Below are 576716 nucleotides of genomic sequence, written 5' to 3'. Positions count from 1 at the left end.
CTAAGCTGCCAAAATTTTCCAAGTTTTTAAGCTATTATACATTCTCATGAACAAATGTCACAGGATTCAATTCAGTGTCTCAATGCCCTCACATAGACATGGTGTCATCTAGCTATTTGATTATAGTCATTCCCTTTAAACAATAGTTTTATTACACATAAATAATGCAATTTAATTGTTCAATCATACTAAAAATATTTGTGTAATCATCACCACAATCAATTTCAGAACATGTTCTTCTCATACCCATTGTTGTTAGTGCTCTGTTTCCTCCCATCCTCTCCTGCCATGCCCTTATCCAATTACTGTCGATAGCTATATCTACCTATGCTAAATTTCAAGTATAGAAAATCATGTAAAACAAAACAGAATTCTACAAAATCAAACAGAGCAAGCAAATAAATAAGCAAAAACCCAACAACAACAACCAGACAAAACAGTGGAAAATCCTAATCAAAGAGAAAGCAAACAATATTAAGAACTGAAATAAAGGGGAGATAAGCTGGTAAGATATTATGTTTTCATTGTTGACGGCATTTGGTGCTACTTAACTGTGATTTCATGTGCCGTTCCCTAAACGCAGAACATCTTTACGTGTGACTATGAAGTATTTTTTCTACTCACTTGTTGTTGTTGGGACTTTTGTCTTTGTTCTATCAATTTATCTGAGTTCTTTATAGACACTGGGTTCAGGGATTTTAATGGATGTGTTATTTGCACAGTTCTCTCCCGAGCTGAGAATTGTCATTTTATTTTCAAATGTGTCTTTTTTAAGTGCAAGATTTTTGTACAGTCTATTTCTGGCAATTAAAGAACTGGATTGTGCTCTTATCACAATGCATACATATATCACTTGTGTCAAGCACATTTGTACATTCAATGCCCTCATCATTCTCAAAACGTTTTCTCTCTACTTAAGCCCCTGGCATCAGGTCCTCATTTTTCCCCTCCCTCATGAACCCTTGATAATTTATAAATTATTATTTTGTCATATCTTGCCCTGTCCAACATCTCCCTTCACCCACTTTTTTTGTCCGTCCCCCAGGGAGGAGGTCACATGTAGATCCTTGTAATCGGTTCCCCCTTTCCAACCCACCCTCCCTCTACATTCCCAGTATTGCCACTCACACCACTGGTCCTGAAGGGATCATTGGCCCTGGCTTCCCTGTGTTTCCAGTTCCTATCTGTACCAGTGTACATTCTCTGGTCTAGCCAGACTTGCAAGGTAGAATTGGGATCATGATAGTGGTGGGAGGGGGAGCATGTAGGAACTAGAGGAAAGTAGTATTTTTCATTGTTGCTACTGTCTGGCTCGTCTCCTCCCAGAGACCCCTCTGCAAGGGGATATCCAGTGGCCTACCAATGGGCTTTGGCTCTCCACTCGCACTCCTTCCCTCATTCACTATGGTAAGATTTTTTGTTCTGATGATGCCTTATACCTGATCCCTTACAACACATCGTGATAGCACAGGCTGGTGTGCTTCTTTCACATGGGCTTTGTTGCTTCTGAGCTAGATGGCCGCTTGTTTACTTCAAGTCTTTAAGATCCCAGACACTATTTCTTTTGATAACCAGGCACCATCAGCTTTCTTTGCCACATTTGCTTATGCACTCATTTGTCTTCAGCGATCGAATCATGGAGGTGAGCACACAATGATATGATTGTATTGAGGTTTTTTATCATGAAAATATTTGCGATTTTTTGATGGTTCCTTTTATCACTGCTGATTTTGTATATCTTTATTCTCTCCCTTTCCCTCTATATCTTTCCTTCTCTGTCTCCCTCTTTTTGTAACCTGGTCAATGTAAACCTCTATGAATATATTTGAATTTCAAATGACCAATTGCTGGTATCATTGATTATCTATTATTTTACTGTTTCTATTTCATTTTTTTCTGCTCAAATTTCTTGAGACCAACACAATATTCTATAAGTTTGCCTTTTCCTTTATTCTTTGCTTGTTCATTTGTTTGTTTTAAAATTGTTTAATTAGCATATGGTTCACTTATACAATTTAATCATTCAATCATCATCACTATCAATTTCAGAATATTTTCTTCTCATACTCTTTGTTCTGAGCTCCCCGTTTCTCCCTACCGTCCCTGGTCATGTCCCTATCCAGTTACTGTCCTGTAGATCTGTCCATACTGGATACAGAAAATCATATGAAGAAAACAAACAAAAACCCAACAACCTAACAATGACTAGACAAAACATGGAAAAACCTCAATAAAAAAGGAAGCTGAAAATGTAAAATCTGAAATAATTTTTAAATGTGTCAAAAGGAATATCCAATGACAGGATATTACATTTTTAACCTAGCTAAATCTGTCATGTTCAACTTTACAGTGCACTCTAGCTGATAGCAAGGCCAGTCTCATCTCTCAACTCTGGTCAGAGGAACTTATTGGATATTCAGCCCATATGGGGACCCTGCAAATGGAGTTGGGGCTCTACCTTCAGATCTGGCCTTCTTCATGAGGGCAAGCATTGAGCAGGGCCAGCTCATAAGAACTCATTGTTTTTAATTAGTTGAGGCTAGAAATAAATATAAGCCCATAATCCATGCAAATATCTATGGTTTATATATGTCTCTGATCCAATTTAGAGACATAATTATTATTTTAAAATAGAGAACATTATAAATCATCCCCCCTGGGGCATAAAGGTACTTCTATTGATAGTGTCATTAATTTAGCCAATGGTTTAGAATTTAAAATACTATTGAGAAAAGAAAATTATACAACTATATGCCAGCTTCAGACTGTAAAACATGAACTGTTGATTTAGCTTATACAGATTAAACTCTTAAGTAACTGGACACTATTTACACAAAGTAGGGGCTAGTGGAAGGGCAAAACTTTCAATACATTTATTAATAACAGTAGAGACATGCCTACAAGATTAATATGTCATAAGAAAGCAAAGAAGGCATTAAAATAGTAACTATATGGTAATCCCAGGCCACCATTTATTATGCACCCTCAAAGCAAGATATTTGAACCAAAGTCCAAAGACCACCAATTCCATAACCTCGGGATAGCTGTCGTCCAAAGGAGTATGTCAATTCCATAAATCTGCTATAGGTAAGTTTGAGGTAAAATACTTAGTGTGGTTTCCACATGGAATCTTTGTGGGATGGCCTATGAAGGATGCTGAGCAGCCCAAAAGGACCAGAGTCTCTGGTCCCATGCTCTGGGTCACCAAAGGCTAGAAGGAAACCAGTGTCTTACTAGGAACATCCAAAGTCACTGCCATCAAATCCATTAATAGTGACCCAACAGAGCAGGATGGACCTGCTCTTGAAGGGAGTAGAAAGCCTTGTGTTTCTCCCTCAATGTGTCTGGTGGTTTGAATTGCTGATAGCAAAGTTAGCAACCCAATGTATTACTGGGCATATTCTCTTGTTGGGAAAAAGTATTGTATTTTTTTTTTCCTGATCGGAGGTTCTCTCTCCTGGTTTCCCCACCAAGAGTAATGAAATTGCCTCCCAGGCATGCGTGCCTCCCTCCCCACTTCTTGACTTGAATTTCCTGTAAGGTTCGCTCATCATTCTTTTAGGAGCGTCTGTTGATTTGGAGCGACCTAGCACAATGTTGTATGGAAGCAACTGAATGGTCTTCTCCCTCTCCCCCATCTTGAAAAACTTCCTCTGCTGAGGTGTGGTCTCTTCTATCGAAGTGGCTTTCATACGGACGTATAAGAGGGATGATATATGGTTCATGGGTGCTAGATAAACTCTACTTTGTTGCTTGGAAGACCAGATTAGAAAATCATATAACCTGAGAAATGAAGCCTGTATTTTCCTTAGTGTTTACCCCTGTAGTAGAGGACTCATACAATATTTGTCATTTTATGATTGATGACCTTTACGTAGAATAACGGTCCGTCGACATCATGAGGTGTTTCATTGCTGTTTTTTAGGGATGCATAGAAATCCATTGTGTATATGTGTCAGAGTTTTTTACATATACATTCTTCTACTGATGGCCATTGGGTCGTTTTTTCCAGCTTCTTACTCTTGTAAACTGTGCCGCAGTGAACATGGAAGACCATCCATCTGTTGATGTTCTGTCTCTTACTTCTATGGGCATATGGCCAGCAAAGGTATTGCTGGGTCATGTATGGTATTTCTACTCTCAGTTGTTTTAAGTAGTTCCACTTTGCTTTCCACAATGGTTGTACATATTTACAAGGCCACCGCAGTGTTAGAGAGTTCCAGTCTCTGCATCCTCACCAGCATGGGGTCTTTGTTTTTTTTTAATTGGCCTATTGTATTGATTTGAATCTGCCAAATGGATAGTAATTGCGAGCATTTTTTCATGTGTTTGTTACCTATTCAAATGTCATCCTTTAAAAATTATCTATTCATGTTCTTTTCCCACCTTTTAATTGGATTATTATTATTATTTTCTTATTGAGGTGTTACAGAATTCTATATACTTAAACAATTAGCCCCTTGTCCATTTTGTCATTACTAAAGATTTCCCCCCAAATCCATGGGCTCTCATTTTTCTCTTTTAATGAAGCCTTTTGATTTGCATAAGTACTTTATTTATTCATTTACAATCATTTTATTGGGGCTTATACAACTCTTATCACAATCAATACATACATCAATTGTATAAAGCACATTTGTACATTCACTACCCTCATCATTCTCAAAATACCTGCTCTCCACATAAGTCCCTGGCATCAGCTCCTCATATTTCCCCCCTCTCTAGTACTTTATTTTTAATAGTCATCTATTTTATCTTTTGCTATGCATGCTTCCTTTACTATATTTGGTAGTCCATGTATTCTCTACAATAGAGAATAGAGGCCTTAAGTTTGTCCAAATTTTCGCATAGCTCTGGGATTTACATTTATATCTCTAAATCATGTTGAGTTCATTTTTGTGCACGGAGTTAGTTATGGGTCCTGTTTAATTCTTCTGAAGATGGAGATCTAATTTTTCCAGCAGCTTTTGTTGAAGAGGGTATCCCTTTTCCGTTTAATAATTTTTGACCCTTTGTCAAAAATCAATTGCTTGTAGGTGGATGCTTTCATTTCTGGGCATTCTGTCCTATTCCATTGGTCTATGTATCCAGCATTGTAACAATACCAGGCTGTGTGATTACTGTGACTCTGTAGTAGTTTTGTGGTCAGATAGTGAAAGACCGCGTACTTGGTTCTTTTTGAGAAGTTCTTTGCTTGTCCTGGGCTTTTTCCCTCTCCATTTGAAGGAGGTAGTTTTTCCATTTCGTTAAAGAATGAAGTTGGGGTTTGGATTGGAATTAGGTGGCATTTGTAGATTACTTTAGCTGGAATCAACAGTTTCATAATATTATCTTCCTATCTAGGAACACAGGATATTGTTCCATTGGTGTGGATCTCTTTCAGTTTATTTCAGTAATGTTTAACAGTTTTCTTTGTTAGGGTCTGCTGTTTCCTAGGTTAGATTTAGTCCTGGGTATTTAATCTTTAGTGTAGCTATTGTAAATGGTGCTTCCCACCCCTCCCCGCCCCCTGAACTCTCATCTGCTGTATATAGGAATCCAGTTGTTTTCTGGTGTTAATCTTGTATCGTACTAATTTACCATATCCCTCGATTTATTCCAATAGCCTTTTGGTGGAATCGTTGGGGTTCTCTATGCACGAAACCATATAATCTGTAAATAGTGAGAAGTTCACGTCTTGTTTGCTCAATTGCATTCACTTGGTTTCTCTTAGTATGATGCTAAGGCTTCCAGTATGATGCTGAACAAGAGAGATGGTCAGGGGAACCCTGGTCTGGTTCTCCTTTTCAGGAGAAATGTTTTCAGATTTTCCCCAGTATATGATATTTGCTATTGAATTGTCATAGATGGCCTTTATTATATTGAGGAATCTCCCTTCTATTCTTATTTTATTGAATGTTTTCATTAGAAATTGGGTTTGGATATTGTCAAAAGCTAATTTGAAACACATCAATATGATTTTGTAGTTCTTCATTTTTAATGTTAGTAATAATGACTAGGACAGCAGATTTGTACAAAATAATGTGGAGGTTTACTCTACGAGGGGTAATGATAATGAGTGTTTCATGGAAACATATTTCACGAGGAAAGAAGGATGGTAGAATGAGCTAGTGCATTTATGTGCAGGGAAAAGAAGAGGCAGAAAACTCAGGTGTGGCTTGTGTGTGGTGCTGAAATTCTGTTGTTATGACAGCATGATTCTGTGAACTCAAAGGGCAAAACGCCCGTGTTGGTGTGGGTTTGCTAGAATCTACTGGTCTGTCAGGTTCTGCCTGGAAGAAAATGTGTTTTCTCAGAAGCGTGGTCTTACGGAGAAGATAACAGAGGGAGAGGAAGTGGGTGAGAGCTACAAAAATTAATAGATGCATTATAAAGGAACAAAAGTGCAAAAATCTAAGAAAATGAAAGTGAGATCTAACACCATCTTGTGGGTGAGGACTCCTGCTCCGGTGGCAGTGTTATTGCTTTTGGGAGATGGGCACGTGGGCAAGGAGGGCACTGACGAACCAGCTCGGAGAGAAGGCAGAAGGGAAAGCAATGGCGTAAGGTGAAGCTTAGGTAGTCTTGTCTGCATCAAGCTGTCCACCAATCTGCTTCCCACCAGAGACCTCAGAGGCTAGGGAGGTAAGGTTTGACTGGCTGGGCTGCCCAGGGCCCTGGAACAATCAGCTCTTCCCAGGAGGAGCGGAGCTCTTGTGAGCAGCTGTGCTGTTGGTCAGTGGTAAACAGGAATCTGTCAGCAGGCTTAGCGGCTCCCCTGCCTTAAGAAACTTAAGGTATGCTTGTCTTTGAATGTGCATGTCCTACTTCTAGGAAGTGCAGGACACTCCTCCTAGTGGGCCCCCTCTGGTGATTGCTGAGATCCTCCCCCCCCCACCCCGCCTTTCCTCTGATAAATTCTAATTCTGGCCCACTCAGAAGGGTTTTTGTTTGTTTTTAGCTACAGAAGTTGAGCTGAGGTTCCTGGGACATGTCAGTCTTTGAGGATGTTCAGGTGTTTTCAGGGGTCCTCCTAGGGACTCTTTGTAACCCCCCTGAATCTCCCAAATCCTCTAACCCCCTAGACTTGATCCAGTTGCTCAGATACACCCCCAGAACTATGTTCCATAAATATCCCACACACTTCTCTTAAAGTTCTGTTTGGAAACAGCTTTTACCTGAGCAAGAGAACATGTGAAACAGTCAATGTGAACTACAAGGGGGCTTGAAAAAGCTTCTGGGGAAAATGCATTACCTTTTCCTTGAATTTGTCCATGGATATTTTGAAACCCTTGTATAAACCACAAAATAAATGCATTTACTTTCAGTTTCCCTTTCCACCACCTCATACATTTATTCAAAATAGAAACATTTATGAGAGAATCACATTGGCCCTGAGGAGTCAAACTTGTGAAGAAAGCCTACGCTCTGTACGCTCTGTTGTTTCCCTTTCTGCTTTTGTGAGCATTTGCTGAAAGCTGCTGAAGAAGCTGATTCACATCCAGGGAATCCTCTTCGGGTTGAAGAAGTAGAAAGGGACTGGGACTTCTAAAAGCTTAATCATTTGTCAACTTGGACCAGATAGGTGGCAAGCTAAATAGGGTAATACACCTGTAGGTTATAAATATAGTTTGGCTTTGTTTTCTCAAGAAATTTCCCCCAAGGCCAAATTTTGCCAAGAAAAACACCAAAGGAAAGATGCCAACTGAGACTACTTGGGAAAGCCTCAAAATCACAGACTTAGATGGCCCTCTGGAAAATGGTCTCTTGTTCACTGGAAAAAAAATCTTATGAACAGTTAACTTCATAATGACTAATTTTACTTCCTTGCTTTAGCTTAAGGTTTGATAATTAATGATATCGATGGGCTTTGCAATATTTCCAATGTTGCACAAAGAGTAGTCAGACTTTGCCCACCCCAAGGATGCCCATGAATGGCAATAGCTTTTCATGCTGTGACTCCAATTTGACCAGTTCCCAGAAGCTCCCAAACGTGGAGAAAGAGGCTCTAATGCGTGTGGTAACTTGGTGAGTTTTTCTTCATCTCCCAGGTATTCCAAGTTTTTATAATTTTATTTTTGCTCCATTTCCTGATTCTTATTCTATGTCTCTTCATTAAGCCTCCCTCACACAGAAGTTGGCTGGAATCTCTGTCTTCAATTTTAATACACCTCTGGCTGTTAAAGCATTATCAGTGATCTGAAAATATAAATCCCACTTCTAACCACCCAGGAAAGACTGGAATATCACCCCCTAACTTGAGTCAGACCCCCCTGTGGTCAAGATTTCAAGTGATCTGACTCTCTTCCCCGTCACTGCACACTTCACTGTGACTCTCACTGAGGCCACACAGAATAAGAGAAGTTACAAAAGCTGGGACGCAGAGGTCTGCTGACTGAGGGGGAGAATGTGCTGATGTTTGGGAAAATCGATGGACTTGGCTGTCCTTCTTCAAGTTTTAGGAGCAATTCAGAGAAGACCTTCAGGCTGTAATAGAAAACACAAGCTTTCCGCTGAGAGGTAGTTGTCTTCTCCGCCTAATCAGCCCACCGAGGAGGGAGCCAACTCGGCCTCCAACCTTCTACTGTGCACTATTGGGTTTCAATAGTAGCTGCACATGTGTAACCAGGCTAATGCCTGGCCCAGCCACGAATCCCAGAATTTAATCAGGGAGGTGGGTTTGCTTGGAGTTGAAGCTGGAAGGAATTAATGACGACTCCCGAGTGAAGGAGGTAGTGCCAGGAAGAATGGACTACAGCGTATAAGGAGGGCATCGTGCGCCAGAAGGCCTACCCGCCCTGCCCTCCAGCCTGCCCTGCCCAGGGTTTTCCTGGTGTCAGCCTGGCACGTGATGGAGGCCCTCAGTAGCCCTCAAAATGAAGCAGGCTGCAATCTGAAACAAAATGTCCATGGAGCAAGCATAAAAGGCAAATGCTGAAGGAAAATTGTTGGTGAATTTTCCGAAGAGGAATTTGTATGTGTGCCTGTCTCTTAATGAATCTGTCTGCTTTTTCCTTGAGTGTTAACCAAGCGAACATCTGCATGACAGGCGTCTGAACAAAATGCTCAGCGAGAACCCGCAGTGAATAGTAGATTGAAAGAGGTTTTTCCCTTTTAAAAAATAAGTCTGAGTAGAAAGAAAAAGTCTTGATTAATAAAGGGTTCCTTTTGGTTTTGTTAAAAGATTCAGTTTCATGGTCAATGTTTCTCTCGCATTAGAAACAAACTAAGGAGGACATCGTTGGGCGTTCTCAGAGCTCCTCCCTGCTAGTTTCTGTTGTAGAATTACAAGAGATGCCACCTTGTGCCTGTCACAAAAGCGGTTGCCCTGGGCTTTCTTCTGTTGGCGTTGTGCATGTTGTCACTGTTTATTTTGTCATGCAGGTGTATTGAGGCAGGGAAATTGACTCTCCGAATTTATCTCTTTCATCTAATTAATGAAGGAATCCTTGGTGATTAAATAAGTGAATTAAATTCAATTAAGGTAAAATGAATTCTGCACATCTTACAAGGCAAACGTTAGGTGAATGCACAGTTTCGGCTTTCACCGTGGTCGGGCTCTCACCACATTCCATACTGTTTCAGCTCTGTATTCCGCAGCACTCTGCATCTCAGCGGAGTCCTTTGATTCAGGGCAACATAGAACTTACAGCAATTATGGGAGTTTATGATGGAAGTCCCCAGGTTATGACAAACGCTTAGGACAGAGTTATTCAACCGGCCATATTACAAAGTTCTTTTAGGTTGTTAATAAATGCCCACAAGCGTATGAACCTTCCACTCTAAATCTCAACTTGGGGGCTTCTCAGCTCTGGCTCTTTGGATCAGCAAGCCCAGCTCCATGAATGAAGTCCCTAGAGGCACCCTATTCCCCAGCTTTCCTCCACCTTTGGGTGGGGTGGTCCACTGCTGTGGTTCCTATTCTGGCTCCTGGTATAAGAGTCCAGAGGACGCCCCATACTCCGAGCTCTTGCTAGTAGTATTGTCCCTCCTTCTGCTTCTCTGATGGCTGATTTTATACTCAGCAGGATGGCATTCACAACGCATTCTGTTTCTCTTTCCTAGACCTTTTTAGGCAAAGGTCCTTTGGTGGGAGTTGCAGAGAGTAAAGCTAGTAAAGAAGAAAGTTGATGGTGCCCGGCTACCAAAAGAGATAGTGTCTGGGGTCTTAAAGGCTTGAAGGTGAACAAGCGGCCATCTAGCTCAGAAGCAACAACGCCCACATGGAAGAAGCACACCAGCCTGTGTGAGCATGAAGTGTCAAAGGGATCAGGTATAAGGCATCATCAGAAAAAAAAAAAAAAACCAAAATCTTACCATAGTGAATGAAGGGGGAAGTGCAGAGTGGAGACCCAAAGCCCATTTGTCGGCCACTGGAGATCCCCTCACAGAGGGGTCTAGGGGAGGAGATGAGTCAGTCAGGGTGTGATGTAGCACCGATGAAGAATACAGCTTTCCCCCAGATCCTGGATGTTTCCTCTCCCCCGCCCCCCAAACCCCACTACCATGATCCGAATTCTACCTTGCAAGTCTGGATAAAGCAGAAGTTGTACACTGGTGCATATAGGAGCTGGAGGCACAGGGAATCCAGGGTGGACAATACCTTCAAGACCAGGGGTGTGAGGGGCGATACTGGGAGAGTAGAGGGTGAGTGGGTTGGAAAGGGGGAACCGATTACAAGATCTACATGTGACCTCCTCCCTGGGGGATGGACAACAGAAAAGGGGGTGAAGGGAGACACCGGATAGGGCAAGATATGACAAAATAATAATTTATAAATTATCAAAGGCTCATGAGGGAGTGGGGAGCAGGGAGGGAGGGGATAAAAGAGGACCTGATGCAAAGGGCTTAAGTGGAGAGTAAATGTTTTGAAAATGATTAGGGAAAAGAATGTGCAGATGTGCTTTATACAATTGATGTATGTATGGATTGTGATAAGAGTTGTATGAGCCCCTAAAAAAAAGAAATGATAAAAAATAAACAAAAAACCCCACTTTACTGTACAGAGGCCACATACCAGAGATGGGTAATTCTGTATCATATGGCAGAACCATATACTGTTAAGATTTTAAAGATATCTGATAGGTCAAATAATGGAGCTGTCACCTTGGCAACGCCATCCTACCTGGCGCAGCATGTTTCCAGTTTAAGTAACTAGGAGTGTTGACGGCACTTCGGTTCAGCACTTGTCTGCTACTCAATGGCTTGCTTCTCCCATGAAGATTTACAGGCTTGGAAAGCCTTTGGGCTTGAATCGACTCCTAGACAATGAGTTTTTGGTTTGGGAAAGTAAGTACTGAAATGTACTTCTGAGACTTCAGGGTGTTTCAAATCAGCTATGCATGTTTTATGGGAGGAAAATGTAAAATTTCTTCTCTTCTTTTAACTGGGAAGTTACCAAACAGCAAGTTTCCATCCCTGCTGGAAGGGCCACTCCTTTCTCTCCAGGAAACTCCTATTGCACTTCACACCGACCACATATTTTATTTGGCCTTTATGGTCGCTTTTCACATGCACATATAGAATCCTTATAATTAAATTGAAAATGTACATATATAAATTCTCAGGGGCATTATGCACACCCCCATTTATAGTCAGGTGATCTTTGGAAATGTTAAGTTTAATTTTTCTCCTCTTGACTAAGTCATAATTTTTCCAGACATTTCTGAAGAGGCAGACTCTACGCTACTACATATACAACCTATGCACTGGCCAGCTCTGATCTCAAACAAACCCAGCTTAAAAATCGGAGATGGATTTTCTCACCTGGGAAAATGAAACCGTAGGAATCATCTAATGCTTGTCAGACCTTTTGGTTTGGGAACGTCTGACAAGAGGAAATAAACGCCTACTCCCTGAAACTTGAGACTGTTTGTGACAAGCCGAGATTTTCTTTGAAATCTGTTTTTGTCTTTGAATCATTTTATTGGGGGCTCCTTCAACTCTTATCACAATCTATCCATCTATCCATTGTGTCGAGCACATCCGTACATTTGTTGCCATCATCATTCTCAAAACATTTGCTTTCTACTTGAGCCCTTGGTATTAGCTCCTCATTTTTTTCCTCCTTCCTCCCCCACCCTTCCTCCCTCACGAGCCCCTGATAATTTATAAATTATTATTATTTCATGTCTTACACTGTCTGTGTCTATCTTCATCCACTTTTCTGTTGTCCGTGTCCCAGGGAGGAAGTTATATGTAGATCATTGTGATCGGCTTCCCCTTTCTCCCCGACCTACCCCTTCCTCTCCTGGTATCGGTACTCTCATTATTGGTCCTAGGGGTTTATCTGTCCTGGATTCCCTGTGTTTCCAGTTCTGATCTGTACATCCTCTGGTCTCACCGGATTTGTGAGGTAGAATTGGGATCATGATAGTGGGGGTGGTGGTTGAGGAGGAAGCATTAAAAGAACTAGAGGAAAGTTATATGTTTCATCATTGCTACACTGCACCCTGACTGGCTCATCTTCTCCCCACTACCTTTGTGTAAGGATGTCCAGTTACCTACAGATGGGCTTTGGATCTCCACTCTGCACTCCCCCTCATTCACAATGATTTGATTTTTGGTTCTTTGATGTCCAATACCTGATCCTATTGACACCTCATGATCACACAGGCTGGTGTGCTTCTTCCATGTGGGCTTTGTTGCTTCTCAGCTAGCTAGAGGCTTGTTTATCTTCAAGCCTTTAAGATCTCAGATGCTATATCTTTTGATAGGCACCATCAGCTTTCTTCACCACATTTGCTTATGCACCCACTTTGTCTTCAGTGATCTTGTTGGGAAGGTGAGCATCACGGAATGCCAGTTTAATAGAACAGAATGTTCTTGCATAGAGGGAGTACTTGAGTAGAGGCCCAATCTCCATCTGCTACCCTAATACTAAACCTATAAATATATGCATAATCTATTTCCCCACCACATTATATAAATATATTTAGATATCCACATACTTGTATTTAGACCTCTATAAATGCCCTTTGCCTCCTAGTTCTTTCCTCTATTTCCTTTTACTTTCCTCTTGTCATGCTATCATGCTCAGCCTTCATTTGGGTTTCAGTAATTCCTCTCAATTACATTGCCCTTGATCAAACACTACCAGGCCTCCTATACCCTCCTCACCATCAATTTTGGATCAATCTCTGAATTTTGTTGAAAAGTACAAATAAATGTCATTATATTCTAAAACATTTCTAGTTATAGAGTAAAATAATTCTTGCCCTAATCTTCAAGTTAAATTGAATCTCCAGAAAGGGAAACCCAGTGTTTCTTCAAGGACTTTGTGCACCCCTGGTATAGAGTAATATTCCTCAATTGAGAAGCATGGGCCATCACTCTATGACTTTACATTTTATGTAGGCATTCACTTTAACAGAAACTCTCTCAACTCATTGCCGTCTGTCTGATGCCGACTCGCAGTGACCCTCAAGGACGATGTAGACCTGCCCCTGTGGCTTTCTGCGAGTGCACCTCTGTATGGGAGTAGACAGCCTCAAATTCCCCCTGTGGTTTTGAACTACTGAACTCGCAGTTACCTATCTAACGTGTAACCATAACGACAACTCGAATCCACAGGCATTTACTGATAGGGTATGTACTATATTAAGACATATGGCCAGACTCTAGTTTTATATTTGGTTATTATAAAGTACCACTCTTCTGAGACTGATTATCGACACAGCTGCCACACACAGCAGGGGGTCTGTATTTATTATGGATCCCGTAGTTCTATGATTTCTGTGACCTACAGGGCAGTTTTCAGATCGTGACTCCTGCGATCTCAGAGTTGAATGGTAATGTCCTACACCGTGAAAAGAGGTGACTGAGCTTTGCCTAGGAAAAGTAGGTCTGCTTCCTATAATACAATTTTACTTAATGTTTTTGGTAGATATCCTCAATCTGTTTGAGAAAGTTCTATATATTTCTAGATTCCTGAAAGTTTTTATTAATAATGACTGCTGGATTTTATTAAGTGATTTTTCTGCATCTATGGATTATTATAAGAGCTGTAAGAGCCTCCAATAAAACAATTTATTTAAAAGAAAATTTTTAAAAGATTCATTTGTGGAACTACATAGGAAGGAAATTAGCATTCACAGAACTCACCTGTCTAAAATTGAGTGATGGGAGGAATTGGTCACTAAACAGAGTGCTTCAGAGAGAGGAGTCGAGAAGACTAAAGGCATAAATCTGACCGGAACAGTTAAATCTATGTCAGTCGATCCCCGCTGTGATGCAGGATGGACCTGATCTGGTTTCCAAAATTATCTGTATTTTTGGTTTGCATTGTTTTGTTTGCTTTTTGTTCGTTCATAGTAGTGCATCTCAGAGGTGTTATGTCTATGGAGGTCACCCTCTTGAAGCTGTGTTATATGCTGTTCTGTTTTTTGGTGTATAAAACCTGGGAACCCGGGAGAGATGAATCTATAGGGACAGCATGTAGAATAAGGGGTACAGGAGATGGGGTACCGTGGTGGTGGTGGGGAAGGTAAAAGGGAGATGATGTCAAGGGGTCCATGAAGAAAAAGAATGGCTGGAGACTGATTGTGGTCACAATTGTGCAATTCTACTTGACGCTATGGGAATGTGGAATGCTATGTCTTATATATTAAATCCCAACTAATAATAATAAAAAGTATATATTTTGCAAAAAGAAAAATACCGTAGAGCTTTTTCTCTTATGATTTATTAATGTGATTGATAGTATTGATTTTTTAAAATTGTTAAGCTAACTTTACATTTCTGTGTCTCCCAAAATATTTTGTAAAGCTTAACCCTTCTGTCGTTAAGAAATGCATCTTCTTTGTTATGCTAATGACATGGCATTAATGTACATTGATATTGAGATAGAAGCAGGTAAAGCAAGCCTAGGTGGATTGTGGGGACATAGACGCTATGCCATATGTCCTCCCAGTTTAAACTATGAGAACATTCATTTCTGCTTAGTAAAGTCACCCATTTGTAGTATTTATAATATATCAATACCTTATAATGAAGTTATTATAGAACCTATATATTATTCTTTTTGTGTATTGTTAGATTCAATTTGCTAAATTATTTTTTGCTGCTGTTCAAGAGGGCTATTGGCCTACAGTTCTCTTTTCTTTAGTCTATCTTACTTTTACAGCAAGGAAATGGTGAAATGCTTTATCTGTATCCCCTCCTTTTCAAGTTTTGAAACGTTTGTGCATAATTAGTAGTATTTGTTTTCTTAAATATTTTGTAGATTTCACCAGTGAATCCATGTGGGCCTGAAGTTTTATTTCATCAAAGTATTTTTTTTAATTTTTTTTTTATTTTAACAATTTATTGGGGCTGATACAATTCTTTTCACAGTTCATACATATACATACATCAATTGTATAAAGCACATCTGTACAGTCTTTGCCCTAATCATTTTTTTCTCTTTTCTTCTTTTCTTCAAAGTATTTTTTAACCAGAAAATCAATTAATTTAATAAGTATTGGGACTTCCAGGTTATCTATTTCTCCTTGAGTAATCTTTGATAGTTTGTGTCTTTGAAACTATTTTTATTTCTTGCCTAAGTTGTCCCACAAACTTATTTAATATGCATTAGTATGCTTTCAATATATGTAGATTTTGTAGTGTTGTCCTCTCCTCGATCCTAATTTTATCTCTCCCTTTTATTTTCTGACTAGGCTGCTAGAGATATTTTAGCTTGATATTTACAACAAATTGAAACTTAGTTTAGTTGATTTATTTTTCTATTATTGCTCTCTATATTATTATCAGATCCATAGTCAGTGCTCACAGACGCAGCAGTCAAGAGATCATGTATTGCATGAGGAAAATCTGCTGCACAGACCTCTTTAGAGTCTTGACAAGCAAGGAGGTTACTTTGAGGACTAAGGTGTTCCTGACCCAAGCCAGAGTGTTTTCAACTGTCCTGTGTGCATGTGGAAGTTGGACCTTGACTATGGAAGACAGAAGAATGATGCATTTTAATTGTGGTCCTGGAGAAGAATATTAAAATTAACATGAACTGCTAATTGAACAAACTGCTCTGTCTTGGAAGAAGAAGGCCAGTCAAGGATGGAGAGACTTCATCTCATGCACTTTGGACATGTTGTCAGAAGAGACGAGTCCTTGGGGAAAGACATCGTACTTGGTACAGTAGAGTCAGTGAAAAAGAAGAAGGCCTTCAATGAGATGGATGGACACAGTGGCTGCAACAATGGACTCAGTTATAGAAACACCTGTGAGGACCACACGGGACTGGGCAGGGTTCGTTCTCTTCTGCATATGGTCGCTATGGCTTTGAACCAACTAAATGACACCTAACAACATTTTTTTTTTAATCCGTGATCTTCTGCCTTGATCTCCATTAGTTTCTTCTACTTATTTTGAGTTTAAGTTGTTATCTTTCTAGGTTATTTGGGTGGAAACTGAGGTTGTTGATTGAGACCTTTCTTTCTGTCTTTTTTCCTAATTTAGGCATTTAATATTATCAATTTCTCCTTAATACTCCTTAATAGTAGCCTATAGTGTGGGTCTGGGCTGATCAGAGAAACAAATACAGAGACACGTATATTGTATAAGAAAGAGCTTTATATCAAAGAATAATTGTATCTTAAGAAAATGTCCCAGCACAATACAGCTCAAGTTCATAAGCCTGATATTAGCCCATAAGTCCAACACCAGTTCAAAAATCCTTCTTCATACTCACATAGCCACATTCAGTGATGCAAAATACAGGAAGATCACAGACTGGTGGATGCAAAGTCTTGTGGATTCAATGGCGGTGGAAGCATCCTAGCAATGGGTCTCCACGTGACTCCTCTAGCTCTCAGAGTGTGGTTCCTTGTGGCAGTTATATAATCTGTCAACTTGCAAAGCGGTGGAATTTAGCCTGTCAATTGGGTCACAACTTGTTGCATTTGGCATCATTGCATGTGTTGAGCAATCTGAAGAGGAATTCATAGACAGATATCAGACATATGGACTAATATCAGACTTTTGGACTTGGACTTGACCTGGATGTTTTCTCAATCTACAATTGCTCTTTGATATAAAGCTCTTTCTTACACACATATGGGTGTCTATGGACTTGTTTCTCTAGTCAACTCAGACTTCCACACACCTCAACAGGAAAGTGAAGCAGAGAAAGAGCTCTTTCAGCAAGCCTCTGCATGGCTTGTCAACAGGAAGACCAAGGCAGAGAGAGAGTGAAAGTTCCCAGAATCCTCATGAGAAGACTATGTCCACAAGGAGGCATCATCAGGCTGTGATCTACTTTTAGTGTTACTTTGACCCATATAAAATTTAAAATTATGTTAGTTTTCAAGTATTTGGGGATTTTACAGATATCTTTCTGCTATTGATCTTCTTGCGTGTATACACTGAATTGGTCCTCAGGTGAATATTCCAGGGAGACAGTCAGTAGATTTCTAGAGGTCCCTCTCTATGGAGAGCATTACACTCTTATGCCCTGTCCTATGTTTTCTCACCACCTATGGTCTCCTTGGGTCTGAGCTGCATCCCTCCAACTCAGAATGTTTCTTGGAGTCCTCATCTCTAAAAGAGTTTCCTTCGCCCTGGAAGCTCTTTCAAGGCAATTAACTGGGATAAGTAAAGGGCATACCTTATATGTTTCCTGTCTCTCAAAGCTCAATTTCCTTCGTTGACTGGTGTCTAATATCTTGGAAATTATTTTAAACTTGCTGTTAGTGGTTTTATTTTTTGGGGTGGGGGGGGTGGGGAGGTATTTCAGGCACAAAGATAAATCTGATTAGTTTTTCCATCTTAAACAGAAATGAAAGTTTGGATTGTGCTTTTCAACAGTTCTTTTTACTCTTTGTTGTATAGTATCATATGCATCGTGTAAAACGCCACGAGTACAGATGAAGTATATAGGGCAAGAGCCTGAATGCCTGAGTTTTAATGTCCTGTGCTTCTCACTCAAACTCACTGGCATTCTGCCAACACCAACTCATAGCAACCCTATCAGACAAGGTAGAACTCCCTCTGTGAATTTCCAAGATGGTAACTCTTTACTGGAGCAGAAAGCCCCATTTTTCTCCTGGGAGCTTCAAGCTAATTGTGAATTTCAACGAGTAACCACTATGGCACCCAGGCTCTTCCCGTGCCTAGAATACCAACCTATGCATCCTGAGGAAGCCTTGAACTCCAGTGAAGGTTAGTCGTCTGTGAGTGAGCATTGCCATTTAATAATGAGCATGTGTACTGTACTCAGAGATTTATAAAACTCATTCAATTCTCATAAAACAATTAAGAAAATATTATCTAATCCTCACAACATTTCTATAAGATAAGTTTTAGTAACTCTAATTTACTTCATGAGAAAACTCGACCTTTTCCCAGGACATTCAGCTGGTAAGTACTGAATATTCGGGTCCATACAATCCATGAGCTATCTATTACTGCTATAAACCTCACAGGTTTGTAAACATTAAGAGAAATAATAAGCAAAATTATATTACAAACAATTGGTAATAATTCACTCTGAGTGAATTATTCTCTTATACCTCTAAATAAAAAAACTTAAAACTAGCATGCTTGACTTCTAAATTACTTAATTTGTTTATGTGGTAGTCTGGGTAGACTAGAGAAACAAATTCATGACCACTCATACATTTATGAGAAAGAATTTTATATATAAGAGCAATTGAATATTGAAAAAATATCCCAGTACAGTCCAGATCAAGTCCATAAGTCTGATATTAGCCCATATGTCTGATACCAATTTATAAAGTCCTCTTCAGATTCACAAAACAATGAAGTCAAATTCAGGAAGATCACAGGCCAGTGGGTGGAAAGTCTTGTGGATCCAGTGGCGGTATCGTCTCCATGTAGCTCCTTCAGCTCCAGGGCTCTAGGACAGCCCCATGTGTCTTGTCAACAGGAATGTCTCACAGGGAGTGAACGAGTGTCCCACCTCCAGGGAGCCAGCCATTTATCTCCTATGGGCTTCCAAATGAGGTCCTAAAGCTGCCACATGATTGACAGGCGAAACGCCACTCCCTCACTCTTAATACTCTCAAATTGACAACAGAACATGTAACTACCACAGTTTATCAATTATTGTGGATTATAAACAAGAAGAATTAGAAGTTTACTTCATTGATCTGCTAAAAGTGTATTTCTCCTTATTGTCTTAAATCAAGACTGCAACAATGCAGAGCCCGGTTCAATTAATCCGTTGGTTTTCTATACGTTGCTAGTTTTGGAAGGACCAACATAAAGAAAATGCTGTATCTTGTCATCTGCTTATCAGACACAGCTGGAAGAGTAAGTCCATTCTGCCTCCCGCGTCAAACGTCAGGCCAGCTGAGGGCCTCTGTTCCACGGGGGAAAGAGTATGATTTGACATGATCCAGGCTATGTACGCTTAGGCAGACTTGTGGATTGTTTCACATTTTGTTGTAAACAGTTTGAAAATCTGCAGTCATGTCTGAGGTTTCTTGTGCAGGGGAGGGTGGCCTGGGGTGTGTTTTTGTTGAATGGAATGAATGGCTTTTGCTCACAAGAGGGGACAATTAGTCTACTCCTTTCTGTCTAAGAAAGAAAGCTGACTTTCCACTTTTAACAAAGGACTCTCAGACTTTTCCTTCTTAAGTGACCCAAGACACAAAGTTGGGGTCACTAGAGAGAGAAAACAATGAGGGACTTTATAGAGTAAACAAATAAAGCAAACTTAGAGGACTGTCCTTGTCTGATGCTTTGGGGTTTAGGTTTCATGTTTTCCACTCAGGTAGCCCAGCTAGTGGCACCCATCAGTTACAGTATATTCCATGTGCTCTTGAAATTCCGAGTTCCAGCCATCTGGAAGGACTAGAGTGAGAAAACAGAAAGCTATTTATTTTTCTACTTTGGAAAGGAAATTCTACTGGTTTGTTGGTTGGGTTTCTCTTTTGCTTCTAGACCCTGTCAGAAGAGAGCATGCATAGAATGGACTCCTGCCTGTCAGTTACCTTTGGTCCTACAAACCATCTCATGCTAGGCAGAATGTGTCTCAGAACACAATGTCAAGGAAACGGAACCATTTCTTCCAACTAGAAAATGCAATATGTAGATTAAGAGGTCAGTGCTGACACACTAATTAAAAATGTTTCTGCTGAGATAACCCTGAGCCATTATCTTTTCAATTATTCATTCTACTGTTAAAATTTTTTTTCTTGTGCTCCATGATATATTCCAGGTCTTTTGATAAGCAGCCACTGGGAATTCTGGTGCAACCATAAGTCTTTCCCAAAGAGATCTAATTTAAACTTGCTTATTTTCTGTTTGGAAAGTTTCTGCAGACAACTAATGCAGTTCAGGAAGTAGATGGGGGCAGTATAATTCCTTCTGATTGTCTATGATTCAATAGAAGAGACAAATTTCTTTCTTCTTCATGTTTTAGTATCCAGTTCAGAGCCTGAGTATTAGATACACAATACAGGGTTTTTCACTTGAGTAAATGATGAGGACTTGCTTGGTTAGTTTGCAGGAAAAAATCACAAGGAAAGAATAGAAAGCTAAATGCATGTTCCTGGAGAGAAAAAGATCTTATAATGATTCAGAGTAAATTTCTAAATTCTCTCTTAGCCTTATGAGTCCATCATTTTTGTCAACATATTTCATTGGATTTAGGTTGTAGCATGTCTAAGGATCTAATTAACAGTCTTCCTCTTGATCTTGCTGCTAATTTACTTCTGAGCAAAACAGAGAAAGAACTCCGCTGTTAGGTTTTCATCAGTTTAACGTTAGCAGAATCTTACTGAACCAAATATGAAGTGATTGTTTAAGTCTGAAGTGATTCCTGCTAACACATATGAACTCTAGAATCTATGGAAAGACAATAAAAAATGTTCATCCGAAGCCATCATTCATCACCAGTGTGTCTACCTTTTCCTCTTAAGATTTGGTCCATTGGGATCCCACACTTGGCAGATTTTATGCACTTTCTGAAGAATGTTTTTAAAATCTAGTGCTATGAACTGTAGCATTGATTAAGCCAGCTGTGTATTTTTCTCCCACACTCATAGTTTTAGAAAATAAAGATGATGATTGACATTGAATATTATAAATAATCCCATGAGTGAGGTATTTGGAGATAAAGCACATGGGACCCCTGCCCAGCCAGCCTTGCATTCGCCCTACATTATATCTGTTCTGTGGAAACGCCTTGTCTCTAGTTGCTCACCCATGTGTCTTTCCCCACTTCTTATTACTCTCTACCTTGTCCTCATTTTACATCATTATGCCAGTGGACTACAAACACCTGTCGTTGTTAAGTGTTGTATCCCGGCGCTCCCCAAGGAGCATAAGTGCAAGTGTCATTGGACTCCACTGTACCTGCAGTCGTAGCAGATAACAGAATGGCAGAAGCTGTGTCTTTCTGACATAGCTACTTTCTGACATAAATTTATGTCAGTGTCCTCAGACAAGACCTTAGGAGCAGAGACTGAAATATCCTTCCAAGGCCCACCATCAGCGACTGCATGCATTTCACTGCAGTCCTGCATGAACAGAGAACAGCTGTCCTCAAATGCCACCTGCTCCAGGACGACTTGTTCTGTGACCCTGAACAAGTAACTAATCTTTTTCTGGGCCCTAATTTTTTATCTGAAAAGGGCAGATGGACATCGTACTTATTCCATAGGACTGTTGTGAAAGTTCCACAGATACAGGAAGACAACACCGCATTGTCTAGAACTCAAGGGGCACTCAGTAAACGTTAACTATGGCTGAAACGGCTGCTGCTAAGATATCTTATGCTAAGAAGCTGGGAGAGCACAGATACTCAGCAGCAGAGACTTCAGAAAGAAGAAGATAATCCAAACCAGGGTTCCAAGCTAGCTAACCAGCCCAGGAGCAGTCCCAGGTACTAGCTGCATCTTAAGTGATGTTCTCGCTTTTACCTCTCCATGATCTAATATTCATTCAATCTATATAGAACTCACAGACAAAACCCATGATTAAAGGGATTATTAAGGAATACAATGTCAGTGAGAAGGTTTTTGGGTGGAGTTGTTTATCAGGACATGTTAGAAAGTTATTTCAGGTCTCCTAACAAATGCCCAAAGGAGCACACCCTCTGCTGTAAGTCTCAACTGAAGGCATTTAGCCTAAATTGTGGCTCTGGAAAACCAGCTCCATGGATTAAGTGCCTCGAGGCACTCCAATTCTGTAAGCCTTAGCCCAAAGGAACTCAGACACTCAGTGCCATTTCCTTGGGTCAGCAAACCTAGCTTCCCCAAAACCCCCACTCCACAGGCCAGCACAAAGGCACTCCATGGGTCTATTTGTCCACCACTCTTTTCCATGCACTAGCTCTTGGTTCTGCTGCTGCTCTTCTGATATTATATCGTCTTTTGGTTCCAGGAGGTACACAACACAGGAATTGCAGGTCCAAAGGTCATGCTCCACTACTGGCTTTTGCTGGTAAAGAGGCCCCCCTCCTCCTGCTTCTCAGTGGCTCATTTTATACATAGCAGAATGGCATGCCGAGGAATCCTGCTCACCGTTTCTCAGGTGAGCCCTCTCCGTGTCTTCTCCCTCTTTCTTCCAGACCCATGCAGGGGAAGGTCGTATGATGGCAGTATAGACCCATGCAGGGGAAGGTCATATGATGGCGGTATAGACCCATGCAGGGGAAGGTCGTATGATGGCAGTATAGACCCATGCAGGGGAAGGTCGTATGATGGCTGTATAGACCCATGCAGAGGAAGGTCGTATGATGGAGTATAGACTCATGCAGGGGAAGGTTGTACGATGGCTAGAAGAGTCATAATAAATAATTCACTTCTCCTGCACCTGAAATACCCACACCCTCCCCAACACACATGTATTTTTGTATTTTGTCTGATTCTGGCTCATAACCTCAGCTTTCCTTTCTCAGCGTCCTTCCTTCCTCTGGTTTGACACAAAATAAAACCAGACATGCTTCTTTTAGCCTTTCCAGTACAGAAGCCTTTACATGATTATTTTTGTGGGAAGATGAATATGAATGAGAAGGAAAGAGCTCATTTTCAATTCCCTTGTTTCAGTCAGATAGAAGCATGGCTTTAGTGTCCTGGTGTTGCTCCCAGAGTTATTCAGGATGTGCTGAGGACCATTTAGAAGGCAGACCGAACATTTGTACTCAGGAAGGGGAGGTGAATGACTGAGAATTGACATTCCTGCCTGAGTAGAAGAGGAGTGTGGGCCAACAGCATGTCCTACACAGCATCTTTCTCCCAACCTTTCCCCCTCACTCCCTAGATTGGAACATCACGGTCTTTGAATTGTAGGCTGTCTCTTTGTTTCTTAAAGGCATCCTTGTTCCATGATTTAAGACTCTTATGCATGAGAAAGGTTTTTTCAGCAGAAAAATGCAGCACACTTTTTACAAGTGATGTAATGCATTGGCCATGATAGTTCAACTTTGTCAAGGGTTACATATTTCATTTTGCAAAGAAGAATAACCTTTGGCAAATGACATCTGCTTTATTTCAGAATACAAAATGCATTGCTTAAGCAAAGAAATTTGATTGGTCAAGGGCTGCCTAAATTATTTCACCTCCACCTCCAGATTAACTCCTTGACATTGCCCATCCCCTACCCCCACCGCCCCACCAAAACAGACAAACAAAGCGTTCTGTAATATGTTTTTGGAGCCTACAGTATGCCGGATATTATGTGGGGTTCTCTCGCATAGTCACTTTCAGAACAAACTTCTATTCTCCATTCTTCCACTCTACTTTTTTTAAAACCAATATTTAGAGTGGGGATAACTTGGAAAAAGGAAGATTGAAATTGACATTATATCAATTCACGTGGAAAAATCAACATTGGAGCCAATGTCTTTGGAATGGAAAGAAAAGACAGATTAAAGTACTTACACTTATACTAGATATACAGCCATGGTGGTATATTATGTGTTTGGCTGTGATCTGCTTGGTGTTATATTTGAAATCCTATGCAGTTCTAGGGGAGAAAAGCAGGTACAGCCTCAGCAACCCACAGGGATTTCCTGAGAGTCAGCATTGACTTGATAGCTGTGTTAGTCGGGGTTCTTTAAAGAAACAAATCCACAGAAGCTCATGTATAAGACAGAGTTAGATATACAGGTTAAGTGTGCATCAAAAAAACATCCCAACTCAGTGCTGCCCAAGCCCACAAATCCAAAATTAACCCATAGGTCCAACATCAATCCACAAAGTCCTCCTCCATCTCACAAAACAGATGCAATGATGCCGACGGCAGGAGGAAAGCCGAGTCAGTGGATGTGTAAGCTTCTAGGTGCTGGCAGGAGTCTCCACACCGGTGCTCCAGCACCCAGGGCTGCATCGGGGTAGGTCCACGCGACTTCTCCTTGGGGATGTCTTGCAGGAAGTGGCTAAGGTAGCTGCACCCTGGTCTGATCATCAGAAAGCAAGAGACCCGAGAACTAGAAAGGTGAGGCTCACGGAGCCATTTATCTCTCTGCCCTTCAATTAACCCCACATGTGTTTATTGGCCAGGTTGGCGCAATAAACTAACTACCTCAATGGCATAACAACATCCCGATAATCCTTCCATTTCTTTGAACCACCCTTCCCGGCCCCTCCCCTAGCCCTGGCTTCCTCGCAGTTATCAAAGTCTTGTCTATTGGTGTATAAACCACATTTCTTCTTCTTTGTTTTGGCTTCTAACAATGGTAATATTAAATATTGACCTTTAGCAGATTGACTGAGTTTGCTAAGCATAATGTTCTCTAGTTTTTTCCATGTTTAAGAGAATTGGCATTGTTTTTACTGATATATTAAATTCCATAGTATGACTGTAGTAGAGCTTGTATAAAAACCTCTATAGTTGAGGATTTTAGTTGTTTCCATATGCTTGTTCTTATGGAAATTGCTAATAATGATGTCTTTAAAGAGAGCCAGGGACATATGTAAAATATATATATATATATATATATATATATATGGTTTTTAAACTCACACTTCATCGTAACCCTAGTCTAAGAACAATGAGTTCTTATGACATGGCTATACTCAATACCTAAAGAGAAGTGGTCACTAAAGATTTGAGTATATCAAAGTGTAATGAAGAAACCACGAAGTGATCAGTAAAGATATGAATGTTATATCAAAATGTAGTGAAGAAGCCAAATATTACCTGCCTATCAGAAAGAATAGCATCTGAGGTTTGAAAGGCTTGTCTGGAAACAAGCAGCCATTTAGGTGAGACGTCAGCTTAGTTTATGGGAAAGAAACACACCAATCTGTGTGATCCAAGAACTGTAAATAATAAAATCCAAACATTGAAGAGGGAATGGTATTAGAGCTTAAAATCTGAACATCCAGTTTGCAAAAGACTGGATGACAATGAACAACAAAACCCATTCTCAGGGTCCCCCATGCGGAGTCAGTCTCTGGTGAAGCCCCGTGGACTGTGAGTCATAGATGGGAAAGTCTTTGTCACCAGAGTACATTGAAGGGTGTATTGCTGCAGGTGACAAGTTGTGATACTTTGTCATTGATCTCTCTCTGGATGCAATGTACAATTGCTCCAGTTTTTAATATTTTCTGTCTTGTTGGAGATTGAGGTTTTTCTCTGTTTCATTCTGTCATTATTGTTGGTCCATTTGTATGTTTTCCTGTGTAGTAGGGGGTATCCTCTCTATGCCCACCTTCAAAATGAAAAACAACAACAACCAAAAAAAAAACAAACCCTCCGCTGGGCAGTTTTGTAGTATACATTTTCCCCTGTTAGGCAAGCATCCAGCACCTCACTCCAGGTTAGTGCACCCAGTGGAGTTGCCTGGGAAGGTTTTCTCTCCAGTGAGCAATTTATCCTTTGCAAAGCCTTTTCTCATACACCGTTCTCCTTATTATTACGAAGCCAGGTGCTGGTCCCCAAGTGTTTTCTTCCTCCCCTCCCCCCATAGCTACTGTGCTGCCCCTGGCCTTTGTCTTCCTCTGAGCATCCCCGCTGCTGTCAGGTATGAGAACCGTACTTAAGTGCTTACGTAAGAACGTAGGCTCACTGGGGACATTCGGAAATGACTGGGCAACTACTATTCCAGACCAGAAGCGAAACTTGTGCATCAGAAAAGGTGACTGATACACATACCAAAAGACTATGGCTGCACAAATACCAGAATTCAATCAGATAAAACAGTTGAAGGAATTTCTCAGAACCTGGAGATATCACAGGAAAAGATGCAAAACCTGAAGATACCACCAGTTCAGAGTATTGCTTACAGAAATATTTTTAATGATGCAACGAATATCCATGAGGTTGTAGGAATATCATATCCAGCAGAATGCAGTTCTAGCAGCCAAAGCGAGACCCCTGGGTCAACCACGATAGCGAAGCCCCGATGGGTGGATTTGGGATGTTATGTTGCTGACAATTGTTGAACTGGAAATGAGGATTTGTATGTTAGAATGCCTGAGGACCAAAAGCCTCAAAACCGTCTGGCAAATGGAAACCACTGGGGAAACAAACTTGTTATGAACCAGGAATAAACCGAAGGTTTTGTTCAGTAGAAATGTTAAGCTACAACGCTTGCTCGGGCCTTCAGATTCAGCATGTTGGCCAAATGATTAGAAAACTAAACCATTGTTTCTTCAGTTGTGAGTGTTAATTTTAAAGCCAACTAAATTTTCAATCCGTATGAGGTAGAAAAAAAATTACTGAAAATAAATGGACAGGATAATTTCAGACAGAATCATTCTCTAAGTATCCCTGTTCATTTGCATCTGCCCCAAATTCCTGATAAATACATAAAACAATTAGTTTCTTTTAAAAATGTTCAGGTGCTATTAAGAAGTTTTTTATTAAGAATTCAGATGCTATGCTCATTTTCCATACTTCTTTTTTTTAAAAGCATTTTATTGGGGGCTCATACAACTCTTACCACAATCCATGCATACATCCATGTGTCAAGCACATTTATACATTTGTTGCCATCTTCATTTTCAAAACATTTTCTTTCTACTTGAGCCCTTGGTATCAGCTCATTTTTTCCCCTCGCTCCTCCACCCTCCTTCCCTCGTGAACCCTTGATAATTGATAAATCTTGTTGTTTATCAGCCAGGAGTGCTTCCAGAGAAATAAAATAATAAATATGGGCTTCTTAAATTGGCTCTCCAGCCTGACTAGTCTTAACACTAGTAATGCTACTTCAACACCCCAAGCATGGATAAGTCCACTACTCTTCCTACTCCATGGTGTGAACTAGCAAAGATAATACCTAAAGTAGCACCACCGATAGATGAGATGCTGGTTAAAGGAGAGGCTCTGAGTGATCGTATGTTTGATATTTTCCAGGACTTTTGTAAGATGACAAGTATAGGGAAGTTGGTTGGCTGGTCATTCTTACAATGGAAAGTGTGATTAAGGAGAGGGATGGTCCCAGAGCCTCAAAAGCACGCCTCGGGTGCTGATTAACGGATCTGAAAACTTCCATCTGTGCTACAAAGGAGAGCCTTCTCTCCTCTAGTAAAAGAGCTGACATTGCTGAGAACCAGGCCCAGAGTCTCATTATGCGAGTGGCTGAATTACAACGGCAGCTGAATTGCAGATCTACAGCAGTTTGAAACCAAAGTAAGGGCATTGATTGGGGAAAATTGGGGCCTTGCAATATGGGATGGGAACATATGGGCTGATGATACAAAAGAGGAGGATATTGAGCCCTTAGAAACAATTGACCCACCCCAGTCAATAGATCCACCCCTCCCAGCTGAAAGTATTAATTCACAATCCACACCTGAGCAGATTAGCCAAACTATTCAAGTTAATATGCCAAGTGGGGCTGCAGCAGTAGCATTGCCTGAGAGAGATGGCTTACAAGATATTGCTGAGAGCACCCAGGAAACACCCTCACCACCCATTATTTATGCTAGATCTGTCTCAGAAAGCTCCTAAAGGTGAGGTTGAGATGATTACCCAAGAAGAAGCGTTCTATATACTCATAAAGATCTGCTTGAGTTTTCAAATACGTGCAATCACAAGCCTGGGGAATACCCCTGGGAATGGTTACTAATTGTGTGGGTTACTGGTACAAAAATGTGGTATTAGACGGTCTGAGTTTCTGGATTTGGGACCTCCTATGCACAGACGCTTCTTTCAATGTCTCTGTGAGAGAGGCTAAGAGAGGATCTAATTCTTTATTTGGTTGGTTAAATGAAGCATGAACTGCCAGACGACCTAGATTGGACCAACTTTAATACCTGACGACCTTGGTACATTGTAGAGGAAGGCATCCAAAAGCTTAGAGAAACTGGTATGTTGGAATGGATCTGTCAGGATATTCCCATAGACCCAAAAAGGGGGTGTTCTGGGGACATACCCTTTACCACAACCAGAAGAAACAAGTTTGTGAAATGGGCCCCAGCATCTCTTAAGACTCCTATAATTGCTATTCTATGTGCACCAGGATGAACAGTGGGCACAGCCCTAAGCGAACTCCAACATTTGGCCACAATGGGGCTGATTGGTTCCCATGATGGTAGAGGGCTGGTTTCAGCACTGAATCAACAGAGACAGAGAAGGCATGGTTATAAAAGACAACAAGTTTTCAGTAGTAATCAAAGCAGTCTGTCTCGTGTGGAATTATGGCATTGGCTACCTAGCCACGGTGTCCCTAGGAATGAAATAGATGGGAAACCTACTAAATATTTACGTGATCTATATAGGCGAAAGAATTGTAGATCAGGTGAACAGCAGAATAGACAGTCAGGATCGCTCAATTCATTCCCAGGCCTGAGTCAGTTTACAGACGCACAACCCCTTGAATGAGGGGGAGGCCGGGTCCCTTGTAAGGAGGACCCTGCTATATCACTGCAGGTCTATACTGTTAGTCTTTCTTCTAGCCTTCCCCAAAGGGACCTGCAGCCTTTCACAAGAGTGACTATTCATTGGGGGAAAGGAAATAATCAAACTTTTGGGGGATTACTGGCCACTGGCTCAGAACTGAAACTAATTCCAGGAGACCAAAGTGTTTTGAAGGCCCTTCAGTCAGAGTGGGGGCTTGTGGAGGTTAAGTTATCAATGGAGTTTTAGCTCAGGTATGACTCATTGTGGGTCCAGTGGTCCCCCGGACCCATCCTGTGGTTATTTCCCCAGTTCCAGAATGCATCATTGGAATAGACATACTTAGTAACTGGCAGACTACCCATATTGGATCCTTGAAATGTGGAATAAGGGCTATCATGGTAGGAAAGGCCAAGTAGACACCATTAGAACTGCCATTGCCTAGGAAAACAGCAAACCAAAAGCAGTACTCCATTCTTGGAGGGATTGCAGAGATCAGTGCTACCATCAAAGCACTGAAAGATGCAGGGGTAGTGATTTCTACCACATCCCCATTTAACTCACCTATTTGGCCTGCAAAGAAGACAGATGGGTCCTGGAGAATGACAGTGGATTATCATAAACTTAACCAAGTGGTGACTCCAATTGCAGCTGCCGTTCCAGATGTGATTTCATTGCTTGAGCAAATGAATTCTTCTCCTGGTACTTGGTATTCAGCTATTGATCTAGCTAATGCCTTCTTGTCAATACCAGCCTTGAAGGACCGCCAGAAGCAGTTTGCCTTCACCTGGCAGGGGCAACAATATACTTTCACAACTCTGTCCCAGGGAAACATCAACTCTTCAGCTCTGTGCCATAATTTAGTCCGAAGGGACCTTGACCACCTGTCTATTCCACAAAATGTCACACTGGTCCATTATATTGATGACATTATGCTGATTTGACCCACTCAGCAGGATGTATCAAAGACTCTAGATTCATTGGTACAATATCTGTATACAAGAGGTTGGGAAATTAACCCAATGAAGATTCAGGTACCCTCCACATCAGCAAAATTTCTAGGGGTCCAGTGGTGTGGGGCATGTCGAGATATTCCTACTAAAGTGAAGGATAAGCTATTGAATTCAGCGTCCCGAAAGACTAAAACAGAGGTACAATGCCTAGTGGATCTCTTCGGATTTTGGAGGCAACGTATCCCTCACTTGAGGGTTCTACTTCGACCTATTTATCAAGTGACACGAAAAGCCTCCAATTTTGAGTGGGTCCCAGAACAAGAAAAGGCTCTTCAACAAGTTCAGGCTGCTGTGCAAGCTGCTTTGCCACTGGGACCATATGATCCAGCTGACCCAATGGTGCGAGAGGTGTCAGCTGTAGATAAAGATGCAGTGTGGAGTCTTTGGCAGACCCCTACTGGTGAATCACAGTGTAGATCATTGGGATTTTGGAGTAAGGTCCTGCCATCCTCTGCAGACAACTACTCCCCCTTTGAAAAACAGCTGTTGGCCTGTTACTGGGCTTTGGTGGAGACTGAATGCCTCACCATGGGCCACCAAGTCACCATGAGGCCTGAACTACCTATCATGACCTGGGTATTGTCTGACCCATGTAATCATAAAGTTGGACGTGCGCAGCAACACTCCATTGTTAAATGGAAGCGGTATATACGAGATCGGGCCAAAGCAGGACCTGAAGGAACAAGTAAGCTGCATGAAGAAGTGACCCAAATGCCCACAGTCTCCACTCCTGTCATATTACCTTCTTTCTCTCAGTCTGCAGCTATCACCTCCTGGGAAGTTCCTTATCATACTTTAACTGAAGACCAAAAAAGTCATGCTTGGTTTATGGATGTCTCTGCACGATATCCAGGTGCCACTTGTAAGTGGACAGCAGCAGCACTACAGCCCCTTTCTGGGATCTCCCTAAAGGACAGTGGTGAAAAGAAACCTTCCCAATGGGCAGAACTTTGAGCAGTGCACCTGGCCGTTCAGTTTTCATATAAGGAAAGTGGCCAGATGTGAGACTGTATACTGATTCATGGGCTGTGGCTAATGGCTTGGCTGGATGGTCAGGGAATTGGAAGGACCATGATTGGAAAATTGGTGACAAGGAGGTGTGGGGAAGAAGTGTGTGGATAGACCTCTCTGAATGGGCCAAGAAAGTAAAGTTGATTGTATCTCACGTGAACGCTCACCAAAGGATTACCTCTGAAGAGGACTTTAACAATCAAGTGGATAAGATGACACGCACTGTGGAGACTGGTCCTCCTCTTTCCTCTGCCACTCCTGTCATCACCCAATGGGCACATGAACAAAGTGGACATGTTGTCAGGGATGGAGGTTATGCATGGGCACAGCAACATGGATTTCCACTCACCAAGGCAGACTTGGCCACTGCCACTGCTGAGTGCCCCATTTGCCAGCAGCAGAAAGCAACATTAAGTCCAAGATATGGAACCATTCCTCAGGGATTTCAGCCAGCAACTTGGTGTCAGGTTGATTATATAGGACCACTTCCATCATGGAGGGGACAGCATTTTGTTCTTACTGGAATAGACACCTTCTCTGGATATGTATTTGCCTTCCCTGCACATGATGCTTCTGCCCAAAGTACTGTTCGTGGACTTACAGAATGCCTCATCCACCGGCATGGCATCCCACACAGCATTGCTTCAGATCCAAGAACTCATTTCACAGCAAATGCAGTGCGGGAATGGGCCCATTCTCATGGAATCCACTGGTCATGTCATGTTCCTCATCATCCTGAAGCTGCTGGCTTGATAGAATGGTGGAATGGGCTCCTAAAGACACAATCGCGGGGTCAACTAGGTGGCAACAACTTGCGGGGCTGGGGCAATGTTCTCCAGGAAGCTGTATACGCTCTAAACCAGCAGTCAATATATGGTGCTGTGTCTCCAATAGCCAGAATTCATGGGTCCAGGAACCAAGGGGTGGAATCTGGAGTGGCACCACTCACTATTACTCCTAGTGATCCCCTTGCAGCATTTTTGCTTCCTGTCTCAGCAACCCTGTGTTCCTCAGGCCTGGAGGTCCTAGTCCCGAAGGAAGGAACTCTCCCACCTGGAAACAGCATGGATTCCGCTGAACTGGCAGCTGAGAATGTCCCCTGGCCACTTTGGGCTTCTCATGCCTTTCGATCAACAGGTCAGGAAGGGTGTCACTGTACTAAGCAGTGTGATTGATCCTGATTACCAAGGAGAAATTGGACTGGTGTTACATAATGGAGGTAAAGAAGAATATGTCTGGAATCCAGGAGATCCCATCAGCTGACTCAGTGTTACCATGCCCTGTGATTAAAGTAAATGGTAAGTTACAACAACCCAATCCTGACAGGACTTATAATGACCCAGACCCCTCAGGAATGACCCAGGTCTGAGTCACCCCACCAGGCAAAAAACCCCAGCCAGTTGAGGTGCTTGCTGAGGGCAAAGGTAATACAGAATGGGTAGTAGTAGTAGAAGGTAGTTTTACCTGTCAATTATGACCATGTGATCAATTGCAAAAGCAAGGTTTGTAATTGTCAATGTATTTTCTTTTTATGTAGTTATTGCATATCTTTCCTTTGTTCGGGTATATCAGATACAATTGGACTCAGTGTGTTTTCATTTATATGTATGTTAGATGATTGATGATAAGTATAAGTATGATTTCATCAGTGTCTGAAAATTATACAAGTATATATGGCTAAAGAATTGTGTACAGGTGCCAGGTTGGCAAGGGGTGGATTGAGATAGTTTATTGTGCCAGCCTGGCCAATAAACACAAGTGGGATTAATTGGAGGGCGGAGAGATAAATGGCTCGCCTTTCTTGTCTCTCACTCTTTGTTCATCGGACCAGTGTGCTGCTGCCTTGCTTGTTCTGTGCCTCAATTTACAGGCTACACTACCTGTGGGTCACCTAGCCTGTGGACTGTGTCGCTGTAAGTTGAGGTCCCTTTAAAAACCACACAATTGGAATTTACATCTCTTGAGCTGGGGACTGACTGTTGGTGACCTGGCTGACAGTTGCTGTTTGCTGCCTGGGCTGGGCTAGCCTAGCTCTCTCTACAGAGGATTATCTGGCGGCCCTCAAGACTTGAAGGACTGCCTGTGTCTCACAACTCTCTCACAGGAGTGAGTAGCACTGAGCCATTTGTACTGCTTTATAATTTAACAGTTCATTTCTTGTGTTATATACTATTTATCTTTATAAATATAAATATATATGTAAAAAATTATCAGCAATCTAGTTTTATCTCTCTAGAGAACCCTGTCTAACACACTTGTTATTTACATACTGCTTAGATGAGCTGGTTTTGTTTGGCTTGGTTGGCTGATTTAGTTCTTTATTGTTGGAAATATTTAGAAGCCTCTTGTTAGAGCAGATGAAAATTACATGCTTTGATGTGGATTTCTTTTCATTTATCATGCTAAATCTAATTAGACTTCTCAAACTAGCAATTTGTCTTGCCATTTGTAAAGGGTTAAAATTTTATGATAGGTTTACTAATATAGGATAAAGTCACAGGTTAAAAAGTCACTTTTAGATTTTCTTTATTTCTCTTTAGAATCACTGCTTACCATCCCACTTAATTGAATGAAGTAGTTAGATTAGGAGAATGGGAAGACATTTCTTAATCAATAGTGTGATTATGAGGTTTCTTAGCTAAGATTTTTAAAGTGTGTTATAAAATAAGAGCTTCATTGAGCATGAAAGGAAAAGCAAATTAAGACTTCCCTGGTGAGGTTATGTAACGAACAAGGTCTGTCGTGTTACCTAGCACAGGCAGGAAATACTTTTCCATTCAACAAAATGGATGACATCCCTTAGCAATTTATATGCTTCCCAAGTGAGAACAGTATGTTCAGTAACAGTGTGTCATGGAATTTTTCTCAGTTCCTTAGTACAATCTCACATTTCAGCAGTGAATAGGCATCATTCACTCTAAGATAGAGGAATGGTGAGATTTGCATTCTGAATGGTAAGAATTGAAACTTGATTGGGGTGGGCATTAGCATAACCTTTAGGAAAATGTTGGTATTTACTCTATAAACCATTTATTAGTGCCAGTTATTCATCATTGTCTCTCGCTAGAACTACAGGGAAAAGAAACCTTTCTAAGCGAATAATGAGCACTAGAATTAAGGGTTACTTAAATTTCTTTAATCATGCATATACAGTCATTTGTTCTATGGAAACTCCACCTCCTTTATTGTACATTTAAAGAAAGTTATCAGTTCTACGCATTAATTTTTGTATAATTGACATAACTTTATGAAGCAACTTCATTTTCTTTTGCCCATTTTTAACTAACATCTTTGAAACTTCCAGCCATCAAGTCAACTCTGACTTATAGCAACTCTATCAGACAGAGTAGAACTGCCCCTGTACTTTCTGAGACTGGGAGTAAAAAGTCTCCTCTCTCTCCCCTGGAGTGGCTGGCTGTTTTGAATCGTTGACTTTATGGCTAGCAGCCTAACACATAATTGACTGCACCAGCAAGGCTTCTCCTCCTCGACGAAGATAGTGTTCATCTGCCTGACTTACACTTGGACCACACTTGCAGCGGCGTTAGCGGCTATTTGCTTCTCTCTTCATTTGTTTGGTCAATGCGCCTTATGAGGATCATTGTCCTACTCTAATGATTAAGTTAATCTGTAAGACAGATGTGCCCACAGAGTCTATGAAGTTATGCAGTGAAGCAAGCCCTGAACTCAATGCATGGAAAAAAAAAGTATGCCATTTGAGGGAAAAATCCTCTGTGACTTAGGAAGAAAAAGACAACCACCCAGTAGAAAGAAAATCAATAAAACAAATCAGAAAGCATTTCACAGCAGAAGAATAAATGGCATATAAAGGTACTTAATTTCATGCAAATTAAAACCACGAGTTACACCATTGCCATAAGATGCTCGACAAAACCAAGTGTTAGTACTACACGAGGCCATGAGAACTATTTTACACTGCTAGTAAGTGTAAATTTGTATAATCTTATGGAAAACAATTTGCCATTACTCAGTGAAATTAATATTTGCATTGATTCAGAAGCGGGCGTGTCCGAGTAGCACTGTACCCTCTTGGGATTCCATGGCAGGTAGGGCTGGAAGAAGATCATCTGGACTTTCTGTTGAGCCAAGTCTAAAGGAACTCAAACCTCCAGCCCTCTGAGAGCGCCCAAGCTCCTCCACTGTAGGCGCTCCCAGGGATCCCGAGCAATTGCCTTTAAGTCAGCGTGTCTTCATATGCCAACACTCCAACAATTCGATTCTTAGGCGTGAATCTTAGAAAAATCGTGCACGTGTGTAGCAGAAAACACATATTAGAATCTTTCTGTTAGTATAGTGTATAACAGTGAAAAGAGTGGAAACAACCTGAATGTCCGTGTGCTGTTGGTGCAATAAACAAAATTAGGGTGGACTCATGCACTGAAATCTATCTAGCTGTAAAAATTAATGTATCGTAACTATATGTGTCAGGATGAATCCTGTAAATGATAGAAAAAAGTAAAATAAAGTCTCAAAATATATATGCAAACATGGAATTTATATAAAGCTAAAATTTTGGTTAGGTGAAACATTCATTTTGCAGGGTTACACACATGATTAAACTGTAACGAAAAACAAAGGAGTAATTAACAAATAATTTAAAAGGGTAGGTTCTGGGTATAATCACACACAGACACAGGGGAGGGGGTGGACAAATAAATAGCCATGTTCTGTTTGTTCAGTATCATTTTAAATAGTTTTATTGGCATATAATTCACATATCATACAATTCAGTGGTTCAGTCATATTGAGAAGAGTTGTACAAGCATCACTAAAGCCAATTTTAGAATATGTCGTTCTTTCTTATACTCATTGTTATTAGCTCTCTATTTCCCCAATCACCCCTGCCATACTCCCAAGAAACCATTAATCCAGGTACTATCTCTATATGTTTACCTATCCTTGATTTAATATAAGAAAGAAATACCGTAAGAAAAACAACACTAATAAAGAGAAACAGAGAAAATATGCAATAAAAAGATAGCATAAGATATTAAAAACCAGAAAAACATTAAAATGGTTCAAAAGGATATCAAATAATAAGGTGTTAAACTTTAACATTACTGCATCTATAATAATCCACTTTCCAAAGCCCTCTGCATGAAAGCAAGACTTGGTCTATAATCAGAGGAGATTCACCTGAGATTTAGTCCATGTGTATTCCCCCCTTCCCTTTTTAAAAAACTGAAATAACTTGAAAATGGGTCAAAAGAGAGATCCAGTGATAAGACATTACATTTTAACCTAAGTACATCTGCCATAATCGGCTTTCTGTCTGACAACAAGACAATTCACATCCTTCCTCGTGGTCAATGGGAGTTCACCTGAGGCTTATTCCATGTGTTGATCTTGCAAATAGATTTTGGGCTTCCACTCTTATCCATAGTTTTCTGCCAACAGGTGTTCACAATTTGAGCTCTGATACCATTCCCTACTTTGGAGTTGGATTATGTCATTTACAATCCTTGGATCACGCAGGACTGGCATACTTCTTCCACAAGGATTTAGTTGATGCCTCACTTAAAAGGGCGCTTGTTTGAAGACAAGCCTTTAAGACCCAAAATGCTATTCTTTCTGATAGCTGGGTACCATCTACTTTCTTCACTACACTTGATTAAAGCACCCATATAATATGGGTAAGCACCAAGTAGAGTCATTTCATAAGAACTAATTTTTCTTAAATTGTTTCTAGAATTGTGTAAGCCCCAATCCATTCATATATATATGAAGAGCGAAAATTATACAAGTATAGTCCAACTACAAATTGCATTGCCTGAATTGATGACTTGTACAGATTATTCAGTATCATTTCCATGTAATGAATATGTACTAACTGCCCACTATGTGCCAGATACTCTTACAAGTATTTAGGATCCTAGAGTAAACAAAACAAATAACCTTGTCCTCATGGAGATTGCATTTGACAAGAAAAGACAAAAAAATTAAACAACAATGTAATACAATATTTAATTATTAGGTTGCTTACAGTAATTGCAGAACAAGAGATAACTTCTGTATGTTAAAGGTACATAAAAATAGTAACTACGGGGGGAAACCATAAAAGTTTGATGGAGTGAGTTCAGCATGTATATATAGATTGCAGAACTATGGGATTATAAAGACAGATTTTACTGAGAAGATGACCTCTGAACCATACTTGAAGGGCCTGAAGGAGTGAGCAATAGGGGGTTCTGTCAAAGCAACAATCTAGGCAAAGGAAGTCGCCTTGCAATGGTCATAGGGAGCAATAGGTAGAGCAGCACTACAGCTGAAACAGAGTAAGAAATATGAACAGAGAAGTCAGGGTACCAGTAGGACCTCGGAGGCCATTTAACGCTAAGACAGGGGTGTGGTGAAGTAAAACGACTAATTTATGGCTCTTCTATCCATGCTTTTTTAGATCCCCCCAACAAAATAATTGGGAAGAACCATGAAAATCAGGTATATGTAATAGAGGGGACTGGTCAATTTTGCCATTCTGTTCAGTGTGAAAATGAGCCATCTCAGACACAGAATGAGAAAATATCCCATGACCGTTAAGAAAGAAGACCGCTTTCAGAAGTGATGGAGGCAGGAGAGGCACCAGGAGCCCCAGAGCAGGCGACCGAGAAGAGAAGCAGCACAGCCTGTGAGGAAGAGCAGTGTGTTTCCCACTCCAGAGAAGTCAAGAGTCTACATGACTGAGAGCCTGAGGACCAGGGAGCGACAGCGTTGCCAGCCTGGCTTAGAAAATGTGTTGAGGACAAATCACCTGTAGCCTTAATATTTTTGTAACCTATTAGCTTTCCTAATAAACCCCATCATTTTGAATATTGTCTATGAGTTGGGATCAACTTTGAAATTAAATATTGAGCCCAGCCAAGAACTAGAGTGCCGTGGGTGGGCTGGTTAGTGTCAGAATATGATGAAGCAGGTAGATGGGCGGAGGCATGTCTAACCTCGGCCTTTGGATGATCAGTCTTGGGCTGCTATGGAGCTGCTTCCTTCCACACGCCCTTCAAGGGGCCAGCAGAGTTTTTGTAGAAAGAGGGAAGATAATAAATTTAGGCCTATGAGCCTAAGAATCTGAGTCAACGATTTAACTCTGCTGTCAGAGTAAGCAGACGGGCAAGACAACATAAAGCAAAGTGGTGGTACGGTGTCCAAAAAAACTTTAACGAGCCATCAGTGGATCTGGTTCACGCTCTGCCAAGCCCTTCGGTGAATAAAGTAGGAGCCTGTACAGGTTTTTGAGCAGAAGAGATCTCACATGTTTTAAAGTGATCGTGCTGGCTCTTAGGTTGAGACTAGATCGTCTCCAATCGCAAGTGCAAACCAGAGTGCTATTCTCTTACAGGAATCAGGGACATGGTGAAAAAAGCTTGAAATCATAAATGACACAGTGGAGGCGGAGAGAGAAATTCAATGTCTATGTTGATAGTAGAGGCAAGTGGATTTGCTAACTGACTGGATGTAGATATTTTACAAACAGGAGTCAAGGATGAACGGAAGTTTCCCTGTCTACACAAAATTAAAAAAGGAAGCATAAAAAAGAAAAGAAACCCATTGCTGTTGAGTTGATTCTGATCCATGGCAACCCATTTTATCTTAAAATAACTTAAAAACTTGATGGTAAAATTATATATTATATGCATTTTATATTTATTTTATTTTTTATTAAAGCATATTTCATCCTACGACATAGGCTGTAGTCAGACACCTAACTAACTGAATTTCAATGTCTTCTGTTTTACCAAAGACTAAATTTTGGTTTCATTGATTCTTTTTAACTTTCAAAACAGTTATATATATATTTTCCTAAGCATATGGGCGAGGTAGCAGCAGTAGTGCAAAAGAAGAGGATTTAGGGAGGAAAGAAGAAGCAAAACATTTAGGATAGATGGAAACTAAATCTTCAAAAAGAGATGTTTCTCATGGACACTGACTTTTCAGGAAAATTGGCTGCTGAAGAGAACAGCAGCCCAGACTACAGACAAACAGAAAAGCAAACCCACTGCGGTGGATTCCGTTCCAGCTTACAGCAGCCCCCTGTGTTGGTGCATGGAACTGCTCCCAGGTCTTATTGTCTGCAAACATTATTGAGGCAGATCCACAAGACTGGTGAATTTGAACTTTACCTTCTATGACCGACAAAAACTATTTGTCTCACCTCGGGAGGACGATGGGAAAGCAGAGAAGATTAGGGAAGAGAGAAAGAGAAAGAAGGACTACCCGAGAAATTGCTAAGTTCTCTTGAGATGACAGCAAAAGAGAATCTGTAATTTATGACACAAAAATTTCTTGCATACAAATTGTGTATCTTCCATTGTTTCCAAAAGTGACTTGGAAGAAGCCTAGGCAAGTTCTTGTAGTGTATTCAGTAGTTTTCGTGATAATGGTGACAAATCCATTTTGAGTGAAATGCTATAGTAGAGAGAGAGCAAGCAAGTGGCATTTCCAGAATCTTCTTAAGAGAAGCAGAAGAAAATTGTGTTTTAAAGAAGCTGCAAAGACATTCTAAATGTATACAAGTTCAAAATATTTATACAGATCTTGGAATTTTAGGGATGAGAAACCCGGGTTCGCAGTGAATATGAGTCCTCCTCCCATAAGAATGTGTAATTTAGAGGGAAAGGGAAAATAAACACATAAGCAAAGATGTAAAAGAAGTGGGTGGAATATGGAACTACAACCAGTACATTCAAATTAGAGCACTACAGCTATGGGGTGGGCTGTTCCGAAATTCCAGCATGTGGTTGGTGAGAGCTGAGCTCCCTGAGCCTCCTGAGGCTAAGGGCAGAGAGAACATTTATGAACTATTTCTGGTTCAGAGCAGGCCTTCCCTCCCCCTCCCACCGTTCTTCTGATAAATCAATGCCATCTAATTGTAATATACATAAACTTTAGAGAGTCAAGTTCATCCTGGGCTGAATGTGAGACTGTAAACGAGATCTAAGGCTGAGTGGGGAAACGCTAGCTTCCTCTGACACTTCTGAGACAAGGAGAGACACCAAGGTGGAAGATTCAAACTAAGCTCGAGACTATGCAGAGGGATTTGTCAGATTGGGGAATGGAATGCGAGCTCACCTTGGGCGCACGGAAGAATTATGACCAGTTGAGATGCAAAAGCGGCAAAAGGAGTTTATATTTTCTAGCTTGAGCTAGGGCTTCCCTCCCTCAACTGCCCAGCGCTGCAGGGACCCAGCGTCCAAAGGGAATCAGCCCCGAGTTCTTTGTTCTCCAGGCTTTTATGGGGTTAGGGGGCAAGGGGCAGTCCAAGGTTATTATTCTTTAAATTTATTGGAGAATATTTCTGGTGCCAGTCTTGTCCAGCAGTGACTGGCCAGTAGGGTCGCTTGTGTCCTCCTGGTTGGTCTGCCGACGATGGGTGGTCACCTGTTGGACACTGTGTCCCATTGGTCAGCTTGGGTCAGGCGATATCAGGCAGTGGTTTACGTCTGTTCCAGGAACCTGAAACTGAATCTTAGGCCCTTTCTGAGAAACCAAAACTTGGAATCATAATGACACAGTGGAGGCAGAGAGAGAAGTTCAATGTCTATGTTGATGGTGAAGGCAAGTGGATTAGGCCCACCTCAAACTTTGGTTTTCCATAGCCTATTCTAGCCCTGACCCAGTTGAACTTTACTTGTGATCCACAGAGTCATAGCAGAAAACCTCTAGAATCTAGATCCAGGGGGCAGGGAGGGTATCCAGAAAGAAAAGAGATCAGAACGATTGGTGAGAAAAGCACAATTAGTCCAGGGTGAAAGGGAGCTGAAAGACTAGGGCCATCTGCTAGCATTTGCAGCGTGATCTTATGGGTTTGTGTGGGTGTATTAGCCTGGCTTAAAGCTATCAGGGGTGGGACAGTCACTTGGTGTGACTGGAACCATATGGACCTACAGGGATGGAGTTTGGAGAAGAGACTATAAAAGTGTTCATGGGCCTTCTGGCTCCTTGGGATGATGCACCGGAAACAAGGGGCGGTATTTGAAAGCAGAAAAAAAAAATGGGCCATGCCATTCATAATGTGAAATGATTGTAGGCCCTGATGGTGTGTCCAACTCCCCCACTTAGTAGCCGTATGAATTTGGACAAATAAAGGAAACCTTCTAAGTCTAAGTTTCTTCATATTTTAAGAATATCTAACTCACAGCTATTGACATAAGTAAATATAATAATATTCCATATACATGTAAGGTGTGATACAATGCATGGGCTCAGATACATTTGAAATCTGTTCAGGGAGAGAAAGAAGACAGGAAAATTGATGAATTTTAAGGGTGGTTTGGTAAAAAATACTGAATATACTATGGGCGGATCGAAGAAAGCAAACTTGTCTTAGAAAAGTATAGGCAGATACTCCTTGAAACAAGCTTCATTTCACTTGCTTTGGATATGCTATCAGGAAAACCGACTCTCTGGAGAAGAACATCATGCTTGGTAAAGTAGGGGGTGATGGACTGACATGGCGGCTGCTACAATGGGCTCAACCATACCTCCTAGTGTGAACCAACCAATGTCTTGTTTTGTCAAACACGCTGTGAGTTGGAGGTGACGATGTCACTTAACAACAGCAACGTAGTTATAAACACATCTATACATGAATTGGCTAAGATCTATTTCCTAGCATAAAATATAGATTGAGTGAATGGTTATAGCCTTCTTTCTCTTTTCATTAAAATGTTCCTTGGTTGAATTAGTGTTTGGTGATTATTTATTGAGAGATATTATATGTATAAAAATATACAAAGTAGTGTTACAGCTCTTTTAGAATTTGTCTAGCAGGCTTTCTGGTTTTTCCGGACCCCCCTTCCCCCACAAAAATATACAAAGTAATACTGGAAAAGGTAAAGAAGTGAAAAAATGCGGTCTCTACCATCTAGAATTTTACCTTTTTGTTGAAAACACAGACTGATACAGAAGAAGAGCTACTTTGGAGGGAGTAAGCCTACCTATTTTAAGAGGTTAAACAAGATTTTCTCAACAGCAGCACTATGGACATTTTGGAATATATACTATTTTGCTATTAGTAGCTGTTTGGTGCATTGTAAATGTTTAGCAGTATGTCTTCAGATTTTGCCCACTTCCCTGGGTAGGTAAAGTCCTTCCTGTATGAGAACTGCCAGGTTAAAGAAGACATTCTTTTCTTTTATCCCTTGTGGAGACTGCATTGATCCCGCAGCAAGTCCTGAGTCATCTGGTTCTTGTTTACATTGGATTTTAGTTTGCACCATGAAGCAAACCCTATTAAGCAAGTAACCTTCATGTGTCTGGACATACCAAAAGACTGCTCAATCCCTAACCTGATCTCTATTTTTTACAGTTGATCTCATTTGATTCATTCCCCTTCCAGGAATCAGTGAACTGTTAAAATGTTATCACCCCACTACTCAAAATCTCTTAGTGCAGAGCTTCTTGATTTCCAGCTGCACATTTGAATAATAATGGAAGATGAAAGAAATTAAAGACTGATTCTGGCTCTGGCTCCTTGTCGGGCTGCTGATCACAAGGTCTGCAGTTGAAATCTATCAGCTGCCCCCGAGGAGAAAAATGCGGCTTTGCGCTGCCATAATGTCTTACAGCCTTGGGAACTCAAAAGGGCAGCTGTACTCTGTCCTCAAGGGGTTGTGATAAGTCAGTATTGACTTGATGGCAGTAAGATTTTTCTCCCCCCAAATTCTGGTGTCATTGATCTGGAACACAGTCTGAGCATTGAGATATTTTCTGAGTTTGGAGCTTTATATTTTCCATTGACCTATTGTTCAGTTCTTTAATCCTCTAGCCTAATGTGTCTAATCTGCTATTGAAATTTTAACTTCACTTATGACTTCTTTAAATTCTAGGGTTTCCATTTGATGCTTCTCTATTTTTATTTTCTTTAATGTACATTTTTTAATGTATAGTCTTTTCCCATTTCATTTTGAATGAATAAATGCCAAAATTTGCTTTTGATTATAAGCTCCACAGCTCCCGCGGTCTATGGTGCCTAATGCAGTGCTGTATTCCTGTTATCGAGAAGAGTGTCTGGTTTTAGTTGATTGACTTAATCAGCAGCATAGTCCTTAATAATAATAATAATAATAATAATAATAATAATAATAATAATAATAATGAAAAATCACAAAGCCATAACCCCCTGTAAGGACAAATGATGGGCAAAAAGAATACAACAATAATGTGAAGAAATGAAAACACCACTGTGGCCTATTAAACATTCTTTCAAACATTAGGAAGAATATCATAATTATATAGCCCATTTCTCTATATGAATCTAAGCTGTGGGATATTTAAGTAATTCATCGGGCTTTAAATGGAAAATTAAATCAATGCAGTTGCTGTTTTTATTTGTCATCCAGTCAGGTCTACAGACCTCACGCAGAACAGAAGGAAACACCGCCCAGTCACCATCCCTACAATGTTTCCTATGCTTGAGCCCATTGTTGAAGACATGAGATGACCTCTTTTTCGCTGCCCTTCTACTTTATCAAACACGATGTCCTTCTCCAGGGACTGGTCTCTCCTGCTAACAGGTTCAAAGTACAAGGGTGAAGTCTCATCACTCTTCTTCTAAAGAGCGCTCTGCCTGTCCAAACAGATTTCTTAGTCCTTTTAGCAGTCCGTGGTACTTTCAGTATTCACCACCAGCACCGTGTTTCAAATACATTCATTCTTCTTCAGTCTTCCTTATTCCACGTCCAAATTTCATAAGCAAATGAGGCGAATGAAAATACTTTGCCTGGTGTCAGTGTGTCAGGTGCACCTTACCAAGCTCTAAAGAGGTCTTGTGCAGCAGATGTTCCCAATGCAATGTATCGTTTGCTCTCGTGACTGCTTCTTCCAGAAATATTGACTGTGGATCCAAGCAAGATGAAATCCTTGGCAAGCTCATTTCCCGACATTTATTAGGATGTTACTTACTGGTCCAATCGTGAGGATTTCAGTGTTCGTGACACTGAGTTGTGATCCACAAGGAAGGCAGCAGTCCTTGATCTTCATCAGCAAGTGCTTGACATTCTCCACAATTTCCGCAAGCAAGGTTGTGTTATCTGCACATCACAGGTTTTTTGTAGGCTTTCCTCTAAGCCTGATGCTGCATTCGTCTCCATAGACTCTAGTACCTCTGATTATTTGATCACCTGGCACAGTGTGTCGATGCATATACAGATTCTGCATGACGACAATAGAATGTTCTGGAATCTCCATTCTTCTCAAGGCTCTCCATAGTTTGTTATGATCCACACAGACAAATGCCTTGGCATAGTCAATAACACTTAAGTAAACCTCCTTCTCGTATTCTCTGCTTTCAGTCAAGATACATCTGACATCATCCATGATACCTTTTGTTCCATATCATCTTCTGAAACCAGCCTGAGCCTCTGGCAACTCCCTGTCAATGTAATGCTGCAACCAGTGTTGGATAATCTTGAGCAAAATTTTGCTTGCCTGTAATATCAATGATATTGTTCTATAATTTGATCTTTCTGTTGGGTCACCTTTCATTGGAATTAGTACGAATATAGATCTCTTTTAGTCAGTTAGCTAAGGGGCTTTCCTCCAAATTTCTTTGCATACACAAGTGAGTGCTTCCAATCCTTCACCAGCTTGTTGAGATTTTTCAATTGATATTCCACCAATTTCTGCAGCCTTGTATTTTGCTAATGCTTTCAGTGCAACTTGAACTTCTTCCTTCAGCACCATATTCTGAAATGCTGTCCTGGATTCAGCTGCTGATATGAGCTTCTTGCGGGTCTCTTCCCACAGATGTACTCAATTTTATTTGTGTGTTCCACCTGCAGAAGGCCATGTGTAAAGTCACCTGTTGTGTTATTGAAAAACTGTATCTGCAATGAACAAGTTATTGGTCTTACAAAATTCTATCATTCAATCTCCAGTTTCGTTTCTATCACCAAGATCATGTTTTCCAAACACAGTTCCTGCCTCTTTGTTTCCAAAGTTTACATTACAATCACCAATAATTATCAATGCATCTTGATTGCATGTTTGATCAATTTCTGACAGATCACGAAGGTAGAAATCTTCAATTTCTTTATCACTAGCTTTGCATAAATTTGAATAATAGTTGTATTGATTAGGTTTCCTTGAATGGGGATAGATATACGTATCTCACAGACAGTATTTTACTTCATGATAGATCTTCAAATTTCCTTTTGACAGTAAATGGAATGCTATTCCTCTTGATTGCATCATAGTAAATCATATGATTTTCTGATTCACAATGGCCAATACCAGTCCATTTTAGCTCACCAACACCTGGGAGATCAATCTTCATGCATTCCATTTCATTTTAGAGGACTTCAAATTTTCTTAGATTCATACTTTATACATTCCAAGTTTCAATTTTTAGTAGGGTTTTGCAGCTGTTTCCTCTCATTTTGAGTAGTGTCCTGTCAGCAAATGAATGTCCGGAGGCTTCAGTCACACAGGTTTTACTCCATTCATTTCCTCGCGGTCAACTCTATTTTGAGAAGGACATTCTTCCTGAGTCATATTTTGAGTGCTTTCTGCCCTGAGGGGCCTGTTCTCTGGCACTGTCTCTGACAGTGTTCTGCTTCCACGCATCAGGCCTTCCGTCTCTGACAATAGCTGATGTTATGCAGAAGGTTTTTAGTGGACAGCTGACTTCCTTCTTGTGGCTTTTTTCTTAGTGTGGAAGCTTTGCTGAGACCTAGTCACTTTCGGATATCCTGTTGATTTTCAAAATACCGGCGACATATCTTCCAGCACAAACGCAGCAGAGAAGCCACCACAGTACAACAAATTGACAGGCAGACAATCACTGTATGAAAGAACAATTGTGCTGAGATCATAAAATATGTGGAGCAGTGTTAAACACTTCACGGCCTCGAGTAAATGATGGCTTGCAGGAAAATAACATTAGCTAACTAGAGTCCCCAGACCCTAATGATGAATATTCAAAGTCAGGCTCTATTGGAGTCAGAAAAAGTCCAGATTAAAAGACCCAGCTGGGCTAGCATTTGTGTTTGCTCAAGTGTGGCCCCAAATCATAGCCTCCTGAAATAGGAAAGACAAAACCAAACAAACAAAAAACCCTGCCAGTCGTTCAGATTTTAAAGAGACCATGAAAGACCAAGTTAGCATTCTTAATACAGGTCTCACGATGCAGGTCCTGCAACTTGAATTGGCATTGACTGAGAGAAAGTGAGGGATGGCGTGTTGTTGCCCAGACACCTGAGAACCACATTCTTTCTATGCCTTAAGTTCTTGCTACCTGTCAACTGGAAACTTTTTCAGGATGGTTTGGAACCCAAGTGACTCGTAACAAATAGGGTCATTGAAATGTTGTGGGGACACCTGCTATGCCAATTAAAGTTGCTGTACATTTCGAGAGTACAAATGCCTCCGCCTACTCCTCCTTGAAATGCTTAGCAAAGCTTAATGCGACTGCAGCTGTACACATGCGAAGCAAACTTAAAAGACAGGTATGGTTATCGATACTTTTCTAGAATTTATTACTGAGAGCGCTAATGTTAAATATTATTGACACAAGTAGAGGCACCTGGCAGGTAGCCTAGAAGTAACAGTCTTAGTGTTTCAGTTGTAATGCATAGAGATTTAGTAAAAATGAATAGTGGGACTAACCCATGTGAAACTATTTTTCTAGAATTCTTGAAGGAAGAGAGATTCAGTTGAAGCCACAGATGCCTGACCTCTGCATAGTCCTTTTCCGTTTTTGATTTTGACATTTCAGGGCTTCTACCACAGCTAATATATGTTAAATATATGCCAGAGTTACCTTAGAAGAAAGGCCTTTTTGATCTACATCCCAAAAGCACCCACTGAATGTTCTATGGAGCATAAATCTACTCTGGCACAAAAGGGATTGCCATCAGTTGGAATCTACTTGACAAAAACTGATTTACTGACCATTCATCTGGCCTTAATATTTGCGATCTCTTCCAAGGAAGAAAATACAGTATTTTGAGTGATTATTTACCTGTGAAAATGAGAGAGTATCTGTCTTTCCAGTTTGTTTTCCAAGGCCATGTGTCCCCTTGATGAAAGTCATTCACTCTTCATATAGCAGCCAGTTGACTATGGTTTTCAGGTCATTAGAAAGAGAGATGGGAGAGAAAATTCCAGACTTATACACTGCAAAAAAAGCACTAAGGTCTTTGGCCTAGGTATCAATCCTCAAATCTTCTCAAATGCACCCGGGATTGGTGAGTGATTGGCATTTGAGGAAATGAGAAGAAAGCACTCAATTACAGCATAGGTCTTCACCAGGATTTTCTCAAGGGCACGAGGCAGCTACATTCTAAACTCTTAGGATATCGAAGAACATTGAAATAACAATAGGACCTAATTTTGATATGCCCACTCAAATAACATTAATTGTTCTAAGGCAGTTTTAGGAATTAAAACTCATTCTTTCTACTCCAAACCGTGCCAATTAAGAATGATGAGGTAGAAAGAAGATAGGTTTAAAAATCAGAAAGACATAGGCTTGAATTCTGGTCCCTCTAATTGTGCTTGCTAAATTCGGGCAAAGCGTGAATCTGTTTCTGCATGTGTAAAATTCTTGCCCGTCAAATTTCTAAGGCTTCAGTAGCCATGTTGTAGAGAGCTCAGTAAGTGACTGCACTCTGGAAGCCCACATTTTAAATTTAAACAGCAAGCCCTAATGGCGCAAAGGTTAAGCACCTGGATACCCAAAGGCCAGTGGATTGAACCCACTAGAGGTGATGTAGGAGACCCAACAAGTTGCTCCCATGAAGATGGTTGTCGTCACTGTGTTGGCTGTCATTGAGTAGGTCTGGACTCATAAAGACCCTTTGGGCCACAGAATGACCCCCTCGCCAGTCCTACACCCTCTTCACATGGTCGTTGTTTGGAACCGATTGTTGCAACTACTTTGCCAATCCATCTCTTCAATTGTCTTCCTTCATTTCCATGACTGTGTACTGTATCAAGAATAATGTTCTTTTTCAGGGACTGGTGTCTCTTGATCATGTAATAACACCCTCGCTTTTAAATAGCATTCTGACTGTGTTTCTTCCAATATTGATTTATTTGTTCTTCTGGCAGTTTGTGGAACTTTTAATGTTCTTCACCAACATCATAACTCAAATGCATAAATTCTACCTTATGTATTATCCAATTTCACATGTATATGTGGATCACCAGTAATGTGATTTAAGTAGGTTGTGTGTCAACTTGGCTGTGGCAGGATTCTTAGTAGTCTGACAGGAGTTCTTAAGATGAGACCTACCATCACTTAATTAACTTCATCATAAGATCTCACTCACTACCATAGGGTTAATTATGATTTAACAGATTAGGATTTCCTGTCAGTTTATGAGACTGCAAATCTTTACAAAAGTAGCAAGCCTCATCTTTCTCCCATGGAGCAGCTGGTGCTTTTTTGTTGTCTTTGCAGTTAGCAGCCCAACACTTTGTATTGTCAATAAAACACAAGTAAACATCTTTCTGGTATTCTCTGCTTTCAAACAAGATCTACCTGACATCAGCAATGAAATCCTGTGTTCTATGTATTCTTCTGAATCCAACCTGAACTGCTGGGAGATCTGTCAATGTACTGCTACAACCTTTATTGGGTGATTTTAAGCAAAGGTTTATTTGCATGTGAAATAAATGATATTGTCCAATCAGTTTTCTTTGTAATGGGTATACATGTGGATCTCTTCTAGTCCATTGTCTAAGCAGCTGTCTTCCAAATTTCCTAGCATAAATGAGTGAGTGCTTCCAGTTTTTCATTAGTATGTTAGTTTGGGTACATTAGGGAAACAAATCCACAGAAACTCATCTGTATAAGAGAGAGTTTTATATAAAGGGTAAGTGCACATCAAGAAAACATCCCAATCCAGTGCTGTCCAAGCCCACAAGTCCAACATTTGCCATATGTCCAACACAAAGTCCTCCTCCATCTCACAAAACACACACAATATGTCCACAAAGTCCTCCTCCATCTCACAAAACACACACAATGATGCCAACTGCAGGGGGAAAGCCAAATCGGAGTGTGTAAGCATCTCAGCGCTGGCAGGGGTCTCCACACGGTTGCTCCAGCACCCAGGGCTGCATCAGGGTAAGTACATGTGGCTTCTCCTCAGGGATGTCTTGCAGGCAGTGATCCTTGCCAGCTGAAGCAGGGAACTGGCTAAGGCAGCTGCACCCTGGTCTGACTATCAGAAAGCAAGGGACCCAAGAACTATAAATGCAAGGCTCACTGAGTCATTTATCTCTCTGCCCTTCAATTAACCGCACATGGGTTTATCAGCCAGGTTGGCACAATAAACATTAACTATCTCTATTAGCTTGTTGAAATATTTCAGGTGGGATTCCATTAGTTCCTGGAGACTTTTATTTTGCTAATGCATTCATTGGAGTGTGAACTTATGCCTTTAGCACCATTGGTTCTTGCTCAAATGCTACCTCCTGAAATGGTAGAATATCAGCTAGTATTTTTAGTACAGTGACTGCATTCTTTCTATCTTCTCTGGACGCTTCCTGCATCGTTCAATATATTGCTTACAGAATCATCTAGATTGCAACTAAGGCTTGCATTTTTTGAGTCCTCTCAATTTTCAGCTCACTAATATCTGGAATATCCATCTTTATATGCATTCCAGTTCATTTTCGACAATTTACGATTTTCCTAGATTCATACGTCACACACCCATGTTCTGATTATCGGTAGATTTTGCAGTTGTTTCTTGCTATTTTCAGTCGTGGCCCATCTGCAAATTACTCTCACAGGCTTTACTCCATTCATGTCATTATGGTGCACTGACTTTGAAAAGGTCACATTTTAAATGCCTTCTGACCTGAGAGGTTCATCTTCTGGCACTATCTCTGACAATGTTCAGCTTCTAATTTTTAGACCTTCAGTAGCTGGCAATGTTTTGATGCCCTTCATAAGGTTTTCAGTTTCTAATACCTCTGCGAAGAGCCTACTCCTTTTTCATCCCTGTTCTTAGTCTGGAACAGTGGTTCTCACCCTTCCTACTGCCACCACCCTTCAATACTGTTCCTCATGGTGTGGTGACCCCAACCATCAAATGATTTCATTGCTACTTTATAACTGTAATTTTGCTACTGTTATGAATCGGGAAAGCCCTGCGAAAGGGTTGTTTGATCCCCAAAGGGGTCTCGACCCATAGGTTGAGGACCACTGGTCTGGAAACGTCACTGAAACCTGTTCACTTTGGGTGACCCTGCTGCCATTTGAAATACCAGTGACATAGCTTCCAGCATCACAGTAACACACAGACCACCATAGTATCAGAGACTGACAGACCAGAGGCGGCGTGGACCACTCATTTTAAGCCGACGCCATGGGAAAGTGTGACAATTCTGCTGGATCTAGATCTTGCTTCTAGTTCATTGTCCCCCTGCCATATTGTCTTCTGACTCCAAGAGCCATCAGCAGACTGCCAACCTTGAATTCATTTGACTTTTCATCAACCAGGCTATGGTCCTCCTGTGTTGGCTTTCTGATTCCTGGTTTGTGAGCCATTACCTCCTCTAACTTCACATCTGACACAGGGCCACACTGGACTCATGTGCTTTCTCAACTGTGTGAGCCACTCTTTTTTTTAAAACAATTTATTAGGGGCTCATACAACTCTTATCACAATCCATACATATACATACATCAATTGTATAAAGCACATCCGTACATTCTTTGCCCTAGTCATTTTCTTTTCTTTTTCTCTTTTCTTTTTTTACATTTTATTAGGGGCTCATACAACCCTTATCACAATCCATACATATACATACATCAATTGTATAAAGCACATCCGCACATTCCCTGCCCCAATCATTCTCAAAGCATTTGCTCTCCACTTAAGCCCTTTGCATCAGGTCCTCTTTTTTTTCCCCTCCCTCCCCACTCCCTCCTTCTTCATGTGCCCTTGGTAATTTATACATTGTTATTTTTTCATGTCTTGCCACTCTTTTGATATAACCTGTTCCCTATATGTGCACATACACACGTCACTGATTTCGCTTCTCTAGAGAACCCAGACCAAGCTACGTACCTTAGTCTTCAAAGTCACATCCTGGATCTTTAACATTTTAAAAGATCTTCTGCCACATAGTTTTTCCAATGCAATACAACATTTTATTTCTTGATCGCTGCCTTCATGAGCCGTGACTTTGTTATGGGTCCCAGTAAAATAAAATATTTGGCAGCTCCAAATGTTTCCTCCATTTATCATGATGTTTATTGGTCCAGCTGTGAAGAGTTTTGTTTTATATTTTGTTGCAATGTATACTGAGGGCTATAGTCTTTGATATACATCAATATGCGTGCTTCAAGTCTTTCTCGTGTTCAGCAAACAAGGTTGTGTTTTCTGCTACTGAAAGTTGTTAATGAACCTCCCTCTAATCATAATGCCTCGCTTTTCTTCATATATTTCAGTTTATCACATTATTTGTTCAGCATACAGTTGAATAAGTACAGTGAAAGGATATATACATTTCCTGATTTTAAACAATAAAAACATTCCCTCTTTCTGGTAGAATAACTACTCCCAAGTCTATGTACAAGTCCCCGTGAGCCCAATAAAGTTATCTGGTATTGTTATTCTCCATAATGTTATCCAATAATATATGATCCACATTCTAGAATATCTTTGTATAGACAATAAAACACAAGTAAATTTCTTTCTGATATTCTTTACTTGTAGTCAAGAATCCCTTTGTTGTGAATAATGATATCCCATGTTTCATGTCCTTTTCTGAATTTGGCTTACACTTCTATACGTTTCTTATTGATGCATTCCTGAAAAACGTTTTTTATTACCTTAAGCAAACTTTTAGTTGCACGGGACAATAATATTGTTTCAAAATGTCCATGTTCTTTTGAATCTCCTTTCTTTATAATTGGTACAAATATAAATATATTCTACTTGGTTGGCCAAGTAGCTCTTTTCCAAATTTCTTGGTATAAATTAATGAATGCTTCCATTACAACACCCATATCTTTAAACATTTCAATTGGTACTTGTTCAATTTCTGTAGTCTGTTCCCCACTAACGCCTGCAGTTCACTTGAACTTCTTCCTTCAATACCATTGGTCTTGATCATGTGCTCTCTCTAGAAATAGTGGAATGTTGACCAATTCTTTTTGGTACAGTGACTGTTTCCCTTCCTTTTTATGTGTGTGCTTCCTGCATGATTTAATATTTTGAATCCCATAATCTTTTAATGCAAGCCTTGGCTTTTTTCTTCAGTTATCTTTGCTTGAGACGTGTTGAGCATATGCCCCCTGTGGCGTTCTACCTCCATGCCTGCACATTTCCTTAGAGGGCTTTCCTTTGTCTCTTAGCTGGTTTTTGATATTTCCTATTCAGATCTGTTACTGTATCATTTCTTCCACTTGGTTTGGCTACTCTACTGTCAAGAGCAAGTTTCAGCATTCCTTCTGGCACCTCTTTTGGCTTTTCTTTCTTTCTCCTCTTTTTGATATTCTTGATGTCATTCCACTTTTGTGTTCAATACATCAAATATGTTTTTGAGATATTTCTAAACGCAAGTGAGATATACTCAAGATTGTAATTTGGCTCTAAAGTTTTGCTTAATTTCTACCGAAACTTGCATACGAACAATTTATAATTGATGTTGAATTTATCTGTTGCCCCTTCTCACAGATATAGTCAATTATAACATTTTATATTCCATCTGATGAGGTCCCTATGTATAATTTATCACTTATGTTGTTTAAAAAAATCTGCAATGAAGGAGCTATTGGTCTTGCAAAATTCTATCATGTGATCTCCAGATTCATTTTGATCATTAAGGGTATATTTGCCAGCTACGGCTTCTACCTCTGGTGGAGCCTAGTGGAGTATACGTTACATGTTGGACTGCTAAACACAAGGTCCTCAGTTGGAAACCAGCAGTCACTCCACTGAGAAACATGAGGCTTTCTAATCCCTGAAAAATTATAGTCTTAGAAAGTTGGCCTTGTCTTATAGAGTCACAACGGATTGGAATTGACTCAATGACCATGAGTTTGCTTCCTTCTTCTTTGTTTCCAACTTTCACGTTCTAATAATCAATAATTGTCCATGTATCTTGATTGCATGTTTGATCCACTTTAGAGAGAGTTGGTAGAATTCTTTAATTCTCTTCCTCACAGGCTTTAATGGTTGATGCACTGAGTTGTAATCAATTAGCATGGTCCTTCTTGCCTTAATTCTTTATGTGATGCATTATGATTCTGGACTATATCCCTGTGGTTACAGTATTAAGGTGGAATTAAGTTCTAACCTTAATACAGCATGTGACCAAATCATAGTCTTTTATTCCTCAGGCCTATGGTCTACGTAAAGACGAAAACCACACTTCCACCAAAGCCATTCCTTTGTAGAGAAGAGTGATCTCAAACACAGAGAGCTGTCTCAGGACCATCAGAAGAGCACATCGGAGAGCTCCGTCTACAGTGGTGGAGGCTGAGAGCACCGGCACCAAAGGCTGTGGGATGGAGACTCTGAGACAGAGTAAAGGATCCAGGCTGAACCCAGAGGCCAAGGCAAGCAAACCATGAGACAGAATAGAGGAGCAGCATTCAGACTGCAGGTCTCTGAGACAGAGTAAAGGATCCAGGCTGAACCCAGAGGCCAAGGCAAGCAAACCATGAGACAGAATAGAGGAGCAGCATTCAGACTGCAGAACTCTGAGACAGAGTGACAGGTCAGCTCCCTGGCCCATGGAGGCAGAGGCCAAGGGCAATGAGGCTGAGAGGCCGAGGACTGGAGAGAGACTTGGCTACTGACTCAGGAGGGGCACTGCTGTGGTCCGATGACTGTGTTCTTACTTTTAAAATTTCCTGATTTGTGGTAACATGTTAACTTCCCCAATAAACTCCCTTCGTTGGGCATTTTGTCGGTGGGTTCCATGTGGCCATTGCGAATGAATTCTCCAGTCCAGCAGAGAAGTAGAGTGCCTCAGCATCATACGTGATAAACAAGGATGGCGCTTACAGAGATACCTGACCCCTGCCTCCTGACCATAAGGATGCCAGAGGAGGTCGGATATGGCCACCGGTTGGCCTTTTATGCGTGCATAAATTTGAATAATAGTTGTACTCGCTGGTCTTCCTTGTAGGCATATAATATTATTCCATCACAGAAGGAGTCCTAGTGGTGTAGTGGTTACTCATTAGGCAGTTCAAAACCACCACCATTCCACAGGAGAAATCCTTGGCTTTCAGAAACCCATAAGGGGTCACTATGAGTCATGGACTCAATGGCAGTGAGATCACTGATAGCATTGTCCTTCAAGATGAATATTGAAGTTTCTTTTTGAGGCTGAATATGATGCCATTCCTCTTGAATTTCTCATTCCCATCATAGTAAACCCTACACTTGTCCGATTCAAAGTGGCTAATAAGACTCTCAGCTCCCTAAGGTCCAGGATGTAAATCTTTATATAGTAATTCCATTTTATTTGTTATGCCTTCCAGTTTTTCTAGGTGCGTACTTCATAAATTCTACATCCCAATTATGAATGGGTGTTTGCAGCTACTTCTTCCCCTTTTGAGGAGCCCCATCAGCAAATGAGAGGCCGTGACCTTTTGCTCCGAAAGTCATTATGATAACTCTGCTTTGAGAAGACCTCTTTCATCTGGCTGCTTTTGGAGTGCCTTCCAGCCTGAGGGGCGCATCGTCCTGTACGTAAGATTTTCAGGGGCGTATGTTCTTGGCAACTATCGTGAGATAAAGCAGTTAAACCTACAATCTTCTCTACATGAGAAAGGGGAGGCTATTTGTTCCCATGCAGATGTTCACTCAGGAGCAGTTCTATTCTGTCCTACAGCGTTGCTTTGAGTTGGAATCAACGTGATAGAAGTGGAAACACTCGAATGAACTGCCTAGTATTACTTCTTAGTCTGTACGCTCTGCTGAAGCCTATGCATCATGAGCAGCCCTGTTGTATTTGAAGTGCCGGTAGTGCAGCTTCCAGCATCACAGCCAGAGGCCAGCTCTCACAGTAAGCCAAACGGATGCACAAGGGGCAGGGAAGAAGATGAGACTCCTTTTACTCACTGAGTAAAATGTTATGCAGTGCACGCAAATATCAAACATGAAATAAATACTTTATCAAACCTTGGCAGTCTTGTCACTTTCATCCTCTCCTCCACCTCACCTTTCTGATTAACCCTGGGGCTATTCGGAAGTTGAGCATGAGCTGGGCAAAGACTGATCAAGTCTTGTGAGGCTCATAGGCCTGCTCCAGTATCACCTTGTCTGAAACAACGGGTCCATTTCGAGGAGACTCACAGTGTTGGGATAACATTTTCCCAACTTGATAATGTCACTACCTTTGTAAGGTAGAGAAATAACCTTCAGGAAACTGTGACCCAAGACAACCCTCCCACTCCCCCTTCCCCAAGAATTGTATTAATCTCTGTCTTCCAGAGCCGCTCTGCCTCCATGTTGGCCTGCAGTGACTCTCTAACCAGGATCTCCCTGCCCTGCTGAGGCGGTTTGCGGTCTGTTTACTCCTAGGCACAAATCCCTTTCACACATGACACTGAAAAAGCAGCTCCCTGTCGCTGTCATTATTTTCACAAGGAGAATTCTGGCTCTCATTAGCAGCTGTGGGATTGACACGTCTCCGGGGCTTCTCCCAATCACTTTTTCTTTTTACTCTGCAGTCTACTACCACACTGTGCTCTTTCTTCTCGACTGTCACATTCATTAGGACCGCTGGTGTCACGGTTACTTTTTCTAGGTTTGCTTACGCTGAAATATCAGACTTGTTCTGGCATGGACCTAGCCCAAATTAGACAGAAAGGAGAGAAAGTGGTCAGAAGTAAATCCCAAAACACTGCTAATCTGCCAAACTTAGTGTTTCTATGGAAGTAAAAGCGTAGCTGCCTGCAGGCAGCAAAATTATTTAAGGTGGCCCTCTAGCAATATGTCATTGCCACCAAGCGACTTTTGTCTGATGGGTCTGAGTAACAGAGAGCGAGGAAGATACTGATGGAACTCAGCTCTGAGTGCTTGCTAGCAGGAGTCACCGTGATTGCTGTAGTGCTGGGTATAAAATGAGCCTTCTCTGAAGTGGAAGAGGGGGCTTGCCCATAGCAAGGACCAGGAGTGGGGCACATCTTCTAAACCCCAAGATACTTGTACAGTGAAAGTCATTGATCCAGGCAGACAGTTCTGACACAGAGGAAGAACCAAGGAGGAGGAGGAGTAGCAGTAGAACCAGGAGCCAGAGCATGAAACAGAGCATGACGTGCCACTAAGAAAATGGTGCTGGGAGGGCCGCTATTTGACTTCTGATGGCTTTCCAGGGGCAGGAGTCAGACATGCTTCTACTCACTGCTTCTTTACCCTATTCTGCCCCCAATCATTCCAACAACTCTCTCCTTTTTGACTCGGTTCATTATGGTCACACAGAACTCACATATAGAGCTCATAATTGTGGGGTTTATTAGGGAAGTTAGGACGTTTCTACATGTCTGGGTAAGGTAAGGTTATAGCCATTGATTCATATCAGTGCTTCTCCTCCGCCAACAGTTACGTTTGCAAGTCCTCAGCCTTTCAGCCAGGCCTCCACTCCGGGGGTCAGGACTCTAGCCCGCCTCTGTCTCACACCCTCTTCATCTTGGCGCTGCTCTGCTCTTCTGTCTCCTGGGCTCCTTGACTGGGATTCTGGCCTTGGCCTGGATCTTTTGCTCCCTGGTTCCCACCCCACAGGCTTTTGGACCTTGGGTCTTGGTCTGTGCCTGTGGTCTTGATCTCTTCAGACAAAGACCTCGAATGGTCTCCACAGGTGGTCCTTCTTCTGGTGGTCCTTGGAGTGCTCTCTCTGCTCGAACTTTTAAGATGGCTCATCTTTATTACTTAGAGAGTGGTAACTAAAACTAACCAGTCCCCTCTCTTAATGTTACACATGCTTTATTTGCACAGTCCCACTCAATCATTCAGTAAAAGCTACAGAGACAGGGATAGAAGAGTCATGTAAAACGTTTTTACTCTACCACACCTGCCTACAGAGCAAGTAAACTGAGTGATCTGGGGCAGGAAGCTGGCCTGGGTCTCAGGGAACCTTTGAGCACTTAATTCAGGGAGCTGTGTTTTCTGACTCAAAGTGCTGGAGCTGAGTGCCTGCAGGCTCAGGCTTCAGTGGAGTTGCTAGCCATGTGGGAATTTATCAGCAATCCTAAAAAAAAAAAAACCAAACACCTCTGTAACATGTGTTGACTGAACAGCTGTATCCTGTCCATTTCTACCTCGAATTGGTGCCATTAACTTCCCTGATAAGCTCCACAATCATGAGAATTGTCTGTGAGTTCTGAGTGACCTTCGCAATGAATGTTAGAACCTTGCTACAGAACCGAGAGTACTGTGGGAAACAGAGCTGCAAAGGAGGAGTGCTGTGTAAGACAGAGCAATTCCCGCTCGTGATATTGGAGAGGAAACCAGTTTCCTTCCACGACGGGCTCTGTGATCATATTGCACTTGTTTAGTGCATTTCATTGAACTGATATGGAACATCTTGTTGTTGTTGTTGTTGTTGTTGTTGTTGTTGTTATTAGGTACTGTCAAGTTATTTCTGACCATGGAGAGCCTATACAGAACAGAAGGAAACACTGATGAGTCCAGCGCACCCTTACAATTGTTGCTCTGTGTTCAGCCCATTGTTGCAGCCATTACGAACCCAATGAGCCCGCTGCTTTGTGCCAGGGGCACTATCTCATTTCTTCTTAGTCATGAAGTGAAGAGAAGAAATCCCCCTGCCCTCAGTTGATAAACGTGTGACTCAGAATAGGTCTCATGGACATTTCCCACAATGAAAACTGCTAGCTCATCCACGACAGGAACAGTACCTCTGTGGATTTCTCAGTATCCAGGACCCGACATGTCGGGAAAATCCTACCTGACACTGTTTTGCACATTTAGAGCTTATGTAAGATTCTTATAATGACTATGGTTAGATATGGTCAGGGCAGAGGCTATGATATCTATACTTCTAATAACTAAAGTGAAGCTCTGGTAGGTCAAATGACTCTCCCTTTACTTATTCACTGTAATCTAGTCAATTCTGACTCACAATGACCCGTTAGAATAGAGTAGAATATTCTACTTGGGTTTCCAAGACTGTAAATCTTTACAGGAGTTGAAAGACTCCTCTTTATCCCAAGTAGTGGCTGGCTGATTGGAACTGATTGGTTAGCAGCCCACTGCATAAGCCCACTGTACCACAAGGACTCCACTCCAAGTTCAGGAAGAGGCTCAAACCTGGCTGAGCTCTGAGCAGTAATCTGATGAAAGTTCAGGGCCAGGGCCTTTAGTTCAGCCTGTGTCTGGTTCAATACACCCTCAGAGCACATGCTGTGTGAGTCACCCCCTTAACTACAGAACCCTAAAACAGTCTTAGTCGTTGATATCGAGCATAACTTCTGGACTTCCATGCAACCTGTATAGCTTACTTACCCATGCATAGACACTAAGAGAAGGTACAGTGAGACCAAACTCAAATGGAAAAAGGTCCAAATTAATTTTCCTTGGATGTTATTTTGGATTATAGAACTGAAATGTGAATACCCTGCAGGCCTTTTATGAAACAATTACTAAATGTTTATTATGAATAGTAGAGTCTGGATAAGCTATTTTGCATATTTTTTGTGGGTTTTATTTTTCCCTCCTAATGAAGGAATCCAAACAAGTTGGTAGAGTTTGGAGTGTTTTTTTATTTGCACTCGCAGAGGGGATGGGAATAGTGTGGTCTTGAAAAGGCCTGACCAAGAACCACAATTATGTTCTGGTTTGCTTCACAAGTCCTGCCCCAAGGCACCACCTACAGGATCACAGTGCCGAGGTTTATTTTGGATGGAATAAAAATGAAGCATGTGAGAAGCTTACACACATAACCTTTTGAAAACCGGTTTTTTTAACTGCAGGAACCACCGTCTTCTCCATTTCCTCTCTGAAGCTGACGACTGGGAAACTCATCAAAAAGACAAACTCATTCATTTTAAACATGTTACATAACTCTGATCAGGAAAGGAAATGGAAAAACCATTTCTGCATCATGCTTGTAACAGTTGCAGTAGCAGTTTGCTGCTTAGCATGTGTTATTGGAGACCTTCAGCCTCATGCAGCTTTACAGTCAAAACCTTTCATCTGACTGCTTGTGCTTCTTATGTCACAGCTGGATATTGGTAAGGTTCTCTCAGCATCATTTGTAGGCCTTCATAACTTTATAGCAGATTATAAAACATATCTAGTTGTTACCGTACATTATGCATTGCTTTCATGATTATGGACTGATTTTGGAACATTTTATTGTGCTTGAGGTGAGAGTTGATACGGTGATTGTTCCAACAAGGTCCTTCTTCTAGGGCCGTGGTTCTCACCTTCCTCACACCGCGACCCTTTCACACAGCTCTTCATGTGGTGGTCACCTCCCCCCACCGACCATAACATTGTTTTTGCTGCTACTTCATAACTGTCATTCTGCTACTGTTATGAATCAGGTGACCTCTGTGAAAGGGTCGGTCAACCCCCAAGGGGGTCGCGACCCACTGGATGAGAACCGCTGTTCTAGGGTGTTACTATTTGACTTAAAGTCTTGTCTTTTCTTTGATTGAAAGAGAGCCTTAAGAAGTGTCTTTGGTTCCAAGTTAAAAGTTGCTTCAGGACAAGAGTCTCCAGCGTTCCACTAGTCCCTTTCAGACAAGTCAATCTGTTTTGTTTGTTCATTTGTTTTGTTCTTCTCATTATGGTAACGAATTTTCCAGAAGGAATCAAATGTCTGTTTTCACATCATTTACAGTAACTAGAAAATTTCAAAAATATTTTCATGCCACCAAGCAAGAAGATTATTTATGTGCAGAGGAATCCAGTGAAATTAGCCCAGAACCTATCACATTACAGCCACCTCCATTGTACTGCTGTACAGATGCTATGATGCATGACAGGTGCACCATTGGTGTAACTTGATGTAGTCACTATGTTGGTTTTGGTGACACTTTTCTGACCAAACTGTACAAAAGCCATGCTCTCTCAAGGTTTGTTTCCCGCTGACCCGGATCTATCTTCTTTGTGAAAACGTCAGGATGCATACGTGTAGATTATAACACTACTGCAATTGGTCTGAATTCTTCAGTGAGAATATTCACTCGACTGTTCATCATAAATGAAGCAAAGCCTCCATGTAAGGTTTGGAAATGTACTCACCAGGGAGCTTCTATGGAAGAAAGTTGAATATCTGTACCTGTGAGTGGGACGCAGTGTGTGAGGACCAGTCCCTAGCATAGAGTTGGTGGTCACTGTGCTTGTTTGAACCACTGGTACCACCTGCCATTTCTGACAATGTTACACTGAAGAAGACAGGTCTCATGAAAATAAAGTGCTTTATAGAGAAACATGGGCATGATAACACGAGGATACTGGAATCATACCATGCATTCAATTTTGAAGAAAGAAGGAAAACCAACTGGAAGATAAAAGCAACTTTAAAATTATTCATGTAATAGTGAATGTGGAGTAAACATAAAAATGGAATGAAAAGGTAATGAAAGTTTCCACAGACCACTTAAGCCCTCTCATAGAGAGCTTGGGTTCATAAATATTTTTGTCACCTTTTCCTTAAGAATAGAGGAGGCTTGGTGGCACAATGGGTAAGCTTTCAGCTACTGATAAGCCAGTAGTTCAAACCCACTAGTTGTTCCACAGTAGAAAGAGGTGGCAATCTGCTTCTGCGCAGAGTGTAGCCTGAGAAACACTGTGGATCAGTTCTACTCTGTATTATAAGGTTGCTGTGCATTGGAATTGGCTCAATGCAAATGGGTTTGGGCTCTTTTTTTCCCTTAAAATATTTCTTTCAGCAGTTAATTCTGTTAATACCCCCACGATATTCTTAAGCTTTCGCAAGATCTGCAATTTCTAAAAGTGAAGCAGAAATTAATTGGAAGAGATAAGGAATAATTCAAATGAAAATAATAAATGATGAAACATTAAATAACAAAGATGGAGATAAAATAATAATTTTTTCTAAGCCATGTCTTTTGCCTTTCTCTGGGAAATTTGTATTTGAATAAGTCAATTTTAAAATTTCTTTAGGTCTGTCTATATTCTTTCTATTTATGAAAAATTAGGCAAGTGGTAATTAGGATGAAGACACCACATCTTCATATCCCAAAACACCAAAGTTCAGATGAGGGTTATAGACAAGGTAATAATATTAATGTTAATCAGCTATATTATTTCTCAGTTTCTCCCCTGATGTGAATTTTTAAAATGTCTTTATAATGTAGAGTATATTCTAATTCCTGATGGAACAATTTTATGCTATGCAGAATTATGCTTCTGGAGAATCTACTTCTGGTGCGACCATTTTTGTTCCTAAATGAAGTATAGTTTACATTTAGTAAAGTGAGCAAGGTCTCGTGTTGGGGCTCACAAGGATGATAACAAGCCAAATAGGTACATAATCAACATTTAGGTTAAGAAATAAAACAATGCCTACTTCCCCCACACCCTTTGTGTCCTCTCCCAATCATTATTCCTTCTTTCCTCTACACAAGTAAACATAAACACTATAATTTGCACTGTACTTTATTTTCTTCTGCTTTTAAACTCCATATTAAGTGGAAATACACTGTCTATCTTATATTGTGATTGGAGTAGGCACTCAACATTATGAATGTGACATTTATCCCTGTAGATACAATGTGTTAATTTTCGTTGCTATGTAGTATTCCACTCTATGAGATTAACAAATGTATTTCTTTGCACTATAAATGTGGTGCCTTAGTTATCTGTCGTTACTGTTACAGAAACGCTACAAGTAGATGACTTTAATGAACAGAAATTTATTTTCTCAGAATTCTGAAGGCTAGAAGTCTGCATTTACAGAACCAACTTGAAGGGAAGGACACCTCTCTCTCTCTCTCTCTCTGTTCACTTATTTAATTTCATTTATGTCTCAAATGAGATGGTTGACACAGTGGCTGCAACTTTGAGCTCAGGCACGGGAACAATTGTGAGGATGGTGCAGGACTGGGCAGCGTTTCCTTCTTTTGTGCATAGAGTCACTATGGGTTGCAACCAACGCAATGGCATATAACAACGCATCTCAAAAGAGATCAACTTGATACACCCAACACTACTCCTGCCTCATTAACATAACCACGAAACCCATTCCCAAATGAGATTATAACCACAGACAGAGAAGTTAAGCTTACAACACACATTTTGAGGGGCCATATTTCAGTCCATAACGCTCTACCTGTGACCCTCCCAAATATCATATGATCGCCACACACAAAACACATTCATGTCAGCACACCATCTCAAAATTCTTAAATCCACCCCAAGCCCCAAATGCCCATCTTTTGAATCATCTTAAATCAACTATGGGTAGACCTTAAGCCCCTTCCATCCCAGGCTGACAGTCTTCTTCACGTGTGAGTCTGCGAAATTTAGAGTATAAGTTGTCTATTTCTAAAACACACTGCAGAACAGGCACAAGGTCGACATTCCCATTGCACTTGGTAGAAACTGGAGTGAAGGAACAGGTCCCAGGCGCCAAGCAAATTCAAAATGCAGCAACAGAACAATTTACATTCATCTCCAAGACCTGAATATAACCCTCTCTTCTCTGAGACCCTGTCCACCAAACTCTAAGCGTGATCCACATTCTTTGGATTCTGGCAGGAGGCCCCCACCTATGGGTTTCAGCTCCAATTGCCAGGGCCTCTGGGGTGGCAACTCTGCTCCCTCAGCTATAGCTTGTCCAATTATCCTAGTCTATTTTAAGAGAAGCCCCAACCCTTTGCCTGGAAGGTCCTTTTATTGTCATTTGGTCATGGCAGCCCAATTCCCTCAGCTTTGGGCGATGGATTCATCTGCCTGGTACTCCTTAATGGCAACCTCACATGCAGAACTACAATGGCAGAGACATGATTTGTTGAAATCTCGAGGCTGTGCCCCCCCTTTGAGACACAGGAGACTGTAGGTGTCTGCTGGGAACCAAGAAGGCGCTGCTTCCATACCCCTTCCAATAGTTTGGTGATCTTTGAACTGCCCCAGAGGTGACCCTTTCCTTCTATTAGAGGGCAGCGAATAAAGCTCCTCCGGCCTGGGTTCTGCTGAACAATCCCAATCAGCAGACTGTATTCTTGCCTTTGTTCTTTCCCTGTCTTCTTTAGTCTAAGCTGATGGATTTTCTGCTTTGAAATTGGTTAAATCCATCAGTCATGGGCTTAAGCTCTTCAACAAAAGATTTTTAGTTGCATCTTTGGTCAGCATTCCAGGACATGTGTCCTTAGCTTTTGCACTAGAATTTTTCAAGTATTTAAATTTTGTCTTCATTTCACATAGTTCATTTTTAAAGTTCATCTCTTTCTTTACACATTTTACTATAAATTGCAAGGAATAACAACATGGCCTCTTTATGATTTTTCTTAAAAATTTCATCTGCCAATCTGGTGGAGGTCAAACCCAACCCAAGGAAGTACATGTTAATCCAACACAAAGAAGGGGAAAGGGGAAGAAAAAAAAGCGGGGGTGGGGGCAAGCACACAGAATTGGGAGTGTGCATACAGACCCCACCATGATGCACAAACCTTGAGGGCAACGTCACCACGTGGAGGAATGCATGAAAAGTTTAGAGCCAAAAGGACCCCCCCCCCCGAAGTATGTGCAACAAAGGACAACACTAGATCTTCAGGTTGGGGAGAGGGGCCAGCATGCTATGCCCACACAGAAGCAAATCAAAAAGGAAACAGAGAAAGGGATAATTGGTCTACACCCCATACTGGCACACCAAGCCCGAAGGATGACGTCCCTGCACTGAGCTGCTAAGGCATAGAGAGGGCTGTAAGGCTGACAACAGCTCATGACATGTCTCTTACTGGAGCATACTGTGACAGAGGACAATGATGGGGACATGCTGTAGGGAGGTAGCATGGTCTGAACCTCCTGCAGTGGGGCAAACCAAGAAGGGAGTATAATAGATCAACAATTGGAGCAAAGCCAAGCCACAAATCCCCTAAAGAGCCCCCAAAATAGATTTCAGGCTAGGAGGGGCAACTCTAAGAATTCCCCCTGGATCAGGGGATAGATAGGTCAGCAGACAGACCTGGAATTATGTATGTTTTCTCTCTCTCTTTTTCAATCTTTTGTTTTCTTATTGTTTAGTCTATGTCACTGTTGATTTACCTACTTAGAGAGGACAGGCATGGGAAGCAACCTTGAGGAGAAAGCAATGGTTCCATGGTCCTGGAGGGTCTTGGGGGAGGGAAGGTGGCAGGGGGAAGAGTGTGATGAGCAAACAAGGCCATAAACAGGGGAGCCGCTAAGGAATTAAAATCTGTGGATGTTGGGGCAATAGCAATCTAGCTGAGAGGAAGTACTATGAAGTAGAGGTAGGGGGAACATCATGGTGGTGCAGGAGGAAGGCAAAAGGAAACTGAGGAAGGATCTAGGAAGGAAAGGTATGGGTAGAGGTATAATTATAGGTGTGTAAATATGTAAATACATTAGTCCATAGAGATAGAGGTGTTGGTCTATATATATATAATTATATGACAATTACACTGAGGTTGTGGGTGGACTTTGGGTCTCAGCTCATACACTCCCTCAATGCAAGAACACTTTGTTCTAACATTTTATGAGGCTCATCGCCAGCCCCAGCCCCCACCCCCAGCACAATCGCTGAAGACAAAATGGGTGCATAAGCAAATGTGGTGAAGAAAGTGGATGGTGCCCGGCTATTAAAAGATATAGTGTCTTAGGTCTTAAAGGCCTGAAGTTAAACAAGCGGCCACCAGCAATGAAGCAGCAAGCCCACATGGAAGAAGCACCCCAGCCGGTGCAATCATGAGGTGTCATTGGGACTGGGTAACAGGCATCAGAAGATCCATAACAAGCAAACAAATGAAACATATTGTTGAGAATGAGGGGGTTCAGAGCAGAGACCCTAAGCCCATCTGTAGACAATGAAACATCCCCCTACAGAGGGGTTTCAGGGAAGGGATGAGTCAACCAGGTTCTGTAGAGCACCGAAGGAACACACAATATTCCTCTGGTTCCTTGAGGCTTCCTCACCGGTGCCCCACTATCATGACTCCAGTGCTGCTTCTCACTCTGGACTAGGCTGGAGCATGTACACAGGTATACATTAAAACTCACAACACACCAAAAACAGGAGCAAGAATGGTAATAGTGATACCAGAGGGTAGAGGGAAGCCCGGGAAAGGAGGGGGGAACCGATCATAATAATTGACACATAAACACTCACACCTCAGGGGGAAGAACAACAGAAACCATGGGGGAAAGTGTGACAAATGGAAATAATAATTTATAATCTATCACGGGGGGCACGAGGGTGGTGGGAGGGAGGGAGGGAAAAAGGAGATGATACCAAGGGCTCAATTGAAGTAAATGTCTAGAAAAGTATGATGGCAATATATGTACAAATATGCCTGATGCAACTGATGTATGGATTGTAATAAGAGTGGTAAGAGCCCCCAATAAAATGACCTTTTAATAAAAGATAAATAAATAAAAATTTTAAAGTTCTTCTGTCATTTATCCAAGTTCGTCATTTTATAAGGTTTGCCTTCACCAAACATTAAGCATAATGCAGGCAAGCTCCTTGTCGCTGTGTAAAAAGCATCACCCTTCCCTATTGTCCAGCCACATGCTCATCATTTTCTTTTAAAGCCTCACTAGAACCATATTTAGCATCCATGTTTCTCATAGTTTTCTGTTACTGGCGCCTTACGCGTTCTCTAAGAGGACAGAGACTTTCTCTTTAAAGCTACCCACTTCCTTCTGCGCCTTCACGAGAATTACCTTTATGTTCATAATTCTCCCAGTAGTCTCTTCAAGGCAATACAGGCTTTTAGTACTAGGCAACTTAAAACTCTTATACCCTACACCCAATTACCCAATTGCAAAACCACTTACATATTTTAGTTATCTTTTAGAGTAACAACAAATGTCTTAGGCTGAATTCCCTAGAGGAGCAAACCCAGTGAAATAAATAAATAGATAGATAAATAAATAAGAAGAGAGATAGAGGGAAAGATATTTATTTCAAAGAAATGACACAATTGTGGAAACTGGAAAATCCAAAATCCATGGATTATGCATCAGACTGGAGGCTTCTTCTGGCTCCCATGATAAACTGATAAACTCAACAAATGCTAAAGATTAGAGAATGATGAGTCTGATACAGGATCAAGAGAGGGTGAGCTGTGTCAGAACACATATATATTGTTTTATACATGTCACATATGTATATGTAACTATCTTCATTTTTCAACATGGTTAAGTTTCAATATAGACATTATGAGAAAATAGATAACAGATTGCAAAATGGAAAACAACTACATATTTCAGGACTATCAAATCACATCATTACATAACTGTCAACGACATCATTATTTAGCTATTAAACTACATCCTTGCATAACTGCCAACCACTGAGATTCGTGGCCAGTACAGTTGACATTTAATCTTAATGATCACAGTCAGTCAATATATGAGTGGGTCTCATATATTTACTGGCCACGTGGTGATCTTATTGGTTAAATGTCTTCATCCTAAAGGTCAAAAAGAAAAAGAAGTCTACCAACACCTTTATCGACCATGAAAGTGGATCTGTCTACAGTCAAGTCTCCAAGTGAGAACACAGCCCAGCTGGCATCTTGGCGGTAACCTTGTAAAAGCCATTTATACTAGTCACTAACAGAATCAATGAGATAATTATTGTTGGAAGTTTTTTGTGCTACTTTGTTATGAAACCATAAAAACCAATATACTTTCTTGTCCCTTGATATGTCCCCATTATTATTTGTATACTTCTTTATTTTATGGTTCACCAAAATGTTCCAGGCTCAGTTTGAACTTTTCCTGATCAACCATGCAATTGGTCATTTCTCCAAGAAACTTTGATTTTCTTTTGTAAAACAAGATCTGGGTGATGTATATGCTCAATATAGTTGGGATGGCTTGCTCTCAGGTGTTCTCACAGGACAGAGCTATGGTTTATGCAGATAACAGATATGTATTTGTATGCACATACTCATATTTAACATCTATCATCATCTACCTATCTGTGATGACTAGATTTCATGTCAACTTACACCTGTGTGAAAGTAGGACTGAAATCCAACCTATCCATCCTGATGATACCTCCTTGGAGGGTTGAGGCTTTATAAGAGAGATACTATAAATTCTCTTGCAGGCCCCTCTTTGCATTCTGTTTGCCTGTATTGTGTATCTGGTTCTGGGATGGGTAGCCCATACCGCCTGCCAACCCTGAGAGCTATGGCACCTGGCCATGCTCCTGCCACCCTTGGGCCCACACAACCCTCCACCCACTAGCCTATGATGGGAAACTAGGGTGCTTCCCACTTCATCTTCCTACTTCATCCACTGGTAGCTATATGAGTCTGAAGAGGACTCCAGCTTGCATTGAATCCAAGGACTTCAGTTGGCTGGGCTGGGCTGCTTTCTTCATATAAAATTATTTCATGATATAAGGTTTTTTCCCATGCATATATTTGTTACTGATTTTGTTTCTCTAGAAAACATAACCTAAAAATCTTGAGTTTATGCTGAAACCCCCCTCCCATTCTAATCTAACAGTTTTAGTTTAGTTAAATTTTTTCTTTCCCTATTTGTAACTTCCTTCTTTGACAGGCGAAACTTGATCCCTATCATGTTTGTTTATTAGTTTATCTATGTATCTATCTGTTTGTTTATTTATTTATTCATTCAGACTTGTAATCAATATGTCCTTATCTTCATTGTTCTCCTTTTCAGGTCATAGATGCCCTCCTTGGCCTGTTTAAGCTCTATCATCTAGTCGTAAACCAATGATCCTCAATCAGAGTAAACCAAATCAAACCCACTGCCATGGACTCAATACAGACCTGGTGATTTTCTGTGATATAGAGAAGTACTCATAGTGCAGGCTTGTCTGGAATATTTATGGAATTGGTTTGGGGGACCTTTCTTTTGGAGCCACTGGGTGGATTGAAACTGACCCAGCTTTAGAACTTCCTCATAAACACTGATTTTTCTAAGCACCACCTAATGGATTATGAAATGGTTCATTCAGGAAGGAAGGAAGGAAGAATAACTTAGCTCATTTTTATTTCGTGCCAGATTCTGTTTATGAAAAGTTGTTAAAATGATTTCAAGCCAATAATAATGTTCTCTTACTATCGAGTATTTATACTATTGCAAGCAGTTAGGGATCCAAGAAATGCCAGTTCACCTTTAAAATGTCTTTTAAGATTACTGGAAACCAGGTTTCCACTACTGCACGGGTCTGCTTCGAGTTGACCCTTACTCTCAGTCTCTAACACAAAGGTAAACCTATAGAAATCAATGGAATCCAATTTATGCCCTCATAATTCCATCATTTTTGCTGAGGATTATGTAAAAGCAGTTGTAGAACAGGCCAACAAGGAACTATCAGAAACCCAAGTTGGGTTTAAAAAAATGTATAGAACAAGAGATAGCATTGTGAATGTCAGCTGGATCTTGGGTCTTGGAAAACAGACTACCAGAAAGGTGTTTACCTATTTTATTGTATTTTAGCGAATATGCAAAACTATTAGACTGTGTGTGTCATAATAAATGATGGAAATGATGGTAAAATGGTAATTCCAGAACACTTCATTGTGCTCATGCAGAACCTTTACACAAATCAAGGTAGTCATTAGACTAGGAAGGTATCATTTCACTACACATCTTCAATATGTGCTCAGCAACTAATCTGAGAAGAAGGACCACAGGAAAGAGAATGCAGCATCAGGATCGACGGAAGGCACATTAGCAGCCTGTGATATGCAATCACACAATATTGCTTGCTGGAAGTAAAGAAAACTTGAAGCACTTACTAATGAAGGTAAAAAATTACAGCCATCAGTATGGATTAGACCTCAACATAGAAGTTTTTTTTTAATCTTCACAACTGGACCAATAAGCAACACCAAGATAAATGAAGAAGGGATTGAAGTTGTCAAGTATTTAATTTTCATCGAATCTTCAATCAATGCCTTAGGAGCAGAAGTAAAGAAATCAGATGATGTATTATTTCATTGGGGAAATTTGCTGTGAAATAGGGAGTTAATAACGATGAGTACAAGATTAAGGAAAATGTTTTAAAATGCATTGTGGTGATGAATGTACAACTCCTGCTAATGTGCTTGAACTATTGAATTGTATAATATGTGAATTATATGTCAATTAAAATGTTTGAAAATTTAAAATAAAGTGTTCAAGAGCAAAGCTGACATGTTGAGGACTAAGATGCCCCTAACCGAAACTGCAGCACATATATTCAATTGTGTTCCATGAATGCCAAAGCTAAACAACAAAAAAGGAAGACTGAAGAAGAATTGGTACATTGAAATTATGGTGTTGACCAAGAACACAGAATACACCAGGGATTAAGAGAAGAAAGACCAAACCAGTCTTGGAAGAAGCAAAGCCAGACTGCTCCTCAATCAAGGATGGTAAGACTTTAGCTCAACTCTTTTGGGTTTTCCATTGGGAGGCACCAGTAGCAGAGAGAGACATCATGCTCAGTAGAGATAGTAAGAAAGGAGAAGACCTTTAATGAAAAGTACTCTCACCATGGTTGCAACAAGGAGCTCAAACAAGCAACGATTATGAGCATGGCATATACCTGGGCAGTATTTTGTTGTATTGTGTTTTGCCCCACTGTGTTTTATAAACAACTCAACATTATCTAACAACACAATAATCCTGTGAGGCTGACAAGAACGCTGCTCTGCTTCTCAGTTGCCTCTTCCAGAATTGAGAAATACCACTGAGGAGGATGGCCCCCAAAATCAGGCTCAGCTCCGTGGATTTCCTTCTTCCACATCTTGACCCCATAATTATTCATAACTTTTGAAAGTCTATGATCCATTCAAGCAATTTGTAAAATGTATTTTGTCCAGATCTCTTAGTTGTTATCTGTAGGAGGTTGATTCAAGTTATTTAGTCAGTCGTCACTGTAAGAAAATTCCCTTATGTATAGCTTTCCATTGTTAAGGTAACATATTTTGAATGCTTATTATAATCATCATACCATTTAAACACGTTCCAATTTTTATCACATTAAGTTTTACCATTTTATCAGATGGATCCTGCAATAGCCTCATTATACAATACAAAAATCATAGTTTAGTGAGATTCAAGAGCTTGTTCTAGGTTCACACAGCCAAAGGCAAAGGTTGACTCTGATTCATCTGGCCCCAAAGCCTAGAATTTAAAGCATAAAGAATTTAGAACAACTTCCCACCATTAACCTCCACAGCTTAAGACTCCAGCACCCTGCAGAGACAGTGGTGGTGCCCCTGGTGGTTTAAGGACAGCAGTTGGAAGCCACCAGCCATTCCTTGGGAGGGAGTTGATGTTTTCTATTTCCATCAAGATGTTCATATATACAGATGAGTCAGAATTGACTCAATGGAAGCGAGAGAGAGACAGAGGCTTAGCTAATCTATACAGACAATTTTGAAAGAAAAGAAGAGAGAACAGATACATTTTCCTCCATTGCTTGTTCTCTGCCTTCCGTGTGGCTGTGCCTCGGTCTCTCCCTTTTCCTCTGGTCTCAGGCAGCCACGTGCGGGCGTGTGGTCCCACGAGGTTGCCCATGTTCTTCACCGTAAAACTGGAAACTTCTTCTAACCTTTATCAAAACTCACTTTATTTAAAATATAAATAAATAACACAAACACTTATCACACTTATTTTTTCCTATTACTCAAACAATAAAATAAAATTGAGACTTGAATGGGGGTTGGGCTGAATTACCACCCTAAATCTACCATTAGATACTTTGTGGCATGAATTACCATAATTTATATTTCAGGAGCTTGACTGTCCCTTTGCTGTGGTCGGAACCTGTCAGTTCACACAAAGTTGAGCCCCATGACCAGATGCTATATAACCAGACAAGCAAATGTGTCTCACTGATGCATCTGGACAGGAAACCTTAAGTAGTATTGTCTTTTCTTTAAAAAAAGAAGAAAGAAACCCCAGCCACATGTTTTTACTTTTCATCTCAGCTTTTGGTGTGTGGAAACACAGGGCATGTTACTTCATACAGCAATTCTCAGGAGACGGGTAGGACTTTTAAGGAGACTTGAGGAGTCATAAAATTCCTTCAGGGTTAGTGAGTTAGGTATTTTGAGCTTGCACAATACTTGTCTGCAATGTATGTATTCTGTACTTCTTTGTGAACAAGAAGCTAGCATAGGATGACTACATTTTCTTGCAAATGTTGAGAACTTACTCCCATTCCAGAGAGAATTTACAGTTTTCGATCAGCAGTATTTTATACTGAGACTATTAAGGTCATCTTCTAGGCTTCCAGTTTCTTTCTGGTGAATAGCTTTTGCTGTGTCACCTTGAACATTAAAATATAATATCTGGTCTTTCTTCATGGAAGTCAAAGCACTTTCTACAAAGAGAGCCTCCGTCCCTCAGAAGGTGTTCATCAAGTTGGTGAAACGCAAAGAGCTGATGAATGCTGACCGACTTCTCTTTGTAGACTGAGGTCATAAATATTTACCCTAAATCAGCGGCTCTCAACCTGTGGCTCATAACCCCTTTGGGGCCTTGAACGACCCTTTCACAGGGTTCGCCTGATTCATAATAGTAGAAAAATGACAGTTATGAAATAGCCATGAAAATAATTTTATGGTTGGGCGATCACCACAACATGAGGAACTGTATTAAAGGGTGGCGGCATTAGGAAGGTTGAGAACCACTGCCCTAAATGCATAGCTAAGTGTGAAGTAATTGGACACCATCTTTTCCTGTACCAGGCTCTCTTTGGATTGTCTTTTCATACATTTTGGCTCTGCTTCTTCTTTTGCTCCAAGCATCTATTAATATTTTTCCAAAACAGATTACCATTTGGTTTGTAATATCCAATCATGGTCAAGTTACATTCTGTCTGGCCTTTAGCCCTGACAAATAAATAGATATACAATAAGGATGTGCGACCCTCTCTTCTCTGTCTGCTGGTCGAGATTCTTCTGGGAGTTGCAGCACATTACGTAATCAGCACGCCCCTGGAAACTAGTTGCTGTGGAGTCAGTTCCAACTGTGGTGACCTGTGTGTCAGCGCAGAACTGTTCCATAAGACTTTCAGCAGCTGACGTTTGTGGATTATATTGCCTGGCAATTCTTCTAAGGTACTTCTGGGTGAAAGTGAATTTTTCTATAAGTGGTAGAGCATTTTTGCACAATTGTGATCACTGTAAGGGTGTGAGTTAACTTGGTTAGACCCGTGTTCTCCGTGGTATGGCAGTTAACACCTATTAATCCCCACGACCTGACCTAACAAAATGTAATCACAAGCAATCGCTATTAAGTCCCCTGATGGGATATGATGAGAGTGGACTGCAATACCTCTACTCCACTCAGGTCACAGCCCTGCAGTTAAAAGCCTTGGGGACGTGGCATCCTTCCAATATAAATAAACTCTGTGGGAATTCTTGCTTGCTTTTAAAATCTGGATCCTATATCTGGCTCAATGATTTCCAATTTTTTTGGATTTAAGCCAATTGCCTGTCATGCTGCCTGCGGGTCCTAGGAGTCATCAGCAGCCTGCCATCTAGTCGACCACTAACGCATCCACTGCAGCAGTGACCAACCTGACTGATGCTCTTGAATTCATCTGCATTTGCAGTCTCCAACCTGTAGTCTTCCCAATGATCTTGGGTTTGTTAGCCCCCACAGCTACAAAAGTCAGGGGAAGCCTGGAGCATAACCATTTGGAACCGGCCTGAACTTGGACTTGCCCACTTCTACAACTGTGTGAACCTGTCTCTTGGCACACGCTTCTTTCTAAATAGACACACATAAGCAGAACCAGGCTTTGTTTCTCTAGGCAACCTGGGCTAAGACAACCACTCGTGAACTTCTGTGTCTCTGTGGAGCTGATTTTTTACTGAACTGAGCACTAGCACAGTCAGGTCTAGCTGAAAATGAAAAAATGGGACAACAATGGGGTACCACATCACCAATATTTTTTTTAAAATATGATGAAAAACTGATTTTTAACTATGAGAGAATACTACAGCTTTTTTGTTTAAAACAAGGAATTGATAGCATGTTTAAAATAAAGAATTAGAAAACACCTTGGAAGGCCTGCAAAATTACCTAAAATGTGAGTGAAATAAATCATGTTTTCTTATAAAATAACTTCGAAGCCACGAGCTATTCAGATTCGAAATTTCAGCCTCAGGTGCTGAGAGATGGCTGGTCTTAGATTAATGGTAGGGCTGTAATTGTACTTTAAGATGCGGAGTGGGGACCAGGGCCCATCTGTGGGTCATTGGACATTCCCTTGCAAAAGGGCCACGGGGAGGAAATGAGCCAGTCAGGGTGCAGTGTAGCAATGATGAAATATACAATTTTCCTCCAGTTCTCAAATGCTTCCTCCACCCCCACTATGATGATCCCAATTCTACCTTACAAATCCAGTTGGACTGGAGGAAGTACCCTGGTACAAAAAGGAATTGGAAACACAGGGAACCCAGGACAGATGAACCCCTCAGGACCAGTGGTGAGAGTGGTGATACCAGGAGGGTTGGAGGGAAGGTGAGGGAGAAAGGGGGAACCGATTACAAAGATCTACATATAACCTCTTTCCTGGGGGACGGACAGCAGAGAAGTAGGAAAAGGGTGACCAGACAAGATATGACAAAATAATAATAATTTATAAATTATCAAGGGTTCGTGGGGTAGGAGATAGTGGGGAGGGAGGGGAAAGATGAGGCGCTAATACCAAGAACTCAAAGAAATCAAATGTTTTGAGAATGATGATGGCAACATATGTACAAATGTGCTTGACACAATGGATGTATGTGTGGATTATGATAAGAGTTGTATGAGCCCCCAATAAAATGATTATTTAAAAAAAGATAGCATTTACTCAAATATACCATTTTTTTAAAAAGGTGGTTATTTTGGCTTTGCATTTTGACCCAAAGGCATTTTCTTCATCAGATTTCTATTTGGTGATGCTAAATGTGTATGAATTTGCATATAAAATATAAAATCAACTGTCACTGGATTTACAGTTTATTGAAAACAGCATTTTAATGCTCCTTACAAACTATCACACTTAGCAAGTTGGCTCTTCATTTCAGTTCTATGCATAATGTTAACACCTACACCATGACCTAAAGAAAATTTACCTTTTTGAATACCTTTTCATGATATTGATATTTTATGATATTTTTGAAGACATGGGATCCATCTCATTTTAGTCCTAATTATAAGAATTGTTTTCTGAGCAATATATCTATTTTAGCTTTCAAAATTATAAATGTGCTAACTAATAAGCTTCCTTTTTATTTTTTACTTGTTATTAAAACTTTGAGCCCAATTAATAACCACAGAAAACGCATAGGTCTTTCTGTGTAAGAAGACAGATTTTTAAAATATATATTAACCTAAATCCTAGCTTCACTTTGTGATCCTGCCATTGTTTCTCTTTCCTACTTTTCCCTTAAGCCACGCTTTACTTTAGGTCTCCTCACAAGCTGTTCTTGATCCTTTCTAGAATGAGAGGAAGTGTATACACATAAATAACTATCACAGTTGCTGGCTTAGGAAAAAGCTTGATTATTAGATCTTCAGAGAATAAAACAGAATTCTTTTTTTAAAATCATTTTACTAGGGGCTCAGACAACTCTTATCACAATCCATACATACATCAATTGTGTAAAGCACATTTGTACATTCACTGCCCTCATCATTCTCAAAACATTTGCTCTCCATCTAAGCCCCTGGCATCAGCTCCTCATTTCCCCTCCCTCCCCACTACCCCCTCCCTCGGGAAACCTTAATAATTTATAAATTATTATTTGGACATATCTTGCCTTGTCCGATGTCTCCTTTCACCACTTTTCTGTTGTCCATCCTCCAGGGGAGGTCACATATAGATCCCTGTAATCAGTTCCCCGTTTCCACCTCACCCTCCCTCCACCCTCCCAGTATTGACACTCACACCACTGCTCCTTAAGGGATTATCAACCCTGGATTCCCTGTGTTTCCAGTTCCTATCTGTACCAGTGTACATCCTCTGGTCTAGCCAGATTTTTAAGGTAGAATTGGGATCATGATACTGGGGATAAGAAGAAGCATTTAGGAACTAGAGGAGAGTTTTATCTTCCATCATTGCTACACTTCACCCTCACTGGCTTGTCTCCTCCCCGCAACCCTTCCATAAGGGGATGCCAATTGACTACAGATAGGCTTTGGGTCACCACTCTGCATTCCCCACCTCATTCACTATAATATAATTGTTTGTTCTAATGATGTCTGATACCTGATCCCTTCGACACCTCTTGATCGCCCAGGCTCGTATGCTTCTTCCATGCGGGCTGTGTTGCTTCTGAGCTAGATGGCCACTTGTTTACATTCAAATCTTTAAGACCCCAGACACTATCTCTTTTGATAACCGGGCACCATCAGCTTTCTTCACCACATTTGCTTATACACCCATTTGTCTTCAGTGATCCTATCAGGGAAATGAGCACACAATGATATGAATTTTTGTTTGTTGATGACTGATAACTTATCTCTTCGGCACCTTGTGACCACACAACCTGGTGTGCTCCTTCCATGCAGGCTGTGTTGCTTCTGAGCTAGATGGCTGCTTGTTTACCTTCAAGATGCCATATCTTTTGATAGCCCAGCACTATCAGCTTGCTTCACCACATTTGCTTATTCACCTACTTTGTCTTCGGCGAATGTGTTGGGAAGGTGAGCATCAAAGAATGCCAATTTAATAGAAGAAAGTATTCTTGCATTGAGAGGGTACTTGAGTGGAGGCCCAATGTCCTTCTACTACCTTAATACTAAACCTATAACTACATGAACATAGATATATTTCCTCATCCTCACATATAAATATATTTGAATGTGTGCATGCCTTTATTTAGACCTTGATGAATGGCCTTTGCTTCCTAGATCTTTCCTCTATTTCCTTTGACTTTACTCTTGTTCCACTCTCATACTCAGTCTTCATTTGGGTTTCAATAATTCCTCTTGGTTTCATTACTCTTGATCACGTCCTACTAGGCCTCCCACACCCTCCTCACCACCAATTTGCATCACTTGTTGTACCCTTTTCCCTGGGTTTGTTAACACCACTACCTTTCCCCCAACATCCCCCTCTCCCCTGTCCCCCCAGAACTGTCAGTCCTGTTGTTTTCTCCTCTAGATTGTTCATCCAGCCTATCTTATTTTGACAGACCTGCGGAGATAATAACATGAACAAAAACAAGACAGAGCAAAACCAAACAACAAAATACAACCAAACAATATCAACAAACCAATGACAAAACAAAACAAACCACAACAGGAAAGAAAAGCTTGTATTTAGTTCAAGGACTGTTTGTTGGCCTTTAGGAGTGTTTTCCAGTCCAGTCTGTTGGGTACCACGCCCTGGCCCCAAAGTCCACCTTCAGCATTTCCTGGGGACCTCACTGCTCCATTCCCTTTCTGTTCTGTTGCATCCCCTTAGAGTTTTGCCTCGTGTGGTGGGATCAGATCGGGCACAATTCCCACACTGTGTCTCCAGTGTTGTCCCCTGTAGGGCTATGAGTCAGTGAGGGACGTCATGTCTCATAGTGGGGCTGGCCATATGGTCCTCTCTGTGGACTGGCTGCTCTAATTAGGAACGTTTTCCTCAAGGCCTGGTGGGCTATGATGTGCTCCACTCTCTCTTCCTCCCCCTTCATCTGCTCTCACTTGCTCCCATCAGAAATGTCCCTCTCCCAGAGCTGCAAATTCAGTGCCATCCTTTGAAATAAATTATTCTGGGAGGTGTCCACATAGTAGTTGGGATTGGGGCCAGACCCTCAGCCCTCTCCACTGTCTCCCTACTCCACACAGGCATGTTGCATTCACATCTTGGAGAACTGGGTTGAAGTCTGTTCTGTCTTTCCCTGTGGAGATATAAGCAATACCCTCCCCTTGGGTTGGTTAGTGCCCTGTGCCCCCGCTTCCCATTTCTTTTTATTATTATTATTTTTTACTTTCCCCACCTCCTTTTTAGTTGGCTAACATATGCATACCTGGATTTGATCTGGTCCCTGCTGTACTACCTGGTTTTCACCCTAGAAATGTTTGTATTCAGTAGCTTTTCCCTAAGCCCCTTTGCAATTTTTTTTTAAGCTTACCTCACCAAACTCATGTTGTACTTGTCCTTTTGTGCTTGGCTTACTTCGCTTAGCATGATCTCCTCCAGGTCTTTCCATGCAGTGATGTGCTTCATACGTTCACCACTGCTTTTTAGCGATGTGTTGTACTCCATTGTATGTATGTACCACAGCTTTTTCATCCACTCATCTGTTGATGGAAATTTGGGTTCCTTCCAACTCCTTGCAATTGTGAACTGTGCCACAATGAACATTGGAGCACAGATGTCTGGCCTTGGTTTGTTTCTTGCCTCTTCTGGGTATATGCCCAGTAGGGGGATTGCTGGGTCATATGGTAACTCTATTTCCATCTGTTTTAGCTATCGTCAGATTAATTTCCATAGTGGCAGTACGTACTTACAGGCCCACCAGCAGTGGATGAGAGTTCCTGTCTCCCCACAACCCTTCCAACACTTGTTGCTTTCTGATTTTTTGAATTGGGCTACCTTTGAGGGTATTCGGTGGTACCTCATTGTTGTCTTACTTTGCTTTTCTCTTATGGCTAAAGATCGGGAACATTTTCTCATATGTTTGTTGACCATTCGGATTTCTGTCCCTGTGAAACTTCTGTTCAAGTCCTTTGCCCACCTTCTCAGTGGGCAATTAGTTGTTTTTTTAAATTTTTTGGGAAGCTAGAGGAGTATTGTAGATTTTAGTAATAAGGCCTTTGTGTGATGTGTCATTGCTAAAGGTGTTTTCCCAGTCCATGGACTCTTGGTGAATTCTTTCGATGTACACGGGTGTTTTATCTTCAGTGTAACCCATTTGACAATTTGTGCCTTCTCTGTGTTTGGGTCCTCCCTTATTTCTGATAGCCTATGTATTCCCTGTACCAAAGTTCTCAAGTTGGTCCCAATTACCTCATTGATGACCCTAATAGTTTGGGGTTTAACTTCAACGTCTGTGATCCACCTTGAGTGTATTCTTGTGCATGGAGTGAGATAAGGGTCTTGCTTCATTTTTCTGCAGGTAAATATTCATTTTTTCTAGCACCACTTGTTAAAGAGGGCATCTGCTTCCCATTGGATATTTTTGGGGCCCTTATCAAAGATAAGTTGTCTGTATGCTGATGATTTTATTTCTGGGTTTTCAGTTCTTTTCCATTAGTCTGAGTATCTGTCATTGTACCAATATCATGCAGTTTTGAACACTGTGGCTGTATAGTATGTTCTAAGTCAGGTAAAGCAATCCCTCCTACTGTGTCCTTCTTCTTGAGGAGTTCTCTGCTTATTCTGGGCTTCTTTCCTCTCCATGTGAAGTTGGTAATCAGTTTTCCCATTTCTTTGAAGAAAATGAGGGTAATTGTATCGGGATTGCTATAAAGTTATATGGTGACTTAAGCAGAACTGACATCTTGACTATATTGAGTCTTCCAATCCTCGAGCATGGGATATTCTTCAATTTGTTAAGGTGGCTCTTGGTTTCTTGTAATAGTGTTCTATAGTTTTCCCTGTATAGATCTTTTGTTTTTTTAGTCAGGTGTATCCCTAGATATTTCAGTTTGTGTTTGGCTATTGTGAAGGGTACCACCTTTTCGATCTCCTCTTCTGTGCTCTTATCCGATGTGTATAACAGTCCAATGAACTTCTGTTTGTTGATCTTGTATCCTGCCACTCTGCCAAACTCTTCTATTGCTTCCAGTATTTCCCTCGTGGAGCTTTTAGGACTTTTCATATATCAAATCATATATCTGCAAATACTAATAGTTTCACCTCTTCCTTCCCCAGACAAGTACTTTTGATGTCTTTTCTTTGCCTTATGCTGTTAGCTAAAACCTCCAGCACGCTATTAAATAAGAGTGGGGATAAGGGACATCCTTGTCTGGTCCCCTTTTTCAGTGGGATTGTGTTAGTCTTTTCTCCATTGACTACCATGTTGGCTGTTGGTTTTTCATATACAGCTTGTATTGTCTTGAGGAATTTTCCTTCCATTCCTATCTTCTCAAGTGTCTTAAACAGGAATTGGTGTTGGATGTTGTCGAATGCTTTTTCTGCATCTATCAATATTATCATGTGATTCTTATAGTTTTTCATGTTAATATTAAAGTTTTTCATGTTAATATGGCAAATGATATTAATGGTCTTTTGCATGTTGAACCACCCCTGCATCCCTGGTATGAATCCCACTTGGTCATGGTGAATTGTTTGTTTTATATACTTTTGTATTCTATTGGCCAATATTTTGTTAAGGATTTTTGCATCAATATTCATTTGAGATATTGGTCTGTAGTTCTAGATTCTTGTGGGATCCTTGCCCGGTTTTTGTATCAGGGTTATACTAGCTTCATAGAAGGGGTTCAGGGGTTTGCTGTCTTTTTCTATGTTCTGGAAGAGTTTGTGTAGGATTGGTGTAAGGTCTTCCCTAACTGCTTGCTAGAATTCTCCAGTGAAGCCATCTGGTCCAGGGGATATTTTTTTTTGTTGGTAATCCCTTGATAACCTTGTCTATTTCTTCTATTGCTATGGGTCTCTTGAGATTTTTGTTGTCTATCGAGGACAGTCTAGGGAGGGATTGTTTTTCCAATAATTTGTCCATGTCTTCCAAGTTGTTGAATTCATTGGAATACAATCCTTCATAGTATTGTGTAATTATCCTTTTGATTTCATTAGGGTCTGTTGTAATGTCCCCTATTCCATCCATTATTCTTGCTATTGAAATTTGTCCCCTCCTTCCTTTGGTTAGGCTTGCCAGTGGTCTGTTGATTCTGTTTACACTTCCAAAGAACCAACTTTTAACAGCATTAATTTTTTCCATGGTTTTCTTATTTTCCCTCTCCTGGATCTCAGCCCTGCCTTTTATTATTTCTTTTCTTTTGCTATTAGTAAGATTGTACTGCTGACTCTGCTCTAGTTGTAAATTTTGTGCCAGCATATCAGTCATTTCTCAGGAGTTCATGTTTTGCTATGAAACTTCCTCTGATAACTGCCTTTGCTGTGTCCCATAAGTTTTGGTACATTGTGTGCTCATTCTTGTTGGTTTCTAGAAATTTCCTAGATATTTCATCTCTGATCTGTGCCAGTACGCACTCCTTTTGCAGTAGAGAGTTATTCATCCTCCAATTGTTTGCTCTTGTTTTTGCTGTCTTCCTTTTGTTGATTTCCAGCCTTATGGCACAGTGGGCAGAGAGAGGGGTCTATATGATGTCAATGTGCTTATATTTATCAAGATTCGCCTTATGACCCAGCATGTGATCTATCTTCAAATATGTGCCATGCGGATTGAAAAGAATGTCCCTATAATTCTGTAACTTGTATTGTAGATGAACCCATCCTTGAGGAGGGTGTTTTTCAGAGCAGTCCCTACCATGCAAAGGAAGACAGTGGACATTAACCTGACCTGGAAAAGAATCTCAGCTCAATCCACACTAGCTGTGCAATTTAGGCAAAGTGTTGAACGAACTTCTGGAGTCTCAGTTTGCTCATCCATCCTTCATAGGATTGACATTAAGATCTGCTGATCAAGTAGAAGTTCTTGGCTCATTCTTTAGTCAGTAAAACGTAGGATTCTTTCTTCCTATTGCGTAATACAGCACATAACCATATGTGCTCAGTCTTCTCTTCTTCAGAATAAAACATCCCAATTCCTTAAACCTTAAAACAGAGTTCTGTTTCCTAGAATTTCATCATGTCTGTGGTTAGTTACAAACCTTGTCTGTGGTTCCCCTTCGATGGCATTGAAGAAAAACCCAACCTTGTGGGAGCAAGCATCCATGACTGCTGGGCAGCTTGCTTCATCCTCTCGCATCACACTCCTTCCACTTCCCGTATGCTCCCTCCTCTGGGCCAGGGGCCAAGCTGAAACGCTTCTAGCCACGAACATCATTCCTTCCCCAGTGGGGGCATGGCTGGTCCTCACACAGCCACCCCTGAGGCAGGCTCCTGGCAAGGGTCCAGCTGCTACCAAGAAGTACATCCTGCCCCTGCAGTTCCACCATTCCTGGAGCCTGGGGAGTCATAAAAAAAAGGGGGTGGGCAGGAGTTTCCTGTTTCAAATTCAGCTGCAACAATTTTAAATTCAGCAATAAAAAAATGACTCCATATCAACCCTTTGAGGGTCCAGAATTCACACCATTGGCGAATATTCACATATTAACATGTAACTAGTACAAAATCATTGCACGGCTGGAATTCCAACCTTGAACAATTACTTCAACTGGAACCAAATTAAATAGCGCTATACTATGCAAAATGTGCCCTTTATCTACCAAATAATGAAACTATCCCAGAAGGTTTTTCTCCATCTCAGGAAAGCAATCATATACTTCTTGAAACAATTTTGAATAGCAAACATTCAAATGTCTGATATGCCAGATGCTATTTTTAGGGAATTAATACATGCCATCCCATTAAAATATTATAATTTAGTGTACCATTTTTTATATTATAAAAAAAAATTTATTGGGGGCTCATACAGCTAGTATCACAATACATTCATCCATCCATTGTGTTGCTCACATTTGTACATATGTTGCTACCATCATTTTCCAAACATTTCCTCATTTTCCCCCTTTCTCCCCCACCCTGCCTCTCTCATGCACCTTTGATAGTTTATAAATTATTATTATTTTTTCATGTCTTTCACTGACCAATGTCTCCCTTCACCCATTTTTCTGTTGTCTGTCCCCCCACTCCCCCTAAGAGGGAGTTTTATGTTGATAATTGTGATCGGTTCCCCCTTGATAAAGTTAAAGTTTATTATGTCAACCTGGCCAATAAGCACATGTGGGGTTAATTGAAGGGCAGAGAGATAATGGCTCCATGAGCCTCACCTTTCTAGTTCTCGGTTCTCCTGCTTTGTGATGGTCAGACCAGGGTGCCACTGCCTTAGCCAGTTCCCTGCTCCAACTGGCAAGGCTCCCTTCCTGCAAGACATCCCTGAGGAGAAGACTCATGGATCTACCCCAATGCAGCCCTAGATGCTGGAGCAGCCATGTGGAGACCCCTGCCAGCACTGAGATGCTTTCATGTTCACTGATTTGGCTTTCATCCTGCAGTTGGCATCACAATGTGTGTTTTGTGAGATGGAGGAGGACTTTGTAGATTGGTGTTGGACATATGGGTTAATGGGTTAAGGTTGGACTTGTGGGCTTGGTCAGCACTGGGTTGGGATGTTTTCTTGATGTGCAGTTACCCTTTATATAAAACCCCCTCTTGTACATGAGTTTCTGTGGATTTGTTTCTCTAAAATACCCAGACTAACACACCCCTTTCTACCCCATCTTCTCCTTCCCCTCCTGGAATAGCTACTCTCATTATTGATCCTGAGGGTTAATCTGTCCTGGATTCCCTGTGTTCTAGCTCTTATCTGCATCTGGATGCATGATCTGATCTAGCTAGATTTGTAATAGTCTACCATTTTTCATCTTTCACTATATTATTAATTTCCACAGATGTCAAAACTGAGGCAGGAAGCATGTATGCCTCTGTCTTGAATAGAACCAGAGTCCACGAATGGAGTCTTGGGATAAATCTATATGCACGTGCATCCTCATAGTTTCACAGTGACGGCATTTCAGGGCAGGGTCATAATCCACTGGATTTTCCAAAAGTATTTTTAAAATACACACACACACATACCTTGACTTCATGAATTCTTATTCTTTCAGCTTGACAAAAGTTTGAGCATCAAGAACATGTGTTGACACTTTATTTTACAAACTCATCTGTACCTTTCGAGAATGTTTATAACATTAAATTGGCAGCGTGGTGGTAGTCATGTGAAGAGGAGACTCAGAAATGGAACTTTCCATAATAGAAACCAGAAAGATTCCTGGCTTTTGTGTAGATTCTGAGTCTCATAATTATATCCCACTAAAATTGGTCATAAAGAAAAGCAGGGGACGACAAACTTGGTTGCCTAGTAAATGTTGATCTTTAAGATCAAGGTCAAATCAAATTTTACTTGAAAACTTCAGACAAGAAAACTGAATTTAGAAAGTCTGTTTGGAGACAGGGTTTTTATTAATGCTTTTAAATCCTACTCCAACACATCCATTCTCTATTGTTAAATTATTCTTATAATTTTATTGAAATGTATGACTTCCCAGCTCAAATGGATGACAAGTCAAACAGTGTATTTCTTAAGTATGTTATATACTTTCTAAATAAAAGTAACTTCCAAAACACTAAAATTGAATATCATATATTATTAAACAATTCATCTGAAGATTCTAGTCACCTTTTTAATTCAAAATGGACACCAAACCAAACTGAGTCCTATCAAGTCATCAATTCCCACTTCACCGTGGCAGTGAAGACGGCCCATAACGGTTCAAGGCTGTGAGTGTTTAGAGAAGCCGACTCCCACGTCTTCCTCACGCAGTGTCTGCTGGGATTGAACCGTCAACTCTTCAGTGAGTTGTCAAATGCTTTACCCAAGGCATCATGGGGGCTTCTTCAAACTGATGCCCTTTATTCCAAACTAAGATTGTTAGAGAAATGTTCTGTCTTTTCATTCATCTCTTTCCTAGAAGTAGGGCAAAAGAAGGAAAGGGGAAAGAAGGCCAACAAGTAAATGGATCTTCGTTCATGGCGGGTCTGTGGGGTTTAGTATGAATCAGCACCACAATGGAAATCAAGGGTCTGTTGAACCCTTTTGTTTTTTAAATGAAACTAGCTCATGTGTCACGAAAGAATGGAAGTCAGTTTCAATTTTACTTTTTCTCCTTTTACAACCACTCGGTTTTGTGTTTAGATCTGGAAACTGGGAGATTTTTGAGACTGTATCCTTTTTTTCTCTCTTAAAATTTTTTTCACTTTTGTTTGTGGAATAGAGCATACACAAAAAAAGAACATACTGTGCATAGTAGCATAGTTCTTCCCATTGGACCAGTGAACCCATGTATATGGCTATTTCTTCTTTTATTTCCTCCTCCCTTCTCCCTCCCTGTCCCTTCCTTCTCCCTCTTCCCCTGTTTGCATCCTCCTCATAGCCTTCTAAATCTTTTCCTTTGTTATGAAAACCATTTTTCCTTTCTTTGTTCACCCCTTAATAGTAATGAAGCACACAGAGATGAAACTGAAATTGAAAAGTGGGATATACTAAGGATAAAACACCTGTGTGCTTTGAAAGAATTCCCCAAAAGAGCAACAAGAGAACTCACAGACTAGGAGAGGATTTTTAGCACACAACAAAGGGCTTATAAAAAAAAATCTACAATACCCTCCTTGCCTGCAAAAGAAGAAAACAGTTAACTCCCTGAGGAAGTGGGCAAAAGACCTGAACAGAAGTTTCACTAGGAAGGAGACCCAAATAGCCAATAAACAGGAGAATACACCAGATCATTAGCCAGCACAGAAATGGTAATTAAAACAACTCTGCGATACCACCTAACATCCGTGAGGAGAGCCCAAATCAGAAAATCAAAGGGCAACAAATGTTGAGGGGATGTGGCGAGATAGAAACTCTCCTCCACTGCTGGTTGTCCTATAGATACATACAGCCACTGTGGAAAGTGACCTGGAGATAGTTAAAAATGGAAATTGAATTACCGTATGACTCAGCAATTCCTCTACTGGGCATATACCCAGAGGAGGTAAGAAAAGATCACGACCAATCATCTGCATTCCAATGTTTATTGTGGTGCAATTCACAATCACAAAGATTTGAAAACAACTTCTCATTGATAGATGAGTGGATGATTAGAAAACTCTGGCACATACACATAATGGAGTACTACACATCACTAAACAGTCCTCAGATTGCATGAAACACATCCTCTTATGGGAAGAGTTGAAAGAAATGATACTCAGCAAAGTTAGTCAATCACAAAAGGACAAGTACAACATGAGTTCACTGAGGTAAATATAATCGACACAGTAGTTATAGAAGAAAAATCATTTACCTCACTCTATAAGGGTTGAGACTCAGGCAATCAGGTGGGGGACAGAACAAACCCAATGATGTACATGTCATCCCAACACAAAGAAGGGGAAAGGCAGAAGGGAAGGGGGGCTGGAAGAGGGAGATGATGGCACTGGGGGAGCAGGGACTAATCCGCCCAGGGGGAGGGGATTGTTTGTCTCCACAGAAGTTGGAGATGTGAGTGCACACCCCACCATGGAGTGCCAATCCTTGAAGGCAACGTAACCACACAGCAACTCATGAACAGAGCGAGGTCTACAGGGCTGGCCCCAATCAGAGCTAAACTGAAATCCCCCCAACCCCTACCCTCAAAGTATGTGCTGTGGGTTCAAATCAAAGAAGACCATTACAATGTCCAATTAGAATTATTGACATCTTACTTTTAATATCAGGCTCGCTTGGGCTGCGGTGGAAATGTCCGAAGGGACCTCTCTCCAGATGGCAGCCCCCTTTTCCTGGGCGATTTTCTTTTATATTACTCAGGGAGGGTAGAAGATAGAAAGCAGAAGACAAGACAAGTTAAAATACATGTATCACTAAACTGGTATTGACAGAGGTAAAACAAAAGTATATTTAGGTAAAGTTTCAGGTGCCATGGTTTATGATACCCACTCCTGGCTTGTCCTCCTAGCAGAGGAGGTAAATAGACACTCCTATCCCGAGAAAAAGACTTAGAGCATCTCTTGATAGGGTAGGGGGGCAGTTTAAACAAGAATTGCTCTAAGGGCACTTCCAAACCTGCATTCCATCGTTGTGTTAAAACAGATGACGTTGGCCAGGCCAAGGCTGGATCTGAGGGGTGGCTTGCCATGCCCATACAGAATCAAACCAAGAAGGAAAAAAGAGAGCGTGAGGGACTAGACCCCATGCTTTCACACCAAGCCCTTGATGAATACATCTCTGCACGGAGCTGTTAAGGCACAGAGAGGACTGTAGGGCCTAAAACAGCCCTCGACAGGATGTCCCCTCCCTGGAGCATACTGCAACAGAGGACAATACTGGGGACACAGGGCGGGGAGTGATTCCAGTCTGAACAACCCCTGCCCCTCCCCCACCACACACAGGGGTCAAACCAAGAAGGGGACATAACAGATCAGCAACAGGAGCAAAGCAAAACCACAAAGCCCATGAAGAGCCCCCAAAATAGACTTCAGGCCAGGAGGGGCAGTTCCTTGACCCCCCCAAGATCGGTGAGAAAGTAGTCATAAAGGGCAGCAGACAAACTTGGAGTTATATGTGCTTTTTCAGTGTTTTGCTTGTTTGGGGCTTTTAAAAAAACGCTTTTATTCTTTTTGTTTTGTCTTTGTTATAGTTGTTTTGCCTGGTCTTAAAAGCCTGAGGGTAAATAAGTGGCCATCTAGCTAAGAAGCAACAAAGCCCAAATGGAAAAACACACCAGCCTGTGTGATCACAAGGTGCTGAAGGGATCAGTTATCAGGCATCAAAGAACAAAAAATCATATCCTTTGGTGCACACCTCCATGATATGATCACTGAAGACAAATGGGTGCATAAGCAAATATGTCGAAGAAAGCTGATGGTGCCTGGCTATCCAAAGGTATAGCGTCTGGGGTCTTAAAGGCTTGAAGGTAAACAAGCGGCCATCTAGCTCAGAAGCAACAAAGCCCACATGGAAGAAGCACACCAGCCTGTGTGATCATGTGGTGTCGAAGGGATCAAGTATAAGGTATCATCAGAACAACAACAAAAAAACTTACCATAGTGAATGGGGCTTGGGGAGAGCAGAATGGAGACCCAAAGCCCATTTGTAGGCCACTGGAGATCCCCTTGCAGAGGGGTCTAGGGGAGGAGAAGAGCCAGTCAAGGTGAGATGTAGCAACGATGAAACATACAACTTTCCTCTAGTTCCTAAATGCTTCCTCCCCACCTCCCCACCACGATCTGAATTCTACCTTGCAAGTCTGGCTACACCAGAGGATGTACACTGTTACAGATAGGAACTGGAAACACAAGGAATCCAGGGCAGATGATCCCTTCAGGACCAGTGGTGTGAGTGGCGATACTGGGAGGGTAGAGGGAGGGTGAGTTGGAAAGGGGGAACCTATTACAAGGATCTACATGTGACCTCCTCCCTGGGGGATGGACAACAGAAAAGTGGGTGAAGGGAGACGTCGGACAGGGCAAGATATGATAAAATAATAATTTATAAATTATCAAGGGTTCATGAGGGAGGGGGAAGGGGAGAGGGAGGGGGGGGGGGAAACGAGGACCTGATGCCAGGGGCTTAAGTGGAGAACAAATGTTTTGAGAATGATGAGGGTAATGAATGTACAGATGTGTTTTACACAACTAATGTATGTATGGATTGTGATCAGAGTTGTATGAGCCCATTAGAAAATGATTATAAATAAACAAACAATAAAGAGATAGGCATAGGGAACAAGCCCCAGGAGAAAGCATTGGGCCTGGAGGGGCTTGAGGGGAGGGAGTGGTAAGCAAACAATGCCACAGATAGGGGAACAAATAGGGAATTATGTTTACATGCACCAGAGTTTATTTACCCATTCTTCCACAGTCTTCTTTTGGGATGTTTCCATCTTTTTGCTATTACAGAAATTCCTGCGATAAACAAAAATGTACGTATATCTGTCTGTGTTCTGTTCTTTATTTCCTTCTGGTATACAGCAAGGAGAGAGGTGGAAAGGGCCTGTGGTATTGACATCCATATTTGCTTAAGGGAGCGCCACAGTGTTTTCCACAGACCTGTACAATTCTGCCTTCCGATCAGCCAGGGATGGCTGTTCCAGTATCTCCATATTCTCCCCAGCACTTTTTATTTTCTGTGTTGTTGAATTTTGCTAAGTGTGAAGTGGTATCTTTTTGTATTTATTTTTTCTCTTAGCTAATTTGTATTTCTCATATAGCTAATGATTGCAAACATTTCTTCATATGATTGTTGGCCACCTGATGGCATCTTTAATAATTTGTCTATTCATGTTTTATGCCTAGTGTTTGATGGTGTGATTTGTGCTTTTCTATAGATTTTTGAAATTAGTCCTTTATTTGATGTATCATTGCCAAATATTTTTTCAATCGGTGGATTCTCTTTTTTACTTTTTTGATGAACTCTTGTGATGTATATAAATGTTGTATTTTTAAAAGGGCTCCGCCTCTATTTTGTCTTCCATCGTGTGGATGTTTTTCATTATGTTGAGTGGTGTATTTATGGCATATAAAAAACCTTAAACAAACTACCATCAAGTCAGTGCTGAATCACAGCAAACCCCACTGGGGGTTTCAGTGACTGTGACTGTTTATTGCAGTAGAAAGCTCAGTCATTCTCCCACGGAGTTCTGCTGGTGGTTTCAAACTGCTGACCACATGGATAGCAGCCCAGCGAGTAAGCACCATGCAAACAGGGCTCCTTACGGGCCCTTAAAGTTGCCCATGTTTCCCTCCATTTCATTTATAATCATTATGATTCCAGGATTGTTATTTAGGTCTTTAATCCATCTTGAGTTCATTTTTGTACATGGTGTGAGGTATGGGTCCTACCCCATTCTTTTGCAGGTGGAGATCTAATTTTTCCAATATCATTTATTGAATAGATTATCTGCTACTCCCTGAATGTTTTAGCTCTCGGTTAAAAATCAGGTATTTATATGTGCTTGGTTGTATTTTGGGGTTTGTTCTCATCCATTGGGTCTACATATTTATGATTGCAGATATGTAGATATTTTTGTACATATCTTGATTTTTTTATTTTCATAGCTGTTTTGATATTTTGATTATCATGACTGTATAATACATTTTTCAATCAAAGAATCAAGACTCTCCTACTCTGTTTTTGTTTTATAGTAGCAATTTATTGATCCTGTTTTTCTTTCCTTTTGAATTTGATTATTAGTTTTTTCATATCTTTGAAGGATAGTGCTGGACTTGAATCAGAATTGCAATGAATTTACAGAATGATTTCCATAATACTGATACCTTTTCTTATATGAAATCTTGCTATCCACAATCATGAGACATTTTTTCATTATGTAAGCTTCTCTTAGTTGCTTATAGATCTTTTTATAGTTTTCTTTGTGTAAAGCTTTTGATTCTCTAGATTTCATTTCTAAATATTTTATCTTTCGGTGGTCATTAAATATGATATTGTTCTTTTAATTCCACTTTCAGAGTCATCTTCTTTCAGACAATAGGCAGGCCACATCTTCATAAACTCTGGGTTCTCATAGAGATGAAGTTCAAAATCTCTCCTAAGTTTATTTTCTCCCAACCCATGGTCACCTAATTTTGTATCTTCCTAGGGGTGTCTAACCTTGGTATGTCAAGGAAGTGTTGCTCTGGGACACCGTGGTACCAGTCCAGAGAGTTCCAACCAGGCATTGGCAGTAAGCCTCTAGGTGACTTGAATCACGTCTATCTACCAGAAATGCAGCGAGTGGATTATGAATTTTCCTACCTCTGTTTAGTTATGCTTATCCCTTCCCAGAATACACTTGATACCAACCCCACCACAAGTATGTTGGGGAAGAAGTTCTAGTGCCTTTCTTTGCAGTGCTAGTATCAGGGCCAGCGCAGAGATGATGTGGCAGCTCCCCCCACCCCCACCCCCTGCTGAGGTCTGAAGCTCAGAGGGAGGGGCAGCTCTGCAGATGTCCCATCTGGGGAGGCTTTCTTTGGGTGGGCGGGTTTTTTACATTGGTTCCTTTCTCTGACATGCCAGGCTACAACTGGTAGTTGGTTCTGTTCTTTGGGGGGGGGGGGTATTCTTCTTCACTCTTTTTAAAATTTTGTTTGAAGATGGTTTTACAGAGTCTCTGGCTACATGACCATATTATTCCCCTCTCTCTTATATTTTCTATCTTCCTTCCTATCTTTCTTTTCTTCTCACTTTTCCCTAAGAGAATATTATATACTTCCCTCAATGGAAGTAGGAGATAGCATCTCAGTATGAGGAGTGGATTATAAAGGAAGGCTTCTAAGCAACTGCAGAAATGTTGACGGCCATGGTCTGTGCGATTCAACAATGGTTGTTGTAGTAGATTCAACAAGTGGCTGTTGAGTGGATTTCGACATGTGTCAGAGCATTTACAAGGCTGTAATGTTTAAAGAAGCAGGTCACTAAATCTTCTCTCCAAGACCTCAAATTCTGGGTAGGTTTGAAGGGTCAACCTTTCCATTAGCAGCCCAGAGCTTAACCAGTGTGCCACCAGGGCCCTTTCAACGATGTGTAAGCCTCAGCTCCAGTAGTGGTGTGGGATAGGAGCTCAGCTGCTAACCATACAGTCAGTGATTCAAACCCTTCAATTGCTCCATAGGAAAAGATGAGGCTGACAGATTCCAAGATTAATACACTTGGAAACCCTACATAGTATTTCTATGAGTTGGAATCAACTAGATTGCAGTGGGTCTGTGGTATGTTTTCTGGATGAGCTGAAGAAATACCCTCTGTCTTGCTGCAGCTAACGACCTTGACAAGATATTTTCTAGCTATCTCTCAACTACAGACATTTAAATGAAAGTTTCTAGCAAAAAGGTACTTCTCATCCGCTCATTGGTCTCACGGCTTTTCTTTAATAAAAGCAGATTGGTATAATCACCCAACCCAGAATTTAGCTCTTGAATTCTTCTCATATAGGTGCTGAACATGTTTATTCTATCCAAGAGGGAAATAAATACTAACTTTGCTGAGGCTATCAGGTCAATTTATTGACAGAAAACCAAATTGGTTTTCTCCAAATACAACCCCCCTCCCTGATCTCTGAAAACCAAACATTTCAGCAAAGTATATGTCCAATTGTTAAAACATAGTTCTCACTGGAAATGCTACATGACTTCACACATGGAAAATGAAATCATAATCTTTCCTTTCTCTGTCTTGTGATTGTGGAGAATTTAAATGCAGAGTCTGAAATTCCAAGATAGCCCTATCTATGTGAGTGGAAGTCTGACCAATCAAGACAAGTGTTTTGATTTTGTGGATATGGCAACGGACAACATGAATTCAAATAGGTCATCCACTTTGTGCCTCTGTCTGTGCCTTGTCTAAGTTATAACAACTACCTGGAATGCCCCCATCTCTCTCTCTCTCTCTCTCTCTCTCTCTCTCCCTCCCTCTTTCTCTCTCACACACACACACACACACACCACATTCCCTGCTTGATGTTACATATTCGCCCAGGTGAAGGGGAAAGAAAGCCTTTGGAAGCGTTTGATGTTACATATTCACCCAGGAAGAAGCAGCCACAGAGCTTCGTGACCGATGGATGCAGAAAATGAGAAAGACAGTGAAATGTGTGATAACTACCAGGGTCCCACCCGGGCAAGGTGATTGGTGTGTTATTTGTTGATACAGAAAAGGAAGGCAACAATTTTAGACTTTTCAGAGAAGATGATCATTTAAGTCTTAGACATTAGGGTTTGTCTGTGTGTCCTTAAGGTGCAGATTCCAAGGAGAAAAATGGTACTCAGGAGAGCGATCTGGGTGGAGCCCATTAATTTGGGATATATATACATGTAAAATAGAGTTAAAACCATGGCAGTGGAAGAAGTCACCTAGTCAAATAGTTAAGGCTTATTGTGTCAACATGGCCGATAAACACGCGGGGTTAATTGAAGGGCAGAGAGAAAAAGAGATAAATGGCTTGGTGAACCTTGCCTTTCTTGTTCTCAGGTCTCTTGCTTTCTGACAGTCATGCCAGGGTACAGCTGCCTTAGCCAACTCCCTGCTTCAGCTGGTAAGGCTCACATCCTGCGAGACATACCTGAGGAGAAGCCACATGGCCCTACCCTGATGCAGCCCTGGGTGCTGGAGCAGCCGTGAGGAGACCCCTGCCACTGCTGACATGCTTACATGCTCACTGATTAGGCTTTCCTCCTGCAGTCGGCATCATTGTGTGTGTTTTGTGAGATGTAGGAGGACGTTGTAGATTGGTGTTGGACATATCGGCTAATGTTGGGCTTATGGGCTTGGACAGCACTGGGTTGGGATGCTTTTTAAATGTACACATACCCTTTATATAAAACTGTCTTTCATATTAGTTTTTGTGGATTTGTTTCCCTAGTTTACCCAGACTAACACACCTAGGAAATCACATTAGTTAAGAAGAGAATCAAGAGAAGAATCCTGAAAAAAAGTATCAACATTTAAAAAGTAAGTAAAGTGGGAAAATGCCTACAGATGAGACTGAAAAAGCATTGTCAAAAATAGAGAAAGATAGTGCCACAAAACATAGGCAGTCAGTATCAGATGAAGTAGACACTCCAAAAAGATGAGGTACAAATTATCCTATAGAGGTTGGACGAGGGGCATCGGTGGTTGACACGATGAGTTTGGAAGTCAGAGTGCAGTAGGATAAGCATGGTGGGTCGGACATGAAGAAGTGGGAGTAGCGAATGCAGACCAGCCATTAATGACTTGCCCTCCTCAATACAGAGATTGCTATTAGACTATGTCGAAAACTAGAGATTTAATACGGAAATAGAAAGCACATAGTGATTTAAATAAAAGTTTAATAAAAGAGTTATTAAACAATGATGTTTGGTCATTAGGCGACTCTATATGGTCCTCCATGTGAAAACAAGAGGGATAAGCTTGGAAGGGGGCTCCCCCGCCCCAAGGATGCGATTCAGACCTCACTGGAGAAATCACAGAGAAGGGTGATGGTTTGCTGGCCAGCGCTGGTCTGCAGAAGCAGGTCTAGGAGGAATGAACCCTCTGGAGGGCAGGCAGGCCGGGCAGCTACAGCTGGTGACCAGTGCACAGGCCTGATGCAGGAAAGGGATGCCAATAGTGCAGGAGAGACCATGAGATCTGGAGAGTGACAGCGCCAAGAAGCCTGTGGAAGAAACACCTGCGGAGGGAGTGGGTGAAAACCACCAGGAATCCAGTGCAGGCAGGACATGTTTGCATGGAGAGGGGAGCAGGAAGGTGATCACAGACCATGTCTCGGTGGCACAATGCCTCCTGGGAATTACCTGAGACCCAGGTATCTTCACACTCACTCTGTGGACACTCCCCCGCCCCATGTGGGAGTCAGAAACCTTATGAGAGTCCCTCTAGCACCTTTTGCTGAGAAAACTTAATACCATATTCACTTTAAAGGAGAAGTATGTAAAGGAATTGTATCCGTTATCACAGAGCACGTATTGAAAGATGACTTTGAAGCTGACAGACAATAGCTTGATGGTTAGCACATCTTCCACACAGCTTGCCACTTTGTTTACTAGAGGTTTTTCTTTCCATCTCTGGTGAAGGATAATGAGATAGAACTGGAGTCAACTGAGTATGGAGATCATGGGTTTGTAGTAGAGTCACTGGGAGTTATTTGCTTTTTCCAGTACAGTTCTTAGCCATCTAGCTGGAAAGATAAAGAATGCAGATACAGTATCAATCTAAATGTTAATTTTACTGGTAGCCTTTCTCTTCTATGAAAGAGATGAAAATTACCAGGAGATGGTTTATGGTATTGCCAAGGAGGGTCAGGAGTATGATGGAATAGCATGAGCTTCAAAAGGGATAGGCCTTTAATAGAGCTGAGAGGACCAAAGGTATGCAAGCACCTGAGCGAAAGCAGGAGACAGCCAAATCTTGGCCCAGGGATTTAAATAAGTGGAAAGCAGAAGTTACCAATGGAATAAATAACTCAAAAGCCAAAGCCAAAGGGCTATTGAAGAATAGATGCTACATGAAGTGAGGTGTCCTCTATCATCTTCCCGTCTATGCAGAAGGGGAGGAGCCAGGTGTTTCGTTCGAGACGAAGGAATATGGGTGACTATAAGGTGGTGCCTCCAAGTCTCAGCTTGCCATACGACCTTTCTGGTATTTGAAGTAGGCATGGGATTGCTAACCTCAAAGCCAGCAGTTCAAATTCACCATGTGCTCCACAGGAGAAGGAAGAGGCATCTGCTACCTAAAGTTATACAGCCTCAGCTCCCCTATATAGCGTCATTTTGAGTGGAAATTGACTTAATGGCAGTGAGTTCAAGGTGATGAGAGGCTTGGGAAGGTGACCAGATTTTGATGTTGGTAAAGCGGGACACCAGCGGGACACCATTGATAAAACTCATATCCTGGCAAAATAGCCACATGGCAGCATTCAGAGCAAACTTTTCTGTGTTCACAATAATGATCAGTCTCCTGGTTAGGTTAGGGCTTTAACCAGTTTGTTTTAATCTGATCCCTGCTGAGACTTGACATTTTAGCCAGATTCCTAAGTAGCCATGTAAGGATCTGATTAAAATGTGTAATCTGATTCAATGTAGCTGGGGTAGAAATGTGAATTCTCAGCAGAGGATAGATCTAAAATGAACTGGTTTTAAGTCCTGCTGGCTAGGAATCCAGGGTGCTTAAGAAGTTTTAAATGATCTTTAATTAAGATATTGTCTCAGTGTAACAACAATGTAGCTCTGGTGTAGAAACTTTGAAACTAAGGTAAGAAGCAATAATAGTAATAACAACAACAACATCATCCAGATGTATCCATGAGGATCTCTACTGATGCTGGGAGGTGGGCTTAGGCTGCTCACCAAGGCCAGTGTTTCTCAGTGTCCTAAATTCACCAGCCAGTCTTGAGAGAAAGATGAGGCTCTTTGCTCCTGTAAAGATGTGCAGTCTCAGAAACCCTATATGGGTTGCCACGAGCTAGAAGCAGCACGGTGACAGTAAATTAGTGTAGCCATGAGCTCTGGTGGTACGTTGGTTAAAGTGCTCATTTACTACCCATACAGTTTCGTAGAAAGCTGTGGTAGTTTGCTTCTGCAGAGATTACAGCCTAGGAAACCCTATGGGGCAGTTCTACTCTGTCCTGGAGGGTGCTATGAATCAACACTTGTCCAGCGGCAGTGGTGGTGGGCTTCTTCCGCAAGGGGCGCAGGGATGTAACTGCAATAGTCACGTGGGAGTGTCTCCTTCTAGGGTGTTAGTCTAATTTTAAATATTACACTAAAAATGACTAAAATTGTAGTCACATTTTAAAATATTGCCATATTCAGAATCAGACTAATGTACAATTTTATATTTTTTTCACATAAATAATAAACATTTGTCATGTGGCTACATGATCTTTTTAATTTTTTACATCATTTTATTGGGGGATTGTACAACTCTTATCACAATCCACATATACATCCATTGTGTCAAGCACTTTTGTAGTTTGTTTCCCTTATCATTCTCAAAACATTTGCTTTCTACTTGAGTCCTTGGTATCAGCTCCTCATTTTTACCCCTCCCTTCCCGCTTCCCCCTTCCTTGTGAACCCTTGATAATTTATAAATTATTATTATTTTGTCATCTCTTTATAATTTAAAAAGTTTTCAAATGGTTTGTGTTTGGATGCATTATAATTTGCCTTTGTCTTTATTTTTGGACCGATTTGTCCTCTTAGAATTGTCAGCACGTGGTGCGGTGAACTCTGAGTTATAATCATGACTCTGTATGACTGTTCACTCATCTTTATGCCAGTCAGTAATTTCCAATTCTGGTTTCAAAACCACAGTTATTCCTGATGCGTTTCCTAGGCTGCATTTTGAATTGAGTTCGTCTTTGATGACATCATGGTGGAATGCCTTTTGTTCAAGAGGGAGATACACAACTCGATCTGAAGTTTCTTGGACTCACCATCAAAAGTCTGCATGCGTTTCCAGTCTTTTATCATGCAGAAGTAAAGACGACGAATCCGCTCAGTGTCTTTAGAAATAATGGCAGCCCTTTTCTTTCATGGCTACAGATCTGAAACATTCCTCATCATACGCATGATCAGACCACCTCCGTCCTTCCCCCAACTCTAGGAGAGTTGCCTTTCGTGGTGTTTCAGTTCTACAGAACTGGATAAAATATAAAAGTGGAGCAAAATAAAATGTGTGTCTTAGGGTGGATTTTTCTTACCATCTACGGCAACCCATGCTTTAAAGCGAGTGGCTCCTGTGACAGTGAGCCGGTGTCTGCGGGGACTGGGAACGCTCACAGTGAACTGAAGGACACGCAGAGGATCCGAGGTTTGAGGGAACCTGATGGACTGTGTGCTGAATCACTGAGTCTCTCGGTAAGCTTGCCAATCCTCCCCAAGTCAGCGTCAGAATGAGTCCAAGACGCTAGGGTGGGCTATGCAGGTGAGGGTCAAGCGAGCCCCAGTGGCTCCAGGGTTAAACATGCAGCTGCTAACGGGACGCCAGCAGTTAAAATCCCCCAGTGGCTCCATCAGAGAAGAGACCTAGCGATTCACTCCCATAAAAAGGAAAGCCTAGAAAACTCAGACACCTCTGTCTTGGAGGAAGCACAGCCGGGATGTTCCTTAGAAATGAGGATAGTGAGATTTCATCTCGTGGACTTTGGCCTTATTGTCAGGGTCGGCCAGTCCCTGGAGAAGGACATCATGCTTGGTGAAACGGAGGGCTAGTGAGACAGAGGAAGACCTTAAGGAGGTGGAGTGACTGTGGCTGCAACCTTGGGCTGAAGCACAGCAATTGTGAGGATGGCCGAGAACTGGGCAGTGCTTTGTTCTGTGGGACACAAGGTTGCCATGGGTTAGAACCAACTCAAGGGCCCGTGATAATAAGAGGAAACCCATTGGGGGCAGTGGTGGTCCATAGAAGAGGATCACGGTGCCTTGGAAATGACTTGGCAGCACAGGGCGACGATAACAGTGATTTGTAAAGGTAAGAAAACTCCTGGTAAGGGAGATAAGCACTACCAGTGGTCATTATAACATTGAGATTTTGTCTGGGTGTATTGGAGCTGACTGGTTCTAGCTCCTCAGATCCAACTGCTGGATTTTAAGGAATTTTTCCCACTGGTTTTCTCACACTGGAAACTGAAATCAGTCAGAATCTATTAGATGGTAATAAACTTGTTGTTTAGGTCTCATGGAAGAATTTGCACTAGAGGAATTTTCAAAGGCTACTAATTAGAACTTTTATTTCAACCGGCTATATATCTGGTTGTTAAGGGCATACTAGTTCAACAGTGGGGGTATCTCTATCCTTATCAATCGGTAACTTCATATCATTTTGTTGAAGACTCAATAGCCCTGACCTCAGTTTTCTCATCCACAAAATGGGAAGCTCAGAATTTAGATCTGGAAGAGATTTTAATAATTACCTACCCAGCCTTTTTATTTTACTGGTGCCATCAGCTTTCACTAGAAATTAGTATCCACTGTCCCTCAGGGACAGAAGCCACTGAGGCGTTCATTGCATAGTAGAATAGTTAGTATGGCCCACTTGTTTCCAGAGCAGGTTCTGCAGCACTGAGGCTTGAAGTGCTGTGCATCCCCCTAGACAAGGGGATGGGCCAGGCAGCAACAGGAAACCTCAGAGTGGGAGTGAGTGAACGCCTAGACAGAAAGGTAGGCCAAGTGAGTCAGAGGAGGACAGCAGTCATTCCAACTAAAAGCAGGGAGGTTCTTGAGGTTTGAGAGAGCAGAGATGTATCTGATGGTGAAAAGGGAAAGATAATGTCCAAGTCTAGGCCAAAATTATAGCTTTTGTCCAAATTGGTTGGTCAATCATCTGATTAGGATGCAGGCAGGGAGACCATACATATTAGTAAAAATTAATTTTCAAAATGCTGACATTCAGGAGTAAGAAGTCTGACCGCCGACAGCACTGGGACTCCAGGGTCCATTTCAAGTAGCCTATCACATTTCCAAGTTGCCTACAAGGAGCCCTGGTGGTAACGTGGGGTAAGCACTGGGCTTCTAACCACAGGTTGGCAGTTCACAACCACCAGCATCCCTGGAGAAAGATGCTATTTTTCCTTCTTGGAAAGATTTTTACAGTCCTGGAAAACTTACGGAACATTTCTAGTTTATCCTACGTGGTCACTAATGTATTGACTCAATGGCAGTGGACTTGTTTTAGTCAGCTTTGGATCAGGAAAACTACATGTTAAATAGTGTTAAAGGTTGGCATCTATGAATATAATCCTCTAGAACGGAAGGCCCACTATGCCTTTTGCCTAAATAAGATCGAGCCTCTGTGAGGAGAAAACAGCAATGGTGTGGAGGTCACCTGTGACTTCTACTCAGATAGGTCTCCATCCTCCACTCTTTTTTGCCCTATTCTGACACTGATGGTCTCTCCCACAACAGTATACTTCTTAGGCTGGGTTCTGTGATTCCCTCACAGAACGCACAAATAATCCTCATGATTTTGGGGGGGTAATTAGAGAAAATAACAGGTTATCAATGATCAGTACAGATACAGGTGTTCAAACAGGACAACGCTTTCTTAGCTGTGCTTCTCTCTGGTCGGGGACCTCTCAGGCTGATGAATTCATGCAGTGTTATCAAGCTTGTTTAGGGCTGCTAATAAACCCTCAAAGAGTGTGCCACTCTTCTGCAAACTTCAATCCCAAAGCACTCAGCTCTATTCCTTCATATCACCAAAGTCTACTTCCTCTGGGGAAGTGCCCAGATGTACCCCCCTCTACAGGCAAGCCTCCTCCCTTCCCCAAAGTATACAGTGTGTCTTGCTCTGTAGGCTGGATGGTCCACTGCTCTGTCACATGCTATGGTTCCTGGTTCTGCCGCTACTGCTCTTCTGTTGTCAAAACTGTCTCCTGGACAAAGAGGTTCAGTGTGCTGGTATCTCAGGGTCCAAAGGGCATGCTCTTTTCGTGGTTCCTTTCTCTTGGTGGTGGCAAAATATTCTCTGTTGATTCATTTTATATCCAGCAGGATGGCAATCACAATTGACCCATCTGTAGTTCAATCATAGAATCCTATCAGTGGATTCCTCCACCTTCTTACCCAGAAAATGAAAATAGAAGTAATAAAAGTTATGACTAGAAGATTCATATTAAAGAATTAATTGTATTGCACTGTGTGACCCCAGAGTAAACTTGATTTCCAGGCCAAAAAGATGCTTGAGAGACATCCTAGGGAAAAATGGAGGGAGAGATTTGAATTTTTCCCAGTTGTTAGGTGCCATCGAACGAGTTCCAACCCATCGTGCGAGCCTATGCACGACAGTACCAAACACTGAGTGGTCCTGTGCCACCCTCGCTGTCGTTCCTATATTTGAGCCCACTGTTGCAGCCACTGTGTCTATCTGGCTCCTGGAGGCATTCTTCTTTTTGGCTGTCCCTCTGTTTTACCAAGCATGATGTCCTACTCCAGGGACTGGTCTTTCCTGACAACGTGTCCAAAGTACGTAAGAGGAAGTCTCGCCACCCTTGCCTGTAAGGAACACTCTGACTGTACTTCTTCCAAGACAAACTTGTTTATCTTTTCAGCGGTCCATGGCATTTTCAATATTCTTCTCCAACTCCACAATACAGATGCATCGATTCTTCTTTGAGCTTCCTTATTTCATGTCCAACTTTCACATGTATATGAGGCAGTGGAAAATGCCATGGCCTAGGTAGAAGCATTTTAGTTCTCAAAGCAATTTCCATGCTTTTCAACACTGTCAAGAGCTTATGTGCAGCAGATTTACCCAACACACTCCATCTTTTGATCTTGATTGCTGCTTCCATTTACATTGATTGTGGATCCAAGTAAGACAAAATCCTTGACAATTTAAAACCTTTATCACGATGTGAGCTATTCCAAATGTCAAAGTTGTGAGGATTTGGGTCATCTTCGCATTGAGTTGTCATCCATACCAAAGGCTGAAATCCACCATCTTCATCAGAAAGCGCTTCAAGTCCATCTTGCTTTCAGCAGCAAGGTTGTACCATCTGCACATCTCGGGCCGTTAGTAAGTCTTCCTCCAACCCTGATGCCGCATGCTTCTTCACAGAACATAGCTCCTCGGCTGAGTTACTCGGCATGCAGATGGAATAAGTGTGGTGCAAGGAGAGAGCCCCGACACACAACTTTACTGATTTGAAACTATGCATTGTGCACTTCTACTCTCACAACTGCCTCTCGATCCCTGTGCCAGTTCTCTGTGAGCACAATGAAGTGTCTGGAACTCCCATTCTTCTCAAGACTATCCAGAGGGTGTTCTGATCACCACAACCAAATGCTTTGGTGTATTTAATAGAACACAAGTAAACATCTTTCTGATACTCTCTGTTTGGGGCCAAGATCCATGTGACATCAGCAGTGATATCCCTTGTTTCTTGTCCTCTTCTGAATCCGGCCTGGACCTCTAGCAGCTCCCTGTCAATGAATTGCTGCAATCATTGTTGGATGATTTTCAACAAAAGTTTACTGGCATGCAACATCAGTGGCATTGCTCTATAATTTGAGCATTCCCTTGGTCACCTTTGTTTGGCATGTGTACAAATCCGGATCTCTGCCAGTCAGTTTGTCAGTTAGCTTCCTTCCAACTCTTGGTACAGAACGGCAGGTGCCTCCAGTGCTTTGTCAGCCTGTTGGGCTATTTCAGTTGGTCTCCCATCAACCCCTGGAGCCTTGCTTTTTGGTGAATCTTTTAGATCAGCTTGGATTTCTTATTTTAGTAGCTTTAGTTCTTGCTCCTATGCTCCCCCTGAAATGATGGAATGACAACTAGTTCATTTGGTACAATGCCTCTCTGTATTCTTTCCATCTTCTTCTGATGCTTCCATCCTTGGAGTCTTCTATCATTTTGATGTAAGTAATTTCCACTCCCTTGCTTTCTTTTCATTCCAATCAATGTTACTATAAGAGAAATATCTCTAAGAAGTGGTTTGCTCCCTGAAGTTAAACCTACAGCTGAATTCACTAGCCTTTCCATTCTAATTAGTAATCAGCAGAAAACATAAATTATATATATATATATATAATGAGCAATTGAAAGCAGTACATTTATTTTCATTTAAGTACAGAGAGGGAATAGAGTGTTTTTATGCTCTACGATCAGATAAGGGCTGGTCTCCAAGGTCTGAATCCAATCTTTGAGAAATAGGTACTGATTGAGACAGAAAGTTGATTAGGAGGGACAACCATTTAGAGGCCAGAATCAGAACCAAATTAGGGGGAACCAAAGGTTGACATTCATAGAAAGACTTTACAAGTCTCTGAAATCAGAGGCAGGACCACAGGTGGTTTGTATTTGGGTAAACAGAATGCACTACAGTATAACAGACAAGCTGGTTTAGAGTAGTCTTTTTTTAGCAACTAATTGATGGACGAAAGATATGTCCACAAGTATCACCAACAAGAGCTGCTCACTGTGATTCTCTCATGAAACTTGTGTGGTTTGCCATAGTGTGCTCACTCTGATCTTAAGCTTCTTCGTTATATGTTCTACAGGTAACTTCTTTTTGTTTGTTTTAAATAAATATATTTGTCATTAAAGACTCAAGTCCATTTTAATTTTCCTTTTCTTTTTAGCCCCTTAGACCACTATTTAAGTTTGAGTAGAAATAAAGAATCTGAGCGATTTTTGTTTTTAAAGAAGCAGGTAAAGTTCTTCCATGTTGGAATATTGCTTCCTAACACATTTGTTGTTTTCCCTCATATTTCAAGTTCTGCTCATTTCTGTCACTCTCACTTTTATTTCTCCTCTAATGTGAAGTTCATAGGTCATACATTTATTTGAAAGTGCATTCATGTATGTCACAAGATCAAACCTGGTGGGGCAGTAAAATGATATGTGGGGCTGCAGTGCACAAGGGCCGGCATTGGGAACCATGCGCTGCTCCCTGGGAGAGAGAAGGGGCTTACCCCAGGTAGGAGCGACCGGTCACCCCAGAAAGTTTCTGGGGCAGTACTTGCCTACACTATATTGTCACTATGAGTCTCTATCAACTCAATGGTAGTGAGTTTTAAGTTTGATATTGCAGGATGAAATGATCACTATCATGTGAAATTAACCAGTATATCTAAAATATTTTATTAAGATTTAACTTTCTCTTGCATTGACACCAGGTTCCAGCAATTGAAACTCTTATTCATGCCTGTGTGTCAGCGTAGTTGTGTGCACCTTAGTGTTTTCAGGGACTGGTTTTACAGAAGCAATGGCCTTTCTAATAGATAGCCCATCTTTTACCAGTCAGATATCTACTCATAGACATTCACAGTGGGAAATAAACCTCAGCTGTGTTACCAACAAAAACAAGCATTTGACTCATGGATGATAGAGAAGGGAGTGGACTTGGGCTGCCAGACAAAAGTTCTATTCTATTGTCCACTCAACAGAACTAAATCTGTATGACCAAAGTGCCAATTATAAAACATGCCATCTGTGATGTGGGTCAGGAAAATAAGACTTGGGTGAACTCATAAAGTTGAGATGAGGACAAGTGCATAGCCTGAAATTGGGGACATGGGATTATTAGTCATGGTGCTGAAGGCAATGGGAAAATACATATAAGTGAGGAAGAGGATGTGAGAGTAAAGCACAACTGGCTATCGAGATGAAATGGCTTTGTCTGAAGAGCACATATCTTATCTGGCTCTTGCAGTTGCAGAGAAATTGGGGAATTAATTCATCGCACTCCACAACTGATGGACTGTGTGGAATGAGCCAAATGAGCATGGATGTAAAACAGCTGTTTGTAATTTTCAACGCCAGCATCAAGGAGGCCAAATAAAATTAAGATGTTCTGGAATAAAACAAAGACATCATTGTAATCATTAGGATACTTTTTAACACATTGTCCTAAGAGCATTGTGTAATAGTCTGGCCATCTTGTTAAGTTCTTCCCTGCCACTGAACCAGCTCTTTTGAGAAATTAAACATGCATATTTTATTCTGAAAGAGAGCAAGATGACTTTACCAATTAATAGCTATGCAGCACATTCATGGTGGGAAAAGAGGAATTTTTTCATCAGTCCTATTTAGGGCTGACTTCTTATCGCTTTCTTCTTAGACCTTATGCATCACAAAACACGAGCGAGCCTCTGAAGATTGAATTCCTGAAGATAGTACATAAATTATGAGCTGTTTCATTGACATGCTTTATGAATGTTCCTACGATGTTCCTACATCTAAACAGGCAGCCTCATTGATTCTTGTTCATGACAAATTGAATATAAACACTTTTTAGGAAAAAAGATCCTAGAATAAATTAGGGACAATTGGTTTTAAAAACTCTTGGTCACACCAACTTTGGTCAAGTCAACCTACTCAACTTTGTCTCCTGAAGTTTAAATCCTTCTTTTAAAGATTAAGTTTAAAATTTTAATTAATTACAGCAAGAGCAGGTGGAAATTAAAACTGAAACCACACCCTCCAGTTCCCTTTCCCATCAGATCAAAACACTGGTCTGGGTGGTCGTAAAAGGAGGAAAAGAAACATTGAAGCTGCCCCTCAGTGCTCTTGAAGCTCGGGCTGGTTTCAAATAGGGGGGAAAAAAACACCCTGAAAATACATTAATTCAAGCACATTCCATGTTCCTTATTGGATGAAACATATTTAAACCTTTTATACTTAATTAAGGATCCCTGGCAGCATAGTGGTTATCATGCTAAGTCCAAGGCCATCATTTGAAAACACCAGATGCTCCATGTGAGAAAAATTATATTCTACTCTTATAAGGACTTCCAATCTTGGAAACCCCCGGGGTAGTCCTAGCCTGTCCTACAGGATCCCTATGAGTCAGATTGACTCGATGGCAATTAGTTTGTGTTTGTTTGTTTGTTTGTTTGTTGGCACTGTGGGCTGCTAATTGAAGGTAGGCAATTCAAACCCACCTATCAATCCACTGGACAATGCTGAGAATATCTGACCCATAAAGATTTATAGTTGCCGGACCTCTACATAGGGTCACTATGAATTGGAATTGATTATGGTAGTGGGTGGGTTGGGGTAGCACAATGGTACACCATCTGGTGACTAACGAAAAGGTTGTACCAGTCTGCTTCTATATTGATTCCCAAGTGCTCACAAGTAGATTGTGTCTATTTGTGCTCTACGGGACAGAGGAGAACAGCTCCCGGGCTGTAAACCTTTATGGGAGCAGACTGCCTCATCTTTCTCCCAAGGAGGGGCTGGTGGGTTTAAACCAAAGACTTTCTAGTTAGCAGCCCAATGCTTAACCAACTCTCGGGGCTCCCGTGATAAAGATTGTGGCCTTGGAAACCCTGTGGGCTCAGTCCTCCTTTGTCTGATAGGATTGTTATGATTTTGAATAGTCTCAAAGATTTTAGTTTGGGTATCCTTAATTATTCTATGCCATGTATTTACAAAGTTCTGGTAGAACTTTGATGGACAGTCCCTATAAAACCACGCGAAAATCTGCTAAAATTAATAATATAAAAATATTGCTGCCCTAGATTTTTATTTCTGTTCAAATCTTTTAATTAATTTAAATAGCTTTATTGATATATAATGCACATGTCCTACAGTTCAATAATTTAAACATATCAGAAGAGTTGTGTGATCATAACTACAATTGATTTTAGAACACCTTATTTTCCTTATACTAATTATTATTAGTCCCTTTCCCCCCACCTCCCCTGCCATAAACCCAAGAAACTGCTAATCTAGTTAGTATCTCTGTAGATCACCTATCCTGGATTTCATGTATAGAAAAAATGCTAAAGCAAATAGATTAAAAAAAAACAAAACAGTAACAATAACAACATAAAACACAGAAAAACCTCAGTTGAAAAGATAGTAGAAAATTGAACTAGAATAAATTGCAATGGGAGAACAAAGGATGAAGTGTTAAATTGTGACCTTACTACATTTGCATTCGTCCATTTTCCAATGTACCCCATCTGAGAGTAAGTAAGACTTTTCAACTCCCTGGTCAATGGTCAGAGGGAATTCACTGGAGGTTTGATCCAAGTGGGGACTCTGCATGTGAATTTTGGGCTCTCGTTGTCATTCATAGTTTTCTGCAAACTGATTTCTCAAAATTAAGTTTTAATACCGTTCCTGACCCCAGTCTTGGATTTTATTATTTATGATCCTTGTGCTTCTTCTGTGTGGACTTAGCTATCACCTTGTTTGAAGACAAGCCTTTAAGACTCCAGATGCTATTCTTCCTGATAGCTGGGAACCATCTGACTTCAAGTTTTAATCATCAATTTAAACTCTTTTTTAAAAGATTCACAAGAGTTTATAGAGTATCCAGTAAGCACTAGTCAGGTGTAACTAAGATCACACTGTCCTAGTAACATTTGTTTTTGTACCTTTGCAAGTTGTCCTGAATTATTCATGCCAATGAACGTGTAATACCATGATACACCATTTGCTTGTCAGTTTGTTACTGTGATGGCTTGCATGGTGTTGTGATACTAGAAGCTATGTCACCGGTATTTCAAATACCAGCAGGTCCACCCAAAATGAACAAGTTTCAGCTGAGCCTCACGAGTAGGCACAGACTACAAAGAAGGAGTAGATAGGCTGTCCCTTCTGAGGGGTTAGCCACTGAAAACAATACAGATAGCACTAAAGCATTTCCAGATACAGGGCCGGAGGATGAGCCACTCGGGTTGGAAGGCACTCAGAATGCAAATAAGGAAGGACATCCTTGTCAAAGCGGAGCCACCAATAATGATGGAGGGCCCTCATTTGCTTATGGGAATTGACTCAAGATGAAGAGAAATAGCTGCAAATATACATTATTAATTAATTGGAACATAGTGTGTAAGGTGTATGTATGTAGGAAAATTGGAAATCCTCAAAAATGAAATTAGACCAGAAAGATGAATATTCAAGGTATTAGCAACTAAAATGGACTGGTATTGGCTGTTTTGAATCAGAAAATTATATGGTTTACTGTGCCAAGAATGACAAATTCAAGAGAAGTGGTGTCATATTCATTTTCAAAAAGAACACTTGAAGATCTATCTTGAAGTACAATGCTGTCTGTCACAGGATAATACCTATATGCCTACAAGAAATATTGTTAACACAACTATTACTCAAATTTACATACCAATCACAAAAGCTAATGAAGAAATTGAAGAATGCTACCAACTTCTTCAGTCTATAATTGCTCATTCAACCAAGATAAATGGATAATTATTGGTGATTGGCATACAATAGTTGGAAACAAAGAGGAGGAAGCGATGTTGGAAATAAAACCTTACTCATATAAATGGAGAGCCTATGATAGAATTTTGCAAGACCAAAGACTTCTTCATTAAAAATATATTTTTCAGCAACATAAGTGGTGAGTGTATGCATGGACGTTGCCAGATGGAATACATAAGAATCAAATTGACTACATCTGTGGGAAGAGATGATATCAACAGCCGAAACAAGGCCAGGAGCTGCCTGTGGAACAGTGCTTGGTGTGGCTAAGTTTAGTTTGTTTTATTTGTTTGTTGCTCTTAGGGAGGCTTTGTATGAGAACTCACTGGATGGCAGTTAAAAAAATAATACTTAGATGAAGCCCTCAGGATCAGTGGTGAGAGTGGCGATACCGGGAGGGAAGGCGGGGCGGGTAGAAAGAGGGAACCGATCACAAGGATCTACATGTAACCTCCTCCCTGGGGAATGGGTAACAGAAAAGTGGGTGAAGGGAGATGCTGGGTAGTGAAAGGTAAAATAAAATAATAATTTATAAATTATTAAGGGTTCATGAGAGTGGGGGGAGCAGGGAAGGAGGGAGAGGGGAAAAAGGAAAACGAGGAACTGATTCCAGGAATGCAAGCAGAAAGCGAGTTTTGAGAATGATGAGGGCAACGATTGTATGGATGTGCTTTACACAATTGATGTATGCATGCATTGTGATAGTTGTATGAGCGCCAAAAAATGATTTTTTAAAATAATAATACCAGGGCTAACCAGTGCCTATTGCATCTAGTCCAACTCGTGACAATCCCATGTATTTCTGAGAACTGTACCCCCTAAGGTTTCCAGAGCTGTGACCTTTTCCAAGTAGGTCACTAGGCCCTTCTTCTTTCTCTTTGAGTGAGGGTTAGGTGAATTGGAACTGCCAACTCTGGTTCACAGGTGAGTGCTCTCCTGAGTGCTCCACTTATGATGTCCAATACTGTGGTCATCACCTCATCTGGTGTCAATTTAAGGGTTAAGAGTGTAGGGGTGGAGTCTAGGCTGTCAATCTGGAGAGAGCCAATGAGACTTCTGTGGGCATGGCCTTCTGCTGAGAATTCTGGGAAATCTGGTACTTCCTCCTTGGAGGCAGAAGACACCTCTCTCTGCTACTCCCTGAGAGACATTGCAGAAGAAAAGCCGCATGAATGCAGCCAGACCTTGGAAGTCGGAGAAGCCACAGAGAGACCCCTGCAAACGCTGAGATGTTTCCAGTGACACTGGATCCAAAGATTTCCTACCCACTGGCCTGTGATCTTCTGCATTTGGCATCATTGCATGTGTTTCGTGAGCCTGAAGAGGACTTTATAGATTGGTATCGGAAATATAGGCTAATATCGGACTCATGGATTTGATCTGGACTGGGCTGGGATGCTTTCTCCATGTTCAGTTGCTCTTGTATATAAATCTCTTTCTTATACACATATGTGTGTCCATGGGTTTGTTTCTCTAGTCTAACACAAACACCATGGTTATGGGCTTTCCTTTTCTTCAACCATGTATGTACCCTCACTAATTTACCAGTTCCTTTTCTCTAACTCACGCAGATCTTCCTGAAAGCCCTTTACAAGTGCCCCTGGCCATTGTTATCACTTTCAACTTCTTCTGTCTGAGCCAGGATGTAGCTACCAACTTTAGTCTAAGTGCTAATTACCTCATTAACATCACACACTTTCTCCCACTGTTTGCCACTTTCTCCCAGCAGCAATTACTTGGTCCTGGCCTGGGTGATTGTTCTGGCCATCAGTCACTTCCCAGCTCTCCCTGCTAAAGGTTGCCCTGCCCTTTGAAGGAAAGGCTGGGCCTGTCCCCAGGTACTTTTAATTCGTTATTGATGGCGTTCCCTGTGAGTGAAGGTTACAACTCCAACAGACCCAGATTCTTATTTCTTAGGAAGCGATTCTTCAAGGATGAAATAAAGACAAGTTCTCATTATGTCGTTTGCGAAACAGCGGGTACGGTAGGGTTGAAGACAAAGCACTACCATCTATGAAACCTTTACCTGTGTAAGGAATTTATTGAGATCCTGTCCATATGTTTTCAAATCATGTTCACAAAACTTGTATTATACTGTTTTCCTGTTTTAGAAACGAGGAATTAGAAGCTCACTTGCACTCCCAGTTTCTAAGAAAGAAAACTAGGATTTGAATCCAGATCTGCTGTCTTTTAAAACTATTGCATTTCTAGGAGGTAAAAGAAAAGAGTGGTGATAGAATGTTGGGTGAGACTGGGCTTAGCCCTTTCTGGATATGAAGGGAAAGAGCGTGAAGTGGAGTCTACTTTGTGCATGTCACGAAGGGAGCCTGCTGTATTTCATCGTGTGCTTGCTGCTTGCCATCCAAATGTTATTAGACAGCAGGGTTCTACAACTAAGACAGCATTATGACAGAACACAGAGAACCTGTCATTTCCTAAGACTTTTCTGTAGCTCATCAGACACAGAACAAACAATTCAGGATAGAAATCTCAGCTTGACCACAGAGATTCCCCAGTATGATACGCTGGATTTTCTGATTTAAAGAAACTTTGATCTCTTTCCCACTTCAGAAAAACCTCTTTAGGCCCACAAATGACCGCAGGAAAAGAAAGAATTTGGGTAAGAGCCTATTAATTTGTCATTAATACTGATTCTCCCCCATGAAAACACAATTCTTCCTCTTTGCTTTTGATAATCATGAGATAAAAATATTTGTAATCAAATTCTTTCAAACTAGAGTAAGTGGCTACATTGCTGTATAAACCCACAATAAGTACATTTAATGAAGTCATGTGCCAACTAAAAATCTTGAAAACATGTGAAGGGAAAATGATTCAGAAAACAAAGGATGCATAAAGTTCCATTTTCTTTCATAATAGCAATGACAGAAGCTGCTACTAATTGAAGTTTCCCTATATGCCAGGATATTTTCTAAGTGCTTTAAAATGTATTCATTCTTTAGACTTTCACAGTAACCCAATGTGATAAGGTAAAAATTCCACAACCATCAAGCCAATTCTGACTCAGAGTCACGCTTTATGCGGTTTCCAAGGCTGTTCATCTTTGTGGGAGCAAGTAATCTCATCCTTCTCCAGCGAAGCAGTGGTGAGCTTGAATCTTCACCCTGTGATCTGAAGCGATGCTTACCGAACATTGCTGCCAGAGCGCCTCTCCCTTGCATGACCAGAATTACTATTATCAATCAGTATTTGATGCATGACAGCAGACTAATTTGTCCAAGGCTACCCAGTCAGGAAGTAGTTGAAGAGCTAGGGTTCAAGGTAAAGAGGCCCCTTAATCACTATGCTGTGAGAAACCATCACTATAGCTCCCTGAATTCCATTAGTTAAGTCTTCAGGTGTGCAGAGCTCATGGTTTTCAGTAACTGAAAAAATATGTAGGCCTTCTGACAGAGCAGACATTTGTGAGGCCAGAAGTCCTTTGAAAGAGCACAAGACAGTCTAGAACCGGCCTGCTGGCGTTTCTGGAAAGGCTCAGATAGGAAGTATGCTAGTCTTTGTAGATCGTACAGCCTCGGTCACAACTGCTTCGCTCTGTGTTGTCGATCCAAAGCAGCCACAGACAAGATGTAAACAAGTGGGATGAATGCATCCCAATAAATCTTCCTTTGCAAAAGCAGCAGCAGACCACATTTGGCCCACAATCTCTTGTGTGCCAACCCCTGCTCCAGAGCAGGAGTTTTCCAGATGTGTTGCATAGACGAGCATCAGCAGCTGGCAAACACCAATGATCGGGGCTGCAATGATGGAAAATCTGCACTTTTCCCAAGGAAACCAAACAATTTCCACACCGCTGAGACAGATACTGGAATTTCCTACAGATTCCAGAATAGCTTGGGTCCATGAACATAGCGCTAGAATTTCATCTAATCTCCCCTTAGTTCAGAGTTTAAAGGCTGAGAATTTATCAAATATATGTGTTAAAGATTCCATGAAGAAAAAGGAAGAGTAAGGAGAGACATCTACTGCTAGGCTATTGATATTAGAAATTATTCTATTTCACTTTTGTATACATCTTATAGATGAGAACATTAAAAACTCAGTTGCCCAATGTCCTACAACTGTCTTGACTTTATCTAACTCGGAGTCCTTTCCTTATCACATCATGCCTGCTGCTCAAATCTTGCATGTCTCTAATTGATGATGTTTGCTGTGCACTCCTAATTTAGGAGTTGTCATGTACCCTCATATCTAACCGGAACTGTGATATCTTGAAAAGAATTCATATGAAAGACTTTGCATTTAAGTTTTGAGTTTTAACTCTAGATGAAAGATATTTAAAGTTCAATTAAAATCAACTCTAGATATGTGAGCAAAAGCAACTGAATAAGAATGAATTTGAAGAATGCTTATAAATGCTCCTAAGAATTTGACACGTTAGAACATAGTAAAAGATCACTTTGTAATAGAATGTCTCCCTAACCCCAATTTTAATGCTTTCTCACACATAACCCTTATATATAAGCCTCAGCCAGAAATGCTTAAAGCCATACTCCCCCACCCCAAGTAATGGTTTCCTGAACCTAGAGTTCAAAAACATAATCTCTTGGAAAACATTTTTTTAAAAAATCCACAGCATTAGAATGTAACGCACACTCCTCAAAGATCAATAATAATATGTATACAGCGGCCCATATTTCAAAGACCTTTTCCTGGAGTTATTGTTCCATAGTTTGTAAATATTATTTGCCTTCAAAATGTTAAAGGGAAAATGAAGTGTGAAGTTCCTGCCTACAAGTCACATATTTTAAACAAAAGTCAACGGATGATATTTTAAAGCTTTTTGTTTCAAAATGAGCTTAATATCCAGAGAGAAAGTAGTCCCCTTACCTGTGAGTTCGTCAAATAGTGTAATGAAATGTTCAAACACCTAGAGTTAAGAAGCCAAACGGAAGAGCACACTCATCACATCTTAAACTCAAAGAAGTCAAGAAAAAGAATCTAAGCTCCCAGTTACAGCAGTGAAAGATTCGATAGGCAAAATATTGAATGATGTAGGAAACATCAAAAGAAGATGGAAAGAATCCAGTTAATGTATCCAAAAGAACTAGTTGACATTCCAGCATTTCAGGAGGTAGCCTCTGAGGAAGAGCCAATGGCGCTGAAGGAAGAAGTTACAAGCTTCACTCAGAGTATTAGGCAAAAGCAAGACTCCAGGAATTAATAGGCTACCAATTGAAATGTTTCAACGAGATGATGAAGCACTGGAAGCACTCACTTGTCAATGCCAGGAAATTTGGAAGACAGCTATTTGGCCAACTGACTGGAAGAGATCCATATTTGCACCCATTCCAAAAAGAATGCTCAAATTATAGAACACTATCATTGATATCACATACAAACAATGTTTTGCTGATGATCATCCATCAATGGCTGCAGCAGTACATTGACAGGAGCTGTCAGAAATGGAGACTATTCAGAAGAGGAAGTGGATCTCAGCTGGATCTTGTCTGAAGGCAGAGTACACCAAAAAAGATGTTTGCTTGTATTTTATTGACTATGCAAAGGCACTTGGCTGGGTGGACCCTAACCAACTATGAATAGTCTTGGGAAGAATGGGAATCCCAGAACAATTCGTTGTGCTTATGTGGAACCTATGCATGGATCAAGAGGCTGTTGTGCAAACAGAACAAGGGAATACTGCATGGTTTAAAATCAGGATCGTATCTTCTCACTTTATTTATTCAATCTGGATCCAGGGAAAATCATCTTAGAAGCTGGATTATGTGAAGAAGAATGTGGCATCAGGAGTGATGGAAAGTTTATTTCAAACTGTGAGATGCACATGATACAATCTTGTTTGCTGAAATTGAGAAGGACATGAGTCCCTGATGAAGATCAAGAATTGCAGCCTTCGGTGTGGATGACAACTCAACATAAAGAAAACCAAACTCCTCCCAACTGCATGACCAGGCAACCTGATAAATGCAGAAAAGACACAGTTGTCAAGGACTTTGTCTTGCTCAGCTCCTCAATCACTACTCTTGGGGGAAGTATCAAGAGACCGAAGGATGCATTGCATTGGGCAAATCCGCTGTACAAGACCTCTTCAAGGTATTGAAAAGGAAGGAGGTTACTTTGGGGACTAAGGCGCACATTACCCAAGCAGTGGTATTTTCAGCGGACTCATATGCATGTGAAAGGTGGACACTGAATAAAGAAGAGCAAATCAAAGTTGTTGCATTTGAATCATGGTGCTGACAAAGAATAGTCAAACTACCATGGCTGCCAAAAGAACCAACAAAGGTCTCTTGGAAGAAGTGCAACTAGAATGTTCCTTAGAAATAGGATTGTGACAGAGAAAAAAAAAAAAACAGGAGCTGATATCCAAGGACCCAAGAAGAAAGATAATGCTTAGAAATTGTTGGTGCCTATAACTGTGCATGTCCACCTGAGATAATGGTGTATGATTAGTTACAATATATTCAAGAGCCCCCAATAAAATGATTTATCTAAAAAATTTTGAATGTCATGCATATTGAGCATGTTATATAAATCTTTATGTCCTACTTGGCTTTGTGTATTTGTTGATAAATATTTGTGTATATTCTTATTTATTTTCCAGGCCCATTTTCCCTTTGTTTCCATGGATTATTTATGTCTCTGGGGAGGGAGTATGCTTACCACTTTCCGGTTGCATCTAGAGCACTGAATTGAGGGAGGCATATTTTCTATGGCTGTTCAATCATTGCCTTTATTGCCCTTACAGTCTGAAAAATATATCAGGCAATAGTTTCAGTTCAAATGCAAACTTAAGTATAGAAAATGTAAAGAAAAGGAAATAGATTGTGAAGGGCTTCATCGTACCTATATTGTGCATATCATTAGGAGTAACCAGCCCTGGGAGAAAATCGTCATTCTTGGCAAAGTAGAGGATTAATGAAAAAGAAGAAGCCCTCAATGAAATGGACGGACACAGCAGCTTCCACAATGTGCTCAACCACTGCAGCATGAGAGGATGGCACAGGACCAGGCTGTGTCACATTCTGGCGTACCCAGGGTCACTATGAGTTAGACGCATCTCACCACAATGCCGGAAACCTAGTGAGGACAGTTCTGGCTGAACTTGGTGCAGAACTTAGGCACTAGCTTCCTCACGTGGAAGTAACTGCCATAGTGTCTTCCTAACACTCATTCAGCAACAAATGTTTGCATTTTAAAAAATATGAATAAACTATAGACTTTAATGCACTTTATTAATTATTAATTAATTAATTATCTGTCCTAACTGCCAAGGCATGCCATAATACTTTACTAGTTGTCTCCATGAAACCCAAATTAGTTCACATCCATATGGATCTACTTCATGCCTAGAGCAGAAGCTGGCATAGAATCAGTACAGGCAAAGACAGGGAAAAGAGCAAATAAAAGAGACAGAGAAAAAGGTTTGAGAAGAGGAGAAAGAAGAGGGGAAGCAACATTCTTGAATGTACAACATCAGAATGTTATTTTTGATGAGGAGCCATACTTAACAGAGTTGGGGGGCAGTCTGAGGATATAAAACGTTGTAGGTGGATAGTGATATTCAAAGTTATAGTTATAGCTGCTGTGCGAAATTGGGTCAGCCTGAGAACAAAATCAGTGATGCTTGTATGTGTCTGTATATAGTAAAAGATATACATGAAGGAATTCCTTACACAGTTGTAGAAGTAGCTGAATTCTTTCCAATTCAAGCCTGTAGATTCGATGTGAGCTGGAGGCTTTTCCTGACCCCTGTAGCTACAGCAGCTGATAAATGAGAAGCAGGGGGATGGAGCAGGAGGACCACAGGCTGGTGGGTTTAAAGCTTAATGAATCTGAGGTTGGTAGTTGGTGGAAAACTCCTGAAATTAGCAGGTGACGCAATAGGAGATCAATGAACCAGGCACGGGATCTAGATACAGCAGAAAGATTAAGTGAAAGTTTGATACTGCTCAATGTTGCTCTTATTCAAAAAGCTACCCCACAAAGGAGGTTTCATCAGGCTGTGGCCTGATTCATAGGTTGGGCTGCAGTCCCACCTTCATCCAGATACGTGCAGTTGAAATAAAATCTAACCGTCACAACTGCCAAGCCACCCATGAGAAATACTAGGGACTGGATGCAACTAGGACGCTGTGCTGTAGAGTCATGCAGAAATGAGCATGTCATAATTTCTAGCAGATTTTGATTGTCCCTGAACCACTATAAAAGGAGTTTTGTAATAGAAATCCTATTTTACAACTCCTCCTACAATTGGTAAAACTGAGATCTGTAGTGAAACAGTCGGTGTCAGGGTGTACAAAGATAGCATTTTATGTTTCAGTTCCTGAGTAATCCCACGGGAAATCCAAATATGATTGTTATTATTGTCAGGTCCATGTGGTTGTGTCAGTACTTTGGTTCCACATGTGTGGAGGAATAGTACTACAGTGAGAACAGTGAGTAGCAGAGTTAGGTCTGGCTTTCTGGAGTCAGTAGAAAGAAAATGTTCATGGGGATGGAAGAAAAACAAGAAATATGATTTTTTAAACATGATTTTTAAAAATCATTTTATTGGGGGATTGTACAACTTTTAATATAACCCATACATCCATCCACGTGTCAAGCACTTTTGTACATTTGTTGCCCTCATCATTCTCAAAACATTTGCTTTCTACTTCAGCCCTTGGTATCATATCAGCTCCACATTTCCCCTCCCTCCCCACTTCCCCAGAAACATGATGTTATGACAAAACAATTGATACTCATTTATCCCTCTTTATACAAAATTCTTCATATTTGTCACAATCAATTTTGGAAGCAGGTTATTTCTTTATTATAATTTTGGTTCTTAATGTAAAATAACACCCTATTTCTACCAGTCTCTCTCACACTTTCAGTGGAACATGATAAAAATCATACTTACTGTCATTAAACCAAAATTTCTTTGATCATATACTTACTATGAAAACTAAGAATATATAAGCACAAAACTATAATTTCAGAGAAAAGCGAAGGTCACAAGGGAAGGCTCACCTTGACCAAGTTACAGAGAGCTGGAACTCAGAGTAGAGTCATTCTTGTGACTTTGGGCTACAGAGATAAGAATGGAATCTTTCAGAAGCAGCTGATTCTGCGTGACAGGAGCTGGAGAGCCTAGAGCTCTGAACAAGGGAGGCCACAGGACTCCAAGAGTGGATTTTCTGTAAGTCCAAAGTTCTGTAAGTAGCAAAGAGCTGGTAAAACTGAATAGAAGGGCGTATGTTTAAATATGTTGCTTTTACAGAGTACCAAGTACATTTATCTAAAACTGACCAATGAACAATTAAGAGAAAAGCAGTGACACTAGGGAGTCAAGAGGGCTAGATGACATTTAAGTATCCAATCAAAAGGAAGGGACTGCGTTAATGCCTCATTAACATCCCTGATCAATCAGCTGAAACATTAGTAAAACTACACCTTACTCAAACCAACCAACCAACCAGCCAACCCACCCACCAACCACACACAAGTTCAATGCCATAGACTTTTATACTCGCTTTCAGACTTTTACAGTGACCCTATAGGACAGGGTAAAACTGACCATTGAGTTCCCAAGACTAATGTTTAAGGGTGTAGAAAGTCCCGTATTTCTTCCACACAGTGACTGGTGGTTTTGAACTGTCGGCCTTCCCAATAACACCCAATTGAGTAACCACTATTCCCCAGGGATTTTGGTTGCACCTAAATACTGTGTGGCAAACTTTAAATTAAAACCTGCTGTAGACTTGGTGCAACAAGGTCTCAATTTGTATACATTTTCTCCCATGTGGTTACACAACATGCTAAATTGGAGCCTTAGGAAACACCTTAAATATTCTACAGATCTGCATTATAAAGTCTAAAGCAAGCCTACCTATTCCAAAAGCCTAGAGTTATAGAACCGAAAAAGAAAGAACGCTGAAAGAACTCAAGAAAAAAGTTCAAGCCTTGAGTTGCAATATTGATAGATTCTATGGACACAATAATGAATGATGGAGAAACCATCAAAAGATGGAAAGAATACAGAGAATCACTGTACCCAAAAGACTTTCCAGCATTTCAGGAGGTAGCATATTGCAAGAACCAATGGTGCTGAAGAAATAATTTCAAACTGAACTGAAAGGATTAGATAAAAAGAAATCTTTTGGATAGAATATCAATTAAAATCAGCAAGCTGATAAAGCCTTGAAAACGCTTAGTCTTCCATGCCAGAAAATTTGGGAGACAGCAACCTAGCCAACTAACTGGAAGAAATTCATAATTGTATCCATTCCAAAGAAAGGTGACCGAAGAGAACACTCAAATGATCAAATAGTATTGTTGATAGCACATGCAAATAAAATTTTGCTGAAGATCATGCAGTAACTGTTGCAGCAATTCATCGACAGGGAGCTTCCCTAGGTCTCTGCTGGATTCAGAAGAGAATCGGGAAGAAGGGATATCATTGCTGATGTCAAAGCGATGTTGGCTCAAATCAGTGAACACCAGAAAGATGTGTTCTATTGACTATGCCAAGGCATGTGACTGTGTGGATCCTAACAAGCTGTGGATGGCCTAGAGGATTAGTGGAAGGCTTATTAACAGCCCGAGATACGCAGTTGCACAACCTTGCTTGCTGAAAGTGAGGAGAATCTGAAGAACTTGCTGATTAAAATCAAGGACTGCAATCTTCAGCATGAATTGCAACTTAATGCAAAGAGCACCCCAATCCTCACCTTTGGACCAATAGGGAGCATCATGATAAATGATGAAAAGCTCAGGTGTCAAGGATTTTGTCTTCCTTGGAGCTACAATCAATGCTCATAGAAGCAAAAGATGTTGCATTTGGGTAATCTGCTGCAAAAGACCCTGCTAGAGTACTGAACAGCAAGAATGTTAGTCCCAGAACCAAGGTTCACCTGGCCCAAGCCACAGTGTTTTCAATTGCCTCACATACATGCCAAAGTTGGACTTGAAATAAGGAAGAACAAAGAAGAATCGATGAGTTCGAATTGTGGCACTTTTGAAGAATATTGAATCAGTGGATTGTCAAAAGGACAAACAGATCTGTCTTGGAAGGACAGCTAGAGTTCTCCTTGGAGGCAAGGATGCAAACAGTTTGTCTTACATACTTTGGACATGTTGCCATGAGAGACAAATCCCTGAAGAATGACATCATGTTTGGTAAAATAGAGGGGAGTGAAAAAAGAGGAGGACAGTTGATGAGATGGGATGATACAGTGGCTGGAACAATGGACTAATGCAATTGTGAACACAGTGCCAAGGACCACTGTCTATTGGAAGTAGCACTCATTTCAAGTCGATCAACCAGCAATTGAACTACTTCTAGAGTAGAGAGCACCACTTGAGAAGAATAAAACTGAATCTGATGAGTCATCTATATATTTTAGCATACCAAGTAAACTTATTTATCATTCAAAGACATTTCTTGGTCAAAGAAAAATGAAATTAATAAGTGCCTAAGAGTGCTCACACTTTGTTTTACCAGATAATGATGTCAACACAGCTATTTCAAGTAAATTAAAAGAATCAAAGAAGATGTATTCAAATAATTAATTTATAGGCTTAATGAGTGAACAGGTAGGGAATCTCAGGAGCATGCTGAAGCCTGAAATAAAGCAAGGAGAAGGAGGAGAAACAGGAAGAGGTGGAGGAGAAGAAAACGAAAGAGAAAGAAAAGAAGCAAGAACCAGCAACGGACACTTCTAGAATGGAAAAACACAAATGAATTTTAAAAAATCATTAATGACAAATTACACATTGTAGAATTATGTATAGTAGAAGAAATAATAAGTGACCATGAAGAAAGATTAAGTGGGATGTTCCAAATTGAAAAACAGAGAAAAAGTAACAAAAATGAACAGTCCCAGTACCTATGGAATGATACAAAATGGTTTAACACGTGCGTAACTAGAGTCTTAGAAAGTGAAGTGAGTGAAAATAGAGAAGGAAATATATTAAAATATATAATGTGTACATTTTCTAAGATTTTATTAAATGCATTTACTTATATCTAAGAAGCAGTAGTATTAAAATAAAGAAAAACCCGTATAGGCACATAATAACCAAGTTGTTTAAAATCAAAATCAGAAAAAGCCTGGAGATTACAAAGGGAAAAAAACAGGGATTTTAAATGCAGGAACACAATGATGTGAGTAACAGCAAACTTCTCACCAGAATCATTTGACACTAGGAGAATGCTGTCTGTCACTTTAGTTCTGAAGGATTTTAGAAAATATTTAAATTTATTTATCAGGCTGAAGGCAAATAAAGCCATGTAATATTCTAATTAATAGTAAGAGATACACCTCAATACGATGCGTAACGCTCAATAGAGGACAAGCAATTTTTACAATATGGCCCCATTTGATATTGACCCTTATGAAGGAAACACTGAAGATTTTAGACGTGTGGTAAAGTGCTGCAAAGGAATCAGATGGTGTCTGGCTGTCAGGATAGTGTCTGGGGTCTTAAAGTCTTGTGGCCATTTAAGGAGTTGTCAACTGCTCCATGAATACCAACCTAAGTGTGATCAAAGGATTTCTAAGAAAATAGATGATCAGAAGAGGAAATCTATTAGAATGTAAATTTAAAGCACTTGGTTTGTGGAAGGCTGAGTTTTACAGGGGGAACCCACTCCATTTAGAATCTTGACATGAATTCAGCCTCCACTGAGGCAGTTTCTTTCTGATCATTAACGGTCAATGTAAAAAGCTTTGCCCCGAGGCAGTGTGTTTTTGAAAGTGGATTACTTCAACTCCTCCAAAACGGTGCAATCTTTTTTCCTCAGGGACTTCCCTAGAAGTTCCCTTCCTAGAAGTTGGGGGACCAGAGTCAAAAGATCATGAGCCATACCTCAGCAAAGGGAGTGGGGCAAGGGGATGCAAAATAAGTTCTGCAGACTTTTATAATCCAGAAGAGTGTATGTAACCCCATCAGATTCCTTTTAGTATTCAGAGCTCTGGTAGTGACAGTAATACAGTGATCTGTGGCTAATTATAATTTTTTTGAATAATTTCTTTTGCCTCCTATTCTCCAATTAGCACAGTAGCCATGAGTCCTTTGGGAATCATTATGACCCCAAGTTAATGGTCTCCCTCATCCTCATGATTTTCCTCTGTCTTGTCTTTGTCTTTATTTAAGACTTAATAAAAGAGATCTCTGTAAAACAAAAATGGGGGTGGGATGGTGGAGAAAACTGGAGACAATTAAATAATTAATATGAAGTTATCATTTAAAACAAAAATATTTTAAAGTTAGATTGATAGCTATATAAGATGTATGACAACTTCAACAGGGAATTACGGAGTTCTAGTCTTGTATAACGATATTTGTGAAAACTCAAAGAATACATAAAAAGAAACCCAGGCCTACAAAAGATCCTTGCCAATCTACTATGGGAAGAAGATCAACGCTCACTGAGTACAAATAAGAGACCATGACATAGAACAACTCCACCCAGAGGGCGACAAAGAGAAAACAGCACCCAAGATAGCATTGGCTCAATAGTGGAAAGAAGGCAAAAATGAAACACACATACACATAACACAAACAGATAAGATAGGTAGGTAGGAAAACACCCAACACAAAATGTATAAGATGACATCACAGTGTCCACAGATGGATGTGATGACACTGAATAGCAATGGCCTGAACTCAGACATTAAAAGGCACAGGCTAACAGACTAGCTCAGAAAGCACAACGCATTGATCTGCTGCCTACAGGACATACATCTAAAGCTTGCAGACAAAAGCAGCTTGAGAATAAAAGGCTGGAGAAAAATATACCAAACAAATGGCAATGCAAAAAACACAGGGGTAGTGATCTTAATATGTGATGAAATTGATCTCAAGTTACAGGCCATAACAAGAGATAAGGAAGGGCACTGTCTAATGTTCAAGAGAACAGTAGCCCAACTACCAGTGAGCATAATAAATATATATGCACCCAATGAGAGACCCACGAAATTTGTAAATCAAACACTCCAAAAGATGAGAAAAGAAATCACAGGCTTAACAATTATAGTAAGTGATTTTAGTGCACCATGCCCTGAAAAAGACAGATCACTGGGAAAGAAACTCAACAAGGAGACTACAAATCTATACTGTACAATTGGACAACTTGACCTGATATTGGAAGAGCTTTCCACTCAAATACAAAATATTCACATTCTGTTCACATCCACACGGCACACACTCAAAGATAGACCACATCTTGGGACACAAGTCGAACTTGAGTAAATTCAAGCACATAGAGTTTATACAGACGTCTCTCTCCGATCACTGTGTCATAAGGCTGGAAACCAATATAAGGATGATGTAGAAAACAAGGGCAAACAATTGGAGGATGAATAATTCTCTGTTGTAAAAGCAGTGGGTATTGGCTCAGATCAGCAATGAAATCACAAAGTTTCTAGAAACCAATGGAAATGAAAATACAATGTACCAAAATCTTTAGGAAACAGCAAATGCATTTATCAGAGGAAGACTGACAGCAATAAATGCACGCAGGAAATAAAGAAGAGACTTGTATTTGATATGGTGGCACAAAACTGACACCAATTAGAGCAGAGTCAACAGAACAATCCTACTAATAGCAAAAGGATAGAAATAAGAAAAGTCAGAGCTGAGATACAGGGGGGGCGGACAAGAAAACTATTGAAAATATTAATGCAGCTAAAAGTTGGTTATTTGAAAAGATTAACAGAATTGATAGGCCACTGGACAACCTAACCAAAGAAAGGAAGGAACAAATACCAATTTCAAGGTTGAGGGACGAAACAGGGGGCATTATAATGGACCCTAATGAAATCAAAGGATAATTACACAGTACTGTGAAGGCTGGTACTCGAATGAATTCAACAACTTGGAAGACATGGGCAAACACTTGGAAACACAATCCTTTCCTAGACTATCCCAGATGGATGTAAATAACCTCAACAGACTCATAGCAATGGAAGAAATAGACAAGGTTATTAAGGGATTACCAACCAAAAAAATCACCCAGCTGGATGGCTTCACATGAGAATTATACCAAGCATTCAGAGAAGAACTGACACCAATCCTCTCTTCCAGAGATTAACTCTTCCACAACACAGAAAAGGATGGAAAACTCCAAAACTCTTTCTATGAAGCCAGTATAACTCTAATACCTAAATCAGCCAATGGTTCCACAAGAAATGAAAGCTACAGACCAACATCCCTAATGAACATCGATGCAAAAATCGTTAGCAATATACTGGCGAATAGAATACAGAAACATATTAAAAACAATTCACCATAACCAAGTGGGATTCATACCAAGGACACAGAGATGGTTCAACATATGAAAAACCATCAGCATTATTCACCACATGGGCAGGAAAATGATAAGAACCACATGGTAATATTGATAGATGCAGAAAAAACATTCAAGAACATCCAACACACATTCCTGTTTAAGACACTCAAGAAAATAGGAGTAGAAGGAAAATTCCTCAATATTATACAAGCTATATATGAAAAACCAACAGCCAATGTGGTAGTCAATGGAGAAAAGATGAAAATAATTCTACTGAAAAAGGGGACCAGGCAAGGGTGCCCCTTTCCCCCACTCCTATTTAACATCATACAGGAGGTCCTAGCTAACAACATAGGACAAAGAAACGACCTCAAAGGTATTCATCCGGGAAAGGAAGAGGCAAAATGATCATTATTCACAGATGATATGATTCTATACATCGAAAATACCCTAAACTCCACAAATTGAGGGTTGGAAGCAATAGGGGAATATAGCAGAGTGGCAGGATACAAGATCAAGAAACGGAAGCCTATCAGTCTGCTATACACATCAGACAAGATCACAGAAGATAACATTAACAATAGCTAAGCACAAATTGAAATATCTAGGGATATACCTGACTAAAATAATGAAAGATTTGTACGAGGAAAATTATAGAACACTATTATAAGAGACCAGGTGTGACCTCAACAAATGGAAGAATAGCCCATGTTCGTGGTTTAGAAGACTCCATATAGTAAAGATGTCAGTTCTGCCAAAGGCACTATATAAGTTTAATTCCTTCCCGATACAAATACCACCATCCTTCTTCAAGGAATTCGAAAAACTGATTACCAACTTCATAGGGAGAGGGAAGAAGCCCAGAATTAGTAGAGAACTCCTCAAAAAAAAAAAAAAAGGACAAAGTGGAGGGCTTACTCTACAGGACGTTAGCACATATAATGCGGTCACAGTAGTCACAAGAATGTGGTGCTGGTTAACGACAGGTATGCAGACCAACGGAAAAGAGCTGAACACGCCAAAATAAAAACATCAGGGTATAGGCAACTAATCTTTGATAAGGGCCAAAAAATATCAAATGGGAATGGGAAACAGATGCCCTCTTCAATAAATGGTGCTGGAAAAAATGGATGTCTACCTGCGGAAAAATGAAGCAAGACCCTTACCTCACTCCATACACAAGAATAAACTCAAGGTGGATCACAGACCTTGAACAATTATCAATGAGGGAATTGGGACAAACCTGAGAACCTTGGCACAGGGAATACATAGGCTATCAGAAACAGGGAGGAATATAAATACAGAGGAGTTTAAAATAGACAAGTGGAATGTATTTAAGATGTCACCTGTGTACATTGAAAGAATTCACCAAGAGAGTAATAAGAAAGCCCACCTACTGGGAAAACATCTTTATCAATTACACATCAAACAAAGGCCTTATTATGAAAATCTGCAATACTATGCAAGCTTGCAAGAAGAGAAAAACTAACTGCCCACAGAGGGGGTGGGCAAAGGACCTGAACAGAAATTTCACAGGGGCAGAAATCCGAATGACCAATAAACATATGAGAAAATGTTCTCGATCATTAGCCATAAGAGAAAGGCAAATTAAAACAACCATGAGATGCCACCTAGCACCCTCAAAGGTAGCCCAAATAAAAAAAATCAGAAAGTAAGAAGTGTTAGAGGGGTTGTGGGGAGATAGGAACTCTCGACCACTGCTGGTGGGCCTGCAGATATGTACGGCTACTATGGAAATCAATTTGGTGATTTCTAAGGCAGATGGAAATGGAGCTACCACACAATGCAGCAACCCCCTACTGGGCATAGACCCAGAAGAGGCAAGAAACAGACCACGGCCAGACATGTGCTCCAATGTTCATCACGGCACGGTTCACAATCGCAAGGAGTTGCAAACTACTTAAATTTCCATCAACAGGCACATGGATTAAAAAAACTGGTACGTACATACAATAGAGTGCTATGCATCCATATGAAGCAGTGATGAACGCATGAAGCATATCACCGCATAGGAAAAATTGGAGGAAATTATGCTAAGTGAAGTAACCCAAGCACAAAAGGACAAGTACAACATGAGTCCACTGAGGTAAGCTTAAAAAAAAAAGGCAAAGGGGGCATAGGGGAAAAGCTACTGTATAGAAACATTCCTGGGGTGAGGTCCAGATATTAAGACAGGGGTCAGCCCAAAACTAGGGGTACATATGGCAGTCAACTGAAAAGAAGGGGGTGTGGGAAGAAAGAAAGGGGGAAAAGGATAGGAATGTATCGGGGTAACAGGACACTAACCCATCCAATGGGAGGATATTTTTATATCTCTACAGTTAAAGAGCGACCAGACTTCAACCCAGTCTACTGGGATGTGAATGCAGGGTATCGGCATGGAGCTAGTGGAAAGGTCTGAGGTCCCGGCCCCAATCCCAATTATGTGGACAGCTACCCCTCCCCCTAGAAGAATTTGCTTTAGAGGACAGCACTGAAACTGCAGCTCGGGAGAGGGACATGTCTGATCACAGCACACGGGAGCACATGAAGGGGGAGGAAGAGAGAGTGGCGCACATCCTGACACATCAGGCCAGGAGGATGATATCCCCACTATGGGTAGCCAAGGCACAGAGTGGACCATATGGGTGATCCCACTATGAGACACGACATCCCTCTCTGACCCATGGCCCTACAGGGACAACACTGGAGACACTGTGGGGATTGGCCTGGTCTGTCCCCACCACACCAAGGCAAAACACTAAAGGCGTGTGGCAGAGCAGCAAGAGGAGCAGAGCACAGAGGTCCATAGGGAGTGCCAAGGATAGACTTTGGGGCCGGGGCATGACACCCCATAAGACTCGACTGGAGAATACTTCTAGAGATCAACAAACAGACCTTGAACTATTTACAGGTTTTTCTTTTGAAAAATTTATTTATTTACATATTGTCATTGTTTTTTGTTGTTGTTCTCACTGTTTCGTTGTCTTTGTCGCTTTGTTTTGCTCTGTCTTGTTTTTTGTGTGCATATTATTATCTCTGAAGGTCTATCTAGATAAGATAGGCTGGATGAACAGTCTGGAAGAGAAAACATTGGGACTGATGGTTCCTGGGGGACATAGGAGAGGGGTAGGTGGTGGAAAGGAGGTGGTGTTGATCAACCCAGGACAAGGGAGCAACAAGTGATCCAAAACCAGTGGCAAGGAGGATGTAAGAGGGCTGGTAGGGATTTATCAAGGGGCAATGTAACTGAGAGAAATTAATGAAACATAGACGAAGGCTGAGCATGATACTGGGACAAGAGGAAAGGAAAAGGAAACAGACGAAAGAACTAGTATACAAAGGGCATTTTTAGATGTCTAAATATAGACATGTTCATATGTAAATATATTTATATATGGTGATGGGGAAATAGATCTACGTAGATATATTTATAGGTTTAGTATTAAGGTAGCAGATGGAGATTGGGCCTCCACTCAAGGACTCACTCAATGCAAGAACACCTTTTTTCTATTAAATTGGCATTCCATGATGCTCACTTTCATGACACAATTGTTGAAGACAAATGTGTGAATAAGCAAATGTGGTGAAGAAAGCTGATGGTGCCCTGCTATCAAAAGATACAGCATCTGGGGTCTTAAAGGCTTGAAGGTAAACAAGAGACCATCTAGCTCAGAAGCAACAAAGCCCACATGGAAGAAGCACACCAGCCTGTGTGATCACAAGGGGTTGAAGAGATCAAATAACAAACAAAAAATCATACCATTGGGAAAGAGGGGGAGTGCAGATTGGGGTCCCAAAGCCCATCTGTAGGCAACTGGACATCCCCTTACAGAAGGGTCACGGGGAGGAGATGAGCCAGTCAGGATGCAGTGTAGCAACAATGAAGCATATAACTTTCCTCTAATTCTTAAATGCGTCCTCTCCTCCCTCCACCCCTACTATCATGATCCCAATTCTACCTTATAAACCTGGCTAGACCAGAGGATGTACACTGGTACAGATAGGAACTGGAAACACAGGGAATCCAGGACAGCTGATCCCTTGAGAGTGGCGATACTGGGAGGGTGGTTGGAAAATGGGGAAGAAAGGAGGAACTGATTACAAGGATCTACATTGGCGATGGACAACAGAACCTCCTCCATTTGGGATGGACAACAGAAAAGTGGGTGAAGGGAGACATTGGATAGTGTAAGATATGACAAAATAATAATAATCTAGAAATCATCAAGGGTTCATGAGGAAGGGGCGAGCAGGGAGGGGGGAAATGAGGAGCTGATACCAAGGGCTCAAGTAGAAAGCAAATGTTTTGAGAATAATGAGGGCAACAAATGTACAAATGTGCTTGACATACAATGAATGTATGTATGGATTGTGATAAGAGTTGTACGAGCTCGCAATAAAGTGATTTAAAAAAATTTAAAATAAAATTTCGAAAAAACAAGTATATTTGTGCCATAGGATGTGGCAAATGAAAAATTTGGACTGTCAGGTATAACGAGTGACACTGGTACAATATTGAACTCTTAAACTGTCTGTGAGAAATAAACATTCATGTTATTAATACTAGAGCGACTACTTTAAATATTAATTTAAAAGTACAGTTAAAAAGACAATTGAGGTAATGAAGTGAATACTAAGAACACACTTCATTAACCCAAATGAAGGAAGAAGAAGGTAGCCGGAGAAACAAAAAATGTAATATTGGAAGTGTCAAATGGAAAACAAATACAAAACTAATAGGTTATCTATAAAAGTCACGACCATCAAATTCATCATATTGATTACGATTCTTAAAGACCTATAGATCAGAGGAGAACTGTCTCTTTGGGTTTCTGCAGTTGTGACTTTGTGAAGCAGACAGTTCCATCGTTCTGCAGAACAGCTGGAGGGTTCTAACTGCTGACTTCGCACTTAGAAGCCCCAAAGGACAACCCGCTACATCACCGGATCGCCTAGTGCTAGACTCTTTGTAAGGTTTTAAACAGACACAACCTGAATCCCCCCAGGGTAAATAGATAAATGATGGCATAGTCATACAAATGGAATACACATCACAATAAAAGAGAAAAACTACTAATACTAAACAGCATAGAGAAATCCCAAACACAAGCAAGGAAAAGAAGCTAGACAAAAGAGAATACATGTTGTATGGGACCATTTATCTGAAGCTTTAGAAAAGGCAAACTAAGTTATAACATCAGAAATAACACCAGTGGTTGTCTGCAGTAGGAGGTCAAGTGCAAAGGTGCATGGGACAACTTTCTGGGGGTGATGGAAATGCTCCAAAGCTTGTTTGGGACGATAGTTTCTCAGAGAACAGATTAGCCAAAACCAACAAATGATGCATTTAGAATGAAATCTTTAAAAGATATCACTAGAATCTAGGCTCTTCTCATTAATAAGTCACAAATCCAGGTATATTAATCCCAATTCAGGCTCTTTCTAAAATACAGGTAACCTGCTGGGTTCCAGGTGCTTTTTAAATTTTATTTTTAAGTAGGCATTACTTATTCAAGTCATCTTTTATCAAGAAGAGAACTTGTGGAATTTTTGCAATGGCTTGTTACTCTTTTGATTAGTTACGTCAGCACGTCTGTAACTCATGGAGACCTTAGGCACATCTGAGTGAAACATTGCCCAATCCTGAGCTGTGTTCACTATTGCATCAGTTCATTTTGCAAAGGGTTTCCCTCATTTTCACTGACCCTCTGTTTTGGCATGCAGTCTTTTTCTAACCGCCCTTTCTTGAAGGTATGTCTGTCCAATTTAAGCAAGGCGAAGTCTCCTCGCCATCCTCACTTCTAAGGAGTGGTGTGACCACACTTCCTCCAAGACAGGTTTGTTTCTTTTTTAGTCAGTGCACAGTTTATCCAGTGTTCTTTGCCAAAACTTCAATTCAAATGCACCTATTATTCTCTGATCTTCCTTTTTCATCTTCCGACTGTCGCATGCATATGAGGTGATTGAGAAGACTTTCTTTCCTAACCATTCTGAACTTTGTCCTTGGGTAAATGCAGTTTTTTACATCTCAAATGCGTGATTATTCTATAGTTTGTTTACCTCACTGATATTATTGTTTCCTTTATAGACCCATCTATTGTTTGGCTGAAAATTAGCCATGTAGTTGAGTTCAGATCCAGACCCGAAAGATGAGTGAGGGCAATTGTCTTCAGGGATTTCACCAGTCTGTCCACTCAGTAAGCCTGGTAATTTAAAAAAAATGATTATGTTTATTTTCTATTTTTAAATAATAGTTTTATTGACATATTTTACAAATCCAATTATGTCAATTCACATACATTTCTCAATTCTGTTGTTCAGTCCCCTCGAGAGGAGTCCATCTGCTTCCTTGATATACACACACACACACACACAAATACATATATATGTATATATTCTCCTACCCAACCGTTATGTTTACCCATCATTTACATTTCAATAACTCCTCTCATATGCAATTCAATTATTCAAAGATGTCAAGAGAAGCCACAAATTTAGAACACTTTGCCATTAAATTTAGAACACATTATTCTCTTGTACCCCTCATTATGGGCTCCCCGCTCCCCTTCTCCCAACCCCTCCCATGCCCCCTAGCAACCATCATCCAAGTTTCTGTCTTGGTAAGTATGCCTAGCCTGAATTTCATGTATAGATAAACACCCAAAAAAGTCCAAATTGTCCCAAATCTAACAAGAACGTTGCCATAGAGCAGATAAATGCCCCCACGATAAAAGGCATGATAAAAACCATTAGCCCAGTCCCCATTTCCTTCCGGGTTACCTATCCAGGGTCCCACTTGGCTAACAACCTAAAAAAGAAAGAGGTTTCAAGCCACAGAGAGTGTGCTTGGTTCATCAGCAAGATGCCGCACCCTGCATGCGCCATCTGTTTCAGATTGTCCCTTTGAGAATAATCGTCCATCCACGCTGCAAATGGGTGCTGGTCTCCCCTTCCCCTAACCTTCTACTTTCCAGAGGTGTGCGATTTCCAGTTTTGTTCTGAATTATTTTCCAATCACTCACTCCAGGATTTTCTAATATTGGGTCCCAATATTTATTTTGTTTACAATCTCTTTTTCAGAAAACAAAACTGCTCAGCATCCCTTTGGCAATGAAGAAGTTGTGTACGATAGCCCAGATTCTATGACAAAGTCAAGGTATGACTTCATCACCATCCTCCCGTCCCCATCTCTCCAGGCGCTAATTTTAAAAATAAAATTTCTAAGAGCTGTTTTGGTATTGGCCACTTTGGGAAACACTGGGAGTCTGAGGTGATCCCTTGTAGAGCAGATGGTGGTGGTAGCAGGACCCCATCGAATTCCTGTGGTCTCACTCAGGGCGACGGAGACTGATGTTTGTGGTCCATTAGCCCATTGGACTGTTTCCATCATGTTCGATTTTTATCACTACTTTTTTCCTTGGGCGGGGAGAGACTACTATTCATCCTTAAATGGCTGTTCACGAGGTTTTATGATCTGAGTCAGTTTTAGTCCTTTTAAATGATCTTCACTAACTACACAATAGTCTCAAAGCAGACTCCTCACTGCCGTAGGACACGGTGGAACTGCCACTTCTGGATTTCCCAAACTGTGACTCGACGAAAATAGAAAGCATCCTCTTCCTCCTGTGGGGCAGCTGATGGTTTCAAACTACTGACCTTGTGGTTGGCAGAGCAGCACACAATCGCTCGTCACCAGGGTCCCTCTTACATGATTGTCATTAGTACCTAAAGCGTCAATAAAACGTCTCTGATTTTAGGAACATTTTTCCTAAGTAAAACTCTGGTTAATTTCACAGCTAGGGAAGCAGTGGAAATCTTTGTTTTTGAAGCGAGGCATCCTTTCGGGGAAACCTTAGAAATAAGATCTAAAAGAGTTGTTTTGGTACGTTGCTATCTTCTATAGTCAGGATTTGGATAATTTTTAAGCAAACATTTGGAGACGCCGAGGAAATGCAACATTCCATAGCTATTTTACAGTTGATTTTATTACATCATTTTTCTCATAATCATCTTGTGTTGATGGTTTAATATTTATTTGAAAAAAGCTTAATTCATCCAAGTTTAGATAATAATGTCTAGGCATTTAATAGCAATCTCTGTTTTCTTAATATTCACTTATTCTGGGGATTTCAATAGTTTAGATTTTAAAATTTCATAATCACACATGTATGTTTGGAACATTTTTCAAAGGAATATATTGTGGCAATCTTGTCTTTAAAGACTGTTTTTATTTAAAATTCACATATTGAGTTGTGTTTTGAAAATGTTAGAAAGTTAATAGGAAAAATAAAGCCTATTCTGAAATATTTCTTAAAAATAAGCTAGATTCAGGAAATAATTTGCTGAGGGAGAACTTAAATTGGATACAGAGAGAAATAGCTAAATAATCTGGAGAATTCCTAAAAAATATTAAAAGAATACTTGAATAAAGACATGCAGAGAAGTTCTGAGGACAATTGACAGAAGAAGGAAACTTTGAGTTCTGGCAAGATCATCATGAGAATATACATTAGGTTGGAGAAAGGAATCAGATGTAGCAGAGACACAAGAAGACTGTCACTTTTCTGCTTTCATAGACAAAATCTAGTTTCAAACATCCTTCTGGTTTTTCCCTTCAAAGTTTAATGCATTTTTATCCCCTCTCCCTCTTGATCCATCCCTTTGTGAGTATTCCCATACCGCCAGAGAATATGAAACATGGTGATCAATTTTGTGATCATTTTTACAACTCATTGAGGGTTAAGGTTGTAGTTTTTCACATTTGTGTCCCTAGAGTTCCGGACAATATTGGTATATTCAGTCCTGATTAGTGATGATAAGATATTGCCGGTGGAGTGTGACACCACTCTGACCTTTTATTTTTCATCCATCATTGTAGCATCTAACACTACAGTGTTTCATATTCTCTTTACTTGGTAAAATTCACCTCCACAGTATAACATTCTTGATGATATTTACTATATTTTATTTATCACTTTCCTTTCCATGTGTGGCACATCTTGAACAGTCTAAACAATTGTTGGATGGAATTAGGAATGATAAGAATGGACAATCAGGGGTATATGTTAGTCTTCTATAACTAATTTACTCAAATATAGAAAAAGTAATTTAACAATTCTCTATCTCCGTTTTCTCATTGCTCCTAGTTGTTAACTGCCAACTACTAGGTTCTAACTCATATACAAAAGAACATACTACTGACCTATACACAACAGAACAAACTACTGACTGATCCTGTGTCATCCTCTGAGCCCATTGTTGCAGCCAATGTGTCAGTACATCTTGTTCAAGGTCTTTTTTTTTAACCCACTGATCATCTAATTTGCCAAGTTTATTGTCTTTCTCCAGGGTCTAGCCCCCGCTCAAAGTACGTGAGATGAAGCCTTGCCTTATTCTAAGGTTTATTCTGGTTGTACTTCTTCCGAGATATATTTGTTCAGTCTCCTGATAGTGCATGGCGTAGTCAATGTTCTTTGCCAGCACCCTAATGAAAATACATAGATTTTTCTGAGGTCTTTCTTATTTATTGCCCAGCTTCCGCATTTCGAGGAGGCAACTGAAAATCCCAAGACTTGGCTCGGATTCACCCTATTCCTTGTGGTAGTCAGACTTTATGTCAAGTAGACATTCCTGATTAGGGGATGGAGTAAAACCTATCAATTCAGTGAGAGCTTTTGATTGAGAGGAAGGAATTCAGCCTTGCTCTCTGCCTTTTTGCCTTCCTGCCTCCTGGAACTCTGCCTGCATCAAGGGGTGGACCATCTACCTACCCCTGACAATTGTTGGCACTCTATTATCTTCTCACCTGCCACGGATCCACATGATTCTGAACGCACTAGCCTAGAATCCTCCTGCTTCCTGCTCCACTTTTATGTACCACTTGCCTGTGGCTACACGAGTCTGAATAGGAACTTATGGACTGGCATCAGATTTATGAACCTGAGTTAGATTAGGTTGGAATGCCTTTTTGATATGTAAGTATTTCTTGACATAAAGCTCTTTCTTATACATATAAGAGTTTCACTAGATTTGTTTCTCTAGACAACCTGGTCTAAAGTGGACTTAAAGGGCATCTTTGGTTTCTTAACACTTTAGAGAGATATGATGCAGGACATTTGCCCGATACAATACATCATTTGATCTCGACTACTGCTTCCATGAGCATTGGCTGTGGATCCAAGTAAAATGAAATCCACAACAACATCAATTATCTCCTACTTCATGGTGATGCTGCCTATTGGCCCCCTTGTGAGGATGTTCGTTTTCATCGTGTTGAGGTGTAGTCTGTCTGAGCTTTTGCAGCAAGTGTTTCCAGTCTTCTTTGCTTTCAGCACGACCATGCCATCTGCACACCACAAGATGTGACTGAATCTTCTTCATGTCTTGCTGTTCATATCGTCCGACCTCTCGGACTATTAATTCACAACAGAGATCTAGTAAGTAAGTCTGCTGAAAGAATACAACCCTGGTGTACACCTTTCCTGATTCTAAGCCACGCAATATCTCTTAGTTCTGTTCAAATACTACATCTTGGTCTAGGTCCCACATAAGCACAATGAAGTAATCTGAAATCCCAATTTTCACAATGTTTTTGGTAATTTGCTATTATCTACACAATTGCATACCTTTGTATAGTCAGCAAAACAGATGTAACCATCTGTCTAGTATTCTCTGTTTTCAGTCAAGAGCCATCTGACATCAACATGATAGCCCCCATTCTATGTCCTCTTCTGAAGCCAACTTTAATTTCTGGTAGTTAATTGTAATATACTCATACATATCATTTCCCTTAAACATATGTAAAATTAAAGAGTGAGATTTAATAGTAATCATCATTTTAAAATTTTGAGTTAACGAGTTAGGTCATTTGAGCTCTCAATAACTGGTTTTCTTTTGCACCTTTTCATCAACTGGAACTTCCAACACCCACACTGGTTGGAGTGCTTCAGGTTTGGGGGATTTCCATATATCATAAATGCATGCAAATCAAGAAAATCCATGGATCCTAGACGCTGGAGAATGAGTGTGAAATGATAATCCATACCAATATTCAATGAGTGGGCAACCTATTTAGATTTTAATTTACTGAGCATTTTCCCTTCCCAGTTTCTGCTGAGAAATACTAACGATTGATTTTAAGTGTCCTCTACTCTATGCATACAGAAACATGCACAGTTTGTATTTGCATATGTTTTTGAGTGCTATGTACTCACGGAGCCCTAAATATTTTAAGTATTTTAGCTCATTTATTCCTTAAAACCACATTTGACAAAGAAGGACACGAAGGGGAAGATATTCAAGGTTATGCAATAACAAACAATAGTGGGAGAATATAGTACCCCACTCTCTGACCTGAAAGAACACATTAGTATGGTATGATTTTTATAGAAATCACACTTTTTCATGGGGTCATGGACTAATATCAAATAATTAATAATTCGGGCTTAGGGCAGCAGAATTTATAAACTTCATTTCTAAACAGCTCTGTTTATGTGCAGATTATAGAGATGAATCCCAGACTATTAGTGCGTTTGCAAAGCCAGCTACTATTCCTCAGGGACCGAAATGAGATTACATTAACTGATGATCTGAACTTCATCCAGTTCTGGGGTCCTGGGAGCAGACTTTGTCTGAGGGAATGCAGCTGTCCTGTCAGTCAGCAAGTTGAGGCAGGTGGACCTCATTTGGGATACGGAACCAAATCAAAGGCAGAAAGTCAGAGTTTTCTCTCTTCTCCCAACCAGAAGATGGGATGTTATCAAGTGGCTCTTTAGAGAGTTTACTTTGTTGCTTTCCACTTCTCCTTGGTTCTATAAACTCTTTGCGTTGGGACAGAGCACAAGAACAATTATGGTTTAAATTGTTAATATGATTTCGGAATATTAGCAACAACTCTAAATAAAACTTTAAAACAGAGACCCTTCCTTTGGCACAGGAGCAGTTGCCATCTGAAATTCTGACCTGGTCTCTGACTCAGCATGCTAGAGCCAAGTGGTTTTGGCTATTAAGTCTGAATATTTCAGCAAGCATTATTTATAAGAGGACCACAGTTATAATTTTGGCCTTATACCCACACACTATTTGTAACAATTTCTGAGTGGGATATGCCTAGCCTGAAAGTTTATAAAGGCTCATCTATTTCTCCTTAATGAATTCAGTCAGCCCTAGAAACCTCAAGTATTAAACAAGTAAATATCTCCCGGGGTTTTGTTAATTCACGTTGTTTTTCTGATGAAACAGTAGGTTGTTCTAAAACCAGCATGGAAACCAAATCCTTGCCAGAGAGTGAATCTCTCCTGTATCAACGAAACAGTGGTCATTCTCCTCTGGAGGGAACAGCTCAGTTAGGAACTTGGAACTCCCTTTTCACCAATGAGTTTCCCCCCTGTGTTTTGGGCAATTCTAATTTTTAGAACGTTCTTTATAAATTAAGCTAAAATTGTGTCCCTTTAGATTTTCCCTCCTTGAATGTTCCTGTGTCCTCTTTTGTGTGTGTGTCAGGCCCATGCATTTCTGTGTTCCTGAGAAAGTAATATACTATTTTTTTTTACTTCACACGAAGTCTATCAGTAATCTACGGACACAGAGATAACTTGTATAGTGATAAGAGTATGTCTCAAGCCTAGATTCCCATTCTGAGCTCTATGTTTATATTCTTAGCTGGCGTTGGGCTTATTCACCTGTCTGCTTCATAGATACATCACTGCTGCTGATGCAACTCTAACTCACAGTGACTTACTGACCCAATATACAACAGAAGTAAAGTCTGCTGGTTCTGCATCATATTCCAATCACCTACCTGTTCAACTTCATTTTTGTGGCTATTGTACTCATCCATCTTATGAAGGGTCTCCCACATCCTCGCTGGCCCTGTATTTCATCAAGTATATTGTCCTGCTCCAGTTATGAAACCCGTGATTGCAGTCCAAAGTTAGCATGTCAGGCAATGTGCAATTGCAACCCAGGCTTTATGTTCAAATTAGCCACAACTAAATTTATCTTTCCTTAGACTGCCAAATTTGGTAAGTGAGTTTACCATCTATCCAGTCTTCTAAATCAGAAACCTCAAGGTCTTCTTGAAGTTCTCCTGCTAATATTTAATCAGTCATTCAACCCTTTCGATACTGCACTGTTGAAGAATCTCATGTGTTCCTCACATATTTCTTCCTCACCAATTTTCCAAATGAAGGTCTTCATTTTTTGACTAATAATTATCAAAACCTCTGTATTGTTTCCCTACTCTGAGCTCACTTTCTTCTGTCTTTCTCCAGAGTGAGTCATCTAAGATATACATTTCTTGACACCACCTGTTAAAAAATTAAATGCTTGCATGCCGGGAAAGGATAACTCTAAATAAATGTAATGGGGTTTAAGATTTCATAAGACCTGACTGATGTCTATTTATCATTTGTGCCAGTATGTGTTTCCAAAACACGGACCCTTGTGTCTCCTCTGATGTGCTGGGCTCACTAATGAATCTGTTTTCTATGTGCTGCCTGATAATTCCATATTCCTCACTCTAGTCTCTGGGCGACTAGAATGAGACTTTCCCAGAAATGAGACTTTTCAGCCCCAAAACAGAGAACTCGCAAATAGGTTCAAGTTGATCTTAATATTCAGGGTCTAAAATTGCAAATTTAAAAATTTGATTGGCATGCTATCAATGTCCTTCTCCAATTGAATACTGAGTTGAAAGAGCGAACATCAGAATTTTATGATGTATCAAAAGATGATTATGAAGGTCCATGTTAATTCTTCACACTTAATATCATTTAAAAAAGTATAAATCATTGACTTATGTCATCATCTAAAACATTTATCTCATATCCATCAGGATATCATAAAAGTTAAGTCAAACACCTTGTTAAGATTGGATAGACCATATAACATTTCTTTGTTCTACCACTTTTGCTAACCAGTCTAAAGAGAAAATTTATTTTTTTTCAGAACTTACTCTTTATGAACTATTCTGACTTCAAATGAGCACAATTGTGTATGTGTGTGCATTCTTTCAATAGTCATTGTATAATTTTGCCTTGGATCAACATTGATTTATCTATGAAAGGGAGTATTCCACTATATCCTTTACCCATATAACATCAGATTCCCCAGGTTTAAAAAATTTGAGGCCTAAAAGGAAATGAATTATTTTCTTGCCATGATTATATTACATTGTTTTTAAATAGTGTCTATATTACTGAAATGTGTCTGTCTTAGCATGGATATGGACTCTGCCTGGTAATACCTAGTAAATTGACCGAGTCTAAAGTTGTCCATATGTTGTAAGATTCATAGAAATATTTGTTTCACTTGTAAACTACCTGTATGAGCAGATATTCATTTATAAGCATATAAATGCAGGTCTTGATGATTGATAAGTCATAAACCAGTCAGGAATTGTTACCATTTGAAGAGGTTTGGAGGAAAATGCATCTCCATTTCAACTGATCGCTTAAATAATTGCAGCATTTGTTTTCTTTTGTTACCAAGTAAAAATAGGACTTTTTCTGGTTGCCTTGGACTTGAACCATACAGCGAGAGAAGAGAGTCTTTCCCTCTGTGAGGTCATAGGTTTTTTGTTGCCTGCAGTGAGATGAAAAAAAAGAAGCCCATTTAAAAATCCTTGGAAACATAAAAGGACAAGTGTAACATGAGTCCATTGAGTTAAGCTTAAAATATAAACACGCACAAAAAAAACATGGCAAAGGGGAAAAGCTACTATATACATACATCCCTGGGGTGAGGTCCAGCAACTATGGCAGGGGCCAAACCCAGTCCAGGGATACATACAGCAGAGAGGGAGAGAGAGAGAGAGAGAGAGAGAGAGAGAGAGAGAGAGAGAGAGAGAGAGAGAGAGAGAGAGAGAGAGAGTTAGAGTTGTAGTGGTGGGGGGAGCAAGGCACTAACCCACCCAAGGATAGGGTATTGTTTGTATCTGCACAGGAGAGGGAGAGAGAGACCAGGCTTCAATCCAATGTGCCAAGATGTGAACACAACATACAGGCATGTACCAGGGAACCAATAGGATCTGCAGGCCGGCCCCAATCCCAACTATGTGGCCACCCCCCAGCCCCCTCAGAAGAATGCACTTCAGAGGACAGCACTGGGACTACAGTTTGGGGAGAGGGGCTCTTAGGATCAGAGCACACATGAGAAATGCAAAGGGATGGAGAGGGAAGAGGGGGCATCTTGGCCCACCAAGCCCGAAGGACAGTGTTTCTGCTCAGAGCAGACAACGCAGGGGGGAGGACTGTGGGGCTGGCCCCCCACAGGACACGGCTTCCCTCACTGAGCTGTGATGCTGTGGGGACAGCCCTGGAGACACAGTGCAGGAATGCAGCACGGTCTGCCCCATCACGCTGTTGCGAGGCACTGAGGGCGTGCAGCGGAGCAGCAGGGGGAGCAGAGTGGTGAACTCCCCGGAGGAATACCAAAAATAGACATTGGACACAGAGTGTGACACCCATCAGACTCGACTGGAAAACACTCGTAATTGCCAACAAATAGACCTTGAAATATTTATAGGCTTTTCCATTTTTTTCAGTGACTTTCTTTTTGGTTCTTGTTATTTTGTTTTTGCTATTGTTATTGTTTTGTTGGTTTTGACTTCCTTTAGTTTATTTGACCTTGCCTGGTTTTTGCATGTATTAATGTATCTGCATGTTTATCTAGATAAGATAGGCGGGATAAATAATTTGGAGATGAAAAGAAACATTGGTTCCGGGGGGGATACAGGAGAGGGGAGGTGGTTGAAAGGAAGGGATGGGGGACCAACCCAGGGACAAGGGAACAACAAGTGAACTAAAATCAATGGAAGGAAAGTCATAGGATGCTTAGTGGGGCTTAATCAAGGGCAATATATCAGTAAGGAATTACTAAACCTGAATGAAGGCCAAACATGATGGTGGGACAAGAGGAAAGTAAAAAGGAAATATGGGAAAAAGCAAGAGGCAAAGGACATTTATAGAGATCTAAATACAGCATGTACATATGTAAATATATAAAATGAGAGGGGAAGAGAACTATGTACTCATATCTATATGTTAAGAATTAAGGTTGAAGATGGACATTGAGCCTCCACTCAAGTACTTCCTCAACACAAGAACACTTTGTTCTAATAATCCGGCATTCTGTGATGCTGACCTTCCTGACATAATTGCTGAAGACAAAATGGGTACATAAGAAAATGTGGTGAAAAAAGCTGATGGTGCCTGGCTATCAAAATATATAGCATCTGGGGTCTTAAAAGCTTGAAGATAAACAAGCGGTCATCTAGCTCAGAAGCAACAACGCCCACATGGAAGAAGCACAGCAGCCTCTGCGATCACAAGGTGTCAATGGGATCAGGTATCAGACATCTAAGACCCCAAATAAAACCACACCCAAAGTGAATGGTGGGAGGAATGGAGTGGAGAGCCAATGTCCACCTGTAGACAATTGGACATCCCCTCACAGAGAGGTCACAGGGAAGAGATGAGCCAGTCAGGGTGCAGTATAGCACCAATGAAACACACACCTTTCCTCTAGTTTTTTTGTACTTCCTTCCCCCCACTACCATGACCTCAATTCTACCTTACAAATCAGATTAGACCACAGAATACACATTGCTATAACACAGGGACTCCAGGATAGATAAACCCCTCAGGGCCAACCATGAGAGTAGAGATACCAGGAGGATTAGGGGAGGGTGGGGGAGAAAGGGTGAATTGATCACAAGGATTGAATTGCCTCCCAGGGGGATGAATAACAGAAAAGTGGGTGAGGGGCAATGGAGGGTGGTGTGAGATATGAAAAAAAATAATCTGTAACTTATCAAAGGTTTGTGAGGGAAGGCGGGTGAAGAAATGGGAGCTGATATCAGGGGCTCAAGTGGGAAGAGAATGTTTTGAAAATGATGATGGCGGCATATGTGCAAATGTGCTTGACACACTGGATGAATGTACTGATTGTGATAAGAGATGTTCGAGGCCCCAATAAAAGTATTAAAAATTTTAAATAAAAATCCTTGGAAACTCCGGAGAAGGATGAAAAGAACTTCCTATGTAATATACAAGATAAATTCTTGGAATGAAAATATTTAACTGTTCATTACTTCCAATTCAACAAACTTGTGCTTCGTTTCTTTAACTTTCTAATCACTAACTCCATTCATAAAGCATGTTAAGTTAAGTTTTGGAATAAAGTGCCAATCAATCAGCATAAAAGTAATTATTTAATACTAGTGATCATAAGAATGGTATAGCTTTTAGTTTCCATTAAATCTGTTCTGACTCTTGGTGACCCCGTGTGTGGCGAGTAGAACTACTCCTGTGGTAGTTACATAATGTAATGTCAATTTGAGGATAGGAATGTGAAGGGGTGGAGTCTAGCCTGCCAATCAGATCACAGCCTATTGCTCCTTGTAGGCGTGGCTTCATGAGGACTCTGGGAACTTTCTCTCTTTCTCCCCAAACACCGGAAGCACTCTCTTTCTCTGCTTCGCCTTCTTGTAGAGGAGACACCAAAGGAGCTGGAGATGTGTCCACTACCACTGGTTCCACAAGACTTTCTACCCACCTGCCTGCATTTGGCATAATTGCCTGTGCTGCATGACTCTGAGAAGAATTCATTGACTAGTGTGGAACATATGGGCTAATATCAGACTTATGGACTTGATCTGGACTGGGCTGGGATGCTGTCTCAATATACAATTGCTTTTTGATATAAAGCTTTCTCTTACACTCATATGAGTGTCCCTAGATTTGTTTCTCTAGTTAACCTGGCCTAACACAACGCCATATGATTTTTGAAGGCATGATGTTTCAGAAGCAGATAACCAGGTCTGTCAGGGTGGGCTCAAACCACCAGTCTTTAGGCTAGTCTTGGAGTGCTCAATCAGAAATGCCTTAGTCTTATGGTGATTCTCCTACTCGTTAGCTATGTGAATATTGCTTCATCTTGGAGTTGGCTGCAACATGTGTAAAATTGAGACACCCCCCCACCCAAAAATACCCTGATTGGAGAGGTCTCAACATTGTTGGGGTAACAGTAACATTGATGGGACACGTGCTGTGTACCAGAGACTGTTTGACATCCTACATGAATTATTTAATATAACCTTAATAGCATCCCTCCAAACATGGTAGTATCAGTCTTATTTTGAAAACAGGAAAAATAAAACTAAGAAATTAAATAATATGAATAAGTTCATATGGTTTCTAAATATAAAAGGTAGGACTTGATCCTACATTGAACTAAGTCCATTCTATCATATCATATATAAATGTGAATAAACTTTTCAACTGTAAACTACGTACCCATAGAAATATAGGTATAATAAGCAGAATATTGATTTTCTACTCTAGAGTGGTAGGTGATTATACACATTCCAAAGGATTTCCTAAAAAGCTTATATGATTTCATTGATTCCTTGAGATAAATGTAATATTTAGCAAATATTTTTAGGAGAAATATCACATAACAAAGTAATGGTTATATAATATTAAAATTATCATTGGTTGTTTAAAAAAATGTGCTTAAAATCACAATGTATTTTAAAGAAGTATTATACACAAAGCAGGTATTCATTCATAATATTCAAGTGCCACTTAACTTTCATATAATAGAAAAATCCCTGTGCAAGCTGGCATATGCTCTTGAAAATCTCATCTTTCACATGACTTATTTTATAACATGTTGGCCAAGAAAATATTTATCTCAGTTACTATAGTCCAACAGTGTTTCTCTTGAATTTTATTCAAACCAAAGTCTAAACCAAAGATTTTTAGGAAGAAAAATCCATCTCTCCCAGAATTAATATGGTTACTCCTGAACACATATTCTAATTCTTTCCATTTCTTATATTTCCTAAATATTTTTATCCACGTTTAGTATTTCTTTAACCAAAGTAATGCTCCATTCTTTTGGGCTGCCAGTAATAGAATTCTAAATACTTTCCCTTTGATTATACATTCCAAATTATTCTGGCCCTAGACTACAGATACGTTTGTTTTGCACAACAGATAGGATGGTGATGGGGGAAATGTTGAAGAAAGAAAGCATCTTATATGAAGAAAAGTATCAGTGAGTAGAGTAAATCATTACTTTGAGTACACTTTAAACATAAAGGTATTTTGCATTCCTATTAAATTAATTTATATAAAGAAAACAAAAATCCTCACAATTGAACCAATAGGCAACATCATGATAAACGAAGAAAAGACTGAAGCTGTCAAGGATTTCATCTTGCTTTAATCAACAATCAGTGCTCATGGAAGCAGCAGGCAAGAGATCAAATGATACATTGCATTTTGGTAAAAATGTTACACAAGACCTCTTACAATGTAGAAAAGCAAGGCTATTACTTTGAGGACTAAAGTGCACCTGATCAAAGCCATAGTGCTTTCAATTGACTCATGTGCATGTGAAAGGTGGACATTGAATAAGGAAGACAGAAGAAAAAAAATACATTTGAACTCTGCTATTGGTGAAGAATATTGAAACTACCATGGTCCACAAAAAAGGACAAACAGATCTGTCTAGGAAGAAGTACAGTCAAAATGTTCATTAGAGGCAAGGATGGAAGGACTTAATTGTTATCTGGAGAGAACAGTCTCTGGAGAAGGACATCACTCTTGGCAAAGTGGGAGGTGACAGGGGTCAGAGGAAGGTGAAAAAGAAGACTCTTAACGACTGACAGTGGCTACATTAATGGGCTCAAACATAAGAACAAATGTGAGGATAGTGCAGGACTGGGTAATATTTCATTCTGTTTCCCATAAGGTTGCTATGAGTTATAAATGACTCAACGGCACCTAAAGGGAATAAAACATTAGTTTGTTTAATTCAATATCAATTCAAACAATTTCCTCAGATTATAGAGCCTTCAAATAACTGAAATTTCCTCTCAGGAGAGAATGATTTGTATCTTACTAAACTCTTTATTCAATTTACATTCCAAATTATAATAAGAAAATTAAAAGCTCTGATGAAAGTAAGTGAAACCAGTTTTTGAATCTCTCCATTCACACACACACACAATATGTACACAAATACACAGACAACACACATCATTGATTCCACAGGAAAATCATCTTTATTTTATGAACACTCAAAAATGTACATATATAAGGTGAAGAAAAAAACCCTCAACATAATTAGTTCATGTGGTTAGTAAGAAGCTTCTGATTTTGCTAGAATAAATATGGGAGGAAAGTATTATATAGTACATAGTAAATTTTAAAACCTAAGAATTACAGGTCAGGAAAAATCATTTTAGTCTATCGATTCAAAGGGTAAATTTAGAAAATATCATCATGGAATTCCTGCCAGTCCGATCTTCTGGATCTTTGGTTAAATAAAAGCATGGATTTATTGGAAGCGTATTTCAGAGCACAAGAGGGTCAAGTACAATAATTTTTCTTCATGTTCTCCTTTGGATGAAAGCCCGTGGAGCTGAGTGTGGTTCTACCAAGCCCTACTGTTAATCACACACTCTCACTTTCACGTCCACTGAGAGGAGCCAATCTGGTTGGCACAGAAAAATCAGAAATGGAAGACGTCTTGGAGAGGAGTCATGGACAGCCAAACCAGACAAAGGCAGGTGTGCATGAAGTTGAAAGAATTTCTCTTCAATGGGAACATAAATATAACTCCTGCCATACGTTCATGAGCCTTTGTACGAGTAATAATACTTTATACACTGAAAATCAAAATTATTTTGATCCTAATCTTACTTTCAACTTAAAAAAAAAATCCGAGTATCTGACTTAGGAGGGAGACAGATAGGCTGTAAACATCTTAATAGTGCCCTATCTCTTCGCTGGTTGTCGTAGTGGGGTCAGTGCCCTTGAAGTGGCCAGTTCATAGTGACTTCATGTACAACACACAGAAGGGAACACTGCCCATCCTGTGCCACGTTCACTGCAGTTGTATGTTTGTGCCCGTTGTTGTCATCACTGTCTCAATCCATCTCATTAAAGGTCTTCACTTTTTCCTTTTATGTATGTATATATGTATGTATATATGCATGTATTTTAATCATTTTACTGGGGTCTCTTACAGTTCTTATCACAATCCATACATTTGTCTATTGTGTCAAGCATATGTTGCCATCATCATTTTCAAAACATTGTCTTTCTGCTTGAGCTCTTGGTATCAATTCATTTATCCCCCTCTCATCCCTCCGTCCCTATGAACCCTTGACAATCTTTTTTTTCATGTCTTACACTGACCGCTGTCTCCCTTCACCCACTTTTCGGTTGTCCATACTCCTGGGAGGGGGTTATATGTAGATCATTGTGATCAGTTCCCCCTTTCTTTCCCCACCTTTCCCTTACCCTCCTGGTATTGCTACTCTCACTATTGGTCCTGAGAGGTTTATCTGTCCTGGGATCCCTGTGTTGCAAGCTCTTAGCTGCACCAGTGTACATGTTCTGGTCTAGCCAGATCTGTAAGGTAGGATTGGGGTCATGATATCGGGGAGGGAAGGAGCTTTAACGAACTAGAGGAAAGTTGTATGTTTCATTGGTGCTGTACTGCACCCTCATTGGCTTGTCTCTTCCTTGTGATCCTTTGGTAAGTGTTGGGAGCCATGAGGCCCGGCCATAACCTTGCCTGTCCGAAGCCATGAGGCCCGGCCATTGTCTTGATCTTTATTGCCTGAGCTCTGTAACTTTCCACAGGAACTGTTTTTCTGCAGTCATTGTTCTCAGGGAAACACCTGCGGCTTGCTTTCCCCATTTATTGTTCTCAGGGAAACACCTGTGGCTTGTTTCCCTTTCCCTGGCCTATATAAGCTGTAGCCTTTTACTCAATCAACGAGATTTGATCAGACTACTGTCTTGTCTCCATTTCTCGTGTCTCTTGTCCCCCCAATTCCCACTCCCTCCTCCAGGGTCCGCGTTGAAGTTCCCGCGGGTCGGGACAGGTAAGGGGATGTCCAACTGTCTACAGATGGGCTTTGGGTCTCCATTCCGCCCTCCCCTTCTTTCACATCGATATGATTTTTTGTTTTGGGTCTTTGATGCCTAATACTCATTAACACCTCATGATCACACAGGCTGGTGTGCTTTTCCCTTTGGGCTTTGTTGCTTCTGAGCTAGATGGCCGCTTGTTCACCTTCAAGCCTTTAAGACCCCAGACACTATCTCTTTTGCTAGTCGGGTACCATCAGCTTTCTTCACCACCTTTGCTTATGTGCGCATTTTGTTTTCAGCGATTGTGTCAGGAATGTGAGCATCACAGAATGCCAGGTTATTAGAACAAAGTGTTTTTGAAATGAGGGAGCGCTTGAATAGAGACCCAATGTCTATCTGCTATCTTAATACTTCTATAAATATCTGTACATGGATATATTTCCCTATTGTGATAGACAAATATATTTACATATGCACATGCCTGTTTTTAGATAAAGGTCTTTCTTTTAAAGAGTATTGGGGTTTTCTTTTTCTTTAAACTTACATATACAAATGGTCTTTTTAGCAATGACATACTCCTAGATATTTTCTTAACATTAGGGAACGCCATTTAGTTTACTGCTATGATTCTAAACTACAACACAAGCAATTATTATATATTTAAATTATCATTTAAAAGTCAAGGAGTCTAGGAAGGAAAAGAATGTTTGGAAACTGATTGTAGAAACAATTGTACAAGACTGCTTGATGTGATTGAACTATGGGAGGATATGATATATGTATTAACTCCCAATAAAAAAGAAAATATTATATATACATATATATATATTTAGAAAGAGAGACTAAAGAGCAGTGCTAATTATAAGATGTACCATTCAACCTGTTTTCGATAATGTTTAGAATAAAAGTTTATATTACTTTGTTCCATAAAAATGAAGAAAATTGTTAGAGAAGATTAAGGAATGGTAAATCTCAGTAAAAGTTTTCCCTTCACTCCTGAATTGCATATTGCTCCTTTGAAGCAGATCTGCAGAAATAGCTCTGTTGAGCTATTGGGCAGAGATGCACTAAACCTTGTAGGAGGCCACATGTGCCCACGGGATGTTTTCCTACCGTCCGTCTCTCTCCCGTCTCCCAAGTGCTGAAGCATCAGGAGCATAATGTTTGCAGCAATTTTTTTTTAATGAGAAGAGGGACTAGAGGTGAGACATCCCTAAAATTGCAAAGGCAATCTGCAAAGGAACAGTTTTGGTTTAACTTTACATATTCATTTGAAAGTTGAAGGGCTCTCTGGACATGCTGTAGATTTGGAACTCACTCAGAAGGAGGTCAACATGGAAATGCTGAGGGGCTGTGAACTTCAGCGCTATGAAAGGCGCCACTGTAACACTTTGCTACACAGGCATGATACCCACTGTAGCATGCATCCCTGTGGACATGTTTTGTTTTTAAAACTTTACATACACACGTTCTTATTTGGAGGGCAAACTGAAGAGGCAGTTGTGTGAACAGAGCCAGGGAATACAATCAGGAAGGAAAGGTGTGCATGGGGGTTTTCTCCTCTCACCACACTTAGTCAATCTTTATGCTGAAGAAATCATCAGGGAGCTGGATTATATGAAGAAGAAAGTGACATGAAGAATAGAGGACATCTTAATTACTAACCCGAGATATGCAGATGACACAACTTTGCCTGCTTAAAAGTGCAGATTTGAAACTCCTGCTGATGAAGATCAAGGACTGCAGCCTTCAGTATGGATTGCAAATCAATGTAAAGAAGACCAAAATCCTCACAACTGGACCAATAGGTAACATCATGGTAAAGGGAGAAAAGATGAAGTTGTCAAGATTTTTGTCTTTGGATCAACAATCACTGTTCATGGACACATCAGTCAAGAGGTCCAATGATGCTTTGTATTTGGATAAAGCTGCTGCACAGACCTCTTTAAGTGTTAAGAAGCAAGGAGGTTACTTGGAGGACTAAGGTTTATCTGACTCGAGCTAAGGTATTTCCAGTTACCTCTTATGCTTACGAAAGTAGCTCATTGAATAATGGAAACCACTATGTTTGAACTCGGGTGTTGGAGAAGCCTATTGAAAGTTCCAAGGACCACCAAAAAAACAAAGAGATCTCTTGCAAGAAGTACAACCAGAATGCTCCCTAGTGTCAAGGACGGTGCTACTTAATCTCAAGTATTTTGGACATGTTGTGCTAGTCCAGGTAGACTAGAGAAACAAATCCAGGGAAACTCATATATGTGTAATAGAGAACGTTGAATCAAAGAGTAATTGTATATTAAGAAAACATCCCAGTCCAATCCAGACCAAATCCATAATCCAATATTAGCCCATAGTCTGATCCTAGTCTATAATTTCCTCTTCAGACTCACATAACATAAGCAGTTGATGCCAAATGCGGGAAGACCACAGCCCAGTGGGTGGAAAGTCTTGCGGATCCAGTGGTGGTGGAAGCATGGGTCTCCATGTGGCTTCTCCAGCTCCAGGGCTCTGGTTCCATTAGGGGTCTCCATGTGGCTTGTCAGCAGGAGGACAAGCAGATTGTGTGTTTCTGGCCTCCCGTGAGCTATTTACTGTTGAGGCACCCACACATGAGGTCATGAAGCTGCCACCTGATTGACAGGCTTTGCAAGTTGACACCAGATTATGTAACCACCACACATATTACCAGAAGAGACCAATCTCTGGGGGACACCATGCTGGGTAAAGCAAAGGAGCAGCTACAGAGAAGGTCCTCCATCAGATAGATTGACCCAGTGGCTGCAAGAGTGAGCTCAAGAAGAGCTGTGAGGATGGTGCAGGCCAGGCTGGTGTTTCATTCTGTGACTTATAGGGCTGTTCCGAGTTGGAACTGATTCACTTAACAACCACCGCCACCACTACGTGCAGACCAATATTTCAGCTCTGCCATTTATACAGGAGGGGTCAGGAAGGTCATAGAAAACTTTACTCATCTTTAAATGTCATTTTCCCATGAACCTTTGAAGCCTGCATGTACCGTTGATTTTCCTTCTCTGATTCTATCTCTAATAGACTGGATGGCCATGTAAATATAAGTTTAACCTTGCTGTTTTTGTAAAATGAATACGATGTTTCCTTATTGGGTGGTTAAGATTGCGTAAGATAAAGCACTGCGCTAGCTCCCAGTAAATCATCCCTCCTTGTGATCCATTCCCTTCACATATTTCTTTGAAGCTTTGCCTCATGCCTCAAGTTCCCTTCAGTAGTTTATAGCCAAACATAGTAATGCTTGTCCTCTCGCTCTCCTCTGTGCAGAATTCACATACTATTTTACACACCTATACATATTATACCTTTATTCTTTCTTTTATGAAACTATACATTCCCCTGACACAGTGTTCTATAGATCGTTTGTGTGGACAAGTTATATGTGCAAATGAAGTAATGTTAAACTTTTTGTAATTTTGAATATAAGTGCTTGAACTCTACTTCTGCCCAAATATTCATATTTCTTCTTACTCTCTTTGTGGGCACTAATTAAATTCGGATATGGGTTATATTCGATTTTTATTTAATCAGAAATGCATGTTCCCTTCCTTATGTATGCTATGCCAATATTCACAGCCATGTGACAGATCTGTAGTCATTTCATTGCTTACCTGTTAAATGCAAGGACAGATCTGGTACAAATGGGCTTTTCCTCTTTTTCAATTAAATAGATATCTTTATCTTCTTCCATAATATGTTATTATGTGTCATAAAAATGTTTTCTAAAATTTGGTAGGTTTCTACCATTTTTATGATTAAAATAAATGTTATGACCATTAACTAACTTTCTTTCATTCTATCTATCTATCTCTCCTGTTGGCTGTATTTACTTTGACATGGACAACAGTGATAAGATAAAAATAATATTGAATTTTCTAATGTACTTAGTGATAGGAAAGGTTTTTAACACAGTGCAGATAGATAATCATAAGAGTAAGTCAGAGTTCTTATACAGCAGCATGCGCACATAACTTTACCCGCAGTCTTAGCTGACTTTAGTGATGCTACTGTAACATTTGGTTTCTATAAATCAAGAAATCTGTTAAAATCTACAGTGTAGTTTATAACTATTCATGTAAAATATGCTAAAACACCTAACATAAGTTGTTCTAAAATGATGATGTGTATTACAAGAAGAAAAACGTAGACCTTATTATAAAAGAATTAACAATATAATAGAGCACTAGGAAAGCACAGCATTCTATTTACCCATCAATCATTCTAGCTGGCAGCTGCTATTCAAATTAGTCAAAGAGGCGTCTGCATCTTATCCTTTCAACTTGAAATGCCAAGCCTTTTTTAAACCCAGCTGTGAACTCCTGTAAAAAGTTACAGCCTCAGAAACTCACTGGGGCAGTTCTATCCTATAGGGTTGTTTGAGTCAAAATCACTCCATGGCAGTGAACTTGTTTTTTCTCTGAACAGCAACATTCTTACTTCCTTCTCCTTCCTCCATTACCTTCTAAATAAAATTCAATAGACATTCAGACAGTAACTGTACTTGTTCGATCTAACCACAAATTTTCTCTAATCCACTTCCATTCTGACTATCTTTTGCAATAGTAAAACAATAAGCATAATAGTACATGACATGGAGGAAATTAGTCCTCATTTATTAGAAAATTAGCCTTGCTGTCATTGGATATGAAAAGACTGCATTTTGTGACAGAGGTATGTAAACCTGCCATTTTATAATTTCAAATATAATTTTTACCTTTGCTTGAAGATCATTCCAGCAGAGGGCTCCAGCTTTCTTTGGCATGTTATAAGGAAAAAGCATAGGAAGGTTTTTAAAGACAAAATTGGGAAATTATATTAAAAGTGGGAAAGCTTTATTTCCTGACATGACGATGTATCTAATTATGCATCTTGCTGCCTTGGGAGCCAGCTCAATGCATACACCTGCCTTTCTATAGTGGCTCAAGTATTTATTGTGTTACTCATTCACTAATTTCTTTTTTCTCCTTCCTCAATATGTTCTCCACGTTGCTTATTTCAAACCCACAAACACCTAAGAAGCCAATTCAAAGTCCCTCAGGCTTCAATGGTTTGTCAGTTTTCCCACTGATCTAAGTACATAAAATATGTTGACCATAAAAATAAAAGCGCATAAATTCTAAATCATCGTGAATTTCACCATATAGAGACGATTTATTTGTTACCATTAACATTATAGTATATGTCTCTTGAGTCTTATACATAGCAGGACTTCACAAAAGTTTGATCACAACTGATGAAGCAAAATCAAATCAGATCCAACATTTTAAAATGTGAGTGAAGTGGTTCCACCATGGTAAAAGGAAGCATTACAGATCAAAGCCGTGGAACGGAAGAGTCAATGAAGCAGAGTGAACCTTTTCCAGAGGCAGATGCAGGAGACTGGACTGTTGGCAGCACGATTCGGGGAGAAACACATTGAAAATGGCACCAGCACCCTCCACTTGTTAGCAGCACCATTGCTTTCCAACTTTGATGGTCAAGAGATTTGGTTACGATGTGATGTCCTTTTTTTCTCAGCAGGAGATTGTCTAGCAAAGTTTTGATCCGTAATTTCCCCAACCACCTTATCATTTAAATTTGCTAATATTTAAAAGTTCATTTCTGGGTCCTTCGAGCTGTGCTATTGTCCTCTGAGCTTGGTGGGCCCAGGTGTACTCCACTACGTCCTTTCTCCTTCCTTTGTTTCAGCTTCCTTCTGGATGTGGTGTGGTGGGTCAGTTCCTTTCCCACTCCAGACGATCTATTTTCATTTTCTGTAGTACTCCCTTCGAATGTGGGGGTCGGGCTAATTCTGGATTGGGCCAGCGTATGATCCAGCCTCTTTGTGTAGTCCTTCATACTTTACATTGCCCTCCTTGTTTGGTGTGTCATGGTGGGGTCCGTATGCATGTTCCAGTTCTGTGGGGACACAACCAATATTCTCCCCCGGGTGGGTTAGTACCCTGTCCCCCCCCATACCATATTTATGATTATGGTGAAAATAGACTTATGTGCATATATTTATAGGTTCAGTAGTAGGGTAGCAGGTGGACATTGGGCCTCCTCACGCATACTCTCCCAATACAATAGCACCTCACCCAGCTAAATGGTCATTGCATGATACCCACCTTCCCGACATGGTCACTGAAGACAGACGTGTGTGTAAGCAAACGTGGTGAAGAAAGCTGATGGTGCACAGCTATCAACAAGATATAGCGTCTGGGGTCTTAAAGGCTCGAAGACAAACAAGCAGCCATCTAGCTCAGAAGCAACAAAGCCCACAGAGAAGAAGCACACAGCCTAAGCGAATACAAGGTGTTGAATGGACCAGGTAGCAGACACCAAGGAACAAAAACAATCATTGTGTGATCACTCTCCTCGCATAAACGCTGAAGACGAAGGTGTGCATAAGCAAGTGTGGTGAAGAAGGCTGATGGTGCCCAGCTACTGAGAGATATAGCGTCTGGGGGCTTAAAGGTTTGAAAGCAAAGAAGCGGCCATCTAGCCCAGAAGCAACAAAGCCCACACGGAAGCAGCACACCAACATGGGGGATCGGGAAGGGCAGAGGAGACCAGGTCTCAAACAACAAAGGCGGGGGGTGGGGGGGGAAATCACATCACCGTGAATGAGGGGGAGTGCGTGATGGGGACCCAATGCCCATCTGTAGACAGTTGGACATCCCTTGCAGAGGGGTAGTGGGGAGAAGATGAGTCACTCAGGGTTCAGTGTAGCAACAATGAAACTCAAAACCTTCCTCTAGTCCTTGAACGCTTCCTCCCCCGCAATTATCATGACCCCAATTCTACCTTGTGGACTGGTTATACCAGAGGATGTACAGCGGTGCAGTAGGGATCTGGAAACACAGGGAATCTAGGACAGATGAACCCCTCAACACCAGTGGTGGGAGTGGTGACACCGGGAGGGTAGGGGGGTGGTAGAAAGGGAGAACCCATCTTGGAGATCTTTGTGTAACCTCCTCTCTGGGAGATGGGCAATGGGAAGGTGGGTGAGGGGAGATGCTGGGCAGTGTAAGATAAGGTAAAATAATTATTTATAAACTATTAAGAGAGCAGGGAGAAGGGGGGAGTGGGAAGGGAGTGGGAGGGGGAAAAAAAAGAAAACCAAGCTGATTTCAGGAACCCAAGTGGAAAGCGAATTTTGAGAATGACAAGTGCAACGAATATATAAGGGTACTTTGCTCAATTGATGTATGTTTGGATTGTGATAAGAGTTGTATGAGCCCCAATAAAAAGATTTATTAAAAAAAAAGACTTTACACAAAATATACAAATTGTCAATTACAAAGAAAATTCATTTCTGTTCCTGGGTTACTACCTTCGTTATGACTGAACTGTGTAGAAACAGTTTGAAATCCTGATTCTAGGATATATTGTATACATTATATGTATCTATTTATTCTGGTGTATATTTTTACCCACTTAACATGTCATAAGAATTTTTGTATTTTCATAATGAGATAACATTTCTTTAAATAAATGTGCTCTACCGTTTTTATATTTTTCAAATACTGTGTTTTTAATACAGTGATATTGCAAAGATTATTTTCATATCTTCTTTGTAAAAATGAGATGATTATTTCCTTAGGATGCATCTAGATTCAAAATCACTGGTCATGAAAGAGTCTTTTGGAAGGTCTTGATCCATTCTGATGCCATTCCTGAGCCGTTCGGAGGAATTCTGACGTTTTTCTTCTGACCCTCTGCTTTTCCATCCATGATGTCCTTCTCCGGGGACTGCCTCAAGTCTTACACTTTCAGCAAGCAGGGCTGTTACGTGCCTACTACACGCTTAAAGAGTCTTCCTTCAACCCTATGTCAATTCTTCGTCATACAGTCCGATTTCTTGAATTACTTCCTCGGCATACAGATCGAATAAGTATGGGGAGAGGATGTAATCTCGACACACATCTTTCCTGATTTTAAACTACGTGGGATCCCCTTGTTCCACTTGATCTTTCTGTAGGTTCTGTATGAACTCAATGAAATATTCTGGTATTCTCATTCTTTGCAATCACATCCCTAACTTGTTATAAGCTACACAGGCAAATGTCTGTACAGTCAATAGAATGCAAGTAAACATTTTGCTGCTATTCTGTGCTATAAGCAATTACCCTTCTAACCTCAGCAGGGATTGCCTTCATTTCGTGTCCTCTCCTGAATGACTTAAATTTCTGTCAGTTTCTATAGGTATACTGCTACAACTGTATTTTAATATTACCTTCAGAAAAAAATCACTTATGGATGATATTGTTTGATAATTTACACATTCTATTGGATCACTTTTCTTCAGAATGGAAACAAATACAATATTTTTTAAACAGTTGACCAGTCAGCTGTCTTCAAAATTTCTTGCCATAGATAAGTGAGCATTTCCAGTGTTGTATGTATTTATTGAAATATTTCAATTGGCATTCCACCAATTCTTGCGCCTTCATTTTTTACTAAGGGCTTCAGTTTAGGTTGGACTTCATCAATTCCTAATTACCCTCAATGATCTGCTGCTTCCTGAAATGGTGGGACATTAACCAATCCTTTCGCGTTCAGTGACTGTATGCTTTCCAACTTGTTTTGATGCTTCCTCCATCTGTCAATATTTTGCCCGTAGAATTCTTCAATATTTCAATATGAGGTCTGATGTTTTTCCTTATTAGTTGTTTTAGCTTGAGAAGTGTCTATGTCAAGCTTGATCTTCCATTTTGATTCCCTAACTTCATGTCTTCACACATCGCATTATAATATTTTATCTTGAGTTCCCTGTTGCAGGAAGTTTTTTTTTCAGTTTCTATTTCACCGTTTCTTCCATATGCTTCAGTGGTTGATTCTATGTTCAAGAGCAAGTTTGTGTCTCCTGGACATTCATTTCGTCATTTCTCTCTTTTTCTTTCTTCCCATGTGACGTCCTTGCTGTCATCCCATACCTCATCTAACCCCATCATTAGGGTCCATTGCTGACATAGCCATTGTTTAGATGATCCCCAAATTTAGGTGGGCTACACTCAAGCTTGTATTTTGGCCTTTATTTGACTTTTGTTATTTAAAGAGAACTTTTATTGTCTTAAATGGAACAAGGATATGATAACTACAGAGATTTATTATCTAGATGAGAGAAGTCATTAGTCTGAGGTCATAATGGTGCTGAAGGGTGTGTTGAGACATAGACCTTTACAAAGGACATGGAAGATCAAAGAAAATTGTCACAAACACATGGTTGTCAGTAGATGGTTACATCCTAGTTACCAGTTGAACTCCTGAAGTGGGCTCTTGGACCGTGCTTGGGACATGTACATTAAGTTGGACAGAAAAGCTTACAGTATTGATCCAGGGAATTCCCCAAGGTATTCAAGGCGTGACTCATGACGATGCAACCCCCAGTGATCTCCAGCAAGGACAAGCCCAAGTAAGCCCCTAAGAACCTCTCCTTGGGTTGGTGGGATAGAATAATCCACTTTCCAATGCACTGCATCTGAGTGCTACACTATTCAGGTTAATAGAAGGAATTGAATGGAGGCTTAGCCTTGTGGGGATTCTGCAAGTGGACTTGGGGTTTTGGCTGTCATCCATGTTCTTGTTGTTAGGTGCCATCAAGTCAGCTCTGACCCATGTTGTCCCTATGCACAACAGAATGAAACACTACACAGACTCCTACGCCATACTCACAATTGTTCCTGTGCCTGAGACCATTGATGCAGCCACCATGTCAATCCATTTCATTGAGGGACTTTGCTTCTTTCACCACCCTTTCACTTTACCAAAAGTGTTGTCCTTATCCAGGTACTGGTTTCTTCGGACAACATGTCTTGCCATCCTTGCCTCTAAGGAACACTCTGGCCTTACCTCTTCCAAGACAGGTTGTTTTGTCCTTTTAGCAGTGCATTTTACTTTCAATACTCTTCTCCAGTACCACAATTCAAATGCACTGGTTTTTCAATGGTCTTCCTTGTTCAATGTCCAATTTTCACATGCATATGAGGCAATGGAGAATACCATGACTTGGGTAAAGGCCATCTTAGTCCTCAAAGTGACATCTTTGCTTTTCAGTACTCCTAAAGGGTTCTTGTGCAGCAGATTGACCTAATGCAATGCGTCTTTTGATCTCTTCACTGCTGCTCTCATAAGTATCGATTGTGCATTCAAGTAAAACAAAATCCTGGACAACTATGATCTTTTTTCCATTTATCATGATGTTACCTGTAGGTCCAGTTGTAAGGATTTAGGTCTTTTTTCCTTTATCCATCCTGAAGGCTGTATTCATGGCCTTCCACATATTGGGTGCTCACAGTTGAAGCTCTAATACAATTCCCTCATCTGATTATGGATTTTATTATTAAAAATCCTTAAATCACACATTTGGTGAGATACTTCTGTGTTGATTTAGCTTATACCTCTGTTAGATGGCTATTGGCTTTATATCCAGAGCAGGCCAGAGATCTGGAGCAGGCCAGAGGTCTGAAACAGAGCTCTTGTCTTCCCATGGCTATGGATACCCAGTTAAGTCAGTTTCTGAGGACATCCTCAGTCAATGGGAGCAGAATGGATGAACTGCCCACCCTCACATCCCTATCCAACCCCAAACATAGAAAAACAGTCAGTGTGACCCCAACAACAACAAGAAAAAATTATATACATATTTTAAAATAATTTTTCTGTACTGGTCTTCAAATCAGCCAATGAAATACCAGTTACCAAAGGTAACTGAAGGAAAGAAAAATAAAATATCAAAAAAACAAAAGAAATAAGCCTTTAAGACTTCAGATGCTATTCTTTCTGCTAGCTTGGCACCATCTGATTTCTTCATTCCACTTTGTCATATTACCTATATTTTCAGTGATCACTTCATGAGGGCAATAACCAAGCAGGGCCATGTCAAAGAACTGATTGTTCTTATATTAGGGTTTTTGATTAAGTGCAAGCTCAAAATCCATACATGTAGCTAAGGTATATATATATATACTCCTGGTCAACTATAAAGGTAGTATTGTCAGCTTCGTGAGAAATAATATAAATAATTTCCATGGACATTCAGCAATTCTAATAATAATATCATTAATCTACCCAATGGTATAGAATTTGAAAAGATTCGGAGAAAAAGAAAATATACATATATATGAAAACTATTTAGACTAAAATACATGGAAAATTCACTTATTAGGATTAAAATTTAATGAAGTGACTGAACATCGCTAAGAAAGCAATGAGAGGCAACAGACAAATAACTCTTATTTACTAAGGCAAACTATGTTTGCAGAACAAACATGTCACAAAGGGCAATGGAAATATCAAATATTCTTTTGTCTTAAATTGCCAATCATTGAGCAACTTCAAAAGCAAGAGATTTGAACCGAAGTCCAATGACCTTAGGATAGTAGTCATCTGCTTCTTTTCACCCCTATGGTGTTTCAGCTTTAAGTCAAAAGGAATATTTCAGTTCCATTGATCTGAAAGAGGTGCATTTAAAGTGAAGCCCAGTTGACTTACTGGGATTTCCAAATCAGATCCTTATGATATGGCCTCTGAAGAACACTACACACTTTGAAACACCAAATCTGAAATCCAGGTAGCATGAGGACTGGGTCACCAAGAGCAGGGGAAACAATGATTACAAATGCATGATTAGTAGTGTAATACAGGGCAGATTCTCCTCTTGAGAGTCTAGACAAGTAATGTTAAGCATCTTCCCGAAGGGCTGGAAGATGCTCCTAGCTTACCCAGTGGTAGTTACACAATTTCATGTCAACTTGATAAAATAACGAAGGGGTGGAGTCTAACCTGTCGGTCAGATCACAGCCTGAAAACATCTTGTGGGCGTGGCCTAATCATGAGGATTCTGGGAACTCCCTCTCTTTCTCCTTGGAGGCAGGACACACTCTCTCCTTCCCATTCCTGTTGACAAGCAAAATGGAGCCATCCTGATGGCAGCCAGAGCCCTGGAGATGAGTCCACTGCCATTGCATCCACAGGACTTTCCACCTACCTGCCTGAGATCATCCTGCATTCAGCATCTTTGTATGTGCTGTATGAGTCTGAAGTGGAATTCATGAGCTAGTATCAGATTTATGGACTAATCTCGAACTTTTGGACTTGATATATACTGGGCTGGAATGTTTTATTGATGCATAATTACTTCTTGACATAAAGTTCTCTCTTACACATATATGAATGTCCCTGGATTTGTTTCTCTAGTCAATACAGTCTAACATACCCACTAAAAGCAGTGAAATCACCTTCTCCAAGACAGACATACCTAGCCAACCTCTGGCCATGAACTTCCATGGAAGTTCACTGAACACCATTTTAGGAGTGTCCATTAAATAAGGGTGACCATAAGAGAGTGCTATATAGCAGGAACAATTTGGTCATGGATTTATTTAATAATTATTAAGCTTCAACTTGAACTTGCTTTTGAGTAATTGAAGGCATATCCAGGAGTCAGTCGCTGACCTTATTCTGAAAACACAAGGGTTTTAAAAAGTTTGTGGGGAAAATATAATTAAAAGATAATGGAATTTCAATACAGTTGTGCTGAGCTTCTCTAACTTCTTATTCTATAGATGTAATTGGTTTGACTCCTCCATATTCCCTTTGGTGAGGTCTTAGTGTATAGCTGACATTTATGTTGTTGAAATAATGTATGGGCAATGAACAAGTACTTGGGCTTTCATAATTTTATGGCGGGATCTTACATGTATATCATCAAGGCCATGTGCGGGAGCTTTAAAAAGTTGATGGAAAAATTCCATTTTCCATATATTCATTCCATATTCCCATGAACTTTTTGAAGACCAAAGAATTGATGCATTTGAATTATGGTGTCGGTGAAGAATACTGAAAGTATCATGAACTGCCAGAAGATCAAACAAATATGCCCTGGAAGAAATACAGTCAGAATGGCTCTTCAGAATCGAGGATGGCAGGACTTCCTCTCATGCACCTCAGACATGTTTTCAGGAGAGACGAGTTCCTGGAAAAGAACACCATGCTTAGTAGGCGAAGGGCCAGCACGGACGAAGAAGGGACTTGAGGAGAGGATTGGGCACAGTGGCAGCAAGAACAAGTTAGAGCCTAACAGTGATGAGGATGGCACCGGAGCCCATAGGGTGGACATGAAAAGACAATCAACTTTTTCTAGCAACTTATTTGAAGAAATCTCTTATAAACAAAGTATAAATCACTGTGGAGAAATCCTGGATCAAGTTTCTGGTAAGCAGAAATATGAACAATTGAAGCTGAATTTATTCAGGGCTGTTGGCATCTGGGCCTCAGATGGTAGAATTCCTCATAGATGATCAACCCCCACGTATCATGCTCCAGGGGTGGGTGGAGGGGCAGGTAGATATGTGTGCAGGATTACCACAACCTTAGACTAGGCCAGTCAGTGGCAGATGGAGGTCATTGTCCAAACATACCTGCGTCCTATGGGGACAGCCCCAGGTGAAGCCGGGTAACATGGTGATTGGATGTTGTAGGTGCCCTGCCTTGATGCCATAATCCTGCTGGCCAATCAGACCAATATTAACTGAGAAAGGAACATAAAACTCTTCTTCACCTGCAACTTTTATGCCTGGCCCGTGGCATCCTCTGAGGTGGAAGATTGTAGGTGACTGTGGCAAACCCGACCCACCTGCCTGAGTGCCCGCTCTGCTCTATGGTGCATAGAATCCTATACGGGGAGCTGTTTCTAAGGTTAAAAAGTGATTTCTTCCTGGATTGGCGAAAGCAGTTTGTAGAGCAGGGAAGGAATCCTGCAGGGAAGTGTCTGCTTTAGGAACTCAAGAATAAACTAATGAGGGTTTGCTATTAGAAACCAAACTTCTTTGTCAAAGACACCAAGACAAGACTTAACATTAAATCCACTGTGCCAAATATATATATTAGTAAAGCATGCTTATGAAAATGATGCATGTGGGTGGGGGTTGTCATATATACAAAATATACAATACACGTATTACTTACATAAAATATGGCAGTTCTGCCCATGTAGAACCTGTATATGTGTAGTAATACTGATGATAAGAAGCACCACCACCCCTCCCCCCAGAAGAATTTATTTCAAAGGATGGCATTGAATCTGCAGATCCAGGAGAGGGACATATCTGATCAGAGCACAGAGGAGCAGATGAAGGGGGAGGAGGAGAGAGTGGAGCACATCCTGTCCCACCAGGCCTTGAGGACGATGTTCCCAATTAGAGCAGCCACACCACAGAGAGGACCACATGGCCAGCCACACTATGAGACATGACGCCCCTCACTGATTCCTAGCCCTACAGAGGACAACACTGGAGACACAGCATGGGAATTGCGCCCGACTTGATCCCGCCACACTGAAGCAAAACACTAAAGGGGTTCAACAGAACAGCAAGGGAACGGAGCAGCGAGGTCCCCAGGGAATGCTGAAGGTGGACTTCAGGGCCAGGGCATGGTGCCCCAACAGACTGGGACTGGAAAACACTCCTGAAGGCCAACAAACAATCCTTGAACTAAATTCAAACTTTTCTTTCTTGTGCTTTCTTTTGTTTTTTGTCATGGGTTTGTTGTTGTTGTTTTCTTGTATATTGTTACTTGGTTTTGCTCTGCCTTGTTTTTGTGCATGTTATAATCTCCGCAGGTCTGTCTAAATAAAAGGCTGGATGAACAATCTGGAGAAGAAAACAACAGGATTGACAATTCCAGGGGGTTATGAGAGAACGGAAGGTGGGGGGAAAGGTAGTGGTGTTAGCAAACCCAGGGACAAGGGAACAACAAGTGATCCAAATCGGTGGTGAGGAGGGTGTGGAAAGCCTGGTAGGGCATGATCAAAGGTAATGTAACCAAGAGGAATTGCTGAAACCCTGGTGGGGACTGAGCATGATAGTGGGACAGGAGGAAAGTCAAGGGAAATAGAAGAAAAAGCTGAGAGGCAAAAGGCATTTATAGAGGTCTAGATAAAGACATGTACATATGCAAATATATTTATATATGAAGATGGGGAAATAGATCTATGTGTATATATTTATAGGTTCAGTATTAAGATAGCAGGATATTAGGCCTCCACTCAAGTACTCCCTCAATGCAAGAATCTTTTCTTCTATTAAATTGGCATTCTATGATGCTCACCTTCCCAACAAAACCGCTGAAGACAAAGCGGGTGAATAAGCAAATGTGGTGAAGAAAGCTGATGGTTCCCTGCTATAAAAAGATATAGCATCTGGGGTCTGAAAGGCTTAAAGGAAAACAAGCGACCATCTAGCTCAGAAGAAACAAAGTCCACATGAAAGAAGTATACCAGTCTGTGTGATCACAAGGTGCCGAAGGGATCAGTGATCAGGGATCAAAGAACAAAAAAATCATATTATTGTGTGTTCAACTCCATAATACGATCACTGAAGACAAATGGGTGCATAAGCAAATGTGTCGAAGATAGCTGATGGTACCCAGATATCAAAAGATACAGTATCTGGAGTCTAAAAGGCTTGAAGGTAAACAAGTGGCCATCTAGGTCAGAAGCAACAAAGCCCCCATGGAAGAAGCACACCAGCCTATGCGATCATGAGTTGTCGAAGGAATCAAGTATCAGGCATCATCAGAACAAAAAAATCTTACCATAGTGAATGAGGGGGGGAGTGTGGAGTAGAGACCCAAAGCCCATTTGTAGGCCACTGGATATCCCCTTACAGAAGGGTCTTGGGGAGGAGATGAGCCAGTCAGGGTGCAATATAGCAATGATGAAAAATACAACTTTCCTTTAGTTCCTAAATGCTTCCTCCTACCCCAACCCCCCCACTATCATGATCTCAATTCTACCTTGCAAGTCTGGCTAGACCAGAAGATGTACACTAGTACAGATAGGAACCAGAAACACAGGGAATCCAGGGTGGATGATCCCTTCAGGACCAGTGGTGTGAGTGGCGATACTGGGAGGGAAGACAGAGTGTGTGTGGGTTGGAACCGGGGAACCGATTGCAAGTATCTACATGTGACCTCCTCCCTGGGCAACGGACAACATAAAAGGGGGTGAAGGGAGACAACGGGCAGGCTAAGATATGACAAAAATAATAATTTATAAATTATCAAGGGTTCACAAGGGAGGGGGAGCGGGGAAGGAGGGGAAAAATGAGGAGCTGATGCCAGGGACTTAAGTGGAGAGCAAATATTTTGAGACTGATGAGGGTAATGAATATACAAAAGTGCTTTACACAATTGATGTGTGTATGGATTGTGATGAGTTGTATGAGCCCAGAATAAAATGATTAAAAAAATAATTATAAAAAAGAAGCACCACCCAACTGGCTTCCTATGAGGCAAAGGTCAAATATATCCAAGTTTGTCACCATTGCTGACCCTGGCCATACTCCCCAACACGTGTGCCCTATTGAGTTTGCTAGTTTATTGCGTGGCCACAGAGTACTCACAGAAATAATATAACTGCAACATTTTAATAACAGAGAAGTATATAAATAGGAATGAAGGCATGCTAAGGGTAAGTTTAAGAGACATTCTAGCATGGAGCTACAGTCTCTAAAAGGGACCCAAAGTTAAAAGGAGACCCTGGTTAATTTTTACAAAAAGCAATGTTTACTCTTACCCTTCAGGAAACTTTCAAACAGGAATGAACCTATTCTACCTGGTTGGCTCAGTGTGTAGTTCCTGCCAGTTCCTGGTAGGAACTCGGTCTTTGGTCTTTGGTCTCTGCTGCTAATGTGTTGGTCAGAGCATTGCCTCCACTTCTTGCATCATCTCAATCATTTCCTCCTTTCCTGTCACAAGTGTGCCTAGCCTAGGAAGGTTGTATTGCAGGGCTCAAGTTCAAAGGACATATTCCTCTGGTTTGTTGATCAGGATACCCCATCGGAGGCTCTGGATCCTAAGATTTTGATAGGCTAGCTCATAAACCTTTGGTAATTACAATGTAGCTTTTCTAATCCATTTGGTCAAGGTTAAACTTCAGGGGGTACCCAGACATTTCAGATAAATATCAACTCTTGAACCACTTATGGGCATAGTAAACTGACCAATTATTTGCAATCTGCTTATGCCAAATGTACACTGGCCAACCACTTTGGCAGGATTAAACCCAGAGCCAGAAGGCTCTATAAGGGAAAGCCAAAGCATGGATCAAGAGACAAAGGTTTGACTAGAAGAAAGAGACACATGGTGGTATAGTGGGTTGGGAATTGGGCCGTTAACTACAAGCTCAGCAAGGACCCCATCACTCACCCCAAAGAAAAAGATGACGTTTGCTGCTCCCGTAAAGATTTACAGCCTCAGAAACCCAAAGGAGACAGTTCTCCTCGGTGTTAGAAACCCAGTATGAGTCTGACTAGACGATGGAAGAGGGGTTCGGTGCATGATGTAAATTTTAAAAGGTGCATGGCATAGCTGTAGACTTTCACTTTCCCTTTTCAACCTATATGTGGAACAAATAATCTGAGAAGCTGAAAGACACAAATCTCATATGAGGAATATCATGGTATGAGATTGAAGGAAGATGCATCAATGAGCTACAAGGCACAGATGATACAGCCTTGGCTGCTGAAAATAGAAGACTTGAAGCACTTAGGGATGAAGGTCGAAGACCAGCCTTCTGTGTGAGTTAACATCTATAGAAGAAAGGAAATGAAAATCCTTATCACTGTACAAATAGACAACATTATGATAAATGGAGAGAGAAAAAATAAAGTTAGCAAGTATTTCATTCTGCTCAGATGAACAACCACTGTCTGAAAAAGCAACAGTCAAGAGAACAAATGCATTTTGCATTGGGAAAATCTGATGCAAAGGATCTATGTAAAGTGTTAGAAAGCTAAGATATATCTGATTTAAGCCATGGTCTTTCTAATTCTTTCCTGTGCATGCGGAGGCTAGACAATGGGAAATGAGGATGGGAGAGGAAGGAACACATTTGATTAGTGATGTTGGTGAAGACTATCAAACACCTGTTTCAGAAGAACTGTAACCAGAATGCCCCTTAGAAGCAAGGATTCAAAGTTGCTTATTTTGAATACATCTTCAATAACCAAGAAAAGTATGATTTAAATTTCTAAATGGTGAAAAAATACAGTTCTGTTTGTTCTTTTGGCAGTCCATGGTACTTTCAATATTCTTCTTCAGTCTTCCTTATTCAATATCCAACTTCCACATGCATCTTAGGCCATTAAAAATACCCTGGGTTGAGTTAGGCCAACTTTAGTCCTCAAAGTAACCTCCTTGCTTTTCAACACTCTACAGAGGTCTCGTGCAGCAGTCATTGAATTCAATGACCCTCGGAACTACAATCAATGCTCATGGCAGCAACAGTGAGAGGTGAGAGTAGGGCATCCATGAGGGCAGACATGGTTTCTACCTGATTATTTTATCCCCGTTCTTAGCACAGTGTCTGGCAGCCTTGGTGGTAAATAAATATCTGATTAATGAATACAAATATGATTTTTGGACTTGTCCTTTTCTTTTATTTATCTAACACTTATAAGTCTTCACAGTTTAATATTAGTATCCATGCTGATGGTATGCTGGTTAAACTCTTGGCTGATAACTGAAAGGTTGGAGGTTCAAACCCTCCAGTAGCTCTCTCTAGGAAAAAGAGTCCAGAGTCTGTTTCAGTGAAGATTTTCAGCACTGGAAACCTTATGGGGGCGGTTCAATTCTATCTTTAGGATCACTGTGGGTCAGAAACGATCCAATAGCAATGGGATTAATGTATCGAAATGTTACCTTTCTGTGCAACTAAGAGGTGGCAATAATTTTGTTTTCCCCTTAGGTCTACTTGTTTCCGCACTATTTATAAAGGTAGTCTTCCTTACTAGAGGGTTGTGAAATGCCACTTTCGTTACATGCTGAGTCTTATATACTAACGAGGACCTGGAGCCGAACACTGCCTTCGATTTCACTGATGATTCTTGTACTAGTACTGTGCTACTTTGTTCTAGATTTATCATGTTTTGATGCATGATGGAGCAAGGACACTTTCCTGTGTGACCTCTTTCCCTCATTAACTTGGTAATCATTTGGTAATAGAGATGTGGTAACGAAAAATCAAAAGAGGTTTTTCATTGGAATTTTCCTATTGTTGTTGTTGTTAGATGCCTTTAAGTTGGACTTAACACAACCCTACGTGCAAAACACCTCCCTGTCCCGTGCCGTCCTCACAATTGTTTCCATGTTGGTGCCCATTGTTGGAGCACTGCGTCAATCCATTTTGTTGAGGGTTTTCTTCTTTTTTTGCTGCTCTGCTATTTTGCCAAGTATGATGTCCTTTTCCGGGAACTGTTCTCTCTTGAAAACAAGCCAAAAGTATGTGAGATGAAGTCTTGCCATCCTTGTTTCTAAGAGGTATTCTGACTGTACTTCTTCCAAGAGAGTTTTGTTGTTCTTTTGGCAGTCCATGGTACTTTCAATATTCTTCTCCAGCTCCACAGTTCAAATTCATTGATTCTTCTTCAGTCTTCCTTATTCAATATCCAACTTTCACATGCATCTTAGGCCATTAAAAATACCCTGTTTGAGTTAGGCAAACTTTAGTCCTCAAAGTAACCTCCTGGCTTTTCAACACTCTACAGAGGTCTCGTGCATGAGTCACCGCATTCCATGCATCCTTTGACCTCTGGACTGTTGCTTCCACGAGCATTGATTGTCATTCCCAGCAATCCCTGGATGTAGATCTTTTCTCCGTTTATCATTATGTTTTCTATTGGCTCAGTAGTGAGGACTTGGGTTTTCTTTTCATTGAAACCATAATCCACACTGTAGGTTGCAGTCCTTGATTTTCATCAGCAAGTGTTTCCAGGCCTCCTCACTTTCAGCATGCAAGATTGAGTCATCTGCAGCCAGTACGCTATTCATAAGTCTACTTCCAGTCGTGACTTCTCTGATTATGTTCTCAGAGTACAGATTGAATAAGTATGGTGACAGAACCCAAGCCTGACACACACCTCTCTTGATTTTCAACCATGTAGTATACCCTTGTTCTGTTCACACAACTGCCTCTTGATTCACATAGAAGTCCCCCATGGAGCACGATGAAGAGTTCTGCAATTCTCATTCTTGTCAAGACTATCTGTAACTTATTATGGTCCAAGTGGAATTCCTTTGCATAGTCAATAAAATGCAAATAAACAGCATTCTGGTAGTCTGTGCTTTCAGCCAAGATCCATCTGACATCAGCAATGACAGATCTTGTTCCACATTTTTCTGAATCTGCCCTGAATTTGTAGTAGCTCCCTGTCAGTGTATTACTGCAACCACTGTGGGATGATCTTCAGCAAAATTTTTCCTACATGTGGTGAAACACATTGTCATATAATTTGAGCATTTTGTTGGGCCACCTCTCTTTAGAATGGGTAGAAACTGGCACCTCTTCCAGTCAGTTGACCTGGTAGCGGTTTTCCAATATTGCTGGCATAGACCAGTGGGTGCTTCCAGTGCCTCATCGGCTTATTGAAACATTTCAATTGATATGTTTTCAGTTCTCAATTATATGCTGTTTCACAAAGTACTTAATTTACTTAATCATTTTATTGGGGGCTCACGCAGTTCTTATCACAATCCATACATCCATCCATTGTGTCAAGAACATATGTACATTTGTTGCCATCATCATTCTCAAAACATTTGCCTTCTACTTGAGCCCTTAATATCTGCTGCTCATTTTCCCCTTCCCTCCCCACTCCCCCCTACCTCATGAATCCTTCGTTATTCATAAATTATCATTATTTTATCATATGTTACACTGTCCAATGTCTCCCCCCACCTTCTTCTCTGCTGTCCACCCCCCAGGGAGGAGGCTATACATAGATTCTTGTAATCAGTTCCCCCTTTCTACCCCACATTCTCTCCACCCTCCAGGCATCACCACTCTCACCACTGGTCCTGAAGGAGTCATCTGTCCTGGATTCCCTGTGTTTCCAGTTACTATCTGTACCTATGTACATCCTCTGGTTTAGCCGGATTTGTAAGTTAGAATTGGGATCATGATAGTGGGGGTGGTGGTGGAGGAAGCATTTAAGAACTAGAGAAAAGTTATATGTTTCATCATTGCTACCCTGCACCCTGACTGACTCATCTCCTCCCCAAAACCCTTCAGCAAGGGGGTGTCCGGTTGACTACCAATGGGCTTTGAGTCTCCACTCTGCACTTACATTTACAATAATATGATTTTTGTTCCTTGATACCTGATCCCTTCGACAGCTTATGCTCACACAGGCTAGAGTGTTTCTTCCATGGGGGCTTTGTTGCTTCTGAGCTGGATGACCAGTTGTTTATCTTTGAGCCTTTAAGACCCCAGATACTATCTCTTTTGATAGCCAGGCACCATCAGCTTTTTTCACCACATTTACTTATGCACATGTTTGTCTTCATTGATCGTATCAGAAAGGTGAGCACATTGATCGTATCAGAAAGGTAAGCACCCATTGATAGGATTTTTAGTTCTTTGATGTCTGTGCCTTCTCTCCATCTTCTGAGACTTGCACCATTCAATATTTTACCCATAGAATCTTTCACTATTGCATCCCAAGGTTTGACTATTTTCCTCCTTTCTCTCCGGTTAAATATGCTGATCATGTTCTTCCTTTTTGGGTTTTCTGACTCTGGGTCTTTGCACATTACTTTGTCTTCTCAAGCCACCCTTTGAAATTTTCTGTTCACCTCTTTAACTTCATTGTTTCTTCCATTTCTCTTAGATACTCTATGATTAAAGAGCAAGAGTCTCTTCTGACATCTGCTTAAACTTTCCTGTCTTTTTAATGACCATTTGCTTTCTTTATGGCATTTTGGATCTAATGGCCTTTACTCTCATGTGTCTCATGGCCTTGAAGTTCATCTTTAACTGAGCTTGGAAACAAACAAAGAAACTTCGCTGCATCAGGTTTATTATGACTCATAGGGATCCCATAGGACAGGGTAGAACTGCCTCTGTGCGTTTCTAAGACTGTGATTCTTCAAGCAAATAGCAGCTGCCTCGTCTTTCTCCTGCTCACCTGAACTTACACACGAGCTCTTCCACAGTCAGCCCCTGGCCTGGTTTTAGTTGCTGACATTGAGTTTCTCCATCATTTTTCCCAGCCCTGGTTTCATAGCAATTACCAGCTGGGCTGCAATCTGCAAGATCAGCAGTTCAAAATCACCAGCAGCTCCACACAAGAGAGGTCCTTTTATACATGTAAAGTGTTGGAGACACCAGAATGCACAGGGGCAGTTCCCTTGCCATAGGTCACTATAAGCAGACATCAGCTCTATGACAGTGAATTTGGTTTGTGTTTTAGAGTCAATTTGATTTCGGTGTATTCCTTGTTCCTAGATGCTTCCTCCCCACCCACCCCCACCCACTATCATGATCCCAATTCTACCTTGCAAGTCTGGCTAGACAAGAGGATGTACACTGGTACAGATAGGAACTGGAAACACAGGGCATCCAGGGTGGATGATCCCTTCAGGACCAATGGTGTGAGTGGCAATACTTGGAGGGTGGAGGGAGGGTGTGTTGGAAAAGGGGACCCGATTACAAGGATCTACATGTGACCTCCTCCTTGGGGAATGGACAAAAAAAGTGGGTGAAGGGAGACATTGGGCAGGGCAAGATATGACAAAATAATAATTTATAAATTATCAAGGATTCATGAGGGAGAGGGGAGCAGGGAGGGAGGGGCCAAATGAGGAGCTGATGCCAGGGGCTTAAGTGGAGAGCAAATGTTTTGAGAATGATGAGAGCAATGAATGTACAGATGTGCTTTACACAATTGATGTCTGTATGGATTGTGATAAGAGTTGTAAGAGCCCCTAATAAAATGATTAGAGAGAGAGAGAGAGAGAGAGAGAGAGACCATTCCCTTGAGAAGAACATAATAGTTTGCAAAATCGTGGGTCAACAAAAAAGAAAAGGCCCTGGACAAACAGAGGAGGTCCCTGGACAAGATGGCTTGACACAGTGGCTGCAGCAATAGGCTTGAACATAAGAGAAATTGTGACGATGGCCAGGACCTGGCAATGTTTTGCTTTGTTGTACACAGGGTCTTGAGGGTCAGAACTGATTGGATAGCACCTAACAACAAGCTTTGGTTGTTGGTGCACATCTGAATAGCAGTTGTATTGATTGGGTTCCTTGTACGGTGAAAGATCATCCCAACACAGACAGCACTGCACTTCAAGATGGATCTTGAAATGTCCTTCCTCACCATGGTTGGAACCCATTCCTCTTCGTTTTGTCATTGCTGACATTGTAAACCATGTGACTCTCCCATTCAAAATGGCCAACATCAGTCCATTTCAGCCCACTAATGCCAAGGATATTCGTTGATCTTTATGAGTTCCCTTTCATTATGATAACTTCCAACTTTCATCCTTGATACATACCAAGTTCCAATTATTAATATATGTTTGCAGCTGTTTGTTCTTATTTTCAGTCATGCCTCATCAGCAAACGAAGACCCCAAAAGCTTTACTTTATAGTAAGGCTTATCAATTTATTTGGGGAAAAGTGACATAGGAGAGCAAGTCAAAAGTATTGTTACAACATCACAAAATTTTTAATAAACAAAAAAATCAAGATGTGAAACTATTGTTTCTCAACATATGCTCTAAGTCTATAGACTCTGAGTGAGTGTTTCCATCTCCCTGTCCCTGCAGAATTCTGTGCTCTTTGATTTCCACCACATCAAAAGGGCTGTCTGGGCATCTTCAAGGGACTCCAGTGACATTTCTTTAAATGTTCTTTGATATGGGGAAACAGAAAAGAAAGTCTGACTATCCAACATCAGGATTTTAGAATGGAGATGGAAGAATTTCCCAACAGAATTCGGTGAGGATGGCTCTTGCTCTCCTTGAAAAGCAAATGCATTGCTGTGATAGAGGAGAGAACACAAGCTCCTGGCGTTTATCTCACAGATTCGACTTTCTTAACATTGTTTTCTAATAAGTCCCCGTGGTCATCTTGCATCCTTTGAGAAAATCTATTATGATTACCCACACCAAAAACCAACCTACCAATTAACCAAAATCAATCACTGTTATCTTCGACCGGAATTAAATTGGTTCTGCACATCCCCTCAGAAGCCATTGATTGGATTGGTCCTTCATTTTGAAGGCACTGAAGAGACTAAGACATATTAATAATTACTGGGAGAACTTGTCTTCAGCCATGAATGGACTGCCCCAAACAAAAAGCGAAAGAACGCACTGCTATCCGCGGCTCAGATTCATAAGGACCCTATAGGACAAGGTAGAGTTGCCCCTGTGGGCTGCGGAGACTGTAACTATTTACTAGAATAGGAAGCCCGGTCTTTCTCTGTTGGAGCCACTGGTGGGTTGTGGTTTCAAACTACTGACCTTGCAGTTAGCAGCCCAATGCATAACCACTACTCCACCAATACCTCTTTTTACTGATTGCCAATACATGTTTAAACATGTTTTGTTTGGAATCAATGAATGCATGCATAAACTGGAAACTAAGCAATATTACTCTTTTGAATTTCCCTCATATCAGAAATGTCCAAATTAAGGATTCTAGCAAAACAACCAATGTTCTTCAAAGGTGTCAAGGTCATGAAAATAAAATAGCAGGCATTCACAAATTGGAGGCGACAAACAGAAGCCTTCTTGGCATGGTGGGCTATATGTTAGGTTACTAACCTCAAGGCCTTTGGTTCAAACCTCATCAGTTACTCCATAGGAGATACATGAGGTTGTCTGCTCCTATGAAGATTTACAGTCTCAAACCCATGAGGGAAGTCCTAGTGTGCCCTATGGGTTTGCTCGGAGTCAGAATTGACTGGCTGACAGTGAGTTTGGTTTTTAAAATCAACTTCTGTGTTAATGAATTAACTAAACAATGTGTAAGGTTCTGGATTAATTCCTGGACCAGAGAAAGGATGAAAATGGGCAAACTAACCAAATTTGCATGAAATGTATAGGTTAGTTAACAGTATTGAATTACTGTTAGTTTCCTGGCTTTGTTCACTGTACTCCAGTAGTCCTGTAAGAGGCTACTGTTGTGGAAAATAGGTAAAAGGTGTACTGGCAACGGTTTTTGCAACTTTTCTGTACTTCTGAAATTGTTTCAGAATAAAAAAATCGATGCTTGAAGAGAGAAATGAATTGAAGTCTAGATTCCTGGAGACAAGAATTACCAAGCAGGAGTGCCACCTCAATAATCTTCCGCTCATCCACATGCTCCCTCGGGCCCCTGGAGCATCTTTTCAGCATTGTTGTAGGGTCAGCAGCTGGGGTGATGCTCACAACAAACAAGGAAATGTTTCTTGGATAAGTAATAGCCCAGAGGCCGACAGCAACCATTTTCAGCAGACATGTTAAGGAATACGTTGGATACTAAGGGGTCCTGGCAACTGGTTAAAGGCTAGGTTGCTAACTGAAAGGCCAGTGGGTACATAGGAAATAAGACCCGACAATCTCCTATGGTAAAGATTAAACCAAAACCCAAACCCAGGTCATGTGAACTTACAGTGACCCTTTATAGGCTCTCCATGGCAGCACATCTTTCTGGGAGCACTTGGTCTCCTCTTTCTCCCACACAGCGGTTGGCAGGTGTGAACCCAGGATCTTCCGGTTGACAGCCCAAAGCTGACTCACAGTGCCCCAGGACTCCTTCCTGTAAAGATTATAGTCTGGGGGACCTGTGGGGGAGCAGCTCTACTCTGTCCTTTAAGGCCGTTAAGTATGAGAATTGGCTAAGTGATTTATTTTAGGTACTAAAAATATTGCAGTGAAGGAGATAATGGGTCTCAGGACACTTGGAGAAATTCACTCCACTCAGTCACTCAGTCACTCGCTCACTCACTCATTCACTCACTCACTGTCATGACCCTACAGAAGAGGGTAGAACTGCCCCTGTGGGGTTCTGAGACTAACTTTCCTGGAGTAGAAAGCCTTGTCCTTCTTCCTATTCTTATTAATAAGGAAAATAAAATCATAGCTTCATGTCCTTGTTTTGTGCGCAAAGTTTTGACAGTGGCCTTTTTCAGTGTGAAAAGGTGGTGGGGAGTGTATACAGGAAAGAAGTTTGTTACCAAGATTTCTATTCCATATGGAGATTGGTGTGTTAGGACGCTCTTGAAACGCGTTGTTGGAGACCTGCACGGTCCACTTGGCCAAGCGGGAGACCCACAAAAGCCAGTTGCCGCAGGAAAAAGAGGGAAGAAGCAGTAGCAGACGGGGGTGGGGTGGGGGAGCGTGAACAGAAGGAGAATAGCAGTCCTTTCTTATACTAGCAGGAGGGGCCACAAGCGGTAGGTCGGAGGGGAGCCAAAGTCTTCCCCGGATTGAGCAGCGTTTCAAGTAGCTAGGGATAGGAGATAGAAGAGGGGAAATTGAGTACACCCAAGGGGATAACTTTACATTGTGGAGGGATGGTGCACGGGCTCAATGAGCAAGAAAGGATACTCTATGCACAAGTTTCCAAGAGTTAGTAGAAGAGCCCCGCGTGGGAAGAGGGAGCTTGGGGCGGTGTCCAGGCGTGGCTGGCCCAGCCCAGTCGGGTAGGGCTAGTTAGCGGGGCGCCCGGACCGTGGCTGGGCCGAGGTTGGGGAAGGTTTCAGGGCGAAGGGGGAGGTGTGCAGTGTGTTTGGTGATGTCACTGCAAGGCAGCGAGCGGTGAAATTTAACACCGGCCGGATTTGCTTGGCTCCTCTTCTTCCAGGGGAAGAGCGGCGGCAGTCCACCCGGGGCGTCTGCAGTTGCCACCGGTCCCCTCGCACCAACTCCATTTCAGAAGTGGGTGTGTGTGCTGGTCTGACAAATGTTCGGGCGAGGGTTGTGCTCACGGACTCCCCCCTCCGCCCCCTTGCAGGCTCCTTCCTTCTCCCCACTCCCATTCTCCTCCCAGGCCCCAAGCCCAGGACTCCGCTGGAGTCAGAGTCGCCTTTGCACCGCAAGCGAACTCAGGGCTGCACTCGCCGCGGAGCCCCCGCAGCGCCGGCGCCCCACCGCCTCCAAGTGAGGTCTTTCTTCTCGCCCTCCCTCCTGGGGGGCGCTCCCCACCGGCCCTCCCTTCCCGAGCTAGGGCGCTAGGAAGACTCACCCATCGCCCCTTTGGGTGCTCACCCCCCACCCAGTCGTTGTTTTTCCTTGCTCATAGCGGTTTGGGAACATCGTTTTCATCTGGTTTTTTCTCCCTTTTCATGGACAGTATCTGCACCTTTAGCAGTTCGGAGTTGGCTTCTGGTTTCCATTAGCGCTTCGCTGCACGGACAAATGCATACAAATGCATTTAGGAGCCCACAGAACAAGGCATGGAAAGGTCTCCCCCGCGGCAAAAACGTAAGTAGCCCACCGGCCCCGGCGCGCGCTGGGGTCCCCGCAGCGTCGCACCCGCCACTCTGGGCATTTGGCGTCTGGGTATCCAGGGTCTGCCTTGGCACTTTTCTCTCCGGAGTCGGGAGCGGGAGAGCTGCGGTGGCAACCTCCCCTCGGCTTCCTTCCCAGTTTGTAAACTCTCTTGTTTAAAAGAAAACTGCCCCCCCCCCCCAGTTTCTGGGCCCCGCGGGTCTCCCGGTTTACGCAAACACAAGGCTGCTGGCTCCGGGCCGAGGTCTCCCGACCCAGCCAGCAAGCTGGCCTCCGGCGCCCTCCGTGGGCTCCAGGTCCCGCCGCCCTGCGCCCGCCTCTCCTTCCCCTCCTGCCTGCGGTGCTCCTCGGGGCTTCTGCGCTCGGGGTCCCCTGGGCGTGCTGGGGGACAGACTGGACCTCGGGGCACAGTTGCCGGGCGGGAGGAGGGCTGCAGGACCTTTGACATTTGATCGCTGGTAGACTTCCGAGGACGGGAGGCCCTCGCCTCTGTCACTTGGAGGCTGCGCTCCGCCGCGGGTTCGCCGGGATCCCCCAGCTGCCTTGGGGTCTCGGCGACGGCCACTGGGCTGCCCCAGAGGAGGAAGAACAGGCTGCGGGGCAGGGCCGCTCCTCCCAGACCCGCCGCCCGGACTCCTGGTCGGGGGCTGAACCTGCCCGGCTTCCCGGCGCGCACCAGGCAGCGCGCGCGGGCGGCGGGTGCGCAGTCTTGGCCCGCAGCCCGCTCCTCCTGGAAGAGGTCAGCGGGTTACCCAAGTTTGCCTCTGGCTCCATGGGCGCGAGAGGCGACCCCGGCCGCGGTCTCTTCTGCCCGGAGCTGGCCCCGGGGACAGCGGGCAGGGCCGCTGGTGTCGGCCGGGGGCCGGCGGGGATGGGTGGGGGGCGGGGAAGCCAGCCTGGTGGCTGTTTGGAGGAACACGTGCTTGCCCGGCTCCCTCTCTCCTCCGATCTCGAATCGATTCTCGCCGGGCCGGGGCACCTCTGGAAGCACCCCACCGCGAGGGATCGGGGAGGGGCAACACTGTAACAGACGCGCTTCCACGGAAGCCAGCGCCGGGCGCTTGGTTTGATATCACTAGCACAGCCTCAGGGCACCCTGGCGCCCCCCTCCAATCCCGCCGGGGGTCAGCCCTGGAGGCTGCCTTCCCAAGGTCGCTCCAGCCGGACGCACTGGGGTCCCCGGGAGCAGCGTCCCGCCACTCTTCGAGCTGGGGTTGGGGTGAGAGGTGCGCGTGGGGACCGGTCTGTGTGGACCGGCTCCAAGGAGCCCGGCTGGAGGCCGCCAGCAGAGGCTGCTTCTTCCAGCTGATCCAAAAGCCGCGTCTAAAATCCTGAGGAAACTCCGCCTAGTGCAGCCGCCACCTCCTTCCGCGCCTCCGCGCGGCCCTTGGGGCTTTTCCGTGGCCACAGTGCGCCGCTACCCGTCTGTCTCCCTGGCCCTGGCGACAGACAGCGCAGATGAAAGCAGATCTTCTGCTCCTGGCCGCTGTCCGGGCTGGGTGACGCTGCCTCCCAGACGCTCGCACAGAAGGCCCTGCATAAATTCTTGGGCAGTTTGGGGTTAGTAAATTGGCTCCAGATGAGTGAGAGGGGGAGGGAACAGAGACATTTAGGAAAAGATTACACGGAGGAACTTCTGTGAGAAAATTATACTACGTGGAATCGGGGAAACACCCTTGAGGGAGAAGTGGGAGGATATCTGGTGGATGGGGGACCTTGGGCAAAGGCACTATGGCCCTCGAAGGTCTCCTGTCTAGAGACGTTGCAGACTTCCCCTGGGACAACCGACTTGTGGTAGTATGAAAGCCATGGAAGGTGGGCTGCAAAGAAAGAAGGCAGTTCATGTGACCTCAGATTGTGGTCCTCTCAGCTGGAACCACACACACACACACACACACACACACACACACACACGCCAAGGAGTGGTGGTGGTGGTGAAGGTAGCTCCTATTGGACCAAGTAAAAGGTTTCTTGGCTGGGCAGTGGGGGGTGCAGACAAATGCAGAAGAATGCACAGTTCTTCAGTTTGTAAAGCCTCCCTGGGACTAGAAAGAAGCAGCTGATTAAATGATGATAATGTCAGGCCACTGAATTAAACCTCAGCATCCCGAATAAAACCCCTGAGGTTTGAATTTTCCACCATCCTTTTGTGGTGACATTTTGGAAGACCAGGAACAGCTTTTAAAAATCATAGTTCAGATTAGTCACCCCAAAACATTGACTGTTCTAAAACTCTTAAGGACATTTTATTTCATGGGGCTTCTTTTAAATAGATTACCTACTGTGAATCTGTTAAATTAATGACAGGAACCTAAAACCCCAAAGTCAGTAATAGATACATTGGTTAGTAGACTGTTAGTGAATCACCCAGTAGTTTATCTATCTATCTATCTATTTATTTTCTTCTTAAATGGCATAGTTTATTCAATATTTTTCAAAGATATAAATTCTTTGTTTTTCCTTTTTAAAAATCATTTTATTGAGGCTCACACAACTCTTATCAGAATCCATACATACATCAATTGTGTAAAGCACATTTGCACATTCATTGCCCTCAACCTTCTCAATACATTTTCAATTAAGCTCTTGGCATCAGCTCCTCATTTTCTCTCTCCTGTCCTGCTACCCCCTCCCTCACAACCCCCTGATAATTTACAAATAACTATTTTGTCATATCTTACACTGTTCAATGTCTCCCTTCACCCACTTTTCTGTTGTCCATCCTCCAGGGAAGAGGTTATATGTAGATCCTTGTAATCAGTTAGCCCTTTTTATCTCACTCTCCCTCCACCCTCCTAGCCACTCTCAGCACTAGTCCTGAAGGGATCATCTGTCCTGGATCCCCTGTGTTCCCAGTTCCTATCTGTACCAGTGTCCATCCTCTGGTCTAGCCAGATTTATAAGGTAGGATTGGAATCATGATACTGGGTGGGGGGTGGGAGGCGGGGGGGAGAGAAAGCATACAGGAACTAGAGGAAAGTTGCATGCCCCATCGCTGCTATACTGCACCCTGACTGGCTAGTCTCCTCCCCATGACCCTTCTGTAAGGGGATGTCCAGTTGCCTACAGAAGGGTTTTGGATCCCCAATCTGCACTCCTCCTCATTCACAATGATTTGATTTTTTGTTCTTTGATGCCTGATACCTGATCCCTTTGACTCCTCCTGATCACACAGGTTGGTGTGCTTCTTTCATGTGGGCTTTGTTATTTCAAAGCTACATGGCTGCTTGTTTACCTTCAAGCCTTTAAGATCCCAGACATTATATCTTTTGATAACCGGGCACCATCAGCTTTCTTCACCACATTTGCTTATGCACCCATTTGTTTTCAGTGATCATGTTGGGAAGGTGAGTCTCAAGGAATGCCGATTTAATAGAACAAAGTGTTCTTGCATTGAGGGGGTACTTGAGTGGAAGCCCAAAGTCCATCCACTACCCCAATACTAAACCTATAAATATATGCACATAGATCTATTTCCCCATCCCTATAAATAAATATATTTACATATGTACATGCCTCTATTCAGACCTCTATAAATGCCCTTTTCCTCCTAGCTCTCTCCTCCATTTCTTTTTATTTTCTCTTGTCCCACTATCATGCTCAGCCTTCATTTTTGTTAGTTATTCCTCTCAGTTACATTACCCTTGGTCACAAGCTTCCAGGCCTTCTACACCCTCCTCACCACTGATTTGGATCACTTGTTGTTCCCTTGTCCCTGGGTTTGTTAACACCACTTCCTTTCCCCCAACATCCCACTTCCCATGTCCCCATGAACTGTTGGTCCTGTTGTTTTCTCCTCCAGATTGTTCATCCAGCCTATTTTATTTAGACAGACCTGTGGAGATAATAACATGCACAAAAACAAGACAGAGCAAAACAAAGTAACAAAAGAAAACAAAACAATAACAACAAAAAGCCAATGACCAAAAAAATAAACAATACCACCAACGAAAAAGAAAAGCCTATAGTTAGTTCAAGGACTGTTTGTTGGCCTTTAGGAAACTTTTCTGATGGGACACCAAGCTCTGGCCCTAATGTCTACTTTTGGTATTCCCTGGGGACTTCGTTGCTCTGTTCCCCATGCTTTTCTGTTGCACACCCTTAGTGTTTTGCCTGGCTCTGGTGGGATCAGATCAGGTGTAATTACCACACTGTGTCTCCATTGTTGTCCCCTTTAGGGGCCTCTGAGGGATGTTGGGTCTGATAGTGGGGCCAGCCATATGGTCCTCTCTGTACATTGGCTGCTCTGAGTGGGCATATCATCCTCAAGGCTTGGTGGGCCAGATTGTGCTCCACTCTCTCTTCCTCCCCCTTCATTTGTTCCCCTGTTCTCTGATCAGACATGTCACTCTCCCTGAGCTGCAGCTTCAGTGCTGCCCTCTAAAATAAATTATTCTGCGGGGAGGGGCAGGTGTCCACTTGGTTGGGATTGGGGCCGGCCCTTCAGCCCTCTCCACACCAGGTAGGTTAGTAACGCAATTGAATGGGTTCTACTACAGCCAAATGAAAAGGACAGGAAAGGGAACAAAAACAGTGTCTCTATAAAGAGCTCTATTCCATCTGGCCTGTCATATTTTTTTAGTTGCTTAGTTATATTTGTAGTTCAAATGAATATTTAAAATAAACATTTTATTCAGGAAGAAGAAATGGAGTTTTTGGAGTTGTTGCCTAGGCATTTTGTTTGATAAATTGTAAAGTTGCTGGCGAAAAAAAAATTGTATTACAGAATCGAAATAGTTGCACTAGTTTCCTTCCTTTGCCTTGAAATTATGACAATTTAGAATTTATAGCTAAGTGAAAAGTAAAAACCATTTGATTTTCAATCTCATAAAGGACATTTTGCCGTTCATTCACCAGTACCATTAATTCACAGATTTATCCAACAAGCATTTTCGAAGCTCGGCTTATGCACCTGGCATAGTTCTAGGCAGTGATGATACTGTGGGGAGCAGGGCAGGGACCTGTAGCTACTCTCTCAGTGGAACTAGTCTGGTACAAGAAAGAAAAACGAAACAGACAAGGCCAGCAAAATCCGAAGCGAGTGTCCACAGAAGGCCCTTAGGTGGGTGAGGAATGTGGACTAGGAGAAGGGAATGACGTCCAGGGGAGTGAACCTCTCCAGACAGAGGGAACCGTGAAGTCCATGGTGCAGAGCTGAGGAAGCACAGTGCATTTGAGGTCTTAAAAGAATGGGTTTGCAGCACGTGTTTTGGCCGTGGAGAGGCGGGAGCTGAGATAAAGAAGCGGATTGTCAGACTTTTTAAGCAGTTATTTTCTTCCGCCAAAAGGAGGACTTGAATTGTCCTGATTTTGACTAAGTGTGCAGGTGGACTATGCTTGAGTTATATTTATTGAAAATCAGGACTGCCCGGTTACGTAATTGACTAGAGATGAGCTGGTCCCCTTCAGTTACCAACCTCACTGCCATCCAGTCAATGCCGACTCACAGCGACCATAGACATGCCAGGAGATTTGGTAGGCTAGAGGGTATAAGTTGAACTCGCCTGATGAGTAAGCTTGGACTGTTACCAGCAAGGTCAGTGGTTCAAACCCATCAGCCACTCTTGGGAGAAAAGGTGAGGCTCTCCGCACTCATCACTGCACCCTCTGGGAAACCCTACAGAGGGTCTCTGGATCAGAATTGCCTAGGCGGCGTGGCTTTGGGTGGCTGTTTTGGGTTCTGGCTTTGTGGTTCTGTGAAAGAAAGGGCTTGGTTATCTAGTCCAATAAAGATGAAAAGAAACCCCCATAGAATATTTCTTCTCAGTAACCAGAGGAAGACGCTCTCAACAATGGTATTACGAGGATATACAAATTTCGGTATAGTTTACCTTTCCTTCTAGGGACTAGCCTCTAAGACAATTTGATGGTCTGAAGTCTTTCAGCATTTCTCTTCCTTCCATTAATGAATTGCCTTTGGAATCTAACCACAAGTCCCAGTCTGATTCACACTGTATTCACCATGTAAATACCTATTGAATTGGATTGATAGTCTAAGAAACTCCATCATTTGAATTGGTGACAACTTTACTTGCTGTTTCTTCTAACTTTATCCCCGCTGCTGCTGGAAACTCTATTTTTCCTTTCAGTTATTTTGGGAACAAAAGCAGAGATTTTACTATTTCTGGATCTTAGCAGCTAGTAAGAACAAAATCTGTAAAGCTGTCATGACTTAGAGAAGCTTTTTGGCATGTGAAAGTAGTGAATGGAAATGGTTGAAATTATTGATGTATATCACATGTGTCTCTCAGATTAGTTCACGCTTTCCAGTTGATTTGAAAGGAAACCACCAACTCATTAAAAACAAACAAACCTATTCACAAGGTTTTACAAGTTCTTCTTAGGATTTAAAACTGAATCCATGTAGGAATGAGCGTCTGGAGTGTGTAGACATGCTGTCACATGCGTAAGGCTCGCATGGATGCCCTAAACAAAAAGATGGTTGAGATTCCCCTGAACTCACTCAGCAACATCAGATAGAGTTAGGTGGCCCTTGGAGCCGGTTAGCAGGCCTACGATGGAGATCAGTCCCTGAACTGCTCAGAGTATGACTTGTGCGTGTCCATTTCATGTCTATCCCTCTGAGGCTCTTCACCCCTCATGTCTGTTGCTTCTTGTTTTTTACTGTAGCTGATATCAAACTGGAAATGTGGCTAATAGGCCAAGCACACACAATTGCTTATTTTGTGAGATATTCCCTGATGTCAATATCACTGGGGAATTTCAACACTGAATATTATTTCAACATTTATAGAATGCTTATTAGCATCTTGCTCACCTCTTTTAGATTTGATCTGATTTAACTAAAATGGCTGATTATATGCACTTGTTAGTTTTTATTAATGATGCACAATTCTAACATAAAAAGTGAACAAAACACTGAAAGCTTGAAAAATACCTTTTTATTTTGTACACTAGCTAGGCTTTCACTATGAATCAGAATCAGCTCGGTGGCAGTGAGTTTCTTTCTTCTTCCTGTTTTTTGGAGCTAGACTTTTGGCTAGAGAATACAAAATATATCTATAAATTAGAAAATCTTGTAAGCTATTTAATGAAAAGAGTATTTGGTAAAAAATGTTGGATATCTCTTGCTAGATTTATGGTTATGTAATATGCCCTTCATATAGATTTCTTGATAGGACATCTGCTAAGTAATTTTATTTTTCTCCCAATGCCAGTGTCCTAGTGGGGGCCATCAAACATACAAATGCTAGAATGCTATATTTGGGGTATAAAATGTGAAATTTATATTATGCTCTTATAAATGAGTCAGCTAATACTTCGAAAGTAAAATGATAATACTTGCATACCCATGATCAGACAGGTGGTTAGACACACCAGCAGAAATGGTCTTTGATTCTGTTAGGCATGCATAGTCTTTCGGGCACTTAGGCTACGTATTAACTGAAGACTGCAAGGTCAGTGGTTCAAATCAGATCAGTGATCTAAATTCAAGATATTCCCCAGGAGAGAGGTGAGACTGGCTATTTCAGAAGAGAGTTCCAGTCTTGGAAACCACATCTAGGGTCACCATGAATTGGAATCAATTTGATGGCAGTGAGTTGTGTTATTTTCTTATTCATCAGGTTCTTTTCTATGGAACAACGGCGATCATTTAAACATATTCAAAAGATGGGCATGTGTTAGCATGGCAGGCAAAGGCACAGAAGAAAGAGATAAAGCACAGCTGCCGCCCAGGACGCTACCATCTGCTACTAACACGGAGAGGGACGTCTTTCTCTTCTATTAAGTAAATGCATGTTGTTGTTAGGTGTCCGCGAGTGGATTCCAACTCCCCAGGACAGTGTGTGCAACAGAGTGGAACACTGCCCAGTCTGGATGCTCGCAGTGTGTCTTTTCCTTTTGAATCGTGCCCCATCGGCAAAGGAAGCGGGTCCCATCGGCGTCATTATGTAAGTCAACTCTGCATTGAGGAGTCAGTCTTTCTCCAGTCCTGTTCCGAGCGCCTCTGATCCGGACGGGTTCCCCTCTTGGCATTCTCTGAGACAGCTCCACTGCTGCTCCTTAGGTTTTCAGTGGCCACGTTTTGCAGAAGTACACTGCCACTCCCTCTTCCTAGTTCTCTCTTGGTCTGGATGCTCCCCTGAAGCCTGTCCACCAAGGGCGACCTTGCTAATGTTTGAAACACATGACGCCAATTACCAAGCCACCACAGATCAGCAGTGGAAGTAAATGAGAGCAAATGTAAGACAAGGGATGGCGGGTGGCTGAGGTGGCGTGGGGTTGGGGCCAAACAAGCCCAGTGCAAGCAGATATTTTCCAGAACACTGGGATTCGTCTTATATCCACATCACACAATGATGGAGTTTGCTTCTTTAACACCCTGATTGCTTTTCAGTGATCTTTCCAAGATTAAAACTTCCAAGATTTTTCTTAAAAAGTTCTGTTTTCTAGTCTCAAAGACACATACTCTGCCAGTTCATGTATCCTATCATAGCAAAATTTAAGACATTCATATTTTTCCTCTTTGGACATCTAATCAAAAATGCCTTTATTTCCCTTGCCTTTTCTCTGTTGCTAAAGGATCAGATTCATAGGAAAGAATGGAGTCCCCTAGTCATTGGGAGATGACACAATTGCGTATTTACTGTTAAACAGTATTTAGGTGTCAATCATGTAAGACGTGGGAGCACTAGACAATAGGTGAACATCTGTTGCTTGTTCAGGTATTTTCAGTTATCGTAACAGGCACAACTTATAAGGACTATAACAGAGTTTGCAAATAAAGCAGCAAGAGTGCAGAGATGGAGTGAAGCTCTGTTCCTCCATGGAGAACTTCATGGAGCAAGTGTTTTTATTTGGCTTTGAGGATACTCACAATTCTAACCAGTGGATATTGAGAGGACATTTCTGGCGCATACAAGGTCCGCTCAGTGAACAGAGAATAATGTGTGATGTCTGGACCTCCAGACTATCAGTTTTACTACTATCTAGATTTCAGTGTTGAAGTCTTTGCCCATGCCCATTGTTCAGTCTGCATGGTGCCCAAATAAAACTGGACTGTACAAAGAAGCATGAGGCATCCGAGCTGTAGGAAGACTAATGACTTGTGGTATTCCGATGACACAACCTTGCTTGCTATAATGAAGACTTGAAGCACTTATTATGGAACATCAAAGACTCTAGCCTTCGAAATGGATTATACTTTCACGCAAAGAAAATGAAATTCCTCACCACTGGACCAGTCAGTAAAATCATGATAAATGGATAAAATATGAAAATTGTCAAAGATTTCATTTTGCAACTCCCTGCCCATAGGAATAGCACTCAAGAGACTAAACAACACATTGCAAAAGGCAAATTGGCAAAAAGTTCAAAACACTCAAAATCAAACGCACTGTCATCAAGTTGATTCTGACTCATAGCGTGCCTATAGGACAGGGTGTGTATGGAAAACCGGAAAAAAGCAGATGCATTTGAATTATAGCATTGAAAAAGAAAATTTAATCTCTCATGGAAAAAATATAATCAGAATGTTTTTTTTTAAAGTGAGGATGGCAAGACTTCATCTTACATGTTACCAGGAGGGACCAGTCCCTGGAAAATATTGGTTAATATATTTTCTACGGGTCAGAGAAACTGAGGAAGACCCTTAGTGAGACAGAGTGACACAGTGGTTGTAACAAGAGTTGAAGCAACACAAAATTGTGAAAATGACACGGGATCAGTCTTTTTGTCTGATACACACAGAGTCACTTTGAGTAGGATTCAATTCAACTTCATTTAACAATAATAATCCCAAACCCACTGCCATCAATTCTGACTCATAGTCTGAACTTCTGTATGGTTTCTAAGAGTGTAATTCTTAAAGATAGCCTCATTTTTCTCCTGCAGTGCGACTGGTGGATTTGTGCCTGAACCTTGCAATGAGCAGTCCAAGATCTAGCCCAAAGCACCACCAACAGACCTCCACAATAACAGCATACTGCTAATGAAGAGGACGTTGGAGCTGAAAGGGCCTTGAACTTGAACTGTTTTGTTCATCCTTAGTTGGCTATTAGTTTGAGGCATAATTAAAAGGAAAAAGGAAAATCTAAATTTCAGTTAGTCATCAGCATTATTACATGCATGCGCTTACATAACATATAGCTCAACTGATTTGTCATAATCCTCTAAGATCACCTGGCTCCTTGATGAAGTTTGATGTGTTCAAATTTTCCTATGTTGGGCTTGGCATAGACTTGTTAACATGTCTAGAAAGAACTTTATTTTTCCATATTTCTCCCCTGAGGTCAATGAAGAAATATAGGAGTTTGCTGAATTGCTAAAAGCACCGTTCGTTGTTCTCTTCCTTAACGTTACCCTGAATGGGCAGGTGCTTGCTGGTTGCTTCTCAGCATGCAAGTGAGCCAGCTGACCTCAGACCCATGAGGCATGCTTCCTTTCACGCTCTCCTAAGGCAGTGCATTTCTGACAGGTGATTCGTTAGTGACTATAGTCCTGGCTGTTTTCTAGTACCATAGACACATGCTCTGACAGATATGTGTTGAAAATATATATTTGAAAGAAAATAGCCTCCTTTTATTCAAGCTACATTGGGCCCCTTTTAATTCAAGCTACATTGGGCCCCATCCTACAGAACTCAGAGTATTCCTTAAACATTTGTTGTTCTCGTTGTGTTTACACATTCAAATCACCTGAGGAGTCTTTATAAATCTCTATATCCCATACTAATTAAAATCAGACTCCTGAGGCAAGAACCCAAGGATTAATCTTTTTTTTAAGTTTGCCAGCTGAAATTCCAATGTACGTTAAGGTTTTTTAAAGAAACATCCCAAACAAGTGGGTCTTAAACTTTGTCTCCTGAGCATCATCTATTCTAGAGCAGACATGCTCAGAGTGTGTTTCCTAAACCAGCAGTAGCATCAACATCTTGGGAACTTGTCCTAAAAGTGAATTTTCAAGCTCCATTTCAGATCTTTTGAACCTGAAACTCAGGATGAAACTTAGCAATCTTTAATCAGCTCTCCAAGTGATTTTTTAATGCTCCCTAAACTTTGAATATAACTGACCTAGAGCAATGTAAAACATCCATGGTGGTGCAGTGGGTTAAACATTTGACTGATAGCAAAAGATAGGTAGTTTGAACCCACGAGCTTCTCTGCAGAGAAAAGATGAGGCAGTCTTTTGTTAAGATGTACAGTTTTGGAAGCCCCACAGAGTAGCTCTGCTCTGTGCTATAAGGTCACTATGAGTTGGAAGCAACTCAATAGCTGTGGGTTAGATTGATGGAAAAGGATAAGAAAGAGTCAGATAATCTTGTTTCTTATCATAAAATTAGATAGTGTGTTTTAAGCAACAAAATATATCATGTGTAAGCAATATAATATTTATTTAAATATATTATAACCATAATATACACATAGTATAAATATAAGTCCTTTTTTAGCATTTGGCACACAATCTGTGTTAGAATTCCCTATTTGAAACATATGAGGCAGTTTTTAAAAAGCTCATGGGAAAATTCAAATATCTTTTAATTCCATGAATCTTTGGGAACTTATTTGGATATATTCTAGGGATCTCCCCCAAATCGATGAATCAGAATCTGTAGTAGGGCCCAGAATCTGCATTTGTTACTAGCTTATCCAGTGCTTCGCTGCTGTCATTTTGAGATCCATTATTTCTAAATGGATGCATCATGTAAGGGAATCCTTTAGAGAGTTAATTAAATATGTACTTCTGCTATTTACTGGCAACTGAAATTTTTGTAATGATTCAATTGTACTTTGCAGAGTTAGTACCAGTTGTTAAATACTCTCCTAAAATCCTGTGTTGAAAGAACTGGGTTGAAGTGTAACACATTTTTTATTTCCTTACAAAAGGTTAATGTCATTCAAATGCAAATTAAGATCGGATTTCCCTTTATTTCAAAGAGAATACTACAATTTTATGTTGTTGCATCAGACTTTGTGAAAAAAAAAATCATTTCTCTTTATATTCTCACCTCCCTGCCATCAAGTCAATTCTGACAACCCTATAGAACTGTCCATAGCTGTTTATGGGAATAGAAATGCCCTGTCTTTCTCCCGCAGAGCAGCTGGTAGTTTTGAATTGCAAACCTTGCAGGTAACAGCCAATACATAACCCACCATGCGCCAATGCACCCTGTAACTGTACACTAGTTGCTAAAGGTGAATACACTTTATTAGTAATAGACTGAGATTTTACCAATTGCTTTGAGTACATATGGTACTTACTAAAAATAAAAACTATTTCTAGGAATTCTGTAATCACTCCTTGCAGAAATGTATTTTATAAAAATGCCATGTGGTAAGTCCTGCATTTCAATTAGAAACAGAATTGTTGTCTACATAAACAGAAACTAGACAATGGCAGTATTATTTTACGCATGCCTATTATTGTTTTCTGAAATTGTGGTTTTCATTTGCGAGGTAGATTTAGCTATAATAAGAATGTTCAATAATATTTATCTTTTTTAATTCTAAGGATGTTAGAAAACGAAGTTAGCTTATCAGTATGAACAAATATTTTGATATGTAGGGGTTGGGTATTAGGCCCTATACCTACTTATTAAAATGTTCAACAATAGCATTTAGAAGCCATTTCTGTTTTAGAACCTACAAAATATGAATTTAATACAAATGATTCACTTATGCGAAATGTTCAAAAACGTTTATGTCTGAACATTTATCTTTAAATATAGCTACTTCCATCAATTTTATACTCACTTCAGTTAATTGAGGAGCCCTGATGGTAGAGTGGTTATATATTGGGCTGCTGACCTCAGTGACAATAGTTTGAAACCACTACCCTCTCCAATGGAGGAATATGGGGCTTTCTACTCCCGCCAACATTTATAGTCTCAGAAACTCACAGTAGCCGTTCTGTGCTGTCCAATAGGTCACTAGGAGTTGGCATGGACTCGATGGCAGTGAACTTGGTTCAGTTAATTGAAAATATGATATGTTACTTTGTATAAATATAGTAGGTTATATTGGGTGGAGTCAGAATCAGCTCTGTGGCAGTGAATGGGAGTAATAATCATTTCTGATCACCTAGGCTAGCTCACATTTATTGAGTGCTTGCTCTATGCACGATACTGTTGGGTGCTTCATATGAACATTCTGAATTCATCCTCAAAACCCATATGAGATCCGTCTCACAGATAAATAAACTAGGGTGCACAGTGTGCCCCCATCACATAATAAGAGATAGAGCTGGATCTTAAACTCAGAGCTTTTGCTTTTTGCCATTATGGATATCAAAGTACTATGTGAATGAAAATAATAGCTTACTTCTTAATCTTGCATGAGAGTTCACGTTTGATTCAATGTGATCTACTTTGGTGGTAATTATTCAAATAACAATTTTTTCCCATTTACTTTTCTTTCATTTTCCTTCTCGTGTTTGTTTAGGCAGCTCCTTCTTCACTTTATGGTGCTCTGCATGCCTGGAAGTGCGGGCCATGCACAGAAACAAGGTAAGGAAGCCCCTTTGCTGCTTAGTAGCTCATAAAAATCTCGCTTCAAGACAGCAGAAATACATTACTTCTAATCATTGTAACCTTAAATTCAACATTAAACCATAAGAAAATCCCACATGGTACAATGAGAATGTAATGGGAATGAAACTGATTGGGGGGTGGGTGACCTTTAAGAACTACTCAGATCTTCCATCTGTGAAATTGCTTACATTTTTAAGCCAATTCTCTATGAAAAGGAAGTTTTGTACAGTAAAAAGGCTTTGCTTGTGACTCCAATTTAAGTGGGAGTTCTTGTGGGTGGCAACTGTGACAGAATTACCTTTGCACTTCTTGAAACAACACAAGTAAATACTAACTGCTCAGTCTAGATTTGCATCATTAAGAAACCAAACAGAATTTGCATACTAGTGGGCCTGGGATTTTATTGGATTCAGATGGAGACATTTAGAAAATAGTTCAGTGTTTTGTTTTGATTTTGCTTGCTAGCTAGTTGCTTTGGTAGTACGATGAGACTTTTGGGGATTCAACGCATTCCACAGTTCATTCATTCCTTGAACAACATTTTTAAAACTGTCTTCAATATGTCATGCAATATCCTAATTTCTAATGGTGGAACTATGAATAAGTTGGCCCTCAACATGAGAAAAATAAAACAAAGAGCCATTTTGAAAAGTAAGAAAACACCAAGATCAAGAGGTAAACCTCTGAAACTGTGCCAGAACCACAGATGGAACCACCTTACGCTATCGCCTTTCCCGGCGTCTTTGGTGTCCATCCACTAGCGCTGGGTTGGGCTGCCCACTTTGTCATTTTAACAGAACTGGCTTTTCAATTCAGCGAGCCAATTCCATTTTCAACGTGGCTAACCAACCAAATTAGTGATAAGAAAAAGACAAATTATCAATGCTAATGAGCTTGGGAAAGGGGGATCACAAAGGAAGTGGTCATACTTTCTATCAGATTGACCCAACTGGCAATCTTCCCACGCTGTGGTGGTTAGGGCCATCAACTTGGTTCTGACCCATCGAAGCCCCATGTAGCACACTGCTCAGCTCCGGGCCATCCCCAGAATCATTTCTGTGTTTGAGCCCATGGTTGCAGCTGCTGTGTCCATGCGGCCTGGTGAAGGGCTTCCTCTCTTTCACTGCACCTCTCCTTTACCAGATATCTTGTCCTTCTCTGGGGGATGGTCCCTTCTCACAACATGGTTAAAGCATGTGAGATGAACTCTCCTCATCTCCCTTTCTTTATTTTTCATTCTTTTTTGTTTGTTTGTTTTTAATCATTTTATTAGGGGATCATACAACTCTTGTCACAATCCCTACATACATCAATTATGTAAAGCACATTTGTGCATTCATTTCCCTCATCATTCTCAAAACTTTTGTTCTCCACTAAGTCCCTGGCATCAGCTCCTCATTTTATTCTCCTCCCTCCCCACTCCTCCTTCCCTCATCAACCCTTGATAATTTATAAATTATTATTTTGTCATATTTTGCCCTGTCCGACTTCTCCCTTCACCCACTTTTCTGTTGTCCATCCCCCAGGGTCCATCCCCCAGGTCACGTGTAGATACTTGTTATCGCTTCCCCCTTTCCACCCCACCCTCCCTCCACCTTCCACTGGTCTTGAAGGTATCTTCCATCCTGGATTCCCTGTGTTTCCAGCTCCTATCTGTACTAGTGTACATCCTCTGGTTTAGCCAGATTTGTAAGGAAGAATTTGGATCATGATAGTCAGGGTTTGGGGGAGGGGGAGAGGAAGTATTTAGGAACTAGAGGAAAGTTGTATGTTTCATCATTGCTACAGTGCACCCTGACTGGCTCATCTCTTCCCTGCAACCCTTCCATAAGGGGATGTCCAATAGCCTACATATGGGCTTTGGGTCTCCACTCTGCATTCCCCATCATTGACAATGACATGACTTTTTGTTCTTTGATGCCTGCTACCTGATTCCTTCGGCACCTCGTGATCACGCAGGCTAGTGTGCCTCTTCCATGTGGGCTTTATTGCTTCTGAGCTAGATGGCCGCTTGTTTACCCTCAAGTTTTTAAGATCCCAGACACTACTATATCTTTTGATAGCCAGGAAGCATCAGCTTTCTTCACCACATTTGCTTATGAACCTACTTTGTCTTCAGTGATTGTATCTGGAAGGTGAGCATCACGGAATGCCAGTTTAATAAAGCAAAGTATTCTTGCATTGAGGGAGTACTTAAGTGGAGGCCCAATGTTCATCAGCTACCTTAATACTAAACCTATACATATATGCACATAGATCTCACATCCTCATACACAAATATATTTACATATGTACATGCCTTTGTTTAGACCTTTATATATGCCCTTTGCCTCCTAGCTCTTTCCTCTATTTCCTTTTACTTTCCTCTTTTCCCACTATCATGTTCAGCCTTCGTTAGGGTTTCAGTAATTCCTCTCGGTTACATTACCCTTTGTCATGCCCTATCCAGCCTCCTACACCGTCCTCACCACTGATTTGGATCACTTCTTGTTCCCTTGTCCCTGGATTTGTTAACACCACTTCCTTTCGTCCTACCTCCCCATCTCCCCTGCCCCCCTGGAACTGTTGGTCCTGTTGTTTTCTCCTCCAGATTGTTCCTCCAGCCTGTCTTATTTAGACAGACCTGATCACCTCTCCTTCTAAGGAGTAGTCTAGACTTCTTCCACAACAAGTCTGTTTGTTTTCTGGAAGTCCATGATATATACTTTGTCTACACCATAATTTACATTCATCATCTCTTCTTTTTATTTATGGATTGAAAGATTTCTGGATGATATGTTCTCATTCTCTCGGTATACTTGGTTAAATTAGATCACACGCTTTACAAAATGCTCCTTTGACAAAGCTATTCCCATGATTTCCTTCTGCTTAAAGTCACAGTGAAGAGAGGCATGAGAGCCCCAACTCGCCATGAGTACTACCGCTACTCTGAGAGCCATCACAGACATGGTGCTGGCAGAGCACGTCACTCCTTCACCACTATCTCAGGGTCCCACCACTCATCTGGCAGGTTTCCCCACTGGGATGGCTTGCATGTTTCTGTGATGCTGAAAGGGATTTCAAATACCAGCAGGGTCATGCATAGTGAGCAGGTTTCAGTGGCCTTTCCATAGTGAGTGGAGGCGGTAAGAAGGAACGGGCTGCCAGTTCTGTTGTATTAGCCAGTAAAAAACTTACAGGGAGCAGCAGAAACTGTTGGATCTAATTCCAGAAGAGGAGTCCCACAGGTTGGAAGGCATTGAAAATGTGACTTGAGAAGAGATATTTCCTCAGAGTAGAGTTGCCTTAATAAAATGGATGGAGTAAAGTTTTTGAGACCTTCATTTGCTGATGGGGCACCGCTCAAAAGGTGAAGAAACAATTTCAGATATCCATAAATAATCTGGATGTGTAGTGTATGGATCTAGGAAAACTGGAAGCTGTCAAAATCAAATGGAATGCAGAAAGAGCAACACCCTAGGTATCGGTGAACTAAAGTGAATGAGGAGGGGCCATTGTGAATTGGTGTATGTGCCAGGACTCACAAATTCATGCAGCTGCTAGAATGGGTACAGTAGTGGAAGCACCCATTAGTCATTGCCAAGAAATTTGGAAGACAGCTATCTGGCCATATGGCTAGAAGAGATCCATATTCGTGCCATTCCAAAGAAAGGTGACCCAACAGAATGTGGAAATTATTGAAGAATATCATTAATCTCACAAGCAGGTGAAACTGTGCTGAAAATAATTTTAAAATGGTCCATAGACAGGAAGCTGCCAGAAATTCAAGCTGGATTCAGAGGAGAATGTGGAATGAGGAATGTCAGATGGATCTTGGCTGAAAGCAGAAAATTCCAGAAAAAAAATATTGATTGTGTCCCGTTGACTGCAGAAGGGTATAGACCTACGTGGAGGATATGTCAAGAACCAGTAGCTCTACATGTTGATACTTTTGCTTCATAAAGGTTTCTATTATTTTTTAGCAGTTCTACTTTTTGGCTTATATCATGGAGAAGATTCACGTGTATTCAGCATTTGTATTACGCTGCTGCTGGATGGAATGTTCTGTGTGCACCTATGAGATCGTTGGTTAATTGCATTGTTTAGATCTATATCTTTGCTGAATTTCTTGCTAGCTCTGTTCTTCATTAAGAAAATGGTCTGTTATTTAAAAACCCCAAGCAAACCATGGTGTGTTAAAATCTATTATCATGGAGTTGTCTAGTTCTCTTTTCAATTCTGTAAGAGCTTATTAATATATCTTGGAACTTTGCCATTAGGTGCACAGATATTTATGATGGTTATGTCCTCTTAGTGGATTGGCTCTTTACTTATTAGATGATGCCCTTCCATGCCTCTTTTGCTGATTTTTCCTTAAAGTATATTTTATTAAATATTAATATTGCCATTCTTTTTATTTTTTGACTGGAGGAATATATTATTTGCTTGATAACCACCCCCTACCCTTTGCTGTTTAGATTATTTTGTTGTTGTTGTTTCTAAAGTTTGTTTTGTAGGCAGGTGATTGGGTCATTTTCCAATTTCATTTTGCTACCTTCTTTCTTGCCTGACACCTTGGGTGCATTTGCATTCAGTGTCAGTACAAGAAGGCCTGGGCATGGGGTAGTGCTTTCATTGCCTTGTACCTTTTTATTTTTTTGCATGTGGTGTTGATAGTTTCTTTGTGGTGAATACTTTTCCATGTTGTGTTCTGATGGTTTACAGATTTCATTTACTTGTCCTCATTGCTGGATTTGTGTTTAGAAGATCTTTACGATTTTCTTCTTTTTTTTTTTGTTAAGGTTTATTTTATTTATTTTTTATAGTTATCTTGAATTTACTTTTATCTTCTTAATTTTAAGACAGACTATTCTATCCTGAAATCCCCATCACTTTCTCTGCATATGACAGTTCTGTGACTGTCCTGTATTATTATTTCGGAGCTGTCATTTGTGACAGATTGACGTTTCTTGTTCCCTGTTTTCAGTCTTGTAGTTTTATTTTATTTTAAAAATTCCATAAATGGGGGATATTCAGAGGTTGTTGTCTGATTTTGTTAGGTCTTTGTAAGAAGGACTCAGTATTTCTGGTCATGTAAGGAAATTAAATTCCCTGAATTTTTTCTCCCTTATTTTCTGTTTACCTAGCTGGAAATATCCTGTAACACTATCCTATTTGAAAGACAGTTTCTCTGGATATAAAATTCTTGGTTGGTAATTTTTTGCACGGTTTTATATGTGTCTTTATATTGCATTTCTGTCTGCATAGCTTCTGCTAAGACATTAGGACTTAGTCTTGCTGGTTCCTCTTTGTAGGGAATGTTTTATTTTTCTTTCTTTGTCTTTGGTTTTGGAAAATTCTGTTATCTGATATATCTTGGTTATTTTATTTTGTTGTTTATCTCATAGGGGGTTCCTTGAGGACTCATATTATTGTCTTTCATGATATGAGGGAAGTTTTCAGCCAGCAAATCCTAAAAATACAAACTAAAAATTGTGTTTCTTTTGTATCTTCCTGGTCTTGGGTTCTGATTACACATACATTATTTCTTTTATAGTATCCCATAATTCTTAGTTTTTCATTCTTTTTTTATTGACTCTCTAAAAAATTTGCATCAGGGTTTTTGTCCTTTATTTTGCTGATTCTACTGTGCAGTGATTGAATTCTTCATAGCTCTCTCTTCATAATTTTGGTGTTGACTCTCTGGGTTTCTATTGAGTAATTTCTGTGGTTCCTAGTTTTCTATTTATTTTTTCATCTGTTCTTTTATTGTATTCCTTATTTATTCTAGAGTTTTGTCAGTATTTTCCTTAAACTCTTGGCATTATCTACTTATGTCTTGTGAATTCCTTATCAGATAGCTCCATAGCATTTCTTCTTGAGAAATGCTTTCTGATCCTTTATTTTGGTCACTTGCTGAAGCCATTCTTTTATCTATCTATCTATCTATCTATCTGTTGATATTGTCTGTTGTCTTTGAGACATCACACATTATACTTATTGATTCATGGCATGTTTATTTGCTTCATTTACATGTTTTGTTTTGTTATATCTGGGTTGACAGTGCTTGCATGCCACTCTGGGCTCTGGTACAGCAGCATTGCAGTGTTAACCATCTGTCTTTTGGTGAGCAGGGCAGTGGCTTGTAGTGTGAGAGCAGGTCTCTAATCACACATGATTCACTACAGGGACATCTTTTGTTCTTCTCACCTTGATGGCCATTTGTTTACCTTCAAGCCTTTAAGACCCAAGATGCTATATCTTTTGATAGCCAGGCACCATCAGCCTTTCTTCATCACATTTGCTTATCCACCGGCTTTGTCTTCAGCGATTGTGTGGGGTAGGTGAGCATCATGGAATGCCAGTTTGATAGAACAAAGTATTCTTGTATTGAGGGAGTACTTGAGTGGAGGTCCAATGTCTATCTGCTACCTTAATACTAAATCTATACATGTATGCACATAGATCTATTTCCACATCCTCATATATAAATATATTTACATATGTACAGCCTTTATTTAGACCTCTAAAAATGCCCTTTGCCTCCTAGCTCTTTCCTCTATTTCCTTTTATTTTCCTCTTTTCCCACTATCATATTCAGCCTTCATTAGGGTTTCAGTAATTCCTCTTGGTTATATTACCCTTGGTCACACCATACCAGGCCTCCTACAGCCTCCTCACCACCGATTTGGATCACTTGTTGTTCCCTTGTCCCTGGATTTGTTAACACCACTACCTTTCCCTGCACCCCCCCTTCTCCCATGTCCCCTGGCACTGTCAGTCCCTTTACATTTTTATTTTGGTCTGTCTTATGTGGGAGAATTTATTTATATAGTTATCTGCTATTTGAAAGTTAGATGCTAAAAATATACTTCCAAACTCTTTTTGCATGGGTGGGTCTGTCAACCAGGATATTTTATAGAGAGAATAATTAGGTAGGAATTTAGCTGATTATCTGGTTGTTGCATTGCACATATTTGAGGCTCAAGGGTTCTTGGGAGAAGAATCCTTCAATTTCCTAATTAGGTATTATCCTGATTTCCATTATACTTACAATTTAGTGGGGGAGGGCAGTCTCATCATTAATATGCAGATTTTACCTGAATCCTCCTATTGATTGAGTTCTGTCCCCTATTTTGTGCCCCCATGTTTTGTAAATTCCAATTTCTATACTTGTGGATATATGCTGCTTTGTGAATAGGGTGTCTTTCATTATGCTGATGAGGTATATTCATGTAGAGTCTCCAAAAGCAACCTCATTTGAGATAGAAAAAGAATAGATTCGGCACCAAAGCATCAAATCCCCAGTGGAGGCAATGGTCGCCAGCCCGCAGGAAGGCTGCTGAGAAGCTGCAGTCAAAGCGAGACAGGCCCTTCCCAGAGTTGAGCCACAGAGCAAGCTTCCCCGGGGGGCGCTGCTCTGCCTTCGAATCTCAAGCCACCTGACTGGGACAGTTTATTGATGTCTAATCTGTCCGCTAAAGTCAGCCAACGTTTCCGTTAGAGCAGTGCTATGTACGATCCCGCGATACTCACCTTCCAGTGTATCCACTGTTTCCACTTAATTAACCTTTCCTCCCCTGCTACGGTCTAAAAGTGCCTTGAACAAACTTCTAGCCAATTTCCTTGGCTCTTATCGAAAGCTCATTAATTTACTGCTAAATCAGTGATTAGATGCGCCTCCAGTGCTTCAGCCTTTGCAGGATTTTTCTATGGAAATTGGCTCAGGTGTTACTTGCATCTGCCTCTGCAGGCCCTTCGTCTTCAGCCTTTTCAGCTGTGCTAATTCCTTCATGCGCTTTTCAACTCGGAAACATTTGGTTGATAACTTCCCCATCTTTATCTCTTTCACCACCTTACGTAGACAGTTTCAAACTGCCTTTCCTTACTCTCAGTTTGTGAGATTTCATAATATAGCAGAAATAAGTGTAAGTGATCTGTTGTATGTTCAGGTTTCCATTACATTTTAGCAGTTAAGGTAACTGTTTTAGATATCTTTTTAATAGATCTAAATTTATATTTGCTTTATAAGCAAGTTTTGTAGCCAAAAAGCATTCTATAAATTAATTATTTTAAGGTAGGATTTTCTGAGGATTTGACAGATACCATTTTTCACCATTTAGTACATTTTCTTCACTCCTCTGTGTTGGTGGGATGTCTCCCAGTGTGCTTAGCTGCAAGATCTTTACATTATGATTCCACCATTGCACGATGTGTAGCTACTTCTCAACATGCACTCTCGGGTTCATACGCCCTAGGTGTGAAAACCACATTTGGAGAAATCTCTGTGTAGAATCCTGTATCTAAGAAGAGTATTTCGCATAGAAATTAGCCCGCAGTGTGTTTATTGTTAGCAGAGAAACAACTCATTCTAGCTGCAGTAGGTCCAAATCGTTGCTGCCAAAACGCATTATGGGCACATTACCAGGAAGGTTACATGCGCCTAAAGCACCTTTTCTCATTTATAAAGGTTTAAAAAAAATCTCTTTGCTCAGATTATGTGTTATTTAAGTTGAGAATTAAAAAAAACAAAAACATGTTTGCCTCTTTTAATACATCCATGGTGATACAGAAGTTCCTAAGCCTCTTTTATGGCCGGGTTGAAAAACTTACTAGCAATGTGGTCTGTAACAAGTAAGTTCACTTACTGTGCCAACCCCCACAAAACTCAGTGCCATCGAACCCACTCTGACTTGGAGTAAACCTATAAAACAGGGTAGAACTAACTGACTCTGTGGGTTTCTGAGACTCATTCAGGAGTAGAAAGTCTTGTCTTTCCCCTGCAGAGCGACTGGTGGTTTCAAGTTGCTGACCTTCGGATTAGCAGTCAACGCATTACTACTGTTACACCGGGGCTCTCCAAAAACCGAACAAACAAACAAAACAACCTCCGAATGGATTGCCATTGAATGGATGCCAACTCATGGTGACCCTGTAAGACAGCGTAGTGCCCCCTGTGAGTTTCAGAGACTGTAGGTGTTTAGGAGAGTAGAAAGTCCTGTCTTTCTCCTGAGAACTGCTAGCTGTTTTGAACTGTGGACCATGCAACTCAGCAGCCTAAACTCATAATCCTTACTCCACCAGGGCTCCAGGGCTGTGTAAATTACGCTGAAGATGTAACAAGTGACATTTGAACTTAGTCTTGAAGGATGAGTGAAAGCTTGGCACTGGAGGGTAGTCACATCTCTTCTTGGTCTTTAGTCATGTATCAGGGCTCTGAAGGAAATAGGTAATAAAACAGATAAGCTTTGTGATGGCAAGAAAATTAAGGAAGAGTAAAAATTACCGAGAGAGTAGAATGCTGTGGAGTGAGCAGATAGATCAACAATGAGGAAAATAACTAAGAGATATTGTAAAGTTAGCTTATGATACCAACCACAAGTTCAAAGGTCTTTAAGATAGCCTTCAATTTGAATACCAATTGCAAGTTCACAGGTCTCCAAGACCACTCTTTAGTCTGATAATGTACTTCAGGAACTCACTGAACGATGTCAAACTCATGACTGATCTATTAGTTTGTTGCACTGTGGGGTCTTTTGTGTTACTATCTGTGATCCTGGAAGCTAAATCACTGGTATTTCAAATGCCACTAGAAGAACCCATAGTGGACAGACTCAGTGAACCTGGCAGGCTAATACAGACTAGGAAGAAAGACCTGGCATTCTGCTTTCAAAAATGAGCCAATGAAAGTCTTATGGACAACAGTGGAACACTGTCAGATACAGTACCGGAAGATGAGTCCCTCAGTTTGGAAGGCATTCACAGTGTGACTGAGGAAGAACTGCCTCCTCAAGGTAAAGTTAACTTTAATAATACAGATGGAGGAAAGCTTTGGGGACTCTCATTTATAGATGTGCCATGACTCAGAATGAGAAGTAACAGCTGTTGGGATCCTTAGCAATTGGAATGTGGATGTTTAAAATATGGACCAAGGAAAATTGGAAGTTGTCAAAAGTGAAGTGACATTTTGGCAGATAAGTACCCTAGGTATTTTTGTTTCTAGGTGTTGTCAGGTTGGTTCTGATTCATTTCAAACCTAAGTACAACAGAATAATCCTAGGTATTCATGAGCTGAAATAAATGGACAGTGGACATTTTAAATTTAAAATCATATAGTTTAGCAATGACAAAGTGAAGAGGAATGGCATTGAATTAATTGTAAAAAAAAAAAAGAACATTTCCAAAAATTAACTTGAAGTACAGTGTTGTCAGTGATGGCTTAATAAACAAATGTGTACAAAGAAGACCAGTTAATATTCAAATTTATGCACCAACCACAAATGTTAATGATGAAGAACATAAATATTTTTACAACCTGCTGCAGTCTGAAATCGATTAAATGTAAAATTGAGATTCATTAACAATGACTGATTACTGGCATGCCAAAATTGGAAAAGAAGAAAAATCAGATGTTAGAAAAGGCAATCTTGATGATAGAAACAATTGCCTGATGAGAGTCTACCATACCAATGGCTTCATTCATCATAATTACTTTTTAAAAGTGCATGGACCTCCTTGGATATATTGCACAGGAATCCCATTGACCATCTCTATGGAAAGAGATGAGGGATAAGTTCAATATCATCAGCCAAGACAAAGCCAGAGGGCAACTATAGAACAGATCATCCATTGATTATATGCCAATTTAAAGGAAGACCAAATGATATGAAAGCAATCCCACTACAGTCAAAGTATGACTGTGAGCACATCCTGTCTGGATTCAGTAGCCATCACAAGGATATCTTTGATGCTCCGGCCACAGGTAAAAACTATGGGAATGACATCAAGAACATCTTACAGGTGGAAAGGAAAGGGGCATTCAAAGGACATGAAAGAAAGGAAATACTAAAATTTGTCTGAAGAGACTCTAAAATGTTTTTTTAATTGTAGAATAACTAACGAAAACAGATATAGAATGAAGTAGGAGAACTGGACAGATTTCATAGGCAGCATGAAAAGCAAGGCAAATGGTTCTAATAAAATTCCCAAGACCTGGAGTTAGAAAACAAAAAGGAAGAACACAATAAATAGGCATCTATTAAAGCTGAAAGAACTGGAAGGAAACCCTGGTTTGCATTATCAAATGATTTTATGAGCCCCCAAAAAAAGGTTTTATGTAGAAAACATGAAAAAAAATGGAAGAAATGCACAGGTCATTTTACCCTCAAAGGATTGGTTAATGATCAATCAAGTTAAGAGCTAGCATACCACCAAGAATGATGAACACAGAAGGAATAAGTTCAACTTACAATATACTGGTTAAAAATCCAGCAACATGAGTGATGGTATACAATGAGGTGCTTCAACAAATGGATGTAGTGCTGTCAGCGTGGATTCGTTCTAGTCAAGAAATCTAGAAAGCAAGCTACTTGGCCAGGCAACTGAAAGAGATCCCTGTTAATGCTATTCTAAAAAGGCAACCTCGTGAATTTGAAAAGAATCAAATATTATCAATAGTATCAAATGCCAGAAAAATTGTATGCCAGTGATTTTTAAATGACTTCAGCTGTACATTGACAGGGACCTCCCAGAAATCCAAACTGAACTGAGAAGAGGATGCGTAGCAGGAGACGTCATTGCAGGTGCCAGGTACATCTTGTCAAAACCAGAAAATATCAGAAAACTGCCTATCCATGTCTTATCAACTATATGAAAACATTCAACTATGAAGATAATAAACATTTATAGATAACATTATTATAATAGTCTGGTTCCCCAAGAGGAATGAAACTAATGAAGTGCATATAAAATACATATATAGAAAGATTTCTTTCAAAGATATGGCTCATGCAATTGTGGGACTAGCAAGTCCTAGGCCCTGGAGAAAGATACCAGATGTGACAGAGGGTCAGGAGAGAGAGAGAGAGAGAGAGAGAGAGAGAGAGAGAGAGAGAGAGAGAGAGAGAGAGAGAGCGACGGAGAGAGAGAGACTTTCAATGAGATGGATCGGCACTGGCTGCAACAATGTACAGAAACAAAGCCATTCTTCTGAGTAGGATGCTGCAGAACAGGGCCATGTTTAGTTTTATTGTACACGAGGTCATTATGAAGTGGAGTTGACTTGGTATCATAATCGCAACAATTATTTATTACAATGAAAGGACACTGACTACATTCAGCTAAGGGAAGTGGGTCAAGTCTGAGAAACTTTTCTGCTCATGGCATTTCCAGTTGTCTTCCTTCTTCTTCCAGAGCGATGCCACTCAGATTTTCAGGATTCTATTTGACTGTGTCGGGTTCTAAAAGTAAGAGTGCCCTGGGCAATATATGGCTTTATCTTTCCAAACATCGAGCAGAATTGAACTAAGAAACAACATAATCTCTGATTTGGAAGTCAATGTAATATTGCGTTTCCCTTACTATTCTGTTACTATTCCTCAGGTGTCCTAATGGTGGAGGGCTAAGCATTTGGTACACGTATCAGCAGGTCCACAATTTAAACCCACAAGCTTTTCTGCAGGAGAAAACCGTGGCAGTCTGCTTCTGTAAAAATTTGCATTTTAGGAAACCCTAAAGAGCCAATTATATGCAGCTCTATCGTATCACTATAAGTCAGTGACAACTTCATAGAAATATCGGTTTATTTATTTTTATCATACTTGCCTCGTGGCAGTAGTGGTTACGTGTTGGGCTGCTAACCACAAGATCAGCAGTTCAAAACCACCAGCCAGTCCTCAGGAAAAAGATGAGGTTTTCTACTCCCATGAAGTCTTGGAAACACAGAAGGGCAGTTATAACCTTTCCGTTAGGGTTACTAGAAGTTGATGGAAGTGAGGTTGATTTGAGGTGATTCTTACACTGCATAAATTTACTCTCACAAGGTCAATAGTTCAAAACCACCAGCCATTTACTCCCATGAAGTTATAGTCTCAGAAATTCCTAGGGGGTGGTTCAACTCTATCCTCTAGGGTAGCTCTGTGTATGATCAGTGGGACAGAGCCCCAATTAAGGCACTGGACACTCAATATTGAATGAGCTTCAATATTTCATTACCAGGAAACTTAGCCTTACACATGATGTCACTAAATGAGGACAAGCTGCTTTCTCACTCATCTGTTTTTCCTTAGCCAATTTTAATCTGTAGACCTGTATTGTCTTATGTCCTAATATTGAGTTTACCAGCTTTCAGTCAATTCTATGAGTCTCTATAGTGAGTCATCCAACCTGAGAATGATGTTGGAGACTTCCAAAGTTACCATCGCTATCAAAGGTGAAGGTGGTCTTAGAGACGCCGTAGCATTTGCAAATAAGTGGGATCTGGTAACTGGATCATTTTCTCACTCAGAGCTGGCCTGAGAGGTGAGATGTTTCTAGAATTACCTCGATTCACTGAACTACATGGTCTTGGATGAGGAAGGATAAGAGGTTAGGTTATCAAATAATACCATGTATGGAACTGCAGCTGCAAATTAATAATGAATAAAGAGGAATTCAGGCAAAGAGAACAGTAAATACAAATAGTATGAGTTCAGAATGAGTCTAGTGGGTTTGAGGCCTAAGAAGATATCGGTTTGGTCGGAGTAATGTAAACTGTGATGAAAAGGGTAGGAGAAAGTATTGGAGAGGGCAGGTAGTATCGATTTCATAGTTCATGTAGAGAGTTTGGATGAATTCTTATTTAATGAGAAGGTCTGATAATGAGAGTGACATGTGTTCATTCACATGATGGATGTTTATTCTGACTACTATGTGGCTGTGGTGTGCTACACTGAGAGACACTAAAGTAAAAGGAACACATTTGAGGGGAAAGACATTGGGTTAGAAATGCTTGTGGAATATTTAATCCCTACTGGATAAATTCAATAGGCAATTGGATATGCAAAGCCTGGAACAGAGGTTTATGAGTCAGCATATGTGGTTGTTGAATCGATGGTTTGGATGAAGTCAGGATGCCGAGTGTTTACAGTGAGAAGAACAAAGCGTTGTCTTGGTGACACCACCATTAATCTTCCATTCCGGCATCATGGAGACGCAGTCAGTTCTGCTAGTTACCACACTAAAGAGATTGACTCGAGAGACCAGGCTGCACTCACACTCGGCCACGTCCCGGTTGGATGACCCTGGGCGAATTATTTAACTTCTTTGCAACTTAGCTTTCACAACTGCTAGATGGGAATAACAAAAGTACCCACATCATCATTGTGTGGGGCCTTTCTACTTAATACAGTAAAGTTTGTAGGAAGTGCTTGTAGATAGAAATATTTCATTATAAATTCTGATGTTACATTATTCTTTTTTTTTTTTTTAAAGAGAGAACATAGTAACCAAACACCACTAACCAAACCCCACTGCCTTTGAGTTCATTCCAATTTGTAGCAACCTGAAGGGACAGAGTAGAACTACCCCGGACGGTTCCAGAGACTAACCTTTATGGAAGCGTATAACCCCACTTTTCTCCTGCTGAGTGGCTGGTGCGTTTGCACCACTGGCCCTGGGGATTGCAGCCCCATGCTTAATGCACAATGCCACCAGGTCTCCTTAAAAAGACCTTATCTAGAGAGCACCGGTTAATAATCAACATTCTTTAAATAGTAACTGGCTTAAACTGGACACAAACGGAATTATTTTGGGGGTGAGGCCACTCATGCACTGAGTAACTTGCTGCAAAACAAATCTACTTACTTTTTGCTGTACACATTAGTATAAAATCTCTAAATTTAGCTGCAAATTATAATTTCGTGATCTCCAGGATCAGGTCTAAATTACACACTAGAGCTTGCTCTCAGACAGAACCCTTCCCTCATTTGGGTCTTCCCGCCTTCTGCAGTGTGCCTTCCCCTCCCGAGCGCTCTCTTCCCTCCTTTACCAAGGTCTGAAGAAAGTATTGCTAAACATATTCACAGTAAGGTATGAAAGATTAAGCTACTAAAATTGTTTTTTTTCCATCCAATGCCAATTCAGGTGGCTACTCAGAGTGTAACCCCTCTGTGACATTTCTGTGGCGGAGCAGTCACTCTGTCATGACTAATCAGTGAGGTGGTGTGGTGGAGCCGTTTAAGAATTTAAACTTTGACGTCAGACTGATTGCATCAGTTACCAGCTGTATGACATTGGTCACGTGTTTAATCCCTTTGTGTCTCAGATCTGTGAAATGGGCATCGACTTTAAACGGGCAGAGATTTTAAATATAAACATGAAATCATGAGATACTACTTTCCTGTTTCTGGATCGCATAACAAAGAAATGGAGTAAATGACAGCAAACCCAGGAAGGATGTGAATTTTCAGACGCCTAACCATTCTGAGGACCCCTGGTGGAACCCTGAGTTGGGTGTTGAGCTGCCAATTCAAAGTCAGCAGCTCAAAAGCACCAGCTGCTCTGCGGGCGGACAAGGCGAGGGCCAGTTCCTTGATTCCTATGTTGTTGCTGTTGTTAAGTGCCATCAAGTTGGTTACAACCCATGGTGGCCTTATGCACAGCGCAAAGAAACGCTGCATGGTCCCATGACAGCCTTACAATTGCTCAGAGGCCCGAGCCTATTGTTGCAGCCAAGGTGTCAATGGATCTAATGGAGAGCTTCCTCTTTTTCACCGTCCCTCCACTTTACCAAGCACGATACCCTTCTCCAGGGACTGGTCCCTTTCCTATAGGATTGCTATAAGTCAGAACTGACTTGATCCCAGTGATGGAAAACATTCTGAGAACAGCACGGGCCACATGGAGAAAAGTCTTCAAGCGCCATCACAACTAACCTACCTGAAGGTGAGGTACATTCCCCAAGTACTAAAGCCTTTAACCCTGGTGCGCAAGAACTGCAGGACCTGGGGACCAGAAGCTGCCCAGGGAACTACAGGAAAGAGTACAGATAATTGCAAAATGGGACAGTATGGACAGATTTCAGGAAAATATGCTAAAATACACTAGCTGAAGTGAAGAATTCAGTCTGCATTAAGTTGCAATGGGTGCTGGGGGGATACTGTGGCAGAAAAGAGAGGAGCTGTGAGCAGATGTGGGCACAGTTTGGTTCAGAGAAGAAGATGGTTTATATAAAGGAGCCACTGTTGACAGAAATGCTGATCATGCTGAAGCAGAGGCTTTGGGGTTTGAGATTTGGAAAGTAATCATGGTCAGCATCTTTTTATAAATTGTTGGGGGTATAAAATGATGAATCATTAAAAGGAGTTGACAGAGCATAAATATGAAAAAAAACAATAAGGAAAAAAGTTAGGGACAAAGTTAGGATGTGCACAAAATTCATTCCTACCAAATGGTGAAAATTCCCACCAAATCCTTTGGCAGAAGGGAAATGGCAAATAGCCATCTCTATGAATGAAGATCATAAAACAGAAAAGTAAGAACTCAAGCAAGAGATGACAAGATAGTAAAGGGATATAAATAAATCATGAACTTGCAGAAGTCAAAGAAAAAAAGGACACCTTTCCATAAGTCAAGATGAAATTGCAAAGTTGGACACTGTAGAAACTGTAAATGCGGAAATTTGAAAATCAAACTAAAAAACTCTGAAGAAAAATTGATTATAAAGATTAGCAGAGAAATGATATGTATAGAAAACAACAATGAAGATTCAACTACTTGGAACTGGAATTTTTGAAGAAGAAAAACAAATGTAAAAATTAGAGCAACTATTCAAATATATTTCATGGAAATATTATTTCATGAAAATATAATTCACTGAATCTTGGCTGACAAAAACACGTAACTATCGGGGATAGGTATACTTTGTACCTGGGGAATTCTATTCAGCATGATGCCTATTGGGCCGTGTTGCTGTTAGGTGCCTTCCAGTTGGCTCTACCCCACAGAGATCTTATGCACAGCAGAATGAACCCCTGCCTGACCCTGGACCATCCTCACAATTGTTCTGTGCATGAACCAGGTGTCGCAGCCACTGTGTCAGTCCATCTTGTAGAGGGCCTTCCTCTTTTTCACCGCTCCTCCACTTTACCAAACATGATGTCCTCTCCAGGGCTGATCTCTCCCGGACTACAGTCTCACCAGCCTCTGCCCTAAGGAGTACTCTGTCCATAATTCTCCCAAGATAGATTTGTTAGTGCCATGAGCAGCACGTTCAATAATTACTTAATATGCTTTGACATTTTTGAATGTTCGGTTTATTCACTTCAAACACACATCAAACAATCTAACAGTCTTAAAACTAACTTAGGTAATTAGCTATAAGGGTAACACAAGATCAATTCAGCATCCTATCAGTTACGGACCCTTAGTCCCGTTAGGCATGGCCTTCATCAGTGTGCTCACCTGGGTAGGGTTGGAGAGAGCAGGATCTGATGTCTTCTCCTGGGTTCCTAGCTCTGAGTTCAGTCTCTCTACCCAGGCCTTTTAAAAAAAAATCATTTTATCAGGGGCTCGTACAACTCTTATCACAATCCATACATACATCAATTGTGTAAAGCACATTTGCCATCATCATTCTCAAAACATTTGCTTTCTACTTCAGCCCTTGATATCAGGTCCTCATTTTCCCCCTCCTTCCCCGCTTCCCTCTCCTGTCTCCCTTCACCCACTTTTCTGTTTTCTATCCCCCAGGGAGGAGGTTATATGTAGATCCTTGTAATCAGTTCACCCTTTCTACCCCACATTCCCTCCATCCTCCCATCACTGGTCCTGAAGAGATCATCTGTCCTGCATTCCCTGTGTTTCCAGTTCCTATCTGTACCAGTGCACATCCTCTGGTCTAGCTGGGTTTGTAAAGTAGGATTGGGATCATGACAGTGGGGGTGGGTCAGTGGAGGAAGCATACAAGAACTAGAGGAAAGTTGTATGTTTCATCGTTGCTACATTGCACCCTGACTGACTCGTATCCTTCCTGCAACCCTTCTATAAAGGGGTGTCCAGTTGCCTACAGATGAGCTTTGAGTCTCCACTCTGCACTCACCCTCATTTACAATGATATGATATTTTTGTTCTTTGATGCCTGATATCTGATCCCTTCGACACCTCGTGGTCACACAGGCTGGTGTGTTACTTCTATGTGGGATTTGTTACTTGTGATCTAAATTGCCGCTTGTTTACCCACAAGCCTTTAAGACCTCAGATGCTATAACTTTTGATAGCTGGGCACCATCAGTTTTCTTCACCACATTTGCTTATGCACACATTTGTCTTCAGGATCGTGTAGGGAAGGTGTACATCATCAATGCCAATTTAATAGAACAAAGTGTTCTTTCATTGAGTAAGTACTTGAGTGGAGGTCCAATGTCCATCGGCTGCCTTAATATTGAACTGATAAATATATGCACATAGATCTATTTCCCCATCCTTATATATAAATATATTTACATATGTACATGCCTGTATTTAGACCTCTAAAAATGCCTTTTGCCTCCTACTTCTTTCCTCTATTTACTTTTACTTTCCTCTTGTCCCACTATCATGCTCAGCCTTCATTTGAGTTTCAATAATTTCTCTTGGTTAGGTTGCCCTTGCTGAATCCCTACCAGGCTTCTTACACCCTCCTTGCCACTGATTTTGGATCACTTGTTGCTCCCTTGTCCCTGGGTTGGTCAATATCACCTCTTTCCCCCGCCTTCCCCTCTCCCATGTCCTCCCGGAACCATCAGTCCCATTGTTTTCTCCTCCAGACTGTTCAACCAGCCTATCTTATCTAGATAGATCTATAGAGATAATAATATGCACCAAAAATAAGGCATAGCAAGACAAAGGAACAAAAGAGAACACAATGATGACAACAACAGAGAAAACCAATGACCAAGAAAAGAATAAATTTTAAAAAAATAATTAAAAAAAAGAAAAGCCTATCAATAGATCAAGGTCTGATTTTTGACCTCTAGGCATGTCCTCCAGCTGAGTCCGATGGGGTGCCATGCTCAGGCCCCAAAGTATATCCTTTGCACTCCCTCGGAGCTCTCTGCTCTGCTCCCCCTTCCCTCTGCCACATGCCCTTAGTGTGGTGCCTCGGTGTGGTGACACTGAGTCTCTAGTGCATCAAGGGACGTCGTGTCTCACAGTGGGATCAGCCATATGGTCCACTCTGCATTGCCTGTTCAGAGTGGGGATATCGTCCTCCAGGCCTGATGAGCCAGGATATGCTCCACTCTCTCTTCCTCCCTTTCATTTCTCCCATGTGCTCTGATCAGACATGTCTCTCTCCCTGAGCTGCAGCTTCAGTGCAGTGCTCAAAAGTAAATTCTTCTGAGGGGAGGGGCAGTTGTCCATGTAGCTGGTATTGGGGCCAAGCCCTCAGGCCCTTCCACTGGCTCCCCTCTCCAAGCCAGGGTGCTGCATTCGCATCCCAGAACACCGGATTTAAGTCTGGTCCCTCTTTCCCTATGGAGACAGGTCCCTCTTTCCCCTTGGTTGGGTCAGTGTCCTATTCCACTGCCACACATCTCTATCTTTTTTCTTCTTCTCCTTTCTAACCCCCTCCATTTTAGTTGGCTACCATATGTACCCCTGGATTTGGTCTGGCCCCTGCCATACCACCTGGACCTCAGCCCTGGAGTGTCTGTATTCAGTAGCTTTTTCCCTTGTGTCCCTTTTGCATATTTCTTTGCTTTTATAAACTTACCTCAGCGGACTCATGTTGTACTTGTCCTTTTGTGCTTGGCGTACTTCACTTAGCATAATTTTCTCCACTTCTTCCCATGCAGCGATATGCTTCATGTTCATGTTCATCACTGCTTTTTAGCGATGCATAGTGCTCCATTGTATGTATGTACCAAATTTTTTAATCCGTTCGTCTATTGATGGAAATTTGGGTTGTTTCCATTTCCTTGCAATTGTGAACTGTGCTGCGATGAACATTGGAGCACAGATGTCTGGCCATGGTTTGTTTCTTGCCTCGTCTGGGTATATGCCCAGTAGGGGGTTTGCTGGGTCATTTTCCATGGTATGAAATTGGTAGCTCAATTTTCATTTGTTTTAGAAATTGCCAAGTTGATTTCCTTAGTGGCTGTACATATCTATAGGTCCACCAGAAGTGGATGAGAGTTCCTATCTTACCATAGCCCTTCCAATACTTGTTGCTTTCTGATTTTTTTTTTGATTGGGCTATCTTAGAGAGTGTTAGGTGGAATCTCCTGGTTGTTTTAATTTTAATTTCTCTTATGGCTAATGATAGGGAACATTTTCTCATATGTTATTGGACACTCAGATTTCATACTCTGTGAAACTTCTATTCAGGTCCTTTGCCCACCCCCTCTGCGGGCAGTTAGTTTTTCTCTTATTGTAAGCTTGAAAAGTATTGTAGATTTTTGTAATAAGGTGTCTTTGTCTGATGTGTCATTGATAAAGATGTTTTCCCAGTCGGTGGGCTCTTTTATTATTCTCTTGGTGAATTATTTCAATGTACACAGCTGACTTATCTTCAGTATATCCCACTTGTCTATTTGTGACTCCTCTGTATTTGCATCCTTCCCTATTTCCGATAGCCTATATATTCCCTGTGCCAATGTTCTCAGGTTTGTCCCAATTCTCTCATTAATGGACCTAATCATTTGGGATTTTATCTCACGGTCTGTGATCCACCTTGAGTTTATCCTTGTGCATGGAGTGAGGTAAGGGACTTACTTCATTTTTCTGCAAGTAGAAATTCAAATTTTCCAGCACCATTTATTGAAGAGGGCATCTGTTACCCATTTGATATTTTTGGGGGCCCTTATCAAATATCAGTTGCCTGTATGCTGATGTTCTTATTTCTGGGTCTTCAGCTCTTTTCCATTGGTTTGAATATCTGCCATTATACCAGTACCACACTGTTTTGACTACTGGGGCTGTATAATATGTGCTAAAGTCAGGTTGAGCAAGCCTTCCCACTTTGTACTTCTTGTTGAGGAGTTCTCTGATAATTCTGGGCTTCTTCCCTCTCAATATGAAGTTGGTGATCAGTTTTTCAAAGGTGGTATTCGTATTGGGATAGCATTGAACTTATATAGTGCTTTGGGCAGAACTGACATGTTTACTATATTGAATCTGCCAATGCACGAGCATAGAATATTCTTCCTTTTATTGAGGTCACTCTTGGTTTCTTGTAGCAGTGTTCTATAACTTTTCTCATACAGACCTTTCATTTTTTTAGTCGGGTATATTCTTAGATATTTAAATTTGTGCTTGGCTATTGTAAAGAGCACTACCTCTTTAATTGTCTCTTCTGTGAGCTTGTCCAGTGTGTAGAGCAGTCCAGTAGACTTTCGTGTGTTGATCTTGTATCCTGCCACTCTGCCATGTTCTTCTATTGTTTCCAACCCTCCACTTGTGGAGTGTAGGGGATTTTCGATTCATAGAATCATATTGTCTGCAAATAATGATAATTTCACCTCTTCCTTCCCCAGATGAACACCTTTGATGTCTTTTCTTTGTCTTATGCTGCTACCTAGGACCTCCAGTATGATGTTAAATAGGAGTGGGAACAAGGAGCATCCTTGTCTGGTCCCCCTTTTCAGTGAAATTGGTTTTGTCTTTTCTCCATTAACTACCACGTTGGCTGTTGGTTGTTTTATATATAGCTTGTTTGGTATTGAGGAATTCTCCTTCTATTCCTATCTTCTTGAGTGTCTTAAACATGAATGTGTGTTGGATGTTGTTGAATGCTTTTTCTGAAGCTATTGAGATCATCATGTGGTTATTATAGTTTTTCATGTCAATGTGGTGAGTGATACTGATGGTCTTTCATATGTTGAACCATCCTGCATCCCTGGTATGAATCCCACTTGGTCATAGTGAATTATTTTTTAATTTGCTTTTGTATTCTATTGGACAGTATTTTGTTAAAGATTTTTGCATCAATGTTCATTAGGGATATTGGTCTATAGTTCTCAATTCTTTTGGGATCCTTGCCCACTTTAGGTATCAGAGTTATACTAGCTTCATAGAAAGAGTTCGGGAGTTTTCTTTTTCTATGTTCTGGAAGCATTTGTGTAGGATTGGTGTCAGTTCTTCCCTGAATGCTTGGTAGAATTCTCCTGTGAAGCCATCTGGCCCAGGGGATTTTTTGGTTACTAATTCCTTAATTACCTTGTCTAGTTCTTCTATTGCTATGGGTCTGTTGGGGTTCTTGACATACATCTGGGATAATCTAGGGAGGGATTATACTTTAAAAATATTTGTCCATGCCTTCTAAGTTGTTGAATTTGTTAGAGTATAGGTCCTCATAGTACTGTGTAATTATCCTTTTGATTTCATTAGGGTCCGTTGTAATGTCCCCTGTTCCATCCCTCATCCTTGAAATTTTCGTTTGTTACTTCCTTTCTTTGGTTAGGTTTGCCAGCAGTCTATCAATTCTGTTAATTCTTTCAAAGAACCAACTTTTAGCTGAATTAATTTTTCCCATAGTTTTCTTGTTTTCCCTCTCCTGTATCTCAGGTGGTCTTGCTGGCTCTTTGATGTCATTCTGAAGTTCGGACAAGGTCTTAACAGGCTTCTCCAGATATGTCCGGGCAGCTTCTAGGTGCCATTCTGGTAGGTGGTTGACTTCTTTTCAGTGACTTTGCAGAGATTCAACATTCCTTACTGGGCTTTTAGTCTGTCAAAAGGCAGCCACTTATGTTCATAGGTGGTATGTAATTCAGCATCTTGCAATGAAGTTCCGGGTTTTGTTAGGTAGTTCCACATCTTGCAAGGTAGTTTTAACATACTCTCATCAGTTAGTCCTTTCTGCAGTCCATGGTGCATTCAGCTTTCTTCTCCAGCACAGTTTAAATGCATCATTTCTTCTTGGTCTTCCTTATTCAGTGTTCAACTTTCACATTTATATGAGGCAATTGAAAATACCATGGCTTGGTTCGGGCACACCTTCGTCCTTGCTTTTCTAACGTAACATCCTTGCTTTTCAACACTTTAGAGACCGTGGGCAGCATATTTACACAATGCAACACACCTCTTGGCCACTGTACTTCTGTTTCCATGAGCATTAATTGTGGATCCAAGCAAGATGAAATCCTTGACAGCTTCAATCTTTTCTCCATTTGGTCCAGTTGTGAGGATTTGGGTTTCTTTACGTTTAGTCCGAGTCCACACCGAAGACTGCAATCCTTGATCTTCATCAGAAAGTGCAAGTCCTCCTGACTTTCAGCCAGCAAGGTTGTGTCATCTGCCTAAAAATATCATTGCATCTCCAAGCTAAAGAACAAGTCTTTGGGAAAGGTTGGTTTGAAAAAAAATAAGTCAGTTATAAATATGGGGAAAAAAATCTAGCTCACTTCAGATTTTTCTATTATAACCTTGAATACACTGGAGTAATAGTTACTCCAGAAAACAATGTATTAGCAAGTAATTTTCAGTATAATGACACTTAAGAGTATAAGACTTCAAACAAACACTTGAAAACTGAACACTCAAGAAATGTTGTTCCCATGGACCTTTCTTGAGAAAATTAATAAAAGATAAAATTTACCAATAAAGAAATGACTCAGGAAACTACCTCAAAGACTGGCAGTGTGAATTAGCTAAATTTAAACTTAACCTCTAGTAGCCTGCTGTTGACTTGAAGCCTTACTGGTACATAGTCAATTAATGCACATTTTATTATATATAGTAAATATATTTATGAAATACTGCACCAACATGAGAGCTGCACATTAACTGTATGTTGTAAAACTGTCTGCCGGCAAAGCTTCAGCAATGGCTTGACCAGCTTCCGTTGCTTTTTACAGTGGTCCTTACACTGAATTCCCTTGTCTGGAAAGGGCACAATTTCAGCTACAGACCTCCATCTGTGATACAAATCAAGCATTTCAATTTTTTCGTGTAATGTCATCCTTTTTCCCCTACTTCCCAAGAACACTTCACTCAACATCAATGACACTCAACTGGGTCTCATTAGATTTTTCAAGGTTTACAATTGTACACCTAATATAATGAAAAAATGCATCAAATCCTGGAGAGATTACGTTTTACTGTTCACAGGGAGCATTACCATCGTACAGTATGTGAAAAGTCCATTTTTCAGTGCATCTGTGTGGTTCAAATCCATGCTGTGCAAGCATCAAACATATATGAATTCTGTGACCACAGCATATTCTTTTGCAGCCATTGGGTTGATGCTGACTCACAACAATCCTGCGGGACAGAGAGAACTGCCCCTGTGGGTTTCCACAACCGCACATCTTTATAGCAGTAGAAAGCCTCATCTGTCTCCATGAGAAAATGCATTCTATATTACATACAATATAAATATATATTCTGTGCATAATATATAATCAATATTCATACATTGAAAATCCTAAGACATAAAAGGCCAAACAAATACTTGGAGAGAGTTTCAAGATGTAAAACTCCAAAGAGATATATTAAGGGAGAGGTTCTATGTATCTATGTCTATGACAATTAATTGTATGATAGTAAACAAAGATAATGGAGGATAAACAACAATAACAATGAGATACAGCTAATTGAAATATATTAATTTCTGTACCCTTAAACATTGTTGAAAGTGCTTATGGGTCATTATTGAAAAGGGACTATTTCTTAGAAAATAGACATTCATTAGGACAATAGAGTTTCAAGAACATAAAGCAGACACACTACACAGTATTCCTTGATCACAATATATTAAGGTATATTCTAATAATGATACTGGAAAAGGGAATATTAATAAAACCAACAATGGAAAGCTACACATTGTCATCCAGTTGATTCAGACATAACGGTTCTCCATCTGTGGATCGTGACCTCTTTGGGGGTCGAACAACCCCTTCACAGGGGTCGCCCAATTCATAACAGTAGCAAAATTACAGTTATGAAATAACAACGAAAATAATTTTATGGTTTGGGGGTCATCCCCACATGAGGAACTGTATTCAAGTGTCGCGGAATTAGGAAGGTTGAGTGCCATTGCTGTAGGGTCTAATAGTATTGCCCCACAGGTTTTCCAGGGCTCTACAATCTTTATGAAAACAGATTTCCACATGTTTCTCTGTGGACTGGCTGGCAGCCTCAAGCTATTGACCTTTCTGTTCAAAGCTGAGTGCTTTGCCAGTGTGACGTGGCGTGAGGGGTCCTTGGGGAAAATGAAGCCCTTGTACTTAAAAATTCACTCAATCAACTTGGGTCCCAGATAAAAGACAAATTAGAATTTCAGGGTTTGCAGAAAACAACAAGAATGACAATAGCATATATCAGAATCTTTAGGATTCAGCTAAAGTACTACTCATAAAAATCAATAGTTTAAATGACTTCACTATAAATTAAGAAACAGAAACAAAGAACCATGTCATCTTAAGAAATAAGAAAAGTTAGAGAAGAAGTCAAAATAGGAAAATTTATTTAATAAAGATACAAATTGAAATTGACAAATAACACTGAAAACAAGCAAAGATGATTGAAAGTATGGGCAAATCTTTTTGAAATGATCAATAATGTTATTGACTAAAGAGAAATTAGAGAAAATATTCAAAATTATAAAAATGAGGTAGAGAACTATGAATAAAGAAAAAAAATGAAAAATCTTGTAAGAGAGTAGCACTGGTTGACACTGTATGTAGAAAGTCTCAATAAACAAACCCAAACACCAAGAAGCAAACTCTGTCACTGAGTAGATGCTGACTCATAGCAACAATATGAATAAATTCATAACTAAAGGAAAAAGAAGTGAATTTACACAACTGAGTTTAATCTAACTTTTGAGTAAAATGATAATCCAAAGTTATTTAAATGCTCTAAGCTACACTGACTTGATAGCAACTAACAACAAGAGAGTCCAGTAAAGGAAATACAATAAGAGAAAACCATAGGCCAGTCAAAATTTATTGGTGTAATTATTCTATATAAAGTCTTCTTCAATAATGTGGCAAATTATCAAAAGAGTAATACACAACTTTTGGGTAGGTTTCATTCAATAACCAAATTGACTGAATAAATGCTCAAATATGTTTGATTTTTGAAAAACCAACTATTTGTCAGAAAACTCAAATAAAAATAGTACTTAAGAAAAGATATATCGACATGAATATAAATGCAAAAATGGCGTGGGGGCCACATTCACCTCTGGGCTGCACAAAGTAGGAGCATCCAATTGCACACGCACCCACGACTGATTGCTTCGAGGCTGAGGTCAGACATGCTGCCACCCTCCATCGCTCCTTCCCCCTGTTCTGAACCAGCGGTACCTCTATGACACTCCACCTCTCAGCAGAGGCAGAGAATCCATTTCCCTGCCAAGTTTGGACATTCGTTGCAATGGTTGCACAGAACTCCCACACAATCCCCATGATTATGGGGATTTGTTACCTACCATAAGCCAGGATCAGAAAACCTTAATGATACAACCTTTGGACCACAGCAGTGGCACTTCTCAGCCAGCAGCCACCAGTCTCTCTGACCCTCAGCCTCTGAGCCACAAAGTCCTTTGGCTTCTATGGTGTTCCTTGGACTCAGAAGTCCACCACTGCCCTGCCTCACAGCCTCATGGTGTCTGCGCTCCGGGCTGTAGCTTCGGGTGCACCTTCAGACAGGACTCACTCACACTCCGCTGGTGGCTGTTCTTTGCTGAGCATCCCAGATTATCTCTCCTACTTCTGAGATGGCACTCTTAGACACAGAGGAATGACAAACTGACCAGTTCCCCCATTAGTGTTGGGCAGGTTCTACTCAATCACGTGATGGGGTTACAGAGATATACTTAACTATTACTGAACTCACTGGTCAATTTGAACTGTTGACCTCATGCTTAGCAGCCCAACTCATAACCCACTCGGCCACCAGGGCTCGTATAATTAAGCACAAATGCTACAGTAATAGCACATTACAAGCCGTCAGCTCCAGAGGGCTTACTCTGACCACTTAATCATCAGCATCCAGCGACGGGAAATTCCTTCATTCAGAAATTATAAAATTATTTGCAAGTGGATTTTCTAGAAAACTAATAATGAACCAAATGTGAAACTTCTCTACATGCAGCCTACATCTGGAAAAGCACCATTATGATAAACATTGAATTAGAAAATTCTCTGTTATATAAAAATGTTTAAAATACAGTCTGCAAATTGTTTGGATACATTTGCTATGGTAGAGTGAGAAAATAAAATTCAAGTGAGGAAGGGAGAGGAGAAAGCATGATGATCGCCACCAACAGATAGATGTTCCTTTGGGCAGGCACCATCAGAAAGGATGTTGGTGATCTGGGTAGAGGTTAGAATCAGGAGCATTTCTTCAGGAGATGTAAACTCCTGGGAGGATGGAAGTGAAAACGGCCTAAAAATTAGTTTAAATAATTATGTGATTTCAGTCTATAAAATGTTTAAAAATTACAATTTGATGTCTTTAAGCCTATATTGTACATATAAGAGCTAAATGAAGTCATTACTTAAATTTGGGTTTGCAGATACTGGTGTGCACATACGTGTCTTATGCAACTATTGGATATAATGTCTTGCCTTTCCCCTTCCTTTCTCTAGTTCCCTGGAGATTAGTTATTAATAGAGCATGTGTATTTTAGGAATCACTATTGATATCAGCAAGAAAGATTTTCTTATACTCAAACATATCTATGAACACATGAATGCGTAAGAGTAAGATTCTTTCTCTCTTTCTCTCTTTTTAAATTTCCAGGCATAGATATTCTTCGTCAAGTAGGCCTTGGAGGCAAAGATGTAAGACACTCATCATCGGTGACTGCTGTACCACCATCATCTACAGCACTACCTCAGGGGGTTCGATTTACAGAATCAGGTGTCATTTTAACCAATGACACGTATGTTGAGTCACCTCTCCTGAAAATTTTTCCTGTCAACTTAGTACAGCCATTTACAATATTAATTGGGTTACAGTCACATAGAGTAAACAATGCATTTCTCTTCAGCATTAGAAATAAAAACAGACTGCAATTAGGAGTTCAATTGCTGCCTAAAAAAACAGCGGTGCACATTGGAGGAAAGCAGTCTGTGTTTTTCAACTACAGTGTTCACGATGAATTGTGGCACTCCTTTGCCATTGATGTTAGCAGTAAAGTTGTCTCCATGTTTGTTGAGTGTGGAAAGAAATGCTTTAGCAGAGAGACTTTTTCAGAAGTTCAGACCTTTGATTCAAACAGTGTGTTTACCTTAGGAAGCATAAATAATAATTCTGTCCGTTTTGAAGGAAGAGTATGTCAGTTGGATATTATTCCTTCTGCAGAAGCATCTTCAAATTATTGCACACATATGAGACAGCAATGTCGCCAAGCAGACACATACCGGCCTGAAACAAGCCTTCCACGAACAACAATTAAACCATCAAAAATATTGGAAAACTCTGCTTTGCTCAAACAATTTGGTGAACCAGCACTGTCGGAGCACTCCTTGACTGATGACAAAAGTCTGCCACATGTCACCAATAACACATCGGCAACGGTGCATAAACAACGAGAACACCAGGAGTCAGGGCTTCAGCTCACATCTCTTCTTTGGGGGAATGCTTCTCTTGTGGATCTCATGAGCCATGGATTTCTGGCCAAAGAAACGGTCACTGAGAAACATACTCAGGCCAATGTAAGACTATCTGTGACCGATCAACACTTCAGTGAGGCAAGAATGAATACCAATGAGCAATTTAGTTTCTCAAATGTGTCCAATATCACACGTGACAATGGAGAAACTGGTCTCTCACCATTTAAGAAGATGGCATCTATTCTCCCACAGATAGAACAAGGAACAATTAATCATCACAAGAAGGATGTTACAGCAAATCTGCACACTAATGAACTCATGGAACTGCAACATACTTTCAACACAACTTTATATAGAGTGACCAATGAACTCCCTGTGGAGAACCACCTTGATCCAAGGAAGGAAGGGGAAATTGATCTTGATGGCACTTATACCATTGAAAATAGCTATGAAACTGAGCTTTATGATTATTACTATTATGAAGATCTTAACACAATGCTCGAAATGGAGACTCTGATAGGCCCCAAAGGGGATACTGGACCACCCGTAAGTTATTTTAAAATTTTTAAATGTGTCTTAATGCATTAATTTCCCATACATTTCACAGAGTTCTCTCACCTGAAGGACACAGAAAAGGCTAGTTCTGTCACAGAGAGGTATCCTGGCTACCTTGAATGCATTTGTGGTGGATACAATACATCCAGAATACAATTCTAGCTCAACTGTTGGACTTTTTTTTTAATTGGCAGGATAAAAGGGTAATTAATTCTGGTAAAGTGAACAGTATGTTCGCATTATTTTGTTGAAATTAAACCAGGATTCCAAGTACTAGGTTTCTACATCAGTGTTCTTAAACAAACAAACATAAGCTTCGTGAATAGCCATAGTAAGAGCAGGATACTTCCTTGGGCAAATACATTAAACACATTGATAAAAATAGTATCACATGAATTAACATGAAGCGTAACATTCATTCAGAATATTTTGTAGCAGATCATTGATTGGGAAGAACAAACCCTGTCACATTTTAATTTTCACAAAAAGCAACATGTTCCACTATGTTTTCAATGATATAGGCAATTTACATTCATGAGTTAATAAAAGTGCTATCTAGTTAAAACAAAACAGTTGTCCTATCAGTTAATTCAATGGAAACAGTCAAGCTGTATATTTAATATGTGGGATAGCAGACTGAATTTTTCACCTCAGAATTTCTTTTGAGTAGGTTCAATTACAAATATACATTTAAAAACTTAAAATATTTAAAACCATGACACGCTTTTGCTTTCTATCGATATACCTTCAATAATTAACATATATATGTTCAGAAATTTATTCTCTTGTAATTGACAATTACAATATAGATCTATTTATTTATTTATATGATTAAAAATAACATTTGAGTCTTTAGTTGCAAAAAAAACACAGTGGGAGACATTATGCCCTCTGCTTAGCTTTGTAGCTTTGTGTCTCTTGCGTTGAGCATAAGTGATTTCACAGGGATCGAGCAACTCGTAAGAACCCTGTTGGCACAGTGGTTAAGCGCTCTGCTGCCCCCAACAGTCATGACATTGAACTCAGCAATCGCTCTGTGGAAGATGCAGCAGCCTGCTCCCCTAAAGTTACAGTCTGGGATTCTACAGCAACCTACAGGTTACTATGAATTGGAAGCTACTCTACAGCGAAGGATTTTTTTTTCAGGGGTGGGGATGATGAACTCTTATTAGAGTAAATGGTTAGGAGATTTGAAAAAAGCAAAAGAGAAATGTAAATGTTTTCAGCTATGACAGTTGTCCGCATATTAATGACATTGAGTCATTGAGCATTATGGGAACCATTTTCTCCCCACAAAAAGTCACTGTGATGAGAGTTAATCTCCTCTGTAAGTAAAAACGCAGTCATCTCAACCTTAGTGAGTAAAGAATTTATATTGTAGATTCCCTCAAGTCAGCTCCGATCAATTTAGTTCATCGGGCACTCAGCGCTGCTTTCAATATTCATCACTAACTCCATAATCAAAATGCATCGATTCATCAGTAGTCTTCCTCATTTGTTGCCCAGTGTTCACATGTACAGGAGACAATTCAAAATAACATGGCTTGGGCCAGTCATACCGTAGTCCTGAAAGTGGTATTTGCTTTTTAATTCCAGAGAGATCTTGTGCAGCAGATTTTCCCAAGGCAATACATTGATTTCTTAACTGAGACTTGCACAAACATCGTGGTATTAAAATGTACCACTTGGCACTTTTTATCAAAAAAAAGTCACAAACTCACTACCTTTGAATTGATGCTGATTCTAAGCGACCCTGTGGTAGGGGGGAAAATCATTTATTGAGTTTCACTCTAATATACTCTGTATATTATCCCAAAAAAACTTTGTAAGGCGGGTACTGTGATCCTCATTTTTCAGAAGAAATTGAAACCCAGAGATGACTCCCACCCACATGACTAGTACAGGATAGAGGCAGAAGGTAGATCTAGGTTTTCACAAAGTTGGACTGAGCCATCGCCATGAAGGTGAGTCTGACTCCCGGAGGCTTCTACGGCGGAGTACAGCCACCACCTTTTGGGGTTTCTGGAGCAGGAAGCCGCTGCTTGCCATGTACTAATGCTAGAGAATGCAGGGGACTAAACACCCAAGAGAAATAGGTCACATCTCAGTTTTCAAACGAGTGTTTCATTTTATCTTGCTCTCAATGAGGACATTTGGAAGGTTTTTAGGAAAGGATGCACTGTTGAGTAATCTCAAGGGCGTGGTTCAAACCCATCAGCCACTCTGGAGTAGAACATTGAAGCTATCTGCTCCCTTGGAATTTTATAACCTTGCAAACCTTATCTAAGACAATCATGACTCAGAATAGAACCAATGGCAGTGGAAATTTGGTGTGGGGAAGCAAAGGGTTAATGATAAAGTCTGGTAAAAGTGCCCCAAGCAGACAGGAAGTGCCTATTGTCATTTTTGTGTTATATGCGTTTATCTAGATTGGCAACGATGAATATGCAAAAGAAAGGTAGGACATAAGAGCTATTTTGAAGGAAGCGTTTGTAGAATCAAGAAATTAGTTGGATCTAGAGACGAAGCAAAGGACCCCTGATGGCTTAGTGGTGACAATAAATATTGGGCTGCTAACCACAAGGTCTGCGGTTTGAAACCACCAGCAGTTAGTTCTGAGGGAGAAAGAGTCACAGTGACCCCCAGCAGTAGTTACACTCCAGCCCGTAGGGTCACTGTGAGCCACATCGATGCCACAACACTGAGGTTGGTTTGTTTCTTTTCTTTTTTTGAGGGACAAAGCAGGGTGAAAGTGAATCAATGATGACATTCACGTTTTAAACCGGTGGGACTGAATGAGTGGTGACACTCTTACTAAAATTAGTAATCAAGAGAGCAAGTCACTTTTAGGAAAGGGAAATAAGAAGTTAAAACACTTAGGAAGGAACTGTTGACAATTCAATAGTCAAAGAAAAGTCAGCGAAGCTAAAGTGAAGAAGAGCAACCAAGGCAAAGGACATAGATTTTAAAGTTTTACTGATGTTTCAGTTGCAGCTTTAAAAATGGATATCGCCAAGTATTCATATTTTTTCTCTAATCTGATGCAATGTTCTTCATAGAGTACAGATTCTCAGATCACATATTGCTGTTGTTTGGTGCTATCAAATTGGCTCCAATTCATAACTGTCTTATGTATAACAGAATGAAGCACTGACAGGTCCTGCTCTAGTCTCACAATTGTTCCTATGCTTGAGTCCACTGTTGCAGCCATGGTGTCAATCCATCAATGTTAGTCTGGGTAGACTAGAGAAACAAATCCACAGACACACTCATTTGTGTAATGAGAGAATTTTATATAAAGAGTAGTTGTACATTAAGAAAACATCCCAACCCAGTACAGTCCAAGCCCATAAGTCTGATACTAACCCGTATGTCCAATACCAATCTATAAAGTCTTCTTCAGACTCATAAAACACTCATAAAATGATGTATTTGTTTTGTCTTCCACCTAGAGGTACATCCTTCTTGTGTGATGTTTTATAATAGGCTCTCTGATACAGTGATTTCTGTCCTTTGCATAATTTATTCCTCTCACCACCAGAAATAGTTTGTGATTAGGAGATTCAACTATAGATAATAAAATTGACTGGTTCTCTTTTTAATTAATGAGTTTTAAATTATGGATTGGGTGGGTGGTTACATTCCAGCATATCAATTCTGCATTTAACAGTTCAAACCACTCATCAAGCCCCATCTTTGTATTCTATCCCATCCTCCACCCCCCATTTTTCCTTCTCTCTCTTGTGTACCTCTGTCCTTATTTACAACCACGTCTATAACTGTCAACCTTCTAATCCATTTCATCATCTTCCGACCTTAGCCCCCCCATTCCTTGGGAACTTCCAAAGGTGGTTCCCTTTGAATTGCAAACTGGTTCTTCCTCTTAAATTCTGTAAATCCTTACTCTAGATATTGGTGGCACTGTGTGTTAAGCTTCAGGTTGCTAGCCAAAAGACCAGAGGTTCAAATCCATCAGTCATAGGAAAAAGATGGGGCAGTCTGCTTCCATAAAGATTTTCAGCTGTAGAAATCCAATAGGGGCAGTTCTCCATCCTATAGGATCACTATGAGTCAGAATCCACTTGATGACAGTTAGTTTGACCCTCAACTTAGAATTGAGTATACACAGGGTCATTCATTTTTTTCTCTAGTTATTTGCCTACGCCATTGAACTTTATTATTATAATCAAGAGTTTGGTGAAATGAATTATTAGAATGTAGAGGCTTTGAGAGGTACTTGAATCCTACCCATGCTTCCAGGTCTGAGAAGGTGGTTTTGCGTTGCTTCCCCTCCCTTCTGTCAACATCTTTCACTGGAGAGATTTTGTTTTGTTGTTTTTGTTGTTTCTTGTGGGTTTGGAGGGAGGGGGTAGCTTAAAAAATGTCTGTACTCTTCCATATAGTAAAAACGTTTCTAGTGATCTTTTTAAAAATGTAAATCAGATCACATCACTTATCTGCTTAAGCCCTGAAGTCGCCGAAGATTACTGACACACGTAGTTGTCTGTGATCCGAACCACATCTGCTACCTCCGCTTGCCCCTCTCCTCTACCTACTGGCCCTCTACCCTCATTATTGCTTTTCTTTCAGCTCTATCATTATCCCACCTTTTTAATGGTTTCACTCATGCCCTCCTTCATTTTATACTGTAGAATAGTACTTTCTCTTCTTCTGTCCATACTTCTACTCATAGTTCGGGCTAACGTAAACTAACATTTTCTTAGCGTAGCCTGCTCTCTCACCACAGTGCCGGCTCATCTCCTGAAGGCCTTTACATTCCTCACTGACCATCTCCCAGGGCCTCGTCTCTTCTGAAAACTTGTCCAAAGCATGGTGGATGCAGTCTCACGGTGATGGCTTTTAAGGAGCAGACTGGTTGTAGGCTCAAGACCGAGAGGTTTGTTTTGGCAGCCCTGGCGCTCTTGTCACACCATCACAATCCAAATGCGTCATTTTTCCTTTGCTCCTCCCTCCTCACCATCAGCTGTCACACACACACAGCCTCCTGAAAACAGAGGCTCTGCTCAGGCACACCTTAGTCCTCCAAGTGCTATCTATGCACTTCAACACTTTAAAGATGTCTTGGGCAGCACATGTGCCAATGGAAATACATTGTTTGCTTTCTTGGTTGTTTGCTTCCATAAGCCTAGACTGTATATCAAGGTAAAATGAGATCCTGGACACTTCGGTATTTTCTGTGTGTCAAGAGATGAAGGAGTTTTGTTTCCAATCACGTGGAAGGCTGTTCTTTGCTCTTCTCCACGACGGCTTCGCGTCCTCCTCGCTGCGGCAAGCCAGGCGATGTCAGCTTCATACATGTTAGAAGAGTGCGTACATCGCTCAGAGTATTTCACACATTCTGAAAAGGGAGTTTTAATGCGATGCCAATACAGCCCAGTATGAAAAACCCAAGCGTTGTTTAAATGACTGGTAATGAAAAAATCCTTAGTATGTAAACATTTGGAATTTTTGTTTTCTGATATTTTCATATATTCTGCTAACTTTATCTTCTTTTAGTATGATGTTAAAATCTGTGGCACTTTTAGATAAATTATTTGTAATAATTTTGATGATTTTTACTCTGTCCATATTTCACATAAAAATAGGGATTGCTACCATCATCATTGGAGAGAGTTTAGTGTGTTATCTGACATACATACAGAGATCGATAAACTGACAAAGAGGCCTGCTGGTAGGTTTCCTTAGAACCTTTATCGGAGTAAAGGAAGTAGTGTTGCAATATATTTTTCATTCCGTCTTTCTCTGTATTTGTTATTCGCTATATTTGTTTTTCCTATGCTGTTCTTTTCTATTTCATTGTTCTTCCCTCCCAACCTCTTTTTTTCTGCATTTCTAGTCTTATGGCATGGTGGTCAGAGAGAGAGGTCTGTATTATTTCAATGTGCTTAAATTTATGTAGATTTGCCTTATGCCCCAGCATGTGGTCTATCTTTGAATATATGCCATGGGGACTTGAAAAGAATGTGAATTTTTTTTTATTTGGATGAAAAGCTCTGTAAATATCTATTAGGTCAAATTGTCTAATTGTGGAGATTAGCTCCCTAGTCTCCTTGTTGAGTTTCTTTCCCTGTGATCTATCTTTCTCAGTGAGTGGTGTGTTGAAGTCGCCCACTATAATTGTCGAGTCTGTGATTTCTTTCTTAATCTTTTGGAGAGTTTGGTTGACGTATTGAGCTGGTCTCTCATTCGGGGAATATATGTTTACAATGCTTAGTGGTTCATTGTCTATCATTCCCTTGAGCATTATATAGTGTCCCTCCTTATCTCTTTTTATGGTTTGCACTTTGAAGTCAATTTTATCCGAGATAAGGATTGCAACCCCTGCTTTTTTTGTGTTGCTGTTTGCTTGGTAGGTCCTTCTCCAGCCTTTGATTCTCAGCCTATTTTTGTCTGTAGCCTTGAGATGTGTCTCCTGTAGGCAGCAAATTGATGGGTTGTGTTTCCTAAGCCATTCTACTAGTCTCAGTCTTTTAATGCCTGAGTTCAGGCCATTAATATTCAGGGTTATTATCTCCATGTGCAGACTCTGTGATGTCATTTTACACCTTTTGTGTTGGGAGTTTTCCTACTTTCCTTTCTCATTAGTGTGTGTTTTGTGTGTGTATCATTCTTGACTTCTTTCCATCCTTAAGCCATTGCTATCTTGGGGTCTGTTTTCTCTTCGTTGTGCTCAGGGTGAGGTTGTTCAATGTGTTGGTCTCTTATTTGTGCTTGGTGAGTGTTGTTCTTCTGCCCATACTGAGTCGGCGAGGATCTTTTGTAAGGCTGGTTTTGTTGTAACGTATTTTTTGAGTTTTTCCTTGTCTGGGAAGACTTTTACTTCTCCATCGATCTTGATCGATAATTTGGCTGGGTAGAGTATTCTTGGATTTGCGTTGTTTTCTTTCAATTTTTGGAATATGTTACTCCACTCTCCTATTTTCATAGTTTCTGCTGATAGGTCTGAGCATATCCTTATGTGGGAACCTTTATATGTGATTGCTTGCTTTTCCCTAGCTGCTCTCATGATTTTCTCCTTTTCCTCAAAGTTGGATAGTTTAACTATTATGTGCCTTGGTGATTTCTTCTTGGGGTCCCATCATGCTGGTGTTCTTTCAGCCTCCTGGATGGTTGCTTAGTTTTCATTCATTAGGCTGGGGAAGTTTTCCTCCAAGAATTGTCTCACTACTGTTGCAGATGACTTCTTTGTTGTGTCTTCCTCCGGTAGGCCAGTAATTCTAATGTTGTTCCGCTTCATAGCATCAGACATAGCTCTTAGGTTTTCTTTGGCTTCTTTGATGCTCTTATTAGATTTTTGTTCACATTTATTAAAGTCTGCTTGGCTGTCCTCCACGACACTGATGCGGTTCTCTGATTCCTCCAATCGATTCTCAAGGAACATGATTCTGGTATTGTTTTTCGTTATCTGCTCCTTAAGCTCCTGTATTTCCCTTTGGTGTATGTCTTTTATCTCCTCTATCATTTCATCCTTTTTCTGTATTGTTTCCCTCATATCCTACATGGCTCCAAGCAGAATTCTGAGAGTTTCTTTGTATGGCATCTCAATGTTTGCTTCTTCTATGTATGTTGCTATGTTCAGGACATCTTCTGCCTTTGTCTTTTGTTTCTCCTGTTTTTTCGTTGAGGTTGTTGGGGGTGATGGCTGTTTGCGTTGAGTTGTTTTTGAGGGACCAGGTGCCATTTTCTAGTCTCTCTCTGGAAGACTTATAGGAATGCTTCTTCGATCTGCCTACAGCTGATTTTGCTAAGGGATTAACCTACAGCTGATTTTGCTATGGGATTAACCTACAGCTGATTTTGCTACGGGATTAACCTACCACTTTATCTTCCTTTGGCTTCCCTATCAGGGAAGTGCCCCAGATGGCAGGTTGACTGCCTGCCCCAGTGTTGCAGAGACTGGGCTGAAGTTCCCGCTATTGGTTTTAATATTGATAAGTGTTGGCTGAGCTGCCTTATGTCCCCAGGTATACAGGCAGGAACTCCCTGTGAGAAGTCTGAGGAGTATCCCCTGGAGAGCAAGCAGGCCTTACCCTAGCCTTGGGCTATCTATGCAGGGTGGAGCTCACCTAGCTGGGTGTGACCCAGGCGCAAATGCCCTAGGGCAATGGGAGTGCCCTGTAAATCCGCAATGGAGTGTGAGAGAGCAGGGCAGGAACAAGGGGGGTGAGAAAAATCAAAAAGTGAGACTAGACTGTGCAGGGGTACAGGGAAGCGAGGGAAGTAAAAGAAACTATGTAGCTGAGTCCCACTCCCTGCCTGTGGATCTGCAAGGGCTTACTCCCTTCCCCAAGCCCCAGCGGTAGTCCACAGCTGAGCCCCAAGAAGGGTAGCAAGAAAACTGCTGAGCAGCCCCCAGATACGTGGGGGGACAGAAAGCAGAGATGTTAACAGACACCGCAGTGTAGCTGAAGCTTGATCCCTGCCTATGGAGCTGTGGGGGGTTGGGTTTAGTCCCTGCTCAGAACACGCGGAGCGGCTGCGGCTGTGCCTTGAAAAAGCCCCTTCGCAGCCCTCCAAGGCTGTGTGGGAATATAGAGCAGAGACACAAACAGAAGCAACAATGTAGTTGAACCCTGATCCCTGCCAGTGGAGCCGCAAGCATCCTGTCCCTGCCCTGAGGCAGGTAGGGGAAAACTGTGGCTGTGCTGAGACCAAGCCCTGCTACAGGCTCCAAATGGTCCCGGCTCCGGCAGATCCGGCAGCTGGACTAGGGTTGAGCCCCAGCCGGCTTCCACTGAGGTAAGCCAAAAGCCCCCAGTCCCTCAAAACCCTGTGGATCTGTGCCTACTTATCTTTAAGATGCACCTCCTGCTTCCAGTTGCGTTGAATTTCACTCTGAGCAACTCTCCTGGGCTGGATTCTGCGGAGTCCCTCTGGTGTGTGTCACTCCGTCGCCATCTTCCCGGAAGTCCTCTTTTCCGCATTTCTTACTCACCTTTCTTTTTCTGTCTTTCAAGACACAATCTCCTGGCAATATGATTTACATTTAATCCCATTTAATGATTACAGAATGACTGTACAACTAAAAATTAGCTCTAAAAATTAAATTAGCATTTAATTAAGGCACTATAAAGTTAAAAGCAAAATTAAAAATGTCATTGGGAGGATAAAAGCCTTCAAAAAGCATATCTTATCATCCTTTTTATAGACAGGGTGCTAATTAAGCAGTCCAAGTAGTAGATCACCATAAATTGACAATAAAAGGTAATTAAGTGGGGGTAGAATTATCTCTGTAGAATTTTATATTTCATAGTTATAAATGTCTATAAGAAAGCCTGGAGTTTTACTTTGGGATCATAGAATCAATATCTATAGAATACAGCATAAGAAAGGAAAGGTAGGCCATAGAAGGTGAAGAATGTGTTTCTGTGTAATTTAAAGAGTAATCTGTCCCAGCTCCCAATTTATAATTTCCTACTAGCTCTAGAATTTTATATTTATTTGATTAGCTAATAGATACAAACATAGAGCTCTAGATTTGTTGAGAAAGTAAAGTTGTTTCAAAAGAACAGATTGGGGCCATGGATATCAGGTGCCTTTCAAACAAACAAGCAAACAAAACCAAATCTTGACATGTCCTTGCACTCTAGAACCCTGGGAATCGATTTTAGTCATGTAAGTCACTGCTGTTCCTCTTTTATATGCTTGCGCCCTTGAAAATATATAAAACACTTCTCCACTGAAGAATAGACTATCTGAAATAATTCATTAAAATTTCCTTGCCGGTTGTATTTGAGAATGGACATCCAATTTCTCAGATAACCAAGTGACTTCTTTATAAATTACCACATCTAGTTTTATGTACCAAAACATTACACAATATTTAATTGGCTATCCACTCTGTACCAAGTGAATGATAGGTACTTTGTACACAATCTTTCAAATGGTCACCATAACCCTGAAAGGTTTATTTCATTTCAAACCCTTTAAAGATGAGAAAGCCAAGGCTCTGAAAGAATAACTGATTTGTCAAAAGTCATTCAGCCAGTAAGTCATGGAGGCATGATTTAAGTCTAAATCGTCTGATTCCAGAGCCATTACTTTTCATTGAGTTATGATTTTTCTTATGCAGTAACCTAAAAGTACATTTTTAAAACTTAACTTTATTTTCATTAAATAATTTATTACCCTCAAATATCAGACTATAAAAAATGACTTGGCTTTCCTGGTTCCTAGAAAATGCCTGCTGAAAAATCTGTTCTTGAAAATCATGGCATTTATTTAGGACATAGTAAGCAGCTTGGTTACTTTAATCACAATATAAGACATGCTCCCTCCATCAATATGCACTATCTTTTCAGTTTGACTGGAACAGCATCTTGTTTTTGGTGTTCTGAAGATCCATGGTCAAGGCAGTAAACTTAACTGGACAGTGTGGCTTTCCATTTTTCTGAGTCAACGTATTTTCTCTTCTTTTACAGGACTCAGTTCAAGTTCACATTTGTTAAATTCTGATGATAGCATTAGAACTGATATAAATTTGACAAGAATTTCAGTTTTTCTAACACTAAATAAAATTAAAATTTGATAGATGCTAATGACATAATAATAATTGTTAAAATGTCTGAACCACTATTTCAGAATAAAGGAGCCTTTGCATCCCAGTGAATTACACACTGGACTGCTGACTTCAAGGTCAGCAATCAAAGCCATCAGCGGCCCCCTGGGAGAAAGATGGGGCTTTCGATGCCTGTAAAGATGTGCTGCCTCAGAACCCAAAGGGGCAGTTCCACTCTGATCTATAGGGTCACTGTGAGTCACAATCAATCCGATGTCTGTGAGTTTGGGTTGGGAAGCTGAATATTACCCTGAGCTTCTGGTTGAGTAGGCATAGTAATTTTCTTTCAACATTTGAAAATACATGGAAGTTTTTTTTCATTAAGTTAGTAGGTAAGAGAAAGAGAAATTCAATGGAAGGGAAATAGATGGTTTGACATAAAAAAAAAAAGACTCACTGCCATCAAGTCAATGCTGACGCATAGGGGCCCGACAGAGCAGGCTGGAACTGCCTTGTGAGCTCCCGAGACAGCAAGTCGGTGCGAGTAGAAAGCCCTGTCTTTCTCCTGAGGAGTGACAGGTGGTTTCAAACTTCAGACCTCACAGATCACAGCCCAACACGTAACTACTAGCCACTGGAGCTCCTTTCAAGTAGATATAGTATCAGAAAAGGGCAACATGACTCATATCAATAAAGGAGAACGCTCCATGACGTACAAAGCAGAATGAGAAATGAGAAAAATGTTCAATACCTATTGTTTTCCAAATATAACTTATTTTGTTCCTCCTTTTGGTTTTTGTAATTGGAAAGCTGCCTTCTCTAATTTCCATCAATCCATTTTCTCTTTCCTCCTAAGAAACTAAATGTAGATTTTACTTTCTGGAGGAAACTTCTAGGTGTAACCCAGCCATGCTATAAATTACAAGACACAAAACTGCAGTTTAAGGTTAAAAATAGGGACCCACTGACAATTACATATGACTCAACCTTGGGCCATCTCTTTACTGTGCATGCCCTTGTAATTGATGGATAGACCCCTGACACTTGAGAAACATGAGACCCGGCAGGTTTTGTGGTGAGGCTTAAAATGTTAACCTTGTTCATCTAACATCAAGGTTTGCGCTAAGTTTGCTGCAGCGAAGGGGCCCTGGTTACCCACTGGGCTGCTGACCCTCCATGGGAGAGCGATGAGGCTTTCTATTCCTGGACAGAACAAGAGCCTCGGAACCCGTGGGGCAGTTCTACTTTGTCCTATAGGGTTGCTACGTGTTGGAAATGGCTCAGTGGCAGTAAGTTTAATGAATGAGTATGTATGTATGTATCAACTAGTTTTAGAAGCACCGAGAAGAATGCCACACCAGCAAGGTGCTCAGTAATAAATAGAATGGACAAATGCCTGACTCTAGGCTCAACAATATGCCATTGAACACATATACTTTTCCAGTCGATTGTTACAGTAAGAAAGAAAGATGCTAGCTAGATGAGGGAGCAAAGAGGTGTTTTATTTATCTAAAAGTAATGTTAAAGACCTTATAACACTTTAAGGAGCCCTGATGACATCTGGTTATGAGTTGGGCTGTGATCGCAAGGTTTGCAGTTCGAAACCTCCAGCCACTCCTCAGGAGAGCCAGCGACTCCCAGAAAGCCGTAGGCTCAGAAACTCACAGGAGCAGTTCTAACTTGTCTTGTAGGATTGTTTTTAGTTGGCATCAGCTTTATGGCAGTGGATTTTGAGTTTGACTTTATAGCACTTTCACATGAATTTTTTTCTTTTATACTTCTTGAATACATACTACTTAACTCTATGAATTACCTCCTAGTTTACTGGTTTTGATAGGAGGCAGATTTCCTAATCTATATACTTAAAGGAGCTCATTATAACAGGCTAGCACCTTACCGCGATCCTTAGCAAACTTATTTTAAAGTAAAATAGAATGGCCAGTCCTTTAATTTTTCAGAGGAAATTGTTCTTGAAATGTGTTTGGAAGCAAAAGCCAGTAGATTATGGTCTTCAAACCCTAAATTGAATGCCTCCTCTGTAGTAAAAGTAAATTTAGGTAAAAATTACCCACAAAACTACTAGCTATGGTCCCTGTAAAAGCCAGATACAGTGGCTGCAACCATAAGTCATAGATTTCCGGCTTCCATTTTTGGCCAGACGAAAGAGGTCTTTTCTACTTCAACTCTCACCCCTGCTGATTAGCGTTGGGGATTCGGAAGCGCTAAAATGACCATCAGTTAGGGATCTAGCATTGAGGAGAGTTGTGTTAAGTGCATTGCATATTGAAATCAAGAGAAAGATCCATACATTATGATCTATAATACCCTCCTATTTGTTTCCCAAGGGTCCACCTGGTCCAGCAGGTATCCCAGGTCCAGCCGGAAAGAGAGGCCCAAGGGTAAGTAGATGGATTCTACCTCCAATTTACTATTAGAATTAATAACTTTCCAATCTATTTTTTCTTAGTATTGTACCGCACACATTTCCTTTGGAAACCTGCCTGGATCTTCAAAAGCTGTTTGCCTTTGCCAGTTCAAGAGGAGCTTAGGAACACGTGTAGGCTTGTTTATCCGAATATAAACAGTCAGCCAAAGCATTTTCTGTGAACATGCCCAAGAAAGATGACCACATTTGTTTATTGCTACCTGTAACATTATTTTTGGTTATAAAGTGATCTCATCTGGCACTGATAGTCCAAGGTGAGCTTCATTTGTTCTGGGCAATGAAAGGAATGGACTGTTTTAAAATAGTGCATTCTTGGATTACGTAGTGGAAAATACTGGAGTTTTTGACCAGAAAAAAATGACCCTGAGGGATAAAACCCTGCCTGAATGATCATCAGTAGATCTCACATGACACGGGTCACACAAATGACTTCTTGCTGTGTTCGAGTGTGATTCTGTCACTTAAAAAAGTGTGGATTTTCACTAACAGAAATTCTTGTCTGTCAGTCTGTCATCCTGTGGTGGCTTGCATGTTGCTGGTATTTCACATACCAGTAAGGTCACCAACGGAGAACAAGGTTTAGCAGAGCTTCCAGATTCAGAATGGAACATGAAAAAGCATAGGTTAGCCACTTCTCAGGGGTTTGCCACTGAGAACCTTATGAATGCCAGTGACATGTTGTCAGATGAAGTTCCACAAGATGAGGCCCCTGGGTGGAAGGCTCTTAAAACACTTCTGAGCAAGAGCTGCTTCCCCAGAGTAGAATCAAGCATAGTAAGCTGCATGGACTACAGCTTCAAGGACCTTCTTTGCTGATGGGGCAGAACTCAAAATGAGAAGAAACAACTTCAGGCATCCATTAATCCTCAGAGTGGGATATGTGAAGTATGGAATTAGGAAAATTGTATCATCAATAATTAAACGGAACGCTCTTTGAGGAAGACGCGGCCTGCGTCCTGCTGTGCTCCGTCCCCCGCTCCCATTCCTGACTCACCGCTGTTCCTCTCGGCGGCGAGGAACAAGTCGGTCAGGAAGCACCCCGCCGCCATGGCATTTAAGGACACCGGAAAGACACCTGTGGAACCAGAAGTGGCCATTCACCGAATTAGAATTACTCTGACCAGCCGCAACGTGGAATCCTTGAAGAAAGTGTGTGCTGACTTGATCAGAGGGGCTAAGGAGAAAAACCTGAACGTGAAGGGAGCAGTTAGGATGCCTCCCAAGACTCTGAGAATTACGGCCAGGAAAACTCCCTGTGGGGAAGGCTCTAAGACCTGGGATCGATTCCAGATGAGGATCCACAAGCGTCTCATTGACTTGCACAGTCCGTCTGAGATAGTGAAGCAGATCACTTCCATCAGTATTGAGCCTGGAGTAGAGGTTGAAGTCACCATTGCAGATGCTTAAATCAACTATTTTAATAAATTGATTTATCTGTTGGTAAAAAAAAATAATTAAATGGAACATATAATCCTGAACATTAATAAGTTGAAATGGACTGATTGAACTATTTTGAGTTGGACAATCACCTAGTTTACTCTGCAGGAAATGACAAATTCAAGAGGAATGACATGACATTCATCATCAGAGAGAATAGTTCAAGATCTGTCTTGAGTTACAATACTGTCTTCATAGGACATTATCTACCGGCCTACAAGCTGGTCCATTGAATGCAACTACTATTCAAATTTATGCACAAATCACTAAAGCTAACGATGAATAAATTGAGGAAGTCTATCAACTCCTTCAAACTGAATTTGATCACACATGCTATCAAGATTCCCTGTTCCCCCCACTACGCATGCCTTCTTTTTTTTTTTGCTTTCCCCCTCATTTTCAGTTGGCTGACCTATGTATCCCTGGATTGGGTCTGGTCCCTGCCATAGTACCTGGACCTCACCCTGGGAATGTATGTATACAGTAGCTTTTCACCTGTCCCTCTTTTGCATTTTTAAGCTTACCTCAGCGGACTCATGTTGTAGCTGTCCTTTTGTGCATGACTTCACTTAGCATCATCTCCTCCAATTCTTCCCATACGGCGATGTGCTTCACGCATTCATCACTGCTTTAATGCTTTCTCCCTCAACACTATCATGATCCCAATTCTACCTTACAAATCTGGCTAGACTGGAGCATGTACAGATAAGAGCTGGAAACATAGGGTATCAGGGACAGAAAACCCTCAGGCCTAATAATGAGAGTAGCAATACCAGGAGGGGAAGGGGAAGGTGGGGGGAGAATGGGGGAACCAATCACAATAATCTACATATAACCACCTGCCTGGGGGACAGACAACAGAAAAGTGGATGAAAGTAGACATCAGTCAATGTAAAACATGAAAAGAATATATATAAATGATCAAGAGTTCATAAGGGAGAGGGGGTGGAGGAGGGAGGGAACAAATGAGCTAATACCAAGGGCTGAAGTAGAAAGAAAATGTTTTGAAAATAATCATGGCAACAAATGTACAATGTGCATGACACAATGGATGGATGGATGGATTTTGATAAGAGCCATATGAGTCCCCAATAAAATGATTTTAAAAATCAATTGAAAGCATAATTATTCATACTGCTACTCAGCTGTAGAGGGTTGCAATGCATTAGAATCAACTCAATGACAATGTATATGGGCTATGGTCTTTACATCTACATCAATAATTCATCCATTAGCCATCACGAATATTTTTCTATCTTATTTAAGTTATTTTTTGAAATTATAAATTACATACAATATCATGATATCTAATCATTTCCCTTAAATTTATTCTTGCTAGACATTCCTTCAATATTTGCGTTGCTGACCACACCTTCTCTTAGAAATAAGAAATGCACAGCATTAATACAAGGACTTTGTAATCTTAAGTAATAATATACTAAAGTATTCCAATAGCAGAAACATATTGAAAAACCAAATTAAAACAGTGAATACAATACATGATTAATAGGCAAATGAATTTACATGAATGAATTTTTACAGAAAGGAACCCTTTGGACACTGTGGTTAAACACACTTGCTAACTAAAATATTGATCATTCAAACTCACCAGCAACTATGGCAATATGCTTCCTTATAAAATTTTCAGCCTAGGAGGCCTTCCTTGTGCTCCTGCAGAACCTGTACATGGATCAAGAAGCAACTGTTGGAACACAACAAGGGAATATGCATGGTTTTAAATCAGGAAAGGTGTGTCAGGTTTGTATACTCTCACGATGCTAGTTCAAACTGTACATGGAACAAAGAATCGGAGAAGCTGTCTTATATGAGGAAGAATGAGACCTCAGGATTGGAAGAAGGGCTATTAACAACCTGCAATATGCAAGTGGCACACCGTGCTTGCTGAAACTAAGAGGACTTCACCTACTTGCTGATGAGGATCAAAGAACTGCAGTCTCCAGTGTGGACAGTTACCCCCAAACCAGTCGGTGATATCACGATTAATGGAGAAAAGATGGAAGTTCTTAGGATTTCCTCTTACTTTGATCAATAATCAATGCTCGTGGAAGTAGCAGTCTCGCGATGAGTGACATACTGCATTGGGTCAATCTGCTGCATGAGACCTCTTTAACATGTTGAAGAGCAAGGATGTCACTTTGGGGCTAAGGGGGCAGCTGACCCATGCCATGGTATTTCCAATCACCTCGTGTGCATGTGGACGTTGGACAATGAATAAGGAAGACTGAAGAAAGATCAGCTGATCCATGCCATGGTATTTCCAATCACCTCATGTGCATGTGAACGTTGGACAATGAATAAGGAAGACTGGAGAAAGATCCATGTGTTTGAATTGTGGTGCTCAAGGAAAATATTGAAATGCCATAAACTGACAAAAGATCAGGTCTGTCTCTCTGTCTTGGCAAAAGTGCAGCTAACTGTTCCTTAGGAGCAGGAGTGGGGACATGTCATATTATGCACTTTGGATATGTTATCAAGAGAGACCAGTACCTGGAAAAGAACATCATGCTTGGTAACATGGAGGGATAATGGGAAAAAGGAAGTCCCTCAACAAGATGAACTGACATGCGGCTGTAACAATGGACTCAACAATAGAACAACATAACACCAATGACACAGGATTGGGCGGTGTTTGGTTCTGTTACACAAGAGCTTACGATGCGTTGAAACTGACTCAATAGTACCTAAAAGCAACAATCAAAACATTTATGGGGGAAGTTCTAATCTGCCCTCTCAAGTTCTGTTAGACTTTAGACTAACGTTTAGACTAATAGACTAAAGTTCTATTGTACTAGAGTGGAGATCTATTAGACTTGTAGCTTTTAATTTGTAAGAAGTTAGTAAGAAAGAGAAATCACTTCATGCTGATGTGTTAAGGATTGAAATATAAGGTAGGATCTGAAGAGATTCTTGGAGAATGATTCAGTAGTTGGGGCACCAACTATCAGGAGGTTGGTGGCGAACAGAAAGGTGGGTGATCCAAGTCCACCTAGAAGATGGACTTACCTGGGAAGATAAGCTGGGCATTCCACTTTGAAAAGTCAGCTAATGAAAAACCAGCGGACACCCACAGAGGCATCATGAATTGGAATGGATTTAACAGTGACTGACTTAGTTTTGCTTTGGAAAGGTAAATGAAATACGTTTTTAAGGCATCCAGAGTTGCTTAAGTAAAAGCTCGAGTGTCGGAAGGCCAAAGACTTGTTTAGAGGAGAGTAACTGAGTAATGTCACTCTGTTGTTTTTGCTCCATTATTTTTAGTTTTCTCAGTCTACACAGCTTTTAGAAATAGCACAGAACAATATGCGGCTACTGAAGACAGGTGGTGTGTATGAGAAGTAAACACCTTAAGGGCAGTGTTTTGAAGCGAAGGATGAAAACCACAGTCTTGCACTATAATTAGCTTAGTTAGTTTTTTTCCAAGACTGAGACATCCACGATCTCAGTAAGGACAAGAAAATAAGGTAGGATGAATTTGAGTGAACTTATATTAAATAGCCTTTATTTGAATAATCTGTTTGTCTCTCTGTGTTGCTCATATTGAAATCTGTTCAAAAATTGATTTGACTTCTTTACTATTTTCAGGGCATTCCTGGGCCACATGGAAATCCTGGGTTACCTGGATTACCAGGTCCAAAGGTGAGTGATTACTAATGAGTATCATCGCGTTTTCCTCATATTAAAAAGATGGTCCTTGCCAAGAGCATCTTGAAAGTTTAGCTAGAGCTTTAGGAGGCATTGAACTGATGTTTGGAGGGAGGCACCACTTAGAACACGAGGGTGAGAATAGTTGCACAACCTGGAAGAATGTAAGCAATGCCACTGAATTGTCCAGGGAGGAGCTTTTGAATCAGTGTTGTTTGGGTGTGTGGATTCTTAACAGCGCCAACAAAATAAAAAATTGTAAGTTATTAACTTTTAATCCCAATCTTTGGATACAGAAGATCTCTATTATCTCCCAAAAGTCTCTGGGGGAAGAAAGTGGTTTGACCTTGAACACTAGCCTACCGATGGACAGTTCAAAGGCATGCACAGGCCTGTGGAAGGCTTGGGGATCTACTTCTATAGAGATTGCAGCCATGCAAGCCCAAGCAGCAGTTTCCTGTGTCAGACCTCGGGTTAATATGAGTTGAATTGACTTGACAGCAGGAGGGTTTGGCTTTTATTTTTTAAAGCTTTATTTGGGAAATTCAGTATATTTAGTCGAGTAAAGGATAATGTAGCTGTAAAGTCCAGCTCATATTTCTCCATAGGCTATAGTCATATTTATGCTAATGGATACGTTTCCCTAACACCAAGGAAAACAAAAACAGGAGGGAAGAGTGTTTCTCTTCAATCACATATTTGGTACAGTGCCATGATTTTTCGTCTTTGTCACTGTTCTCCACTAGACTGCTTGAACACCTATGGCCTGGATAAGGACACCTGCATGCATTTTACAAGCCTCTAATTCGATTTCTTGGGGAACTTAATAGTATACGCCTGGTCATTAGCCTTTAATTGCTGTTCAGTTTAATAATTTGATAACTACGTCCACACAACCAAGACTGACCATGAATTGTTCTAACTGCACATATTTGGCAAGAGCATTAGATTTGTAACAGATGTTAAAAATCACCACTGTGTGTCAATTGCTTTAAACAATGTTTGTAGAGTATTTGTGCGTGTGTGAAACTAATTTGCCTAGGTATTTAAGATGCATTTCTAGAATAAGTAGTATCCGCAGAAAAGCCACGCCTTATAATTCATAATACTCTTATAATATTGATTCCAAAGAGTGGGATGAAAATGCAGATTGCTTACACCTGACAAAAATGTTAACATCTAATTACCGTACTGATTTCCATTCAAAGTGGGGAAGTTTTCCTTTTAATTAACCTATACTCTCTAAAGACAATTTCTGTTATTTTTGCTTTTGTCAGATGTTGTTTGGCAAATGTGACATAGCTAGAATCATTGGCTCTAAGGAAATTATATTGTATAGGAACCTGGATTTGTGGAAAAAGTAACTTTAAGCAATTACAAGTTTGTTGGGCTGGGGAGGTCCTTAGTGCAGTAGAAAATGTAGTACATTATGATACTTTCATATAAACATTTCTTTAGATATTACTTCTGATGCTTTGATAAATGTACTTTATAAAATTTAATATAACTAAAGACACTCCTATGAATAAAGTGAGATAAGGCACATAAAACCATCATATTAAAAATAAGAAAATGTTATCTCTCTTAGAGGAACTAGTTATGAGGTAACTGGGCCAAATAGAATTGCAAATGAAAGCACCAGAATTCTTGTTTTTAAGATAATTTTTCAAAAAAGGGTCCTCAGGCTTTTATGAATGGGGATTGTTAGAAAATTACTAAGTCGTTTGTAACATGGACAATGGAATTTATTGACAAAATAAACTTGAACCACAGAACTTACATATCAACCTTAAGTTTCTTTAGTGTCAGTGATTTTTTTACCTAGTTTTTGGGGTTAAGTCTACGAATATACGTAGGCTGAATTGCTTTAGCACCTTTTAACTTACTGATTGAATGAGAGCTCAGGTCGAAACTACTGTCAACAAGATCCCTGTGACATTGTTGGAACAGGTGACACAGCCAGTCTGCCTGCGTTCCCCCAGAGTGTACAGACGCAGAGTTCTCCCAGTGTTTCCTAGCTGACTGGGTTATACTGCTGTATAACAAATTACCACCAAATTCAGGACTTTAAAGAAGCAACAATGATTTATTATCTCGCCATAATTTCAGGAGCAGCTTAGCTGGAGGTGGTTCTGGGTTAGGGTCTCTCAGGAACTGTTGTCAGGGGTCACCAATCACTCCAGCCCATAGGGACCCTGTGCACAACCGAACAGAGCTAGAGGTTCGCAGCCTGCACCTGCACCATCCTCTCAATTGTTAGTGATGTTTGAGCCCATTGTTGCAGCCACTGGGTCAATCCAGCTCTTTGAGGGGCTTCCTGGTTTGTGTTGCCTCTCTACCAAGCATAATGCCCTTCTCCATGGAATGGTGTCTCCTGATAACATACCCAAAGTATGTGGGACATATTCTCATCATCCCTACTTCCAAGGAACATTCTGGCTCTACTATCTCCATGTCAGATTTGTTTCTCTTATCATGAGATTTTTAAAAAGTCAACTGGATTTGCAATCACCTAAGGCTTCAATGGGGTGCTGAAGAATCCATTCCCAAGAGGACTCAGTCAGCTTGCTGTCAGCAGAGGGTTCCAGTGGAGGCCTCCATCTTGTCTACCTGTGGGCTTGTCCAGAGGGCTGTTTAAGTGTCCATAGGACATAGTCTTTGGCTTCCCCCAACGCCTGTGACCTGGGAGAATGAGGAAGTCACAGGCTTTTAATGACCTAGTCCAGGAAGGCAAATACCCCACGCTTACCACCTCCTAGTCATTAAGCATACCAGTCCTGTTCATTGTGGAAGAGGAAACACAAATCTGTGAATCCTAGGGAGACCTTCAGGTTAGCTGCTTCTCTGGCTTCCCCCTTTTTTTCTTCTTTTTTTACATTTTATTAGGGACTCATACAACTCTTATCACAATCCATACATATACATACATCAATTGTATAAAGCACATCCATACATTCCCTGCCCCAATCATTCTCAAGGCATTTGCTCTCCACTTAAGCCCCTTGCATCAGGTCCTCTTTTTTTCCCCTCCCTCCCCTTTCCCCCCTCCCTCATGTGCCCTTGGTAATTTATACATCGTTATTTTGTCATATCTTGCCCTCTCCGGAGTCTCCCTTCCCCCCTTCTCTGCTGTCTCTCTCCCAGGGAAGAGGTCACATGTGGATCCTTGCAATCAGTTCCCCCTTTCCAACCCACTCACCCTCCACTCTCCCAGCATCATCCCTCACACCCTTGGTCCTGAAGGTATCATCCACCCTGGATTCCCTGTACCTCCAGCCCTCATATGTACCAGTGTACAGCCTCTGTCCTATCCAGCCCTGCAAGGTAGAAATCAGATCATGGTAGTTGGGGGGAGGAAGCATCCAGGATCTGGGGGAAAGCTGTGTTCTTCATCGGTACTACCTCGCACCCTAATTAACCCATCTCTCTCCTAAACCCCTCTATGAGGGGATCTCCATTGGCCGACACTAGGGTCTTGGGTCTCCACTCTGCACTTCCCCCTTCATTTAATATGGTATATATATATATATACATATACACACATATACACATACATACACACACTTATATCTTTTTTTTTTTGCATGATGCCTTATACCTGGTACCTTGGCACCTCGTGATCGCACTGGCCAGTGTGCTTCTTCCATGTGGGCTTTTTTGCTTCTGAGCTAGGTGGCCGCTTGTTCACCTTCAAGCCTTTAAGACCCCAGACACTATCTCTTTTGATAGCCGGGCACCATCAGCTTTCTTCACCACATTTGCTTATGCACCCATTTGTCTTCAGCGATCCTATCATGGAGGTGTGCAGTCAATGATATGATTTTTTGTTCTTTGATGCCTGGTAACTGATCCCTTTGGGACCGCTCGATCACACAGGCTGGTGTGTTCTTCCATGTGGACTTTGTTGCTTCTGAGCTAGATGGCCGCTTGTTTATCTTCATGGCTTCCCCTTTTTGTACTACTTAAGGAAATGTAACAGCAGTGACTACACTTGAAGTCCTGTGTAAGATAATTCCCTTAGTTGGTATCTGACTTTAGTTCTGATCTGTCCTTGATTGGCATATGTGTTTTTTTTTTAATTGGGTCTTTTCCCCCCCCCAGAAACCTTAGCTCTGATTCTGCCAGTCATTTCAGACTTTATCATTTGTACACACTTTGTGCATTTTATTTTTACTGCCATTTATTTTAAGCATCTATGAAAGCATTTAATCATATTTTATAGAACTTCCAAGGTATATTTTGTATTTTTTCTAATTAGTATTTCTCTACCACTGGCTATTATAGTCTTAAAATAAATTCTTTATTAATTTTAAATGCATAAAGTTTTACTTGATTGAGATCTTGAATAGGACTTATTATAGTAGAATATTGAGGCAGCACTGGCTAATACAAGGGGTCTTACACTAGTTTGTGGAAAATTCCAATATATTTGAATTCAAATTTTTTTGTGAACTTTTCAAGTTTCCTCTTATTATTTATTGTTAATTGTTCTAACTGATTGATCTGAAGAATCTATTAAATCTCAGGCTTGAATGCATGATATTCTTCTTAGAAGAAAAATAAGATAGCACAGAAATATATTTTTATAAAGATATTTTTATAAAGCATCTTCAAATTGCACAAAAATTAATATAGTTATTTTCTGTTATGCTTTTTAAATAAAATTAGTATTATCATAAAGAATATATAAATAGTACTAAACCTTGCTCAGGAAAAGAGAGTTATCACTTATGTATGTGTTTTCCTCCCTAGAATTTCAGCTTTTTGAGTACAGGCCCAAATTTTATTCATCTATGCATTTGTTTCTAGCCCAGTGCCTACCACGTGATGGGCACTCCATAATGTTGAACTGCAGGGAAGAGCAGACTTATGAGTAATGAGAGATTGGCTTCATAAGTAAAAAAGAACTAACTTATTAAACATCTAATCTGTGCCAATTTCTGTTTGGCATAGCATCCGATTTCATTTCAATTAAGAGTACTATGAGGGTAAGTTGTATTGCTTTACGCTTTGCTCAGAAGAAAAAAGTCAAAGAGGAAAGTACTTAACCAAGAGAGCTCTTACAGTTGACAGAATTGGATTAAAAATGGAATCTGCTTTACTCTGTCTCTTACACTAGGTTGTTTCTGTCAACATAATGAAGTGGCTTACTTTTATTAAACTCCACTTTAAGGAGGAAAAGTGATGTGTGTGTATGACTGTGTGTGTGTGTGTTTGTGTGTGCGTGTATGTGAGTGTGTGCGTGTGAGTTTGTGTGTGTGTTTGTGTGTGTGCTTTTGTGTGTGTGTGAGTGTGTGTTTGTGTGTGTGTGTGAGTGTGTGTGTGTTTGTGTGTGTGTGTGTGAGTGAGTGTGTATGTGTGTGCTTTGGGAAATATTGTTTTAACATTTTGAAAACTGTTGATTTTTGTCTAAAGGCAGTTAAATAACCAACACATTATGTTTAAACTTGTACAGATTTAGTTTCATTGATAAATGCACACAGATCTATTCATATATATATGTATATATTTCTGCTTTGCTCTTAGTGCTTCTGTTAACCCATTAATCCAAGAACATCATATTTACTTCTAAGATATGGTCTTACCCAAATTCCAATGGAAAGATGCTTATCATGTCTTTAAAATGATGTGGCTCAATCTGCAAATCACCTCCCCTGTGGAAAGCAGAACCTGGAATGTATGCGCAGTTCTTCCAGTCTTCCAGTTATTGCTTCTGCTGAGCTATTTGAAGGTTTTTCCAAGCAAACACATGTCTGCATCAGCCAAGAACTGAAGAGAGTTTATTATCAGATTTTGGTGGGCTCGTCCTTTATTCTAAGATTTTTACTCTCAATTTCTAGTCTATCATTCGGATAGTTTCATACTTTAGTGTCTAAAACCTTTAGCCCCAAAGCCTGTCGTTTTCTGATTCCGACATTATAGCTGTTTTATGAGACACTGGAAGAAAACAAAGCTGGGTAAACGTGCATCACCAAGTGCACTTCTCTTCTGTCAAGAGTCCTCTTCACTGTGCACTTCTCTTCACTGTATCCTATGTTGAGTTCCCTTACTGTGTTCAAACGGGCATTTTATGTATTTTCCCTGATTTTATCATTGTTGTCATAAGGGAGTATTGAATAGATCCAGTGCTCCAATCATTGGAATCAAAATCTCATGAGTTCATTATTGGACAATAATTTGAGATGACTTGTCCTCCAAGTGGAGATGTAAAAGGAGATCTAGAGATGGATCTTGGAGAAATGCCACAGTTGGAAATATCCATCCAGTGATGAGTGTACATATGTCATTTAAAGCTACAGATCTGACTGTATCATTTAGGGATGAATGTATTGCGGGCACTCTTAAGTTTAATAAATTAGCCAGGAAAGATGAACAAGAAGCGGAGCTTGAGAATGACTAGCAGTGAAGTGTGACCATGGTAGAGATGAAAACATCATTAGACTAGACGAAAAGAGAATGAAAGGCGAGGCTGTATTACAGTTAACACAGAGCGCTTTCTAAGACGTTTCCCCTAAAAGGTAATAGAATAATGGGACAGGGCTACGAGCTCTAGGAAAGTTGGGAGAAAGAGCAGCCTGTTTACTCGTGATGGAAATTACTCTGGAGAGAAACGAAGGTGAAAATAATGTCGAAAAGACAGTGCACCGATGATGTCCTCGTGCGAGAGAATGGCAGCTATGCTTTCGTATTGAGGGAAAGCGAAGTTGCTAGAGAGATTCTGGGGAGGTAGTGGATTGGGTTGGAAGCTTGTGAACGTTCAAAGACTATAGAGAGAGAACTTACGTCACATTGACCTGTGAAAACGGAGGAGATTACTTCACAAGGTCAGTGCTGCGCACGTGAAAGGACTCGAGACTGCTGGGCGTCAGGGGACTGAAATGAGGTCCATCGTAGGATTGCTTCTGCTGAGGCACATTTTATTGCCTCGGTTTTAGGAGGCAGCGGGGAGGTTGGGGTTACAGATCTCTCGGGGAGTTTATGAAGTAAAGAGAAAGGCTCAGTGGAGTCCTTTATGCGCTCAAGAGAATGATTTTAGTATCAGATCCTGGCACGTAGGCTGGTTAAGCCAGCAGGGGGCTAAGAGGGTGAAAATGGAGTGGGCTTCACAGATGAGCACCTCCACAGCATCAAAGGATTATCATCGTGGGAACCTAGAGAGTGTGAACTCAAAAGGGGAATTGCTGGTTAGAGACAGTCACAGGGAAAGCTGAAGACGGTTTATGAACACTGAGATCATGGAGGTCATATTGTTACTAGGAATGGTGAAGTCGAGACTACTGGGAGACATCGCTTTCCAGGGCTGTAATGTAGTCACATGATACAGCCAGGAGGCCATTATAAAAGGAAACTAAAAACTAATATGGATTCCCCCATTTCTATCATGTCCTTCTGGTCAGAGCCTGAACACGTGTGGCATGCAGAAAGTAGAATTTATTACTTAGGAAAAAAGTAAATGACATGCAACAGAAAAAAGTCTGTAGTGAGTAACATCCCCCATTCCCTCTCAACTTCCTAGCTCAAAAGATATCCAAGGCAAAAATGATGGCTCTTCCACACTTCCTCCCCTTTGCGTCCTTGGTGAGGAACGAGAGGAGCCAGTCCACTGACAGAGCAGTTCACCCTGGTGGCTAATGGAAGCTTCCCGGGTGCTTATAGGTGGCCTCTTCCACACGTGTCTTCTCCCTGGCATTATGAATTCAGGGCACTATGGAACCTTCTGGTGTTGCCTTGGCCAGATGGGCTTGTTAGGAGGACTGTAAGTTTATCCTTATGCTACATGTGCTCCTTAACACATAACAGGGAATTAAGGGAAAATCTCTCCCCCAGCCATTAGCCTACGTGACCTGTTATGTGGAGAGCTGCCACCTACCTCAGGCTTGTATCTCTTTACTCTGCGGAAATCTGGGCAAATCCTTGGGCTCTGGAGGTAGAGGAGAGCTACGTGCAATGCTTTGGTTCAGAAGCTGGAAGGAGAAGGAACGGAAGCAGGAGGAACAAAGGAGATCTGACTATCAGGCTGGGCCACCAGCCTCCCCGCAACCACCCGAGGGGGCTCCCTCACGACCATGCGACTTTGTGTCTCCTTCAGAGAACTATCCTGCACTTTTCAGCACCATTACTAATTAATTCAAATTGTTTCCTCTGCTTTCTGGATGGCAACTATTATACACTTGATTCTGATATAAGCGTCTATCGTCTTGTTATTTTTAATACTAACTGCTAACACACGTACCCCGGGCTGCCGGAAGAATGAGCAGATCTGTTGTGTAAGAAGTACAGTCAAAACACTCCATTGAAGCAAGGATGATGAAACGTAATCTCATGTACTTCGGACGTGCTATCAGGAGGGACTCCTTTCTGTAGAAGCCAGAAGTAGAGGGGCCACAAAGCGAGAGGAAGACGTTCACGGAGATGGAGTAGTGGCAGCAACAATGGATCAAACCACGAGGAAGTTCATGATCATGAACATGGCCCAGGACCAGGCAGACCTTCTTTCTGCTGTCCATGGGGGGGAGGGGGTCACTGTGAGTGGGAACAAGGCTGACATCTTCACACTCTGCAGAGAATCGGATCCTAAATGTTCTAACCTGTTATTGTTGTATCCATTTTACAGTGGAGGAATTAATTAATTTAATCCTTGCTCTGGTTTCTGCCTCTGGTTTCTGGGCGAACTGCATCTCATACGTCTATTCCAGTGATCAGTTTAGTATCCTAGAAAATTCCCCTGCCAACAGAGAGTCCTCTTGGGTTCCATAAGGGTTTAAAACAACTATTCTAAAGATTACAGATTTGATAACAGAGCAGTCGGATGTGTAGGACTTTTAGAATTCTTTAAGGAACACCATGTAAACCGCTTTCTTTCCTCTTCCTCTTACCAAGGGACTATATAGCCGCTTTAACAAAAGGCGTGCATGAGTATAAAACAGTTACAGTTGAGGATCGAAGTAAATTATTACCAATTTTCAATATTCCTTTCCATTATAGCTCTTTGATATAAAGGTAATCAAATAAGACAGTGTGTTGGCAGTGACAGAGTTGATACAAGATGAGGGACAAAGTGAGTCACACGTTTTATAGCATTCTTTCATGCAGCAAAGTATGGCCTATCTTTTTAACATGTCTTATTGGTTGGAAGTATATTATCTATCGCTTTTTAAAGATGAAGGGTTGAGTTAGTTCTTATAAATGAAAAAAAAATCACCAGTTATTCTGAAGTTCCATCATCTCACAGGCAATGGTCTAAACTGGTGGCCTTGGTGGTAGGAGTGATGGCTGTGGAAGGCGAGAAGACAGTCTTCGGCTAACCAACCATTTCAAAATTGACTCCACAACTACCCAAAAGAGAGACAACAGGACTGTTTAAGTAACAACTCATGTCTAACTTACAAAATGCAAAGACTCACTGGGAACCACACCGGAGTTTTCTGCTTCACCGTTCTTTCGTTGGTCATTCAGAGTGCTAACGTAAAGCGTCCCTGAATCCTAGCCACTCGACCACCTCCTCCAGCCCTTCGCTGCTTCCTTCCCCCACTGGCGTGACCTCAGTTCTGCCTTACAAATCGGACTGACCAGAGCATGCGCACTGCTACAGAGAAGAGCCCACAACACAGGGAATTCAGGAGAGATAAGCCCCTCAGGGCCAACAAGGAAATTAGAGATACCAGGAGAATTAGAGGAGGGTGTGGGGAGAAAGGAATTGATCACAAGGATCAATCTAGAACTCCTTCCCGGATGATGAATAATGGAAAAGTGGGTGAGGGGCAATGGAGGATGATGTAAGATATGGAAAAAATAATTTATAACCTATCAAGGGTTCATGAGGGAGGGCGGGCAGAAGGGGAAGCAATGGGGAGCTGATATCACTGGCTCAAGTGGGAAGAGAATGTTTGAAAATGATGATGGCAGCATATGTGTAAATGTGCTTGGCACTTGGAGAATGTATGGATTGTGATAAGAGATTTAAGAGCCCCAATAAAAGTATTTAAAAAAAATAAAGCATCCCTGAATGTGTGAAAGAAGACATGAAAAATAGGATTTTCCTATATCCTATAGAGTGAAAATATCATTTAAGACTATGCAGAAATATAGATTTAGCCTTCACTGAGATGATAACAAAAATTAGAATAAAATATTGTACCCCCTTTATGTTGTGAACTATACAAAAATTTGAAAAATGACATCCTGCTAGTATGTATACAAAAAATAATTAAAGTATTCAAATCCTTAATTGAAGCCCAATGCCAAACATCTTCTGAAAAGTAAACATAAAGGTGCCCAGATATTTAAAATTATTTTTATACAGAATTAAATAAATTTTGGCAATTAGAAATAGTATTCCTTCTTTTCTTTATTTTAATTTAAATTATTTTATTGGGTGTTTGTACAACTCTTATCACATCCATTGTGTCAAGCACATTTGTATATTTGTTGCCATCATCATTCTCAAAACATTTGCTTTCTACTTGTACCCTTGGCATCAGCTCCTCATTTTCTCCCCTCCCTCCCTGCTCCTCCCTCCTTCATGAACCCTTGAGAATTTATAAATTATTATTACTTTATCATATCTTAAACTCCCTTCACCCACTTTTCTGTTGTCTATCCCTCAGGGAGGAGGTTATATGTAGATCCTTATAATCAGCTCCCCCTCTCTACCCCACCTTCCCTCCACCCTCCTGGTATCGCCACTCTCACCACTGGTCCTGAGGGGGGCCATCTGTCCTGGATTCCCTGTGTTTCCAGTTTCTATCTGTACCAGTGCACATCCTTTGGTCGAGCCAGGTTTGTAAGGTAGAATTGGGATCATGATAGTGGGGGGGGGGGGCGGAGGAAGCATTTAAGAACTAGAGGAAAGTTATGTGTTTCATAGATGATACACTTCACCCTGAGTGACTCATCTCCTCCCCGCTACCCCTCTGCAAAGAATGTCCAATTGCCTACAGATAGACCTTGGCCCTAGGGTCCCCACCCTGCACTCCTCCTCATGCATGATGATATGATTTTTTGTTCTTTGGTGTTTGATACCTAACCCCTCGACACTTCGTGATCACACAGGCTGGTGCGCTTCTTCCATGTGGGCTTTATTGCTTCTGGGCTAGATGGCTGCTTTCTGACCTTCAAGCTTTTAAAACCCCAGATGCTATATCCCGCGACAGCTGGGCACCATCAACCTTCTTCACCACACTTGCTTATGCACTCACTTGCCTTCAGCATTTGTATGGGGAAGATGAGCACACAATGATGATTTTTTGTGCTTTGGTGTCTGCTACCTAATCTCTTCAGCACCTTGTGATCCCACAGGCTGTTGTGCTTCTTCCATGTGGGCTTTGTTGCTTCTCAGCTAGCTGACCACTTGTTTACCTTCAAGCCTTTAAGACCCCAGATGCTATAACTCTTGATAGCTGGGCACCATCAGCCTTCTTCAACACACTTGCTATGCACACAATTCTCTTCAGTGATTGGGTTGGAAAGGTGGGTATCATGGAATGTCTGTTTAGTCGAGGAAAGTGTTCTTATACTGAGGGAGTACTTAAGTGGAGGCCCAATATCCATCTGCTATCTTAACTAAACCTATAAATATATGTGCATACATCTATTTCCCCATCATCATATATAAATATATTTATCTATGTACTTGCCTGTATTTAGGCCTCTATGTAAATAAAAGTAATCCAGGTTCATTACAAGGGTTTAGAAAATATTTAAACTTAAATTTTATATTAATATTTTAAGAATTATCATAAGAAGGTCTCTTTTATTAAAATATACTAGCTTTCATAAACTAAGAAATAAATCACTATGTTGCAAATTCAAAAGATAATAGAGTCTTTATGCAGGTTCACTAATAAAGGTTTCAATAGTATCATATTTATCATATTAAAAATCATCTATGTATAGGGAATTGTTAACATAAGAAAGCTAAGAAAGGCATGAAAAACAAATGAACTACACCTATTTCGCTTTAAAATAATTTTATTTAGTACAATATTATGGTTCTTAAAACTGAAGGTATATAATTTATGTCTCATTAGATGTCTTATAACTTTTATCTAGGGCCTCAAAGGAGATCCAGGTTTATCCCCTGGTCAGGCTCTTTGTGGAGAAAAGGTAATTATTTTCCATTAAACCAAATTATGGTAAGATATTGCAAATTATTTTGGTTATTTTTACCTTTTTAGATCTACATTTTATTTGACATTTGACAAAGAGGATATTGGAGAACTACTGGATTACAATGATAAACGAAGTATTTCAAGAATTAAGTAAATGATTTTATTATTTAACTTATTGATTTAAGTCATACGGCAGCTACTTGTACTGCGTGCGTATTGTGTCCTGCCATTGTCTGTATGTCAGTCAGTGGGGGGTGGGTTAAAAAAAGTAGGATGTGATGTGGTCTTAACCCTCAAAGATTGTGTTGTTCTCTCTTCTCTCTCTGTCTCTCTCTCTATCTCACACACACACACACGTTTCTATGCTATTTTATACCCTGTTAACGTGGTTCAGTATGTTTATCTTGTTCAGCTGCATAGCAATCTCTGTGAGAGACAGCCACCACTGTTCCATTTTCTAGTTGAGAAATAGAATTGGAAGACATTTAAATGATCTGATTACCAAGCGCCAGTTAATACTTAATCCAAGTCTTCTGACTTCTAGTTCAGTATGCTATTCATTTTACCAGATTGCTTTCAAATACACACACCCAAAACTAAACCAAATCAAAGCAATTGTCACGGAATCAATTGTGACGCATAGCAATCCAGTAGGATAGAGTAGAGCCGCGCCGGAGGGTTTCCAAAGCTGTGCATCTCCACCAGTGCAGACTGCTTCCTCTTGAGGCTATAGTTGGATGGTTGACTTCGCAGTTAACAGCCAGACAAGGAACCCACAATGCCAACAGGGCTCCTGCAACACATGAATTCTTATCTTCACGTGAACTGCCTCTAAGATTGCAGCAGCAGCTGTTAAGGTAGTTGCTTTGTAAAGAGGCTGAATGTATTACGAAGGCATCTGAGAAGTTTGTTTAGAAGAGTACTTGATGAATGTGATATAGTTATAGGATGTTTGTGTTTCTGTGGCATACGCTCACAAACTTAAATTCCTTAGCAGTTTTTGGTGGTTCTTGTGTTGAAATCTGATTCTTTAATTGGTTTACAGAAACTCTTGTAAACTAATATGACATGAAATTAATGGACTCTACAGAATATCACATTAACATCTCTGAATCCTCAAACATATATTTATGCAGAATTTTAAGAGGTTTATTTCTGTTATAGAACTGAGCGCACATAGTTCTAAATACTTGGGAATATAAATAATTGGGAATATATTTATAAAAATATTATATTTTTATTAGTCCCTTAATTATTGCCAAGGAAATTCCTACAGTCTGAGAAGGAATCATGAATGTTCTCTTTCTAAATATTGGACATTATGTTTCTGACTAAAATTTTAGAAATTATGGACTCACTCTATTTTAGTGATAAATCCCAGCATGAACATTTACCTTTTTGTCAAACTCTTGGTTTCTTCTTTCCTTGTTGCTTCTCTCTGAAAAGTATAGGGTCATTATGGAATGAGAATTGGAAGTTTGCCCACTTTTAAAAAGAATTACTCATATACTTACTGTGGTTAATACTATGTAGGAGAAACATAGAAATACATACAATTTAATGACAGATAGCCAAGAGTTTTAGGTGAAATCCACCTTTCTAAAAGAATAAAGTTAAAAAAAAACTCTTAATATTTAATTTGCATCAAATTCATAGTGAGGAAACAGGAGATTTTTATCCACATATGATATGAATACAAATAACATTGGCATTCAAATAAAATACAAACATTAAGTTGGTGGAAATAGAGTGGTATTGGGAAGAAACTATTTTATGATTTTTAGCATAACCGTATGATCCATGATAAAACATTAAAATAAAAGTTTGTGCAAGTTCTTCACCATGTAACAGGCCTAAGGTTCCATAGACCATGCATGTGTCTTTGCCTTCGGGGGACTTCATGGGCACACTCAGATAGCTTTTCAATGGCATTAAGTTTTCTTTCCTATAAGATAAGTAGAGCGTTTTACAGATAGGGGAACAGGGCTGTTTACCCAGATTTTCTCCCAGAGCAAGTGGGAGAACATGAGTGATTTACTCATGTACCAGGTTGGTGAAAGGAGACCAGCCTCCACTCGCCTATTTCCTAGTGCATTCACCAGTTCCTTCTTGCCTCAGTCAGAATATGGGTTGTTGCTCTATCTGTGTGCTGTCCACTCAGTTCTGACCCACATGACAAAGTAGAACTCTCTTTTCTCCTTAAGTAGTTATTTTTGTTTCAAACACAATACATCTGATTCATGCTAATCCATCTTTTGAAGTGGAAAGGGAGGTTTGGAGATGAGGCAATGTGCACTCTGAATAGAAAGGCTCTGAATGATCCATGTTCCCACGTCTGATGCGTGTTTGTTTCTGGTGAAGACACACAGAATTCAACGTGACTCTTGTCACTTCTAAGGGCACTGCCCAAAGACACTCCTCCATCTCTGGGGGAATACTAATCCCACGAAGCCCCAACACAGGTGCACCACGGTTCATCGGGGGTGAGCAGTGGGAGGTACTGGATGAAGTAGAGTCTGCCACGGCTGAACGCAGACCCACTCCCTAGTCCAGCTCAGAGTGTCCCGGTAGGATTGAGCAGAACTGACCCCAGGGGCTAACTGGAGTCAAAAGCCAAATACAAAGCTCCCCAAACATTTTTATTAGAGTTAAACCCCTTTGTATGTTTGGACACTGGAAGCCATAAGACTGTTAGATTCCAAAGATAGGCTTAAGAGGACACTGCATTCCTGGACACACAAGTGTCCCTTCCCCTGATGTGCCACATGGCCCTGGTTGGTCTAGTTACACCACAGGTCCTATCCAGAGGTTCTCCTTTGGAGTCAGACCAGGCTCGTGGTCCTCAGGAAGAAGAGGCAGCTTGATTCCCTTCTCAGCTGTCTCATACAGTGCTTGTAGATTGTTAAGAAAACTATAGCTTTTAAAAGAATTCCTGGTGGGGCTGTCCAGTAATCATTGGACTGCTAAATTCCAGGTCAGTGGTTCAAACCCACCAGCTGCTCTGTGGGAGGAAAATGAGGCTCTGGGTTCCAGTAAAGATTGATAGCCTAGAAACTATGAATCATAATCAACTTGATAGCAGTGGGTTTACTCTTATAGCTTTTAAAAACAAGGTAGATCATCATTGATGGGAACTGTGGAAATAAGGACATTCCTAGTGAGAAGAATTAAGAGAATAAAAGGGCCTGGGCATGAAGTGGAACGTCCAGTTCAAGTGTGTGGTGCTAAGATATGGGATCGAGGACTTCAGAAAAGGTCTTCAAAGGCCTCAGAAAGGAAGTGGCTTGAGCTGCATTGTGACGAACAGAAATAAACACAGTAAGAGCGTGAGGTCTACAATGCCCAAAACATACTACCATGGCGTCACTGTTAGCAACGCTATAGGAGAGAGCAGAACCCACCCCGTGGGCATTTGAACCTGGAAGTATTTATGGGAGTAATGCTGACCTTGTGGTTAGCAGTCTCAAGGGTAAATAAACTCTAATGTTTAATGGTCCTTCATGACATTACTCTATTTGTGTTTGTATACAGGGTAATCCAGGCCTTTCTGGATTAACAGGCCCTCCTGGTATGCCAGGTGACAAGGTAAGCTGCTGTGGTTTTACTTTGACATGATTGGATACTCTGTGGATGTGTGTGACCTCTTTAGCTACCAACATTTCTTTCTGAAATTGGGCCCAAAGCCAATGTTTTTCATTCCTTTTCCAGCTAATGGAAAGTAGGATGCTTCTTTAGTCTATGAAACTGGTGCTTTCAGAATGCTGTGCCTTATAAAAAAATAAAATAACACTCTTCAGTTTAATGATGTTCATAAAAGTTACCTGCCAGGAGTACAAGAGATTGTTCTTCTTTTGATGATACGAGGACATGTAACTTCTGACCCGTTGCACTTGATCTTAACCAAAAGACTGAGAAGCGAGCCTACTTCTGACGTGTTTACATCACTTTTTAACACCTCTTTGCTCAAAGTAGATTTGCCTGATAGATATCTTGATTTTTAAAAGGGATCCCATTTTATTAGTATGTAATAATCTATGCCATGGCATAAATAAGGAGACTTCAGAAAGTTCATGAAAACATTATATTATCATTTAATTCCATTTTTCCAGGAACTTTTTGAAGTCCCCTCCTATGTGAATGTAATGAGGTAAGGTGAGAAGATAGCCAGTAGAAGACAAAAGTAATAGAATCAGGCTTTTTCTGATGTCTAAGGGAGCACTAATAACACTGTAGCTCATCAAAGACATTGTATAGTTTCCTAGATTAATAGCATAATCTTCATGATTTGAACTCCCCCTCCCCCGAAGCACATATATCTCTGCAGGGTATTTAAGAGATATTTAATTTCTTACCCGGGGGTCAGAGGCTTCAGAATCTTGGAGGGTAGTGTGTGATTTAAGAATGGCTGAATGCACATAACGCCTTGTGTTCCCGTCTTAGTGGAAGCGTTAGGTTGCTGGTGGTATAAAGACTCTGATTACCTGATTCAGGAGCCCTGCTGGCATCGGGGTTACATACTGGCTGCTATGGTTGAGGTTAGCAGTTTGCCAACACCAGCTGCTCTGCAGGGGAAAGACCAGGCTTACTATTCCTGGGAATAGTCTCAGAAACCCACAGGAGCAGTTCTACCCTATCCTGTAGGGTGGCTATGAGTCTGAGTTGACTCGATGGCAGTGAGTTTGGTTTTTGTTTTTTCTTCCCCAGTTCAAATCCCCCCTGTTAGTGTCTAGGTGTGTGTCCTTTGACAGGTTGCCCAACCTCTCCAAGTCTCGGGTGCCCAGTCATAATATTGCCGCTTTATTGGAAGCTAGCTGAAAGATTGAGATCATCCTTGTGAAGCGAGGCAAATAGCAAGTCTTCAATAAACCTAGGCTATTTATCTGATTTTGGAATGGCTCCTGGATGCTTTTCCTTCCCTCACAGCCCCTGCTCAAGGGTTAAAATGTAGAATGATGGAGAATATTTTGATCTCATGAGAGTAGTTTCGTTCCCATAACCACACCATTATGTTTAGGACCTTCAGACAGGTCTTCTCCTTACAGAGTAGTTAGAAACGGATAACTCCCTTGAAGTTGCGGAGTGCCACTGTGGAGACAGGAGACCAGCGACCAGTCATTTCTGACAGTTGGTCTTGCTCCACAGGGAACAAGTCAGCCTGAGTATTGCAGGGCCGCGTCTACTCTGAGGCCTAATGCCCAAGGTATTGGGATACAGAAACCATCTCAATTACTTGACATCAAATATGCATTGATTGCATCCTAAACAGTGGCACTATATTGTAAGAAAAAGAAACTAATAATTACTTTCTAAAGCTTGTCTTCAGAAGTATAACTTAATTCCATGAGCCTTCCTTGTGGTTCATGAAATTAGCGATTCAGAAAGGGAAACACTTCATCGTACATTGAGTGGGTGGTGCATAAAAGAGCAAGGACTTAATACTCGTGAGTAGGAAAAAATGCAGGAATAGAGAAAAGAAAAAAATTACTATACTATTAAAGCGCATTATCATTTGAACTTTGGAATTGTGCTTACTTAAAGTAGAAGTGAGTGGTTTTCCAAAGATCTGTGCTCAGAGTAAATGAAACTTGGTCCATCAGTTTTTTTAAACATTTAAGGAGAACATATTCTTTTTGTTCTGCACCAGTTCATTAAAGAGAAATAGCATCTTATTTTAACCTTTTTTGGTCATTGGTTGATTGATTTTCTTCCACATATTTTCTTTTATAGAACTGTCAATACTGATTGAGTCTTTTTTTTCCTTGTTAACTAATAGAAATAGAACAGGAATTTTTGACATATAAGCAAGCAGCCACTGTGGCCAATTTTTTTTGAGAGGCTCAATTGAAAGTATTTAGAAATGGGATTTCTTTCTGATAAATGAAGCATCCATGGTTGGGTGTGGCTTGACAGTAGTTCATGCAGAATTGAAGTATCTGAGATGGTTTTATCATGTTTCTGATAATTTGATTTTTCAGAGACTACAAATGAAAGCTACACGAAGACTACAGCTTTAAAAACTTCAGTATTATGCATTAGAATGCATAAGTACTTCATTTGAATCTAAACTGATTACTTAGCAGGTTTTTCAGTCACACTATGTGTAAGTCTTATTTACCATGAGCATACAGTAGAAAACCATTCAAAGTGAATTTTATAGACGGTCCTGTGTTTTGAAAGGGAAATACATAGACTGCCCAAGTAAATTATGAGCTGCTTTTTATGGAATTATGAATATGATTTAATTAAAGACTAGGTTGATTTTAGAGTTACTTCCTGCAAGATAGAGGTGAGAAAATTGAGACAAGCTAGTGACAATGGCAGAATCGCTCAGGTTTACACAAACAAAGAGTTATGACAGAGTTAATGGGACAAAGTTACTGATACTGAAGCCCTGTGCACTAGTTATTCCTTAAAGTGAATATGGTGTTTGCATTTTTAAAAGTAACATGAGATTATATCTTTTCATTTGTTAAATTATATTGTGAATTATGATAACTTTACTACTAATATAAAAAGTAGGCCTTTTATTATTAGCAATGTTTCAGTTTCTCTGCTGAGTGCTGTCACTTTTCATTGTTGGGAGGGAAAAGACCCTTAAACAGATGCTATATTCAATATTTCATAAATAAGGCAAGTTTAGTATAAATGATAAAAATCACTTACTCAAAACCACACGACTATTAATTAGTCAACTTAGTACTCAATTCGATGCCTGTTTAATACATGTAGACATGCTCTTAATCACTTTGGACATGGGATCTGCATTAATTAGTTAGTACGTGTTGTGGTTGTTAGGTGCCATCCAGCTGGCTCTTATAGCGACCCTATGTCAAACATAGCAAGACACTGCCCAGCCCTGTGCCATCCTCAACTATTTTTCTTACATTGAGCCGTGGTTACAGCCACGGTGTGAATCTGTCTTGTTAAGGGCCTTCCTTTTACCCGGCCTTCTACTTTGCCAAGCAGGCTGCCCTTCTCCAGGGACTGGCCTCTCCTGACAACATGTCCAAGTCACATACGCCAAAATCTTACCAGCCTTGCCTCTCAGGAGCAGATTTGCTGAATGCAACGCTTCTGTTGATCTTTGACTTCGGCTTTGAAGGTTGTGGATTCAAGCAAGACACAATCCTTGACTACTCCATCCTTTTCTCCGTTTCTCGTGATGCTATCTACTGGTCCAGTTGTGAGGGCTGTGGTTTTCTTTACATTGAGTTGTAATCCATACTGAAGATTGATCTTTAATCTTCCTCAGCAAATACCCCCTTCTCACTTTCAGCAAGCAAATTTGTGTCATTTGCATGTCTCAGACTGTTAATAAGCTGCCCTATGAACCTGGTGTCACATTCGAATCCAGCGTCTCTGAGGACTTGCTCAGCATACAGATTGCATGAGTCTCGTGAGAGGATACAGTATCCCCTTGTTCTATTCCCACAACTGTGTTTGATCCGTGTACAAGCGCTGGATGAGCACAATGAAGGGTCTGGAATCCCCATTCTGCTCACAGCTATCCATAGTTTTTAGGACCCACACAGTCGAGTGCCTTGGCATAGTCAATGACACAGAAGTAAACATCTTTCTGGCATTTTCTGCTTTGAGCTAAGGTCCGTTTGACATCAGCAACAATATCCCTAGTTCCATGCCTTCTTCTGAATTCATCCTGAACCTCTAGCACCTCCCTGTCAATGTAGTGCTGCAACCATTGTTGGAGGTTCTTCAGCAAGATTTTACTTGCATGTGAGTTTGAGCATTCTGTTGAGTCACCCTTCTCTGGAAGGGGTGAAAATGTGAATGTCTTTCAGTTTAATATTTGTTTGGTGTTGGTATTTTGTTATTCTTAATGGACGGATGAAAAATGAATTGTTAACTTCATGAATGTCTAAGAAACAAAAATGATATTGGGTGTAAGAATGACTTCATTGCTCTTTTTCCTCTCACAAATTCTGGGTGCATTACTTTTCTCTGAGTGTAAGCCACACCCCAGGAAGCCTTAAAGCTACAATTGCTGCAACAACGTTGCCTGGAGCATATTGACACCTGTGGACACTGTTGAGATAAGTAAACAGAAGATTCATGTGCATAAAGTTCAGAAAAGTAGAAGTAACATTGAGACATAAAGAACAAAACAAGCAATGAGCAGCACTAATTTCTTCCCTTTGCAGTAGAGTTTTAGTACACCGTTTCCTTCTTCTATTTCTATATCTTTTTTGTTTATTTGTTTACCCTTTAGTCACTAGTAACATATTTACCAAACTGCATGTTTCTCCAGGTTCACAGGATACTTAGTTTCATCTTCGCCACCTTCATGTAACTCTTACTTTCTCAGGAACTGAGTTATTTTTTAACTTCCCACCAAGTGTTTGTGTTCAGAAAAAGAGCAGATAAGTTGACTAGAAAGTACATGTTGGGTAGGATCGAAGACAAGAGACATAATTCTGAGCTTGGACTTGGTGAGATTTTAAAGTGGACTTTAATATAGTCGATCAGCTGTTGTATTAAAATTGGAAATCTTCTATTTAAAAGAATATTAATAGTGGAATCAGTTGGAGTAATTGTTCTAATAGGAAAAGAACAAGCCGTTAGTTAAGCACATGGAGTTGTTGTGTTAAGTGCCATTGAGTTGATTCCAACCCATGGTTACCTTACGCACAGCAGAACGAAATACTGCAGCGGTTCCCGTGCTCCAACCCTTTGCTGCGGCCACAGTGTCAATCCGCACCTCGGAGGCCTTGCTCTTTTTCTCTGCCTCTCTACCACGCCGTCCTTCTCCAAGACTCGTCTCTCCTGACAACATACATGCAGTATGTCAGACCACGCCTTCCCACCTGCCGTCCCAGAGGAACACTGGGTGTGCTTCTTCCGCGACAGATGGGTCTGCCCTTTTAGCAGTCCCTGGTACTTTCAATATTCTCCTCAGCAGCGTGATCCAGCACCCTTTCTTCTTCACTTTTCATTATTCAATATCCAACTTTCAAGTGCATACACCTGAGACAACGGAAAATATGGCTTGAGTCATGGGCACTTTCGTCCTCTAAGAAACATCCTTGCTCTTCTATACTCAAGAGGGGTCTTGAGCAGTAGATTTACCTAATGCACCTCGTCTTTTGGTCTCTTGACTGCTCATATTGTTGCTAGACACTGGCAAATCAGCACCAACTCAAAGTGAGCCCGGCTAAAGAGAGTGACACATGCCCACACTTGTCCCATCCTCACCATCTTTGCTGTGTTTGAGTCTACTGTGGCAGTCACTGGGTCAGGCCAGCTCACGGAGGGGTGTCGCTCTCCCCCTTTGTTTGCTGGCCCTTTGCTTTACTAAGTGTGAAGTCTTTCTCCAGAAATTGGTCCTTCCTGATGGCATGCTCAAAATAAGCGAGACAAAAATCTTGCTATCTTCACTCGGAGCATCCGGTAATAGTTCCTTCAAAACGGACTTGTTCATTTTTCTGGAAGTCCACGGTATATCCAATATTACTAGTTAGTTAACATAAAATTCAGAGACATCTATTCTTCTTTGGGCTTCCTTTTTGCACCTTTTGCATGTGTATGAAATGACTGAAGCTACCATGGCATGGGTCAAGTGTACATTAGCCATCGCCGTAACTCAGAACAATTGAGGGATAATGATGCAGTTCAAAATGGGTTTTGGTGAAATATCTTTGACAGCATTTTATGAGTAAAAACATTAACCATTATGGCTTCAGTGATATGTATAAAGTGAATTATACAGTATAAATATTTATAGCTATAAATCAATGTGAATTCTTATTCTGCTTTGATGAATTGTTTCAATTATTTTAAAATGTCTTTCCATTACATAGGAGGTGCACAATGAATATCTATCTGCATGATGTTGGAAGGATAAAAGAACTGGAAATGTATTGTGATTTATGAAGTAGAATGCAGTGTAATTTATCAGTCACTTAAAAATTAAGCAATTTTTCACAAACTATTTAAAGCAAGGATGGCAACAGTGATGTCAAAGAGAGCAGCAACATAAAACCTCTGAGTTGGCATAGAATTAGTGCCTGGAGAAAGACACATGGAGCTGTCTGCATAGCCTCGGAGGAGCCCTGGGGTGCAGTGATTACGTGTCAGACTGAGATCTGCGTGGTCAGCAGTTCAAACCCCCAGCAACGCAGTGGGAGAAAGACTGCGCTTTCTACTCCCATAAACAGTTACAGTCTCAGACACCCACAGGGTGTCACTGTGAGTCAGCATCGATTGACTCAATAGCAGCAAGGTGGTTGTTTTGTTTTGTAAGTTGTTCTATTGAGATTATGTTGTCATTCTCCCTATAAAAATCTGCAGAGACACATTGTACTTAGGAAGATTCTCAATCCAAGTTAAATATTGGCAGTCTTAGTACAAGGGCTTCTTTATAATGCTGTCAGTCATCACTGTACCGTCTGCTCTGCACTTCTCTGTCCCCGTTCATGGGAGCAGAAGCCGAGAACAAAACAACACAGTCTTGAACTCCCCACAGGCTACTTGATGGTTGCCAGAGTAGAGTAGAGTAATGATGTGGTTTCCAAAATCTATTTTCCTTAGTCTGGCTCCAGTGATTGAAATTCTTGTATTAGAGATAAATTCATTTGATTCAAAGTATTTCACTTTCTGGAAGTAATTTTTAACATTGCTTTTCTTTTCTTAGTACAAATGGTTATTTTTCTGTAGCATTTAGAGAATTAGCTTCTTGTATTGTTTTTCTATCTAAGAGCTACTTTAGAGGTACTAAAAGTACCATTAATGAGATAAAAATAAAAGATATTATTGGTGTTAATTACCATCCGGTTGGCTCCAACTTCTGATGGTCTTATATGTAACAGAAGGAAACACTGCCTAATGCTATGCCAAAAATGAAAGAGAAGCACTCCATGCGGGAGGTTCGGCCCGAGCGTGTCAATGTTACAGTGTTAGACAGAGTTGGCTCAAGCCAGTTTCACCTGGAAGGGCATGTGGGTATATTAGAGATATTTGTGCAACAAATATACTCATGTCAAAATTTAAGTGCCCATAAGTTCTCCAGCTGCCTGGGATCATTCATATATATATATATTTTTTTCATTCATTTTATATATATATATAATTTTATTGGGGCTCACACAACTCTTATCACAATCCATACATCCATGCATTGTGTTATGCACGTTTGCAATTTGTTGCCTTCATCATACTCAAAACATTTACTTTCCACTTGAGCTCTTGGGATCAGCTCCTCATTTTTCCCCTTGCTCCCTACTCCTCCCTCCCTCATGAGCCCTTGATAATTTATAAATTATTATTATTTTATCATATCCTGCAGCATCTGACATCTCCCTTCACCCACTTTTCTGTTATCTGTCCCCCAGAGAGGAGGTTACATGCAGATCCTTGCAATTGGTTCCCCCTTTCTACCCCACCCTGCTTCCACCCTCCGGTATCGCCACTCTCACCACTTGTCCTGAAGGGATCATCTGTCCTGGCTTACCTGTGTTTCCAATTCCTATATGTACCAATGTACATCCTCTGGTCTAGCCAGATTTGTAAGGTAGAATTGGGATCATGATAGTGGGCGGGGCGGGGGGGGAGCATTAAAGAACTAGAGGAAAGTTATATGTTTTATCATTGCTACTCTGCATCCTGACTGGCTCGTCTCCTCCTTGTGACCCTTCCGTAAGGGATATTCAGTTGCCTACAGATGGGTCTTCGGTTCCCAATCAGGACTGATGGTTCCAGGGGGACATGGGAGAGGGGGTGATGGGAGGAAAGGAAGTGGTGTTAACAAACCCAAGGGCAAGGGAACAACAAATGATCCAAAATCGGTGGTGAGGAGGGTGTAGGAGGCCTGGTAGGGCTTGACCAAGGGTAATGTAACCAAGAGGAATTACTGAAATCCAAATGAAGGCTGAACATGATAGTGGGACAAGAGGAAAGTATTTAATATATATTTTAAACAGATAAAAGTCCATTCTTAGAACTTGAAGAAATCCCTGTTTTATCCCTAAAAGTGTTTCCTTTCTCATGGCTATTAATTTTCTTCTCATTCTGAATTTCAGCTTAAAGGGTTTTGTTTTAATTAATTATGGGCATTTCATTCCAGTTTCTCAATTGAACTACAGCTTTCTCTGGCCATTTTTGGCCAAAACATGAACGTAAATTTCCTTTATCTGTATTTCTAAGGAAATTGATGACATGGCTTCTGTAGTGTCTGGCAAACTTCGTTAGAGACTTGGAAGGAATACATCTGTCTGTTGAAATGTGTGGGGCATGAATGGTCCAGTGGTACAATTCTTTTCTCTGTGCCATAGACCCTGAGTTCCATTCCAGGCCAATGTAGTCCATGTGTAGCCACGTATCAGTACCTGTCAGTAGTGGGCTGCGTGCAGTTATGTTGTTGAACACATTTCAGGGAGCTTCCAGACTAAGGTGGACTAGGAAGAACGGCATGGTGCACACTTTTCCCAACTTTAAAACATGCAGTCTTCCCTTGTGTGTTCACACAACTATCTCATGAGCCATGAATAAGTTCTGCATGTTCATAATGAAGTATTCTGGAATTCCCATCCTTTTCAAGGCTATCCATAGTTTGTTTTGACCCACACAGTTGAAGGCCTTGGGATAGTCAATAAACCCAAGTAAACATTTCCTGGTATTCTCTTCTTCCAGCAAGATCTATCTGGTGTAAGTAATGATATCCCTTGTCCCGTGTCCTCTTCTCAATCTGGCTTGTACCTCTGGCAGCTTCTGGAATAATTGTCAGATGCTCTCAGCAAAATTTTACTTGCTTTTCATAGCAATGATACTGTTCTATAATTGGAATATTCATTTGGGTCACTTTCCTTTGGAATTGGTACAAATTTAGATTTATTCCAGTCAATTGGCCAAGTAGTGGTCGTCCAAATTTCCTGACTAGACGAACGAGTTCTTCCCGTGTTTCATCATCTGGTTGAAACATGTCGACTAGTATTCCAGAAACTCCTGGAGCCTTGTTTTGGGCTAATGCTTTCAGTGCAGCTTGAACTTCTTCCTTCACCACCATTGGTTCTTGCTCATATGCATCCTCCTGCAATGGTGGACTGTAGACCAGTTCTTTTGGGTACAGTGATTTCGTGTATGCTCTCCATCTTCTTCGGATGCTCCTGCATCATTCAGTATTCTCCCCAGAGAATCTTTCAATATTGCCACCTGAAGCTTGAATACTTTCTTCAGTTCTCTCAGTTTAAGATATGCTGAGTGTATTCTTCACTTGTGGCTGCCTGATTCTAGATCTTTGCACATTTCATTATAATATTTGGCTTTGTCTTCTCAAGTTGCCCTTTGAAATTTCTATGGAGCTCTTTGACTTCATCCTCTCTTTAATTTGTATGAGCTGCTCTACAATTAAGAGCAAGTTTTAGAGTCTCTACTGATGTCCATGCTGATCTTTTCTTCTTTCCTTCCTGTCTTTGTAATGACCTTCTGCTTTCTTCAGAAATGATGGGCTTGATATCATCCCACAGCTTATTGAGCCTTCTATCATTAGAAGACTCAATTCATCAAATATTTTCTGAGTTTTCGGGTAATTCAGGTGGCACACACTCAGAGTCATTATTTTAGATCTTGTGACTTGATTTCATTTTCTTCAGCTTAACCTGCACTTACATATGAGCAATTGATGGTCTCTTCCACTGACAGCCCTGGCCTTCTTTTACCTGCTGATATTGGGCTTCTCCACTATATCTTCTACATATATATTAAATGTTATTTCTTTGTATTCCCTTGGAAACATCCATGTGTATAGTCACCTTTTGTGTTGTTGCAAAAAGGTATTTGCTATAAACATGTTGTTGGTCTTGCAAAATTCTATTCTGTGATGTCCAGATTAGTTTATATCAAGAAGACTATTATTCTTGTCCATCTTTGTTTGCACCTTTTGCATTCCAATCAGCAGTGATTATCGATACATCTTGACTGCAGAGATAATAACATGCGCAAAAACAAGACAGAGCAAAACCAAGCAACAAAAGAAAAAAACCCAACAAACCAACGACAAAACAACAAAACACAACAAGAAAGAAAAACTTGTAATTAGTTTAAGGACTGTTTGGTGGCCTTTAGGCGTGTTTTCTAGTTGAGTGTGTTGGGGCACCAAGCCCTGGCCCCAAGGTCTATTTTTGGTATTCCCCGGGGACTATGTTGCTCTGTTCCCCTTGTTGTTCTGTTCCACACCCTTAGTGTTTTGCCTCAGTGTGATGGGACCAGATTGGGCAGAATTCCCACACTGTGTTTCCAGTGTTGTCCCCTGTATGGCTATGGGTCAGTGAGGGATGTCCTGTCTCATAGAGGGGCTGGCCATAGGGTCTTCTCTGTGCCTTGGCTGCTCTGAGCAGGAATATTGTCCTCAAGGCTTGGTGGGCCAGGATGTGCCCCACTTTATCTTCCTCCCACTTCATTTTCTCCCATGTGCTCTGATCGGACATGTCCCTACCCCAGAGCTACAAATTCTGTGATGTCCTCTGAAATAAATTCTTCTGGGGGTAGGGGTAGGTAGTTGGGATTGGGGCCAGCCCCTCAGACCTCTCCACTGGTTCCCTACTCCATCCAGCATGTTGTATGACACTACTTGGAGCACTAGGTTGAAGTCTGGTCCCTCTTTCCCTGTGGAGATATAAACAATACCCTCCCCTTGGATGGGGTTGTGCTCTGTGCTCCTGCTACCGATTTCTTTTTAATTTTTTTCCCTTCTTCCCACCACACCCATAGTTGGCTACCATATGTATCCCTGGATTTGGTCTGGCTCCTGCCATGCTACCTTGTCCTTACCCCAGGAAAGTTTAAAGATACCATGCTTTATAAAATAAAATTTTTTGTTTATTTTTCTTGGTCTATAATCAGTGAACTTGACAATGTTGATAAGATAGAAACAGTTCATGTAAGGAGGCAATTATGTGGATATAATGTAAATACAAGCACAGGCTACTTAGCTTCTTGATATAGCTCTCAAACTAATATGATTGTATCTTTATTCTTGCAAGACTTTGACCAGATCATTTAATTTCTGAGAGCTGTTTGTACATCTGTAAAAATGAGAGCAACTGCTTCATAGTATTTCTGTAAGACTTAAATGATTCAATATACTCATAGTGGTTCACAAGACTTTGCACATAGTTCTTCAATAAAATTCCTTCATTCCCTCTCTTTTCTTTCTTTCCCTTCTTCTCATGACCACTTCCTCTATCTCTTTCAAAAAAAAACCAAAACGGAATCTCAAAGGAACTGGGTTTCCAGAGAACAAGGCTTCACATCCCCCCCTTTTATTTTTTCTTGTGTTCACCCCTCAAGGTGGCCTGGTTCCTCCTGTGCTGTAGCGATAAGGACAAAAATCTTGTCCTCAAACTCGCTTTCTTACTTTTATCAATCTTCTTTCTAAATCCTAGTGACATTTCTCTGCTAGAGCATCTTGTTGTAAATTTAACATAGCCTAAATTGCTGAAATCACTGCTTTGTTTCTCAATAGGCACCTCTTCCAATGTTTCCACTACCTAACCGAACACAAAGGAGCCTTGGTGGTGTAGTGGAGTATGTGTTGGACTTTTAATGCAGTGTCAGGCATTCAAAAGCACCAGTTGCTCCAATGAGGAAAAGAGGAGGCATTCTTTTTTTGTAGAGACAGTTTTTATCTGTCCTTTGCCATCAAGTTGATAACAACCTTGGAAACCCAGGGAAGTTCTACTCTGTCCTATAGAGTCTCTGGGAATCAGAATCAACTCTATAACTGTGAATTCCATTTTTTTTAACCAAAGCATCATTTCCTAATCTAATCATTAATTCTAAATTCAATCCTTCAGCTAAATCTTTGTAAGTGATTTTTCCACTCCAATATTCTACATTCTGAAGTCCTAAAGTCTTATCTTCAGTTTGTAGAATATTAATTTGAACTTTCTGTTATTTACAATCTATTATTTATGTCAGCCTTTAATCACACTTTGCTTAAAATTCTTGGGGGGTCCAATGGATAGGAGGTCACTCTCTTGTTCTTTCATATGTGCCACGCTTCCTTTAGACCACAGGTGGATTCACTGATTGTCCTTTAGGCAAAGAACTATTCCCACAGAGTTGATTTGGACCCATAGCAACCCTTTGTAGGGTATCTGAGATCATAACTCTCTACGGAAGCAGACAGCCTCATCTAGCTCCTGCAGAGCAGCTGGTGGATTTTGAACAGCCAGCCTTGCAGTCAGCAGCCTGTTTAACCTGCAGCTAAACTCCTAAGTGTATCCTTATTTCTTTCTTCCTTTACTTTCTTTCAGCTTCTTTCATTTTTCTTGTAGAAGAATGTATTTTTAGGTGAGGAAGAATATCGTCTTTCATCATTTTGGGTGTTAATGTTAGAGACTTAACTTCTATTTAATTAATTTCATTTTATTTAATGTTAGGATGTGATTTATATTATTTGGAAATATTATTTGTTGCTAAATGATATACAGCCTTTTGGAGTCTCTTTGATAAGCCTATAAGCAAGCTCTTTCATGTGTAGTAATTCACTCATAGAGTAATATGGTTATTAAAGAAACTCTGAATATGGTCCATGTTTTTCAGCAATTAAGAAAAAAGTGTGTCTGATTTCAATAATTAAGCATGAATTTTGCCTCATTATGATTGGACTAAAACCAACTTTTAAAAGCTTCAGCACAATCAGCAGATCGATGCTAGATATCATATATATATATATATATATATATATATATATATATAGTGGCTTTTTGTTCTCTATTTAATACTAAGCTACCATTTTTTGTTGATAATAACAAATCATTCACAGGAACTATCTTCAATTAAGAGTTATTCAGAAGAAATTATTATTGAACAGAAATTAAATTTCATAACAAAGAATTGTTAAAGGATTAGATGTGTCTTGGTGAGGAAGCCACATTACTGGTTAAACGGCGACTGGAAGCAGAGTCCCTGTCCTCTACAGGGTGCCCTTTCTGAGTGTGCTTTCTCCTTTCCCACTGCAGGGTCTCAAAGGACACCCAGGGCTCCCCGGGCTCCCAGGTGAACAAGTAAGTATTTTAGATTCCTCCTTAGGTGATGTATTCTGTCCAGTGAGCACACTGCACTGTAGGGGGCTCCAGTGAGAGAATTTTTCCCAGTTTGTCTGTTTTCAGTTTTTAATTTTAAGTGATTTTTCTTCTATTTACTGCAAGGCAACCATGTAAATGATTATGTGTAGATTACCTGTTGTGTGCGAGTGTTTTTTTTTTTAATCTTCAAAAACCCAGGTGAACATTCACTATTTGCTTCACATCGTCCAGACTAGTTCATAAACTCCTATGGTTCAAGGTCTCTTGGAAAATCTTGTAAATGCTACGAACTCCTTCCCCTGAAAAGACAAACTTACACACGTGCACACACACAGGCAGCACATGTGATTGCTGTTTAGTTTCAGAGACCTTATTGGTTCACTGCGGCCGTTTGTAATGCTGTGATTTCCCTATGTTTGCATGAGGAACTGCACATAAATCTGATTAGTATGGGACGAGTGTTGTCATCTGTCACACCCATCCCCGTGGGCATGTTCAAATGTCCAAATAGTTTGGGGACTTGGTTGTTGATCATCTTAGTGCTTGTTCTCGCAAAAAAGCTGAATTTGTCATTATGTCTCAGGGAAAGATGAAGTCGTTTCTCTTGCTTTCAGAGCCTTTTGGCCAAGGCCAGCATGAATAAGACAGAGGAAAGAGAAGACGTTTATAAACTGACTTGTGTGACACATGCCATTGCTCAGGATTCACTAAAGAGCCTCAGGAAGCGTTTGAAGGGAACTCTAGGTAGAAAGGTGGTTAATAATCCTTAAGGAAAAGACATATTGAAGAAAGCAAACATAGAACATGAAGAAACAAGGCCAATTTTCTCTTTCATTCATGTTAAGTGGGAGAATACACGGTGTTCAGGCGCTAAGGCACACTTTCTCACAGTTACCGATGGTGTGCCAACCAATATATGTGTCTGCAGCAGGTGCAGTATCTGATTCCTGAAAAGCAGGCAAATGCCGCAAAGCACTTTGGGAAGTAGATGCGAAGGTTGAGAGGAGATTAGTCCCTGAGGAATTTAAAAATCCAACTTACCAACCAAACAAACAAATAAAAGGTGATGTCTTGGCATATTAATTCCAATGAATAAAAGATGATTCGCCACAAGTAAGTGAAAAACAGACTATGCATCAGTACTGACGAGCTCTCTCATAACCTAGTTTTGTTCGTACATGGTATTGTGCTGAGGGTGTCCAGTGCTTATAGGATCTAAGACTACGTTTTCAAGGTTGAGAAATGTATTTTGGAGTCAATTTTTGCATCCTTTTTCCCTTATCTGCAGAAAAAATGATGTAACTTGTGATAACTTTGAGGAACAGCAAAAAATCACTTTTTATTATTTTACACATATAATAGCTAATTCGCTTCCTGGCAAAACTAAGAGCTAAAGCACTCACCTCTCCACTTCAATATTTTATTACACATGTCTTTGTCTTCTCTCTACCATACTCCCATGGCATAGATATTATTATTAATCTTCTTTTAATAATTACAAAATACCTGGTGTTGTGAAAGATTACACATTGAGCTGCTAACTGCCAGGTCAACAGTTAGACTCCACCAGCACCCCCATGAGAAACATGGGACTGTGTGCTCTTGGAAAGATTTGACGTCTTGGAGCGATAGCTCTGCTCTGTCCTATAGGATTGCCGTGAATCAGAATCAACCTGGTGGCAGTGGCTTACTAAAGAGGTGTCAAGTATCAAACCGCATCAGTAGCAATGCTGGGATTCCAGATGAGGTCTGACTGACTCACTTGGAGCATGTTCTGGAATGTGCAGAGAAGTGGGATAATTGGGCCTGGCTTCCCAGTCCTAATTTCTCAAGGGATTTGTGATACAACTTTGAGGATATAACTTTGAATGGGCTACTTCTTTCCTTCTTTCTTTCTTTTATTCCATGCTTCAGTGGAGAGTGAATTGTACCTTCGTGTAGTTAAGTTTCTTTTGCCAAGTGTCTTTAGGATGTAATGACCTCAGAATGTTTATGCCTTATAAAGACTGTGCTGAAGGCTGATTTGTGCGCTGTGCTCTCCTGCATTGTTGCACCCAGTCATCAAATACAGTCTGTCTCTATCTCTCTCTCTCTCTCATGTTCTCTGCCCCTTCCTCTGTGCTGCTGGAATGGGTTAGATTTGTACATGTTGCCTTATCACTCTCTATGAGAGCCCATTCCATATCAGATTATACTGTGACCTGTCAATAGATCTGTTTTCTATTAAGGTTGAGTTAATTGGTTTGGGCAGGAGTAGTGGTTGGCATTGGCTCACAGCTAGCTCGGTGACTTTAGAGTGTGAAGACAGGCTTTATATTGGCTGCCCTCTGACATATACAAATATAAAGGTTTGGCACGTCTGGCGAGAGACCTATGCATTAGGGGATAGGATGGGGCACAGAGGAAAGCAGCTATAAATAGACTGGAATTAATTTCATAGTGAATGGCTTTCACTAGAGTGCTAGTGAGAGCTATTTATACTTCACCCTCTTAGGAGGCTTCAGCCCTGGATAATGGTCTCTGGAGTCAAACTTGTTGCTCTGAATTCTGCCTCCTGCTTACTAGGCTCCTTAAATACACCCTGAAACATTTCATGCCTCTAGGTTTTCTCATCTGATAAAGATAATCAAACCTACCTGTAGGATTGTTAAATAATTAAGGGATTGCAGGTGAAATAAGACATATCAAGTATATGAAGCAGTGCCCGGCACACAGTAAAGTGTTCGTTAATGTTATGATGGGAATAATAAATGACATATGTGGCATTACTAAGGTAATGTTTAGTACATAAGTAAGACTTCATATCTTCATGTGCTAAAATCCTCCACAAGTAAAAACAGAATTTCTTTATCTAGTAATTCTCAGAAAGTCACGTTTTATTCACATTCTGTTAAATGGTATATTTCTATAAATATATAACAATAAAAATTGTTATATATTATATAAGTATGGCATTTAACAGAATATGATATATATATATATATCTTTCTGATATATGTGCTATAATGTTTGTGGAGCATTGAAAGTGTTCAGTGCATCTTAATGTGGGGACAAGGAGTTGAGTATGGGAGGAGTGAGAGAAATGAGAATAGAATCCTGTTTGGCGTTTCTTTCATCTGTTCTTTCTCTACAAAGACTCGCTAAGCTTTGGTCTACTCTGATTTATATCAGTCCCATGTCTGTCACATAAAACTGTGCCCGATAGACTTTTTTTATAGAAGAAATTTTGGAGGTTTCTCATCAGATCTTCATTCTGGGGTAAGTGGACTTGAACCTTCCATTTTCTGGTTAGAAGCTGAGCACAGCCACTTGAACTCCCCAAGGACTCTATTATCAACAGTATAAATAATACATAGGAAAATGATTTAACAGAAATAAGAAATCTATAAAATGTTCCTTTATCATTTGAGGTTAAATTTTCAGTTCCATGCGCATTTTTCTAGCATTCTTTTTGTTCAAGAGCAAACTGATGAGTCATGAAGGAAGGAAAAAAAGAAAATCAAACCATGAAGGCGGATTCATTCTGATTTTGGCTCCTAATTCTGTAGCAAGTTTCCTTTATTATGTCTTTGCACATGCATCTATTTACCTTTTGTGAGATGCCTTGTTTAAAATCAAGAATGTAGGATTTCCCATTCCAAATGAGATAACTACCCAAAAATGTATTTATCAGATAGATGATGTGTCATTATAAAAGCATTTACTACTTAATAGCTATTTATTTAATCAGATATTCTGTAGGAATGTTTATCTTGAAAGGAGCATGAAGTTGTTTTGAGACTCACTGGTCTCCCAGTTTCCTGAGGCTTATACTCAGATTGTTAAGGATTATTTCAGGACAAGTAAAACAAGAAGTGATTCAATCCAAAAAGACACTGATTGTTAAGAAATATACTTAGTCTTCCTCTACAAAAATGTGTTTAATTGCATAGTACTGGACTCTCTCATCCTACATTTATCCATATTTATGGTGCCTATCATATCTAGGATTAATTTAATCCATTGACATCAAGTCAATTCTGACTCGTAGCAATCCTCTTAGAGGGTCTCAAGGCTGTAAATCTTTATGGGAGCAGAAAGATCTAATCATTTCATTTGTGTTTTTATTTAGTGATATTTTCCTGTTTACAATTCAGACACATGGTTTTAGTCATAAGAGGAATGTAGAATACTCCTAGTGTGTACAGAGGAGAAGATTATTTCCCAAGCTTGAGTATTATATTGCACCAAATGTGCTTTGTTAGATTTCTTTTGACTTTGTTGCCTTCCTTTATTTATTTTCTCATTCCTTTCAGGGGATCCCAGGATTCGTTGGTAATGTTGGTTCACCTGGTTACCCTGGCAGGCAGGTGCAGTAACTGACTTTGTACTTTTCCTTTTATGTCCCTCTTCATAAAATATTGCATGTTTCGAAAATGAGAGCTAATGTTCAAATGAAAAATTTGGTTTTCAAAAATAATGAATTAGCATAGCTAAATAATATAGAAATAACTATTATGCATAATATGGAAACCCTTTCGGCAATTTCACACCAAGGAGTTGTACTGCAAATGAGAGCAGGGTGCAATATACAATATTCAATTGTGTCTTCAGAGTTGAAAGGCTCTGGGACCTAAAAAAATTTTAAAATATTCCTACTACTCATTTTACTACACTGCACTGATGAAGATAAAATAATAGTAAGAGTGGAAACTCTCCTTCTTGAGCATTATTTTTCATTTTTACTTTTTTAGCATTATTTTTAAATAACACAGAACAACATGTGAAACAGTTGGAAATGCTACATATACCACTACCAAATACTTTTATCTGAATTGAATTCAGGCTTTATTATACTGTTTTGAAAGTTCATTTTATGCGTATTATACTTTATTTACTTATAATTTCTATTTTCTCTATTCATATAAATCAAAAATAAAACACAATTGGCTTTGATAGATTTTTTAGTTGATTTCATTCCCTGAAATTATTCATTAGTATACTAGAAAACTGTATTCATATCATTTTTTCTTCTCAAGAATGAAGAAAATAAATAACCCATGGCCAAATCATTATGAAAAAAATAATCTATCATTAACATATTTATGCATATTTTAAGCCATAAACGATACCTTGATATAGTATTAACATAAAGTGCTCTCTCTTATATGTTCCCTCAGAGTACAAAATATAAATACATAAATCTGCAGGCATTGATCTGAAATTTAAAATGTATTCATTTATAAAATTGTAGGACATCAACAAAATAACTTTTAGAATAACTAGAAGAGTTTTTAAAGAACATAGATAGTTCATCAATGAGAAAAAAAGTTTGTCTCTTATAAAACTGTGTTGAGAAACTTATTTTAGACCTCTAAAACATATTTGCATATAGATTCTATGACTCTTTCTGTGCTGAAATTCTAGAGCACCCTGAATATTCATAATCATCATTAGGTCTGTGGCGTTCTGATTTTTATAGTTGTGAAAATAACATCTCTGGAGATACCCTGTTAATCTAGTTATTAGCAGCCCTTTAAAAAGTTCTGTTACGTAATGCATGTATCCGTTGTTCGCACTAGGGTATAGCTGGACCAGAAGGCAATCCAGGTCCTAAAGGTGGAAGAGTAAGTAATCATTTTATCACTTTGTTAAGCATACTTGTGTAAAGTAGAATGAAATATGCAAAATGTTTATATCATTTTCTTAGAAATTATGCTTTTTAAGGAACTTCTGATTTAATTAAAAGTTTTTCTTGAAAAGATACAAATATTTATTTTGTTTAGTACTTATAATCACTTCTGAAAGGGTCCCTGCTGATGCTGCGGATTAGTTCTCTGGCTGCTAACTGAAAGGATGGCAATTCTAAACCACCAGTGACTCCATGGGACAGAGATAAGACTGTCCGCTCCTCTAGAGATTTACATCCTCTAGAGATTTACATCCATATAGAGAGTCACCATGAGTTAGCATCTACTCAATGGTCCTGGGATTAGTTTGGGTTTTCAATTTCATGCCTACTGGAAAAAGGGCCGAATCTGACCTTCCGTAGCCACACAGGGAGGAGAAACCGATTTCACGTCTGTTCAATCATCATTCCTATGAGGCGTCAGACATGCCTCGCCCCTCAAACTTTCTTTACCTTGTTCTGACATCCGCCCTCTCTCCCGCGGCACACTGCTTCTTTGTGGGTTCAGTCACCCCTTGCATTGGACGCACAGACAATGCTCATGACTATGGGGGCTCTTAGGGAAGTTGGCGGGTTACAATCAGCCAGGACTAGAAAACCATAAGGCTACAGCCCTCTCGCTACAGCGCCTCTTCTCCACCTCACTCACGGCCGTGGCTCTGTGGCGGGTCTGTCAGTCACTCCATTTACTTGGCTCTTCTCCGGTCCTGAAAGAAGGCCACGCTGGTTTGAACTCACTGCCATCAAGAACATGCTGACCCATAGTGACCCTGAATGGTGGGATAGACCTGCCCTGTGTTTCTGAGACTAGAAATAACTGTTTATGGGACCAGTAAGTCCCATCTTTGTCCAGCAGAATGGCTGCTGTTTCGAACTGCCCACTAGTGCTTCTAGAGCTGCATTGAGAGTGGTAAATGTGCAAAGATGACCTTGGCTTTGTAAGCCAGACTGAGGGCATTCAGTTACTTGTTCCCAAGGCTAGGAAGCCCACTGGTCTAGGCTCAGCTCCTCTGCTCTTGTCTCACGGCCCCAGTGCTTTCATTTCTGTTGTCTACACTGCTTCAGGCAAGGATCTTGGAGGTGTTCTGCGAGTGGCTCTTCTTTCTTGATGATCCTGTGATTCTTGATCCCGTGATTCCTGCTTGTGAAATGGCTCACTCTTACACCCAGCAGAATGGCAAAACTGGCCAATCCCGGAATTGGACTTACGCACTTAATTGCATGATCCCACCCTGGCATTTGGTTGGAGTTATGCAGACTATACTCCACCTGTAGATAGGAGAGCCATACCAAGTAGTTTCACTTTACCACATCTGCAAAAATAATTCTTATAGTATATAGTCTATAACACTCAATTTTTAGTCCTGGAATAATGTCTGGTAGGTCAGAAAATAAGCATATATAGTATCATTTAAATATGAATATGTAAAGACCTAAATGGTTGCGATGAAAACTATGAATACATTTACATTAAGATGAAATTTATGGAGATAATTTTCTGCTATGTAAACTACCAGGAGGAAAGAAATCCCTCCAAAGAAGGAAATAAGTGTATCATATCAAGAACCTGCCGGTGAACTTCAAAATCAGCAAAGGAAGTTAGCCACTTTTCCTCATTAAGGGATTAAGTAAAATTGCTATGATGTTTATGATGTGTAGTGTATTCCACGTTAAAATTAAAGTTGGGTCCAGGAAAAATTAGGAAAAGTGAACTAAATTTTTCTAGAGCCTATATCTGTGCCTTAATTCACATCAAATGCAAAACCACCATCACTTGCAATTGAGTTGATTCCAAATCCTGATGATCCTGTGTGTTTGGAGTAGAACCATCTCCATAAGGTTTTAAATGGCTCAAATTTAGACTTTCAGCATCAGGACTTTCTGCTGAGGCATCTATGGGTGGACTCCAACTTTCCCACCTTGCAATTAGCAGCCAAGTATATCTCTTATCTAAAATGCTCTTTAAAAACAGGCAAGGAATTAATGCTCACCCTCCCTTTTATCATGACCCCAGTTCTACCTTACAAATCCAGCTGGACTGGAGCATGCACACTGGTACAGATAAGAGCTCTGGGCACATGGAGTCCAGGACAAAGAGCTCCCTTGTCAACAATAATGGTAGAGAGAAGGTGGGGGTAAGGAGGTAAAAGGGGAAACTGACCACAATGATCGTGGTATAACACCCTGGATATGGAATAGCAGCATGGGTGAAGGGAGAGAGCAGATGGTGTACGATATGAAAATAATAATAATTTATAACAGCAAGGGGTCACCAGGGTAGGAGGGTACTGGAGAGAGGGGTAAAAAGAGGATCTGATACCAAGGGCTCAATTAGCAAGAAAATGTTTTGAAAATGATATGTACAAATGTGCTTGATACAATTGCTGTGGATTGTTATAAGAGCTGTAAGAGTCCCCAATAAAACTATTTTTATATAAAAGATTTTTAAAATATGCACTATATTGATTCCTTATATTTTAAAACATTCTTAAATGTTTTCTTCTTTTCTTCTGTATTAATTTTATAAGGTAGAACAGGTAAATCGTCTCTGTTTTACAAATAAGAAAATAGTAAACTGAGGAATTTAAGTGATGTGTCAAGTAAAAGATAGCTTGAACTAGAGCCATGGTCTTCTCACTTTGGCTCTTTCCACAATCCCATGCTGTCTGTACTTTCTCAGTGAGTAAAATTATTACACTCAGGAAGCAAAAGAAATTTGTAATCAAGAGCATGGGTTTCTTTTTTATTAACCCATCTTTTACCAATTTTGTAATTAGTTCATTTTCCTCAAATAACTATAATAAAGCTCGCTTTCTCAGTAGGTTGTTGTGGTCGTTATATAATCTGTTGTCAACTTGAGAGTATTAAGAGTGAATGGGTGGGGTTTGGCCTGTCAATCAGATCGCAGCTTGATGATCTCCTTTGGAGTGCTAAGGAGATAAATTGCTCGCTGGAGGTGGGACACACATTCACTCCCTGTGAGACATTCCTGTTGACAAGACACTTAGAACTACACTAAAACCCTGGAGCTGAAGGAGCCATGTGGAGACCCCTGCTAGTGCTGAGATGCTTCCACTGCCACTGGATCCACAAGATTTTCCACCCACTGGCCTGTGATCTTCCTGCATTTGGTGTCATTGCATGTGTTGCATGAGTCTGAAGAGGCCTTTATAGATGGGTATCGAACATAAAGGCTAATATCAGACTTAATCTGGACTAGACGGGGATGTTTTCTTAATGTAGAATTACTCTTTATTTAAAACTCCTTTCTGAACACATATGAGTGTCTATGAATTTGTTTCTGTAGTCTACCCGTATTAACACATTGTGGTACCTTGGGAGTGGGGCACTAGAGAAACAAATAATAAAGCTGGACAGTGGATGTTTGTTTGACCTCTGCCTCACGGTAGTTTTTCTTGTTTGGCTAGCCAGTGGTCAGCCATATCCATGTAGTTTACTGATTTGACAGATTGCAAAAAAGGAACTCTGTTTTTTTGAATCTTGAACTAGTGGTGTTTGTCAGAAGCAGGAAAAAATCTGGAGCCCTGAAGAAACTCTCCACTCTAGGACTGAACTGTTAAAGGGAGCCTGTGGGCGGGCTGAAATGCTTCCTAAGTGATCACCTGGATTTACTTGTTGAGTGGAAGTGAGAGAAATGCAGCAATAAAGAGATGGGTTGAGTCTGGCCTCTGACACCCATGGACCTGGTTCACAGGGACTAGAGAAGAAGATGAGAGCGGGTTGATTGGTCTGAAGTTCATGACCTAGCACAAGAGGGCTAGTTTATTGAGAATTTGTGATGGGGCCTATGGTCTAACAGCAAGGCAGCCAATAGGCACCTGGTGAGTTTAAGTGAGGCAGCCCACACTGAGCTGACCAGAACCCAACCTGATGAAGAGAAGTCATTTGAGCCTGTGAACTGGTGCATACTGCTACAGATTTTATGCAAGGCCTTCCCTGATTTTCCTTTGCTTCTGGATGTGGATTCACAAGGTTCCAACTGGGAAGAAGATTCTTCACATCAAAGAATCTGATAGTCTCCTCAGGGCACTGGCTTGATGTACGTGGGCAGAATAGAAATTAGATACCCAAAATTGGGGGGATAAAGGCATGAAGTAGTTGGCTTACAAACTTTCATAGGTGTAGGAATATATCCATAGGATTATAGTGTAGGTGTTCACATAAGTATAGGATACTTTTGTTTTGTTCACTTATAGAATGTCATGTTTCAATGAGGGTGGCACATATTGAATTATATGCATTTTAGTTTAATCCTGTTAGGTACAGATATGATTTTATTATTGTTTGTTTGAAAAATATATATGGCTAAAGATTTGTGTCAAAGTGTCAAAATTACAAGGGGTGATCTGTGGTAGTTACATAATCTGTTGTCTATTTAAGAGTATTAAGAATGGAGGAGTGGAGTTTAGCCCATCAGTCTGGTTACAGCTTGATGACCCCATTTGGAGTCGCTAAGGAAATAAATAGCTTGCTGGAGATGGGACACATGCTCACTCCCTGCTACACATTCCCATTGACAAGACACATGAGCTACCCTGGAACCCTGGAGCTGAAGGAGCCATGTGGAGACCCCTGCCAGCACTGAGATGCTTCCACTGCCACTGTATCCACCAGATATTCCACCCACTGGCCCATGATCTTCCTGCATTTGGCATCAATGCATGTGTTGCATAAGTCTGAAGAGGAATTTATGGATTGGTATCAGACTTATGGGCTAATATTGGAATTAAGGACTTGATCTGGGCAGTGCTGAAATGTTTTCTTAATGTGCAACTATTCTTTATATCACTATCTTTTCTATTACACATATGAGTGTCTGTGAATTTGTTTCTGTAGTCTACCGAGAATAACACTGTGTGGTTATTAAATGAGATTAACATTCTTATGATACTGGTGAAGAATATTCAAACTACCATGAACTGTCAAAAGAACACACAATTTCGTCTTGCAAGTAGTATAACCACAATGTTCCTTAAAGCAAGGATTGCAAGATTTCGTCTCAGCTGCTGAGCAGCCAGTCCTAGAAAAAGGCATCATGTGTGCAAAGTAAAAGGACAGTGAAAAAGAAGGCCCTTGGTGAGATGGAATGACCCAGTGGCTGCAACTAGGAGTTCAAACCTCACAACTCTTGCGAGGATGGCACAGGGCCTCTCAGTGTATTGTCCTTGTGAGTCAGAACTGACTCGACAGCACTTATCAGCACAACTCTTAAAGCCTGGTGTCTGGCTTATGGTATCTATTTATTGCCAGGATGCTATCTATAATGTTTTCTATGTCCAATTTTTTTTGGGGGGAAATAGATGGGCAGGTCCTTCTTCCTAGTCTCTCTTCGGCTGAAAGCTTCACTTCAATGTGTCCACATGGCTGACATCACTAACATGTGAGGTACTGGTGGCACAGCTCCAACAGCACAGCAGCACACCAACCACAACAGTACAAGAACCCGACGAACCAAAAATTGCTCATATGCAGGTTTCAGTTGAAGGTGAAGAAAATTGAAACAAGTATACAGAAATCAAATTACAGCCTTCATTATAGCCTATCTTAATTTTGAGACCATCTCAAGAAAAGACGTGTTACATTGGATGCTAGTGGCCTAGGGTCAGACCAGTTATGGGGTGACGTCAAGGGTAAAAGAGAGCCAAATAGTTATTAAAAAGAAAAGAATAAAAGACCTACATAAATACCAGAAGGGACTCAGAAACTTGTTCTTGATCATAGAGAAGTTAAAGTAAAAGGAAAAATAAGGCAGTGAAAGGGTTGAATAGAAAATTTCAAAGGCAGCCTTACAAGACAAAGTAAAGTATTGTAATGAAATGTGCAAAGATCTGATATTAGAAAACCTGAAGGGAAGAGCATTCTCAGTATTTCTCAAGATGAAATTGTTAAAGAGAATTTTCAGGTCTGAGTGGTAATACTGAAAGATTAGATGGCCAAGATAATGAACATCAGGGACTGTGTATTCATTCCATCTTCTCTTGATGCTTCCTGCATCAATATTTTGTCTATAGAATCTTCCAGAATTGCAATTCGAGCCTTGAATTTTTTTCTCGAGTTCTTTCAAGTTCAGATACACTGAGCGTGTGCTTCCGTTGTGCTGTCTAAATCTAGGTCCTAGTTCATTTTGTTAATACGTTTGGCTCCTTCCTGAGAAGCTGCCCTTTGAAATTTTATTTAGCTCCTGACTTCATACTTCTCCCCACTAGTTTGTTACTTTATGATTAAGGACAAGGTTCAGAGTCTCTTCTGACATGCACTTTCATGTTTTCTTTCTTTTCTTTCTAATGACCTTTGGCTTTCTTCAAGAATGATGTCCTTGGTGTATTCTCAGCTCAATTGGGTCTTCTATCATTCCAGTGTCAACTCTTTTCTTGAGATGTTCTCCACATTCAGCTGGGTTACACTCAAGGTCATATTTTAGTTCCTGTGGACTTGTTCTAATTCGCTTCGGCTTTATCCTGAACTTACATATGAACGATTGATGGTCTGATTTTAGCTGCTGATATTGAGCTTCCCCATTAAGTCTTCCTAGAGACAAAGTCAATCTGATGTCTGTGTATTCCATCTAAGGAAATCTATGTGTATAGTTGCCTTTCATGTTGTTGAAAACAGGCATTTGTTATGAAAAAGTCATTTGTTTTTCAAAATTTCGTCATGCCATGTACAGCTTCATTTCTATCACCAAGTCCATATTTTCCAACTATGTTCCTTCCTCTCTGTGTCCTATCTTTGTATTATAATCATCGATAACTATCAATGCATCTTAATTGCACAGTTGATCAATTTCCAACTGAAGTCAGTGGTAGATTCTTCAATTTATTCATTTCTAGTTTTCAAAGTTAGTGCATAAGTTTGAAGAACAGTTGTATTGCTTGGATTTCCTTGAAGGTGAATAGATATAATCTGATCACAGGTGGGCTTGTACTTTACGATGGAGTTAGCAAGATCTTTACTGACAGTGAATGCCAGGCCATTCTTTTGATCGCATTCTCCTCAGCAGAGTAAATCGTGTGATTTTCTGATTCAAAATGGCCAGGACTAGTCAAGTTCACCTCACCAATGACTATGAGATGCATTCCATTTTATTTTTAACCACTTCCAATTTTCCTAAATTTATACTTTGCACATTCCAACGCCCAATACTTAAATGATGCAGAAAGCATGAAGAGAAGATTCAAAGAATACATAGAGTTTCATAAAAAAGAACTACCGTATGTACTCAAATATAAGCCGACCCGAGTATAAGCCGAGGTACCTAATTCTTACCTGGGAAACCAGAAAAGCTGATTGACTCGAGTAAAAGCATAGGGTGGGAAATTCAGGATGTGAATTAACACAGAGACCAGAGGGGAGAGACAGAGCGCAGCCACAGACACATCCTTACCAGTTCAACTGCAAGTGTAAGTGAATCACTACGGGTGTTTCTGTCAATTGGAGCCGTCCACGTCATAGGGAAAAAATGTGCTGAAAAACTTGGCTTATACATGAGTATATACAGTAGTCAACAGGCTGCCATTTCAGGAGATATCATATAAGGAAGAACTGAGTGCATTAGCCAAAACAAGGCTCCAGAAATGTACAAAATACCCATTGAAATATTTCAGAAAACACAAGCAGCACTGGAAACACTTATTGTCTATACCAGTTAATTTGGAAGATAGCTACTTGACCAGCTGACTGGAGAGGATCCATATTGTGCCCCTCCCAAAGAAAGGTGACTTAACAGGATGCTCAAACTGTAGGACTGTATCATTGGTGCTGCTCACAGTGACAGGGAACTGCCAGAAGTTCAGACTGGATTTAGAAGAGGACATTGCTGATGTCCGATGATTGTTTGGTATTCAAAGACTACAGTAGGTAGCATTTGATCTAGAATTAACCATATCAAAGGAAGAAGTCCAAGCTGCACGAAGACCTTGTGGCAAAAAGTAAGGCTTCAAGAAGTGATGGAACACCAACGGGGATGTTTCAACACACAGCTGCAATGATGGAAGATCTCACTTGCCTCTGCCAACACATTGGAAGCTAGCTTTCTGTCCAGCTGGCATGAGTGGATTTATATCCCCCGTGTTCCGAACTAAGGTGATCCAAAGTATGTGGAAATGAATTAACAATATAACTAATATCACACAAAGTAAATTTTGCTAAAGATAATTTTTAAATGATTACAGCAGTACACTGGCATGCAACTGCCCTACATTCATGCCATGTTCATAAGATGTAGAATGAAGTACATCACTGCTAATGTCAAACAATTCTTCACTAATAGCAGAGAATACCAGAAAGATGTTTGCTTTTGTCTTATTGATTATGCTAAGATATATGACTGTCTGGCACCTAATTAATTTGGGGATAACACTGCAAAGAATAGGAATCCAGAACACTTCATTTTGTTTCTGGGGAATCTATGCATAGACCAAACGGCAGTTGTTAGAACAGGGGATACTTTGTGGTTAAAATCAGGAAATGTGTACCTCAAGCTTGTTTCCTTCTACCACATGTACTCAACATGTGTGCTGAGCAAATAATCCGTGAAGTCGGACTGTGTGAGGAAGAACACAGAATCTAGACTGGAGGAAGAGCCCTTGACAATGCAGTAACACAACGGGGCTGGCTGATGTTGGCCAAGGACGACACGGGCTCTAGTATGGATTATACCTCAAAGCGAAGAAAACAACAATCCTCATAACTCGGCAGTAAGCAGCGCCGTGATCTATGGGGCAAACCTTGAAGTTGTCAAGGATTTCCCTTTACTTGGATCCACAAACAATGCCTCTAGAAGCAGCAGCCAAGAAATCAAATGAAGTATTACAATGGGCAAATCTGTTTTAAATATCTCTTTAAAGTGTTAAAAGGTAAGACATGTGACCGTAAGGACTCTGGTGCCCCTGTGACCATAAGGACTAAGCCACAGTATTTCCAATTGCTCAATATACATGATCTAACTGGACAATGAATAAGGAAGATTGAAGAAGAGTTGAAGCTTTTGAATTAAACTAAAATATTGAACAGACTGCCAGATGAGCAGATAAGTTTGTCTTGGGAGCAGCACAACCAGAAGGAAAGATGGCAACGTTTCATCGTGTGTACTTCTCATAGGCGATTAGGATGGACAGTCCATGCAATGCGTGGTAGAGGGTCAGTGAAAAGGTGAAAGCTCTTCAGTGAGATGAATTGAACAGGTGGCCACAGCAATGGCTTCGACTCACTGGTTGTGGGGATCGTGCAGGACAGGACAGGACAGGGTTTCATTCATTTCTTCAGGGGATCACTGTGAGCAGGAACCAGCTTGATGGCTTCTACCAACAGCAACTTATGAATACTGCCACTGATATAATTTGGGAGACACTTCTCTGAACTTGTTCATAAGTCCCAGAATGTATGTGCACCATATATCTGGCACTGGACAGCTTACACCTCATCATATTTTCTGTTCTTGCTTCAATGATCCCTATAATGCTTCTAAATTCCTTTTTCCTGTCATTTCTGTATACTGTTATATTCCTTTCATATGTTGCTGTTTGCACAAGGTGAATTGATCCTTATTTTCCGGGTGGTAACCCTTTTAAATGATACAGCTAGGTTCTGATGACCAACTTGCTACAACTTTATTTCTTTAAAAAAATAAACCAAATACTATTTCTGATTGTTTTAAGTATATAAGTAGTAATTTAAGGAGTTAAAAATATTAAGAGATTAAAATCAACTATAGTTATAATTTCTATAGAAACTTATCATTGTTATATTTAATTTTACTTAAAGATCTTTCTTTGAAAGGGAGAAAAAATCCAGAAGACCTTTTTCCCAGGTCCTATCCTCACTGAGACATCTTACACTAATCTCAAATATGGGTGAAAAGACAAAGTGAGAGAATCAAAGTGTCAATATTATAATGTGCTTTTAATGTTTCCACTTACTGCACTATGCCTCAAGTTATTCACCATGCGTTACTATTCTTATGAATCCTGTGATAAATTATATCTTCACTGGTAGCTACTTTACTGTATTTTTGGTATTAAGAGATGCACTTTGTTAAGTTTAAGCAGTTAAAGGAAAGCATAATTATTTTTATTTATTTTAATTTTTAATCGGAAGTTAGTACATATCTCACAGCATCCCAATTTCATCACATCAAGCAGTGAAATCGCTGCATCAGTTTGCAACACATTCTTTTCCTTCCTGGACTTCTTGACATCTGCTCCCTCTTACCATCCCCCACTGCTCTCCCCCCCGCCCCACCCCCGCGACTCCTTGACATCTGCGCCCTCTTACCATCCCCCACTGCTCTCCCCCCACCCCCACCCCCGCGACTCCTTGACATCTGCTCCCTCTTACCATCCCCCACTGCTCTCACCCCGCCTCGCCCCCGCGACTCCTTGACATCTGCTCCCTCTTACCATCCCCCACTGCTCTCCCCCCGCCCCACCCCCGCGACTCCTTGACATCTGCGCCCTCTTACCATCCCCCACTGCTCTCCCCCCGCCCCTGCCCCCGCGACTCCTTGACATCTGCTCCCTCTTACCATCCCCCACTGCTCTCCCCCCGCCCCCGCCCCCGCGACTCCTTGACATCTGCTCCCTCTTACCATCCCCCACTGCTCCCCCCCGCCCCCGCCCCCGCGACTCCTTGACATCTGCTCCCTCTTACCATCCCCCACTGCTCTCCCCCGCCCCGCCCCCGCGACTCCTTGACATCTGCTCCCTCTTACCATCCCCCACTGCTCTCCCCCCCGCCCCTGCCCCCGCGACTCCTTGACATCTGCGCCCTCTTACCATCCCCCACTGCTCTCCCCCCACCCCCACCCCCGCGACTCCTTGACATCTGCGCCCTCTTACCATCCCCCACTGCTCTCCCCCCACCCCCACCCCCGCGACTCCCTTGACATCTGCTCCCTCTTACCATCCCCCACTGCTCTCCCCCCGCCCCACCCCCGCGACTCCTTGACATCTGCGCCCTCTTACCATCCCCCACTGCTCTCCCCCCGCCCCTGCCCCCGCGACTCCTTGACATCTGCTCCCTCTTACCATCCCCCACTGCTCTCCCCCCACCCCCACCCCCGCGACTCCTTGACATCTGCTCCCTCTTACCATCCCCCACTGCTCTCCCCCGCCCCGCCCCCGCGACTCCTTGACATCTGCTCCCTCTTACCATCCCCCACTGCTCTCCCCCCGGCCCCGCCCCCGCGACTCCTTGACATCTGCTCCCTCTTACCATCCCCCACTGCTCTCCCCCCCGCCCCCGCCCCCGCGACTCCTTGACATCTGCTCCCTCTTACCATCCCCCACTGCTCCCCCCCGCCCCCGCCCCCGCCCCCGCGACTCCTTGACATCTGCTCCCTCTTACCATCCCCCACTGCTCTCCCCCGCCCCGCCCCCGCGACTCCTTGACATCTGCTCCCTCTTACCATCCCCCACTGCTCTCCCCCCCGCCCCACCCCCGCGACTCCTTGACATCTGCGCCCTCTTACCATCCCCCACTGCTCTCCCCCCACCCCCACCCCCGCGACTCCTTGACATCTGCGCCCTCTTACCATCCCCCACTGCTCTCCCCCCACCCCCACCCCCGCGACTCCTTGACATCTGCTCCCTCTTACCATCCCCCACTGCTCTCACCCCGCCTCGCCCCCGCGACTCCTTGACATCTGCTCCCTCTTACCATCCCCCACTGCTCTCCCCCCGCCCCACCCCCGCGACTCCTTGACATCTGCTCCCTCTTACCATCCCCCACTGCTCCCCCCCGCCCCCGCCCCCACCCCCGCAAGAAGTCCTGTTCTGCTTGCTGTCCTTATAAGCTCATGAATCCTGGGTTTCTTATTCTGAAAAAAAAAAAAAAACCCAGAAAATCATATAACAAAAATTCAAGAGGATGAACCCCAATGACACAGCACATCTGAGATAAACCCCAATATAAACAAACCCCCCAAATACAGAAAACATTGAATTTGTAACTTACTTTGTATAAATACAGTGTGCTGGAATGCTGAGTTCCTCTGGAAGTAGAAGCACGCTGGGCTCCCCTGTGCTCTTAGGGGCCCGGCAAGCCGCACATCCCTTCCTCTCCCTGCGTCTGTGAGCTGTAGTCCGGAAGCAAAGCCACCCCGGAGAGTCTCTCGTTTGGATGCTCGTGGTTTCATTGTGCTCTCGGCTCTAGTTTAATGGCGATGCTTCGAGAATGATTGCAAACTTTTTGAATTCTTTAATGGGTGCTGTTGACAATGATCAATTACAATTATCAAACCCTTTATGAAACATCTGAGGAAATACTCAATGTTCCCTTTAAAATCTTTGATCATAGAAGGTTGATTTTTTCATCTTTGAAGCTATGTATGATGAATAATGACCTCACTATATACTTCTTTCAGTTCTCAGTTTGCTATTTAGTTCATGGATAAATGTAAAGCACTTCGAGTGTCTATTTTTTTTTAAACAGAACTCCAGTATTATTTATTAAAATCTGGTTTAAAACATGATTCATTAATGTTGATGATTCTGAAAATGACACAGCTTTTTCTAATAACCCTAAATATTTTGGCATCAAGGAATTTTGCATACTTATTTTAAAAACAAACAAGCAAAACAACTTCCAGCAGCTAAGATTTCAAAGAAGCAAATGATAAATGTTTCACTTTTTTTGTAGTTTATCTTCATTTTATTATTTTTAATCATTTTTTGAGAATTCTTACAGCTCTTATAATAACCCAGACATCCTTGTGCCAAGCACATTTGTTCATATGTTGCTATCATCCTTTTCAAAATATTTTTTTCTACGATGTTGTAGTAGAAACAACTACATTTGTCAATTTGAAGATTAAGTGTGAAGGGGTGGAGTCTAGCTTGTCAATCAGATCATAGCCAATGAGGCCTCTGTGTGGGCATGGCCTTCCCCTGAGAATTCTGGGAAATCCGGTACTTCCTTCTTAGAGGTGGGAGACAATTCTCTCTCTGCCACTCCCTGGGAGACAGAGCAGCTCACAAGACACATGGACCCACCCTGAGGCAGCCATGAGAAGCCATGCAGAGACCCCTGCCAACTCTGAGGTGTTTCCAATGCTACTGGACCCAAGGAATTTCTATCCCCTGACCTTTGATCTTCTACATTCGGTGTCATTGCATGTATTTCGGGATTCTGAAGAGGACTTTATAGATTGGTATCAGACATATGGGCTAATATCGGACTTATGGACTTGATCTGGACTGGGCTGGGATGTTTTCTCAAAGTTCAATTGCTCTTGTATATAAATTTCTTTCTTATAGACATATGTGTGTCCATGGATTTGTTTCTCTTGTGTACCCAGACTAACACAGATGTTGCACTTTATTAAAGGAGCTCTGGTGGTACAGTGGGTTACTCATTGAATCTGAGGTTCAATGCCACCATTCACCTAGTGAGAGAAAGATGAGACTGTCAGTCCCATGACACTGTACAGTCTCAGAAACCTACAGGGTAATTCCTTAAAGTTGAGTAGAAGGGAATGAGGTTTTGAGTTTGTTTGTTTATTCATACCATCGATAGAATTTAAGGGAACTTAAAAGATGTCTTTCTTTGCTAAAAAGTATGATTTTTATGCTGTGGCAAAACGGAATTAGCTTTGTTTTCAGGAAATTAATCCCTTCCCAAGTTGTCATTCTAGACAATCTAGAAATGACTCCTGAAACATTTATATTTTATCACCTGAATTACCTCTTAATATTTATTACTATAGAACCATTTACTATCAAATATACCCATTTTTGATACAAAGCAGGCAGTCTTTATTTAGAAATTAATCAGAATATCCTCTCTATATCTCTCCTTCAAATTCTTTCATACCTTAGCTTTTCTCTGCACTATGACACTTTTTTCCTGTTCCCGATCATTATTTGATAACTGTGTTGTTTGTGTTAAAGGTGGAGGCCTCAGACTAATTGCATCATCAAATCTCACTCTGCTCTGTGTCCCTTTGCCCTAACTCTTGCCAAGAGGAATGCACTTAAATGCCTCCTCTTCACCACACACTGAAATCGAGTCACATAACTCATCCTCTTTCCTCCACACTCAAGTTCCTGGTTTGATTTTCATATTTCTGCCACTGGTTATCATGTACCTACCCAGCCAACTCGAAGCCTTAGAATCAGCTTTGCTTTATCCTCTGAGCCAGGTTCCCAGACCTATTGATCCAAATACTCACAGTGAATTTTATAAATGGAAAATGTGGTGATCTGGTAAAACAAACTACTGTGTTATAGGAGAAAAAAGGGGGGCTGCTGGAGATGTGGGTTGGGGAGAGAAGGGATAAAGGGGAGCTGATCTCAAAGAATTGAAGAAGAAAGGAAATGTTTTGAAACTGATTGTGGTAGCAATTGTACAATACTGCTTGATGGGATTGAACTATGGAATGTTATGGTATCTGTAAGAGCACCCAGTAAAATGATTAAAAATTTTAAATAAATAAAATATTTTAATGATTAAAAATTTAAATATTGTTATTTTATATGATTTGTAAATGATTTACTATTTAAAGTGAAAATTTTGTATTGTGTCAAAAAAAACCCCTTCACTTTTAGTTGCCTCCATCCCTTTGAAACTCATTTTTTGACTTATCAATAATAGATATCTTTTCAAATAGTGAAAATGTCCATTCGTCCCCTTTGAATGATTGAGTGGCAATGTTGTCACCCTTCTTGGCATGCTTTCTTCTCTCCTTCAAGACTCCGCTCAAAGTCGTCTCTTCTATGGGGAGCCTCTCTAAATCTTCTTTCTGGGTAGTTAGTTGGCCATCCTGTTCCATGCACTTCCCTGGCGTCTTGTATTCCTACTGCGATAATCATCATGTCCTATGACAGTCATTGATTCTACAGTCCCTTTCCAAATAAACGATGCCTTCTTGAGGGCACCGATTTTTGCATTCATCTCCATCACCCATCATCTCAGTTATCTAATATTGTTATAACAGAAACATTATAACTGAGTGACTTTAAAGAACAAATTAATCGCCTTGTAGTTTAGGAGATTAAGTACAGGCTCCAACTTCTAGGGAGCCCCTTCTTTATCAAGTGTAGGCCGTCCTTGGTGTTCTTGAACATGAAAAGGCTGTTCCTTGCAGCAGGTGAAGTATATTTGAGTATTTTATATATTTAAAGTACTTTAAGTACTTTAGGATGGAGAATCTTCCATGGTTTCTCAGACAAGAACTCTTCTTGGAGGCAGAATGGGCTTTTGATCTTCCGTAAAAGGGAAGATCATAAAATATGGTCTATTATCACTTACAAACATTATTGAAACTCTCTGTTACGGCTATGCTGATTCTAATACTTTGCCTCTGATGAGACTTTTCTATCCTGCTTGTCAGTATTTTACTACGTGCTCAGGCAAAACTCGATTGCTGCACTCCTTTGAAACCTTTGAAACTTACCTCTGCCACCGCTGAACGAGTCTCTGCTTTCTCTGTACTTGCATTCTTTTGCTATATCCGTTTCGGACTTACATGTTAATTCATTGCATATATATTTTTCTGTCTACTATAAAGTTCTGCTAAGGAAAGGATTTCATCTTGCTGATTTTATTAGCCACATTCCCCTGTTTTAAAATGAAAATATTAATCTACAACTTCTGGAAGGAGAGCAATAACATCAGGGCAAGGTTTACCTTTTTATACTTTTAAACTTACATGTTTGTACTTCTATGAATACAAGTTTAAATATTTCTACTTAGATTTACTTGGAAAGGGGACATTCTAATGAAATAATATAAAGGTTGTTTGCTTATTTGAAGGGTTTCATTGGCTTTCCTGGAGAAGTAGGACAACTGGGACCTGAAGGAGAGCGAGTGAGTCCATTTCTTCAGATATTATTTTCTAGGGTGGTCTATTATGACAATGACGTACAACAGGAGTCATAAACTCAGATGGAAGTAGACCAAGCATAAGAGACATCAACTGCTAGAAATATCAGACAATCTTCAATTTTGATAATGGGTCATAAGTATAATTTAATATAAATATTTGTGTTAGATGTCATATTTTTGTCAAATTTGAGAAAAATATAATTGCAAACATTTACAAATATATTGATTAAAGTTATATTTTGTAACTATTACGCTGAATGTAAACTCTTTTGTCCCATGATGACATTAATAGCTCATATATTTTGCAATTGAATGTCAGTAAAGAAGTCAGCCTTATAAAATAAAAATTTGGCGCTTAATTTAATAGTGGAAAATAGCTGTTCATAAACGTAAGTACTGAAAGTCAGAATCTTTGGAAAATGATGGTATACTTTTAAAAATATAATAAAGACACTTATAGAGTTTGGCACTCCACCTTCCTGTCCGGCTCTGGGCACATGCGGTCTAGGGATTGCTGTTTTTTTTTTCTTTCCTTATGCTATCAGTATTACTTGAAAACAATAGATTTACTGTCCCAAGGCTGGAAAGTAGAAAATAATATTTAAAATTTAAATTTTAATTCAATGTCATGGGAATGCAGTACAGGCCAAAATTTTCATATCTGGAAACTGATTTTTGCAAATAAAAATGAACCAGATTATTCTTTGCTAAATTAGTTTCCCAATGTTTCATTTTAAACAGGAATGAATTAAAACATTTTTTGTAATTACTTGCAAATTACTCTAGAGAGAAGAAATGTTCAATAGTTTAAATATGCTGTAATAATAATCAAAACATCCAGTCTTCTTAGGTGAGATGGGGTCAAGATATTCCCTTGGTGAGCGTAACAAGTAATTGATTTCAACAGACAAAATATATATCTTCTACATAATTCTACAACTAAGCCACTTACCATCTAAGTGATAAAGCAGATTAATAGGTGATATAACCAATTTATTAAGCAAAAAATTGAACTTTGCTGGCTCAAGGGAGTATATCTAGTAAACATTGTAAATTCTTCTGTTCATGAGAGAATCCTTTCCTGATCATTTGGTATGAATTTATTTATAGTAAATGATGACATTATATAACAAATAAGGAATTTATGTACTTATGCACAATATTATAGTCTTGAATTTAAGTATTTTAAGCCTAGTATTGATAAATAAATAGGTATATTGCCTTTAATCACCCTATTACTGACCAGTCTATATGAAAGTATTGAGATTTGTCTCAGCCCATTAAGATCAATGTGCTTACCAAAGAACCATATTGCATAAATTATTCCTACCAAAGGACCATATCCAAATTTTGTTTGGCTACATCAAAATTATCATTAAAATCATAATAGGCATAGCAAACTATATCCCATTATTATGTTTTGATATATAGAATAATAGAAATCATAATGTTAACCATTCCTGAAAGCAAATGGAAAGATGACATCCTTTCTGAAAGTAATATTATACATAGATATTTTACATATACATATGTATAATGAAATGCTATATAGCTTGTATTACCCTTAGGCTACCTGCATAGATTTAGTAAAGATGCTGAAATTTGGGGAAATAACTAACCTCTTGTTTATAAAAATGATTGTCTCCAATGCATAAAGTCCTTGTGCGTTGAGTCCGATTGCTCGGCTATGAACTCATAATCAACTGTTTGTTGAATGATGTGGACATGAAAATGAACATGGATCTTCAACTGGTGATCTGTTCTAATCATCTGATACGTACTATCGTCCCAGGTCTTTTGTTAACCATTTTCTTAATTTCTAAAGCTGTGTGATCGTAAATCTTAAAGTGATGATATCCGTTAGGATGCCCTGGACTTTAAACACAGTAAACTTCAACTCAAGCTAGTTTAAAAATAATAACATTTCAAATATTGATTGCAACTGGAAACCATTTATTGAAGGGCTATATATGAGGCAGGCACTCTGGTGGATACATATTGGATTGCTAACCCCACGGCTATCAGTGCGAACCCACCAGCTGCTTAGCAGGAGAATTCGGCAGTTTGCTCCCATAAAATTATATAGACGCAGACCCCTACACAGGATCACTTTGAGTTAGAATCAACTTGATGGCAGTGGAATTAAAAAGATACACAAGCATATATAAGCATGATATATGTAGATCACTAATAGCCCTGGGGAATAGGCACTGGGCTGCCAACTGCAAAGTTGACAGTTCAAACCCACCAGGAACTCCTCAAGAGAAAGATGAGGCGGCCCTCTTTCTACAAGATTTACAGGCTACTAGAACTACTATAAATCAGAACCGACTCAATGGCAGTGAGCTTGATTTGGGTTTTTATGCAAAGGAGAAAGTATGGAGTAACCACTCTAGCGCTCACAATATCCAATGAGGGAGGAGCTATCATTCTATCATTATGAAGAAGATGAAACACACACAGAAAAAGTAACTTGTCTAAGACTATGAAAAAGTGGGAAGTGTAGAACTTGAGCACAGGTATTCAGGCTGCAAAGACTAGGGCTTTAAGTACTATGCCCCACTGCTTTTTACATAACCAGACATCCAGACCTTAGATGGGATCAAAACACAATATGATCTTGAGTTTAGCAATATCGCCATCCTTGTTTCTGCTTTACCTTTCTCAATGTTGGCCCCCTGTACGACTGGCCTCCTATGTGATTGCTAGATTGCAATCCTGCAGTGATGAAAGGGCCAAATGTTTCTTTCGTTACGTTTAACTTAGAGAGTGAGTGAGAAAGAGAAGATGATGGAAAATACTTTTCTCTTTGTTTGGTTGTACCAGTTTTGCTTAGCTGTCTTCCTCTCGACAGGGGGAATACCATGATCCCATTGGCAAGGGCCTAGGATTTCTGAATAAAAGCAGGATTTTGTTAGAAAATAGAAAGAGAGAAAGAAAGAGAGAAGAAAGGGGTCACTGCTGACCACCCTGGATTTCATCTTCTGTTAAATTAATATATTGAAGCTATTCTGAATATAACACCAGTTTATAGAACAATTTATTTCTCTCTTTGGCATACATCATTGATTGACATTTGTAATCAAGAGATTTGCGATCTCTAATTCATACATCCATTCAACAAATATTTCTTTGGACTTTTATATTCTAGGGCATTCCTGGGATGCGTGGAAAGAAAGGTCCTAAGGGAAGACAGGTAATTTTATGTTTCTTGAGCTTCAGTTAAGCCCAGTACAATAAAATTATATGTTTATTTAACTATTAAAATATGAATGTGTTTTTGTTGTTGTTTTACTCCACAATCTTTAGCATTCAACAGAATTTCATTTTTATCACTTTCATAGAATGTGATAGAAAATGTAGAATTTCAAAGAACTAAATTTAATATTTCTAGCCCATTTAATACACTAGTGGAAGAAACTCTTACATGCCAGGGAATAAAAATGTCACAGATTATAAGTAAATGCATTCAGCTGATTTTCAAAAGGGTTGAAGTCCATTAAGTTGGGAAGAGATGGTGTCTTTAACAAATGTTGTTGGTAAAACAAGATATCTGTTTGCATAAAAGTGTATCAGGCACCTACTTCACTCCTTACACAAATGCTAACTCAAAATGGATCAGAGACCTCCATTTTACCCGTAAAACTATGAAATTGATGGAAGAAAAATAAGAACAGCGATAAGGGCCTTAATTTATAGCATAAATAGAATATCAAACATAACTAAAAATGAACAAACAGAAGATAAACTACAAAATTAATACCTTAAGAATTTAATTTTTATATTCATTCAAAACTTCCCCAGAAGCATAAACAGCGAACCTATAGTTTGCGAGAATTTTTTTCACAAGTCTTTAATCTCTAAAATTTATAGAATATTCCAGTATTTCAGCAACAAAAAGACAAACAATCTAATTAAAACTGGGCAAAAGATATTTCACCAAAGATGACATTTAGGTAGCCAACAAACACATGAAGCGATACTCAAATCATCCACCAGAGATACATAAATCACAACTACCTTGAGATAGCATCTCATCTGGGCATTGATGACACAGAACAGAAACAGAGAACAACAAATGCGGGCAAGATTTTGGAGAATTTGGAACTCTTATACGCTGCTGGTGGGATTGGTAAATGCTACAACCACCGTGCAAAATTGTACGTGGCTTCCTATAAAACAATAAAAATAGAAATACCATATTATCCAGCAATCCTATATCTAGGTTTATGAATATCATAGAGAAATAAGAAAAGTTATACAAACAGACATATAAACACTCATACTTATTTCAGAATTATTCACAATAGTTAAAAGGTGGAGACAACTGAAGTGTTCATCAATAGTTCAATGGCTACACAATGATAAAGAATAATGATGAATTTGTGAAATATTTTACAACATGGATAAATTTGGAGGACATTTTGCTGAGTAAAAGAAGTCAATCTCAAATGACAAATATGACACGAGCATAAAAGCAACCACTGTCTGCCAGTTTCTCTTGCTGTCGCGACATGTGCGCTGGGCTGATGCTGGAAGCTGTTCACTGGTATTTCAAGAACTCTAATCTACAAGAGCAATTGAATGTTGAGTAAACAGCCCAGCCCAGATCAAGCCCGTAAGTCCAATATTAGCCCATATGTTCGATACCAATCCATAGAGTCCTCTTCAGATTCACAAAACACATGCAATGATGCTGAATGCAGGAAGGTCACAGGCCAGTGTGTGGGAAATCTTATAGATCTAAGCATCTCAGAGCTGGCAGGGGTCTCCACATGGCTGTGCCAGGGGAGTGAGCCGAGAGAGAAAGTGTCTCCCGCCTCCGAAGAGGAAAATACAGGAGTTCCCAGTATTCTCAGAGGAGACCATGCCCCCACAGAGGTCTCCTTGACTATGACCCGATTGACAGACTAGACTCCACCCCTTCACTCTTAATCCTCTCAAGTCCCAAACTGACACCACATTATGTAACTACCACAGTTACTGACATTGCTAAGTGTAGATTTGGGAAGATATTACTATAAACCACATGCTGAAACTATTGGCCAAATGATCATTTATTTCCCTGAGTCAACATTGCGCATGGAATTAAATTGTCGAAGACCAAGCTACTTAGTAATTTCTGTGTTTTTTGAATAAAATTACAGGCTTGGAAGTAGGAGGTATCCTCTTGACAGTATAAGTATTATGTGAATGCTTTTGTTAATGGACTCATTCCAAAATAACATTACTTTGGTTATTCATGAAATATTTATTTATTATTTTGCCTCACAATGGATTTCTACATTTAATGTTTGTGTTAAAGGTTATTTCCATCTAATTCTTAATTTTCAGAAAGCTGTTTCCCAAAAGTAAATACTGTGTACTGTGCTTGTTTGTGTTAACAATCTGAATTAATTGTCCCAATTTTTCTCCCAAATACGACTGTTAGTTTTTGTTAGGAATTTGGGGTTTTTAGGATCAAATAATATGAAAAAAAACCCATCACATTAGAAACTTAATGTATAATTTGGTTTGGGTTTGTTATGCATTTTGTTTGTTTTTCTTCCTTGTGGTAGAAGTTGTACAGATTTCAGAATGTTAACATAAGGTTCTAATCACTGTGGTCATTTTTAAAGACCCCATGGAATTACCGGTACAGAGGAGCCGCTTCATGCAAGCTTTATGCTCTTGGATGTTGAAGTGTGATTGTTCTTCTGCTTGCCCCTCCTGTGCCTCCAACATGTCATCAGTGGGCCGCAATCCACAGTGTCGATTAATCCTACAGAACATCTGTGGGGATCTGGTGCCTTCCGTCAATCTAACCTTTGAGTCTGGGGTAGCTCACCAGATTACACAGTCCCGCTTACTGCTTTCTTCCTCACCTTGCATTGGGGGCCAGTGTTCAGTTAGAGCTCCTTCCACAGGTATCCCAGGTGGCAATGTGGTAGTGGCCAGGCTTTCGAGGCTAGCACTCTTAAATAGCATAGATCTACGTTTCCCTCATGTGCCATCCTGTCTTAAGTTGAGAAGCTTCTTGATAGGAACCAAGTTTTTTAAAGCATGAAAGTTATCAACTGATTTATAATAGAAAATAAGAATGATATTTTTAAAACAGGGAGGTAGGGAGATAAGGTTCATATGAGTTTGGTGTTATGTTTGCTAAACAACTTTATTATGTATTACATATACAAGTTCCAAGTAGCTCCTTTCTTTAGTACAGAGTTGCTATACTTCATTCTACAGTGTTGCAGTGGGGAAAACTCTATACTTGCTTTAATAAACATTTTACAGGAACCTCAACTTAATTAAATCAGTAGTTACTCGTTTTTTAATAAGTTAACTTTGTAAATATATAGTGTTATATAAATAACGGATTTACATAATATGTGACAAATCTGACTTCCTGCAATTAAGGATGAGCAGGGGATTGGAAATGAGATTGACTTCCAACTACCTTATAAAACTTTTCAAAATATAGAGCGTTTTCAAGGCGTACTTTTCCAACCAAATAGAAATAGATGATAAAAAATAAAATGATATTGCATTGAAGTTTGATAAAGAGTGAGACTTTGCTCCGCATTTTCATATGAAAACAATAAGGAAACATCCTGTAGAATGCCGGGCAGAGTAACACACTAACTACAGAGATGTTTACTTTTCTAACCTTTAAAAGGAACGTGTCCTTTTTCTCATGCATCTTTATTGTTGGAACAGTCTATTTAAGGCAATCTGTATTTTGGCTTCCAACTCCAGTGTTACAATTTCAGAACATAAAGTTCTTCTGTTTTCACATCTGTTACTCGTTTCCATCTTTGGCTGGACAATCTTAAATACATGTTGCACAGTAGTGGCTCAGATATGCTGATTTTATGGATAACTTGGAGACTTTTTTTTTCTGTGTCCAAGGAAGAACTAGCTAGATCCTAAAGAGCATTCTCTTGTGGCTAGAGCATTATTAAAATTTGCCATTAACTTGTAAACTAATTTGCCTCTTTAATGAAAAGTTGTTTTCTGGATTCTTCTTTACCAATCAGAGTCAGTAGTAACCTTATTTAGCTAAGTATAGCATGACAGGCCCTATGAAACAGACCAGGACTTTGGATTAAACCTACCCACAGAGTTGGAACAAGTACTAAGAATCGGGTCACTGCATGAACTCTAGCTGAAAGTCCAGACAGTGCATTTCACAGAAGTATAGCTAATACATGAAATTTGTTGTGCAATTATTTTCAAAGTATATAATGTAAGAGATAGTCCAGAGCCTTGTAGGTTATAAAATTCAGGAAAGTAAGAGCAAATGGGAACTAGTCTAAGTTGTTCTAAGTTGTGTGTGTTTTCTTCTTCCAGAGAAAATGGCAAGAATAAGGTCCTTGTAATTGGCATGGGGCATGATGCTGTGTATCAAAACTGGTTCTTGGACACAAAGGTCCAGCAGATCACAATCCCCAGAGCATGGTAGAAGGTGATGATTTGGTTCTAGGATTAAGGCAAGAGCTTGGTTATGAGAACTGAGGCCCAGGTCATGGAGAGGCTGTAAGTGGACATGACATTACGGTCAGTTACCTTCAGACTGATGTGACCTGAGGTGTGCAGAGCAGAACTGCCCTGTAGAACATTCGAGGCTGTGGCCTTTCAGAGGCAGATCGGAAGACCTGTCTTCTGGGGCCCTTCTAGGTGAGTTTGAAGTGTCAACTTTTGGGCTTGCAGTCAAGTGCTTAACCATCTGTGCTACCTAGGGAGTCTTGCTAATGGGCCTCTCAAAAATCAAACTCACCTCCATTGACATGATTCCAATTCATAGCAGCCATACAGGGCAGGGTAGATCTATCGAAATAAGAACTCGATGGATAATTGTCTAGGGGCATGGCAGCAGCAGATGAGGGGAAATGAGGAGCTGACAGTAATGAATATGAGAAGAATATGTTCTGAAATTGTGATGATTGCACAAATATTCCTAATAAGATTAAATTGTATGATATGTGAAGTATATGCCAATACAAACTATTTTTTAAAAAGATTTACCCTCTTGGAAGCCCACCGGGGCAGTTCTACTACTCTGTGCGATAGCGCTGCTCCAAGTGGGGAGCAACTGCACGGGAATTGGCTTGGTCTGGCAGCCTGTACTGCTGTGCCGGTGCCACTGGGGGTGAATGTGGGACACTGGTGACACCCAGCAGCTGCTCGGCAAGAGGAAGATGAGGCGGCTGCTCCCGTGTGTCCGTCACACTCAACTCAGCGGCAGTACGTTTCATTTTGCTTGAGTGTTGTTAACGAAATGATTTTGTATTTTGTAAATATAGTCAGTAGAATTTTAATTTTTTCAGCCTTATATTTTCCTAATTCTTTTATATGCTCTTTTGTTCTCTCTCTCTCTCTCTCTCTCTCTCTCTCTCTCTCTCTCTCTCTCTCTCTATCTATCTATCTATCTATCTATCTATCTCTTTCTTCTCTTCTTTCTTTCTTTACCAGGCTATTTCAGCTCAGGCACTTCCATCTTCAGCTCAGGCTCTTCCATCTTCAGGCTGCATCAGCGTGGGCTCTGCTGGTCCCAGCTGTTTTGGGTTCCACTCACTGCCATTGGGTTGCTTCCAACTCCTAGTGATTCCCCGGCACAGACTAGAACTGAGAAGGCAAATCTTCAGGGAAACAGAAATCCCAAAGAGACTTTGAGATGAGCAGCACACACATAACAAACCCACTACGCTACCAGGGTCTTTCCCCCATCATTTTATTGGGGGCTCTTACAGTGCTTATCACAATCCATACATATAGCCATTGTGTCAGACACATCTGTACATGTGCTGTCATCATCTTTTACAAAACACTTTCTTTCTACTTGAACTCCTGGCATCAGATCCTCATTTTTCCTCTTCCCTCCCTCCCCCTCCCTTCCCCATGCCCCCTTGATAATTTTTCAGTTATTTTTTTTTCATGTCTTACACCTACTGCTGTCTCATTTCACCCATTTTTCTGCTCTTTGCCCACTGGGACATAAGTCGATCTTGTAATCGGTTCCCCCATACTCCTCCCCACCCCAACCCTTACCCTCCTGATATCGCTGTTCCCCTTATTGGTCCTGAGAGGTTTACCTATGTTTTGAGCTCTTACCTGTACTAGTATACATGTTCTGGTCTGGCCAGATTTTTAAGATAGAATTGGGGTCCTGGTAGTGGTGGGGGAGGGCAGAGCATTAAAGAACTAGAGGAAGGTTGTGTGTTTCATTGGGGCTATACTGCAACCTGAAAGGCTCTTCTCTTCCTTGTGGCTGTTTGGAGAGTGGGTAGCCAATTGACCACAGATGGGCTTTGGGTCTCCACTCTGCCCTCCCCCTCATTCCCATTGATATACTTTTTGTTTTGGTTCTTTGATACATGATACTTTATCCTATCAACACCTTATGATCACATAGTCTGCTTCTTCCATGTGCTTCTTCCATGTGGGCTCTGTTGCTTCTCAGCTAGATGATTGCTTGTTAATCTTCAAGCCTTTAAGATCCCAGAAGCTATCTCTTTTGATAGCCGGGCACCATCAGCTTTCTTCACCACATATTCTTATGCACTCATTTTGTCTTCAGCAATCGTGTCACAGAAGGTGAACATCACAGAGTGCCGGGTTAGTAGAACAAATTGTTCTTGCAGGGAGTACTTGTGTGGAGGTCTAATGTCCATCTGCTACCGTAATACTTTATAAATAAATATATGCACATATCTCTATTTCCCTGTCATTGTATATATGTATTTGCATATATACATGCAAGTATTTAGACCTCTATAACTGTCCCATGCCTCCCAGTTCTTTTCTCTATTTCCTTTTACTTACCCCCCTATCCCACTATCACGTTCAGCCTTCATTCGGGTTTTAGTAATTCCTCTCAGCTATATTGCCCTTGATCTAGCATCTCTTACCCCCCGCCTCCCCAGCATCCTATGCCCTCCTCACCATCAATTTTAGATCACTTATTCTTCCCTTCTCCCTGGGTTTGTTGGAACCCCCCTCTTTTTCCCTCATCTGTCCCTCTCCTGTGTCCCCCCCCCCCGGAACCGTCCCCATTGTTCTCGCCTCTGGATTGTTCATCATGTATATCTTGTCCAGATAGATATGCATAGACAATAATATACGCAAAAACAAAGCAGAGCAAAACAAAACAAAAACAAAGAAAACAATAAATAAAAGCTAGTACAACAAAACAAAAATAAAAAATAAAAAGAAAGGCTCTTTTATTTAGGTATCATGTCTGAGAGCTCTGAAATAATAAGAGCACCTTCAGGCATTACAAGTCTGGAGTACTTCGTTCGGTATCAGTGTTTGATAATTACAGTCTTGAATAACAGTTCCCTCAAGCTGTGGAATCACCTGGCAGAAAGCAATTTGACTTTCATTCTCAATTATTTCCCTTCCATAAGGAATGGGGTTGGCCAATTCCTGATAAACTACCCGAGGGACCAATGTGCTTACTAAATACCATGGCACTTTATGGAAACTGTCATAACTTCTTGATGAAATTAATGAAGGCTTTGAATCCTGAGGCTTAAATGGAGGTTCCTGATTGGCAACCCTTTCCAGGAGAGGGTAGCCCTTCTTCTTTGGACCGTGGGAGCTTTATGCTGTGATCCTTTCAAGAACCCACCGTATGTGTCTGTATCCTTTTTGTTGTAATAAATTTTAGCAGTAAATGTGTTAGAATTTCCGTGAGATTTTATGAGCCATTTCATTGATTCAATAAACCCACAGGGGCAGCTAGAACCAGCAGGGATTGGTGTCTGCCTACTGAGAAATCTGAAAGAATGTGTTCTAATATGTGTGATACAACCTAAAATAGGGGTTGAGGTTGAAGAGGATATGCCACATGAGTAGCTGGTGTTGGATACGCGGAAACGTGAGACCCGGATCCATTTCTACTCGTCTGGCATGAATTTATCCTCGTCTTTGCACATCGTTGGCAAGAGAGAGGGGATTGTCCATTGTGCTCCCTGGCTTGGTGTAGCACCGTTCTCAGACTGTCAGGAAGATTGCTTGCTCTGCGTTCTGCCCTTTAGAAGGTTTCACATAACACGAACAAACACAAATGTGCTCACTTTTCAGTCAGGGTCCAGGACTTTATGGTTCTTCTCCCCCAGAACTATCAATTTCACATATTAACGTTAATCACCATAACGGGGTCACATTGGAGGAGTTACATAATCACCAAATATCACCAAATAGTTTAATTTTATCATACAAATTATTATCACTTATAGTTTTGGGGGGTGAGTTTCATAGTGCTTATGTGTTGGGCTGCTAACCATAAGGTGTACAGTTCAAAACCACTACTCTCTCCACGGGAGAAAGATGGGGCTTTCGGCTCCTGTAAATGGTCGCAGTTCCAGGACACCCACAGGGGCAGTTCTACCCTGTTCTCTGGTCACTATGAGTTGGAATCGACTAAACAGCCATAAATCATAAGTAATGGTTCTTTTCAAAATCTAATTATTACATGAAGGGTTGTATTGGTAAATGCATTTATTCCTAACTTAGCAAAACGAGTTTCTCTGAACCTGTACTAAGTGGAAAAAACCTAACAACTCCTATGATTCAGGTAAACTTAGCATTGAAAAAATAAGTCCACTGCCACGAGTCAATTGTGCCTCTTTGCGATCTCATACACTTGAAACTGTGCTGAGAGCAGAGAGCCTCTTTTTTTCCCCCAAGGAGCTACTGGGAGATTTAAAATGCTGTTTTTGTGGTATACAACGCAAAACTCAACCCACAAAGCCACGTGGGATCTTAAATTTAGTTAATAAGACATTATGGTACAGTATAATATAAAGTATGGGAAACTCTTGATTATTGTAGCAAATGGCATGAAGGATGGCCATATCCGACCTCCTCTGGCGCTCCTGGTGCCAGGAGACCAGGGTCAGACGTGCCTCCCCTTCCGTTCCTCTTTACCTTTTCTTCCACCAAGGACTCCTCCAGCGCCACCCTGCGTCTGTGCTGCCTTTGATAGCGTACGGCAATGGCCACACGACTCACAAGGTGGTACTCATGATTAAGGTGTTTACAAGGAGAGTTACAAGGCTATCAAAAGTCAGACTCAGTAAACACAAAGGATCCAGTCTTTGGTCCAGAGCAACACCTCTCCTCAGCCAGCAACCAAGTCTCTCTGGTTGTCCTCCGATCAGTCATATGATCGCGAGGCCGCTCTGTCCCTGTGGACCAGGAACCCTGCCTACAGCTCTCTCTCAGTCGCAGTCTCTGCACAGCTCCTCTTACTCTGCCCCATAGTCTCTGTTCTCTAATGTCTAGTGCCTCTGCCCTTGACCTCCGCCAATTCAGACAGAGACCTGGAATGTGCTTTTCCAATAGTTCTAGGCTTCCTCTCTCTGACCAAAGTGGTTCTTAGACACAGAGGAATGGCTTTGATTGAAGCGTGGTTTTGTTTTTGGGCTGCTCATACCCCTAAAGAAACAAAGGATGGTGACTTAAGTCAGACACACTAGTGAAGTAGAAGCTAAAGATACACTCCACCTTAGTCCTGTAATAATGTCTTCTAAATTAGATCATAGCCACAGGCACAGAGTCCAGAATTATAATCTGTTACGTAAGGAATTCTGGCAAGAAGGACCCTATTAATTGACTATATCTCATTGATAAATATTATTGACATTTCTAAAATGAAAGCAACATAAATATATCATATGGGGATAATTAGGCAATATTTACAGTTATTTGTTGTTAGTTGCTGTCAAGTCTGTTTAGTCTCCAGGTGTCAGGGTAGAGCTTCTCCATAGAGTCAAAGCTGTAACCTTTCACATGCCCATCTTCCAAAGTACCTAGTTTATTTTATATAATCGCAGAGAAAAAAAATCCATTCTATTTTTCCATGAGATTTTTGAAGCCGTCTCTTGCTTATTTCATTACTTAACTAGCAATCATTAAACTCCCCAGTATACATAAAAACAACTAAATCCATGTTTTTTTCTGTTTTGATTATTATCAGTTATTTAAAAACCATAGTTGCATATGTTTAAAAAATTTTGCCTTTATGAAGTATTTCTGTCAAGACAGATGTCTTCATAGTTAACCTAACTTGATTTGTCACCCTAAACATTCATATATATGGCATGTGGATGTCGACTGATGTTCTTGCTTAGTGTCCTGCAAATGTTAGATGTAGTCTGGATGAACCTATTCTTAATAAATTCACTTAGAGCTATCACAGAATGCTATATTCATATACATTTATCACTTAACAGAATTATATACAACTATATATGAATGTATATATTTAGTGAATACAATGCTGTGGCTTCCCTCCCCCGCCCCAGGGAACTAATTATCAATAATAAGTGTCGTCGTCCTTGCTAGTAGGAGAAATCATGAGTTGAGTGGGAATTTGAGCTGGAGAACAGCTCCTCCCACTGGATGAGGAGGGCAGTGTCCAGTGAGTCTCCAAACAAGATTTTGATCCACTATTAAAACATGGCGAAAGCAGTTTTATTGGTATATCAAAACAAACAATAAAAATTCATGCTTTTCATCTGGGGTCTTAAAGGCTTTAACATAAACAAATGGCCATCTAGCTGAAAAACAACAAATCCCAAAAGGAAGAGATGCTCATCAGCGAGGTGTTGATAGAATCAGATATCAGGCATCTAAGATCCAGAACAAAATCATACTCAATGTGAATGTGGTGGTGTGGGGGTTCTTGTAATGGAGACCCAAAGCCCATCTGTAAACAATTGGACATCCCTTTACAGAAGGGTCACAAGCAAGAGACGAGTCAGTCAGGGTGCAGTATAGCACCAATGAAACACACAACTTTCCTCTAGTTCTTTAATGCTTCCTTCCCCCCACTATCATGTCCTCAGTTATAACTTACAAATCAGATTAGACCAGAACATGCACACTGCTACAGATGAGCGCCTGAAATACAGAGAATCCTGGATAGATAAACCCCTCAGGGTCAACAATGAGAATAGAGATAACAGGAGGATTAGGAGAAGGTGCGGGGAGAAAAGGGGAATCAATCACACGGATCAACATATAACCCCCTACCAGGGGGACGAACAATGGAAAAGTGGATGAAGGGCAACAGAGGATGATGTAAGATATGAAAATAATAATCTATAACTTATCAAGTGTTCATGTGTTAGGGCAAGTGGGAGAGGGACGGGGAAAATGAGGAGCTGATATCAAGGGCGCAAGTAGAAAGAAAATGCTTTGAAAATGATGATGGCAGCATATGTACAAATGTGCTTGACACGATGGATGATTGTATGGATTGTGGTAAGATATGTAAGAGCCCCCAGTAAAAGTATTTAATAAAAATTCATGCTTTTGAAGTATATATGGAGGAGCTTCAAAAGGTTTATGGAATCAGCCTGTTATATTTATATTCCATTTTCCACAAACTTATTAAAGCCTTGTGTGCATTTTGGTGGTTTTCAGTGTCCGGAGTTGTGCACTGTCACAATTATCTTGTATCAGAACATTTTCTTCAACCCCCAAAGAAACCTCTCCAACCCCCACCTCTCCCAAGCCCCAGCTCACAGCCAGAGGAAATAAATCTATATTCACTTTCTATAAATTTGCCTATTCTGGATATTTCATGTTAATGGAATCATGCCTCCCATTCTTTATTATTTCTCTTTGGTTCTGGAAATGGCACTCATGACCTATCCAAAAAAAATCAATCCTCTCTAATGTTTCAGTTTTATTACAGTAGTTTTCCTTTAGTCTTTACCTGTGTGTCCTAAATTCTTTCAAATACCCACCTCAGGTCACACTGACCGGGATGATTAGATTTGTAAGCTTGTTGACCAAAGAACTTGACTTCCAAGGACAATGATAACTCAATGTCTGTGTGAATTTCAACTTGACTTAGAAAGGGTATGGCTACAATATGTTTGACAATACATATGGTTATTACATTATTTTCTGAGTACAGAAGAAGAGAAAGTGTGCTTTTAGTACACGTTGTCTGTGTTTTAATAACCGTGGTTTTTATGTTGTTTCTAAAACCATCTTTGATTCTTTATCCAGTCTTTTGGGGACTTGTGAGCCATTGACTTGGGACAATTTGTTATGCATGTTGCTCTTGCTGTTAGGTTCCAACTCATAGAGACCCTTATGTCCAACAGAAGGAAACACCACCCAGTCCTGCACCAGCCTCACAATTGTTCTTATAGTTGAGCCCATGGGTGCAGCCACTGTGCAAAGCTATCTCTTTGGGGACTGCCCCCTTTCCCTGCCACTTAACCAAGCATGATGCGCTCCTACGGGGATGGGTCTCTTTTGATAACATGTCCAAAGCATGTGAGATGAAGTCTTTCCATCCTTGTCTTTAAGGATCATTCTGGTTGTACTTCTTGTACTTCTTGTAAAACAGATTCTTTTTTTTTTCAGGAGCCTATGGTACTTTCAATATTCTTCATCAACATCATCGTTCAAATGCCACGATTTTTCTTTGGACTTCCTTATTCAATGTCCAACTTTCACATGCGTATGAGATAATTGAAAGTATCCTGGCTTGAGTCAGACATATCTTAGTCCTCAAAGTAGTATCTTTGTTATTCAACACGTTAAAGAGGGCTTGTACAGCAGATATGCCTAAAGCAAAGCATCATTTGATCTCTTGACTGCTCCTAACATGAGCATTGATTATGGCTCCAAGCAAGACAAAATCCATGAAAACTTCTTTTCTCCATTGATCATGATGTAACTTATTGGTCCAGTTGTGAGAATTTTTGTTTTCTCAACATTGACTTGTGATCCAAACTGAAGGCTGAAATCCTTAGTATTCATCAGCAAGTGCTTCAAGTTCTCCTCAGTTTAAGCAAGCATGGTTGTATCTTCTGCATATTACAGGTTGTTAATAAGTGCCCCAATCCTGATGCCACATTCTTTTTCGTGTAATCCAGATTCTCTAGTTATTTGTTGAATAAAGAAAGAATCGAATGGTGAGAGTATACATCCCTGTTGCACAATTTTCTTGATTACAAACCATTAAGTAGTTCCTTGTTTTTCCCCCCTGAACTGCCTCGTGTTTCATGTACACGTTCTGTATGAACACAATGAAGTGCTCTGGAAATCACATTCTTCACAAGGCTATCCATAGTTTGTTATGGTACACACAGTTGCATAGTCAGTTAAAACCAGGAAACATCATTCTGTATACAATGGATGAGTTCAATATCTGTAGATAAGACCAGACCAGAGGCTGATGGTGGAACAATCAATTGTTCACATGTAAGTTGAAACAAGCTAACAAGAGCCAAAATATGATCATCAGTGTATCCTATCTGAATTTCAAGAACATCTCAAGAAGATATTTGATACATTAAACACTAATGAAAGAAGACCTGATGGACAGTATCAAGGACATCATTCATGAAGAAAGCAAAATGATATTAAACGGGTAGGAAAGAAAGAAAGAAAAGATCAAGGTGGGTGTCAGAAGAGGCTCTCAAATTTTCTCTTTATCATAGAGTAACTAAGAAAAGTGGAAGAAATTATGTCAGATAGCTAAACAGGAAATTTCAAATGTCAGCTCAAGAAGACAACGTCAAATATTTCCATGAAATGTGCGAAGACCTAGAGTTAGAAAACCAAAAAGGAAGAATGTGCTCAGCATGTTCAGTAAATAACTAAAGGAAAAATTCAAGCTCCAAGTCACAAGATGGAAAGATTCTATGAGCAAAATACTGAAGGATGTAGGAAGCATCAATAAAAGATGAAAGGACTACACAGAGTCCCTGTACCAAAAAGAACCAGTCCACATTCAACCATTTCAGAAGGTAGCATATGAGCAAGAATAAGGGAACTGAGGGAAGAAATTCAATTAAACTGAAAGCATTCACCAAAAACAAGGCTCCAGGAATTGGTGGAATAGCAATTGAAATGTTTCAGTAAGCTTACGAAGCACTGGAAACACTTATTCGTCTATGCCAAGAAATTTGGAAGACAGCTCCTTAGCCAACTAACTGAAAGAGATTCGTATTTGTTTCCCTTCGAAGAAAGATGACCCAATAGCATGAGGAAATTATAGAATAATAACATTGATATCACGCGGAAGTAAAATCTTCCCGAAAATCTGTTAAATACACAATCATTTGATGATGTTTAATATATAGTAATTTAATTATATGATTTTATTTGGATTCTCTTATTAGAGGTTTTTAGCAGTAAGTTTAATAAACTAGTTTGTAAGTTAGCCTTTAGCAATGAGCTTTATTGATAAATCGTAGAGTACTTTTTGAATGGAACACAAGTATAAGAAAATGAGCGAGTAATTGAGTTATTTTACAATAGAATGTATAATGAAAAGTTTTTTACTTGACTTTCCTCCATACTTCTACTATAGAACTTTCAGTAGATATTTAGGAAGCATAATATTTAGTATCAGTATGCATATGTATTTATATGCAATATGCTCTTACCCTCAAAATAGTACATGAAGTCCTTTCTTTGAAAGATGAATTAAAATAGTCAATGTAGTAGAGCAGTGAAGAACACGGTCTCTAGAATAAGACTGCTTCAATTCAAATCTCAGTCTCCTCGATCATTAGTTATCTAACAGTAAAATAACTTAATTTTTCTGTAATTTCCTCAACTGTAGAGTCAGAATAATAACGGAGGAATCACACCAGCCTGTGTGACCATGAGTTGTCAAAGGGATGAGGTGTGAGGCATCAAAGAACAAAACATCATATCATTGTAAATGAGGGTGAGTGCAGGGTGAAGACCCAAAGTCCATCTGTAGGCAAAAAGACACCCCCTTACTGAAGGGTCGCAGGGAGGAGATAAGCCAGGCAGGGTGCAGAGTAGCAACGATGAAACACACAACTTTCCTCCAGTTCTTAAATGCTTTCTCCTCCCACTATCATGATCCCAATTCAACAGAAAAGTGGGTTAATGGAGATGTCGGACAGTGTAAGATATGACAAAATAATAATAATTTATAAATTTATCAAGGGTTCATGGGGGGGTGGGGAGGGAGGGGGAAATGAGCTGATACTAAGATTTGAGAATTGTGATGGCAACAAATGTAAAAATATGCTTGACACAATGGATGGATTATGTTAAGAATTGTATGAGCCCCCAATAAAATGATTTTTAAAAATCATACCCATGAAATAGAACTGTTTAGGTTAAATGTTGTGCTTTTAGTTGCCATCAAGTTGGCTCTAGCCCATTTATGTTAAATATGGTCATGTATATAAAATAATGTAAATTAAACCCCTGTTGTGAAACGCTGTCAAGTTGTTGCAGACGCAAAGGGACTCTGTAGCAGAGCAAAACAGTGCCCAGTCCTAAGCTGTTCTCACAGTTTCTGTTATGTTGTTGAAGCACATCTTTGCAGCCACTCATCTTGTCAAGAGTCTTCCTCTTTTTCACTGCCCCTCTACTTTACCAAGCATGGCGTCCTTTATTAGGGACTGATCTCTCCTGATAGCAAGTCAACTTTCACTTTTTCACTTTTTCCCCTTCCTCCCCCATCCTCCCTCTCTCATGAACCCCACCTTCCCCTTACCCTCCTGGTCTGGCTACTCTCAATATTGGTCCTGAAGGGTTTACTGTCCTAGATTCCCTGTGTTTCCAACTCTTATCAGTACCCATGTACATGTTCTGGTCTAGCTGGATTTGTAAGATAGAATTGGGATCATAATAGTGACAGGGAGGAAGCGTTAAAGAACTAGAGGAAAGTTGTATGTTTCATTAGTACTATAGTATACCCTGACTGGCTTGTCTCCTCCCTGAGACCCTTCTTTAAGGGCATGTCCAATGGCCTACAGATGGGCTTTGGATCTCCACTCTGCATTCCCTCTCATTCACAATGATATGATTTTTGTTCTGGGTCTTTGATGATTGATACCCGATCCCATCGACACCTTATGATCACACATGCTGGTGTGCTTCTTCCATGTGGACTTTTTTGCTTCTCAGCTAGATGGCCACTTTTTTATCTTCAAGCCTTTAAGGCTCTAGATGCTGTATCTGTTGATAGCTGGGCACCATCAGCTATCTTCACCATATTTGCTTATATACCCGCTTTGTCTTCAGCGATCATGTCAGGAGGTGAGCATCATAGAATGCCAGGTTAATAGAACAAAATGCTCTTGCATTAAGGGAGTGTTTGATCTGCTACCTTAATACTAAACCTATAAATATATGTGTATATTTCTATTTCCCCATTGTAATATATAAATATATTTACAAATGTACCTGCCTATATTTAGACCTCTATAAATGCTCTTTGCCTCCTAGTTCTTTCTTCTATTTCCTTTATTTTTCCCCTTGTCCCACTATCATGTTATGCCTTCATTTGGGTTTCAGTAATTCCTTTTGGCTACATTGCCCTTGATCAAACCCTACCAGGCCTCCTACACCATCCTCGTCATCAATATTAGATCACTTGTTGATCCATTGTCCCTGGATTTGTTAACACCCACTTCCTTTCCCTTGCCTCCCCCTCTCCCATGTCCCCAACGGGGAAAAAAAAAATCATCGGTCCTTGTTGTTTTCTCTTCGGGATTGTTGATCCTGCCAATCTTATCTAGATAGACATGCAGAGACAATAATATACCAAAATCAAGGCAGAGCAAAACAAAGCAACAAAAAACCAAAATAATAACAAAAAGACAAAAAAAGAAAAGCCTATAAATAGTTCAAGGTCTGTCTGTTTACCTGTAGGAGTATTTTCCAGTCAAGTCTGATGGGGTGCTAAGCCCTGTCCCCAAAGTCTATTTTTGGTATTCAACGGGGATTTCATTGCTCTGCTCCACTTGCTATTCTGTTGCACACCCTTAGTGTTTCACCTCAGTGTGGTAGGGTCAGATCGGGTGCAATTCCCAAACTGTGTCTCCATTGTTGCTACCCATAGTACTATGGGTCTGTGAAGAACGTTGTGTCTCATGGTGGAGTCAGACCTATTGCCCTCTCTGTGCCTTGGCTGCTCTGAGCACAATTATCCTCAGGGCTTGGTGGGCCAGGATGTGCCTCTTTCTCCTTCCCCCTTCATTTGCTCCAGTGTGCTCTGATCAGACCTGTCCCTCTCCCCAAGCTGTAGCTTCAGTGCTGTCCTCTGGAGTGAATTCTTCTGGGGACGGGGGGAGGGTCTGTCCACATCATCTTTGCTTCTAAGGAGCATTCTGACCATACTTCTTCCAAGACTGATTTGTCTGTTCTTTTGACATCCCATGGTACACTCAATATTCTTTGCCAGCACCATATTCAAAGGCTTCAATTACTCCTCAATCTTCCTTATGCATTGTCCAACTTTCCATGCATTTGAGGTGATTGAAAATACCAAGGTTTGTCAGACAAATCTTAGTCCCCAGGGTAACATCCTTGTTTTTCAACCTTTTAAAGAGGTCTTGTACAACAGATATTCCCAATACAGTGCACCAGTTGACCTCTTGATTGCTGCTTCCATGAACATTAATTGTGGATCTGAGCAAAAGAAATCCTTTGCAACTTCAATTTTTTCTCTATCACTGGACTATGCAATGCAGTAGAGTAGTGAAAAAAAAGCATACTCTCTGGGATCAAATGGATGTTGCCCACTGGTCCAGATGTGAGGATTTGTGCTTTCTTTACATTGAGTGATAATCCATACTGAAAACTAATTATTGCTCTTGATCAGTAAGTGCTTCAAGTCTTCACTTTCAGCAAGCAAAATTGTGTCATTTGCATAATGCAGGCTGTTAATCAGCCTGTCCCAATCCTGTTGTATGCTCTTCGGATAGTGCAGCTGCTCAGGTGACTTGATAAGTGTATTGATTGAATAAGTATGATGAGAGGATACCCCCTTGATGCACACCTTTAATAAGTGCATAATACTATCAGTCATGTTTGATGTGGATATACAAATAGCATGGACTAATGGAGATATTAGTGGATTAGACAGCCAGAAATCTTGGTTGAATTTCCTCTTAATCATGCTTTTTTAAAAAGAACCACTTTATTGGGGGCTCGTACAATTCTTATCACAATCCATACATCCATCCATTGTGTCAAGCACATTCGTACACATGTTGCCATCATCCTCAAAACATTTGTTTTCTACTTAAGCCCGTGGTATCAGCTCCTCATTTTCCCCTCCTTCCCAGCTCCCCCCTTGATAATTAATAAATTATTATTATTTTGTCATATCTTACACCATCTGATGTCTCCCTTCACCCACTTATCCGCTGTCCATCCCCCAAGGAGGAAGTTATATGTAGATCCTTGTAATCTGTTCCCCAATTTCTCTCTCACCTTCCCTCCACCCTCCCGGTATTGCCACTCTCACCACTGGTCCTGAGGGGTTTATCTGTGCTGGATTCCCTGTGTTTCCATTTCTTATCTGTACCAGTGAACATCCTCCGGTCCAGCCGGATTTGTAAGGTAGAATTGGGATCATGATAGTGGTGGGGAAGAAGCATTCAAGAACTAGAGGAACAATGTATTTTGTCATTGCTACACTGTACCTTGATTGACTCGTTTCCTATCCACGGCCCTTCTGCAAGAGGATGTCTAATTTCCCACAAATGGGCCCTGGGTCCACACCTCACATGCCCCCTCATTCACAATGCTATGTGTTTGGTTTTTTAAAATTTTTCATCTTCGATGCCTGATACCTGATCCCTTCGATGCCTTGTGATCTCACAGGCTGGTGTGATTCTTCCATGTGGGCTTTATTGTTTCTAAGTTAGATGGCCCCTTGTTTATCTTCCAGCCTATAGGAACCCAGACTCTGTATCTTTATATAGCCTGGCACCATTAGCTTTCTTCACCGCATTTGCTTATGCACCCACTTTGTCTTCAGCGACTGTGTCGGGGTAGGCTGGTGTGCTTCTTCCATGTGGGCTTTTATGTTTCTCAGCTAGATGGCTGCCCATTTAGCTTCAAGCCTTTAAGACCCCACACACTATATCTTTTGATATCTGGGCACCATTAGCTTTCTTCACCGCATTTGCTTGTGCACCCACTTTGTCCTCAGCGATCCAGCCGGGACTCAATTATTTTTTATATAGTAATGAACAAGCATTCATCTTCTCCAACTCACCTTTCTATGTATATTATGTGGCATGTAAAAGATTTATAACAAAATACAGGAAAAATGTGCATGACAAAATCAACAATATTTATGCAAAAATATTTTGTATTAAAACTTCTGGGTTAGGACATAAATATTTTCTATTACTCAATTCCTTTTCAGATGTGAGTGTATTCTTTATAACTGTTGGCATTGACGGTGTTCTTCCTGTTTCCTGTGCCAGGGTTTCCCCGGTGACTTTGGAGACAGAGGTCCTGCTGGTCCTGATGGCAGTCCTGTGAGTACAGTTTGATTTCCTGTTTGCATAAAACGTCACCCAGACCCCATCCAACAGTGCTTGTCATCCTCCTCGTGTTCTGTGAACACACACTGCTAGACTGCTGTGCATTACTGTGCAAACTTAATCTGTTATTTTTCAATATTCACAGGAAGCCAAACATTTATTGTTGTGATTCTATTGTGATAGACAAGCACAGAATGAATTATGTTCATGACATTAAACATGGCTATTTCAGTAAGATATTAGAATCATATGATCACAATTCTGTCTTGTATGTTTTGAGGACAATAAGTAAGCATTCCATGCACATGAAAATAATAACAAGGCTCCTGTGAAAAATGGAATACTCGGTGATTGCTCTTTGGGACTGAGACTTGTCACTGCGCTTTCTAAATTTTTAGGATTTTACAGAGGTGCCTGTTTGGGGATTTTCCAGGTGTCGCTGGAAAGAGTTACAACCCTAAGAAGCACTAAATTATGTTTTCAAATACTGTGTCTGAATCACTATGATTTGATACCATGGAGGCAGTGCTGCCCTTTCCCCCCTCATAGTCCCTGAGAGCACAGCTAGTCCCTTCCCACTCACCCCTGTGCCATAGTCACATTCTTTTGGTAAGATTTTAAGCTGAACTATATTTGACATATATTGGATATAGTTCAATAAATTTATATTCAACAAAATCCAGATAGACTAAATTAGAAACAGTTCCATTTTCAGACACATGGAAATCACTCTGGTTTATGTTTTTAATTAAGTACTTATTGTTTTATTTCACTTTCTGAGCTATATTAGCTACTTCAGTGACATTAGACAAGGTTTTCTTTGCTATTAGGCACAGCAGATAAAGGTAGGGCAGATTTCCAAAGAAGTTGTTTACAATGCACATGCTATGGAATGTTGACTATTCTCCTCCTGCCTGTGATTCTGAAGGGGTTGCTCTTCTAAGCATAATAAAGTATTGTTTAGTTTTCTATTTAATTCCATTCATGGACTTCATTACCTAGTGTGAGGCTGTGTAACCTAATGTTTTTGTCAGTTAAATACACATGAGGTCTGCCCAGATTGGACGTGTACAATATTAAGCCTTCTCTTTTTAAATATATTTTTCATTTAATACATAATACAGTATTTCCTGAAGAGGGTTTTGGAGTAGAATATGAATTACCTTAGAGACTATTTATAATGAAAATAAGTTCAACAGATCTATCACAAATCAGCAGGGAAAATTAATATTGATAACTAAAATTCTTATACTTGCCTAAATATTTTTTGCAACAATATGGATAATTCCTTATGTTGATGTACTATTTGGAAAACCATGTAAACCTCTTACACATATGCTGTAGTCTCATTGTGATCTCTATCACCAAAGTGTAGAGACTGTAAATAGTGTGCTTCAAAGGAGTTGGCAGCGTTGTTATCAGTTTGAAAATGTTCTAACTCTAAGCTGGCCACATTTCTTCTCATGTAACATTTATAGGCTAGCTAGGCTTAGGATGCTGATCATTGACAACACTTTCTCCCTTTGTTTGATATATAGGAAGCATAGAGAAATTTATATCCTTGGCTCAGTGGCAGTCCGAGCATCCAGAAGCATGGAGCCAAGGACATTGAATAATACAAAGTGCTTCCGCAGATTTTAACTTCTGAAAAGTTCTGAAGCTAGATGTCATTGAAAATAAAATGTGCTATATTCTATACTAGGACATTTTATCTTCCTCTTCAGAAAATAGTCTTAGTGACTGGGACTCGGTGAAGTGTTTCAGAGTCATATTTCACCAACGTGCACATTTCTTTCCCACAGGGCCTTGTAGGCAGCATCGGCCCCGCCGGCTTTCCCGGACTTAGAGTGAGTATTCCTGAACATAGTCATCCTGATGACACGTTTGATTGTGCCATGTGTATGTGCTTAAAATTTTAGAAGAGGCCATTTTAGTGCCATTGTTGGATACCAACCTTGGTCAATGGATTTTCAAGTAGATCCACAACAGTACGAGTTAAGAAATGAATAATATTCTACAAAAGCCAACTATAGCTATATATTTATTTCGATTTGTATGTACATGTATAATGTATGCCTTTTTCATTGAAAGTATCTTAATCAAGATACAGATTCCTCAAGAGTACTTGAGATCAAAGAGCAGCATTTAGCCCAGAACAGAATGCAGGAGGATTGGTAAAGAAGGATGAGTGGAAACAGGAAACGGGGAGGAGGTGATAAGCGATGTCACTTGGTGGATGTTGCCATCATGGATGTGAAACAAAATGTGTATGAATTGTTGAACCGGAACTGTTCTGTAAACCTTTCAGCAAATTCACAGTAAGAAGATTTTTAAAAATAAAATCAGTATATAAAAAATAAAATTAATTAATAAAATTAAAATAATAAAAATCAGTATATGACATTAAGGAAAAAGATTTAAAATCATAAATATATGTGACTCTTTCTTACAGATGGTTATAAAAAAATCATATAGTGCTTCCAGACTTTGGCTATAAAATCAGATTGAATAGATCATTAGGATACCTTTCCTGAACAAACATAGGAGCTAGACTTCACAATGTTATTAAGCATTTTAATATCAAATTTATTATATGGAAAGAAAAAATGACTGTTATTTGTCAACTGAATCAATTTTTAAACAGTGAATTCACTTCTCATTGTCCTTGGAGTTTCTGGTACAGGCAATACACAGCTTGTTATTACGGAGGCTATCACCAAGTATTCAAGCTTTGTAGCTTTCCAGTGATCGAGCTCAGAATTTTCCACTGAAATGAACAGACTGCTACTTCTGTGATAGCTTCCTAAATATTTATTTCTCTCAGCCAAGCTTATAGTTCATCATTGGGGTATGAATTATAAATAGTTTAGTCTTTGTATAAATCTAGAGCCATATGGGTTAGTAGTCAGTTGAGCTAAAGAGGAAATTGACATACTTTTGTGAAATTTAATGTGAATAGAATCTTAATACCAAAATATTTACATTCATATGAAAGTGGGGCATGACTATGGGCAGAGCAAATTTTTCCTTAAAAATATATTGAGAACTTGATTTAACATGTAAAGTATCCATTTAAGACTCTAGAGCAGTGGTTCTCAACCTTCCTTATGCTGGCCCCCTTTAGTACAGTTCCTCATGTTATGGTGACCCCCCAACCTTAAAATTATTTTTGTTGCTACTTCATAACTGTCATTTTGCTACTGTTATGAATTGTAATGTAAATATCTGATATGCAATATCTATGTTCATTGTTACAAATTGAAATAATTAAAGCATAGTGATTAATCACCAAGCAATATGTAATTATATATTGTGAAATATTTATTTCTAATTTCTAATAAACTAAATTTTGTCTTGAAGCATAGTGTAGCAGGTATGTGGGCATATCTGCACGTGGGCAGACCCGCCTGGAGACGGATAGAGGAGTGGTGTCTCAGTTCCTAAGACCATGGGAAATATGTGTTTTCTGATGGTCTTAGGTGATCCCTGTGAAAGGGTCATTCGACCCCCAAAGGGGTTGCACAGCTTGGGAACCTCTGCTCTAGAGTTTTATAGCATAAATTACTGCCACGATATTTTTATTTTAAATTTGGACGCAGATTTCTTATTCAATATCTTGCCTCTACCGTCAGCCACTCCAAGGCATAAAGTGACAACGTGGTCAAAGAAACAATGAAATTCAGTTATCTGAACTGGGATGAAAATAAACTCAGCTAACAAGTTTTAGCTTATCACCTTTGGAAGACAAGAGTATGTCATTTAGGGTCAGAAGACCTGAGTGGGACAAAGATATTTAAACTTTTATCTACATGGTGGTCACAGAAACAGCAGCAGTAGCTCAGAAAGCTCAGTTTTAGTCATTTCTTTCTTTCATTTTTTTTTAGATTTAGTCATTTCTATGTGATATTCGCAAGTGTTTTTTATTTAATTCCCAGAATAACCCAACATCAATTAGCTCTAAGAGCTTGAGCCCAAAACTCAAAATTCTAATCACTGTACTATACCACCTTTAAAAAATTATACCTTACAATGCATATTATCTGTCTTAGAAGATTTAGCTAGTCTTTTGTAGAAACTGTGTACAAGTAAATTTCATTTATTCCAAAGGATACTGTTTCCCTTAGAATCCAATGCCGATAGTAGATTTATAGATAGTTCTAGGGTTAAACTTGTAGTCTTCTTAATAGTGGAAAGAAAACTGGACTCCAAAATATTCTCTGTAATACTTCATGTAATCCATCATCACTGATTTGTATTACTCCTGTTTTCTTAAAATAGTGCAATTATTATTACCTCCATTTTCTTTAAAATCAAAACCATGTGAGTATCTATTATGTAACAACTAAACCAATCCAAACCCTTGGAATTTATTCCAACACACAGATACCTCATGCAGACAACAGAAGTGTTCTATAGAGTTTCTTGGCTATCATTTTTATAGAAGCACATCTCTAGGACTTTTAAAGTTCCACTGAAGCACTGGCTGGTCTCAAACTGACAACCTGTAGGTTACTGGACAAGTGCAAGCCGTTTGCTGTATCCAACACTGGTGCACAACAAATCAGACAAGTCAAGGTTCGCTAACAGTGTTATTCCTGTGGGTTAGATGCAAGGAGAAAGGAACAGTTTATATCCTCTCTGAGAGGTAGAGTAGGCTCCAGCAAGGAGAGTCTTTTAAGTTTTGTGTTGAAAAGGGCTGTTTGACGGAAAATGTTGTGAGCAAATGCACAGTAGAGGGGAAATGAAGGTTAGGAAATGGAAAGGGGAATAGGTGAATCATAGCCCACGAACTATGAGGGGGTGGGGACACAGTGGAAGACGGTGCGCAGAACTGAAAGTAATGGGGAAGATGAGGAAGAACTTTATGTTTCCTGGTAATAGTTTGCTTTCCCAGAACTGAAGCCCCTGCATTCGCGCGCATGTGCTCCTTTCCAGCAGGTAGCGGCTCTGACAAGAGATGCTATTGCTTTCTCTACATGACCTGTTGCGTTCATCTGCATGTTGTTTCGGTAGCTACACTGGAGACAGTAATTGTGGCCTCAGAGTGGGATGGAGTGGTGATGAAGTCCAATGCAGGCTCACTGTCCTTTTCTCCTACACTCCTACTGACGTCACTGGTCATGCTCCTGGGACTTTGCCAGTGGTCGCACTTTTATATAAACAATCGATTCTTGGGCTCTGTGTCTTGAACTGCTTTGACTCCAAGTCCTCTGTTACTTGTAGCTGTTACTGATAGGCTCTTCTGCCTCTGGTGCTATGTCCCAGGCATATTCAGCTAAGCTACTGTGTTTGAAAGCATGTCTTCTATCTGATCCATTTTCTCATGCTTCGGGAGTGTGGTATGTAGGGGAATGCTGGAAGAATTTCAGGTAACCTTTATAGAACTGGAGGGCTCAATTTCAGAAGGCTGCGATTTTTCTTTACGATGTAGGTTTTGTTCAGATCTCCTATTACTGTTTTGTGATTTTTCTTGAGGAATCACTAAAATGTAAAAAAGGGAAGAATGTTTGCAAAACAAATTCTTTTGAAGACAGCAGTTATGCACAGTGATTATTCACTGAAATAAGAGTTAAGAATATCATTTTATATATGAGAAAAACAACAGAACCCAAAGAAACAGATGCTTATAAGTAAGGTAACTTTTTCTGTACTTACATGGTTCATTACTATTTCATTTTCAAACATATGTTTATTGTATTTTTGAGCCCATTTTAAGTTTTTAAGCTATGAACTTTGAAGCATGCTGAACTGTGGATAAACTGAACACTGTAATTATAAGAATAATTATTTCCTATTGACAGAATTTAGAATTACAAGCAATGATGTATTAATATTACATATCTATTAAGTTGGAAAGTATTACCCTTCTTCTCTCACAGTCCCATATATTTCAGGATTAAACACGTTGGAAATATTTATCTCAGTTATACTTTACAGACATTAGGATGCATCCAGAAATAAGGATGTCATATTTTCCATTTTGAAATTTGCATGTAAATGTTGTGTATTAGAAATGCTCTGCTATGTTGGGAGATGGAGTTCTCGAGGTCAATGTTGTAAATTTACTTTTAAATTCAATACTTTCTATTTATTCATGTTAACTATTTAGTCTTTACTTGTTTATTTCAAAATGATGTGTCAGCTGTTTTGGTAGGTCTTTGAAGTTAAAAACATAATGAATAGACGCATTTTGACCTCACAGAACGTTCAAAGTCGAGAGACAAGCAGAGTCTAGTGTCGTGGATAGAGGGGCATGCCAGCATGGCAGCTCTTTTCAAAGGCTTGGCCCAAAGGACAACGGAGAGCCCATCTGATTTGAGAGACAGGGTCATGAAGGGGGTGGAGAAAATGAAGGGAGATGAGACCGAACTGGTTAGTGACACCTGGAAGTAGGATTTGCGATGCTTTTCTAAGGCATTTGGATACTAAGTGAAATGGTTGGAGAAGCATCAGAGATTATTAAAGCAATAATTTCAGCATGTCAAAAATACAACTTTTAAAATTCCTTAACATGTGGATATCATAAAAGGGAAGATTGGCCCAATATGGTCTCAGAGGATAAAGGGAGAGATGCCAGATTACAAGAGCTGATTTAAGGCTCATGCTTGGAGGGGATTGCAGTTATAGTTCTGCTTTGAGGAGTCTTGCTTTGGATCAGTGAACTGAGAAAATTGACAATAGCGATGATGTCCTTTTTGTCTTTGTCTTTATTTTCTCGATGCAAGTTCAGTGTCTGCTCTATATTATATTCAATAAGTGTCAAATGATGGAAGAATGAGAAAAGCCCAGAGTAAAATGTTTATTTTTCACCACTCACTTTACCCTTCAAATTATGGGAAATGGTCTCAGTCTATAAATTCAGATCATGAAATCAAATGTCTAGAATGCCCAAAACATAGTAACTGCTCAAAAATATTTGCTGAATAAAGGGGTGAAAGAAAAATTGAAGGCTGACAAGATGTTTAGTAAACATTTCTCAGGTGCAGGACACTGATGCATACGCTTTGTCTTTAAGACACTCTCTAGTGGATGAGGGCGTGCAAGTGAGGTGGCCTGGACTGCATCCCAGGAGGGAAGGGTCCTCCTGTGGACTCGAGGAGTGGGAGAAGACGTCGAGAAATAAGACCGTTAGGCTCGGATTTGAAAGTTGTTATGATTCATAAATGGAGGGAGGAAAAGAAGAGCTGAGTAGCAAGGCATCCATGGGGCTATGGGGAGATGACTGAGCTAACGATCGCTCCATTGAATAATGAATTAGCTTTATCACATTGTCTTTCCATCCTAGTGGATGCTTAATGTGCTTTCTTTCTTACTGCTTTCCAGGGCAGTGTTGGGCTTGTAGGATCAATTGGACCTTCTGGAATTCCTGGCCCAATGGTATGGTTCTATTTGAAAAATGAACATTTCCCCATAATGTGTTTATAGTGTCACAAACATCACTTTTTTTCTTCTAGGGTCTCTCAGGGAATAAGGGGCTGGCTGGAATCAAAGGTGATAAGGTGATTTAAATGTTTACATTACCATAGAGATTATTTCTTAGCACATTTCTTCTCTTGAGCCAAAATAATGTGTTAAACATTTTGGTTATATTTACTAGGTCTAATCTATATTATAAAGTTTCTATTAAATTTTCTCAGGAGTAGGAAAACCAGATCATTTAATACTGAATATTTTATTACATAATATTGCCATGTTTGCCGTGGATAAAGTGTCTTTGTATGGAATTGTACTAGGGTGAACAAGGCATGGCAGGAGAACCGGGAGAATTGGGGTATTCTGGAGACAAGGTAACTTTTCTCCCATTACTTGGATATCAATACATAAAAAGCAGAGAATGTGTATTGTCTTCAAAAGAAAAAGTATTCATTATTTTAACCATGTATTTTGTTGACGTGTTCTGACAGTATTGGTTTATATGTTTTGTTTAAAGCAATTTCCTAAGTTCTTTGACCACTTATGTGAATGTTTACTACTGTGTAAATAAAGGCATCACTGCCTTCCGTGGTATAATAGCTGTTCCCTTCTGGGCTCTGCTCCACTTTTAGGGAGTCGTCGGTTTGCCAGGACCTCCAGGAATGAGAGGCAAGCCGGGATCCTCAGTAGGTTTGACCTTTACTTTGTTTTCCTGATTAACTGAGTGCATGCCACAGCGTGAGTCTTAAAAGTTGTTGGTGCTAATAGGATATTGGAGTTCGAATTTAAGCCTACCCTTGAGATATTTGCTCTAAAATATAACTGACTCCTCAAGCACTGAGCTCACATTTCATTGACTCCTGGACCTCACCTTCCTACCTCCTCATCTCAGGCCAGAGTCGAGTGTATGGGAATCTTAACTCGCTAGTGTGTATTATTTCCTTAGATTGTTGACAGATAATTTAGTGAAATGACATGCATTAATCCAGGAATTTAAAGTACTTTAAATAATATTTTCCAAATAGCTTTGTCATTAAGGAAAATTCAGAAGGAAAAGGATCATTCATACTCTCATATTGATGATCATTGGGTACAAAGTAATTGGAAAACACCATTATCATAAAAACCAAGTTTATTCGACTCTTGGCGATCTATAGGACAGGATAGAGTTGCAATTGTGCATACCTGAGACTAAATATTTGGGGGAGTAGAAAGCCTCATCTTCCTCCCTTGAAGCTGCTGGTGGCTTTGAACTGCTAACCTTGAGGTTTGCAGCCCAAAGTGTAACCATCACACCACCAAGGTTCCTACCATTATCAGATTCAATGCAAAATCCAGCAAAATATATAAAATATTGGATAAATAGCATGATTTATATAAAAGATTAAGATATGTGCTGTAAAAGGAATAAGGGCAGCATCTGACCTCCTCTAATGTCCTGGGGGCAGGAGACTCAAACTCATCAGCCCATGGCCAATTCATATAAGACTAAGATCAGAGATGGCTCTGCCCTCTTAGTTTTCTTATCAGTTCTGCCACCACCCATCTCGCCCATAGCACGCTCCACTTCTTAGCTGGGTAAGACAATTCTTTGCATGGCCACACAGAATTCACTAACCACACAATTATAGGCCTTCTGAGAGACATCCACCCTGGATTCCCTGTGCCTCCAGCTCCCATATGCACCAGTGTACAGCCTCTGCCCTATCTGGTCCTGCAAGGTAAAATTAGGATCATGGTAGTTATGGGGAGGAAGCATCCAGGATCTGGGGGAAAGCTGTGTTCTTCATCGGTACTACATCGCACCCTGACTGACCTATTTCCTCTCCTAAACCCCTCTATGAGGGGATCTCAAGTGGCCAACAAATGGGCTCTGGGTCTCCACTCTGCACTTCCCCCTTCATTCACTATGGTATATATATATATATATTTTTTTTTTTCGCATGATGCCTTATACCTGGTCCCTTTGGCACCTCGTGATCACACAGGCTGGTGTGCTTCTTCCATGTGGGCTTTGTTGCTTCTGAGCTAGATGTCCGCTTGTTCACCTTCAAGCCTTTAAGACCCCAGATACTATTTCTTTTGATAGCCAGGCACCATCAGCTTTCCTCACCACATTTGCTTATGCACCCGTTTGTCTTCAGCGATTGTATCATGGAGGTGTGCAGCCAATGACATGATTTTTTGTTCTTTGATGCCTGATAACTGATCCCTTCAGGACCACATGATCACCCAAGCTGGTGTGTTCTTCCATGTGGGCTTTGTTGCTTCTGGGCTAGATGGCCGCTTGTTTATCTTCAAGCCTTAAAGACCCCAGACACTATCTCTTTTGATAGCCGGGCACCATTAGCTTTCTTCACCACATTTACTTGTTCACCCGCTTTGGCTTCAGCAGTTGTGTCCGGAGGGTGAGCATCGTAGAGTGCCAATTTAATAATAGAAAGTATTCATGCATTGAGGGTCCTTCACCACCTTAATATCAAACCTATAAATATAGACACTTAGATCTATTTCCCCATCCTCATATATATATTTGCAGATGCATGTCTTTGTCTAGACCTCGATAAATTCCCTTTGACTTTTTCTTTATGGTACTTAATGGTTCTTAATTTTCTTAATGGTACTTAATGCCTTTTTCTTAATGGTACTAGATCCCCTTTCCTAATCCTGAGATGGCTCATTCTGTATCCAGTTTTCAACTCACTGTCATGGAGTTGATTCTGACTCAGGAGAGACCCCATAGACTAGAACTGTTCCTTTGAGTTTCTGAGGTTGTAAATGCTTACGGGAACAGACAGGCTTCTCTTTGGTTTTACTAAGTTTTCATCCTGGACTCCCATCAGTTTAACCCAATTCTCGTTGTACCTAGGGTTAAGCTGTGGAACTGAATCTTAGAATACTCCAAAATACATAATCAATTAATATTAGAATTGCTATAGTAGTTTCTGTTTATTAAGGATGATACTAAGTAAAAAAAAAAAAAGAAGAATGATACTGAGCCATATAACAAGGATGTCCAAGATCTGTAGTAGTTGGGAATATAAGACTCTGTGGGAGAAAGATGATCCTTTCCAATCTGAAAATTGATTATGCAAGAAATAATAAGAGTTAAATGAAAGATTTCAAAGGGTATTTCAGCAAGATAAAACAATGCATTAAAATTAAGTGTGCGAAGACACAGTTAGAAATCCAAAAGGGAAGACCATGTTTGACATTTTTTAAAGAATTAAACACAAATCCCAGGCTCAATTTGCAATATTAAAGTATTTTATAGGAAAAATATTGTACAATGCATAAAGCATCAAAGGACAATAGAAGTAAAGCACAGAGTCACTGTACCAAAAAAGAAATGAGTGCTGTATGTTTCAGAGGTGGCACATGATGGAGAATCAGTAGTGCTGCACAGGAGGCATTGCGAAAAACAGGCTCCAAGAGTTGATGGAACATCAACTGAGATCTTTCAACAAACAGATGCGCTGCTGGAAGGACTCGTCATTTATGTCAAGAACTTTGGGCAGAAGCTACCTGGCTAACTGACTTGAAGAAATCCATATGTGTCCCAATTCCAAAGAAAGGTGATTCAAAGGAATTCGGGAATTACCTAACAATATCATTAATATTGCACTAAGTAAAATTTGCTGAAGATAATGGAAAAATGGTTACAGTAAATTATCAACAGGGAACTGCCAGATTCAGAGGCAGGTGTGGAATGAAGGATGTCACTCCTCTTGTCAAATGAAGCTTGATTAAAAACAAAGAATCTTAGAAAGGTGTTTACTGGTGTTTTGTTGACAACGGCATTTCCCTGTGTGGATCTTAATGGATAGCCTGGCAACGGATGGGAACTACACGCTAGTTAATTGTGTTCATGAAGGACCTGTACAGACACCAAGAGCCAGCCCTCCCCAAAGAAGGAAAGATAGCACATGATTTAAAATCAAGAAATGTGTGTGTTGGCATTGTATCCTTTCACCACACGTCTGTAGTCCACATGCTGAGAAAATAATGAAAGAACATGGACTTATGAAGGAGAACTTGGCGTTCGCATGAGAAGAATTAGACTAAAAGCCAGTCATGGACAATGACACAAGCTTGCTTGCTGAAACATGAAGTGCTTACTGATGAAGGTGAAACACTAGAGACTTCAATATTGGTTACATCTCAACCAAAAGAAAGCAAAAACCCTCACAGTGAGAGCAATAAGCAATGTCAAGTAAACAGAGAAAATACCGAAATTCTCAAGGACTTTATTTTGCTTGGATCCACAATTCGTGTCATTCAGGGTAGCAGTCCCGAAATCAAATAACTTACTGCCCTTGGATGATTTACTCCAAAAGACCTCTAAAGAGCAGAGCTAGCACTTGGAGTACCCTAAGGTGTGGTCTTTTAAACCACCTTGTATACATGGGAAGGACAACGAATAAAGGAGACCAGAAAAGAACCCATGTCTCTGAATGATGATGTTTTCCAAGAATACTGAAAATACCATGGACTGCCAGAAGAGTAACCATATCTGTGGCCGAAGAAGTACAGCCTGAATGTTCCTTAGAACACAGGTTAGGGAACTTGCATCTCACATACATTGGACACATTAATAGGAGGTTCCAGTCCATAGAGAAGGCCATCTTGACTGGTAAAGAGGGCCAGCGAAAAAGAAGACCACCGTTAAGATGGACTGGCACAGGGATGCCAACAATGGACCCTAACATCATAACGGTAGGAGGATGGCAGCAGTGGGCAGAGCAGGGTCGGTTCTGTTGTGCCTGGATCCCTGGGCACGCTGACTTGATGGAGCCCAATTGCAGCAGCATGAAGATGAAGGTCCTCTTCCAGAGGGGTTTGCACTCTGGATTAGGGAAACTTTTGCTCTGTTTCAGAAAAATAGAGGAAACTATCCTTCTGATGTTAAGAAAAGCTCCTGCCTTAAGAACAGAAAAAATATAATAGAGTCACATATTGGTTCCCCCCCCCATGTTTTAGCTATAAGTATTTTGCCATTTTTAGAAGTTTGCTTAAGTATTACTCAGGTTTTTGTTTTCTAAAAGCTCCTTGAAAACATAGTTTTTCTGTTGGTGGACTGATATTACAAAAAACCTTCGAAGTGAAGTTTTTCAAGGTGGGGAATGATTTTATGTTTTTAATTATTTGATCATTTTCCTTCTGTGGATTGGTGCTGAGCTGCTAACTGCAAAATCGGCAGTTCAAACCTACTAGCTGGTCCTTGGAAGATGGATGGCCAGTTTGCTTTCATAAAGAGTTAGTCTCGGAAACCCCATGCAGGCTCTCCATGTGCCCAGGGGCAGTTCTACGTTATTTTACAGGGTCCCTATGAGTCGGCCTCCACTTCACGGAAGTGAGTAAAATTTAGCTACTGGGTTGAGTATAGCCACTAGAAGGCACCAAAGAGAACCCCATCTCTCTGAGAAAGGTATTTTTTCATGTGAGACGATAGAGATCCTAGGGGTGGAGTAACAGCAATCTAGCTGAGAGGAATTACTAAGAGGGAGAAGAAGGCTAATCCTGATTGTGGTGCAGGAGGAAGGTAAAAGGGAAGAGAGGAAAGCTCTAGGAAGCAAAGCGATGGATAGAAGTATAGCCCACGTGGAAGAAGCACCCCAGCCTGTGTGATCACAAGGTGTCAATGGGACCAGGTATCAGGCATCAGAAGACCCAAAACAAACGACCGAAAAAACATTGTGGAGAATGAGAGAGGTCAGAGCAGAGACCCCAAACCCATCTGTAGACAATATGACTTTCCCTCACAGAAGGGTCACAAGGAAGGGATGAGTCAACCAGGGCACTGTCGAGCACTAATGAAACACACAATATTCCTCTGGTTCTTTGAGGCTTCCTCACCCTGCACCATCATCACCCCAGTCCTGCCTTTAAGTTCTTGCTAGACAGGAGCATGTGCACTGATACAGATAAGAGCTCACGGCACATGGAATCCAGGACAGATAAACCCCTCAGGAACAGACATGGGACTAGCCATACCAAAAGAGCAGGGAAAAGAAGGGAGGGTGCCACATTGTAACTGAGTACAAGGATTGATGCATAACCTGCTCCAGGGAGACAGACACCAGAAGCGTGAGTGAAGGGAGACAGTGGTCAGGGTAAGATATGAAAATGAAATAATTTATAATTTATCACGTGGGTGGTGGGGTGGTGGAGCGAGAGGGGAAAAAGAGGAGCTGATACCAAGGGCTCAAATAGACAGTAAATGTTTAGAAAATGATGATGGCAACCTAAGTACAAATATGCTTGATACAATTGATGCACGGGATGTTTTAAGAGCTGTAAGAGCCCCCAAAAATGATTTTTTAAATATCTCCCTTAAATACTGATTCTGGGAGATCACTGTTTTTGCTTATTTGAAAAGGGGAGGAAAAGTGTTTTCATAATTACTTTGTGTTAATTGTGTTAGCTGTTTATGAGAAAGGGTTTAGTAGTGTACACGGAGAATGTCCTTTGAAAGTGGATAATTTCATATATGTCTTCTAATTTTCATTGGACTTGAAGCCTATTGACATCAAATGAATGCTTGTAGAGAAATGTGTGATGACAGAAACAACAAGTTCAAACAAGGGCGGCACCACAGAACCGGCCGCCCCTGCTGTCCTTTCTCTTCTCTTGCGAGGATTGCCAGTCCTCGGAACATTCAGGCCCTCTGCCCACTCCTTCACCTGTTCGGTTCCTCTCCAGCCCTGATTCACAATCCTTAAGAAGAATTTCATAAACTGGCTTCAGAGAGATTGAAACAAAATCTTCAAAACTTTTGTTAAAAAAGCAAAACACTCAGGGGAAATCTAGGGACAGTAGGGCAGATACGAAGAAGGGATCAAAATTGGTGACTGTTCGAGTACTTTCTATGTGCAAACATTGTCTTCTTTAGAGCACGTTAGAACTTTTGTCAATGTTTCCATTTTATTGATTAGAAAAATAAATTGAAATTCGGGTGGGTCTTACTGCATGAATCCACTTTTGATACCTAAGGAGAAAAGAGTATTAACTTCTATCCTAGGAGGCTGGATAGTAAAAGGGTTACTTTTCTAAAACACGCTTCCTGGTTGAGTCAAACTTTGTGTGTCAGACGTCTGGATTAAACACACACACACACACACACACAATTTTATTTCTAGATGACAGCTGAATTCACTGATTTGTATGTAAGACTTTTCAGTAAGTATATATTATTTTCATAAACACTTTATTTATGCAAGTGTTCCACGATAATGTTTATAAGTTATTTAAGTCTCTCTGGAACTATTACAACTTTGACCTAATAATGTGAGTACTACTTGCTTGCCACATGTGTGATTCCTTTTAGAATTGTTGTTTATTAAGTTAATATGTATCCTTGTTTTCCATCTCCATTTTAGGGCCAAACAGGAGACCCTGGACCCCAAGGACCAGCTGGCCCTCCTGGACCAGAGGTAAAATATGGGTGGAATGATAGTAAAATTTGACACGCAACGTGTATAAGTTAAACTCTATTGCTAGGAATATTCTTTTTAATATTTATATCAAAGTAAATGATTTGATCCCTTTATTCTATTATGCCAGGAGGTATGTAAAATTGATCCCAAAGAAGTAGAAAATAGTTTTAGCTATATTTTAGGCCTAATTAAATCACAAGTAATTTATTTTTTTTTAATTAATAACACATCCTCAGGGTTTGAAATTGAATCTTAGGGAGCACACACTCCCACACTCCACAGGATGCGTCATGCAAACATGCTTCCACCCCTTGTTATATGTGAATATTGTATCACTGAATGTCATAATCTAGAATACATATGGTTATACATGGAGCACATATGTCAAGCTAGTGTCATGCTTCATTTAGAGCACTGTTTATTTTCTCTGGATGATTGAACGGAGCATCAGCTCCTGAGATCAAACATGGGTTCTATTTGAATCATATGAACCAGAGACCATCTAGCAGGTAAGCGTCTGAAGCTCACTTAGTTCAGGAATAGAAGCTAACATATATATGTATGAGAATGCACACCTATAAATATGCATCCACATCTAATTCACAAGCACAGATTGACCAGCCAAGCCTAGAATGGGGAATCACCTTCAGCATTCCTGCCTAAATCAGAGCAGAGCGGTCTCCATGGTGTCAGAGCCATTGGCATAATTTCCAGGAGTGGTGCTATAATAATAACTTCTCCTTAACAACGGTAAAATCTTCTTTCTCTGACTGTCTTTCAGAGTTGGCTGGTTTCTGTCGTAAATATCGATTCTTGCTTACTGCCTAATTTAAAAACACATCGGAAATTTATACTTTAAAAAGCTACAAAACAGTAATACACGTAACTTTACTAATATTCTGAAAAGAGAAAAAAAAACGGTTTGGGTACTTACAACCTTAGATTAGTAAACACAAATGTATCTCTTTATATGAAACTAAATTCTTTCACTTTAGTAATTTCTTAATGAAAACCTCCCTTGAATGAATGGTATTTACCTGCTTGTTGATATTGATAATTTAGAACATAGTTGACCTTTATATTTTTATTACGAACATAAATTGTATACAACCACGGTTGCAGCTGGCACAGGTGGCATTTGTCTTAGGAAGGATGTTGTTAAATGTTTCCTACCACTTGCTTCAGGTTTTACAACATTTTCTTTCCTTTCTTGAAATCCAGGTGACTTTGGTCCTCTAAGGATGTTCCTTGTTTATTGGTGGTTGTTGTTGAAATTCTATGATGTGCCATCATCATTCCAAACATTGTACCCTGCCTCGAGTGCACAAGGTAGCTCCTGTGCCACCACCTTGTCAGAATGCCCCTTCATGTTGCTCCCCACCCCCCCCCCCAGCACCCCCAGGGGATTAAAGATGCAGCGGCGTTGTAAGCATCTCAGTGCTGGCCTGGGTCTCTCTGGATTTCACTCAGTGCAATGGGAAACCATCAGATATTTTAAGCCGGGCAGTGGTATGCTATGGTATGTATAATTCATCCTTGCAAAAGGTCACTCTGAGGAAACACGTGAAACAGCGTGTAAAAGCAGGGAGACAATTTATGGAGATTATTTATCTAGGCATAACTTCGTGGGATATTAGAGTAGGGTGATGGAAGTAGAGAAAGACAGGAACATATGGAATCAACAGGACTGGTTATGAATTGATGTGGAACGTAAAGAGAAGAGAAATTAAGTCTATATCCTAGATCGGAGATCTACGCAACTGGTTAAATGTTGGCCTCACTTATGAAGCATAGGGAAAATAAGACAAGCTGCTTACATTGGTGAATACTAACAGAAGTACTCAATTAGAAATTTTGGGGGTGGGGAATATACTTTTAAAGACTCCCCAAATATTTAATGCAATAATAAAGATCTATATTTTATCTTTCTCTTCTTTATGACAGTAGGGCCTTTCTCTAACTTTACCTAATGGAAAGTGTTTCCAAGATACAATAAATCATAGCATGCTTACCTTCTGCCCCTAGTAATTATTGTCCTTGGAAAATTATTACCAGTCAGTGCATTCCAGTATGACCCAGAGATCATGTTCTATCAGTGGCTTTTAGAAATGAAGTGATGAAAGAAGACCACCATCAAGCTCATTGAGAACTTTCTTCAGTTACCATTTAACTTGCACATGAACTGCAGCGGAGGAAAGGGGTAAATCGGACTATATTCTCAGTACAAGGTGAAAGTGACCTCAAAGCCGATTATAGTGTACAAAGAGCCTGAGACAAAGATGGGCAGGGTGGGCACGCGTGAACGACCAATGTCTAACGCAGAAAAGACAGCTTATCTGATGTAGTTACATGTGCTATTTAGATATTTTGCTAAGATTTCATCATCATAAAAATGTTTTGCAGTTATGCTTGTTAACTATTACTATGAGAAATTCAGTTAAAGCGTACAGGCGAAGGTCAGGTACTAAGCCTCTTGAGTAGCTGCCACTGTGTGGAAAAATAAGTATTTTTTTCTTTAAGATCAAAACAAAAGGAAATTCATAACAAAAGAACACCTCTGTTAAGCAAACACTCTTTTCTGAAACCTTTTTATTTTAAAATGCTTTCAGATTTGTAGAGAAGTCACAAGAATTATTCTGAAAGACAAAACTGTATAAAAAACACCTTAGTGAAATGTATGGCCGCAGAGCCCTCTGCCTTTGGGGGTCCCCCTGTTCTTATTCATGGTGTCAGTGCTAACACACCCCATGAGGTAGCCATCTCATTCTTTCTGGTTTATCCTGGGTGTGCTCATGCGTGTGTGTTTGATTTGCTCAATACATCCCCCAAACCCCACTGCCACCAAGTCAATTCCAACTCATAATGACCCTTTAAAACCGAGTCAGACTTCACCCAAAGCTGCCCAAGCTGTAAACCTTTACAATAGTGGCCAGCAGCAGCATGCTCTGTTAGAGGCAGGGGTGAGTATGAACCACTGACTTTGCACTTAGCAGCCCAATGCTTAATCCGATGCACCACCAGGGCTCCTATTTGTTTAATTGGTAGGTACGTATTCTCTGATTTATGCTTTTTTCTTAAGCAAAATGTTGCACACTGTAGGTCCTTTTCTGCACTTTGTGACTATTTATGTTTTACTTAACAACATTTCCTGGAAAGGATGGTATATGAGGGCATAACGCACTGCTTCATTCCGTTTTATAGTTGCATAGTACTTGTGTGAAAGTATCATAGTTTATTTTGTTCCTCTATTTTCTATGAGTGTGGGAATTTAGGTTGTCTCCAGAATTGTGTAATTAAAAATGCTGTTGCTGTGAATAAGCTTGTGCTTATTAGGTGAAAAGAAACATTTATTTATGTTCTTCTTAAAAAATAAAACCAAACGCACTGCTGTTCAAGTTGATTCTGACTCATAATGAGCCCATAAGACAGAATCAATCAACCTGACTTGAACGGTAAAAACCTGTTCACTTAATCTCTCTTCTGATACACTTCGGGCCTGATCTAGTGTCAATATTTTCCATGTTTTTTATATTGGTTTTTGCCTCTGCTATATTTGTCCTTGGGACAGTCCTCTTGATTTTCTGTTGCATGTTTTTCTGCATGGACTCCAGGATGGACGACCCTAGAGAGACAGGAAGGGCGGTGCGGTTGGCCTGCTGGGGAAGGGGAGCTGATATCAAGGAGTTAGAGAAGAAAGAGTGTGTGAAACGCATTGTAGGATCAAGGGTGACAGCTGCTTGCTGTGCCCCCTGGGGAATGCAGTAACAGCTCCTGGTAAAACACTTTCCAGAAAGAAAAACAATCAACAGCATCAACCTTTTAAAGAGAATAGAATTGTCCAAAGGTTTCCAAGGCTGTAAGTCTACGGGAGCAGGCAGCCTCATCTTTCCCCCACCTACTCTTGTTAGATATTGTCAAATTCTTTTCCAGGGAAATGTACCCGTTTCCATTCTTATTGTTTCTTAATCATGGAGTTCCCATTATGAGTGAGACTGAACATCTTTCCCTATGTTTAAGGCCACTTCCGTGTCTTTCATGTGAATTGTTACGTCTTTTGCCCTATTGAGAAATTGATCTTTTGGACTGTGGGCATAAGCATCTTTACATGGTATGGACATTCACTATCCACCTGCGATAGGTGTTTTCTAGTTTCACATATGTCCTTTTGTGTCATTTATAATATTGCTTTTGTACTTGTAAAAGCGTTGCAGCTCTTCACAGTCCTATTTTTCCAAGTTTTCTTTGAATGTAGGTTTTTTAATTTTTTCAGACAAATTTTTCTTCTGTCCAGGTTATAAAAGAATTCACCTATATTTCTTTCTAGTACTTGATTGGTTTCCTTTATCACACATTGCTATCTGATACCTGAGGAGTCTTTATTGTGAATTTTATAGTGTATAATTATAGTTTCACCTTTTTCCAAATGGCTAATGAAGTGTTCCAGAATTATTTATTTAAAAATTGTCTTTACTTCAGTGCATCATGTACTAAATATACATAGTTCTTAGTCTGTGGCATGGGCTTTTCTATAGTATTTCAGTGCCTATTAATGCCCAAAAAATTTATTCTAATTTCGATTTTAATGATAGACATTTTTTGGATTATTTTAATGTGTGGTAAGACTAGAATTCCTCTAAACTTGTCTCCCTCATTTTTTTTTCTGACTATCCTTGCATACTGGTTTTTCTCTCTACAGTCATTTAAAAAGTTGATTGTAATTTTGAGAGGGGTGTCTTACATTTATACACTAATTTAGGAAACACTAGCATCTTTATAATTTTTAAAAAATAGTCATCTATCTACGAACTGGATACCTTTCATTGTTCAAATCTATGATTGCATTATTCAAGGATCTTGATTTTTTTTTCTTCATGTAGCCTGTGTACATTTCTTGTTAAAAATTTTTCCTATCAAGCTCATTTTTCTATGGCTTCTGTGAATCGAATTTTAGCTACCATTGTATTCACTAATGGACTGTTGTTCATGTGTCTGAAGATTTGATTTCTGAATGTTAGTTTGTTTCCTGTAGGATCTCTGTGGCATAGTGGTTGCACATTGGGCTGCTAACCTCAAGGTCGGAGGTTCAAAGGCACCAGCTGCTCTATGGAAGAAAGAGAGGCCTTTTTGCTCCAACAGAGAACCATAGTCTTAGAAACTGACAGTGGCAGTTCTTCTGGGTCCTATAGGGTCATGATGAATCGGCATTGACTCGATTGGAATGAATTTTGAGAGCAAGATCTTAATGGTTTCCTACATTTGAGATCTATTATTGATTTTCTACAACATTTTCCAAGTATCAAACCTGTTTTTAGAGAAAGACTTAAAAAGCATGTTACTCCACCTAATAAATGAAATATAAACGGTCCGTGATGTTTACATTTTGACACTAAACATATATCTAAAACTAATACAATAAGTCTCTATTTGAAGAATCTGGGGTGTCATGGAAAATTTGTGAGTGATTGGAAATGTTGACATTCTTCAAATGAATAACATAATATCAGTTTTCATCTACTCTACCAATGAAGCTGGTTAAATGTGGCTGCCATTTTTCACTAGTGACTTCTAGTCTGGAAGCTCAGGTATATCTTTATAGTCATACAAAACATTCTTACATTTTTAGTCATTGACTCTGAGTATTTTCCGTCGGCACTGAAGAGATCTGTTTATCATTAAAAACAATGTGAACAAATGGAATTTCAAACCACTTTGAAATGTTTTTTCCACTGATTCTTAATGTTTTACTAGTTCTAGGCAAATTTTTTAATTACTATTAAAAAAGCAGTAAATATATATGAGCATTAACTCTTTACAGGAACATAAGAGATATCCTAAGATAAAAGAATTTTAATACACATTCTTTAAAACAAAAGATTAAATTTCTTTTCCGTGCTGGTTCTTTCATATAATAAAAATATATCGAATAATGTTATATATAAAGCTTTCATGTTTCTGTAGGCCTCGTAATAAATTCTGGGTACTGACCACAGTTCTGAGAACAGAGGACCTCCTGTGACCACAGGATAATTAGAATATGTGTTGTTGCAACTATTTAACTCCCTGGGTTATAAAAATTGTCAAACAACACAATTTTGGATGATGCTCCTGGCAAATTGGTCGAGTTGTTTTCTGCAATAGGTTTGACCACTAACTCACAGAGAGAGCTGAAGCTGTATGGCAATGGCTCCTCTTGTCCGTCAGGCTGGCCGGCATTAAAGAAAAACCCTCCTACTAGTAAGCACGGATATGCTTCTAAATGTCCCTTTTACCAACTTAATGGATCTACCGGCTTGCAGCCAGCTGTAGAAATCGATTTAAAGATAGTGTAATTCATTCCCTTCAGTTCACTCTTTCTTTCTTTTCTCTTATGACCTGAATTTGACTTGGATGCGTATTTTAGCGTAGTTCACTGTGCTGAAAGACAGCATGTGATCAAATCAATTGATAAAAAGAGTATTGGATTTCTATTGTTTGCAAAGTTGCGCTTAATACATACTGTAGGATAAATAAAAGTAGACATTGTCCATAATTGGGCAATTTTGCATGCCACTTAGGAAAAACAAGCCAGGATTAATCAGGAGGGTTGGCAGCAAATGAGGGCAACTATCTTGAACCTGTTTACCCTGCGTTCATCTCCCTAAAGCCAACCGTTAGAGGCACGGAGTGGAAAATCATGTATTTTCCACTTGATACGTGCTCACTGTGGGGTCAGCTTGCTGCTAATGATTCCCATGGAATTCCCTCAGATCCCATTAATCCGTTCATGGGGTCATCTCCCTGGTTTTTCCAGACAGTATCCTCATCACAAAACATATTAAGAACTATGAAGAAATTAAAATTCGAGATGTTCTTTTACTTGCGTGCTAACCAGATAGCGGACCGCGTTTGTGGTTTCTGGTAGTAGCAGGCCTGGTGGTGTAGTGGTTGTGCATTGGGGTTATAACCCTGAGGTTAATGATTGGAAATCACCAGCGATTCCTCGGGAGAAAAATGAGGCTTTCTAATCCTGTAATGAGGAACCCTATCGATTGAGAATTTTTGTTCACCTTTTTTACTTCATTGTTTCTTCCATAAGTGTCAGCGTCTGTACATTCCAGAGCAGGTTATGCCAGCATCATTTCACATATTAGCAGTGTCACCCTAAATGACCAGAGTTCAGCGGAACTTCCAGATTAAGAAAGAACAAGAAGGAACAGGTGGGCTATTTCTAAGAGAGAACCATGGATAATATTATGAACAGCATAATATTGTCTTATATAGTGTCAAGAGATGAGTCTCTAATGTTGGAATAGACTGAAATTGTTGTTGGAAACAGCAGTGGAATCCACCATAACGATATGGATGGAGCAAAGCTTTGGAAACCTTCATGCTCTAATGTAGCATGACTGAAAATGGGAAGAAACGACTGCAAACATCCATAACTAATCAAAACAAGTATGTTTTCAGGTATGAATGTGAAACATGGATCCAGTAAAATCTAAATTTCTCAAATATAAATATAAAATATAAAGCTGTCGCTATAAATATAAAGCTGTCAAAGTAAAATGGGATGACAAATTGAAGAATGGCCATTAAGAATGCCACACATTAAGAAAACAAAAATCATTGAAAAATCGAGGAAAGGAAGAAAAGATCAAAGTGAATGTCAGAAGAGAGTTTGTAACCTGATCTACAACTTAGAGAAGCTAACGGAAATAGGATTTAATAACTTAAGAAAATTCAAGCCTTGAATTTCAGTGTTGAAGGTTTCTATGGGCTAAGTATTAGACAATACAGCAGGCATCAAGACAAGATGAACAGAATGCATGTAGTCCTTGTACCAAATAGAACTCTTAATGCTCAAGCATTTTGGAGGTAGCCTCTGAGCAAGATCTGGTGGTATCGAAAGACATACAGGCTTCTCTGAAAGTATTAGCCATCAGTAAGTTTTCAGGTGTTGATAGGTTTCCACAACCGAACCAGCACTGGAGGCACTCACATCTGTGTCGAGAAATTTTGAAGAGAGCTAGATGGCCAACTGACTGGAAGAGATCCATATTTTTGCCAATTTCAAAGAGAGGTAATACAACGGAATAGAAAATTATTGAAAAATATCATTAATATCACGTACAAGTAAAATGTGGCTGAGGATCATTCAAAAACATTTGCAGAGTATATCAACAGAGAGCTCCCAGAAATCAAAGCCATATTCAGAAGAGCACGTGGAATAAAGGATACCTCATTGCTGGTGTCAAATGGACCGTGATTAAAAACAGAGAATACCAGAAAGATGTAAACCAGTGTTTTGTATTTGACTGTGTAAATCATAGCAAACTATGGATTATGTTACAGGGCATGGGAATTCAAAAACACTTCATTGTGTTCATGCAGAACCTGTACACTGACAAATAAGCAGTCCTTTGCGGAGAACAAGGGCACACGATGTGGATTAAATCCTGGAAACATGTGCATCAGAATTGTATCCTTTACCCATATTTATTCAATCTGTATGCTGTGTAAATAATCCGAGAAGAGAGACTGTATGAAGAAGAATAGAATTAGAGGGAAAACTCATTAACTACCTGCAATATTCAAATGAAACCATCTTGCTTTTGAAAAGGACTTAAAGCATTTACTGATGTAAATCAAAGACCACTCCCTTCAGTCTGTATTTTAAAAACAACAACAACAAAAATAAACCCTTATAGTCACTGTGACTCTGAACAACAACAACAAAGCTTGCATGAAAAATAAAATCACTCACTTATTGAGTCCTTGCGGACTCAGTGGCCCAATAGGACAGGGTAGACCGGCCCCCGTGTTCCTACAATGGTAACTCTTTACAGGAGTGGAAAGCCATGACCTTTTCTCTCAGATCGGCTGGTGGTTTTGAACTGCAGACCTTGCTGGTTGAAGTCCAATACGTAACAACCATGCCCCAGGACTCCTAATATGTGTTAAACTTCAATGTAAATAAAGTGAAATTTTTCACAAGTGACCCAATATGCAGCATTTTGCTACTTGCAGGAAATACTGAGGTTGTAAAGAATTTCATTTTACTTGGCCCCACAATCAATGCCCAGGGAAGCAGCCATCAATAAATCAAAGTATATATTGCATCGAGCAAATCTGCTATGAGAATCTCTTTAAAGTGTTAAAAATTAAAAATGTTCCTTTGAGGATTAAGGTAGTCTTTTACCCAAGCCAGGGTATTTACATTCACTTCATAGGCATATGGCACTTGTACAATGAATAAAGAGGACCAAAGAAGGATTGCTACATTTGAATTACAGGGTTGGTCAATAGTATTGGGTATTTTGTGAACTATCAGAAAAGTAAATAAAGTTTGTCTTGGAAGAAGTACAGTCAATGAGATCCTTAGACTGAGGGTAGCGAGACTTCATCTCATGAGCTGTGGACATGTTTACAGAAGGGACTCGATCCTGGAGAAACAAGGACATGGTGCTTAGTAAAGTCGGGGGTCGGTGAAAAAACCCCTCACGGTGATGGATTGACACTGTAGCTGTAACCGTGTCTTTGACATGACAGGTATTGTGAGGACGGCACAGACCAGCGTGTTGGTCTGTCTCACGCGGAACTGGCAATTGCTTTGGACTTTGTGACTCCCACAGTGATGGTGTGGGGCTATGCAAATTTGGCAAATTTTCCCCTTCCCGGCTTGCTGCTGGTGCAAATAAAGCTATGTGTCAGCTTGGTTGGGCCATGATTTTTGATGGTTCAGCAGCTATATAGTGATGTAATCTGATGGCCATGTAATTGTAAAAATGAATTGGGCTCTGATTCCCTTTGACTAGATTAGGGGGGAGGAGAGTTAAACGTGTCATCCCAAGGCCAATTTCGATGAGGTTTCAGTCACACATGCCTCCCACTTCCAACCTTCTTTGACAATCTGCCCCCAACCACCTCTCCCGTAAGCACTCTGCCTCTTCGCGTTGTTCAATAGTCCATTGCAGCGACCACCCAGAACTCTCAGACAAGACTCACATGATTGGGTTTCCTGGAGAAGTTAATTGGTTACAATTCAGGATAAGAAATGCTCGGGAGAGAGAAGTTCTCCCTTCAGGAGAGCCTCTTCTCAACTGTGCCTGGAGGCCTACCTTTTTCTGACCCTCGGCCCATTAGCCTTGTGGCCCTTTGGCCCAACCCTGCTGTGGAATATGTGGCAATGTTCTTGAGCACTACCAAGGGATTCTCGAAGCACACACCACCCTTCCACAATCCTCATTCATGAAGCTCTGGCCTCTAGCTCTGTGGGCTGGCAGACTTAGCTCCCTACCCCATTAAGGCCCGAGACACCCCACTCAGCAAGTGAGCCTCCAACCCATAAACACTCGGCTTCCTCACTCTGGAGTGGGAAGCCCACAGCTCTGCTGCTGTTCCCACTGCGCACCCCACTCTGGTCTGCTGCTCTGTCTCCCGGAAGGAGGAGGCTGGGTGCCTCAGGTTGATTTGCATTTTAAAGTTTTTGTAGAAATGGAATCCTCTCTGGTTCCTTTACTTAATGTAGTACATTCATGATTGATCCAGGTAGCTATATGCACATCACTTTATTAGTTTATCCATTGAATTTCTTTACCTGTGTATTGGTTTTTGCCATGTTTAATTGAAAAAGCCATGTATTCCAATAAGAAACAGACTTTACCATGCCTACTGAAGAACTGTGAGCATGCTCAGTGTATACCATGGAGTACTGCATATTGACTGTTAGGACGTTGCGGCCTCTAAGCTGTGGCTACTGCCAGAATAAGAGTGACAGTATTTTACTTTGTGATTTTCCAGGGTCCTAATGGAATCTGTTAGTGCGTGAGTTTCAAAGCCTTGCTTTAAAAATTGCATCTAGCCTTCAATGACTAGAAAAAAAATCAAACTTTTGTTTTTCCTGGAGAGAACGCGGAATCATTCTTTTCAAAGTCACAAACAGATGTGATGGGTCTGAAAATAGAAGACACATTTTCATTTATTTTTAAAGCTACTTTAGTTTCTTCCTCTTAGTGAAACTTGATAATGAGACTATTTCCATTAAGAAGACACCAGGAGACAGACCAGTCTTCCATTTTTCTCACTTAACTCATGTATTTTCCACTGTGATCTGGTAACAGCTGAAATAATAGATTTTTAAGAGAAAATATTTTATCTTGCAAATGTTTTCAAAATTAGTTTAGAATTAACAAAAAAACTACAGCATCTTTTTCATACTTGTTTTTATTTTACCCCTGCGTAGATTGTCATTATTGTTTGCAAATCAAAACGGTAGCCTCTGAAACATGAACTTGGAGGGCTTACTTCTGTAAGTTCCCTGAGATTTAACGGCTCGGCAAAGACACTCATAGTCCTGTCATTTCATTTATTTACATTTTGAACACTAAATTTGTGTTAAAAATATTTATTTTATAGAAATATGTTATCTTTAAAAGTCAAAGTATCCAATATAGCTTTGGTTTATATTTATATGTATATATATTAAAACATATGATATAAAACTTTAGCTGTCTATTTGGCGCCAACCCAAGTGCTAATTTTCAAATAGTGAAAATGATTTTGGTCAGGTTTCTGAGCTACCCTTTGTGACAGGAAACAAATATTTCCCTCTTTAATAATTATCCTGATGCATTTTTGAGCTTTTAATTTAAGTTTTAATTTTGACATTAAAATCATTGTATGACTGTAATACAAGATTACATTTGTTGACATCTGCTGTATCCCATTCTCCCATCTCTTTGGCACTTTATGCCTTTTACAGAGTCCCTTACTGATCATTTTAGAGATAGCAGACACTGGCACACAAGCTCAATATTCCAGATACTGCAATCACATCAAGAATGCCTTTACTGTAACTTACTATCTTACCGCAAGCACAGACATGGAAAACTATATAGAACAAATGTATGACTCAAGTTATTTTAAGATGAACCTTCTTAGACCAACCACAATGGTCAGAAAATAGGTCTTGCCAGTGAGCCAGCAGAAGATTTGCTTGCTGTACCCCAAACCACACACAGCTCTACTCCTCCCCCCAAAAGTGATGATGTCTTCATTGTTTTTCTTTTATAACTTATTACTCAGGCATACATTTTAAAGAAAACTCATTTTGTCTAACCTTCTTTTGCTTAATGTGCTCGTGTGGAAGCTGCAGGTGAACCAAGAGGTACTCGTGTGACCAGAAGAAGGCTACAGTGCTGGGTTTACTCGGGGCTTTGGGAGTCAAGGCGATCTCCTTTCTCCATAGCTATGCAATCTGTATGATGAGCAAATATGCAGGGACATTGACTTACATGAAGAGGGACGCAGAATCAACACTGGAGGGAGGCTTTTTAATAACCTGTAAGGTCACACAGCCTTGTTTGCTGAAAGTGAGGGGGACCTGAAGCACTTGCAGATGAAGATCAAGGATTCTAACCTTAATGTGGATTACAACCCAAAGCAAAGAAAACAAAAATTCCCAAATCCAGGCAAATAGGTAACCATGATCAAAAGAGAAAAGAGGGAGGTTCTTACGGATTTTGTCTTGCTTGACTCTTGAAAGTTTTGAAATGCAAGGTTGTTATTTTAAGGACTATAGTGTGCATGATCCAAGCCATGGTATTTTCCATCATTTAACATGCATGGAATAATTGAAGCTGGAATAATTGAAGAAGGAAAAAGGAAAACTAATCCATGCATTGGAATTATGGTGCTGGCGAAAAATATTGAAAGTACTGTGGACTGCCAAAAGAACAAACAAATCTGTCCTAGAGGAAGGACTGCCTAAGAATGGAGGCAAGGGTGGTGAGACTTAGTCTCATATACTTCGAGTTGTGATCAGGAGAAATGAGTCCTTGGGAAAGACACGGCGCCTGGAAACGTACAGAGGCAGAAAAAGTGGAAGACCTTCGACAAGATGGATGGACCTGGGGGCTGTAACAATGAGCCGAAGCATACGCACAATTGTTCAGCTAATGCAGGAATGGGCAGTGTTCCGTGAGTCACTGAGTAGGACCGGACCCTAGAGCACCTAATAACAACAACAACGTTTTTGTTTAATTTTCTATCCTTTCGTCTACATGTTCTCTCTCCATTCTCGTTTCTCTGTACAGTTTAGTTACTGAAGAATCCAATCCTTTAATGTGCAGAGCTCCCCACAGGATGGATTTTGCTCTTTCTGTTCTCCTGCTATGAGCTCAGATGCTTTCAGCCTTCTGCATTTCCCGCAAAGTAGAAGTTGCATACACAGAGGTTCTGTCCAAGGCACACGTGTTTGGTTGCTCTGGGCAAGACTGTAGGTGGCACTTGGCTCTTAGATCAGAAAGCACAGAAAGCCTAGTGATTTTTTTTTCTGTGATGTTAACAACAATCAATGCTCAATGCCTGGTTCCATTGGATCATTTGGGGGTTGCAAAATGGTAGTTTTTCTTTTTAAAAACCATTTTATTGGAAGCTAATACAAATACCATGGCATTCTATAGTTCAATCAAATCAAGTTGCAGTGTACAATGGCTACCACAACCCGTTTCAAAACATTCATTGCATTTCCTTTTCCTGAATAGGCTTAGTGATCCCTTCTTTTACTCTGTGGTTACTTGTACCATAGGGCATAAGCCAAAGTCACAGTCACTGCCATCAAGTGGACTGTGACTGCTAGCAACCCTGTAGGACAGAGTAAAACACCCTCTGCTGGTGTCCAAGACTGTAAATATTTATGGGAGTAGAAAGTCTGATCTCTGTCCCATGGAGTAGCTGGTGGTTTTGAACTACTGACGTTGGAGTTAACAACCTACCTCATAACCCACTACACCACATAGTAACTCTAACAGAGTAGAACTAGTCCACAGAATTCTCCAGACTTTTTCTCTCACAGAGTGGCTGGTGGGTTAAGAATCCCTCTGTTTAGCAGCCAAGCATTTACCCACTGTATCCTAAAGGTTTACTGTTTACTGTGAGTCTACATCAACGGCATGCACACAGTCACAAGAGTGATGCAGTACTTGGAGTGGAGTATCTGTATGATATAAAGAGTTAATGCACTTCAATCCCCAAAAGATTGGGAGTTCAAATATATACTGTAGTGTCTTGGAAGAAAGCACCTGCAATATGCTTTCCAAAAATCCGCTATTGAAAAATTTATAGAACATAGTTCTACTCTGGTACTTGTCATGAGTTTGAGTCAACTCAATGTTAACTGCGTATGGTATGTATAAGAAAGAGAAAATGAATGGTTGATTTTTAATAGTTTTCAAGACAGTGAATTAACTCCTTTTAATTCTGAAATTAAAAGAATTATTTTTAACTTTAAAAAGATCTGAACAGAAGCAGGACTTTTATTTTTCCCATATCAGAGTCACTATGATCTTATGAATCTAAACATATTTGATATAGCTCAATCCATTGAAATTCATATACTTATTGAAGTTCATATTATCCCGTTATCAGGTAGGTGGGTCCTCTTCATAGTCCACTGAATTATTTTGATATGAAAATACAGCCTTTGATGGCTTCCTGCTTTCTGGCATGACATGGTATTCCATGTCCATGCAGAAGATGGACAGTGTGGATCCACCCAGGAGAATACTCTGATGCAACCGTTGTAAACGCCTCCTCAGAGGCCAGATATGGTGCCCGTGTGTCAAAAGACTCAGACAAGGCACTCAGTCCACAACAACGTGGTGTTTTGCTTACTTTTTAAGCATTTATTATTTTTTTTCTGGGGATGCAATAATGAATAGGACTTCAAAGAGTTTACAGTCTCATAGAGAAAATAACATTAGCCCAAACACGATATTAAATTACTTTTGGGGACCCCAGTTTCCCTTTTCAATGAAAACATGTCTGAACCATGGCCCATAGTGCAGAATGGAGTGTAGGGCTTCCTTGGGCAGCACTCCCTTGGATCACTCCTGTGTGTCTCAGAGGGCAGGATTGCCCACATTGAGAAACACTGGAGGATTTCCTGGAGTGTGAATTTTATGGTATAATTTGGAAGTTTTGTGTCCCACTATTAAACTTTTACTTAATTTAGCAAATGTTAAATAAGGTATTTTGGAGAAGTAGATGTTGCTTTAATTTGATCTAAATTAAAAGCAAGGGGAATTTTTAGATACTTGGTAGATTTTAACTATTTTGCTGTAGAATAAATTCTCTACTTTTTCACATTCCTTAGGGTTTTCCGGGAGATATTGGGATTCCTGGACAAAACGGCCCTGAAGGCCCAAAGGTAAGAATAAAACAAAACACTTCCAAAAAGAAGTGTGATACCTAGAGGCTTCTAATCCAGAACAGCCATTTCTGGTTCATTGAATTTGCACTGTGCAGTTTGTTTGAAGATGACCAGAAGATAATTTGCATGTCTTGCTATACCTTCAGTGGGCTTTCATTTTCAGGAGCATGTTGTTAGATCTCTTGGGATCAGATCATTGAAAATGATCTTGTGTTTTAATATAGGCTTATATTAACTTCACGACATGTGTAAAATAAACAAATCACTCGAAAAGGATTTTTGAGAGTTTTAAATCTTTTAAAAGCCATAGCATAAAATAAATGGGTGGGATTCTGGGGTAGTAAATAAACTCTTTAGTGACATTGCCACTGAGTCAATTTGGGTTTATAGCAACACTTAAGAGGACCCTAAGATATCCAATGATTAACAAAAAGCCTTATGGTATCCTGCAAATTCTACATCACACAAAACACAGGAAGACACCCACACATTTTAAACTCCCTTCATTGTGGTGCTGGGTCCGTTTTGACCCAGCAGCCTTTGGTGCAACAGAGAGAAATCCACAATTGTTATGAGCACTTGTCGATCCATCTCTTCAGGAGTCTCCCTCTTTGTCAGTGTAGAAAGGCCTTTCCCAGAGACTGGTCTCTCTTAATAACACGCCCAAAGTATATGAGGCCAAATCTGAAAATCCTCTCTTCTAAGACACATTCTGAGGACACTTCCAGCAAGACAGATGTGTTTATTCTTCTGGCAGTCCTTGGCACATTTAATATTCTTTGCTAAAACCAGATCTCAAAAGCATCAGTTTTTCCCTGGCCTTCCATATTCACTGTCCCGCTTTCATACGCCTATGGGCCAATTGAAAATGCCATGCATTGGGTCACTTTGGTCCGCAATGTGACATAGTCCCCCTTTAACTCTTTTAAAAGGTTTTGTGCAGAAGATTTGCCTAAGCAACACACAGTTTGAGTTCTTGACTGCTGTTTCCATAAGTGTTGACTGAGGACACAAGTAAAATGAAATCTTTTACAATGTCAATATTTTTTCCATTTATTCTGATGTTACCTATTGATCTGGTTGTTAGGATTTTGTTTTTCCTAAAATTTAGTTGTGCTAAATAGTGAAAACAGTAGTCTTTGATTTTCATTAGTAAGTGCTTCAAGTCCTTGTCACTTTTAGTGGGCAAGACTGTCTTCTGCCTGGCTCAGATGGTTAAGGAGCTTGCTTCCAAGCCTGATGCTGTGGCGTCTGTCTAGTCCAACGTCTGGGATGATTTCCTCATAAAAGAGATTGATTAAGTATGGTGAGAGACGACGACCCTGACACACACCTTTGCTGGTCGTAAACCATGAAGTATCCTCTCATTCTCTTTGAACACTGCTTCTTGATCTATGTACAGATTCTGCAGGAGCACAACCAGGTGTTCTGGAATTCCCATTTTCCCAGTGTTTTCCATCGTTTATTGTAAGCCACACTGTCCAAAGCGCCTTTGCATAGTCAAGAAAAGAAAACGAAATATCTTAGTGATATTCTCTTCGTTTATCTAAGGTCCACCTTTTCTTACATCAGCAGCCATAGCCCTTGTTCTACGTCCTTTTTCTTCATCTGCTTTGAATTCCTGGAAACTCCCTATCTGTGTATCACTCCAATTATCTTTAACAAAACTTCTCTTGCATGAGTTATTAATATTGTTAGATAATTTCTACGTTCCCTCGGGTTACCTTGTATGAAAATAGGCACACAAATGTGAATTATCTGCCAGTTGCTTGGCGAGGTTGCTAACTTCCAGATTTCATAGCATAAACCTGTGAGTGCGGCAGCTGTGTTGAAACGGCGCATTCCCACAATTCCTGGAGCACTCACCGCCTTTCCGAATACCTTCGTAGGCAGCTTGCACTCATTCCTTCAGTGCCTTTGGTTTCTTTATACTTTATTTCGTGAAATGGGTGGAGGTCACCCAGTCCTTCTGAGCGCAGTGACTCTGTCCTCCTCCCTTTTTCTTTTGCTGCTTCCTGCGTTGCTCAATGTGTTGCCTATAAATTTTTTCACACAACTTGGAGTTTGAAGTTTTTCTTCAGTTCTTTCTGTTTGTGATATAGTGAGCATGTTCTTGACTTTTGACTTTCCACCTCCAAGTCTCTGAGCATCACATGACAATGCTCTGCTTTGTCTTCTCCAGCTCTGTGTTCCGCCCTTTGCGTCCTCATGTCTTCCGTTGGCTTTGCTAGTCTATGTCACGAGTATCAGCTCTGTGTTCCGCCCTTTGCGTCCTCATGTCTTCCGTTGGCTTTGCTAGTCTATGTCACGAGGATGCTTTGGAAACTCCTCTGACACCCACAGGAGGGTTTTATTGAAATTGCTGATTCATTTATTTCCTGCCTTTTTTATGACCTTTTACTTTTTTCGTGTATATATTTTAAATCATTTTATTGGCAACTCTTACAGATATTATAACAATCCATAAATCAATTATATCAAGTGAATTTGTACATATGTCGCCATCATCATTTTCAAAGCATCATCTTTCTACTTGAGCCCTCTGACATCATCTCCTCTTTTTTCCCTCCCTTCCTCTTCCTCCCACTCTTGTGAGCCCTTAATAAATTATACATTATTATTATTTCATATCTTATACCATCTGCTGTATCCCTCCACCCACATTTCTATTATTTGTCCCCCTTGGGGTGGGGGTGGTTATACATCTATCATTGCTAGCAATTTCCCCTTTCTCCTATCTCCCTTTCCCTGTACCCTCAACATATCGCTACTCCCTTTACTGTTTCAGAGGGGTTTGTCTATCCTGGAATCCATGTGTTGAAAGCAGTTATCTGTACTAATGTACATATTCCAATCTAGCAGGATCTGTGAGGTTGGTCTATTATGGTGCGGGGAGGACCCTTAAATAACCAGAGGGATGATGTGTGTTTCATTGGTGCCATACTGAACCGTGGATGAATCATCCCTTCCATGTGACCCTTCTATGAGGAGATGTCCAATTTTCCACAGATGGGCTCTTGCGGTCTCTGCTCTGACCACTTTCCTTCATATTGATATAAGTGTTTGTCTTTTATCTTCTGATACACAATCCTTTCAATACTTGGTTCTTGGGTGCTTCTTCCATGTGGGCTTTGTTGCTTCCTTGTTAGATGACCATTTTTTTAACTTCAAGTCTTTAAGACCCCAGGTGCTATATCTTTTAAGAGCCGGCCCCATCCACTCTATTCACCACATTTGCTTATGTGCCTATCTTGTCTTCAGCGATCATGTAGGGAAGTTGGTTATCACACAGGGCCAGATTATTGGAACAAAATGATCTTAAGTAGAGGCCCAGAGTCTGTCTACTACCTTGATACTTTTGACATATAAATATATGTACATAGACCAATGCCCCTATCTTTATATATTAATATATTTATGTATATGCTTGTCTATATTTAAGCCTCTCTATATAGTTTTTACCTTCTAGCTCTTTCCTCTGTTTCCTTTTACTTTCCTCCTGCCCCATCATCATGTTCACCCTTCTTTCGGCTCTCAGTGCTTCTTGCATACTTTATGATTGATCGAACACCACCAGGCATTCTGTGGCATCCTTGTCGTTGATTTTAGATCTCTCATTGTTCCCCTGCCCCTGAGTTTGTTCTCTCCCTTCCTCCCGCATCCTCTCCTATGCCTCCCTGGGACCATTGGTCCTCCTGGCTTCTCCTCAGGATTGTTTATCCTGTTATCTTATGTAGATAGACATATATATATATATACATACATATATATATATACACATACATATATGTATGACAAGGATCTATTCATAGTTCGTGGTCTACCTGCTGACCGTTATGATTGTCCCCCAGCCAGGATGCATGATATGTTTGATACCATCCTCCAACTTGTTTGCTATTTTTGAGGTTAATGTTCTATGTGTCAAATCTGTGTTTGAGATGGGCTCTTAATTCACATGGAATAGACTCAAGCTTGTATTTTGACTGCTGCAGACTTTTAAAATATAAAATTGTCTTCTACTTCACACTGAGCATTCACAAGAGCAATTGATGGTCTGTTCGATACTTGACTCCTGCCTTTGAATTGATGGCTGATGTTGAGCTTCTCCATCAGCTCTTCCCACAGATGGAGTCAAGTTGATTTCTGTGGATTCCATTTTGTGAGGTTCCCTTGAATAGTCACCATGTGTTGAAATGAGGAAGTCAGTGGTCTTGCAAAATTCCAACAGATGATCTTACACTTTGTTTCTATCACTCAGGTCATATTTTCCAACTGCTGATCCTTCCTCTTTGTTTCCAACTTTCCCATTCCAGTCATCAGTAATAATAAGTGCGTCTCCTTTTAAAATGTATTTTAATAAGTGCATCTTGATGGTCTTTTTGATAAATTTCAGACTGGAGAATTTGGTAGAGTTCCCCGTTTTCTTCATCATTGGCTTTGTGGTTGGTATGTGAGCTTGACTAGTAGTTGTATTAACCTGTCTTCTCTGTAGGTGTATAGATATTGTCATCACGGAGCACATTGTACTTCAAGATAGATGCCTAAATACGCTTTGATGAAGTAATATGATTTCTTTGCTCTTCCATTGGCATTCCCAGCACACTAAATTATATGTTAGTCTGATTTAAAATGATCAATACCAGCTCGTTTCAGCTCACTCATGCTTAGGATTTCAACTTTTATGTGTTCCCTTTCATTTTTGATGACTTTCCATTTTTCCTTGATTCATACTTTGTAGATTCCATGTCCTGATTATTAATGAATATATTCAGCTCAGCAAATGAAAGGCCCCAAAGTGTTCCTCCATCTATGTCACTGAAATAAGTTCTACCACGAGCAAGAACTGATTTGATGGCAATGTGTTTATATTGTTAGTGCACTTTAGTATCTAGTACTGTTGTTGTGGTTGTTGTTAATTGCCATCATCCAGTGTTGTATCAGGCCATATTCTGTTGTGTCATATATCAAAAAATCACCAGGCCTTTCTTTTTAGTCACTTTATTCAGGAAGCTCAGCTAAAACCACTGCATTATGGGTAACCCTGCTATTATTTACAACAATGGCACAGCTTCCAGTACCACGTGGTTGTTGTTCGGTGCTGTTTGATCAGTTCAGACTCGTGGCCACATTGTGGAGAACAGAACGAAATACCGCCCGGTCTTGTGCCGTGCCCACAATTATTACTATGCCTGAGCCATGGTTGTAGCCTCTGTGTCAGCCCCTCTTACTGAGGGTCTTCTTTTACAGCATCATAACACGATGCAGACAACTATGCCCAACACAGTGAAACACGGGTGGTGGGTCTCATAGATACTTTATAAAACGTATCTCATTTGCTCTTTACCACAGTATTTTGGAGTAGACACTTTACCCATAAGGATCGCTGGGGCACTGCCGCTTAGGCAGAGGGCTGCTTGGCACAAGCTTGGCTATTCAACACCTACCAGTTGCTATCACCGTCCTTATCAGATGCACAGTACTGGAAATGCCACCGAGACTGAACGGGAGTCAGAATCGACTTCGTAGCACTGGGTTTGCTTTGTTTGGATTGGTTTGATTTATTCTCCTCAAGGCATTAGGGTGCTAACCACAAGGCTGGTGCTTCAAATCTACCAGTTTTCCCCTGAGTGAAGTATGAGGCTGCCTGCTCTCAAACCCTATTTGGAACACAATGATTTCAAAGTCCGATCAATTAACCACTTAACTTTTGGAGTAAAATGCGGATAACCTTTATCTCATGTCAAATAATGTGTACTTATGTCATCCAAAATGTACAAATGCACCAATCCCCAAAAAAACTATTTTAAACAAATCTTAGATCTCAATTATTGGTTCAGAAAATATACTCACCATCTCCGTGGGTTGCTTATTAAATTGCTTGATGATTGGTGGGAGAATACTGACCTTGAAGGCCAGGTGGACAGTAAGACTTTGTTCCAAAGTTTCTCAACAAGATGATGCTGAAGAGATGCTCGCTGGCTAAAGTATGGTCTTTGGTGAGCAGGCTACTCACTTTGTGTTCAACTCTTTCCAGAGCCTCATCTTATTAGTTAGCCATTGACTAGTATCCATGGGATCAAATGAGTGAGTGGAGGATGTGCCATGAACCAGGGTGCTGTTTTGGAGTTTGGGGCATAATTTCACTTGAGTTCTTGTTCATTAGCTTTTGGGGGCAGTCATGTCAGGCCATCGGTAGTAGGGTGCGAGCAGGTCACATGCTTTTTGCAATAACAGTGGAGCTGCTGTTTGTCTTTTGCTCATCGATGCAGAGCTCTAGCTAACGCAGCATGGCTGACACAGTGTGGCCAAGTATCAGAAGCCCAGCTCATTACTGTAAGTGCCACCAGTTTTGAAATTCAAATATAACCTGATGTCCTGTGATTTTGTTTTTTTTTCTATCCCTTCCTACCTATCACGAGCATATCCTTACATGCAGTGACTCTTTCTTCCTTTGTTTCTGTCTTCCTGGAAGTGTTTCTTCTCTTATTCTATCTGTACATCTTGTTTTGCATAAAAGCTTCTCCTGACTCCGGAATGACCTCATGCCATCAATTATCACCTTCCTCTCAATCTTTCCTTTGACTAGAAATTTCCCCTCTTTGCTTGTAAAGCCATTCCCTTTGTGAATGTTGTAATTTAGACCCTCTTTATTTTTCATATGAATTAGCAAAGTAACCTTCCAACTGATCTTGCCTATCTCTCATCTGGCATTCCTTCAAATACACCTCCAGGTTACTGACGGAATGATCTTTGTAAAGTATGGGCCTCATCATGTCACTCTTGTACTTCAGTGATCTCTACAGTTTCCATGTTAAGGCTTGTCCTTTACTTTCACCCCAGGTTGCTTATGACCTAATTCTCTCTGTTTATGTCTGTGGTCACATCCACCATCAGGGCTCCAAAGACACCATTCCCTTTAGCCAAACTGCATAAAGACGTTCATTTCTCATGTCTTCAGGCATGCTCGTCCCTTTGTGGAGTTATCTCTCAACCTCTCTGTGACTATTTCTCTGGCAAACCATGCTATGCAGAAAGTATTCCTTTATCCTCTCAAATCTGACTGAGATTTTCCTTCCTGAGAAAATAAATGATCAATCACTTATCTTCTTATAACTGCTAATGTGCTTATCTGTCCCATTCTTAAACTCTAGGTTTTGTGAAAGAAGACCAGTAAAATTACTGGTATAATAATTTCCATAGTACATAATAGAAACAGCAAATATTAATTGAATGGATGGTAGATTTGATTATTATATTTGAGATATTTTAGAAGTAAAAACAATACAACTTGTTTACTAATTAAATAAAGGGAATAGAAGAGAAGTCTATGATGATTTATGGCTGGCCAAACTATGGAACTCATCAGACTTAGAGATTGGAGAAGACAGTGAAAAATTTTCGCCCAGATATATTTAATTTTAGTTACCAATTTGACAGCTAGGTAAGGAACCATGAGTCTGCAGTGACTCTGTGACAGTGAGTCTGGAGGTTTTTGTTTGTTTTTTTTTACATCTACATAGAAACAATGAATAGCTAATACTAAGAAAACTAGAAAAATGATAATAGGAAATGAAGGGAGAGTGTGTGTTTAGAGAATGGAGTTGAGGATTTTTTTTTCTGTCTTGTTTAGCCATTCCCCTATTGTTCTTGAAGAATTTGAACATGATAAACAAGAAGTTTATAAAACTTTCATTTATGCATCCAATTCAATGATTCATCCATTCAATTTATATAGAGCTTTTTCTATATGTTAGAGTCAGCACTAACTGTAGAGGTAATACTTAGTAGCATAAAGGCTTTCTGAGTGTGATCACCCTTTATGAGCTTACAGATTAGTGAGAGAGAAAAAAATAATGATAATCAAAAAGCATTCTAAGAAGTGCTGAAGAAATGATATGAGAACCTAAACAATTGAACAACAGATCCTGCTTGGGAAATATTTCAGAAGGAGGTGATAATAAGCTCCATGTGTTTGCTGCTAACCACAAGGTCAGCAGTTTAAAACCACCAGGTGCTCTGAAGGAGAAACGGATTTCTATTCCCGTGAAATGGCACAACCGTGGAAACTCACAAGGACAGTTCGACCCTATCCTAGAAGGCCACTCTGAGTCAGAACTGACTTGATGGTGGTTGAGTTTGATTCCTTGACGTATCATACTAGTTGATGGACTTCCAAAATTCTTTTAAATCTGGAGATTTTTGTTCTTTTGAAGTTTGTCAAGAAAAACATGCCAGGTAATTGAAAAAGATCTCATGGACCTCTTTAATATTATTGCAGCAGTGATCTTTAAAAGTCCTCCTTCTTATTCTTTAGTTTTAAAATTAGAATGTTAGCAGGGAAGCAAAATGCCAGCAAACTTGCCTTTTCTGTTCATCCGAATGGTTGAATTTCCTCTGGGTTCCAACGACAGTGGGAATGCCGTTATCTAAATAAATTGAGTAAATATGGACCTGTAGACTCAACATCGGCAGCAATGTAGCACACATCAGGTTTATACAAAGTATCAAATTCTAAAGCAATATGTTAGAAAGGACACTTTTATCAAAAAAAATCCTGCAATTTTTAAAGGAGAAATGAAGGAAAAGAAAATGTGACCCTATGTTTTGAAGTTGCATCAAGACTATTTTTATGTCATTCTTTGTTCCTTCCAAATTGCCTTGAAGTTATTTCTAGAAAGAGAGGGGGAGAAATAGATGCAAACATACTGATGCTATTAACTGGATGTGTTTCTTTAACTACATATTGCATCATGAAGTACCTTAAAACTTGTTTCATATATATAAACATATATATAATGTTTTCTAAGTTGGAATAATATAAATTATTAATCCTCTGTTGGGCTATCCAACGTGTTCATCAAGAAAATCATGCACACTCCATTTACAATACAAAGCTACCCACTGAGCAAACAAAATGGTTTCACTCCTGGCTGGTTTGGCACAGATTTAAAGAAGCTTTTTGTTTTCTGTTCATTTTCAGCATGTTGATGCAAAGCCTCCAACTTGAATTAGAGACTTATTCTAATTATTATTCTATTTGAGTGTAGAGTTATGTGTTTGTATGTAGACACAAAACATACTTCAATAAGCCTTTTGGAGACCTACCCAATTTGGCAATCTTCTTCCAAGCATCCAATAACATTAGCAAAACCACATCCTTTGCTGCTTATTTCAGAAAGTAAGCACACCCAATAAATATTCTCTGTTCTCAAGTAAATAGATGAATAATTTATTTGTTATTATAAAGGTTTGTTTTGTTATTTTTGCTGTGGAATTCGGGATGCTAAAGCAGGTCTTTATCCCTCTTGTTTAGCAGCCTTGGACTTCTCAAAGAAAGGCTACTATTTGTACGATTATATTGCAGAATATATGGACATCATCTTGACCCGAATTCCCTCAGTGTGTCATGTGTTTATCTATGTGCCAATCAAGTTAATTCTGACTTGTAGAGAGCCCATGTGTGTTACAGTAAAACCGTGCTCCCCAAATAGTTCCCTGGGCTTTTCTTCTGAGGTGACCTTGGACGGATCTGAACTCATCAAATCTTCAGTTGGCTGCTGAGCATGTTTGGATCATGAAGGAACCTCCATTTCTCTCCATAGAAGGGAGCCAACTTGGGAAGAAGAAGAGCATAAGTAAACAGTTTTCCAAAATCATCTTGGCTTGTCCCTGAGTGTTTTCGTCTCATATCCTAACTCAGGATTTTGCACACAGATTTTTCTTGATATTAACCATTTTATGCTCTAAGCAGCATTTAGTCAGCCAATAAATATGTACTGAGTTTGCTCCATGGCAGCTGGGAATTGTCCCATTATGTCACCCATCACCTCCTCTTACTCTTTTAGATCCTCAAGTGGTTTGTCAATTTCATTACTCCTTGCAAATAATAAACGTCTACTCCTTTTTTTTGAGAAAGTCTTTGGTCTTGCAAAGTTCTAAGCTTCATTTCTATCACCAAGCCCATATTTTCCAACAGCTATTTCTTCCACTTTGCTTCCAATTTTTGCATTCCAATCTCCAATAATTATCAATGCATTCTGATTACATGTTTGATAACATTTCAGATGAAGGCATTGGTAAAGTTCTACAATTTCATTATCACTAGCTTTAATGAAGTCATTCGTCATGAATAAGGAATTGATGAAATACCAAGTGAAATGTTTCAACATGGACAGTTTTGAAGAAGCACTGGGATCACTCACTCACCTATATAAGACAGCTAGTTGGCCAACTGACTGGAAGAGATCCCTGTTTGCACCCATCCGAACAAAAGTGACCCAGAAGATTTCTCAAATCGTAGAACAATAGCATTAATGTCACATGCAGGTAAAATTTTGCTGAAGATCATCCAACAACAGTTGCAGCAGAACATTGACAGAACCTGCCAGAGATTCAGGCCGGATTCCGAAGAGGACATGGAAAAGGGGTATCATTGCTGATGTCAGACGGGTCTTAGGTGAAAGCAGAGAACATCAGAAAGATGCTGACTTGTGTTCTATTGACTTCACTGGCTTCTTAGACTGTAGGCACCGATCAAAGTATGGATAGCCTTGTGAAACATGGTGATTCCAGAACATTCCTTTGTCTTCTACCTGTACTTGAATCAAGAGGAAACTGCGTGAACACCTCAGGGCATACTTCATGGTTTAAAATCAGAGATATGTGCATCAAGTTTGATTCCTCTCATCCCATTTGTTCCATCTGTAGACTAAGCAAACCGTGAGAGAAGTTGGATTATGTAAAGAAGAATGTGAAGGGATCCAGGACTGGAGAGAGCCTTATTAACAACCTGCGAGACACCGATGCTACAACCTCACTTGCTGAGAGTAAGAGGGATTTGAAACACTTCTGATGAAGAAAATAGAGTGCAGCCTTCGGTATGGATTACATCTTAATGTAAAGAAAACAAAAGTCCTGAAAACTGAACCAAAAGGTAACATCATGATAAACAAAGAAAAGGTTGAAGTTGTCAAGGATTTCATGGTGCTGGGATCCACAATCAATTCTCATGGAAGCAACAGTCAAGAGATCAAATGACACATTGCCTTGGGTAAACCTGCTCTACAAGACCACTTTAAAGTGATGAAAAGCAGAGGTTATTTTGATGACTAAGGTGAGCCTGATCCAAGGCATAGTATTTTCAATCGCTCATATGCATGTGAAAGTTGGACATTGAATAAGAACACCCAAGAAGAGTTATGCAGGTGGTGAAGAACACTGAATGCATCGCAGATTGCCAAAAGAACAAACAAATCAGTGTTGGCAGAAGTACAGCCAACATGCTCCTTAGAAACACGGATGGCAAGACTTAGTCTCATGTACTTTGGACAGATTATCAAGACAGACCAATCCGTGGAAAGGGACTTCATGCTTGGTAGAGGGACAGTGAAAAAAAGGGGTGGGGCATGGGGAGGCCCTCAACAAGATAGACACAGAGGCTGCAACAACGGTCTCAAACATAGGAACAGTGTGAGGATGGTGCAGGGCCAGACAGTGCTTCCTTCTGTTACGCACAAGGTTAGAGCCAACTTATGGCACCCAACAACAAAGTCAACACACATGAAATCGCCTTCTGTATGCTCCACTAAATTCAAGTATATAATTGTAGCAAAGGTAAATACTCATGTACAAATATCCTCTGTCAAACACACTCATATATATTTCAATTCTCCCTCCTACGCCCATTCAGCCTGCATGTGTATCCATGTATCTACTCGGTTCACTATTATTGCAGTATTTGTTTATAACAACATTTACTAGCATTGTCTTGTTCTCCTTCTCCTGCCTTCCTATAATTTCAGCATGTTTGGGTCAAACTCCCTCTTATTTTGCCTCCTCTTCACCAAAGTTGTCACGTAGCAACCTTCTAGCCAGTGATTGACTGTCTCCTCCTCCCAACCCTGGTAGCCATCAACTAATATTATTTTAGTGTAACACGTCTTCTTGACTTTTACAATAGTGGCCACGTCCATCTCTTTCCCTTTGTGATTGACTAATCTCACTCAGCGTAATGTTCTCCAAGTGCATCCAGGTTATGAGGTGTTTTGCAAATTAATCCTACCCTTTATGGTTGCATAGTACTCTGGTTTGCCTAGGTTCCAAAAATGTTTTTGTTTGTTTTTTTAATATACGAGTATCTTCCTATCGATGGGCATTTAGGTAATTTCCATTTTTTACTACTGTCAGTGTATGCATTTCTATTCATGTCTTGGGTCTCATTTCTCTAGGATATGTACCAGTTGATGGGGTTTTGGGTCAAATGGAATTTTACGGCTAATCTTTTGAGGCAATATCATGTCACTTTCCACATTTGCCCCATTTTACGGTCCCACCAGCAGGCTACGAGGATTTGGGCCTCTGCACACCCTCATTATCTTTTGTGGTTTTCTGTTTCTATTTCCAAACCTTATCCTTCCTGCTAAGATGAGGTAGCACGCTGTTGTTTTCTTGCCTTTGTTTGTTTTTTCTAAAAATTATAACCCTCGCCAAACTTGTTTCATTTGCAGAATCTAATGTTGGTTTAACGGTAAAAACTTAAAGACTGAGAAAATGCGTTTATCTTTCTATAATTACATGGCCCATTCATTGCGATTAAATTAACTTAATAAATAAACTGAGATATTTTCTCATGCTTCACATTGAACATATGTTTGTATAGAAGAAAACATTTATACACTTATTCAACCCACTTAGCTTTATATGATAGCATTGGTTTTTCCTATAGAGTTTGCATGGTCATGTCAGGATTTTGTCTAGATATGCACATTGCATTTTTTTCTTATTGGCTGTTCATTGTTTTGATTTTCATCTCTCTAATCGCTGATGGTAGTGTTTCTTTATAAATTTGTTAGTCACCTAAATGTCTTCTCCCCTGAAATGTCTACTTATGTCTTAATCCAGTTTTTAACTGGATTATTTGTCCTTTTCTTAGTAAAAGATCGAGGTTTTCAATACATTTTAGGTATTAGTCCCTTCTGTGATATATCAGTGCCCACACATTTTCCCAGTCTACAGTCTCCTTTTACTCTGTAATAGAATCGTTTGTTGCACATAAATGTCTAACTGACCCTCCTTGACTAAGGTATTCTCCCTCCTTACTATATGCTAATTGCCTGTAAGATCTAAATCTAATCTTCCAAGTTGCTACTGTCTACTTGGTCCCATATATTTAGTTATTAAAAGAGCATGATTTCATTGGCCTCCTAATTAATTGGTTTAGTAATGTGCTCAAGTTTCTTTTCTACTTCCTAGTTCACTGTGTGGTACCGAGGGCCTAAAAAGTAGCCGTTTTGTCTATGATAATTGGTGTCTGCTAACTTGGACAGTGAGAGGGCGAACTCTCAGGACTCAGAGAAGAAAATGGACTGTCTGTCCAACTGCTCTGTCAACCATGGCTTCCTTTGCCACGAGACCAGAAGAACTAGATCATGCCTGGCTACCTTGAATGAATGCACATTCTGACCAATGATTCTATAGAATCAGCCTTATTAAATTTAAAGGAAGTTTCAGAAGAGAATTCTACATCCTTATGTATTCCAGAGTTTCTTGAGCTATTGGAGGCCAGATGAACCCCTAAAACGACTGCCCTGGGATAATATTTAAACCTTAAACTAAAAATAACTCCTAGATTATTTTGAAAACCAAACGAATTTAATTTAAATAGTAAAAAAATCTGTCTTGACCATTAATCGCTTCTCCTTTCATCAGCTTATATCAAGAAGGCAAATAAATATTATGTGAATTAAAGAATATTTAATATAAATAATGAGTTCCAAATACTGAAGATCTCCTAAGCAAATGGTAAAACACTGTATCTCCTCCATCTATTTTTAGAATTTGTGGCCACACTTTATGCTGGTAATAACAGTCGAGCCCATGCCTTTGAATATAAAAGCTTTTTCTTAAAAGGTGTCTGGAGTTTGAACCTACTGAGCAGATTACTTGATGAGCCTTAAACAGCATGCGAGTCCTTGAAAAATTCATTTATTCTCTGTCTCTCAACATGCTGAAGACTGAAGCCGTCCATCTCCTCTCCCACCCATGCTGTATACCTTCCTACCAGGAAGTGACAAGTACCAAATATCGTGGCCATATTTGCCCTCTCCGGTACCTCTGGAGAAGCTAAACCAAGAATGGCTCCAGAAAATGCTGCTTAGTCAAAATGTTATCCGAGCTAGAATGTTTATTGCGGTGCTTGTGTTACTTTTATAGGGGCTTCTTGGAACTAGAGGGTCTCCGGGGCCTCCCGGACTCAAAGGCGCTCAGGTATGGAAATAAATAGTCAACGTTTTAAAATCAAAATTTCCTTAATATTTTTTATGGAACTTTAGCTTTTGTTAAAAGAAAATACTGCTTTAGTAAAATTTCTGCCAGCAGATTTTGAGTTAGCATTTTATATTGGCAGATGTTAAATGTGATTTGGAATCAGTTTACCATGTTCTGAAAAAAAATTAAGTAATTTAGGTTCACAGTCTCACTGGAACGTGTGAAGAACTGAGCTTGGAGTCTCATTTGTATACATTAGAATTTATTATTTGTGACTATTTTGTATTTGAGATGGGATACAATATTCAAATGTGAATTGAGAAAAATATGTTTACTAATCAAATAAATAAAATAGAAGGAATGATCCTTTGATATGGTAATCTCAACTATCTATTTAAAAATTTTAAATAACTATATTTAGTAAGTATGTTCATAAACCAAACTCACATTATAACCCATGATGACCCTCTGGGACAATATAGGACTGCCCCTTTGAGTTTTCCAGAATGTAACTCTTTACAAGTGTATAAGCTTCATTAATCACCCAAGGAGCAGCTGGGGGTTTCAAACTGCTGACCTTGTGGTTTGCAGTCCAGTGTGGAACACTGTGCTATCAGGACTTCTCAGATGTGTCTATAAGTGGAGTAAAAACAGTTAGTGCTTGAAAAAAAAAATTTCTCAGAGAATAATGTATGAACACGGTTTCAGGATACCAAAAAACTACCAACAAACAAACCCTCTTATTTCTTCAGTGTTCCCCTTTAGTCTCTATTCTTCAATGAAATTTTGGATCCATAAAAGAATATGCCTGATTTTATATCTCATGCTGGCCTAGTTGATCTGCCCCTAATAAGACTACACTTTTTAGTCAAAAATAAACTCTAGACATTAGACCCAATCCTAGTGAGAGCTGATTTATCTTGGCAGCTCCAGGGCTCAAGGCAGAGCTCAAGAGACTCACGGATGTATTTGTTGAATGAATGAGCTATTAAAAGATGCCAAAGTAAACATGTTCTCGATAAGTTATTTTAAATGAGCCAATGCATACTCATCTCTGAAGAACCTAGTAGTTGAGCTCCTCTCTGAGTCAGAGAAAGGATGATCAAGAAGGTAAAAATTGTCTTTAATTCATAGTTTCAGTGATTCCTAATCATGGTTTTGTGATGTACTTGTATTACTTACCTTCACTCTTCCTCGTTCCCAGTTTTCAAACAGTATTTTTTTGTAATCTAGCAATTTTAAAGTATTTTTGGTAATCTAACAATTTTAAAATATCGTCCCTCGTAACATGGATAAGGGAGCAGCCACATTAAAATATATAATAGAGCCCTAACCACAGCAAACTTTTCACCACATCTCAGAATGAGTTTCATATTTCAGCATAAATGGTAAAATAAGGCTTATATTTTAGGTCTTTATTTCGGGTCATGATATATTCTGACTTTTTTTTAAGGGAGAAGAAGGACCAATTGGACCCTTCGGAGAACTGGGGCCAACTGTATGTATTATGTAAATAGCTTTCAAACTTGTAATAGCATTTTTAATAAATCATTTTAGAATAACACAGAAATCTAAATTTTAGTAAAACACAAAAATTCTAGAAGGCAAACTGTAACTAGTAGCTGCAATAGCCACTAAATATGTATTACTCCGTAACTGAGATTCTCCAGGGATAGCTTTATAATATCATACCTATTCCATATTGATTTGTTTCTTCAATATTCTTAAGGTCTTAGAAATTGTGACAATGTCTTATAATGTTTCCCAATGCATAATAAAAGCTAAATACTTTAGCCCACTTTAACAAGTGTTATAACAAATTCTGCTTTCTACGTATCAGTGATATTAAAGAAAGTTAACAAGATTTATTTCTGTCATTTTTTTCAAATAATATATGATAATATAATAACTATTTGTTTTCAAATTCTGAAAATAAATTCTTCAAGCTTTGTTGATATGCACTGAAGTTTACATTATCATGAGCCAGTTCAGGTGTGTGGATTATTATGTTGTGATTGCTTTGATTTTAAAGAGGTATAATTAGACTAAAATGAAAAATCTTTTTCTCAACATCTTTACATTTAAGAAGGCGATGTTTCTTTTCTATTGTACTTCTACTGCATTTTCAGATATAAATGACTATCTCATTGGGTGAAAAAGCTGAGTTTTATTTTATTTTTGTAAGGTCAGTTATTTCACAGAAAACCTTACTTGAACCTGATAAATTTCATCTTATTTTAAATGTACTTCCCAAGCCCCATCTTCCTCCTCCCCCCCCAAAAAAAAAAAACATGATCCCCTCTTTCCCACTCATTCTTAGGACTTATTATATTGTTGCTACTATTGGTGGAAGAGCATCCTGAGGAAAATAGTTGGCTAAAAATGTCTCATGAATCATCTCTAATTCTTACACTAACTCTGCATTTATTGTCCCATTTTCAAGTATAAAAATAAGACTCTGGCATTAGGTGCATGAATATACCATGCCCAAGATGAACCCCATATGGCAGAATTTAAACAGGACCAGAAGTTGATGACACTTCTCATGGTCTGAATTGCTGGCTTCTGTGAATGTTCTGATACCAGCGAGACTTCTTCCATAAAGTAGATATGATATTTAACAATTTACTATTACCGCCGTGTACCTCAGGGCTGAAAGGGGTGCCAAATGCTTTTTAAATGAAGAATATCTTCTCCCCAAACTTCTTTCTAACTATTGTGAATAAAAAGTGGATACTTAGGTTTTTTTCTGAAAATGTTTGTATCACAGACAAATCTAATCATTTAAACTCTTAAGTAGTTTCATTTCCCTATATCTTAAATTGATTAGAGGACAATTGACATTTAAAAGTATTGGAATAATTTCCAGTTCTTTGCTCCACATTGGTAGGAAGCCATTAAACGATTTTAAACAAGGAAGAGGCCAAAAAAAAGTAGAAAATTTTTTGGTTAGAAATCTTAACTGTAATTTTAATTTGCTAAATCTCTAACATGTGGTGAAGAGAAAATGAGAGTCCAGGGTGGGTTTTGTTCTGCTGTAGGAAGAGAAAATGTGACCATATTTGTAAATGACAATGACCATAAAGTCTAAATCTGTAATATCTAGTAAATATTATAAATCAGTTCTCTATTACCTAGTTTCTCCCCCTTCTATAAAAAAAACAAAAACACTCATTGATTTGAATTAGTCACATACCCTGGTTGACATGGACTTTCCCTGATCAAACCTTGTATACGAGACTTAATTGTTAGAGGCTACAGAGATCGGGCATCCAGTATTTTGGATATGGGCTTTCTCATCTCTAGTAGTTCTTCTTTTACTCGGTTCAGCCACTCATTCTTGGGTCCTCTCTTGACCTTGTTGTTACCAGTAGGAGAAACTTCACCTTACTTTTCAATTTTCAGTGTTTCACTGTTCAACCCCCACCTCCTGTCGTTATGATGTATGAAATCTTATAACATCTCCCCATCAGGGGTTTCAGTCTTGTTGCCTTCACTGTTCCTTTACTCCCTCATCACCTCACATTTCTCCTCATCCTGCTTAAAACACAGTCATCCCTTTGCCTATATGCTGACCTTCATGTCCATAACCTTTCACTCTAACTCGACTACAGTATTGCTCATACTGTCTTTCTCCTCAAATTCCATCGTTTCTCTCTCATCTTAATTCTTAATACTTGACCAATGGAAATTTCCCTGAGACTATTAAAGTAATCAGCAACTCTCACTTATATCTGTGTCTTTGTGTATGTATTGTGTTCTTTCTGTTATTGTGGGTGAATAGGCCATCTCTCTAGCTAAGGTTCAACCTTTTACTTGTTCATGAGAGTTTTTAGCTTCTTGCCTCCTTAGAACATTGGTCCAGTAGTTCTCCACACTCTTTTCCTCACATCATTTTTTCCTATTGGCATAGAAATATTCAATTATTTCTCTCAACATAAAAACAAAACTTGTCTTTACTCCGGTGTCCCCTCTAGCTGTTCATTTTTTCTTCTTTTCTTCTCAGTGGAACTCCCTAAAAGTGCTATGTATACATGTTCTTCGGAAACCACTTTTGTCCCCACCAGTAGAAATTATCTTAGAAAGTTCATTAGTGACTTCTATATTGTCGAATCCAATTTCTCCATCCTCACAATTCCCATATGACTCAATACATAACCTTCAGAATTTGATAGCTGATCTTTTTTTCCCACCAAAAACACACAACACTTTACTCTTTTGCATAGTTGTACTCTCTGGCAGAAATTTTACATATTTTATTCCATTTTTTAAATTCCAAAGTTTGTCATGCTTTAAGATTTGACCTTAGACATCTCCTTTCTATTTGTACTTGCAGTCTGGTAAAAGAGCTCACCTCATCTTGGAATTTTGAATATTATCAACCAACACAAAAACTCACTGCTGTGGAAGAGCTTCTGACATTGAAATTCGGTGGGAGAGGGGCGAAGTGGCCCACAAGGTGTCCAAATATGTCCATCTCCATTGGTGTAGGCAGACGCATCTTGCTCCTCCAGGGCTGGTCCTAAGTTTGAGTTCGCGATGTTTGGGCTAGCAACCCAGGATTTAACCAGTGGGCCACCAGGGCTCACTAACTTCCACCAAATTGCTGATTATTCCCCAAATCATATCTTCATAACTTTCCCTCTGTTGAACTCTAAACTGTATAACTTGTTCAAGATCTCTCCATTTAGATGTCTAACAGTATATAAAATTTAAATGTCAAAATTATATTCTAATTTTTGTTCCCAAACCGTTGCTACAACAGTCTTCCCTATTTCATTAGTGTAACTACTCACAAAAAGAAAGAAAAGAAAAGTTTGAGTGTATGAGTCCACTCTTCCCTGCCATCCTTCTCCCACATTCCACAGGACCTGTAAGACATCTTGGAGGCTGTGCCTGTAACCCTTGCCAAGAATCCTACTGTTTCTCACAACAGCCTCTGCTTTCCACCAGGATCCACGCCACAGCTTACTTGGATAGTTTCAGTAGACCATCAGCTTCTTCTCTTGCACTAACATGATTCTATAAACACATAAATCATGTTAATTCTCTTCCCAAAGCTTGACTAAGGCTTTCGGTGTCGTGCAGAGTATAAAGCAAAGTCTGTACAGTAGCCTGCCAGACCCGCCGTGATCTGTTCCCCGCCTCCTGTTTCCTTTCTGGGCTCATCTCCTTTGAACCCTTCATCGTTCTCATTCTACTCAGCAAGTTGGATCCTTATGTAAAAGCAAAACCAAACTCTCCACTGGAGCCCTGGTGGCCGAGTGGGGTATGCTGTGGGCTGGTAACCACAAGGTGAGCAGTACGAAACTGCCCACTGTTCATTCAAGATGAGATTTTCTACTCCTGTAAAAATGGACAGTCTCAGAAACCCACAAGGCCAGTTCTACTCTGTCATATAGGATCCAAATTAGCTTGATAGCAGTGGATCTAGTTTGGTATTTGAGGGCCATCTAGTAGATTTTGAGCCTTAGCTACCCTCCATAAGGGTCTGAGACTGTAAACCTTTATGGGAGCCGACAGTTTCATCGTTCTCATACAGAGTGAGAGAGGGTTGGAATCCCAGACCTTGCAGAAGCAGCCCAATGCATATGTAAACCAAAACCATGTCCTGTGCCACCAAGCTGATTCCAGTTCATAGCAACCGTGTCTAGAGTTTCCAACTCTGTAAATGTTAGTGGAGCAGAGAGTTTCAACTGTCTCCCACTGGTAGATTTGAACCTTGGGGTGAGCAGTTTCCTGCTTACCCAAAAGCCCCCCCAACACCAGACCTATTCTCACCTTAGCACATTTGCATAGATGTTTGCTTCTGAGTAGAATGTCCGTCCCTCAGATACCATGTAACTTGTCCCTTTAAATATTCAACACCACCTTCCTCAGTGAAGGTGTCAAGCCTACCAAACATTTGAAAACAAAATTCCCACAACTGTTTATATCTGTCTTGCCTGCTTACTATTTTGTCCTTTGCATGAATATATTTTACTTTTTTTAAATTGTGTAAGAAAACTACTAAAAAACAAAAAAGAAACCAAACTTAAGCAGTGGTTACCATGGGTGAAAGGGGAAGAGATCTTGCTTAAGGCACTTTGAGTTTACGTTAATGGTGGTGGAATAATTTGGAAAAGGATATCAATAATGGTTGTACAACACAAAGAGCATAATCAATGGCATGTAGAAGTTGTTGAATTGAAAAACGTTTTGTTGTATACATGTTTGACACAATTAAAAACAATGATTACATGAATAACAATGAGTATAAGAAGAAGGAAATGTTCTAAAATTAATTGTGGTAATGATTGTACTAGTCTTCTTGATATGATTAAAGTATTGGATTATATGATATGTGGGTGAAGTGCCAATAAAACTATTAAAAGGTAATTTGTGTGTCACCCTCACTGGAATATAAGCTCTATGCTGGCAGGTATTCCTGGCAGTCTATCTAGTGCGTTCCTAGATCTCTGACCCTCGAGCTCTGTGGGGCACCTACACCAAGTGACTAGATCACTGCCGTGGAGTCAGTGCTAACTCACAGAGGCCCAAGGACAGAGTAGAATTGCACCTGTAACTCTTTACAGGCTTAGAAAGCCACGCCTCCCTCTCACAGAGCAGCTGGTGGATTCAAACTTCTTACCTTGAGGTTAGCCCAACATGTAGCTATTGAGTATGATAAGATATATTATCAAAATTTTTAAAGAATTCCATCTTATTAGAACAATTTAAATTACATATACCTTAGGAAACATTAAAAATGGAAATGACTGTACACCTCCACCCATTTTTTCCTTCCTGTCTCTAGGGAAAACCAGGCCGAAAAGGTTATGCAGGTGATCAAGGGCCAGAAGGCTTAAAGGTAAACGAAGAGACTTGATTATAAGTATTGAAATAAAATTTTCAAAAAAAGAAAAGTATGGCTTTCACAGAAGTATGAAATTGTATTATTATACGGCATCAAAGAACAAAAATCATATCATTGTAAATGAGGGGGAGTGCAGACTGGAGACCCAAAGCCCATCTGTAGGCAACTGGACACCCCTTACAGAAGGGTCATGGAGAGGAAACGAGCCAGTCAGGGTGCAGGGTAGCAACGATGAAACATACAACTTTCCTCTAGTTATTAAATGCTTCCCCACTCCGTGACACCCCACCCACCATCACTATCCCAAGTCTACCTTACAAATCTGGCTAGACCAGAGGATGTACATTGGTACAGATAGGAACTGGAAACACAGGGAATCCAGGACAGATGATCCCTTCAGGATCAGTGGTGAGAATGGCGATATCTGGAGGGAGAGTAGAGGGAAGGTGGGGTAGAAAGGGAGAACCAATTATAAGAATCTACATATAACCTTCTCCCTGGGGGATGGACAACAGTAAAGTGGGTGAAGGGAGACGTCGGACAGGGCAAGATATGACAAAATAATAATTTATAAATTATCAAGGGTTCATGAGGGAGAGGGGAATGAGGAGGGAAGGGGGAAAATGCAGAGGGAGGGGGAAAATGAGGAGCTGATATCAAAGGATCAGGTAAAAAGAAAATATTTTTAGAGTAATGATGGCAACAAATGTACAAATGTGCTTGACACAATGGGTGTATATATGGATTGTGATAAGAATTGTAATAGCCCCCAATAAAATGATTTTTAAAAAATTTTATTTAATTCATTAATTAATAAAGGACCAGTAAGAGGTTACACATAGTTCAAGGGGAATGTGAGAAGCTGTATCTCTATAACTATGCCTATCTTTCTATATACATTACTATTTGTAATCATATGGATAAATGAATAATTAAAAGTTACAGTAATATTTGTGGGTTGATATAGGACCACAAACCATGACTTCGGGGTTTATACTCCACAACTTAATATAACTTCACTAAGTTTGGGTCCTTTAATCAGTAGTAATTAGTGACTTTAAGTACATTGCTTAGTCTTCATCCCTTTAAGAGATTTGAAAAACATGTCATCAACTATTTTTGGCTTTATTTCCAAGTTTTTAGTGTTTTTTTTGTAATGGCAACATAGAGAAAATAATGCTTTGTCTTTGCTAACACTTAACAATAAAGGTTTCAAATATACACTACTAAGACCTAAAAGAAACTTGCTTATAAGAATTGTCTTGGACAAATTTAAAATTTAAGTGAAAAATTTTTTTAAAAAACCATAGTGTCGCTGCTAATTTTTCTAAAGCTAGAGTTCAGTTTTACAAAGCTCATTTTTAAGATCTTGGACTCAATCCATACCTGACTGTTTCACACATGTAGTAAACATATATTGCTAGTGGCTGCCATGTTGTTCAGTGCAGTTGAACATCATACTAGTCTATCTTGCAATATAATGACTAATTGTATCAAGTAATTGGTGATTTATTCTCCTGTGATTTCCTTAACGGAAGCCTGCATTCCTGTATTTTCACTTCTCAAAGTGCTCAGGTCTTCGGCTTCTACCTCTCATTAATCCAGCCCTTTGCTGAGACCATTCCCACCACCCAAGCGGGCCTGTTCTCATCGCCTCTGTGAACATCACCTGTTCTTCAGAGTTGTGAATGTTCAGAGTTAGCGAATTAAATCAAGACAACAATTAGACTCACTCAGATCAGATAACATATCACCATCAAATGAACTCAGGTTAGGTCAAGTTTACCACCAAATGAGTGAAGTCAAACTGCTTCTAGAGCTGTGTGGACTGTAGGATTGTAGTTAGTGGATATGAACATGTATTTCTTCTCCGTGAAATCACCTTGAACTATTCCAGCTGACTGGATGCCCGCTCCTGTGAGCTCCTTTAATCCTCACCTGGGTGGACATTTTGTGCTGCTTGGCATTGATGGTATATTATCTCTAATGCTTCAAATGTGATAAGAGAGTTTAAATAATTTGCATTTACTGAATAGAAATCATGATTCTATAACTGCATTAAAAATTAAAATGGTAGTGATTTTATTATTAGTCTAGCTTAAAAATAATCATATGTTCAGGTTTTTATGTTCTTTATTAACAGGGAGAAGTAGGAGATCAAGGAAACATTGGAAAAATTGGTGAAACAGTAAGCTTATTTTATACACCTATATTCATGTTTTTAATCATTTAAAAAAATTTCAGAAAACATCTAAGCCAAAATCTGTGCTTATAAATTTAAAATAATTTTATACACTGCACATTTAAATTGGGTGTTTCTGTTGAAGAAACTCTAGCCTTTTTTATTTTTACAAAGTTATGCTATTAAGGGTTTAAACTTTAAAGATTACTTTCTCTTTACATTTGATAGTTGAGAACAAACCAAGATAAGAACTGGAAAGTTGGGGGAGGGGGGCTTAAAAAAAAAGAACTGGAAAGTATAATTTCTTTTCTCAAAAAAAGTTTGATTCATTTAAAGTTATGTTACTATGGAAGAAGGAATCTTTATGGTGTATTGTATTCAGGCATTAGAAATAATTTTATTTTCTATAGTGGAGAAAGGTACCAAAACATTCTTCAATAAATGAATCCACGTAACACATAACACATAAAATGGTAAGTCATCAGTACAATGCAAGCAGGTTTACCTGCAGCATGCTGGATTGTGGCAAAGCAGGTGTTCTGTGATGGCATCAATTCAATCACCTGTGACTTTTCTTATAAATTAAGTAAAAATTAAATTTTCTATAAAACCATTTTATAGGTTTGAATGATTTCATTTTTTAGTACAATAACAATAGTTCTGGTAGTCTTTTTGTTTTGTTTTTGCAATGAGTTATCAATAAAACTCAAGAAAGGACATATTTAATTTTGAAAGACCATCACCATGCCCCCGGAGCCCTTCCGAAGTCATTCACTAGTGAACTCTTGTTCTCGCCTTTGCTGAGAATAGAAGTTTCAGTGGAACATTTCAAAGATTTGCATAAATTATAATCGCAACATATTTTTAAGGCTAATTGAAAAAATGAAATCCTATAATTTCTTACAAATTACTTAAGAAATATATGTTGTAGTGGGTAACATATTGGGCTGCTACCCATAGGCCAACATTTCAAACCTACCAACCATTACACAGGAGAAAAATGAGGTTATCTCTTCCCATAAAGATTTACAGCTTTGGAAACACTAGGGAATGAATGATTCTACTCTGTCCTATAAAGTCATTCTAAGTCAGAATTGACTGGATGGTAGTAGTTGAGTTTTAGAGTTAACAGACAAAGTTAGTAATCATAAAGAAATGCTTGTCTAAAATAACAACTTACTCTATTATATCAAACATATCATCATTACTTACTTAGTAGTGTTGCACTTGTTCCACACCATTTAAGAACCAGTCACCAGTGCTACACAAAAGGGAAATTGAATTGACAGTAGATTTCTGTCAGTGGGAGAAAAATATTATTTATTGATAGTTTGCTATATGCTAGCTATTATGCTAAATAATGTTTCATATTATATTGTTTCATTTCATTCTTAAACAATTTTAAAAACTACATTGCATCATTCCAATTTGAAAATGAGGAAACCAAAGTTATATAGCTAGTCAATTGCTGAGCTGAAATTAAAAAGTCATAGCTCTAACCTCAAAATCTAAGTCTCTCTGCATTAGATCATGGTAGGGATGCTTCAATATTAGTTGGACAATCACTTGGCCAAGTTGTAGTAGAAGGCAATCAGATTTATTTTGAACAAAAAGACATTCCCAATTTTTAAATTGTATCTTTCTCATGAAGGGTAGGGATAAAAGCATTTTTTTAAAAATAATACTGACTCTATTGAATTAATTAAAAATATGAAATTCTTAGCTTATTTTTGGCTCCTGGTAATTTGATTTTTCTTTTATTTTAATGTGTTATGTGTAAAATTTTATAAACATAGCTAATCAAATCAAGAATTCTGTTTCTAACAACAAACCATCAAGAGATATGGGAGGATATGGTTGTATTTCAAGACATCGATCATTACTCCTTGGGCTTTCATAGATTGCACTGGGAAAATCTACTGAACTTCTAGACCCTTACAACATGAAACCCTGTCTACTGGAGATTTGACAGACACTGAGCAAATAAGCACATCAGGAAATGTGTATTTATGAACTGTGATACACTCTACAAAGGAAGCACGTTTAGACTTAGGACATGAGGGAGGGCTCTCTGAGGAAATGGCATATGTGATATGAAGAGTAAGTTCACCAGGAAAGAGTGAGGAAAAGAAGCTTCCAGAAAATGCAGTGTCGCATAAGGACCGCCAACGCCACTGAGCTTGCTTTAGAGCAATTACTTAAACTCTCCAAAGGACAACTCCATGAAGCCCTTAGCCCGGTGCCGGTCCATTGGAAAAAGAAAAAGGTGGACTGGGGGGCGGGCGGTGATAAGCCTATTGTGGTAATGGTAGTGGTGGTGGTAATTGTTTCCTGTGATGATCCTGAGTGGAAAGCATTTAACACCGAGGAATTGAAAGAAAACCAGTGTGACCAGACCTTGTTGAGCAGAAGGAAAACATGGGAGACAACACTGGGGACAGGGACAGGAGTTGATCACCCAGGGCTATGTTAAGTAATCTGGACTTGATCCTAAGGTTCATGGAAAACCATAAAGGTATTATAAGAAAACCAACGATACGATCCAGTGTGCATCCAGACACCACCTGGCTGCAGTGGGCCGGGGAGTTGAACATGGTTGTGAAAAGCAGAAACGGATAGGCAGCCCAAGTGCTCCAGCAGTCCTCTGACAGAGAAAGGACAGGAGAGAGAGTGGAAGTCTGGGGGTAAGGAGTGACCAAAAGGAAGGATCCTAGACAGCCCATTATTAAATAAGCCATTTTCAGGAACATGAAGAGTCTGGAAACAAAGGGAATAGGTATACTTGTCTAAAGGACATTTCAGTTCTAATAATCTATCATTCCTTTCTAAGAATTTTAATATTTCTAGGCTTCCTCCCACCAGCCAAGTTGGCTTCTTTTCTCTGAACCTTTTCCAATTTCTCTGTGTCCTTCTGAAGCTGGAGAAAACCACCGCACTACATATTTTAGAGCCGGTGACTCTACAGCTTTCTCAATGAGTGGAATAATGACTTCTATTATGCTTTCCTTATTCTTGATGATGCTCAAGACCCTGCAAATGTGTGTATGTTTTAATAAAAGGAAGCAGGGTTTGTTTGGAATATCATCAATGGTGACTCCACAGTCTTCACTGGTATTATTTCAGATATAAAATTTGGAATCATTTTTCTATAGAAGGCCTTGATCAAATCAAATTTCATTTGTTATATTTCTGCCTGCTTGATGAGGTTTGGCTTGAGCTGTTGTCTCATTTATTCCTAAATTTTCCATTTACTAATATCTCATGAGCCTTCTACTATGCCCTTCCTGGTTTCCTATCTTCTCTTGGTGTGCTAGCATTTAGTTTTAAAAAGAAGATAAAAGAAACAATATCAAGTGTGCTACCTACAAAAGCTTTAGAACCAGATCCTCTGATGGCTGATTCCAAGAAGGATCACAATTGGTTGATTCTAGACCAAATAGGGAATGGCCAGAGGGAATAAAATTAAAATAATCTATATTTTGAAATGCTATTAATAAACCTTGTAAATTAAAGTTTCTCCAAGTGGCCATCTAGCTGAGAAGCAACAAAATCCACGTGGAAGAAGCACACCGGCCTGTGTGATCATGAGGTGTCCATAGGATCAGGTATCAAGAATCAAAGACCTAGAAAAAAACATATCAATGTGAATGGGGGGGCGCAGGGGGTGCAGAGTGGAGACCCAGAGCCCATTTGTAGGCAAGTGGACATTCCCTTACAAAAGGGTCACAAAGAAGAGATGAGTCAGTCTGGGTGCAGTATAGTACCAATGAAACGTACAACTTTCCTCTAGTTCTTTAATGCTTCTCCCACCTCCCACTATCATGATCCCAATTCTACCTCACAAATCTGGCTAACTCAGAGCATGTACACGGATACAGATAAAAGCTGGAAACACAAGGAATCCAGGAATGATAAACCCCACAGGACCAATATTGAAAGTAGCCATCCCAAATGGGTAAGGGGAAAGGGGTTGGAGACAGGGGGAACTGATCACAATGATCTACATATAACCCCCTCCCAGGGGGTTAGATAGCAGAAAAGTGGGTGAAGGGAGACATTGGTCAGTGTAAGACATGAAAAATAATAATAATTTATAAATTATCAAAGCTTCATAAGGTAATAAGAGAGGGAAAAAATAGGAGCTGATGCCAAGGGTTAAAGTAGAAAGAAAAATGTTTTGAAAATGATGATGGCAACATATGTACAAATGTGCTTGACACAATGGAAGTATATATGGATTGTGATAAGAGCTGTATGAGCCCCAATAAAATGATAAAAATAAAATTTAAAAGAGTCTCATTGCCATTCTATAAATGAAGAAGCAGAATTTTAATGAAACAGAAATTTAATGAATTTATAGAATGGGTCAAAATTCCTACGGCTCCTAAACAACATGTCCAACCACCTAATTTCAGTTCTGAGACTGTATTCAGCATCAAGAGTTCTCAAATTTTCCTGTCTTTCAGGAGAACCTTGAAGTAAACCTTCAGAAATTAATGATTAGAAAGATGTGGAAAAGGCAAGAAATTATAGGTCATAATTTCCTAGGCCTAATTGGCAATTAAATATGAAACTATTATCAGATTTTATTGGTTTCAGAAGGGAACTGAATCATGACTTAATGTGCTTACAATGCAAATGGGAAAGAAATTGGGCTGAAAATTTTTTAGAAATGCTCAACACAAAAGGCATTTGATATAGTAGTTATGTTTGCTACTCTCTTCTAGAATTACCATGACGTTATTACCAACCTTGATACAAATTCACTTTATTTACCAGTTTCATTTTTCCCCTTACATTAAGAGAATGCTAGCTTTAGGTGGGCCTGCCTGAGCCATAAGAAATGAAATATATTTACAAGAGAAAGTCTTAAAAGCTTATATTGTCATTCAACCATATAGGAAGAATAAAAGTAAAACTCCACTAACTATTCCCAGTAAGGAAGCTCTCGTTTCAGTGCTTTGAAATGTGTGTACTCTCGCAGTGTGTACTCTCTTGTCATTAAGCTGCGTAAGTACAGTCACATGCATGGGAGTCAAGGGAGGAGATTTGACAATTTTTCTGAGAGAATAAAAAGTTATGTGACATTACATCTTGAGAGGGCTACTTACTTACTTAATGAAAACATCCCATGTTAGGCGTTCCACGTATATAATTCAATCCTCATAATGATCCTGGAAATAACAAGTATTATTCCTTTACATATATAAAGAACATTTAGTTTCAAGTAAGTAGAAATTTTCCCAAGTCCAGATAGAACTAAGATTGCAAAAGGAGATAAGTGTAACTTCCATATCCCACACTTCTTCTCCATAACAATCACCTGAAGATTTCTCATTGATTTTAGGCAATATATCATCCTGTTGTTACTACTTTAAATTAGAGAAGAGACCTCTTATGGATTGACTAGTGCCCCCTCAAAATGATATGTTGAACAGATATGACTGCCCAGTACCAATGATTGTGAACTTGTTTAGAAATAGGATCATTTTTACAGATGCCATTTGTTCAATAGGTATTAAATCATACTGCAGTATGTAATCCAATATGAATGATATTCTTTTAAGAAGAGAAGAGACACTGAGGGAAGATGAATTATAAAGACAGAGTCAAAGATGGAAATTCTGCCAGAAGCCAAGAATCCCTGGAATTAATAGAAACTATGGGAAACAAAGAAGGATATTCTTTCCTTAGAGACTTAAGCAAGATCATGAATCTGCTGACCCTGAATTTGCACGTCTAACCTCCAGGACTGAGAATAAATTTCTATTGTCTTAAGCCCCCCATTGCGCAGGGCATTGGGACAGCATCCTAAAGAATACATTATCCACTGAGAAAAGAGGGCACGGTTCCTCAAGTGTGAGTCCCCCCTTTTTGGTTTGACCAGGGCAAAGCTCTTGCTTTTTCAAATCCAGAGTGAGAGCTGCCTCAGCCCAGAGAAGCTCAGAGGACACTAGGCCCTCCGGCCTCCTGCAGGTCCAGCGGCTGAGAAAGGCCTCCGCATGCCCAGTTTCCAGGGCTGCTGGGGTTACTGTGAGTGCAAAGGGTGATTGAGTCACAGATAATTCTTTCCAATCCTTAAACTTTAATGGGATTTCTTCTGCTGGGTCTCCTGTGACCTTCTTTTTTCTTTTTTTGTCTTCCAATATTTCAGGTAGCATTTTTCTAGATTTCACAGGCCTGCATATGGGAAAATTTCCCCCAGCATGGACCCTACCATGTGCTTGTGATAAGCGGCATAGATGATGAGATTTTGAACTTTTTTAGTGGATATTTAAATAAGATGTAGAGATGATGCTGAAATACTTAAGATTTTTGAGCGTGCTGAAAGAAGGTGAATATATTTTTGTTCTCAAAAAGTATGTGGATTTGGGGCTAGAGGACAACTTGTTTTCAATTAATTTGGGTCCCTCAAAAAGAGATATTGAACTTTTAAGCCAAATACCTATGAATTTGAATTTGACCTTCTTGGGAAATACGCAATTAGGTAAGTAAACATGAGGTTAGGTTGGACAAATATTATTTTATAAACATGTTGTCTATAGTTTTTCAATAGGAAAGAAATAAAAGATATATCAAAGAAAATGGAATCATTTAAATTGATTGACACTTGATGCAACAATGAAATCAAAGAACATGTTGGGCTGGGTTCTTTAGAGAAACGAAAACAGTAACACATATACTTGTGTGTGTGTGTGTGTGTGTGTGTGTGTGTGTGTGTGTGTGTGTGTACAGAAAGAGGTGGATATCAAGAAATGGCTCACCCAGTTGGAGAAACAGGTAAATCCAGGCTGGTTCAGGGCCATGAATCAGGTGGGAAGAGAAAGGCCTCTCCTAACTTGTTTAGCTTCAGAGGCTGACAAACCAGGAAGCAGGGAAGTGCAAACAGGAGAACTTGAGGCTAGTGCACGCGAAGTCGTATGAATCCACGGTTCGCAATCCGTTGATGGCTTCCGAGATGGGCAGGCCACGTGACAGGAAGTTAACACACCAGGTGTAGGATCCAGATCCAGCGTAGATGACAAGATTCCCCATAGCGTGTGCTTTCCAAGGAGCAGGCCACACCCCTAAGGAGTCTTTCTTCCAAGTGCATTAAAGCTGTGACCTAATCCAGGTGGTTGGAGATCTCATCCCTGCTGGCTGCGCAGAGTTGATTTTGCTGCACTAGACCCCATCGTGGAGCTGAGGACACTGTGTTAAATCACACCATGGGGAGCTCATGCCAAGCTACTGAGAGCCCGGGCCTACCCCAGGTGAAACAAATCCAAACTATCACAAACAGCAGCAATTTGGCACATGACACAGGACCGGGCAATATTGTGTTTTCTGTAGAACAAGATGTCATGATGAGTCAGAACTGGCTCGGTGGCACCTAACAACAACAAGTGGCTTAACATAATTGCTGTACATAACTCATCGACCATAATCAGGATTATAGGGTTGACCGGGGAAATTAACAGTTTATAATGCAGGATTTAAAATGCTCAGGATACGGTTCTTCTGGTCAAGAGCACCTTTTCTCAGCCAGACCCACAAGTCAAGCCTCACTTTGGACCTTGGCTTTTCAGCCACGTGGCTCTTGCCCCAGACCTCCTCGGGCAATGTTACAGAGTACTCTGAGTGCTGCAGATAAATGCCTCAAGGTCAGCCCCAAACACCCAGCTCCAGCTCTCTTGGAAAACCTAGTTCCCCCAATTAAGAACCTGGAGGCAGCTGGTTCCACAACAGAGGCCCCTGCCCAGAGGCGCTCATCCCTCTCCCACCAGTCTGCACCTGTTCTGACTCAATTCAGCCACTGCCCCGGCCTCTCATGGCAGAGCCATCTCTCCTGAGAGAAGAGGTTCAGCAAACAAGGCTCTCAGGGCCCAGAACATGTGGTTTGTTCCAGGCTTTTCTGTCTTGTTAATAGTGAGAATTCCCATGTCTGCTTCTGAGATCTCATTTTAAAGCTAGCAGGATGGCGAATAGTCCAATCCCTCCCTTAGTTCCACACAACCCATCAGTGTGGCCCCACTAGTCATTCAGTGTCATTGCAAAGAGGATGGCAAGAGGAGCGAGCGATGTCAAATAATGGCATCACAATCCGTCTTCCTGCAGCCCTCATGCCATGTTTTTCCTCGTATTGTCCAGTTTCTCCGATTATTTGCTCAGCATATAGATGGAGAAAGTATGGTCACAGGATAAAACTCTAGCACACAACCTTCCTGGTTTAAAATCATGCCATAGTGCCTTGGTCTATTCAAATAACTGCCTCTTCATCTATGTATAGGAAACCACATTGCCATCGAGTCAATACTGTCCCCCTTTAGGACACGGGGCACTGCCTCTATGAATTCCCGAGTCTGTAACTCTGTAGAAGCCACCGTAGAAAGCCTCATCTTTCTCCTGCGGCACTACTGGTGATTTCGAACTGCTGAAATTGTGCTGAAATTTGCAGCCCAACCCATAACCACTATACTACTAGGACTCCTTGGGTTTATGTCTGCTCTACCACATGCACATATTTCCAGACATATAAATACACATGGAGGAATATCTTCTGTCAATATCCTTGTGAGTGGGGTGCACCAGTTTTTTTAATTAAATTGGTCCGCCATCTGGAATTCTGTTTCATTAGTATTCTATCATTAACCATAATCATGTTTCATTAACAATAGAAAGCACTTTATTACTACCATTAAAATAATTATTTCTTCAAATTTTACTTTTTTAAATCAGAAAATGGAGCCAAGCTAGCAAGCAGATTGTGTTTTCAGCATTCATTGCATTTATATGTGGGCCACATGTGTATCCAAAGTACTGTACTGGAATTTATCATTTTTTCCTTAAGAAACACAGAAGAATATAACCAGGAAAGATTTCCCAAGAATAAAACTGTGCTTTATGTACAGATATTCACTAGGAACATTTTCCTAAACATTGTACATGTTTTAGGAAGTCCTGAGTTTTTCTTTCAGTAGCTTGGAAAAAGCGCTAAAGGAAATATATTAGATGGATTTCCCATTCGAGTTAGATGTTTTGCATTGGTAATCTGTCTTCTCTTTATGAAATGTCTCTTTTTTCCATCAACTTGGAAAAAGAGCTTGATGGAGAGTACCCTGGCCATTTTTTCCAACAAGATATATGGAACCTTTAACACTCTCCGTTTACCTGAAGGAAAAAGGATTGAATGAAATCTGGATTTCATTTTAACCTTAAATACGGCCAGCTTTGTTCCTCAAGGAAAGCTTTTATGAGAATGTAACCTTTTCAATAGTTCAGTTCCAGATGGAAAGACGGTGCTGCTGAGATATACTCTGTTCATCTTTCTGATTAATTTTGGCAAAAAAAAAACCTCTTTTTAACAGAATCTATGTTTCAGTAATATGCTAATTATATTATTGGAAATTAAATCAAATTGCAGTCACAGAACCAGGAAAGACCTAAGCAGAAATGGGAAGGGAACAACATAATAGATCACATGGGGAAAGACTCCGCGGAAGCCTGGAAGACAGAGAAGAAGAGTAACTCACTTGGAGCTTTAGGACCCCCTGGAATGCACCCTACCTACCTTTACTCTTTCTCTTTCCTCCGATTCCAAATTTAGCTTATGATTCACTCATTATTTTTTAAACATAACCCACCCATGGAAGCTCGTTTCAGGATGTCACTGCCAACTAAACGGACTATCACTTCCCCCGCCTGCCTTCAACAGTCAAGATCCCTCTCGTACTGTCCGCTTAGCCAGGGATTCGTTTCTGCTCCCTTCCCAGGCATACTATCATTTCTTCATGTAAGCCCTCCAGGACTTTATCGAAGGAACTTGGGTGGCACAGTGGCAGGGTACCTATCACCTAACCAAAAGTTCAGTAGTTGAAACCCACCATAGGCTCTGTGTGAGAAAAGACCTGGCCATCGATTCCTGCTTTGAAAAGATGGCAGCCTGTGAAATCCTCTGGGGCAGGCAGGGTTGTGTCAAGCATCCTGGGTTGCCCAGAGTCACACTGAACAACAAGGATATTTTGCTGCAAATACTATTTATTTACTTGCAAGTATCTCTTTTAGCAAACTGTCTTCCATGGCACAGAGATACATGCCCTGTAATAGTGTGTGATATTCTATATGTTGACTCGCACTAATGTAAGAAATGAAAGACGATTTGTTATAGCCCTGGTGGTGTAGTGGGTTTCGTATGGAACTGCCCCCATCAGCCACCCCGCAGGGGAAAGATGAGACTTTCTACGAAGTTCTGCCCTGTCATGCGCGATTATGCTGAGTCGGAATTGACTTGATAGCAGTGAGTTTTTGATTCTGGTATTCCTAAAGAACTTTATCTTTAGCGATGACAGTTTCTGGTGAAATGGTAGCCAGAATAAGCAAGAACCTTTCCATGGGAGCAACAGCATGAGGACAAAGCATTCTGAGACATGGAAGTATCTGCAATGTTTATAGATTAGTGGTGTAAGCAGCTCAACAGGGCTGGAGAGAGCCAAGGGGCAGGTAGGTGCATGTACCTTATTGGATCCTACAAGTAACCTTAATTTCTTCCCACGTTCCCTAATGCATAAATATCTATTCTTATTCCATAGATCCGTTCACGGAGGTATTGGAAATAAAGAGAGATCAGTAAGGAAATGACTGCAGCGTAATGAAGGAGAGATGATAGTCAAGTACTTTAACCAGGGGAGTGGCAAATGAGAGACTTATAAAAAGTGTTTTAAAAAACTCAAAATTCAAGGCACCCAGTCGACTGCCACGCAGAGCAGCCCTGTAGGACAGGGGAGAACTGCCCCTGTGGGTTTGAGAGAGTGTCCCTCTTATGAAAGCAGGCTGCCTTGTCTTGCTCCCTCTGAGTGAAAGGTATTAAGGAGATAGAGTCAAGGTTTTCAAATTCCAGGACTATATCAGTCGCTATCTTATAACATCTGTTCAATAAAGATTTGCTTAAAAATACATTCTGTTTGAGGCTGAATGTATTTCAATTCCCATTTGAAATATCCAGTCCTTCCTTTTGTATAGATGGATATTACCTGTCTTTTGAGGTCAAACTTCAAAGAAAATTTCCCTAAGTCTCTTAGCCAAAAGTAAACTTTCCTGCTAAGATTAAAGATAATAGTTTGTGGTATTCCACACTTCTCTTCTTTTGGTGTTAGCTATTAGTACCTACCTCTTGGCTCTCCTATTTGATTATAAATGCCTCTGAGCTAGTCTCATGTTTACATTCCTCTAGGTAGCCCTGGTGGTACATACCACCAAAGTCTTTCCCTCCCCCCACTGTTCCATAACCGGCTGCTAAGTGTGACAGTAAAGAAAGTAACTAATTAAGGTTAGGGTGGAAAGTAAACGCCCTGGAAGCAGCCTGACAAAGTAGATAAAGACAGAGGCTCTGCAAACAGCTTGATCCCTCAGCCTAGTGGAGTAGACACAGTAATCAAATCATAACCCCAAAATGAAGACCCTGAAAGATGAAAATTTGTCAGAAGTAGATATTTTGTCAAAAATAGGTCAACTGTTAAAGGAATACTAAAAAAATGTTTTAACTCCATAGAGATTGATGTGACTTCTTTGTATTCTTAATATCATATATCTTATTCAATACAATTGATTTTCACTCTTTGGTTGTGCTATAAAGTGTGGGAATACAGACATAATCACATCTCTCTCCTCAGAATTATAGAGTCTCAAAATATAACAAATTTATAGTAAAAGTAACAGTATATAATAGTGGTCGGTTATGGTCAGCCATCAAAAAAATATATATATTAAGAAAATGTGTTCACTAAAAATGATTGTGGTAAGGAGAGGTTATGTTAGGGTTTGAAATAGCTGAGTTGGCATCCTGAAATAGTACGTGCCTTAGTGCTATCCTGAAACAGAACCCTAAAGGAATGATAATTATATATTGAACATTTTAGTCACAGGACTTGCCCTCAATTTCACAGTGTAATTAATATCTTAATGGTAAAAGAATAGTGAAATGAATAAAAATGAATTAAAACTTTCAAGATATCTACTTGAAAAGTAATCTAATGGCCAGTGCGAGACGTAGGCACACAGTGGGATAAATGCTTACACTGGATTTATTTAAGTTACTTAACCATTTGCATGTCATACCTTCCGAAGTATCAGAGACAAGGCCTGACAAGTTCTATAAAATAACCTGTGAAGGAGAGAAATGTTTTGGAGGAGTTTCTATGGACTTCTGATAAAGGTGGAACACTCTTAAAATGATTCTCCTTTTAAAAATATGAAGCATTCCCAAAAGAGTGCAAGCCAGGATTAGGACTTTTACATTTCAGAGAGCAGTGCCTGTACTGATCGGTATTACAGCATTTAGACTGTCGAGTTGGAGACTGGCTGGTAGGCACCTTTGGTGGCGTGGTGTTAAGCAGTTGGCTGCAAGTGAAAGTTTGTTGGTTGAAGCCATCCTAGTTTCCTTATGATAAGAGACCTGGCAGTCTGCTCTGGCAAGGATCCTAGCCTTTGCCGAATGGGACAATTCTCTACCACATCAGGTTGTTATGAGCCAAGCTCACTGACACTTAACAGAAGGGCAATTCCAAGGCTGAAAAACAAATAATCATTCAAACTATCTTTAAGAAGGCTGAGAGCAGATTTATTCATCTTCCTCTTAAAATCTAAAACCACCCAATATTATAAGTGTCCTTCCCATGTCCTGAAAATATTCCATTTAAATTGTATCTATTTGTCCCATACTTTGACTTGCATCTCTAGCATTTGTGGCAGTGATTAGCTACCACTTGGTAGAAGTTTTAAATCACACTCATTAAAGGATAAAACATTGTGTCTATAGATTACAGGACTCCAGGACAAAGGGTCCTAGGAGGCTACACTCATGGTGTTTGCTTGGGAAATCTCATTCTATCTTGAGTGAAAACTAATAAGCCTTTTAAACTAGATTTGGTATCTCAGATACCTGAAAAGTAGTCACTTTCCATTCTTGGATTCACTGGATAAATGTATGTTTTCTGGAATTTATCAAGACTTAAAATCAGAGGGGTTGTGTGCTAAGGTTGCATCCTTTTATCCTTCCTACTCAATTCAACTCCGTGGAAATTTGTCTGGAGTTGGGACAGTCTTGTGAAGAAACACTCTCCTTCCATATTTTTTATAACTTAAACTAGAAGAGTAATCAGCACATGTCTATGCATAAGTAAATTGTACAAAGTTCTAGAATCTTATTGAGGTATTTATATAATTCAGTTCCCAATTTTTACTATGCATTTATTCCACAAATGTTTACTTAGCACTTACTATGTGTCCAACATAGGTTAAGGCAATGAGATGAATATTGATATGAACAAAGCCTAGCCTTTACTGTCAAAGAGCTCACACAAGTGTAAAAACTTAATAGGATTAAACACATCAATGAAATGAGCTATATGAGGTCTAAATACAGGCATGTATATATGTAAATATATTTATATACGATGATGGGGACATAGATATATGTGCATATATTTGTAGGTTTATTAGTAAGGCAGCAGATGGACATTGGGCCTCCGCTCAAGTACTCTATCAATGCAAGAACACTTTGCTCTCTTAAACTGGCATTTCATGATGCTCACCTTCCTGACATGATCACTGAAGACAAAGCAGGTGCATAAGCAAATGTGGTAAAGAAAGCTGATGGTGCTTAACTATCAAAAGAAATAGCATCTGGGGTTGTAAAGGCTTGAAGATAAACAAGTGGCCATCTCACTGAGAAAAACAAAAAATCACGTTATTGTGAATGAGGGGGAGTGCAGAGTGGAGATCCAAAGTCCATCTATAGGCAACAGGACATCCCCTTATGGAAGGGTCACGGGGAGGAGATGAGCCAGTTAGGGTGCAGTGTAGCAATGATGAAACATACAACTTTCTTTTAGTTCTTAAATGCTTCCTGCCCCCGAAACTCCCCTCCACCACTGTCATGTTCCCAATTCTACCTTACAAATCTGGCTAGACCAGAGGATGTATAATGGTACAGATGGGAACTGGAAACACAGGGAATCCTGGACAGATGAACCCCTCAGGACCAGTGGTGAGAGTGGGGATACTGGGAGGGTTGAGGGAAGGTGGGGGTAGAAAGGGGGATCCAATCACAAGGATCTCCATATAACCCCCTCCCTGGGGGATGGACAACAGAAAAGTGAGTTAAAGGAGACATCGGACGGTGTAAGACATGACAAAATAATAGTAATTTATAAATTATCAAGGGCTCATGGATTGGGGAGGGAGGAGATAAAGACTGAGGAGCTGATACCAAGGACTAAAGTAGAAAGAAAATGTTTTGAAAATGATGATGGCAACAAATGTACAAATGTGCTTGACACCATGGATGGATGGACGGATGGATGGATGGATGGATGGATGGATTGTGATAAGAGTTATATGGACACTCAATAAAAAAAATTTAAATATTTTAAATAGTCAATAAATAGTGAGTGTTTTTTCACTATGGTTAAAGTCCTAAAAATTGAGTTGAGAAGCATCAAGGGGGTTTATCCCAGACAACATTTGTGTTTTAAAATCAGGAAGGTGAGACTCAAACTAATTCAGAACTGCAGGTCAGTCCTGGAATTCAACCTTAGACTGAGTCCCATCAACACCATGCAAATATGTTCTTCATGCGTAGGTACCGAGATTCTATCACGGGGTCGAGAGAAATTCCTTAGTGAAAGTGAGGGGGGCGTGAATATCAGGTGATACATTTTCTAATTCTATTTATGTCTTTAGAAAGAATCCACAAAACTCACAATACCAAAGAATTTGTCATGAAAGCATGAATTAGGGCTTTATGTGTTAAAAATAAGTGTGCTGTGGTTATAAGCATAGATTTACCATGAATAATCCAACTGCTTGTTAGTCTTACATTAGTCTCAAATAAAATGTCTTGCAATACAAGTGTCAGAGCAGGAGATTTCCTCCTATTTCTCATCCAGCTTTCTTTCTTTTTTGTAATTAATAAAACAGGAGGTTCAACTGGTGTAGGTGGTATTCCTCTGCTAATGGTCTCATTATCGTAAGCCCTTTAGCTTATTATAAATACACTCACTTGAGGGCTGACGGAATATGTGAACACTGCCCAGCAAATGTAGTGTCAGGGGTACAGTCCCAGGTGCCGCTGTGTTCTTGAGCTGCCATCGCAGGGGTGTGAGCAGCAGCAACTGCTGAATACACATTCCAGGCTTATTCTCTTGATCATTGTCTGATCTTAAGCAAGGCTTTATTCCCAACTTTTATGTGATAATTCCATGTTAGATCCAAGGGCTGAAATCCCTAGTTGGATCCTGAACAGAACATTTGGTTATATCTTTTAGGAAATGTGCGTATCCAAAGGTCAAACTTGTAAAGTGGAGGAACTGTGACCCCCCCCCCCAAACAGAGTAGCATTCAGTTAAGACCCTCTAAAACAGCGGTACTCAACCTGTGGGTTGCGACCCCTTTGGGGGTTGAATGACCCTTTCACCGCAGTCACCTGATTTGTAACAGTAGCAAAATTACAGTTATGACCTAGCGATAAAAATAATTTTATAGTTGGGGGGGTCACCACAGCATGAAACTGTATTAGAGGGTCGCGGCTTTAGGAAAGTGAGTACCAAAAATAACGAACTATGTGTGGACTTTCTAAAATTAACTATTTCAAACACTCTATGTGGTTACTTGCTCAGATAATATCGTTGACTGAAATGATGCATGGAATTCATTATACGGTACTCTCTAAGGGAGCAGATTTCCCAAGTCTTTCTCCCATGGAGTTGACAGGTGGATTTGAACTGCCAACTGTTTGGTTAGCAGCCACACATTTGGCAGTGGCACCACAAGAGTTCTGATTTGCTAATGTCTCCCCCTAATTCTATCCACATACTCAAATATGTACTAAAGAGCCCTACCACAGTCCCCATAATTTTTTTTTTAGCTTCAAAAATTCACTTTCCGAATCAAGTTGATTCTGGCCCACAGTGACCCTGGAATACAAGCTAGAACTGCTCCTGTGGGTTTCCGAGACTAACCCAACAGCAGTAGAATGCCTCTTCTTTCCTCCTCAAAGTGCCTATTGACTTCAAACTGCCTACCTTGCAGTTAGAAGCCAAATTCACAAATACTACAACACCAGGGCTTGGAATGCCCCCATAGGAATCTCATAATCATATCTTTAAAAAGAACTTTTCTTCTGCAGATAGATTTCATACACTCATCTTCTGCTTTTCTACTTCTTCCCTTCAACTGTCCACACTCGCACCAGTTTATATCATGATCTTCCTAGATAAAGAGAAGAATATCTAAGAGGTGAAAGGATAAATATTAGATATCAAAAAACATATTGCATATAAAGGAAGCCAGTTCTTTCCCATTACTACTGGAGCCTGGCTTTTTACCTTATTTGTCTAATTTTCTGTTTATCCTTGTCTCAAATTTTCATATATATTAAACCATATAAAATTACCATTTCTGGCAGTTTTACACTATATTGGTTGTTATAAGAAAATGTGTCAACTTTTTGGCATGTTTTAAAATAAAAATTAAGAACTATAACACTAGCATAATGTTATGCTTAATATGTTTCTGAGATGAAGTACATCAAATCTTAGAGACTAGCCTTGTATATTGCATTTTAAATCAATTTAAAGACTAAGTCTGAGATATTAACTTTTCATAGTACACAGAAAATCTGAAACAATATAGAAAGATTATAGGAAGTTTGAGACCCCAATTAAGGCATTGTAATTCTGTAAAATAATCGTTAAATCTAATAGCTTCTGTTAAAATGTTTAAAACATTTTCACTTCAATGACAAAATGTTATAATTTTATATATTCTATGATTAATGAGTAAGATTTTGAACTTTAAGAAGTAGAACTAAATTATTTTAACTTTTGCAAGTTAAAATAATTTAAATTTAGAAAAATTCTGTCTTCTCAATTGTAGCAAATAATTTGTTACACATAAGGCTGTTGGTCTTCTAAATTTCCACTTTAGCTAACAAAATCTTTAAATAGATCACTACATATTTAATTTGCCAAAAGTGAAATGTTTTCAATTACTACACATATCCTGGCTAAAGGCTTTGTCATTTTATTTAATGTGTGCTAGACAAAGAATCGCTGTTGTAAAACACTTTTTAATGAAAATATTTGTCAAAAAGTATTATCTAATTGTAATTCTTCTAAGTGGGATTCTTTGTCTACAATGACTACTTTGTATTCCCCTGAAATGCCCAAGAGAAATGTTTATTTTAAGTGGCTTTCCCAGCGAGATGAGGAATACCACAAATGAGTCATTTTTCACCAAACTATGGTCTAGTCAATGCAAGACATTGCGGTAGAAGCAGTATTAAATTCTATTAACACTATAAAGGATTTTGTAGTCCACTCCCATGAAAAGTTACAGTCTTGGGAACATGCATTCACTTGCTAGCAAGAAGTGAGTTTGGTTTGGGTTTTTCTTATCAATCATTCTTCTTTGAGCCTCTCTCGCTACTAGTTTAGAATTAGCCTTCTAGAAAAACTAGCTCTGATTGTGTCATTCTCCATCATCCCTAATATGGTGATCAATGGTGAACACTGTCATGTGTAAGGTATGAATGGATTCATCCCATTGTAGCCTTGAAACTGTACTTCCCTGCCACTTGTCCTTCTCCACAAATTGCGTGTTTCAGGCTAAGGTTCCCTCCCTGTAGGTTTCCCTCTTTAGTTCCCCTTTCTGCATCACTAAGTCGTTCCCATTTTAGAACTCAGTTCAAATGTCCACTCCACGGAGCTGACAGTGAGCTCCACTGAAAAGCAGTTCTACAGTTCTGCTTAACATGATTGAACTTAATATGCAATGATGTATGTATTAACTTCCAATTAATAGCATATTGAAAACAGCAATAACAACGGTCCAGGATTGGGTTTGGGGCTCACACTAAGTCCTCGTGCCAATTTAAGAACAGGTAGTTCTGACATCATGGCCCCACTCCATACTCGCCCACAGGAAGGGAACACAGAGGATATGGTGCTATCATAAAATGTGGCAAAGAAATGAGATGGTGCCCAGCTATCCGATAAAACAGCACCTAGGGTCCTAAAGGCTAGTCTCCCAGCAAGCAGCTCTCTATGTGAGATGTCAACTAAGTCCACACGGAAGAAACACACCATCGTTAATCACTCAAGGACTGTAAATCATATAATCCAAAGTTGAAGGAAATATTAGTGTCGCAGCCTCAATTGTGAGAATCGTGTTTGCAGATGGGTATGATTGACAACGGGAGCCTAAGATTCACATTGGAGGGAGGGGATGAAAGTGGTTACTAAAAAGCACATTAAAGAGATGAGTACAGAAGATCAAAGGCATAACTCTGACTCGAAGAGTTACAAACTTTGTCAGTGGGTCCCCCCTCTGCTGCATGCTGGACCTGATCTGGGTTTCAACATTTTCTGTATTTTTATTTTGTTTTTGCCTGTTCATATTAGGGTGTATCTCAAAGGGTCTATGCCATTAGAGGTCACACTCATGCAGTTGTGCTACATGTTTTTTGCCGTGTTTCCATATATGGAACCCAGGATTGGTGACCTGTAAGGACAGCAAGTAGAATAAGGGCTTCAGTGGTTGTGGGGGAGGCGGTGCTACTAAAAGGACTCCAGAAAGATAAAGAATGTTCGGAAACTGTGGTAGTAACTAATAACACATTTGTTTGGAAAAGAAAGAAAAAATAAGCTCCTGCTTTATCTCAGAGGTTGACAAAATTTATCTTCGATAGGAAGTGATTTATCTAGATGGTAATTTATTTACTTTCTTATTTCCTCTTCTTTCCTAATCCTCTCTCCAATAGTAAATGATTTCGATGTTTTCTCATAGGCCATGCACAAATAAACATGGATGGCTGGGTGCCGATAAAAGTTCTTTTACAGAAACAGGGAGCCAGTCCGCAGGCCCAAAGTTCGCTGATTTCTGCTTTATCTGATATTCTATATTCTTTTATCTGATATTCTATGATGACTTTATCATTTGGTATTTTTGTTATCTTCTTGTTAAGTAGTCCTCTCTAAGCTGACTAGTACCTTATATATCATTGATCCTCAATATGTAATGAAATTTTACAAAATTTAATCCTTAAGAAAATGTGTTCTTTCAATAAAACTAATGTAGCATCCTACAGAAATATGTCACCCACAAACAGACCTAAGAAGTGAAAGAAACCCATTGGAATAAGTTAAATTCTTAGTAAAATATTAAATCAAATCATGAATAGGATTTAATCATTGTGATGATTATCTCTACAAATTATCCGATATTCTTTCTGCCAAATATGATCTCTAATTTCACTTTCTCTGTGTGGGGAAGTGGAATCTGAGACTCCCTGCTAGCAAATAGAATATAATGGAAGTGATTGAATGTGACTACATGGTTCTTCAGTCCTCCCATCTCTTTGTCTTGCATCACTTGCTCTGGGCAAGGACACTGCCCTGTCGTCAGGCCCTCGGGAGAAGCCAACATGGCAGGGAAGTGATGCCAGTGAGCAGCTGAGACCCTCGACCACCAGTCTTCTCTAGCTCCAGTCAAGCACGCGGATGACTGCAACCTCTGCTGAACTTGACTGAGGCCATGTGAAAGACCCTGAGCCAGACTACCTAGCTAATCCCCTCTCAAATCCCGGACCCGCTTGACTGTGAGACAACAGTGTTTATTGTTTTAAGCCACTGACTTTGGTTGTAAATTATTTTGGCAGCAATACATAGCTAATGCCATCTGTCACCAGGTCGATTCCAACTCATGGTGACCGCATGTGTGTCACAGTAGAACTGTGCTACCGACAGATTTCAATGGCTCATTTTCTAAAGTAGATAGCCAGTCCTTCCGCCTGAAATACCAGTGAATGGACTCCAACCTCCAACCTTTCACTTAGCAGCTGAATGCCTTCAACTTTTGCACCAGTCAAGAACTCCAAATAACTAAGTAATATTAGGATTTCAGCCTTTGTTGCGAAATGAAGAAGAAAACAAAAAACAGAAGTCTAGTAGTCTACAGTTTAAAAACCAAGGCAATAAATTACAACAATTTCAATATATATGTCATTTGACTTTGAGAACGTTAAAATGGAAAATAATACTTCTTCCTTGGTCTGGCTTGCATTCCTTTATTTAGATGGCATGCACGGCACTTGAAATTTCATGGATAAAAATGAGAACAAGTCACGACACCAGCAAATATTTATTTGCTAGGAAGGAAAAGGTTATAAGACATCATTTCCCAACACATGGCAACCATCTGTGAGCTTACAATTCCCAGAGCATTCCCAGTGCAGGGAGCTATCTAGTAATAGGGAGCTGACTGCGCGAAAGCCCTGAGGGTCAGCTTAAAACTGCCAGCATCTTCCCGGTGGTACTCGTGTGTTGGGCCGCAGCCACTGAAGATGGCTTAGGCCGTAATCTGCTTTTGAAAATTCCTGCTGTGAAGCAAAGAAGTGGGTTACGCATTGGGTTGCAAGGTAAGCAGTCCCAAACCCCCAGCTGCTCCAAAAAGAAAAGTGAGCACTTTCTATTCCCCCATGATTTACAGTCTTGGAAACCCACCAGGACAGCTCTGTCTGTCCTTTAGGGTCAATAGGAATCAGAACTGACTTGATAGCAATGCGTTTGGTTTGGTGAATATCCAGAAGATTGAGTTCTTATAGTAGCTGGACTTTCTTTGGTTTGGGAGACAGCAAAAAAGTATATTAAAAGCAAAACTTATGCTATTCAGAAATAGTATAATTTAAACTATATCTTCCAAGAGTTGACCGTGTCTCCCCTTTTGTGATATCAAACTTCAAAAGGTTTGAATTCTTGCTAGATTTGTAAGTTTTCCTGTCTTCTCCTCACCCACTACGCTTCTCAAGCCTTGGTGAACAGTGTCAGTCATCCAAGTGCTACCTTGAGATTGGTAACAAGTGGGCAACTTCAGCCACGCACCTCGAGTTCTGTGTTCTTTCTCTTTCCCTTTCAGGATAAGGCAGGGGTCGGCACACTTTGGAGACAGAAGAGTCAATCCTGTTTCTCAAAACAATTTAAAAATGGTTTAAGAGCTATAAATATATCTCACAAACAAAGGAAATCGCTATTATCTGAATACTATCTTTTAAGAATGTTCCCTGTTACTTCAGAGCCGCTGAAAGTAAGCACGGAAAGAACTGCAAGTGGTTCAGGGGCAGCAGTTTGCCAAGCCTACGTCTCAACTCTTGGGTTCTCTTTCTCCGGTGGTAGCTGGCTAGTGCTAAGCTTGCTTCCGAAGGCTTAATCTCCTGAATAAAAGATTGTGCAGCCACGTCCAGAGTGAAAATTTTAGGATACATGTCCTTAGTTTTTACAAGAGAATTTTCCAGAATTTTAAGTGTTACTTTGGCACAGTTCATTTTTAAGTCCAGCTCTTTGCACTTGTATTTTATCAAAAGAGGCAAGGAGAAAAACCACACAGACCCTTTAAGAGTTCTTTCTTAGAAATCTTCTCAGTCAGAGATCTAAGTCCGTCACTTAAACTTTATTTACCTTTCACCAAATAGGTGAAGACAATTCAGACAAGTTCTCTGTCTACCATTATCCCATCACATTGATCATTTTCTTTTAACACTTCACCAGAAGCACATTTAACACTGATGCTTTTAGCAACAATTTGTTGCTAGTTCCCTCTGTGTGTTAGTCCGGTTGACTAGAGAAACAAACCCAGAGACAGTCATATAAGTGTAAGACATAACTTTATATCAAGAAGCAATTATGCATCAATAAAGCATCCCAGGACTATCCAGATCAAGTCCATAAATTGGATATTTGACCATAAGTTTGATATTAGCCCATCAATTCCTCTTGAGACTCACACAGCGCATGCAGTTATGCTGAATGCAGGAAGATCACAGGACAGTCCTGTGGATCCAGTGATGGTAGAAACAGCTCCACGTGGCTCCTCAGCAGGAAAGAAAAGACAGAGAGAGAGTGGGTTCAGAGACCCTCCAAATGAGGTCATCAAGCTGCAACCAGATTGATAAGCTAAGCACCCCCTCTTCGCTCATAATACCCTCAAGTTGGCAGGAGATGTGCAACTTCCACACAGAGTTCATGGAGAGTTTCTCTGTAGCTCTGCACACTTCCTTCTGAGCCCTCAACAAAACGGCCTCTGACAGCCATAATTCTACCAACAGGATCATCAATGCAATGGAGACTTTTGCTATTTAGTACCTTAAAACTCTTCCAGTCTCGATTCATTACCAAATTCCCAAACCAATTCCACCTTTGAGGTATTTGTTAGAGCAAATTCTCCACTCCTTGGTACTAAATCCTGCCTTCATTTTCTAGTGCTGCTGAAACACAAATGCTACAAGTGGGAGACTTTAAGAAATGGGGCTTATTTTCTCACAGTTTAGGACATTAGAAATCTGAATTCAGTCTGCTGACTCAAAGGAAAGGCTTGTTTTCCTTGTCAGCTGTAGAGGAATGCGGTTTTCTCTTCTGAGCTTCTGAGCTTCTGAGCTTCGGCTCCTCGGAAATCTTCCTGTGGCTTGGCTTCTCGTCAACAAAACAAAGGCAGGCCAAAGACAGGCACAGATGCCCCGCTGTCCTTGAGTCCATTTGATTCCAGAGCTGATTCCTAGTGCAAAGAACTGCTCTGTAGTGTTTCCAAGATCTTAATTTTTACAGAGACAGACGGCCTCACCTTTGTCCTTTGAGGCTGTATTTTGAGGAGACATGTCGCCAGCAAGCTAAAAGGCCTAAGTCCTGAGGCAGCTCGTGATGCTGAATTCACACGTTTATTCATCAAAGGAATGACACCCTTTATAATCAGTTATGTATTCTCGCTTAATATTTGGCATACACAGTCACACATCATAGATGGCTTACCTTACGGGTGGAGAGCTCACCGAGGCATGGGGTGCCCTCTTCATCCAGGAAGCTCTGAAGCTCATCTGCCACCAGGAGGGTTTTGTACCTTGAGGTAAACAACTTTGCTTCATCACACATTGCACCTCTCTGGTAGGATTGATAAGGTCTACCAGTGGGCACACGACTCTGCATTCCTAAGCTTGTACTTGTTTCTCACTACACTGCCGCATATTCAAAACAAAGTTTAAAATATATATATTTAAAAGTTAAATAAGTAAATAAAGTAAAACAAAATGAAGCTTGTCTTGCTCACGTCAAGACACACTTCAATCCATCACACAACCTAGACATCACAACTACTGAAAGATTCTTAGACGTCACCAGCAGCGATCTAATTGCCAAATTTCTTGATTTTGTCTCAATCCTTGTCCGGCCAGCCTTTCCCCCGTATGTGGCACTGGTTTAAGTCTCCTTGAACTTTCCCTCTTTTAGCTTTCATTGTTCATGCCGTCTCTTATCTGAGTCTTCCTTTGTTTTCTCTTCTATATCTTCACTCTGGAATTCTCCACTGAGATTTTATCTTTATTTCTCTTTGCATTACTGTATTTACTACCACATTTTTATGGTTTCAATGTTTGATATTTCTCCGAATTTACAAATTAATATTTCAAAATAGACTTTCAACCCTAAGAGTTAAGCCTAGCTTGTCTCATCACTGAAGTCATGATGTTTTTCTCTACTCTGACTTTGCTGTTTCTTTGAATAGTGATACAATCATCCCCATTAGATTCAGTGCACTTCACCTGGACTATTAAACGAATGGAGACTTGCTGGTGTAGTGGGTTACGTGTTGGGCGGCTAACAGCAAGGTCAGCAGTTTGAAACCACCAACCGCTCCATGGCAGAAAGCAAATCTTTCTATTGCAGTGAAAATGTAATCTTGGAAACCCACAGGGGCAGTTATACCCTGTCCTATAAGATCACCATGAGTTGGAAAAGACTCAATGGCAAAGAGTTTAAGTTATTACAATAGCACTAACTAGTCACTATCCTCAGAGTATCAATATTATTACATTTGTCCTTTAACCAAAGCAAACAATGATCCTTCTACAGATACAGGCTTTCCTGCGAACACAACTATTCACACGCCTCTCATTTGGCATTCAAAGGCCTCAATATTGTATCGCTATTTATTTTTTCCAATCTGTATACCTACACATACCTTCACCCCAGACTAGATTAGTTGTAGAATTGTCAAATAGTTGATTCCACTATCTAACTTTAAAAACCAATGTAGCACAAGTCACTTCTACACACACTGTTGCTAGCAAATGTAAGTGCAGCCTGGTGTAAGTAGGATGGCAGGTTATATCCCTCCCACAGAGAAAGGTACTGAAAGTCCTGTGGCCAACTCAGATGTTACCACAACAGAGGCCTGCAATCCTTCCATAGGAAGGAACGCTGCACACTTTGGATACAATCTGCTACATATGTATCTAGAATTTTAACACTTTCAAAATGGATGCATTTCTTTCTGTAAGTGATGAATTAGTATTACTCCACAGTGTTTTTGTGTTGTTTTCTTTGTTTGGGGCTGAAAAAATGAAAGTGCGCTTAAAAATCAATGATATCTGAAATTTAATTAAATGTGGTAGGCTCAATTCTAAACGCAATCATCTAATTCACTTATTGATTTCTAAGTGTGTGGATAGTTTCAAATTTTGAAAGTAATAGCCATTTAAAGAGTAAATATATATATAAAGGTGTAGCTATGATTCCCTGACATTCATACAAATGTAAGTTCTAAAGGGACAGCTTTAAAACACTAGGAGAATGACGTGGAAAAGAACAGGAGAGAAACCGAGAAGTAACTGACGGAGTGCAAGAAAGAGCTTGGAAATATCCATATGAGGCGGCTTCAAAAAGTGGGGGAAATGGAATTTTAAAATAGCAGAAGAGTTTCATGAATTTTTAAGCCTCCTTTTCTGTATACAATGATATTTTTTAAAAGATAGTATTAAAATCATGAGAAAAATAAATATATACACTAAAACTGTGATAGCCAGCATTTGACAAACTTGTTTTTTTTTTCCAGTTCTTCTAAGTTTTCCGCCGTTAGCACAGTGTGGTCTGTCTACTTTTCTATTGTTTGTGTTCGTGGTACATACTTGAGTTTCCTTCTCCGTTCATAGTTTCTGGATTTTGCAGAAAGATTGTCAATGAAATAGATGAACGCAGTGGCTGTGGGGATGGGTTCCAGCACAGCGATGATTGTGAACATAGCGTGAGACCAGGCAGCATTGTGCTCTCTTGTCTGTAGTAGAATCACTGAGTCCAAATGGGCCAAGGCATCTAACAACAACAGCAAAAACGCTGAGAGAAATGAAAGAGAATTCTGAAAACTGTATCATCTTGTAGGGAAAAAATGGCTTCCTATTGTATACTGTTGAACAGATGGAGCCGCATGAATGGGCTCCGGCATAGGAATGATCATGGGGATGGCGCAGGACAATGCCGTGTTCGTTCTGGTGAGCATGCGTCATGATGAGTCATTGCTGACTCAATGGCGCCTGAGACCAACAATAACCTTACATCATCTAAAAAGATAGAGATTCCAGATGGAGTGAAGATCTAAGCAGAAGAGTCAGCACCTGTAGAAAGGAATTCATGTTGTTTGTTTTAAAAAGGTCAGAAATACAAATAAGAAGACAAAATTGATAGATCTAACTACATCAGAATTAAGAATTTATGGTTAATGAAGTATTTAACAAAGTCAAGTAGATAATAGGACAAAGAAGGAATTTACGATATATAAAAGCAATTTTGATAATACTTAGAACATATAAGAATTCCTGCAAGTCATCAAGGAAATGATAATAAATCTCTAGAAGAATATTAAACCATTAATATGGATTGAAACTGCACAGAAATAGTCTAAATTACTAACATCTATAAAGAGAAGTTGAACTCAATAAATAACAGAGAAATATAAGTAAAAGTTACTATAAAGTCTCACTGGATATAGAGACACAAGCCATTATTCTGAAGTTATACATATCATGTCCATGTGCTATGCCATTAACATACTAAATTGATATTTTATGTGTTTATAAAATTTTGCATAAAATGTTATCATGTGATTACCCTTCTACAGTTTGCTTTTTTTATTCAACATTTTATTCTAGACTTATCCATATTTTTACATGCAGATCTACTCCATTACACTGCTTTTCAGTTTTCCCCATTGTAAGAACAAATCTCATATCATCTTTTTAGATATTGATAATTCCAGTAATTCAACTTTTGTACTTAAATAATATTGCAATGTACATGTCTTCCAGTGCAGAGGTAAAACCGTGAGGTTGTATTTTTATTAATTGTTTCATTAGGGGCTCATCAACTCTTATCACAATCTACACATACACCAATTATGTAAAGCACATTTATACATTCCTTGCCCTCATCATTCGCAAAACATTTGCTCTCCAGCTGAGCCCCTGGCATCAGCTCCTCTTTTTTCCCCTCCTTCCCCACTCCCCCATCCCTCATGAATCTTTGATAATTTATAAATTGTTATTTTGTCATATCTTGCCCTGTCCAATGTCTCCCTTCACCCACTTCTGTTGTCCGTCCCCCATATAGGAGGTCACATGTAGATCTTTGTAATCAGTTCACCCTTTCCAACCCACTCTCCCTCTACCCTTCCAGTATCGCCACTCACACCACTGGTCCTGAAAGGATCATCCATCCTGGATTCCCTGCGTTTCCAGTTCCTATCTGTACCAGCAAACATTCTCTGGTCTAGCCAGATTTGTAAGGTAGAATTGGGATCAAAATAGTGGGGACAAGGAAGCCTTTAGGAACTAGAGGAAAGTTGCGTGTTTCATCGTTGCTACATTGCACCCTGACTGGCTCGTCATCTCCCCAAGATCTTTCTGTCAGTGGATGTCCAGTGGCCTACAAATGGGCTTCAGGTCTCCTTGCTGCACTCCCCTCCACACTCCCCTCCTCATTCACTATAAGTTTTTTGTTCTGATGATGCCTAATACCTGATCCCTTTGACACCACATGATCACACAAACTGGTGGACTTTGTTGCTTCTAAGCAAGATGGCCGCTTGTTTACCTTCAAGCCTTTATGACCCCAGAAGCTATATCTTTTGATAGCTGGGCACCATCAGCTTTCTTCACCACATTTGCTTATTCACCTGCTTTGTCTTCTGCAGTTGTGTCAGGAAGGTGAGCATCATAAAATGCCAATTTAATAGAAGAGAGGATTCTTGCATTGAGGGAGTACTTGAGTGGAAGCCCAATGTCCTTCTGCTACCTTAATACTAAACCTATAAACATATGCTCATAGATCTATTTTCCCATACTAATATATAAATATATTTGCATATGTACATGCCTTTATTTAGACCTCTATAATAGCCCTTTGCCTCCTAGCTCTTTCCTCTATTTCCTTTGACTTTCCTCTTGTCCCTCTATCATGCTCTGTCTTCATTTGGGTTTCAGTAAGTCCTCTTGGTTACATTACCCTTGATCATGCCCTACCAGGCCTCCTACACCCTCCTCACCACCTATTTGGATAACTTGTTGTTCCCTTAACCCTGGGTTTGTTAATACCACTACCTTTCTCCAAAAATCACCCTCTCCCATGTCACCCCAGAACTGTCGGTATGTTGTTTTCTCCTCCAGGTTGTTCATCTAGCCTATTTTATTTAGACAGACCTGTGCGATAATAACCTGCACAAAAATAAGGCAGAGCAAAACCAAGCAACAATATACAACAAAAGAACAACAAACGAATGACAAAAAACAACACACAATAAGAAAGAAAAGCTTGTAGTTAGTTCAAGGACAGTTTGTTGGCACTTAGGAGTGTTTTCCAGTCCAGTCTGTTGGGGCACCAAGCCCTGGCCCCAAAGTCCACCTTCAGTGTTCCCTGGGGACCTCGCGGCTCCATTCCCTTGCTGTTCTGCTGCAGCCTGTAGTGTTTTTCCTTGGTGTCACAGGATCAGATCAGGCGCAATTCCCACACTTTGTCTCCAGTGTTGTCCCCTGTAGAGCTATGGATCAGGCAGGGACATCTGGTCTCATAGTGGGACTGGCCATGTGGTCCTCTCTGTGGGCTGGCTTCTCAGAGCAGAAACATCATCCTCAAGGCCTGGTGGGCCAGGATGTGTTCCACTCTCTTCTCCTCCCCCTTCATCTGCTCCTGTGTGCTCTGATCAGATGTGTCAAGAGGTTGTATTTTAAATATATCTTTTCACTCCATATGCCACATGGCATTCCAAGCTGAGTCTGACAGTTGTTACTCCACCCTGTTTATTACTTCTACTTTCCTCACATTGTACCCCACATTCATGGTTTGATCACAAGTGACATTGTGGTGAAGTGAAAATTCCTAATGTGGCTCTTCCAGCTATGTCTCTGTAACTTCTATCAAATGATTGGATGGGACTATGCAAATATGATGTGTGAAACATTAATAGAGAGAACTAAACAGTTTTAGTTACTGTTCGTTCCCTTGGTTATAAGAGTGAGCCATCTCAGAAGGAGGAACAGAGAGAATTCTTGATACCATCAAGGAAGAAGAACCATTGTCAGAGCATGTTCAAGAACCCTGCTTGAATGGTGGAAGCAGTAAAGGCCATGGCACACCGAGACCAGAGGCCAAGGCAATGAAAGCATGAGACAAAGCAGAGGAATGGGACAGAGACCATGAGATTATGAGACAGCCGTGGTGGCTTTCCTGGCCCACAGAGACACAGGCCAAGGTGCTACATGACTGAAAGGCTGAGGACCCAGAGAGAAAAGTGGCTGGGGCAAGATGATGCGGTGGACCGCCAACTAGATACTCTGATCTTAGTTTGTGGGGACCTATTAACTTCCCTACTAAATGGCCTAACTGCCTTACCTGTGGGTCTTTATGGCCATCACAGTTAATCATGGAACCCAGGACAGACGTAAGGGCTCTGGGAAAGGAACATTACTATCAGAATATATTAAGAGAAGGGTGGAAGATGGATGCTTGTCTGACCTGTGCCTCCTGGGAGCTGGCCTTTGGTTTATGTGGAGATGGATTCACCTTCTTTTTATAACCAGAGAGCAGAGATGGTCTGCATGCCATTTACACAAACACATTCTAGTTAGGCTTTTTGAAGTCCTGTAGTGATTCAATTAAATCTGTGTTCTCCAACTGTTAATTTTTATTAAATAGACAATGTACACATCAATTTATGATTATGAATTTTCTGTTGTCCAATGAGAGTCTATTTCTCTCAATGGTCTTCATTCTGCTGGACTTATGCTGAGTCTTTTTGATTGACTGCACCTTTTTGATACTTCCATGAGAGATGTAATTAAAACATATGGGTCACAGGAGTGGGGCTGCTCACCTTCACTTGCTCAGCTCTGCATTTGTCTCGGCTGATGAGTGAAGGTCGCTCTACAGGCTGTGTCCGTGATATTTGTGAATTCTTCCTTCAAGGCCAATGCTGCTTCGGGGACCAGTGCTGGAATGCACATCCTGGCGCCAGGGGTGTGGCCAGCAGCAACCTCAGCAACATCCCTCAAGTAGTAGCAAACATGGATGGGATGCTTCAAACCAGAGGCACTCCGGTGTCATCCAGCCCTCTAGTTTCTCCAAATCTGTTCCATGTACAGGAGCAGGTGGGGATGGGGAACAGGGGTGGCTGGGGTGGCAGCAGATAAAGGAAAATTATCAGTAGGTTCTTATCAGTTTTGAGCCTCAGCAATCAGTACCAGGAAGGAGGTCGTCTCTTAGAATGTCGCATGTCTTAGCATTTATGAGCAAAAGGACAAACAGAAATGTTTGGAAGAAATTGTGAAAACTGTGGAAGTTTGTGAATCTTCAGGGCAGTGGGTGTTTTCTGTTTACTCATCAATGAATGACAAACCTAGTATTCCAGGCACTTATTGCAATGAAATTCTTGACAAAGACATCTCAAAACTAGTATGGTTTTCTCTAAACGTTAAAGGTAACGGTGGGAACATGTTTAAAGAATTAAAAACGAAAACAATAGAACAAAACAAGGAATTTGTAAGACAATAGAAGCCTTAAATAAAAAGTAACTAGAAATCAAAGCTTAATAATAAAATAAGAGAAATCAAAAGCACCTTAGAAGAATGCAGAGTAGAATGGAAGCCACAGAAGGAAGAATCAGTGAGCTAGATTCCTGAGTTTGAAGACTAAGTGGTAAAAAATGAGCCCAGAAAGAGGAGAGAGAAAAAAAAATCCTAGAAGATATTCTTGAAGAAATAACCATAGAAAATTTCCCAAATCTGGAAGATGAGATTGTCATCCAAGATGGTGAACAAGATTCACAAGGTTAGACCCTAAGAGAAACACCTCAAGACATATCATAATAGAATTCACCAGGTGCAAAGATAAAGAGACCTTTGAAAGCAGCGTGAGAAAAGGGAAATTTCACTTATAATAAGGGTACGTGCTGATTTCTCAACAGTAACTATGCAGGCAAGAGGTAATGGGGTGACGTATACAAACGCTTGAAAGAAAATAACTATGAACCAGAAATAATTTACCCAGCAAAATTTTCATTCAAAAGTGAGGGGGAAATTGGGATTTTTCCCAGATAAACAGAAATTAAGGGAATTTGTAACTGCCAGACTTAGACCTGCAAGAAAGACACATGATCCCAGCGCTGTACTCCGAAGTGTTGACACTAAACAGCCACCTGAATACATATAATACGGTCAATTTTCTATGAGATGGGGGACCTGGGCCATACAATTTTAATGGAGAATATTGTCATGTAAAATCTCCATTTTAGCGGCTGAGAAGGTGCTTCAGCCAAGCAAGAATATGTGTGTTGGTGATATTGTCTTCTAGCATGCATTGTCAATGTGTGGACAGCCACATTGGCTCTACACTGTTCACGCAATTAAATCATATGTTGTGGTAGTTTTTATGTTAGACGGGGTTCTCTAGAGAGACAAAACCAAAATGCTAATCATTTTATATATTTAGATAGATAACATAAGAAATAAACAGTCAATTAATCTATAAAGCAATACAAATGGCTCAGTGCAACTCACTTCCATGAGACAGCACTGGCAGTCCTTCAAGTCTTGAGGGCAGCCAGGTAGTCCTCTGTAGAGAAATCCAGGCTATCTGGGCACAGGCAGTAAACAGCAACGTAGGTCACCAACAGTCAGCCAGATGACAGGGTCCGACAGTCCCAAGCTCAAGAGATGTATATTCCAATTGTGTGGCAAAGCAGGTCTAGAAGAAACCTCAAATTACAACGACACAGTCCATGGGTTAGATGTTCCACAGGTAGTGTAGCTTGCAAATGGAAGCACAGAACGAGCAAGGCAGCCACACACTAGTCTGATGATCAAAGAGCAAGAGACAAGATGGGCAAGGCTCACGGAGCCATTTATCTCCCCGCCCTTCAATTAATCCCACATGTGTTCATTGGCCATACTGGCACAATATACCTGCTTATCACACTTTTGTTTCTCTTTTTACCCTTGATCAAGACTAGTTTCTTTTAAGACTGCTATTTTAGAGGGAGGGGACAGAGTGGCGAGGATGAGGGAGGGACTAGAAAAAAAAAAGACTGTGTTTTATTATCTAAAAGAAGACAGTTCTCTTTCATTGGTCAAGCTCAGATTTAATTAACTATTAACTGCCGGTTACTTCAGAGTAGAAGTATTCACTCTTACTTAACTTGGGTTCAGATTCAATTAACTATTAACTACTGATTCCTTCAGAGTAAAAGTATTCACTGTTACTTAACTTGACAACCACAGCTTAAATTATTTTCTCATTTCTGATCAAATATAAGCATTAGCATACTATCTACCCTTATAAATCAACAATACAGAAATATAATTAGAAACCATATATACAATTTAATTTTTTCTAATAGTCCTTTTTAAAAAGGTAAAAAGAAACAAGTGAAATTAATTATAGTAGCATTTTATTTAACACAGTATGTACAAAATAATATCATTGAAAACAAAATAAAGGGAAAGCGTTAGCTAAAAACAAGGCTCTAGGAATTGATGGATTCCCCATGGAAATGTTTCTACAGGTGAAGCACTAGAGACATTCACTCATCCATGCCAGGAAACTTGGAAGACAGCTGCTTGGCCAGCGTATTGAAAGAGACGCATATTGCACCCCTTCCAGAGAAAGGGAAGCCAACATAATGCTCAAATTATATAACAATATCATTTGTTTTGCATGCAAATGCAATTCTGCTGAAGATCTTCCAACAATGGCAGTAGTATATTGACAGGGAGCTGCTAGAGGTTTAGGCCAGTTTCAGGCAAAGATGTGGACCCATAGACATCATTACTGATATCAGCTATATCTTGGCTAAAAGCAGAAAACATCAGAAAGCTGTTTACTTGTGTGTTATGATTGTGAAAAGGCATTTGACTGCATGAATCAAAACAAATTATGGATAGCTTTGAGAAGAATGTGGATCCCAGACACTTCATTGAGTGCATGAGGAAGCTGTCCGTGGGTCAACAGGCAGCGTGTGACTAGATGAAGGGAATACTGCATGGAATAAAATCAGAAAATATGTGCATCAGAGTAGGAGTCCTTCACTAGACTTATTCAGTCTGTGTGCTGAGAACATCATCAGAGACGCTGGATTCTTTGAAGAAGAATGTGGCATCAGCATTGGAGAAAGGCTTATTCACAACCTGCAGTACACAAATAACACAGCCTAGCTAAACGACATTGAGGGCTTGAACCATTTGCTGATGAAGATCAAGGACTGCAGTCTTCAATGTGGATTAAAAGTTAATGTTAAAAAACAAAACTCTAACTATTGGACTAGTAGGTATCATCATGGTAGATGGAGAAAAAATGATGTTGTCAAGGATTTCCTCATGCACAGTTAATCCTCCTGGAAACAGCACTCAAGAGATCAAAGGATGCACTGCATTGGGTAAATCTGCTTCACAAAACCTCTTTAGAGTGTTGAAGATCAAAGATGTTATTTTTAGGGTTAAGGTGCGCTAGACCCGCACCATGGTATTTTCCATTCCCTCATATCCATGTGGAAGTTGGACACTGAATAATGAAGACAGAAGAAGAACTGATGCATTTGAATCATGCTGCTAGTGAAAGAATGTTGAAAGTGCCAAGAACTGCCAAAACAACATATAAATCTGTTTTGGAAGAAGTCCAGCCAGATTGCACTTTGGTAGCTACAATGGGGAGACTTCATCGCACCTTCTTTGAACATGCTAACAGGAGAGACCAATCCCTAGAGAAGGCCATGATGCTTGGTAAAGTTTAGGGCAGCTTAAAAAAAAAAGACAACCCTGGACAAAACAGTCTGAGACAGAGACTGCCAATATGGTCTCAAACCAAAGAGCAATGTGAGGATGGCCAGGACCAGACAGTATTTCATTCTGTTGTACGCAGTGGCACCTATCAACAACAATAAATATAAATGGTCATTATAATTGTTATTTTTGTGCTATCTTTTCAAATTCTGCTGTGTATTTGACACTTAGAGCAAATGTCAACTTGGATTAGCCACATTTCAATATTGAATTGTCATTTATACTCAGCCTGTAAAGACTCATCTACCTCATCAAGAAGTTCTCTATTTCTATAAAGATTTACAGTCTCAGAAACCCACAGGGGTGCTTCTATTCTGTCCAAAAGTTTCACCATCTTTGAGTCGGAAACAACTTACTGGGAGGGAGGGAGTCAGTGAGTGAGACGCCATCAAGATACTTAACTTATTGCCTCGTGTGTAAAAGGTGAATTGAGATAATACCTCATGTGATAAGTATGAAGATTAAATGAGGCACATAGTACTTAATAAGCATTTACGTGCCCATTACCACTCTTTTCATAAATATAACTGATATGGATCAGAACATAGATGCGAACATGGATATATGAAGAAAATCGTGCCTGGGATATTGTTGTATTCAATGCAACAAGTCACTTATTTCTGATTTTTTACCCTGTATATAAAAGTATGTGGGACATTTAAACTTCATGCGAGCTTGATGGTACTAGTGTAAAGGTAGGAGGGGGGTCCAATCTGTCAATCAGGTAAAGTCTGGTGATAACTGCTTGAAGGTGTAGTCTTTTTATAAGAGAGACAGTGAAAACTTCTCTCTGGCTCACTGGCCCTCCACCCTCCCAACTTGCTTGGATTCTTTGTCTGCCTCCAGAGGTGACCATACGTAGGCCGTTGACCCTGGAAATCAACCTGGGAACTTTGCTATGTTCCCACTGGCCATGGTTCCATGAAACTCCGACACACTGGACTGTGATATCACACGACCTTTCTGTGCCATCAGCCTGCAACTTTGTGAGTCTGAAGAGAGCTTTGGTTAGCATCAGACCCATGGAATTGACTTGCACTGGGCTGTGATTAATTCTTAATGGAAAAAAATTACTTCTTAACATAAAGTTCTTTCTTATACATATGTGTCAATGGTTTTATTTCTCTATAAAACCTAGCATTATATCCTAATATACTAAGCAAGGTTTTCCATTTACTTGGATGCACAATCAATGCCCAAGGAAGAAGCAGACAAAAGATCAGATGTGTGCTGCATTGGGTAACTTTGTTTCCAAAGGCTTCTATTATGAAAACCAAATATGTCACTTTGGAGGACTACAATGCACCCGGTCCAAGTTATGATCTCTTCAATGGTTTCATATGCATACAAAAACCAGAAGACAAATAAGGACGATCAAAGAAGAATTAATGTCTTTAGATTGTGGTATTGGTGGAAAATATTGAATATATCATGGACTTCCAGAAGAACAAAAACAATCTCTTAGAAGTACATTTAGACTTCTCTTTGGAAGGGAGGATGGCAAGACTTCATCTCACCTCCTGTAGACCAGTTCCCGGAGACATCATGCCCAACAAAACAGAAGATCAGTTGAAAAAGAAGAAGACCCTCAACAAGATGGATTGCCACAGAGGCTGAAACCCTGGACTCAGATGATGACCCAGGGATGGTATGCTTAGGGGCACTGTGAGCCAGAACCAACTCGAAAGCACCTAACAATGGCAAGCAGTATCTTTGCTTGATGGCTATTGAGAAAGAAAATGTTTCACACATCTTCAAGTAAAATATAAAATAGCCACCTTGTGATTAGAGATAGGAAAATCATGCATTTTTCTTAAACGTGTTCTGTGTTGTTCTTTTGCTTTCTATAATGCTTGAAAGAGGAATAATAAACAACTCCTAGAGCTGAAAGTAGATAATACAAATTGTGTTCACTTTGAAGCAGTGTTACTGACAGGTTGTATTCATGGGTTATTTACACTTAAACTACTCTGAGATACCTCGATACTTGTCCTCATGAAGGGGGTCAATGAAGGTATGGGTGCTATAGCAAAGTGTGGTAAGGAAAGTAAACAATGCCCAGTTATGAGAAAGAGTAGCATCTGGTTTATTAAAAGCATGTCTTAAAACAAGTAATCCTATTGAGGTGCCAGCCAAGCCCACACAGAATGTGATCCAATGATTGTAAACAATAAAATCCAAGTCAGAGGAGGGAATTGTATTTGAGCTGAAATTCTGAGGGCCTTCTTTGCAGAAGGCTAATGGACGATCGTGAAAGCCCAAAATCAAGTCACAGAGTCTCACTTAAATTAAGCCTCCATTGAAATCCCTTGGACCATTGACCAGGGATGTAAACAGTCTTGCCCTCAAGCAGAGTGCATCAGAAAGTGAATTAATGCAGATAACAGTTAAGTTAAAATTTAACATCTCATCATTTGTTTTTCCTTTTGCGCCATTTTAAATTTGCTCTATTTTTTAATTATTTTCTCGTATCTTTTGGACCGAGGTTTCTCTGCATTTTACTTTGTTCCTGTTGGGCGTTTTTTATATGATTTTTCATACATAAAAGCTAGGGTGGGTAAATCTACAGAGGCAGGAACTAAAATAATATTCTCTTAGGGTTGTGGCGGGGAAGATTGGGAGAAAATGGTAACCTTGTAACAATGAGTATAAGAATGAAGAAAATGTTCTAGAATCAGTTGTGATGGCGGCACAATTCTACTATATTCAAAACATGGATTGTATGGTGTGTGAGTGATACGTCAATAAAGGTGTTATGAATACATACATACTTAAGACATATTTTTAAATACTCCAGGAGTCCCAGTGGGATCGAGCTCAAATTGTTTGAAAGCTAACCAAAAGACGTGCAAGCTCCATTTCATGGGAGAACGATGTCAGTCTGATTCTGTCATTCTTCCTTCCTTCATGTGAATGACTGTCCAGTTTTTCTTTTTTTTTTTTAACTTTATCAATGATTTTATTTTGTGTGGATTTACAATCAACACCCATAGAAGCTGCAGTCAAGAAATCAAACCTTGAGTGGCATTGATCAAATTGGCTGAAAAAGACATCTTTAAAATGTTAAAAAGCAAAGCTGTCACTGAGGACTAAGATGTGACTGACCCAAGCCATGATATATATATTTTTTAATTTTAACAATTTATTGGGGCTCATACAATTCTTTTCACGGTTCATATATATACATACATCAATTGTATAAAGCACATCTGTACAGTCTTTGCCATAATCATTTTTTTCTCTTTTCTTCCTTTACATTTTATTAGGGACTCATACAACTCTTACCACAATCCATACATATACATACATCAATTGTACAAAGCACATCCATACATTCCCTGCCCCAATCATTCTCAAGGCATTTGCTCTCCACTTAAGCCCCTTGCATCAGGTCCTCTTTTTTTTCCCCTCCTCCCTCCCCATTCCCCCCTCCCTCATATGCCCTTGGTAATTTATACATAGTTTTTTTGTCATATCTTGCCCTATCCGGAGTCTCCCTTCCCCCCTTCTCTGCTGTCCAGTTTTTCATTCTTTGGTTCTCGAGTGAAATGTCCCATCTCTGCCATCTTTCCTAGAGTGGTTCTCTTGGATCTCCTCTCTCAACATCATAGTTGTTTCTTTTGTGAACTTTCAGCACAATTAATAAACACTTGATTTTAAATTTAGTTGTTTTTATCTCTGTTACAAAACATTTGGCCTCACAGAGGCTGTATTTCTTAGTAATGAAATCTCAGCAAATAAAGTAAGCACCACATAATGTCTGAATAAATGAATGGACAGAAATGAGCTATTATTTCATGTATTGAGGTATTTTCAAAGAAAGAAGTAACAGAAATGTTTCCTTAAACTAAGGTGGCCAAATTAAGTACCCGCCTGTGAACACTGCAAGATGTTTTATAACGTTCCTGAGATTGTAAGCACCATGAGGACAGAGACTGTGTTTGGATTCCTCTATGACTTGAGACTCCGTGCATCCTGGCGCAGTGCCTAGCACACGTTACATAGGCACTCAAACAAAGAGGTTTACAAAAGTTTGTGAAAAAAAATTCCATTACCTTTCTATTCCATCTTTACATGAATTTTTGAAGCCCTCTTGTGTATTGGTTGATGACTGATGGTTTGGTAAATTCTAATGTGAAATCAAAAGCTCTACACCTATACTAGCAATAAATTTATTCCAATATAATATTTAGGATAACTTAGGAAAAAACAAAGTATACATGTGGATTCTAGACTAGCAATGAAATATATCTGTATTTTCTATTATATTTTTCCTAAAAGGGACCTATTGGCTTGCCTGGAGAAGTTGGGATATCTGGAATCACCGGTGAAAAGGTAATTATTTATTATTCTATTCAATATAAAGGCTCTTAACTAAATGCAAAGTAGAGGTATTTTTATGACATTTTCTACTGTGGTAAAATATGTATAACATGAACATTTCCATTTTAAATACTTTTAAATGTCTAATTCAGTATAATTAATTATATCCACGGTATTGAATAATCATGACCACTACTTCTAAAACTTTTAACCATTTCCTCCCCCTAGACAGAAACCCTGTGCACATTAAGAAATAACTCTCCACTCCTCCTCGGCCTGCCCCACACCCCAGTCCCTTGAACTTCTGTTTCTGTCTCTGAATTTGCCTGTTACATATAGTTTATATAAGTAGAATCATAATTTCCCTTTTGTTTCTGGCCTATTTTACTTAGGACAATATCTTTAAGATTCTCAATTGCTGTATCAAAACCTTATTCTCTTTTATGGCTGAATAATATTCCATTGGGTTGGCATACCTTACTTTATTCATCCGTTCATTTGGGTTCTTTTCAGCTTTGGACTATTGTGACTCAGGCACAAGCACTCACATGCAAGTGTGCAGGAGCGTCCCTATTTTAATCCCCTTGAGTATATTTTAGGACTAAAGTGCTGAATCATATGGGAGTGCTTTGTGGAAGGTTTTGAGCAACCACCAAACTGCTTTTCCACAGCGGCTGTAGCATTCCGAATTCCAGACAGGAATAGACATCCCTGCCAGCATTCCATTTTCCATTTTAAAAAACAGTTATTTTCAATAGTCTAGTAGGTATAAAGGGGTGTATTGCTATGATTCTTATCTGCATTTGTCCCACAACTAATAATGTTGAACATCTTTTCATGTTCTTACTCGCCCTTTGTATCTCTTCTTTGAAGAAATGTCGATTCACAAGTCCTTTACCCTGTTTGTGATTATGTTGTCTTTTTATTGGTGAATGTAGGAAATTTTTATACATTCTACACATTAAACACTTTCCTGATTTACAAATAATTCTCCCATCCTCTTGACGATATAGCGTCCTTTGGTGCACAAAATTAGTTTAAGTTTCATGAAGTTCAATTTGTCCTTTTTCCTTTCTTGCATTTGCTTTTATGCCATGCTTAAACTTTAACAAATCAAAAGCCATGACAATTTGACTTCATGCTTATCAGAGAATGCCTAATTTCTCCATTACTTAAGAATAGCTTAGGCAGAAATAGCTTAGAAAATTCTTAGTTTTATTTCTTTCAGGATTTTAAGCTTGGAATCTTATTGTATTTGGGCTTCAATGGTTTCTGATGAGAAACATGTAAATTTTATTGAACACCTTTTTAGATGACAAGTCATTTTCTCTCTTCCTGCTTTGAAGAGTCTCTTTTTCTTTGCCTTTCAACAATTTGATTAGAATTCATAGCAGTATGCAGCTCGAGTTCGTCCTGATTATATTTTATTGCATTTTTTGGATGTGTAACATCATGTCTTTCATTGAACTTGGGAAGTCTAGTGTCAGTATTTACATCACATGCAAATATAGGCATCCAGCATAATAAACATATATCGTATATGCAGTATTTCCACAGTAATGTTTATGTGTATGTTGTGTATTAAATATATGTGTATATATATATATATATATATATATCCCTTTTCTTCTTTGCACCCTTCAGGATACATGTGCCATTGCATTTAATAGTGTCCCACAATTTCTCTGGTTCCATTTGTCTTTCATTATCTTTTTCTTCCTACTTGTCAGGTTAGATCATTTCAATTGTCTTCTACGTACGTTCACTGATTCTCTCTATCATGATCGTTTTGCTTTGGCTGCTTGTTTTTAATTTGTCTGTTGCACTTTCTACTCCAGAATTTCTGTTTGGTTCTTTTGTGAAGCTTCTGTCTCTTTACTGATATTCCCTAATTGCCCACACAACTTGCTCCTGGCTTCGTTTCACTCTTTCATTGTGGATTCCATTAGTAAACATATATTGTGTTAACATTTTTGACTAATTATTTCTCATTTCCCAGCTTTTCCATACATAATTTCTGTCAAGTTCTGTTCTATTCTATGAGTGAACCATGTTTTCCTCTTCCTTTCTATACTTGTACTTCTTAAAATGAAATATGGATGTTTGGGAATTGTAATGTGGTAACTCTTGAGACAAGATCATCTCCTTCAATATTTCTGTTGCTTGCTGAGGGCTGCAGTTAGTTCTCTATTTGCTCAGTGACTTTTCCAAACTATAGTTATGATATCTGTATTCCCTATTGGTTATGGACACAAGTTTCTGTTCGGTTATTTCTATGAATGGTCTAATGACTTGACAGGCATTTTCTTAAAACTTTTTGGGATTAAAAAGGAAATCTTGTTAAATTTTTATAAAATGCTGCTGGGAAGGTGCCTGAGAGGGTCAAAATAAAAACAAGTCTCGGCACTTGCATCTTGGGGAACTGTCAGACGGACCAAAACACACACAGTGCCAAGCCCTTAGAGGACAGCCTTCTTACTGACCATCTCGCTCCAGTCAGCTACTCTAAGAACACCGACTGCCATCCCCAAGACTGCAGTTGAGTCAAGGGCATGGTAGCTGGCTCACCCTTGCTGAAGGCCAGCACCTTCTCTCTTCATTAGCTGATTGCTTAAGTAGCTGACCGGTGTTCAGAATTTTAAAAGATTATTATGATTGTTTCCACCTATTGATTCTTTTAAAGATAGGATTGATACCTGAAATTTCTTACTCAGCCATTTTTTCATGATGTTGCTTCCTCGTGTCATATTTTATAATAGAAGTTAAGTATAATTTTGAACAGATTACCTATAGTGAATGTTGTAAATATGTTTAGTTTACATTAATAAATTATATATTTCTGCTTTTAAATGATAGAGTACCTTTTTGTTTGTAAAGTTGTGATCTGAAGACACAAAAGTGAAACTAGCAATCTAGGTTTATGGCTGGAAAATATTATTTAAAGCTCCTTTATGAGATCAAACTCCCCATAGGATACCATTTTCAAGGAGAAGAATAAGTTATCACTTTTGCTGATCCAAGTCTCAGTCACAATCTCTTTATTGCCAGTTAGAATCCAATAGGGTAAATCTGGATAACATGATGGAAATTAGAGTTTGGTTAAACATTACCTAGAAATCATTACCTCAAGAGTGATTTTCCATGTTGAGGTCCAGATTTAGGATATTTTATGAAAATAAAAAGTCATTATTGGAACCCATAAGAGCATATTTTGATTTTTTTCAAGTTAACTGGATGGATACTTTATATTGGTCAAAGGGGTAATAAACCATAAAGTTTAGGCATTTGACTGCAACCTGGCTTGCTGAATATGAACTGAGCATAGTATTCCGGCACTTGCTGAAAATGGCTACTAGTTGAAAGTACAGTCACGTGCTACATCATTTCTATTTGGGCAATGTTCAAGTGCATACACTTCTGTGGTCCCAGGAAGTCATTATAGAATTCAGAAATCCAGGTCAGAGAATGGTAGGTAGTAAATGTAACAGCTCCCTGTACTAAACACATTTAAAAATGAACCTCGTGTCTTTTGTATACATTATATAGCCAGGCATAGGATTGTACAGTTTATGTATCACCAGATATATGTCTTGATAGTCAAAACAGATGCATATGTTACGGGCATATGTATATCCTGGACTGTATTTTCTATCTAAAAAGTTTTACCAGGTAACAATGTCTACTTTGTCTTGTAGGCAGACACATCCAATCTTGTGTATAATGTATTTCTTGAATTTGCAGCATTATCTCTCTGTTTAATTTTCTTTTGAAAATATTACTGTGAAATGCATCATGATTCTCGCAGCAAAAGCAGAGCTCGTGATAGCATTAGCAATAGTCAAAAAAGAATCGTCGATTTGAAAATGAAAAGAAGGGTTATTTAACAGAACAAAGGTGGAAAATCACATCGAGCTATTGTTCACAATTTAGGCATGACACGCCCTACAAACATGACAGCCCTCAAATACAAAGAAAGATTTCTTTAAACTGCTAAAGCCGAGCTCCACTGGAAGCTGAAGAGCTAAAGAGAACATGAGAGGTGCCTCTGTCAGACATGGGGAACTTGCTGGTCATAGGGGTTGAGGACCAAACGCAAAAGTGATCCCCGCTCAACATTTCGGTGATCACTGCAAAGACAAGATGCTTGCTCTAGATGCTTAAAGAAAAAAGCAAGACCCAACTATGATATGGTATATGCACAACATCCAAATTATATAATGTTCTATTTCACAGATCATACCCTGGACTTTCAGCGACGCATGACTGAAACTAAGTAAAGTCAAGACTGGAAGTGAACTAAACAATACCCCAGTTATTTCCATGGGAATTTTAAATTCTAATAAAAGTCAGTATATGTATCAGGAGAAAGACAAAGCTTTCTGCTCGTGTAAAGATTGACAGTCCCAGAAACCCCAAGCGGCAGTTTTGCCCTTTCCTGCATAGAGTCGCCATGAGTTAGAATCAATCGAATGGCAGTGATGATGATGGTAGTGGTAACCGATCCACTTTTCCCATTGAGCTTTTAAATTAGTTAGTTCAGTGCTATCCCCTTAGATAGACCCTGTTATATCGTACCTAAATCTACCCTCAGCCATATGTTCTGTGCTGTTTTCTCCTTTCTCCGTATCTTGACCTTACATCCTATTCTAGAATGCTAATTTTTGTGGGTCATGATGATGGACCTTATTGAAGAGCACAATTGGCTCCTTGTTGCTACACCCTGCAGACTCCTCCACTTTGCTGTTAAGAGATGACTTAGTTTTAACTTAATCAGCTTATTTAATAAATTTTCTAATGTATAACTTCCTCTCTCCCTTTCCTTACATATAATGTACTTGTTCCTCTTCACAGACTTATGATTTTCTTAGTTTATAATGTCCTCTCCCTTTATTTATTACAACCCAAACCATAAGACTCAGCTGCATTGCTTTCTCCACAAGTCTCCCCAGGCTCTTGTAAATCTTTCTTGATTTCTTTTCATCTGGATTTAGAATCAGTACAATGCAGTTAAAATTGTGTTATCATCTAATAATTTTTAATTTTTGTTAACATCATCTTTAGAATTGCTTAAAAAATCGAAGACAAGTTTACATTTTTCATGATTCTCCTTTGTTACATTGAAAATAATTAACTTATACTCATTGATTTTTTTTCACATTATCAATCTAATAAAAATAAAATTGAGAGTTCAGATAAAAATAGATCATTTTATAGTTATCTTTCTTCATTCTAATTTAGTTGCTTGTGTTCTTTGACAAATCTTCTTTACTAAAATTTTAATAATCCAGAGACTGTTAATATGAATCAATTAAATTCTATAAATCTGCTAACTCAGATTTAATTACCATGAATATCCAAAATTATTTCTGTGATGCTTGTGTTGGATAGATTATAGAAATAGCTTTACTCAATAATTCTACAAATTAAACCTTTCATTTTTATAATAGACATTGGTACCTTCAATATTCTTATATTTTGTGTGCTCTATGAAGTTGTTAGAATTTTCTCCTTACAAAGCTTACAAATGCTTAATGTTAAGTTTTAATTACTTATGCATAATTCCTGTTCTTTCTTAATCTTAATAAGACTTAGATTTTTATCTCAAGAAAAACATCTTAAGAGAATTTTTATTATATTTTAAAATATTATAATATTTGGGTAACATTAACAACTTATAAATGAAAAATAATTGGAAGTTGTGCTAAGATTTATGTGCAAAGTATGATTCTGATTGACCATTTTTCTGCATAAGCTAAATAAAGTATAACTCTACCAACTTATTTCAATATTCCTCTTTTTCCTTTGTTGTTTTAAAAGGGAGAGCGTGGAAGTCCAGGACCCCTGGGTCCCCAGGGGGAAAAAGGTGTCATGGTAAGAACCCAGTGAATTGAAAAGTATGTTTCCAAAGCCTAAAATAGTTAAAACATTCCTCGGCTGGAATTGCCCTGACTAGAATATAAGCCTTGAAAAATATTATTTTATGAGTAAATTTATTTTAGCATGTTTTCTCTTAAGAGTTTACCTTTCAGAATATTGTGTGGCATTAAAAATTATGAAAATAAGTTTAGTAAAAAATTTTATACATACTCCTTCATTGTTAGCTTCTAAGGACCACATCATTATATAAGAATTAGCATTATCCAAATATGGAGGATAGCTATATCATCATATAATTATAAATTCAATCATTATATAACTAACTACCAAATCATGGTCCACACAGGTGACACAAAACCTTAACCATCACATCCAGCTTCAGACCTAAGCTTTTGTTACTACTAGAAGTAGATCATCAATGCGATCAGCAGTCAGGTAATGTGAAATGTCATATCTGACATGGGGAAAAACTCTAAAATTTTAGAAAACTTCAGCACATCTAAAAATATATATCAAAATTTAAAATTGGCAGAAGACATGAACAGATAAAAGACACTCAGGTGGCCAAGACATATGAAGAAATGCTCAGGGTATTAACTCCTAAACAGCAACAAAATCGGACACTGCCTTCATGTCCACTCTGACTCACAGCGGCCCTGTAGGAAATAGAACGGCCCCTGTGGGGTTTCAAGACTGTAAATTGTTACAGGCGTAGAAAGTCTGCTGTTTGGAGTGGCTGAGCTGGCACGTATTACATATCCCACTGCAGGGGCTTCTTCATTAACAGAAAGATGAAAATCAAAGCCATAATGAGATAGCATCTCAACTTGACAGCAATGGCACTCATTTTAAAAATTAGGAAACAAAATGGCAAACGATGATGAGATTGTGAGGAGTTTAGGATTCTACTGGTAGGAATGTGAACTGTTACAATCACTTTGGCTAAAGGCAGGAAACTTCCTTGAAAAGCTGGAAATAAAGATCCTGTATGATCCAGCAATCTCATTAATAGGTATGTGTCCTAGAAAAATAAGAGCCAAATAAGACCCAAATAGATGCACGCACACCCATGTTTGCCATAGCATTAGTCACAATTTCAAAAAGTTGGAACAATTTAAAAGTCTGCCAATTTTTAAATCGCCATCCAATGAATGAATGGGTAAACAAATTTTAGTACACACAGAATGGAATATTGCACAAGACAAATAATGAATCCGCAAAACACCTTCTAACATGGAACGGAACGGGAAGACATTAATACTGAGTGAAATAAGTCACTGAGAAATATTGTATGAGGCCACTGTTATAAAAATACAAGAAAAGATTTACACACAGAAAGAAACATTCTTGGATGGCTATCAGCCCTCTGAAGAAGAGGGCAGAAAATCACTAAAGAGTATTTGTGTATTGACTTGGGTCTAGGTAAAGGCAATATACAGCAAGGAGGAGGTCAACATAACATGAGCTAATCAAAGAAAGACGCCAGGAGACTCATAAACAAGTTCCAGTCCATCCATGCATGGGTTCTTTATATATATATATATATATATATATATATATACTTGAGAACGAGGGGGATCAGAGCAGAGACCCACAGCCCACCTGTAGGCAATGGAACATCCCCCCACAGAGGAGTCACTGGGAAGGGATGAGTCAACCAGACCGCAGTAAAACACCAATGAAACACACAATATTCCTCTGGTTCCGTGAGGCTTCCTCACCCCCCACTATCAGGACCCCAGTGCTGCTTCTCACTTCGGACTAGACCAGAGCATGTACACAGTATAGATAAGAGATAAGAGTTCATGACACATGGAATCCAGGAACAGGAAAGGGAATAGCGATACCAGAAGGGAGAGGGGGTGGTGACAAAAGGGAACAAATCATAATGATTGACACATAGCCACATACCCCCTCCAGGGAGAAGAACAACATAAACCATGGGGCAAAGGAGGCAGCGGTCAGTGTGAGATGTGAAAATAATAATAATTTATAATCTATCAAGGGGTCATGAGGGTGAGGGGAGGGGGAAAAAGAGGAGATGATACCAATGACTCAACAAAATATATTGTCTAGAAAAGAATGATGGCAACATATGTACAAATATGCCTGATACAATTGATGCATGGATTGTAATAAGAGTTGTAAGAGCTCCCGATAAAATGATCTTTTAATGAAAAACATGTGTACACAAGTCTCTGCTATCCATAAATAACAGCAGATAAAGTCTCTCATTGGACACTGACCTTATTCTTGTCGCAATACGTAAAAAACAAGTCCAATCAAAACAGTGTGTCTTTGAGATCAGCTGAACCATCCAAAGCAAAGAGGTCAGCTCAGAGTTTGTTTCAGCTTTTTAAAAAAAATTGCACACAAAAATCATGATGGATGTTTTGAAGGACAAAGGATGAGCATGAGGGCTTATTATAAAAATGAGGTTTTTTTTCATTGAAACAGCATTAAGAGAAAAAGGCTGTCAATGAGATTTTCTCCACCGTGATAAGGTATCTGCTAATTCTCGGAGGCAGTAAATGCTGTCCTGTGAGAATTTTGGTAGGAAACTTGCTGTGTTCATCCTATAATCCTGATCGAGCTCTCGAACACCAACACTGTTGTTTTGATGTGTAAATTAAAGACTGCTAAATTCTTTAGCGAATGATTAGAGAGGTGGATATGCCACCTACAGACATGTTTTGACCTTGATGGAGCCTATGTATTTACACTATTGCACACACAACCCTGCAATAACAGTACTAACGAACACTAATAAATAAATGGGTACATAGCTAGGCATGCAAGCTAGACAGGTGTTGGATGGTTTTGACAGTTGGCATTTCCACCTACATATCTGTATGTGTTTCAAATGTATCCGCGTAGATAGTAGAGCATGTAGAATGCACAAAATTTATACAAACTTCTTATCCAAAACCAAACACTTTGCAGGCTTGAGTCCCTGGGTGCAGGGTAATTCAGGCCCTAATCTTGGAGCACATGTGGGTCTGTTGGATAAGGTGGTCTGTAGAAATGCTCTCTAGCCTACTCTAGCGAGTCCTGACTCAGGTCTTAAAACTTGTGAATGGCCATCTGAGGTGCAACTTTGGGTCTGTCCCTGCCAGAACAAAGAAGAATAAAGAAAAGCAATAACCCAAGGGAACAGCGCATCCAAAATATTCACGCACCACGCAAACCACAGCTTCCACTACCCTGAAACCAGAAGAACAAAATTGTACCGAGATACCTCTACCAATTGCTTTTTATGGGCTCACAGTCTAAGGGGCTGGATATGGTGAGAAAAATGTAGACCAAAATTCAAAACCATAAAAATGACCAGATTTACTGGTTGTGTCGTACAGGTAGACTAGAGCAGTGGTTCTCAACCTGTGGGCACGACCCCTTTTGGGGGCTAATGACCCTTTCACAGGGATCACCCAGTTCATAACAGTAGCAAAATTACAATTAGGAAGTAGTAACAAAAATCATTTGATGGTTGGGGGTCAGCAAAACATGAGGAACTGTATGACAGGGTGGTGGCATTACAAAAGCTGAGAACCACTGAACTAGAGAAACAAATTCAGACACCATATGTGTATAAATGAGGAGCTGAGGTTTATATATAAGAGCAATTGAATATTGAAAAAACATGCCATCCCAGTCCAGATCAAGTCCTAAGTTCGATATTCGCCCATTTGTCCAATACCAGTCCATAAAGTCCTCTCAGACTCACGGAACACATGCAATGACACTGAGTACAGAAAGATCACAGGCCAGTGGGTGCAGAGTTTTGTGGATCCAATGGTGGTAGAAGCATCTCAGCGCTGGCAGGGGTCTCCACGTGGCTCCTCCAGTTCCCAGGCATGGGGTCTATCAGTGTAGTGCCGTGTGTCTTGTCAGTAGAGCGTCTCTCCAGGGAGTCAGCATAGACAAAGTGTGTGTGTATCTCTCTGCTTCAAGGAGGAAATCCAGGAGTTCCCAGAATTCTCGGGAGAAGGCCAAGCCCACACAGAGGCCTCATTGGCTATGACCGGATTGATAGACCCCTTCACTCTTAATCCTCTCAAGTCCCAAATTGACACCAGATTATGTAATGACCAAACTGGTCTAATAGAAACTGGTGAAGCCCTCAAGACTACAGCCCCTAGCCACCAGCCTTCCAAATGCGACTGAAGCCACCTCCGGGGATTACCTTCCAGTCGAACAACAGGCCTATAGAGTGCACAGTAAAACCCAAGAGGAACTCGCTCCTCAGAACAATGAACCGTTCCAGCCTTGAGGTCTGAATCTTCCCCAAAAGGAGTTTCCGAATACCAGATGGGACAGAAAGGACAAATAGAAATGGGACCATGGAGGAAGTGCTATTACCCTGAGCGGATTGCAGCTAATGCGGGGGAAAGACAGCAAACCACCACAAGATTTCAGAAAACTAAAGATGAAATGTCGGCTAATGAGATAGGAGATAATGAGAAGTAGGGTTTTATAGTCTGAAGAGAATTAGACCACACACACAGAAAAATAGAGTCATATTAGGATTCAATATAGCCTTCTATGTCTTATCATTTATGTGACATATGTCGCCCTTGTGTTCCATGAATTTGTGTGATGAGACTCAGAGAATTCATCTTATTTTCTCATATGTTTAGGATAATAAAAATTGGAAAATTTTATATCTGAGTTGCATTTTTTATTAAGCAGCTTCATAATATGATAAGAAGTGAACAAATAATTATCAGTAGAGGAATCTTGCTTTTAGAAAATATTTGTGATGATCTGGTGGTATATGATACTATAAACTCATTTTATCAGCGTGTCTTTCATTGCAACTTTTGCATTATCAGAAATGCTTCAAAATATTGTTTTTAGATATCTCCAAGTGCTGTCAGTTAGCAAATGTAGCATATATATAAAGTTAATTAATTTCAAGAACAGATACTTCTACAGAGATTCTGAATCAATGCTAACACCACAAAGTGTTGGAGTCCTAAGATTTGACAGACTACCTCATTTGGACTGATCTATTTAAGAAAATTATACAATTCCCTGACCTGTCTAAAAATAATATTGCTAAATACCATAAACTACATAACATATATTTATGTTTTCAATAATGCAACCTATAGACAGATAAGATGCATTTTTTTTCTTCTGGAATAGGCTGGTTATTAGTTTTACTTTTTAGGTCAAGGCCTTCCCATGAACAAATTTATAGTGTCTGTGTTAGCAGGTGGACCCCGGTGGGCTACATGTTGAGCTACTAACTGCAAGATCAGCAGTTTGAAACCACCAGTCACCCCGAGGGAAAGATGAAGCCTTCTGTGCCATCAAGCTTTACAATGTCAAACACCTGCAGGAGCCTGCAGGAATTCAAACACCTACAGTGTCAAACACCTATTCTCCAGAATTGTTAGGAATAAGGACAAACTAGATGGCAGTGAATTTAGTTTTGGTTTTGAAGGTACATAGAAGGCTTTTTATTTTCTTATTTAATACATTCTTTTTTGGTTAGAACTGTGTAGTACCTACAATTAAGCCTCTTAAATCATGGCGATAAAGCAGAGATCTTATCAAGTTGTCACATTCTGTTAATATTTATACAATTATTCACTTGTACGTCTTAAAACAATGAGGCATGGTGAAAATGTTGTCTTTTATATTTTTATGTGAATTATAGGGATATCCTGGTCCTCCTGGGATTCCAGGACCCGTGGGTCCACTGGGCTTACCTGTAAGTACGGTAAAGATAAAGATTCCTTCTAGAATGACCTTTTAAAGTACAAATCCATCACTTTCATTATGTTGTGCTTTTTAAATGCAAAATGAGCCAAATGTAAGTTGATGGAGTATTTCATAGTATCTTGAACTTCTTCACTACAATTTGCTATAATGAGCGAACTTAGAAAAATGAAATTTAAAAAGAAGGGATCTTTTCTGTGAACATTTTTGGAAGGGCCTCGTGTATTTTATCACTAGTTTCTAATAATCAATACAACCTATTTTAATTCTGAAGCCCCAAACTAAAAATTCAAATGTTGAAACTTTATTGTGAATAACCACATATGAGAAAAGAAAGACAGAGGTCAAATGAGGAACAAGACCAATTGGATGAGCATAAATCACAAGCATAAATTCCAACGTGTTGCTTAAAAATTCACAACTATTCACAATCAGATATAATTCATTGGGGATAAATCTTCATTAAATAATATTACATTTCAAAATATTTTTGAGGAAAGATAATGAAAGCATATAGCTAATGAGATAAATTTTACTTATTGAAATTTGACAGCTGTGATCTTAAATAAGATACAGTTCAACCTTCATGCACATTGAGTAGAAATTATTTATGGTAAGTTTTATGAAACTTCTGTTTTTAAGATAAGCCTGATTTTCTAATATATTCCTGAGTGTGATGTTGGTGTCTACACTTAGGAAAGACTACCTAAGGATTGTTGTCAATCTCTCTATCACATAAAACTTCAAATCTTATGATACTTGACTCATTTTTAATGACTTAATTTTACACATATTTGTAAATTTTGTTTTCTGATGGAGTTTTTATAAGACTGTAAGAAAAAATAGTAAATCATTAGCATTAACTTAATAAATAACAAATGTACAGAAAATTCTTTATTTCAGGATTTTATGGCACAGTAAGTTAGGAATATTTTGTGTTACTTTCCATGTTAATAGAAAAAAATGTGTATGTAACAGGATGTCATTCATGTGCAGAATAATGGGAGTAACGAGACAGGTACCTTGCAGTGGTAGCTGCTGTGTCCTCACTGGACTAGGCTGGTTACTGGTCTTACTGACCAAATGGGTGTCTCCTTCCCAACCGTCACTCCACATTCCTCCTGAAAACTGTCTGGTCAATGAATATTAAGAGCCTCCTATTCTTTGGCTAGAGAAATGACATTTCTCCAAGTTACAACACATCACAAGCACAGGATATTGATGGGGGAGGAGTGATCTTTGTTTGGTAGTTTGAGCATATTTTAAGAGACAAATCAATTTTATTTTAAGAATTCTCTAAGATACCTGCATAAAACTCTTACTGACATTTCTTGAGTTTTATTAACTGATTATAACACTTTTAACACCCAGGGTCATGTTGGGGCAAGAGGACCCCCAGGGAGTCAAGGCCCTAAAGGAAGAAGAGTAAGTAACCTAATAAAGGAAGTGCATTAACCTCAAAAACTTATAAAAGGCTTTATAACGAATTCTAAGTTTCCAGTGAAGATAGTAGGAAACATCCTGGTATTGGATATTGTCAGATTCTTTTTTCTATGTTGTTAAATGACATGAACTACCTACATCAATAAAAATATGACTCATCATAGTTTGTACTTACTAAACCATGTTTTTTTCTGTTTTATTTTCAACAAATATCACTAACTTGTATGGAATTCTTCTTTCTTATTCCTAACTTCCAAATCCATTCTTTGAGACAATTCTTAATGTGATGATATTTAATGAAATTATTTTCTACTTACACAGACTCATATGGCAAGGAAAGGTTATATCGTGATAAAATAGTAGCAGTAATTAGTAGAATGAACAGGACAGAAAGACACAAGAAGAGTTTATTGTTAGGTACCACTGAGTCAGTTCAAACTTGTAATGTTCATGTGTATAGCAGAACGAAACATTTCTCAGTCTACACCATCCTGCCAGTCATTAATATGTTTGAACCCCTTGCTGCAGCTATTGTATCAACCCACAGCATCAAGGGTCTTCCTCTCTTTGCTGACTTGCTACTATACCAACCAGGCATGATGTCCTGCTCTAGGTACTGGCCCCACTTAATGCATTTGAAGTATGTGAGACAAAGTCTTGACATCCTCACTTAAGAGGTTTGACTGTACTTCTTCCAAGACAGGTTCGTTCAGTCATCTGGCAGCCCAGAGGACATTTCACATTCTTTTCTAACACTGTAATCCAAAGGCATCCATGCTTTTTTATCTTCCTAATTCATTGTCCAGCCTTCACACACATAGAAGGCGATTGAAAACACCATGGCTCAAGACAGGCTCATCGAAGTCCACAAGGTGGCATCTTGACTTCCAACACTTCAAACTGGTCTTCCACAACAGATCTTCCAAAAGCAGCACACCGTGTGTCTTTTTAGTGGATATTTCCATAAGCGTTGATTTTGGACCAAAATAGAGTGCAAACCTGGAGAACTTCAATCCTTTCTATTTATAATGTGGTTGTTCATTGGTCTAGCCGGAGGAGTTTGGTTTTCTTGATGTTGAGCTTCAACCCTTTCCGAAGGCTTTGATCATCCCTTAGGGCTTCAAGTTACCTGTCCTTTCAGCAAGCAAGACTTTGTGATCTGAATATCACAGGTTGCTAACAAATCCAATATGGAGACCAAATTCTTCCTCATATAGTCAAGCTTCTCAAATGACTCTCTCGCACACAGCATGAATCGTACGATGAAAGGATGCAGCATTAGCACACTGACACGCCTTTTCTGAAATTAAGACACAAATATGCCCTGTCCCCTGGAGCAACAGCCGATTAGTCCATATTCACGTTCAGCGCAAGCACACCGCCGTGTTTTGATTCCCATTCTTTTCCATGTCAGTCATAAGTTTATCGTTCACACAGTCAATTAATTGCCTTTCCACAGTGAATAAAGCACAGGTCAGCTGCCCTGCGTCCGGCTAAGATCCATCTGACTCAGTGGCATCTGGTTCTACATTCCCTCTGATTATGGCTTGAATTTCTGCCAGTTCCCTATCGTTCTATTCCCACGTTTATCAGCCTCATCAGAATTTCACTTTTGTGTGGTGTTAATGGTATTGTTTGATAATTTCCACATTTTGAGGGAAAATATTTGTTTGGAATAGTATCTCTTCCTGTCAGCTGGCTAAGTAGCTGCCTTCCAAATGTATTGGTATCGACAAACGGGCGGTTCCAACCTAGCATCTGTTTGTCTGATGAATAGTTCTGTAAGTGAAGTGAAATCATTTCATGTATGAAATCTTCTTCACATAGTCTTACATCCTTGCATTGACAAGATAGGCTGGCAGATTCTTTCCTACAGTTCTAGAAAAACACTGATTTGGACTCTTCGGTCACTAAGTATTAGCACAATCTCAACTCTTTCCCTTCATAGTCAGATTCAGTTCTCTAAGGCGAGGTAATTGAATCCCTGATATGTTTCCATTACACGCATCTGTATGCAGTTCCAAGGGAAGGAGAGAAGGCACACAGAGCAAAGGAAACCTCTGTATCTCCCTTTCTGCCATCAATTGGGCCGTGTTCACCAGAGACCTTTGGGTCCTGCATCCGCTTGGTCGAGATATAGCATAGAGCAGGGGTGTCAAACTGGTGGCCTGCAGGCCATATGTGGCCCCGAGGTAATATTTGCAGCCTACAATGCTCTGAAATAAAACGAAAATAGAAAAAAAGGTGTTATGAAGAAAATAGCACTTAGGGGAGATCAAAGCAATATTGTACACACAATTCCCTCATTACGTTTTATTTCAGAGCATCATGGGCCACAAAAAATTACCTCAGGGGCTGTGTGCAACCTGTGGGCCACCAGTTTTGATACCCTCAGCAGAGAAGTATTAACCTAATCGTTTTTTATTATGACTAGCCTACTTGACATTTACATTGGAGGAAAAGGATATTGAATGACACTAGTTCCTAATACTTTAAGATTTTCTATATAACATCCAAAACTTGTTGCCATTGAGCAGATTCTGCCTCAAAGTGTCCCTGTAGAGCAGAGTGAAACTGCCCCATGGGGTTCACCTTGACCGAGCAGGCTGTCATAGCCTTCTCCCACAGAGGGGCAGGTGGGTTTGAACCACTGACATTCTGGCTAGCAGCTCAGTACTTCATCACTACGCCACCAAGGTTCCTTGTAAAGTGACTGAAATGCTCGCTGTCATCAAGTCAATGTCTACTCACAACAACCCAGTGTAGGATTTCCGAGACTCCAAAATTTTAGAGAAGCAGATGGCCTCATCTTTATTCCACAGTGTCACTGGTGGGTTTGAACTTCAGACCTTGCAGACACCACTCCAATGTTTATCCCACAGCACCACCATATATAATTCTGAAGTCTGGCTTCTCAGAGAAACATATCATGTGCGGAAAACAGCAGTCAAAATTTGCGTTTCTATTCAACATGAGCAATGTTTGGGATAGTCCAAGTGATAGGGCAGCGCTCCCCTGTGATTTCTTCTTCTGAAATACAGCTTGCAGCAAGAACAGTATCAAAATAGTTTTTCACCAACCTATTGTACAATTGTTTTGTCAATGAAACATTTTCCCCAATTGTGTAAAGCACAAAAATTGCTAGGCCTAATTGGTTAGACCTCTGAATGATTTTAAGTAATAGAGGGGTTAACCAAAGGGTATATTTAATAGACAGCAATGATTATAAGAAAATGCACATATTCTGAGATCAATTAAAAAGATATTTGTTCAATGAATAAGGGCTGTTTTTCTCATTCAGAGATGCTTGCCCTATTAATATGGACTACAAGGGTCATAGGGATGGGCTTGGCATTCTCATAAAAGTATTTCTAAAAACTTAGTGTGTTATTTATCTTAATGTTGTAGTTAATCGTATTTTATAATCTTAGTATTTATAAGAAAAAAATGGTTTTATTTCATATCACCAAGGGCATTTATGATTCAATTGCTCATTTGTGAATTTGGTTAACTCTTTAAGATTATTGCATACAAATTAATAACTAACTTTACTAAACTTAATGATTTCCCCTAGCTCAACTACCAGCTATTGCTCCTACTGTAAGAGTAGAGAAACCAATCTGAGATTTCCCAAATGAAGAAGGGATTTCCTATTGAACCAGCCTATATTCTCCAAGAGGTTCCTGAAAAATGCGACAGTTTAGAGCAGGCATAAAAAAAAACAAACGTATATCTAACTAGGTGCCTACTGTAAGGCTAGTTGTCTCACGTCCTTAGAGCTTATCCTACAGCTGGTTTGCTCTCCGGAGTCAAAGCAGGCCACCCGACAGTTGATGCTGCTTTTTAACCCCCTAATGACCATGTGACCATTGAAGTGAAATTTACACATGCGTCTAAAGCAAGGCTATTAATGTTCATTTTGTGAATCCCCTCTAAATGTCAAGTTTTCTTTTCCAGGATGAATTCATTTGCTCACAGGATTAATCTTCCTTTTTTTAATATTTGAAAAATGTTATAAACTTAAGCATAGTTCAATGTCTTTGGGAATTCAGGCATCATCGGAGTCGGGCAGATCAAACTTAACGTTTGAAGCCTTCGTTTGGGCCCAGGGACTAGTGTTCAGGCTTTGGATGAGTCTGGACTCAGTGATTTCCATGCCATGAGAGGAACTGTTCATTTTGAGTCTTTTCGTGTGACAGCCACTTCATCGGATTGTGTCCAAGAAAGGAAACCTACTTGCCATCTTTGGATGACATAGCTTTTTCCCCCTAATTTCTAAATATTTATGATCTGAGGTTTAGGGCCCTTTTGAAGCTTAATCCTTATGGTTGCTACCATTTACATTTAAACAACATAACTTCTAAATCTTTAACCCGAGCCTCGGAAATTTCTGCTTCAGTGTGACTGATCAGCAAGAGTTAAATTCATTAGCTGCTGTCAACCTTGCCATTTGGGGCTCTATAAATTTATAGTCGCCCTCTATTCCACCAGTTACTCACTAACAAATCGTCAAAGAGAAACCTTGAGCAAACGGCATGGGGGCTGCATCTGACCTACTCTAGCTACACAAAGTATCACAGAACTCCAGCTCCACCGCAGCTCAAGGCAGCCGGCCAGAGCCAGGTGTCGACATGCCTCTACCTCCATCTTCCTTTACCCTCTTCTGACACCAGCCATCCCTGCCAGCGCACTCTACTTCTCTATGCTATCAGATCATTAATTGCAGTGGCCACACAGAACTCACACCCAATGCTCATGATTATGGGGTTTATTTGGGAAGCTAACAGGTTACAAAATGCTAAGGATACAGGTCTTTTTTGTCTGAAGTCCCTCTTCTCAGCCATCCTGGCAAGCATAGCTCACTCTATCTTTGGCTGCTCCTCCGTGTGCCCCTCGGCCTCCGCCTTCTTCTGTGGACCAGGAAGTACTTGCTGCCTCCTGGTCTCAGTGCAAGTCCTCTGCTCCGTCTCCTGGTCTCAGTGCAAGTCCTCTGCTCCGTCTCCTGGTCTCAGTTCAAGTCCTCTGCTCCATCTCCTGGTCTCAGTGCAAGTCCTCTGCTCCATCTCCTGGTCTCAGGGCTGTGGACTCCGGTGCCTCTGCCACTTCACACAGGAATCTGCTTTCTTGATGATCTTAGAATCCTCTTTCTCTGCTTCTGACATGGCTTTCTAGGGCCCGAGGAATGATTAAACTGACCCACCCCTTCTCTTAGGGTCTCACATACCTATTTGTATGGCCCCACCCAATCATTTGTGGGGAGTTACAAGTACATGGACAGATCGAAAAGCATATTTAAGCCATTTCACTTCATCACAAAAATCTGAGGCTTTCTGCCCCCTCAAAGATTTACAGCCTGGGAAACTCATAGTGGCTACTTTCCTCTGTCCTCTGGGGCAGCTGTGAGTTGGAATCAAATGGTTATTATAATTGGTGGCAGGTTTCTATATTTCAGATCATTGACACTTTTTCATTTTAAATTCTCTAGCTTTCTTCGTTACTTCAAAAAATTGTGAGAACATTGTTTATAGGACAGGAAGAGGAAACTAACTCATTGTGGAGTTGGTCGACCATCAAAGAGGGCTGCCGAATGCTTAAGATGAGAGTTTTTGTTAGAGCAAGATCTTTCAAAATCTTCCACTTGAAATTCCAAAGGCGTTTTTCTTCATTGCAGTTTTTTCATCTTAATTTTATCAATTTTTCAGTAAAATTGCATTGTAGTCTATCTCAATAATACAGCTATAATCACTCAGTTCCACCCATTCCATCCCCATTGCCACGCTCATTTTTGCACATAGATTACTAACCTAGCCTCATTTTTTTAAAAAAATCATTTTATTGGGGGTGTATCACAATCCATCCATCCATCCATCCATCCATCCATCCATCCATTGTATCAAGCATATTTGTATATTTGTTGCCATCATCATTCTCAAAACATTTTCTTTCTTCTTGAGCTCTTGGTATCAGCTCCTCTTTTTTCCCCTCCTTTTCCCACTCTCCCTCCTTATTGAATCCTTGATAATTTATAAAATATTTTTTTCATATCTTATCCTGACCAATGTCTCCTTTCACCCACTTTTCTGTTCTACATCCCCTTGGGAGGGGTTATATATAGATCATTGTGATCAATTCCTCCTTTCTCCCCCAACCTTTCCTTTCCCCTCCTCGTATCAGTACTCTCATTATTTGTCCTGAGGAGTTTATCTGTCCTGAATTCCCTGTGTTTCCAGCTCTTATCTGTACTAGTGTACATCCTCTGGTCTAGCCGGATTTGTAAAGTAGAATTGAGATCATGATAGTGAGGGGGAGGAAGCATTAAAGAACTTGAGCAGTGGTTCTCAACCTTCCTAATGCTGTGACCTTTTAATACAGTTTATCATTTTATGGTGACCCCCCCAACCATAAAATTTTTGTTGCTACTTCATAACTGTAATTTTTCTTCTGTTATGAATCAGGCGACCCCTGTGAAAGGGTCATTTGACCCCCAAAGGGATCACACCCCATAGGTTGAGAACTGCTGAACTAGAGGAAAGTTATATGTTCCATCAGTGCTATACTGCACCCTGACTAGCTCGTCTCCTCCCCGAGACCCTTCTGTAAGAGGGTGTCCAGTTGCCTACAGTTGAACTTTGGTGTCCACTCCACACTCCTCTTCATTCAAAATTATATGACTTTTTGTTCTTTGATGCCTGATACATGATCCTATCAACACCTCATGATCACACAGACTAGTGTGCTTCTTCCATGTGGGCTTTGTTGTTTCTCAGCTAGATGGCCACTTGTTTACCTTCATGCCATTAAGACCCAGACACTATACCTTTTGATAGCCTGGCACCATCAGCTTTCTTCACCATATTTGCTTATGCACCCACTTTGTTTTCAGTGGTCATGTCCGGAAAGTGAGCATCATGGAATGCCAACTACTCTAGCCTTCTAACATCTCGTTTTATCAGCAAAATCCATTGTTCATATTATTTCTGGATTGTTTCCAATCTCAGATATAACTGTATTATGTTTCCATGAAAAATCTTCACTGACTTTCTTATGTTACAAGGCTTTTTACAGCTGTTTTTAATGAAGACTCCACTTTAGAATGATACTATGATCAATTAAATTTCTGAGACACTCAGTTTAAAACCCCTTGGAGAGTAATTTTATATTAGCATATTAAAATTCTCCTTTAAAGCATAGATCCACCATCTTGGATGACTTGTTTCTCTTTAGCTTTCTTGCTAAATAAGTATGACCCTAGTATCTAATTCATTGAGAATGTGCAAGACTAGATAAAATTCTGCATGGATGCAGGTCACATAATTCTAGAACAGAGTAAAAATGTAAGAAACTTTTGCTAGTATTCTTATGAAAAAAAGCTTTTCAAACTTTAACCTGTTGTTTGCAAACTCTTTTTTTCTTCTTATAACACCATAGGGTATTCATTCTCCGTCCTTCCTACGGTTACAGTACATGTACTATTTGTTCTCGGTCTGAAGTCCACCTCTCCACTTGGGCGCCAGATCCCATTCCCTTTCCTCCATTCTGTGACTTGACCTTTTCAAGTTCCCTCTTGAAGAGTTGCTTGGTCTTTGTGAGTCATTTTCATCAGAATACAAATACACTGTAATATCACATTTTCAATTTTTTTCCACCAACTACACCTACTTCTCCATTTATTTCCACCAACCACACCTGTTCTAACCCATTTTTGGTCCCTTTTAACAAAGCTCATAAGATTTTTTTAAGTATTTCTACTTGCTCAAACCATTCAGTAGCTTTCATTGACGCTGAACCCCACCCACTCTAGTCAGTCTTTACTTCACACACTTTGTGAAACCTGCTCTGAATAAAGTCACCAATTATCATTTTATTGCTAAATTCTCATTGCTTATCTTTGCTGAAAACAGAGAATACCGGAAAGATGTTTCATCATGTTTCAGTTACTATCCCAAGGTGGATCATAAAAAACTTGACTATCCTTTGTGAGTCCCAAAACACTTTTTTGTGCTCCTGCAGAACCTGTGTATGGATCAAGAGGAAGTTATGCAGACAGAACAGGGAACATTCCATATTAAAATCAGGAAAGATACGCATCGGGTTATATCTTCTCACCATACTTATTCATTCTATACACTCAGCAAATCATGAGAGGAACTGGGTTATATGAAGAAGAATGCAATTAGAGGAAGGCTTATTAAGAACTTGAAACGTGCTAATGATACAACCCTGCTTGCTGAAAGTGAAGAGTACTTGAAGCACTTGAAGATCAAAGATTGCAGCCTCCAGTATGGAATACAACTCAATGTAAATAAGACCAAAATCCTCACAACCGAACCAATAGGTAGCATGATGAGTAATGGAGAAAAGACTGAAGTTATCTTGCTTAGATCCACAATCAATGCTCATGGAAGCAGCAGTCAAGAGATCAAATGATGCACTGCACTGTGAAAATCCACTGCACAAACCTCTTCAAAGTGTTGAAAAACAAGGATGTTGGGCCAAGAACACATGGCCCAAACCAGGGCATATTCCATTACCTCATATGCATAGAACAGTTGGAGATTAAATAAGGAAAAGCAAAGAAAAATTAATGTTTGAGTTATGATACCGTTGAAGTAATTGAAAGTACCATGAACCAAAGATCCTTCTTGGAAGAAGTACTGCCAGAGTGCTCCTTAGAGACAAGGTTGGTGAGACTTCATCTCATGTACTTTGGCCATGTTGTCATCAGAGGCTGTCCCTCGAGAAGGGCATCATGCTTGGTAAAATAGAGGGCAGTGAGAGAGAGGCCCTCAAGGAGACGTGTGGACACAGTGGTTGTAAACTTGATCAAGCATGGGAACATTGTGAGGCTGGCACGGGACCGGTCAGTGTTTCGTTCTGTTGTGCACAGGGTTATGGGTCGGAACGGACTGGTAGCACAACGTCCTACTTTACTTCTTTACTAAGCTCTGCACAGCCGATCACTCACTCCTCGTCGTACCATTTCCCATATGTTACCTAGAACACTTCCTTGAGAAAAGTGGCCTCAGTCTTTTACTGGTCCTTATTTTCATTTTCTCCCTTACTTTACAAACTCTGTTTCCGTGTGCCCTGGTCTCAATCCTCAAATCTCTTTTTACTCACACAAATCCGTAAGTGATCTAATTAGTCACCTGGACTTAGAGACCAACTTTTCCTGATGACTTCAAAATTAAAAACCTAATTTCTTCCCAGAACACCACTCATATAGTCAACTGCCTACTCCACATCTCTACTTTTGTTTTATTAATACTAACACTAAACGTATTGTGTTTCAGTTCCTTCTGGTTCATAGTGACCAGAGAGAGCAGAGCACAACGGACACAGGGATCCTGATGCTGAAATCTTTATGGAGGCAGACAGCCATCGCTTCCTTCCATGAAGCTACTGCTGGCTTTGAGCCACCAACCTTTCAATTAGCAGCCAACTGTTTCATCTTGGCTTACTCACAAGACCAATAGGCAACTCAAATTTGACATTTCCAAAACAGTTTCCACTGACTTTTGCCATTCCCGGTATGACTACTTTCAGGAAAAACACCTGCCATTCACCAAATTGTGAAAGCTAAAAGCCCAAATTACCAATTCCACATCTTTGTCTTGTGTGTCACCTTAAAATAATCCAAATTAAGTTAATTTTCACAAGCCCTATCACTCTTCCCCCTATCCAAACCACTTAATTCTAATCCAAATTACGTCTGCTGTAAACTACTGGAATAAGAGCCCTGGTGGCATACTGGAGTTCCAGGTGGGCTGCTAACTACAATGCCACCTGTTCGAAAGTACCAACTGCTCTGCAGGGAAAAAAGGAGGCTTTCTACTCCCATAGAGATGTACAGACTCTGACATACGTCGAGGTGGCACTATCCTGCCCCATGAAGTGTTACGAGTCATAACAGACTCAATAGCAGTGGAACTACTGCTGCAGTCCTCTCAAATGGTCCTATTGCTCCACACGTACGCTCTTCAGCACCATGGAATCTGGAATATTATATTAAAATGTGCATCCAACCAAACATTTCTCTTGCTCAAAACCTCTCATCCTCTCATGCAAAATACTCCAAGTGGCTTCATACCACCTAGAATAAAACCTGAAAACGTTTTGGTAGGCTTGCAGTATCTGGCGCAGGAATGTTAGCTGCCATGGAGATGGTTCTGACCCATAGCAACCCTACACAATAGCACAAAACACCATGTGGCCCTGCGCCATCCTCTCAACTCTTTGTGTGCTTGAGCTCATTGTGGCAGCCGCTGTGTCAGTCCACCTCGTTGAGGGCCTTCCTCTTTTCCCCTTGCCTCTCCTTTACCAAGTGCCGTGTGCTTCTCCAGGGACTGGTCTCTGCTGACAGCATGTCCAAAGTGCATGAGATTAAGGCTTGCCACCCTTTCCTCTAAAGAGCATTCTGACTGGACCTCTTCTAAGACAGATTTGCTTCTTCTTTTGCCAGTTCATGGTACTTTCAGTATTCGCCAATTCCTCATTGGTCTTCCTTATTCCGTGCCCAAGTGTTGCATAAGTCAATTGAAAATACCCTGGCTTGGATGAGGTGCACCTTGGTGCTCAAAGTAACTTCCATGTTTGTCAACACTTAAACGAGTTCTTCTGTTCAGCAGCTTCATCCATTGCAATGTATCATTTGATCTCTGGACTACTGCTTCCCTGAGCATTGATTGTGTATCCAAGCAAGACAAAATCCTTGACAACTGCAATCTTGTCTCCGTTTATCATGTTATCACCTATTGGTACAGTTGTGAAGGTTTGGATCTTCATTATATTGAATTGTGATCCCTACTGAGAGCCGCAATCCTTGATCTTCATTGTCAAGTGCTTCAAGTCCTCCTCACTCCCGGCAAGGAGGTGTCCTGTGTGTCTGCCAGCTCTTTATGAGCTTCCCTCCAGTCCTGATGCTGCAGTCTTCATATACTCCAGCTTCTCTGATGATTTGCTGAGTATGCAGTTTGAATAAGTATGGTAAGAGGCTAGAGCCCTGATGCACACCTTTCCTGATTTTAAACCATGTCATAAATCCTTGTTCTGTTTGCACAACTGCCTCTTGATCCAAGTACAAGTTCCACATGAGCACAATAAAGTGTTCTGGAATTCCCATTCTTCTCAAGGCTATCCGCAGTTTGATATGATCCACACAGTCAATGATACACAAGTGAACATCTTTCTGGCAGTCTCTGCTTTCAGCGAAAATCCACGTGGAATCAGTTATGATATCCTTTGTTTCACACCCTCTTCTGAATCTGGCCTGAACCTCTGGCAGCTATCTGTCAATGAACTGCTAGAACTCTTGTTGAATGATCTTTAGGAAAATTTTACAAACCTGCGATATTAATGTTCTATAATTGGAATATTCATTTTGGTCACCTTTCTTTGGAATGGTTACAAATATGTATCTCTTCCAGTCAGTTGACCAAATAACTGTCTTTCAAAGTTCCTGGCATAGACAAGAGAGTACTTCAAGTGCTTCATTAGTTTGTTGAAGCACTTCATTTGTATTTTCCCAAGCCTTGGTTTTAGCTAATGCTTTCAGAACAGCCAGAAATTCTTTCTTCAGTAATGTGGTTCTTATTCACATGTTCCCACCACTGGTCTGTCGGTTTGTCACACTGTGGTGGCTTATGTGTTGCTGTGATGCTGGAAGCGATGTTACTGGTATTTCAAACGCCGTCACCCAAAGTGAGCAGGTTTCAGCAGAGCTGCCATAGTAACAACAGACTATGCATACCTATATGCATAAAGCTGAAACATTGTCAGGTACTTAAGGCCCCTGAGTACACCCTATAGAGTATATAGTTTAGGGGGTACTCCACTTTGGACAACTTCTATTCCCATACACTTCCTTATTTTTCCTCATGACACTTAATTACCAACTGTCTTTTTTATATATTTGATTCTAAATGTTTACTTACTTGTTTATGAGGTCAGGGATTTGGTTCTTCTTATCATGCTTTCTGGGTCTACAACAGTGTCTAGAATGTAGTCCACACTCAGTGAATCTTTGTGAATGAATAGCCCCCTTGGAAGATGATCCATTAAACCCATGCTCCTCAAATGGAGGCCTTAAACAATATGACTGTAAATTAATTTTGCTGTATTTTGTTTTTCAATTGTGAAGAAAGATAATTAGGGACATATTCCTATTATACTTAAACAGTTTTCAAATAATGTAAAGCTAAAACCAAACCTAACCTAGATGGCACAGGTGACAGTGTGCTGAAGCTTAGGGACCTTCCAGATTAGTTATTCATACTGGAGAGTTGTACCATTTCCCCTTAGGGAAGCCTTCCTTGGCTACCCAGACCTTCACTCCTCCAGCCCAAGTCTTCTTCCCCTTACTTATTTATTTCTTACTAGTTCTCCACAAGTAATGGTAGCTCAGTTAAAGAAACTACTTTGTGATTTGATATCTTATTTTCTAGCTTTATGCCATTTCCTCACACTATGAGGGAATACCTGGGAGTGGGGGGGCCTGTAAAAAGCTTCCCTGGGCAGAGCATTCATAATATGCATTTTTCCCTGACAGATCAGCACCAAGCAACTTACTCTGAATTAGCGCACCCAGCAGCTCCTCCTGGAAAGGTTCTCTCTGGTCACAGTGAATTTTTTCATAATAGCAAATTCTCCCTAACCTCATTTGTTGTGATGGCTGATTTAAGAGAACAGCATGCAGCTGTGAAATTTTGTTTCCTTCTCGGGAAAAATGCCGCAGAAAGAGCAGCGATGTTGAACACAGCTTAGTAGGACAGTGGTATGCAAACACTCAACTGTACGAGTGGTTTTCTCTTTTAAAAAAGGTGAGATGTCGATTGATGACAAACCTTGTTCTGGATGTCTGTCAGCTTCCCAAACAGATGAAACTGTCGACAATACTCATGCACTTGCGTTTGAAGACTGACAACAGACCCCTGAAGAGATGGAGAAGTTATATGGACTGTCTGGGAGCTTAGTTTACTGAATTTTAATAGAAGATTTGGGAATGAGAAGGGTCTCTGTGAAATGTGTGCCTTAGGTTCTGACTGACCAGGAAAAAGACCCTGAAAGCAAACATCAATCAAGCAAGTGAAAGGCACCATCCTTACCTCACACAAAAAGGGTTCATCAAGTGAAATCAAAGATCGGGATGATGCTCGTTTGTTTTATTGCTTTTTGTTTGTATGTGAGGGGATAGTACACTGGGAGTTCATTCCACCAGGTCAGACCATTAATCAAGCTTTCTATTTAGAGGTTCTGAAAAGATTGTGTAGCAGTGTGTGACCGAAAAGGTCTGATTTGTAGCAGAGAGGGGACCAGCTTTGCCACCATGGCAATGAACTGCTCACAAAGCCAACTCAGTGCACCAGTTTTGGGGGGGAAACACCTAGCATGCCTCTCTTGCCAAACACACCACACTCACCTGACCTTGCTCTGTGCTACTTTTTGTTTCTTTGAAAGAGGGACATGAAAGGACAGTCATTGGACTTTGAAGAAGAGGGGAAGAAAAAAAAAAACGAGGGAGATGCTGTCAGCCATCCAACCAAATGAGTTTAAAAATGTTCCCAAAAATGGAATCACAGTTTTGACAAATGTCTAAAGTGTAATGGAGAGTACTTTGAAGGTGATGAGGTTGGTTTGTAAAAAAAATTTAAATTCATAACTTTGAAAAAAAACTGTGTTTTAGGGAGGTGCCCTCTTGTATCTATTAGAGTACTTCTATTTGGAAAAAGTAATGGTGAAAGCCGTATCTCCAACTGTTAAAAGATTACAGATGGATATGTCAAAATGATATTTTCATTCCTATTATATATAAATGAGGTCAGACTCATTCTTTTGAGTACCTTTAACCTTTGATATTTCTTATCTCTCACTAAAATAATCATTTGAGTAATTTTCCTTAATTTTGATAAGCATCATAATGGAGAAACTATTATAATTTCATATCCATATGACACTAACTTTATACTTCTTCTGCTATAGAATTAAGTTGAGCCCTGTGAGAAAGAATACAATCTTCTGAGAGAAGTTTACATTGAGCCAGAGAGACATAAACTATCATTTTTATTAGATAATGGCTATAATTACTTAATGAATGTTAGTAGGAAATTGGTTGAGAATTTTCAGAATTTACATGAGTATTGAATATCAATAATATCCTTTAACTCCCTTTTCTGTGCCACAACCATTTCCAAATAATTAATGTCAAGGGGAGTATATCAGGTACTATGTAATCAGAATTCATATTCCAAAAATACAATTTTTAAGCAGACTGTGTGGATAAGTACGACAGCCATTTTAGAATTGTTTTATTATTTATTATTATTATTATTTTTAGGAAAATCCTGGTTGTCTTTGGAGTAAGGTACAAGGTGGACAAAGGCCTGAATAACAAAATGTTATGTTAACCAACTCAACAATGAAATCATCTCAATTTTTGTGGTCATCTGATTTACTATTTGACATTAAAACTTGAAAACACTGCCTGAATCTCTCATGCAAGTGGGTTCGGCTACATGTCCATCTATAATCTCTCTGTGGTCAGGCATAACAGCACGTAACAAAATCAGGCACCAGGTCTTCATTTTCATATGCACATAACAGTACCAAAATTTTTTTTTGTATTGAATCAACAAGATATTTTCTTCACCTCTAGGGACCAAGAGGACCTGATGGTCTCATAGGGGAGCAGGGGATACAAGGGGTTAAGGTAATCGTTGGTTTTATCATTGCATTTGCAATTATTTTTTTATTATGCCCATTTGTACTACCTGTTTTTAAAATGATGTTTCCTTACAAAAATATTGCTCTAAATTCTCTCCTAGTCCTTAACTACATTTATCTTCAATATTAAACCATATTTATATACGTAGTGTTTTATTTTTTATATATGAGTGTGTGTTATCACATAGTAGACCATCACTCACATTCTTGCTAACTCACCTGATTTTGATACTTTGTTAGGGTGAAAAGGGAGATCCAGGAAAAAGGGGGCCTCATGGTCTTACTGTAAGTAAAGAAAACATTTCACATTTTGTGTAAACGTTTAAAATGCCCCCTGTTAATGTTGTTGTGTGATCCATATTTTGGAAGAATGCTACTTGACCTATATTTCCCCTGTAGGGTAAAACTGGAAATCCTGGGGAGAGAGGAACTCAAGGAAAATCTGTAAGTAATGAAAAATAATTAGGTTGAATGATTTTTATTTGCTTTATCTCCTGGCACAACTATTGTTTGTATTCAATATGTTGGACTAAGTCAATACAAGATTTTTTTTCTTCTGTCACCATATTCATGCTTTATTTGGGCAAATTGATCATCCAATTTGCCCATTCTGTACTTATCTATAAAATGGTGGGGATAATTGTTATTCTTACTTCTCCCTAAAACCAAAAAACAACAAAAACTCCACCATCGAGTCAATGCCAACTCATAGCAACCCTATTGGACAGGGTAGAACTGCCCTTGTGAGTTTCTGAGACTGGAACTTGTTTCAAGAGTAGAAAGCCTGGTCTTTCCCACAGAGCTGCTGGTGGTTTCAAACTGCTAACCCTGCAGTTAGCAGCCGAAAGTGTAACCATTATGCCATCCAGGTTTCCATGCTTACCCCCCTAGTTTTGAGAATTCCGTTTTCTATAAAACCTATTTCAAAATAAAACATGTTATCATATAAATATAAAATAACAGGGCATTAATAAAGCTAATACAATGAGAACCCCTTTGGAGGTTTTTTTACGTAGTTTCTTTTCATTTCAACTTAAATGGTTTTAGGCCCTCGGAATGTGCGGCATGTGTGTGACGTGCTTTACCATGGTGCTGCTCTAAAAGTTTTTAGTGGTATATAAAGATAAGTATTTTCTTATCCTCAGAAATCTTTTCCAGAGTTGTACAGTTTTTTTCCTACAGGAAAAGTAATAAGTTCTGTGGGTATCATCAGAACTTAAGGGAAAAAAATGTTTGTTATAAAAGGTCACAAGATGTTCACCTTCGCCCCGTGCTTGCTAAAGTCAAAATGGGTGCATAAGCAAATATGATGAAGAAGGCTGATGGTGTCCAACTATTAGAGATATAGCATCTGGGATCTTAAAGGCTTGAAGTTAAACAAGCAACCATCTAGCAGGAAGCAGCAAAGACCACATGGAAGAAGCACACCAGCCTCTGTGATGACAAGGTGTCGACAAGAGCAGGTATCAGGCATCAGAAGACCCAAAACAAACAATCATATTGATGCAAATAAAGGGGTTCAGAGTGGAGACCCAAGCCCAGCTGTAGACAATTGGACATCTACTCAGAGAAGGGTCACAAGGAAGAGACGAGCCAGCCATGGTGTAGCATAGCACTGACCAATCACCCAGCATTCCTCTAGTTCTTTAATAGTTCCTCCCTGCCACCCCTCTTAATGACCTCAGTTCTACCTTACAAACCCAGCTAGACCAGAGCATGTACACTGGTAGAGATAAGAGCTCTTAACACAGAGAATCCAGGACAGAGAAACCCCTCAGGTACAATAATGGGAGTAGTGATACCCTGAGAGTAGAGGGAAGTTGGAGGGGAGAACGGGAAGAAAGGGAGAACCAATCACAATGATTGACATATAACACCCCACCCCCAGGGTGACCAACAACAGAAACGTGGGTGAAGGGAGTCAGCATATGGTATAAAATATGAAAATAATAATAATTTATAATTTAGTAAGGGGTGGAAGAGGGGGAGGAAAAAAAGAGTTGCTGATACCAAGGGCTCAAGTAAAAAGAAAATGGTTTGAAAATGATGGTGGTAACATATATACAGATATGCTTGATACAGTTGATGCATGGATTGTTATAAGAGATGTAAGAGCCCCCAATAAAATTATTTATGTAAAAAATCACAAGCACAAATATGAAAGCACACACATTTATATAAAATATTGAATTATTTTATCTTATGAGCAAACAAGATGAAATGTTTGAGTACTTACATGCGTTCAAGCAGAATCATGATAGTTAATGATGATCTTTTAATTAAATTTATATTCGCAAATGGCCTTCAAAAAGTTTATGGGAACATTCCATTTTCTTTTTAAACTATTTCATCATGAACTTTTTGAAACTTCCTTGTAGATCTAGAGAGAGGGATGTGAGAGAAGTCCAAAAGAATTGCTACTAGGACTCCAGGGAGTATATTTGGATGATAATAAGAAATTAAGATCAAAAGCGTCATTGTTGAGGAAAAGGCTGGGGAGGTTGTGCTGAAGAATTGTTTCCCATGATCTAGGAATCAAAGCTATAGATAGGGGTATAAAAACAGATGTGTGCAAATGTAAATATGCAAAATCATAAAAATAGAGGTATCGGCTATGTACATGTATTTACATGGCAATACATTGAGGAAGTGGATGGACTGTGGGTCTCTACTTAAGCCCTCCCTCAACTGAAGAACACTTTGTTCTAACAACCTGGCATTCCATGATGCTCACCTTCCAGACACGATCACTGAGGACAAATGGATACATAAGCAAATGTGGAAAAAGCTGATGGTGCCTGGCTTTCAAAAGGTATAGTGTCTGGGTTCTTAAAGACTTGGAGTTAAACAAGCGGCCATCTAGCAGGGAAGCAACAAGCCCACATGGAGGAAGTACACCAGCTTGTGCTATCATGAGGTGTCGATGGGATCAGGTAACAGGTATTAGAAGACCCAAAACAAACAAACAAACAAAAATACATAGTTGAGACCAAGGTATGTCAGCAGAGACCCAAAGCCCATCTGTAGACAAAAGGACATCCCCTCACAGAAGGGTCACAAGGAAGGGATGAGTCAACCAGGGCACTGTAGAGCACTAATGAAACACACAATGTTCCTCTGGTCCTTTAAGGCTTTATCACACACCCCAGCTCCACTATCATGACCTCAGTCCTGCCTTTCAATTCAAGCTAGACCGGAGCATGTACACTGGTATAGATAAGAGAGCGCAAGATGCATAGAATCCAGGTAAGATAAACCCCTCAGGAACAGAAATGGGAGTAGCAAGACCAGCAGGGCAGGGGGAGGGGGCGTGTCACAAGGAGCACGATCAATAATTACTTAACAAGCACAAATATTTTTTGACATTTTCAAATGCTCAGTTTATTCACTGCAATCTAATAATTTTTTAATCATTTTATTGGGGTTCATACAATTTTTATCACAATCCATACATACATCCATTGTGTCAAGCACATATGTACATTTGTTGCCATCATCATTCTCAAAACATTTGACTTCTACTTGAGCCCTTAATGTCGACTCTCCATTTTCCCCCTCCCTCCCCACCCCTCTCCCTCATGAACCCTTCATAATTCATAAATTATTATTTTTTGCCATATGTTACACTGTCCAATGTCTCCCCCTACCCTCTTCTCTGCTGTCCATCTCCCAAAGAGGAGGCTATACGTAGATTCTTGTAATCGGTTCCCCTTTTCCACCCCACATTCCCTCCACCCTCCAGACATCGCCACTCTCACGACTGGTCCTGAAGGAGTCATCTGCCCTGGATTCCCTGTGTTTCCAGTTGCTATCTGTACCAATGTACATCCTCTGGTCAATCTAACAATCTTAACACTAACCTAAATTATTACTAGAGGCTAACACAATTAATTCAGCATCATAGTCCCATTAAGCATTGCCTTCATCGGTGTATTCACCCCAAAGTGGGAGAGAAGGGGAGTTGATGTCTCCTTGGTTCCTAGCTCTCTGAATTCTCAGCCTCTCTACCAGGGAGTCCAGCTGCTCATTTGACGTCATTCTGGGTCTTACCAGAGTCCCCCAGACTTTCTGGGGTGGTTCCCAGTCCACTTGTTTATTTCTTTGCTGTAATTCTGCATTTCTGAAAGTCCTGGTAGGACTTTCATTTTCTTTCAAGGTGGAGTTGTTTGTGTTCATCATTCATTGTCTTCATGGCAGTTCCTCGTCTTGCCAGGCAGTTCCTCATCTTGCCAGGCAGTTCCTCGTCTTGCCAGGCAGTTCTTTCTCACTCTCCTCAGGGCGGAAGGAGGAACTGATTGCAATGATTGATGCATAGCACACCCCTGCTCCCAGAGGGATGAACAACAGAAACATGGATGAATTTTTAATTAATTAATTAAAAACAAAATGTAATTGTTTCTTTGAGGGTAGCAAGGGCAGTCCTATGAGCATTTCCTTAGGAAACTTTCACCATCCACCTATCAGTTATAATCTCACCCCTTCAGACTTATTTTTGTTCCCAAACACAAAGAACATTTCACAGGAGCACAAAGCTGCCATTTTGACATAGCACAAATGGAAGAGCACAGAATTCTTGAGGAAAGGCTTAAAGAGATGGAAACACAGCCTTTTAAAGTGGGTGGCCCTAGATGGAAGAAACATTGAAAGACAGGAGCTTCTCAGCGCTGCATTGCTTATGCAGGTGCCTAGTATTTCGCAGCAATATTTTTGGATTCATCCTTCTGTACCTATTTATGAGGGAGATTCAAAAGGTTTGTGGAAAAATAGAATGGAAAGATCATTTCCAGTGATTTTTTTGTCCCTCAGAATATATATACCCTCCTAGAGACTCCTTATACACACACATACAAACATATACGTGCATGTGTATATAAGGAGGCCCCATGGGGTACTCAAATTGTATGACTCTAAATTATGGGTATATATACTTAGAATTATATATATATATATATACACATACATACATGTAACTTAAAGGCATAAAATGATATGATAATATAAATAGATTCCAAGCAAGGAGTCAGAGAAAGAGAACATTAGCATGATGGTGTGATAGTGCTGCCCCCTGCCTGTTGTTTTCTGCAATAGCATACATGGCCGAGATCAGAGTCATAAAGCAAAATGACTATGCTCAGGAAAAGGATAACTTATGCCTAACATTGTATTATTATCCAAACCACCCTCAACTTTCCTCAGGTAATCATCGTCTGGGACTTCATTACATATGTGTAAACAATGTTTGTAACGCGTCTGGCCATTTTGCTACCCTGTACCCAAATCTGCTATGTTACAGTGACTGGAACACTCAGTCCTGGGAGCACCTCACGCTGAGACGCCAGAATCGCTTTGTAGCTGCAGGTTAGGGCAAACAAGTCTTACAGATAACTGACAGGAAAAAGTTACCTCGGGGAGTAGCATAGGTCAGATATTAAATCATGAACCTATAGTATCTGTTTAGGTTTCCTTAACCCTCTCCCTACATACCTCCTTCCTAATTGAATTAAAGTAGATTTTTGAAATCCGGAAGAACTTAAATCCATCAAGCCATAAAAGCCAGGTAAACCTACCAAACCCAAACCCTAATATTAATTAGGTCCTACACAGTCATCTTAGTATATTTAGCAACTGTGCACTATCAATAAGCAGCAGTATTATATAAGATTTATGGAAATCAGAATGACTTTTTCTTTATATTTTGTGGAAATTGGGATGACTTTTTTTCTAATGTAAGCTCCCTAATAACTGCAGATTTTGTGTTAAATTTGTTCATCTGTCTAGATCTTAATTTCCTCAATTATACTAAAAAGAAATTGACAAGATTTCTAAAATCCTAATTCTAAAGCCAGGAATTAAATGAAAACTGACCAGACAAAAGGTGCTCTCTTTGTCTAGATAGCCAGTAAGATACGTATTTGTCCCCGAGACAGCTCTCTTAACTCTACTTGCTGTTCATCGACATATAGAACTGAGATGTATTTTTTCCATTCATTTACTTTCAACTTATGCTCATAAACTTACATATTTTAAATACTTCCGGTGTTTATATTTTTCATTTTAAACTCATACTTTCCATTTTAAAGTCATATACTTTCAATTTATCGGTGTATTTTTAAAGTGCATCCTTTTATAGTCCTACATTTTTAGTTATTCTGACAATTTCTATCTCCTAATGAAAGTGTCTGATCTAATCATATTTAATGTTATTGTTGATGTGGTTGAATTTAAATCTATTTTTCCTTTGTTCTCTGTTTTTCTGTTCTTTCTGCCTTGAATGATTTTAAGAAGTCAATTTTAATGTATCTATTGACTTTTGGATACACTTATTTTTTTAAAGGATTAGTCTATATCTGAAATCAGCAAACTTTTTACATAAAGGGCCAGAAAATAAATATTTCAGCCTTTGGTGTCACACTTAACTCTACCACTTTAGTATAAAACCAGTCATAAAGAAGCATACTTGTGTTCTAATAAAACTTTATTGGCACAAATAGATGATACTTCAGCTTTGGCCCTCAGCCTATGTGTGCCACCACTCGGTTTGGAGAGAACAGTAAGTACCCTAAGCCTAAAACTAAACTCACTGCCATCGAGTCCATTCCAACTCACAGAGACCCTGTGCATGCTTTCCAAGGCTGTAAGTCACCATGGAAGCAGATAGTGGTTCTTCTCCCACGTAGGTGGAGGAAGCAGTGGGTTGAAACCACAGGCCTGTGGTTAGTGGTCCGAGGCTTACCTGACAGCCCCGCTGGGTATGCACCCTCACTTCCCATAGTCTGCTGAAGGTACTGCTTCACATGGAATAAAAGAAACTTAAAATTATATAGGCTCATTTTCCAACATCTTGGCCTTGATGTTCTGATTCCTTTATTCTACCTACATGGTGAACCACATGATACAAAATTATAATTCTTGCTTTAATATAAATAAATGAATTTTGCTTCAAGATTATCTGCCTGGGAGAAATTTAGAGAATTTTTTTTTCATTTATCTACCCATCTACCATTTCTTTTCTTTTTTTTTAACCCTAAACCACATTTACCATTTCTTATGCTCTTCTTAGTTCCTTGAAGATAAGTGTTTCTGGATGTTGTCATTTTTTACAGCCTGAAAAATTCCCTTTAGATTTCTTGTAGTGAAATTCTTCTATTGGCAAATCCTCTTAATTTTAGTCCTTCAAAATGACCTTATTACACTTTCATTACTGAAGCATATTTCACTGGATATAGAACTCTAAGTTGACACAGTTTGAGTTTCATTTCTCCCCACCCCCAATTCAGCATTTTAAAATGATGCATCGCTGTTGGGAAGGGGTGTCCTACATTGTTTCTAATGAATACTGGATAGTTATTTTTATAACTATTCTCTATGGAAAAACATACCATTTTTTGGTCGTCTCTAAAAATTCTCTATCACTTCCCTCAGCAGTTTGATTCTGATGTGTAGAGGTGGGATTTCCTCCAACTTATCCTGCTGAAGGTTTACTTCTTGGGTTTTGAAATCTGTCTCACTAAATTTGGAAACTGCCGAGCCATTCATTGTTAAAAGATGTTTTTCTCACATGCTCTCCCTCCTTTCTTTCTTGGACCCCAGTTCCAGATATATTGGCTTATTGTATATCACCTTTCATTTCCCGAGGTCCTGTTCACTTTCAACTGGAAATTCCAATGGGATAATCTGATTGTTTTCTTTATCTCTACTTTCTGACTAAGCCAATTCTTCACATTTTTCTTTGATGTTAGATATCATATTTCTCAGAGTTATTTGAAATTTAATTTTCAGTTACATCATTTCTGTTTGTTCTTTTTGGAGATGCAATTTCTCTGTTGAGAAAATGTTTCCATACATCCTTCAGCCTAGTTACAATAGCTAGTTTAACATCTCTATGTGAGAAATTCAAAATATCGATAATTTTGTGTTTAGTCTACATTGATTTCCTGTTCTTGGGAATTTGGGTACATTTTCCTGTCTAGTGATTTTGTATTCTATCTCAGACATTTGAATGATTCTTTGTAGGCTCCAAATGCTGATATATATTTTCTGAAGTAAGAGTCTTTCTTTTCTAAAATTTATTTATCACTCGGTAAACTTTGGTGGACTTAAACTTTAAACTTTGTTCTACGTAGTGGGCAGCACCTGAAAGCAGGAGCTCAAGGCAGAGCTTGTACCCAGAATTTGAAGAGCCTTTTCTCTAAACATGTCTTCAATCCAGTCCGGCAGCTGGAGTCCTTCCGAAGCCTTCACTTTGGTTTGCCAAGTTGGTAATGTCGAAGGTCTCCACCCGAGTGTTTGCTCATTTGATGTGAGTTGAGCTCTGGCTAAAAAACTCACTGCTATTGAGTTGGATCCAACTCACAGCGACCGTGTACACCAGGGCCCAACAGCCCCTGTGAGTTTCTGAGACTGTAAGTCTTTACGGGAGTGGAAAGCCCCACTCTCTCCCGCTGAGCACCTGCTTATTTGGAACAGCTGACCTTTCGGTTAGCAACCCCCATGGGTAGCCGCTCCCCTATTTGGGCTGGAACGCCGCCTATGCCGTTCCCTCCTTCCACATGTCGACCTCTCCAGTTGCGTCTCGGCCATATTTTTGTTTTTCTCCAGTGTATTGTTTTAGTGGTTGTTGTTGTTCTTGTTCTTGTTGTTTTTTATAGTTGTTAACCGTGCATTTGGCTAGTTTCATAGGAATTATTTGACTGTTATTTAAAATAGAACCTCCTAACAGTTATTTCTTGAACATATGTTTGCCTGAAGCAACTCATGATACTTGAGAAACATCTATTTCATAATCTTCCTAATAGAAAACATACATTAGCTCTTTATTCACTCATTTTTCAGAATTTGAAGTTATCCATGATTCCACATAAAAGTAGAGCCATGGAAATGGCTTTTTTGATGTTTCCTTGCGTACTCTCATAAATTTCTTGGAAAATACTCTCTATCTGTTTATTGAATGACCAGGGACTCACTGACATCAGTAGAAAGGACTTCCACATAATGGGAAAGCATACCATTGGAGCCATTTCTATTAGAGGCCATGCCACTTCCTCATTGTGATGGCTTTGTACACATTATTTTACTGCTCGAAGTCACACACTCACTGTCATGAAAATGGACATTGCAGTTTTACCTTTTATAGTTATAATAAACCCAAAGAACAAGCCTATTTCTTGTTGGGTAGGCTAAATAAAACTGTCCTCAAGTATTTAAGAGCCAGGATGTCACTTTGACGACTAAGGTTCACCTGACCCAAGCCCTGATATTTTCACTCACTCATTCTGGTCAGGTCGATGCCAGCAACATGTCGCAATCCTGTAGGACAGGTTAGACGGCCCCTGTGAGTTCCCAAGACCGTGACTCCTTACAGAAGTGGGAAGGGCTGGCTTTCTCCTGGGGAGTGAACTGCGGACCTTGCACTTCACAGCCCAACAAGTAACCAAAGCCACCAGGGCTCCTCTATGTGAAAGCTACACAGGGGAAAAGGCAGACTGGAGAAGAAGTGTGCATTTGAATTGTGTTGTTGGCAAAGAATACTGAAAGTATTGTGGCCTGTCCAAAGAACCAACAAATCCGTCTTGCGAGAAGGCTGGCCAGAACACTCCTTAGAAGCAAGGGCGGGCAGGCTTCGCCTAGTGTACTTTGGACATGTTATGAGGAGAGACCAGTCCCTGGAGAAGGCATCATGCGTGGTCAAGTAGAAGGTCAATGACAAAGAGAACCCTCAACAAGATGGAGTGATGCGCGGCTGCCACAGGGGCTCAAACAGATCACTTGGGAGGTTGCGCAGGTCCAGGAAGGGTTGCGTTCGCTTGTACATAGATCACAATAAATCTGAACCAATTGACAGTACCGTAGAGTGTCCAAAGCTGCATATCTTTATGGAAGCCGACTTTCCCCCCTGGAGCAGCACATGGGTTCAAGCCCATCTTTCAGTTGACAGCCATATTTACCATGTGCTTGTCACGGGCTTTCCATGAATAGCAACCACAATAGTCATTACCCGCATGATCATCATTATCGCACTCATTGTCCTAACTACTGAGTAACAGTAAGGAGGTAGGGAGCTCTGCTCTAATAACATACATGTCAATAACTGAAAATCCTGGGGCGGGAGTGAAAAAGGAGGAGCTGATTCCAAGGGTTCAACAGAAAGTAAATGTTTAGAAAATAATGATGGCAGCATATGTACAAATATGCTTGATACAATTGATGTATGGGTTGTTATAAGAGCTGTAAAAGCCCCCAATAAAATGATCTTAAAACATAATAGTAATAGCTGAAAGACCTCAAAGGGGATGTTTCCTTTGTGACTGTATATATTCTTTATATTTACCCCCAATAATAATAGTCAATTTATATGTCACATAGCTTCACAGAGCAGGCTGAAAAGCTACTGAAATGCTATCAGGAAGCATTTTTATATTTGTTATTTATTAATTATTAAGTTTATTAAGATCGTGTACAAATATACTTTACAAAATATGTTAGGTAGGCATGGTATAAGGTTCTGAACTTCTGCTGCATGCTTCAGTTGGTATACCTGTCCCAGAAGGGTCCCCTTGTCGCAATCCTGCCTCTTTTCATAGTAGCCTAGAATGAATGAGTAGCATACTATTTTCATGGCTGAAACATAACTTACCCATATGAAAGTCTATTATTTTACCTATCTTACATAACAGAATAAGCATTAATAATTATAACTCAGAAGCATGTATATTGCCAAGAATGTTGAACAGCTTTACCTTCAATTTAATGCAATATTTTCTTAGTTTTTCCCCCTTTTAAAGTTGTACCATAGCTATCCTCTCCAAGATCAATCATGTATCGGAAGCAACTTGCAAATAGATCAGGTGGTATCTTATCTGTTGTTAACAGTCACCAGTATTTGGCACACAGTACATGCAAAGTAAAACTTCTGATCAGAGGACAAAAATGAACTCCTACATACATGCAAACAAGCACAGCAAACACACAGCCATTGGGTCTATGACCCTGTAAGACAGAGAAGAACTGTCCCTGTGGGTTTAGAAGACAATAAATCTTGATGAGGTATAAAAGGCTAGGAGGTGTTATTTCATATAAATGAAAACACAAAAGGAAGAAAGTTGGCGAAGTCCAATCTAATTATCTCAGTTCTGGGACCTGTGATTTGTCAGGTAATTAGGACCTAGATGGTGCTTATTAACATATCACAAGTATGTGATTTAAAATGGGAGTTTTTTTTATACTATATTGATTTTATATCAGTATATGATTATACATTATATAATATATAATGTTCTTCAAGCCCTACTATTACACTATGCCAACTAATTATCCAGAATTATTTAAATTTTAAGTAACAAAATCCACATTTTAAATTACTGTTGTCATTAGCTGCTATTGATTCATCCTCCAACTCAGGGTGACCCATGCAAATTTGAGCAAAATACTGCCTTGCCCTCTGTCATCACCAGATAGGTTGCAGACCTATCATGATGCACCAGGCCATTCTTTCTAGTCTGCCTTAGTGTGGAAGCTCCGCTGAAACCTGTTCAACATCATAGCAACACCCAGCCTCCACTTACAGATGGGAGTGGTGGCTGCCCATGAGATACGTTGGCTGGAAATCAAACCTGGGTCTCTAATACGGAGGGTGAGAATTCAACCTCTGGACTCTCACTAATAATTCTGGACCATTAGTTGGCATAGTGTAATAGTTAAAGTGTGAAGAAGTCCTGGAAGTGCAAATAGTTAAGTATTTGTTTACTAAGTGTGTTAGACCAGGTAGACTAGAGAAAGAGATTCATCGACACATATATATGTAAGAGAGAACTTTATATGAAGAAGTAATTATGCATCAATGAAACATCCCAGTCCAGATAAAGTCCATAAATTCAATATGAGTCCATAAGTATGAGATTAGCCCATGAATTCCTCTTCAGACTCATGCAGCACATGCAATGATGCTGAATGCAGGAAGATCACTGGCTGTGGGTGGAAAACCCTGTGGGTCTAATGGCAGAGGATGCATCTCCAGGGCTCTGGCTGCCGTCACCATGGCTCCATGTGACTTGTCAACTGGACTGTGAAATGAAGAAAGTGTGTGTGTCCTGCCTCCAGAAGAGGAAGAGAGTAAGTCCCAGAATTCTCATAGAAGATCAGGCCCAAAAGGAGGGATCACCTGATGGACAGGCTAGACTCCACCTCTTCATTCTTATTTATCAAGTTGACATGAAATTGTGTAACTACCACACTAACCAAAGGAGAAATGCTAGAAGGTCTGCTCTGCAAAGATTTCAACCAAAAAGAAAAGAAAAAAAAGTCAACCCTATGAATCCATTCTATTCTGTCACATAGTGTTACTGCTAGTTCAACTATCGCAACGACACACAAGGCAATAGTGGTACATGTAGAACATTAGGTGAGATATACATGAAACTGGCTAAAATATTGTCAAGTATCATTTTATATATTGATGTTGTCTTTGTTTATTCAGGGTGTACCGGGACCCCCTGGAAGCACAGGAGACAGGGGACTTGCAGGTGAACCAGTAAGTTTATACTTTTTCCAAAAATATTATTCTCTTACTGTGCATTCACTCATTTGCTGCTTTTGCCCTGTTTTACTTTGGCTGGTATATTTTTGGAAGCTGCATTTATCATAGGCACATATGCTGTTTATTGTGCAAACATTTTACTGTTGAATAAAGTGTTTAGTATATTTCAGATTTCATAAAACCAAATTTGGCAGTCTTCTTCATCAACTGTTAAAACTGAACATATTTCTATTTTCAACAAATAAAATCTGTTCACTGAGTCTCAAAACATTCTTTTTGAATGGTTTGCTGTTATAATTATGACACTGCCACACAACATAATCACATTTATAAGGCCAACTTCATTATTGAAGACCCTATACATAAATCAAAGTCTGCATCTGATGATACAGATATGACCAAAGAGCTGTGATATCAATAATACAGAAACTGACACCACAATTTCATAAATGTGATTTAATTATAGCGTTTCATGACAAATTGCTTGTGAAAAGAAAAGAACTGTCACATCTTCTTTTTCATAATTTATGTCTTATTGCCTATGAAGTCATATTTTTTGTTAGTGGTGTTAACTATAATGTGCTGCATTGTGTTTCTAAGATTTCTCAAGACTGCAACATAATCTTTCAACCTACTAGGTTGATCTTGTCTCTCAGTTGATACAAAGGTTTAAAAGTGGCCTTTGTGTAATTTATTTAGAGAGTAGTCAGTTAAAAATCTTTAACAAAAAGCCATTCCTACCAAACGAGTTCATTTCCTCTTTTGCATATTGAATTATGATATAAATGCACCAAACAATAAGTAAATCTCTGAATATATATAGTCTTTTTTCAAATGAGAATCTTAGTTATGATGTTTATTTTATCCAATTAAATTCTTCTCAGTTTTCTCTCTTAACCACTATTCAAATTCTATTTGATTCTAAATAATTTTCTTTAACATTATTTACTTAAACATTCACCTCCCTAAAATTCTGTAAGCTCCTTTGTAGCAGAGATCATTCCTGTTTTTATAGCCCACTTTTCTGGTCTAATGTCTGGCATATTTTATCTGCTCAAGACATGTCCATTAAGCTGAATTGCCAAAGGTGGTCTCATCAAAGACATAACCCTTCTGGAATGACATCAGATGCAGTAAAAGGAAAACCAGTTATGTCTTAGTAAAGAATGACCACTTTGGGTAAAATACGTCATCACAGATATCACAACAGCAAAGACGATACCCAAAGATTTGCCAAAGGGAGAAAAAAATGTGTTAGCGTTGCCCTAAGCGAGCAAGTTGCACAACAACATGCAAAAATATCGGGTCACAGATTCAGGGATAAGAGCTGATAAATAAAATATAAATAAACTGGTATTAGATTGGACTGAGCTTTGTTTTATGCATGCGGAGTCCATGCTCAATTAAAGAAAAGAAAATCAGCAGCAAATTGGTAAGAGGAAGCACATAGAAGACACAGTAAGCATTGGCTTTTGAGAGAAATAACATAACCGAGGACTACAGTCTTCCTGTAGAGGTATCTCTAAGGGTTTTCTCTTTTTCCCCCAGAAAAGATTTAAAACTGGTTTTCTCATTGCAATGAAAATGTTTACATTTGGAAACTTGACCACTCACTCATTCATTCAGCAAATATTAATAACTTACACTTCAAGCAAGCATGAAGTTTTCAGTCTAGATCCAAGCCCAAACCAAACTCACTGCCATCTGGTCAATTCCAACTCATAGATCAATTATTTATTTATTCATACATATGCATTGAAATGAACATTAAACTTTGGCTCCAATATTTATTTTAGCCTTTTATTTTACTATAGGGACCACGAGGACCGCAAGGTGATGCTGGATTTCCTGGAGAAATAGGTATTGAGGTAATATTTTTCTTGCTCATTTATCAATACACAATATTTTTATGAGTCTTCAAAAGAAACTTTGGTATATTAAGTAAGTACTTTCAAGTATGAGTATTCAGCACTTTGTCTCATATGGAGAAAATAAAGCTTAAACTCCATTAACAGAAGGACTGACTATGTATGAAGCGGACTTTGTTATTAGGTGCTGCTGAGTCGGTGCTGGCGTGGTGTCACCCACTGTACGACAACAGAAAGATACATTGCCTGGTCCTCTGCCGTCCTCATAACAGTTTCTGTGCTGGACCCATGGGGCAGCCACTGTGGCGTCCATCTCATGGAAGGTCTCCCTCTTTCTTCTCTGGTCCCTCCTGCTAACCTGGCCAAAGTATGCAAGATCAAGTCTCACCTCACTTCTAAGGAACAGTCTAGCTGCACCTCTTCCACAAAGATTTGTTGGTTCTTCAAGCAGTCCATGGTATATTTAATAGTCTTCACCAACTCTGTTCAAAGATACAAGTTCTTCATTTCATTTAGTATTTCTGATTTTATATATATATATTAAATTCTCTTTAACTTAGCTCATTGCAAATAAGAAGAAAAAGCAAATAAAGATGTTTCTTCAGAGTCAGGAGTGGGAAGAGCGTGTAGAACGTACCATTAACTTCCGCCATGCACCACTGCCTCTTTACTAAGAGACCAGAAGGGAGGATGCACAGTTCCCATTATAGAACATTCTCACTGGACCTAATCAGAGTGGGGTGGAAATGCAACACAGAACTTTAAAGTCTTATGTGCTTCCAATTTGTGGAGCCAGGAAGACTGGATGGACCCATCAAAGTATCGCCCTGAAATAATCTTGAAATCTTTTTTAAATCATTTTATTGGGGTTCAGACAACTCTTATCACAATCCACATACACATCAATTGTGCAAAGCACATTTGTGCATTCATTACCCTCATCATTCTCAAAACACTTGCTGTCCACTTAAGCCCCTGATCTTGACATCTTCAGTGAAAGGCATCTCCTGATGTCTTCTCAAAACAAGACAGCGGTTTTTCTAACTGATGGACAGTATCTTCCTTGATCATTGCGCTCTTTCAAGATCCATATGAAAAATCAAATTGACAGCAATACCTCAAAAGATTATTTCTGGAGAATAGGGGCAATCGATTTATGTAAATGGGGAGGAACCTCTCAGTGAAGAACGCTAAGAATGGTTGGACAACTAGTAGACTCAGTGTCGATGAATTATGCATATAGAAGTGTCTGAATTGAGTTTGCTGTGTATATTTTCAACAATAAAATACGTTTTTGAAATTTTCTTCACATGGTCAATAAGTGGCACAACCGGTTAAGCACTGACTGTTAATACAAAAGTGGATAGCTTGAATCTACCCAGAAACATCTTCAAAGGCCTGGCCTCCTGCTTCTGCAAGGTCACAGCTTTGAACTCAATGAGACCCCACTTTTCTGTTCACTTGAGTCAAAATGGCTGGGCAGCCACAAGGAAAAGATGGCTAAGAGACCCCGGTTTTGAATATCTTTTGGAATAATAAACCACACTTGTTAAAAAGCATAGCATTCAATTATTTTATTTCTGTTGTTTAATAACTTCAGCACTAAATAAATTGAAGAGGAATTGCCCTTTGGCTTCTATCAAACTGTTCCCTCCTAGCTCTCCTCTTTATCTTCCCAAAAGCCTTGCTTGGTTTTCATATGAAGTGGCTCCTCCTCATTCTCACCTTAACTCCGTAGCTCACTGTCATTGAGTTGATTGGGATTCACAGCAACCCCTGGTGGGTCTGAGACTGTAACTTTTTATAGGAGGAGACAGCCTCCTCTTTCACTCACAGAGTGGCTGGTGGTTTTGAACTGGTAACCTGATGGTTAGCAGCCCAACACTCTAAAAATCACATTATCACAATGACTTCAATTGGGAATTCTATCTTGATAGCCCCCAAACTGATAACTCTAACCAGTGCCTCTTACATGTCCCTTTAGGGATCTCACAAACATCTTGAATTTAGCATCTCTAAACCATTCCTGTCACTTTGCCACTGTTCTTTATCCTTTTTAAATTTTTCTTTCTCAATGAAAGATGACCCCAAACTGAGAGCCATCTCAGATCACTCTCCTACATTGTCTGCTGACATAAGCCTTCTTTTCCCTTTGAATGAGTCTATCTCTGAAACATATCCTTGCCTTTTTCCCCTATTGCCAACACTCCAGCCATCCATTCTTGCCCATGTTCCCTTAGCTCCATTTAATCCATCAGATGTTGGCCGACCGTTTATATTGCTCTTATCATTGTTCTTGAAATCAAGTTTCTGGTTTACTGTTTTGAATACCCGGGTTTGAATCAAGTTTACTGGTTTGAATACCCGGGTTTCAGGTGACGTTGTTTTAGCATTTGAGCTTTTGGAGCCACTGAAGTGATCCGCTCTGAACGCATGCCAGGACGTTTGTGAAGTGGCAGTGAAGGCAACCTTCGAACGAGGAACACCTTCCTCTTTAGCTAAAAATCACTGTCTTCTCCCTAGGATAGCATTGCCTTTATAACTCATGAAGGAATCCTTACAAAAGTTGTGACTTAGCATTTTCTTCTAGGGACCACCAGGCATTGAAGGGGAATCTGGTCTACAAGGAGAGCCGGGCACAAAGGTAACATTTGTTTAAAACAGGCAAGCGAATGTACTGCTATCAGATTCAGATGTATAGGAACCCGATATTTCTGAAGCTATACATTTTTATGGAAGCAGACAGCCTCGCCTTTCTCCTGCAAAACAGATAGTGGATTTGAACAGCTGACTTTGTAGTGAGCAATGCTTCACCTACAGCCTCACCAGGGCACCTTTTGTAAAAGGCAAAGAGGAGAGTAAATTATCTATTTTTGTCCTTTTAGGCAAACACCCACCACCACACCTTGGAAGCAATGAAAAAACAGCAGCTAAAAGCTGGGACTGTTTTCAAGTCCCTCTCGCTCATGATATTTTAATAGAAGAGATCCCTCTTTCCCTTTTTTTCTCCAGGGAGACATCGGCCCTACAGGCAGTGCCGGAGGAACTGGGGAGCCAGGATTGCGGGTAAGTCCACCTGGAAACCCATTGAATGTACTTACTAGCCTGTTCTAGACTTGCCAAACGGGTCTGTGTGAACATTTTTAAAAACTATATAATAAATCTTTCTGAGACATTATAGGAAATTTGGTCTTCGTTTGAAATTTTTGAAAGCCATGTGACAAATTCTGTTCTCATTGGAACACAGAGCCCTAACCTCATAGATCAGCCCTTAAAAATCCGGTGTCATCTCCAGAACCCTTGCCACATATGTGAATATCACAAACACCAGTGATCAATTCTCAGGAGATTTCCTGAGGATACAAGACTGCAAAAGATTGATCATATAAAATTAACAGGCCTTAAGGTGATCATTGTAAATACTTGTAATTAGATAGGTAGAAAAGGAAATTGTTATTCTGAGCTGTGGTAAGGAATTTTCTCTCAAAATAGCAGTGTGCAGGATAATGATAAGGGATGTGTGTTTATTAACATACAAAATAGGAAGATCTGTTTTCTATTTTTTCCTCTTTATGTTTTTTGAGGAATGATTTTGAGGGAGTTTCAATAGTAGCACAGACAGGTCAGCCATTAGAAATCGCTGATCAATTGGTCTTTGAATAGGTCCGGTAGCAAAAGAGTCAACAGGACTGTAATAACTTCCTGTTGGCTCTGCAAACTCTGCACGTGGAAGACAGCTTCTGAATGTCCCGGGCCTTGCTCTTTACCTCTCCTCCCTGCAAGGGAAAGGAGACAGACACACTGAAAATCTGGTAGATTGGCCCCAGTAAGTATATGAATTCACAAAAATCTCAATGCAATAAGGACTATAATTTTATGGAATGCAGTGTTTATTTCTTTTACTCAGAAACACAGATATAACTGTACAAATTTCCAAACCTATCAAACAAATTTTATATTATCTTTAATTATCTAAAATGCATTGTCATGCTGAGACCAGCCTATATTTAAATATGCTTCACTCTGGTTCCCTAAGTCCCCTGCAGAGCTCCTCAGGACACATGAAATCAAGCTGTTATACTATCAATTCCCCCTTGGATGTAAAGTAATAGGGAAGAACTCTGCTACTTTCTCTAGATTCTGGGAGTTAAAAAACAAATTACTCTTCAAATTGAGATAAAATAATTAGCATAATAATTCATGTCTTGTTACACAATAGGGTGAACCTGGGATTCCTGGAGAAGAAGGCCCTCAGGGTAAAGATGGATTAAAGGTAAATTATAATATTAAAATTCTAAAATAGATGTTTGTGTGAAATCCTTAAAATATCAGACAACTAATTTTGCATACAAATCCCAAATCTGTTTATTCTGTGTCGTAATGTTTCACTGCATACCTCTCAAAAAGAAATGTATTGGGTTGTAGGGACGCCCAGGAGTCCGAGGCCTTCGTGGAGAAGATGGAGAGAAAGGAGAGCTGGGCTTACCAGGAACTACTGGGCCAGTGGGTGGGCCAGGACTAATGGGTCCTCCGGTGAGTATTTGGTCCATTCTCAAGTCCTAGTGAACTCATGTGCCATACACATGCATGTACTGAGCCCCACATACTCTTCTCACTGCCATCTACTCTACTCTGATTCACAACCATCCTACAGTTCAGGGTAAAACTGCCCCCTGGGGTCTCAAAGACCATACCTCTTTAAGCAAGTAGAAAACCTCACCTTTCTCTACCAGAATGGATGTTGGTTTCAAACTGCTGACCTTGTGGTTAGCAGCCCAACTTGTAACCACTATAAGCTTAATGGATAATTAAAAGTATGTAACCATGGAACCTTAAGGAAACTTAGAGCCACAATGGATTAAGGGCTATGCTGTTCATTAAGAGGCTGTGGGTTCAAAGCTACTAACAGCTCCATGCATCAAAGATGCAGTTGTTTGTGCCAATAACAATTTAATCTTGGGAGATAGGTGTTGGCATCTAATCAATGGCACTGAGTTTGGATTTTGGTTAACTAAAGAGGACCAAATCCAGGCACTGGTGTCAGTGCTCTCAAGATCCATTTCCACGTGAGGAAAGACACTGTCCAAGTATCATATAAGATGATATGAAATTTCCATCATAAAGTATTTGTTTGGAAATGTTCTGTGTTGTTTTGAACTGAATGTGTTGGGATATTTTTATCTTTGTAGAGCTGACTTTATTCCTTTAAAAATAATATTATAGCTCCAGGATGAAATTAAAAAGCTATTACCAGTTATCATCTATCTGATCCTAAATTGCAGTGATTTTGAGGGAAGTCATATTTAAACATTTTCTTACCTCAGGCCAAATATAAGGTGTGAATAAATAACAAGCAAGGCTTAAATGCTCCAATTGGGATATTTTTTGTGTTCTTTCAAATAAGGAAATGCTAGTCAGCTTACACTTTCACTTTTTCAATTCCTTTTCTTTGTCTCACTACTTTTAAAGATGGTCACTTAGCAGCAATATTGTATCTGTAAATATTCTTGCCTTCGTAGATACATGTGTATTCTTGTGCCCTTACCAAAAATGATTTATTTTTCTTCTGGACCTTGTGGTCTTGTGCGTTATCCCATATGAGGCTTTAAAAGCAAAGCTATCATAGGTCTTTAAAAGTAAAGTCTCCAGGTTTACTATCCTGAACATTACAATGTCCAGATTTGGGGGCTTTAATAGTTTCTTTTTAAAATTTTATTTTATATACGTATATTATATTTTTAATTAATTGGGATTAATACATATATCAGATCATTCCCTAGTTTAATCATGTCCAACAGAATTGAACATTCAGCACAATCAGTTTCCAAACATTCTTTTTCTATATGGACCCCTTTAATATCCTCACTCACACACCCTCTCCTAAAGAGTCAGCAAGTGGAATGGGGACTTTGGAGGGAAGGGAGACACAGAAAGGACTCCAGTATTCTCATTGTGGGTCTCAGCAAAGACTGGGTAGCTACTAATGAATAAAATGTTGATATAGATAGGCTTGGAAACAAAAGAGTGACTTACAGGGTTTGCCATCTTCACATTTCTTCTCACACCTACCCTCCAAACCATGAAAAGTCCTTTCAATGGTAACCTTTGCCTGAAGCAGTTCGATTACCGTATATACTCGAATATAAGCTGACCTGGCACCTAATTTTTACCACAAAAACTGCATTTAAAATGTGCTGAAAAACTCGGCTTCTACACGCACATATGTGGGATTTACAAGGACAGAGGAAAAGGATCTACCTGGCAGAATGCAACAAAAGTCAAAACCGAAACACAAACCAGCCATCTCGTCATCTGTATCATTTGCCAAAGAATGTAATTTCCATGGCAATGATTTAAGCAATTTTCTCATTCCCAGAGATATAGCTAATTGTGCTGACATCGTTGAAGGCGACACTTGAAGAATGGGGATGAATCAGAAAACTCATCTGTTCCTGAACATTGGCAAATTAAGTCTCTTCCACTTTTACAGCAGTGGCAAAGTGCCCATTTTCCCTCTTCTCCTCAGTCCTGTCCTCCCAAGTTAAAAGCAAACAAACAAACAAAAATTGTGTTAAATTCTTCAGTATAGCAAATATAATATAACGTGTTAGGGAATTCCCATGCACCCCCCCACCAACTCTCTTGAGTGTCATTATTAGACACTGAGTAATATGGCACCATTTATTTTCTCTCACAGAATTGTCCCAATAACCTGCAGATATTATTAGAGGTTTGCAACTTAAAAGCTCAGACCCAGAGAGAGTGGAGAGGCTTATACAAGACACTATAGGCAGATGGCAGTGCTGGTGCTGGTTTGGACAAATGTGTTTCTAAGGCACACCTATTTGTGAGGATAATAAGAGAGGGCCAGTGTTGATCCTACATTATGCTTTTCTAGAGTTCTCGGTAGTGCCCTTCCATTTCAGAGCACCCATCCCTCTTCCACTAGCATGAAGACTAGACTCACAGGTAAGAGCTCTTGACACACGGAATCCAGGACAGATACTCCCTCTCGCCACCCCCAGGAACAGTCTTGGGAGTAGTGATACCATGAGGGTAGGGGAAAGGTGAGGGGAGAGGGGGGAGAAACAGGGAATCAATTGCTATGATTGATGTATAACCTGCACCCTACCCCACCCCCAGGTGGATGAACAGCAGAAATGTGGGTGAAGGAAGACAGCTGATGGTATAAGATAAGAAAATAATAATAATTTATAATTTATCAAGAGTTCATGAGGGTGGGGGTAGGAAAAGAAGAGGAGCTAATATCAAGGGCTCAAATAGAGAGAAAATGTTTTGAAAATGATGATGGCAACATCTGTACAAATGTGATTGATACAATTGGTGTATGGAATGTTATAAGAGCTATAAGATCCCCGAGTAAAATGATTTATTAAAAAAAAATAGATGAGACTCACAGAAAAGCCAAATGGAAAGTCTGAGAAAATGTGGTTATCTTCTTGAGAATCCTTAACAGCTATGCTTTTATATGTAAAAAAACGTGCTATCATTAATATTTCATTATACATTAAAATAAAAAGTTAACTCAGTCCTCTAGAAGAACCTTAAGAGTTGGTAGGGAAAGGGACAGAGACTGCAAAGGACCTAATACTTGCCATCGGCTAGCACAGCCAGCACCCCAGAGAGGAATCCTGCACACCAGCACTGGTGTGATGAGCACAGCAGAGATGGAAGACAGGCTACAACCAAGACATGGAAAAATGATAAACACAGATTTCATCTGCTTCAAATTTTTTCCCCAGAAACAAGTCTGTCAGTGCACATCTTGGGTGCCTTTTTTAGTAGCAACATGTGTGTTTCTTTTTTATTATTTTTTGTTGTTTTTGGAATTTTAAATGCTTTTCAGCTCATAAACCCAATAAAAATGCCGTGGCATATTTTTTTTCAAAGGAATTTTATGACCCAAGGAACTATTGCTTAATCAGACAGCTTGATGTTGGATTTATTTTTGCACTTTTAATATTCTTCCTTTGGCAATATCAGAGAATCTTGCCTTGAGTTCTTAAAAATATAAAAGAAAAAGAGTGAGAAGGACATTGAAAATAGTTTCATCAAAACAGAAGAACCTAGTCTGTCTTTCTGCAAGACTGGAGAATGAGAGCTCGCTTGAAAAACAAGCCAAGGGAAGTGTCAGCAACAAACTTCCAAATTCAAGACATAGACTCTCTTTGAAAAGAAGAAACGATAGAGTTTTTGCTTGAATTTTATACTAATATCTTCATTTGACTAAGTGCATGACTATTAAAGAAGAATTTTGAAGTATCTGAGAGGTAACATCTGCCTGATTTATGATCTATCAAACATTTCTTTTAAAAAAATCCATCGTGGTGGTTCGGTGGTATAGCACTTAGCTGCTAACCAAAAGATTGGTGGTTTGAACCCACAAGGTAATCTGTGGAAGAAAGATGTGCAAGTCGGCTTCCATAACTATGTCAGCCTTGGGCACCCTATTGAGTCCTTATACTTTGTCACATCGGATGACATTGATTCGGAATCAACTCAACAATAAGTTCAGATGTTTCTTAAGATACACACAGATGTTTAACTATCAACTCCAAAGTTGAACGTATAAAACTGAAATTGTCTCATTTTATTCCATTAGGACAAAATTGAATTAGATTACAAAAGTATAGTTCTCCTATTTGGTTCGGTTCATATGAAATAAGGTAGAGGTGACTATTTAAGAAAAGATAAAATAAAATAAGTCATCCTTCTCTAAGATAAAGTGCAGACCCAGGAATAAGTTCAAGGCTCGCATTAAATCCTAGCTCCAATTTAAGAACATTTAGTTGTTACATCATGGCCCTATTCGATCATCAACTTCATGAAAGAATCACTGAAGAGAAGGGTGCTACAGCAAAGTGTTGTGAAGAAATCAGATGGTGCTTGAAGTCTTAAAAGCTTATATGCAGACAAGCAGCCATCTAAGCCATGAGCCAACTAAATCCACACGAAGAAGCATATCAGCTTGTGGGATCCAAAGATGACAATTACAAAATTTGAATATGGTGAAAAGTTTCAGAGCTAAACTTATGAACACCCAATTGGGAGAAGGCTATGGAGGACAGTGGGAGCCCAAATCCCAGATACAGAAAAGCCAGTCAGACCAAGCTGCTGGCAGATCCGCTCTAGCCTAGGCAAGAGTCCCCATCAGCCTTACTCTCGGCAAAGACCATTGTAATCCTGATTACGCTGATCGAACTAGCTACCAGGCTAGTTGTCCTACGGACACAACCTGAATTTGTAGTGGGTGCAAGTATCTCTTAGTTGTCCCATGGCAGAAATTTCTTCCCTGGCTTTTTGAATGTTGATGGGGTTCTGTCTTCTCCCTCTTACTCATCATTTATATGTTTGCCTTTACACTAATATGATCTTTTCCTTACCACATTAGTGTGACTTGTCTTTCATTGTTTTCTGTTGGGTCTCCCACCTGTGAAGCACAAGAGGAGTGAATGCGTAACGATAATAACTGATACAAGGTGTGATCAAGAATGCAGGGGTGGGTGGGGGTGGGACAATAAGGAGGGGGCAGATTTCAGTGTAAACAATGGAGACAGGAGGGGGAAGGGAAGTGCTAAAACTGATCTTGATTGCACAACTCACTTTAAAGATGATATATCCATAGGGCGCGGGGAGGCTCTAAGATCGATGTAGTGGTGACTGTACAACTTGATATGATTGAACAATTGGACTGTTCTATTGTATGAGTTGTAAATTATATGCTTAAACTTTGAGAGACTGATACAATTTACCTCAAATAGGACGAAGTGTGCTACATACAACAGGGAGTGGATGCGTGTGTTCGTGTGTGTGAGTTTATAATAGAGTTGGTAGTTTATTAGTAAGGAGTGAATAGACAAGTTGGGCTTCATTAATTTTCTTTAAGTGAGATGAAATTTGATTATGGTTTTTGAAATCTTTAATTCTTGCTCTTGGGGAATCAGAGTGTTTTTACTCCTTGATCCACACTCTTGGATATCAATAGAATCGATGTAATTCAGGATGGATGGGGTTGGGGTGGGTATGAATGCTGAGCCTACATTAGGGGATTTGGACTCATACGAACTCACTGTCCCCAGTCCGCTCGTAGCAAGTCTACAGGACAGGGTAGAACTGCCCCTTGTGAGCTTCCGAGACTGTAACTCTTTGTTTCAAAGCATGAGCTATATCAGAAGGGGTGCTTCTTTGTTGCTTCACCATTCCCAAGAGCAGAATTGGATTTTTATTACTTTTATCTGTGGCAGGATGGTTACAATGAAGGTCTTAGATATTTTCAAGTCATCTTTGAATCATGAGTCTCACATAATGTCTTACATGTGAAATTGTGGTTGAAATCTTTTTTATTTGAATCTACTTTTAACGCAATGCCATCAACTTGATTCCTACTCACACTGACCCCATAGGTCAGAGTAGAACAGTTAAGGGTGGGGGTAGTTCGGGCCCAGGATTGCCTAGAATTTGCAGTTGTGAAGAGTGAGCTAGGCTAGTGGGACATAGCTGACAGGCGGTAGCTAAGATAATTTCATGTGAACTGCCTTGAGTCTGGGAAGTCAATGAATTCATTCTGTCTGGAATGAGGCAGCTCCCATGCAGACCAAGAACGACTTCACCTGTGGCGTACAGGCTGCTGTGGAGTTGGATTGAGTTGTTAGAAATCTATTTAAGGCTGAGAATTTCTGTAACTTTGCAGCCAGGGTATGGCCACCTCTTTGGTCTGATCCTAGTGCATTCTTCAATGAAAAAATTTTCTTTCAGAGATATTCTACCTTTCCTATTCAAAGTATCTCTTTGACTATTTCATATGCATTTGTATTGAATGCATATTTTAAGTCATTAAAAAAACCTTAAAAACTAAAAAAAAACTGTTGGAAAAAATAACAAAGTCACAAAGAGAAATTTCAGTCGTTGGAAAACAATGATAAAGCATATGTCCTTTCTCATTCTGAGAGATGATCTGAGAGATCATTTCCTGATTTTGAAAAATAATCATTTTGGGAATTTGGAGTTGGCGGCAAATATAAAGGAATAAATTATTCTTGGTCTATGTTATCTGAGTGATTCCCGTGACTGCTATTAAGCTCGTGTGTTCTGAACTGCTCTGTCATTAAGCAACACGCACATAGAAAGAGCCCTGCACTGACTTCTCTGCAGCCCTGTTCAAACCCTTCCCCCACCCCTGAAGAGGTAGACATTCAGTCTGCAGAGGGCACAGAATAACACTTGGAACTGTGCAGAACATCCCTAGAGGACTGTGTCACCTCAACTGACAAGACTCCGTTGCTTTCATTAGAACTTTAATCTGAAAAGATCACTTTGCACCTTGCATAGCTCTTTAACATAGGAAACAGTTCATCTTTGGGGAGGAAAAAAAGATTTTATAGTTCTAAAGGGAAAAAAAAGGATTATCTTGGATTTTTCTAAATTTTTATTCAGTCTTACAGACGGTGAGTTTATCAAATGAATTTATCCATTCATTCATTCAACAAAAATTGTGAATACTTTCTGTGGGCAGTGGAATAGATCCCAGACCATACCTACCTGGTGGAAAAAACTGCCAATAGACAAGATGAGTAGGGAGTGTGATGAATTCAATGACAGACCAGATAAAGTGATAAGCGAGAAGAACTGGTGAAGGGTAGCTGAGTCCACCAGTTAAGAGGAGGGTGGCTGTTTCCACTAGTAAGATTAAGAAAGATGGATGCACCAGATGCAGGACCCAGGCCAGCAAGAACAGTGAAGCTCACTTCAGCTGAAGCTCACTTCAGCTACTTAAATATCAAGTAGGTCACACTCTGGAGGAGATATGCCCTGAGACACTACTTGGCTCACAACCGATCCTAGCAGGGAGTTGAGTACATTGTGTTATATCCCTTTATACGGGAGTCCTCAAGTGCCAAACCACGGAGAATCCTGGCCCGGGCAAGTTAATATGAAACCTCACTCCTACAGTGACAATTAGTCAGACTGACACACCAACTCCTAATGCCAAAGATGAAGAAATTGAAGATATTCTCAAACGTCTGCAGTTTGAACCTGATCAAATGTGCAATCAGGATGCATTAATGAGTGGGAATCCAGGAAGACTATTTTAATACAGTGCTGAACTCTCGGAGTAGGGGCATTAATCAAAGCCCAACTGCCTTAAAAGTTGAAAACTTAGGGGGAGGAAAGTGATTAATTAAATTAAATGGCAGCATCCAGGCCCAAAGAATATTGCGGGGATTTGATTACTTTCTAAATACTATGATAGATGAATGTGCAGAGAAAACAAGTGGCATATAAAAACCACAATGTTGGAATGGTGGTAATACAAGGAAACATTATCATCGTGTTAGAAGCCTGGAGCCATTATGAGTAATGACTATGTTCAGCAGAGGAATCAATTGCTTCCACATCTCCCATCTCCATAGGGCCTCTTTTATTATCATATAAAAATAAGAATTCTTATTTTTTCAATCCCCTTCCATTAAGTGTTGCATATGACCTTAGTGAATCTATTCAGTCTGGGTAGTGGACAAGCTCTCTCCTGTGTCTATTAATAATTGTTAATTCAATGACTAATTTGATACCGTAAACAGTGCCAGGGCACTTTCTTCAAAATGTCTGTGGCTGTGGCTTCCCAGTCCCCGCAGATCTGACTGTTCTTTGGCTTTAATGGCTGCCTATCCAATCCATTCAATGGAAACCAGGATCCAAAAGTGCATCCCTTTGATGCTCTGAGAGAATAAATTACCCATTTTCCCACACACCACCTTGGACCTAGAGCCATGCCATGTGCACCCTCTGCTTCTTCTGGCTTCCTGGTAATGGAAACCTGTTTGTGCGGCCCAGTCGTCCAGTGGACTAATAGTTTCCATGTGTGTTTCTGTTTTCATCCCTCTTCTTTCCTCCAGATCGGGAGTGCACCTTAGATGACCACTTACAACTTTCTAAAACTCCAGTCACTAGATAGCCAAGTAGGATATATAGCAGTGTTCTCAAACCGTTATGCCATTTGAACTTGGTCCCTCTTGAGACTATTTGCAAAATTTCATTGAGAAAATTGTAACAGTTTATTAAACCAAAACCCAAGCTCACTGCTATTGAGTGAGTGCTGGCTTTTAGTGACCCCGAGTGGGTTTCCCAGTGGGTTTCCCAGACCGTAACTATTTATAGAGTAAAAAGACCTGTTTTTCTACCACAGGGCTGCTGGCTGCTTTGAACTACCAACCATGCGGATCAGAGCCCAACACATAATGATTATGCCACCAAGGCGCCTTAGAATCTGTTAAAGAGACTTACATAAATGAAGAGATTTTTTATTTTTATACTTAGGAAGAAACAAAATTGTCCATTTTCTAGACATATCTATAAATTCAATGTAATTCCAGTCAAAATCACGATAGAATGTTTTTATAGATTTTTTCTTTAATCCTTTTATTGGGAACTCTTACTGATATAACATTCCGTAGTTCAATCACATAGAGCAGTATTGTACAATTGCTACCACTATCAGTTTCAAAACATTTTCTTTCCTCTTGAACTCCTCAATTACAACTCCCCTTTATCCCCTCCCTCCCACACCCTACCCCCAGGAGCCCTGATTTTATTTTTTCCCTCCTATAATAGGTTGGGTTTTTTTGTTTGGTCCTGTTTCCATGTCTTACATGTCCAGAATATCCATTCACATACAATACCAAGTCAAAAATCTTGTTCGCAGGATCTGCTTCTCTGGAAATGAGATCCTAAGTGTGATTAGCAGTATCAGGGGTTCAGGTTTTTGGGGTTTGGAAGAGCAAGTGGATTCATATGGTTTCCTTCTGTTGGATAGAGACAGATAAATACCTGGCTTTGGTAGGTTAGACGGCTATTTCTTATGCAGAGAAGGTCTGGGGAGACAGGTAAGGGCAATGCCGGCCTGACAGTGTCCTTAGGGACTCCGTTTCTTAAACTCACCATCCTCCATAGGTGTTTTCTGCTCTCTGGTCATTTCAAGGGCCAACATGGTTGCTATAGAACCCAGCATCCCATATTTGTTCCAAACACTCTTTCTTCACCAAATAGGGATCAGTCAATGTGTCACTAGGCGCTGCACCCAGTCCCAATCCCAGAACCATGAGCAAACGTTGTGTCAAGTGTCCCGCCTGGGGTCTCTGCCTCACTCGCCTGGTTGGCCATGATCTTACCAGCCAGGTCCGTGCACAGCGTGGAACAAGGCGAGGTGAGGTGGAGGTGGGTGGGGCCGAGAGCCCAGCTGGCCTTTTTTATAGATCTTGATTAAAGAAAAGTGCTTTTCAAATATATATGGAATATTAAAGGTCCAATATCAAGATTGTTTTAAAAAACAAGTTATAAAGGGAATGGGGAAAATCCTTCCCTACATGATAGCATGATTTACTATTAAAGCTAGGCTTACTAAGTCACTGTCACAAGGATTCAAAGATAAATAAATAGGACAGTGGAAAAAGCTAGAACTTTATCTAAGTATATTTTGAAACTTGATATTTGATAATCGGACTATGCATTGCAGATCTGTAAGGAAATGAGGAACTTATTCAATACATGAATACATCACTAACAATTGACTATCCAAATACACACACACATGCACACAAATTCTAATTTGATTAGAAGGCCTGATTTGAATAGAGAATCCCCAGCGGCGCAGTGGGTGGGCATTGGACAGTGATCTGCATGGTCTGCAGTTCAAAACCCCCAGCACCTCCGCGAGAGAAAGATGTGCTTTCTACTCCCATCAGCAGGGACAGTCTCACGCCCACAGGAGCCGCCATGAGTCAGGGTTGACTTGAGGAGAAGGCCCTAGTTGTAAAAATCAAAACATAAACTTTAAGAAACCTTTTCTGTTGCTGCTGCTGCATTGTCTGGACTTTCCTTTCCCTTGTTCAGTTGTAGTGTGCAGGCGTATTTAACAAAATGTTTGCCAGTCCAACGATTTTCCTGTGTACAATTCAGCGGCAAAGCAATAATCTATATGTCCTGGCGCCCTAAACACTGTCCTTCTCCAAAGCGAAACTCAGTGTCTCCTAAGCCGTGACTCCTACCCCCTCCCTCCTTCCCATCCCAGATAACCACTGGCCTGGTACATGTGACTCGGGCATGTGGTATTTGGCCTTTTTTGCCTGACTTATTTCATTTGGCATAATGCTTTCAAGGCTCATCCATGTATCCGGACTTCTTCTCTCTTCATGACTAATACTCAATTATATGTGCATACAACCCTTGCTTTATTGTTTCATCAATTGATGGGCATTTAGATGGTTTCACTTTTGGGCTGTTATGAATAATGCTATAATTAACAGTCATGTACTCTAGGAGAATTTTTAAGAGAAGTTTTTATGAGCTCACCCGGCGAAGCAAAAAGATCTTTTTAAAAAGACATTAAAGGAATAAGACAAGCAGGAAGAAAAATAAAATACTTAATAACTACGTAAAATTAAAAAGTTGAGTCAATCAATTTTTTAATACTCAAGGTAGGAAAACAAGTGACAGACTGGGAGGATAGATTTGTGACCTATGGAATTACAACCATATAAGTATAGAAATAGCATAAAAACTTAATAATTTCTAAAATAAAATATTATTCAATATGAAAAAAATGAAAATAATACACATAGTGTGGTGCTGTTTGATGTTTACCATAAAATTGAAAATAACTATATATTGCTTACAAAAATATATAAAAACTGAAATATAAATTTATACATGTGTGCAATAAAAGACTTCGGGATAATTGTTCTACATGAATGTGAGGGGGAAAGCCATATATTTGGATGGGTGTATGTCTGTACTGTGTGTGTGTGTGTGTGTGTTCTGTTTCTTGAAGTGCATGAAGGGTTCATGTGCATGCATTGCACCTGTTAATATATATTTGAAAGTAGGTGTAAAACTCTTCAAGAAATTTGGAGGTAACTTTTACTGAGTCCTTCATTAAAAGCCAAATCCTTGCTAAGCTTGACACGCATTATCCCATTGACTCATTGTTACACACCAATGAAGTAGTATCAGCAGAATGTAGAATATTCGTTTAGATGTTAAATAACCTACCTGTGCTTCTCCAGCTATTAGGTGTATAAGCCAAAAGATGAAATTGGAGCAGCTGGTGTTAAAAAAATTTTCACCCGTACGCTCTCTCTTTAAATTCTGATTAATCCCAAAGAAGTCCTCACATGTGAACAAATATCATGTGTTGCTTAGAACATAGCGACTTTGGCCTCTTACTTCATTACCTGTCAGAAACGAGAAGAGGATTTGCGCAGGAACGCAGGGCATGAGTCATTTCCTTAGGTATCTGTTTATTCATTCAGCCAATATTTATCAAGCGCCCAGAGAGCACAGTGGTAAACCACAATGTATTTCTTGTCTACATCATGTTTGCTGCTTGCCAGACTTTGGGGGACAATTTGAGATTTCCATCTTTTCCAAATAACGCAAGGAATGCTGTGATTAATTTGTTGCCCTTTTAGAACTTGCAGCCTGGTGTACTGTGGATCTCCTTAGTGCTTAACTGTTGTTCGATGTATATGCAAATTCATATGACCTCTAACGTAGTTCAGCTATTCGGCTAAACAAAATAGATATTAAAACCTACATGTTATTTTAATCAATGTAATATAATTTCACATGACTAGCTCCTTGTTCTTTCTGTATTCACTTCTCTCCTTTTTACCACAGATCAAAGAGCCTCTTTAATCCTTTCTACTCCAAGATATTGCCATCACCTATTTTGTAATCATATGTTTTGTAATCCTACTCATTCAACAAGGTGTTAAGCTCACAAGAGCTCATTTAAAAACAAACAAACCAAACACACACCTGACCGCCATGGAGCCCATCCCAGCTCATAGAGACCTTCTCAGACAGGGTGCGTCTCTAAGACTGTAACTCTTTATGGGAGTAGAAAGCCCCACCTTTCTCTGTAGTTCACCGAACTTCTGTAAAATGGATATATGTGGGTTTCCTTCCATTGCAGTCCTGCTAATTAAAATAGATATCTACTAAAACCGATCGCCTCCTAACCCCTGAAAACCCACCGCCGTCAAGTGTACTTCTGCTGAGCGCACAGAGCAGATAGGGTTGCTCTGCAGGGTTTCCGGGACTGGAAGCCTTCACAGAAGCAGATCGCCTCCTATTTCTGCCATCTAGCAGTTCCTGAGTTTGAACAAGTATCCTTTTGGTTAGCGTCACCTCCCTAAAGGCTAGCGTAATGTTGTCTCTCACGGCCAGCGTGTGTGGGCACACTGATGTGGTGAGGTGTCCTTGATCCGTTCCGCCGAAGAAAACACTGCCTGATCTGGACTCACTCCCACATCCTTGTTTGTTCTGCTTGAACCCCTTTGTGCAGCCACTGGTTGGATCCATCTCGCCGAGGATCTTTCTCTTTGACATGGACCCTCCACCAAGCACGCTGCCCTTCTCTAGGGACCAGCCTCGCTTAACCTGTCCAAAGTATGAAAATAAAGTCTCAACCATCCTCCCTTCGAAGGAACTAGTGTGAATTATACGAGCTAGTAATAGGCATGCCTCTAGTCATCAAGACTTAGTTAAATGATTAAACAAAGATAGTATGGCTGGAAAGTGACCATTACTCAGTATATTATATGATATATTAAGTATTCAAGCCATATGTTTTGAACATGTATCATATCCATGTAATCTTTCCTTTTAACCACTGATTTCTTTTCTTATACCTAATGTTTAGGGACCTGAAGGAATTGTGGGAATTCCAGGACAAAGAGGTCATCCAGGAAAAAAGGTAATTTTGTTTTACATATTTTGGGGTTTGTTTGTTTTTTGCAGTTTCATAACAGTTTATGCTGAGTTTCATACACTGCTTTAATTTTCACTGCACAAAATTATATTGTTGTGAGATGCCACCAAGCCAGTTGTGACTCATAGCAGCCCAATCTACAACAGAACAAAACACTCCTCGCTGGATCCGGCACCGTTCTCCCAGACAAGGCTATCTTGAGCCCATTGCTGCAGCCTCTGGGTTCATCAGTCTCACTGAAGAGCTTTCTTTTTGTTGACCTTCCACTTTGCCAAACGAAAAATCAGTCCCCGGAGACTGATCCCTTCTGATGACTTGTCCAAAGTATTGCTTCTAAGAAGTAATCTGATAGTATTTTTCCTAAGACATTCATTCATGATTCTGGCAGCCATGGTATTTTTTTGACAATGCTATTTTTAATATTCTTCACCAATATCATAACACAAATTCATCCATTTTTCTTCTGTTTCCATTGACCAACTTTCATATATATAAAGGAATTAAAATAATAAAGTCATAAAGACTTATAAATTTGGCCGACTAGATCACATTTGTATAAATTAATATTTAATCTCACTTAGGAATAGTTATTACCTAATTATTTGAAGAAAAAAATCTCCAGTTATAAATAATCAACATCTTTGCTTTTCTTCCTTGACAGCTAAAAACATTTCCAGTAGACCATGGAAACTAAAAAATAGGTTTCTTATCTTCCTCCAATTTGTAACAGTTGGTAATTTAGTTTTCAAATCTATCAACTAAGAACCACAAACCAAAAAAAAATTTTTTTCTGTACTTAACATTTTACTAATAAACACTGGGTATATTTGTAAAATTCTAGTGCATTAGAATGAAAATCTTTTTATTTGTAATTGGTAATTTGTTTAAACAGTGAGACGAATAAGAGACTTTCCATAGTACTACAAATGAATATAATTATCAGAATTAACTTCAATTCACATCTTATTATACTTCCCAAACTTCCATTTTAGGATTTTTCCCATTTTAAAATTTATACTACTATACAGCTAGCCCAGCTTTCTCAGAATCTTTCAGCAAGCAAAGGGAAAAGAGAGTGAAAATGAATAAGGCAAATGTTAGCTGCCATTCTTGCCCATGAAAATAACCACGCTACTGGAATATCATTAAATCTTACTTAATGTGATGTCTCACATCATTGTCGCACGTTGAACGGCACACGTTTCTGCAATCGCTTGCGTTGCTGAAATAATAAAATAAGGTCTGATTGGTGATCACAAGAGATCACACCAAAAAAGTATTTAAAGCTTTTTAATCCTACGGTAATGCAAAATGTCCTGACTGAATGTAGGCACCGTTTTAGTGTCCTCTGTGTCGGCATCGTTATTAATAATGGGACAGCAGTTTCCAGTGTCCTAAGATGAATAAATATTGCTTGAATTAGTTCTATTTTGGTGCTAGAAAAGGATCAGTCTGTTTAATGGATAACGGAAGGGAACCAGTTTCAGCAGCTTGTAAAATTGTATAAAACTGTTAAGTATATTTTTTGAAGACCTATTCCAAGCCAGTGAGGGATGCGGCTGCATGTGCAGAACAGCACAGAGGAAACTTCCACCTTCCTTGGATCTTTGTGGAATGGAAGTTCTCTGTAGGGCCTATTCTCTCTCACAATCAATCAGCGATGAAAATCAAAATAGAAGTCTCAGTTATGTGGAATTCCATATGAGCACCACTATCCCCGGCTTGCTCTGCTAAAATTATTCTTTAATCTATGCTTTCCAAGATTTCTTTCCATTTTATCTTTACAAACACTTGCGTGGCGGCAGTATGTCATTTTTGGTCTGCAGAATGGCTAAAGCAGAGTTACTACATATAGAATCGTGTTTACAGCATGGCCTCTGGAACCACTCAGGTATAGGATACCGTTATTTAGTCTAAGTCTACATTCGGTTTTTCCTACTTTCTGTCTTACTAATGGCATTTGCAGGGTGAAAAAGGACAAATGGGACCCCCGGGAGAAGTGGGAAGCAGAGGAGCTCCTGGGCAAATTGGGAAGAGTGGTCCGAAGGGTGCCAGAGGAACGCGAGGGGCTGTGGTGAGTGCTTGATATGTGTCCAGAACGCAGTCACTGCGGATGGAAAAGAAATGTATCCTTGTCCTTAACACTGTGGTCCTTGATTAACTTTACAGAGAAGGCAGTCGTTCCATTGAAAATAATCTACCTCCATGGAATACGGAGAATTGTAAGCATTCCGCAGTACTTAAGTGGCTTAGTGGTTTCTGGACATGAAAAAGGAAGGGAAAGGAAACTGAAAATGGAAATAAAATATGAAATGAGGTTAAAAAATCAGATTACAACTCCATGTCGGAAACTTTACTATATTTTACACAAATAACACACCTGGTATGTTTTTGCAAAACACCTATGCTTTGTGCTCGTAAGTGCCCCACATCAATGTTTAGGGACATGTTGATGAATTCCATTTCAATTTCTTTTTCTGCTCAACTATTTTCATTTTAAGGCTTTTGTTTTTACTGAGTATTTATTCACGTGGAGCTTTGATTCCCAGCAGCTGACCCTCACCAGCCTGCTCCCAGTTTCTAAAACAGCCCTACTCCAATGCTGCCCTCTCGTCAGGCTACTTCTCTACCCAGGAAACACCCCTTGCTAGGGCGGTTTAGCCCAGGAAGTACAGCGCACCTATTGCACCCACCATCTGGCTGACCCGAAATGATGGTAGGACCATTTGAAACTCCTGCCAGACAGACACACAAACCAGGCATGAGAGGAGTCAAATGGTCTTTGCGGCCCAGACAGTGAATGGTGACACATTCCGCCAAGCTGCACCATCCGGCGTGGCCCTCTGCCTTGCATAAGATTTGGCTGTGCCAGCCCTGTGTGTTGCCCTCTGCCCCTCCTACCTCCTGTCTCAGACATGTACCTGGACACAGATCAGCAACAAAGCACTGCCTGCTCTCAGGCCTGGCCACAGTTACCCCAGAGCAAATCCAGGTTCCATGATTTCTTTTCCAGGGCATTGCAAGTATTACCACCAGTTGACCACCAGTTACACAGGGCACTGGGAGCCCTGGTGGTGCCGTGGGTTGTGCATAGGGCTGCTAAACACAAGGCCGGCAGTTTGAAACCACCAGCTGCTCAAAGAAAGGGCTTTCTGCTCCTGTCAAATGCACAGGGGGCAGTTATAATTTGGCCTCTAAGGTCCCTGTGACTCAGAATTGACTCGATAGTGGCGAGTTTGGCTTTTATAAGGTTTGGACCAGTGTACTACCAAACTTGATCCATAACTTCCTGAATATAGCTTATATTTTCATTATTCAAATAGGATAGAAAGTAACATTTTCAGACTATTTATTGGGCAAAATAAGGCTGAAATCCACTTACGGAAATGCCGCTGCGAGACACGTGCAATGTATGCATGAGTGTGCTAGGCCAGAATCTTTTTACATCGATCCCTTACTTTCACTCACTAGATCTATGTCTGCTAGTGATGAAAAGAGAAAGTATGTGGCCAGGACTTCAAATCAGGATTCAAAATCTGTATAAAACTATATTCTCATGGTTGACAAATTGCTCTGAAATTATATTTACCTATATGTTTGAACATGCTTTATCTAGAAATTATTTTTCCACCGGCTGTGATAAACCTATACATCATCCCATTATATCTTCAATCTTTCCATGAATTTTTCATGATGTTGGTTGTAAGTCCAATAAGTCCTATTACACTCCTGGGTGTATAACAGTGAAATTATAGTGCTGGTATATTTGGACCCATTTAGAAAATCACAGTATGAGACAGATGGCAAAATGCTTAAGAAATTATCCAATTTAGTTCCCTGGTTGTTTTGTAAACTTATCCAAATGCATGTATATTTTCTAGTCTCCATTTAAATGTCACAAATGCAGAAAGTCACTAAAGCCTTTGGCACACTTGGCACAATCATTTCAGGAAGGTGTGTCGCAGGCTCGTGGAAGTGCTCCATCCCTCAGTATCAGTTCACTCCTCGAGGCCTTTCTTGCTTCCATTTTTTGATCTTGCCACTAGTTCTGTCTGTGGCTTTGATGTTTAAAAAAGATTTACCAAGTGTGATTAATTTTTTTAAGCATATAAGAATTGATACATCCAAAAAATATTGCCAATAACATTCTTCTACTTTGAATTTTCTCTATCAAAGAATCTTGGGGGTTTGTTGTTGTTGTTGTTGTTAGGTGCCCTCCAATCGATTCCAACTCACAGCAACAACAGAATGAAAGACTGTTCAGTCCTGGGCCATTCATGAATCGCCCTTAGGTTTGAGGCCATGGTTGCAGCATCTGTGTTTAGCCATCTCAGTGAGGGCCTTCCTCTTTGCTGCTGCCCCTCTGCTTCATCAAGCATGACGGCCTTCTCCAGGGGCTGGTCTAGTTTGATAACATGTCCAAAGTATGTGAGACAATATCTATCCTTCCCTGTAAGGAGCATTCTGGCTATACTTCATCCAAGACAGATTTGTTGGCTTGGGGCAGTCCCTTTCAATTTCTTCACCAGCACCATAATTCAAATACACTGATCCTTTTTCGGTCTTTCTTATTCAGTGTCCAGTTTTCACATACATATGAGGCACACCTTCATCCTCAAAGTGACCTCCTTGTTCTGCAACACGTTAAAGAGATCTTGTGCAGCAGATTTGCCCAATGCAATACATAGTTTGATTTATTAACTGTTATTTCCATGAGCATTGATGGTGGATGTAACCAAGATGAAATTATTGACAACTTCTATCTATAAAAGAATACTTACTTTTAAAAAATGTTTACGCATATTCCTCACATGCCTTCTACTACCATTTTAATTAATCTTTTTAATGTGTATCTATATGATAAATTTTAATGCATCTTATTGTTTCTACTTTACATTTTCTGTATTACATCTAAAAAACTTGGATTTTAACTCTGGAATTGTGTGTTCTGTATGACCACTGAAATGAATATATTTATGTTAAGTATTTTGAAATATATGTTACTTTCTTTTTCTTTATCCCATTGTTCTGCTTCACAAACAGGAGTCTCTACTTTTCAACTGGGCTTTATACTTCATTTCAGTGGTCATACAGAACACACAAGCAACGCTCATGATTATGGGGTTTATTATGGGAAGTAACAGGTTAAACCCCAGAGCAATAAGGATTATCAATGAGAAAATTGGGACAAACATAAGGGCCCTATTGCAGGACATACAGAGACTACCAAATATAGTAGAGGAAGTGGAAGACAAAAGAGACAACATAGTAAAAATAAAACACTTATGCACATCGAAAGAGTAAAGAGCCCATGGAATGGAAAAAATCTTTAGTGATGACACAACAGACAAAGGACTGATTACTAAAGTCTGTAGAAACCTGCAGCATCTCAGCAAGAAAAGGAACAAAATCCATGGAGAAGTGGACAGAGGACATAAATAAACAATTCACAAAGGATGACATTCAAAGACTAGCCCACACATGAGGAAATGCTGTTGATCACTAGCCATCTGGGAGATAAAAATCAAAACAACAATGAGATATCACCTTGGATCCACAGTGATAGCCCTTTTAAAAAGAAAAAGACAAATGTTGGAGAGGATATAGAGAGTTTGGAACTCTTACATATCGGTGCCGTTATTTTAATACGTCCACCCATTGTGGAAAGTGATATAACAATGCCTAAAACAATTGGGAATACAAATATCACACGGCCCAGAAATACCTTTGCTGGCCATATACCCTCAAGAAATAAAAGACACAATGCAAATATTCATTGTAGCACAGTTCACAATAGCAGAAGCTGGTAGTAGTCCAAATGGTCATCAGTAGAAGAACGGATAAACTTAGCTACAAACACACAATAGAATGTTGTGCATCCCTAACAAACAACAATGGAACCATGAGACACCTCATGACATGGAAGGACATGGAAACCACTATGCTGAGTGAAATCAGTCAGTCAAAAAAAGACAAGAAGTCAGGCTTCTACTCTCAAATCACGTCATCCTCTAAACTGGTCTTCCAATCAACAAGGTAGAGCGCCTGCCTAGCACCCATCAACCATGTATCTTCCCCTTTATAAGCACATCTTAAAAACCACTTGGACAGAGAAGACCTCACCTCAGCTGGGGGCAGTTTCTCAAGAGGCGAGGAGAGGCAAAAGATTCAGTTGCTATCATATAACATTGTGTTGAGGTCACCCCAAATCTACAGACATTCCTACAAGAGTGATAAGCAAATTTTACTGGAAATTCAAGTCAAGATGTATGTCTCACAGTAGGCAATTATATTACTGTCTGTAGGTAAGCCAGGATGAGAAATATCCTACTGGGAATAAATGTTTAAAAATACTTATATTGAACCCAAAAGGGAAATAAGCCTATTATTATGTTCCTAATTGGACCCTTTTGACTGTGGTTAAGATCCCATGCTTTGAGGGTGCCCAATAAATATTAGTTCAGGACTACCATGTATTTACTATTTTAATACAATCCTTGCTTTCTTATGACATGTATTAATCTTGTAGGCATAATTCTGTCTTAATGAGTATTATTGAAAGTTTCATCTGATCACCACTACCCCCATTGTTTGTATAAAAGGTGTCCAGTCACTTAAGAGTTTGATCTGTATGTCAACAGTTCATTTATTGCAGTCTGAAGCTGGCCTATACTTGTGTGATTTCCTTCTCCCAACTGTGATTTAAATTCTATACTGTTGGTAAGATTTATGATATTATCAATAGAATGACTTATGTCCCAGGGAGATTATTTATAATGTTTTTATCCTAAAATGATATTGATGTCTCTAAAATGAATCTGATGCCTATAGAAGCCACAAACATATGAACGGATTAGGGGCTCACATTCAATTTTAGCCCCAAGATAAGAACTAGTTCTTATAACATGGGCCTGCTTGATACTTACCTTCCTGAAGAGATCACGGAAGATATCGGTGCTATAGTAAACTGTAGTGAAGAAACCAGATGGTGCCTGGCTATCCGACAGAATAGCCTCTGAGTTCTAAAAGGCTTGTTTTAAAACAAACAGCCATGTAAGTGAGGCATCAACTAAGTCCACGTGGAAGTCCACACCAGCTTGTGTGATCCAAGGAATGCAAATAATAAAATGCAGATCCAAAGGAGGGAATCGTGTCAGTGCTAAACTTATGAACCCTCAGTTGGCAGAATGCTATGGGTGACAGTGGAAGCCCAAAATCCATGGATCAAATCTCACCTGAATCCCTTCTGACACAGACCAGGGATGTGGACAGCCTTGCTACCATACCGAGAGCATTGTAAAGTCAGTGATGGCAGACATAGTCGGGTTAAAATGTGACACTCTATCACTTGACTTCCCACTTGACCCACTTTAAAGCTGTTTCAGTTTTAACATTTTCTGCTTTCCCTGGGCCTTAAGTTTTCTAGTTCACTGTTGTTAGGTTGCTTGTTTGTTTAATTGTTTGCTTTCTATGATTTTCTATGATTGTGGTTATGACTGCACAAATCTTAATATGATCAAACAGTTAAATCTTGTGATATGTGCAGTATATGCCAATAAAACTTGGGAAAAAAGAAAACAGATAGATGTTGGAGTTATCAAAATGTTTTACACAGCCCTTTAGGTAATTCCAGGTTTCCTCGCCAATTTTGGGTCAATAGAAGGAAATGCAATGCTAGATCTCCACGTGTAGAATCAACCATTAAATTCCTACCATAAACCACACATAATTCTGATTACATTATTCTTTCAATGTGCCCGGATTGCATTTACTAATCTTTCATTTATGGTTTTTCAATATTGGAAATGAACTTTTATGCCCTTAAAACCGCCGTTCCACGGCAGTTTTACTTCTCCGCCTTGTTTAGCCGTTCGGACCAATAGTTAGATCTGAGCGGTGAGAATTAGGGAAGGCTATCTCTCTCTCAGTGAAGCAAGTTTTATTTTATTTATGCATTTTTCAAAGTTTTGTTTATTTTTTCCTGTTAAACCCTCCATTTTTGTCGCACGCACACCCCCTACATCCCTCCCCTCTCCCTATCCCCACCCCTGTCCCTGGCATCTGCAGGTAGTCAAAGTTTTGTCTATGAATGTATAAACCACATTTCATCGTCTTTGTTTTTCCTTTTAGTAATGGTGACGCTAACTATTTATCTTGGTAAGACTGACTGATTTTGCTAAGCTAAGGCTAAGCTAAGGCCCATGTCCTGTGCTATTTTAGAGAGTCATCATTGTTTTTATTGATGCACACAACTCAATAGGATGAATGTACCACACCTGGTTGATCCAGTCCTCTATAGTTGGGGTTTTGGTTGATTTCCATGGTTTTGCTACTGTAGAAATTTCTGCACATAGGTGCACACATGTCTGTTCGTGTTATATTCTTCATTGCCTTTGGGGACATACCCAGGAGAGAGATTTCTGGATCATAAAGTACTTGCATTTGTTTAAGGAAACGCTATACTGATTTCCCTAATGGTGTGCAATTCAACAGTCCCACCATCAGTGTAAAAGCATCCCTATCTATCCACATCCTCTCCAGCATTTGCTGCTTTGTTTTATTGATTTTTCCAAAAGTGTCGGTGTAACATGATATCTCATTTTTGTTTTGATTTGTATTTCTCCTATTGCTAATGATAGTGAGCATTTCTTCATATGGTTGTTAGATGCCTGTGTGTCATCTTTGGTAAATTGCCTATTCATGGCTGGTGCCCATTTTTTAAGTTGGATTATTTGTGTTTTTCTTGTAAAGATGTTATAGTTTTCTTTAGATTTTGGAGATTATCCCTTTATACAATGTATTAAAGGGAATATTTTTCCCAAGATGTGGGTTCTATGCTGACTCTTTAATGAAATATTTTTGTGCATAAATGTTCTTTATTTTGTCTTCTATAATATGGATATTTTATTATGTTTGTTAGTGTGTCTGTGATTTGTAAGTTTGTCCCTATTTTGTCATTGATGGTCTTACTAATTGTGTGATTTGTAGTTATGCCTTTGATCCATCTAGAATTTCTTTTTGCATGTGGTGTCAGGTATGGGTATGGTTTCATTCTTTCGCAGGTGGAGATCCAGTTTTTCAGCATCATGTGTAAGAATGGCTCTCCTTCATTCATTCAATGTGTGGGGTTTTGGGTCAAAAATTGATATTGATAGGGACTTCGTGGTATTTCTGGGTTTTCAATTCGGCTCCATTGGTGTTCATATCTATCATGACACCAGTATCAGGTTGCTCTGACAGCTGTGGCTTTATAATATAGGCTTGAAGGTCTCAGAGTGAAAGGCCTACTTTGTGCTTATTTTTTAATAGTGGTTCATTTTTGCTAGGTTTCTTTCCTTTCCACATAAAGTTGGTAATTCGTTTTTCCATTTCTTTGGAAAATGGTCTCAGATTTGGATCTGAATTGCAATTGAATTTGTAAAGTAATTTTGGTAATGTTCACATTTTCACAATATTTAGTCTGTCTAGCTGGTAACATGGTCACTTGTTCCATTTGTGTAAGTTCCTTTCGGTATCTTGAAGGAGTATTTTGTGGTTTTCTTTGTACGAATCTTTTATAAATCGGATAATATTTACCCCTAAATGGTTTATCTTTTTTGACGTCATTTTAAATTATGTTGTTCTTTTAATATATTTTAGTATTATTGCCCTTGACATACAAGACTAATTGATTTCTGTATGTTGATCTTAAGCCTTCCATGCTACCAATATTTTCAGTTAGTTTGAGCAATCATTTAATTGACACTTTGGGGTCTTCTATATATAGTTTTCTGTGCCTATGTAGATATATTTAATTTCTTTTTGATGCCTTGTGGCTCTAGCTAAAATTTCCAGAACTATATTAAATTAAAATGATTATTAAGGGCAACCTTGCCTAGTTTCCAATCCAAGAGGAAATGATTTAGCTTTCTCTTGATTCAATGAGAGGGAGACTTTTATAGCTTTTATTTATGTTGAGAAATTTTCGCATATATAGCTTTTATTTATGTTGAGAAATGTTCCTTCTATACCTATTTCGCTGAGTATTTTTATCAGGAATGGCTGTTGAATTCTATCTACTGCTTTTCTGTATCAACTGCTATAATCATATGATTCTTCTTTGATTATGTGATTAGTTTCATTGTTTTCCTAATATTAAATTATCCTTGCATATTTGGTATGAATACAAATTGATTGTGGTGCATTAATTTTTGATGCTCAATTGAATTCTATTGGCTAGTATTTTATCAAAGATCTTGCATGTGTATGCATAGGAAAGATTCTGACAACCAAAAGCATTTCTCTTAATATGCTTGCAGATGTTCCTGTCAGAAGTAAACCAGAGGATTTGTTTTTGTTTTTAATGGGATTCTGTGGTTTAGAAAAGTATGGGAAAGTTAAAGCTGCATTTTGTTTTCTTGGTTTTTCGCCATTTCAGAATTTCAAACCGTGAAAAGGCTAAAAGGAACAATTTAAATAAAAGCCGCTTAAATGTAATGCCTCAAACCACTATCTGTAGTCTCACTCATCTTTGCTTTGCTTCATAGGGACATTTTGGATTGATGGGACCTAGTGGAGAACCAGGGATTCCAGGATATAGGGTAAATATTTGTAACTGGAAACATGACAGTGAACCGTTACCTGGGAGCAGTGTTACTAATGATGGCATCTGAAACACACAAACTAACACGAGATGTACCTGAAAAAAACCACCTCCTTATAGAATGAATTATATATTTCATTTCAGAATATCGTACATCAATATCTATTGGAAGTATTAGAGCATGTACGAATGATATAAGAAATTTCTATTCATCTATCTTTTTCTTAGGGTAATCAAGGTCAACCAGGACTTTCTGGGATGCCAGGACCCAAAGGAGAAAAGGTCTGTATATATACTGCCTTTTTAATCCTTGAAGCCAAACCTTGACTTTACCAATTCTTTCTGAAAGAATGAGTAGAAATATTCTCCAGGAATAAAAGAAGCATTTTTTTCACCTGAGAATATTACAGATTCTAGAAGGAAAAAAGAAAGAGCAGTACCAGGGAGCTTAAATTGATGCTGTTCAAAATGGAGGTAAAACGATGTATGTGAAAGTGCTTCTGAATCTGGATAGGGCTTCTGAAGTCTATAAATGCAAAGTCAATTGCTTGTTCAAAGAGCTTGTGATATTCTAGGTTGAATGGCTTCTTAGAATACATTTGAATTAGAATGTTCTGATGATTTTGGAATAGCCACAACAGGACTCTCGATTTGTAAAAACATTGAAAAACTAATTGAAAAATTGTTGACCTGGTTTTTAAAATATGTAATTAAAGCAGACCTGTGCCTCTGAATCTACAACCGCATGTGACATATAAGCTGAATTTCTCTGTTAACTAGTTTCTCCATTTAAAATATTAAAATCAGATTGCACATTTCCTAACATATTAGTAAGTAATAAGCTACATATTTTAAAGGTTATTTTATTAATTTATGTTTCTAAATCATCATTTGCATTTCAGGGCTACTCAGGAGAAGACAATACCATTCTGGGACCACCTGGGCCTCGAGGTGAACCAGTAGGTCTTTTTCTAAAATTATTTTGATGCTTCAAGTAAAATGTAATTTATTGTAGTAGATTCATAGCACTAATTTCTTCTTTTTAGACAACTTTATTTTCATAGTTTCATAACATCATTTGATAGAGAAGTATGATCGTGGTCACAAAATCTAAATAGCATGAATTTAAATATTAAAAAAGTTATAACTAGCTCAAGATCCTTAGCATAGCCCCAAGACTCATACATTGACTTCCAGAGACTGATTTTGAGCATTGAATAAATAGCAGTTCTGTAGAAATTATCCAAAAATGGCACACTGTAGCTATTTTAGGGTATGTATTCCATAACTCATCAAATTCATATTAAGCAATAGTATGTCAGGTGAATAATAAAATAGAATTAATGATTCAATACTTTTAAAATATTCAAACATAACCCTATATAATTAAATACATTAACTAATGGCACAATACTCCTTCTTAACTCATTTCTATCTTTTTAACCTTAAATAAAAGTGTAAAATTCAGAAATTCCTAATTTTAATTTGAACTTTATTTATTCAATATTTTTCCCGGCAAAGTGATTATGTATTTAGTATACTCTTGATGGCACTGAAATTCAGCCTTTAGAAATATTACTATGCAATTGGTTTATGCCAGTATTTAATTTTTGGCAAAATGAATAATTAATACTCATTTCATCATTTTCATTTGTGAATACTTACAGCACCAGCTGTGAAATTGATGTTTATTTGTTTGTTTTCTTCTGTGGCCTCTGTAGGGTCCAATAGGGGAAAGAGGAGAGAGAGGAGAGGCTGGCGCAGAGGGGTATAAGGTATTGTTGCTGTTGCCCATCTAATTTTACTGGAGTTCTCTGTGGTTCTGCTCCATTTTATGTTCTCTTTGTTGGTTGGCACTGTGGGTCCTATGCCTAATGACCCCTCTATCCATAGTAATGTTTTGTTTTTATTTTTTTCCTTGTATGGTCTGTACCTTCTTCCTAGAATCATCTTTCCTGGTCATTCAACTATTGCAATTTGGGGGGGGGGTTCTCACTATTCAGATCTCAGCTGAAATGTAACTTCCTAAATCCCCCTCCAACTACCCTATCTAAAAGAGATAGACCAGCCATGCAGTGCTTCATGGTACCATACTCAAGCATAAGCCGACTCGAAGATCAGCCGAGACACCTAATTTTACCACAAACACTGCATGAAAATGTGCTGAAAAACTTGGCTTTTACAGGAGCATATGTTTGATAGCATTTGGTACCATCAAAAATATCATAATCATTTCATATGTTGTTAGGTGTCGAGTTGGTTCTGACCCAAAGTGATGCTATGTGCCACAGATGAAACGCTGCCCAGTCCTACAAGATCCTGACAACTTTTCCTATGCTTGCGCCAACTGTGGCAGTCACTGTAGACATTCGGCTCATCAAGGGCCTTCCTCTTTTTCAATGGCCTTCTACTTTACCAAGCGTAAATCCTTCTCCAGGCACCAGTCTGTCCTGACACCATGTCTAAAGTATGTAAGCATCTCGCCATCTTTGCCTCCATGGAGCCCTCTGCCCCTACTACTTCCAAGATACAGATATTTGTCCTTGAAGCAGTCAAGAGCGCTTTCAATATTCCTTGCCAGCACCACAATTCAAACGCATCGATTTTCTTCAGTCTTCCATTGTCTCATTTTCACACGCATATAAGGCAATTGAAAATACCAGGGCTTGGGTCTTCAGCATCTTAGTCTTCAAAGTAACATCCTTCTTTTTAATACTCAAAAGAGGTCCTTGTACTTCAATACTCTAAGAGGTCCACCACTTATCTCTGTTTGTCACACTGTGGTGATATGTATTATGCTGTGGTGCTGGAAGCTATGTCACTGGTATTTCACATGCCAGCAGGGCCACCCAAAGTGAACAGGTTTCAGCAGAGTTTCCAGACTAAGAACAGACAACGAAGAGGGAATCAGCTGCCCACTTTGGAAGAAGCAGCTCCTGGAACCTCGTGCACAGCATGGAAACATTGTCACATCCCAAAGGCCAGTGAATGGAAATAGCACATTGTCAGAGAAAGCCCCCGAGGCTCAGAAGGCACTAAAAATGTGACTGATGAGGAGCTGTGTTGAACATGGCAGAATGAAGAGTAAAGTTGAGCATGGCCGCATGAAGAGTAGAGTTGAGCATGGCGGTATGAATAGTAGAGTTGAGCATGGCGGTATGAATAGTAGAGTTGAGCATGGTGGTATAGTTAAAGTTGAGCATGGTGACATGAAGAGTAGAATTGAGCATGGTGGCATGAAGAGTAGAGTTGGGCATGGTAGTATGAAGAGTAGATTTGAACATGGTAGCATAAATAGCAGATTTGAGCGTGGTGTCATGAGTGGAGTGAAACCTTTGAGAGTGGAGCCTTCAGGATCTTCACTGGCTGATGGGCCACAATTCAGATAAGAAGAACCAGCTGCAAAATTCTACTACTAATCCCCACTTGAAATGTATGAAGTGTGAATCTAGGAATACTGACCGTTGTCAAAATAAGATGGAACTCATACAGGTTGATATCCTAGGCATAGTGAGCTGAAATGGACTGATAATGGACTGGAATCAGAAAATCACGTTTCCTCTGCCAGGAGTACAGTCAAGAGCAATGGCATTGAATTCATTGTCAACAGGACATTTCAAGACCTATCTTGAAGTACAATGCTGTCTGTGATGGCGTCTCTGGTTATTTATTCAGCATACCTATGCATGAAGTCGGCCAAGAGGGTACAATCCTGGCACACACCTTTCCTGACTTTAAACCATGAAGTATCACTTGTTCTGTTCCCACAACTGCTTCCTGATCCATGTACAAGTTCCACAGGAGCACAATGAAATGTTCTGGAATTCCCCTTTCTCTCAAGGCTAACGATAGTATGTTATAATCCACACAGTTGAATGCCTCTTTGTAGTTTATAAAACACAAGTAAATATCTTTCTGGTATTCTCTGCTTTCATATACTTGGTTTTATTTTTCTATGTTTATTATCTGATTTACCCTACTAACTTCCTATGTATGAAAATGTAAGAACCAAGAGAATAGAAATCTTTTCTATCTTTTTCATCCTTATAATCCAATCCTCTAGAACACAAAAATCCTAGTATATAGTAGGAATTCAATAAATAATTGTGTGAATGCTATGATACTCTCAAGGCTTATGTCAATTCCTATCCTCTTTCACTCCTTACGAGGATTTTATGAAGCCAACTTGATCAGCTGAAATGATATTAGACAGCGTGTCAGTTTGAATAAGCACATTGGCGTTAAGGATCTTCGGTCTTCTTGCCTAGTCTCTCTTCCTTTTCCATTTACAATGTCAGTTGCAAAACAAAATGGCCATTCACTAACTTACTTTTTATGGTTCCTGTCTTATTTCTTTGTTCGCATGTTCTCTGCCATTGTTCTTCACCTTCACTTATATAAACCCTATCTTTCCTTTATTAACAAAAAATAGAATCAAATACCAATATTATTATTGAGGGATTCCTGGTGATGTAATGGGATACAAGCTGGGCTAACCACAAGCCAGCAGTTTGAACCTTTCAGCCACCTCCACGGGAGAAAGATAAGGCTTTCTGCTCTGATAAAGATTCACAGCCTCAGAACTGCACATCCTCTTATGGAAGGGTTGTGGGGAGGAGATGAGCCAGTGAGGTGCAGGGTAGCAACGATGAAACATACAACTTTCCTGTAGTTCTTAAATGCTTCCCTCCCTGCCCCCTACTATCATGATTCCAATTCTACCTTACAAATCTGGCTAGACCAGAGGATGTACACTGGTTCAGATAGGAACTGGAAACACAGGGAATCCAGGATGGATGATCCCTTCAGGACTAGTGGTGAGAGTGGTGATACTGGGAGGGTAGAGTAAGGGTGAGTTGGAAAGGGGGAACCGATTACAGGGATCTACATATAACCTCCTCCCTGGGGGAAGGACAACCGAAAAGTGGGTGAAGGGAGACATCAGACAGGGCAAGTTATGACAAAATAATAATTTGTAAATTATCAAGGATTCATGAGGGTGGGGGAGCAGGGAGGGAGGGGGAAAATGGGCTGATGCCAGGGACTTAAGTGGAGAGCAAATGTTTTTAGAATGCTGAGGGCAATGAATGTACAAATGTGCTTTACACAATTGATGCCTGTATGGATTGTGATAAGAGTTGTATGAGCCCCAATAAAGTGATTTATAAATATTTTTTAAAAGATTCACAGCCTCAGAAACCACAATGGCAGTTATAGTTGTCCTATAGGGATGCTATGAGTCAGAACGGACCCATTGGCAGTGAATTTGGTTTGAATTATTACACATTTATATTATATTATATAAATGTTTTATTAAGTACTAGTGATAATGTTAAATTTCCTATTAAATATTAATAATATTTTATATATCATTATTTCATACAAATATTTGACCATCTTCTTTAACCACTTTTCATGTTAATTAATTCAATATGAAACTATCTTATCAAAAAAAAGAAACTATCTTATCTCCACAATTTGAATATGACTTCTTTCTTTCTTATACAATATTTAATTTGAGCCCTAATAATAAGTTGATGAGCTAATTGATCCCATATGCTCCTCAAGGTAAAATTTCTGTGATCTTGTCTGAATTGGACACTTAGAGAAGCCGGATGGAATGGAGTAGCTTGTAAGTAAATGTTGTCAGGTGCCATCTAATAGGTGTCAGTTCAAAGTGATTCGGTCCTCTGCACAAACAGATGCTTGAGTCCATGGTTGCAGCCACTGTGTCCTTCTAGATGATCGAGGCTCTTCCTCCTGTTCACAGACCCTTTACTGTACCGAGCATGATGGCCTTTTCCAGGGACTGGTGTCTACTGATGATATACATGTCCAGAGCATGGGAGAGAACGTCTCAGCATCCTTGCTGCTTGGGAGCATTCTGGCTCCTTAAATATTGCTAATAGCTATTTTTCATAAGATAGCGCAGGTGTTCTCAAGCCAAAGGAACCTAGAAAACTGACTCTCACCTCCTAAAACTCCCTTTGAAGCAAATGTCGTCAATAACTGCACATGTCTGTGTGCTGTGATGGACATTTTATACTTTTCTATTTTAAAAGAATGTCTTATGTGTTCTATGTCTAATTTATGTAGCTTTTGAATCTGTATTTTAATCCAAAAAATCCAGTGGAATTACTCAAAATTACCTTTATGGGGGGTCAAGAAACCATGCAATGGGTTCCAGCATTGTTTGAAACACCTCAAACTTCCTTAGCTACGTCTGTGTAGGACTTCACATATTCTCAGGAAAATCCTGCCATTGCAGCATAGCTGTGTCTTCTGTCAACTATAGTAGATTTGATCATTTACCCAGCATAAACCAGAAAGCTAGCTGCCCTGGAAGTCATGTCACCACCAGTGCATGTCAGAGTAGAACTACAGACGCCAATGGCTGATTTTTCAGCAGTAGATGCCAGATTTTCCGAGGTCCCTCTGAGTAGACTTGAACCTCCAATGACTCCTAGCATATTTAATGTATGTACTGAAAGTGAGCAATGAATTATTCTCTAGGAAGAAGAAATGAATCTCTTCACTAGTAACAGAAGAAAATCGCTGCCCTCAGTATTTTAGACAGTCAGACGTTCTCCCATAATTCTGCATCAGAGAGAAAGCTCTCCCTGGTCTCACACTGGCGCCTCTGCACTGCAGATGTCCTCATGATGAGGGTTCAGTCCCTGATATCTCATGAACCAGTTTTTCCCACTTACTCCATTCTGTTTTACTTCCTCTGTGCTCCGTAGGGTGCAAGACTTTAGTTAGCATTTGTGGATGGTTTTACTCTAAACAGTCAGCTATCTTATGTCTGAAAACCACACGAATTTTCTTGCTTATACATCTGAAAGTCACATAATATACACCCTTTTCCCTTGATAAGTCTTTCTAAGCACAATTTCACTCAGGTGATGTTTTTAAATCATCGTTTTTTCCATATGTAACTTACTATGATCAAAACACAAGTAAAATTTTACTGAAGATAATTTAAAAGCAGTTACAAGACTCTGACCAAAAAATCCAAGTGGATATATAAGAAGACATGGAAACTATCATTGATAATCTCACCTGAATCTTGGCTGAAAGCAGAGCACAGCAGGAAGATGTTTATTTGTGTTTTATGGGTTGTGAAAAGGCATTCGACTGTGGGGAACATAACAAGCTATAGATAACCTTTCAGAGAAGCGGGATTACCGAATATACCTGATCCTGTTGCCACAGTATCTGCACATAGACAAAGAGACAGCCATTAGAACAGGATATGTGCGTGGTTTAAAATCTGCAAATGTGGGCATTAGGTTGTATCCTTTCTCCATACTTAGTGTGTGTAATCAGTCTTTATACTGAACTAGTAATCTGAGAAGCTGTAATATACGAAGACCAACGCAAATTTAACGTTGGAAAAAGATTCAATAGCAAGCTGCAATGTACAGGTAGCACAACCTTGCTTGCTGGAAATGAAGAGGAATTGAAGCATATGCCGATGAAGATGCAAGACAACAGATTTGGATTACACATTAACATTCTAAAACAAATCCTCGCAACTGAACCAATAAGCAGCATCATGATAAATGGGTTAAATATTAAAGTTGTCAAGCATTTTATTTTACTTGGATCCACAATTAAAACTCATGGAAACAGTCGTCAAGAAATCAAATGATATACTGCATTGGGCATATCGGCTGCCAAAGACCTACTTAAAAGGGGAAAAGTAAAAACGGCACTGTGAGGACCAAGGTGGCCCTTGACTCGAGCCATGGTATTTTCAGTCCTCTCTAAAGCTAACACTGGACACTTGCTAAAGAAGACTGAAGACCTGATGCATCTGAATTAGTGTTGGCAAAGAATAGTGACAACGGATTGCCAAAATAACTAACAAATCTGTCTCCGAAGCCGAACAACCAGAATGCTCCTTAGAATGGAAAATATGACTTCATCTCGCATATCATCAGAGGGCTCAGTCCCTGAAGAAGGACATGGTGCTTAATAAAGTAGAAGATCGGTGACCAAAGGAAAGGCTCTCAGTAAGATAGATTAACACAATGATTGCAATAATGAGCTTAGTCATCGCAATGATTGTGAGGATGGCACTGGACCAGGCAGTGTATGTCAGCAGTGTATTTCTCTGTTGTACATGGCGTCACTGTAAGTCAGAAGCAACTCAATGGAAAATAACATAACCAAAAATAAAGAGCTAGAATGACCTTTCGCAACAAGAAATAATCTTCGCCTGTGTGCGCAATCCCTTCTCCTAGTCCAGAAAAAAAAAAAAAAGAACCTGATAATTCACTTTCCTAAGGCATTCTTTAACGTGTAGGAAGAGAATAATCTGAGGTCAAGAGGACAGTAGGTGAAGGGATAAAAGAGAAAACTTAAAGAATTCTTCCTGCATACCTCTCACTGACATGCCCTGGGCTGCTGGCAGTTTCTGCTTACATGCCGGAAAAGTGAAATGTGGCAGTTCAGCATTCCTTAGGAGAACGAGGGTGAGGACAGATTGCTGAATGTCAAAGTCATTCGACGTTCATTGGCATTAGATACAGTAACTCTCCCAGTCGTCAGTCCAAACTACTATGCAAAGACTACCACTTTAGTTCATTACAGTGGACCCATCCTATCTTTCCACACCAGGAACTGGTTGACAACATTAATTTGTGCTCAATCTCTTGATTACCTATTGATCGTCAGTTAGTTGCCTGTGGCTCTCATAGCAGATGGCCACGGACGAGGTGGTTTAAAACAACAGGAAGGTCTTCTCGCGCACTCTGGAGGCCACAGGCCTGAAATTAAGTCGTTGGCGGGATCACAGCCCCAGTGACTGCTCCAGTGAACGATCTTCTCTTCGGATGGCTATCGATATTCCTTTTGTCCACATCACTCCCATCTCCGCCCGTCTCCATAAGACCTCCTCTGTCATCTGCGTCTGTCTCCCCTGGTGTAGCTTGTACAGGGACATTTGTCATTTGGTTTAAGGCTGACCTAGACAGTCCGCTGTTATCTCAGTTTTACATCCTTCACATAAATGGCATCTGCAGAAAACAGAACACAGCACTTTTCAATAAGACTTGAGGAGCAGGGTGTGGGTGTGCAAAGGGGCAGGTTATACCACGTAACCCACTGCACGTATCTACTAACATGCGAATACAAACCATAGTTCTTCTCTCCTCCGTCATCACAGTATCCAGGAACTATTGTGTTCTACCCTAGTTCCACAAAAGAACCACGCTTCCTAATGTAAGGGAGAGTACCCCATTCTGAAGTCATCTAGCTCTATTTACTCTGATACCATTTTTCCTACCCCTAGGGTCATGTGGGTGTACCGGGACCAAGAGGTGCCATCGGACAACAAGGGCCCCCAGTAAGTGTTTAATTCTTTGTGATGTTGTCATTAAAAAAAATAATGACATTTATTTGGTCCCTGGTTCACATGTGATTTCTGTTTTGGTTTCTATTAAAGGGCGAGCCAGGTGAACAGGGTGGACACGGACGAAAGGGAGAGAGAGGCTCTGAAGTAAGTGGAAGGCGTTTAAGACAAATGGAAGCGTATCGAGCTGGAGAAAGCAGGGTCAAACAGTTGTTACTGACTTTGATAAAATGATCACTCACGTCTCTCACCAGAGCAAGGATAGCTACAGGCATCTAAATGGGGTGTTTGTCAATGCCTGCTCTGATTCATGACTATTGATTGACTCACGTGTTTTGATTATCATTCACATCTCGCTTTACCACAAGGCTACAATACAGTGGCTTTTTGAAAAGTGCCTAAAGTTATTTAAGGCAAAAATATCAATGAGCCTTTAAACCATCGTTACAGACTGCGAAACATATCAAACCGTTTAGTTGTGTTAGTAAGGTATGGGTGGTGAATATAAGTTTAACTATGTGACCCAGACTTAAAATTGGTTTACAAGATTTTTTTTTTGAAATATCATGCCTTTGCTGCTTAAAGATTCACCTGCCTCCGTTATCAGCCAGTATCTGTCTTCCCCCAGCTTGCTCCATCTCCCTGTGTGCCCACTGCTTTTATAAGATGCCACTGAAAAAGGATTAGGACTCCAACCTCCCCTGTTTGGGTATGATTTAACAGAAAATAAAGGGAAAATCCTATTTCCAAACAATGTGATGTTCATAGATCCAGGGGTTAGAAGTTCAACATATCTTTGAGGCGGGGGTTGGTGTCGGGGGGGGGGGTCGGTGGCTGTTAACAGAATTCAATTCATAACAGAGCCTTATCTATTGCTAAATTGTTTACATGTCATTGGAAAATAGACATCTTTTTTTTTTTAAATAGACATCTTTAAGTCAGTTTTCTTATGCCCTTGCTTGGTTCTTGCATAGTTTCCTGGTTACACATGGTTGATGCCACTGAGGGGCAAAACACACAAAACTATTTGTGGTATGAGCTCATTATTTAAGCAAAAGTGGTCAGTTTTCCCTCACCTACCAAATCAGGACTGTCTGCAGTGAAGCAAAGTACATGTGAGTCTTTCTGTATGAGCTTGGACAAGGGTTCAAATCCCAGCTAATGCCTGTGAGACCCTCACGAAGGTAGGGACTTCTCTTCAAACGGCACATTTTCTGCTTTGTCTGCTGTCCTGTTTCCTTATGTCTGTTTCCTTATGTCTGTACGGGAACTCATACAGGAAGCATAGCAATTCTCCATAATTATAGTGGTACCCGTGGTTCTGTAGTTGAAATGTAACTAGAGATGCTTACTTAATGTTGTCCAGTTGCCTCTTCAGTAGAGTTTCTAAGTGACATTTCAATCTCTTATGCCCATTGATTTGTGGCTTATCCTTCTGACTCATCCTGATGACTTTAGTAGTGAATTGAGGAAAAGGGAGAACTAAAAACCAACAACAGTTGTATTTCTTGAAAAGACAATTGATGCACAATCCACTATACATGCTGAAAAATCCTATCCAGATGCCATGGAGATAAAAGCGTGGTTTCATAAATATAAAAAATAGTTCAGAAAAATCACATATTTAAATTGGGGATCTTAAGCAAAGGTTTTCATGATTTGGTTCTACATGATTGTTCTTTACAATGTATTCTCATGGCACCTGTACTCTAGAATAACGTTGCCTCCCCTATCAACGTAGTCTAGATTATAGATTAATGGAGTAAACAGAGCAGCTTTAGAAACGGGAAGGTAAACTAGTGAGGGTCTGCTACTGGGAACCAAACCTCAGCATTTAATCTTTTGGACATAAAAAAATGGAAAAGTCATTAACATATAAAAATATTGGTGTGGTGCATTTATGGAAAACATGTGTGAACAGTGGTGAAAGTAAAAATATGCAACACAAGAAAAGTAGTGTACTGGAGGCTTCTCCTGTCTCGTGTTTGCAGTGACTAACGACCTCAAACTTGGGAGGCCACATGCAGACTTCTGACTCAAATCCAAAGAATTGGAGCTCAGAGGATGCACAACTTGATGCAGGATGAGGAGAGAACATGAGCTTTGCCAGATGTCCATATCTATCACATAAATGTGTTTTTCTGTGTTCCCCCCAAGGAAAAAGATCTGCTTTAAACTGATTGGTTTTTTTAAATGATTGGCTGCTTATATCAGACACAAAAATGGAGGCTGATTGCATTATATATTATATTACATTATCTTATATAATGGAATAGCAGTCAGTACGATGTCTATCAAACCACTGAGAATCAAAGCCAGGCATATTGGACACATAGCATTAACCATCACACGCGCCCTTAAAAAGATTTTTGGTAGTCACTTTTTAAGGCAAGTAACAATTGGAAGTGGAATTTCGGATCCACATCTTAAAAAAACCCACTGACCTTCTGATTGATAGTGTCCCAATAGTACAGAGTAGAATCATCCCTGTGGATTTCTGAGATTAAAACTTGACAGAAGAAAGCTTCATCTTGCTCCCTAGGAAGTGTTGGTGATTTCTACTGCTGACCTTGAGCAAGGTTAGTAGTCCAAGCTGTTACCCACCACCCCACCAAGACTGGTATGTGATATAGACATCCCTACATCAATCACCCCAGATTAAATATCAATGCTAGCATACTTTGATTTTGTATCTCTTATGAAAAATGCCCCCATTTTTTTCAGGTAACAAGATATATTAATTTTTTTATATTTAAGATCATTTTCAGAAGCTAGAGCATCTGAAGTTGCTAAACGAAATCGTCCATAAAATTGCCTTTGATCTGACTAACTTAAAATCTCATTTTGCAGGAATTATTCTGTTTCTGAAGATTCCTGAGTAACATTCCCATGTTAACACTAGATTTTTTTCACTTGTGAATGACATCATTCTTTTCCATATTTTTCTTCTTGAAATCGTTTTTGGATGTCATCAGTACAATGGCATGATGTGCAAAGGCAAAGCCCCTAACTACCCTGGCAGACGAGTTACTGCTGAATCGATTAGGAGTTAAGACATCTCATACATGGAAAAACAAACAGTTCTGTGGGAAACTTGATGCATAAGTATGTTCCGCTCTGTGTGTCCAGTGAATCACATTAAAGGCCATTGGTTCATGCCCTGCTCTCCAGTGCCAGGATCTTGTGAGCAGGAACTTTGCCTGTGCATTTCCCTCCATCTCAGAGTCTCTGGTACATAATTCTCAATGTTTACTGAATGAAATATTTTCCCATTTCAGGAGGGAAACCAAGGCCTTGCCTGAGCGTGGGAATATTAGTTAAATAATATATCCCTTTAAAAAAATAAGGATTTAAGGAATGGGGACTAGATGGAAAGTCATAGTTTATCTGGTCAAATTCTCATATTTTCAGATGAAGCAGGAGATTCCCAGAAAGGTTAAATGGCAATGCCAGTCACATACTGGGATTAGTAGTGTTCGTAGAAGAACCAGGTCTCAGAGTTCTTTTCTGTGCCTTCAGTTTCTCATCATCAGTTGACAAGTGTACTTCACATTTTGTAGGGTCCTCAGGGGAAAAAAGGAGCAGCTGGTCTACCTGGGAAACCTGGGATTTCTGTAAGTAACTGGCCTTTTTTCATCTTTATGTTTCTAAATAGAATAGGCAGCTTTGACAAGGAAAGGTTTGGAGCCAATTATAACAACTGCTGGGAAAATCAGATTGTTATTTAAATAAATGAATAAGCTAAAACAAGATATTGTCATCTCACCTACAAGCTAGTTCGTTCAAAGAAAATCCCTGTGATTGACGGATGCTCTTTTAAAAAAAAAGGTTTATTGGCACATAATTCACATCTCACACAGCTGAATGGTTCAGTCACACCAAGAAGACTGGTGCACTCACTGCCACGATCAATTTTAGAACATTTCCTTCTTCCTCGCCCTCGCTGTTGTTAGCTCCTCGTTTCTCCCCTACCTCCCCTGCCACACCCCCACGAAACAATTACGGAGGATGTTGTTTTCCTTTGCTACTCGACCCTCTCTGGTGAGGAATCTCTGAGAAATAGGGAGTGTGGACTCAGTGGGGAAGGTCAGAAATCGTTAAGCAATAAGTTAAAAGGCATGAGTTGAATTTTAATTGGAGGAATTGACCTCTCCTTCTGTTGGCAAGTAGAACAAAAGGTCTTAGATAATTTTTTAAAATATCTTTCCATCACAGAACAGAGATTAATTTTGCATTACTCATCAGTAAGAGACTCTGGCCAGGAAGGTGTGTGGTGACAGACTTATTAGCAAAGACTTCCTGCTGTAGCCTCCCCTAGCCAGAAACTAGATGCCTACTTTGGGTGGCCTGGGTTGGCTCAAAAAGTGTAGAGAGAAAATGAACATAAATTATAAGCACATTCAGATCACAGTACACTTCTGATAAAATCCAATTGCACTAGAGTAGAAACAATGTTAAGACCTTTCCTCAGTCTTATAATTAGCTGATTCTAAGTGCCAGTAAAAAGAACAAGAGTTGTTTTTATGGAAAATAACGACGATATGTTATTTTATAGGTGAACGACCACCTCCCCCCTTAGCTGACGGGTGTCTATAGCTGATCGTTTCTCCAAAGCTGGGTAAAGAATGGGCCAGTATAGTGAGCAATGCCATGGAGTCGCATTAAAGTGGAAAAGGTTACAGAGTAAAATAGCTTAACCTTTGTGTTTAGGAAATTTTTAAAAACTGTTAGCAAGTCCTCCTCTTTGGAATCCAAATAATAAATCATTTAAGAATCCAGGAAGAGGAAAAGTTGTTCTGGGACAGGGTATTAAATCTATTTATAATGTTATCCTCTAAAATATTTGCTATTTAAATATCTATGTAGCATATGTCTATAATTCAAATAACTTTTCATTGTCAAGGGACTTCAAGGCCTAACTGGACCAAAGGGGATGAAAGGATACAACGGAATTGATGGCATCTCTGGAACACCTGGAAAAGTCGGTCTGCCAGGAAAACAAGGACTTCCGGTGAGCAGTTTGAAAGTCTCTTTTCTTATGTCCAAGTGTGTCCTAGGTCTCTAAATGTGTTTCCCAAAGTGGGTGATTCTGCCCTCAAGGAGGCATTGCAATGATGCAGGAGTGAGTACAAAAGCAGATTCCTATGCTTTATCCTGGATTATGGGTTATCGTATGAAATTTTTTCATTGCTGGAGGAGGCGGCTACTGGCTCAGTAATTCTTTTATCTGAAAATGGGGTGGCACACCAAATAAAATTAGGACCTACTTTCTAGAAGATGGATATTTTGGCTATTTTCTTATTTTCTGTTTCTGTAATTGACTCAGATTAAACTAATCATTTCTTTAATGGCTATTTTCAAGTTGTACTCATGTTTGTACCAAATTAATTTCCAGATATCAATAGGGACATGTTCTGGCCTATTTCATATCTAATAACCTATATAGTATGTCTTAGGCTCTCTAAAGACACAGAACCAGTGAGACTTATATGTATGTGCTTATATATACTCACATATTCAAATATAGGTGATTATATGTTATACATAATTATATGTAATGTTTCATGTTATAAAGTTATATGAGTATTAATTACATTTTAAATTATTATATTTTTGAACCAATAAAATATTTGCTCAAAACAAGCTATGTCATTATATTACTACTAAATGAACACAGAAAATACAGAAAGTACTAAGGCTGTAAAAGTAACAGTGAATGATTTTTGGCAGAATCTATCTTGAGATATTGCCAAGGCCTAAATGTTTCCGTGTATCTAACCTGTATATATGTAAAGGTTGGGCTGCCAGAAAAACAGGGATTTCCTGAGTAGCTTGAATGTCTCTGCTTTGTATGTCTTCTATGCACAGGACCATGTTTCATACAAACACAACCAGACGGAGTTCAGAGCTCATCAGTGTCCAGCCATCTTTGGAACAACTAGCCTCTGGCAATAACTCAAGATAGATTTTGCCAAAAATCATTCACTTCACTTTACAGTCATAGCACTTCACAAGAATTGAGTGAATCCTTTCCCTGTGTTCATTTAGCAGCGGTTTTAATGATATAGCCTTGTTTTATGCAAATGTTACATTTTTCATTTGGGTGGAAATATAAAAATCTTGACATCTTTGCCTCACTTAACCTCTTTCCTTCTCCAATGTCATCTTGATCCAGATATATTTTTATTACCATAGGACGTGTTTTCACTCCAAGTGCCAGATGGATTAGCCACACATTTCAAGAACCCAGTAAATTTTACCCCGTAATTTGTCCTATATCATCTCAGTCCTAAATGTCAATGGAGGAAGAGAAAAGTGATTTTTATTTATTTTTTCTTCTCTTTATGTTTGTGTTTGGTTTTTAAGCCTAGTTTTAGACTGTTGTTGAGCTAATGATATTAATTTAGAACATATTTTTCTGTGGTAATAATTTTTAGAAGGATGAATGCCAGACTAGTCCTAAGGAGTTAGAGATTGAAGATGTCCCAAATGCTCAACTCTTCCAATATGTGACTTTGTTCAACTCTTCCCCCACTCCTCCCTTGGATATATTCCCTCACATCCCTGGGTTCTGTGATTTGCTGAAACATTTCACAGAAACTCAAGAAACTTTGAAGAAATGTCTCATGTGGTCATGGGTGCTGTTCAGTCCAAAATCTGAGTGTTGGTCATAGGGGAACCAGTTACAGAACGCAGAGCCAGAAACTAAAAATGTCCCACGGCCACAAGAGCTCTTCTTGCTTTTACCAAAGCTCAGTTGGGAAATAAAGGCCAGGCTTTTTAGGAGAGGTGATGAATGTGTGGAATTATATAGTGTCACCTTTATGTATACATGAAAAGCAAAGAGTGTGGCTGGATTCAGACCCTCTACTAAGGTCAGGTATGAACCCCATCCTATTCTTGTTCTTTGGTAGAGAAGCCCACCCAAATGAGATGATTGCCACAGGCTTGTAAAGTCCAGAATTAGAACACATCGCATAAGGATAGAGGCTATAAGGATCATGTTGGTTGACTACAATTCATTGTCATACTTCAATGTTTGCGTGGACAGGCCTATTCTTTGACTGATTCATTTACTTTCAGCCCATATCATTTCCCTCTCCCTATTTCCTGTGTGTGTGTGTGTGTGTGTGTGTGTGTGTGTGTGTGTGTGTGTGTATTCCTGTGAGATATATATATTAGTTGGAGGTATAGGTCCAAAAATACAGGAGTGTTCATTGTGTATTTGTCTTTCATTGTGTGAGTTTGTTTCTTTTTCCCTAAGCACTAAGTTGTTAAGGTCCATTCATATTGCTACAGCGGGTCAGCTTTGTCATAAAGGGTTATGCTTCAATTGGAGAATTCTGGCTGTTGTATGATACTTCATTCTGCGTATTGACTACATCTTACCTCACAGAACTACTTTTAATAGGAACAGCCAACCAACATCCAAAATATGTGGCTTTCTGTGGGGACAATCACAGTCACCTCCAGCTAGTCCTGCTGAGAGCATTACCATGTTGGAAGCTAGATTCTGACCTCTGTTTTGGGCGATGTGGGCATGTGGCAGGGGGGTTAGCCAAATCAGTCTTGATGAGGAAAACGTCACATGGTTGGACTCTTACCTACGGACCCAGTGAGTGTGATTACAATGGGGGCAAAAAATAACATTAATTGACATCTTCACAATGGGCCATCTTGTTTATCCAATGACTGTATTTACTAATAAGAATTTACATGGAATATGAATATGCTCACACTCCTATCCCATTGCAAGAGCTCCATATAAATCTCCATTCCTAGTCCTCTTTATCACTAGGCTTTAGCTGTATTTCCAAATCCCTGACTAACAGATCAAATTAACACTCTGAATTAGCATAGTTCCATAACTCAGGCCATTTCTCTTATTGTATTACCCCAAATTCTGCCTCTTGGAAAGAGTTCCGCTCACTAAGATCTTTCAGAAGGTGGAGCAGCAACCTTCCACTTCTGGCTGATGTTTGCGTTCCACACAGAGCCATCCATAAAACAGGCTTAGCTTTTCCCCACTCCATGAGCGGGTAGCCAGAATTCCCCAGGAAGGCTAAAGGAGCCATGGCAAAGCAGCAGGAGCAAGCCCTGAGGGTGTTCTGATTGCCTGCCCATGCCTTTCACGTGTGCTCTCTGAACCTGCGAGAGGCTAATCTCCGTGCACACGACGTCCTCGGAGAGGAGGCTTCATTCCGTTTCAACTGGAGTAATTCTAGAGCTGCTTTCCAAGTGGAGGTTTATATTTGACGGAAGAGAGCATGACTTATATCCCAAACCCTGTCTATATTTCATATGAGGTAATAACAAAGTGCCACATACCGACCGTACCAGCCAGAAGATTATTCCAATCTTGGTTCTGGTGTAGCTGAATTTGCTGGAGAGCCATTTCTTATTTCAGAGTCCATCCCAGCGACCTTACAGAACATCCAGCAAATAGGTGGAAATGGCATATTCACATGAGGTATACACAGATTCCAGTCCAGAGAGGGGGATCAAGTCTTTTTGTTGTTAGGTACCATTGGGTTGGTTCCAACCCAGAGTGGCCCATGTAAAATAGACAGAGCACCTCCTGGGTCTGCACTATCTTCATAATTGTTGCTGCAGCCACTGTGCCACCAGCTCATTGATGGTTTTCCTCTTTCGATACCCCACACTTTACCAAGCACGATGTCCTTCTCCAGAAACTGGACTCTCTGGATAACATGTCCAAAGTACAAGAGACAAAGTTTCTCCAACCTTGCTTCTAGGAGCATGCTGGCTGAGCTTCTTCTTCCAAGATGAATTAGTTTTTTTCTCTAGTAGCCCATGGTACTTTCCATATTCTTTGCCAACATGATCATTCAAATAGAGCAATTCCTCTTCAGTCTTCTTGATTCATTTTCCATCTTTCATGTACATATGAAGTGATTGCAAAATGTCCTGGCTTAGGTCAGGTGCACCTTAATCCATTAATTGTCATATTTCTTTATTGTAATGGACAGTGTAAAGTGAAACTATTTGCCTCCACTTTCAAAAGGACATCATCATTTGTCCCAAAATACTGTTGTTAGGCATTTCACCCATTTGGCAGTTTTCCTGAGCATTTTTATTCTTATCCTCTTGTACATCTCTAGGGTGCTTGTTTTTGGTGTTATTTTATAATATTTCATATCCTCCCATAGTTCAATCATGTCAAGTAGAATTGTACAATTATTACCACAGTCTGTTTCCAGACATTCTTTTTCTACAGGGGTTCCTTGACACCATCTCCCTTTTACCCACCCACCCCCACCCCCCTTGTACCCCCTCCTCCTGAACCCCTTATTCTACTTTTTGTTTCCCCTCCATGTTCAGTTAACCTAATGTTATCAATCTACAGGAGCTACATGATATTTTGTAAGATAGCAATGTTGTAAAGGTATCTTTCTAGTCTCTTTATGACAAAGAGCAGAGTTGAGTTGACATGGCATTGGGGTAAGATAATGAAGGAATGCTGTTGCCCTTTCCACATGAAGACAAAAGGTTTCTGATTCTCTTTACTGATAGGAATGTGGACAGAAAACATTTTGTGAGGTCAGTAGTCCTTTGCTAAGGATTGTGTCATTTAGAAAGAATGCCACATCAGAAACTACTACTGTAATTGAACATCACCAATTTTAATCATTATAGTTTTTCTCCCACAACTCATCTAGTGTTTGTATTTACCAGAGAGGTAATTGAAAGGGAGCGACAATAGCAGTTACTACCTCTACATCTCTCAAGTCTTTGATTTTTACGATCATATGTACAGTTTTTCCCCAGACATGTGTCTTATTCTTGGTTTACTACTGGAGGTAGGTGTGGGGAGGGAGTGATACAGTGGTGGGGCTCCCATTTATCCCTTCCCTATCAGAGTGGTCTTCACTTTATGTAACAGAGTCTTTTCCCAGGTGCTGGCATTTGAGAGGAGGAAAACACTGAGTTCATAATTTCAATGGTTCTATTTAGGAAAAGAATTAGACCCAAATTAGACTAGACAAACAAATCCACAGACATTCATATGTATATAAGAAAGAGATTTATATACAAGAGCAATTGAATATTGAGAAAACACCCCAGTCCAGTCCAGATCACGTCCATAAGTCCAATATTAGCCCATATGTCCAATATCAATCTACAAAGTCCTCTTCAGACTAACAAAATACAGGCAATGACACCATGTACGGAGCAATCACAGGCCAGTGGGTAGAAAGTCTTTGGATCCAGTGGCATTGGAAGCATCTCAGCGCTGGCAGGGGTCTCCACATGGCTTCCCCGGCACCCAGAGCTGCATTAGGGTAGGTCCATGTGGCTTCTCAGAGATGTCTGGCAAAAAGTTAGGAGAGAGTCTCTCCAGACTCCAAGGAGGAAATACCAGAGTTCCCAGAATTCTCAGGAGAAGGCCATGCCCACACAGAGGTCTCATTGGTTGTATCTTGATTGACAGGCCAAACTCCACCCCTTCACTTGTAATCCTCTCCAATTGACACCAGATTATATGACGACCACACCCTCTATAACCTGGCCTTCATCAACTCTCCCTTTGGCCAATGTAGCATGTGGGTAGTTTGGATTTCCATGGCTTATTATCAGTTCAGCCACTATCTAACAGTCTTCAGAAAGGTTGCAGTTACCTTGCCTCCCGCATCCAACTACCTAGTAAGTGACACAGTCCCCTCTGGAGATAGTTTTGGGGCACATCCTTCCACAACAAGAATCTTCCTTCCCACCCATCAAGAACATTTTGCTCTGGAACCTTGTTTAAGTCTGTGGACTGAATAAGAGCCCACGAGTACCACACTGGAGTTCTGTTTCTGTCCGAAAGACCTAGAGTTTTCCCACTTTTATCATCTTATACTGGTGGGAGGCAATAGTATATTTAATTCCTAGTGGCCTTGGGATAAGTTAGCCGTCAACATATATTCCTGCAAATCAAGACACTCTGAGTGTACTTGTGGCTGATTTTGACAATTATTCTTACCTGCTCTCTTATAATTAAGCACTGTCCTTGGGACCTTCAATTTTACGTAGTGCCATCGAGTCGATACCAAATCATAGCGAACCTATAGACAGGGTGAAATTGTTCCTTGCATTGCTAAGGCAGTAACTGTTTACAGGAGTAGAAAGCCCCAATTTTCTCCCATGGAGCAACTGGCAGGTGCAAACCACTGACCAGGAGGATCACAGCCCAATGCATAACACTACGCCATCAGAACTCCTTCCTGTGGACCCTTGGAAATTCCAGCATCCCCACTGAAATCAGGAAACCTAATTTTGATGTCATTTAACACCTTGGTAAAGAAGGACCTTTGAGTCTTTCTAGGACCTGTGGTTAAACAGCGCCTGGCCGATTTGCACATCTTTATATTTCCAGCGCTATGATTCGGTTGAAGGATACCATCATACTCATTCCTGCACGGTTGACAGAGAAGTTGTACCATTTCATCTTATTGTCTAAAGGACACAACTGAGTCCTAGTTTCTACCTGCCAATTTCCCAAACTAGCCTTGGTGTTCCTGGGTGCTTGAGCAGGGGTTGGCTCCAGAAGCAAGAAGGTTAGAAGGACTTCAAGGGGCAAAGTCCTTAGTTTTGCCCACGTCAGCTCAAATGTCTCCTCTCCCTTTTCTGAAAGATCTCCGTTAACATCAGTGGCGTTATTTTAGCCCAAAAGATCGGATTGGGTAGGCACATTCTAAAAGGGCTACATCTTATAGAGGGTCAATCTTCCCCTTGACTACAGGAAGTAAAATACTCGCCTGTGATGGAGGATTCCACACTCTGCACTTGTGCACGTGTGCTTCAGATTCTCCTTTCTCGGTATAGTCTCCGTAAGGCTCTTTGAAGCAGTCCTCTGAGCCCACGATCTTTAAGGTCATGGTGACTACATGCCAGGGCTCCCACCTTGCCCTCCAACTGCATTTAACCCAATCACGGTCCTACTATATTCCCACTTACTCTTAATAAAGAAGTTATCTGAGTATTCATCTGAGTAACTCAATCCCAGAATTCCATTTGGGGATTAGGTCTCTGAGGTCCCTCTGGATATCAATTACTGTGTCTCATCATGCATCCAAATGAGGCAGCTGTGAAGGATTTACTAGAGGCATTATTTACAAATATGTGAATAAGGTTACGGAAAATCAAAAAGAGAGATATTGAAGCCTCCCAAGTATGTTAGTCTGGGTACATTAGACAAATAAATCCACAGAAGCTCATGTATAACAGATAGTTTATATACAGGTTAAGTGCACTTCAAGAAAACATCCCAACCCAGTGCTGCCCAAGCCCACAAATCCAACATTAACCCCTATGTCCAACACAAATCCACAAAGTCCTCCTCCATCTCACAAAACACACACAGTGATGCCGACTGCAGGAGGAAAGCTGAGGCAGTGAACATGTAAGCATCTCAGCGCTGACAGGGGTCTCCACGCGGCTGCTCCAGCACCCAGGGCTGCATTGGAGTAGGTTCATGTGGTTTCTCCTCAGGGATGTCTTGCAGGAACTGAGCCTTGCCAGCTGAAACAGGGAACTGGCTGAGGCAGCTGCACCCTGGTGTGACCATCACAAAGCAAGAGACCGGAGAACTAGAAAGGCAAGCCTTTCTCTGCCCTTCAATTAACCCCACATGTGTTAATTGGGCCAGGCTGGCACAATAAACTTTAATTATATCACCAAGGTTTGAAACAATGGGGACCTATAGGTTCTAAAGAGAACAATTATCACAGTCTAAATAAAGCAGTTACCCCGTTGTGCCATCCAGTCAGCTCAGACTAACAGTAAACCACGGATACAACAGAATGAGCACTTCCCAGCCCTGGGCCGTTCCCTTCTTGTTAGTCCTGAGACTATGGTTGATCCTATCGGCAGTGAATGTCGATCCCACCAAGCGCCTTCCTGTTTTTCACTGACCCCTTACTTTACCAAGCAGGATTTCTTTCTCGAAGGACGGGGCACTCCTGATAACATATCCAAAGAACATGAGAGAAAGTCTCAAGACCCTCGCTTCCAAGGAGCTTTCTGGCTGTACTTCTTTCAAGGCAGATGTTTGTTCTTCTGGAAGTCCATGATACTTCCGATTGTCTTCTCCAGTATATTAATTCAAATGCATCAGTTCTTCTCCAATCTTCCTTATTCATCATCCAACTCTCACATGCACCTGAGGTCATTGAAAAGACCCAGGCAGGGGTCAGGTGCACTGTCATCCTCCGCATGACACCTCGGGTCATCTTAAATAGGTCTTGTGTAGCACATTTGCCCATTGCTTTACATCCTTTGATCTCTTGATTACTGTTTCTTTGAGCGCTGACTGTGGAAGAGAGTAAAAATTAAATCAATGACAACTTCCATCTTTTCTCCATTTATCATGATGTTTCTGCAGGCCCAGCTGTGAGGAGATATCATTGGGAATATCACATCAGGTGCTGAGGTTTTCAGTAAAAGAATTCAGTTAATCCAATGCAGTCTAATAAAGAGAGCAAGTGAAATAAATACTTCAATTTCCCTCTCTTCCTAGTCTCCAGTCCCCTGTCAGTGCCTCCCATTAGCTAAAGGGATTTGGCATTGGCAACAGTTGGCCCTGGTGGTGAGAAGGATTTTATCACGGACATTGTTTAGATTTGCCAGTGCATAGGGATAATAAAAAGTGATCTGCTGTTATTATTTTAATAATTCTTTACAGACAGCTTCCTTTTGCTTGCGGCACACTGTGCGTGGACCAGTTCCCCCCACCCCTCCTTCGTACACTACTGGTCAGAGCTAGAGGGCAAGAGTTTGCTGAGTCATAGAGCAGAGTGAAGGGAAGAGATTAGATCTGAAAAGGCAAACAGAAATGATAGAGTCCACTTGTATATGAACTTGCTACATTATCCTGTTTATATTGAAGTTTATTAAACTTGAGTCTGTCTCAGAATTGGCAAACTATATCGAGTGAACCCAAAGGTCTATTTTTATATAACCTAACAAATAATTTATATTTGTTACTTGTTGAAAAGATAAAAAGCAGCCTGTTCTATGAGAAGTGAAAACTATATGAAATTCAAATGTCAGTATCCATGGGTTAATTTTATGAGAACACAGTCACACTCGTTCGTTTATCGATGGCTGCTTCTGCTCTGCAACCACAGTGGTGAAGAGTTGGGGCCAGTATTGTATGGCCCACACAGTCTAAAGCAAGCATTCCCTGGGCTGTTACAGACAAGGCATGCTGGCCTCGGGGCTGCTTGTGCTATCACATCGCGCTGACTGCTTCGAATGTGAACTGCATGGCCTATGTGCAAGGTCAGATTCCCATTCTTTACCCTTCTTTTCTAAGGTTCATGGTCTGTATTCCTCCACATGCATCTGCAATTAGATTTGTTGAATTTGTCTAAGAAAAGGCATAGGAAAATAAAATTATTTGGAGACTTGCATTGTATTTATAGATTTATTTGGGGCAAATTTGGCATCTTATAATTGTAGAGATTTGAAGGGGTTGATATGAGTTGAAATCAAATCCATCTCTTTACTCTCACGAATTTCTTTTGCTTTCCATTTAAGTTGGCCAGGGTTTTCAATGCCCTACTAAATAGTAGCATCACTAGTGAACCTGTTTGTCCCAGATCTTGGCATTTTCTCCATTAATAATATTTGCCATCTTGATTCTGTATTTTCCTCTTAGATTGCTTTATTTATTTGTTGCATCTTAATTTGTTTCTTCTTTCCTGCTTTTCACTGGATAGACTGAATTTGCTTCTGCTGGTCAAAGAGCTACTCATTTTTGTTGTTCTTCTTCTAGCAGTTGTGCCAAATCAAACAGCTAACTAGATTGATCTGTTTATCAAACCATCCTCTAACAACACATACTCTCATGTCTTCTTGTTCTTGCAAATTACTCCCCTCCTTCATCATCTACATTAGTTCATGTTTTGAGTGCTTTCTCTTTTTTATTACCTTTGTTTCTAGTCTTTTTATGTAAGAGAATAATGAACTTAATTATCTGATTACCATTATGGTCTATTTTTCCTTACAGCATCATCTGGATTTGTTTTAATTAACTAGTTTCCTAAGGGGAAAAAAAAGTTTGTTTTGTTTTATTTCTCTAGGTGTTTGTGAGGCAAACCTGCTGTGACCTGATGTGCCTACCCGTAGCCTAATCCAAATCCACAGCCATCAAGTAGATTTTGACTCAGAACAAGCCTGTAGGACAGAACAGAAATGGTCCGTTGTGTTTCAAATTTTAAAACTTTACGAAGCAGATTGCCGCATTTTTCCCCCATGGAGTTGACTGGTGGGTTTGAACCGACGATCTTTCGGTTAACAGATAAAATCTGAACCAGTGCACCCCCAGGACTCCTTCTCTTGCCTACGTGTATCTTTATTACCCCTCATGGATAAACATTTCATAATTTATAAAAATTTGATATTCATTTTTCTTTTCCTTCAGTACTTATAAAAATATTACAACATCCAGAACCCTGCTAAAAAATCTGATGTTAATTTTTAAAGTGCTCGTTTGTTCTGGTAATTTGCAGTTTTCTTTGTATCGTTTATATTCCTGTTTCATTAAACTGTCTCATGTTGCATGCTTTTGCTGTTTCTCGTTTGTGGCCTGGATCTTCCATAGCGAGGTCTTCTTTCTTTTCTTCCATTAACTTAGAAACTTCATGTTCTCTCTAAATAATTCTTCCTCTTGTGTTCTTTTTCTTCTGCGACGCCTGTTATTAGAACATTGATATTGCTACCATTTTTCTATCTCTTATCCTGCTTGCTTCCATTTAGAAGACTTCTTCAATCTGATCTTCAAGTTCACTAATTAATTGTATCAGTTATCTCAGGGAATAGGCACACTTTTTCTGGAAAGAACTAGATAATCAATGTTTTAGACTTTGATTTGCCACAACCCTTCAACTCTTTCATTTTAAAAAGAAAGTCTGAATCAATAATATGTAAATGACAGATAAAATACTATTATTTGGCTACCACTGCCCCAGGCAAGGTTTGTGGTCAAGGTTTCATTATTAAAACATAAAGAACCTTGGCAGGAAAAGAGTTTTCCTGAATTGTAATCAACCTGCTTTCCAAACAGTCTCACTGTCGTTGAGTCGATTCCAACCCACAGTGTCCCTATAGGACCGGGTAGAACTGCCCCTGTGGGTTTCAGAGACTGTAATTCTTCACAGGAGTAGAAAGCCGCGGTGCAGCTGGCAGTTAGAAATCGTGACCTTTGCGGTTAGCTGTTAGAATAGGGTGCTGCAAGGAGCTAGTATCTAGAATACTGCAGGCACTGGCAGAGGACTGCAGATGCTTTTCTCTCCTCCCACTAGTGATGGATCCCATTGCCCAAGCCCCATTTGTGTTAGTCCAGGTAGACTAGAGAAACAAATCCAGGAGACTGGATATGTATACCCATGTCTAAGAAAGAGCTTTGTAGATACGAACAATTGAGTATTGAGAAAACACTTCAGCCTAGTCCAGATCAAGTCCATAAATCTGATATTAGTCTATATGTCTGATACCAATCTATAAATTTAACTTCAGACTCATGAACACATGCAATGACACTTAATCCAAGAAGATCACAGGCCAGTGGCTGCAAAGTCTTGTGGATGTAGTGGCAGTGTAAGCATCACTGCACCGGTGTGGCTCTCTACATGGCTCCTCCAACTCCAAGGTTCTGGCTCCATCAGTGTGTACCTCCATGTGGCTTTTCAACAAGAATGTCTAGCAGGAAGACAAGCAGAGCGATAGTCGTGTGTTCCACTTCCCGGGAAGAATAAAGGAGTTCCCAGAATCCCTCAGAAGTCCATGACCACACAGAGGCATAATCTACTATGGCCTGATTGACAGGCTAGACTCTACCCCTTGGCAAGTTGACAGAAGGTTATGTAACTGCCACACTATGTGAAAGCTAGAGAGCAAGAAAACCAGTTCATGAAGGTCGATTCTCACATAAAATAGCATGATATGCAGCCAATAGATCTGAATTACATATAAAGAAAAACCAGCACAAATGGAAAATAAATCATAGGAGGACAGGCCAAATCAAAATGTAAGGGAGTCTAACACTTAGAATGCAGGTAAAGGAGGGAAAATGAACTGAAAAAGAGAATGAGAAAAAATTATCATGATGGAGAGGAGAGATAATACACAATGACATGGAAACTTAGGAAAAAATATTCCAGGAGGGAGGACATCAGCAACTCTATTTCATAATCCTGAGATATTAGGTTGGATATTTTGTTATTGCTGTGACTCAGCCACTTAGCTCCATTTTAGATGCAGAAATTACTTTTTCATTCTTAGTAGGAAACCACTTTCCACTACAAAAACAAAATGCAAATATTCCAAACTCTCGCCCTCCAGGCCCTTTTGGCATGAAGATGTAGGCCTGATCAAACAACTGCACCCATCTATGTCTTCACATCAGAAGTTAGTGGTGTGGGAAGTGGAAACAGTGAAGATTCTGCTCGGGTGGCAGTGGCAGTAACATCAACAGCGCACAGTTCCCAGCAGTGGCATCAAGGAGTGTTCAGTACCCATCAAGAGAAACACTGCCATGTCCTAATTCTGGCTGCCTTCCCAAAAAAACAAACTCACTGCCATAGAGTCAATCCCTAAGGACAGAGTAGAAATTCTCCACCAAGTTTTCAAGGCAATAAACCTTTATAGAAGCCAACAGTATGATTTTTCCTCTGCAAAGAGGCTTGTGGTTTTGAACTGACAACCATTCAATTAGTGGCTGAGTATTTTAACTACTGTGCCAACAGAGCTTCTGTATGGCTGCCTGACCTCCTTTAATTCTACCAGTTTTCAAGGGTGTTTCTCCAGGTTTATCCATAATTATATGAGCTATTCAATGACCTCTCAATAATTTTCTGCTTAGATCACACAGAGCTGGTTTTGGGTGCTTATATGTGAGTATTCTGAGTATTACAGCAATCTCTTTTTAAAAGTATGACCGTTGTACTTTAGGACATCATTGGAAACTTTAGCAAGAACCATTTAATTTCATTAGTGGAGCCAGAAACAATATTAGAGGATTTGAAGAGAGGGCAGATGGTGAGGAAATGAAGGTAGAGGTTCAAACAACTCAGTTAATAAAGTTTGGCTCTAAAGTGAAAAATAGGACAATAAGTAGATAAGAAACTGAGATTGAACTAATTTTAAATTAGAGAAACTTGGTGAGATAGTTTATTGTGCCAGCCTGGCCGATAAAAACAAGCAGGATTAATTGAAGGGTGGAGAGATAAATGGCTCGGTGAGCCTTGCCTTTCTTGTCTCTCGCTCTTTAATCATCGACCAGTGTGCAGCTGCCTTGCTTGTTCTGTGCCTCAATTTAAAGGGCATACTACCTGTGGGACGCCTAGTATGTGGACTGTGTCGCTGTAAATTGAGGTCCCTTTGAGACCACACAATTGGAATGTACATCTCTGGAGCTGAGAACTGACAGTTGGTGACCTGGCTGATGGTTGGTGACCTGTCTTGCTGTTTGCTGCCTGTGCTGGGATAGCCTAGCTCTCTCTCTCTCTCTACAGAGGACTACCTGATGGCCCTCAAGACTTCAAGGACTGCCAGTGTCTCACACTCTCTCACAGGAGTGAGTTGCACTGAGCCATTTGTACTGCTTTATAATTTAACTGTTCATTTCTTGTATTATATCTATCTGTTTATAATTTAACCATTCATTTATTATATTATATATCTATTTATCTGTATATAATTTAACAGTTCATTTCTTGTGTTATATATCTAATTATCTTTATAAATATGTATATATATAATTATCAGCAATCTGGTTTTATCTCTCTAGAGAACCCTGTCTAGCACACTTGGCCATACTAAAAACATGTTAAGAACCTAGAAAAGTGCAGAGGCTGAAGGGAAGAAAGAATCTGTGAACTAGTAAAATAACTAAATATGTATATTCAGGCTCCACTTTCTAATTTACTCCTAAATCAGGGAGTAAGAAAGGGAAGCATTTATTCTAAAATTGATTCAGAATAATAGGTCCCTTTCTATATAACTATGAGCCCTGATGGCCTAGTGGTTCCCAGTTGAGCTATGATCCAAAAGGTGAGCAGTTCAAAGCAGAGTTCTAGAAGAGTTCTAGTCTCAAAAATTCACAGGGGAAGTTCTACCTTGTCTTATAGGGTCATTAGAAGTTGGTATAAACTCAATAGAGAGAGGTTTGTTTTGTTGTTTTTTTTTAGTAATATATTACTAGTATAGAAATTTCTCATTGGATTTTATGATGAAAGAAACTGAAAAGTGATACAACAATATTGAATACTGGTGCAAATTCCCTACTATTGTCATGAAGTTAAATAGTACTTGAAATTATTAGTAATAAGAAGCTGTACTTTAATAATCATTGGTTAGTTGTTAGTTTTTCCAAAGATTAATTGTAGGACTTTTATACCCATACTTAAATATCATGATGTCATAAGTGTTAAAGTGTGTTATATCCATCAAAATAAAAACTAAATAACGTTTCCTTGAGCATTCCACTATGCTATTGATATATATGCATACAGAAATGTTTCCTACAAATACATGCTCTTTCTAGAACTATTTGGCAAAGAATTAGATTCATCAAGGCTTCATACAGAATTAGTGTGCTGTTCAATGGAAATTGGGTAGCAAGAGGTAGAATGGTCATTAACGGAAGTGGATTCTAAGAGCAAATATCTCAACATAATGGTAGTAAAATTTATGGACGTGAAAGTAATTCTCTAAATACTAGCAAGTTCCCTGGAATATTTTCAACCACAGAGAAGGACATCTTTCCACTGGTTTTTCTTTTTACTTTTGTTTAATCATGGCACCATGGTGTTTCTTGGCTTACCTTTAAAGACTCTGTTGGATTTTTCCACTGGGAAAAATATTTATTCTGGGGTTTTTAACATTGTGCAACTGCCTTATTTTCCTAAACAATGTTCTTTCTTTCTTTCTTTTTTAATGCGGTCAAGGAGTTAAAGCTTTCCTGGCATATCCATGCTGTGATTTCAATGTTTTTTCCAAGATCATGTGATTATAACTGAAGGACAGTATGGGGGAGGGAGAGGCTCACAGTTGCCTGGTGCGAATTTCCTTCAGTACTGGTGAGTGCTTTGTGGTCAGTCGCCGTTGCACATCTGTAGTAAATGAGTCTACCATGCTATTCTCAGGGAGTTGAACTTCTGTACGTGCATCGTACCTCCATCACTTATGAAAAAGGAAAAACAACTTTTCCTTGCAAAGCTCATAAATCCATTTGTCATCAAAATAAAGGTTTGCCCGTCTTTTTATTTATTTTTTTATTGCTGCGACTAATAAAACTGATTGTCAAAAGGGAGGGGAGGAAACAAAAATTGCCCTGGGACAAATCAGAGCTTTTCAATCTTGACTTTGCAGTTTGTCGGGGAAACTCAGACTTTAAGTGTTGTCTAAAAGGAGATACTTGTCCAAAAAGAACAGTGAATATCTTGTTTTCCATTTGTGGATTGCATCCAGTATAAAAAGGAAAAAATATACTTCATCAGCCCATTGGTGATGCAAACAGAGTAGCAAGACCACCCTGGGAGCCTCCATTAAGGACATCAGCAGCCCTGCCTCCCATGTACACTGTGTGTCCTCTTGTCATGATCCAGTCACATGAAAGAAACTTGCGTTTTTAGAAGATGTCTTCTCTTTCTTAATGTGTTTTGTGGGGAAGAAACATATTTGCATCAGCCATATCTACTTTCAGATCCTGTCAACTCCTGCATTAGAGGCTGATATGTAGTTATGACTTATCCCAGTTGCTACGTTCTCTTTTTTCTCCCTTCTACTATGAGCTTTGGCCCATTCTCTCCTCATTAGGAATTCTGTCAGAAGAGCCAAAATGCATTCTCTTTTGGCTGCTTATTAGCCACAACATGAAAGATTTGCTTAAGGGTGTACCTTTCCTAGTGAAACCTTCGATGATTCCCAATCAGATAAAACTCCTTATTGAATGGTGTTCCTTCATGATCTAGCCTCTCTATACTAAGGGCCTTCAAAAGTCCATGGAACAATGGGAATTAAAAGATAATGGAATTTCTCCACAACTTTGATGCTCCTTCAATAGACCTTTCAAGTGTATTCTGACTTTCTCCTCAAGTATATTGCATATTTCCATCAAAGTGCTTGTTGTTAGTTGCCATCCTGATTCCTGGCTAGTAAAGAGCTAATTATTAATGAATACTTAATAGGAGACAGGCAGGGTGACAACGGTTATTAATTCATTTAATATTCTGAAAAACCCAGGTACTACTATTGTCCCCAGTTTACAGAAAAGGACACTGAGACTTGGAGACTAAGTAGCTTGCCGGAGGTCATACGAACAGCGCATGATGAAACAGGCCATCGGAAACAGCCAATTTGGCATCAGAGCTCGTGCTCCTAAACACAACGCTATACTTCTTCAAATCTGAAAAATAAAAATAAACGCACTCTCATTGAGTCTTCTCCAACTCACAGGACAGAGTAGACTTACCTCTGTGGGTTTCCGAGACTGTAAAACTTTTTGGAAGCAAAAATGTTTCATCTTTCTCCCATGCAGCTGCTGGTGGTTCCAAACTGTTGACCAGTGGTCAGCAGCCAACCAGGTAACCCACTCAGCTACCAGCACCCCATACTTATTCAAATTCACTTAATTACTTACATATCTGCCTAAGTTCTTTATTTTCACCTCACCTTTTTACTTTTCAGGGTATGATTTATTTCCTCTACTTGGAAAGCTCAATAATTATTTGCACTATAAATGTTCTTTGAATTCTCTGCTCAGGAATGATAAGATTTGGAGACAGGGGTTTAAAATTAAAATGGGTTAGTGACGAAACATCTTCAGTATCATTTGTGAAATGAATGCCATGTACATATGCTTTTTACAAGAATGAACTGAGATGCTATGTGGAAGCTCAGCATAGTGCATGCCTTTAATGAGTGATTATCATCTTTTCATAGAAATAAATATTCATGGATAAGCTAGCATTTGTTGTTTAGCAGACACTTGCTCAGTCCCTCTTAGATATCAGTATTTAAAAAATATAACAGTGAGCAAGATGGACAAGGAATTTCCCTTGTCATACATAGTTTCTACTATGTGGATTCATAAGAAATTGCTGACAGTTTAGCATAAGACCATTTCAGTTTCCTATTAGAAAGGATCAAACTCACTGCCTAGAGTTGATTCCAACTCATATATCAACTGAATATTTGACTAATAAAATAGTCCATTTCAAATGATGGTAGTGCTATTAAGGAAATCTATAGGTTTATGATATAGAGCATTATGGTAGAGACCATTTCTAAATAGAGGTTGTACTTTAGCTGAGAATTGACGAAAAGACTAAGTCAGATATTAAGAAGGTAAGTCAAAAACTATTGCTAGCTACAAAATCATAGACTCTGTTATTGAACAAAATGTTACAATGTGAAGCTACTGAAAACAGTGTTCTGAACTAACTCTTCCCCCAAAGAATTCTGAGCTCTTCGATTTACAATCCATTAAAACAGCAGTTTGGACTCATTTTGTGTTCCCTTAAAATGTTTTTTGAGTTTTGGAAACAAAACAAAGTCTGAAGGGGAAAAATCAGGATAGGTAGAGTAAGGTTTTTCAGTCAAATTTCCTAAGGGAATCCTTACTGCCTTCTAGGAATGAACAGGTACATTGTTATGGGCAAAAGAAATCCTCAGTGTCACTTTCCTGGCCTCATTCTCACCAATGCAGTTATAATTTTTCTTGAAACTCCTGTGCCCTTTGAGAAAACCTATCAAGATTATGCTTCTGGAGTACTAGAATAACAATTGCCGTAATCTTTGATCTGATCCCACTGCCTTGGATGGAACTGGCCCAGCGGTGCCCTCAGAAGCAACCGTTTTGATTGGCCTTTTTGTGTGTATTGATGGTACTTTAAAGAGACAAGCGCATTACCGAGAGAACGTGTGTGCAGCCATCCCCTGATCACAGACAGACACGGTGAAGCGTGTCTTGTTTGGAATAAATGCGTGCTTGTATGAGCTGAACCCCTAGAAGCAACACCTTTTGGCTTCCCCTTGAAGGAAGAACTGGGCGTGGACATGCCACAGAGAAGGGCCCAAAGAGGACAAACCTACAATCAGGAAGTAGTTTGCCATGCTCAGTGTCACTCAAGGATCAAATGAGACCGCGTGAACATAACCATATTTAAAAATGGACATTTTTGAAATAAGTGAATGGCTATTTGTTTCATCATAGGCCTAGGCATGTCTAAGACACAAAGTCTAGGTAAGATATCTTCAGTCACTGTAGTTCCTGGGATTATGTGTTGAGAACTGAGTAAAGGATTTTTCACAGGGAAAACTGATTTTGTCCAATATTATACTGACATCTGCCCTGTCCGTTTTGTAGAGCTGCTAAACCACCATCGGTCTAAGGAGAAGTGGGTAAATCATTGCTGTGATGTAATATGGTGTGGAAATGCCAGGCTAAGGCATTTCATTAAGTCTGAGCAAGAAGTTAGTTTCGTATACTCTTGAGAAAGAGCCTAAGCCAGGGAGCTTTCCTTCACTCTCATAAGACTCGACTTGGCCCGGCTCCTACATCCAAGTGCCCTGACATTACGTTTAAACAAACAGAAGCCTCCTGCTGCTGCGTCGATTCCTAATCGCAGCGGCCCTGTGGGACAGAGTTGAATTGTCTATATGGCTTCCAAGGCTGCGGCTATTTTCAGAAGCAGATTCCCATATATTTTTCCCACAGAGCAACTAGTGGATTTGAACTGCTGAACTTTTGTTTAGCAGCCAAGTGCTTAATTATGGCGCCACCAGGACTATTTGATATATTAAGCATTCAAAACCAATGTTACCTCCTGAATTTTTTATGCAGCTTATTAAAAAATCTCATTTCTAACATTTGGCCACTATACTTGTGATTAGCATTGTAGGAAAATGTTATGAATGCTATATTGGTTATGTATCATATAGCCTTTCATATAATCACCTAACAATTGCTAACTCACATATTTTTAAACATCCCATTTTTTTCCAAGGAGAAGTATATTTAGTAGACTAAATAAAGTGAAAGTTTTCTATTGAAATGTTCTCATTTGCTTGGAATAAAGGGTTAACTTTACAACTCATTGATTTGCTGGCTTAACAAAAATGTAGTACTTATATTGCCTAATAATGCAAAAACATTTTAAAACATGCTATTACTTTGGAGTATTGAAAGTAAATTACTTTCAATGATTACAGGCTTATATAGTTAATAACTATATACACAAAGGGTCCTTGACAGTTGAGAAAGCAAAAAATTCTGAAACATTTTCAATGTGGTACTTCCAAAAAGGACAGAAACTGGTTTGAACTTCAGTGTCGTTTAAAATTTTAGTGTCACTTTCACTTTATCACTCAGTTGTTAAGCACTCAATGAAATTAACTTTATAAGTATTTACAGTAACCCTCCAATTTTACAATGTTGTTAGGTGCCGTTGAGCGACCCTGTGCATAACAGAACAAAACACTGCCGGGTCCTGTGCCTGGCTCACATTTGTTCCTCTACTTGGGCCCATTGTTGCAGCCACTGGGTCAATCCATTACATTGAGTGTCTTTCTGTTTTTGCCACCCCTCCACTTTACCAAGCATGGTGTCCTTCTCCAGGGAATGGGCTCTCCTGACAATATATCCAAGGTATGAAAGACGAAGTCTTGCCATCCTTACCGCCAAGGACCACGCTGGCCTTACCTCTTGCTATAATCCTTGATCTTCATCAGCAACCCTTTCAGTTCCTCCTCACTTTCGGCAAGCCAGGTGTCAGCCACATGCCACAGTTATTAATCAGCCTGTCCAATCCTGATGCCGCACTCTTCTGCATACAATGAAGCTTCGCTGTTGATTTGCTCAGCGCACAGACTGGAGCAGTATGGTGAGGGGGTTCAACCCTGACGCACACCTTTCCTGATTTTAAAACATGTAGTATTCCCCTGTTCTGTTCACACAACTGCCTCTTCATCCATGTGCAAGTTTCAAATGAGCACAATGAAGGATTCCAGAATGCCCATTCTTCTCAAGGTCATCCATAGTTCATTATGGTCCACACAGACAAATGCCTTTTAAATAGTCAATGAAACACAAGTAAAAACCATTCTGGTGTTCTCTGCTTTGAGCCAAGATCCATCTGACATCAGCAATGATATTCCTTATTCCACATCCTCTTCTGAATCCGGCCTGAACCTCTGGCGGGTCCCTGAATGTGTTGCTGCAAAACTTTACTGGTGTCCGATGTCCATGATGTCACTCTATCGTCTGAGCATTCTGTTGGGTCACTTTTCTTTGGAATGGGCACAAATAGGGGTCTCTTCCAGTCAGTTGCCCAGATAGCTCTCTTCCAAATTTTCTGGAAGTATAGAAAAGTAAGGGCTTCCAGTGCTTCCTCAGCCTTCTGAAACACTTCAATGATATTCCGTCAGTTACTGGAGCCTTGTTTTAGGGTAATGCATGTAATGCAGTTTGAACTTCTTCTTTCAGCACCATTGGTTCTTGCTCACATGCTACCTCAAGAAATAGTGGAATCCTGACGAGTTCTTTCTGGTAAAGTGACTCTGTATTCTTTCCATCTTCTCTGGATGTTTCCTGCAGCGTTCAGTTTTTTTGCCTATAGAATCTTTCAAAATTGCAGCTCGGGGCTTGAATTTTTTTCTTGAGTTCGTTCCATGTCCTATACGCTGAGCATGTTCCTCCCTTTTGGTTTTCTAATTCTAGGTCCTTGCACAGTTCATTATAATACTTGGCTTTTGCCTTCTCTGTTCGGCTCCTTGATTTCATTCTTTCTTCCATTTGTTTTAGCGACTCTCTGATTAATCGCAAGTTTCAGAGTCTCTTCTGACATCCAAAGAAGTCGCCTTCCTTTACTCTACGTTCCCTCTTGAAAATATGGATTTTCTTTAATTTACCACTTTAAGATAGGGATGCATATCATTGCCCAGATTTAACCATTTTTCTTTCTTCCCCTTGTTAGTTGCCATTCAGCTGATGCGTCTTTGTGGCAGTATTGCAGAGTCAAACGCATCTTAATCATAATAGAAAGGGGCCCTCATGGTACGATAGCTTAAGTGCTGGATCACTAGCCGAAAGGTCAGAGTTACAGCCCACCAGCTGCTTTGTGTGAGACAGTTGAGGTTGTAAAGATTTAGTGCTCAGAAACCCCGTGGAGCAGTTCTAGTCTGTCCTACAGCATCCCTGTGTGTCAGAATCAACTCCACAATCATGGCTTCGTCTTCATGGAGCCACATCACTGGGCTTTCTTCTACGGTGCTGCTGAGTCTGTCCAAACTGTCAACCTATGGGTCATCCACTGAGCGCCACTTTGAGATTATTCTTATTTTGTGCTTATTTCTTAATACACTATGTCAATCCTCACCTAAATAGGATGCCTAAAATGGTGGAGAAATATAGGAGAATGATAGTCTTTGGGGTATATTTCACTACTACATTACACCAATCATTTTCCAAAATCAGTCTCTGTAGCTTCCAAATGTGTGAAGAGAGCCCTGTGGTCCTCCCAGATCTTTGCATTCCAGTGCACTATGACGATAGCCTCATACTTCAACTGTCTTCTCATCTTCCCCAAGAGAAGGAACAGTGAAAGCCAACGCTCTCTCCTTTCCTCAGATAACATCAAATTAATAAAGCAAGGCAAGCATAGTGCCCACTATGTTTCTGACACATAGAAGTCATGTAATTAAAAGTAATTCTTGTCATTACTGCTCTAAATACTTGATTCTTAAAGTCCCAAGGTTTTGGCAGTTATTAGCCCCAGGCCTATCAAAATTGACAACACATCCCTGCAAGGATCAATAACAAATCTACCAAGGAGACTGGTTCATCTCTCAGGATAACTGAATTTTCTGGCCTCAAGAGATCATAGAATCTTAATATCAACCATGATAATAATTTTTTAAATTCAGATCGACTTTTGGTCGATTCAGAATTCATTATCTCTGTGCAAGTTAATTATTATTAAGGTTTATGTACTTCATAAAATTTGATGAAAATAATTTATCCCGTCCTGATTGGTTTTAGACAAATTTCTATATTGGAAACAATACTTTGGGATTAACATCTGTTTCTCTTGAAAGCAAGATTAATCATCCATCTGTGGATTCATAATAAAAAAATGTTTGTTCTCTACTTGTGTGAAACATTGTTTGGAACTTTGTACAGAACACTCTGCTACCATCCTCAAATTTCTTTCTGTTAAAAAAAACCAACTTGAAAAGTAAATGACTTGGAGCATATTCTTTTTGCTGGATCAAATGTCTGATAATACTTGAGTAAAAATGAAATTTCTAATACAGAGCTAACACTAAAGGCGAGCCTGTGGTTCTTAGTTGCAACCAAAAGTACCTGTTGACTTCAGAAGAGTTTGACAATATCAAATGCCCATTATGCATGGAGCACCCAAAACACTTGTTTTCCTTTTTGTTGGACACTAAAGCTCTTAAAACTGTCTAGAATTGTAAGTGAAGTGGGATGGAGCGGCACTATTTTACAATTGCATTATCTTGGGGAATCTCAGAATAATCTAGGGCAATCTGCCACGCCATGTCATCGCTCTGCAAAGTCCTGCACGCGTGTAATGTAGCCAGAAAAAGGATGACCACACCTTGTAAAATAACCCATTACAGTGTGGGGAAAATTCTCATGTCAATTTACGTTCTGTAACCAAACGTTTTACTTAATTCTGGAGTTGTTTTGTTGATCAGAGGCTTTTGAAAACTTTTATTTCCCCTCTTGCTACGTGACTTTCTTTCCTCTTTTCACCTATCCTTTTATAACCCGGCTTTTTCTGCAGTCAGTCTTTTGCCTAGTTCGTGGAGGGGCCGGAGGAGCCTCTTCATCAGACTCTGGGTTTTGAAATTTTCTCTCCTATAAGATCATATTTCCATCAGTGAGCTGACCATTTGTGTAGCATCTGTAACATCTTTGAACAGTTTTGAAATTCAATGTCTCAATGTTTCATGGGGTGTTTCATGGCTTTCCGTTCTTGAAGATGACACCAACTCAGGAGCTCTAGTACACTACCAGACAAATTGTCAGAAAGGTCTGGAGCAAAACCATTCACAGATCCAAACAAGTAAATGTAAAGCACACAGCGAGAAACATGGGAAGAGAGAGGAAGTTAATAAACTTAGAATACCATAACTATACCACTTAAATACTGAGGTATCCAGTTGAGTGACATCATGTCTTTCTCTGGCTTCAACTATTGTCACCAATGTGTTCAATTATATTTTTTACTTACTTAAAAACATATGGTGTTTTTGTTGTTTTGTGTTTCTTAGCTTCCTCTTACAACCACTTGTCATTACCAAATACTTAAAAGAAATAAAAGAGATGGGGGGAAAAAAGTGATGAAGAAAGAGAAGCTACTTTTTCTAGTCTTATTTTGGGTGCCTGACTGGTATCTCAAAGTTTTAACCTAAATTTTTGTAAGCTTAGCTCAGATACATGGTGCTGTACAGATCACCATATGTTTATTGTCGGTTAAATTGTAGCACATATCCTGTGGCCAGACAAATTAGAAGAGCATCAGTACTCCAGCACTCATTTTTATGAGCAAGTCTTACGCATATCTTAGAGAGGGCAAGAAATTGTCAGCAGTGGACCCTAGATGATAAAAGAAGTCCAAACAAGATTTGCCCCTAAACGGATGCAGCCAGGACACTAAGTCCTCTCCAGTAAATTTTGTATGATCATTCCGCCCTCGGCCAGAATGCCTGTGTCCTGATTCCTGTCATTGCCCAGAGTAGGCTGCTGGAATGGTCTCTCCACTCAGCCCTCATCTTTGGAAAATAACTCATTTCTAAAAACACTTTAAGGTACAATTCAAATTTTCTCTTTCCCATCACCGGTCCCTGATTCTTAGAAGTCACATCTTGCCCCCTTTCCAAGCTGCTTTACCACATGGCATACAATTAGCACTAATTGTAGACTATTTCGATCAGTCATATTTCCTACGAAAGTTCTAGAGTACAACATTCCTTTTACTATCAGAAGCGGGATGGATGAGAATCTCCTAATATTCAGCTGAATTCCAGTTTTAGTAAGTTTTTTCTGGTTTCTTAAAATATTTTCCTTAAGTAAAATATTATGTATTACCTACTTTTGTGATTTGTGATAATGGGTGAATAATAAACTAACACTATTAAAAGAAATTGAAAGACATCAAACATCAATTAGCCTTTCACCCTACCTGAGGCCAAGTTATATAAATTCAAAAATAGACTACTAATAATAGAATTATTACGAGGTTTAAATAATCTTGTAAAAAGCTTAAGATGACTGAGAATGAGGATGGCAACAAATGTACATATGCGCTTGACACAATGGATGGATGGATGCATAGTGGTAAGAATTGTGTGAGCCCCCAATAAAATGATTTTTTTTTAAGTTTAAGATGACACGGTCCACATAGTAATCATTCAATATAGTGAATACTGCTCAATGCAATCCTACCTTGTCTTACAGGGTCGCTGCATCAGAACTGCCTGGGCAGCAGAAAGTATCTGTATATCTATCTAACTTCTCCCCACAGACAGCGGCAGGCTCAATTCTAGCTCACAGTGACCTTGTACAGAGAGTCCAATCGTGACAGGGGCAGATAGCCTCATGGTTCTCCTATGGAGCGGTCGGTGGGTTGGAGTACCCAGCATTGCCGCTAGCAGTGCAATCTAATATTCACCCCACAGGGTCACCGGCCTGCCTACCCTTAAACAAAGGGACTAGATTTTGTTCTCTATTGATTTCCTAGGACCTAGAAAACATCGAACTACACAGTGGAAAACCAATTGCTATTGGAATAAGTGAAATTTTTAAAAAATTGACTTCAATGAAATTACAGTCTTTTGGAAGAGATAAATATTTTATAAATCAAGTCTTAAATTTTTGAATATTGTACTACAAGGAGCAACATTTAGGCTTGACTTGTAAGACAAAAATTCAATAAGTAAAGGAAAGATGTGCTTTTCAACTAGAGGCCACATTATGAGGAAAAATACAGAGGCAGCAGAGTACAGAGCACACTTTGAGAAGTTCAAAATGGCCATATTACTAGGTTCATGAAAGAATATAATAGTAAACAACTGAAGTGGGAATGATAGGTTAGGATCTTCAGTTCTGATATTACAGTATTAATCTTAATCCCTTTAGAAGAGGGGATTCTCAGACAAACTTTGCTCGCAACTATTCAGTATGAAAGATGATCCTAATGGTAATTAAAGATAAATCGGAAGGGTTGTTAACTACAAGGTTAGTAGTATGAACCCACAAGAAGCTCCAAGGGAGAAAGACGAGGCTTTCTGTTCTTGTCAAGGGTGACAGTTCCTGAAACTCACAGTATAATTCTACCCTGTCCTACAGGCTTGCTATGAGTGGGCATCAACTTGATGGCAATGAGCTTGCTTTGTTTGATTGATTGGTTGGTTGGTTGGTTGGTTGGTTGGTTGGTTGGTTGGTTGGTTTAGTCCCATGAGTGGGAGCTGCTCAACATGGAGAAATAGTGGGAGATAAAATGATTGAACTGGGTTGGGAAGAAATAGGCTTGAAGGTCAACCTAAGGAATGTCAACCTACAGCCTAGAGTAATGTCCTTGTAGCCCTGGGAGTGTAGTGAGTTACACCCTGGACTGCTAACCACAAGGCCAGCAGTTTGAAATCAGTGGTTCACTTGGAGAAAGATGACGCTTTCTACCCCCATAAAGAGTTAGTCTGGAAAGCCACAGAACAGCTCTACTCTGTCCTCCAAGGTTGCTATGAGTCAGAATCTACTGGTGGCACTGGAGTTGATTTTGGAGTTTGGAAGCACCATGCATGGCATCTTGTAGATATCAATGTTTGCTCATTTTTTTAAATAAGTTTTAAGGGTATAAAAAGTAATGTTTTAAAATATTAAATTATTTTTATGATAAATAATATAACAAAAGCATATGAGGATTCAACTTAGAGGAAAGAATGTTATATGAATAAGGAAAAGTTCATTCATATTAAATTCAGTTGGTCTTGCAATCAAAGCCCATTCACCCAGCCGAGCCCTCCACATAAACAACTTTGTCCTTTCTTGGGCTAACTCATCTCTTAACCACAGTTATTTTACCTTTAAGACAACATCTTTTATGTTGTTGTTGTTAAACATTTATTGGGAGCTCTTACAGCTCTGTTAACATCTCATACATCAATTCTATCAAGCATAATTGTACATATGTTGCCATCATCATTCCACAAACATTTTCTACTTGAGCCCTTGGTATAAGCTCCTCGTATTCCCCCTCGCCCCCACCCTCCCACCCTCATGAATCCTTGATCACTTATGTATTGTTATTATTATTTCATATCTTACACTGTCCATTAACTCCCTTTACCCATATTTCTGTTATTCAACCCCTTTCGGGGGGGGACTACATATACAACCTTGTGATGGATTCCCTCTTTGTCCCCCCCCCCCTTGATCATCCCCCTACTCTCATGATACCACTGCTTCCACTACTCTTCCTGAGGGGTTATCAGTCCTGAATTCCATATGTTGAGAGCTCTTATCTATATCAAGGAGTGATCTCCGGTCTAACCAGATATGTAAGGTAGAATTGGGTCATAATGGGGGGGAGGGGAGTTAGCATTCAGGAATGAGAGGACTGATGTGTACTTCATCGGTGCTATACTGCACCTTGGTTGAATCACCCCTTCCTTATAGCCCTTAGGTGGGGGGATATTCAATTGTCTACAGATGGGCTGTCGGTTTCCACTCCAAACCCCTTCATTTGCATCAATATAGTTGCTTGTTTGGGATCTTTTGTTACCTGATACCTGATCCTGTCAACCATGGACACCTCCTGACCGCCCAAGTTGGGTGCTTCTTCCCTATGGGCTTATTTCCTTCCCTGCAGGATGGCTGCTTGTTAAACTTCAAGACTTTAAGACCCAGATGCTGTATTTTTTGATAGCCAGACACCATCCACTCTCTTCAACACATTTGCTTCTGCACTCATTTTGTAAAACAACATCTTTATCATGTGAACCAGTTCTGCTACTATCTACTCAGTAATTTGTTTTCTGATTAATATCAGGAGTAAAATCCCTTCTTCAGAACCTCTCTAGTATTTATTTTATATTTATCATCTCATCTGGCTTTTTCTTTTTGTACACTTTTGCCCTCATTATAACCACTAATATATAGCGTTCTAGTTTTAAATTTAATTTTAAGCTCCTTGCAAATGGCAATTACATGTTATTTACATTTGAGTTTCCCTCAATCTTACATATCTTATTTACTTTATACATACATGATGCTCACTAAGTATTTATGGAATTCATAGAAGAATTATTGCCCTATAGTGTACTGTGCCACCACTTGTCTGTCAGTGTATCATACTGTGGTGGCTTGTGTGTTGCTGTGATGCTGGAAGCTGTGTCATTGATATTTCATATGCAGCAGTGTCAATGAAAGTGAACTGGTTTCAACAGAGCTTCCAGACTAAGAAGGAAAACAAAGGCTGACTCCCCAGTCAAAGGAAGAAGCCTTTGAAACCCTTATGCATAGCTTCAAAGCGTTTTCAAATACTGAAAGCCAAAACAAAGGGAGTAAATACTGGGGAGATACTGCCTGCTGATGGGTGGGTTGTGTCCCAGGGCACTCAAAAGGTGACTGAAGGGGAGCTGATTTCTTGGAGGGGACTCATGACCATGATGACTTGTGTCAAGTGAATCCTGTGGGAGTGGAGCCTTCAGAGTCTCCATTTGCTGATGGGACATGACTCCAGAAACAGGGAAACAGATAAAAAACTCTTGTAATGATTGAAACTTAAAATATGTGAAGTATGAATTTAATAAAATTGGAGGTGGTCAAAAACTGAAATGGAACACATGAAGATCTATATCCTAGACATTGGTGAGCTGAAATTGACTGGTGTAGGGCATTTTGAATCAGAAAATCACATGATTTACTGTGCCTGGAATAACAATCAAGAGGAATAACTTGGCATTCATTGTAAGAAAGGCTCTTGCTAAATCAATCATGAAATATTATGCTATTTGTGATCAGATGTTATTTATCAACTTTCAAGGAAATCCAATCATTACAACTATTGTTCAAATTTATGCACCAACCACAAAAGTTAGTGATGGGGCAATTGAAGAACACTACCAACACCTTCAGTCAGAAATTGATTCAACACGCAACCAAGATGCACAGATAGTGATTGATGATTGGAATGCAAAAGTTAAAAACAAAGAGAAGGAACAGGAGTTAGCAAATGTGGACTTTGTGATAGAAATGAAGCTGGAGATTGCATGGCAGAACTCTGAAAAAAATAACATTCATAAAAATACCTTTTATCAACAACAGAAAAGGCAACTGTACACATGGATTTCCCCAGATGAAATACACAGAAAACAAATTGGCAACATTATGGGAAGACATGATGGAGAAACTCAATATCAGCAGCTAAACCAAACCAGGGGCTGACTGTAGAACAGATCAATTGCTCATATGTAAGTTCAGGATGAAACTGAACAAAATTAAAGCAAATCTACAGGAGTCGCAATAAGACCTTGAGTCTATCCCATCTGAAATTGAGAATATTTCAAGAACAAATTTGACACATTGAACACTAATGACAAAAGACCTGATGAGCTGTGGGAGGACATCAAGACATCATTCATGAAGAAAGAAATTACTTATTAAAAAGACAAAAGATAAGTGTGTATGTCAGAAAAAAACTCTCAAACTGGCTATTAATTATAAAGTAGCTAAAGCAAATGGCAGAACAGAAGAGGTCAAGGACCTGAATAGAAAACTTTAAAGAGCAGCTCAAGAAGACAAAGCCAAATATTATAAAGAAATGTTCAAGAACCAAGAATTTTTTAAAAAGGGATGAACACACTTATCAAATCTGAAACAGAAAGAACTCAAGAAAAAATTCAAACCTCAAGTTGCAATTTTGAAACATTCTATAGGAAAAAATTTGAATGCTGCAGGAAGCATCAAGAAACAATAGAAAGAATACACAGAATCACCGTATCAGAAAAAAACTAGTCAACATGCCACCATTTCATGGGGGGAACATGTGAGTCAGAACCAATGGTGCTGAAAAAAAGTAGTTCAAACTGAACTGAATGCATTAGCTAAAAACAAGGCTCCACGAATTAAAGGAATACCCAATGAACTCTTTCAGAAAGCCGAAGAAGCACTGGAAACACTCATCGATGCTTGCAGGCAATTTGGAAGACAGCTACCTGGTCAACTGACTAGAAGAGATCCCTATTTGTGCCCACTCCAAAGAAGAGTGGCCCAACAGCAGGCTCTAACTGTAGACAACATCACAATGCTACACAAGTAAAATTTTGCTTACGACCATCCAACAATAGTTGTTGCAACACATTCCCAGGTAACTGCCAGAAATCCAGGCAGGATTCAGAAGAGGACATGAAACAATAAATGTCGTTGGTGATGTCAGATGGAGCTTGGCTCAAAGCAGAGAACACAAGATGATTTTTATTTGTGTTTCATTGACTACAAAAAGGCATTTGACTGTGTGGAACATAATGAACTATGGATGACCTTGAGAAGAACGGGAATTCTGGAATCCTTCATTGTGCTCATTTAGAAATTGTACATGGATGAAAGGGCAGTTGTGTGAACAGACTAAGGGAATACTTTATGGTTTAAACCAGGAAAAGTGTGTGTGTTGGGGTTGTATTCTCTCGCCATACTTCTTCAATCTATGTGCTGATAAAATCATCAGAGAAGCTGGATTATATGAAGAAGAGTGTGGCATCAGACTGGAGGAAGGCTTATTAATAACCTGTGTTATATAGATGGCACTTCTCTTGCTGAAAGTGAGAATGAATGAAGCACTCGCTGATGAGGATAAAAGATTGCAGCCTTCAGTATGGATTGCAACTCAATGGAAGGAAGACCAACATCCTCACAACTGGACCAATGGGAACATCATGATAAGTGGAGAAAAGGTTGAAGTTCTCAAGGATTTTGTCTTCAATCGGTGCTCACGGGAACAGTAGTCAAGAAGTAAAAAGATGTATTGCATTAGGTACAACTGCTGTGAACACCTCTTTAAATTATTGAAAAGCAAAGATGTTACTTTGAATACCCAGGCCATGGTGCGGAAGAAGAATATTGACAGTACCATGGCTGCCAAAAGGACAAACTGATCTGTATTTTAAAAATTAAGGCCAATCCCAACTTTGTGAACAGTACCCCCTTACTGCAGAAGAATTCACTTCAGAGAACAGCACTGAAGCTACAGCTCAGGGAGAGGGACATGCCTGATCAGAGCACACGGGAGCAAATGAAGGGAGAGGAAGGGGAGAGTGGAACACATCCTGGCCCACCAAGCCTGAGGACAATATTCCCGCTCAGAGTAGCCAAAGCACAGAGAGGACCATAGGGCCGGCCCCACTATGAGACACGTTGTCCCTCACTGACACATAGTGCTACAGGGAACAACACTGAACTGAAGACACAGTGCGGAATTGCCCCCGATCTAGACCCCACCACACTGCTTCCTTCTCCCACCCCCCTCCCCCCACCCCATCATGATCCCAATTCTGCCTTACAAATCTGGCTTGACCAGAGGATGTACACTGATCACAATGATCTACATATAAACCCCTCCCTGGGGAACTAACAACAGAAAAATGGGTGAAGGGAGACCTCAGACAGTGTAAGACATGACAAAATAATAATAATTTATAAGTTATCAAGGGTTCATGAGGAAGGGAAGGTGGGGGAGGGGAAGTGAGCAGCTGATACCAAGGGCTCAAGTAGAAAAAAAAATGTCTTGAGAATGGTGATGGCAACAAACGAACAAATGTGCTTGACACAATGGATGGATGGATGGATTGTGATGAGAGTTGTACGAGTCCCTAGTAAAATGATCTAATATCAAGAGAGACCAGTCCATGGCGAAGGATATTGTGCTTGGTAAAGTCGAGGGCAGAGAAAAATAGAAAGACCTGTAAGGAGATGGACTGACACGGTAGCTACAGCACTGGGCTCCGGCAGAGGTCCAATTGTGAGGATGGTGTAGGACGATGCAGTGTTTTCTTCTGTTGCAGACTGGGTCACAGTGGGTGGAAGCTGACTCGGTGGCACACAACAACAACAGCAAAAGTGTCCTCTGTGAGGTCCGATGTGGTATATCAGGAACCCACGCAAAAGTGTAAATGATTTCCCAGCAAAGGGGGCAGCAAACTTTTCCTGCAAATGGGCCGGCTGCTAACTACACGGTCAGTGATTTTGAAATCTCAAGTAGCTCCACAGGCGAAAGATGAGGCTTTCTACTCACACGAGGAGCTACAAGCCTCTGGAATCCATTGGGGCAGTTCTACCCAGTCCGATAGTCATGATCCACTCAATGGCAAGGAATGTGGGGTCTTTTTAGTGAATGCATATGTTTTAGATTTTGCAGAAGCAAAATTAAGAATATTGAGAAATTACGTAACAAGACAGAAAATATATTTCCACACTTTTATTGATAAAGTTATATAATATATAATAATCGAGAACAATTTTTAATTCACGTCTACTACTAGAAATGGTATTCTTTGATGGGAAATAGCATTTAGCTTGTTACATTTCAAAGTTCGTGTGTCCTATCGTCAAAACCTGTTCTCTTCGTTTGTTAATACTGATCTGTAATGAGATGGCACATATTTCACATTGCTTCATGTTTAAACCTGCTTTCACAGATGCACTGTTGTTGTTGTTAGGTATCGTAATAGGTTCCAACTGAACCACCATATGTACAATAGAAGGGAACACTACCCAACCCAATGCCATCCTCACAACTGCTGTACCTCCCCGTTGCGGGAGCCACTACTGTGTCCATCAATCTCATTAAGGGGATTCTTTTTCACGGACCTACTTTATGACTCATAATGTTCCTTTTCAGGGACTGCTCTCTCCTGACAAAATGCCCCAAGTGCTTAAGACAGAATCTTGACAACCTGGCTTCTAATAGCAGCGTGGCTATCCTATTGCCAAGAAAGATTTGTTCACTCTTCTGGCCGCCCACAGTACTTCCAATACTCTCTGCCAACACCATACTTCAAATGTTCTTCTTTATTCATTGTGCTGTTTTTATGGTGTGTGTGTGTGTGTGTGTGTGTGTGTGTGTGTGTGTGTGTGTGTGTGGATTGAAAATAACTTGGGTCAGGAGCACCTTAGTCTACGCAGCAGTGACATGTTTACTTTGTAACACTTTAAAGAAGGTTTGTGCAGCAGATTTGTCTAAAGCAATACATCATTTGATTTCTTGGCTCCTGTTTCCATAGGCATTGTGACTCCAGACGAAATGGGATCCTTTCCTCTGTTTATCGTGATTTTGTCTATGATTGGCCCAGTTGTGAGGATTTGGGTTTTCTTTACACTGAGTTATAATTCATAAGGAAGGCACTAGTCTTTGATCTTCATTAGTACGTGCTTCAATTCCTCTTCGTTTTCAGCCAAGAAAGTCATTTCATCTGTATACTCCAGGTTGGTGAAAAACCTTCCTCCAAACCTGAAGCTGTGTTATTCTTCACATAATGAGCCTTCTCAGATTATTAGCTCAGCATACAGATGGAGTAAGTATGGTGAAAGGATGCAGCCGAGTGCCCGTGTTTCCTGATTTTAAACCATGCAGTCTCCCCTTGTTCTTTTGAAATGACTTCGTTTGTGTAGATGTTCAGGTGGAGCACAATTAAGAGCTCTGCAATTCCCATTCTCTTCAATGTTATCCATCGTTTCCTATGATCTACAAAATCAAAAACCTTTTCAAAATTAGTAAAACACAAAATCAAAAAGAGGAAGCCAAATTCACAGCCATTAAGTCAATTCTAACCAATACCGAACCACAAAGACTGAGTAGAACAGCCCTTTGGGGTCTCTGAGATCTCAGTCTTTTACAGCAGCAGACAGTTTCGATCCTGCAGAGCCATGCGTGTGTTCAAACGACTGCCTTCAGCCAAGATCCATCCATCGTGGTGCAATGATATCCCTTGTACCATATCCTCTGCCGATTATGACTTGAATTTCCAGAAGTTCCCTGTCAATGTTCTGCTGCAACCATTTTTTTAATTATCTTCAGCAAAATTTTACTTCCATATGGTATTAGTGACATTGTTCAATAATTCCCACATTAGTTTATCATCTTTCTTTGGATTGGGCATGAACACAATGCATTCCCTGTCACTTCCAGATTTCTTAGCAAAGATGAGTGGTTGCTTCCTTCACTGCATCAGCTTTTAAAAACAGTTCACCTGGTATTCTTTCAATTCCTGAAGACTTAGTTTTTGCTAATTCCTTTATTGCAGCTTGTACTTCTTCCTTCAAGACCATTGGTTCGTGATCATATGCTACCATTTGAACGGGTTGATCATTGATAGACTATTTTTGGTCACGACGACTGTGTACTTCTTCTATCTTCTTTTCATGTTTCCTCCATCATTCCATATTTCCCCCCATTAAATTCTTCAATCTTACAACTCAAGACATGAAGTTTTTCTTCAGTTCTTTCAACTTGAGATGTGCTGAGCATGCCCCCCCCCGCCCCCTTTGATTTTTTAAATCCTTGTGTTTGGACAATTTTGTCAACAACACTGGAATGCATGTATGTATAACAGATTATGCTTTACTTTGGCTTCTCAAGCTGCCTTTTGAAATCTTCCATTCGGCCCTTTTACTTCAGTGTTTCTTCCATTTGCTTTAGCTGCTCTAAATTCAAGAGCAAGTTTCAGAGTCTCTTCTGACATCTACTTTGATGTACTCTTTCTTTCTCATCTCTTGCTTTCTTCAGATATGTTGCAATTGATGTCATCTAAAACCTTGTCTGGTCTTCAGTCATCAGTGTTCAGTGTGTGAAATCTGTGCTTCAGAGGGTTCCTAAAGTCAGAAGGATTATACTCTAAATCAAATTGTGGCTCATGTGGATATGTTAATATTCTTCATCTTCAACTCGAACTTGCATACAATCTGTTCTACAGTCAAGCCCTGGCCTTTTTAATTGGCTGTGAAGATTGAGCTTCTCACAAATCGTGTCAATTTGATTCCTGTGTAGTTCCGCTGGTGAGGTCCATACATATTGTCCCTATTGATATTGTTAGATGAGAAAAGTATTTGCGATAAAAAGCTGTTGGTCTTGAACATGTATTCTTATGACCGCTAGCTTCATTTCCATCACCAAAGCCAGCTTTTCCAGTTACAGATCCTTCCTCTTTGTTTCCAGCGTTCACATTTCCATCACCTGTAATTATCACTGCATGTTGGTCATCATGTTTGATCAGTTAATGACAAAAGAAAGTAGTAGATTTCTTTCTTCCATTTCTACATCATTACCTTTAGTGGCTGGTGTGTAAACTTGAATAATCATTATATCTACTTGTCATATATATATATATATATATATATATATATATATATATATATATTCCGATAAAAGAGACAACATTGCTCTTCAAGACAGAGTTTAAAAATGTTCTTTTTTGATGATGAATATGACAGCATTTTATTTTTAATTTGTCGTTTCCAGTGAAGTAAACTATATAATTGTCTGACTCTAATGTCCAATGTCAGTCAATTTCAGCTCATTAATGCTAAGGTTATCAATCTTTGTGAATTCTTTTCATTTGTGATGACTTCCTATATTCCTAGATTCATGCTTTGTACATTCCACATCCCTATTACTAAGGAATGTTTGCAGCTATATCGGTATATACCTCATGAGCAAATGAAGAGTCCCCAAAGGGTTTCTCCATCACATCATTAAAATTGACTCTACTGTGAGTCATATTTTGAGTGTCTTCCAACCTGAGAAGTTCATCTTTGGGCATTACATCAGATGATACTCCACTGCTATGTGTATGATTTTCAGTGATGCCTCAGAATGGACAGTCTCTTCTTTCTGTGTAGTCTGTTCATAGTCAGAAAGCTCCACTGAAACCGGTTCACCATGGTGACCCTGCTGGAATTTGAAATAGTTTCCAGCATTACAAGAATAGACAAGCCACCACATCATGACCAAAGGACAGAAGAGTGCGGTGGATACTGACAGGAACTGAGGATATTGCGATGAATGGTGGGTCTCATAATGTTGATCCACATTGTATTCTTTTAGCATAACTATAATATCATTGAAGAGTAACACAAAACTTTGCTATCAAATTTGTTAACAAAATAATGCACATCCATCATGCCTAAAAACATGCTATTCACTTCTGCTGCTTTGACACAATGGGTATGTACTGGTTACCAAACATTAATGAAACTCTTCTAAGACTTAAGTTTACATGTGTTCATGGAATCCCTGCCTAGTTTATTGCTCGCTCACTAGTATGTAGTGGAATAAGAGCACTATAAAATAAGAGGAGTGCCCTACTGAGAGATATAGCGTCTGGGGACTTAAAGGCTTAAAGATAAGCAAGCGGCCATCTAGCCCAGAAGCAACAAAGCCCACACAGAAGCAGCACACCAGCATGGGTGATCGGGAAGGGCAGAGGAGACCAGGTCTCAAACAACAAAGGCGGGTGGGGAGGGGGGAATCACATCACCGTGAATGAGGGGGAGTGCGTGATGGGGACCCAATGCCCGTCTGTAGACAGCTGGACATCCCTTGCAGAGGGGTAGTGGGGAGGAGATGAGCCACTCAGGGTTCAGTGTAGCAACAATGAAAGTCAAAACCTTCCTCTAGTTCTTGAACGCTTCCTCCCCTCTCAATTATCATGACCCCAATTCTACCTTGCGGGCCTGGTTAGACCAGAGGATGTACAGTGGTGCGGTGGGGATCTGGAAACACAGGGAATCTAGGATGGATGAACCCCTCAACACCAGTGGTGGGAGTGGCGACACCAGGAGGGAAGGGAGTGTAGAAAGGGAGAACCGATCTTGGAGATCTATGTGTAACCTCCTCTCTAGGAGATGGGCAATGGGAAGGTGGATGAGGGGAGACTCCGGGAAGTGTAAGATAAGATAGATTAATTATTTATAAACTATTAAGAGAGCAGGGGGAAGGGGAGAGTGGGGGCGGGGGGATGGGGTGAGGAAAGGAAACCAAGTTGATTCCAGGAACCCAAGTGGAAAGCGAATTTTGAGAATGATAAGTGCAACGAATGTATGAGGGTGCTTTGCTCAATTGATGTATGTATGGATTGTGATAAGAGCTGTATGAGCCCCAATAAAAAGATTTATTATAAAAAAAGAGGAGTGCCATATAAAATGTCACAACTATTCAATCCCGCTGTAATCATTTATCTACAATAGAGTAGGGAATAATAACAGCTGTGTTTCAATGTAACTTTATTTAAAGATACTGACATTTTAATTTTAACTTTCAGATGCCTTTTTATTTCTTTCAACTACTTTTGAATGTAAAATCTATTGTTAGTACATGAGCTGTCCAAAAGTAGGCCTGCTGGAGTTTGCTGTGATTGGCCAACTTTTGTTCTAAGACTTAGCTTCAGGGAAATATTATTTGCTTAAATGTATTGTCGATCATAAGCTATTTACAGTAAAAGTTCTGGAGTTATTTGTGGCTGAGGAATAGAATATTCCTCTTAAGAAGATACTAATTCACAACAGTCATGTACACCAGAGCATAGTACAGAAAGTGAGAATCCAACAAACATGTTTCACAAGTAGGTTACATAAGTCAGAAGATATTAGCAAACTAAGCAGTGCCTTAATGTTTTACGTAATTGGAATACCCAAGATCACAGTGCTAATTATAATTAGAGAGTGCAGGTGAGTGGTGGGGGTTCTCTGATTCCCACAAATAACATTTACATTCTTTACCTTGGAAAGAAGCCCAGGAGACTCCAAGTCCTTGACTGTGTGTTAACTGTGTTCAACTTTGCAGAACACCAATTTCTGCCATGTTCTGAGCCCTCCAAAGACCCCCTCAGGACTACCAGGTTTTCATTTCTTACCTGTGCCATGCAGGGCGTCAGAGGCAGCCCAGGAAGCGCAGGACTGGCTGGTGCTCCAGGCCCTCGAGGAGCAAATGGTCCATCAGGTCTTCCAGGAAGCCCAGGAGTTCCAGGGGCAAAGGTACTCTAATGTTCTCTACTGATGGCCGGGAAGCACTGGCCATCCTTACTGACCTGAGTTTAATGGCTAGATCACAGGATAAAATTAATGGCTTTCAATAAAATTTGGCTAATAGTAAAAACACATTAGGAAAAAAGAAAATATGTGGCTTTGACATATTCATCTTCTGTGATAGCCACAGAGCATGTAGCTTGCCAAAAGAACGGCTTAACCCAGGACTGGAAATGCTTTTAAAAATGCTGTCATGACTCATCACGGTTCTTCTCTCTCTGTCCTCTTCCTGCTCCCCCAAAACAGAGAAAGCTTGTGTACTTCCAAATATACACTTTCTCAGTTGCACTTCCTTTCTTCCAAGTTTGAGCCTAATCGACCAGGAAGTATATCTGATCACCATATAGATTATTTCTTAGAGTCAGAATGATAGCAATTAAGTCTTGCATTAGCATTCAATGCATGTAATATTGTCATATGTCATTAGGTTTTGAAGACAAAAACCTCTTTTAAAAGTATTGGCTTTGATTGATTTCTTTAATTCTAAACTTTTATGAAATAATTCTAGACCCTGAACTACACTTCAGGTTGTCTGGTGTCTTATTCACAAAAGTCTTAGGATTAAGGTATTGGCATCCTCATCATTATTGCCTCTTATCTTGATTTTTATAGTTCTACTTAAAGAGAATTTCCAGATAGCCTGATTCATAGGGATAAACTGAAAGTGACAACCTAGCTACTTACTGTTTCCAGTTTGAACCTTCTCTTAATATATACACCACAAATATTCCTTTCCACTAAAACCCAAGGCAGATGAACAAATGCCAGCGCTAGGAAAAAGAAATATGAAAAAAATCACTGTCTCTTATGTGTGAATTTTTTTCAATAAAAAGATCAATATCCATCAAGTTTCAAAGTTAAAGCTTCGAATACAATGAAGTATAACTTATCAATCCTAAAGACGCTATTATCCAAACCCACAAAAGATCATTTTTACCTACTTCTAAACTCGATCTGATCCCTAACTTTATTGCTAGAAATGGCATGAAAAATGTTCCAATCCCCACTTCAAAAACAAGACTAAATTTAAGACTGATGCCTTTGGAAATTGAAATAATAGTAAGTGTATCACTAAAGTTATCTTTTAGAAATAAAGAAGAAAATATAATCTAGATCAGAATAACATTGGGAACCAAAAAGAAATGGAAAGGATGCAACTGAAAAGATGATCCTGGCTAAAACCAGGATTTATACTTCAAGAGGCCATTCTCTGTTTATGAATCACATGACTGAATCACTCTGGGGAAGGAAGGAAAAAGAGAAAATATCAGTTCAAATAAAACACTGATTCAGACATATGTCCACCACTCCCCCACCCACCAGGCCCTTACCATTCTCTCAACAGCGTTGTCTTTCCTTTCCCTCTGGGCTCCACACGTTCCCTCTTCCAGGTGTCTCATTACAGCCGCTGGAAACTGTTGTCCTCACAGTTACCCATTGTGTTCATTATAACTAAATGTTACACACGTCAATCACGTTGTTGGAGAAGATGAATAGGCAGAATTTGATCTTTCCAGTGCCTAATATTATACCTCCCTATGGAATCCTGGTGGCACCATGGGATAGGCATTGGCCTGCTAACCACAAGATCAGTGGTTCAAACTCACCAACATTCCTTGAGAGAAAGATGGGACTGTTTGCTTCTATAAAAATTAACCCTCTCTGAAACCTGAAATACGGCCATCATGAGTCAAAATCAACTTGATTGAAGATATATGTGTATATGTTGCCTAGGGATTAGTTTCTTTGAGATGAATCTGAATGCTTTTATATTTATAGATACTAAAATTGGGATCGTTTTTTTTCCTACCCATAGGGTGAACAAGGGCTCCCCGGACAACCTGGAATGCAGGGTAAAAGAGGTCACAGAGGAGCACAAGGTGATCAAGGACCACATGGAGAGCCTGGCTTGAAAGGGCAACCTGTATGTGCCAACTTCATAACTCTCCAAGTGCTTATTTTACAGAACAGCCCACCGCTCCACAATAACGGTTATCGTGTCTATTCGCATTGCAGGGAGAACATGGTGCCCACGGTTTAGGAGGTTTCCAGGGATTCCCAGGTCCTAAAGTATGTTTACATATGTCTGCTCATCTTTTAGACATCTAGAATGAAAAAAAGAGATGTTAAAATATCAGTGATTCATTTCCCGACCTGAACTTTTTTTAACCCTCAAAATGTTGTTGGTACAAAGAGTTGGGTTTTTTTATTATTAATATGTTCATTTTAAACCTGTTACAAATTAGACTTTGTGCTCACAATTTTATTCTATAGTTTGCTTTTGTTCTCTTTCATTGCATTATTTCAAACATTTTACCATTAAAATTCTCAAAAACACAGCCAAGTTGAGGGAATTTCTAGTGAGCATGTACACACCCATTACCTAGACTCTACAATTAGCCTTTTACTCTGTTGCCTTTATTATATGCCTACGCATCCTTCCAATGCCTTTTCTATTCCTTTTTGGGTGGGGGAAGAGGGGTGCATTTCATACCTTGGTACAAACCAAAGCAATAAACAAAGCAGCCCACTGCTGTGGAGTTGATTCTGAGTCATAAAAACTCTCCAGGAGAGGGTCGAAATGCTGCCTAAAATGTCCAGAGCTGAAATGTTTACAGAAGCACACTGCTACATCTTTATCCCACGGAACGGCTGGTAGGTTCAAAGAGCTGACCACTTGGTTAGCAACCAAGCCCTTCCACACCCTGCCACAAACATTCCCTAACATAGTGCTCCTCAAAGACTGTGGCATGCAGACCCTTACCTAAAACATTTCGTCTGTTAAGAATAAAACTCGTCATAGATTTGTAAGAGATCATTTCACTTGTAAAATGCCCATATAAGTTAAAACTTTTGACTTTTGAAAACTTCTATTTCTAGGGTCCTAATGGAGATGCTGGAATTGTCGGACTATCAGGTCCTAAAGGTCCTATTGGACAAAGCGTAAGTATATAGTCATTCTGCCTACCTATAAAATGTGGTTCGTTGCTTATTTAGGAATGGGGTAAAAACTTTAAAATTACTCCAAGTTACTGATATTACAAAATGACTTTTAAGATAGAAATTATCACTAGGTTACCGTGAGAGATGTTCAAACGTTGTCCCTGTATTAGAATAAAGAGTTTTCTTAGGCACTTTCTGTACCATGCATTCCTAAGTTTCACATTGAAAAAAAGAACTCATCAAAATTACTACGGAAAGTATATAATGTATTTATTAGCTCACACCAGGAATTGAAACGTGAAATCCTTTCATAAGCATTTACACAATCACAGACCACCCCAGTGTACACCTGGAGGAGGCTTGCCTGTGCCCGGAGTTGTTGCGATCACCGTTTGAGAAGTGTTTCCTCCCATTAGCTGTGTTTTCCCGGCTAGAGGTGAGCATCTCAAGAGAGCCACGAGGAGCTGCTTTACAAGTTACAAGGACCAAGATCTGGAGAACTCCAATTACGGGTTTATATCCCGGGACTGCAAATTGTGGAGAATATACAATAAACAAGTCTATGTATTATTTTTATTTTATTTTCTGTTTTGTTTTTGCTTTTATTATGCACAGCCTTCTAATTGATGAGATGATCTATAAAACTGAAGGAAAATAAAAAGCCATAAAGTGTCTAATGGTGATTTGGTTTTAGTAGCAGCGTGTTTATGACTAACAGCAGCTGTTGGATAAAGTGGCGCCAGGGAGGGGGGAGATCAAGTACAGAAAGATGGGAAGCAGATCAGATGCAGAATAAACGTGTTGAATAAGATCTTCAGAAACAGAAGATCCGATTCTGCTTCTTGTACACAGTATGAAAGGAAAGGTGAAATGTTTGAAATGCTACACCCCTTCCCTATTACAGTAAATCCCTTTCAATAACACAAAGAGCAATGTTGTCATGGGAATGCTTTCAAAGACCCAACTCCACATTTCTTCAGGTATAAATTTATTAGTTATTTTTATGATTTCGGAAAGTTGGTGCTTTTCTGTAAAGTTTGACTCTTGATTATCCACAGGCGATTTTACAGATGGCTAGGCTTCTCTACAGTAGAGGGAGCCCTGGCAGCGCCATGATTAAATGTGTGGCTGATAGCCAAAGGGTTGGCAGTGTGGACCCACCAGCTGCTTCATGAGAAAACGATGTGGCAGTTTGCTTCCATAAAGATTTACAGCCTTAGGAACCATATGGGGCAGTTCTACTTTGTCCTATAAAATCACTGTGACTCATAATCAACTTGATTGGCAGTGGTGATTTTTGAGGGGTATAGAAAATATTGCTTTTAAGTTCTTATTTATAGTAAGTTCCCCCCACAAATTTAATCCATTCATTTTTGTTTTATTAATTCTCAGTTAATTGAATTCTTTCATGATATTGCCAGAAAGAAGTTGGCTTCCTGCCTACCACCTGTCCTAACCAGAGAATCATAGAGTGTTAGGTCTGTGGGGACCAGAGTCTGAGCTTATATTTCTTTGCTTGTCCAGAAGTCTAATCAGTTCACAAATAGCAAAGTTCTGGTAATGAACTCACACATGACTAATTTGTAAGTGCAGTTATTTCTTTATTAAGAGAACATTAATTGGGCAAAACATTCCAATAGGTTAATATTTCTCAAGAGACTATTATGTACCAGATATTGGTGTTCAATATGTATCCTTTGTCTCATCTCATCCTCATAAAGATCTGTGAGCGATGTTGCTGGTGAGGAATTTAAGTCGTTGAAAGGCAATTTGCTGAAGATCATAAAGGGTTAGAGCAGTAGTTCTCAACCTTCTTAATGCCGTGACCCTTTAATACTGTTCCTCATGTTGTGGTGACCCCCCCCCCCAACCATAAAATTGTTTTCCATTGCTGCTTCATAACTGTCATCTTGCTACTGTTATGAATCAGGTGACCCCTGTGAAAGGGTTGTTCAACCCCCAAAGGGGTCATGGCCCACAGGTTAAGAACCACTGGGCTACAGTGTAAAGTATGCCAAATTTGAAACCACATCAAATTACCTTCATTGTATGATTCAAATGATATGCTAGACAGTTGCTCGGTGATTGTAAAATTAAAATGTAAGATAAATAATACTGAATGGCCTATTGCTTATTTCTATACGTAGCACATTTAATCTATCAGTAAATATTTGATTAATTAATTAAAACTAGGAGATCTGAATTAATTCTTCTACATTGCAAAGATTCATTTACATAGATAACTGGTACTAGCTATGAAAATACTCTTTTCTACACTTATAGATAAACTTGGAAATTATTTGCTTTGGGGGTGGATTCATCTAGATTTCTTGTGTCATGGATTGAATTGTGTCACCAAAAATATCTATCAACCTGGCTGAACAGAGTGCTCACTGGAGCATATCTAAGAGCTGAGACCCTTTTAAACCCAGGGAAACATTGATGCCATATCACATAAAGGTCCAAAGAACCTGGGGCCCAGAGGTTTGGAAAGGAAACATGGGCTTTCTTCCATAGCTAACAGAGACAGAAGTTTTACTCTAAAACAGGTGCCCTGAATTCGAACTTCTAGGGCTCTTAACCTGTGAAAGAATAAATTCCTGAAAAGCCATCCACTTCTGACTTTTCTGTTATTTCAGCACTAGATAACTAAGGCCGAAATTGGTGCCAGGAGTAGGGTGCTGCTCTAACAAGATTAAAACATGGACGCGATTTGGAATTGGATAATGGGTAGCGGCTGGAAGAGTGTTAAGGTGCCTAATAGTAAGCGCCTAGGTTGCCTTGCAGAGACTGTCAGGGTATTATGGACATCAGAGGCAATTCTAGCGAGGGCTCTGCAGACAGTGAGGAGAACTCTAACACCAGTAGCTGTGACAATGGAGAAAGCGGCAGCAGAGAAACGACAACAACAGCGCTAGGAGATGGGCAAGATGGCCCTGGAGCTTTCCCGTGGAGCAAGAAAGCTAAGTGCTTGCAAGCAGAGGATTTCTAGAGAGCAAGGTGACTCTGGGCAATTGTTGACCGAGCTAGGTTTGCTGCCAGACACAAGGAGAAGCTGAGCACCTTCGATCCAAGGCTTATTGGTAAAATTGAGTGTTTTCAGGCCTTTATCAGACGAGCTGAGCAGCTTCATCACACCTGCCTGAGCAAGGCTTTGGCTAAGCTGGCTCTAGAGACCAGAGGAGACAAGAGGTCAAGGAACCAGGAAGCAGAAACTGACCAGCCTAGTAGCACAGGAAGCAGAGTTGCCCTTGTTTCAAAGGGTAGGGCCACAGTCCCTGTGGTCTTTTGGCAACAAAAAGCAATGTTGTCTTGAGAACGTTTTTAAAGACTACTAACCATCACAGCATGGAACCATGGCTGTCTGTGTCTTAAAGGGTGAACCAATGGTCTCTGAGGTGTCAAAGGATGTGGTTACAGCCTCCTGGGTTTAAAAAAATCAGCTCTTCCCCAACTCAGTTCTCGAGTGTGAAGCTGCTATTCAAGAGTCCAATGTGGATGGGACTGTATCTGCTGCCCAAGGCCGGGAACGTAGGCCTGCCAGGGTCAAAGGACGGGAAAATGGGTTGTTGGGACCAGGAGGTAGAGGCACTCCTCAAGTGACATAAGAGAATGTGACCGCCACAGCCAAGGGAGCAGAGCTGCCTTCCCAGGGACTTTGGGAAGCAGAGCTGAAGCTTAGGCTGAAGAGCCTCTATCCAGCAAGCAGAAAGCAAATCAACACCCAGAATCCAGAGGGTAAGGCCATTGTGGAGAGTCAGGGTCTCAAAGAACAGCAGGTTGTTGTCGATCCTTGTGAACTAATTGTAATTTGATTCACTATGTGCGTGGGTTTTTTTTTAATTTACTTGGTGCCCATTATTTTCTCTTTCTCTTTAATTTTTCCCATTTGTAATATAAATCTCTGCCAGTGTTGATTATATCATTATATTTTGGAAACAAATAACCTGTAGTCTAGATTTCACAGAATCAGGGATAAATTTAGTGCCAGGATAGAATTTGGACTTTGAGTTAATTTAAGACTTTGAGGATGATATGGTTGAATGAAAATGTTTTGCTTGTGGTAAGGACATGAGTTGTGGGAGGGGGCACAAGGTGGAATGTTATGGATTGAAATGTGTTCCCCCCAAAATACGTCAACTTCCCTGGACCGTGCTCCTCAGTGATTTGACAGTTGTGTAAAGATGTAAGTCTGTAGTCATGTAATGATACCATCATTTCTCACAATGTGATCTACTGTGATCAGCCAATCAGTTATTTGAGTAATAGGATAGGATATAACTCCTTAACTCAGGCCATATCCATGATCTGATGTAAAAGGTGTTTCCCTGAGAGGCGACTTGCACCTCTTTTATCTTCAAAGAGAGTGAGGATAGACAAGTGAGCAGAGAAGGAAGGGCCACCAAGAAAGAAGAGACAGGAGTGGAGTAGAGGACCAGAAGTGGACTCAAGAACCCTGTGCTGAGACCCTCCTAGGCACCAGAGAAGATTAATGCCAGGACACATGGGGATCTCCAGGAAACTTGGGGCCCACAGATTTTGAAAGGAGGGAAAGAACTTTCCCTAGAATCAACAGAGAGGAAGCCTTTCCCATAGAGCTGGCACCCGGAATTCAGACTTCTAATCTCCTAAACTGTGAGAGAATAAATTTCTCTTTGTTAAAGCCATCCACTTGTGGTATTTCTGTTATAGCTCTGATGCTACAGTGATTAGGTATTGGGCTGCTAACCACAAGGTCGGCAGTTTGAAACCACCAGCTAGCTTCTCTGAGGGAGAAAGAAGGGCTTTCTATTCCCATGAAGAGTTACAGTCTCAGAAACCCGTAGTTTCCCACAGCTCCACAAGAGCAGTTCTATCCTGTCATTTAGGGTCACTATAAATCAGCATCAACTCAGTGGCAGTGAATTTGGTCTTTAGTTTCATATTAGATAATTATGACATCATGCGTGCTTTTCCATTCTTTTAACACATTGCTATTTCAGAGTCAAATTATAGTTTGATTGTTTAGCTTGTTGCTTCCTTTACAGTAGTTTGGTGATAAGCCTGTCTAGAAGATGCATTTTAGTAGATTAAAAGAAATCAAACTGCTTTATTTCAAAATAGATCTTTGAAATTCAGCTACCATATTTATAAACTATCTCTCTTTGAAAAAAGATATTATAAGAGATTTCCTTTTACAGTATCATGTAATTCTACATCAACTTAATATTAAAACTATCTCAATTACTTTAGTAAAGCTACTAATAAACAACATGATAATTCTATCATTTGGTGGTATTTTCTATACTTCTGCAACAGTTGAGGGGGTGGGGAAAATGAGCTAGATAATCTACATTATATAAGGAGGGAGGCTTAATAATATTCACTTGTCATTGAGAAGTGAGAGGATCCATACCTGATTTGGGCAGAGTCAACCAGAAGTCCAGCTTATTTGGTTATCTTCATAACCAAGTAACAGTTTCCAGGTTAAAAGTACACTTCATATTTAACCAGCCTTCTAAGTAGACATTCTTATATCCACTGTCTAGCTGGAGAAACTGAATGCAATATCTGATACCCTGAGCGCTCTCCAGAACCTTCTCTCTCTTCCACGCTGCATGATGTCACTCAACGGCTCATTCCACATCTCCGAAGACATGTATTTACCAATGCATCCTTCTACGTGGTGCTGTATGCGTAAAGTAGTACGTTTATGTGATGACATCATTGATGTCATCACGATATAAAATGAAGAGGTCAATTTCTCGGTCTACTAGGGAGTAAGCAGCTGGAACTCCGGGTACAGGAAGCTAGAACAGCATGCAGAATTGTGTCATTGAGTGTGGACGAAAACTACTGCTGTTTCCGACAATGCTATACAATTTCATAATAAAAACTATGATCACATCGATGTGGACGACTTTATTTTAGCACAAGACATGCTCTGGATTTTTTTCAGAATTATACTGCACTGAGACTGACTCTTTTGTCTTCCCAACAGGGCAGCACTGGTCCGCTCGGCAGAGAAGGTGTCATAGGCCCAACAGGTAGAACTGTAAGTCCGTCACACTGCGCATCTTTCGTTCTCTTTTTCATGCGCTCTCTGTTGTTTGTAACCCTACTTCTAGAGGAATCCACAAAGGACTAGTCTGGGTGTTTGAGAAGCAAAGGGCAAAAATAGCTGTATGTTTTCTCTTGAATGGTGATTCCTTCAAACGTAGACATCAATTTGATAGTGAAGGAAGTAAAGCTTCCCAGTGAAGGAGGTACTTCAAACTGAATTTGAGAAGGGAAAATAAATAGTACAGAATGGTTTGGAACATAGAGATGAAGACATAGTACTGGGTGTTTTTGAGTATCATAAACATATAGGTGCTCATTAAAGCAATGAAAAGTGGGTCCATTTTCTGAAGGGGAAGACCAGCAAACAATGAATAGACAGACAAAGTGGATCCTTCAGAAGAATCTGGTGTAAATTAAAAGAAGAACTAATTGACGGGGTGTCAGGACATCCTGCAAGAACAAAGTTTGATGGATGAGTTCTTGAGGAAAGAGTAGTCATCTTTGAGAGTAAGTTACAGCAGAAAATGAAAGTACTGATTGCACTGAAAAAAGAAGATTAAAATGCTTAACAATAGCTTCTCAGATTCTCACAGCAAACTTTGGGAAAGATATTCCCGTTTAACGGGTGAGGAATCAGAGGAGTTTCATAAAATTTCACCTCATCATTCACGGTGACAAACCTAATGAATTACATAACTAATGTTTATTGCAAAACCATTCTGTTCAAGCTATGTCTAGAAAGGAAAGAGAGGCAACGTATGCCAGCTCTTATAGCAATTTGACTATGAAGTAATGCAGGGAAATAAGACAAGGATGGGGGATGCGATGAGTCCACTGGAGAGCATACAACAGACGAACACAATAAGAGGTATCAAATGTAGACTTGGTAAGGAAAGATTCATTCCTTACAAGCAATAAATAGTTTGGATTTTTTAAGTGTTATGTGTAAACACAAAGTTTCTAAAATGTTTTAACGAAATGCATCAAGTATAAAGGACAACCATTCTCTTTGACAAATTGGCAAAAGAATTCTACATGAAAGTTCCTGTATTTATAAAGCAAAAAAAATGTGTAACTCAGCATTTCACTAGATTTTTAGCATTTGCCACTCAGATTTATATACTTTACATGGGAGAGTGTAAGTGGGAGATTTCTCGTATTTCCGTGGGTGGTTTTTCAGCAAGCTAAGGAACACATACTGCTCTGATTACTGACTGGCTGTTCTCCACTGTGAAAAATGTGAACTATTTACTAGTCAAGGAAGTTGTGATAAATAAATGTCTCAAGTAAAATATCATGCTGTTCTCTTTACAAGTATGTAAAGTCCTTATAATATTTAGCATGCACCTCAATTTTTCCTATTGTAACATTCTAAAAGGAAACTTCTAGGAAAAGTCCGTTATAAGAGAAAAAGTACTTGAGAATAGTCCAGAGGAAATAGTGGTGCAAACTAAGGGAGGTTGCTTTTCCAATTAGGAAAGCACCCTACTAATGCATCCTAAACAAACCATATTGCGGGCAAAGAAATAAACAAGTGCAACGGACGACAAGCCAGAAATAGAACTCAGAGTAAGTAGTAACTTATGAATAACAAAAATATTCATTAGAATGTTCATTAGAATGACTTGCCATGCAAGTATTGAAAGCCCGAATCGAACTAGCTTTGGCAAAAACAAATTGTGGGAGCATGCACAGACAAAGGAAGAGTTTTAGACTTGGTTGGGTCTGTGAGTCACACGCTAGCCTAGTCCTGGTGTCTTCTGTGTTTTTATTCTGCCATCCTGAATTGCAGTCACCTTGCTATAATCTCAAAGCTGCCCAGGCAATCAGGTGCTTATGTCCATGATGGACACAATCATATACATGGTTTTGTACACAGTGACTGCAGTCTTTTTCAGGATCACTTCTAGACCAAATATTATCTAAAGTTAAACACTATCCATGACTGTATCTTGAGAAAAACCTCTTTGGTTTCCAACAAGTCTCTCATTGCATTTGTCTCTGGCTGATGAGCATGGAGCTGCATTGGTGTAAGGCGCCATCAAGCCAGTTCCTTCTCGGAGCAACTCTGTCTAACAGAACCAGCCACCACCCCGGCCTGTGCCATCCTCACAATGGTGCGAGTCCATTGTTGCAGCCACTGTGTCAATCCACTTTGTTCAGAACCTTCCTCATTTTCGCTGACCCTCTTCTTTACCAAGGATGATGTCCTTCTCCACGGGCTGGCCTCTGCTGACAACATGTCCAAATCATAGGAGCTGAAGTCTCACTGTCCTTGTCTCACATGAGCATTCTGGCTGTTCTTTCTCAGAAAAAGATCTGTTGGTTCTTTTGGCAGCCTATGGTGCCTGCAGTAGTCTTCGACAACGCCCTAGTTCAGATGCCTCAATTTTCTTCAGCCTGGCCATCCCTGAACCAGTTGTCAGAAAAGGGAAATTGAATTAATTTGAGTCATACTACTGCAGGGAGAAATTAGAGTCCTACTTCACCTTCACCACAAAAAATATGCCCATATAAATCTCTAAAGACTTTAACATAAAAATTGCTAAAAGAATAAAAAGCTTAAGAAAATAATCTAGGAAACCAATATATTGTTTAAGAGCTGAAGAGATCTTTTGTTCAGAAGCGAAAATCGGTAATATACAAAGAGCTCTTAGAAAATCTTAAGAAAAATTAAAACTCATGTGAAAAATGAGTAAAAGGTCTGTATAGGTTATTTACCAAAAAATACAAAAGGTTCTAAATGATTTGAAAAAGCAATACATTAGGTCTATTATTGAAGAAGACGCTCACCATTAGAGCAATGCAAATAAAACCAATTATAGAGTTAATAAAATATATATATGTGAACTCTCTTAAGAATATGTAGGACAAACTTTCATTGATGACTGGTGGAAATGTAAATATAGTCTTTCTGGAAATACCTTGTTATGAACCTGATAGCACAATGGTTAAGCACTCGGCTGCTGACTGAAAGATCAATGCCTTGTACCCACCAGCCAAGCTGATGGAAAAAAGACTTAGGTATCAACTCTCATAAAGTTTTCAACCTAGCAAACCCTGTGAAGCAGTGTCCATAGGGTCGCTATGAGCCAGAATTCATGCAATGGACCACAATAACCCTTTAACCAGGCATAGTCACTTTGAGGGGTTCGTCCCATAGAAATGCAAACACCAAAATGCTAAGGAAACTTTGCAAAACTTTGTGCTGATTCATGCCACGCTCTATCACTCTTCAACATGGTTAGTACCTTTAGCTTGGAAACTTGACAAAGAATAATAATATATGGTAAGTATTGAAATATACACACTCATATACATCAGATATGAGCACAAATTCACACAAACTTCCTGGAGGAAAATTTTTATCACCAGTTTTTAAAAGGACAAGAATGCTTATTACAAGGTTATTTATAATGACACAAATTATCCCCAAAGTAATTAAATAAAATATGCTAGTTTTTAAATATTATGTGTTAACAATATCTAGAGGCATGTGAATTGAAATGGAAGAATAGTCATATTGTGAATGAATAAGCAGGTTACAGAAAGATTTTTCATACTAAATATATGTATAATTTCCATAAGGATCAACACCAAAAATATTAATAGGTGTTTCGAGAGTAGTTGATCTACCCAAGAAGAGAATACACATTCTTTTCAATTAGTCATGGAATATTTGCCAATCTAGAACATATTTGGGGTCATAATATAAATTTTAACAGATTTTTAAAACCAAAGTCATTCCAAGTATGATCTAGCTGTAATTGAATTAAACTAGATATCAATAACAAAAGAATTATAGGAAAATCCCCAGGCACTTGAAATTAAACCTCACAGTTCTAAGTAATCTATGTAACAAAGAGAAAGTATGAAAGGAAATTAGAAATTATTTTGAGCTGGATGAAAATGTATTTACAATGTATCAACATTTGTGAGATGATGCTAAAACTAAAAAAGAGTAAGAAGAGGTGAGAAGAAACCACCTTAGAAACAGGGTTTTCAAAGACTGAAGGAAATAGTAGAAGGATTTGCCTATTCATTTCTTATCTAAACCATTTTGTACGAAATTGTCAAATCAGCGTTTGAGGTGATGAAAAAGTAGCTTTTTAATCCCAGGCCATTTTAATATGGCACTAGCAATAGCAAAACAATGGCATAATGAATTGTGATGATATTGTTGTTTTGATTTGTTTTGCTCTACTTTACTTAGGGAAAAAACGAGCATTTAAATTATCAACCATAACACGCAAAAACTTACAAAAGACCTAGGCCGTTTCTTCATAGTCACAAAAGACAAAAACACCAATTCTCACGTTTCTGTGTACAACCTCAACCACACTGACGTAACCTCTTCTCCTTCTTTTAGGGAGCCAGAGGCGAACGGGGCTTTGAAGGTGAAGCTGTAAGTTTAACTAAATTTGTGCTTATCGTGTCTGTGCTTATTCGTATTAGAACTATAAGTCCCAGCAAAGACCTGGTCTGATTTGTTCACTATATGTCACTGACATTTGTACAATAAAAATGAAATTATAATACTTCTCAGGAAGTAACATTGACCTAATCACAGTGAGCTCCAAGCAAACTAAGAATCTGCCAGTCATGTCCTTGACAGCTTGCCATGTGGAAATAAGGAAGTAAAATATTTTAGGAGACCATGATATTTGCGATCCAATACCCATGATGCCAACCAGCATATTGAAGATAGCAGCAAAACCGAAGCAAATCATTGCTTTATAATACAGCCCATTGGACACATTAGTGGTAAGAGGATGGACAAATGGTGAACAGCCAGCACTTTCAGGACCTAACTGGCTCACACTGGCGCCATTTGCCTCGTTTCTGGAATGCCAGTTCTTAAGCACTGGAGGGACTTTGTAAAGGAACCATTTTCCAGCAGAGATTGGGGCGGCCTTACCCCAAGCAACTTTTCCAAATACAGGGCAAATACGGAGTGGAGCACGTGGGGTTGAAACCAAAGGCAGAAGGCTGAAACACCCCAACCCGCAAAACACTTGAAAATAGAAATAAAGTCTTAATTTTTTTTAAAAATGACATCACGAACTGACAGCTGAGGGTTTGTTTCTCACCATAGGGTGTGCTTGTGACTCCAAAGTAGTAGCTGTAATTAGATTAATTATCTGAAGTCAAAGTAAGTTATACAATTCTAGATAACCTAAGAATGCTAAAAGGACATTAAAATAGACTTTTTTGCCTTCAGAGCCATGGCCTTCGCATTTTTTCATCAGTTGCACCGTATCAGGGAACAAAGCAATATGCTCAAGTGAAGCCATATACCAGAAGAGAAGAGAGAAGGAAATTTGAGAGGCTTAGAATTTAGCTCTTTTCCCTGACCTGTCTAGTTCTGAATGCCTACCCAACCTATCCTCTTGAAATATTGCGGCTGGTACCTAGACTCCCATCAGGGTTAGGAACCCTTGAGTACTTAGGACAATGATAAAAGCATTTCGGGGGCGAGGGTAGGTTGCAGGGGTTGGACAGAGACTGGGTTAGACAGGGTTCTCTGGAGAAACAAAACCAGGACACTTATGGCTTTGTACATAGAGAGATAGATATAGATGATAGATATAGATGATATAGATAGATAGAGATATATACAGCACGAAGGAATATAACAGCTAATTGGTCCACACAGCAGTACAGAGGGCTCAGTTCAACTCACTTCTATGGAATAGTTAATATATTGGAAGTTCTTCAACTCACAAGGGCTGCTTGGTCCAAGGTCAATGAAGCAGACAGCTGATTTTTCCCTTAGGTAATGCAGACAGTGTGGCCATCATCCGCAAACAGCAGGGTGGGTCACCAACAGTCAGGAGTTCAGGAGCTTAGCAAAGCAGGCCTGGGATATCAAACTCAAGCATTGCAAGATGACAGAATCCACCAGCCTCCAGCTCAAGTGATATATATACACCAGCAGTGTGGTGAAGCAGTTCTCAAAGGAACCTCAAACTCTAGCGGCATGATCCACAGGTTGCTTGTCCCACGGGTAGTGTATCTCACAAGCTGACGCAGAGAACTAGCTAAAGCAGCCACACACTGGTCCGATCATCAGAGAGCAAGAGAGAGAGGGGTAGGCTTTGCCGAGCCATTTATCTCTTTGCCCTACAATCAAACTGTGACCTTATTAAACCCAGCTGTTCCTATTGACCAGGTTGGCACAATTAACCTACCTATAACAGAGGATCTGATGGATTACAAACTCAATGAATTATTTTTTTTTAATTTTAACAATTTATTAGGGGCTCATCCAATTCTTATCACAGTTCATACATATACATACATCAATTGTATAAAGCACATCTGTACAGTCTTTGCCCTAATCATTTTTTTCTCCTCTTTTCTTTTTTTACATTTTATTAGGGACTCATACAACTCTTATCACCATCCATACATATACATACATCAATTGTATAAAGCACATCCTCAATGAATCATTACTGTAATATTAAATTATATTGGTGTGCAATGTCTTGTGCCTGGTCTTCAGTTCTTAACTACCCCCTTATTAGACATTTGTTGCCACACTGTTGTTGTTGTTGTTGTTGTTGTTGTTAGGTGCCATTGAGTTGGCTCGGGCTCAGAGTTACTGTTCATGTAAGAAGACAACGCAGCCCAGTGCAGTGCCATGCTGACAATTGTTATATTTGAGTCGTCAGCTGGCTATTCCTCCTTTTCACTGCCCAGGCATGATGTCTTTTTTCAGGGATTGGCTCATTCTCTTCTGACATTCCAAAGGACAGAAGGCAAAGCCTTGCCATTCTTCCTTCTAAGGAGTATTCTTACTGCACTTCTTCGAAGACAGATTTGTTAGATCTCTGGGTTGGCTGTGGTACTTTCAATATTCTTTGCCAGCACCATAGTCAAATTCCATCGATTCTTCTTCAGTTTTCCTTATTCAGTATCCAACTTTCACATGCATATGGGGTTATTGGAAACACCTTGACTTGGGCCTGGCATACCTTAGTCCTCAAAGTAATATATCCTTGCCCTTTTACACTTTAAAGCGGGGTTGTGCAGCAGCATACCCAGTGCGATATGTTGTTTGATCTTTTGACTGCTGTTTCCATGAGCATTGGTTATGGATCCTAGCAAGATGAAATCCTTAAAACCTTCAAACTTCTCTGATTATGATGATGTTCTGTGGACATCTGGGGGGATGTCCAATTGTCTACAGATGGACTTTGGGTCTCCACTCCAACCGCACTCATTTGCATCGATATGATTGTTTGTTTGGGGTCCCATATGAAGTTGCTTAAGGTGGACTTGTTAATATATGGAATCCACCCTGCCATCACCCCTGAACAGAGTATCCAAAGCTGTATAGTACAATATACTGTCGACCTGTTCTTTAAAAATCAAATCTATGGTTCCTCTGTAGGGTAAACTTCATGAGACCAGAGAATTTTGTCTGCTATATTGGCCTTCAGTGGCCAAACAGAACCTGGTTTGTAGTCAGTAATATCTGATACATGAATTGATAAAATTAATTAAAATTAACTAAAAGGAACAGTTAGCAGCTATCTTCAAGTCCAGAGTGGTGATGTAACATTTCTTTAAATTAATGTACTTATTCATTTTTTGTTCTATGGGTCACCCTAGTTCTCTTCACAAATAAAGTAAAAGTCCTATATTAATGTAGTGTAAACCAAATCACCAAACTCACTTCCATTGAGTCAGTGCTTACTGATCGCAAACCCACTGTGTGTTTCTGAGGCTGTAATTTTACAGGAGTAGAAAGCCCAGTCTTTCTCTTGTGGAGCTGCTGGTGGTTTTGAACTGCTGACCATGTGGATCGCAAACCAACTCGTAACCACTATTCCACCAAGGCTCTTTTAGGTGCGTTTGGTGTAAGCAATTAAATTAACTGGTCAAAAAGATTAAATAGCTCATTGAAATTATAAATTTGCTCTGTTTTTAATTATTGAGTAACTGGTACTACCTTTTTATCATCCTTCTCCTTTGATTCCGTTATTGTTTCAGAAGCTTTAGTAAAGAGATCTGTTAACCACTAGAGATCATGCAGCAATAAAATTTAAGGAAAAAGTGCCAATCAATCTTTCTGTTTTGGTTTATAGAAAAAATTGGTAACATTTCTTATACTGTCTTTTTTTTTTACTGATTTTTATTTTCAGATTTCCGATTTCCGTTATCTTCGAGAAGATAATTTAAATAATTGTCTGGCTAAAGATAATTTACAAATCTGTTAAGACTAATTGTCACTTCACTCTTTGTGCAAATATCAGAATTACAACAATCTTACCAAATTGTGCTTCATACATCTTCTTTTTAAATTTTCCTTGAAGTTGGGATAAGAATGTATGAAGATATGTTATACAAGTATTTAGCAAATTGTATACCAAGACCAAAGTGTGATTTAGTGACAAAAAGAAGAAAGTACAGAGATAGCTGCAACTCATTATAGTACACAGGAAAAGTAATATTCCTCTAAAAGTGGGTTTCTTCTTAGGAAACTTGATACAATTTGATACATTGTGGATTCCAACATTGATCCCAATTGTCCTTTCTACCACTGAGGAACCTGTTTCTATCATTGTCAAGTGTCAGGGTCTTACCTTTCTAGTCTATATTTGGTCCATGTCTACTTACATGCAGGGCAATTGAAAAATAAATTCCTAGTTATAAGTTTTGGAACATCCTAAGTAAACCTCCTAGTAGATAGGATTTGCTCCGCTGCCCTTACTTCAAAACAATAGTGTTATTCACAACTTAATCTTGGAAGGTTAGAAAAATTTCATAACAGGCAAGAGTCCCCAAACATTTTAAAGGCATCACCCCAGCCAGCTGGGCGCCAACCTGAGACGTCAGAAATAAGTGCTCAAGACACAAGACTGAGTCCGGAGGGAATGGGAGAGGTACGCCAGTGAGAAAGAGCCTCCGAGTTCCTCCGCCCGCCCCTCTTATTAACCCACCAAAGGAGGAAGTTTGCAAAAGTTCAAACGTGGGAGTGACACGAGGGCACAACAACTTCAGGCTCAAGATGTTCTCAAGCTATCAAAACATTCTCACATGTAAACACATTCTCCAACCATGTAGAATATGAGAGTTGGTCGGTTGAGCTCCCTCTTGACCCAACCTGAATTTGCTCTAGGCTCAAACATTCCTCACTTGTTCCACGACAGAAATTTCTTCACTGGAGTTTTAAATATTGTTGGTGGTCTTTTCTTTCTTATTCTATATTTTTATTTTATCTTTATATTATTATTATTATTTCTGTTTAGTTTTGTTTTCACTTTTATTGCTTTTGTTGGGTTTCCCAGTTGGTGAAACACAGGAGTGGCTGCGTAGGACCATAACTGATGCAATGGTTTATGGGGTCACGGGGGTGAGAGTGGGGTGGGACGGGTCAGGGGAGATGGGGAGCCAACAGTGAATTCAGGAAAGGGTTAGGGAGCATTAGAACTGACTGTGATTATGAATATACAAATCTTTTTAAAAGTAATTTAACTATTCAAGTATAAACATTATATCAAAATTATTATTTTTTAAAAAGTTGACCAGTGGTTACCATAACTTAAAGAGGAAGAGTTTTGCTTAAGGGGAATTGAGTTTATGTTAATGGTGTTGGAGTAATTTGGGAAAGGACATTAATAATGGTTATACAATACAAAGAGTATAATCAATGACTATGAATTATACGTGCAGAAGTTGTTGAATTGTAGAATGTTTTGTTGTGTGTATGTTTTGCCACAATTTTTAAAAGTTTTAGTTTTTTTAAACGTAAAAAAACACAAATATCAATGAGGACAAGGAAGAAGAAAGTGTTCTAAAGTTGATTGGGGTGATGACTGTACAACTCTTCTTGATATGATTGAATTATTGAACTGTATGACATGGATGAAGTGCCAATAAAACTGTTAACAAACACACACACACACACACACACATTCTGACCCAAGGCAGGATTCCTGTTTGTTGCAACAATGAATTTCCTTTTCACTCAGTGTTTCGGCCAAGTTCCTGGCACATTCAAGGTGTAACCAAAGTCTTTTCACCCAAGTGACCCTCCCAGGAGGAACAGGACAATGTTTCCCTACGTTTAAGAATATAATTGAATGATTTAACAACAACAAATGCAAAGAAGATTGCCAGAAATAATTAAATACAATTAGGAAAAGGAAACATCTAACTCAAACATGATGTCAATGTCAAACATATAAAAAGGACTTGACAGAATATCACAAATTGAAACATATCATTTAAACTCATACTTTATTACATCCAATTAAAAAAAACTTTTAGGAAGCAATCACACTATGAATTTTTATATTAGTTTCTTTATTTTATTGGAAAATTGTTTGATGAAAAGCAATAATAGGTTGAAGAATCCTTTCAATTTTTCTCAAATATTATCTTTACGTTAACATGGGTCTACAAGTCTAGGTATCAGAATTATCTTCTTTGTTTACAATTTGAAAATAAGGGAGATAGTATAAGCAGTCTGAGGAAAAATTAAGTTATTGGAAAATATATCCTAAATATTGACAAATAAAGAATTAAATTCATATAGGTATGAATCTTAAAATTCACAGATTGTATGTTATTCATATGAAAAATTATCAAACTCCCAAACCTAGGTACACATTTCCCTTACATTCATCAAACTTCTCATTTCAAATTCTCAAACTCTATGTAAAACATCCAAACTGGAAGCATATAGAGTCTTAGAAATTTTTTTAATTATAGGGAGCAATCGCAACATGAGTATTTTTAGATTACCTGTTTAATCCTAATGTAATATTATTTCATTAATTCTTCCCTATTTACTTACTTATTAGTCCCATCTTTTTCCAAACATAAAACCCAAGGAAGACCCTTGGATGTCATCTCCACCAAACCCTTTCTGTTAAAATCGAGCTATCTGAGAGTCAAATGTGCAGCCACTTGCTCAAGGACATGCAAAGACAAAGCCAGAGCCCACTGCCCCATTCCCAGGCCATTGGGCTTCTAGACGCATCATCGTGCCCCTCAGAAAGTAAGGGTTGGCAGTAACGTGCCTCCAACCTGGTGGCCTGACTAGTAATGCTAATTACTAATCATGCTCCGTGCCTTGGGATTCACTTATTCCCTCAATCACATTATTGCGTAATAAATCTTATTTAATTTTATGGCTAAACTCTCCATTAATTTCACTAAACCAATGGTTATCAACCGGAAGCAGTGTAGCATCCCCTAGACATATTTTGATTGCCACTACGCGGCCAAGGGAGGAGTGGCTAGTGACAGCTAGTGGTTAGAGGACAGGGCTGTTGTGAAACAGCACAGGATGCATGCTTCAGCTTAGAAATGAGGAAAGGGAAGCTCTCTGAAACTCTGAGCCATGTGAAGCCAGTCTAAGTTAAAGATCACGAAGCTAAATAAATGATCATTCCAAAAGGCAAAGTCTAACATACGCAAGCTCTTATGTGCTTCTCTGTAATTTTAAGCTTAATAGGGAGTGTGCCACCTTTGCAGAAGCGTATGTGAATTCTGAAGTGGAGTGAACACGCTCTATGTTCTAAGTCAAGGCTTTCACTCAGCAAGGAACTGCCAAAATCTTTCACACTGAGGGGATCTCCATTAAGAAATTAACATGGTCGCTCAGTTTGATTGCAAAATGCTTTGTATAAAACATAGACCTGATCACTTCCTCCTGGTGATGTGGTAAGGAGAGGAATAAAAGCAACTAGTAAAATGTCCCACTGTCGGAATCATATCTTGTTTTCCTTGATTGCTTGTCTTATAACGCGGTCGTTATTTGGGGTTGCTCTGCCGTGTTTGTTGGGTTTGACGTATTTTGTTGACTTCTATTTATGGTGATCTGACTTGTTCTATGGAACAAGCCTCAATGAACCCAATAAAATCAGCAGTAGGAATAATTTCTTCTCTCTTCTATAAAAACCTCTTTCAAAATCAAAGACAGGATATACCTTGTACTTCAGCATCAATGAGATTTTGCGAATGTCAAAAATATGCAAAATGCAGTGAGATATCATAATTGTGTATTATTTTTACAATGTTGATCCAGAATGTAAATACTTACGCAGCCAAATTCACTCAGCTTCTGTCTATGTACAAATATTTCCAACATAAATTTTTGTGACTGACCAAGTCATTTCTGTGGTACAAATTTGGGGCATCCTCTTCTTAAAATTTCAATCACAAACCATGCAAAACAAGAAAATGGCTAGTAGGTATGTTGGAGTACTCTAGCCTTTTGAAGTTACTATGTGTTGTTTGTGCTAGCCGCCATAGCATATTTAGAATCAGTTGCTTTTGGTAAGATACTTTTAGAAGATACTTAATACTAAGTCAAGCATCATTATACAAGCTCATGTGGAGATAAACTATGTTTCCGCATCCTTTCATCATATTCTGACTTTCACCCAACGTGTCCGTGACAGCCAATTGACCATCAAGTGAGTAAAATTTCGAGTGGACATATGATGCCTCCCAGCATTATTGACAATGATGACTATGGTTTCATTTAGAAAACTTCCAATACAGTTTAATATTTTATTATGCATATGCAGCTGTACTTAATTTCTAGACTAATACTAATTAATTTATTATTGTTTATTTATTTAGTAATCTAGTAACAATTATTGAATAGCTACACTGCCTAGTTCCAGACATTAACATGATAACCAAGATATGCTATAGCTTCTGCAGCAGCTTTCCAGTGTGTTAAAGACTGTGGAGTAGAGCAACAGATGATTAGTTGAACAAGATAGAGGTGAAGTGGGTGGCAAGCCAGGAGGACAAAAATGTTTGTTTTTAATGTGAGAATAGGAGTGAGAGTTTGACAAGTAGAAATGGTGAGGAAATGCACCTCTAGTTTAAAAAAACATAGCACATGCATGAGACATGCATGTGTGAAAGCACTTGAAAAATTCAGGCATCTACAAATAACTGGTTAAGTATGGAGAATGGAATGTGTTTGAGACAATAACTGTCAAGTTCAAACCAAACCTTGGAGAGGAGGTAGTAGTGCAAAATAACTGAGAACACTTCTGCATCCAATGGACTTGAGTTTTGATCCGAGCTCTGCTCCTTATTAACTGGTTACATAACTGTCCCTCCCTTTTTTTTAACTGAAAAATAAAACTGTGACACAGCTTATCGTGACTCTTCAATCAATAGTAGCTATCGCTATTAGGATAAGCATTGGATTTCGAACCACAAGATCAACAGTTCAAACCCACTACCTGCTCCATAAGAGAAAGATGAGGCTTTCTGCTCCATAAAGCTTTATAGCATCAGGAACTCTAGTAACGTTGCTACGAGTCCAGACTTGTTTTTATGGCAGTGGGGGATGGTGGTAGATTGCTATCAAGAAATTTTATTTCACTTTCCAAGCAATAAAGGGCCATTGAATGATCTTAAGTAGGTGATGGCAGCTTAGATTTACATTTTATAAATGGAAGGTAATTAGCACAATGGAGAAAATAAACAGGAAGTCAAAGTGTTCAGCCAAAAAATGATCACACTAAACGAAGATACTTGCTGTTGCCATGGAGGAGAGAGGGGAAAAATTATTGCTGAGAGATTTGGAGATAAAAATATATCCGGACTTGATAGTCAGTTTATAAGTGACTATTGCAAGAAACGGGAGTTGTAAAACAATACTTGGAAATTTCTTTTTTTTTTTTTATTAAGTGGATGGTAGGTAGGAATCGCAGGGGGGGGACTTGCACCATTTCTAAATGCTAGCATTTACCATAGTTTTTTTAGTGAATTATTTATAAACGAATAATTTCCATTTCAAGTAATAGCAGCAAAATAGGAAAGTACAGAGCCGCTTGTGCATGAACTTGAGTGAAAGCAAAGCATGAGAACATATAACATCGAAGGACAAACACAACTTTGACCTCTTAGGGCTTGCTTCACACCACAGGACGAGTGAAGGAAGTTGACCTCTCTTGTTCAGCTCTAGCAAAAGCATAATACACATGCTGTGCCTCTCTTTCTTCCAGGGCCCCCAAGGACCAAGAGGACAACCTGGGCCTCCGGTGAGTTTATTTACATTTTTGTCCGTTTGCCATAGAAGTGTATCTGCTTGCCTTGTGCTGATGTGTACTAAATATAAGTTTACTTTTTTGTTGTTGTTACAGGGTCCACCGGGAGCACGGGGTCCAAGAGTAAGTTTTCTTGGTTTTGTTTTAACTTATTGCACATCAAAACTTCCAAAAGCTTCATTTATTGACTGTGTTAAAATGTGTCCCTCTAGTTTTATGTTTTGTTGCTAGTCGGACACAGACGTGGCCCAACTGCAGTATCTGGAAATCCAAGCCTTCATCTAGAAAATGGGGGCACAGTCTACTACTTCCTTGGGTAGTTTCAAGGATTAAATTAGTAAAAATTTCAGCTAACTGTTTATCACATAATAGGTGCTGGAGGGATAAAAAAAACTAACGCTGTTTCTTCCTACTTCCATATCCTCGCCTTCTTAATGTAAAATGCTTTAGGGATTGGGGGTGGTTTTCATTCTTGTTTTGCCAAGCAGAGTTATTTAGTTCTTGGGTTTTTACATGTGATGAGCCTTGGGGGCATAGTGTTTAGGACTTGGGCTGTGATCTGAAAGGTCAGTGGTTCAAAGCCACCAGTGGCTCTGAGAACGAAAGAGAAATCTTTCTACTCCCATAGGCAGTTATCGTTTTGGAAACTTCCAGGGGGCAATTTTAATCTGCCCTAGAGGGTCCCTCTGAGTTTGCATCAGCTGTATGGCAGTGAGCCTTTTCATGAGGCTTTCTCAGATGGGGCGAGCTGTAAAACCCATCGTGTTTCTCCCGGGCCTGTTCATTATCTGGTACAACCTGAAATGTGTCTCTCTGACCTTGGAGACCCTGCTTCCATTGCTTCAGTTCTTCTCTCTTGGCTCCTGATGTCCCAAGCCTGGTCTCCCTCGTTCTTTTTGTCAACTGCCAAGACGGTCATCTCTGTGCTCTCCTGGTTCCTACAAAAGCGCTCCTGTGACCACCAATCCCGCCCCACCCCACCCCAACACCCGTCTATGCTCACGTACTTCGCTTTATTGCACTTTGCTGCTCCTGGGTATTTAACAGCATGATGGTGTGAACGGCCCTTCATCACTTTTTCCACTAGCGTGTGCTTGCTGTATCTGTGTCACTGTTTGCTAATGCTCACCCCGCATCGACTTTTTCATAGAGTTCATGGGAAAACTCCATAAAACCAAACCATCCAGTCAGTGCTGACTCCTAACAAGACCCGGTGGGTCCCAAGACTGTGACTGTTTACTGGAGTAGAAAGCCCAGTCTTTCTCCTGCGGAGCTGCTAGTGGTTTTGAAATGCCAACCATGGGGATTGCAGCCCAATGTGTAACCACCTAGTGCAAACACTTTTTATGCAAATGTAAACCAAATATGTGTTTGACTCTCTTGCGATATTCGCTTGCAGTGGTCTGAAATGAAACCCACACTATCTCTTGAGCTGTGCCAGGACATCATTTCACAGGCTCCATGCCAACTGCAATAGTCCTTGGCCACTCTTCCTGCCCAAAGGAGACCCGCTGTTAGCTACCCTGTTCAATTGCCCAATGGCTAGTCCTGTGTCTGCCAAATCTTACTTGTTTCCACATGCACATCTGTGGCCAATTGGAGCTCTCTATCAGTTCTAGTCGGTGCAACATCGCAATCCAATCTCAGCTTCTCGTCGGGACAAGGAGCAGCTTTAAAGCAAAGGGTCTGAAGGAAGATTGTCCTTTTCCATATGAGTTTTTCTTTCATTGTTTTTCCTAACGTTCCGTGACTGATTGAAACTTTCCCTATGTGAACCTCAGTGGGAATATCTTTCTCCCAAACTTCAAAGGACTCCTTATTCTATTTTCTAGAGTTTCTAGAATGAAAGATGGCCATAGAATTCAAAATAAAAAGCAGCCAGCTAATAATTACCTAGTAATTATCAAATGAAGAATCAAAGGAGAATTGGCAAAGGTAAGCGTAGCAAGTTCTAGGCTGCACTAGATAATAAACAAATATGTGAGCAATGCGACGGCTCCCACAATCACCACCAACTGAGGAGGGTTCTGGTAAGGCCTACGTGGACAGCTCTGGTTGGCACAATGCCGTGCATAACTTATGAGAACCATAGTCAATTACCTTTCTACTGTATAGCTTTGATCGAGCACAGCGGCCTTTCCAAGGAAGAACAAAATTGTAAGAGGTAGATTAGAGAAACGTTTAGTGGAAATTTTCACGTTTGATTGCCAAAGTTTGATGAATTAATGAAGTGGGACACGTGAAAAGGTTTTGTGCTGAGAAAAATGTGGATAAGAATATAGACTTTAAGTATTTACCATACAGGTTAAATGAGAAAAGATGTGATTGGCATGTTAGGAATACTCAGTCAAGTCTAGTTTCTCGGGTGTTTTGCTTTGGTTGTTTGGGGGTTGCTGTTTTGTACCTTCGTCGCTCTCCTGTCTGCTGTCCATCTTCTCTGCCAGAATGAAAATAGTCTCTTGCTGGGCCTTGCCGAGTTTGTCCTAGGAAAGTGGCATGGTAGCCTTGAGAATCCATAAGCACAAGGAACCTAGAGCCAAGGACTTGATGATCATGGGAAGACCCGACATGCCCTTCAGAAGTCAACGTAGGATCGTGGCCACGATGAAACTCTTATTAAGTCTGTGCCCTGCAAGATGAAAGGAATCCCCCTCCTTGTTTCATCCAGTCTTCTTTATTTTCCTGACAGTGCCTACTAAATTTGTCAAATTTCTGAAGGTAGAAAATATATTGCTTTAAAAAACAATTGTCTGTTGATTAAATGAATTAAGGAGTGCAAGAAAGCCATCCAGGTCTCCTAGAAAACTCGAGCGAGAGTCTTCCAAGCTAGCAGACTTCCTATAGAGGAACTGAGTGTCTAGAACGTTGCAGAGTTAAAGTTCAAAGTTCAACTAGTAATTATCTAGTGACTCGTTCAGATTCTGAGTTGTGGCTAGTTAGCAACTTATGAGGCCGTTTTACGGAGTCCTCTTGAGCATTCCTGTGAAGTGACGTAGAAGAAAAATAGAATGGGGACTGACTAATGAATACAGGGTTCTTTCTGGGGGGGATGAAAAAGTTTAGCAATTAGATAACGGTGATACTTGCATCACATTCTGGATTTGTGCTCCCCAGACTGTTGCAAGAATTTTATTATTTCCTTGGGTTCTAAAGAAGCTCATTCTGATCATCATTGCCAGTTTTCTCGTCACTTTATAGAGCAGAGGAGAAACGTTATTTTCGCGCTCTCCTAGAACTGTAAGTGCAGGTCGCCGGAGTGTTTCGCGTGCGGACATGGAAGGACATGGGAAGCATTCCGGCGTCCCACTGGTTCCCTCCGGTGTAGCTCTATGTGATTAGCTGAGCCGCATATGAAACAAGCTGCTGTTACTGTGGAATGCCATTTTCACCTGACAGACTGCCAGTGTCAGAGGTGTCTTGGGCAAAAGCATTTTATTTAACATGAATGAAATGACTCAGCCATTTACAGCAAAGCAATTGATAGAATTTGATGCCCGTGATCCAAACAAGCCTTGAAGCCAAGAATTATTTCTTGAAAACTCATACCTACCACATGAGTTTGACTATCTCTGGGTACTTCGATTTTTCCTAATAAGATCGGTGGTGAGGTTGATAAATGTGATTTTTACATAGTGTTTCAATATTTGGAAGAGCTACATAATTTTGTGAATGAGTGTGTTCCAAATGATGGAGTCACAATGTTGACAAACTTCTATGTCAGGGAAAGAAAATATTCTTCCAAAGTTTAAGATCAATTTTCATATGAAAGTACAAAAAAGTTTGTTACAAGTGTAAGAATTAATGAATTGGCAAATGTTTTGTAGTGCATATTCTTACCGGGATAAAAAAAAATGACAGAAAAGTCATTGATATGGCTTTCAGTCTGCCTCTCAACTACCATATATACTCTAGTATAAATCAACCCGAATATCAGCCGAGGCACCTAATTTTACCACAAAAACTGCATAAAAAATGTGCTGAAAAACTCGGCTTCTACAGAGTATATAAGAATCTTGAAGAAATTACCACTTGCACTGCCCATTGCTGGCTGCCCCGTGCCCCAGCTTGAGTCCTGATCCCCATTGTCCTTGCCAAAGCACCCCTCCTTTGCTCCTCAATGTCTCTGGCATCAGCCTGATCTCTTGGAAATTCAAGGCTCTGGACATGGGCTTCATGTGCATGTGGGACTTGCACTTAGCCTCCAAGGCCCTGAAGAATCCCTGAATTGCCAGTCACCTTGCACATGACTGTAGAGGCAGCCGGCCTGATAGAGAATTGCGTTGCCCTGGGGGCTAAAGTATAGTGGTTCAGCTGCAACATCTTTCCCACCCAAGACCATGCAGCAGCTGCCACTGCATGGCTTGCATGCCAGTGTCTACCTGGAAGGGTAAAACCGATTAGGAATCTCATTGATGCATCGAGCAAGCCCTGAACTTCAAGGACGGGCCCCTCAACATGATTCTGGAAGACAGTGATGACCTTCATAAACCTTACTCAGACCAAGCTCGTGTCAGGCACTGGAGGCATCTCTGAGGAGTCCAGGAGCTAAGCAAGATGAAGGTCAGTGGAGTCCTGAAGGTATGTGGCAACAAGAACAGATTTGGCGGCCTCTATGGCTGCCAGGAGCCCCTCGCCGATGGCGTCAAGTAGGCCAGAGACATGAAAATGGTGTGCAGTGGTAGCAGGCTGCGGTGAAAGGTCAAGGGCTGTGCCGAGGCCCTGAGAGGACTGAGGAGAGCTCAAGTCATCAGCACCAAGATTGACCCCATTAATACACTACAGGCCATCGTGGAGGACTATGAGATGACCACCAAGGACAAGGCCTGTCAGGAGGACAACGTTGTTGTTGCCACCATGGGCTGCATCAATATCATCCATGGTTGGCATCCTTGGTTGGCACTTGGAGCAGGCGAAGGATGGGGCCATTGTGTGTAACATCGGACATTGACATGAGATTGATGTCAAATGGCTTAGTGAGAATTCTGTGGAGAAGGTGGACATGAGGCCTCGGGTGAGCCGCTTCTACTGGCTGAAGAACACATTGTCCTTCTGGTTGGGGGCTGGCTGGTTAACCTGGGTTTCACCATGGCCCACCCAAGCTTCATGACGAGCAACTTCTTCACCAGTTTTGACACAACTAAAACTGTGAGCCCCTCCAGACAAGTACCTGATCAGTGTCCACTTCCTGCCCAAGGAGCTGAATAAGGCAGTAGCTGAAGCCCAGCTAAGCAAGCTGAACGTGGAGTTGAACAAGCTGACTGGGATGCTAGCCCAATCCTTGGTCATTGTCATTGAAGGCCCCTTCAAACCTAACAACTACCATTACGGAAAGCCCAGCATGCCCTTCTCTTGCCACCTGGTAGCCCTGACAAGGGCCCAGTTCTCCTTCCCAACAACCACGTGGCACTAATTAGAGATTGGTTTGTCATTGGCCCCTGCCATGTTCCTCATCCTGCTCTGTGTGTGACAAGGGGCATTAAGAACTATACCCATAGCCCTGGGCATGATGGAGGGAGATGAGAGTGAGAGAGAAAGAGAGAGAGAGAGAGAGAGAGAGAGAGAGACAGACAGAGAGAGAGAGAGAGAGACCCATGAACTCATGAGTTCTGGGGTCTTGGAGCTGCTCACCTCGTCTTTAGGCAGAAACTGACAATAGTTTGTCAAAACCCATGCACTTGGCCTCTAGTTCTCCCCTGGCTTTAGGGAACCCTGCTATAGGCTTGGCTTACAGTCTTACTGGCTCATCTGTCCATGAGAGGTCAGATGGAGCATTTGAAGGGCAGGGCGGAGCTGTGAGGGTTTGAATGGTGCGAAGGCCCTGGCTTAGTGCTCAGAACAGGGAGGCTTGTCATGTTTGTGCCTATTTCACAGGAGTTAGAATAGCCTTCTTGTGCAGCTAAGAGAGAGCCAGAGAAGTGACATCCAGAGGTATAGATATAGGTCAGCTACCACTTTGTAACACACTGGTTCTTATCACAAACCTGCATCCAAAAACGTTCATTTGGTTTATAATGTGTTAAAGGAAGGTAAGAACGTGGGCCTATAATAAAAATCTTGGTGCCTAAAAAATAAAAAGAAACTACCACTTGCCATATTTTGGTATCGTATCAAAGAAGAACATCCACAATTATGTGAAAGGTTATTAAAATATTACTTTTCCAGGTACTTGAAAATAGAGGCAACTATGAGAATCCAGAGATATCCTATTAATCCAGATATAAAACTATGGTAGTTACATAACTTCATGTCAACTTGATAAATAGGCATAGGGGTGGAGTCTAGCCTGTCAATCAGGTCACAGCCTGATGATGCCTTCTTGTGGGCATAACCTTCTCATGAGGATTCTATGAACTTCCTCTTTCTCCCTGGAGGAGACACTCAGAGAGCTGGAGAAGCCAGTGCTGAGATGCTTCCACCAGCATTGGTTCCGCAAAACTTTCCACCCACTGATCTTCCTGCATTCGGCATCATTGCATGTGCTGCGTGAGTCTAAAGACTCATGTCGGACTAGTGTAGGACATATGGACTAATATCAGACTCATGGACTTGACTGGACTGGGATGTTTTCTCAATATTCAATTGCTCTTTGATATAAAGCTCTCTCTTACACACATATGAGTGTCAATGAATGTGTTTCACTGGTTAACCCAGACTAACACAAAAATGAATTTTCAAAGATATAAAATACTGCCAATCTTTTTACTAACATCTTTATTTTTTGAAATAGAATTTGTTCTCTTTTAAAAAAAAGTGTATATTCAGGTTCAACCCAAGTCACCTGCATGGTCTGGGCCCCAACCTGCAGCTGCTGGACAATCTCTCCACCTGGCACTCAATAACAAGCAGGGCCAGTTTTCTATCAAAGTGAGAAAAGTATGGAGGCAAGGTTCAGTGTGCTGTGCTGACCGATGCAAGATGGTTGACAGTGCAGACTGAAGATAGGAAAGTTGAGAGAATGTGGCTTCCAGCTGGAGATCCAAAGTGGCCGGAGACTCGGGAGTAGGCTGGATATCTGGAGCTAGCCAATTCACATGAGCAGACCAGAGTTCTGGAGCAAACCCTCTAGAGATCCAGAGAAGGCCGGAGATCCAGAGCAGAGCTCTTGGCTTCACTTGGCTGGGAACACCAAGCTGAGTCAGTGTTAAGGACATCCTCAGCCGATGGCAGCAGGGTGGTCCAACTGCCCACCCTCTCATCTCCTTCCAACCCCAAACATCAGAATAAGGCCTGATTGTACACGGAGCGGGGGGTAGGGACGGGGAGCTGATAGTATGGATGATTGTATAACCCCACTCAAGGGGAGGGAACAACGGAATTGTACGTGAAAGGTGATAGTGGATGGTATAGATAAATAAATAAAGGAAAGCTGATATCAAGTAGTGCAAGAAGAAAGAACATGTTTTGAAACTGTGTACAATTGTGGTAGCAATCATACAGTACTACTTGATATGATTGAAATATGAAATGGTATGACATCTATAAAAGCTCCCGATAAAATGATTTTTACGTGTATATTCAAATATACATTTTAAACATACCATTATTTTAGAGGAATTAACAAATAGTTTAAATATTTGTTTTAATTTCTAATATACCGTAAATGCCTAAATTATAACTTAAGATAACCAAAAGCTCTTCAAGGCTCTCAATAATTTTTTTAAGTGCCAAAGGCTCTTTAATCAGAGGATCTCAAGAACTGTTATACTTGGCTTTCAAAGACAAGTACTAGAAGTCCACAATGTTTGGTTTGATATAAATCTAAAACCAAACACACTCACTTGATCATATAGCACCAAAATCACTGCCATAGAATCAATGCTGACTCATATCGACCTCACTGTGGATTTCCAAGGCTGAACTGTTGACGAGAGAAGAAAACCTAGTCTTTATCCCATGGAGCTGCTGGTTGTTTTCCAACTGCCAGCCATGCAGATCGCAGCCCAACACATAACCACTGCACCACCAGGGTGTGCTCGCGTGCAGTGTGCCCTCGCTCTCTCAACAGGGATAGAGACAGAAGCAGAGATAGACAGATGATGCAGATATAGAAACTATATAGATAATATTTTAATATAAATATATATGTATTTGAAATGGACTCAAATCTAACAACTGTGATGATAGTACAGTAACAGATTCTGCGTACATTCATTCTGTCATACATTGGGTTGCTATGACTTGCAACTGACTCTATAGCACAAGCCAACATATATGGATTTCAAAAAGTTCATAGGAAGTGTATGTTATGAAAAAGCCATGTATGGATTTCAAATATTTTTGCAACAAACTAAACTCATACTAACTTGTTATAACACATCTGAATAGGATCTAGTCTGAGGCACTAAAATTGAGTAGACATCAGTTTGAAATGAGCCTCCATCAGAGCAACATGAATTCCACTAAAACTGAAATAAGATGTAGGGACAGAGGATTGTTTAAAGTGGTTCTTCTAGCCAAAGACTCTAACTCCCACCAAGTGGCCCTTACTTGCATAGGTCTGGATGAAAAGGTGGGAGAGACGCTGATAGAATTCACCTGTACACAATTGCTAACAGGACACATTGTGATTCCCATCGTGCTGCGCATAAAATGAACCCTCTGAGAAGGAAGAGCAGGGATTTCACTGACAACAAGAATCAGGAATGGACCGTGTCCCCTGGATACTGAGATCCCTGTGCAGTGAACATCCTGGGTCCAGAAGACAGCTGTGACATCAGAGAAGCAGCAGCATAACCAGGAGTCAGAGCATGGAACGGGTGGGCAGGCTTCCCGGCCACGGGCCAAGTAAAGCTGAGTGCTTTGGACAGGCGCTGACTTGGGCTGAGTGTCTGTGGGCATTTCATGGGGAAATATAGGCTTCCTAAGTGTGTGAGCCTGAGTGCTTTAGAGAAACAAATCCACAGAAACTCATGTACAAGAGAGCTTTAGATAAAGGTTAAGTGCGCATCTAGAAAACATCCCAACCCAGTACTGCCCAAGCCCACAAGTCCAACATTAACCAATATGTCCGATACCAATCCACAAAGTCCTCCTCCATCTCACAAAACACATTCAATGACATCGACTGAAGGAGGAGACCTGAGTCAGTGAATGTGTAAGAATCTCAGCGCTGGCAGGGGTCTCCACACGGCTGCTTCCGCACCCAGGGCTGCATCGGGGTAGGTCCATGCGGCTTCTCCTTGGGGATGTCTCGCAGAAAGTCAGTCTTGCAAGCTGAAGCAGGGAACTGATTAAGGCAGCTGCACCCTGATCCAGCCATCACAAAGCAAGGGACCCGAGAACTAGAAAGGCGAGGCTCACTGAGCCATTTATCTCTCCGCCCTTCAATCAATCCCACATGTGTTCATTGGCCAGGCTGGCACAATAAACTTTAATTGTCTCACTGACTCACGTAAGTTTTAATATTCTTCACCAATGCCGTAATGCAAAGGCATGGATTCCTCTTCAGTCTTTCTTGGTCAATGTGCAACATTGACATGCATATGATGCATGTGAAATGCCATGACTTATTAAAGGTCAGGCTCACCTTTGTTCTCAAAGTGACATCCTAGCTATCAGCACTTTAAAGAGATCTTGTGCAGATTTACCCAATGAAACTAATTAAAGAGTTATTATAACTATTACAGTAACTCCTTTTTAAAAATATATCATTTTATTCAGGGCACTTACAGCTCTTACCACAATCCATATCCATCCATTGTGTCAAGAACATTTGTACATATGTTGCCACCATCATTTTCAAAACATTTGCTTTCTACTTCAGCTCATTTTCCCCCTCTCCCACCCTCCCTCATAATCCCTTGATAATTTGTAAATTATTATTTTTTCATGTCTTACACCAACAACTGACTCCACCCAATTTTCTGTTGTCCAACCCCTGGAAGGTTTATGTATAGATCACTATGATTGGTTCCCCTTTCTCCCCCTGACCTTCCCCTTATCCTACTGGTATTCCTACTCTCATTGTTGGTCCTGAGGGGATTATCTGTCCTGTATTCCCTGTGTTGCGAGCTCTTTTCTATACCAGTGTACATGCTCTGATCTAGCCAGATTTGTAAGGCAGAATTGGAGTCATGACAGTGGGGATTTGGGGGTGGAAGCATTAAAGAACTATAGGGAAGTTGTATGTTTCTTTGGTACTATACTGCACCCTGACTGGCTTGTTTTTTCCCTGGGACCCCTCTGTAAGGGGATGTCCAATTGTCTACAGATGGGCTTTGGGTCTCCACTTGACTCTCCGTCTCATTCACATCAATATGATTATTTGTTTTGGGTCTTTGATGCCGGGCACCTGATCCCTTCAGCACCTCATGATCTGTTTATCTTCAAGACTTTAAGACCCTGGATGCTATATCTTTTGATAGCTTGGCACCATCCGTTTTCTTCACCACATTTGCTTATGCACCCATTTTATCTTCAGCAATTGTGTTGGGAAGGTGAGCATCACAGAATGCCGGGTTAGTATAATAAAGTGTTCTTGCATTGAGGGAGTACTTGAGTGGAGATCCAATGTCCATCTGCTGCCTTAATACTTAACAAATAAATATATGTACATAGATCTGTTTCCCTATTGTTATATATAAATGCATTTACATATGTGCATACCTGTATTTAGACCTCTGTCAATGTTCTTCACCTCTTAGTTCTTTCCTCTATTTCCTTTTACTTTCCTCTTGTCCCACTATCTTGTTTGACCTTCATTCAGGTTTCAGTAATTCCCCTTTGCTGCATTGCCCTTGATCAAGCCCCACCAGGCATCCTATGCCCTCCCTGCCATCGATTTTAGATCACTTGCAGTTCCCTTGTCCCTGGGTTTGTTGGCACCTCCATTGGTCCTGGTTGTTTTCTCCTCCAGATTGTTTATCCCGCCTTTCTTATCTAGATAGACATGCAGCGACAATAATGAGCACAAAAACAAGACAAAGCAAAACATAACCAAAGGGCGGGGGGGGGGGGAACCACAATAAAAACAAAAACAAAAAAAAGAGAAGCCTATAAATAGTTTCAGGTCTGTTTGTTGACCTTTAGGAGTGTTTTCTTTGTAGAGTCTGATGGTGGTGTGCCATGCCCTGGCCCCAAAGTCTATTTTTGGTATTCCCCTGGGACTTGATTGCTTTGTTCCCCTTGCTGCTCTGTTGCATGCTCTTGGTGTTTGCCCTGGTGTGGTGGGGTCAGATGGGGCATAATTCCCTCAGCGTGTCTCCAGTGTTATCCCAATAGCACTATGAGTCAGCGAGGGATGTCGTGTCTCGTGGTCGGGTCGGCCCTATGATCCTCTCTGTGCATTGGCAGCTCTGAGCAGAAATATCATCCTGCGGCTTGGTGGGCCAGGATGTGTTCCACTCTCTCTCCCCCTCTTCATTTGCTCCTAATCAGAAGCACCCCTCTCCCTGAGCTGCAGCTTCAGTGCTGTCCTCTGAAGTACTACATTCTTTGGGGGAAGGGGCTGGGGGGCATGTCCACATAATTGAGATTGGGGCCAGCCCCACTATAGTAAATCTTTAATTCATGTTTACAATGGGAACAAGCGCAAAATTTATTTAGTGTATATAGTCCCTGCAAGGCCAGTGAATTATTTAATGTGGCTCTTGTAGCCAAGGTTTTCAGCGACTAATACCTCAGACGTGAATAGCTGATTCCCTCTTGGTTGTCTGTTCTTAATCTGAAAGCTGAAACCTGCTCCTTGTGGGTGACCTGCTGACATTTGAACTACCAGTGACAGTGCTTCCAGCATCACGGAAACACACAAGCCTCCACAGTACAACAAACTGACAGACAAGTAGGCAGATCTGTGTTGGAAGAATTACAGCCAGAGTGCTCCTTAGAGGCAAGGATTGTGAGACTTTGTCTCACATACGTTGCACATGTGGTTAGAGACCAGTCCTTGAAGAAAGACCTCACACTAGGTAATTAAAGGGGCGACAGAAAAGAGGAAGGCCCTGGACAGGATGGATGGACACAGGGGCAGCACCAATGGGCGCAAACATAAGAACTGGAAGGGGTGGGGGGTAGTGCCAGACTCCTTATTTGCATAAGTCGCTATGAGTCAGATCATCCTCATCAATTTTTTCTGTTCAGTGCCTAATTGGAAAGGGGAAACCCAACACCAAAGTTTATCTTACACAATTAGTTCGGCATGTGCACATCTGACAGAAAAATAAGTTAAAGTTTCTGCTCCATTGGTGCCCAAACTGCTGCCCCTAGAAGAGCCGCAGACAAAAGGAGAGCTTTCCATAGAAATTTGGATACGTGGAATCAAAATCCTAAAGCATACTGAAAAATTGTGACCAAAGACGACACACGCCTGTATGAATAATATGATCTTGAAGATGAAGCGGGGGAGGTTAAAGTGGACCCATGAAAACCAAAGGTCATGGAAATAATTTGAAGGGGATGTGTGAGCCGTTTTGCTAGTTGACTTACTAGCGGGTCAAACAATGCTAGCCCCTGCTTATCAGGAGACTGTTGTGAGAAAGTCGGCTAAAGTTTCGGCAGGGAAATGCCCAGGAAAGCTTCGCCAGGGGGTCCTTCACCACCGTGACAGTGCTCCTGCGCATTCATCCCTCTCACCAGGCAGGGGGACTTTTGCGAGAGTTTCAGCAGGAAATCATTAGGCATCCATCTTGCAGCCTGATTTGACTCCTTCCCTGTTTCCCAATCTTTAAAAGTCTTTAAAGGACACTCATTTTCCCCTTTATTAATAATGTGAAAAAGATTTCAGTGACGTGGTTAAATTCCTAAGATTAATCGTCTGCCTGCTGTCAGCATGTACAAAAGTGTCTTGATCTTCCTGGCGCTCGTGTTGAGAAATAAAGTTAATATTTTTACATGTACGTTCCCGTTTTCACAAACTTTTTGAAATTCTCTTCTGTGTATGCACCCACACATGCATGACAAATAGTAGCTTCAGAGAAACCTTATTTAAAAATGTAAAACTGTGAAGCGGTTGTTTCTTGACATATTCTCCATCTAGGTCTACGCAGTTATGAAAGTAATGTTTCCATTTTTCTATCCTCTTCCCCAAAGAATCCTTGCACTCTGGGATTTACAGCATGTTCAAACAGCTGTCTAGATGTCCTTGAAGAACTCAAAACTTGTTTTTGTTTATTTAATGTTGAATTTGAGGAGCAAAAAGAAGGCTGAAGGGGCCAGGTCAGGGATGGAGGGTGGATAGGGTAAGGTTTCTCATCAAAATTATCATGGGACAGCCCTGGCCACCGTTAAAGAAAGGCAGGTGCCTTGTGGTGGGGAAGCAAAAGCCCTCCACGAGACCTGCTGACTGTTCACTCCCCATTGTAGATTTCAATGTTCGTAACACTTCCTAATAAGGCATTCTGGGCCTTTGTATGATCATACTATCAAAATTACTCCGTGTGGTCCCCGCCAAAAGCAGTCACCACAACCTCCCGAGCTGACTGCTCTATCAGGAATGTCAGTCGCCCAGCCGATCCTCTGGAAGGTGCAGCGTTGACCGGACCTTTTTCCGCAGGCACGTTAGAAGTCTAAGGAGCATGTATTACCGAGAGACTGGCCTGCAGCCGTCCGTGGGTGGCAGGGACATGGTTAGCACATTTTATCTGAATAAGCCTGTGCATGTATGAAGTGTAACCCTGGTAACATGCCTTTTATTTCTTTGTCATTCGTGTGATTATTTTCTTAACTGTGCCACAAATAAACACAGGGAAACATCCTCCCATTCAACGCTTCTACGTGTATAATGCAGTGCCATTGATTATACTCTTCGTGTTGTACAACCATTATTGATATCTTTTTCCAAATTATTTCACCACCATTAACATAAACTCAATGCCCCCTAAGCTAAAACTCTTCCTCCTTCACCCACGGTAACCATTGGTTTCTTATTTTGGGAAGTTTTCTTGCTATAATATATCCACACATCGGACCATGGCCACCTTGAGGTCGCTTTTCAAAGGAGCTGTATACTCATCATCGCAATCGGTTCTAAAGCGCCCTCCCCACCCCATCGCGCCGCTTTTTGACACCCTCTGCACGTAGACAAGATGAACCGATTCTACTCCAATATGAAAACCGTGTGCTGGGTCATGGACAAGGCACTTTATTGACTGCCCATCATTTTAAAGAGTTTCTTAAAATCACCAACCATGAGTTAGTTATGAGGGATCTGTTGGAAAGCACTCCTGCCGTGTGGACCTCCAAGGAGAGAAATCGCTGAGCAGCCCTCCTTCCGAAAGGATTTAGATCGCTTGATTTGTTTACACAGATGCTGTTCCCGAGAACCTGCTCCCGACTCAGACTTTGTGTCCGAGCTTATTTTTTAAAAGATACAAAAATACTTTTACTAATACTTATGCTGACTCTTTCTCTAAAAATATCTTTTTTTATTAAATGCAGGCGGAGATTGAGTTCTTGATGTATTATTTCTTTTGGGACTAATGGTACATTTTCCAACTTCAGAAATTGTTTTTCAGACCACAGAAGTATCAGATTAAACGAATGCGGTGACTCCCTCAGGACAGTAGTATTTTATTCTGTTTTCCTTCCAAGAATGTAACTGTTAATAGTGACTACAGCTATTTACCCTTCCCTTTACAATTTGTTAGCTTCAGGGGATTGTATTTCATTTTCCCCTACTTGAGTAGCATTTGTGTTTGTTTTCATGCAACAGGGACAAATAGGGGTTTTTTGTTTTATTTTGTTTTTCATTTGAAGGTACTAGACTTAGTTCCGTTTTAATTACAAACACGTTGAGATTTGCATGAAAGCAGCATATTGTCCTTTGGATCGCCAGGCAATATTTGCAAGATCTATGTAACCCTAGGAGTTACGCAGATAATAGGTCTGGGATACTTTAACAACAACACTTTGGAAATGTACAGGCTCTGCTTTGGAGCACTCGGTGTTGGCCTGACTGCTGATCTCAAATGGTTTTGTTTTACACAGAAACAAATAGATCTCAATGCTGCTATTCAAGCCCTGATGGAGTCAAATGCTGCCCTACAGATGGAGGTAATATATCTGGCCTTATTTATATTGGCAGGCTCGATATACAAATTAAACAGGACTTCTTTTTTTGAATGTGTATAGAGACCAAAATGTGGCTTTATCTCAAAGATTGTATTGAAAACAGATTGAAAATGTGGAACCATTCTCTAGGATAAAGTAAGCTGTTTTAATACATTGAAATGGAAATATAAGTATAGGATGTTTCTTAAGGATGACATTTGAAAACAAAGACGTGACACTGCTAAAGAATCTATTTATAAGGAATTTGGTACTACAGAAGAAAATGGGTAAATAAAGCAAAACACATTCTTTAAAAATGAGCTGTCTATTATTGCAACTCATTCTTTCTCTGGGTCATTTTTTATTCCCTGCATACTTTTTAAAGCACATTATTCGGTAGACATACCTATCCGTAAGCATTAAGTCAGTTTGAAAACTAGACTTTTGAGTGTGGAGTTAAGCTCTTACTTCCAACCGAGTGTAAAAAGCACACACAGGTGCTGCTAATGGAGTTTAGAGTGCCTTTTACATCTTACTCCCAATTCACTGTGCACGATGTTGTTGTTTGGGGCCCATATACTTGGGAGGCTATTCTATGCTTGTTTACTAATGCGATTCTTATGACATTAGAGCTACCAGAACACCGACGTGACTTTACTGGACCACACCGCAGAGATATTCAAAACCCTGAACTACCTGAGCAAACTGTTGCACAGTATCCGGAATCCTCTTGGCACACGAGACAACCCAGCGCGGACCTGCAAAGATCTGCTCAACTGTGAACACAAAGTGTCAGATGGTAAATGCTCGGCTCCCTCAGACTCTGGAGTCTCCTTTCATTTTGTCATTTTTGTGTGATTGAAATTTACAGTGCCTTACTTCCAAACCTCGGTCGGTGTGATAAGACCGCAGCAAGATACGCTTTAAATGCTATCAAGAACGAAATACTCTTTGAGGGAGACCTGTTTCTGCTTTCTTAGTGTCCTTGGTAAAGAGATCACAGGATGAAAGTCTACGCAGCCTTACCGAACCCCAACTTTCCCCACTCCCTCTCTACTTAATGTCATGTGCTTGTACTTTGCACTTGGAAGGTAGCAAAGTCATTCTAACCATAAAACAAGGTTACTTGCAAGTTCACAGTGGACGTTAGTCCCACACGAAGAAATGTATCCTGGAGCTCCTTCCATCACATTCTCTGTTCCTGGAAGTCTAGGGGTTGTTTTTATACAAAATGAATTTTAAATGCTACATTCTAGATTAACTGGAGTAGTTCCTCTTCCTTAGGAATTTCTCATCCCCTCCACTAATACCAAATTCATTATTCAGAGGTGCAAAAGAGTGAATTTGGAATGGAATCTCCAAGGAAAGGTTTTAAACTAAGTCCAGCAGTCATCAGTCAAGGATGGAACCCCTGTCTGGTGCAATATGCCATTTCATTCGATTTCTATTTGCTCTGTTGTCAGTCAGCTACTCAGTCAAGATGAGTAATTGTTTGTTTCTGTTCTGTTTTGCTAAAACATCTAGTCGCAACATGATGACACACATGCTGACTTGGGGGGCAAAAACCTGTTAACTGTGCTTATCATTTAATTGTATCTATCCATCTAACTTTAGCCCCACCTCCACTAGTTGGTTCTTTTTTGGAGGAGTCCATATGTATCAGAGTAGAACTGCTCCATTGGGCTTTCCAGGACTGATTCTTCAGAAAGTGACCACCAGGTCTTTCCTCCAAAGAACCTCTAGGTGTAATAAGATCTTCAACCTTTCCGTTAGAGCCTAGTGCTTACCCTCTTGCAGTACGCATCTATGATTGTCTCTGTGTGCCTGTGTAAAATACCTGCTTCTATTCTAGATGTGCGATGTAAACATTCACTAATACTTAATTCCTATAGATAGCTCTTGCCCTAGATTACTACAAAAATTAAAATAATCGATATAAAACTCAGTTGCCTATAATATTTCTAAACTTGATTCTGCCCTGTATTTGTGAACATCAAAATCATACAGTTCTATAGACTTGAAAGGAATAAAGACATGAAGCATATAAATCACTACGAAACATAATTCAAGATCTGATTTACTTGTAGAATAAATAACTAGATAGTAAACTGCAGAGAGCCATAAAACTCCTTATGCCAAAAAATACTTACTTACACAACCAGTTTACCTAAATCAAAGAGTGGGGGAAAACCCCCAAAACCTCAATGCCATCAAGTCAATTCAGACTCAAATTGACCCTCTAAGACAAAGGAGAACTATCCCTATAGGTTCCCCAGACTGTAAGCCTTTATAGGACAGAGAGCCCCGTCTTTCTCCCATAGAGCAGCTGGTGGGTTTGAACTGTCAACCTTCCAGGTAGCAGCCCAGCCTGTAAGCCACCAGGCCACCCAGATGCTTTCTGACTTACCTCGGCAATTAAAAGTGCACTGCAAATTTGTTTGATAGTTTCAGAAATTAAACATTACGTTTACTCCTCTCTAAGTGGCCTTAGCATAAGAGCAAGTATTAGGGATAGAAACAGTTGGGGTTGAGCAGATTGTCCATTTAGATTTAAAATCACCCAAAATGGTGCCATAAACAGATTTTCTGAAAATATCTGCCAGTCTGAATTAAAATCTTCAAGGAATGAAAGTTGATGATTGCAACTGTCCCCTCCACCACTTTTCTCCCCTGTCTAAATGATTCGATAGTTCTCCAAAGGTGATCCCTGGGCCAGAATTGGCTGGGATTTTGTTAGAAATACAGATTCTCCGGCCCCACACCAAATCTAATGAAACCGCAACTCTGGGAGTGGGTACCGGGGATCTGTGTGTAACTTCCGAACGTTCGAGATCGTGGTAATAAAGGAGAACCTCTTATCCTCTAGCCTGCCAACCCAGCATGTGTGCAGTTTCCATGGTTAGCAGTAGAACAGTGTCCAAGAGTTGCGGTTATTTGGGGAACTCTCAAATGGTGGGTGGAGGAAGCCTAGGATGAGCTAGAGGAATCTGCGTTATGAAGGGTGAGCCGGGGCTGGAAATGATGATCTGCTTGAAAGATTAATGGTTGGAACCTTCTGAGAGATGCGTCGAAAGAAAAACCTGGGGATCCATTTCTGAAGAATTCAGACCTTGAAACCCACATGGAGCATTTCCACTATCTGGAAACTACCAGCAGTTAAAGGTGGACCCGCCAAGAACCTCTACCTGGTACAGAAAAGGACATTGGCCAGAAACTATCTGATGTCTCTATGTTTTATGCACTAAGAAAAGAATGCTGCTATGCCCTTTGCATTTGGAACAGATACTTGGTTGAATATTCGGAATTGGCCAGTCTGGAATTTAAATGCTAGCTCGGGGCTTTTCATTCAAGGATTTCCATGAGTCTGACTTTAGGCCCCATTTCACTGCCCTGTGCATGTTGTGCAAGGAGAGATTGAGATTGGCAGGCTTATTGCTAGCAGGAAAGACCAGTTTTTACCTTCTTGCCCAAGACCTACTTTCAAACCTGAAGAAGAAAACACGGAAATGGTAACCATTTAATTGTATTTTTTCTCTCTAGAAACAATGTCTTATTATTTTGTTAGTTTTAATTATCACTATTCCAGTGTTTCGAAAAAATTAATTGCTTCTGTTTTATACAAAATGTGTATTTGAACTGCGTAAGGAGGTAGAACAGAATATACGCATATGTAACATGAACTTCAACGCTTCCCGTGACGGTAGGACTTTAAACAAGTAGCCTTAGCTCGGGGCGCACTTTAAGTGAAGGCACATTTTAAGTGCATTGCTTCTGCAATGCCTTCAACCAATAAATTCAATCTTTCTATCATCTTTGATTGGAATTCTGAAATGCCTAGAAATGTTTATTCACTATCAGTTTTATGTAAGGCTTGCAGTGTTCATTCGTTCATTAATTGTAAATATATTTACATTCTAGACTTTTACACATGTAAGACTGTAATAAGCATGTTTAAAGCATTGTGATCACTTGTACAGACGGTTCAAATAAATTTGGCATGATGCATCATTGAAGGCAGAACAAATAAAGCTTTCCACTCCTGTAAAGAGTGACAGTCTCATAAAGCCACAGGGGCAATTTGAACCTGTCTATAGAGTCTCGACAAATCGGAATCTACTCTAAGGCAGTGAGTTGGAGCCTTGGTCTCATTTACATAACTGTGTTATTATGAATTCGCAGGAAAATACTGGATTGATCCAAATCTCGGGTGCTCTTCAGATGCCTTTGAAGTGTTTTGTAACTTCAGTGCTGGAGGCCAGACATGTTTATCTCCTGTTTCAGTTGCAAAGGTAGGTGTGGATTTCAGAATATACCGCAGTACCTGCCCTGAACTCATGGCCATGACTTTTAAATATTCGTCACTTTTATTTTAATCATTTTATTGGGGGCTCTTACAGCTCTTATAACAATTCATACATCAATTGTATGAAGTATATTTGTACATATGTTGCCATAGTCATTTCCAAAATATTTCCTACTTGAGCCCTTGGTATAAGCTCCTCTTCCCCCCCGCCCCCTCCTCCTTCCCATACCCTCCCACCCTCATGAATCCTTGATCAATTATATATGGTTATTATTATTTCATATCTTACACTGTCCGTTGTCTCTCTTCACCCACATGTCTGATATTCATCCCCTTTGGTGGGGGGTGGTGCAGTGTGTGTGTGCATCACTTCTAATACTTGTGAATTTTATAAGTAAAAGTATTTTACTGACCTAGTGCTGCCCAAAAAAGATTTATTACAAGCAGGTAGCTGTAAAGAATGATTTATTGTCTCACCGCGCTGAAGGTCTTAATTTTATTGATTGCTTCTGTGAGCCTCTGCCCTACTTTCCAGTAACTGCTAGTGATCCTCAGCCTTCCTTAAGGTTCCCTGGCGTATGTCCTATCACCGTTGTCTACTCTGCTGTGTTTATAAGCAGAAGCAATTAGACTTAGCACCCACCATACACTGCGATAACATCAGTAACAAAGCAGAAAAAATTCTGTCTAAGCAGTATCCCAACCACAGGTACAAGGCCAGGCATTCAATAAATATTTTGAGGGAACACAAATTAATCCAAAATATAAAACAAAGTATGATTCTCTATCATAGATAAGAAAGCATTTTTAATCTAATCTCAGTAAATCTTGACATTTTAATGGATTTTTATAATGACTTTAGCTTGGTTTATTTTACTGATTATGTTTTCTTAAATTCTCTTTTAACATATATTTTTAATACTTTTACCTGCATTAGAAAAAATACATGTAAACGGATCCTGTGTTGATAATTGGTAATCAGTAGCCTACAATTTTGCTCATGGGTGACGTCATCATTAGAAGACTTATGCCCAAGGTTTGCTTTTTTTGGTAATTGGACACAAAATAGCCTTCTTTAAATATGCATTTCATACCATTTAAAGCTTTTTTCAAGTATAATTTGATGAGCCAATGTGTCAAGTGAATGAAAGCTAGCTATGACACTGGATGCTGTAACAAGATGTGAAAAAACTAAAGCCTCGTTTACTTTGAGGGGGTTGAAGACAGACTGAATGCCTTTCATTTTATAATTCATTTTATCAGCTGGGTATCATTGGTATTGTTATATTCTGTCGAGTCAGTTCTGACCCTTAGTGACCCTCTGCACAACAGAGGAAACACCACCCGGTCCTGTGCCATCCTCACAAATGGTTCTTAGGATTGAGTCCTTTATTGCAGCCACTGTGTCAGTCCATCTCATCCAGGTTCTTTCTAGTTTGCTGCCCCTCTTTTTACCAAACATGAAGTCCATTTCCATGAACTGATCTCTCCTGACAATGTGTCCAAAGTAGGTGAGAGGCAAAGTCTCATCATCCTTGCTTACAAGGAGCAGCTTCCAAAAGAGATGTGTGGGTTCTTTTGGCAGCCCATGATGCTTTCAACATTCTTGGCCAGCACCAGAATTCAAAATGCGCTGATCCTTCCCAAGCCTTCCCTATTCAGTGTCCAGCTTGCACATTCATATGAGGCGAACGAAAATACCATGCCTTGGGTCAGGCACATCTTAATCCTCAAAGTAACATCCTTGCATTCCAACAATTTAAAGAAGTCTTTTGAAGCAGATTTACCCAATGCAATGCATCATTTGCTCTCTTGACTTCTCCTCACATAATCATTGTTTGTGGATCCAAGCATGATTAAATCCTTGACATCAGTCTTTTATCCATTTATCATGAAGTTACCTAGTGTCCAGTTATGAGGACTTGGGTTTTGTTTACATGAAGTTGTAACCCATACAGAAAGCTCCAGCCTTTGATCATCATCAGCAAGTGCTTCAAGTCCTCCTTGCTTTCAGCAAGCAAGGTTGTGTCATCTGCATACCACAGGTTGTTAATGAGCCGTCCTCAAATCCTAATGCCTCATTCTTCTTCATATGGTCCAGTTTGTCTATTTGCTCAGCATACATATTGAATAAGTATAATTAGAGATTACAACGGTGGTGCATACTTTTCCTGAGTTTAAGCCATGCAGTACTCCCTTGTTCTGTTTGCACAATTGTCTCTTGATCCATGTACAAGTGCCACATGGGCACAATGAAATATTCTGGAATTCCCATTCTCCTCAAGGCTCTTCATAGTTTGCTGTGATCCACACAATCTAATGCCTTGGCATAGTCAGTGAAACACAAGTAAACATCTTTCTGGTAGTCTCTGTTTTAAGCCAAGATCTATCTGACATCAGCAATGATATCCCTTATTCCATGTCCTCTTCTGAATCTGGCCTGAACATCTAGTAGCTTCATGTCAATGTCCTGCTGCAACCATTGTTGGATGATCTTTAGCAAAACTTCATTTGCACGTGATATTAATAATATGGTTGTATAATTTGAACATTCTGTTGGGTCGCCTCCATTTGAAATGATCGCAAATATGGATTTCTTCCAGTCAGTTGTCCAAGTGGCTATCTTCTGAAGTTCTTGGCATAGACAAGTGACTCCGTCCAGTGTTTCATCAGCTTGTTGGAACATTTCTATTGGTATTTCCATAAATTCCTGGAGCCTCGTTTTTGGCTAGTCCTTCAGTTCAGTTTGGCATTCTTCCTTCAGTATCATCGGTTCTTGTTCCTCATATGCTACCTCTTGAAGTAGTTGAGTATCAACTAATCCTTTTTGGTACGGTGACTCTGTGTCTTCTTTCCATCTTCTTTTGATGCCTCCTAAGACATTCAATATTTTGCCCATAGAGTCTTTCAATATTGCAACTCGAAACCTCAGTGTATTCTTTCTTTTTGGTTTTCTAACTCTTTGCACATTCTTTGTAATAGTTTGTCTTCTCAAGCTGTCCTCTGATATTTTCTGTCCAGCTATTTGATTTCATCCTTTCTTCCATTTGTCTTAGCTACTCTACAATTTAGAAAAATTTCAGAGTCTCTTCTGATCCACTTTGATCTTTTAAAAATAGAACTTTCTAATCACCTTTTGCTTTCTTCATGTCTGATGTTCTTGATGTCACCCCACAGTTTATGAGTTCTTTTTTCATTAATGTTCAATATGTCCAATCTTCTCTTGAAATTTTCTCAAAATTCAGGTGAAGTATACTCAAGCTTGTAATTTGGCGCTGTGGACTTGTTTTAATTTTCTTGAACTTCAACCTGAACTTACAAAGGAGCAACTGATGGTCTGCTTCACGGTCAGCCTCTGGCCTTGATTTATATACTGATATTGAGCTTCTCCATTGTCTCTTCCCACAGATGAGGCCAATTTGATTTCTGTGTATTCCATCTGAAGAAATCCGTGTGTACAGTCATTGTGGACTTGCATTGATTGTATGTTTGTGTTGTCTGGTGGAGGGCAGCGGGGCGAGGGGCAGTGTATGTACTGAAATTGTTGGTCTTGCAAAATTCTATTTTGTGATCTCTGGCTTCATTTCTATCACCAAAGCCATATTTTTCAACTATTGCACCATCCTCTTTGTTTTCAACTTCTACAGTCTAAGCACCAGTCAGTCCAAGTACCGGTCATTATCAACACATCAATAGAACTGCACATTCTATCGATTTCCCGCTGAAGGTGTTGATAAAATTCTTCCATGTCTTTATTGCTAGCTTTAGTGACTTGTTTACTCAAATAAATTTGAATTGTACTTGTATCTAGTGGATTTCCTCTTTTCTATTTTTATAACTGCATATTACCAATAGCTTATTTCCTGCTGATAAAGAATGTATAGCCATCCTTTGGGTTCATTTTGCTCATCAACAACAAATGTCATCTGTCAGTCTCTTTTGTAACTTATTGTTCGTGAACCAGTGTGTTTCACTGATTCATCTCCATAAGCATCCATCATTATTATTCCCAAAATGGAGATGGAAAGATTCATAAGGAATTAATCCGCAATCCCCTAGAAGTGTGCCCAGAACTTTTACTTGGATTACAATAAAAGGAAAGTGTACGGGGGTGGCGGGGGTGGGGGACAAGCAGAGGTGCTATATACAGTGAGTGTGCTGCACACCTGAGTTCTTTCCATGTCGGAATCAGTTCTCCCCTTTTCCCTATCCATCAACCCAATCCGAAGAATCTGGTGAGATGGTAGAAAGAATGCAAGCTTGGGGTCAGAGACGGAGTTCTAGATTCTTCTCCTCTCCTGGCATGGTGAACGGTACCCTTGGCACATAAGGCCTGCTCTGAACTAATATTGGGCTATTTGGCATCACTAATCTGCATAACGGTCTTTCTGGTCCCTTGGATAAACTGCTTTCTCAGCAAGGAAATGTAGACTCGGAAATATAGGTCTTTGATCTTCATCTGTGAAATGGAGGAATCAGAACGCGTGAGCTCTAATGTTCTCTGTGATTCTCCTCCCATGCTTTACCTGATGCCCCTTGCCTTCCTCCTCTTTTCCAGAGGCTTCGTATTGGTGGTGATGGTTTTTGTTGTTCTATTTTTTTCCCCTTTGTCCCCTGAGTCTTCTAATTTCATATTTGGAGATCAATATAAATTCTTTAGTATATACTTTTTCTATTCATTTAAGTTATGATTATAGCCCTGTTTGACTCGTGCTAAAATAACAATAATAATGAGTATACTGTTGAGATTTTGTCCTTGTCCTAGACTAGGACGTGTGCAATCTGACTCCCTAGCTCCAATTTTTCCCTACATTGTTCTATGTACTTGTCCGTACTTTTGTGTGTTGAACAGACATTTGTTGATGAAGCACTATATGCCTGGGCCGACAATGCAAAGAATAAGGTTGTTGGGTTTTTTTTTTAAGATTCTTTTCTTCTCTTTCTAGACTCTCCCAATTAAAATTACTCAAGAAACTTATTATTCTACCTTGTAATGTATGTTTGGAAACACACACCAAAAATAATCTCCAAGTAATGACATAGAATTTCAGATTTTATGACAAATATATACATATATATAAGCATGAACTAGCAGCAAATTGTTACTGCATTTTAGGTAATATTGTGCCAAAAAAACCTCCCTTGTTTTTTAAATGATATGTACTAACAGAGAGGTATGCTATAGCCAGTTCTTACTAGTTGAGGACAGCAAATTACCAACTCTACACCTCATGTCTAGTGATGACACCTTTGTCACCTGAACCAGTCACCATGAAAGTATTTATACTGAGGAATTCTAAACATGATGTAAATCTGGGATTGTTTTTCCTCTAGAGGTCCAGTGGTTGCACGTTCACCAGAACATATTTGAGTTATACTTAAAATCTCAGGAAAGTAGCTTTCTCAGCGCCGTCTGGTTCCTCCATTTTCCCCTATACCAGCAGTTCTCAACCTGTGGGCCGCGACCCCTTTCCCTATACTATAAGTTGTTCTGTTGCCACATCTCAGAGCCTGCATGTTGTTTCTATTATATTAGTTGGAGTTTGGAGTTGGGAAAGTCCAAATGAACTTCATTCATTTACTGAGCTCAGAAGCCACCCATCTCATCACTATTCACTGTCTAAACACCCCACTGTGGACAAGTGGACGGGCAAGTGGCTCAGGACTGCCTCTTGGTTTCAAGGGATGGAATGGACAGATTTTTGAAGAAAACACTCTACTTGAACCTAAAGTACTTTCAAATGATTGCAAGGTAAGAGAATGGCACTTATAGAATTGTTCAGTGTGACTAACTTAAACTTGATAAAGCTACAAAAGAATAACGAGAGTAAGACTGTTGCACTTTGCAGGTGTGGATACAACCTTCATGATAGTAATATAAAATAATAATTTTATAATAGCTTTTAATGTGCTTGATTTATTACTGCCATACAATTTTCATAATAGTTTATTTGGATATATCTTGTTCACTTTTATCACTCCAATTGGTGATCATGGATCCTTGCATGAGAATATGTATTCATTCACAACTATTAATTTTTATTCTCCCCTATGAAACAATTATATCTGACCTGGATAAATAGTTAAGTAGTTGGTGCATACATATTAAAAAGAATTCCTTCATGTATTTTCATTAGTGTGATTCTACATCTCATTACTGCATGGAGGAAAAGTTATAAAAGTAAATTGATTTTAATTCATTTTGTCGATTCCTATGCTTGATAACAGAAATATGGGGTTATCACTCCCATAAAGAGTTACAATCTTGGAAATCCATAGGGGCAGCTCTACCCTGTGCTAAAAGGGTCTTTATGAGTTGGAATTACCAATGGCAGTGCATTTGGTTTCAGTTTTGGTTATGCCTAACATCACCTATGGGTAAAATTGCAGATACACGGGCCTAACTAATTAGTATTGGAATTATAGCCCATTTTTCCAATTTAAATTAATATTATGAAAAACCTGTCATTTTAAAGCATCCTGTTACTGAGCAGATGTCAGCGAACAGTAGCCCACAGACTAGACCAGAGCTCCGCCTGCCTTTGGAATAAATGTTGGCTGAGGCAGAGACATGCGCTGGCACTATTTGCTGTCTCTGTCTTCCTGCTACAATGTCAGAGTTGAATAAATGGGGCAGAATCAAACCCAGAAAACCTAAAATATTTACTATCTTTCCCTTTACATTAAACATTTGCTGACTCCTGGTAAAGAAAGTAAAGTTGTCCACATTAGGTATGCATCATTAATTACTTAGGTTCCTGTCTTTGTGCCCTATGAAACCCCTGCTTTAGCATCCCCTACCATTTCCATGCCGCACAGTGGGTTATGCTTTAGCTTGCTACCTACAAGTTTAGCATTTTGAAACCACCAGCTGCTCTGCAGGAGAAAGATGAGGCTTTCTGCTCCAGTAAAGGGTTGCAATCTCAGATACCCACGGGGACAGTTCTACTCTGCCCTGTAGGGTTGCTAGGGGTCAGAATTGACTCGATGACATTGAGTTTGTTTTTGTTTACCAGGAGACTCCCCCTCCCTTCAACATTTCATTTGTAGACAAGGAGTTCCTCCAGGAAAAAACAATAATGCTTGGACATTAGAAAAATCACAGTGAAAGAGCAAGAAGCATATGACTCTTTATTCCCTATTTTAAGAGCTCAGTATCATCAACAGATTCACTTAATTTTTTCAATATTTCCCAGAACTTTTCATGACTCACTAGTGCCTCTGAGACACAATCCAAAAGGATCAACGCTTTAGTCAAAGCTGCCTTATAATATTCAGACTTCCCTACCCTATCCCCACCCGCATCCTGCCTTTCAGTCCAGGCTCTCACTGACTCTCCACACAACACTATTACCAAACTGATGTAGAAATAATAATAATAACAACAACTGCTATTGCTTATTAAAGGCTTGCTGTAGAGCAGGCATTGTTAATACTTAATGACAACAGCTTTGTGAAGAAGTTGTCCACATAAGAGCTAGGAAAGTGACAGCACTGGGAAGGAACCTGCCCAAGACCATGCAGCTCATTCGCAGATCAGCAAGACACTAAGCCCAGTGTGTGCACATCCAAATCCACACTATCCTGCTAGAGAATTTGAATTGAAATTCCATTTGGTTCTCCAAATCCCGTGAGTTGGGTTTGTCTTATTCCCATTTTCTATGTGAGGAGAGTGGTGGTCCCTGGATTTCTGTAGAAATCTGTCCAAGGCCAAAGTTTGTACTCTTTGTTGCCATGCTAGATGGATTTCCATAGCCCTCTCCTGCGTCCTAAACTCTTTTTCTTATTTGAATGCCATTCTCTTTCTCCGAAATGCCCTTCTCTACCTCTCTAACCAGGTGAAACTTTTAGGTAGATCTTGAGACCAAACTTCTGAATTTATTGCAAACCTTTCCTTGTCTGCTGTTGGAATGAGGAATTTAACACTTATGGTTTACATTATTTATATCACATGCATCATAAAGGTTTTTACATTATGATTATTTGTTTCTCTTCAACCAGATTTGTAAGCTCATAGAATTAAAAAGTCAGATTAAATGTATTCATCTTTCTCTTTCCCACAGCATGAGAATCATTAAAAATTATATCGTATCAAATTAAGAATTCTATCTTGTGCACCTTTGCCAAATGTGCTTTAGTGTTCAATGCATGTTGCTTGAACGACTTAGTAAATGAATCTCCTAGTGTCTTACACACAGGGCTCTAGCCCTAATTATAGCCCGAAAGTCATGACCTGAGACAAGTGTCTCCAGTGAGCGTCAGTTGCCTTCACTGTGCAATTAAGCTTCTTGCTTTTATAATCGTGAACATTCTATCAAACTTTAAAATTCATCCCATAATAATATGAATGATGACATGAATAAACTTCTGAATAAAAGACCCCATGAAACTTGTTAACTGTATGAGTGTTTCTCTACTTTATCTTGTTGGATTTTGATCACAAAATATTTTGTTCTACCACAGAATTTATTAGAAACAAAGGAGCATACAGTAGTAAGAGAAAAAGAAAGACACTGGAGAAATATACACTATAAATAAGGAGTCATGTAATGTAAAACGAGAAGCTTAAAAAGTGATTTAGTATAATTATTACTACCTCTGATCAAGGCAATCATAGTTATATTCTTCTAACCTACAAAGATGTTGAAATAGTTCATGTCCTTTCATCCAAGAAGCATACACTTTCTTTAAGGAAAACCTCATTGCCTTCGAGTCCATGCCGACTCATAGTGACCCAATGGAATCGAGTAGAGCTGCCCCTGTGAGTTTCCAAAGATGTAACTCTTTTTTTAAAAATCATTTTATTGGGGACTCATACAATTCTTATCACAAACCGTATGTCAATTGAATCAGGCATGTTTGTACACATGTTCCCCTCATTCTCTTCTGGACACTTACTTTTGATTGAGCCCTTGGTACCAGCTCTTTTTTTCTGCGCCCTCCCTCAGAACCCCCCAATAGACTGTATATTATTATTATTTTCATTTCTCACACCGACCGCTGTTTCCCTTCCCACATGTTTTCTGTTGTTCTTCCCCTGAAGAGGGGTGTATGGTTGTGTCGATCATTGCAATCAGTTCCCCCTTTCTCCCTTCTGCTCCCCCTCTTCCCCCTACCCTTCCTGCATCACCATTCCCACTTCTGGATTCTGTGTGTCATGAGCTCCCATCCCATTCTATACCTGTGCACATGTTCTGGTCTAGTCTGAACTGGGAAGCAGCACTGGGGTCATGGTAGTGGGGGGTGAGGAAGCCTCAAGGAACTAGAGGAATATAGTGTGTTTCACCGATGCTTTACTGCACCCTGTTGACTCATCCCCTCCCTGAGGGCCCTCTCTGGGGCGATTGTTCCACTATCTACAGATGGGCTTTGGCTCTCCACTCCAGCCCCCTTCATTCTCAACAAAATGTTTTTGTTTGTTATGTGTCTGCTGATGCCCATTACCCGGTCCCTATGACTCCTCATGATCGCACCAGCGGTGTGCTTCTTCTATGTGGACTTGTTGCTTCAATACTAAATGGCTTGTGTAGCTTCAAGCCTTTAAGACACCAGATGCTATATCTTTTAATAGCCGGGCACCATCCGCCCTCTTCACCACATCTGCCCATGCATCTGTTTTGTCTTCAACGATTGTGGAGGGAGGGTGAACATCTCAGACTGCCAGTTGGTTAGAGCAAAGTGTTCTTGTATTGAAGGAGGGTATGAGCAAAGGCCCAAAGCCCATCTGCTACCTCAGTGTATTGCCTTATAAGTAGAGGTATTGACCTATATATTTATAAGGCTGAAACTCTTTAATGGGAGTAGAGAGCTCCATCTTTTTCCTGAAGAGCAACTGGTGGTTTTGAACTATGGGCCTTGTGGTTAGCAGCCAAATATGTAACCACTACATCATCAGAGCTCCATATTCATCTTTAAGAGGACCAAAGAAAGCGATACAGAACAGACAGCTATTACTCATATTAGGAGTAGAGATGATTGTTCCTTCATACCTAGCACAGTGGTCCACAGACAAGAGAAGAGCCTGCCCTTTGCCTCTAACCGTGAAATACCTTGACAATGTAACTAACAGAAAAAAAGGAATAAACCCAGGTTTCCAATTATCCATGATAATTGTTATCACTTGTTGAGCACTTAATGTGCATCAGTAATCATTGTAGGCACTTAAATATCTAATCGTTAACAGGACTCTACATGGTTGAGAAAGGGTCTACTGAAATGGCTGCTGATGGCACCGTATGCATAAGAACGTTTTATTCTTATTTTACAGATTCAAGATGGCAGCTGGCATAAGGCAACATTCCTTTTTCACACCCAGGACGCTAGTCAACTTCCAGTGATTGAAATACAGAAACTTGCTCATCTCAAAACTGGAAGGAAATACTTCATTGAAAGCAGTTCTGTATGCTTCCTCTAAAGCCTCTGAATTAGCTCAGAATCCATGCTGTTGGCCAGGTTATTGCTGCAGATGGGGAAAGTATAGACAGAGAAATACTATCACTATGTAATGCATGGGATAAAGCATTGGCTAAGTCTTAATGAATCTCAGGAAGAAAAGACTTCCTCCTAAGAAGGAGAAAAGGCATTTTATAAAGGACTATGATTGATAACGTATTTAATTCTTTTAAAAGTTATGTTGATCTGAACTTGCTTAGAGAATTCCATAGAACTGAAAATTTATGAACATGGAATTCTTCAGGGTATCCTGTATGTTTTGATTGTCAATAGCAAAGAACCCATTAGACAGCTGGAGATGCAGAGCACTATGGGACAATACTGGCTAATGTTCCTAAGTGTGCAATGCTTCTGTCTAAAAATTATAAGCCGCAGTCCTGTCTTATTTCCCCAAACACTAAGCTGTATTCAAGTCCCCAGTGGGCACGTACATCTTAGCCGGTGATACACTACCTCTTCTGTGTTGCCTTTCGTCTTGCTTGGTGCTCTTTCTTGGAAAAGGTGCTTGTGGCTCTCATAGACTTTTATGCCTTATTTTGTCTTTGTTGCTCAAGGGTGTATGTACTGATGATCTCAAGATATGTTTTGGTTATTAGTACTTATTTTAATTTGTTTGCTCATGTACTAATAATAACAAGGAAAACATTATTTATGTGAAGTCCTGGTTCTGTTCTAGAATTCTCGTTGTGGCTACGGAATCAAAGCCAGCACATTGTACTCTGTGCTTACACGCAAGAGAAATAAGAGGACGCTTTTGTTTTTATTTTGTTTTTTTAATTGTTGTTTGTAAAAAATCTATTATACACCAGCTACATCTGGTAGTAGGTTTGGGTTAGAGTTTGAAAATTATAATGTAGTATTTTAAAAATCCATGATCATCTGGAATGATATATTGTATATATATTTTTTGTAAAGTTTTAATTCAGCAAACTTTTGAAATTGCTGCTTTGTTAAATTATAAAAACATTATGCTTCTGCTTTTTAGGACATGTTTTGTACTGTTCATGGATTTTCTTTTGCTGTTTTCAAATTTAATAGGTTGGAACCAAAAAGCATTCAATGCACCAGTCTTTAAAGCAATTTGGGGATCGGGAGCGGGAGGGCAGTCTTTTGACATCTAAATTACGCTCAATTTTGTTTTCCCTTCTATTCAGACAAATGTTAGTTCAATATTAAAAGAAATATAGTATACCTCTCAGGATTCAGAAAAAGCTTGTTCATTCATTTAAACAAACCATTAGCCACAGCAAGACACACTTACCCATCTATAATAAAAATGGAATTTAAATCATTTTGGTAGAGTTGTTTTGCTTCTTTAATTACCATATCCTTTTTTATATATTATACCACACTAGCATCTTTCTGTATACTGGCCTTACATGTACATTTACCTCTGTATGCTCATATTATGAAGAAAAAGTCCATTCAAAATATGCAAAAGAATTACTGGACCTATTTCCTCTTTGTACAAAATGGAGTCATGGCAAAAGTTATCATGTCCTATTTCAGAAAGATGTTTTCAATAGGGAAAACAAAAGTTTGTTCCAAATGAAAGAAATTACAATCTGTTTTGTAACTTCAGTATACTTGTCATACTTCTGGTAAAAACCAATCAATCAACCAACCAACCAACCAACCAACCAACTAACTCAGAGACATAAAGATATGCTTTACCTAGAGTTCAGGTAAGAAATTAAGATATATGCACTGTGCTTTATAATAAGGGGCTTCAAAAAGTTTGTGGAAACTAGAATTAAAAGATAGTGGAATTTGTTCACAAAAATTTGAAGTCCTTGCTTATATTCCTGAAATATTAGATGTAAGGAAATGTTAGTTTCATAGCAGGCAGTATACTTAAGAGCGCTCTATGAGACTTAGCTGTGTAAGCTTAAGTGTATTATTTATTCTTCGGTGCCTCAATTTATTCCATGTAAAATGCAGACAATAAAAGTACCTATCTCGTTTGACATCCTCTGCTTGTCGGTTGGTCATACTGTGATAGCGTCCATGTGGCTGTGATGTTGGAAGCTATGCTAATGATCTTTCAAAAGCCCATGTTGGACAGGTTTCGTTGGGGCTTCCAGACTAAGACAGACTAGAAAGAAGGGCCTAGTGATGAGCTTCTAAATACATGTGTGCACAAAACCCTCAAAATTAGTAGTAAAACATTGTCTGCTTTAACAGAAGGTGAGAACTTCAGGTGAGGAGGTTTGAGCCACACTCAAAGCATGGCTGGCAGAAGAGCTGGCTCCTCAAAGTAGTACACTGTGATGGCATGGTTGGAGGGAACCTTTGGAGACCGTCATCTGTGAGTGTGGCAGCATTCTAAATGAGAAGGAAGAGCAGCAAAACTACATGTGTGATTAGAATGTGAAATGTGCAACAAATAATTCTAGAAAAAATGGAAGTCATCAAAAATAAACAAGAACCCATGAAGACTGAAATTCTAGGCATCGGGAACATGAAATGGACTGGTCTTGGCTATCGTGAATCTGACAATCAAATAATCTGCTAGGCCTGCAATAATAAATGGGAGAGAAATGATTGCATTCATCATTCAAAAGAGCATTTTCAGGCCTATCCTAAAATATTCAATAATAGGAAAATATCCACACATTTACAAAGAAGACACGGTAACACAACTATTATTCAAATTTATTCACCAACAACTAATGCAAAGATGAAAAAAATTGAAGAGTTTTCCAATTTCTGCCGTCTGAAATTAAACATGCTATTAAAACACATTGATAACTACAGGTTCTTGGAACATCAAACGTTGAAGCAAAGAAAGATCAGCAATTTGAAACTATGACCTTGTTTATAGAAATGATATCAGAGAGCACATGATACAATTTTGCAAGACCAAAAATTTCATTGCAAATGCCATTTGTCAAGAACATAAATAGTGACTACACATCAGCCTCTTCAAATGAAATAACCCACAAATAAAATCAACCCACATCTATAAAAGGAGACAATGAAAATTCATTATTATCAGTCAGATCAAGACCAAGGGCCAACTGCTGAACTTACCATTAAGCACTAATGTGAAAATTCAACTTAAATCTGAAGAAAATCAAAATAAGTATATGAGAGCCAAAGTCCAGCCTTTAGTATCGCCCACCTGAATTTATACAATATCAAACATAGATCTGATGTATCAAACACAAGTAACAGAGCACCAGATATGTTATGGGGATGACATTAAGGACATCATCACATATGAAGAAAACAAAATACTGTTAAAAAGACAGGAGAGAAAGCAAATACCAAAGCAGATGTCAAAGAGATGCTGAAACATAAAGGAACTAAAAAGAATAGTAGAAATGATGATGTAAAAGAGAAGCGCAGTCCCCCACCCACAGAAGAATTCATTTCAGAGGACAGCACTGAAGGTCCAGCTCAGGGAGAGAGTGGAGCACATCGTGGCCCACCAAGCTCTGAGGGCAGTATTCCTGCTCAGAGCAGCCAATGCACAGAGAGGGCCATAGGGCTGCCCCACCGTGAGAAACGGCCCTCGCTGACCCACAGTGCTACAGGGGACAACACTGGAAGCACATAACGGGAACTGTGCCCACTCTGAAGCAAAGTGCTAAGGTGTGAGAAAGAGAAGCAAGGGGAGCAAAGCAATGAAGCCCCCAGGGAAGACCAAAAATAGACTTTGGGGCCAGGATGTGGCGCCCCACCAGACTCAACTGGAAAGCACACCTAAAGGTCAACAAACAGACTTTGAACTATTTGTAGGCTTTTCTTTCTTCCTTTTTTGTCCTTGGTTTTTTTGTTGTTGCTTTTGTTTTCTCTTGTTCAACTCTGTCTTGTTTTTGTGCTTATTATTGTCTCTGAATGTCTATCTGGATAAGATAGGCGGGATAAATAATCCTGAAGAAAAAAACAACAGGATCAATGTTTTGAGGGGGAGGGGCCTCTGGAGGGAACACGGAGGAGGTGGGGGAAAGGAAGTGGTGTTAACAAACCCAGGGACAAGGGAACAAGTGATCTAAAATTGATGGTGAGGAGAGTGTAGGATGCCTAGTAGGGCGTGATCAAGGGAAATGTAGCCAAGAGGAATTACTGAAACCCGAATGAAGGCCAAAACGATAATGTGACATGAAGAAAATAAAGAACTAGAAGACAGGGCATTTATAGAGGTCTACATACAGGCATGCACCAATATAAGTATATTTATATGTAATGATAGGGAAATAGACTTGTGTACATATATTTATAAGTATTAAGGTAGCAGATGGACATTAGGTCTCTACTCAAGTACTCCCTCAATGCAAAACCCATGATGCTCACCTTCCCAACACGATCGCTGAAGACAAAATGGGTGCAGAAGCAAATGTGGTGAAGAAAGCTGATGATGCCCAGCTATCAAAAGCTATAGCATCTGGGGACTTAAAGGCTTGAAGATAAACAAGCAGCCATATAGCTCAGAAATAATTAAGTCCACATGGAAGAAGCACACCAGATGGTGTGATCATGAGGTGTCAATCGGATCGGGTATCAAGCATCAAAGACCCAAATCAAAAAATCATATCAATGTGAATGAGGGGGAGTGCAGAGTGGAGACATCCCCTCACAATTGAGTCACAGGAAGGGACAAGTTAGTCAGAGTACAGTATAGCACCGATGAAACATACAACTTTCCTCTAGTTCTTTCATGTTTCCTGCCCCACCACCACGCCACTGTCATTACCCCAATTCTACCTTACATATCCGACTAGACCAGAGCATGTACCCAGGTACAGATAAGAGCTGGAAACACAGAGAATCCAGGACAGATATTGAGAGTAGCAATACCAGAAGGGTAAGGGAAAGTTGAGTGGGGGGGTGGGGAGGAGAGGGAACAAATCACAATGATCTACATATACAACCCCCTCCCAGGGGGAAGGATGACAGAAAAGTGGGTGAAGGGAGACATCAGTCAGTGTAAGACATGAAAAAATAATAATAAATTATCAAGGGTTCATGAGGGAGGGAGGGGAGGAAAAAGAGGATATACCAAGGGCTTAGTAGAAAGAAAATGTTTTGAAAATGATGATGGCAACAAATGTACAAATATGCTTGACACAATGGATGTGATAAGAGCTGTAAGTGCCTACAATAAAGTGATTTATATAAAAAAACCAGAATCTTTCAAAATGCAACTAAAGAAAACAAAGTGAAGCATTGTAGTGTGATGTGCAAAAACCTGGAGTTGATATCATTGTGAATGAGGGGGAGTGCAGAGTAGAGACCCAAAGCTCATCTGTAGGCAACTGGACATCCCTATACAGAAAGATCACAGGGAGGAGAGGAGCCAGTCAGGGTGCAGTATAGCAATAATGAAACATACAACTTTCCTCTAGTTCTTTAATGCTTCCCCCACACCCCACTATCATGTTCCCAATTCTGCCTTATAAATCCAGCTAGACCAGAGGATGTACACGGATACAGATAGGAACTGGAAACACAGGGAATCCAGGACAGATAAGCCCCTCAGGACCAGTGGTGAGAGTAGTGATACCAGGAGGGGAAGAGGAAGGTGGGTAGAAAGGGGGAACAGATCACAAGGATCTACATACAACCCATTCCTTGGGGGTTGAACAACAGAAAAGTGGGTAAAGGGAGATGTCAAACAGTGTAAGACATGACAAAATAATAATAATTTATAAATTATCAAGAGTTCTTGAGGAACATGGGGAGGGAGGAGGGAAAATGAGGAGCTGATACCAAGGGCTCAAGTAGAAAGCAAAAATTTTGAGAATGCGAGAATATACAGATGTGCTTTATGCAATTGATGTAGGTATATGCATGGATTGTGATAAGAGTTGTATGAACCCCTAATAAAATGTTTTTTTTTAAAAAAGTTTTGAAAATGATGATGGCAACAAATGTACAAATGTGTTTGATACAATGGGTGGATGTATGAATTGGAATAAGAGTTGTATGAGCCCCCAATAAAATTATTTTAAAAAGAAAAATTAAACAAAGCTGTAGTTGGAAAACCAAAAGGAAAGATTATACTCAGTACATTTCAGGATGGAGGAAATGAAGAAAGAATTCAGGCCTCGAGTTGTCCTACTGAAGAATATAAAACGACGAATAAAGCAGAAAACATCAAAAGAAGGTGGAAGGAAAACACAGGGTCCTTTTACCAAAAAGATTTAATCAACTTTCAACTATGTCAACAGGTCGCATATGATCAAAAACCAATGGTATTAAAAGAGAAGACCAACGTGCATCGAAGGCATTATTGCATAGCAAGGCTTTCAGAATTGACAGACTACCAATAGAAATGTTTCACCAAACTGATGCAAAACTGGAAGAACTCCCCAGGGTGTGCCAAGAAATTTGGAAGACAGCTACCTCACCAACCAATTAGGAGGGATCCATGTTTGTGATCCTATGAATGAAAAGTGATTGGACAGAAAGAAGAAATTATCAAACAATACTATTACTGTCACATGCAAGTAAATTTTGCTTAAGATAATTCAAAAAATGGTTTGCAGCAGTACATCAATAGAGAGCTGCCAGAAATTCAAGCCGGATTCAGAAGAGGACATGAAATGAGGGGTATTATGGCTGGTGACAGATGGATCTCAGCTTAAAGCAGAGAACACCAAAAAGATAGTTACTTGTCTTTTATTTACTATGCAAAGACATTCAGTTGTGTGCATCATAAGAAACTATGGATTACAAACATTGCAAAGAATGGGAATTCCAGAACACTTTACTGGGCTTTTTCAAGGAGAATCATGCGATACCACGTGGTTTAAGTAAGGGAACGTGTGCGTCAGGGCTGTATCATTTCAACTGCAGACTGAACAAATAATCTGAGGAGATAGACTAATGAGGAAGAGCAGAGTATTAGCATTGGAGGACGATTCATTAACAACCTATAATATGCAGATTGCACAACGTTGCTTGCTGAAAACCAGGAGGATTGAAGCATGTACTGATGAAAATCAAGCAGCCTTCAGAATGGATTACAACTCAGTGTAAAGACAGAAAATATTTTCAACATGCCTAGAGCAGAAAACAGTAATTAAGAAAAGGTACTTATTTTTAATCATTTTAGAGATCACTACATGTAGAATGGCTTTACTGGGATTAAAAATTATTTTTCACTCTATAAAATAAAATCTTTTATTCTCTAACACCATTTAAAAAGACAGAAAAGAAAAATATTCTCACAGCTGGACTAAAAGACAACTCAGGACAGAGAAAAAAGTGAAATTGTGAAGGGGTTAAATTTACCTGTATCTACATCGATGCTCATGGAAGAAGTGGCCAAGAAAGCAAACAGCAAATTATGCTGGATAAATTCACTACACAAGACCTCTTTAAAATGTTGATGAGCAAAGATGTACATGAGAGCTAAGGTGCACATGACACCAACCATGGTATTTTTACTTGTCTGTAAAAGCTGCACAAAGACTAATAAGAATGGAGAACAATCAATAGCTTTAAGGTGCCTATGGTATTGGCAGAGAATGTTGAGAGTATCGTGGACTGCCACAAGACAAACAAATGATCCTTAGAAGTGAGGATGGGGGGGTCCTCATCTCATATACTTGGGACATGTTATCAGCAGAGACCAGTGTTGGAAATGGACATCATTCTTGGTAAAGAGTCAGCAAGAAGACCCTCAGCTAGATGGATTGGAT

The 576716-nt window shown here is 40.0% G+C and overlaps 1 protein-coding gene, 2 non-coding genes and 2 pseudogenes across 4 annotated transcripts; all 5 read left to right on the top strand.

Moving 5' to 3' along the window:
- The first annotated feature begins 26049 nt into the window (after nucleotides 1-26049).
- LOC142436708 (mitochondrial import inner membrane translocase subunit Tim9 pseudogene) lies at nucleotides 26050-26280 on the top strand (annotated as a pseudogene).
- Nucleotides 26281-41503: 15223 nt separating this feature from the next.
- On the top strand, nucleotides 41504-41561 carry LOC142438332 (U7 small nuclear RNA). Its single transcript, XR_012782727.1, has one exon. It is a non-coding gene; the product is annotated as a U7 small nuclear RNA (small nuclear RNA).
- A 61354-nt stretch (nucleotides 41562-102915) lies between these two features.
- Nucleotides 102916-103035, top strand: LOC142437792 (small nucleolar RNA SNORA61). The gene has a single exon (XR_012782312.1). It is a non-coding gene; the product is annotated as a small nucleolar RNA SNORA61 (small nucleolar RNA).
- A 66849-nt stretch (nucleotides 103036-169884) lies between these two features.
- On the top strand, nucleotides 169885-569939 carry COL24A1 (collagen type XXIV alpha 1 chain). 2 transcript variants are annotated; one of them, XM_075557916.1, is made up of 60 exons: nucleotides 169885-170099; nucleotides 183527-183591; nucleotides 211081-212441; nucleotides 225315-225368; nucleotides 230456-230509; nucleotides 242567-242620; nucleotides 246157-246210; nucleotides 259599-259643; nucleotides 263960-264013; nucleotides 265226-265270; nucleotides 281104-281157; nucleotides 284327-284371; nucleotides 303402-303455; nucleotides 305264-305308; nucleotides 310785-310838; nucleotides 310916-310960; nucleotides 311195-311248; nucleotides 311507-311560; nucleotides 318254-318307; nucleotides 333444-333497; nucleotides 347712-347765; nucleotides 349219-349263; nucleotides 354562-354615; nucleotides 356765-356809; nucleotides 394257-394310; nucleotides 400116-400169; nucleotides 405841-405894; nucleotides 407274-407327; nucleotides 421996-422049; nucleotides 422304-422348; nucleotides 422463-422507; nucleotides 434536-434589; nucleotides 436410-436463; nucleotides 439054-439107; nucleotides 439476-439529; nucleotides 440683-440736; nucleotides 440889-440996; nucleotides 454183-454236; nucleotides 456218-456325; nucleotides 464778-464831; nucleotides 465062-465115; nucleotides 465736-465792; nucleotides 466555-466608; nucleotides 474132-474185; nucleotides 474285-474338; nucleotides 477752-477805; nucleotides 479095-479202; nucleotides 516145-516252; nucleotides 518120-518227; nucleotides 518320-518373; nucleotides 519184-519246; nucleotides 525227-525280; nucleotides 529658-529693; nucleotides 539283-539318; nucleotides 539421-539447; nucleotides 554247-554312; nucleotides 554940-555108; nucleotides 558489-558598; nucleotides 564149-564364; nucleotides 568880-569939. In XM_075557916.1, the coding sequence occupies exons 1-60, from the start codon at nucleotides 170044-170046 to the stop codon at nucleotides 569024-569026; spliced, it is 5136 nt and encodes a 1711-aa protein (XP_075414031.1). In that variant the 5' UTR covers nucleotides 169885-170043; the 3' UTR covers nucleotides 569027-569939. The 2 variants fall into 2 exon arrangements, with proteins under 2 accessions (XP_075414031.1, XP_075414041.1); XM_075557926.1 differs by lacking the exons at nucleotides 525227-525280; nucleotides 529658-529693; nucleotides 539283-539318; ... (4 more) ...; nucleotides 564149-564364; nucleotides 568880-569939 and adding an exon at nucleotides 519663-519868.
- Nucleotides 543489-544734, top strand: LOC142429082 (adenosylhomocysteinase pseudogene; annotated as a pseudogene).
- Nucleotides 569940-576716: the final 6777 nt, after the last annotated feature.

Source organism: Tenrec ecaudatus, chromosome 1, assembly GCF_050624435.1.
Source record: "Tenrec ecaudatus isolate mTenEca1 chromosome 1, mTenEca1.hap1, whole genome shotgun sequence".
NCBI classification, from domain to species: Eukaryota; Metazoa; Chordata; class Mammalia; order Afrosoricida; family Tenrecidae; genus Tenrec; species Tenrec ecaudatus.
This window is presented reverse-complemented; position numbering and strand designations above follow the sequence as displayed.

What these genes read in the sequence shown, in the direction of transcription:
- COL24A1 (XM_075557916.1), top strand. Translation starts at nt 170,044, where the DNA reads ATGCATTTAGGAGCCCACAGAACAAGGCATGGAAAGGTCTCCCCCGCG. An exon ending in CCGGCTTTCCCGGACTTAGA is followed by an intron (nt 305,309 to 310,784) that starts GTGAGTATTCCT and finishes ACTGCTTTCCAG; the next exon opens with GGCAGTGTTGGGCTTGTAGG. An exon ending in AGGGGGAAAAAGGTGTCATG is followed by an intron (nt 400,170 to 405,840) that starts GTAAGAACCCAG and finishes TGTGAATTATAG; the next exon opens with GGATATCCTGGTCCTCCTGG.